The 478,910-nt window shown below is 58.9% G+C and overlaps 12 protein-coding genes, 1 long non-coding RNA gene and 1 other non-coding gene across 52 annotated transcripts; 7 read left to right on the top strand and 7 right to left on the bottom strand.

Moving 5' to 3' along the window:
- Nucleotides 1–5,070: 5,070 nt before the first annotated feature.
- On the bottom strand, nucleotides 5,071–19,401 carry DRG2 (developmentally regulated GTP binding protein 2). 2 transcript variants are annotated; one of them, XM_057536473.1, is made up of 13 exons: nucleotides 19,240–19,401; nucleotides 15,723–15,883; nucleotides 14,095–14,184; nucleotides 13,511–13,571; nucleotides 12,199–12,289; nucleotides 11,574–11,646; nucleotides 11,368–11,458; nucleotides 10,615–10,712; nucleotides 10,299–10,375; nucleotides 9,172–9,260; nucleotides 8,380–8,438; nucleotides 6,126–6,179; nucleotides 5,071–5,786 (listed from the first exon to the last, which is right to left on the bottom strand). In XM_057536473.1, exons 1-13 carry the CDS (start codon nucleotides 19,301–19,303, stop codon nucleotides 5,700–5,702), a joined length of 1,095 nt encoding a protein of 364 aa, XP_057392456.1. In that variant the 5' UTR covers nucleotides 19,304–19,401; the 3' UTR covers nucleotides 5,071–5,699. The 2 variants fall into 2 exon arrangements, with proteins under 2 accessions (XP_057392456.1, XP_057392455.1); XM_057536472.1 differs by having other exon boundaries at nucleotides 14,095–14,225; nucleotides 15,728–15,883.
- A 6,660-nt stretch (nucleotides 19,402–26,061) lies between these two features.
- On the bottom strand, nucleotides 26,062–43,606 carry GID4 (GID complex subunit 4 homolog). Its single transcript, XM_057536789.1, has 6 exons — nucleotides 43,191–43,606; nucleotides 39,097–39,156; nucleotides 35,076–35,183; nucleotides 32,568–32,669; nucleotides 31,223–31,353; nucleotides 26,062–28,966 (listed from the first exon to the last, which is right to left on the bottom strand). Exons 1-6 carry the CDS (start codon nucleotides 43,377–43,379, stop codon nucleotides 28,903–28,905), a joined length of 654 nt encoding a protein of 217 aa, XP_057392772.1. The 5' UTR covers nucleotides 43,380–43,606; the 3' UTR covers nucleotides 26,062–28,902.
- A 192-nt stretch (nucleotides 43,607–43,798) lies between these two features.
- Nucleotides 43,799–57,190, top strand: ATPAF2 (ATP synthase mitochondrial F1 complex assembly factor 2). Of its 4 annotated transcripts, none has more exons than XM_057535709.1 (9): nucleotides 43,799–44,123; nucleotides 49,877–49,921; nucleotides 50,163–50,308; nucleotides 51,258–51,355; nucleotides 52,764–52,844; nucleotides 54,363–54,475; nucleotides 54,819–54,934; nucleotides 56,403–56,536; nucleotides 56,942–57,189. In XM_057535709.1, exons 1-9 carry the CDS (start codon nucleotides 43,991–43,993, stop codon nucleotides 57,030–57,032), a joined length of 957 nt encoding a protein of 318 aa, XP_057391692.1. In that variant the 5' UTR covers nucleotides 43,799–43,990; the 3' UTR covers nucleotides 57,033–57,189. The 4 variants fall into 4 exon arrangements, with proteins under 4 accessions (XP_057391692.1, XP_057391694.1, XP_007174282.2 ...); XM_057535710.1 differs by lacking the exon at nucleotides 43,799–44,123 and adding an exon at nucleotides 46,278–46,541 and having other exon boundaries at nucleotides 56,942–57,190; XM_057535711.1 differs by lacking the exon at nucleotides 56,403–56,536 and having other exon boundaries at nucleotides 56,942–57,177.
- Nucleotides 57,191–57,706: 516 nt separating this feature from the next.
- On the bottom strand, nucleotides 57,707–79,040 carry DRC3 (dynein regulatory complex subunit 3). 5 transcript variants are annotated; one of them, XM_057535706.1, is made up of 13 exons: nucleotides 78,729–79,040; nucleotides 77,315–77,476; nucleotides 74,466–74,582; nucleotides 72,050–72,216; nucleotides 69,411–69,557; nucleotides 66,715–66,834; nucleotides 66,071–66,181; nucleotides 64,863–65,039; nucleotides 63,933–64,064; nucleotides 62,241–62,311; nucleotides 61,054–61,177; nucleotides 58,060–58,191; nucleotides 57,707–57,892 (listed from the first exon to the last, which is right to left on the bottom strand). In XM_057535706.1, exons 2-13 carry the CDS (start codon nucleotides 77,469–77,471, stop codon nucleotides 57,779–57,781), a joined length of 1,569 nt encoding a protein of 522 aa, XP_057391689.1. In that variant the 5' UTR covers nucleotides 77,472–77,476; nucleotides 78,729–79,040; the 3' UTR covers nucleotides 57,707–57,778. The 5 variants fall into 5 exon arrangements, 3 of the variants coding, with proteins under 3 accessions (XP_057391689.1, XP_057391690.1, XP_057391691.1); XR_009006274.1 differs by lacking the exon at nucleotides 57,707–57,892 and adding an exon at nucleotides 59,808–59,936 and having other exon boundaries at nucleotides 58,066–58,191; XR_009006275.1 differs by lacking the exons at nucleotides 57,707–57,892; nucleotides 58,060–58,191 and adding exons at nucleotides 58,201–58,954; nucleotides 59,808–59,936.
- Nucleotides 79,041–79,503: 463 nt separating this feature from the next.
- Nucleotides 79,504–163,383, top strand: TOM1L2 (target of myb1 like 2 membrane trafficking protein). Of its 7 annotated transcripts, none has more exons than XM_057535720.1 (16): nucleotides 79,504–79,644; nucleotides 124,601–124,685; nucleotides 130,632–130,710; nucleotides 133,304–133,453; nucleotides 137,244–137,378; nucleotides 138,566–138,700; nucleotides 140,346–140,462; nucleotides 145,371–145,504; nucleotides 147,444–147,492; nucleotides 147,793–147,916; nucleotides 149,268–149,385; nucleotides 150,724–150,799; nucleotides 152,823–152,885; nucleotides 157,408–157,467; nucleotides 159,027–159,063; nucleotides 159,702–163,383. In XM_057535720.1, exons 1-16 carry the CDS (start codon nucleotides 79,593–79,595, stop codon nucleotides 159,848–159,850), a joined length of 1,563 nt encoding a protein of 520 aa, XP_057391703.1. In that variant the 5' UTR covers nucleotides 79,504–79,592; the 3' UTR covers nucleotides 159,851–163,383. The 7 variants fall into 7 exon arrangements, with proteins under 7 accessions (XP_057391703.1, XP_057391702.1, XP_057391706.1 ...); XM_057535719.1 differs by having other exon boundaries at nucleotides 152,820–152,885; XM_057535723.1 differs by lacking the exon at nucleotides 137,244–137,378 and having other exon boundaries at nucleotides 152,820–152,885.
- Nucleotides 163,384–166,702: 3,319 nt separating this feature from the next.
- Nucleotides 166,703–186,092, top strand: SREBF1 (sterol regulatory element binding transcription factor 1). 5 transcript variants are annotated; one of them, XM_057536434.1, is made up of 20 exons: nucleotides 166,703–167,304; nucleotides 168,325–169,098; nucleotides 177,561–177,977; nucleotides 178,365–178,552; nucleotides 178,638–178,775; nucleotides 178,856–179,077; nucleotides 179,774–179,831; nucleotides 180,008–180,228; nucleotides 180,438–180,639; nucleotides 180,761–180,939; nucleotides 181,219–181,480; nucleotides 181,561–181,727; nucleotides 181,879–182,047; nucleotides 182,490–182,598; nucleotides 182,856–182,965; nucleotides 183,081–183,213; nucleotides 183,380–183,545; nucleotides 183,921–184,121; nucleotides 184,222–184,333; nucleotides 184,683–186,092. In XM_057536434.1, the coding sequence occupies exons 2-20, from the start codon at nucleotides 169,008–169,010 to the stop codon at nucleotides 184,916–184,918; spliced, it is 3,381 nt and encodes a 1,126-aa protein (XP_057392417.1). In that variant the 5' UTR covers nucleotides 166,703–167,304; nucleotides 168,325–169,007; the 3' UTR covers nucleotides 184,919–186,092. The 5 variants fall into 5 exon arrangements, with proteins under 5 accessions (XP_057392417.1, XP_057392415.1, XP_057392416.1 ...); XM_057536432.1 differs by having other exon boundaries at nucleotides 166,705–167,304; nucleotides 179,717–179,831; XM_057536433.1 differs by lacking the exon at nucleotides 166,703–167,304 and having other exon boundaries at nucleotides 168,308–169,098; nucleotides 179,717–179,831.
- RAI1 (retinoic acid induced 1) lies at nucleotides 185,986–292,939 on the bottom strand. Of its 5 annotated transcripts, XM_057536430.1 has the most exons (7): nucleotides 292,502–292,939; nucleotides 257,486–257,623; nucleotides 201,452–201,587; nucleotides 195,412–200,923; nucleotides 191,594–191,687; nucleotides 187,724–187,773; nucleotides 185,986–187,404 (listed from the first exon to the last, which is right to left on the bottom strand). In XM_057536430.1, the coding sequence occupies exons 4-7, from the start codon at nucleotides 200,905–200,907 to the stop codon at nucleotides 187,390–187,392; spliced, it is 5,655 nt and encodes a 1,884-aa protein (XP_057392413.1). In that variant the 5' UTR covers nucleotides 200,908–200,923; nucleotides 201,452–201,587; nucleotides 257,486–257,623; nucleotides 292,502–292,939; the 3' UTR covers nucleotides 185,986–187,389. The 5 variants fall into 5 exon arrangements, with proteins under 5 accessions (XP_057392413.1, XP_057392410.1, XP_057392412.1 ...); XM_057536427.1 differs by lacking the exon at nucleotides 201,452–201,587; XM_057536429.1 differs by lacking the exons at nucleotides 201,452–201,587; nucleotides 292,502–292,939 and adding an exon at nucleotides 259,069–259,108.
- A 33,822-nt stretch (nucleotides 292,940–326,761) lies between these two features.
- PEMT (phosphatidylethanolamine N-methyltransferase) lies at nucleotides 326,762–373,065 on the top strand. Of its 4 annotated transcripts, none has more exons than XM_007174170.3 (7): nucleotides 326,762–326,884; nucleotides 335,638–335,745; nucleotides 364,019–364,134; nucleotides 368,191–368,336; nucleotides 370,116–370,227; nucleotides 372,433–372,507; nucleotides 372,805–373,065. In XM_007174170.3, exons 2-7 carry the CDS (start codon nucleotides 335,653–335,655, stop codon nucleotides 372,860–372,862), a joined length of 600 nt encoding a protein of 199 aa, XP_007174232.1. In that variant the 5' UTR covers nucleotides 326,762–326,884; nucleotides 335,638–335,652; the 3' UTR covers nucleotides 372,863–373,065. The 4 variants fall into 4 exon arrangements, with proteins under 4 accessions (XP_007174232.1, XP_057391845.1, XP_057391846.1 ...); XM_057535862.1 differs by lacking the exon at nucleotides 326,762–326,884 and adding an exon at nucleotides 327,088–327,297; XM_007174169.3 differs by lacking the exon at nucleotides 326,762–326,884 and adding an exon at nucleotides 330,192–330,339.
- Nucleotides 373,066–374,600: 1,535 nt separating this feature from the next.
- On the top strand, nucleotides 374,601–378,072 carry RASD1 (ras related dexamethasone induced 1). The gene is made up of 2 exons (XM_007174172.3): nucleotides 374,601–376,681; nucleotides 376,910–378,072. Exons 1-2 carry the CDS (start codon nucleotides 376,396–376,398, stop codon nucleotides 377,452–377,454), a joined length of 831 nt encoding a protein of 276 aa, XP_007174234.2. The 5' UTR covers nucleotides 374,601–376,395; the 3' UTR covers nucleotides 377,455–378,072.
- A 1,100-nt stretch (nucleotides 378,073–379,172) lies between these two features.
- On the bottom strand, nucleotides 379,173–386,116 carry MED9 (mediator complex subunit 9). Of its 2 annotated transcripts, XM_057535864.1 has the most exons (3): nucleotides 385,842–386,116; nucleotides 380,742–380,889; nucleotides 379,173–379,364 (listed from the first exon to the last, which is right to left on the bottom strand). In XM_057535864.1, the coding sequence occupies exons 1-3, from the start codon at nucleotides 386,060–386,062 to the stop codon at nucleotides 379,314–379,316; spliced, it is 420 nt and encodes a 139-aa protein (XP_057391847.1). In that variant the 5' UTR covers nucleotides 386,063–386,116; the 3' UTR covers nucleotides 379,173–379,313. The 2 variants fall into 2 exon arrangements, with proteins under 2 accessions (XP_057391847.1, XP_007174283.2); XM_007174221.2 differs by having other exon boundaries at nucleotides 379,173–380,889.
- A 16,013-nt stretch (nucleotides 386,117–402,129) lies between these two features.
- On the bottom strand, nucleotides 402,130–428,161 carry LOC130705942 (uncharacterized). The gene is made up of 5 exons (XR_009006336.1): nucleotides 427,432–428,161; nucleotides 426,684–427,002; nucleotides 417,167–417,346; nucleotides 416,724–416,873; nucleotides 402,130–402,211 (listed from the first exon to the last, which is right to left on the bottom strand). It is a non-coding gene; the product is annotated as an uncharacterized LOC130705942 (long non-coding RNA).
- A 4,328-nt stretch (nucleotides 428,162–432,489) lies between these two features.
- On the bottom strand, nucleotides 432,490–446,653 carry NT5M (5',3'-nucleotidase, mitochondrial). 12 transcript variants are annotated; one of them, XM_057536855.1, is made up of 7 exons: nucleotides 446,179–446,647; nucleotides 445,858–445,911; nucleotides 444,948–445,151; nucleotides 442,815–442,915; nucleotides 437,966–438,026; nucleotides 434,359–434,498; nucleotides 432,490–433,119 (listed from the first exon to the last, which is right to left on the bottom strand). In XM_057536855.1, exons 1-7 carry the CDS (start codon nucleotides 446,443–446,445, stop codon nucleotides 432,759–432,761), a joined length of 1,188 nt encoding a protein of 395 aa, XP_057392838.1. In that variant the 5' UTR covers nucleotides 446,446–446,647; the 3' UTR covers nucleotides 432,490–432,758. The 12 variants fall into 12 exon arrangements, with proteins under 12 accessions (XP_057392838.1, XP_057392845.1, XP_057392843.1 ...); XM_057536862.1 differs by having other exon boundaries at nucleotides 445,764–445,916; nucleotides 446,179–446,319; XM_057536860.1 differs by having other exon boundaries at nucleotides 445,858–445,916; nucleotides 446,179–446,319.
- TRNAG-ACC (transfer RNA glycine (anticodon ACC)) lies at nucleotides 440,220–440,292 on the top strand. Its single transcript has one exon. It is a non-coding gene; the product is annotated as a tRNA-Gly (tRNA).
- A 3,154-nt stretch (nucleotides 446,654–449,807) lies between the features above and the next one.
- COPS3 (COP9 signalosome subunit 3) lies at nucleotides 449,808–473,418 on the top strand. 2 transcript variants are annotated; one of them, XM_007174175.2, is made up of 12 exons: nucleotides 449,808–449,965; nucleotides 453,897–454,026; nucleotides 456,764–456,876; nucleotides 456,968–457,017; nucleotides 458,483–458,575; nucleotides 460,383–460,562; nucleotides 463,198–463,338; nucleotides 464,934–465,107; nucleotides 468,180–468,266; nucleotides 471,738–471,851; nucleotides 472,730–472,810; nucleotides 473,100–473,418. In XM_007174175.2, the coding sequence occupies exons 1-12, from the start codon at nucleotides 449,911–449,913 to the stop codon at nucleotides 473,151–473,153; spliced, it is 1,272 nt and encodes a 423-aa protein (XP_007174237.1). In that variant the 5' UTR covers nucleotides 449,808–449,910; the 3' UTR covers nucleotides 473,154–473,418. The 2 variants fall into 2 exon arrangements, with proteins under 2 accessions (XP_007174237.1, XP_057392275.1); XM_057536292.1 differs by lacking the exon at nucleotides 463,198–463,338.
- Nucleotides 473,419–478,910: the final 5,492 nt, after the last annotated feature.

Raw genomic sequence — 478,910 nt, 5'->3', positions numbered from 1 at the left:
GCCAGAGACCCTGATGTGCTGGTGGAGGTCGCCCAGGCCGTGTCCCTGCTTGGGGCCCCACCTGGACTCCTGGTCAGCCTGGCCCCTGTCCCTCAGGACAGCATGCACTGACTTGTCCGTTCATTCATTTGTTCAGAGCATCTGCGGGAAGCCTGCCATGAACCAGGTGCTGTCTAAGCACTGGGGACACAGCTAAGGAAACAGAAACCTGCCCTCGTGGTGCTCACATTCTGGGGGGCGGGGACTGGCAACAAACAAGGATAGTGAGTGAAAGATACAACCGGTGGGATGGTGTGAGTGCTGGCATTGAAATAACGTAGGGACGCGGCATCAAGACTCGCGTATACAGCACCGAACAGGGCCTGGGCGAGGTGCCCTGGAAGTGACACGGGGGCCAAGAGTTGCAGGAGGGGAGGGGGGGAGGCACAACGGTCCCGATGTGATGGAGGAACAGCAAGGCCAGGGTGACCGAGTGCAGTGAGGGGCGAAGGCGGGGGGTGGGGCAGAGGTCAGGGTTGAGGACTTGGCCACGGCTGTGGCAGAGAAGGGATGGAATTGGACCTCCTTGGTCTTCACAGGATCCCTCTCGCTGCCGCAGGAAGGACGGATGGCAGGGCTGAGGGCAAAAGCGGTGGCTGTTGTGGGAGTTACCGTGGCGGTCCGGGCGAGCGACACTGGGCCTGGGCCAGGCTGGGGCAGTGTTGTGGACAGAGTGCTGGGATGCTGGTGTATTTTGCAGGCAACTCACGAGTCCTGCACGGTTTCCTTACTGAAGCAGGCGCAGAGTGGAGGCGGCCAGTGAGATGAGGAAGGCCGTGGGTGGAGCTCTGCACGTGGTGGTCTCGGACGTCCGCCGTCCAGGGAGTTGGCGGGACTTGCACAGCTGTCAGGGAGTCGGCGGCGTCTGGGCGGTGCCGAGGCCGCGGTTCGGCAGGGTGGCACAGGGGCTGGGTGCATGTGGAGGGCGGGCCCTGGGAGTGAGCCTGGGGCTGCACTGTTTGGGGCCAAGCCGGCCCCAGAGACCAGAAGGGTGGTGTGGGCAGGCCCTGCTGCCGGCTGTCACCCAGGCCACCTCCCCAGAGCAGAGAGGAGCCGCGGCCTGGAATAACGATGTCGGTAATGATAAGAGCAGCTTATCTCGGCAGGCCCTGTGCCTGGCTCTCTGTTTATCTCATGAAGGCTCCTGTTGGCCCCAGGAGCGGAGGGTGCCCTAGTGCCCACACTTGCAGCTGAGGAGCCCAGGTCAGAGTCTGCATCCAGGACAGGAATGGGACCGACCCAGAGTTCCGAGCCGCCCCTCACAACCCCTAGGCTCCTTCTCTGAGCAACGTGGGCGCTCCTATGGCTGGGCTGGCCGCTCTGAGCTTCAGTCTCTTCATCTGGACAGCGGGCTTCGGAGCCCAAAGATGCCTGCCTGAGGTTCACTGCAGCCCGGTGAGTCGCTGGCCACCGTCCAGCGCTGGCCTCCCAGCTGTTCTCCTGGGCAAACCCCAGGCCGCCGAGGACCCCCAGTGTGGGCAGGCAGAGGTGTGGGTCCGGGCGGTGTCCCTGGGCCCCCCTCCCATCCTCACTTTCATCAAATGTCACGTGGAGCCGGGGGTGGGGTTGCACCCTGCAGTCTCTAAGGGGAGCCCCCTCCTCTGGCTGGTTCAGGGTCCCGCCTCCCTCTTGGGGTCCCCGGCCTCTGCTGCAGGCACAGAGCAGGTGTCAGGGAACAAGTCTCTCACTCATTCGTGTGTCACCTGCCGCATGCCAGGCACCGTGCTGGGCTCCACAGGGCCACAGAGTCGAGCAGAACCAGGCGCGGCCTCCACCCCCACTCAGCTCCCAGTGTCAGGGGGACACGGATGTTAAGCGAAAAGCCACACCAACGAGGGGGGAGCTACAGCCGTGGGAAGAGCCGTGAAGGCCAGGCCGCTACGCAGGTGGGCGGACACTGCATGGGGAGGCCAGGGGGTTCCCTGAGTTTCTGACCCTGAGCCAAGATCTGAGGGATGAGGGAGCTAATCAGATGGAAGAGGGAACAGTGTTGGGGCAGATGGAAGAGTATGTGCAAAGGCCAGGTGGTGAGAGAGGTGGAGTGATGTGGGGCATGTGGAGTGGCAAGCGGCCAGGATGGCAGGAGGGACCAGCCACGTGAAGCCGTGGGAGCTGGGGTGGGACTGCGGTCTCCATCTCTATGGCAGCAGGGAACGTGGCAGGGCTTTGAGCTGTCAGGGATGCTGCGAGCAGGTCTGAAAATAAAAGTAACCAGCACGGCCAAGCTTTCCGACGTTCCGGGCTCAGGGCCAAATGCTCTCCCCCAGGATCTCACTGGATCCTCACAGTGTGTAAGGTGGGAGCTGCCCTTCCCGCTGTGTAGATGGAGGGTCTATAAAACAGATGTCAGGGAGGTTAGGTCGCTGAGCGAAGGGCCCACAGCGAGGACCCGGCCGCCTGGCTCCAGAGCGTCCTGCGCTCACCTGCGGCCTCACGCTGCTCCTTGCGTGGCCGTCCTGGACAAAACCTTTTGGGCCACTGTGTGGAGGATGGGGCGCGGGGGACAGTGGCTGTGCCGGGGTCAGCTGTGGCGGGGGCCACGCTCAAGTCCAGTGGGCAGCCCCAGAGAGGGTTGTGCGGGGCCTTCGGGGCTGGCCCGGTGCCTGAGGCCAGGTGGGAGGTGTGGGAAGATGACAAGTTTGGCCTGAGACGCAGAGGGTTTTGGGGTGACCGTGGGCCATCCGGGTGGAGAGCTGGGGAGGCGGTTTAGCCCCGCAGGTCGGCGGTGACAGGGGCGAGGCTGTCTAGGAGAGGGACAGAGCGAGAAGGGGGGACCCCAACTCCGGCCTTAAGGACTGTGTGCCAAGGAGGCGGGGAGGGGCTGCCGAGGAGGGGCCCAGGGGCACAACACTAGAAACCTCGCAGCTCCATGGCGGGTGGCACGTGGCCTCGGCAGGAGCTCTTCTGGCGGCACGCTGGGGAAGCTGAGGGCAGAGGGTGGACGTGGGGAAGCCAGGCCGTGACCGGTGGGGGGAGGGAGTGGCCACAGGGAATGATGCATCCGGGAGGAGTGTGTTTTCAGTGGTGAAGGCCCAGCAGGAAGGCGGCCGTCTGCACACCAAGGAGTGAGGCCTCAGGGCACCTCGATCTCTGACTTCCGGCCTTCAGAACTGTGAGAACATCTTGTCCATTGTTTAAGCCACCAGCCTGGGCACTTAGTTATGGTGGCCCCGGCCAGCTCACACAGACCCGCTGGCAAATCCTCAGGACAGACCCAGGAGAGAGCACGCGAGAGGCGTGAAGGCCCTGAGGTGGCCTCTCCATCGTGGAGGGAGGGGTGGCTGCAGATGAGTGTGGGGTGTTGGGAGTTTTCCAGCCGGGGTTCGAGGGGGCAGGGCCGGTTCAGAGGCTGTCAGTGGCACAGGGAGATGCCCATCCTGGGTGGTGTAAGCACCCACCCGGGGCCGGGCCAGATGGGATCTTGAGGAGGACAGATGAGCTTAGGGATTTTTGCCAAAGAAGGTTTCTGAGATGAGGAAGCGGGGAGTCTAAGCTGGAGAGGAAGGAACACAGGGACAAACATGGGGACGTGGAGGGACATTTGTGTCCTGAGCCCTTTGGCACCTGAGTCTCGTAAAGCTGCAGGCCAGGCCCCCTGGGAGCGCAGCCCTGCAGCCAGGGCAGAGGGACGTGTGGGTACTGCTGACCTTCATAAAGACAGGCCATTTGAGCAGAAGGGACCTCGGGTCACCCTGGCCAGAGCCTCCCTGCACAGAAGGCCCAGGAGGATGAGTGATGGGAACAGGGGGTGCCTGGGGCAGGGGCTGACCTTTGGGGTACACCTTGGTGGTGTGGGGCAGGGACTTTTGGGAGGTGTTGGGGGGCTTCACCAGCCCGAGGGGTGCCTCCCCCAGCACGAGGTGCTGCAAGAGGCCAGTTCATGCCGACCTACCCTCACACAGGCTGGACAGCCTAACGATGCTGACCACAGATCCAGGAGGCCAAGGACCCACCACAGACGCACAGACTGCCCTGGAAACAAGCCCACCCACGGGAGAGACGTGGGGGCCCAGTGACCGGAGCCTCAGACCCTGCCCCCCAAGCCCACACTGGCCAAGGAGGCCCAGACCTCTGGCCTTATCTCCATCCTTTCCCAGCCTGCTTGGGGGACACAACAGGCCTGGATCTGATGCCCTGTGAACCTGAGGCAGGAAGTGGCAGTGACCATCACCCAGGCAGAAACCCTCCCTTGGGACCTTGTGGCCAGGCCTTGTGGCAGGAGGGGCCAAGGTAAGCAGCCCAGTCGCCGAGAGGACGGCGCTGGGCATCGATCATGTCATTTTACAGATGAAGAAACCGAGGCTGAGACAGACCTCACGGTGAGGGAGCAAGGCCACAGCTCAGCCACCGCCCCCTCCCCCTTCCCCCTGCACCCTGGGGGTGCTAGTCAGAGACCCCAGGGGTCCAGAGCCGGGTCACCTTACCTGGGTCCAGTGGCCTGCTCCCTGCCCGCATGCCGCCCCACGGGGGTCCTTCGGCCAGGCCCCAGGAATGCGGCTGCCAGTGGAGAAGCTGTGTCTGTACCATGGGCGGCAAGCCCAGCCCACCACGCTGCCCGCCTGGGGCCCCATGCATATTTAATAATGTCTATTATTCCTGTTTTGTCACCGGAAAGGAGCCTGAGCAGCTGACAGAGAAGCCGAGAACAGCCGGGAGAGCTGGGCAGTGGGCCTGCTCCACACCCCAACCCCCCAGGGGCTCTGCCCCTACCTGCTGGCCCAGTGCCTCCGAAGACCTGTTGCCACCTGCCCCAAAGGCTGCAGGGCCAGGAGGAAGTCTTCTCATGGGCTCAGCAGCCTCAGACTGGGGTTCAAATCCCAGCTCTGCGCTCACAAGCCGTGTAGCCGAGGGCGAGTCACTGCCCCTGGAGCCCAGACTGCTCGCAGGCCCGCACGGCGCCTCGCGCCCCTCCTCACAGAGGCCCCCCTGAACCCCAGGCTCGGGCCTGCTCCCCCGAGGCCCAGGCTCCACACGCTCACGGCGGCCCCGACCCAACCTGGCAACCGAGTTCAGCAAACTTACAAAACTGTCCTTAGTGAACAGGCATTGTTTCCACTTTTTATTTCAGGAAGGAGAGCCGAGAGATTGGGGGTGCAGGGCGGGGTGGTATTTAGAGAAAACGCAGAGCCCAGACTCCAAATCCCCCAGCCCAGGTGTCTGCACCGGGCTGGGTCCTGGGCTCTGTGCTGGGCAGGGGGTGCCCGGGGACGGGGGGCGGATAGGGGGTTTTGTCCTGGGCAGCGCCCTCCCTGAGAACCAGAGAAGCGGGCAGGAGCTGAGGGGCCGCCAGGGACCCAAGTAGGCCCAGCCCCCCACCCGACACCAGGCCAGCCGTCTGCACTAGGCCCTAGCGGGGGGCAGGTGGGCAACTCGCTCACTCTGCACTGGACGGGGCTGGGGGTGGGGTGGGGTGGGGCGGGGGGAGACGGCGCAGGCCCAGGGACCCAAATAGGACCCCTTCCAGAGTCCAGTCTCACGGGAAACGCCGCCAGCCCAGCCCATCCCCAACCTCATCCCAAGGCCCCAGCATGCTCTCCACCATCTGCCCATTGAAGAAATTTCTGCAAACAGCAGAGACGTGAGAGGCCCCTTCGTGGGGTGCATTTGTATTTTCCCAGTTTAGGCTCCGGTGAGTCCCACGGGGGGCGGGGGCGGGGCCACTACTTCTTCACGATCTGGATGACGTCCTCGTGCTCCATGGTGTGGGTCAGGCCCACCCGCTGCGGGCTGTACTTGGTGCTGGTGCCCTGAGTGGGGAGCGGGACGGGGGGCCACGTCAGCCTCTGTACCCACCCGGCCGAGGCCGGCAGTGTCACTGGAAGGGGGTGGAGGTGCAGATGGGGGGTCTAGAGTGGGGGTCCCAGCGCCAGCAGACCCCGCAGCCTCTGACAGCAGGACTCCCAGAGGTCCAACTGGCCCAGATCCCAAAGCGGGAGGGCCGTGTCCGGTCTGGGTCAGCATGCAAGCCACACACCCCGTAGAGCAGGACTGACCGACACCCCAGTCCCCACGCGGAAGGACGGGAGCTCCTGCCTGACCCTGGGGCTGCCCCGGGTGACCCTGCCCGCCTCCCGCCCGAGACTCACCCACACCAGCGCGTACTTGAACTGGCTTGCGAGTGACCGGTGGATGCGGTGGCACTGGGGTATGGGAGAGAGTCCGATGGTGAGCCCGGGCTATGCCCGGAAGCAGCCGGGCCCAGGGCAGGTGCTCTGGCAGATGGATGAGGGCGGCTGTCAGGGTCCCCACCGGGCCTGCCTCTCTCACCTCCTGCCGCCCTGACCCGGAACCTCCCACATAACACGTCACCCCCCCAGCCCAGGACGGCCCACGTCGTGTAGCACTCCCGAGTAGGGACAAAGGTCACAGGAACCCAGCGCTGTTAGGAGGCCCGAAGGGAAGAGAGCTGGGAGGGCAGCCAGCTCTGCCCCCTGAGAATGTGGCCCCCTGGCTGCACGGGCTGGGCGGGCGCGGTGGAGGCGGCCGGCGTGAGGATAGCGCAACGTCGCCTGTCCTCCACGTGCCCACAGCCTCACAGGCCCTGGGCAGAGACCAAATGCCTGAGCCCAGACATCAGGCCTGCAGGAACGTTTCCGGGGGGCCACCCTGATCTGGGCCTCCTCTGGGTGACCAAGGATGCGTGGCCACGGCAGAGGACACTGCCGGCAGGGACGAGCACAGACACACACACACCCGTCCCGACACTCGCTGTTTTCTAGACCAAAAGATGAAATCTGACGGTCCAGGTCAGCTCTGGCCTGCAAGTGCGCTTGATGTTTTATTCAGCTTGCCCCCGAACGACAGAACTAGACCTGCCTGACAAGCTCAGGGTCACAGAGTTGCAGGGTCGTCCCAGGACCCTGGGAGCCCTCGAGGCAGATGGAGAGGGTGCCCTCCAGTTTGCTGCAGGTCCCACCGTGCCCTGGCATCCCTGACACCGAGGTCAGTAGGAGCTGTTTCCCAGAGCCTGCTCCACGGCTGTCCCTGGAGAGAAGCGTTCCTACGCACCTGTGTCTCTAGCAATGAGGGAGGATGGAAGGCCGCCCAAGGTCACCTTTTTTCTTTTTTAAATTTTTCAGCTGCACCGTGCAGCATGTGGGATCTTAGCCTCCCGACCAGCGATTGAACCTGCGCCCCCTGCAGTGTAAGCGCAAGTCTTAACCACTGGACCACCAGGGAAGTCCCCTAAGGTCATCCTTTTTAATACTGTTTGTGGATGGGAGACCCTTGAAGCCCACAGTGCCTCTCACCCCTGATGGCCCTGCCAGATCCTTTCTGCCCCTGGGGCTTATGGCCCGTGATCCTGTGCCTGCAAGGCTCTTGTCAGCTCCACGAGGTGGACTGCAAAGGCCCCGGGGGCTCCGTTACCCCCAGATGAGGTTACCCCTCAGTGTAAGTACGTGGGCGCCAGGGTGCAAGCCCACGTCTGACCGGCTTCTCTGCTCCGGGTCTGTGGTCGGCGCCCAGGCAGGCCTGTGTGCACAGCATGGCACCTGTGACAGGTGAGCATCCAGGAGGGGCTGAGGCCCGGCAAGGCAGGCCTCGCTGGGACAAGATCCAGGCTCTGGAACCGAGGCCCCCGCAGGCCCCTCCCCACCCTCTAGCACCTGCTGCCTTCGACGCTGCGACCCTCCGTGCCAGCTGGCAGCCGACGGCCCCCAGTCCACGTTCGCTCCCGCCGCGGGCCTTTGCACCCGCCGCCCCGCTGCCTGGGACGGCCTTCTGCTCCTGGCCTCTGCGGCTGTCCCGCCAGGTGTGGCGGGAGCCCCACATCCTGACAGGGCCTGAGAGGGCCAGGGCGTGTGCCACCCCCCACTGCACTCCCCTCTGTGTGGGACTGTTCAGCTGCAGGATCGGGTGGCTGGCATCTGTTGACCCCCAAGGACCCCAGTTCCGGCTGGGCACTGACGCTCACTAGCGTGTTGGGTGTGCTGAGCCCCCGGGGGCGGAGCCGATGGGGCGCGTGGAGGGGCAGGCTGCGCGGGGGCCGAGTGGGGGCAAGCATGGGGGAGACACGACTGGGAACGCACAACCCAGAATCATCCTGGGCGGCAGCTCTACTGACCAAACGCCTGAATGGCCCCGAGGACCCCGCAGCCCTGGCGGGACAGGATGGTGACGACCGCTTCCCAGGCATCTTCCCCGCGTCGGGCAGTGAGCCGAGTGCCTTACCCGCTGGACCCCATTCCACGCTGCCCCCTAACTGCAGCTGGGTGGCGGGACACGTGTCCAGCACCCAATTGCAACGCGGCGGCTGAGGGCCGGGAGGACGTCAGGCAGGACCCTGGGCGATGGGCAGAGCTCCCCCGACCCCGGTCTGGGCAGGTCTCCTCAACTCACCACGTGCTCCACAGAGGCCCCTTTCCGGAGGATGATGGCGTCCGTGAAGTCCGGCCTCTCTGCACAGACGGGTGGGGCGGGGCGGGAAGTCAGCAGAGTCAGGGCCCACTGCCACGCAGCCCCCCTCCGCAGGAAACGGAGGCCCTTCCAGTCTCCGGCCTTGGCCTGCCCTTCCCCCACTCCCGGGCACACCCTCGCTAAGAGCCCCGAACAGACTTCTACAGCCTTGACTCAACACACAAAATCAAACTACACCCCAGTCCAGCGTGCAAACTCCTGCAAGCCCATCAGCCACAAGAGCCCCGGCTGAGGGGTCCCGCAGGAGAACCCGGGCTGGACCGGCCCCGGCCGGGCAGCCTCATCTCCCTCTGCGGACACGGCCAGGGTCAATGCAAACTGCCCAAACTCGGCCACTAGGCCGTGGGGTGTGAGGCGTGTGCACATGGGGTGGGACGTCGCAGAGGCCCGTGTGCCCAGTGCCCTAAAGCCTTGACGTAGCCTCTGTCACTGCTCGGGGAGCCACCGCCGGCGGTGTCTGTCCCATCCCCACATCCCCCTCAAGACCAGCAGCCCCAGAACTCGGCATTCGTTGCCACAAGGGCTCAGGCCAAGGCCTCTGACAGGCTGCGGTGGAGGGTGGTGCCGGCTCTGAGACGGGAGAAAAGCCGTCGTGTAGAGACCGGCTGGGCCGGGGCTGGGGCTGGGCCGGGGCTCTGGGCGCCGCACGCAGGCCGGGCGGCCCGGGGGAGGGGGAGGCCCGGCCGCCTCTCGGGCCGCGCGGCCCTGACTCACGGCCTCTCTTCTTGGTGTAGATGCAGGTCAGGGCCAGGTACTCCCAGAGCATCTCCAGCAGGTAGTCCAGGTTCAGCTTCATGCCGCAGCTGCCGGGAGGAAGGGGCCGGTCAGAGCTTCCAGGGCTCCCGGCACCCAGGCCAGTGCTGGTGCCCATGGGGCAGCACAACCGCAGGCCTGACGGCGCTTCAGCTGTCAACGCCTCTTGTCACTGTCACGTTCACGCCCAGCACAGCCTGCCATCTCTCCGGGGCCCTGTGGAGGGCACAGGGCACCTGTGGCAGCTGGGGTGGCCAGAGGCAGAGGATGACAATGCAGAGGCCACCCCCCGAGCGGCCCAGGGCTGCCCGGCGGGGGTGTCAGCGATGCGGTGACCCCTGGCTTGGTCCTTTGCTGCTGTATTGCCCTGAGTGGGGACCCGCCCTCCCCTGAGATGCACGTGAGCAGGTACAGGGGCGGCCTGCGGGGCCCTGAGGACGGGGCCCGGACGCAGCAGCAGGAGGGGAGCCGAGCTGTCCTGCGGGAAGGACACCCGCTCACTGCTGCTCTTCGTGGCCGCTAGGGACGCCCAGGAAGCAGTCCTCGCGTGGGCCCAGGACCCTCCTCCTCCCCAGTCCCCAAGGTCCCGCTCCCCAAGAGCCAAGCGTCACCGTGACGCTACAGAGCACCTGGGTGGAGCTGGGGAGCCAGCAGGGTGGGCACAAAGCCAGGCTGCCCCGACAGAGGGCCCCGCGGCCATGGCGGGCCAGAGCGCAGGCGGCTCCCGGGACCCACCCCTCAGAGAAGCCCCCACCCGAGGACTTCAGTCCCTTCTCCCTCCCAGCGGAGGTGACAGAAGCCACATCTTCCAGGGCCTCAGGAGCAGCGGGCTACAGCCTGGCTCTCTCTGGGGGTCTGCAGTTAACTGCTACCCACGAAGCCGCTAACCACTCTCACTCCCAGACCTTGGCGGATGAAGTCCTTCTGTTTTCTTAACCAGAGCTTACCCCATCACCCACCTGCCCCAGACAGGTTAGGGGGGCCTCGGCCAAGGTCACCAGCAGCTACCGGGATGGCCTCTCTACCCTGGGGCGCACAGAGGCCTGACAGATGGACTCCCGCTCAGAGAGGGCGGCCGCGAGCCTCACCTAATGACCACGCTGTCAGGTTTCCGGGCCAGGCGGTCCACTTCCTCCATTGAGATCTGGTCGATTTTGTTATAAACCTGGGGTTGGAAGGGGGGAGGGGGTGTTGGGGAATGAGAGGAACAGAGCAGTGCGGCAACAGGGCCCCACCTGCTGACTCAAGGATGGGGAGAGGATGAAGGGGTCTGCGGCCCCCGGCCCCCCAGAAAGGCTGGGCTGGCACTCCGGGGTCAAGCCCGAGGCGCCTGCGGGACTCAAGCAGCCCCTGGGGTGAGGGCTGCCCTCCCACACGGCTGCCCCGGGGGCTGGCGCCACTTACATACAAGCAGGGCATGTACACGCGGTTGCCCATGATCACGTCTATGAACTCGTCCGGGGAGCAGTCTTCTCGGAAGAGCACCTCCGCGTTGAAGATCTCTGAGGGGCTAGGGTTAAGGGCGACCTGCGCGCCAGCAGCCCCGCCCCCCCCACCCCGCCCCCGGCCAGCAGGGCCTGAAACAGCCGATCGCGAGATACGCTGCCGAGAGGGACCGTAAGGTTACCTGCTTTCACGGTTTTACCGTTTGGGGAGCTCCCTCACTTTTCTCAAGGAAGCACAACGTGTAAGGGGTTCAATCAATATTTTAAATCTTTGCCCTTACAACAGAAGAAACGACGTACTTGCCAGGATCGCCAAGGCAGCCACAGTTCCAGAGCCCGGAGCGCTGGTCCCGCTCCCCCTACGACGCGAGCTCCCCCCACGGCCACCCTGCCTCCGCTCCAACCCCCGCCCCCAGCCTGGCCACCCCCCACCCCCCGGGGTCTCCCCGAGGCCTCCCCAGCCCAGGAGGCCCCGTCCCTCGCCGTCTCGTCTTCCTTCCACACGTGACCGGCCTCGTACCCTGCAAGGAGCCAGGAGTGCACGGCTGCGGCCCGGCCAGCCCGAAGCTTGGGGAGCGTGAGGCAAAGGGGACAGACGTGCCTCATGGGAGCTGGCCGCAGCTTTCCTGCGGCTTGGGCGGAGCTGGGTGGTGTGGGCAGTCTGCGTCACCCGAGGGCCACGGCCCCCCTCTCACACCCCCGGGAAGGATGCTATACTCGTGCAAGATCAGCTGCACCAGCTTCTCTGAGCACTGCGTCAGCGTGACCGTCGAGTTGAAGGAGATGCCGCCTCCTTTCTTGGGCTGGAGGAGCGAGGGAGGGGTGATGCTGATGGCGGCAGCTGCAGCCCGCACCCCTCGCCCCGCGGGCCGCGGCCGGTCCCACCCCCTCGCCGAGGCTCAGAGGCCGAGGCCTCACCTTGAAGTAGATGTTGGGCTTGTGCTTGTTGAGGCGGATGCCGACCGACCCCAGCTCCTTCTCCAGCAGGGACCTGGTGGAGCCCCCGTGGCCTTCACAGGTGCCCGGGGCAGGCCGTGCGGCCCCCACTCTCCACGGCCGGCCCTCCCGCACCCGCCACCAGCCGCCGAACGTCCCCTCCCAGCAACCAAAGGTGCTGAGGAGGAGCCCCAGACCCTCTGGCCGGTCCGAGGGGAGATCGGCTGGTGTGCGGCCAGGGTGCAGATTGGCCTGCTGTGCCCTCAGCCGCAAGCCAGGGCGTGAGCCAGGCTCTGCTGTGTGGGGCCGGGCTCCTGGCAGACTCTGGGCAGCAACGGGGCACCCAGGCCCCTGCAGGCAGGAGCCAGAGCCTGGGTGGCACGGCACAGCCCCATCCTCCAGACACAAGCCTCTCGGGGAGGCTGCCCCAGGCCGCCTGCACTGGGTGTAGCCGTGGACAGTCCTGCCACTGCTCCCACGTGGCAGAGGGCCAAGCACCCCTGGGACCACCCACCACGAACTCAGGGACACACGGGCGGTAGCCAGTGTCCTGTTCCCCCCGCAGGGCCTTCCCAGGCTGTCAGCCTGCCCCGCCCCAACTGCGGACCTCTGCACCTCTCCCTTGGTGGCGTCCAGCATCATGATGACGACGTCGGCTGTGCGTGCCACGGCGATCACCTGCCGGCCACGGCCCTTCCCTGGTCAGGAGGGAGGAACGTGGTTACACAGCGACATGGGCAGGACCGCGGGACGCCCCCAGCCCACGGCGCATAGATTCCTGCCCCTTACAGACCCGCATGGACTCTGCCACGTGCCACCCCCGGGCTGGCACTTCTCTTGAGCCCTGTCTTACTCGTGGAAATGTGTTTTAGGAGGAACCCCGACACCAGCGCCTGGGGAGGAGAAGCACCCCCCGCGGGCCCTGAGCTGGGTGCTCCTCCACCCGCAGAGCCACGCCGGGCAGTCGGTGTTATCTGCCTGTTCCAGACACGAGAAAACCGAGGTCTGGCTTAGCAACACTCAGCCACTTGCCCAAGACCACAAAGCTACGTGGTTCCAGGATGTGACGAGTCTGCCCCTCCCGGAACCAGGGTTACAGAGAGGAAGCAGCAGACGGCACAGGGGGAGGGGCTGTAGGAGCCGCCACCAAGGTCAGACCCTGCCATCAACCAGAGAAGGCAGGCACCAGGCCACGGTCACACAGCCACTTGGGGACTGACGTCACAGCAGGGGACCCAGTGGTCTCCAGGGGCCTCCTGACTACAGCGGGTGAGCCTCCCCCGCGGGGGCCAGGCCTCCTCCTGCTGGCTGGGATGGCAGGTTCCTGGGGGACCACCATCGCTCCCCACGCCAATCCAAGTAGGCAGGACCTCGCCCTGATGAGGGCGGTGGGCACGGGACCCCCAGGAGGAGGCTCCAACTCCAGTCCCGCACTCCACAGGGGCACGGGCAGACGGGCAGACGCTCAGCCGTCCGTCCCCGCGCTCCTCCCGGCCGTGAGAAGGAAATGACGACACTCGCTCAGACACAGGGGTGTCAGAGGATTAAGCGAGCCAACGGTCCGCACGGAGCTGGCACCTGGCAAGGGAGGGATGACCCCAGCGGGCAGCCACCCGCCACCAAAGCCGAGGGCGTGTCCCATCTCAGAGAACAGGGCTCCACTGCCGTGCGCCCATCCCTGGCGGGGTCCACCACACACTGGACGTGGGAACCAAAGCTGCCTGGTGAGCCGTGCGACCCTGGGCAAGTCACCCACCTCCTGCGCCTCGGTCCCCTCAGCTCTGAGGCCAGAGTCCCTCGGGAACAGAGCACTGGGCCCTGGGAGGGGCTGTGAGCCCAACCCTCCCGTCAACCGTCCCCAGGCGCCCACAGGGGGGCCTGGGCTCCACCCCGCCCCCACCACCTGCTCCCCCTCGCACCTTGTGCTGCGCCTTCGATGATTCCAGGGAGGTCCAGGAGCTGGATGTTGGCGCCTTTGTACTAGGATGCAGGAGAGGAGGTAAGGCGGGGCCGGCGGGCTGTGAAGGGGCCTCCCGGGCCAAGTCTGAGCCACGTCCCCGCCCCAGCCAGCCTGGCGCAGACCATGCCCCGCGAGCCGAGGGGCCACCTGGGGGGCGTGCGCTTCTATAAGCCCCCAGCAGCCACTGCTGACGGTAAGAGCTCCTCACAGGGAAACCACCTCGCGGAGGGAGGCCCACGGCCACAGAGCCCCAGCTGCCCAAGGCTCCAAAGCTTCTCGGGGAACAGAAGGAGCCAGCCAGCCAGCCAGCCACAGGTGACCCGAGCCGGGGCGGTACAGGGCAGCGGGGCACAGAGGGGCACCGACGAGAGCTGTGCATGCTGGCAGACTCTCGGAACCAGCCAGGATTGCAGGACGGGCCAGGCGTCTCTGGGGTCCCGGCAGCCCCAGCCCCCATCTCAGCCCAGAGCCTCCCCCCGCACATGACACACACACGCACACATGCTCACCCTCCCTCCCGGGATCCGGCAAACCCCGACTTACTTCAATGACCCCAGGGATGCAGGTCAGGGTTGTGAACTCATAGGACGCAGCCTCACTGGCCGTGGAGGTCATCAGGCTCAGGAAGGTAGACTGGGAGAAAGCAGGTCGTTGCAGCGGGGGTCCTGCCCCACCTCCAGGAGAAGCCCAGGTGTGGGAGCCTGCGACTCAGGGAGACCCCCATCCCCCCGCTGGGGTGTGACGAGAACAGCTGGAAAAGTCACCTCTGGCCCTGCCTGGGGGGTTCCACACCACAGGGCCACCCTGTGCCTGAGGCCTCAGGCCTGCCTCGGGTGGACACAGGGACCTGGTTCCTAAGGGGTTCCCCCGCTACACTGGGGCCCATCCCCAGCTCCACGGACCCTCCAGACCCTCCTGGGCCCAGAGAACCTGGAGCAGGTGTCGGTCCCACGGCACACAGCAGCTGCTCCCAGGAGGGCACGGAGGCAGGGACCCTCCCGCCTGAGAGCGCCGGCCGGTGGCGCGGGGCTGCGAGGGAGGGAGGGGAGCGGGGAAGGATCCGGATGGGACCTCGCGGCTGGCCCACGGTGGGAGTGGGGCCACACTCGGCCGGGACTGAGAGACCCGGCCTTCGGTCCTGCTTCTGCTGGGGACCCTGGACCTCGTCCCGGTCCCGACCTCGTGAAGAAGGTGACAAGGCAGGGGGAGCACGGCGAACACAGTGATGGACGCTGTGGCCCAGAGGCCAGCAAAGCAGCGGGCAGTGCCAGGAGGGCAGCCCAGCACGGCCCGGCGCCCCCATCCTAGTCAGCCGGAAGCTGGGGCACAGCTCACTCACACGCCCTCAGGCCCCTGGAACCCAAAACAGGGCTCGTGAAAGAATCACAGGCCTCAGATCACAAAGTCTCTGCCCAGGGGGCCTCTTGGAAACTGGAGGAAACGTAAAAACCTGGTGGGGTAGACAGGTGTGGACAGACGGGCGGCCCTGAGAGCCATGGTTGCCAGAGGCCAACCTGGGGGACACCGCCGAACCTGTCTGGCCCCTGCAGGAGGGCGGCCCGCGCCCTCCCGTGCTCAGAGAGCCCAGATTCCCAACAGGGCCCAGACCCCAAGGGCACAGCTCTCGGTCACTAAAGTGGCTCCTCCTGGCCTGGGCTTCTCACCCGGGAGAGAAGGCCTTGCAGCCTGGAAAGTAAGATCGAAAGAAAAGGCTAAAACGAGTGAATCCACGGCAACAGCCTAGGAGTCAAAGCCTGGCGGCGCTCGCCGGCCGCCCGGGGGTCACAGCGGTCAGTTCAAGGCGCCCCGCCACCCTCGCTCCCCGACGGCCTCCGCCTCAGGTCCTCTCCTCGGGGCTCTGCTCACACACCTGCTCACAGGGCAGCCGCCCTGCTCCACGCGCCTGCCCTTTCCCTCTCCTCCACGAGCTCGGGGCTGAGTGGGCAGGGGCAGAACGTGCCTGGCACGAGGCGCACACTCAGTGAACGTCTGTGCTCGGGGACAAGGCAGAGGCCAGCGGGGCCTCTCCTGCTGGAGAGTCCCCGCCGGGCCCGGGGAGGCTGGCTCTCCTGCACCCCGGAGCCGGCTCAGAGAGGAGGGAGGGGGCGCGGCCGCGGCAGAGCGGAGACCAGCCACCTTCCTCCCCCAGGCCTGCGGTGCCCATCACTGACCTTACCCACAGAGGGGAAGCCAATCAGTGCCACGCGGGCGTCGCCCGACTTCATGACATCGAAGCCCTCGCCTTTGGATGAGGACGATTTGGAGGGTTCCAGGAGCTGGGCCCGATACTTGGCGAGTTTTGCTTTCAGCAGGCCCAGGTGATACTCGGTGGCTAAAAGACAACACAAGATGGAAGGTGAGTGTCCCGGGTGGGTTGGGAGGGTCCCGTACGCAACCAAATACACGCAACCGAATGCGGGCCGGGACCCTCAGAGCCAGACAGCAACCGACAGACAGACACGACCCAATGTCAGCGGTTCTCAGCCAGGGCGGCACCACTCCTGGGGGCATCCTGGAGGGCGTTTTCAGGTGTCGCTGCGATGGTGAAGTGACGGTGAAGTCTTCACGGGCACTTATCAGGCAGGAGCCGGGGAAGCCCGCAGCTCTACAAGGTGTAAGTCAGTCCAGCAGAGCCAAGAACTGTCCCGTGTCGCAGGGCCACAGAGGGAGCCTGGATTAGGACCTCTGGGGCCCGGAGCCTCACAGGGCATTTTTACAGCGTTAACAGACACTGACGTTCCCAGGAGTGGAACTACTGTGTATGCTGAGGGAAGACTGTGGCACGTTTTGTTTGAAACTTCACCTAGCCGGGCTTTCCTGCCTGGGACCCCAGGCTGCCAACAGGGAGGCCTCGTGTAGGGGACGTGAGCCACCCACACGCCACGCCTGCGCCGTCTGCCCTGTGGCCGCCATGTGCCCGGTGACTCTGCCCAGAGCTGCAAACACCTCACCGCCTCCTTGTGACTCCACTGTATCTTGGCTGTGCCCCTACGTTCACTTACTGAAATAAACCCTATTTTAATTCTAAATTACTTTCCTTTTTCTCCTCCTTGATATTGATTTTTTCCAAATTCTCATGTACGTAAGTTACACTACTGATGGGGAGCTGCATTGCAGGGCGGCAGAGCGGGGTTACAGGACCTCAGCTACATGTCATGTCGCTGTGGTCAGGTGACCGGCCCGGCCACGTCCCGTCTCCACCACTGTCCCTCTCATTCGCACAGGCCAGCCGCCCATTCTCGCCTCAGGACCTTTGCACTTGCTACCCCATTTCAGCCTCATCTTCCCAAGGCTGGCTCCTTCTCAGCTCAATGTCACCTCTTTGAAGAGGCCTCCCCTGCCCAGTCACACAGAGGCAATGTCACGCAGAGCTTCAGAGCCTGTGTTGGAATTCCATCCTGAAATTCCGGGCCATTTTACTTTGGAAAAGTTACGTAACCTCCTTGTGCATCAGTTTCTTAATCTGCAAAATAGGGACGTCAGCAGCGGTTAACGACTTCAGCAGATTTCTGTGATTAAAGAAAGCTCTGGGAACAATGACCAGCACATAGCAAGCTCTCAATACAAGTTGGTTATTATTACTGTCTGCAGTAACCCCCACCCCTGCCAGGCCCCTCGCTGGTCCCATTTGTCGTCTTCATGGCTTCTCAGCACCATTTGAAACTAGAGCCGACCCTGGAATAACACGGGTTTGAACTGCACGGGTCCACTTATATGGGAATTTTTTTCCAGTGATATCACAGTGCTGCATGGTCCGCGGTTGACTGAATCTGTGGATGCGGAACCGTGGACATGGAGGGCTGGCTATCGGATGCGGCATTCTCAGATCGTGGGATCTGCGGTGGGTCCCGGAACCAATCCCCACCCCCCCATACCGAGGGACGACTGAATCTTGTTTCTTTGCTTCCCTCCCTCCAGAAGGGCAGGATCCCCAGCTTCCGGTGTGGTGCTCAGGAAGTGTTTTGGCAAGTGAACGAGTGAATTGAGGGCAGTGAGAAGCGGTCAAGGACAGGCTCAGCAAGTCAGGTTCACGTGGTCCTTTCTGTCACCCCAGCGCATGAGACTCTGAGCATCTCTGAAGGGAAGGACTAGGTCTTGATCCCTTAATCACCTTTACATCCCCTCCTGGACCACTGCCAAAGCGGCAGCATCTCAGGCCTCTCTGCTACTTTCCTTGAGCCCCATGGATGATACTCCGCAGGGCAGCCAGGGGGAACTTTTAAAACAGACGTCTCTGCTGCTGAACACCCTCGACTAGCTTCCACTGCCCTCAGAACGCAACCTGGACTCTTTCACATGACCTACAAGGCCTACACGACTGGCCCACTCCTTTCCCATCCTGCACTCCAGCCCCAGACCTTCAGCTCCTTCAACAAGCCAAGTTCATTCTTGCCTCAGGGCCTCTGCACCAGCTGTTTCCTCTGCCACGAACAGTCTCCCCCCAGGTCTTTGCATGGCTGGTTCCTTCTTCTCATTCTGGTCTCAGCTCAAACGTCCCCACCTCATGGTGGTCTTCTCTGATCATCCCACCTTAGTAGCCCCAGCCCCTACCCCGACACGCTTGCTACATCACCCTAGTTTGTCTCCACAGCGTTTATTATTGGCTGAAATTATCTTGTGTATTCAGCTACCAGTTAACAGAGGGTCCACTGAAAGGTCAGCTCCATGCGGGCAAGGATGTGCCGGCTGTTCACCGCTTTAACCGCAGTGCCTGGCACCTAGTAAGGGTTCCGCAAGTATTTACAGAATGAGAGTGAAGGAAGCCCCCCCCAACTTCACAGCCAAGGGAGGACAGACACTGAGACCAACCACCGGCGTGCTTCCTGCTCCTGCAACCCCACAGCAGGGCTGGTCAGGCACTGGGCCTCGCCCACCACAGCCAACCGCATCTCCCACTACTGCAGACCCTCCTTCTCACCTAGACTCTTCTCCTCACTCTCCCATGAACACGCCGTGCTCACCTCAGCTGCCGTGCCTTTGCCTCAGCAGTGCCCCTCTCCTGGAATCCCCTCCCCTCAACCAGCTCAAGTCCCACCTCCTCCTGGAAGCCTTTTTGGGTGTCACCGGTCTCCTCTCCTCACTGCTCCTCTCCTCTGAGCTCCCGCAGCCCTTACAGTCTGCGCCCAGATCTGATGCTTCATCAAGTGCTACCTACGCTGAGGGACTCACTTTAATACCGAGTGCTCACGTGCATCCAGTGCTTTGCAAACAGAATCTGGTTTAACTTAGTTGTGAGCTAAGAGGGGGCACGGGGTTATTACCCTCATTTGCAGAGGAAGACACTGAGGCTCACTGAGGTGAGGTGACTTCCCAAGCTTTCACAGCATGTACGAGGTGGAGCCGGGGTCCAAACCCAGGTCCGCCAGACTCAAGTCCTGACTGCCTCCACCCCACCGAGGTGCTCCGGGAAGCTGGCGAGGCTGTATCTGTGGGGGGGGGGGGGCGGTCTCCTCCTGGACTTTCCCTCACAAAGGAGCAGTGCGCCAATCCACCAGGCCCGCCCGCCAGGAGACCCGGCTTCGAACCCCGACCCCGCCTCTCCGGGTCGGATGCTTGCTCCGTATGCTGGGGTTCTCTACTCGGCCCCCAGGTCTGGCCCTGATCCGCGCCCTCGGGATCCCGCCCGGCCCCTCCGGCTCCGGCAGCGCCCCCCGCCCGCCGCAGACGCCCCGCCGGGCCGGCCCTCACCCTTGTTCTTCTGCGTGCGGGCGATCTCCTTCTCGATCTCGGAGATCTTCTCCAGGATCCCCATGGCGGCGGCTGAACCAGGCGCACAGGCGAGGCAGACTGCAGCGGCTCCGCGAACCCCGGCCCGTCAGCGGCGGCAGATCAGCGTGCGCCGGAAGCCCACCGAGAACGGCGTCCGCGTGCGCCCGGCGCGCCGGGATTCAGAGTCCGGGCGGGCGACGTCGAGCGCAGTGCCAGACGCTATTGGTTCCGCCCGCTGGGCCGGCGGGGCTGGGGAGGGGTGGGGGATAGGCCGGGCCGGGCCGGGGCGTGGCCAGGCCGGCGGGGGCGAGGCCAGGCGAAGATATGCAGGAGCGGGGCGTGGGAGACCCAAAGGGACCCCCCCGCGGTGGACTCCGCACTGCGGATCCCCAGCGCAGCCGACTTTGCCGGTGTAAAGAAAAGGCGCTGAGCTGAAAGTCTGGTGGCTTATTTTGTGTCGAGGTTAAATGCGGGTCCCCAACCTAGCCTTACTACCTGCCAACAGATGCCTCCTGATAGGACGCAGTATAGACAGCACCTGTTATGCGGAATTCTTGCCAAAAAATACTGTCTGAATTTAGACCCGAGGAAACATCAGACAAATCTAGAAAGTGGTACATTTTATGGGACAAGTGGCCTGTCTTCAAAATTGTCAATGATGTAGGTGGAGGGGCTGGCGGTGGGGGAAGGATTGTTCTAGATTAAGAGATGTTAAATATAATGTGTGGACCTTGCCTGGATTCTGGTTGAAATTTTTTTTTTTTTAATATATTTATTTTTGGCTGTGTTGGGTCTTCGTTGCTGCGTGCGGGCTTTCTCTAGTTGCGGCGAGCTGGCTTCTCATTGCGGTGGCTTCTCTTGTTGCGGAGCACGGGCTCTAGGCGCGCAGGCTTCAGCAGTTGTGGCACGTGGGCTCAGTAGTTGTGGCTCGTGGGCTCTAGAGCACAGGCTCAGTAGTTGTGGCACACGGGCTTAGTTGCTCCGTGGCATGTGGCCTCTTCCTGGACCAGGGCTCAAACCCGTGTCCCCTGCATTGGCAGGCGGATTCTTAACCACTGTGCCACCAGGGAAGTCCCGTCTGGTTGAAAAATTTAAAAGCAGTTATGAGAAGACATTCTTAGGACAATTGGGAAAAATCTGACTTTGGATAGAATATTAGATATTACAGAGTTATTGCTAATTTTCCTGGGTGTAATTATGTAGATTTTCTTTATTCTTAGCAGATGCACATGGTGGTGTTCAGGTGTTGTCTTTGTCTCCTCAGGCTTCCATAACAAAATACCGTTCACTTAAACAAAATAATTTAATTTGCTCACAGTTCTGGAGGCTGGAAGTCCCACATCAGGGTGCCAGAATGGTTGGGTTCTGGTGCAAGTCCCATTCCTACCTTACAGACCGCCGCCTTCTTGCCGCGTCCTTACGTGGCCTTTCCTCGGGGAGTGTGCACAGGGGGAAAGAGAGACAGAGAACTCGCTGGTGATTCTTCTTATAAAGGCACTGATCCCATTAGGAGAAGCCCCCTCTTATGACCTCAATTGACCCCAAAAACCTCCCAAAGGCCCATCTCCAAATACCATCACACTGGGGGCTAGGGCATCAACATATGAATTTGGGGAGGTGACACAAACATTCAGCCCGCAACAGGGGTAAAAGGTCACGATGTCTATACCTTACTTTCAAGTATGTGTGTGTGTGTGTGCGTGTATATATATATATATATTCAGAGAAAGCGTGAAGGAAATGTGGCATTATGTTCACACTTGTTGAACCTGGGGGAAGGGGGGGTGTGTGTGTGTATGAATTATTCTTTCAACTTTCCTGCATGTTTTTAATACAAAGTTGGGAGTAGGGAGCAGGTCATTGGAAATCATGCTGTGTTCAGAGCCAAGGTCCATAACTGTGTGTGCTTGGTTAAATTTCTTAACCTCTCTGAGCCTGTTTCTACACCCTGAAAACGGGGGTAACATGGTTGCTGTAAAAATGAAATAACAGATAAAGTTTGCTTGCTCATAAGTCCTCCTTGAATGCCAGAGCCACTGTCAGTCACGTGTCCTCCAGGGGTGTCACATCCTCCCCAGACTCAGCCCACGTTTACCAAACACCTATTATGCACCAGGCTCCAGGTTGGACAGGGGTGTCGTAAGCTCCAGCTTGCCGCTCTCCTCCTCCTCTGACAAAGCAAGGTTACAAGCCATGCAAAGTGCCTGGCCCAGTGGCTCAAGCTATTCATGGCAGGGCTGAGATGTGAAGTCCAGGGACCCCAGGGTAACAGGCAGACAGCGAGGAGAACACCTATGTCTGCGGGCTCTGTGAAGTTCAGAGAAGATGGGAGGTGAAAGCCTCTGGGAACTGGGCAGTCCAGGCAAGCGTGGAGCCCTAGCCCGGTGCGGGGGGAAGGTCCTCTAATTCCCTCTGCCCCAAGACGCGGCTCCCGGCTTTGACTGCCACCACCCTTGTGCCCACGGAGGTGTGTTCACTACCGGCTTACATTTGGGGAGGTGGAAATGTCCTGGAATGCAACTCACCTTTCAAGAGTCCTGGCATCTCTGCTGTTGTGTCTGCTTCACTCGCAATCCCCAGGGGTCTGTTTCTTCATAAATACTGTGAAATCAGGCCTACTCCCAGGGTCAAGGGAGAAAACCTAAATATCAAGCGTTTTCTAGGCAACGGGGCCTTTCCTGCTTGGAAGGTCTGGGTCCTCCAAACCCAAACCTGGGAAGCCAGCTACCAACCTCGCGTGTTCATGTCACCCGAGGAATCTCTGAGTAAGAGTTTACAAACTTCTGAAGTGGCTGCTACTGGAACTGTAAAATATTTGATTTGTGCATCAAAGGATACTATCAACAGAGTGAAAAGGAAACCCACGGAATGGGAGAAATATCTGCAAACCATATATTGGATAAGGGGTTAATACCCAGAATATATAAAGAAGTCATTAGTCAACAGCAACACAACAACCTGATTTTTAAAATGGATGAAGGACTTGAGTAGACATTTCTCCAGAGAAGATACATGGATGGCCAACAGCACGTGGAAAGATGTTCCACGTCACTAGTCATTAGGGAAATGCAAATCAAAACCACAATGAGATAACGCCTCACACCAGTTAGGACGGGGTGTGTATGTGTGTGTCTGTGTGTATTTTATATATATAGAGAGAGAGAGAGCGAGCGAGCGAGCGAGTGAGAACAAGTGTTGGTGAGAACACGGAGAAAGTGGAACCCTTGTGCACTGTTGCTAGGAATATAAAGTGGTGCAGCCAACTATGGAAAACAGTATGCAGGTTCCTCAAAAATTAAAAATAGAACTACCATATGATCTGGCAATTCCACTTCTGAGTACGTATCCAAAAGTGAAAGCAGAGACTTGAAGAGGAATTTGTACACCCACGTTCATTATTCACAATACCCCAAAACTGGGAGTAACCCAAGTGTTTGCTGATGGATGAATGGATAAACAAAAGGTGGTCTATACATATAATGGAATATTATTCAGCCTTAAAAAGGAAGGAAATTCTGACACATGTTAAGTGAAACAGGCCAGTCACAAAAAGACAAACACTGGCAATTCCACTTACATGAGGTCCCTGGAGCCGTCAGGTCCATAGAGACGGAAAGTAGAAGGGTGGGTGCCAGGGGCCGAGGGTGGGGAGTTGGTGTTTAATGGGGACTGAGCTCCACTTTGGGAAGATGGAAAAGTTCCAGAGATGATGGAGGTGATGGGTGTACAACACGATGAATGTGCTTAATGCCACTGAATTGGACACTTCAAAGTGGCTAAAATGGTAAATGTATACTGTGAATATTTTACCACAATTTAAAAAAAACCTCATTACGTAAGATAGTATGAAATAATTTGCCCGCAAAACCTTTTGAGCACTTTCCTTCCCTCCCACGCTTGCTCTGATTCCCACTGGCCTCTACCAGTCCGTGCAAGCCGCTCCCTCAAGGTCAGAAGTGACCTTCACGCGGCCGGACCCCATGGTCAGCCCTGAGCGTCGTGGACACAGTGGGTCCCTCCTTCTCCTGCAGGCCCTGCCATCCCGCGGCCCGCAGGATCCCCGCTCCCTGGCCTCCCCCGCCATCCTGCTGCTTCCACTGCGGGTCCCTCCTCCCATCCGTGAGCGCCCCCATCTCATGGTTTTAAACAGCCTGTCTACGTGCTGACAGCTCTCCAATCCTCATCTCCAGTCCAGACCTTCGTCCTGAATTTCAGGGCCCTACGGCCACCATCACTTGGAGTCTAACCTGTATTTCCCTCAGACTTAACGCGTCCAAAACTGAGCCCCATGCCCTCCCCTCAGACCCCCTCCACCGTCGGCCGCTGCGTCCTGGGCACGCCCTCCCCTCAGACCCCCTCCACCGTCGGCCGCTGCGTCCTGGGCACGCCCTCCCCTCAGACCCCCTCCACCGTCGGCCGCTGCGTCCTGGGCACGCCCTCCCCTCAGACCCCTCCACCGTCGGCCGCTGCGTCCTGGGCACGCCCTCCCCTCAGACCCCTCCACCGTCGGCCGCTGCGTCCTGGGCACGCCCTCCCCTCAGACCCCTCCACCGTCGGCCGCTGCGTCCTGGGCACGCCCTCCCCTCAGACCCCTCCACCGTCGGCCGCTGCGTCCTGGGCACGCCCTCCCCTCAGACCCCTCCACCGTCGGCCGCTGCGTCCTGGGCACGCCCTCCCCTCAGACCCCCTCCACCGTCGGCCGCTGCGTCCTGGGCACGCCCTCCCCTCAGACCCCCTCCACCGTCGGCCGCTGCGTCCTGGGCACGCCCTCCCCTCAGACCCCTCCACCGTCGGCCGCTGCGTCCTGGGCACGCCCTCCCCTCAGACCCCCTCCACCGTCGGCCGCTGCGTCCTGGGCACGCCCTCCCCTCAGACCCCTCCACCGTCGGCCGCTGCGTCCTGGGCACGCCCTCCCCTCAGACCCCCTCCACCGTCGGCCGCTGCGTCCTGGGCACGCCCTCCCCTCAGACCCCTCCACCGTCGGCCGCTGCGTCCTGGGCACGCCCTCCCCTCAGACCCCTCCACCGTCGGCCGCTGCGTCCTGGGCACGCCCTCCCCTCAGACCCCTCCACCGTCGGCCGCTGCGTCCTGGGCACCAGCCAGCTGGGAGCGGCCACGCGTAAGGGCAGGAGCAAGCAACATCGCCCCCCAGACCCGGCCGCCAGAAACCCACCGCCCGACCCTCACGGGCCCAGGGCGACCACGGGAGGCCCAGTTAGAGCTGGACCAGCCTGTGGCCGCGAGCGCCCACGGCTGGAGGGGCGGAACCCCCCACCTGTGCCACGTGCACTGGAGATGAATGCGCAGTCCAGGTGCATCTTCCCGGAAGCCGCTGTCCGTCACGGCTCTGTGCGTTCTTAGATTCTGGATTCGTCGGCTGGGCATCCGCTCACCACAGGGCCAATTACATTAACTACAGCTTCTGATTTTCTGCATCCCTGCTGCCCCCCCAGAGCCAGCCCGTTCTCAGGGGAGGCAAAGGCTCCCACTCCCCCGTGTGGTTCTCCCACACAGACCACCATCCCGGAGCCCACACCGCTGCTATACCTCCTCACGCAAGTGTCAAGCCACTACCCCTGGCCTGATCCTCCCAGGGCCAGGCAGCCTCATGCCCCAGGCCCGCCCAAATCACTCCAACTAGCCGGCCCTACGCGGTTTGCCCCCCGCCCTTCCCTCGGAAAGCCCAACAAAGACCGTGATTTCTGTTTACCTTCTGCCCAAAACGTGGTGCTCCCCACGCAGCCCCGCGTGGCAGGCGTGCTCCCTCCTCTTGAGAAATGCAAGTCATACAAATCTCTCCACGTCTCCACTCCGACACCTCCATGAATCAAACGTCGGCAGCGAACAAATGAGACAGTGACCCCAACTAACACAGAGGCTGCTGGTTCTTCCAAAAGCCTCGGACCCCCCGGACGGCTCTCGATGTTACACTTCCCAGGCAGCCTGTCAGCTTTACCCTCTCCAGCTCGGCAGTGGGCTCTCACTGGTCTCCACTTGCCCCTTCAGTCCCTCCACCCGGGAAGATCCTTTAAAACCTGCATCGGGTCCCATCCCGCCTCTGCCCACATCCTCCGATGCCTCTCCTCTGAGTAAAGCCAGAGTCCTGATCCCGACAGCGACCGACAAGGCCCCACAAGGCCCGAGGCTCCTACACACCCCACCCCGCTGTCCCCTCTGCCCGGAGGGCTCATCCCCACACGTCTGCGTGGCTCGCACCCACCTCCAGGTCTTGGCTCAATGTCACCCGACCGTCTTTTCAACCAGCGCAGCCCACAGTGCCCCCCAGTCTGCCGCAGCTCTGCCTGCTCTTTCCCTGTAATGCTGGTCCCTCAACACCACCTAACAGACACGGATTCTTTACTGTGTCGTTGCCATGTATCTCCCTGCTGGGACACAGGCTATTCTCGGGGTCCGTCACGTGTGGACGTGTCACAAGCACCCAGGACGGCAGTCAGCACACAGCAAGCGCACCTGGGGAAGGTGAGCACTGACGTGGGAGAGGCTACCGCCGTCCCTTCTCTTTATCTCCCGGGCTCTGAGGTTCCAGGCGGGGAGGAAGTCTCACTGGCTCCGTCCACACACCAGCCAAGCACCAGGCTGGCATCTCTACCCCGGCATTACCCAGCAGGTAACCCCGCTCCGCAGGCCAGCTCACAAGCCTGGAGGCCTCGTCCCTAATCACGCAGATGTCCCCCCGTGTTGGAATCCCCTGCGGGGGCCCAGAAACCTCCACAGCCACAGGGCCAGGAAGGGGGTTGGTTTCTTCTAACAGAACCGTTTTGCTTTAGAAATAGGACAGACTCACTGCTTAAATACCTTTATTATTTTTTAAAAATTATTTGGACATTGATAGCTCTGCAAAATACTTCTCCCGTCCCAAACCCTCAAACCCTTTCCACATGTATTCCCTAAAGAAACAAAATACTCACTTTTTGCCCATTCAAATCTAATTTTTAAAAACATGTAAGATTCAAAATCAAATATTATTTTTCTTTCCCAGAACTTGTTAGTAATTTTAAACCACAATGCACATACTCAATGGCATTTCTTTTTAAAAATTAGCTTATCTGACTATTTATGAGGAAAAAAAAATCAATTCAAGGCCTTAGAATATAAATTCCCTGTTTCTGAAAGCAAAAGACATTGAAAAGCCCCCTTGGCTCCCCTGGAGTTTGTGCTGTGCACATCACCGCAGAACCAGCAGGCAGATGGACCGTCTGCTTCACGGGAGGCATCGCTTAGTTACTGGGGGACCACAGCTGAGACGCCGTCAAGTCTGAAAGGATGGGAGGGTGGGAGGGGACGACACCAGCAGGAGTGGCGGGGCGGGGAGGGCGGGGTGGAGGGGATCTGAGCAGAGCAGGAGCCGCGTCCTGAGGAGGGGGTGGGGGAGACGGCAGGGAGTGCGCATCTGCACTCGTTTCTGAACAACGAATAGAAGAGTCAACCAAGAACACTGCACATAGAAGCAGAGGCATGTGGGTTACGAGAGGGCTCAGGAAAGAATAACCTCGGCTGGGGATGACCGCCCGAGCTCCTTCGGGAACTAAGTCAGGGCAGATGGTCTGGGAGTTACTCAGGGGATGTGGAAACCACTCCTTCTGCATCCTCAACAGACAGGTTTGTACGAGAACCAATCTTCATCACAGGTGTGTCCCAAAGAGCTGGCAAAGGGTACCACTTCTTCATCCCCAAACACCGCGGCACTTGACCCCTGGCTCAGCAAGGAAGCCAGCCCACAACAGAGCCCGGCCCGCCCGGGCAGCCGAGCAGCAGCGCCGTGCAGACACCCTGCCCTGCCCACTGGAGGACACACACACACGCGGGCCCCGACAGGCTCCAGGCGGACCTCACCCTCGGCATTCTGAGTGGCACCTGAACCCTTCAAGGAGCTGGTTACGCCCTGCAGTGCTGGCCCAGGCCTTGTGCCCCGAGCTGGGATTGACCAGAGCCAGCCACTCCGCTGCCTTTGGGAGTTTTAAAATCCAGAAAACGTTTCTGACTCATCTCTGGAGACAGACGTGAAGCATCTCTCCACTGCAGCCACCAGGCAACTTTCCAGGGTCCCCAGGCCCTGGCCTTTCCAGGTGGATGCTTGCATCTCTGCAGGGAGCTTCAGGACCACACAGCCCAGCGGCCCTGACACCCACCCACCACCTTCCCCAACACTTCTCCTTTAAGGCTTCTCCTGACACTCAACCTCAGGAACATACAGTACGTACGTCAATAAACCAAAGTCACTTCTTGGGAATAAAAGATTGCCCCACCACGCACCTAGACGGAAGGGCTTTGTGCTTTCTTACTCCGCCCGTGGACGTGCACCTCGCGTTTGTTTTGCTCCCGTGGGTTAAAACACTACCTCGTTGTTAAAGCTTTCCCTCCGGTATTCTGAGCAAGTCTTGTAAAGCACCAGCAAATGCCAATCCCCCAAGCCCTGCCCACGTCTGCGGGCTACAGCGGATGCCACGCTATGAAGCTTTCTAAACATTTAAACAACACAACTGCACGCGCACGTGCACACGCGCACAGACACACACACACTTTGGCACGTGAGCCGCGAGCTCTGGGAGTGCGCATGCTCTCACCCCTTCCCCACGCCAACGCGGCCGAGCTGCGGTTTGGGGAGAGCGGCTCCTTCTGCCTGGTGGGATAGGGCGCCGCGAAGCACTGCTGTTCCGAGTAGCAAAAGGAGGACGCACAAATGCTAAACTGGCCCCCAAAACGGCTCTCACGCTTAGCGCTGTGACCGACGCAACGCTGCAAAACTTCTGTACCACGTGACCAGTTTCAAACTGCTGGCTGATTAAATATACATTTACAAATAGAATATAGGTATAAAAACTACTAAGTCAACATTTGCTGTTTTCAATGTGAAAACGATAAAATGTAATTCTGAATAATTGTGCATTTGCCATAGGGTCCTTGTTAAAGGGACCATAAAAATAATTTTGTAATAAAAAAAACTTTTTTTTTTTTTTTTTTTAAGTTTAGTATTGCCCTCAAGTTCAAAAGTTTGGAGCAAACGTGCTGAGTGAGCAGGACGGGAATCTGTCCCTGCCAGGGATCTGGAAGCCTTAAATCCTGTGACCTGGATGGCAGGCCCAGGGAAGCTGCCAGCCACTGACTAGCTCAGCGCGGGAATCCCAGGGCTGGCAGTGCCCCAACCCCGCCGAGCGATCAGCCGCCTCCCCGCACAGGGCTCCGGGGGCGCACGGCTGCTGGGCTCGGCCTTCCCTTGAGCTACCAGAGTAAGCAATCGGGGGGCAGGGGGCCTGGTGGGGACCACTGAGCACCAAGGCCAAGGGGGGCCGGGGCTGGAGGGGGCCGTGGGGGAAGGGATGTGCGTCTCAGTGATACAGAAGTCAGCTGTGCAGGAGGAAAAGTGCATTTACGGTAGCTTAAAAACAGCTTAAGACCAAACTGCCACAGAGAGGGAAGAGGAACCGAGGCCGCCCTCCACCTGCCCTTGCTGGTCGGCCGCACTCCTCGGATGCCGTGGGTTGACATTCATGCTTTCTGATGCGAGTCTGCTCGTGAAGAAACAGGAACACACGTTCTCCTGGTTCTGGCAGGTACACAGTTTTCTTGGCAAAGTTCTTTTTTGCCAAGTTCAGTTTATTTGGTTGCCGTCCCGGACTGCTGTCACCGGAATTCATAGATGGGCGCGCTGTGTTCTGGAACATGAGTGAGATTGAGCGACTGATACCTGTGGGGAGGAGAGGAGGGTGGTGGTGGGGGGATCGTTAGAACATCCTAAAAACCAGCACAGGGTGTGGAACCTGCCCCACCGGCGCCCGCAGAAGCCACGCCTAGAGGAAACGCAAGCTCATCTCAGACTTCCTCAGGGGAACTGAGCTTGGCCTTGTTTCCATTTCTCTGGTTAATCCCCCTGAACTAGGCAGAAAACCTGCTGTTTGTAGGCCCTGTTCCAATCCTGAAGCAACGACAGCCTGTCTTAGGAAACGAGAGGCCAAGTCCTCTGGGGGAGGATGCAGACCAGGCCCCCCACCCCTCCCCACCGCCCTGCTTCCCTCCAAAGCCGCGCGATCCGCAGAGCGCGGATCCGGAGAGCTTGGGATCGATGACGTCACAGCCGCCCCCCCCAACCTTAGCGACTTCACCTTCCTTCTCCCTAGACGTGGCTGTTAGAGCATCCGAGGGCTCTGCGGGTGTGCGTCCCCGTGACGGGTGCTCCGAGGAGGGAAGCAGATGAAGGATAAACAGGGCGGGACAGTCCCCACTCGGGGACGCTCAGTGTGTCGGTTCCCCCCACCCATCCACAGAAGAGTGCGGAGCAGCACAGGGAAGAGCAGTTTATCTCTCACCCAAAACGTCAACAAGAAGGGACGATGGGGGCTTCCCTGCTGGCGCAGTGGTCAAGAATCCGCCTGCCAGTGCAGGGGGACACAGGTTCGAAGCCTGGTCCGGGAAGATCCCACATGCCGCAGAGCCACTAAGCCCGTGCGCCACAGCTACTGAGCCTGCGCTCTAGAGCCCGCAAGCCACAGCTACTGAGCCCATGCTCCGCAACAACAGAAGCCACCGCAATGAGAAGCTCAGGCACCGCAATGAGAGAAAGCCCGTGCGCCGCAACGAAGACCCAATGTAGCCAAAAAAAAAAAAAAAGGAAAAGAAAGGACGATGCATTAGCCATCAGAACCCTAACCCTAGGCCTTTGCACCCAGTGGGATTGCTGTAATCCTAAATGTTGGGAAGGACGTGGGGAAACACGAGAAGTGGAACCTTTGCACATCACTGGTGGGAACGTGAAAAGGTGCAGCTGCTGTGGGAAACAGTTCCCTGAAAAGTGAAATATAGAATACACCGTGACCCGGCAATCCCACCCCCAGTGCCCAGAGGAACTGAAAGCAGGGACTCAGACTCTTGCACACCCACGTCCACAGCAGCCAAAAGGTGGGAACGACCCACGTGTCCATCCACCAATGAACAGATAAAGACAAGGTGGTCCATCCACACGATGGGAAATCACTCAGCCATATAAAGACGAAGAGCTGACACACACCGCAACCCGGGACCCTTCACAGTACGCGGGCCCATTTGCATGACACGTCCAGGACAGGCAAACCTGTACTTAGAGAGAGCAGATTAGTGGTTGCCTGGGGCTGGAGGGGGCGGGGAGGTAGGGTGACAGCTCAGGGGGACAGGGTTCCCTCTCGTGCCGACGAAAACGTTCTGAAACTGAGTGCAGTGATGGCTGGACAACTCGGTCGACACGGAAGCCACTGGACTGCACGCTTGCAGTGAGGGGACTGCACAGCAGGTGAGCTGTATCTCCGTAAAGCGGGTACTTTTAAAAGGATAGGAAAAGTTTTAAAAACTCATTTGAAAGCTGAACAGGTGTTGACACCCCAACAACGGCTGCTCCCACGGAGCCCCGGGCACTCGGTTGTCGCTGGGTAGCCCCACGTAGTGTCCCGCAGGAGCCTTCAAAGTGTGCAAAAGTCACAAGAAAATAATTTCCACATTCAGAGAGGAAATCAGGTATTTCATGATACCGTCTGCGCTTCAGGGATAACGCGGCACTTACAAAAGCTCAAGGAGCCACGAGGCCTGCAAAGGTGGCAAACGCCAGCCCTCGGGTGGCACGCGGCCGTCACCGTGGCAGAGGCCCAGGGCAGGGCCGACCACGCCCGCGGGCCCCGGTCACCGGCCGGCACCAGGCGGGAGCGTGAGCACAAAATTAAAAAGGCCGCTGACAGCCAAGTTCCCACTGTCCACAGCGGGGCCTGACACTTCAGTTACTGATTAAATTGGGGAGGAATAAATACAAGACCTGCAAGATGGAGATAAACATAGCTGAAAATATTTGCTGCTTGAAAGCGTTTAGCTATGAGTTCCTGTACCCAGAACTTCATTTTTTTACCTCGTTTACTCTGCCCTGTGGACGCAAGTGAGCCCCTCAAGCCCCTCAAGAAACGAGGCCTCGGCGGCCGGTCCTCACCATTCCGAGCTCCTGTGGTAATAGTAGCCCTCTATGGAGGCCGCCGACTTCTGGAAGCAGATGTAGTAAAAGCCGGCAAAGGAAGCACCACTGATGTCCTTGATCGTGTGGTCCGGGACCAGGAACTGCTCCTGCACGTGGATGGGGATGGAGGGTCAGCGCCGGGGGCTCCGGCCCCCTAGGCCTCCCTGCCCCCCTGCAGGTGGCTTGCTAGGCAACTGTGAACCCCCGAGCCACTCGCATGTTCAACATACGCACACGGCCACCACGTGTCGAGGTCACCGGGGTCAGAGCCAAGGGCGGGCACCGTGGTGCCCACGCCTCGAGAGCGCGTCAAAACCTTCCCACCCCTGAGCCGCGGACTCACGCTTCTGCTGCACCCCAGGAACCGTCGCTAGGCTCCCGGTCACCTTGAGAGCCGAGGGTCACTTCTATGGCCTGGGCCTCACCCCGAGAGCAAGGTGGAGCTCGCTCGCCCTGGGGACCCCCCCCATCAGCAGCAGTCAGAACGGTGCTGCCCTCCTCAGACCCCGGGTGGAGTCAGCCCCCTGGGGGGCGAGGTCAGGGGCCGCAAGAGGCCTAGACGGCCCACGGGGGAGTCACCCTGCGTGAGAAACTCTTGGAGACCAAGCAACTCTCCTTCCCTTTCCCTAGTCTCTGAAATTGTAGTTTTTCAAATTAATTTTAAAGTAGAGCCTCACCCGACACTTCCTTTAGTGGGTTGTTTAGTTGGCCGGCTGCGGGGCGGGACTCAGGTTTACCCCTGGCACCTGCCTGTCTGCTGCCAGGGCCAAGCCCCCGCCCCAATTCTCACCACAGAAACACAGACTGGGAATGAGGGTGCTACAGGATTCGTCTGTAGGAAAGCTGGCAAGATTTCACCATAAAGCGGCTTTTTCCTACAGGTTGGGGGTGAGGGGTTGGAGGTGGGTGTAGGTTCTCCAAGTGACTTCACACACTCACCTCCTGAATTCAGTACCCTGTGGCTTTAACCCAGGAAACACCAGAGGGGGCACCAGAGCCACCCCAGCGAGCCCGGCCCGATGGGGTTCTCAAGGGCTGGGGGAAAGCCCAAATTCTGTCCCTGGCCGCATGCTTCCTGAGCTGGAGGGACCGGGGGCGCCGTGACGGCCCACAGCCCGGGCGAGGTCACTTAGGGGCTGAGACAATGGGGGTCTCCCAAGTACACAGGACACTTGGGATGACCCAGCCTGCATGGTCGCAGGAGAGAACAAAGGCAGAGGACACAAGAGCCGTGCCTGCCCCACACGGGGGTGAGCATGGGCCTGAGGGGCCTGGGGCCCGGGGGCCACACCACAGGCCCGGCACAGCCGGGCAGCCTTACCTTCCACCTCATGAAGACATAGTCCCCACTCTTCAGCTCTTCGTAATCAAAGTCATCTGAATTAAACGATTTTGCGTACTGATAAAAAGCCAGAAACTTGCCCTGAAAGCCAAAAGCAGAGTATGAGAATGAGGGACAGAGGGGTGGCGGGTGTGCTGGGCCGGTTCCGTGGCCCCTCCAGGGCGAGGCGGCGGCCGGCGGGCAGGGAGCATCTGGTCACCCCGCGCACTGGGGCCTGGACCCCGGGGCAGACGCCTGGACCCTATGCCTGCCTAGTTAACGCGCCCAGGAAAGGCCGCCGAACGGGGATGGATGCAACCCCGGGCCTTCTCTCACCCCTTACTCCAGACAGACGCAGCCGGACGATCAGGGACGGGGTCTCCATACATCAACCAACGGGGGCAAAGACTCAGGCTGAACCAGCCTGTAGTGCCGGGGTCGGGGGGGTTAGTAAAGTGGGGTCCCCCGACAACGCAGTGGCCTGGCGGCTTGGGGCCAGCTAGTTGAGACCAGAAACAAGTCACGCTTGGTTACGGCAACAAAGCTGTACCTTATGATCGTGTTTTTGTTAAAAAAAAAAAAAAAAGTACATATACTCAAAAAAGATTTAGGAAAAGGTTAACCCCTGCTTTAGCTTTAGGTGTTTGCCATTACAGATGTTTTGCTTTCGTTTTTTTCAAATATTTAAAGATAAATATGTATTAATTCTATTAAAAAACCTCCTGAATAAAAAGTTAAGACAGTGGGCTTCCCTGGTGGCGCAGTGGTTGAGAATCTGCCTGCCAATGCAGGGGACACGGGTTCGAGCCCTGGTCTGGGAAGATCCCACATGCCGCGGAGCAACTAGGCCCGTGAGCCACAATAGCTGAGCCTGCGCGTCTGGAGCCTGTGCTCCGCAACAGGAGAGGCCGCGACAGTGAGAGGCCCGCGCACCGCGATGAAGAGTGGCCCCCGCTCGCCGCAACTGGAGAAAGCCCTCGCACAGACACGAAGACCCAACACACAGCCATAAATAAATAAATAAATTAATTAATTAATTTTTTAAAAAAAGAATTAACCTTTAAAAAAAAAAGTTAGAGAGGTATTAAGTCATAGACTCTGTCACACAGACATTTTTACTCTAAGTAGATGACGTGTGACGAATCTTTACTTTATCGCGATAATGATAATCACCATAATCTCTTATCACTTTATCAGAACACCCACTTCAAATCTCATTCAGGAAAACTCGAGGGCGAACTACAGTGTCCTGACCCCGGTGTGCAGTAGACATCATGGCTCCCCGACACACAGAGGGGCACTCAGAGCCCCTGGGGCCCACGTGGGGGGCGGGCGGGCATCGGGAAACCCTGAGTCCCACCAAGGCAGCCAGCACTCCTGGAGGGAAACCGTCCACAGGCCCGACCTCGCACGCCCAGCAGGCCGGGGCCCAGGGTGGCCTTCCCGGCCCCTCTTTCACTCAATAGTTCAACCCAGCCTAGGAAGGCCGGAGTCCGGGTGTCTCCAGCTCTAACGAAAGGCAACAGGAAGTTCGAGCTGCTCTCCAGGTTCTTCACCTGCAGCCAACCAGCCTCAAACTGAGTTTTCATTGGGCCTCAAAGACCTTGCTTTTTGCAGGACCAATTTGAAATGGAAAACAAAGTTGGAAGGAAGACAGGCCGTGTGCTCGCTGGGCTGTGCAGGAGAGGTGGGTGCCGGGCGGGGAGAGCCGGGCGGGGCGGGGCCTGACGGCTCCCAGGGGCGCTCCCCGACAGCGGCACCTTCCAGGCTCCCCGGCTTCCAGACGCTCGGCTCTCGTTCGTACTCTATTAGAAACACAGGTGGCCGTCTACCTCAGTGTCTGCTTGCTACAAGAGCCAAAACATGTATTTAAAATTCAAAAGCTCAAGTTTAAATTCAATCGAAACTCAGCATTTGACAGGTGTTTCTTTCCTAACTCAGGTATGAGAAAGCGGCTCACAGACAAGGACGCTGCCTCCTGCAGAGTGTCTGCAGGCGGGGCCCCCAGGAGCCCGTGGGCCCGGAAGCAGGAGCGCGCGGACACAGCCAGGAGCGGTGGCGGGGCCCGGGAGCCGCTCTGGAATCTCCACTACTGACACCTCACCCTGCGGGGTGCAGGGGGGAGCGCACTGGACTTCCTCGGTGTGAAACCGAAGTTCATCCTCGCCACAGCCAGCTAAGCCAAAAGGCTCTAATGACCGGCTGAGAAATGGGATTTTAAAGACACAAGACTCGCGTGGCCCCGGCGAAAAGGCTCGAGGATGAGCTCTGAGCTGTCCTGAGGAGCTCACAGCTGCGAGCACACAGCCGTGCTTGACAGGCGCGGGCGCTTCCAGGGCAGGAGCGGCCCTGAGGCCCTGCCCGTGAGGGGGAACCGCGCGCCTCCACCCCAGGCGCACCCTAAAGGCAGAGGCCGTCAGGGACGGCAGAGGAGGCGGGAACGGAACGGTGGCTGGAGAGGGACGGTGCCGCCAGCCCCCCGGGGGCCCAGAGCAGACGGGCACTCACCCAATGCTTCCGGTCCACATCCTCGTCCGCATCCCACTTTCGGGTTAAGAAAGGGTGCTTTTTGCTGATGATTTCTCCTTCAAAGAAGGTCGTGAGGGTTGGATACTCCTATGGTAAGAACCCAAATGTCAAACACGATGTCAAACGGGAGTTGTAACCTTTCACAAAGGAAAAAACCAACCTTGCTGTAATTTCTCCCCAAAGCTTTGCAGAAATGACCACACTGCTGAGCAACCACCCAGACCAGAGACGCCCACGGCCGTGGAGGGAGCCTGAAGTGAAGGGGCTGGGGGGAGGGGGTCTGTTGGATTCCGGGGCCTTTGCCAGAAGCAGGGAACCCCTCTTTGGCGCACTTGTTATGTGCTGATGGCTCAGAAAAGAATTTGGACAGGTTATTTCTGAATACAAAGCAGACGGTAACTTGATAGGTTTTACTTTCCAAGGCGAATACCCAGAGAGGCTCCAAAATCAAGCTCCATCTCCCTCGTGCCACGGCCCAGCCACTGCTTCTCAAACTGCCTCAGCCTGTCCTTTTTACGCCAACTCTTCAGGTTTGGGGGGCAGGGGGAGGTTGGTAGAATACCTTGATGTATTAGGCATTCGTATAATTCTATCTCATGAGCTCAGACAGCTTATACGATGGGAAACATTGATAAATCACGTCTGCCCTGGGAAGCCACAACCGCTGGAAAAACAAATAAGCCGTCATCCTGACTGGGTGCTTGGAATACTCCGGACAACGTTGCTACTTGTTCCTCTGATAGTAAGGAAGCACCAAAGATTTTGAAAAAATTAATGGAAGAACAAGTCAACAATATAAAAAGTGTACCGTTTCTCTGCATTTCTAGAGACCGGCCAACCCACCTGCCAGGTGGCCCCTCAGCACCACCCACCCGCCCGGGTACCTCCCAAGGGTGCGGGGATGACCCACCACCTGGCAGAGCAAGGGTCACCACCCTAAAATCCTGGGACCATAGAGGTCCCGCTTTCTTCTTCTCACCCCACGTAAGCCCCTCTCAATTGGCATCAAACTTAACTACCCGTTTAAAATAAATCTGTTCCCATGGCTTTGCCACTTCTCCCGGCTCTCCTGCCACGTGGACCGGGGCTTCCAGAAAGCCCGTGGCTGCTTTACCGCACACACCCAGGCAGCCTGTCCTCGTAGCAGTGAGCTCGAAACACTACAGATTTGCCACCCCCCTGAAACCGCAGCCCTCACCCCAACACTAGTGCTGGGTTCCTCAAACAGATGTTTATAGATACAGAGTGAAGAGATTAAAGAAGAGATAAGTTCCTAAGTGGAAACCTGATTTTTAAAGGTATAAATCAAACTATACTCATCCGTTTTAGGAAGGACTGCTAAGGGAAAAAGTTCTGTGTAAGCTGACAGCGGACTTGAGATGTTAAATAAAAAGCTATAGACAATATATTGACTTCCTGAGTTCTATCAAGACTTCCCTAAAATAGAAGGATAAACGATCAAGTCCTCCTATTATAACGCAAAGAACATACTTATGTTCAAGCCACGAGTTTTCCTAATAAGTGATTCTGCGCCGACTTCTCTCTCAAATGTTTCAGGCAATCTACCAGGGTGACCACCAGGTACCCACAAACTTCCAAAATAAAATAAAATAAACACCTAATGAATGAGTGTCATGTGCACAGAAGGAACCAAAACGACAAAGCCTCTCACAGGGCAGGCGAGGACATTCAAGCCCTGACTACAGCCGGGGAGGTGGGGGGGGGTTGGTGGTCACATAGGGAGGCGTGGCCAGCCCCCCCCCCCCGGGGGTGGGATCCCTGCGCCGGGTCCCACTCCCCTCACTGACTCCAGGCTCACCTGCCTGGAGGTAGCTCCAGCTTTCCGTGAAGACCTGCCTTCTGGGGGGTCAACGTTTGACTGGCCAGTAACTCAGCAAGAACTTCTGAAACCAGCAGTAAACGAGCGCCTGTGGCTCTGGGTAGTGTGACCAGCTCCCTGGCTCAGCCTCGGGAGCGTCCAGAACTGTCTGGAGAGTGCGTGGCAGGCCTGACCATGACACCCCCAGGCTGGGCTCCCAGGCCAGGTGCCAGCCGCCTCCGCCGGGCCTCCCCAGGGACGCCCCTCTCCCTGCGGGGGGCTGGCTCGGGACTGCAAAGGGAATGTTATTTGACAGCCATTCTCACAATTCTGGGATTTAATTTCCACAAGGCACACAAACTTCAAAAACTGTACTTATTTGTGAACGTAAGGCAGATAAGAGGCAAGTTATCTCCAGTGTAACAGTGAATTTTCCCTATTTCCGTACAGACGAGGAAGACCATGACTATGACCCAAACCGTTCAGTTACGTTAAAGTAAATCACATATGTGCTTTTTCAACAGCTATTAAGTGGAAAAGCAAACAAAAATGGTTAACTGTGCTTTATAACAGGTGTAAAACCATTCAAAGAATCGTCACCCTTTTCTGCATTTTACCAATTATCCACAGTGACCATGCATTAGATTCATAACTTAAAAAACTGTCAGACAGTTGTACAATGCTGTGACTATACTGAAAGCCAACAGATTGTACACTTTTTTTTTTTTGGCCGCGTGTTGCGGGATCTTAGTTCCCCAACCAGGGGTGGAACCCGTGGCCCCTGCAGTGGAAGCGCGGAGCCCTAACCACTCGATTGCCAGGGAAGTCCTAGATTGCACGTTGTAAATGGGTGAATGTATGCTATGTGAATTATATCTCAGTAAAGGGACTAAAAAAAGTTATTAAAAAAGATGAATTCACAGACTCCTGACGCTCGGGCAGGACGAAGGGCCTCAGGAAACACAGCCCTCCTCTAGTAAAAGGCGGCTTCAGGCGGTAAGGGCCAAGCCAGCACCCCGTCCGCTCAGAGGAGCCTGGCTCTAGGTGGCTCAGGGGTGCTTCCCTTCATTAGCGCCACCTGCTCCCGGTGGGACGTCCACAGCACTTCCGTACGCGGTCTGTGGATTTTTAATCCTATTTAACTATTTCCACAAAGCTTCCTGTGACCATCTGGAATCGGTGTCCACATCCCATGTGACAGATTTTGCTGGTTTCCTTATGAAGTTAAATGTCTGTGTTCTGTGCTCAACAAATGTGTTTGGCCACCTAAGAGTTGAGCGTATGCTGTTTCCTGTGTGTCTTCTACTGGCACAAACCCACGGGTGAGAACCCTTCCTTTTGCTGTCATTTTCTGCCCCTACTTGATTGGATACGTTTTCTAGAGGAGGGAAGAGATACCTTTTTGTCTCATCAACAAATTTCACAGGAGATTCTCAGACTCCCGGTGGGGAAGCAGGAGAACAGAGGGAACGGGGGCGACGGAAACAAGCTTTTCCAGACCGAGGAGGACCAGCCTTGTCAGGTCCCTCGGAGCCTCCCACTCGCTGACCCTGCGTCTTCCCCGGGAGACAGAGCAGGCACCTGGAGCTCTCACCTCGCGGATGAGGAAATGGAATGGACAGAGGTGACGTCGTGGGGCCAGAGGAGGCGGCGCGAGGATGCCCGCCAGCCCCTCCGCGCAGCGCCGCCGAACACCGCGGCCCCCGACCCTCGGCCGGGCGGCACCAGGCCCTCCTCCTGCCCACTCACCAGCGGGATAAGAAAGCATGCTCTCTCCTGCCTCCGATATTCCCAGGAGTTCTGAGGTTTCAGGTGGTTCAAAGAAAGGAAAACACCTACGTTTTCAAACTGCGAAGACCTCAGTCCTCGGAAGAACGATGCTCGCCCACAGGCTGAAACTGACCATGACGGTGGCAGCTATGTTCTTACTATGTTTGTTTTCCTCAAAAAGGATTAAAGTAAAATCAGTAGCGTTGGGCACACGCTGACCTGTTTATAAACGTCAACGGTCTGTGAGTCTGTGTGCTTTCCAACAGGACACGTCCAAACTGCCTGCTCTACGCTCCCCCTGAAAGAACCACACTTAGAAATGGGGCTCCTGAATCAGGCCTGAGGAGTCGAGGTTGCTGGCCCTTCAGGACCTTGGTCCCTCCGGCTCCTGCCCGTGGGAGGGGCGCTTACCTCAGTAAGGCCTTTGATCTTCAGATACCCACAGAGGTACGAGTTCCCCGTGTCCACGTGCTGAAAAGATACACACAGCCTCGTTACCAATGGAGGGTCCAGCAGGAGACAGCGGGAGCACGTCCGGCAGGCAGAGGCCCCTTCGAGGCCAGGGCGGCAGGCGGGTGGGGGGCGAGGGAGCCTGGAGGCCGGCTGGCCCAGTGCAGCCTGGGGCTCACAGGTCCTGTGGCACGCTGAGTGTTCAACATTGAGTGAGGCCTCATTTAAGAAACTAGGAACATTTTGTGGCATTTATCAGATCTGGGGACCCAACTACTTCCAATACACCGTGAGTCAAACACCAAGGCAGTGCTTAGAAGCTGCAGTGAACTCAGCCAGCCAGTCGAGGTCAGCACCAAAGCAAGCGGGCTTCGACGAAGCTGGGGCGGTCCCACCGTCTGGTGTTGGGGACGACGGTCTCCACCTGAAAAGCACCACAGCCCTGCAAACGTCCTCACCTGCTGACCTGGGCATCGGACGGCATCAAGCAGCTGATCCGAACTCACAGGGGTCAGTAAAGAAGTTGTGTTAAAGGACACACAGCTCTAACCCAAGGCCTTAAGTTTCAAGAGTGCAATTCTCACTGAATTTCAATATAGTTTGGGGTTTCACAGCTGCCAGAAAGGGCATCAGGTGGCAAGGATACTTGCTAATAAGATTAAAAACTGCACTGTAAATTGGCTAACATTTTGCACGGATTATCACCTGCTCAAGAATCAGAATTTCATTCTGGCCTCCATCCAAGCATGTGCCTCTCCTTTTCTGCCCAAATTGATCTTGATGAACTCAAACCCACCATAGCGCAGAGAGCTTCAACCGAACGGGCCGGCATCTCAACGAGAAAGATAACAAGGCAAATGCTCAGCAAGAAGGTCTTGCAGCACAGCTGTGTCCAACAGCTGCTCTTTTTAATATTCCTTCCACAGTGACCTGGCCTTCACTTCACTCTTAGCTTCTTGGATGGCAGAGGAGAAAGAGAGCAATCACAGTAACAAAACAACAACAACAAAAAGAGCAGTCAGCATCCTACAAACGTTAGAGGAGCTCTTTAAACTGGAATTTCCAAAAAGAAAAGGCATTCCAGAAGCCCATGAAAAGAGGCCCAACCTTGTCAGTCATCCCGGAAGCTCAAATCAAAGCCACAATGAGACACCACCTCACACCCACTAGGATGGCTACACTCAAAAAGACAGACAATAGCAAGTGTTGACGAGGATGTGGAGAAACTGGAGCCTCAGACGCTGCTGGTGGGAATGCAAAACGACGCAGCCACTTTGGAAATCAGTCTGGCAGTTCCTCAAGTGTTAAACAAATAATTACCATATGACCCAGTATTCCACTGGTAGGGAGACATCTAGGAGAAAGGAAGACGTATGTCCACATAAGAACTTGTACGTGAATGCTCACAGCAGTGTGTTCATAACAGCCCCAGAGTGGAAAAAATCCAAACACCCATGGACAGGTCAATGGATAAACAAAATGCCGTAGATCCACACAGGGGGCTATTAGGCAACGATAAGAAGTCAGGAAGCACTGACACCTGCTGTGACGTGGGTGAGCCCTGAAACACTGCTCAGTGGAAGAAGCTAGACACGAAAGGTCACATCATAGTACGACTCCATTGACATGAAAAGTCCAGAATAAGCAAATCTTAGGTGAAAGAAAAATAGGGGTTGCCTAGGGTTGGAGGGGTGTGAACAGCTAAGGGTTCTTTGGGGGATGATGAAAACATTCTAAAATTAGATTGCAGTGACGGTTACACAACTTTGTGACTACACTAAAAAACTACTGAATTGTATACCTTAAACATGCGAATGGTGTTAATAGGTGCATCGTATCTCAGTAAAGCTGTTACGAAAAACAGAAAGAAAACAGGAAATAGATGAAGTTACAAAAAGCATAAGTATTCTAAGAAGGCTGAGCCCAAGAACCCAGTCCTGGCTGAAAAACCAGATGATGGAGCTATTCACACGCCACTGACTGTCTCCACGACGGACAAGCCGCTCACCAGTCTGGATACAGGGCAGCATTCCTGGGTGAGACCACTGCCCCCACCATCAGACGGCCCACTCCAAGGGGCCTCCAGCCACCGGCCAGGTCTCCGCTCGGGCCGCCCTGGGACCTACCAGTTGTGCACCAACTCAATCCCCACTCCCAGCGGTTCACAAGGAAGTTGGCACCTGACAGGAATTCAGAAACCACACACTAAGGACAAGGGAGGGGAGCTGCTACAGTAACCAAGGTGAACTTCTCTTTTGACACTTGGCTACCCTGCCACTTGTCCCCGACCCCATCCTAAACCATCAAACTCAACAAGGGGCACAAATTCAGGATCATTGCAAACGTGATCCTCACCAGGGATCTCACTTCTAGAATTTTATGATTAGCTGCAAAAAGTAAAAAAGCCTATAACTTCCTACTAAACTCTCACATTTGAAGCAAGAGAAGGGGGATTACCACATTAGGCATCTCATTATGAAGACTGAAATAACTCAGCCACGGTACTTTTTTTTTTTGGCCGCACCTTGCAGCTTGCCGGATCTCAGTTCCCTGACCAGGGACTGAACCTGGGCCACGACAGTGAAAGCACTGAATCCTAACCACTGGACCGCCAGGGAACTCCTATTTTTTTCAATTACAATAAATATCGTGGCTCATGATAGATATTTAAGTTTATAGACCAAAGATACAACACGGAAATGGAGTTCTCCCAATCAAAAGAAATTATCTATTCCCACAAAGCAGTAAGAAAAAAGAAGCTGATGAATGCTCTGCAGTTAGTGGAAAGAAAACGCATCCACAACTGTTTTTTGGGTGGGAGACCTACTTGCTCAGAAAAGAGGCTGTTAAAGATTTAAAATTATTAAAGGGCAAAGGGCAAGCATAAGGAAAAGACACTTGCTACGTTCTGTCCTCACACAAGACCTCAAAGCTTCTGGAAAGCCTTTCAAGAGGACAGATGTTTGGGGGGCTTTTGGGAACAGCCTAGGAGGTGAGGTATCAGACTAAGGACAAAGGGGCAAAGGGAGGAGGAGGTGGGTCCTGATGCAGGTCTGGGCAGCTAGAGAGGAGGAACAGTTTTCTAGGAGGGAGAGGAAAAGGAGTATCAACCACTGCCAATCTCCTTGGGCTGGGAAGAAATGTCAAGTGTGCTCCCATTTGCATGAGAGGGGTGAGGTGCAAGAAAGGGCCGGGACAGGTGAAGCTGCAGTTCCAAAGCCATTAGGGGCTGGCAGCAGGTTCTCAGAAATCCAGGTCAAATGGGGGGAGGTGGGTGGACAAGGGAAGGAAATACCGTATGAGAAATAAAGCGGGTGCGTTACATTTCCCGGTACGTGGGTATTAGAGACTGGGAGAAAGCCCTGGCCGTGTCGATCAAAGTTAAGAACACGAAAGAGGGTCCCCCGGAGCCAGGAAGGAGGAGAACAGAGGTGTAGGACAGGGAGGTCTGGGCAGACAGGCCAGGGAGACCGGGAGTGGCCTGGAAGTGGCCAGAGGGCAGGGGTAGGGAGTACGAGAAGCCTGGGCCAGGAAGAGACTAGGGGTTGGGGGGCTAGGAGGCCAGCTTCTTAACAGACTATGAGGAGCCCACCCAGGATGAGGGACCAGCCTGGGGGGTGGGGCAGGAATCAAGGTGGGCTGGGGGCTCTCAAGCTCAGGGGCTAATGGAGGGAGGGGACTGAGGAAGTCCCCCAAGGAGAAAACCCCAGGAGAAGGAGGCGGGCCCCAGGGCCTGGGCTTCCTGGGACCGAGGAAAACGTAAGGGGCAGCAGGCACGTCACAGGCCTGGGAGGGTCCCGAGTCAGGGGGAACCACTGGAGAGCTCTTCGGGGTCCGAGAAGGGCTAGAAAGAGGGCTGGTCCTGGGGCGACAGGCCACGGGGAGGCAGGGCCGGGTCTGAGGCCGCCAGTTCCCGGCTCTGGCCCGCAGAGTTGGGGTGCGCCGGAGGTCTCCCGGCAGGCCCGGGCAGCAGGCCCGTCCGCGGCCGCGGGCTCGAGGGGGCGGCGGCGCGGCCCCGCCAGTGGGCGCCGCGAGAGGCCCGGCAGCCGGCTCACCTGCAGCACCACCTCCACGTCGTACGAGTTACCCTTGCTCTTCTGGTGGCCGCGGAACTTAGAGCCGCTGTAGAGCAGGCTGGTGGCCACGCCGGGCTGCTGCGTGTTGATGGGCGGCGGCGGGATGAGCGAGGCGGCGGAGGCGGCCGAGGCACCGGCCGGCGGGGGACACTCGGTGCGGACCGGCATCGCGGGGTCCCCCGGAGCCAGGGCTGGGGGAGGGGGAGGAACCGCCGCCGCGCGGGAGCCGAGGAGGCTGCCCGGGGGTAAGGCGGGCGCGCGCGTGGGGCGGGAGGGGTCCACCCGCCGGCCGCCTGCGGACCGAGCGCTCCGGCCGCCACCGGGACCCCGGGACCTGAGATCAGGGCCTCCGGGTGCTAAGCGAGCCCCCTCCCCGCCTGCGCTCGCACACACACCCCTTCCGATTGGCTCCAGCGCGCCGGGGGGCGGGAGCAGGCTAGCGCGGCGCTTCTGCCCATTGGCGGGCGGAGACAGCACGTGGCGGGCACCGAGGCCCTCTGGGACTTGTAGTCTTCTTCCCGAGGCGCGGCGCGGGGGCGGGGCCTGGGCGTTTGTGATGCTGATTGGCTGCGGCGTGCGCTGAGGCGCGCGGCGACGGCGCGCCGCGAGTGTCGTGCGCAACATGGCGGCGCCCAGGGAGGCTGAGGACGCCGGCGGCCGGTGAGAAGTTCCGGCCGCCGGTGAAGCTTCGTGCGGCCCGAGCGCGCAGCGTGCGGTCCCTCCGCTCCGTGATCCCCGCGCTCAGGTCTCGCGCGGTCGTTCTCCCAGGCCCCCGCGCGATGTGGAGGAGCTGCCTCCGGCTGCGGGGCGGGGGTCGCCACCTCCTGAACTGCCCCCGGGGTGGCCTCACCGCCTCCGAGGGGCCGGGGCCAAAACCCCCGGCCCGCGCCCGGGCCTACGCGCCGCCGGCAGGTGAGGGAGGCTAGGGCGGAGCAGGCTGAGGAGTCGGCCGTACAGGGTCACAGGTCGGAAGGGAAGCCCCGGCAAGGGCAGGGACCGCCCCAGGGCGCACGCGCGTCGTTTTCTTTAGCACGTGTGGCTTTCCTCTCTTCCATTAGGAAAGCAGAAGTCATCCTTGTTTTCAGGCGGGGAAATTCGGGTTTTGGGTCGGGATTGCCCCAAGGGAGCAGAGCAAACTCTGAGAGGTTTGCAGGGTAAAGGCCGGTCTGCCGGGCTGCTTTCTGTGTCCCCGCGACCCGGCACCGAAGGGACCTGGAGCCTGGGCTTTCAGTCTTCCATCCCGGCCGCTGTCTCCGCAGCTGTCCTGACTCTTCCTCCTACTGCCCTCCCACGACCCCTGCCATCTGCTAAGGAGTTAACACCCCGTGCCTTCTTCCTCCCCTTCCGACTCAGATGAGGCTTAGGAGAAGGTAGTGGCTCTTTCGTTGCTTCTGGGGAGAGGTTTTAGGGGTAAGAGTGGGAGTGACTCCTTTGAGTGAAGATAGTAAAGCTCTCCTTCCAGTCACTCAGTATTGATGTGCTGAGGGCGGGAGGCACCGTTGTCGTCAAGAGAGACGTAGCCTCCACCTAGGTGATGTTCAGTGTTGAGTGCAGAAGGTTATAACACCCTGGTTAAACAGTAGTCTATATCCTGTGTGAGGGAAGTACAAAGAAGCACCTATTCCCACCTTAGGGGTTTTGAGGGTCTAGAAAGGGTCTTGGGTGAAAGGACATTTAAGCTGAGTCTTGACAGAAGAGAAGGAGCTCGGTGTAGAGGAGCAGGGAGGGTGGAACGCGGGCGGCTGGAACACGTCCAGAGGTGGCAGCAGGTGAGGGAGCTTGCTGTGACACTGCCTGCTTTAGGAAATCTACAGCTCCACAGGCAGCTTGGCATCATGGCAGAAGCACATACCTGGGGTCTGATGCTGCTGAACCAGGAGCTGTGTGATCTTAGGCATGTGACTGCTTCGTTTGGACATCATTTTCCTCTGTGAGTTGAAGGGCTAGGTTGTCTCTGAGCGCCCTTCTGTTCCATAATTTTATACAAATGGGGAAGAGGAATGGATGTAGCAGGGAGCGGAGATCTCACCTGTCAGGGCCCAGGTGAAGGGCCTGGAGGTGATCCATGAAGAGCCAGTAAAGGGGAAGGAGGAAGGGCATCTGTGACCGTCTGATTTATGATGAGAAATGTACACATTTGGTCATTTTCTTGTACTGGCATACGTCTCCTAAAACCCTTGTAGTTTACTAAGTAATGAGAGCTGTGGGAGAATCTTTTGTTAAAATAGTCGGTCTTCTGTCCTAAAATAGCTCCAGAGTGATAAAGGTGAAAGGAGGGTCTTATTACTCATAACAAGCCCCTTTCAACCACACCTGAGCGTATGTTAACAAGATGACTTTTTCCGTAGGGAAAGCCCCTAAGGATGGCGGCTGATTGCCAGGGGAACCAAACACACTTGATTAGAGGGTTGGAAGTTTCAGCCCCACCCCCTGACCTCTGGGAAAGGGAGAGGGACTGGAGATTGAATGGAGGTTGATCACTAATTACCTGTGATTTAATCAATCATGCCTGTGTAATGAAGCCTCCGTAAAACCCCTGAACTATGGGGTTTGGAGAGCTTCAAGGTTGGGGAACACATGGAGATGCAGGGAGGGTGCCCAGAGAGAGCATGGAAACTCGACACCCTTTCCTCCATACCTTGCCCCACGCATCTCCTCCATTTGCCTGTCCCCGAGTTGTATCCTTTTGTAGTAAACTGGTACTCTAGTAAGTAAACTGTTCTCCTAAGTGCCATCAGCTGCTCTAGCAAGCTAATCTTGCAGGACATTAGTCTTGTAGGACTGAGTCCTTAATCTATGGGAGCCAGCGCTGTCTCCAGGTGGGTAGTGTCAGAATTGAGTCAGTTGTAGGACACTCAGCTGGTGTCTGAAGAGGTGATCAGTGGTATCCGGTTGGTAGGGATCCCTGACCCTAACCGCCCCCCCTCCACGTTTGGAGCATAGTATCTGTGTGAGTGTGTAAAGGAAAACGGGAGCGTTGTTTTTCCTTTACAGCACCCCAGGGAGGCAGCACACGAGCGAAGGGAACACGTTCAGGAATTCCCTTAAGTTTCCTCAATCAGTGGGTTCATCCAGTTGGCGGGTGCCACTTGCCATCATGGTGGCACTGACCTGCGCCTGTTCCTTTCTACTGCAGACTTGCTAGCTTCGGCTCTTGGTAGGTAGTCAAACGTGGAGGAAGATGAGAGTGGGTGAAAGAGTGCCGAGCAGTGGGACGGAGCGTCTCGCACCGACCTGAGCGCTCTGCTTTTCCGGTCTGAGCGTCTGTGCGTCTTTGGAGGAGTGGAAGCTTAAACCCAAGTGGTGGCTTCTCCATGAAGACTTGGAGAGGCAAGTAGATTGAACTTGGCTCCTTAGGGACGGCCGTGCCATTGAAGGTTGTCGGAAGGCGAGGAGGGGGTTAGGAGAGGGTCACCGGGCTGTGTGGCGTCCAGCCCTGTACCAACTCTTGGAGCCGTCAGCCGCTCAGAGGGGAAGGTGTTCGGAGAGGCTGCCTGTCCAGCTGAGGACGACACCGGTGAAGGCAAGGCTGGAGGTCTCCTCTGTTGACAAGTTGTCTGTCGCCTGCACAAGTGGTTTAGCTTCTCAGTCTCTGCCCCGTCTTCAGAGGCTGCTTGTGCTGGGTTGAGGCAGATGCTGTAGATAAGGAGGCCAGCCTGCCACCTGTTTTTGTTAATAAAGGTTTATTGGAACCCAGCCCTGCTCATTCACTGACATGCATCTAGGGCTGCTTTCACCACAGTGCAGAGTTGGCTGGTTGCACCAGAGACTAGATGGCCTGCAAAGCCTAAAATACTTTATTTGGCTGTTTGCAGAAGTTTGCCAACCCCTGCTCTGGATGCTAGAGCAATTTGGAAAAAAAGGTGTGTTTAGTCATTTTGCACATTTATATTAATTTATGTGGTAGATACATTTGGCCTGAAGAATTTTTTAACAGCTTTATTGAGATATGATGCACTTACAGTTCACTCAAAGTGTACAATTCAGTGGTTTTTAGTATACTCAAACGGATTGTGCAGCCATCGATTCTAGAACATTCTTATTACCCCAAAGAATCCCTGTACCCTTTAGCTACCACTCTCTGAGTACCCCCTCAATCCCTCCAGGCCTAGACAACCACTACTTTACTCTCTGTATCTGTAGAGTTCCCTAGTTTGGATATTTCATATAAATGGAATGTGGTTTTTTTTGACTGGCTTTTTTTCATTTAGCATGTTTTCAAGGTTTATCCCAGGGGTAGCATGTGTCAGTACTCCATTCTTTTTCACAGCTGATAATATTCCATTGTAGGGACATACCATGTCTTATTTATGCAGTCATCCATGGGTGAACATTTGGGGGGTTTCCATCTTTTGGCTGTTCTGAATGCCTCTGTAAACACTTGAGTACAGGTTTTTGTTTGGGCATATGTTTTCATTTCTCACAGGCAGGTATCTAAGAGTAGAATTGCTGGATCAAATGGTACCTAACTTTCTGAGGAACTGCCACTCTGCTTTCCAAGGTGGCATTTCCACCAGCAATGTATGAAGGTCCCAATTTCTCAACCTCCTTCCCAACATCTGTGTTTTTGATCATAGCCATCCTAGTGGGTATGAAGTGTCTCGGGGCTTTGCTTTGCATTTCCCTGATGATGAATGATGTCAAACATCTTTTCGTGTGCTTTTTGGACACTTGTACATTTTCTTTGGAGAAATGTCTATTCAGATACTTTGACCATTTCTTAGTTGGGTTATTTGTCTTTTTATTATTGAATTGCAAGAGTTCTTTATATAGCTGGCCCGAAGAATTCTGATACTTGAAAACGCTCCGTCACAGCCGCCCCAGGATTATGGGTAGAGGGACCCCGAGTCAGAATCTAGCATTAAGGCTTAAGGCCCGCCAGGTGGCACTGTCTAGAAAGAGAAGGGTGTTGAGGCAGCTCTGGGAAGGCACGTCCTCTGTTCCCGGTGCACCGCGGTGCTTGCAGTTCTGAGGCTTTGAGTCTTTCCAAAGCAAAGGCCAGCCCGGAAATTGAGGCTGGTAGAAGGATCACTCACTGGTCTGTGAAGCCTGGGACAGGAGGAGGAGTGTCCGGGGAAGTGACACAGAGAATCACCTGTTTCTTTATATGTATTGAAGCAACCTCGCAGGAGAAAGGGACCCAGTGGACGTTAATTTCCAGTTCAGCACTCTTCACAGGAGCAGCTCGTTAATGTTCTCCGCCTATATAGCCTGGTTTCTTGTGGCCAGCTTTTAAAATTCAATGCTTTTTCACATACCCATTTCTTTGTATCTACATAGTCCTTAAAATTGTCACTTAAAAGTTACCAAGTGTGGTTTTGCCACAGAAACAGACGGTCTGTAAAGGGGGTGATTCATACTCAAAATAGACCCGTTCTGTGTGATCCTACAAGCCTAGCCTGTCTCCTGCCTATAAGGATGGGGTTTCCATTGCTGGTAGCTCGCCCTGTATCACTGAGGATATGGGTGCTTCACAGGCTCCTAGTCTAATGACTTGTCTTATGAGACCCAAGACCTTGGAGGGTCCAGGGAGAAAACCTCCATCTTTTGACATTGTTGCGGAGCATGGATCCCGCCAAGTGACTTTTCCAGATCCCGGTCTCATTGCCTGTGTGAACCCCCAACTTGGCTCCCCCACCCTCCTCACCGGGACCTGCCGGCCTCCTCCCCAGATCTGGGCCTCTCCAGCCATTGTCTGCCAGGTGCTGCAGGCCTGCTCTGCTCACCGCCTTTCTAGTTCCAAAGCCTGCTCTCCTGACCGTCCTGTAAGCTGTTCCTTCTGCTGGGAGCTACACACGCGCGCATGCACGCGCGCGCGCCACACACACACACACACACACGAAAGCCGTCAGCACGGTTGGGCCTGCCCTGCTCTTCTGCAGCTGTCAGGTGCCATCTAGCTGCTTGGAGGTCTTCCTTTGGCCCAGCCGAGATGAGGCTTCTTGGGTTTAGTGTCCATCTTCCCACGAGACAGTACGCGCCTCGAGGGCAGGGTCGCTTTGAGTCCTGCCCTGGAAGGGGGTTAGTCGTTGCCAAGTTTGCTCCAGGACTGGAGTTTGCCCTCCCCTCAGCGCAGCCCTCAACCCGCCTGGCCGGCCTCTCTGATCAGGCACAGAGGTGGGCCTGGCCAGGACAGAGGAGTGGGGCAGAGGGAAGAAGACCCCCTCGTGGGAGACATCGCTGTCCTGGCAGCTTTGGGAGGTTCAGCCTGTGCTGTCAGTGTCTGCCCCGTCCTTTCCTTGGCCCCCAGGTCTCTTGGGCCCATATCCCATGGCCGTGTGGGGTGTGTGGTAGAATGCTCTGCCATGCCGGCAGGGTGGGTCCCTCCCCCAGGGATGAGTCAGCCTTTAGATCCCCCCGCCCCCCACTTCCTGCCTGGTCTGGCTTTGGACTTGCTGCCCAGCCAGGCACTGGAGAACATGCTGGACATCATCTGGGCACCCCGACCGAGGCCTCCAGACAGACACAGGGGCCTCCAGTCTCGTGTCGGGGCTGCTGCTCCTAGCCTGTTACTCAGAAGCTACTGATCCGTGTGGAGTGGGGAGACCCTTGGGCGCTGTGTGGAAGTCAGGGTGGTCAGTCAGCATTAGCAGTGATGGTACAAGCTCCTGCTGAGCTGTCTCCACAGCATTTTAAACTGCGCTTTTGAAAAATCTTTCCAACAGAAAGGAAGAGGTTCTATCAGAATGTCAGCATCACACAGGGTGAAGGTGAGTGAGTGGAATTTTCGCTGCCTCTCTTGTTTCTGTGAATGGGTGGAAACACTTTTCACCTCCAGCCAGCTCCTCGGTGAGCTTGGCCTTGGCGCTCTCGTCGGGTGTGTTTCTGTAAGCCACCCGCCCCCCAGAAGGGGCTCGGGGCGTCTTTGCACCGAATCAAGTAGCTAAATATAGGGGTGGTCACTCGATTCTGCTTATTAACCCCTGAGAGGTTTTCATCTGATCTTTCAAGGTGGCTTTGAGATCAATCTGGACCACAGGAAGCTGAGGACTCCCCAAGCCAAGCTCTTCACCGTCCCCAGCGAGGCCCTGGCCGTCGCTGTGGCCACCGAGTGGGACTCCCAGCAGGACACCATCAAGGCGTACACCATGCACCTGGTAACAGGTCGCAGCCCGTGCCCGAGGCTGCCACGGCCTTCGTGGGGCACCGGGCAGAATTGGGGATCCTGTCCCAATTTCGATAAGGCCCTGCGGGCTGTGGGCACCCATCCCCAGGGCCTGGTTCCTCCCTGGCCGCCAGCTCTCTTATTTCCCTCGGGGGCGGCCGCTCCTTTGCTTTGCCAGCTCTGAGGGGCTGTGACGGTCCGGGTCACGTGCTGGTCGTGCCTGCTGTCCCTCTCCTCAGCAGCGCGTAGCCAGCCGGGCCTCAGCTCAGCTGGCACTCAGCAGGGTTGGTGGCGGTGCGGACCCTCCCCGAGAAGCTGGCCTCCCCGAGGCCCGAGAGGAGCAGCTGGGGGAGGGGCCCACTCGGTCACCTTGGGCAACCTTGCTGTCCCTTGGGCAAGGTCCCCACCCTGAAAAGTGGGTGGTGGTCAGGACGGGACGAGACGATGCGTCGCGAGTCTGTGCTTCCCGGCACATGGCCCCAGGCCCCAGGCGGGCTCCTCAGCCTCTCCGCCCGCGTGCCAGCTCTGCTGGACTGTCTAGGGAACAGGGGACACGGGCTGCAGACGGAGCCTTCGGGTAGCTCAGCAGCCTGCGGGCCACAAGGCAGATCTGGAAAAACTGTCCTGCCCCTGGGTTGGCTGGCTTGTCCCCTGCTTTCTGAGGCGTTGGGGAGTTGGCGGGTGAGCTTCTCAGCCAGATCCAGGAATGCTTCCACGTCACCTTCGCTGAACCTGATCTCCCTGGGCCTGGGTTCCCATGTCTCTGAAATGGTTACAACAATAGTACCTCCTGGAAAGGGTTGTGGTGAGGATTGAATTAAACACCGCAGAGCCTGGTAGTACAGAGACTGAGACCTTGGGGGAGTTCATTGTTCCTGGGGCCTGGGCGGTGTCCTCGGGACCGGCCGTGCTGACGGGCTCTCTCTCTGCCTTTGATCCAGACCACACTGTGCAACACGTCTCTAGACAACCCGACCCAGCGAGGCAAGGACCAGCTCATCCAGGCAGCCGCAAAGTTCCTGGACACTGACACCGTCTGGTAATGGACGTGTGGGCGGCCTCCCCGGGGCCTGAGCGAGTCCCTCGGCCTGTTCGCCCGGAGCCTTCTCAGTGGAGGAGAGGGCAGGCCCTTACCTCCTCAGCACTCAGCTGCTCTGCAGACCCCGGGCGGGAGGGCGCGGGCTGCCCCAGGGTCTGGCCGGCTCTCTCCCACAGCCAGCAGCTGTCCCCTGGCCTGGGGCGGGCAGGCTGGTGGCCTCTGCAGCTCTCGCAGGCTCCAGGACCCAGGGGGTCACGTCCGGCCACCACACGTTCTCACGTAGGCCACCTGCTCGTCACTTGTCCGCTGGGTCACGGATGGCCCGACCTTGGCATCCAGCGGCTGGCCTCCTCGTCTGCATCCTCCCCGCGCCCGGGTTCTTTAGCGGGTGGGTCGGGGGTGTTGACAGGAAGTGGAAGGAACAACTGAGCAGCCCCATGTCTGCCACCCGAATGCTCCGGCACCCGAAGAACCTCCAGGGTGGCACGTGAAATCGGCACTGGGGCAAGGGAACAGAGGTGCTCCTGCAGAGGCAGCTGGCACTGCTGTTGGAAAGTCCGCGCCGTTTGCGTTAGGGACCGTTTGGTTACAGGGAACAGCACCCTTCCAGCCCAGCACAGAGAAGGGGGGTTTTCTTGGAGACCATCCCAGTACTGAGAGCAGATGCGGGTGGGAGCCCCCTCTGCCCTGGGGGCCACTCCTCTCCCCTGGGCAGCCGCCTCCCCGCACCCTCGTGACCTCGCTGCCACTTCTGCTCACACCAGCCTGGCCTCCCCGGCACCCCCTCAGATTTCCGTCCCAGGAGGCCTTGCAGCTCGGCTCCCCTCAGCTGACCTCATCTCTGTCTCTTGGTCAGAACAGTGGTGCGGCCTGGCATCGGTGGTGCTGGGCAGGGCCGCTGGCGGCCGCATCTATAGCTGGGAGGCACGTGGCAGGCAGACAGCTGGTCCGTGGCCGGGGCGCCGCCTCTTGGGAGGGGCTGGCAGGCAGGACGGGTGACTGAGCTGCTGGCACAGCATCCTGGGACCAAGGGGGTGTGGGTCCGGGGACAGTGTCCGTGCTGAGAGCAGCACCAGGGCAGCACTGCAGGCAGTGACCTGGCGATAACTGGGGCTGTTCGGGACAGTGGGTCTCAAAGTCAAGCTTACGCAGAACCCCTGGAGGGCCTGTGAAGCTGCAGTTGCTGGTCTCCACCCCCAGAGGGCGGGGCCTGAGTATGTGCATTTCCAGCAAGGTCCAGGGTGAGCCCTGGGCCACACTTTGAGAACCACTGCTTTAGGGGAAAGGCTTGGGGGCGGGGGTAGGGGGTGGAGAGGTCTTCTGCTGTTGCGTTTTGTGTATCTGTGTCTGTCACTGGATGAGAGAATTGTACTTTTTTATTAATGGAGGTGCTTTTGCACTGAATTAGCTACAGGGTGGAAGAACCAGAGACGCTGGTGGAGCTGCAGAGGAACGAGTGGGACCCGGTCATAGGCTGGGCTGAGAGGAGGTGAGCCGCTCGGCGCTGGGCAGGCCAGGGTCCAGGCCATGCTGGACAGCCGGGGCCCTGAGCTGGTCAGCGTTCTGAGTTCAGAGCACCCAGGGGATGCAGGACAGGGCCGCCTTGGGGGAAAATGCTGTTCAGTGCTTCTGCCCCCACTGGCTGTGTGACCTTGGGCTAGTGACTTGATCTCTGAGCTTCTTTGTCTGTGAGTGGGGCTCATAATCTCTACCTCCCAGGGTGTCGGGAGGTGTACGCGAAGTGATGCACCCTGCTTGGCACACAGTGAATGCTTGCGTTGGCAGTTGCCGTCCTGCTCATTGTCACAGGTGCTGTACAGTCGTACACACGATCACAAAGCAGCGTGTGTGATCCGGACACACGGAGAAAAGTCTGGACAGGTGAACCTGTGGGTGGGAGGTGTCCAGGGATTGATGATGCCCAGTGCTTTTCCTTAGCAGGAAGACTCTTGTGCAGAATTGAACAGACCATTGACGTGGCAGTTGTTTCAGTTTCATTTCATTCCCAGGGGATTCGCAAAGGGCTCTGACCCTGTGCTCCCGTGACCACAGTATTTTGTAAGTGTGCGTACACGGAGTGGTTTTGGCATAGTGTTTTTTATCTGTACGCGTTTCCTGAGCGCCTGCGATGTGTCGGCCTCCTTGGGTTTTGTAGTAAGAGGCGTAGCCAGTGTGCTGAAGGATCAGATAAAACCGAACGACTAGATGCCATGTGAGAACCGCAGAGATGCGATGCCATTTTGGAGTCCAGTGAAATGGAACAATAGTTTGGTGCCTGCAGGCCTTTGCTATGGTACAAAATGGTCAGCTTTTTGTGGCAGTTGAAATTTCTCACCCGTAACAGATTACAGGAAAACGTGGCCACTTCCTGTGTTCCATTTGTACTATTGGAAATTTCAGAAAGACTGTTTCTAAATCAGTGGGAAAAATCAGTGATATATGAAAGGAAATTACAAAAATTGCTTTTATTCCATTGTTTTTTCCTGCATTTTATGTAGTTAAGATTGCTCTTGAAAATGTATCGTTCTTGAAGCTAGCTCGTGTCTCAGACCAAAAACAGTGCCTTGTGTATGGTAGAGGCTTAATAAATGTGTGAAAAAATGATTGCCTGATACAGGACATACACAACTATTGTAAAGAAAATAATATTTAAAAGAAGTCTTTTATGGCTTATATGTGAAAACTTTTCTGCAAAGGTTTGAACCGCAGGTAGCCCACAGTTCTGATGGACGTTCAGGCCAGTGAATTAGAATTTCAGGAGCTATAAGTGACCCCCTGCTTCCTGACTTGCCGACTGTGCCTTCATCCAGAGCTGTTTCCTGCCCTCTGCTCTCGGTGACAGAAGGTTACTAGGTCAGGAGGCCGCTGACTGCAGTGGCAGGTGCTGTCAGTAACCCCAGCTGGCCCCTGAAGCGGCACGCATGAGCTCAGCAAGCGGGGGCTCTGCTTCTGGGCAGAAGCTGGGCTGCACAGCGGGACAGACAGACGTGCAGCCTCTTCCTTTCAGATACGGCGTGAAGATCGGCTCCTCCACCAGCATCATGGGGCCCAGCATCCCAGCCCGGACTCGGGAGGTGCTGGTCAGCCACCTGGCCTCTTACAACACGTGGGCCCTACAGGGTACGCGGTGCTTCCTGTCGGCCAGGGAGGACGGGCTGGGGGTGGAGGGCTGTCATGCTAAGCTGTCCCCTGGTCCACGGGCCAGCAGGTTCACACCCTCTCTGGGGGACGTGGCTCTCCCCTCTTCAGGAGTCTCCATTCAAGTCTCCCTGGCCTGGCTCGGGTCACGGGGTGGAGTGCTCGCTGCGATGGGCCGGGGTCCGCCCCAGGCAGCAGCAGAGCAGGGATCCCCGCGGGAGAGCAGAGCACTCCTCTAGAAGTGTGGCGAAGGCTTTGCCCCCGCCTAGCGACTGCCCTGTGTGGGATGGGGGCCCCGGATCCTGACCTGGCTGTGTCCCTGCAGGGATCGAGTTTGTGGTGAGCCAGCTCAAGTCCATGGTGCTGACCTTGGGCCTGATCGACCTGCACCTGACGGTGGAGCAGGCCGTGCTGCTGTCGCGCCTGGAGGAGACGTTCCAGGTGAGGCGCAGCCCCAAGGCAGACTCCCCGAAGGGCACCCCGCCATGTACACGCGGAGCCCGGATGCTAAGGCCCGAGGCAGACTCCCCGAAGGGCACCCCGCCGTGTACACGCGGAGCCCAGATGCTAAGGCCCGTAGAGGTGTGGTCATGTCACAACGGTAGCAGACCGCGGCGGTGCTGCTCAGCCCTCCCTCACCGCCTCGCCGCCTCTTCTCAGCACCGTGTCGGGCGAGGACTCTTGTTCCCATCTTGCACAGGAGGAATCCGAGGCGGGGGCGCCCCCTGAGATGATGCCGGAGGCGGGTCTTGGAGCCCCCCTCTGCGGGTGGAGGTTCAGGCACAACTGCAGGCTGGGCCCCCCAAGATGAGCAGGGACCACGTGGGTGCTTCTGGAGGCTGGGCTTGCACACCCGGATGTGCGCACAGTGGGCCCCCGGGGCTGCTACTTGTGCACGTTTGGTTTAGGGGGCTCAGAATTAATAAGGCTTTGCTGCACTGCCGTTTGCGTTTTTTAACTCAGAATGATGGTGTTCTCTGCAGTCCCCTTGTCACTTCTGCAGCCTCAGAAGGTTAATTGCTGTTACAAATTGGCTCCTAGCATGATGAAAAAACCCTTTTGTAATGACAGCATTTCCCAAGTTCGTCTAGTCATCCGCTCAGGAAAATGCCAGGGGATAAAACTGCTTCTGTGTTGTGAGAGGCTGGCTACTCTCTGGTGTGAGAAAGGGTTGGATGGGAAGAGGGCGATCTGGGCCTGGAGGCAGCAGCCAGGAAACTTGGTTTCCAGTCCGGGCTCTGCTTTTGGCTGCGGGGTCCGAGCGGGGCCATCATTCCCTGAACCTCACATTCTACCCACTGCAAAACGGTTCTCTGAGAGTATAAAACCCCCTTCAGATGTTCTGGGCCACCTGAAATGCAGGTAGATCTCGAGTTCCTGGGTGGGGGGTGGGGGGCGGGGGGCGGGCGGCCCACGCCTCTGGGCCCCTGGCCAGGGAGGGGCCTGCAGGGTGGGCTGGGGTCGCACTGACAGCCACGCTCAGGCCAGGGCTACTCCTGGAGAGAGAGTCTGCAGCCCTTCCTGGTGCAGACGTGCCGGCCTCTGCTGTCCTGGCCTCCCCCAGGAGCCCGGGCTGCAGCGGCCGTGTGGCCCTGGCTGGTTCATTCACCCCCCGCCCCCCACCGGGGCACTTGCAGCCCTGCCCAGCGAGGCAGCTCGCAGAGGGTGACACTTTGCAGACTGCCTCACGCCAGCCTCCCCGTGGGAAGGTCAGGCCCCTGGGGGAGATGCACGTGCGGCCGTACCCATGAACATGGTGCCTGTTCTGCCCGCCCCCGCACCGCATTTTCTCACCTCTCGCTCCCCCTGCGCGTCTCATGTTCGGGCGGGATCAGAGCCTACTCTCCTCAGCTATGGGACGTCGTGGCTCTGGCCGGTCACCCAGCGGCCTGTCCCGTCCTCTCCTCAGATCCAGAAGTGGGGCAATGTCGAGTGGGCCCACGACTACGAGGTGTGGGACCTGCGGGCGCGCACGGCCGCTGGCGCCCTCTTCGTGCACCTCTGCTCCGAGAGCTCGGCCGTCAAGCACAAGCTGCTGCAGGGGTGAGGCCGAGCCCCAAGCCATGCGCCTGGTGGAGGCCAGCTTGGGCCGAGGTCGGGGCATGGGTACGAGTGATTGTATTGAACGACTCTTCGCCTCGAAGCACGTGTAGCCTCCGCTCATTGCTCCGGTCACCTCTGGGTCCCCGAGGCCACCCTGCCTACCCACAGGGCACGTGCTGCTGGGCCGGACCCTCCCACTGGGGAGCTTTCAGTGGCCCTCAGCCCCAAGGCTTTTGTTTTCCGGTTTTTAATCAAACAGTCTTTTAAAAATGAGTCCCTCTTGATCCGAGCCATCTGTTTCTGTTTGTTTGTTCCTACTGTTTTAGCAAAAATGATTTACTCTTAAAAATAGAAAGTAGGGTTTCTCTGGTGGCACAGTGGTTACGAATCCGCCTGCCAATGCAGGAGACACGGGTTCGAGCCCTGGTCCGGGAAGATCCCACATGCCGCAGAGCAACTAAGCCCGTGCGCCACAACTATTGAGCCTGCGCTCTAGAGCCCGAGAGCCACAACTACTGAGCCCACGTGCCTAGAGCCCATGCTCCGCAACAAGAGAAGCCACGGCAATGAGAAGCCCGCGCCCCGCAACGAAGACCCAACGCAGCCAAAAATAAATATAAATAAATAAATTTTAAAATATATATTTAAAAAAATAGAAAGTAAACAATGTTTGTTGTTTCTGGGATAAAAGCCTGGGCAAGGCCACCTGATGTGCACATGACCGGCTCAGGGATCCCAAGGTCCTCCTGACAGGGCCACTCACAGGGCTCCGGACTGCAGGCGGGGTCTCTGGGTGCCTGGGCCCAGGTCAAGGAGCAGGAAGAGTATGCGAGTTTGGGGCACAAAGGCCTCGGAGCTGCTGGGCCTTGCTTGCCCCCCTTCCAGGGGCACTGGCCACCTCACCACAAGCCCCCACCCCACACCGTGAGTGTGCTCGCCAGAGGTACTGTCACATCCCCACCTCATGGGTGACGCCCAGCTGTGCTCTCAGCTGCGGAGGGTCCTTGGGTCCCCGCGGCCTCTGCCTCGGTGGGCTGGCCGGGCCCCCAGGCTGTGCTGGGAGCTGTACCTGGGTAAGGGCCTGCCCTGGGCGCCACGGAGGGGCGGCCGAGAGCGTAGGAGTCGCTCTCAGAAGACACCAACTGCTCAGACGTGGACACAGGATGGAGAAAAGTAACCAAAGTCCTTTATTTCTCTCTACCTGTGAAGGTCGGGGGGAGGGGGGAGGGCTGGGCTGCAGCCCTAGTCCAGGAGGTCGCTGCACTCCAGGCTGTCCAGCTCGCTCTGCACGTGGTCGATGTACTGGTTGATCTCCTTCACGCGCCTGCGGTTCCTCATGATCTCGTCCTTGTGAATCTGAGGGGCAGACGGCGGCCAGCCTGTCAGGCGGGGATCGTGAGCCTGCCTTCCTGACTCCGTTCCTCCCTGCTCCAGCCCCGCGTGTGCGTCTGCCCCGGGGCGGGTGGCGGGCCTCCAGCGTGGGGTCCTGCTGCCGGGAGACGCCTGCCTTTGGCCGCGCTCACCTTGTCCACCAGGTGTGCGCACCAGGAGTTGACCCTGGTCACCAGCTCGTCCTCCCGATTGTCGATCTTCAGGAGGTGGATGTCGTGTGAGGCCCCGACCGCGTTAACGATCGTGTCCTTGTCGACAAAGAGCTGGGGAGCAAGGAGGAGCAGGTGAGGGCCTGGACCCGCCCCGAGCGCAGAGGCGCTGGAGCCAGAGGGGACGGGGCCCAGCTCCCCACAGGTGGAGGCGGCGCCCAGCCCGCATCCTGCTTCCTCGGGCCCGTCTCGGGTGACCACGCCGTCGGCCCGGCGGCACCAGTGACCGGAAAGGGCCCCTGGGCGGCGGGGCAGTCCCTGTGGGGAGCGTGCCCTCCCCAAGAGAAGGCAGGGCCGCCCCGGCCACCTCACCAAGGTTCTCCAGTCTGACTTGCCTGAAACTTGCCCGTCAGGTGGGCAGCACGAGGCCGGCCAAGGGGCACAGGGCTCCTCTGAGGACAGAAGTCCCATAAACCGATGGGTCTCTGCTGCCCCTCACGTCAACCCAGTCGGACCTGGGGTCCCATCTGGGCTCCTGCCTTGTTCCCACCCGCTTCCCCGCCGTGGACGACGCTGTGGGACGCGGCCCCCGCCAGGCCCAGCCGGTTCCAGGTGTTCACACGTGAACAGGCCACGTGTGCCCGGCACGGCTGCGGGTCCACGTGGTCACTTCCCAGAGTGGGGAGGCCTTCACTGGCGGCTGCTTCAGCTTTAAGCGGAGGCGCTTCATGTCACCAGCGACGGCAAGGGACCTGAAAGCTCTGCGATGTAGAGAGGGCGTGGGCGGGTGTGTACACGTGGGTTTGTCTCTCCTTCCGGGGTGGTTAACCTAACGATCTCCAGAATACAGTCTATGGATTTTGAAATGTTAGCGTCTCTGCAAAAAGAGTGTTCTGAGACCCTGTTACTAATAGGCTCACTGATGGTTAGAAACAGAAACCAGACTTCTATCGCCGAGGGCCTCGTCTGAAAGCCCCTGTCCTGCCGGGTCCACCACCCACACGCTCCCTGTCATCTCTGAGCCTCGGTTTCCTCGCCTGTGAAAGGGAACCACACTGGCACCTATCTCACTGTGTCAGCTTCGAGATGAAAAGGGCAAATACACGTCCAGAGCTGCTGAGGCAGCTGGCCCTCGGGAGGCCCTCAGTCCCTGTCAGCTCCTTGTGACTATTCCGCTTTACAGTCAGGGCTTGCTACCCCACGTTTTGTTGCTTAAACATAAGGAGACGGTGTAGCATCTCCTGCTACAGGTGTTCCTAAAGGACAGAGCTGATGGGCCCGCAGAGGGAGGGGTGTCCAGCGGGCTCGGCCGGCTGCCCCGTGAGGCCTCCAGGGTGGCACCCGATACCAGTGCTGCCCGGGAGCCCAAGGCAGCCCCTTAGCCCAGAGGCAGAGCCCCATTACCCTGGGGCCTGGGGCCACAGGCAGACCCAGAATGCCCACTGTGTCTACAGTGAGGGCACAGTGCCCGGGCTCGGCATCTCAGACTAAGGTTTGAATCCAGACCCGTCCTCACAAGACGAGGTGTCCTCACATCTTGGGTGTTTACCGAACTCCTCTGAGACCCTGTCTCCCCAGCTGTCCCATCTGTAGACCGGGTGGGAAAGCCACTTTCCGGGGTCCTTTGGTGAGTTAACCAAGCCCGTGCGGGCCCCACCCAGTCAGCAGCCTGGGTGTCCCGGGGCCGCGGGAACAGAGCCACCCTGGAAGCACCCGCCCAGGCTGCTCACCTCCCGTTGACTTCGGGGCCTCCTTTTCTGCGTGTCCCAGTCCTCAGAGAGGTGTCACAGACCCCGGAGCCTTGCGTCAAAAACTCCACGACCGCTAGGTGGTCTGCCAGGCGGCTCCAGGGTGGGCTCCTGGGGGCAGCCTTGCTTCAGGCTCGGGAAGGTGACCTCTCCCTGTGTCTGGGTGTTTGAGGAGGCCCTGCCACCTTGCCGCTGCACTGGCGACTGTCTCGGCCCCTGACAGAGGCTGCGGGGCGGAACTGCTGGTCCCTGCCTGCGGGACTCCGCCAGCACCTGACAGCGGGCGTGGTGAGGGCGTGGTGAACCCGGCACCCCGGGCGGGGGGCTGAGCGCGGTGGGGAAGAGGCCACTCCTGCCTTCCTCGGGGGCCTGTATGTAGTGTGAAGAGTAACCTAAGCAAGTCGACGCAAACACGATAGCTTGGAACCGTGACAGCGGCTCTGACAAGGATGAACGGCTGTGACGGAGAGACAGTGGGCCTTTGGGAAGGTGATGGGGGGCCTCTCCAAGGAGCTGGGTGTGAGCTGAGATCTGAAAGACGGGGAGGAGCCGGGTGCACGGAGGCCTGGGGGAAGAGTGTGTCAGGGGGCGGGGCGCGGCAGAGACCTTGCTCCCGGACTCACTGGGGGGAAGGAGTCCCAGGGTCTCTGGCTGCTGCGTGGAGAAGAGCAGTAACGCCAGGGTCCCGCAAAGGGGGGTGGTAGCTTGCCTTGGTGGAACGCGGAGGAGGAGAGAGGTGAGGGGGGCAGGGAATGGTGAAGGAAGGAAAGTGGGTGCCCTTGGCAGAGACGCAGCCCACCTGTTGCCGGCCCCCAGCGCAGGAGACCTGGAGCCCCGCGAGCGGGCAGAGACCCCAGCAGTGCTTCCCGCCATAGAGACTCGGGGCTGAGACGACCTTCCGGGGAAATCTCGGACCTCAACCTCTATTTGTCGCTGCCTCTCTTAGAAGGTGCCAGAAGCCCCACAGAAATGAGCTTTGGGAAAGCAACCTCTCGGTAAGTTGAAAGCACTTAATTATCACAAGCTCCTCTGTAGCTGGGCTGCACTGGGTGCCCACCAGCTGCTTTGCTTGTTAGCCTATTTCGCCTGCCTACCGCCCCTCTTGCAGATGAGGAGACTGAGGCTCCGGCAGGTTTTTCAGGCTTTACGGGGGCCGCGGGGCGGGGCTGCGTCTGCCTGGCGCCCGGGCCGCCCCGCCCACCGGCCCCGGCCCCGCCCCCGCGCTCACCGAACGCACGGCGTCTGGCAGGTCCTCGTCCAGCTCGCCCTTGACTATCTTCTCCAGGGTGCTGATGGCGATCTCCAGGAGCTTCTCGTGGTGGTGGTTCTCCAGGTCCCGGCACTGAGCCATCGTGCAGCGCGAGTTAAGCCAAGGCCGGGCTGGAGCAGGCCGGGCGCGCCCTCCCCTGCGCTGGGCCCCGTGCATCCCCGCCGTCAGGGCCCTCCGACTCGCCCGCCACGCACCCGCTCTGGGTCCCTCCTGGTCCGCTCCCCTCCAGCGCTTTCTGCCCGCAGCGCAGCAGCCGGAGTCCCGGCCCGCCCCTGCTGTGCTGGCGGTGCTCACACTCCGTTGTGACCTAAAGGCCTCCTCTTGGAACCGCCTCTCCCCGTCCTCTGGGCCTTTGCATAGGCTGCCTCCTGAGCCTGCCTGGGACGCCCTCCCCACCTTTCCAGCCCATCCCTCTGGCCCACCCTCAGGTCCTCACTTAGTGGACCCTCCTTCAGGGAGTTTCCCCGGCCCGCGATCGGCTGCTCCCATAGCTCTGTCACCCAGCGGGACTGTGGGCCCAGGAGGGCAGGACTGGGGTGGACTTCAGGGCCCTGAGTTCAGGTGGCAAAAGGTCAGGCGTGCCCCCAATGTTGGTTCCTAACCTGACATTTAACCCATCTCCTTGTAGATGATGTATTTGTCAGTGGCTTCAGCATAGAGGTCGCCCCACCCCCAGGGCGTGTGCACCTGCAGTACCGGGGGAGGGTGGATTCTGGGTGTGGTCTCCTGGTGAAGTCACTCACTAGAGCGCAGACGGGCCAGGACTCGTGCTGCACGCAGCGGCCTGCGGAGCCGCCCAGTGGGCATCCAGACTTCTACTCTCATAAGGCGCCTTTGTGCTGAGGGTCCGGAAATACTCCTCGAACATTCCAGGTGGTTGGCAAATCTCCATCCTTTGAAGGTGGGCTGTTTTCCTTGGTGGCAGTGGGAGGGGGCAGGCATGTGACCGCACAGGGAGCCACCTGGAAGGGACCCCACTTAGTTGCATCCTGCCTAGCTGTGAAGAAGCTGTACCCTTCTCTGCCTTTTGTTTAAAGTGCAGGCGCCTCCCCCCAGCCCCCTGCAGGCAGGGAGCAGTGGTGCGGGCCCTGAGAGCCCCGCGGCCTGCAGCGCCTCCCCGCAGAGGGGCATCAAGGAAAGGATATAGGCTTTGGACGTTTTCGACAAAGAGTCCCACCAAGTCGATGATGTTCCTTTCAAACATGTTAATAGTCTCCTGGAAATGATAAAGAACATGCATATTTAGACATGAACTCCACCGAACTGCACCAGAGCAAAAGTGCTCCTTACCACTCAGCGGAGAGTGACCGCAGACCTTGAGGGTAAAGACCACCCACCTGACCTTCCCCAGGTGGCACTGTGAGCCGACCCTGCCTCTCTCCCGACGGCTGCCCCCAGCCATCACCCTCCAGCCACTTTGCCTCGGTCACCCCCCGGGGCTTGAGTGCGACACCTTCTCCAGGCCTTTGCCTGTGCTGGTCTCTCTGCCAGGAGCCCCCCACCAACAGGCACACACAGAGCTCACCCCGTCCTTGGGGTTCTCAGTGGCATCTGCCTCCGTCACCCCCAGAGAAACGGGAGGGTCGCTAGGAGCCAGGCTGCCTGCCAGCTCCACTACTGGCTGTAACTCGGAACGTTGTTAACTTCCCTGGGCCTCAACTTCCCACCTATGAAATGGGTTCCCTTCGCATAGTACGTGTCTCACGAGGTTGTGGTGAAGCAGAAACGGGTTTCTTCACACAAAATGCTTTGCAAGGTGCCTGGCAGAGAGGAAACCCTTGGGAATGCCGGCTGTTACCCCAGGCCTGTCACCTGCAAGGCTCCCACCTCCCTCCCTGAGGGCACCCCTGTATTGCTGCATCTAGTGCTGAGCAAGGCGCCCGGGCCTCACCCAGAGGCCCTGGGGAGGGCTGCTACCCAGTGAGCCCACAGCGTGGGTCACGCCCCTGACCTACTCTAGACTCGAGGGGCTGCAGGGTGGGTCGACGGCACAGGGAATGCGCCTGAATCCGAGGACTGTCTACAGACTGAGCTAATTATACATTTTTCAAGTGTGTGTAAACCCTCTTGTAGTGAAAAAACATAGGGCCATTGAAAAGCACGGCTCCACTTAGTAGCTTTTTGGCGGCTAGTAAGTCAAGCACAGGTTCTGGTGAATTGCGGGATGTTGACAAGGGGGTCCTCCTGCTCGGAAGGGTTGGGAGCTGCTCGCTGCCTGAGCCTCCCGATGCCCCACAGACGTGCTCTGCGGCCCGGAGCCTCCCCGGCAGGGAGCGAGCGTCTGCTCCGCGGTGTGCTGGGAACCTGGCCGAGGGAGGCATCGAGGAGGAGCTGGCTGGGGGGCCACGGCAGCACGCGGGAGGCTCCGCTCATCACTGCTCTGCAGGCCGCGGCCTCGGCCGCCAGCTGCCTGGTAGACACACAGGTCGGCCTGGCCGCCCCGGATTTCACGTAGCGGCACTTCGTTAGGCTCCTCGCTCGCCCCGAGATGCAGCGACTACCGGCTGCAGCGCCGGGAGCCTTCGTTCTATCCCAGAGTCGGGGGTGAAGGGCCGGGTCCATTTTGTTCCTCGACAGCCCCTTGGGTCTAATAAAGGACTCTCTCTGCCGAGGTCTTGCACTCTTCCTAGACGGGGAGACCATTCCAGAGGAGCAAGCTCACCCCTCATGCTGCACGAGGGCCACTTGTCATCTCAATGACTGAAAAGTACCAGAAGCACAGAAAGCTTTCGTGTGACCCGCCGAGTGGCCCCCGGGAAGGTGCTCCCTCGCCAGGTTCCCGCACAGGAGCCGGGCAGGGCCGCCGCGTCACACGTGTCCCCGGGGCCCCACCTCACCTCCAGCTGCTCCACCAGCTGCATCTCCAGCGTCATGAGCACGTTGGCCAGCTCGGTGATGTCCTCGCTGTACTCCGCCATCTTTATCTCGAAGTTGGTCAGTTCAGACTCGTCTCGGATGGAGCTTAAACTCTGGAAACAAAACCTGTGCTTTAGGAATCCACAATTAAGTGTAATTCCTGAAGTGACAGGCGGCAATTTGGTTTTGTGGGCCGGAACTTGGATTCTGGGGTCGGACTGCCCAAGTCCGAGTGTCAGCTCCACCCCCTCCACGTCGGAGGCTGTCAGAGCAGAGGCTCCACCAGCTGGTGAGTTATTAGGCGTGGAAGGAACGATGGCTTCAGAGTCACGTGGACCTGAATTGGGACCCGGCTGGGTCACCGTGGGACCTCAAGTGACTCCCGTCTCCTCGAGTGCAGGGGCAGAGAGCCTGAGCTTCATGAAGCCTGGGGATGGGGTGCTGTCTGTGAGGTCCTGGCTCACAATGGGCTGACTCCCAGCCCAGCGGGGCTCTGCGGGGGAGGTTGGAACACAAAGTGGGCCCTGTCTTGGGGGAAGCCAGCTGGACCCCCGCAGCACCCCGTGTGCAAGTAGCTGCCAGGTCCGTCTGCAATGAGAGGTGCTCGTGGGCTGGAGAACGCGGGGGTCCGAGCCGCACCCAGTACCAGCCGTTCACTGACGAGGGGCCTGGGGGCTCGGCCGGCAGACGCAGTGTCAGTGGAGTGACCAGGCGTGACTGGGGGGCGAAGGGTGTTTGTGGTCGTGGCCACCCCATCTGGAGGAAGATCAGGCTCCTTCCCTGTATCAAGCCTGACCTGAAAGCAAGCGGCTTGCCCTGTGGGTCTCGGGTCATCAGCGGTGGAGGGGCCGGGCCTCTGGCGGGTGGGCACCTGGAGCGGGAGGAGGGAAGGGGCTGGGGGCAGGGCCTACCAGCAAGTGCTTCTCCTCGAACTTGGCGATCTTGTGCTTGCCCTGCTCCTGCTTTTCCTGGACGGCCTCCTGGACACACCCCATGAAGGTGTCGAGCTCCGCCTTCCGCTTCTCCTGCTGCTTCAGGCCGTACTCGAAGATGTTCAGGCAGATGATGACGAACTTGTCCTTGTAGGTGAGTGGCCGTTAAGGAAGCTCACGGCTGCCTGGGGGGGGCGCACATGGGGGTGGAAGCAGCTCCCGTAGCAGAGCTGCAGTTGGGATTTGGAGTATGAATCGGTGGTTGGGCATCTCCACCCTCAGCCTGAGGGATTCAGGGAGGGTCCTGCGTGGTGGGGGTGGGGCGACAGAGCAGAGGAGAGACCCCCGGGGGACCTGAAGGGGTCAGGAGCCCGGAGGCGGGGGAGCGGCCAGGGAGCTGAGCAGCGTGTTTCTGTCTCTGGGGCCCTGCTGTCCAGGCCGTCTCTGTGCTCGGCGGCCACAGGTGCACAGGGAGGCTGCGGAGGTCAGGGCCGCAGGCTCGGGGCACAGAGCCCCAGGTTCAAGGCCTGGCCCTGCAGCTGCTTCTGTGGCCTCCTCACTGCTCTGGGCTGAGGGTTCCACATCTGCAGCGCCTGCCACACGAGGGGCGCTTAGGTGCTGAGGTCAGGCGGGGCTGCAGCCGAGGGCCAGGCTGGGAGGAGAGCCGACCCCTCCCCGCTCTCCTGAGCCGTGGGGGTTTAGGAGCGGGTTTCTCTCTGTGACTCGCTGTCTCTGCTCAGCGCCCACCCCGAGTCCCTCAGCCACGATGACAAGCGCCCACCACATCCTCTGGGGGAAGGGATGCAGGCTCAGCCCACAGCTCCTAACTGCGCAACCTGGACAATTCACCCTCTCCAAGCTCAGCTTCCCCAACTACGAGAAGGTAGTTGGGGTCCAGTATAGCACCAACCACATGGGGTGGTTGAAACAGTTTTAAATGCTGGATGCAAAGCGCACAGCAGGAGCCCATAAACAAGGTAATGAGGGTCAGAGTCACAGACACGGTCAGCCAGCCTCCATCTCTGGCAGCCTGGGCCCTGCTGACCAGATACCCACATGTCCCTGCGCTCACAGCCGACCTGGTTCTCGAGGCCCTGGGTGTGCCACCTGAGGCCCAGAGTGGAAGGGGAGCCCCCCGGACTCCCACGCCCAGGCCCTGGGGGCGGCCGTGACCCGGAAGGGTATGTCTGCAAGAGCTCGCCCACGCCGGGCAGGTGGGACAGCTGGCTACCCTCCACGTCCTCGGCGTACATGCTGTCAAACAGGAAGGGGCCGTTCAGGTGCTCCACGAAGGCCGCCTGAGGTCAGAGACACAGTGGGCTCCCTGGGCAGGGCCCTACGCTGGGCACCGGGGCCAAGGGCGCCCAGCCCTCGGGAAGGCAGGCTGGGGAAGGGCAGGCAATGGGCCCGGCACAGGCGGGGGTCCAGAGGCAGAAAACTGAAGGGTGCCCAGCTTGGTCCAGCCGGAGGAGAGGCACACGGAGAGGAATGAGCTTTTCTGGCTGCCCACCCCCCCCCCCAACCCCCTGCCAGGAACCAGCCAGGGGTCTTAAGGACAGGGGCTGCTCTGAGAGATGGTTCCGGCAGAGAGTCCCCGGCCCTTGTGCTGGAGGGGGGCCTGGGGGCCGTGGGATGAGGAGGGGCAGGTCAGCGTGCTGCCCTGACTGAGGTTCTGGCAGCCCAGCGGCCCTGGGCACCAGCTATTCTCAATCAAAGGACAGGCTCTGGGGGCCTGGGCCCTGCTGACCTCCACGGCACTGGCCCATGACTGGTGGCAGCATCCTTGGGCGGGGGGGGCGGGGAGCAGGTCCTCCCACCAGTGGCCTCGTACCTCGTGCTCCGCCAGCTCCTCCCGCCGGGCCCGCTCATCCTCCAGCCGGGCCTGCATCAGGCTCTCCCGGTGCTTCAGCTCGTCGACGCTGTACTGGTGTTTCATCTCCGCCAGCTCTTTCTGTTGTAGGATCGCGAAGTGGCATTGTCACCAGGGTCGTGGGGTCCCTCCTAGCCGCTGGCCTCTGCCATGCCGTGGCCTCTCCAGCGTGGGCGGGGATCCCCTCCCCGCGGCCCTTGCCAAGTATTCTGAGCCTCAGGGAGATCAGTGGGGGAAGCAGCACGGGCAGGCCGAGGGTCCATGGGACATCCCTGGGGTGGAGGCGCCCAGTGCAGACTCGGCCGCTCCCCCAGGCCTCCCCGGCCAGGCTCTGGCCCCCTTGTAGGGCTGCACAAGGGAGAGGTGCAGTGGGTACCCGAGCCACAGGCCTGGGCATGAGGTCTCGGCCCTCGGCTCTGGGCCCTGCCACCTCTGGCCCTCCTCCACCCGTCCTGCGTATCCCCGCCTGCGCCGGGGGCTGCTGGAGCCCCAGGTGACATCGCCTGTGCTAAGGCTTCAGGTACAAGCACCGCCGACCCTCTGTGCTCCGGTATCTGCTCCTCCCCACCCCCGCCCCCTCCTCTCTCTCAGGACCATGGCCTGCACGCCCTGCCGTCTCCCTCTTACGCTGTAAGCCCCATGCCAGCTTCCAGGTCCCTGAATGCTCATCACATCCTGAACTCTGCTGAAAACCACAGGGTTCTCCACGGGCCTCCGTCTCAGCAGGACAAGCCCTGAACCCCAGCGTCGCCCTCCTGCCTGTCTCCCCCCCACAACACAGAAAGCCCCCCAAGCTCACAGCCCCCACCCGTTCGTGTGCTCTGCTGGGACTGTCCACCGTTCCTCAGGGCTGCGCCAGCCTTCAGGCACAGCCCTGGGCCCGATGGAAGTGCGGAGGCACCCCGGGAGCCTGCCCTCAGCCCTGGTCGGCCTCGGCTGGGCCCGGCTGTCCTGCTGCCCGAGCCTGGCTGCACCAGCAGGTGAGGGAGGGGCTTGGGGCTGGCCCGGGGACGGGCAGCAGCATGGACGGGGGTCCAGGTGCCCCTGCTTCGCGGGGCTCTGCTCTTACCACCTTTCCCTCATCACTGATCTTGGTGCTTCCAGGCAAAGCCTCTGAGCTGCGGAAGGGGGCTTTGCTTCCTGCAGCACAACGGGGTGCCAGGCTGGGCGGCCTGCCCCCTGTGGAATCTTCTGGGGAAGAGGAGAAACTGGCTGGGGAGGGGCTCGGGAACCGTGCGGCGTCCGGCTGTGCATGTTTTGCTTTTTGTTTTTTGGGTTTTTAAAAAATATTTATTTTATTTATTTATTTGGTTGTGCTGGCTCCTTAACTGCGGTACATGGGCTCCTTAGTTGTGGCATGCAAACTCTTGGTTGCGACATGCATGTGGGATCTAGTTCCCTGACCAGGGATCGAACCTGGGCCCCCTGCATTGGGAGCTCGGAGTCTTAACCACTGTGCCACCAGGGAAATCTCTGTGCATGGTTTTATGATGAGTGAAATACACCCCAGCAGCTCTTCGGCCTATTCCAAGCATTTGAGCCCACGCTGCCTTTCAAATTATTGTCTAAATGCAAAAAATAAGACTTGAGAGTCTTGGGACTTCCCTGGTGGTCCAGCGGTTAACACTCTGCGCTCCCAACGCAGGGGGCCCGGGTTCGATCCCTGGTCAGGGAACTAGATCCCAAGTGCTGCAACTAAGACCCGGCGCAGCCAAATAAATAAATAAATATTAAAAAAAAAAAAAAAAAAGACTTGAGAGTCTTGGAATTCAAGATTTCAGATTCTTGTCCTGTTCTGGGACAAGAGAAGGCCATGGTCGGAGGAGGGGCAACTCTCTGGGCACCCCGCCCCGGCTGCTCTCCGTGGACCCCCCAGGAAGACGCCCGTGAGCGGAGGGCTCCACGCTTGGCAGGTGGTGTGGCAGCCAGGACGGCAGCGTCAGCACCGAGACCCGGGGGCCAGCCCCCCTCTCTGCTTCCGCTGGGCTCCCCCCGAGCCCTGCATCACCTCAGGGCCCCCCCAGGCACGGGCTCCTTTCTCCCAGGAAGAGCTCCCAGGGGGAGGGGTGGGCAGGTCCCTGTCCCCCCACCGCCCACGCCCAGCACGCAGGGACATCCCGGTCCTGCCGCCAGAGGCCTCGTGTCGGGCGTGGTTCTTTTTCCAGGGGGCAGAGCACCTACAAACGTCATGCTGCGAAGGGCGGGAAGCTCACAGCAGGGGAGCGGGATAGAGGCAGGGGCGGTCAGGCCAGGCCGGGCAGTGGACTGGGGAGGGGGGCTTCCTCCCGGCCCTGCTGCCAGACCGCCGGGCCCAGCTCCCCACTCAGCACCCCGGCCGCGGGGTCCTGGGGGCCTCTCTCTGGGGCCGGTGCCCTCGGCTCGGAGGGCGCTACCGTGAGCGGTCGTGGCGTGGAGGCGAGTCCTGACTCTGCCCTGAGCTGCTGACCCCGCTAATCGCCCACCCTCGCTTGGTTCCCCGACTTGTTCACCCAGAAAAACAGACAGTGGCCTCGAGGTGGGAGGTGGCATGACAGCGACGGGGGCAGTAAAGGCACCTCGAGGAGGGCCGCTCTCCCCTCCTCCTGTGGACGCGCCCCTCCCCAGACGCCGGGGCCTGCACGCTGACCGCGGAGCTGGACGCACGAGGGCCAAGCTACCGTTTGGTCGTCGATGCGCCGGAAGTCCAGGTACACCAGGTCGGGGAGGTAGGCACAGATGCACGTCCTGTAGTCCTCGGCCTCGGCGACCGGGTTCCCCGAGAGGCTGAGCGTCCGCAGGTCCTTGAACCGCCGCAGGTAGATGATCTGGGGGGGGGGGGGGTCGCCTGTGTCCTCCTTCCGTCCTCTGCCCGCGCTGGGCGGAGCCACGAGGGAGGAGCCACGGGCTTTGCCCAGGACCCGTGGACCTGGGTCCCCATCTCCTCTTCTGTAAGGTGGGTGCAGGGATGTGGTGCGTAGGTGTCGAGAGGACCAAATGCCACACGCTGTGAGGGCCTCCACCTGCTCCCGTAACGCCCTGGCTGTGCCCATCGCTGCTGCTCTCAGAACGGGCGGCCTTTTCCAGCTGTAAAGTGCTGTGCAAGGCCCAGCGCTCTTAAATTCAATGGAACCTGATTTACAGTTGGCCTGGACCAACTGGGTGGCAGCTAGTGGGACGTCCACTGACGGCCGTTTATTCTTCCTGTTGTTAGTAACCGGGGGAAAGTCAGCAAGATGCCAGTACCTCATCTGACAGCATCTCCTGTGCTTTCCTGAAGGAGTGTCTTTGTCATTTGTTTATTCGTTCAACAAAGATCACTAAGCACCTACCAGGCCTCAGGCACGTGCCAGGCCTTAGGGACACAGTGGGAACAAAGCCCTTATAGCAAGAGCTGGCACTCTAAGGCAGGGGACAAGAATGTTTTAAAAGTAAGTAGAATCATTGCTGTTTGTTGTAAGTGCTAGAAGAACTCAGAGGGGGAGGGGGTGGAGAAGGGGCCTTAGGGACCACGACAGGGGGGTTTTCAGTTAGGACTGAGGCCTCTGAGGCCTGAGGGAGCAGCCAGGGAAGAGCAGGGGCGAGTGCATTCCCAGAAGCAAAACCAGCACAAGCAAAGGCCCTGAGGCAGGAAAGAGCGTCCTGCACCAGGAACTCAGCAAGGCCAGGGGAGGGAATGAAGCGTCCACGGCGGGGCGGGGCATGGCCTGAGAGCCAGTGTCCCCTCCACGCCCAGGCCTGGACCCGCGTCCAGTAAACTCTGCGGTGTCCGAGGGACGACAAGTCAGAGGGGATCTGCTCACGTGTGGCCCTGGGTACTGGACCGACCCAGACAGGAACAGCTCAAGACACTCAGAGAGGTTTTCACCAGCAAGATTTGGGGCTATTGGGGTGTGCCCTTAATCTGAAAATCCCTGAATAAGCACCATTTCCTGCAGAGCTCTCCTGTGCCCGGTCCTGTAGCAGCCGCTCAACCCGAACTGACTCAGCCCTCACACCGGCCTGCCCCGCAGGCCACCGCTCTCCCGTACAGATGGGCACGCGGGCCCCGGGCGCTGAGTCCCCGGCCCAAGGCCAGGCGGCCGGGAGCCCGTTAAACCTCAGCTCTCCACTTACACCTCCCTCAGCTGTCCTGTGTGTCCCCGTCCCGCAGGGCAGAGGGCAGCTGAGCAATCAGGTCTTGAACCCTGACAAGAGGTGGGTTGGGTTTACAGCCTCCCAGACCACACGGCCTCCGGGGTCTGGCCCTCAGACACAGGTGAGCAGCCGGCACCTGACCCGCCCCAGGCCTTTCACCTACACCGCCTGGCCCGCCCACCCCTCTGGTCTTGGTCCGGTGGGTGAGGGCCCGTCACACCGAGGGGCACCGTGGGGGAGATTTCTCCTGCTCTCTGTGCTGCTAGCTGTGGACGAGGAAGCCTGCGGCCTGCACTGCTGGACCAGCCCTGGGGAGCATCAGCCCAGGGCGATGCCAAGGGCAGCTGAGCCGAGAGGCGGGCCCGCCCCCTCCACGCAGCCCCCTGCTCCGGCCTCGGCCGTGGCTGCGATGGACGCGGCTGCAGCGCCCGTCTCCCCCCTGCTCTCACCCCGAGCCCCACCCTGCAGCAAGGCCGGGAGGGAGTCAACGCCGGGACGTGGCTCAGCCGCGGGGACAGGACTGGGGCTGACGCTTGGGCCCCGGCCCTTAGGTGTTCACTTCTGGACGCCCGCCCAGCGGCACGGAGCCCCCATCATGCACGGCAGCAGTGTCTGTCACGCACCTGCACGGCGGCTCCGGTTGCCCCGGGGTCACCCAGCGGCACCCAGGGCCCTGCCCCGGCCCTGCTGCCAGCTCACAGGGAGTGCTGGCAGGGGGAGCCTCTCCGGTCCGCAGGCAAACCTCCATTCCTGCTGCACTCATTCATGCGGGGGTGAGGGGGTGTTCCCTCTGAAACACAGGCCTGCCCTGGGCACACATAGCGTAGAGCCCACCACGGCTCTCCTCCGCCGCTCTGTTGCCTGGCCCTGGGCACCGCCCTGCACCCACACCCCGACCCTTCCAGTGACCCGGGGCTGTTGTTGGCCTCTGTCCCCAGTGAGCACGAGCCAGACGCCCCACGGCCGAGGGGTCCCCACCCCAGCAAATGTCTGCTGGGTGAGTGTGGGGGCAGGGAAGGAAAGATCCCACCGGGACAGGGGCACAAACGGACCCACACGTGGGCTCTCGTGGGCTAAGCTGGTGTGTGAACGTCATCGAGTCTGGAATTCTGGCTTTTCTGGGACAAGGGGAAGGTCGGAGGCTCAGCCAGCGGTCCCCCCGCCCCCCGGTGCCCTCACTCACGTTCATCATGTTGCCGATCTGGTTGTTGCCCAGCGACAGCACCTGCAGCTTGGCCAGCGCGTCCAGCGAGTCGATCTTGGAGATCCGGTTGTTGAACAGGCTCAGGTCCTCCAGGTTCACCAGCGTGTCCAGCCCCTCGATGGCCTCAATGTTGTTGAAGGACAGGTCTGGAGGACGGCTCTGGGTTAGGGTGACCGTCCTGAAACCAACCCCCCCGCCCCCCCAGCTCTGCTGCCACCTTCCCGGCCCCGGACTCGGGCAAAGGCTCGCGTCTGTGCGGCCCTCATTCTGGGATGGAAACTCCCTGGTGGGTCGGGGCAGCGCACCTTGGGGTGGGGGAGACCCGTGCGGGCCGGGCTGCCCCAAACTCCAGGCCCAGCCCCGGCTGAGACCTCAGGACCCCCTCTAGCCCAAGTTTCTTGTCTTTGGGAATAAAACTGCTTTTTCGCCACCACGGGTTTGGGGGTTTGGTTGGGGTTGGTGTCCTTGAACACCGATGGCCCAGAGGCCCAAACTGGGAACTTTTCAAGAGCTTCAGCTAAAGCCCTCATGTGTAAAGGGGACTCAGGAAGTCGGTTTGGCCTCCCTGGCGCCTCAGGGGACGCTCACCCGGGACACTCTCCCTACACCAGGCCCTCCCCGGGCGTTTCCTCGTTTGTCATCGCCTGCATCTTAGGGCTGAGGGGGCCAAGGTTCAAAGGGGCCTGGTGGTCACGTGCTCAAGATCAAGAGCACGTAAGGAAGGTAGGGTGCAGAGGGCAGAGGTAACGTGTACAGAACCGGCTAGCACGTTGGCAGAGCGGGACCTGAACCGGGTCAGCCTGCTTCCTTTCGCGCCTGCAGCCGGGCTCTGCTCTTTGCAGGCGTGCTGGTAAACGTTTAACAAGGGGGTAGGCGCGGGCAGCCCTGATCTGTAGCGCTTGCTGACTTCGGTGGTGTAAATACTCCCACTGTGGCCAATTTCAAGCTACCAACAGGACGGGCCTGAGTGTAAAGCTGGGACAAGATGTGGACAGTCAGCTTCTGGGGGCAGTGCCAGCCGGCTCCCGCTCACCCCCAGCGCCGGGACAGCTGACCGGGCCACCAGCCGGGCCTGTGCTTGCAGGTGGGGGCAGTGCACGTGGCTGGACAAAGGCAGGCTTCTGACTCTCTGAGGGGGTAGCCTGACCTCTTGCCAGAACTTTCCCCTCTGGCTCTCTCGCCCCCCCCCCCCCCCACAGAACACTGGGCATCACAGGGGCATCTCATGGGGACCCGTGACCCTTGTTTTATGTCTGCGAGACTGCAGGGCCTGGGAGCTCTTGCCTAAAAGCGGGGCCTTCAGAGGGGGTGAGGCTCAGGGTCTAGGCTGACCCGCCCCCTCTCCTCCTCCATCTCCTGGTGGTGCAGGTGGGCCGCCGAGCCCGGGACTCAGCATTAACGGGTGCTGGGCTGCCGGGAGGGCTTGTCTGGGCGAGACCTGGGCCCGGCAGTCAGGAGACCTGGCTCTGGTCTGCTCTGCTGCCGGTACATGCAGCTCCAAGTCCACCAGCCCCTCAGCCTCTGCACCCGTGAGATGACACGGTAATCCTGCCCCGGGGGGATTGCTGTGGTCTGGCGGCCATCCTCACAACCACAGCTGAGTGTCCTGCAAGTTGGGAGGGACCTCGATGCCCCAGGTTGCCTGTATTGGGAAGCAGCCTGACAGGATGGAGGGGACGTGGCTTTGGGATCAGACAGGAGTGGGTCTCGTCCCAGCTCTGCTGCGTCTTGGTCATGGAGCTCTGGGCAGTGCCCCGGCCTCTGGAGCCCCTAGGGTAGCTGGGAGGGCCAAAGAAGCCCTCTCAGTGGGCTCGGGAGCTCCCAGCCAGCCCCGCCCCTCGTTAGGTGCCCGCTGCCAGACGTGAGGATGCCGCCCGAGGCCGGCAGGTGGACGCAGTTCAGCAAAGCCCCTGCCGCCTTGGCAGTGAGGGCCGGACGCCTGGAGTCAGGCGAGCCCCCTGCTCGCTGTGACCTCAGTTTGCTCCCGTCTACAGTGGGGTTGCTGTGCGGTTAGGAGGCCTCCCACGGAAAGCGCATGGGCCGTGCCTAGCAGGTAGAAAGTGCTCAGCGCACGCTAGCACGGGGGTGGTTAGTTCTGGTTTGATCTGGGCCCCCCAAATAGCAGGGCCCTCAGTTATCTGTCAGCCTGAGTCTAGAGTACCTAGACGGAGTCCAGGCTGCTGCCATGAGCCCTCCCGGACTGGGAGGTCTGACAGCTGGGGCAGACGTTCTGCCCTGCGGTGTCCAAGCACATACGTGCTGAGCTTTGCCCAGCGCAGGCCCAGCAGATGGAGCTCCTGCTGCACCGGGGCCGCCCCGGGGCTGGCAGGGAAGTTCACCTGGGGGCAGCCTCGGGAGGCGTCACCACGGGCTGGGGGACGCGCGGGGGCCTCACCCAGCCAGACCAGGTGTGTGAGGTTCTCCAGGCCCTCGATCTTCTCGATGACGTTGTTGTCCAGCTGCAGCTTCCGCAGGTTCTCAAACTGCCAGAGGCTGTCGATGCGGAGGATGTCTGAAACGACATTGGACGCTCTTTGGCTGGTTCCGGCCCGGGTCAGGGTTAGGGTATAGTTCCAGCGTCTTGGGGGCCGGATGACTGATGCTGACCGTGGGAGAGGCCCCAGAGCCCCGCTGCCTTCCCCGGAGCGCAGGGAGCCCTGGAGGTGTGGGCCCAGCTCCGCGGAGCTCGGGGTCCCTGTTGGTGCTGCCGTCCGGGGCCACCACAGGGCCGGGTGGGCCCACGCAGGGTGGAGGGGGGCGGGCCCTCCAGCGCGGGGACTCACAGGGCTCCCCCTCGGAACACCTGGGCTCAGGACACGGGGCACGGGCAGGGCCCCCCGGGGTGACAAATAGAACTGAGGCTGCAGGGGTGGCCAGTCAACTAGTGGAGCCGTTTGGAGGGTGCTCTGGCCACATGGACGGAAATAGTTAATGTCTGTGCCCCCTGACCCTGCAATGTCTCCACCTGGAATCACACGCTGTGCGAGTGCCCGAGGATGAGGCCCCAAATGTCCATATATGGGGAGGGGATGAATCGCCCCCCAGAGGCAGCTCCTGACGTCACTGAAGTGCCTGACTCCACGGCCGCTGAAGACCACCCCCTGGTCAGGCAGCCGACCCAACCCCTTGCTCCTGAGCCAGGCGGAGCTTGGTCTCTGCCACGGCTGCCAAGAGTTCTAAGTAACGCTTAGTGTGACAAGCACACACTGTGTGTGTAAAACTCTAGAGGCCTGACCTTGTCCCCGGTTCTCTTAGAAACCACAGAGAGCTGTTGTTTACATGCCCCTTTTTCTATGTTTGCTTCTGTAATGATTCCCAAAACATAAAGTTAGAATATGCTCATTAAAAGAACTGAAATAATATAGAAGTGAAAGGAGTAAAAAAAAAAAAAAAAAAAAAGCCCTTAATAGTCACATATTCCGGGCAGCCGTTTCAATATTTATTCAGACGGGCAGGCGCCCCTCCCAGCTGCCCACCCCAAGCTGGGTCTCGGTGTGGGGGCGGTGGGCAGCATTTCTCTGACCCAGGGCCCTGTCCCTCCTGGTCCCCAGGGCCGGCTGGGATGGAGTCTCTTCCCCAGCTCTGTGGCCGCATTTCCTGGAATGATACCAGCCCCACCTGTGTTTCTGGGGCAGGGCCCAGCCCCGCCCCTGGATCTCCTGGTCTGGATTTTCCTTCTCTGGCCCTGGCCTTAGACCTATGGCTTTGGGTGTGGTTGACCCTGCAGACACCAGCCCTGGGTGGCTCCCTCACTCCTGGGCACCCTGCCTGGCGCACCTGTGTGCTGGCTCTTCTCTAGGCATCAGCAGTTCGCGTGGAAAAGCCAGAACGACACGAAAGAGCCAGATGTATTTGACAGCATGACAAGGCTGCCCAAAAAGCCCATTCAATCTTCAACATAGACACGGGATCTGCCTCTGCTGCCACCGGCTTGGTGCAGCCTGTTGTCATGGCCCCCTGTCCCTCCTCTGCTCAGGACCTCCCTGGGCTCCTGCCTCACGCACTCAAAGCCAGATACCTTCTCTCGCCCCCGAGGCTGATGCTAGCTGATCCCCGCCCGACCTCTGACCTGCGTCCGCACAGGTGCGCCTGCCCAAGGGCCTTGGCACTGGCTGTTCCCTCTGCCTCGACCGATTTGCCCGGGGCTCCATGTGGATCCCAGCCTCACCTCCTCCGTGTCTTGGCTCACCTGTCACCTCTGTGCTGAGGCCCCTGCCCGCCCGACCACACTGCACCCCACCCCCCTTCTCTCCTCTCTTGGCTCTACTTCTCTCAACAGCACACGTGTCCCCCTCCCTCGAAGGTCAGCTCCACGAGTCCCTGGTGCGCAGAGCAGCGCCCTGCCCGAGACAGGCATCTGCTACGTAGTGGGGGAGGGGCCGCAGAAGGAGGTCTGAAGACCACTCCGCCTTCCCTTTAGCCCTTTCCCGCTGAGAGCCTCGGGGGGCCCCCCTGCTCTGGGCAGCCTGCGGGCTCCATGAGGCCGGGCCGGGCCTGCCGTGCGCACCACATCCCCGGGCTGACTCAGTAACTCCTCGTGGTCAACTGGGTGACCCGGCAGGCCAGCGTGGAGGCCCAGGACACAGCAGGAAAGTGAATCAGCCCGGTCCCTCTGCTGTGACCAGCCCGCGCCGGACATGAGGGGTCATGGGACCCCCGCCCATCCGTCCTGCTTCCTCACCTACACCCTCTGCCCGACTCGCTGGCCTCCTTTAGTGAGCCGGGCACCGGGCCTGTGCTGTCTGGTCTCGTCCTCCCAACCAGCGCCTGAGACACGGATTCCAGTCACGCCGGTTCACAGGTGGGGTCCTGAGGACCTGCCTGGTCCCGAGCCACATCTCCCCCAGGCTGTCCTGTGCTCCGGAGGGGATGCCCCCCTTCTGTTTCCAGTCCCTCCTCTGAAGCTGCTCCCCCAGCACGTGGTCCTCCCCTGACCCCGCACCTTCCTGGCCACGCAGACCACCCTCCTAGGTCCCCCCCACCTTTGGGGACCAGCGCGGCCTTTGGGGCTCACTTAAGACTTGGAACGGGAGGATGTTACCTTGTTTTGTTCTTATTCAGAACTGGGAGTGTTGTGGCTGTTCTGGTGCTACCCATGCTCGGCATCAGGCTTTAAAACCGCCCGTGCTGGTCCCATGCCTTCTGACGCAGGCAGCCCGAGTGCAACCGCGGACGGCGGACCACGCATGGAATCGGGGCCCCCTGCGCCCGCCCCGCCCCGCCCCGCCCACCCAGGATACGCACTCTGGAAGTCCAGCTGCAGGGACAGGACGTCCTTGAAAAGGATGCCCTCCTGCTTGGCCAGCTGCCCGGCCTCGTCTCGCGGGCCCTGCTCCCCAACGGCCAGCTTGAGCATCTCATCATCCATCACCCTGGGCTCCATGTCGCACAGCCGGTTCATCCTCTCTGGAAAACACCACGTGTAATGAGTAGCCGCTACACGCTGTGAATAAAACTGATCTCCTTATCTCTGTTTCAGACCTGAATCAGACAATTATACAAATCTTTAATTACAAACCATGACAAGTTTGTAGGTGTAGGGGAGTGACAGCATACATGCAGGGACCTGTGCTGGCCAGGGGAGACCCCGCTGAGACCTGGAGGACGAGCAGGAAAGAAGGAAAAGGGGTCTGCGTGGTGAGGGTCCTGAGGTGGGAGAGGAGGAGACAGGTTCCACTGTGGCTGAAGCGATGCAGGGCTGGAGAGGCCTGCAGGAGTGTGGTGGTTATCCTAGGATCCCCGGGAAGCTCCTGGGGCTGACTAAGGGCAGGGACGTGATCAGACTTTAATTTTAAGAAGCTCATTCTGGCTTGTAGTACCAAGAACAGCAAGAGTTGTGAGGCGAGAGGTGACGGGGGTGGAGGTAAGATGTGGATTTTAGAGACCTCTAGGAACTTAATTTACATGAAGGACTGATTCTCCGCAGTTTTCAGGTAAGAAAATGGAAGCAGGTTAGAAAGGTCACGTTACATGCCCACGTGGATACATCTAGTACGCGGCAGAGGCAGGAGGACAGGCCCCCAGAGCCCATTTTCCTAATCACGACTCAACTGTGCCCAGGCACACTGTGGGTCATTCTCACAGTTCACACTGTTTCCCACAGCTGTTCGGGGTTGGGGCCAAAACCCCAACACTCCTTCCCAAGGGGGTTTTATCAGTAATTCACCACCACCCAGCCCCGGTGGCTGCTGACTTGCCTGACAATAGTGTTGTGGTGGGCGGGGAAAGCAGCAGAGAACCTTACACCTCCTCACAGAGAAACAGATCCTGAATTGTCCTGTGAAACAAGACCTTGGGATCAACTGGACCTGGAAAATAGAGCGCCTATTGGCCGTGAATTAATAAGAGAAACCCCACCCTTTACTGAGTGCTCACTGCGAGCTAGAGCACGTTCATGATCAAATTACAGGTCAGCTCTGAGAGCCATTAGAGAAGGGAGCCCTAATGCCCTGATTTTCCAGACAGGGAAACTGAGGCCTGGGAAGGGAGCTGCTGACAAGGGACAGACATGGACCCGGGCATCCACCTTCCAAGCCAAAACCCTTCACCAAGAGGAAGTCTAGGTCTAAGGAAGAGGAACAAGTTAGCGGCAGTTGAGAGGTCGTACAGAGGGTCAGTAATGCCCTCCTGAAGAAGCATCTAACGGTGGGCCGGGTACCTCTCTCTGGCCCGGAGGCCGGGGGTGGGACCTCAAAGGTCTCTCTGGGGCATGCGCCCGAAGGGAAGGCTTCCTCAGCTTCTCTCCCCACAAGGCCTGACGGCCCTGATCGGCGTGCGGCCGGGAGGGGATGCCAGGGGCCTGCGCGCTCTCCTCCAGGTGGGGCGGCCGGCGGGCTCCTCCGGGAAAAGGTCAAGTCCTCCTGCAGCCTCTCGGCCCCGGGCTCTCAGAGTCGCCGGCACTGTACGCAGCCGGCACCTCCTCGCTGAGCCCGGTTGCTAGGGGAACCAAGCGCCGCACTCCTTTGCTAGGGGGAAGTCAGGGAGTAGACATCCTGGGTTAAAGTTGACGACCACGTGATCACATTTCTGGGCGGGGAAAGTCTCCCAGAACCAATTAGCCGTAGAGAAAACAAATGCTTGTCCACTCAGCACTTTCTATGGGCGGGGAACTTACTAGCTTTGCCCATCCCCGGTCCCCCTCTTGAGTGACTGACTGGACTCTTGTCCAATAACATTAAGGACTCCCTGGATTGACCAATATATAAATGAATCAAAATACACAGACTCGCGTTGGGAGGCGGGCTGGGGGGGGTGACGGAGATTCCTGTGACCTAGGTCACCGCCCCGCCCAATCGGACGCCGCGGGGATGGGCGTGACTTCGCGGAAGGAGCTGTGGGGGCCAATCGGAAGAGGGCAGGGCAGCCGTCGCCCAATAGAGGCCGGAGGGGCGGGGCTAGGGGCGGACACCGGCTTTCCTGAGGGTGGGGCCGGGGCAAGTGTCAGTCAGGCAGGGAGCGCCGCGGGGGACGCGGAGAGCCGGCGGCTGACGCGCGCGGGCCGCTGCCGAGCCGTCCGCCCAAGATGGAGTTCCTCCTGGGGAACCCGTTCAGCACGCCGGTGGGGCAGTGCCTCGGTAAGGCCCCCACGGCGGCGCCCCAAGGCCTGGGCGGTGCTCCGCGCGTCCCTGCGCGGCGGGGCCCAGTCCTCCGCCCCGGCCCGGCCGCCGCTTTCCCAGCGGGCTCCCTGCCCCGGGCCCGCCCGGCGGAGCCGCCCTCGGCGGGGAGCGGGAGGCCGGGCGCGCTCCTGGGGAGGCTGTCGGGGCCGGGGGCCGCCGTGCCGTCTAACGACGGGAGCCCGGCCGGGGAGCCTTGCCGCCGACTCTCTTCGTGACCTTGTGCGAGTCGCTGCCCTGTCGGGTCTGGAGTTCCGTCTGTCAGAGGCGGGGTCCTGATGTCCGTGGTCCTCCTGTCTGCACGGTGACTGTCACTTCCCTGCGCTCTTGAGTCTGCCAGCGGTGAACCCTTCGGTGGCAGATAGAGGGTTACTCGGCAGTCCTAATCCTATGGGGGGCTCTGGGCGCCCGGGATGACCAGCGTCCCGGGCGAGGAAAGCCCGAGGTGCAGGGGAAGGACCACCAGAGGGCCCGCCCTATGGAATTTCCTTACTGGAAAAGCAACTTGCCTTTTCACCCAAGGTGGGCGCTCATGCGAAGTGTGATCAGTCTAGAATGTTGATTGGTTTCTTTTAAAACTGGGTTCTTCCTGGTTGGTGGAAGGACTGGTGAAATGTCTTTCATGAGCACGGACCTTTGGAGTCCTTATGGGCCTGGCTGGATTAGGCTGTAGTGATTTATTTCTCGCTTTACTTATACATTTACAGCTTACTTTTCAGCCCTTAGTGGGGCCTGTGAAATTATTGAGGCCTCTCCCGTTGGCTAACTGGCATTTGGGAGCCTTTCTTTTCTCTGTGGTGTAGGGTCTCTGATAAGGGGTCATGGGCCCTGGGCCCTGGGCCCTGGGCCCTGGAGAGTGTTTCCCCACCTTTCTCGAGGTTCCCACCCCCGTTCTTCTTCCTCAGCTGCTCTTTCACTGCATCCATGTTCCAGAAACTCATTTCTCAGTTGGGTATTGAATTCCAGTCAGCTATGAGAGGGAGCCAGTAAACTTGGGGAATTTTTTTTCTTTTTCTTTTCTGTCTCCTTTACCGTAGGAGGCTCTGTTACTACCTTTGAAATGCCAAGGTAGTTGATGAGGGGTGTAAGTTAAAGGGGACTTTAAAACATACAAACGTAAGGGATGTACAGGTATATAGCAAGAGGAAAGAGCATGCTTCTCTCAGGAAGACCTGAGTTGAATTTTGCTTTGCCCAATTCAACTGTGGGACCCGAGAAAATTGTGCAGCCCTTCTGAGCCTTAGTTTGCTTGGTGGGGGGCGGAGATTGATTCATCCCCACCCTGGAGAGGCTGTGTGGGGCAGCGGGCCCATCTGTGAACAGGCCCCGCGTCCACCGTCCCGTGGACAAAACACTTGACCATGAAGAGGAAGGAGCCTCCTCATTGCCAGTTAGCCAGCAGGCAAGACCTCGGTAATTTCACAGCTCGGTTCAGATAAATGATTAGAGGCCAGAGTGAGTTTCTAATGTGTCTTCTGTGCTGTTGTGACAGTGTAAAAGTGACTCTCACGACATTTAGTGTTGTTAGTGTTCTTTTAAAAGTATGTGCCGGGGGTTGGCGGGAGGGAGGGGGATGCAGAAATAAAACAACAGCAACAAAGCTAACGGCTAAGAGCAAGGGTATACCTCACGCGAAGCAGTTCTACAGCCACCATCACGTGCTCCTTACAGCTGCTCTGTGAAGTTCGCTTTATTGTCCTTCCCACTTTAGAGATGAGGAAACTGACGCTCAGCGAGGTGGAAGGACGGCTCAGCTGGTCAGAGGGAGCTAGGATTTCATAGCCGTCCTGGTGCTCAAGGGGTTGATGGGGTCAGGAGAGGGAACAGAGACGCGTGGGACAAGGACGACCACCAGAAGGCCCCCCAGCGCTAGTGCTCAGTTGCCTCGTGGGGGCTGTGAGTGCTGTCGGGAGGCCGTTGCGCTCAGAGGAGCTGGGGCCTGCGCCCGGCGTCTGAGTCTGAGGGCTGTTGGTGAGGATGGGTGGGAACTGCATAGGCAGAGAAGAGGCCCCCTTGCCTGGAGACAGGTGGAGGAGGCGGGCAGGGGGTGTGAGCACCTCGGTGGTCCCCAGTCCGCGTGGCGCAGAGGTGGCTGCGGGGAACAGGGGCAGGTTGGGTTGGGGCCCAGGGTGGAGCCCTGTCCTGGGTGGGTGGCGTCAAAGGCCACGTTCTGTAGCTGACCGCAACTGTTAGTCTCCCTGGACCTCGTTTTCCTCACTCAGCAGCTGCTGCGGCTTCTACCTAAACCGTTCCCTCAGTCCATTTCAGCAGGCGTTTTGAGTGCGTATTGGGTACCAGGCCCCAGGATACAGATATTAAAAAGCTGCTCGGAGGGGCCCTTCTGTAGCGGTAACGCACCCACCAAGGTGTCCTGAGCTACAGAGCCTCAGGCTCACGGTCCGGGGGTCTGTAGAGCCGCGATCACCCCACCTCGTGCCTGGCCTCACTCGAGCTCCCTGGCCTTGTTGGGTCAAACGCATGGTCTGCCCATCGCACGCCGGCGGCTAAGCTCCATCTGATGTGGTTACCGTGCCTTCCCTGCATCCACGCTGCCCGTGGTCCTGGAAAGTGGCTCCCGAGTGGAGGGCACGGCTCAGAGCCAGGACGGGCCGCAGTGTGAGGGCCGAGAAGCGTGGAGGAAGGCAGAGTGCTTCGTCGTGCCGTCCGACTCTCTCCTCTGAAACAAGTTTCAAATGGTCCTGTCCTAATGGCTGTCGCACATAGGGAGTCCCCGAGCCAGGTCCACGGTGCTCTGCAGACGTGCACAGCTCTCCTTGTGTGGGCCGGAAAACGCTTTCAAATCGTCCTTTTCCAGGAGTACAGTTTGGATTCATTTAGATGAAAAGATGGGTGAGCAGTTAGTTAATTGCACCCAGAGTATTGGGGGCAGGCTGGGGGCAGGAAGACCAGCACTTCTCTGCTGCAGGGCTTGTGCCTGTGGATTGCGTGGTGTGGGGTCTGAACTGCTTCCTGGAGCTTCGTGCATTCAGTGGCTCTGTATCGCCTCTCTTGTATACCAAGCGAAACGCTTACCAGGACGTTCAGTCTAGTAAAGGAGCTAAGACAGGGACCTAAATCAGGTAAGACAGAAAGTGTTGGCGCAAGATTGGACAGATAAACAAAGTAAGGTAATGGAGGACAGAGGGGTCACCTCCAGCAGCAGTAATAATAGTTAAAGAAGTTTTGGGTTTTTTAAAATTTAATTTTATTTATTTATTATTTTTGGCTGCGTTGGGTCTTGGTTGCTGTGTGTGGGCTTTCTCTAGTTGCAGCGAGCGGGGGCTACTCTTTGTTGCAGTGCATGGGCTTCTCATTGCGGTGGCTTCTCTTGTTGCGGAGCACGGACTCTAGGCGCACAGGCTTCAGTAGTTGTGGCTCGTGGGCTCTAGAGCGCAGGCTCAGTAGTTGTGGCACATGGGCTTAGTTGCTCCGCGGCATGTGGGATCTTCCCGGACCAGCGACCGAACCCGTGTCCCCTGCATTGGCAGGCGGATTCTTAACCACTGCGCCACCAGGGAAGTCCCTAGTTAAAGGTTTTGCTTTTTTAAAATTGCGTACTGTGTTACTGTGTGCCGGAGACTGCAGTAGGTGCTTTGTGTATCTTGCAGGCCTTTAATTCTTAGAACAACACTGTGAGTGAGGTACTGTTATTATTTCCACTTTGCGGACAGGGACCCGGAGGCAGTGAGAGGGTCACACAGCTAGCAGCGAGGGAGCTGGAGTTGCAACCCAGCGTCCCAGCATTCCGGCTCTGGAGCTGCTGCCCTGGGGGGCAGGTGAGGAGGGGCACCTCGGGGGCAGGAAGAACCCAGCCCTCAGGGGGTGGGTTTCGGCTCACGTAGGAGTGGAGAGGAGGCTCGGAGGGCGCTCTGAGCGAAGGCTGGGTGTGGAGGGGTGGTGGTAACGCCAGCCTGGGGAGCGGTGGGGGGCCAGGTGGACAGACGTCAGGCCTGACTGACGAGGCTTCGAATGTAGGCCGTGTGGTTTGGCCTCTTTCATTAGTGGCACTGGGGAGCCATGGGTGATTTCTAGGGAGGGGAGTGGCACAGCTGTCATTACAGAGCCGGGGACATTTCCCCTTGGCAGCCCGCAGAAGGCCATTCCTCTCTGACCATCAAAGCCCCCATGTGTGCAGAGCGGGGGTCCGACGGGGGAGTCAGCACACGCCGTGCCAGTTCCCCGAGGTCCGGGGTTGGGCCCTTCCTGGAAGCCCCCAGCAGAGATGAGGGGCGCCGAGTCGGGTGGACGGAGCACGGGAAGAAGTGTGGGGTTCTGAGAGCATCTGTCCTTAACTGCCTGGATGGTTATAGAGCGCTGGCCCGCTCCCCGCCCCCCTGCTTCCCGCTCGCGAGCACAGGAGCTGAGAGGCTGGCTCGTAGGGCTTGCCGGGAGGGCTGCCCTGCTTAGGGGGCGCTATGGGGCTGTAACAGGTCCCATAGAACTGTGCTGTTACGAAACAGTGCAGACCCGTGCAGAAAGCTTGAAACACACACGCAAATGCAAAGGGGGAGACATCACCATGATGTGCTTCCTTACAAACTCTTTGAGACTGTTCTCATTTCACAGAATAAGTGGAATAAGTAGAGTGCTTGTGTATTTGACCCTCTATTTTCTCAAGCCTTGGAGATGCAGTGTTGTATAAGTGCTCTTAGCATATTTCTGGGCAATACGCCTGCTTTTTTGGGGGTGGATGTCAGCTGATGAAGGGGGTATAAACACAGTGCCCAGAGGGGTGTTGGTTAAGCATTGTTGCTCTTTTTTTTTTTTTTTTTTTTTTAAGAAATAAGATTCTGGATGATTTTAATTTATTTTTATTTATTTATGGCTGTGTTGGGTCTTCGTTTCCGCGCGAGGGCTTTCTCTAGTTGTGGCAAGCGGGGGCCGCTCTTCATCGCGGTGCGTGGGCCTCTCACTATCGCGGCCTCTCCTGTTGCGGAGCACAGGCTCCAGACGTGCAGGCTCAGTAATTGTGGCTCATGGGCCCAGTCGCTCCGCGGCATGTGGGATCTTCCCAGACCAGGGCTCGAACCCGTGTCCCCTGCATTGACAGGCAGATTCTCAACCACTGCGCCACCAGGGAAGCCCCTAAGCACTGTTGCTCTTGACCTAGCTGATAAGTCACTCAGAATTTTTAGGCTAACCTACTAGTCTGAAAAGAAAGAAATAACGTTCAGACTTTTTTTTGGTGACTCAGCTTGTGGCCAGGAGAAGGGCCTGTTAAAAACCAGCCTCAGACTTGGTGCGTATTTCAGTGCTCCCTCCAACCCTCCTGACCTAGAAGAATTTCCGATCTTCTCCATCCAGTGCTGAAGCCTGCTGGCCGTCAGCACTTGCCTCCTCCTCCAGGCAGCCTTCCTAGACCAGCCTGTTTGTGGTGCTGTCTCTTCTCTGAACTCACCGTGTGTGTTATCCGAGGCATTCACTTGGCTCTGCCCTCACCCTCCGGGGTTCGTGAAGACTAGCGGAGAGAACGTGTGTGGGTCCCCAGCACAGCTAACATACTGTTGCCTCCTCCTGCAGTGCTGTTTCCTGTTGTTTGTCTTGCGTCCTGTCCTGTTTATTGCCTTATCTTCCTCAGGGCAGGATGTGTACCTTCTGTTTCCCCGTGACCTTCATGGCACGTGGTAGAGTCTGCTCTGCACAGTTACTCACTCCAAAGGTTCCTTTCTATCAATGTTATTATTATTATTTTTTTAGCATCTTTCAGAGCTAAAAATAATAGCCATCATTTACTGACCCTTCACCATGTGCCAGGCACCCTGCGAAGTGCTGTACAAACGTTATCTCATTCAACACTTTTTTCTCAGGAAACTCCATTAAGTCAGGGGTTTCGTGTCCATTTTACAGATGAGGACCCGGAGGCTTAGAGGAGTTAAGCAACTTGCCCAGGGCTGAGCCGTGCTCCACACCAGGGGCTTGAGCTCCAGAGCTTCGTCCTGTTGCCCCGTAGACGGCAAGCCTGGCCTGGAGCCTGTAGACAAGAGGTAGCCTTTGCTGATCCATTGTGAGTTCCAGAGCCTTCTAGGTGCCCTTTGCCCGCTTGTTCTCTTGCACACGGGCACTCTGTGTTTTGGCTGGAGACAGCCCCGTCTCTGCCTCTGTGAGCCGCTGCCCGCGTGTGGGTCCACTGACTGGACACGGGGAAGGGCGTGGGGGACGAGAATGCTGCTCCGTCGCTTCTCACAGGGTCCTTGAGGCCATCACCGAGATGCTGTGTGTAAAAGCAAAATGCGTTACCTTGTTATAGCATTTCCCACACGCCTTCTAGACTCGTCTTCCACGAGGGCACTTGTTTTTATTTGTACCTGTTTATTTACTTTTTAAAAATTGTAGAAAAACACACATAGCAGAACATTTACCATTCTGACCGTTTCATAATGTTCAGTGACATTAGGTACATTCACTTTCTCGTGCAACCATCACCAGCATCCATTTCCAGAACTTTTCTCATCTTGCCAAACTGAAACTCTGTCCCCATTAAACACTAACTCCCCTCCTCTCCCCCCAGGCCCTGGCACACCCCCCCCGCCCCCCTTCTACTTTCTATGAATCTCACGACTCCAGGGACCTCACAAGAATGGAATCATGCAGTGCTTGTCCTTTTGTGCCTGGCTTGTTTCACTCAGCAGAATGTCTTCAAGATTCACCCATGTTGGAGCAGGTGTCAGAGTTTCCTTTCTTTTTAAGGCTGACTAATACTCCATTGTGTGTATAGAACACGTTTTGTGTATCTATTCATCCATCTTTGGACACTTGAGTTGCTTCTACCTTTGGGCGGTCGTGAATACTGTTGCTGTGAACATGGGTGTGCAAATATCCCATGTTTGTGTTCGTGTCCCTGCATTCAATTCTTTTGGATATAAACCCAGAGGTGGAATTGCTGGGTCGTGTGGTCATTCTGTTTTCAGTATTTGGAGGGAGAACCGCCATGCTCTTTTCCACAGCAGCTGTACCATTTTACATCCCCACTAGCTGTGCATAGGGTTCCCGTTTCTTCACATTCTTGCCAAAACTTGTCATTTATTTATTTTTTTATAGTAGCCATCCTAATGGGTGTGAAGTGTTATCTCACTGTAGTTTTGAGTTGATACCGAGCATCTTTTCATGTGCTGATTGGCCATTTGTATATCTTTGGAGAAATGTCTACTCAAATCCTTTGCACATTTTTTAATCAGGTTGGTTTTGTTGTTGAGTTTTAGGAATTCTCTCTATATGTTGGATATTGACCTCTTATTAGATAGTAGATTTTCTCCCCAGGGGGAGAAAATATTGCCTTTTTACTCTGCTGCTTGGGTCCTTTGATGAAGCCTGGTGTATCTGTTTTTTCTCTTGTTGCCTGTGCCTCTGGTGTCCTGCCCTGATTCTCAGAAGAGTCTGACACGTGCCCTGAGGACAGGCAGGGTGACGCTGGCTGTGCTGGTCGGCCTGACTCCTCACCAGGTGCCGGTTGAGGGCCCCACAGGCAGCAGCCCCGCGAGGCAGGCGCAGTCACTCACGTCTGGTAGAGAAGGGGACTGAGGCTCAGCAGGCCGGTCCCTCCCGGAGGCCTGGGGTAGTAAGTGGCAGCTCAGGGACTTGCACCGGGTCTGTGGGCTCCAGAGCCAGGGCCCTTACCCTCTCAACCGGAGTTACCTGTGGAGTTGAGTAGATGCACTTGTGGCTGAGAATCTGGAAATAGTCGTCTCCAGTTCAGGTCGGCCTTAGCATTACTCGCTGTTCACCCGGTTCCAGTGCGAGTCGGTGCAGAGTGTCCTTGTCACCCCGGTTTCCGGAGAGTTTGGTGAGAGGCAGTGCACCAAGACTCTCCCTGTGGATTTTCCTTTCTCTTCGGATGCGCTTTGGCCCCACAGTGTCGGGAGGAGGAAGAGGGATGCATAGACGCCAGGTTCTCCGAGTGGCCAGCTTGCTTTTCAGGCATCACTAGCTGCTGTTTTAATCAGGACTGAAGCGCAGGCCTTGTAGTCTGGGGGGCGCGTCCAAAATTCTGTTTGAGGTTTTGGTTTAAAGTGGAGGTTGATGGAGAGAGCCTGGTCCCTCCTCTCAGGGAACTGGGCCTCTGAGAGCTGGGGACAAGGCCAGGGCCCGGCAGCGATGCTGTTACGTTCTCTGCCGCTACACACGGGCTCCCGGAGTGGCGTTGTCACTGTGGGAAACGCGGCCTGGGGAGGGTGCTGCCTGGTGTCGGAAGGCGGAGTTAACTCCGGAAACGTCAACCAGCGATTCCAGGAACCGCCGAATTCTCGCTGGAAGGGCCTTCGTGGCATTTGGTCCAAACCCCTCACCACTACCGATGAGGAAACTGAGGCCCAGAGAGGCTAGGTCTGTGCTGTTTCTACCCCAACAATTCTTTTTGTTTTTTTTTTGTTTTGGGGGTTTTTTTTTGGCCACACAGAGCAGCATGCGGGATCTTAGTTCCCCGACCAGGGCTGGAACCCGTGCCCCCTGAAGTGGAAGCGCGGAGCCCTAACCACTGGACTGCCAGGGCAGCCCCTACCCCGACAACACTTCTGACACCAAATGTGTGGGTTTTTTCCGGACGCTAGCCAATTCTGACACCAACTGGCATCCCCGATCCAATCCGATTCGATTCAGTTCGACCTGCCTCCTTGCCTGGGGTTGTTGCAGGACCGCAGGGAAACGGCTCAGCCCCACAAGACCGCCGCACTTCAGACACCCGCACCTCTGACCAGCTGGCTGTAAATTGGGGGTGTTCCTGTGACCCCCTCCTCAGGTCTGAGAATTTGCTAGCTCAGCTCACAAGACACGGGAAAACACCTTACTTGGTTTTCGGCCTCTCTGGCATCCAGCCCCATCGTGCAGCTGTCCCGGGCCAGCCAGCGTCGTCTCCTTAGCACTCCAGACACTCGCGGCTCTGGAGGGTCCCAGGGTGTTAGGAGCCACGTACCAGGAACCGGGGCCAAAGATCAAACGCGTGTGTCTTACTGTATTGGCAGGAGGGGTCGCACAGTGAGTCGCGGTGCGCCTGGGGAAGGGCCCACGTGGCTTTCTACTGACCTTGGGCCTGGCCCGTCACTTGGATGCTCGTGTCTGCAGGGGGCCAAGGGAGGTCGGGGGAAGTCCGTCACATCATGAACGACTCCAGCTCATGAAGATGAAAACTTGTGTTTTGTTTCAAAGTTAAGCACGTTTAGTCTAATCACATGGGACTATTTAGTTCCCGGTTTGGTGATTGGTAAAGTCAGCTCGTAAACTCCCCTTTGCTCTTCTGTTTTTCCTGCTCTTTCTGGCTTCCGTCCAGAACAGAGGGGCTGCTCCCAGACAGGATTCAGGAGGGCCGGGGCTGGCCGGCACCCCGCTGCTGGTTTGCTGCGTGACTCTGAAAAGGTCACGTCCGACCGCTTACTCCTGTGATGAGGGCGAGTTGAACAAGTTCATTTCCACGCCTGAAGCTTAAGACCTAAATCAAAGTAGCTTTCAGTTTTTCTTCAGACCTTTAGCCTCCATAACTCAGCCTCAAGGGCACAGAACAACTCTCTGCATACTTTAAAAAAAATTGTCGTAAAATATACATCACACAGAATTCACCATCTTCACCGTTTTTCAGTGAACAGTTGAGTGGCATTAAGTACATTCACCTGGTTGTTCAGCCATCACCACCATCATCTCTAGAACTCTTTACATCTTGTGAAACCAACACTGTCCCCATTAAACAGTAACTCCTATTCCCCCTCCCCCAGCCCCCAGCACCCCCCTTCTACTTTCTGTCTCTATGAATTTGACGACTCCAGGAACCTCATATAGGTGGAATCAGACAGTATTTGTCTTTTTGTGACTTGCTAATTTTACTCAGCAGAATGTCTTTAAGATTCACCCATGTTGGAGCAGGTGAAAAGAATCTCCTTTCTTTTTAAGGCTGAATAATACTCCATTGTATGTATAGGCCATGTTTTGTGTATCCACACATCTATCTTTGGACACTTGGGTTGCTTCCACCTTTTGGCTGTCGTGAATAATGCTGCTGTGAACATGATGTACAGATTTCTCTTTAAGATTCTGCTTTCAATTCTTTCGAGTATATACCCGGCAGTAGAATTGCTGTCTCACATGGTCATGTGGTAGTTGTATTTCAGATTTTTTTAGGAGCCTCCGTACTGTTTCCCTAGCGGCTGCCCCATTTTCCATCCCCACTCACAGTGCACGAGGGTTCCAGTTTCTCCACATCCTCGCTGACACTTGTTACGTTCTGGTTTTTTGATAGCAGTCAGCCTGAAGGGTGTGGAGAGGTTGCATACTTTTTGGGGTGTATTATTAAGCTCCTGGGGGAGTTGGGGAACCAGCGCCACGAGGCGCCCTTCCCTCAGCTCAGAGGCTCCCTCCACAGTCGGATCTGTGCCAGGATGGACATGTGAAGAAAGTTCCGGGGAGTGATTGGGACACCTGCGGCTAGGACCACGGTGGCCCTGGGATCGGGGGGCGTCTGAGTAAGGTGGCATCGAGCCTGCCTCTCGGGAGGAGCAGGAGAGGCAGAGCAGAGAGCCGTGCGTGGGGGCCGGGGCGGAGGAAAGGCCCAGAGGTGGGCGGTGTGCCCGGCAGCTGGGGGCGCTCCCCCGGGAGTGGGCCGCCGACCACCGGGGACCGACGGTCAGTCATGCTGGGTCAGTGTTCTGAGGGTCTCGTGCCCCAGCTTGCCTGCTCCCTGTTCTAACTCGAGGGGGTGCCTCGGCCGGGACCTTAAGGAGGCAACAGGATCCAGCTAGAATAACCTGGTTTTGATTTCACTGCCCTTGTTTATTTTCGTTATTTTTATGTTACTTCGGATTAATGCCAGATGAATTTGCGTGAGAGAAGGGCGCCTCGTGGCGCTGGTTCCCCAAGTCCCCCGGGAGCCCCCGAGGGCCGGACCATTCCCCCCACCTGCACCCAGCCCTCCCTCCTGGTCCTGCCGGGCCGGGTGCTGGGAAGCGTGGCCAGTGCGCTGGGCCCTGCTGGCGGGCAGGCCGCACTGCCCCTCCCGGCGCTGGAAGAGGCGGGTGGGGCCCCGAGGGGCAGGCTGGAGTAGAAGCGCCTGTGTGAGAACCGCGCAGCGTGAGATGGCGTGGAGGGTCCCTGCAGCACCTGAGCCAGGACCTCTGCACGTGCCCCTCGGCTTCCGCCTGCTTAGGCTTCACCTGCTCTTTGGGACAGTCCACCCTCACGGCCCCCCTGACCCCGCCCCGCCCGGCGTTTCCACCCCTGCGTGGCATTGCCACAGCGGGTGGGAGGACAGACCTGGCTCTGTCCTCCCACCCCCTCCCCAGGATCAGCGTGACCGCATCTCATGGCCTGGCTGGTGTGGGCGGGAGGTTGTGCGGGGAGACGTAGCTGCTGGGGGGGACCAGGCCCTCCGCCCAGCCCACTCTCGGCTTGTGGACCAAGCGGAGAGTCCGGGGCTGTGCCCTGGGGCTGCTCCCGCTCTGCGAAAGGGGCACTTTTTTGTAATTTGCTCAGCGCTCCCCGTGGGCTGGCTGGAGAGCCGTGGCCCACACCCACCCCGCAGGCAAGGGCTGGGGGCATCCATCCTGGTGTCCATCCTGCCGGCACGATAATGTGCGTGGCTTTCCTTTTCTTCTCTGTCCTCCAAGGTCTCTGTAATTACATTTTTAAGTGGAAAAACCCGGAGTCCTCCATTTCGTGAAGATTACTTAGGTTCTAGTTTTGTGCGGTGCCGAATCAGAGCCAGGCAAAGAAAATCTCCGTGGAGTATTAAGGGGTCACTTTTGCTCCTAAAATATCAAAATTGACTAAGGTTTACAGGCTAAAAATAGAGGGAGGGACTTGCCTGGTGGTCCAGTGGTTGAGAATCCGCCTTCCGGTGCAGGGGATGCGGGTTCAAGCCCTGGTCGGGGAACTAAGATCCCGCGTGCCGGGGGGCAGCTGAGCCCGTGTGCCGCAACTAAGACCTGACAGAGCCAAAAATAAAAATTAATTAATTAATTAAAAAAATATTTTTTAAAAAATAGAGGGAAAATGGGTGAGTGTGTGCTGAAGCTTGGTAATGAGTTTGCTCTGCTGTGACGTGGGCCTGTCCCCTCCTCAGTGCACATTCGTGGTTTTGCGGCAGAATTAGCTCTTTATTGTCTAGTGGAGTCCAACCGGTGTTGGGCGTTGAAATCCATGTTTGTTTCCGTTCGTGTGTGTGTGTGTGTGTGTGTGTGTGTCCTTTCAGACACCTGTTCATTCCCAGCTTGACACTGTTTTCTATCCTGTGCCCAGAGATTTCTGAGCTATATATATATATATATAAATATATTTTTAATATTTATTTACTTATTTATTTGGTTGCACCAGGTCTTGGTTGCGGCAGGCAGGGTCCTTATGTGTGGCATTCGAACTCTTAGTTGCGGCATGCATGTGGGATCTAGTTCCCTGACCAGGGAGCGAACCCGGGCCCCCTGCGTTGGGAGCACACTGCGCCACCAGGGAAGTCCCTCATATATATTTTTAATATATGTTAAATCATTCATCAAGGAACGTGTGTATGCTGAAACATTGGTGGCCACCTCCCTTACAAGTTGACTCTTTCTACCCAGTTTTTAACTGTGTTCATCCTATAGGCACTGTTTCTGGGCTAATGACATAAAATCGTCTTTGAAAGGAAAGCTAAAGACTTTTGCATTACCTTTTTCTCCTTTAAATTCACCCTTTGGTATTTGCAAAGGTCAGACGAGCGATTCTGGCGTCCGTGGCCCTGATGAATGGGGAAACCGTACGTTCCCGTTGGCCTCTGAGGATGAGGGATTACTGCGGCGGCCGAGGCATCTGCTGTAATGTCAGGAGCGCGGCGATGGGAATGGCAGGAGTGGCAGACCCGTGAAAAATGCAGGAAGCGGGAAGCTCCTCTCCGCTTGTAGCCGCGCGGACACCTCTGAGCATTTGCTCTCCTCCGTTAAACCTTGTGGCTGAGAATCAAGTACGGGGGCGCGGGTGCCCCCGTCCTGAGAGGCGCGCCCTGCCCGCGCATCGGCCTGTTTGCGTTCAGCGTTCGCCCCCGTGGGGGGTGTCGGCTTTATTCTAAGTTAAATAAAAATCGTCATGTTGGCGCCTAGATTTTCGCGGGAGAAGCAGGTGCTGTGCGTTGGGAGAGTAATGAATACGGCGTCTCTACCCTCTCCCAGGAGCAGATGGTCTGCGTCAGTTCATTTTGTGACCTTTCTTTGCTTCTAAGACACCAAATCTCTGATCCCACGGATCATAAATATTCTTTAGGTTTGCAGGCACGGAGGTGAGGGGAGCAGCAAGCTGTCGCTATCGTTTTCCATTTGTCTGGAACCTTTGGAAGGAACACATTACAGCATTTTTAGGCCCTGCATAAGCCTGCTGCAGCCGTGGGCTTTGCGGACACGTGAAGGGCGCCTCAGCCAAGGTCGGGGAGGAGCCGTGCTCAGCGTCCTGCCGTCCTCACCTCTCCACTCGCTGGGCAGCCCTCCCAGCAGCCGGCACAGCGCCCGCCCGCCTGCCCAGGGCCGCGTTGCTAATCGTGATAACGGCCACCTTGTCTTGATCGCCCGTTGTATTGGGGGGGCCATCAGGGGTGGCCTCGCCCTGCCCTGGAGCCCGCATTCTCGCAGGAGGCAGACGGGAAACAAGAGCAGTCTGGGGGGCCCTGATAAGAGGAGTGTGCGCTGGGCTGGGCTCGGTGGGAGGTGCCCCCGGAGCTGGTCCCCCGCAGGAGTGTATGGGATGGGGGGGCTGGGGAGGAACACAGTTCTGGGTGTCCGTGGGGGCCTGGTTCGGGGGAGGACAGTCACCCTGGGTGTCAGGCTGGAGGGCGTGGACCTCGTCTGGAGTCAAGGGGGAAGCCTGGCAAATGAACTTACCTACAAAACAGAAGTAGAGTCACAGAGGTAGAAAATAAACTTATGGTTACAGGGAGGGGGGAGGGGGGCGGTGGGAGGGATAAACTGGGAGATTGGGATGGACACATACACACTACTATATATACAACAGATAACTAATAAAGACCCACTGTAGAGCACAGGGAACTCTACTCAATACTCTGTAATGACCTAGATAGGAAAAGAATCTAAAGAAGAGTGGATACATGCACGTGTGTAACTCATCCACTTTGCTGTACCCCTGAAACTAACACAACATTGTAAATTAACTGTACTCCAATAAAAATTCTTTTTAAAAGTGGAGGTGGCTTGGGGTGGTTTTGAATGCGTGGGGGGACCACGTGGCCAGGCTTCTGTTTGGGGAAGACCATCCTGGGCGGTGTGGAGGTCGGGCTGTGGGAAGAGGGCTGCAGGGGTGACGCCAGCGAGGGACCGAGAGCCCCTGTCCCGCTCCGGCTCTCACCGCCTTCCCCTCCTTCCGTCTCTCATGACTCCATCCTCCTTCCCGTCACCCAGAGCCTCTCCACACCCCAGTAGTCCTGCTTCCCTTCTGACACCTCCCGGGACCCCTGGGGCAGGGGCTCACCCTTCCCCGGCCCCCCTACAGCAGCCTGGGCTTCCACCACGGGACGCTCAGTGGAGACCACCTTGCTCTCGACTCCCCGGTTCGGGCATGGGCAGTCCCCTGGGGCTGGGCCCTGTGGGTAGAAGAGGGGGCAGGGGCTACAGAGCAATTATCACAGCGGATCTGAGGGGACCCAGAACTGGGGGACAGAGCACACCTCAGCTTGAGAGCCTCCTCCGCCTTACACATTCTCCAGGAGATGAGGCAATCTTTTTGGTGTTTACTTTTTCTAGGGGAAGATTTCGAACATAAAAATAGGGAAAACAGTGTAATGAGCTTCTACGTTCCCATGACTCAGCTTCCCCAGTCCTCAGCATCTGGCCGAGCCGACCTAGGCTCATGGACTCGGCCCGCCTCATTATGTGGAAGCGGATTCCATGCCTCCTGTCACTGTGACCGTGCGCGTCTCTGAAAGGTCAGGGCTTTTGGCTGAAGCCCGGGGGCCTGGACTCCCTGAGCCCAGCCTTCTCGCCCGCCCGGTGGGTGAGGACACCTCGCCCAGGGCTGCCGGGTGCGGGGTCGCTCAGGAGACCTTTGCCAGAACCCAAACAGCTCCTTTTCTCCATGACCCGCTGTGCACCCGGCACCATCACAGCCTGGGGGCGGGAGACCCCGGGCCTGTTCTTGGCCCCAGCACTCACCGCCGTGCTTGGGGCAGTGACTTAGGCTGGGCCTCAGCGTCCTCATCTTTAAAAATGGGGGCAGTCGGAGCTCCCTCATAGGCTGGTTTTAAGGTTTAAATGAGACAATGTGTTATGTGTCCGTACACGATAAGCTCAGTACACGGTACCTTGTATTATAAACATTCTTTCGGTAATACATCCTGCAGTGTATTAGCTGCTATCCCCGTTTTACAAATGAAGCAACGGAGCCTTAAAAACCAAGATTAAGTCACGTGCCTGCGCTCCTGGGGCTAGTGAATTATAGAGCCAGGGGTCTGAGCCCAGGTCTGACTCCCCCACGGCCCCCCTTCGTTATGGCTAATTCTTTATTGAACCATGCTCGGCAGCCTCGAGGAAAAGAACGTGCTGGTCTTGGCTCAGCAGACCAGGGTCATGTGGTCCTGCCTCTGTCCGATGTTCCAGCCAGCGCAGTCTCCTAGGAGCTGACGGCGTGTGCAGGTTCTCCCCAGACCCCTCGCCCGTATCCCCCGCCTTCTTCCCGCTTCTCCGTTGTTAGCGCCAGTCAGCCCCGCAGTGCAGAGAAACGGGGCGGGCCGGGGAAGACGGTTCAGGTCAAACACGGGCACGTCAGCCCTTCTGTGCTGAGTTTTAGTGGAAAGAGGCAAGCTCTAAAGGACAGTGAGGGTCGTTGGTCACCTGCGGATGTTTGTTTTCCAGTCCGCCGAGATAGTGAGGGGCGGACAGGACAGATTTATCCGTTTCACCTGTAAAATTGATGGGAACGGAAAATGTGAAGTAAACGTGGCAGAGCCGGACATCACACCCAGGCCCGGCCAGTCTCATCGGTCCACGGTGCCTCGGGCCGCGCAGGCAGAGACCCCGGGGGCAGGCGAGAAACACTGCCGGCAGGTGACCCACTGGCTCGGAACCGTCCTCTGAAAGATCCGGTCCAGTTCTGGCTTAATGGGAGTCAGCATCACTGGGCCAGGACTCAGCTTCCTGTCCGGCTCTCCACACCTGTTCAGTGAGGTTCTCTGTTACCCAAACGTGGAAGCCAGGCAGACGAGCGAGTTGTCTGTAGCCGTCGGAGGGCAGAGCGCGGACTTGGGCACGTTTAGGCCACGGCCAGGCCTCTTCCTGTGCGTCCACCGTGGCCGCTGGGCCTCCGTCAGTGAGCAGCAGAATCGCCGGGGGCCCATGGCTCCTCCCAGGTGCTCGGCCTCCCCGGGGAAGAGGTGGCAGTTAGCGAAGGTGGAGGACGGCCTCTCACTGGAGAAGTGGTCTTCTCAGTGGGTGTGAGTGCGGTCTGGGGTGTCACATCTGGAACACCAACCTCCAGTGGTGTGGTTTCCCCAAATCAAACCCTACAACAGATTTTAGGGGAAGGTGGAGAGTCCCAGTGGTACAGGTCTTACAGGTATGACTTGCAAGCCCCGTGGAGGAGCCTCCCCTTTGGGTAGGAAAGCACTGCTGGAATGACAGCCTGGCTTTCTTGGGGTCCAGCCAAGAAAACAATTTATGAGACTGACCCCCATGCTTAACCAGCTAAAGCTTTGGGCTGAAATCCAGAATCCCTATTATGGGAAGTGGAGTTAAAATTGTTCCCTCTGAAGCCCAGTGGCTGTTTATTTGATGAGCGAGGTCGCTCCAGTGACAGCTGTGGGGCCCAGTCTTTAATTAGGAGAAGAATTTGCCCTGAACTTCATCAGAATGGCATTTCTGAGGGCCTCCAGTGTTTTCCTTCCTGGCTTCTTCCAGCCTCGCCTTAGGCCCAGGCTTCATCCAGGGTCAGAGCTTGTTTCTTCCCCGGCGCCCCATTCCACACGCTCTCAGCGGCCCCGGCCCCTCTGCCTGCACAAGCTGGGGGGCTGCCTCTGGAGCCCGGGGTCCGCATGAGGCCTGCGTGCGTTTGTTGCATGAAGTTGGGTAAAGCGTCTCGAGCGCCTTTGTTGCAGCCACGCGCTGCTGCAAGTGCTCTACACGGGTAAGCGCATCTCACCTTAGTGACAAGCAGGTGAAGCGGAATCCGAAACATCCCGTTTCACAGGCGGGGAGGCTGAGGGGCCGAGATGACGCAGCTGGTTAGTGACATGCCTCCTGCGGAGCCTAGCACAGCGCAGCACTCGGCGGAAGTTTATCGAGTCTGGGCATCTTCCGCGCCTAAACGACCCTTACGTTTATCACCTCTGCCCTCTAGTTGTTTTGTTTGTTTGTTTTGTGTTTGTTTTTGTTTTGGCTGCACTGTGCAGCAAGTGCGATCTTAGTTCCCAGACCAGGGATCGAACCCAGGCCCCGGCGGTGAGAGTGCAGAGTCTTAACCACTGGCCCGCTAGGGAATTCCCTCTGCCCTCTAGGTTTTACTTTAACTTTTCTCTGAGAATATGGAATCTATCAATCTTATCTTCAAATCTGGGTTTACTTTTTAAACTTTGTGTTATGGAAAAATTTAAGCATATGCAAAAAAAGAGAATAGTATAATGAAGCTCCACTTAACCCTTTATATAACTTCAGCAATTATCGAATCATGGCCTGTTATATTTTGTCAATATGCCCATCTACTCGCTCTCCTGGCCTGTATTATTTTGAAGTAAATCCCCCAAATCATATTATTTCAGCTATATATTTCAGTGTGTATCTCTATAAGAAAATAAACTTTTTTAAAAACAACCGTAATACCATTATTGTGCTTCAAGAATTAACCATAATTCCCTAATATTGCATATTCAGTTAGCATTCAAGTTTCTAGTTGTCTCTCTTTTTTTTTTAAATTGGGGTATAGTTGCTTTACAATGTTGTGTTAGTTTCTACTGTACAGCAAAGTGAATCAGCCATATGTATACATATATCCCCTCTTTTTTGGATTTCCTTCCCATTTAGGTCACCGCAGAGCATTGAGTAGAGTTCCCTGTGCTATACAGCAGGTTCTCAGTAGTTATCTATTTTATACATATTAGTGTACATATGTCAATCCCAATCTCCCAATTTATCCCACCCCCCCATTCCCCCCTTGGTGTCCATGCGTTTGTTCTCTACGTCTGTGTCTCTATTTCTGCCTTGCAAACAGGTTAATCTGTACCATTTTTCTAGATTGCACGTATATGCGTTAATATGCGTGTTTGTTTTCTAATGTCTCTTTACAGTCTGTTTGAATAGGCTCTGATAAGGTCTGCATTGCGGTTGGTTGATGTGTCTCTTCTTGCTCTTTTAATCTGTAGGCTCCTGCTCCATATTTCCTTTACTGCAGGGTATTTGTTGAAGAAACCAGGTCACTTGTCCTATTGAGTTTCCCATGGTTTGGATTGTGCTGATTGTATCTCCGTGGTGTCATCTGACATGCTCACGTGTTCCTCTGTTTCCCGTAAACTACAGTCTGACCAAGTTCAGGTTTAATTTCCTGACAGGACTCCCTCTCTCAGGAGGCAGGGACCTCTGCTGTCTCTTTGCGATGTTCACAACCACTGATGACCAGGGCCTAGATCCACTGATTCTTTAGGGATTGTAAATGGTTTCCAAACTGGGTTTCATTCCCTCGAGGACCTGTTCCTCAAGGTGCCTGTCCCAGGGCCAGGCACAAGGAAGGCTTCGTAAGACTCGGTACCAGTCATGACCTCTGGCCTCTCTTCAGCATTCCTGCTCACTGACCGATCGCTAGGAAATGGGCCTCCCCGGGAGAGGAATGAAATTGTCCCTTTGACTCGACGCTCCCCTCACCCACCCCTGCTCATGTCCTTGTGTTTTTTCCCTTCCACCCTCGGCATTGGAGGGCGCTTGGCGGCCCCCGGGGAAGAGCGCTGGGGTGGCGGGGGCGGCCTCGCGTTGGGCCCTCCCCCCCCCCGGGTACCGGCGAGAGCTCAGTTCTTCTCGGCTCTGAAAGCCGCTGCCCACTTGGCCTGGCATTAGTCTCAACACCAAAAGATGGGCAGTGTCTGGGAGGAGAGGGCCAGCCTCCCTCTGCAGGCCCGGGGAGAGGTTTAGTTCAGCTGGCAGGCCCTTGTGTACTGGGGGTCAAGGACTGTAAACAAGTCCTTTAGAGGATGTCCACAGGTCGGGGTCCTGAACTGCATCCCTGTCACCCCGTTCCCAGGGAGCTGCATTGTACCTCCTGGCAAGGCTCTTGGGATCAGAAGCCAGAGCCGATCCTGGTGAGCCCGCTGCCCTGCGGGTCTGGGTGAGTCGCGCCTGGGTGTGTGATGTGGACAGGGGCGCAGGGGCGGCTCCCTTAGGGTCCCGGCCGGGGTTCCACTCAGGGACCAGGCAGGGGCCTCGGCGCGCGGGGTGGTGGCTCTCCCGGCGGCCTGTCCCCGGGACGAGACCCTGCCCTGGTGGTGGGGGGGGGGCGGATCTGGAGAGGTTCGCGGCCACCCAGCGTCTTGGGTCCCTCCTGGCCACCGTTTATCGTGTGGACCACGTGAGTCACGGCGAGTCTGTGGTCCCCGTGGTGGGCCTTGAGCTGAGCCTAGAGAAGGCGGCTCCAGGGCCCGGGAAGCCGCTGCGAGCCCAGGGGGCAGAGCCCGTGCACGGCGCCACCCCTGGGAGCACGGGAGACGAGCCTGGTTTCACCTGCTCGGTGGTCCCGGCCCCCACCTGCTGGTGGCCTTGGCCCTCGAGCCCACGCCCGTGGGCCCCCCGATTCCGAACCCCGTGGGGCCTTGAATACTCTGGTTCTGCCTCAGGAACGCTGCCATTTCCTTGTCGCTCGACCCCCGTAAAAGATGGAAGTGAAAGGTCTAGTGTTCCTCGGATGGGATTAGAGCAGGACGCCTGTTCCAAACCCAGGGGAGTAAGTCTGTTGGGCTTTTACGGCATTTCGGGGACACGGGGTCAGACCAACGGGTGCCCTGGAGGTACCCAGAGAGCTCTGGGGACACGAACCGTGGTGGGGACAGCCTGCCCAGCTTTGCTTGCCTTTATGTTTGGGTGCAGGGACGGATGGGCCCGGCCCCCTCTTCTGCTCCCCCGACACTTGTCACCACGCGCTGTGGGTCTGGAGACCCTGAGGGGAAGGGTCACGGGAGGTGCGCGCACCCCGTCTGACCCCGCGGACGTGGCCGCTGGCGAGCCGGGCGGGAGGATGGGGGGGGCGGTTTCGGCCCTCGAGCCTTTCTCCTCCTCAGAACTTGAAAGCATGAAGAAACAGCGAGAAGTAGAGAGAAACAGTGATTATCCTACTACCCAGAGGTCACTGCTCTGGACGTTTCGGCCTGTTTCCTTCCTGTACTGTTAATGTATTTTTCTTTACAGAGATTATACTGTAAATACAATTTTGTGTCCTGTTTTGTGTCCTTCTTCTTACCATAATAAGCATTTTAAACTAAAAACAGCTTATAAATATCATGTTTAAATGACTACATCATGTTCTATCATGTGGGTATATCGTGGTTTACTGTACCATTCTCTAAGTGTTAGGCGTTCAGATTGTTTCTTTTATTTTTTCCTTGCTATTACAATTAATGCAGCAATAAGCCCTGGTAGGGCTTAAGTCTTTGTCTGTGTCTTAGGTTATGATAATAAGTTCCTGTCACTGGAATCACCCTGTCAGAGGGGATGCTCCTTTTCGAGGTCCTCACTCTCTAAAAACTTTACTGCCTTTTATTTTCTCAGCCTGTTTTGGGACCCAGCGTGGGTTCAGGTGGCGGGTTAGCGTGTGGAATGGGGCTGGGGAAGGCTTCATGGAAGAGGGCTTTTAGGCCATGTTCCGAAGGGGTTGGTCGTTCCTGAGGGTAGACGCAGGCGGTGAGGGTGCGGAGACCGTCCTAGGCACCCAGGCAGAGCGGGAGACGCAGATGCCCAGAGCTGCTAGTGAGTGTGGACCTGGGAGAGCTGAGGCCAGAGCAGGTGGGACGGGAGAGGGTGGGGTGGCGGTGGGGGGAGCGAGCAAGGCCTGGGGACAGAGCGTGGACTTGGCCATATGGAAGGGGGAAACCAGGGAGGGGCTTTGAGCAGGCAGGTGATGTGAGGAGGCGTGCGTGCTGGGTCACCTGGCTGCCGGGCGGAGGGTGGACAGGGCAGGGCGGGAAGGGATGCCGCAAGGCCAGTTAGGACCGCTGGGTGAGAGGAGTTCCTCGCAGACTTGGCTACATGGATAGGAGACAGTGCTTTTCGTTTAAATTTACATTTCTTTAATTCCTGCTGAGGTTGGACATTTTTATGTTGATTCGCCAACTGTATTTCATCATTTGTGACTTGACTCCGTGTGTCCTGATGGGTCCCAGAGGCACCGTCGCTGCAGATGTTAGGTGTGGCCAGACGCATGGTCCAGCTTTGCACCGGAGCCCTTGGAGACCCAGCGAGGGGAGGTGGTACCTGGGCTCCGGGACGTCCTCTGCTCTGTCCCGTCCTCCTCAAGCTGGCACCGTGACCAGGGCCTTGGAAAGCGTGGCGCGGCAAGCTCAGGCTCTGCTGACCAAGAGAGCAGTAAGAGTGGCCGTGGAGGGACTTCCCTGCTGGTCCAGTGGTTAAGACTTCGCCTTCCAATGCAGGGGGTGCGGGTTCGATACCTGGTCGGGGAGCTAAGATCCCACATGCCTCGTGGCCAAAAAACCAAAACATAAAACAGAAGCAATATCGTGACAAATTCAATAAATACTTTGGAAATGGTCCACATCAAAAAAAAAAAAAAAAAAGTGGCCGTGGAGGTCGCTTCTCTGCCATCAGATTTGAGGAAGAGGCTCAGGATGCAGCAAAGTCAGCTTAAGTCAGGAGGTCCCTAGTGAGCGGGGTCAGCTGAGTTTGAGGAGAAGTCCTGTCCAGGCTGGGTCATGCCAGCAGGCCACACGCACTCGCTGGAGTGGAGAAGGTGAGTGAGAACAGGGCCTTGGGGACGAGGTTACCTCCCCAGCCCCGACCCAGAGTTAACAGCACCCAGCTTGGAGACCTTGCCTATTAATGTATTTGTGCTGGCTTTTCTGATAGCCCCAGAAGCTTCCTGAGGAAATCGCAGGCAGGGGCTGGCCAGGAACGAACCCTGACTGGAAAACGTTGCTTCCTAGCTGGCTGCTTGCCAGATGGCAGGGTCTCTTGCATTTGGTCCCCCCTGAGGGGTGGCTGGCTCTGTGTGCAGTATGTTCACCCCAGCTCCACCCAGGTCGCTGGCGCGGGGTCGCTGAGTCGCGGTGCAGGTGGCGGCGGGGTGGCTGAGTTATGACCCGCGTTCTCTTTGCAGCTTCTGGATTAGGAACCACAGGGACCTTGAGCCGTGTCTCATCCTGGAGCGTTTCCCCGTTGAATCTGCACGGTGTCAGATTGTTAAAAGGCCACTGTTACGGCCGGGCCTTGTCGCGGTCATGCCCTCACTGTGGCTGGAGTCCCCCCACTTTGACGTTTAATTTTACACCAAGACCAGGGACTTCCCTGGTGGCGCAGTGGTTAAGAATCCGCCTGCCAATGCAGGGGACACGGGTTCTAGCCCTGGTCCGGGAAGACCCCACATGCTGTGGAGCAACTAAGCCCGTGCGCCACAACTACTGAGCCTGCACTCTAGAACCCGCAAGCCACAAATACTGAGCCCACATGCCACAACTACTGAAGCCTGTGAGCCACAACTACTGAAGCCCGCATGCCTAGAGCCCATGCTCCGCAACAAGAGAAGTCACCGCAATGGGAAGCCCGCGCACCGCAACGAAGAGTAACCCCCGCTTGCTGCAACTAGAGAAAGCCCGCACGGAGCAACGAAGACCCAACGCAGCCAAAAATTGATTAATTAATTAATTAAAAATTTTACACCAAGGCCAGATCAGATAAGGCATGGCAGAGAGTTGGATGAGCAGACCCACCAGAGGCCTTTCCGAAACTATTCCAGAGTCCTGATGAGTCCTGGTTGCAAAAGAAATACACATTTTTTTATAGAAAAATTTGGAAAGTTAACCTCCTCCCCCACAAAACCGAAGCAGACACAGACGTGGTTGCTCTCACACGGCAGTGTTGCCCAGTTACGACCTGGTCTGGGTCTGCAGGCCTTCCTCCTTCCATAGGTGCACGCTGTTTAACGTAAACCTGCGTGTACGATCTTTGCCTTGACGTTCTCCCACTTGACGTGGGGGCACCGCTTGCCCAGCGTCCCATTTCCTCCCCACCAGCAGCCACGTGTGCCCGGGGGCTCAGGCGAGCCTCCCCAGGCTGTGAGTCACCTCAAGGGACATGCTGTCGTCTCGGTCAGGGCCTTGTGGCTTCAGCCAGGTTTGGGCCCCGTCGCATTCTTCAAATGCCGTCAGATCATCGTCCTTTCAGGATGGCTTCGATTTTTAGAGCAAATCAGTCATTTTCCACAGCCCAGCGTCCTGTGCTGGGCGAGGCTGAACCTGAGACTTGGCTGCTCCCAAGGAGAACAGACCTCCTGGGTGACCTGCAGGGGAGCGGAGAGGATGAGAGGGTGCAGCCCTCGGGCACCTGGGGCGCCCCGCCGGGCCGAGGCCCTGGAAGCCAGCTCTGAGCCGGGTATGAGCGTCGTACTCAGACCCGGGGAGCTTGGCAAAGCGCCCACGAGGACGGGATGGACGGCCCGGGGGAGAGGGCCAGAGGGACGTGAACCCTGCCCATGGCTGTGGTGGACACTCCTCGTTTCCCCCTGGCTTGGGGTGGCTCTGGGCCCAGCTGGACCATTCTTTTTTTTTTTTTTTTTTTTAAACATTGCTTTTTTAATTTAATTTTATTTATTTAGTTAGTTAGTTAGTTAGTTATGGCTGTGTTGGATCTTCGTTTCTGTGCGAGGGCTTCCTCTAGTTGCGGCAAGCGGGGGCCACTCCTCATCGCGGTGCGCGGGCCTCTCACTATCGCGGCCTCTCCTGTTGTGGAGCACAGGCTCCAGACGTGCAGGCTCAGTAATTGTGGCTCACGGGCCCATTTGCTCCACGGCATGTGGGATCTTCCCAGACCAGGGCCCGAACCCGTGTCCCCTGCACTGGCAGACAGACTCTCAACCACTGCGCCATCAGGGAAGCCCTGGACCATTCTTTTACTCAGTTTCCCTTGCAGCTACGCATGGCTGTAGGGCACGGTTCTGGCCTCCGAGAGGGACAGTACCCCTTCAGCAGTAAAATGGCAAAGCCCTCTGGCCCTCGCGCCTTCTTCCTTCCTGTTTCACGGATTCTGCCTGCTGGGGCAGCGGCTGTCTCGCAGGTACAGGGACAGAAGCACAGGCCAGGGCCATTGGAGCAAGAAGACAAACAGATATTTGTCCTGCGTGAGGGCCTGGAGGGGCTGCTCCCGCCCTGAACCTCTTGCTTCCAGAGTTCTTGTTCCGTGAGAAAAATAACCCCCATCTGTTTAAGCGACTTGTTAGTTTTTTTTTAATTGCTTGCAGCTGAATGCAATCATACCTGATAAGGTAATGTTTTAATATTTTACAAGGGAGAAATGTGTTTACATATTGTGTAATTAAAAATGAAAAATAATTTAAATCCCCACAGATTTCTGGGCCCACAAAAGACACACTGAAACAGAATCTTTGGGGATGGGACTCACATATCTGTATTTTTAACAAACTCTCCAATGATCTGTTGTAAAATAAATCATTTCCACATTCATTAATACTGTTCCCATTTTATACATGAAAACATTGAGGCCCAAGGAGCTTACACAACTTATCCCAGTTTTTTTTTTTTTTAATATCAGTATAGTTGATTAACAATGCTGTGTTAGTTTCAGGTGTACAGCAAAGTGATTCACTTACACATATACATGTATCTATTCTTTTTCAAATTCTTTTCCCATTTAGATTATTCTCCCAGTATTTTTATTTATTTATTTATGTTTGTTTGTTTAATTATTTTATTTATTTATTTTTGGCTGTGTTGGGTCTCCGTTGCTGCGCGAGGGCTTTCTCTAGTTGCGGCAAGCGGGGGCCACTCTTCATCGCGGTGCGCGGGCCTCTCACTATCGCAGCCTCTCTTGTTGCGGAGCACAGACTCCAGATGCGCAGGCTCAGTAGTTGTGGCTCACGGGCCTAGTTGCTCCGCGGCATGTGGGATCCTCCCGGACCAGGGCTCGAACCTGTGTCCCCTGCATTGGTGGGCAGATTCTCAACCACTGCGCCACCAGGGAAGCCCCTCCCAGTATTTTTAAGTGAGACTTGTGTCCAGCACTGCCTGGTCCCAGAGTGCGCCCCCAACCCCTGCTCACCCCAGGGAGGCCTGGCTTCCCCTCCGCCTCACTGTCACACGGCTTCTGGAGGGAACTTCCAAACTAGAAGGCTCAAAACTGTTTTGGACACGGTTTTGCACTGCTGTCCGGGGCAGTATCCCCGCAATGCACGTGTCCCCAGGAGAGGAAGGCAAGTATGGTTTCTGGCGTGTTGGTTAAAAAGTGGACTCACCAATTCTTGGTCGTGTCTTCTGCTTTTGAAACAAAACTTCTTTGAAATTAGTTTTTTCCACAGACTTTCTCTGGTTAAGTCACTTAAGAATTACTAGACCATCTCACCCATGAAAGGTAATTATGGTTGTTTTATGAGTGTGGAAGACGTATAGCTTGTAAGTGCTTGAGGAGTCTCCTGTGAGTTATTAGAACTTGCAGGATTCATGTTCTACCAAATTAGCCCTCACGAGCTGATAGATTTTATCTGTAGTTCAGCAAAGCTTTGGTCAGCGCTGCACATTCATAACAGTTGAATACACACCAGCTCCCTCAGAGAGGTTAACTCTGGGTAAGGTGGCCACCTCAGGTTGTAATAGCGCGATTTGCTTGGGATTTGGAGACTTGTATGACGAGAATGCTCTTCTGATGGTGAAGAGGGTCTTTGCTGCGAGAAGCAGGGGGTCAGTGCCCTGGAGCCCCTCAGGGGGGCTGACAGCGTCCTGTGGACCAAGCATGGCCTGGGGGCAGGAGCTCCTTGTTCTAGACCTGGGTCTGGCATGAGCCCACCGTGTGTCGGATCTCTGACTAATTCCACACGGTCAGACTCTCAGACAGCACTGTTTCTGATGTCCCTTGGGCGCGGGGCATACTGGAGATGCTTTCCTACGTCGCCTTCAGGGACCTCCTTTGCTGGGGGGGTCTCTACGGTAGCAGCTGTGGCCACCCATACGTCTCCTGAGGGCTCTCTGTGCCAGGCCTTTACAGATGTTCATTCAGTTCTCACAATAGCTTTGCAAGGTGTAGGTATTACTCTTCCCGATCCCTAGGTCAGGAAACTGAGGCTCAGAGAGGTCTAGTTACTTGCTCAGGATCACACAGCCGATAAGCAGCAGAATCAGACTTGGGCTCAGGTCAGCCTGACTGCAGGCTGTGTGACCCTGGCTCCGTGGAGCTGGTGCTTGTGCAGGTGCTGGGCGGCGGCAGGGGTGTGGGAAGCATGCTGGACGAGGCCTCTTTTGACTGGGAACCTGGGAGGCCTTTGGAGCAGAGGCAGGATCTAGAGTGTAGGGTAATTCCAGGTAAGCTTGGGGAGGTCGCAGTGTGTTCCGGGAATCAGGAGGAGCCCGGCTGGACGAACTGTGCCATCCCCCGGGGACCTGAGGAGGCCAGAGGAGGACGTGAGGCTGGGAAGGTGACGGGTCAAGTCAGCGAGGGTGCCACACACCGGGAAGTTGGGGGAAGAACGTTTTATGTTTTATGTGAAGCTGTTTTCAAGATGTTTTATATTATGCTGCTCATTATTCCTTAACACAAGAATGACTGCAGTAAGTTCATCTTGAAGTCACTCACTTAGCGCCAGGAGAAAACAGTCCCCCCCTCCCAGTGGAGCACCGTTTACTCTGCCTTTAATCAGAAAGTGAGGCTGTGGGCTTGTTGTCTTTGCCTTTCTGCCCAGGCAGCCAGGAAGGCCAGGCCTGATTTGGTAGCTGACTGTAGTAACTCTCTTCTCTCTCTGGTTCTTGGTAAAAAGGTTCATCTTTTATTCCATGTGTTTTCTAGTCTTCATTTCATTTTATTTTATTTGCCTTGAGTATAAATTATTATTAAAGACGACCATAAGTTCCTTTTGGAAGTAGGCAGGGTGTATCCTTTAAATGTATTCTAACGCTTGGTAAGAAGAAACTGAGACTGACTTCCTCGCATGGTCATAGGGAGCAGCCGTGAAGGGCCAGGCCGGGGCAGTGATGGATGAAAGCGTTCTCTCGGGTTGATGGACTGCCAGCCAGAGGCTTCCGGGAAGGGCGCTCTACGTCCTGGACAAGGGAGGGAAAGAGCCCGCCTCTGGGAACCCCGGAGGCGCCGAGTCCGGGAGCCGGCTGCAGGCGTGTGCCCGTGGGCTCTGCAGCCCCGCTCGCCTCTCTTTCCTTCCGTCTTCACAGTTGGCTCTGATTCGCTCATTGCCTAGAACCCCCGGACCAGTTTTTTGGCTCTTACTGGGAGAACGGACTAGGTCGTGTGTCGGCAATTCTCCGTAACCGCTTCCCGGAGCCTTTAGGGAAATCTCTGGGAGACGACTCTGCACGGTGAGCGTCAGCGTGCCAGGCCCACAGAGAGAGGCTGCAGACCCCGGGTGGAGAGTCCGCTCGCTGCCCGCAGGGGCCTCCGCAGAGAGCGCTGCGGCCGCCCGGATGCCACGGAAATTCACGTTCTGTTTAGCTTCTCAGGTGTTCCTGAGAACAGTGCAGCTAAAGCACCTGGGCTGCTCGGCGCGGGAAGCTCTCCGACTGGGGTCGGGCTCTCAGACCAGCCTGTCCAGAGTGTGTGCCGAGTTGGGTTCGGATGCACTTTTCTGGAAGGGTCTTCCCAGATGCTCACAGGGAATGTATGCTTCCTTTAACATTCCATCCAGAAAGAGTTAAGAACCACTGCTCTGAAAAATGACCTTCTCTGGTGTTCTTCCTGACCTTCTTGAATATCCATATCAAACCACTTGCCCCAAAGCGTGCTGCTCAGAGCAACTGTAGGCAGAGGGGTGGGGGGCCATCCAGGCCACGGGGGCACAAAGCCAGCACCGGGGACGTAGCACGGAGGGCAGCCCTCGTCCCCCGGCCCCTGCTGCCAAACTGTGCTGGGCCGTGTGTGTCGGGAGCCCGGGCAAGGGAGACCCAGGGCAGACTCGCAGAAACCCAGCACGGCTTTGCCTGCGTCCAGTGTGGTTTGGTTTTGCCTGCGCTCTTCCCAAGCCCAGGGCTGCAGGGCGCTTTGTGCACAGAAAGGAAGCATTGTCCTCACTAAGGATGCCTTTTCTGAAGGGTTCCTGCGGGCAGAACAGCTCTGCAGAACAAACCAGGCCAAACCTCAGAGTGGACCGCAGCCGTTTAGATTCTGTTTCGCTTGGGGAGCACCTGCCGCGTCCCTACCGTGTGCTGTGGGATCCCTGGTCTCCTGGGGCAGGCAGGTTCCGGAGTAGCCACCACGCGGCCCCGGGGCTGCGGGGAACCAGGGAGGGAGGCCGCGGGTCCCCGAGCGCCGACAAGTCAGCGGCGGCGGCCGGGCCTCTGTGAGAGGATGCGGCTCTGTGTTCTCTCCCAACCCTTCTCTTATGTGAGCGCGCATTTTTACCTTGTGGTGATTAGTATGCATCTGATACTTTGGCTCCCCGATTTTCACTTAGCATTCCTGCACTGATTTCCACTTAGCGACGAGGCCGAGGTATTTATCATTTTTAAAAGCCATGTACATCTTTTGCCTTATTGATGGAGCCTCGTGGAGCAGCCGTCCTCTCATTTGCTGAGAACAACAGGGACTTTCTCAATTAGGCATCCTTGCAGAATCAGCTCCCCCCGCCCCCTGACTTATTTCCTGAGGGGTGTCTTGCTGAGCCAAAGTTATGAATAGTTTTATGCCTTTCCTACTGAAGTTTTTCTTATCATTATGGAAAATTTCAAACATATAAAAAGAAGAGAGACTACCAGGATGCCGTCCCATGTATTTATTGGTGCGTTTCAACAGTGAGCAAGTCAGGGCGTTCGGGGTCCCCTGCAGCCCCACAGACTTTTCCTGCCCTGATTGCTGTGCAACAAATCCCAGACATCACATAAGTTCATCTATAAATACCTAGGTGTGTATTTCTTTTTTTTTTTTCTTTTTTATAAATTTATTTATTTATTTGTTTTTGGCTGTGTTGGGTCTTCGTTGCTGTGCGCAGGCTTTCTCTAGTTGCGGTGAGCGGGGGCTTCTCTTGTTGTGCAGCACGGGCTCTAGGCACACAGGCTTCAGTAGTTGTGACTCGCGGCCTCTAGAGCGCAGGCTCAGTAGTTGTGGCGCACGGGCTTAGTTGCTCCGCGGCATGTGGGATCTTCCCGGACCAGGGCTCGAACCCGTGTCCCCTGCATTGACAGGCGGATTCTTAACCACTGAGCCACCAGGGAAGCCCAAGATTCCTATCCTTCAGAAATACATACCTAGGGCTTGTGTATTATACTGAAGCCTGTGCGCCTAGAGCCCGTGCTCCGCAACAAGAGAAGTCACCATAATGAGAAGCCCGCGCACCACAACGAAGAGTAGCCCCCGCTCGCCGCAAGTAGAGAAAGCCCCCGCCCAGCAACAAAGACACAACACAGCCAAAAAAAAAAAAAAAAAGAATTATGGCTACTTTTCCGTGTAATCTCCCTGTTTATTTTCAGTGTTGGTATTCCTGATTTTTTTATGTCGATAGGTAGGCACGATTTCCCAGGTGATTCAGAGCCCTATTGGGTTTGGCCTTGGAATGCAAATCACACGTGTGTCGTGTCTGTATCTCCCGCGCTGCCCAGACTGGCTCTCCCTTTGGTCCTCCCTGACTGTCCGGGTGCCCCACCAGGTGGCAGAAAAACCAAGTCATTGGTCACCCGCTGTGGGACAGGAGCTGTTAGTAGGGAGACCTGGTCAGGATGAAAATGCCTTTATAGTCCACGGAGAGGTTTTCTCATGCTCGGGACAGACTTGCACCCTGGGCCCAGCTATTTTTGATGGAAGAATTAAATGAGTTGGGCTTCCACGGTGGCGCAGTGGTTAAGAATCCGCCTGCCAATGCAGGGCACATGGGTTCGAGCCCTGATCCAGGAAGATCCCACATGCCACGGAGCAACTAAGCCTGTGTGCCACAACTACTGAGCCTGCGCTCTATAGAGCCCGTGAGCCACAACTACTGAGCCCATGCGCCACAACTACTGAAGCCCGCGCACCTAGAGCCCGTGTTCTGCAACAAGAGCAGCTGCTGCAATGAGAAGCCCGCGCACCACAACGAAGAGTAGCCCCCGCTCGCCGCAGCTAGAGAAAGCCCGCGCGCAGCAACGAAGACCCATTATAGCCAAAAAATAAATAAATAAATTTATTTTAAAAAAAAAAGAATTAAATGACTGGATTTTAGTTTTGGTCACAAGTTTGCCATTTTATTCTTAGTCTTTTGCAGTACAATAGCCCCTTTTCTTCTTTGTAAAGCAGTAATAACAGAAAAAAATTTTAAAGATTTGCCTCTAAGCCACACTGATTATTTTCACTTCTTTCTGTTTCTCTTCCCAGCACTATCCATATGCATCCCTTTAAAAAAAAAATTGTGTCTTGTGTTCTTTACATCATTACAAAATGTTTCTGTATGGTTTTAATAGCGATTACTTATAATGGCTATATGGTATTTAGTTAAGTTGATATAGATACCATCATTTACTTGGCCACCACTTTTTTACTTCGTATTTGAGAAGTTTTAAGAATTTTAAATAGGGACTTCCCTGGTTGTCCAGTGGTTAAGACTCCGTGCTTCCATTGCTGGGGGCGCGGGTTTGATCCCTGGTTAGGGAAGTTCCGCAGGCCTTGCAGTGTGGCCAAAAAAAAAAAAAAAAAAAGAAGAAGAAGAATTTTACATAATACTGTATTGAACGCATTCCCGTGGGTAGCTTTTTTCCTTTTTTTACAGCTTTATCAAGATCTAATTCCCATACCGTACGACTCACCCTTTAAAGTGTACAGCCCAGTGGTTGTTGGTATATTTGCAGCGTTGCGAAGCCATCACCACAATCAGTTTTAGATCATTTCCATCCTTCCATGTCCGTCAGCAGTCACCCCTCATTTCCCCCAACCCTAGGCAACCACCAGTCTACTTTCTACCTCTATAGATTTGCCTATTCTGGACGTTTCACATAAATGGACTTATCCGACCTGGGGTCTTTTTTCCCATTTGAAAAATTGTGAAAAAATATAAATAACATAAAATTTGCCATTTTTAAGTGGCATTAAGTACACTCATATTGTTGTGCAACCATCACCACCATCATCTCCAGAACTTTTTCATTTTCCCAAACTGAAATGCTACCCCATTAAACCCTCACTCCCCACCCCTCCCCTAGGCCTTGGCCCCCACCCTTCCATTTCCCGTCTCTATGGATTTGTCCACTCGAGATCCCTCCTGTAAGTGGTATCGTGCAGTACGTTTCCTTCCGTGTCTGGCTTCTTTCTTTTTAATTTATTTATTTACTTATTTATTTTTGGCTGTGTTCTTTGTTGCTGTGCACAGGCTTTCTCTAGTTGCGGCGAGCGAGGGCTGCTCTTCGTTGCGGTGCACGGGCTTCTCATTGCAGTGGCTTCTCTTGTTGTGGAGCACGGGCTCTAGGCACGCGGGATTCAGTAGTTGTGGCATGCGGGCTCAGTAGTTGCGGCTCACGGGCTCTAGAGCACAGGCTCAGTAGTTGTGGCGCACGGGCTTAGTTGCTCCGCGGCATGTGGGATCTTCCCGGCGCAGGGCTGGAGCCCGTGTCCCCTGCGCTGGCAGGCGGGTTCCTGACCCCTGCGCCCCCAGGGAGCCCCGTCTGGCTTCTTTCAGTTGGCATAGTGCCTCAGGGTCCATCCATGTTGGAACACACATCTGCATTTCATTCCTTTTTATTGCCAAGTATTATTCCATTGTACGGATATTTATCTGTTCTTCAGCTGATGGACATGGGTTATTTCACCGTTTTGGCTGTTATGAATAGTGCTGCCATGACGTTCAGGTGCAGGTGTTCGCGTGGAAAGATGTCTTCATGTCTCTTGGGTGACCCAGGAGTGGAATTGCCGGGCTGGGTAGCTTTTTTATTTGAAATATCCCTTTAAGCTAAGAGTCCTAAAGAGATTGTTAGATCAAAGGACAAGAATCTTTTACAGCATGCCCCTGGATGTCTGTTGTTTTTCCAGAAGGTTCTTAAAGGTGTGTGGCCGCCAGTGAGGTGATGCTCTGGTCTCCCGGTAGCCCTCCCAGCAGTGGGCATCGTTCTTTTAAAAGTGTGTGTTGATTCAGGAGTAGGAACTTAGCTTCGTTGCTCTGACGCGGGTGTTTCTTCTTATTAGCTGCCCTTCCTCCTCAGGCTAGACCTCCAGGTGGGAAACATCTGCTAACAGGTGAGCCCCATCCGAGGGGTTGTTTTCGCCTGGTCCCCACAGAAGCTGTGAGCGGGCGGCAAGGAGCCTGTTCCTCTGGACCTGGTCCGGGGGCCGGCTCTTTGCAGGAATGGGGCCGCGCACTCAGGCTTCACCGAGCACAGCCGGGGTGAGCCCTGGGGAAACTGGGGGAGGCTTCCTCCAGGCTGGGAGTTTTGTAATTGCTCTTTGAGGCTGGAAGGAGATCTTCCTTTTTGGCGTCGCTCATGGCGACGCCTGTGGTCCCTGGCTAGCCTCGTCGGCTGATGGGTGCCTGGCCGGCGGGGTGCAGCCTGTCCTGGTCGTGGTCCTGTCCATCCACACACTCGGAGCGCTTTTAGGCGCCCTAAAAGCCGTGGAGGCGGCTCCTCTGCCTTCCTGAGGTCCCGTCCACAGAAGGCTTGAGGTAGGTCCTGTCTGTTGCACACTCACTAACTCAATACTCACCCCCTGTGAGGGGGAGGGACCGTCGTGCCCGTTTTTATGGATGGCTAAGCTGAAGTTGAGAGAGCTGGAGGAATGTGGCCACGGTCAGATGCCCAGGGCCGGCCCGGGCCCCGTGCTCGCTCCCTCTTCCCCGGGCAGTCAGGCTGGCTGTGTGCTCCGGCTTGGGCCCTCGGGGTCACCGTGATCTGTCTCCACCACGCGCTGTCGCTGCTCTTGCAGGAAGCCTGCCTGTCACAGGACAGGGGGCTGTTCCCAGCCGCGCCCCTCCTCCTGCAGGCCCGGGGGGGGGGCCTCTGCGGGCCTCCCTCCGCATGGCACTGCCCCGCACTCGCTGGGTCACGGTGTGCGTGCCTCCTGCCTGCTGGCTGTTCTGTGCCCGCCAGTGCCCTGGGGCGGAGGCCCCTCTGTCAGTTTGGGCTTGAACTGGGAAGCCCTCCGTGGCTCCACGGCTCGGCCTCTTGCCCTCGCCGCTGCCCTGGGGGTGTGCATGGGCGAGGCCAGCAGCCCCAGGGCCGCATGTCGGCTGGATTTCCTGCAGCTCTGACCTGAGCACCAGCCCCCCACTGGACCTTTCTCTTCCCATCAGCCGGCCCAGCAGCCTGGCTGTCGGATAACAGCCGGGGACCCCGGCGGCCCCGCGCTCGCGGCCTGGCCCGGCTCCTGCAGAGAGCCCTGCGCCCCCAGCTGCCCGCCCGGCCCTGAGTCGGTGACCCCAGCCCCCGTCCCGCACCCGCCTGTACCCACTCGGGAAATGCTCCATCAGGTGCCCCATGTCTCTGCCTCTAGAGGTCACACCCACGTGCACCTAAGCTGGGGACCCCCAAGGGGGTCCCAGTTAAAAAGAACTTGGGTCAGCAGCCTGGGGCCTGTGAGGCTGACAGGCGTCTCTTCTCTGCGCTGCGGGCTGGCCTGAAGGGCTCCTTTGTCGGGGGAGGGGAGCGTGTGGTGGCCTAATTAGGCCGGCGTGGAGTCGGGCTCGGACAGAGCTGCCCCTTGGAACCGAGCTCTCCAGGTGGGAGAGTGAGTGAGTGATTTTGTGAATTTGTCAGTCTTTAAAGAAAATAGGAGATTAAAAAGAGGAGAAAACGAAATGTAGTGTGGTATTCTGGACTGGATCCTGGACAAAAAGGGCGTTTTAGTGGAAAAACTGGCGAAATCCGAATAAAGCCTGGGGTTTAGTTAGTAGTCCTCTGCCGATGTTGACTGTTCAGTTCTGACACGTGAACAGCGCTTCTGTAAGATGTTAACATTAGCAGAAACTGGGAGGAGGGCACATAGGGACCCTTACACAATCTTTGCGACTTCTCAGTAAATCTGAAATTATTCCAATATTAAAAGTTTATCAACGAAGAAAAGAAGAACAAGGAGAGAGTTGACCTGGCAGCTGATTGCACTTGATCCTCACCCCTGCTGCCTGTACGCTTCTCGGCCCAGGCCTTCTCAGCTCCACCTGGGAAATCAGGAGGGCGGGCTGTGGCTGGGGACTGGGGCCCTGGCCGCTCTCGAGGCCCCGGCCTTGTCCGTGGGTGTCGGGGTCCCAGGCCACATGCGCCAGCGTGACCTTGGTCGCTGCTCCCTGCGGGCGGTGCGCTGTTGGGCTGCTCACCCCTCGGCCTCTGAGAGGGGCTGCCCTCCCTGGGGGCGGGGCTGGGGTACATAAGGCGAGTCTGTGAAGAGCCCGGCCCAGCAGGAGGTGTGCTCGCTGGACACCGGATTCCCTCCCCCTCCGCTCCTGCTGTGTGCACTGGCGCCCTGATGACGCGAGGTCAGAGGTGGCAGCTCTGAGGGCGAGACGTGGCCGGCGGGGCATGGGCAGCCTGCCCAGGGCCCATGTCCAGAGTCGGGAGACGTGACGTGTGTCGTGAGTGGCTCGTGGGCAGTCTTACCGGCTGGGCTCTGAGACCTGGGAGCTCCAGCGTTTGGATCCCTGAGGAAACGGTGCCTCTGCCTCGCAGGTGGGCCGGGCCGTTGGGCGCTTCCTTCCGGAAGGGGAGCCCCTGTGGCGCAGAAACCCAGAAATCAGGAAGCTGGGTATCTGCAGGCTCCTGGGCATCAAGCGGCTGGGGTGGCTGGTGGGCGGCTGTTTACCTGTAGGTGGCAGTGGTGACATGGGAATGCGAGGGAAGGGTGTGGGGGGCCATGGCGCCCCGGGGGGGGGGACGCCGGCCACTGAGTCATGGGCTCTGCAGTGCTTCCTGTTTCGTGCTTAGTTCATCTCACAGCTGCCACGTGAGAAAACCGCTGTGATTATCGCATCTTAGAGATGATGGAAAGCCTTGAAGAGGTTGCGTTCTGGGGGTCACACGGTAATTGGCTGAAGTTTGAAGCCACCAAAGCATGGGTTCCAACTCCCTGCTCAGACCCCACAGTCACGCCTGTTTCTCCTGCTTCTGAGCCCAGAGGGAGACCCTGGGGACAGCTGGCACCCAGCGCCGATCTCCCCGGGCCACCCAGGGCCTGGCGCCCAGGGCCGCAGAGGGTGTGCGGTCATCGCTGCGTGGCATCACAGGCCAGGCCCTGCCGCGGATGCGGAGATGTGCCGCCTTCGTGCAGCTGCAGGTTTAGGCAGGAAGCCAGGTACCCCCACGGCCCGTTACGGCCGCCACATCAGAAGAACCTCCCAGAACAGAGTTGGAACGGCCTTGAGAACTCGGCCCTTGCCTGGACTGGTCCGTCAGGTGCTGGCGCCCGTCAGAAGCATCCCTAGGGATGGTATCTAAGGAGGCTCAGGGGAGGACGTGGCGGCAGCACTAGACATGGGCAGGCTGGCGGGGGCGAAGGCTTTCCAGGCCGGAGAAGTCCAAGTGACCTGCTGGGGGTGGGACGCAGGTACAAGGCCCCTTGGCTGGCAGAGTCCTCTGGACCCAGATGTGGTTCCCGCTTTCACACTCGGGCAGATAACCTGCCTTTTCCTGAAATGAGGGCTCAGCTCCCATGGGTCTCCTCTTCCCTCCGTTTGCGCTCACGGTGATGATCGGGGTTGGTGAAGTTCTGTGTAAGCCCAGGGATGCCAGCTTTCACCGCTTCTATTCAACACGGTGCTGGGAGTCCTTGCTGGAGCGATTACAGCGGAAAAGAAATAAAGGGCCTCCAAATGGGGTCTCTGTTCACAGATGACATAACCTTGTATGTAGAAAACCTAAGGATTTCATGAAAAAAAAAAACCTGTTAGAATTAATAGATTCAGCAAAGCTTCAGGATAAAAAAATCAACACTCAAAAATCAGCCATGTTTCTATACACTAACAGTGAACAATCTGAAAAGGAAATTGGGAAAATAATTTCATTTATAATAGCATGAAAAAGAATAGAATCCCTAGGAATTAACCAAGGAGGTAAGAGACTTATACACTGAAAACTACAAAACATTGCTGAAAGAAAGGCAAGAAGATAAATACATGGAAAGACAACCCATATTCATGGGTTGAAGACTTAATACTTTTAAGATGACAATACTACCCAAAGTGATCTGCAGATACAATGAAATCCGCATCGAAAGCCCACCAACATTTTTTGCAGAAGTAAAAAACTCCATCCTAAAATTCATATGGAACCTCAGGGACTCCAAATAGCCAAAACAACCTTGAAAAAGAAGGACAAAGTTAGAGGACTCAACTTTCCTGATTTCAGAATTTACAGTAATCAAAACAGTATGGCACTGGCATAAGGACAGATGTAGACCAATGGGATAGAATAGAGAGCCTGGAAATAAATCTTCCCATATATGCTCAACTGATTTTTGACATGGGTGCCAAGACCATTTAGTGGGAAAAAGACAGTCTTTCCAACAGATGGTGCTGGGAAAACTGGATATCCCCATGTAAAAGAATGAAGTGGGACCCATACCTTATACCATATAAAAAACTTAACTCAAAATAGGGCAAAGACCTAAACATAAGAGCTAAAACCATAAACGTTTTAGGAGAAAACAGGGAGATCGCTTCATGACACTGGATTTAGCAATGATTTCTTGGATATGACACCAAAAGAAAAAAATAGATAAATCAGACTTAATCAAAATTGGAAACTTTTGTGCATGAAAGGACATTATCAGAAGAGGAAAACACAGCCCGCAAAATGGGAGAAAATATTTGCAAAGCATATATCTGATAAAGGATTAATTTCCAGAATATATAAATAATTTCTAGGGACTTCCCTGGTGGCGCAGTGGTTAAGAATCCGCCTGCCAGTGCAGGGGACACGGGTTCGAGCCCTGGTCCAGGAAGATCCCACATGCCACAGAGCAACTAAGCCCATGTGCCACAACTACTGAGCCTGTGCTCTAGAGCCTTTGTGCCACAACTACTGAGCGTGTGTGCCACAACTACTGAAGCCTGTGTGCCTAGAGCCCACGCTCCGCAACAAGAGAAGCCACTGCAGTGAGAGGCCTGCGCTCTGCAACAAAGAGAAGCCCCCACTCGCCGCAACTAGAGAAAGTCCGCGCGCAGCAACGAACACGCAACGCAGCCAAAAACAAACAAATAAATAAATAAAAATTAAATAAATAACTTCTACAACTCAACAACAAAAAAACGAATTTAAAAATGGACTTGAATAGACATATACCCAAAGAAGATATACAGTTGGTCAATAGCATGTGAAAAGATGCTCAGCATCACTAAGTCATTAGGAAATGCAAATCAAAACTGTGATGAGATACCAAATAACAAGGAGGTGAGGGTGTGGAGAAATTGGAATACTTGTGCACTGCTGCTGGGAGCATAAAATGGTGCAGCCGCTGTGGGAAACAGTCTGGCAGTTCCTCAAAAAGTTAAACATGGAATCACCGTATGACCACCAATCCCACTTCTAGGTATACACCCAAAAGAATGGAAGGCAGGGACTGAAACAGGTATTTGCACACCCACGCTCATGGAAGCATCGTTCACAGTAGCCAAAAGGTGGAAACAACCCATACAGATGAATAAACAAAGTGTGGTCTCTACGTGCAATGGAGTATTATTCAGCCTTAAAAAAGAAGAAAATTCTGACACCTGCTCCAACATGGATGAATCTTGAGGAAATTATGCTTCATGAAATAAGCCAGTCACAAAAAAGACAAATATTGTATGAATCCACTTATGTGAGGTACTTAGAGGGGTCAACTTCATAAAGACAGAAAGTAGAAGGGTGGGTGCCTTCTACTGAGGCAGAGGGAGGGGGATGGGAGTGAGGGTTTAATGGGGACAGAGTTTCAGTTTGGGAAGATGAATAATTTCTGGAGATGATGGTGATGACGGTTGCACAACGTGCATGTCCGTAATGCCACTGAGCTGTACATTTAAAAATGGTTAAGATGGGGGCTTCCCGGGTGGCGCAGTGGTAGAGAGTCTGCCTGCCAATGCAGGAGACAAGGGTTCGAGCCCTGGTCTGGGAAGATCCCACATGCCGCGGAGCAACTGGGCCCGTGAGCCACAGCTGCTGAGCCTGCGCGTCTGGAGCCTGTGCTCCGCAGTGGGAGAGGCCGCGATAGTGAGAGGCCCGCGCACCGCGATGAAGAGTGGCCCCTGCTTGCAGCAACTGGAGAGGGCCCTCGCACAGAAACGGGGACCGAACACAGCCATAAATAAATAAATATTAAAACAAAACAAAACTTGATTCTAGGGCTGAGCAGGAATTATACAAGATGAATCTAGGGCATCCTGTAGTGCCAGAAAGTAAGAACATGCTCAAAAAAATCAACAATGATAGGCTTATGTCAAAGGGCCACGGGAGCCAAATTAAAGGGCTCCTACTGGCCAAAGCTGGAAAAATTTGAAAAAAAAAAAAAAAGGTTAAGATGGTAATTTTTATGTTATGTATATTTTACCACAATAAAAAAAAAATCACGGGGGACTTCCCCGGTGGTCCAGTAGTTAAGACTCCGAGCTCCCAGTGCAGGGGGCCCGGGTTCAATCCCTGGTCGGGGGACTAGATTCCACATGCCGCAACTAAGAGTCCGCGTGCCACAACTAAAGATCCCGCGTGCCACGGCTAAGATCGCATGTGCTGCAACTAAGACCCGGCACAGCCAAATAAATAAATAAATGTTATTTTAAAAATCACCAAAAAAGAAGAAAAGAAAACATAGGCCAATGTACTGTCAGAGTGGGGCAGGGGACTGGGGGAATCAGAGATCACTGGGACCTGTTACCTCATTTGGCAGGAAACAACACCTAGAGAACGAACCAGAGAAGAAAAGGGAAGCAGAGTCCAGGAGCTCAGGGTTAACGTGGCAGAGCCAGGACTGGAGCCAGGGTCCTCGAGCTGCAGGGCAGGGACTCGGTCTGTCTTGCCTCCTGCTGTGTCCCTGTGCCCAGCCCTCGGTGGCTGTTAGCTGGAGGGCTGTGTCTCGTTCCTTCCCCGGGGCGGGACCCCCAGCCCCCTGGCGCTGTTGGAACACGTCTGTCCCTGCCTCGTGCCCACAGGTTCTGATGGGAAGGCACAGGGCGGGACCCAGGCAGGAGTGTCTCACCTGCAGCCAAGGTTGGAAGCAAGTTCTCCATCACCACCACCCCCCTGCCCTCTCCAGCTGCGGGGTTGGGGAGAGGGGCTTACCCAGTCCCTGAGGACTTCACACCAGCTCTGGCTGGTTCTTCCTGGCTTGGCTTGTCCTGTGTGCCCTGCTTACAGGGGCTTGCCGTGGTCTGTCACAGTTGGTGGGCAGGGGCGGGGTTGCCACTCACTTCCCCGTGGCCCCGTGGCACTAGGGCCCAGGGATCGGGGCCCCAGTGCTGTGGCTGGACTGGGTCACGACTGGCCTTCTCCCTGTCCCTGCCCGCAGGTCAAGGATGGTGCAGGGCACTTCTCAGGCTGCCAATCTCAAGTACATGGCATGGGGACCACGGGGTTTTATTTTGCCTTAAAGTTACAGAGGAAGCTGCCTCTGTAGTCTGCAGGCTGATCAGATGTACTTTATCTGCCTTTTAAGAGGGGTGAGGGAGGAGTGGGGCCTGCTGGCGTAGAAAAGGACATCCCATAAAGCAGGGGTGAGGCTCTCCAGTGGAAGAGGACCAGCTGCAATTAACATTCACAAAGCAGGTTAGGAATCTGGAGGAAGAGGCCGCCGTGGCTCTGAGTACAGTGTTGGGGTTGATTTTTCTTTCCCCCTGGCTGGCCTGTGCCCACCTGCCCCACTAGCATGTAGCATTCCCCCTGGCTGGCCTGTGCCCACCTGCCCCACTAGCATGTAGCATTCCCCCTGGCTGGCCTGTGCCCACCTGCCCCACTAGCATGTAGCATTCCCCCTGGCTGGCCTGTGCCCACCTGCCCCACTAGCATGTAGCAATCCCCCTGGCTGGCCTGTGCCCACCTGCCCCACTAGCATGTAGCATTCCCCCTGGCTGGCCTGTGCCCACCTGCCCCACTAGCATGTAGCAATCCGGAATCCAGAAGGCTGCTTCCGTCACTGGTGCGTATCATCAGATGAGCTTCCTGCCCACCCAGACCCCCTTTCCTCCTTTCTCCACACCGGGCACGAAGCAACCCGGAGCGCTGTTTCTTTGCGCCGGCACCTCTGGTCTCCTTCTCACACTCTTGATTGTTGGGGAGGTAGAAAATTTGGCTGTTTTTTCCTCCGTTCTCACCAAAAGGATGTTGCTGAATGCAAAAATGCTAATCCAGCCCTCTTCTGCCTTCTGGTGCTGGCTGCTTCTGAAGTTGCTCCATTTCACGTCAGAGTGTGGACGTCCGCAGCCAAGAAACCAAGCCACTGGGTCTGGAGGCTCCTTGCAGCAGGACCGCCTGCGATTTCCCACTGCGTGGGAGGTGTGAGGGGTGGGCTGCTGGAGAAAAGCCGTGCTGGGAGAGGGCACTGTCATGGCTGGCAGGGTCGAGCGGCCCCCGACCAGGTGTCAAACCCGTGCCCCCTGCAGTGGAAGCGTGGAGACTTAACCACTGGACTGCTAGGGAAGTCCCAGGGTTGACCTTCAGGCACCCTGGCCCCCAGCCCACACCAGGCAGGAGGCGGCCTTTTCTGAATGGAGAAAATGCCATGGCAACAGCGTCAGGATGACATAACTCCTTTACGCTGAAGGTTTAATGGGAGCTGTGTCTGCCCCGGCTCAGCCCAGCCCTGTCCAGCCCTGCCCTGCCCTGCCCGGGCCTGCTCAGCCCCTGGTCATTAGCATATCACCGGGGACCTCTAAAAGGTCAGCCCTTTGCAGCCCGGGTCACTGGTGCTTTGATCTTTCTCCATCCCAAGGGCTAGCTGGCGGGAACGACTTGGCCCTTGCCCCCTGGAGCATTGTGTTTCTGCTGTTGCGCCAGGATTTATCTTCTGTTTTGACAATTTACGTGATAAAAGAAATGAGCCTGAACTTTGCATCCTCTGGCCTGGGGACAGGACGGAGGGAGGGAGTCCGTGGTAGTGGCCACGGCTGCAGGGCAATCACATCCAACTCAGTTCTGTTGCTGGGGGGAATTCTTTTATGAGGAGAGGAAAGCGAGAACTGATTTGAGCTCCTTTGTCAGCCGTACCTCCTTCATCTGTCTCAGCCAAGCCAAATACCCACAGCTGTATTTCTGTGGCATTTCCAGCAAAATGAAAAGAAAGAAGCATTTTTGGGGGTTGGTTCTTTATAATCAAAAGGAGTATCTATCTTTTAGCTTGAAAACTCAGAACCCCGGTAATTGAATAGAAAGCGCTGACCCCGAGGATGGGTTCTCATGCCTTTGACCCCCTTCCCGGTGCTGGTGGAGGAGGGAGGAGGAGGGGCAGGTTCATGGACTCTGCTGCTACCCCGAACTTGGATGTGAGGTTCATTGATTGAACGTTTCCTCTGTTAAGCCTCCAAGACAGTGTCCCCGTGGCCCCGCCACGGTGCCACTGCCGCTCTCTCTTCCCGAGTCTGTGCCGCGGCCCATGCTGTGACCAGACAGACCACCGGCGGAGGGCGGCCCCTTGGCCAGCTGGCCTGTCCCTTCGCTGGCTCCGAAGGGTTGCAGGCAGGGCAGCTTTATTAAGAGGCCGCTGGGTTTGTGGCCGCAGACAGCCCTGCTGTGTGACCCCGGGGGGGGGTCCCCTCCTCTGGGCGTGGACACCTTGAAGGGGAAGGCCCTTCAGAGAGCGGAGCGGGGGGCAAGGGTCGTCCCGACGCTGCCTCGTGCTGCCCTTGCCTTGAGCAGCCTCCGCCCTCGGTCTTCCCTTCTCTAGACTGGACGGTGCTTTGGCCGTTCCTCCTGCGTGCCTGCCCCCGCTCTCCCCCATCAAATGCTCCTGCCAGGCAGCACCGTGGGCTCTGGTGGTTGAGGCCCCATCCCCCGCCCAGCCCACCGCACGGACGGGCTCCTCAGGGGCGACTCTCACCGCTTGGGGGCGGGTTCGCTCCTTCGCGGGTAGGGAGTCTTTGGGTGCCCAGGGTGACGAATAAAGGGGGTGAAAAGGTTGGGGATATAGCCTTTTTGGTAAAAATTAAAGCAGTGAGGCTTTTCCCACGCAGACTGAAGGCTGTCGCACGGATGTTTGGAGCAGCAGCTGTTTGGAGTGTGTGCTCACCGCTTGTAAGGACAGCCTTCGTTTGGGCGTGTGAGTTCCAGGGTGTTGTGTACATAACGAGCGTCCCTTCTCCGCAGCTGCCTCCAGTAAAACAAGGCCACTACCAACACGTACAGAGGTCGTGGGGTTTTTATGGAGCGTCAGTGGAAGTGCGGGTTGTTTGAAGCTTTTGTTGAAAGGGTGGTGATGGTCTCCCTCTCGAGAATTGTGCAGTTAGGATGGGGCAGGCTTGGAATTCAGCTAAGATCCCAACGTTGGGTCCAAACTCGCCTGTGCTAACTGCTGAGGCCATATCAGCAAATGCCTAGGCGTTAGAGACAGACAGACAGACCTGAGACCGGATGTCAGTGCCACCAGCTCAGCTATGTGATCCCGGCCAAGGACCCCACCTCTGAGCCTCACTTCCTTTCTAAATGTGGGAGACAATCATGCCTACCTTAGGGGGATTTTTTTTTTTTAATTTTTTTTTTTTTTTAATACTTTATTTATTTTATTTATTTATTTATGACTGTGTTGGGTCTCAGTTTTCGTGTGAGGGCTTTCTCTAGTTGCGGCAAGTGGGGGCCACTCTTCATCGCAGTGCGGGGGCCGCTCTTCATCGCGGTGCGCGGGCCTTTCACTATCGCAGCCCCTCCCGTCGCGGGGCACAGGCTCCAGACGCGCAGGCTCAGTAGTTGTGGCTCACGGGCCCAGCTGCTCCGTGGCATGTGGGATCTTCCCAGACCAGGGCTCGAACCCGTGTCCCCTGCATTGGCAGGCAGATTCTCAACCACTGCACCACCAGGGAAGCCCCTTTTTTAATTTTTAATTGTGTTAAAACACACATAACGAAATTGGCCATCTTCACCATTTTTAAGTGTTAAATACATTCACACTGTCGTGCAACCACTCTCTAGAGCTTTTTCGTCTTGCAAAACTGAAGCTCTGTCCCCATTCAACAGCAACTCACCACCTCCTTCCTCCAGCCTCTGGCACCCACCATTCTACTTTCTCTCTATGAATTTGACTACTTTAGGAAGCTCAAATAAGTGGAATCATACAGTATTTATCTTCTTGTGTCTGGCTTATTTCACTCAGCATAATATCCTTGAGGTTCTATTCATGTTGGAGCAGGTGTCAGAATTTCCTTCCTTTTTAAGGCTGAATAATATTCCATTTTGTGAACCTACCACATTTTGTTTATCCATCATCTGTGGCTGGACACCTGGGTTGCTTCCTGGCTGTTGTGAATAATGCTGCTGTGAACATGAGTGTGAAAATATCTCTTTGAGATCCTACTTTCAACTCTTTTGGGTGTATACCCAAAAGTGGAATTTCTGGATCATATGGTAGTTCTCTTTTTGATAATTTGAGGACCTGCCATATTTCTTATAAGGGCTATATCATTTTCCATTCCCACCAACAGTGCACAAGCAGTTTCTCCACATCCTCTCCAGCACTTGTTATTTTCTGGTTTTTTAAAAAAAAAAATATATATATATATATATATATTTTTTTTTTTATGGCTGCACTGGATCTTCGTTGTGGCACGAGGGATCTTTTACTTGCGGCATGTGGGCTTCTTAGTTGTGTCACGCATGTGGGATCTAGTTCCCCCACCAGGGATCGAACCTGGGCCCCCTGCATTGGGAGCGCAGAGTCTTACCCATTGGACCACCAGGGGAGTCCCTGTTTTCTGTGTTTTTTTTTTTTTTTTTTTTTTTTTTTTTAAACAGTAATGACATATTCTTTTTTTTTTTTTAATTTTTATAGCTACTTTATTTATTTATTTATTTATTTATTTTTGGCTGTGTTGGGTCCTCGGTTCGTGCGAGGGCTTTCTCCGGTTACGGCAAGTGGGGGCCACTCTTCATCGCGGTGCGGGGACCGCTCTTCATCGCGGTGCGCGGGCCTCTCACCATCGCGGCCCCTCCCGCCGCGGGGCACAGGCTCCAGACGCGCAGGCTCAGCAGCTGTGGCTCACGGGCCCAGCCGCTCCGCGGCATGTGGGATCTTCCTGGACCAGGGCTCGAACCCGTGTCCCCCGCATTAGCAGGCAGATTCTCAACCACTGCGCCACCAGGGAAGCCCCTTCTGTGTTTTTTGATAGCACCCATCCTAGTGGGTGTGAGGTGGTATCTCATTGTTGTTTTGATTTGCATTTCCCTAATGACTAGTGATATTTAACACTTCTTTTTTCATGGACTTTTTGGCCATTTGTATATCTTTTTTGGAGAAATGTCTGTTCAGGTCTTCTTTATTTATTCTAAAGGATACTAACTCCTCCTCAGATTCGCAAATATTTTCTAACATTCCGTAGGTTACTCCGTTTTTATCTGTTGATTGTGTCCTTTAATGCACAGAAAGTTTTAAATTTTTGTGCAGTCCAGTTTATCTATTTTTTTTTCTGTTGCCTGTGCTTTTGGTGTCACATCCATGAGTGAAATCATTGCCACACCCGATGTCATGAAGCCTTTCCCCTGCGTTTTCTTGTAAGAGTTCTAGCTCATGGGAGTTTGGTGAACGAAGGGCAGCGTTAGGAGTCAGCCCTCGGCCCCCCTCCCAGGTATTCTCGTGGGAGCAGCACCCAGAGCTGCTGTCGGCTCAGCCCGTCTGCTTGGTGGGAGAGTGGGGTGGGTCCGGGTCCCTCCTCTTTCCTGCCAGGGTCCTTATTGCAGGAGAAGTGTAAGCCAGTTTTCTTTCTGAATTTGCAGAAAAGGCTACAGACGGCTCCCTACAGAGCGAGGACTGGACGTTGAACATGGAGATCTGCGACATCATCAACGAGACGGAGGAAGGGTGCGTGTCCCCCGCCCGGGGCAGGCGGGTGGCGGGCCACTCGAGTCGGTCTGTGTCCAGCCTGTTGCCCTGACATCTGACAAGTGGTGCTCCTCATTCCCTCACCCCTCCGTCCACTGCCTGCCCGCCCGCCCGCTCAGAGTCAGAGCAGTGACCGCCTCTTTCAATCACAAGGGGAATGACGTTGCTCGGCTTCTGGGTCCCCTGCAGCCCGATCCCCACCTCCTCCCGCCCTCCGCAGCCCTGGGGACTGGCTGGAGCCCCAGGAGGGAGAGGCCCCCGGGGTGTGTAGTGGGAGGCGGGGCGCGGGGAAGGCTTGGGAGGCCCAGGCCCCCCAACCCCTGCGCTGCTGGGCCTGTTCTTGCTGCTGTATTTACGTCCTCTTCTGCATCACAGGTACATTCCATGTGTACTGCTTCCAAATTAGTCGGTGTGTGGCCCTCTGTCCACACCATAAAAATGGAATTTACGGTAGCCACACCCTCTTAAACCATCTCCAGACCTGGGCAGCCCTGGCCTTGGTGCTGCCCTTACTGGCCTTGCCACGTGGAGGCTGGGGACCAGCCACTGACGGTTGGCCCTGCCTTCATTCAACAAACATGTCCTGAGTGACCACCTCATGCCGGGTCCCAGAGCGAGTACTGAGGGCACAGCAGGGACGAGACAGACGGAGTCCCTCCCCTGCACCATGAGCAGGACAGTTACCACTCACCCTGCTCAGCTGGTGACACGGCTGGGGAGGAAGAGCTGGGGGTGAGTGCTTGTGAACAGGTCACCCAGGAGGGCCTGGCCCAGGTGGCTCGAGGGGCGGAGGTGTGAGGCCCAGGCCAGGGAAGGGCTTCCCAGCGCACGGTCCCAGGACAGAGGGGGTCTGTCGTGTTTGAGGGACAGCAGCGGGGCCGGGGGGCCGGGATCCAGGCAGGGACCCTGGCTTCCACTTGGTCTGAGGTTCATCTTATTTATTTATTTTTAAAGATTTATTTATGATTTATTTATTTATTTAATTTATTTTTGGCTGCATCAAGTCTCAATTGAGGCATGCAGGATGTTTCCTTGTGGTGCGTGGGCTTCTCTCTAGTTGTGATGCGTGCGTTTTCTCTCCTGTGGTTGTGGTGTGGGCTCTAGTTGAGGCGGCGGGCTTAGTTGCCCCGCGGCATGTGGGATCTTAGCTCCCTGACCAGAGATCGAACCCTTGTCCCCTGCATTGTAGGGCAGATTCTTTACCACTGGACCACTAGGGAAGTCCCCATTTTATTTTTTATTTATAGTTTTTTTTTTTTTTGATTTATCTGGCTCCGCCAGGTCTTTTTTTTTTTTTTTTTTTTAATTTATTTATTTATTTATTTATTTTTTATGGCTGTGTTGGGTCTTCGTTTCTGTGCAAGGGCTTTCTCTAGTTGTGGCAAGCGGGGGCCACTCTTCATCGCGGTGCGCGGGCCTCTCACTATCGCGGCCCCTCCCGCTGCGGAGCACAGGCTCCAGACGCACGGGCTCAGTAATTGTGGCTCACGGGCCTAGTTGCTCCACGGCATGTGGGATCTTCCCAGACCAGGGCTCGAACCCGTGTCCCCTGCATTGGCAGGCAGATTCTCACCCACTGCGCCACCAGGGAAGCCCTCCGCCAGGTCTTAATTGCAGCACTCGGGATCTTTAGCTGCAGCATGTGGACTCTTAGTTGCGGCATGCAGGATCTAGTTCCCTGACCAGGGATTGAACCTGGGTCCCCTGCATTGGGAGCATAGAGTCTTAGCCACTGGACCACCAGGGAAGTCCCTGAGGTTCATTTTAGGGACCACGCTGGCTGCCGTGCCCAGGACGGCCGGGCTGGGGCTGTCACGATCACCCTGGTGTGAAGCGATGGCAGCTTCGACCGGGGTGGCAGTAGAGGGGGTGAGAAGCCATGAGAGTCTGAGCATTTCTGAAGGCGGAGCCGGTGGAATTTGCACTGTGGACCTGAGAGGAGAGACAGGATAGATAATCCAAGGTTCGGGGCAGCTGCAACCCAAGGCCCAGCAGGCCGGGTCAGAGGTTCAGCTAAGGTTTAAGCCCTTCAGAGGCGACGCTGGCGGGAGGGGTGGAGGGCTTGGCCGCCCTGGGGGCAGCAGGTTGGGAGCCCTCTGGGAGGGGAGCTGTGGGCGACCAGCTCGGTCCTGGCAGGAGACGGGATGTGTTGGGGAGAAGGCATTTTAACCCCGCAGCCCCCGGGCTCCTTCCTGCCCGCCCCGCCCCCGGCCCCTCAGACGCTCGTGGGTCCAGCTGTCCACGTTTATTGAGCCCACGGGTGGGGCGCGGCCTCTGGAGGCCGAGGGGGGTGCTGGACGGGTGGCCGAGGCCATGGGTGCAGAGGGGAGGAAGTGGGAAGTGCGGCGGTGGAGGCGTCTGAACCAGAGGCTGGAAGGTGGCTCAGGCCGGCCGGCTGAGCTTTCCTCCGGGTCACCCGCCGGGCTGGGCGCTCCAGCTCCCTTTGCCCATGTCGCCTGCCCCTCCGTCTGCCACACCAAGCTCCTCCCTCACCCATGGACCTTCTGGCGTCTCTCTGGCCCCGCTGGTCTTTTGGTTCCGTGAACCTCCCACTCTCATGCCCAGCTTGCGGGTCCCCAGGAAGCGCGGGACGTGCACACGTGTCGCAACGGAGCGTCCTTGTCCCGTGGGGGCTGGAGCCCAGCCCCTCCCCCTGCCTTGTCGAGGGAGGGTCCTGGCCTCTGCTGTCGGCCTCTCCCTGTCCCGACGCCCCGCGGATAAGCCCCCCTTGTGTGATCCCCTCACAGCCCGTATTGTACTTGGGCTCATCACAGCTCAAACTCGCGTGTTTTGATGTGTGTGGGAGGGAGTGTCTGCCTCGCCCCCAAAGCCCCGGGCCCCGAGCTCCCTGAGGCAGGCATCTGTCTTCCTTACGGCCACGTCCCCACCACCTGGACACATTCGCGAGGTAAGAGACTAAGTGGGCAAAGTCCCTGGGGACTCACGGCCTGAGGACGAAGGGGGTCGTGACCCAGGGCGACACGGGCTGCACGAGGGAGGCCAGTGCCAGGCTGCTGGGGAGGGGCATCCAGGTGGGGTCCAGCAGCCGCCCAGGGGTCAGCGGGCAAGGTGGGTGGATGGCAGGGCAGGAGAGAGGGGCCAGGGGCCTGGGTGATCCTGGGTGGGTTCCCCTCCCGTCTCGGTCCGCTCGGGTATAAAGTGGGCCCCGGCAGTGGCTCGCTCGTGGCTTCGCTGCCCCGCCCTGTGCCCGGCCCACCCCAGCTCAGGCAGCGCCCTCCAGCCCGACAGGGCAGGGCCAGACCCTTTTAACGAGGAGGGGCTAAGGCTCCAGCACGGAGCTCTGTCTGCGCTTCCTTTATTTATTCGGAGCCCGCCTCTGGGAGACGGTCCTGCTGGGCGCCGATTCGGTGAGCTGTCCTGCAGGCCCCTCCCTGGGCCCGCCCCAACGCCCAGGCTGGGGTCGCCTCCGGCCCGGGGCCTTGCATGGCTGCCCCTCGCGCCCTGGACCCTTGGTCACCAGGCAGGAGTGCCCTGGCTAGACAGCCTCCCCAGGACGTTTTAGACCCTGTTTACCGGCCTCACCCAGCCCCGCCTAGTTAGGTGCAGCAGGCACGTGGATTTGGTAAATGCCCGTCAGGCAGTTCTGACGTGCAGCTCTGGCGAGGATCCCCTGACCTGGTCGTTTTCATGACCATCTTGGACCTTTGCCAGCTCATGGACTCTTTGTGCCCCAGCCTCTAAACTGGGGTAGCCCCGGGTAAATGCAGCGGAGCAAGGGAACAGCTGGGAGGGGGCGGCCGGGAGGAGAGGAGGTGTCCAGGGTGGGCGGGGCGCAGCAGCGCCCCCCTGGGGGGTAAGTGGGAAGCAGCTCAGAGGTGGCAGTTCTGGAACCGAAGGACAAGGTGGGCTCAGGATGACCAGAGAGAAGGTCTCTTCTGGGTCTGGGGTCCAGCTCCCGCGGCCCCGACCTCTCCCCCTGCTTGGGGCCCTTTCCTGCTCTGCTGGGCTCCAGCAGCCCACTCTCCTCTCCCAGTTTCCTGCTCTGCGTCTGATCGGCTGCTGTGCGGTTCCTCTGACAGGACTTTGATTCTGTCTCCAAGGCTGCTTCCCCGGGGAGAGAGAGAAATACTCGCTTTGGTGCTCCCCAGTGCCTCTCAAGCAGCACTTCCCCGATGGATTTTCGGTGGATTTTCACTTTCTCTCTAACGCGGGAGCCTGCGGCCTCTCTGATTTCCCGCCACCACATGCCGCCCCAACCCAGGAGCTCCGCGAGTCACGAGTGAGCAGAGCCCTGGGAGGCTCTTCCCATGTAGTGCCCCGTGGAGTTCAAGAGGAGGGATAGAGCATGCTCGGCGGGGCCTTTGAGACAGAGGAAATCAGTCCCCGCTCCTGGCCGGCGGCTGCTGACCTTCACCAGCCCCAGGCCACAAAGTCCTCGAAGCCGAGAGCCTGTCAAGTCCCGTGTTTGCAGAAATCAGCACCCCCGTTTGGGAACTGCAGCCACACTGCAAACACACCTGGCAGGGACCCCTCCCCAGGGAGCCGAGAAGTCCCGCGGGGAAGCCATGCTTCAGGTGACTCGGGCCTGTTTATTCCTTCTAGAAGCCTCGCCTTGCTTCTGTGTGTTTCTGTTGAAATTGGGCTGATTGGCAGAGCTGCTCCCCTCTCCTTCCCCAGCTCCCTCACGTACTTCTTGAGAGGATTTTTTTTTGTCTTTGTTTCTGCTCGCAGGTTTTCTCTAGTCGCGGCAGGCGGGGGCTACTCTTCTTTGCAGTGCGCGGGCTTCTCATTACGGTGACTTCTCTTGTTGTGAAGCACGGGCTCTAGAGCGCAGGCTCAGTAGTTGTGGCGCACGGGCTTAGTTGCTCCACGGCATGTGGGATCTTCCCGGACCAGGGCTCGAACCCGTGTCCCCTGCACTGGCAGGCGGATTCTTAACCACTGTGCCACCAGGGAAGTCCTGGTAAATAGATTGTATTTCCAAACTGTCGGAATAGGAGGCCCCAATTTATGAACCTTCACTTTAGGAAAGACCCAGATTATGCTGGCCTGCTGATGGGTGGGCGGCAGGAGCCCACTTGTGATAGCAGAGGGTGGGGTTCCCCAGAGCGGGCCATGGGCGCCTGGGGACCCTTAGACACGGGCACTGCGCCTAGGAGATGCCCTCAGGGGCTGGCTGGAGACCTGCCTCCCAGCGTGGCTGTGGTTTCAGGAGGCGTGTGTACTGGGAGCAGACAGCTGGCGTGACGGAGCTGTTGTCAGCTGGAGGCCCCTGCAGCTCTGCCTACAGGGCCCCCAGAAGCAGGCTCAGATCTGGTACCTAAAACACACAACTCCCAGGGTTTTGAGCAGACTGACTTCAGTTTTCTCAGGGAAAAAGGAGTTCCGCAGAGCCTAGAACCTGGACATCCAGGTCTGCACAGGGACCTGGCCGTTCTCGCCTGTGTTTCTCTGGCGGGTTCCCTCCAGTGAACCCACCAGCGGCAGGCTGGTTATTGTTCTGGGTAAATCATACTCGCACGTGATGTGGAATTCAAGAGGGCTGCAGCCTGCGACCTGGGGAACAGCCCCTCCTCCTCAGCCCTGGCGCCCTCCCCGGGGCGGCTCCCTCCAGGGTCCCCTCCTGGCAAAGATGTGTGCGCTGGGCATTCCTTGTCCTCTTGTAACTCACATGGCTGCGTCCCCTCTGCCCTGCTCTGCAGACGACGCTAGTCTGTATCTTTGGTGCGTTAAGAGTGTCTTTATTTTTCTGTGCAGCTGCATAGTACTCCGTTGTATGGATAAACACAATTCAATTCAACCTGATTCACACTGATGGACATTTCGTTTGTTTCCAGTCTTTCACATTTACAAACAGGTGGTAGCAAGTAACCTCGTGTACATGCTAGTTGGCACGAGTGGCCCTGAGTCTGTAGGCTGGGGCCCCGGTGGGATTGGCAGCATCTGCATATGTCTATTCTCCAGGCCAAAGGATGCCATTCGAGCCCTGAAGAAGCGGCTCAATGGGAACCGGAACTACCGAGAGGTGATGCTGGCGCTGACGGTGAGTGCCCCCCTGCCCTCCCCCGGGGCGGGAGAGCGTCCGGGAGCCGCAGCTGGGGGACAGCCTGGAGTGAGCGCTGCTAAGGGTAGCTGTGCCTCCTGCTGCCGCCCCAGTGTTCCCACCCTCTGAGACGGTTGAGCCAGCAGGGACGCGGCACGGGCAGTGTTGTCCGGTGCAGAAGCCCAGAGCAGAGAAGCCACAGGCCTGGGCGTGGGTCCCCGGTGGCTAGCAGCCTGCGGTGAGGCACTGAGGCCAGCTGCTTCTCTAGGGCTCAGCCTCCTCCTTGTAAAAGTGCCGACTTCCACCGAGCACCTGCCCGAGACTAGGCTAGCTCTTCAGATGTTAACTCAAATGCTTCCAGAAACCTTCCCAAATAGGTTTCCTCATCCGCTTTTACGGATGCAGAAACAGGCTCGGAGAGGCCCAGAGGTTTGCCCAGACTTCACAGCTAGTGAGGTGCTGACTGGATCATGGGATAAAAACTGAACATCGCCGCAGAGGGTCTAGGGAAAGTCAGCAAGTGACTCCTTTCAGGAAGGGACAGACCAGATTTTTGCCCATCTTTCAGATGTCAGAAAATTAAAAGGGACAACTTCAGGTGTTATTTCTGTCTTGAAATCTAACATTTTTTCAAATGTGGCAAAAACCAGGCCACGACACGCTCCTCTAATAGAAACTGTAACAGGTCACCTCCTTGGTTAGATTTATTCCTAAGTATTTATTTATTTTCATGTGGTCAGGCCTTTGCTGCAAATCCTGTGATGCCTTTGGGAGATTTGTGAAAGGTGCAGACCCATTTTTCGTCCGCTGGAGGCCCAGCCTGGCACACACTGCCCGGGCTCACGTCTACTCTCGTGGCTTCTCTGTCTTGTCCTTGAACTAACCCTGTTCATCCATCACAGTCCTCCCGCTTCCTGAGGGCCTTTTAACTTCGTATCTGCCCCCACCAAGGGGAGTTGGTCAGAGGTCTGGGGCTTCCTGCTCAAGCATTAGTGTGGTTCTGATTGCTTGGAGGCGCCGTTTGCCTACTCCGCGGGCCTTAGCTGCATTGAGGAAAATTCCCACCGTGCTTCAGGCCCAACAACCCACAGCGACAGATTTGCCTTTTTGGCAGAGCAGCCTGCAGCGGGCTTGCCAGCCGGGGGGCTCTTCCACAGCTCCTGCTCTGCCAGGCGGCCCCACTGCCTCTGTCCAGGGCATTTTAAGGACCGAATGAGGGAACGAGAGCATGGCAGAGGTTGCCTGTCGTCTGAGGCACTCACTGATCTTGGAGGAGGGTGGCCCTGCGCCTCAGGGCGGGCGGAGGCTTAGAGGAGGCTGCAGGGGGTCCCGTCCTGCTTCTGGCCTGACCAGCAATTTGTACCTACACCACTTTCTTCACCTTCTAAGCCTTTTAACTCTGAAAAAAAAAGGGGATAACAGCCTCCACTTAAAAAGGGTGAATGAGTTGTGAGGATGGAGTGAAATTACGTACGACGTGAAAGGGTCTCCCCTGGGTCAGCCATGCAGTCGCGTCCTAACATCACTGTTAGGAACTTTCTCTGTGCCCGAGCTTTGTCCAGGGAAAGCCCCGTTGTCTGACCCTAGCCCCGAGGAGTGGCTGCCTGGGGTCACCAGTGGTCAGTTAGTTTAGGCGAATGAGGACTAACAAGGCGGCCAGCAGTGTCCCCTGATGCTGGTGACATCCTTCCGTGGAGGCAGCCCCCACCAGCCAGCTGTGGCCTGGGTGCCGGCGTGGGAAGGGCCAGCTCATCGTCCAGGTGGTCAGGGGGTTTCCAGGGAGCTACGGGGTCCGGAGAGCTGCCTGCGAGGCTGGAGGGACCCTCCAGTGGGTGCTGTGAGCTCAAGGCCCCTCGCTCGTGTGGTGGGGGTCCAGGACAGTAACCCCGTGACACGTCCTCCTGCACTGGCCCGCCAGGCAGGTCTGCGCTTCAGACATGCTCACCCTAACTGCAGCCCTGCAGCGGGGCACTCGCGCCCACTTTGCAGGCGGGGAAGCTGAGCTCAGACAGACTGGCCCTGAAAGCGGACCTGAGATTCAAGCCCGCGCTGGCCATTGGTCAGAACCCACAAGCGCTGTGCTTTTCTAGTGGCCGAGGCCTGTGTAACTTATTTTTCCGGACGAGGAAGGAGGGGCAGAGTTGATTCGAATGTGGCCAAGGCCACAAACCGCATGTGGGGGTGGGAGACCCGGGTCACTGCCGGTCTCAGTTGTGGAAGCAGGGTTGTGCGGCCATGTGGGGCATTCCTCTCCTCACGACCAGGTCCAGTAACTCACCAGCAGTGCAGGCTGCTCCAGTGGCCTCCGCCCGGGAGGGCCTGCGTCCACCGGCTGTCGCCACCAACCCAGAGGCTCGTTTCCAGGGATGCTTGGTCGTTTTGACCCCGCTGAGACCCCAGTACCCTTCTCGTGTGGATCCAGTGCCGCCCGACTGCTGTGCAGGCCCAGAGACCCCAGCCAGCAAGGGGCCACCTGTGTCCTGCCGGATTGCCTCTGGAGGAGCCCGTCGGCAGGATGGTCGGCAGTGGGGAGAGGGGGCAGCGTCTCCTTGGCCCCTGGAGGTGACCTCTGTTTCCATCCCGCCCGCATCAGGTGCTGGAGACGTGCGTGAAGAACTGTGGCCACCGCTTCCACGTCCTCGTGGCCAACCGGGATTTCATCGACGGCGTCCTGGTCAAAATCATCTCTCCCAAGAGCAACCCCCCAACCATTGTGCAGGACAAGGTGCTGGCTCTCATCCAGGTGGGTCGGCGGCTCCCCTCCGCTGGTCCGTGGGGAGAGAGGAAGGCGGGGCCTCCCATTAGCAAGTCCTCACGCTTCCCCATCATTTGGAGGAAAGAATGGGTGCTTCTGGGTTTAAATGTTTGTTGAGAAACACTTGTTTTTTACCCTCATCCCGCTGAGATGACACCCTCAGCGGTGGCTCTCCTGGCCGTCGCTGGCTGTGTCCGGGTGCCTGGCCCTCGGCTGCCTATGGGGGACAGGCCTGGAGCCTAACAGAGCCACGTGCCGGGGCCACGTGCCACAGGGTGGGGCCAACTCTGGGGTCGTGGGGATGGTGTTCAGGATTCACTGAGGACGTGACAATTCTGTTGAACCCTGAGGGGTGATAAGCTGGGTGGAAAGGTCAGAGTGCAAGGGGCGTGGCAGGTAGAGAGCAGTGTGTGCAAAGGCCTGGAGCATCGAGAGCACAGGTGACACTTTGGGACGTGTTCGTTATTCACTGTCCTGTAACAAATTACCCCAAACTTAGCAGCTTAGAGCAACAGACGTTTATTACCTCCTCATTTCTGTGGACCAGGGGTTCAGAACAGCTTAGCTGGGCGGTTCTCGGGAGGGTGCAGTCAGGGTGTCGGCCGGGGCCACCTCCTCCGAAGGCTCGGCTGGGGCTGGAGGAGCCGCCTCCAGGCTGTTCCCACGTGGCCCCCCCGCCAGCGGCCCCCCCCCCCCGCCAGCAGCAGGTGTCCTAGTGTCCCACGTCCTCGCCGTCATCTTCCTCATAGCCTGTCTGACGGGTGCACAGAGGTTTTGCGTCCCGTCGGCCTTTTTAAACCCGTCTTGGAAAGAAGGTGATGTTATTTCCATGTTGAATAGGCTTTTAAAATGAAAAGTTACGGTCTGATGATCCCCTGGGCGGGCAAGGGCTGCAGCTTTTTGAAGTCTCCCGTGCCTGTGGGGACACAGGTGCTGGAGTTTGCACGGCCCCCTCGCTCCCCACCCACCGTCCCTCTGACGCCTTCCTAGAAGGCTGACCCCAGGCATCCGTGGTCCCAGGGTGGCCCACAGAGCTGGCGTTTCCAGTGCACGTTTGCCGCCGTCTGGGCCGCTGTGAAGTCAGGATGCCTGTCCCTCCCCCCTCCCCTCCACCCCTAATCCCTCCATTCAGCCAGGCAGCCGCGTCCTCTGGCTGCCCTCCTGCCGCCCCACCTCCCCGGGCCGCTCGGAAAGACACCCCCTCGGGCTCGTGTGCTCGAGGGGCCCTACCCTTCAGGAGGCCAGCGTGCCAGATGCAGCAGGCCCTTCTGGAAGGGACAGGGCTCCCGGTGGCCCGGGAGGAGGGGGCCCATCCAGAGGGCGGGCCTCCCGTGACGTCCCCTTTGTGGGACACCCCCCCGCTCTGCGCCACCCTCAGCCCCTCCCTGGGGTTGTTCCGGGACAGAAAGGACATGGTTCTGGTGGAGGGACCTCATCCCTGCCTCCCGCACTCAGTAGAGTCTAAAAATTCTCTTTCCACTGAAGAGGGGAGCTGATGGCGGGGGGTGGGAGGGGCCGGGGGGGCCGTGTTCTCAGGAGGTGGCAGGGAGCCGGTGGCCGGGCTTGCAGCAGACTCTGTGGATGGGCAGCTCCCGAGACCCTGTCCCTGTGAGTGAGAAGCCCAGGAGCACGAGCAGGACGGGACAGCAGCCTCCTTTTGTCCAGGGAACGGAACCCACTGAAATTGGATGATTTAAAACTTGGTCGAAACTTGAGGGGTCTGGAGCAAATGGCTCATGTGTGCATAAGGTTTTAGCCCTTTCTTTGGTGTGCGATCCAGGGGAAAGGAGATCGGAATGCCTTCTTGGCCTTCCAACCCCTGACATGTGGGCACGGGCGGGCGGGGCAGGGCGTAGGGCAGAGGCGGGCGCTGTGATGCTGACCCGAAGCTCCCAGGACAGGCCCTCTGCTCTGACAGCACCCGCCCTGCCGCTCCCTGGCTTCTCGTGGGGAAGCAGACCTCCCGAGGCCGCAGCCCCCGGGGCAGGGTCGTGATTCTCAACGGGGCCAGCCGTCTAGAGGGGCTCCTGCGCTGTCACCATCACCTCAGTCCGCTGGCCGCCTGCGTGGCCATCCTCCCCTGTCCCTGCAGCAGGAAGCTTCGCATCGGTGAGGCCACGTTCGCTCTGACTTGACAAATGCTGTCTGACTGCCTCCTCTGTGCCCCCGGGAGACTCGGCGGGTGGGGGGCACAGGTGTGGGCACCGGCCCGGAAGGTGCCCGAGGCACACGGCATCTCCCGCCCTGTGCTTCCCCCCAAGGTGCCGGCGTCAGGGGCGTGGTCAGGAGAGAGCACTGCCGTGGACACAGACTCTGCCAGCAGCCCCGCACCCAGACTGCACAGGGGCCCCGCGCAGGACGGGGGCGGTTAGCCAGGACTGCTTGGTTGGTTAAATAGCAGATGCCAACCCCAGCTGCCTAGGCGAAGAGCAGTGCCGGTCATGACAAGGCAGGCTCCGCAGAACCCCGGGGTGACGGCCAGGGAGGGGACAGACCTTCTCCTGAGTGTCCGCGCCGTCCCCGCAGGCAGGCTCTCCCTGCTCCCTGGTCCGGGCTGGCATGTGGGTGCGACCCAGGGCCCACATCTACCCAAAGAGCAGCCCAGCCCTCCGAGGGCCCCGGGCCAGGCTCCTGGAGCAGGAGACCTGACTGGTCAGCTGGTGCGAACCCCCTGCGGGGCCGTCCACGGGGCCTGCTGATGGCTGCTGGGCAGGTGCCCAAGAAGTGTCCGCCGACTGGAGAGCACAGTCGTGGTCTTCTTATGTCAGACCTGGTGGGGGTGGAAGGCGGCATAAGTTAAAAGGTCTCCCCTGGAGCTGTTGTCCTCCCGCAGCAACGAAGGCCGGAGGCGGCTCCAGGAGGAGCTGACTGCCGCGCCTGCTTCTCCCCGCCTCCCCGCGGGCTGTGAAACGCGCCCCCCACCAGCGTCCGGGAGGAAGTGTGACCACGAGGGGCTGTCCTGATGCGGGGACAAGTCCCTGCACGTGCAGGTTGGATGAGCGGGCCCCGGGAGGCCAGGCTCACGGCAGTGTTTGTGGTCAGTGAGATGCAGCGGCCGAACTGAACGAGGCTTTTTGGAAACTGCTCTCTTGGTCAGAGATGGGGGGAAGCAGCTGGGCCCTGAGACAGCGACAGAGCTGCCGACAGGACGGCTTTCCTCCTCCTCTGGGCCCCTTCTCTGTGCCCCTTTGGAGGCACTTCTTGTTTTGATACCTTCTAAAACTTCCAAAGAACAGAATTTAAAAATAAATTTTGACTGTTCCTTGAATCAGAGACGAGCGGCAGCCTATTGAAACATGTGTTCCTTCCTCCCCGTGTTGTGTCTTACATAACGGACCCTAGTGGCCGAGCTTCCCAGCGGACTGTCCCACACGGCGCCTGTCTGCCGACGCTGTGAGTAGCGCAGGTGCTCCTGCCCTGGCCGCAGTCACCTCGCCCGTCAGATGGGCGGCCGGGCAGTGTGGACCCCGGCTCCCTGACCTACTAGGCTCAGCCTGGACCTTCATGCGCGGAGCGTGGGGGCCACGCCGCTGTCCCCACGCGTCCTGCGGGCGCGGCCTCTCCAGCCGCACGTTGCCGGGCACATCTCCAGGGCTCAGCCCCATGCTTCGGTGCGGTTGCTCCGTCTCCGCTCTAGGCTGTGCCCCACGCTGGGCTGAGTTCTGTGCTTTGCTCTCGTTCGTGCTCAGCCTGGTGGCGCTGGCAGGAAGGAGCAGCGTGGCTGGGCGGCAGCCCTGAGCGCCCCGGCGCCCCTAACAGGCCCCCTCCTCCCCTCCAGGCGTGGGCCGACGCCTTCCGGAGCAGCCCTGACCTCACGGGCGTCGTGCACGTGTACGAGGAGCTGAAGAGGAAGGGCATGGAGTTCCCCATGGCCGACCTGGACGCGCTGTCCCCGATACACACACCCCAGCGGGTGAGCCTCGGCGGCCGGCGCGTCCCCGAGGGCCTGTTGCAGAGACAGCCTCTGAATTATTCAGCTCATCTTCAGCCTCCTTAGGGCTCCAGGGCGTTTCTTGTTGATAACGAGCGGGTGCGGGAGAGAGACAGCTGGTGGCTGGTGGCTCAGGGACCCCCCCCCCCCAGTTTTCACCCCGACTGTGGGAGAAGGTGACAAAGGAACAGTGCGGACGCTGTCATGGAGATGGCCGCTAGGGTGGAGCCGTCCTGGGAGGGTCCCGGCACCTGCTCTCCCGAGCCCAGGCGTCTGGTGTGGGGACTGCATCTCCCCAGGGCGGCCCGAGCAGCCCCACCTCCACATCAGCAACGCCGAGGGGCTGGCGGGGTCCCTGCTCCTGGGTTTTTCAACGGGACAAGTCAAATGGATCTAAAATTTACTTTGGGCTGTGAGTGGTCACCCTCGACTCCCGCCAGCCTTGGGATGCAAAGCCCCAGGAGGGCCCGCTGAGGGCGCTCCCACATGCTGGCGGCTTCAGGAGGGAAGGTGCCCAGGCAACGCCGCCCTTCCTCTTCGGGGGCAGCCAGGCCCTGTCCTGCCCCGGGAGAGCCGGAGGCTCAGGATCTGGGAGAGGCGCCCACCCCAGCTCCCTCTGCCACGGCCTCGTTTGTCCATCTCTGAGGGACAGTGCCGTGCAGGCCTCCCGCCTGGGCACAGCTCACGTTCAAGGGGCCACGAGGGGCCCAGAGGGAAGCACGAGGACTTGGGCTTTCCTAGCGTTTCTCTCACGTGATCCCTCCAAGCCACTTGCTACACTTCGTGGAGTAAACAAGCCTGTTTTATTCTCCGAATTGTGACGCAGAGCAGTGTGCTGGTTCCTGTAGTTACGAAGAACGTTCAGTAAATTGCATCATTACTCTTTATATTAGTCCACTTGTAAAGGCCAAAACGTAACCTTCTGGTGCCAAACGGGGGTTCCTGGTTAGAAAACTTACTAGCAGGCCCTCCCCTCCGATCCCGAGGTGGTCCTGACGGTGGGAGGGTGGCCAGAGCCCTCACAGGCTGTGCTGGGGGCTGCCTCTCTGGCCCACCTCGGTGTCTGTGAGGTTCATGGAGGGAGGAGAGGTGGGGGGGGTGGCGGGGGCAGTGCCAGGCCACTGCCCAGGCGGCCCAGGCGGACAGAAGGCTTTGTCGTTGCCGTGCAGAGCGTCCCGGAGGTGGACCCAGCCACCACCATGCCCAGATCCCAGTCGCAGCCGAGGACGAGCAGCGGTTCCTCCTCCGCGCCGCAGGCCCCGGCTCTGAGCGCTGCGGGCCCCATCACGGCCAATTCAGAGCAGGTACGTGCACGCTTTGGGGCCACAGGCGCACCGGCCGCTGCCCTCGGTCTCCCAGGAGACAGAGGAGACCTCCCCAGATGGGCCCTGTGAAGGGTGTCGGCGACACGGGTGCAAGTGCCCGGCCCTCCTGAGGGCGTGCTGTCGAGGGCGGTGGTCACTCGAGGTGGGAGGTGGGGGGCTCGGGGCACAGCAGGTGGGCGGTTTGGAGGATGGGGCGGCGCGGGGGCGGGGCTGGCGAGAATCACAGCGGGAGGTGAGGCCAAAAGCCCAGGACCAGAGCGAGCGGAGTTGTGAAGGGCCTCGGGTGTCCCTCAGAGAGGTTTAGACTTATCCTGCGAGAAGGCAGCCTGGGCCAGGGCGGAGCCTGCAGGAAGGACCAAGTCCTGCTGTGTCCCGAGCAACGCCCAGTCTCCCCGAGTTATTTCCTGGGGAGCTAATGCTGCCTTAATGCCAACCTGGATTCTTTTGGAGGAGTCTGGAGACGAGTCTTTAGATGAATCTATAGAATTTCCATTAGTTAAAAAGTGAGTATTGGTCAGACTTGAAAGAAAATCTATCCACTGTTTCTGTTTTTTAAATTGTCATTTATTATTTGTGACAGTGTCATTGTTATGGAACCTCATGTAAACAGCGGGCTCAAGCGATTGTGTCCGGTTAGCAGAGTGTGTGCTCGTTTCCGCTCTGGGGGCCCCGAGGAGGGGGCGGCCAGGCAGGTGGGGGGCTGGGATCGGACAGGCCTGGGCTCAGCCCGCCGCTCCCGGTGAGGCCGCAGCCGGCTCGCTTAACCTCGCTCTCCTGTCAGTAGACCGGGCGGCGGTCCTTCTCTCCTGCCCGCCGGGCGTCATGGGCCGGCTGGGCAGCGGCATGAAGGCCCCTGGGACCCCCGGAGTGGGGAGGAGGTGGAGGCGGCAGCTGAAACTAGCTCTGCCCCTCCTGGGCCCCCGCCACAGCCGGCACCAGGCCTCCCAGGCGGCCCTGGGAAGAGGGAAGGCGGATGCGTTTGCAGTTGGACGGCCACCGAGACCCTCCCCTGATTGGCCGTCTGCGCCGGGGGAGCTCGGGAGCGGTCGGAAGGAGGGTCTGGGATGGGCGAGGGGACACGGGCAGGACGAGAGGGGGCCGAATGCGGTGAAGAGGGAAGGCAGACCCGACTAGGCAGTGCGGGCTGTGCCCCTGGATGGCCACGGCTGGCCTGTGAGGTCACCTTTGCACAGGTGAGGACACAGGCTCAGAGAGCTGTCCCTGCTGCGGGAGAGGCAGCCGGGTCCTGGCTCTGGGGAGCCCTGTGGGGCTGGCAGTTGGGACAGGCACCCCTGGAAGGGGAGCGGGTGGGGGAGGCACGGCTCAGGGGCCGCTGTGCTTGGAGCCTCGATTCCGGGCCAGAGCCTGCAACTGTGAGGTTCCTAGTCAAGGACCCCAGACCCGCAGGGACCTTGGGGGCCACGCTCTCCACCACGTGAAGGAGCAGAAACGGGGCCTGAGAGGCTCACTTCCCCGCGCTCCGACCCAGCACTGCCCCCGCATCCCAGGGCTCCCAGCTGCCAGCTGCCGGCGCCCCCTGTGCGCAGACGCAGACGGAGCCGGGCCGCGTCCACCTGGTGCAGGCTCACTGACCCCGTCCCCACGCCTCCCCCGGCCCCCACAGATTGCCAGGCTGCGGAGCGAACTGGACGTCGTTCGGGGAAACACAAAGGTCATGTCCGAGATGCTAACGGAGATGGTCCCTGGGCAGGAGGACTCGTCCGATCTGGAGCTGCTGCAGGTGAGGGCCTCCGGGCCAGGGACACATGGCGGGGGGGCGGGATGGGGTTCGGGGCCCGTCCTCTAGAGGGACTGAGTCCGAGGAGGCCCGCATCCAGCCCATGCGTCCCGGAGGTGGTCAGAGGCCAGTCCCAGGTGCTCTCTTCTTTATCCTCCTTAAAAAAGTTTTTTCCTCATTGTAAAATGCCAGTTGCAAAATACATGTCCATTGAAAGAAAAAAGAAGTGCAAAGAAGAAAATAGTTTTCTTTAACCCCAGCGTCCGCAGATAAGCACTGTCGGTGTTCTGATGTATTTTCTTTCAGACATTTTTTCCATGTGTATTTCAGATGGGGTTGAGATGATATCAGGTGTATGATTTTTTTAAAAATTAATTAATTAATTTATTTATTTATGGCTGTGTTGGGTCTTCGTTTCTGTGCGAGGGCTTTCTCTAGTTGTGGCAAGCGGGGGCCACTCTTCATCGCGGTGCGCGGGCCTCTCACCATCGCGGCCTCTCTTGTTGCAGAGCACAGGCTCCAGACGCGCAGGCTCAGTAGTTGTGGCTCACGGGCCTAGTTGCTCCGCGGCATGTGGGATCTTCCCCGACCAGGGCTCGAACCCGTGTCCCCTGCATTGGCAGGCAGATTCTCAACCACTGCACCACCAGCGAAGCTCCAGGTGTATGATTTTATGTGTCGCTTTGTTCACCCAACATGACGTCACAAACATGCAGGGACCGCTAGCTGTCCCTGCTCGTGGGAGCCGCTTCTGAGACTTCTGGGGTGAAGCTGAGGGTCCCCGGCCAGGGTGGCCCACGTCCTGGCTCCGGAGGCTCTGTGGCTCACCGGCCACCTGCAGGTCTGGGAGCCAGGCGGAAAAGGGTCCAGGAGCAGAGCTGGCCTGCAGGGTTCCTGCCCCAGGTCCGCCAGGCCCAGAGCTGGCGCCCAGCTCTCCTGACACCATCTCAGAGACTCTGGCATCGGTGGGAAGTGGCAGCGGCCCCGCCCGCGGAAGCAGCACCTCCCGGAGGGTGGAGAGGACGCCGTGAAATGTGAGGGCCAGCGGGGAGCACCTCCCACACCTGCCCCTCGGGGCGGCTGGTCTTGGTCCCCTGAGGGCCACACTGGCTGCTGTCCTCCAGGAGGGCCTGCTTCCCAGGTGGCCTGGTCCCAAGCAGCTGCTTGCCGTGCCCCCTTCCGGCCCCTAAGGGGGTGAGGGTGTGGGTGGGGGGGACCTGCCCAGGGTGTGGGCTGTGGTTCCCGCTCTGGAGGAGCTCACAGCGGGCAGCCTACCTACCTGGGCCCGGGCCCTCCGGCTGCTCTGGACGCCGAGCAACCAGTGCCCGCAGCAGCCCAGCTCCAGGCGCGCCATCAGTGCCGCGTCGGCCTCCATCCACGGTCTGCGGGGTTCTTCCAGGCGTTACCCAAGGCGCAGGAATCTGAGATGAGTCCAGAAACAGTGCAGGAACTGAGGGGCCTCTTGAGGCAGCTTTGTGCTGTGTCAGCACCAGAATTCTTGCTGACAGGGGTTTGCAGTGGACAGAGCTGAGTTCCTGGTAGCAGGCGTAGCAGAACAAAGCCAGCCCTGCGGACAGCCAGGGCCAACCAGACAGCACACACCTCTGCGTGTGCGTGTGTGTTCAAACAAGCCCATCAGCCAAGACAAACAGAACCTGATCTCCTGGCGTCAGCTCACAGTTTTCAAAAATAGGTTGCTTCCCGTGACGTTTCCCTTTCCCTCTGTCTGGTTCCAACTCCAAGCCTACCGACCTCGCTGCTATCTTATACGTCAAACAGAGAGAATGGTTCTGGGTGCCAGTGGGAGGCTGTCCTTTCGGCACGAGAGACTCGGGAGCCGTCAGGTCTGTGAGCAGACACGGCTGTCCTGGCCGCTGGCCTCGCTCCTCGAGCCAGCCGGGCAGGGTCTCCCAGGGGTCGGGGCCGCACGTGGGAAAGCGCCACGGTCTGCTTGGAAAGGGATGGGATCAGACTGTGCCCTGGGACCCCTCACTCGAGCTGGAGGGTGGCCAGAATGCTCAGAGCAGAAGCTACCCAGAGCTCAAAGTGGAAATAAATGCATTTGTCACCAGCCCAAGTGTTCACGCCCACAGATGCTGCTGCGGATTTGAGTGTGAACTGCTGGGAGGAAATGGGAAGCGGGAAACGGGAGGTGTCGGCGGGGGGGTGGCGCGCCGCTGCGGCCGACCAGCATCCTGGCCGGCTGCGTCCGGATGGCTTCCTGTGCTTCGCACAGGACTTGCAGGTGTGGCCTCACCCGCGGCCCGGCCCTCAGAGTGGCAGGAACTCGGGCAGGGGGGGCGAGGGGGGGCGGGGCCCCAGAGGGAGCACAGCAGCTTCCCTCTCTGGGCTGGGAGAGACCTGGGAGGCGGCTTGTCCAGCCCCACCCTGTGCTGATCCCTGGTGCCGCCTTGTTTCTGAACATCCTCAGCAACAGGCCGCCTCCAAACACATGACCTGGATAGGCTTTGGGAAGCAGCACGACAGGGCAGGAATAGCCGCGGCTTAGGGTTCCCTGGCTTCACCTCTGGGCCTGGCCGCTGATGAGCCGGGTGACTCGGAGCCTGGAGTAATCTCTCCCCGTGGGACGGTTGGGAAGCGGCTGATGGAAGCCCATCCACACCGTGCCTGCAGCCCCGGTCTGTCTGCTCCACCCGCTGGAGCAGACACAAGTTCCTCCCTCGCGTAGCAGGTCCTTCCGTGCTTGCAGGCTGTCGACCGCCCTCCCTCGGGTGTCCCGGTGGTTCTGAGCAGGGGGCAGCGCTGGGGAACCTGCAGCCTCCGTCTCCCTCCCTCACGGGCTGTCCAGCCGCGTCTTCCCTGTCCTGAGGCTCTGCATCTCTGTCTGCTGGAGCTTATGCCCTTGGCTGCACCTGGGAGTCCGGCCTTGGGAATCTTTAAAGCTCCCGATGCCGGCGGCCGTGCCCCCGCCGCCCCCAGATCAGCCTCTCCAGCTCTGTCTGCAGTTAGTGATAACACGTGATTAATCCAGTGACGCCCAGGATGGGCGTCCTTCACGGCCATCCCTCGGCTGACGAAGGAGGCCCATCCCACATTGTGTCTTCAAGTAGCAGATGGTTTAGCCCCTCTCGCTTCTTGCCTCTCATTTCAACAAAAACCAGGAGGGCCAGGACCATTTTCTATAGAGAAATCTAGTTTATTCTATGTGTTCAGCTTCATTATTCCCCCTTTTTCTTCAACAAAGACTCTGTCTCCCTCCTGTCTCCTTTGCAGCTGTAGAAAGCAGATCTTCAGGGCCTTACTCCCTGCTCCTTAGAACTTGGAGAGGGTTCAGAGGAGACCCAGAAAGATGATTAAAAGATTGTTTTGCAAGGTGGGGAGGAGAATGTCCCTTGAAGAAAAGATACAGGCATTGGGACGAATTAGAAAAAGGACATTTTACAAAGTCTTCTGGTGGATGGAGGGCTTTTGCACCAAGAGCAGTGACCAGCCGCCCTCCCCTCTGTTGAGAACCAGACCCCAGAGGCCAGACTGAGACCGTCTGCGTTTAGGAAGTTCCTGTCCCAGCTGTTGCCAGGCGGGAAGGGCAAGCCGGGCAGGCTCTGGCTGTCCGTGGCTCAGGACCGGAAGAAGGTGCCTGTCCGGGTGGTTTGGAGGCAGGTAGGGTCTGCCTGCTGGTGACTGCGTGGAGGGCCCGCAGGCAGCCAGCGGGTGTCTGTGGTGGCACAGATCTTCATGCTCTGGTCCTCCTCTCCCGTGCAATCTCTTCTCGTTTCTTCCTGTTTAATTTTTTTAAGACAGTAACTTAAAATGTTGAAACAAGGAGAAGGTGAAACCTCCTCTCTGCAGAGACCCCTGGACACCCCTGATCCGGGCCGTGTTTAGGCGAAGCTCCGTGGGGGGTCCCTGGGTGCCAACCCAGGCGTAGAGCACACGAGGCCCTGCCAGCGGGTGGGGGATGTCCCGCCCCCCTCTGCCCCAGCTGAAGGCCACGGGAGCCAGACCCCAGTGCACGGCCTCGGGCCTCATCCCTCCTCCAGGCGAGGCCCCAGAAACCACCTAGCGCTTCCCAAACGTTCTGCAAAGTGATGGAACGCCTCCTCCATGAGCGAAACTCTTACAGAGACCCATCAGTGTCCGGACAGATGAGAGCAGAGCCACCCTGGCTGCTGTGGTGGTGCCCAATGCCATCGGCAGGGCTTCACCTTTTCCCAGCACCCCCGTGCCACCCTGGGAAAGCCGAGCCCAGGGCGCCGGACCCCCAGACAGCTGATGGTCAGGGCTGCTTGCTGCTGCCTTGGCCGCCACACCCAGCAGGGGCTGGGCTCTGGGGGGAGACTGAATCCAGCCCTGGCCTCTCCCCGCGGGTGCTACTGGTGCTTCGGGCGTGTGTGCCAGGTGCTTGAGACGCTCCCTGCAGTCTGCTGAGGGGCTGGCGGCGCCTCCGTGAAGCCTCCTCTGGGGGGGCTTCGCCGTCTGGGGGGGTTGGGAGCCAGTCTTCACCTACTGGAGGTGAAGGGGAGCCGGGGGCGCTCTAGGCAGTCTGGGGCGGCGGTGCGGGCTCAGGGCGTGTTCATAGCGCGCAGGGAGCCTTGGCGGGTGAGATGCATGAGGATACACACAGGATGGGGCATGCTGTCCCAAGTGATAGGGCGGCGTCTGGCACGGCCTGTTGAAGAGAACAAGCAACTGCAGAGAGTCACGTTTTTAGATTTCCCAGACGGTTTGTGCAAACCCGTACTCTGCGCACAGCAGAGTGTGCGCTCGGACGTTTGTCCATCAGGGGGCACCGCCTGGCGGGCGGGGCGGGGGTCCACCTGGCCTCCCGCACACGCCCGGCTTTGTGGACAAGCCTGGGCCCGTGTGGCTTTACGAACTGGCACACGTCTTTGCAAAGCAAGTAAGAGTGTGAACGAGGGGCACCCGCGGTAGCCAGACCTGTGTCCCCAGGAGCTGCACAGGACCTGCCGCGCCATGCAGCAGCGTGTCGTGGAGCTCATCTCCCGCGTGTGCAACGAGGAGGTCACCGAGGAGCTGCTGCACGTCAACGACGACCTCAACAACGTCTTCCTCCGATACGAGAGGTGGGAGCCGGCGCGGGGGTGTTGGTGGGGGTGCGGGGGGGTGGCGTGCCGAGTAGAGGCGGAAAATACTCCTCGGAGACGCTAACCTGTTCCCAGGACGGGGAAGTGCGTCTCATTCTCCTGGGAGGCAGCAGCAGGAACGTGCCGCAGAGTCGGGCGCTGCCCTTCACGAGCCTCGGGCTGGCCCCTGTCACCCCAGCCCAGGAGGGAGGATGGGGCTCGGGGACCCTGCGCTCCTGCACCTGCTCCTTTGAAGATCCTCTGAATCTGAAAAGGATTAAGGGGGAGAAATCTACCAGGGAAAAAAAGATTTCCTCTTTCCCATTTTTAAAAAAAAGAGATTTTCCCTTCCTTTGCCAACGCCAGCGTGTGTGGAGCACGGAAGCAGGCAGGTGTGAGTGCTGGGAGAGACACGCCTTTCCGTTTTTCCAAATCATTTTCGGGTTCGAGGTAACAAACGTGCATATTCTTTTGCCTTCCCAGAGCCGTCCCTCAGGGAGAGAGGTGTGTGATCCAGGCAGTGTTCAGCAGGCCGGGGGGTGGCGAGCGGGTTCCCATCCATGGCTGTGACGGGGCTGCCCCAGAAAGCGCCTTGGCCTGGCCAGGCTTCTGCTCCTAAGGATGAGGCCCGGGCCCCCGGGCTGCTGACTCGTGGTCTGATGACCTGGCATCACGCAGGGTCCGGGTGACAGATGCTCGCGTCTGGGCCTTAGAGGGTGATTTTGCTGTGGTTGCCACAGCTCTGGGCTGTGTCTCAGCTTCGACCGTGGCAGCAGCGGTGGGTGGCCCTGTGTCCACCCGACAGATGACGAGCCCTCCACGGGAGGAATGTGGGCCCGTCTGGGGCCCCCTGTGCCATGGGAGCACAGGAACAGAGCCGGGGGCCTCAACTCCCAGCGCCAGAGCCCCGGGTTCCTGCCCTGCGGTGCCAGGGTCTCCACTGTAAACAGGCTGAGCTTTTCACCTGTTAAACCCATCTCAGCCCTTTCTGGCACAGGGTGACAGCAATTCAGAGGCAAAGCCCGGGGCCGGCAGCCCTGAGGTGCCCTTCCGGCCAGAGAGCCTTTGATAAGACTGATGGTCAGCAAGGGCGTGGGAAGGTGCTCCCGCATGAGAACCTCAGGTGGGTTAATATTGCTGTCCTTGTCGACCACTGAGGATAAACTGCATCCCACGGGTGGCCTGACCAGGTTGTCCCCCTGGGGATCCCTGCTCACCAGGTGCTGACCCCAGCACATGGGGAGACCGACGTGGAGCAGGGAATCTCAGCAAATCCCCAGCTGGAGAAGGTCTCTTGGCGGCCTCTTAGCCTGTGGCGTCTGGGGCTGCCGTGCTGGTCCCCACCTGATAGAGAACGACCTGGGTGCTGGAGAGGAGAGTCTGTCCTCGGCCAGGCTGCGGCCAGCGGGCGGGGGCCCTGGCTGACCGTCCCTCCCGCAGCTGGTGGGGCCTGTGCCTGCCCTCCTCCTCCATGTGCCCGGTCTTGGGCCCCACCCCTTCTCCTAGCAAGTTAGCCCTTCGGCTCGTCACTCCGCCACAGAGCTGCCCAGCAGGGAGGGGCTGCTGTTCTCCTCTGGATCTGAGGCGCCCCCAGGGAAGGTGGCTGACCCAGCCTCCCCTGCAGGGCCCAAAGGAGCCCTGGGGGTGCTTACGATGGCCTCCTGCATGCGCCAGCCCGCACCTGCAGTGCCCTTGGGGAGGCTGGGAGGCTGATCCCCCCTCAGGGGAGCCCCATGCAGCAGCAGGAAGGGCAAAGTTGTGTGTTGGGGGCTGTCCACTCCCCGGCCCCCCAAATGGGCCGGTGGTTCTCCTTCCCCAGAGCCTGGGTCTCTGCTGGCCTCCGGGCCCGCGGGCCCCAGGAGCTTCCCAGGCCAGTGAGCTTCGTGATGCCGTGTCCCGGGCGCTCCCTCTCCTTACTCCACTTTCCTTTCCCCGTTAGGTTCGAACGATACAGGTCAGGCCGATCCGTTCAAAATGCCAGTAATGGAGTGAGTATTCCTTCAGAATTCTCGCCTGTCTGGAGGCCGGGAAGCCTGGGGTCTCCTGGGGTTAACATATTCGGGCGATGGGAGAGCAAGCTCTGGTGGGTGGGCTCTGAGGAGGTGCCGGCAGGCATCCCTGGCGGGAGGGTGCAAAGAAGCCCCCGGGACCTCGCTGTCCCTTAGATGGGGGAGGGGCGGGGGGGGGTAACTCACAACAGCCCACCCGGGACCCTGGGCGGTGCCTGCCAGCTTTCCCCTCGGGGCCCAGCACGCGGGCCGGGGCTCAGCCCACCTCCTGCCCAGCAGGTGCTGAGCGAAGTGACAGAGGACAACCTCATCGACCTGGGCCCGGGGTCTCCAGCCGTGGTGAGCCCGACCGTGGGGGGCACGGTGCCCCCGTCTTCCCTCTCCTCCCAGCTCGCGGGCTTGGGTGAGTGTCCCGGACCTGCCCCCCGCCCCCCGCCGCCGGCCTTGTGGGGGACCCGTGGGACCGCGTGTGCCCGGGTCCTGCTGTGCCACTCAGCTCAAGGCTTGTTCCCCAAGCTTAGAGTTTGAACGCGTGTTGGAAAGCGGGTGCGGGGTGGTCCGAGGGACCGGACGCTGCTGGCTTTTTGAAGAAAGGTGGCCGCTGTGTTGTGTGTGGCACGTTCTCTGTGGCTGGAGTGGTTTCCTTCTCAACGTCGCCAGGCCCAGGGGGGCCGGTAGGTGTCAGCTCCTTGGGTGCTTGGCACGTGGGCCCAGGAAGGATGCAGAGGCCACGTCGGGGCTTGGAAGAGTCCGTGGCTGGCCGGTGACGTCTGCCCTGGGCTTGCCAACAGGAAGGGGTTTGCTCTCCTTGAACTAACATCGGCGAGTGTGCACCATCCTCTGAAACCTAAAACAAAAGATGCCATTTTTTCGCAGTTTGTTCAGTTTAACGTGTGTCCGGGACTCTGGATGCCCCACCCGGGCTGGATGAGCCCAGTCTGGGACAGAGGAAGTCACAGTATTACATAGCCAGTCAGCACGGCGCTCTCAAAATGCTGTCTTCCACCCTGCGCTTCTGTTTTCTTAATATTTGTCTTTGTACCTTCATCTCATTTCAGTTGAGTCAAGCTTTTACTTAGTGCCCTGGCAGCTGCTGTAATTCTGGCTTCTTGACATCTCATGTGTCCGTAGCCACTGTTTCTCTTTCTCTGCCTTCAGTCCACCCAGCGTGTGGCCACCAGGCTTAATACCTAAAATTCAGATTGGATTCTGCTGCCCCTGCTTTAAAAAGGTCTAGTGTTTCCCCATCGGCTCCTTTGCCTGCGTGTGACCCTCTTCAGCAGCCTCGTCTCTCCGCCAGCACCCTTCCCGCGTCGCCCCCTCTGCCCGCCGCCCAGCCCCCTCCCGCTCCTGTGGCAGTTTCCGGCCCCCCGCCCGTATCTCCACCTAATTCTGTGCTGCTGTCTGTCCCCCTACTCTGTGTACCCCCTTGAGGCCAGGAACCGCGCCAGAGTCACCGCCCGTGGTCCAGTCAGGGTCGAGCTCTGGCCGTGCGGGCGCCTACGAAATACTTGTCGCATAAGTGACCTTGGCCCGTGGCCTCTGTGACCGGCTTCCAGGGGCGCCCTGGCGCGGGCAGAAGCCTGCACGGCCCGCCTGCTCGCCGCTCGCCCTCATTCGGGAGCGGCTTGGGGGGGTCGGGGGCTGTTCTCGCTCCCTTCTGCCCCCCCAGGACTTCAGCCCGCCAGGTGGCTTCTTCCCAAGGTCAGGCCCACATTTGTTGTCGCCCACCCCTCCTCTGTTCTGTTGCACAGACCTGGGCGCGGAGAGTGTCAGCGGCACCCTGAGTTCGCTCCAGCAGTGTCACCCCCGGGACGGCTTTGACATGTTCACCCAGACCAGAGGGAGCTCCTCGGCCGAGCAGCGCAAGACGTATGTGGGGACCCTCCCGGTGGCTCTCAGAGGACGCTGGGCGGGGCTGACCCCGGCCTGGGCCCACTGCCAACACAAAGGGGCCTTTTATTCACTGGGGCCAGGCCTTTCTACTCCGGTTGCCGGGACCTGGCAGTAGACACAGCTGTTGAGTGGAGGCCAGCACCCGGAGCCGGGCGGCCGTGCGGGTTTCTCCCCTGCTCTCCCTGCCCCCACGCTGCTGCTGCCTCAGAAACTTCGTCTGTAGGAGGAGCTGGGGGCACGGGGTGGGGCAGGCAGGCACCAAGTTGGTTCCTCGCCCCTGGGGTGCGAGCAGCGTCTTTCCTGACGGGGGCTCTGGCCAAGATGAGCCCTGGGGAATTAGGGGAGTTGATTCCAAAACACACAGCCCCCTGTATCTCCCTGGAACCTGCTTTGAGCTTCCTGTTCAGCCTTTGACCACCTCCCCCGGGATCCAGCTCTTTGAGTCCCGTACTCAGGACTCAGCAGGTTGACCAGAAGCCCAGGGCCCCAGGCACCTTTTAGCAGAAGCTGCTTTCAAAATGGATACAGCAAAAGAAGTCAGGGAGCAGAGGAAGACAACCCCGCAATGAGTGACAGACCCTCACCCCAGAGCGGGAGACCACCTTCCTTGTCAGATGCCACTGAGGCTGCTGCTTTTTTATTATTACATTTTTTTATTTTTTATTTTTTTTGGCTGCGTTGGGTCTTCGTTGCTGTGCGCGGGGGCTACTCTTCGTTGCGGCGCATGGGCTTCTCGTTGCGGTGCTTCTCTTGCTGCAGAGCACGGGCTCTAGGGCACGCAGGCTTCAGTAGTTGCAGCACGCAGCCTCAGTAGTTGTAGCTCGCAGGCTCTAGAGCGCAGGCTCAGTAGTTGTGGCGCACGGGCTTAGTTGCTCTGTGGCATGTGGGATCTTCCTGGACCAGGACTCGAACCTGTGTTCCCTGCACTGGCAGGCGGATTCTTAACCACTGTGCCACCAGGGAAGCCAAGGCCGCTGCTTTTAAAATGAGAATTATGACCCCTTTTCCTCTATCTAGCCTCTCCCTCCAAGCAGTTCCGGGCCCTCTGACACCCTGTCCTTGAGCTTTACAAATGCCTCCTACTGTTACTTAACAGAGGGAAATGGAGGTGGTACAGAGTCCCAGACCCCAGAGGGAGTGAGTGGCTGGGCTATGCTTGAACCCAGGCCTCCTGGCTTCAGCTGCGGCCAGACCACGGCCTAAATGCCAAGGCCTCTGAGTACTCGTGAGGAAGGTGCCGAAGCTGGAGGGTGATTGCAGGTCACCCCCTGTCCGTCCCCCGTGACCACTCTGCTTGTGCTGCTTCGTCCCCAGGGCCACCTACGAGGACCCCCAGGCCGTCGGAGTACTTGCTTCTGCGGTAGACGGTCGGAAACAGAGCACCGAAGTGGTAGGTCTCTCGCCCTGTTTATCTGCCTGGAGGGAAAGCGGGGCGGTCTGGTGAAGCCAGCTGGAGAGTTAGGCAGAGCTGGCGGCACGGAGGGCAGACTGGGGTGAGCCCTGTCAGCTCCTGAGTGCCCCCCACCTGTGGGGACGCCCGTGTCAGGACACCCAGGAGGAGACAGGCCCAGAGAGGCAGAGATGTGGGGAGGGCACCCCGCGAGCGGCCTTGGGCGGGGCTGCACGCCGGGGAGCCTGATGGGGAGCCCCTGCTCTCCCCCTGGTGGCTCTGAGCTCTCAGGGCGCAGGGCTCCCGTGGCCAGAGAGGGTCTCTCCCCAGAGGCTGCAGTGCCCTGGGGTGGGCGGTGCTCCGACAGAAGGGAAGCGGGGGCCTGGGCCTGTCCCTGCAGGCCCGCCGTCAGAAGGTGGCTGGTGGTCGGGGCTGGTTTGTGGGGGGGCTGGAGGGGGAGGAGCAGCGCTGAGGGCAGAGGTGCTTTGAGGTGGAGGAGGGGCTTCTATGATTTCTGGGAGATCGCAGGTCCCCGAAGGAAAAGGTTTGTGCCTTCGTGCTTCTCGTGAGGAGGTTCCCTTCTCGCCTGAGAAATGTGTGTGGCCGCGAGCGAATGAATGTATGCGGGGGGTGGGGGGGCGGTGGGGGTTAGGGGGACAGTAGCCCCAGAACAGCCGCCCCCCGGCCCGCCCCATCCCAGGCCACAAAGGGGCAGAGCTCATCTGTCCACTGGAGGGGAGCCTGGCTTCCCAAACACCAGCCCTTGGCCTCCCGCAGCCCCTGTCCAAGTGGCCTGGGCAGGCGGCAGTACTGAGGCCTGGTGTCCCCGGGAAAGCTCGTCCCCTGGTCCCCATGTCCCTTCAGGCTCAGCCAGCTTGGTGAGGGCCGTGCGTCCTTCTGCACCGGCCACCAGGGGGCACAGAAGAGCCACCCAGGCTGCGGCTCTCAGTGCCCCGCCCCCCACAGAACCCCTGAGGCTGGGCTGTGGGGTGGCCCAGTGGTCGTGTTGCTGAGGATGGCCCCCCGCCCCAACTCAGGGCACCAGGGAGCTAGTAAGGCCGGCCCCTCCTCCTGGCCCAGCTGGCCAGGCTGGCCCGGTCAGCTTTCCACTCTGCCTCCAGGGCCCGCCCCACCCAGGCCAGGAGCTGCCTCTGCCAGTGCCCAGGGTCCAAGCACAGGAATGCAGCCAGCTCCCCGCCCTTCACCCGGGGTGCCTGGCCTGCCTCCTGTTTTCAACGTTTCCGCCTGCTGCAGGCAGGCTGCTCCTCGTGTGCCCTGCTCGATGGGGTGTTGCAGGGAGCAGGGTTCGTGTGGGCTGTGTGTGTGTGCGTGTGCGTGTGTGTGTGCCTGTCTGTGGGTGTGTCTTTGTATCTGTGTGCACACACACATGCATCTTCAGGCCTGTACTTCGGGTTATGTTGTTCCATATCCTAAACAATGCTGCCCTGGAAATGAAAACTGGGCCAAGGGAGAAATTAAGAACACAAGAAAGGGGAAAAAACTGTGTAGCTACACCTTCACGGTACAACCAAATCAGTAGTTCTAACTTTAAATACTTTTATCATTTAGAAAAGGCAATATCCCCAAATTCATCATTCACATTAAGAGTTTGGAAAAAGAACGCACAGGTAACTGAGGAGGAAAAAGATAATAAGTAAGAAGAAAGTAGAGATGATTGTGCAAAAGCTGGTTCTGTGAAGCCGCCCCTCGGTGACCCTGAGAGCCCAGGCAGAGGGCAGCCCTGGCCGGCCTTCTGCGGCCCCAGGAGGTTTCCCGGGGGCGCGGGAACAGGGGTTCAAGTGTGTGTTACCCTCTTGGGGTCCCTGTTACTAAACGCCTCTTCTTTTATCCAGGAGGTAAGGGCATGTTTGGGGGGTGGGCCGCTGGGTCCCAGCTCCTCAGGTGACGGGGGACCAGCTCTGACAGTGGCTTTTCTGTTTCCACGACATGTGCTATTGCCTTCTTTACCACGGGTCTTGCTGTGACTTTCCTTTCTGGGACTTTTCTGTCCTCGGCCCAGAAGAGAGGTAAAGGTGGGGACTCTTACCTGGAGCCCATAGACAGCTGGCTCATAGCCCAAGGAATGGTGAGAGGTCACCAGCCGCGCTGAGCCCCTTGTCCCCCCACCACAACCACCCCCGGCGCTTCCCTCTGTCTTCTCGCGGGTGCCCAGTCTTCCCCTCCTGTCTGTCTCCTTAAGCCGCAGACTGCCAGCCCCAGAAACGCCATCTCTGGTTTTCTGTGGTGGTCCGGGCATTTGCAGGAGTGAGGGGAGGGCCCTTTCCCTCCTTCTACCGTTTCTGGAGCTCTGGGCAGTATTCACTTTTCCAGGATGGGCACAAGTTACTGTGGCCTCTGCTTGGGAGGGGATGTTTCTAAGAGGACAGGCTCAAAGCATCTGACTGCGCAGAGAACTCCGCCCAGCCTGTGAATGTGGCAGTCTAGGCCGATGGGGTTTCGTCCTGTAATTGTTTGTGCCCACTGTGTCCCCCGGGAGGATCTGAGACCTCCTAAAGAAACACACAAACGCTATTGGAATGGAATAAGAAGATGCTGGGTATCAAACACGCAGTCAGCCTCAGGAAGTAGGGCGTCCATGGCTCCAAGACCCGGGAGGATCCCTCCTGCCTCGTGATCAGGTGGCCCCAAGTCTGTGCACAGAGAGGTCACTTGCTGCAGGCTGCCTGCGGTGCAGGGACGATTTCACCTCTGAGACCAGGGTCTGTGTGTGGTGGACCTGAGCGGGAGACCTAGACACACCAGGAGGAAGCCTAACTGACCCCTTGGGGCCGGGCCAGCCTGGGGCCAGGGGAGGGCTCTTCAGGCTGGGCCAGCATGCCCGAGCCTGCGGGCAGCACAGGGTCACCTGCCTAAGCAAGTGTGACCAGCTCTCGAGGACACGGGTCAAAGGGCCGTCAGAGCCGGGGGTCAGGGTGTCTGCCTGCCCAGCTGGGAGCTGGCGACACAGCACAGCCGAACTCGGGGGGCCGTCTCCCTCCACCTGCCGGCAGCCAGTCCTTCTTGCTGCGCCGGACCCCAAGGCCATTCTCAGGGACATGGGCTAGCCCGGCCCCTTGTTTGCTTCTCTGGGGACAAGCAGGGGCTCTGGCCCACACGTGCGGGTGGCCTTAGAGCAGCAGTCCTGGAGACCGTGTCCACTCCACTGTCCAAATTGGGAGGATCCAGCCGTGTGTCCTTGTGCCTATTAGTCCTGCAAAAAATGATACTGCCCACACAGCCGCCCCGCGTGTGGCTTGGCCGCCGGTGGTGGCACCCACCCCTGCCCGGCCCCACCTAGAGCGCCAGTCTCCGACTTCAGAAACAAGCCCGACTAACAGCTAACCCCGTGTCTCACCTGCCCGACTGCAGTGTTTTGTTTTGTTTTCTTCTAAACAGCGTATATTAATTGCTTTGCCTCATTTCCCATAGCATAGAAACCCTGAGTCTTTCCAAACCTGCCAAGTACAAATTCTTTACTTGGAAACTTTTTGTACTATTGAGCGAGACCAAAGGGCCGGTAGACTGAGCCTCAGGTTGGGGAGGTGGCAGGAGAGCTGTTGGGGGGCAACAGCCCCTGGAAACATCGCACCCGAGCGCAGCACCTGGTCTGGCCGCGTTGGAAATGGTACAGGTTTCCTTGCGGGAAGGCGTGTCGGGCGTCCAGGTCCAGCACCAGGCCCGTTACCGTGGAGGAGAGCCCCAAGAACCTTCTCGAGCAGCCTGCCCGGGGACGGCGGTGCTCTTGCCTCTCCCGGCGGTGGTCAGAGGCCTGTCACCCACACGCAGGGTGCAGCCAGGCTAGGTGAACGAGTATCAGTAGCAGCAGGAACCCAAGGAGGTTAGTGAAGTCTGCCGCTGCCCAAGCCCAGGCTTGGGGCGGGGCCCCTACGCAGACCTGGCGGCGCCCTTCCCCTTTGAGCCGGTGACCCTACCACCCACACGCAGGGCTGCCGGCCTGAGCCCAGGCTGGCCCACCCCTGCCACGTCCGCGGCTGCCCTCCGTATCCAGCGCCTCAGCCAGCCAGCCCCGTCCAGCCGTCCTCGGAGCGAGGGAGTTTGGGGGGCCGGTCTGTATCCAAGGGTGTACCCACACGCGCTCCCTTTATTTTTTTCTCGTTGCATCTGTTTCCCTTTCCGTCTCCTTCCTCCAACTCACCCTCTGGCAGCCCCCTTGCCCGGGAGGTGCTCACCCCAGGGCGTGTCAGAGCCCAGGTCGCTCAGGGTGAGAACGCCGAGGCCTCTCAGGCCTGGGGGTGTGCCCGCAGCCGAGCGGTGACAGAGCAGCTCCTGTTTGCAGGGCAGCGCGAGTGTCTAGTGTGTCTGAAGCACCCCGTTTGGGGGCAGCTTTGCCGTGCTCCCCCGTCGATTCCCAGGCAGGCGGCTCGTGAGCCCAGGCTGCGTCCAGCCTGGCAGGGCGTCCCATCCCCCCGCCACGTGCGCTCTCCTGTCACCCACACCCGACTCCACGTGATGCACGCCCTCGGCCAGCGCCTCAGTCAGGGCTCAGGCCCGACGGCTCCGGCATCCCTGGGTTTCTGAGTTAGAAACAGAAGCACCCAACTGGAACTGAAGGGCTCTGGGGTCGTGAGTGGTGGAAGCCATCGCCCCGTTTCACAGACCAGGCTGAGGCCCCAAACCTGGGGCTTCTTGGGGCCCCGGAGATGGGGAGCTCCTGGGAGGGAGCAAGTCCAGCCGAGGAGAGGGAAGAACTGTGCTCCCACCCCTGACTTGTGGGCTTGTTTTGAGGGGTGCAGAGCTTCTCACATGTCAGTGTTTATTTTCTGAGCGTGCTGGCTCTCGAGATCGGTCCAGAGGAGAAAACTGAGGCGCGATCCCCGGCCCCAAGGGACCAGTTCTGAACAGTAACAAAAAAGTTACGAGCAAAACCTGAAGGCCTAAGGCCCATGACACCTTAGTGTCTTTTTTCAAGCTTTGCGACCCGAGGAATCTCTGCTCCTCCTGGGTGGGCCGAGGCTGGTGGGTGTCAGGGCCGCCCCCCCCCACCCCTGCTCCAGCAGCTGGAGTTGGCGGGTTTCTCCCTGGAGACACACTGACTTCCCACGCTTAGTCCTGGGGATTTGGCGGTGTGGCACGAGTCCTCCCCGAGGCTGGGCGTTCTGGCTTAGAAGCAGCATGATAACGAAAATTGGCATCTCCTGTCATGGGAACGTGTCGGACAGAAGCCCCGTCAGCAGGCGTAAAACTGGCCGGTCGCACCCTGGATGCCGCTGGCCCCTGCTCCGTGGGGAGGGAAGTCGGCTTCAGGTGCTGCCAGCAGCCCCTTGGCATCCTGCCCGGAGGGAGGACCACATGTTCCTTGTCACCATGAGTCATTTCAGGGTGGTTTGAACTCCTTGATATTTTTTCATTTCAACATTCTTAAGTCTCCAGTAGGTCAAAGAAATAAAATGGCAACATAGACAGAATCTCCCTAATCTGATCGAGGTTGGCCTGAGCCTCTCTGAAACACATGTGGAAGCCAGAGGAGGGTCTGGCGGCCCGGCCATGTGACACTGGGGCGAACCCAGCTACAGACACAGTGCAGGTGATTTTTCTAGAAATAGTGAGCTTGTGAGTGAGTCCCAGGAGGTACTTCCCAGACCCAGCCGAGGTGAGGATGCAGGTCACCTCGATCAAGGGCCATCCACTCGTTTCTCTGGTCTGGGAGCCAACATTTCATTAACGTGGCTTCGAAGGGGTTAAAGGTTACTTTTACTTCTTATCACATTATCATTTTATTATGTCTGACAGCAGCTTAACTATTTCTAGGCAGGTAGATTTTCAGGCCCTGGGCATGGGTGGCCCAGGCGTAGACAGGGCCCAGCCACCAGAGGGGTGCCCTCCTTTGCTCAGGACCCTGGTCCCCCTCTCCCAACCGCTCCCCTGCTCCCCCCGCCCCCCCCCCGACTCCCCTGCTTTCAGTTGCACTTCTTTTCTTTGATGCTGGGGACACAGACAGCCATTGAAAGCTGGGAGGAAAGGGTGGGATGAGAGGAGGCTGCTGCATTCAGGCTTCTTCCTGATTTTTCCACTAAAGAGACACAAAGACAACCAAAGCCCGTGGTCCCTTTTGTCATCAAAGCCCTTGCTTTGGCCTGTGTCTGCTGTTGGAGGAATGTGCTGGCCTGCTGTGGGCCAGGCCCCACCCAGGCCTGGGTGCCCTTCCTGCTCAGAAATGCCCCAGGACACCATCCTTTCAGTGAGCGAGCCTGGACCACCTGCCTCCTGCCCTGCCCTGGGCGGAGGGCCACGCGGCTGCCCCCGTCCTGTCGGGGCTGGGACTGTCGCAGATGGAGGGGCTCCACGCCCCAGGGCTGAGAGGGGGACACACTAGTCAAAAAGTTATCCACTGAAGAACGCGTACTGCGCCTCCCTCCCCACTGCGTCCCGTCCCGTCCCGCCCCGCCCCCCGCTGGCCCCGCTTCCTAGAGCTGCTGCTTCCCTCACCTGCCATCCCACGCGCGGCTGCCTGCGTGCCCGCCTGCTATGCCAGCGTGTTCTGCTCTGTGTGCGTCTGGCTCCGTCGGGCTGCTTGGGTTGACGTGTCCGCTGTTCTGTCTCCCCTGCCTGGCCGCGGGCTGCCTGGCCGCTGCCTGCCGCTTCCATAGATCCCCGTGGTGCAGCCGTCTGTCATGGACGACATTGAGGTGTGGCTCAGGACCGATCTGGTGAGACTCGACTTTTCTATCTCGTGTGGGGAGTGGCGAGGCCGAGGCGCCTTGGAGGACAGGAGGCCTGGGGGCCGGCGCGGGGCCGCTCCCTGGGGAGGTGGAGGAGGGGAGGCCGGGCAGACGCCCCTGGGGTCCGCACCTGCTCGGGGGCCCGGCCACACCGCCCCCAGGACGCACACTGACTTTTCCCAGTTACTGCGGTTTCAGGTGTGTGTGTGCTTGGGTTCTTTTGGTTTGGGGTTTTTGTGCGCTTTTTAATTTATATTTTTATTTTTATTCATTTATTTTTTGGTTTTCATTTTTTTCTTTTAATTGTGAAATATACCCAGAGACATTTTTTTCTTTTTAATTGTGAAATTTACACAGACATGAGTTGGTGTTTGTTTTTTAATTCACTCTCATCCCCCTTCCCTGGCATCTTCTGCTATCTTGGATTTAATGGTTCCAGGGACCATTGTCTTTATCCCCAGAGATGGGCAGGAAGGTTAGGACATCGTGCAGCTGCCAAGGGCAGCCGGTCTGAGAGGGGAGGGCTGTGCTGGCCGGTCCCCCGCTGCCCCCTGCCAAGCACTCTCACCACCGCCCCCAGTCCCCCACCCGGGGCTGGTGAAGAAATGCACCCTGGGAGGGGAGATGTTTGTCCATGGTCACGGATGGTGGGACTCTCCCCGTGACCTGAGGACAACTCGTCTCTTGCTTCTCGCTGCCTCCCCTCAGGACACCCCCCCCCCCAACTAGGACGGCAGACCTCAGCCCCCAGGACGGGCCTCCTGCCGCTCCGGGCCAGCCCCCAAACCCCCCACCAAAGCCGGGCTTTCCGAAGACTCGGGTGCCGTGCTAGGGGAGGAGGGGCCCCCCCATTTCGCCTTTCCCAGGGGATGCCCGGAAAGAAACAGCTCCCATCGCAGAGCAGGCAGGCCAGGGCCCCCACCTCACGGGGGGCACCCGCGCTCGAGGGCCAGGGACCCCCCCCAGCCAGCCGCGCGGCAGGTCAGGGGCAGAGCCAGGAAGGAAGCCCGGGCCGTGTCCGCTTCCCATCACTGTGCAGAGTTCCCACACAGAATTGACGCCCCCGAGCCTCCCCAGTGACGGCATCGGGGCGCAGGAGGATGCTGGTGCCGCCCCCGGGAGGCTGCAGCCGAGCAGCCCCCCTGCCAGAGCGCCGCAAGGTCCGGCCCCCTGCTTCCAGGCCTCACGCGGTTCCCCGCTGCCGCCCTGTGGAGGAGCGCCCGGGGCCCTGGCTGCCTGAGGCACAGCCTCCTGGCCGCCCTGCAGGCCTGCCCCGCGGCTCAGCCGGGGAACGAGCCTGCACCTTTTAGAATTTTTGCTTTCTGACCCTTCTGGGGGATCAAAACCTAGAACCTACTCTTTTTGTTTTTACTTTTTAAAAACAAAGTTTCTGTGTCTCCGATAAGACGAGAGCAGTGCTTTGCTCTTACAGAACTCGGGGGGACGGGAAGTAGGAAGTTTTGCTCGGGTGCCGCCCTGGGGTGGCCGAGGGCGGGAGCGGCAGCAGGGCGGGCGGGTCCTAATGCCCTCTCTCTGCTCTCCCACAGAAGGGCGACGACCTGGAGGAGGGCGTCACGAGCGAAGGTAGGCCACCCCCCCAACCCGCTGCTGCTGTGCCCGCCCCAGGCTCTGGGAGCCCCCGCCGCCCGCCATGCCGCCTGGGCGGGCCTCCCCTGCGGGCTCCTGGGCTGTGTCCCACCCAGGCCTTGTGCTGATGAGGGAGGTGCCGCAGCTGGGGAACAGTAGGCACAGTTGGCAGCCCCGGGTCCACGTGACCCCAAACCTGCACTGCTGACCAGTTTGCCCCCGCCAGATGCTCAGTGCAGCTGAAGCAAGACACATGCCATGCAGTCAGCAGGGCACCCTGTGGCCGCACAGCTGGGCCCCTCTGCAGGCACAGAGCCCTGCTTGGTGGGTGGGGTGGGGGGGTTTCCCTGCCAAGTTCAGGGAGGAACTCACCCCTCCAGCTCCCCCTGCCCTGCCTCCTATGCTGATCTGGACGGTGGAAAAGCTCCAAGTCAGTGGTGGGGCAGGAACCCTAACTGGCACCCCCCAGCCCCCCACCCCACCCTGCCGGCTTGTGGCGGGCTTCCCGCTTGCCCTGGTGGTGGCGGAGGAGGAAAGGGGGCGGGTGCTCTGTGGGGAGCAGGTGGGCGTGGCTCTTGGAGCCTCAATGCAGCTGAGCCCTTACCAATCCCGGCCGGCCTTGTTTTGTGTTGCAGAGTTCGATAAATTCCTTGAAGAAAGGGCCAAAGCTGCCGAAATGGTTCCCAACCTCCCTTCTCCTCCAGCGGAGGCTCCGGCCCCGGCCTCAAATCCCTCCAGCCGGAAGAAGCCGGAGCAGTCAGAGGACGCTCTCTTTGCCCTGTGAGCTGTCCTGTGGTTGGGCCCCCCCCCACGGCAGGTCACCTCTAGCTCCCCCATCCACTCCAGGCACTGGCCGCTCTTCCCATCCCCAGCCCCCACCTGGTCCTGCGCTGCTGTATCTCCATGGAAACGCCACTGTGTTTGCTCCCAGGCCTCCCGCGAGTCGGGACCAGCTTCAGCCACCCTCTCTGCGGGCGGCGGGACAGTGTCGCTGCAGTCACAGCCCCTGAACTTCTGCTCTTCCTGCCCACCAGCTCCCTCTGCCTGTTTCTTCCCAGGAAGAGCCCGCAGCTGGTCCAGCCCCAGGCAGGGCAGTCCCTTTGGGTCTGTTTCTGAGCAGTTCCTCTGGTCACCTGCGCACAGAGAAGGGGCTCAGGCCCCAGCCCCTTCCCCGGCGTGCCCCTGCCCAGCTCAGCGGGCCTCTCCTGCCCTCCCGTGCCCCCCTCTGTCCCAGAAAGGGCAGGTGCACTGCACCTGCGGGCTTGGTCGCCCTCCCCGGACTGCTGCTGCCTGATGAGTGTCGGCACTTTAGAAGGCTCTGTGGGTGCCCACGGGTGGTGTGTCTCACCTGCCATCTGCTTGACCCTTTCTTCATACTCAGCTGCTAGCCCAGACCCACGTCCAAGCTGGCTCAGTAGCCAAGCCTGGGACCAAGGGGTCCCCCGCGGGCCTGCATGCTCCTGGTGTGGGCAGAGTCATGGGCTGTCAGGAGGGCAGCTCGCAACCCTGGCCGGTCAGCTCTTGCAGAGATAACGCTACTGTCGCCAAGCTGCCCCTGCGCACCGCAGGCCCTGTGGCCGCCCCACCTGTGGAGGGGCCTGCACAGTGAGGGCTGGCTCTGGCCAGCTTGGGAGAGCTTTGCACGTTGGTGAATGTGCTTCGGCCTGGTCTGGGGCAGCCTCCACGCCTCCGCCTCCAGGGCCCAGCAGCAGGCGGTGTTGCACCCCAGGCGAGATCCCAGTGACCAAAGGTCCCTGCACTCTACTGGGCGGGGCCTCAGCCTCCCCTGCAGTCTGTCCTGAAGCCTGACCTCCTCCCACCCCAGACCCCGCGCCCAGCCAACCTAGGAGGGGCTGGAAACACCCACTCCTTCTTGGGTCCTCGCTGGTATCTCGGGCCATGGGCAGGGCACTAGCCGCTCGGCCCAAGTCCGGTCCAGCCTGGGCCACCCTGTGCTGTGGCCCAGAAGAGCGAACACACTGCTGCCGCGGCTTCCGCCAGCCTGTGAGCCCCGGCCCAGGTCAGCGTTCCAGCGTGCGCTGCCTGGGCGTCGGGGCAAGGCCTGGCTGGGCCACCTGGTGGGCCTGGCCCGCGGCGGGGTCAGCCCTTCCCACCTGGCAGCCCAAGCAGGGAGAAGAGGCTGGGCCTGACACAGGCCGGGATCAGTGCCGCCGTGGGCTCCAGGGGGAGCGTTTAGGACAGGGCTGGAGGGCTGTGCGGGGCACCGGCAGGAGCAGGTGTGGAGGAAAGCGGGGTGCTGCCCGCCTGGGACCCACACCCAGCCTGGCACCCTGCAGCTTCCTCTGGAGAGGAGGCCTGGGGTCCGGCTGGGGCTGTCGCACTCCAGTTCCTCAGAGGGCGCTCAGGAAGTCCCCACCACGGAGCTGGGCGCGCCTGCCTGCACCCCGCCCGGCCCCGACCCTCAGACAGCTGCACCCCTCTCCTCGGCGTTTCCAAGGGCGGGGCCCCGAGGCCGGCATGGATGCTGCGCGACTGAAGTTGGCTGACCTGAGCTGCAGAGAAGGCGGCTGGGTGGCCCGGCTGTCCCTGGCAGCCCTGGCTGGTATCCCCAGGCCTCGGGCGCAGCCTGGGGAGCATCTGTCTCCGGGGGCGGGGGACAGTGGGCCTTGGGTGGTCAGTCCCATGGGAGCTGCAGCAGCCAGGCCCAGCGTCTGCTGAGGGAGGAGCCGGCCTCCCAGCCGGCGAAGCAGGGAGCCCAGGGGTCTCCCGATGGAGGGTGAAGTGGAGACGTACCTGCCCAGGGAGGCCCCGCAGAGCCGCCCCCCAGCTCCAGCTACTCAGCCAGGCACAGCTGAGAGAGGTGGGGCCGCCAGGGCGGGGGGTGGTGGCGGCCTCGCTGGCCGTCCCAGCTGGAGCTGCCCCTCTGCTCGCCCATCAGGCCACGGCAGCCTGCCCCACCCGTAGGCCAGCCTGGGAAGCAGGTGCCCGGGACGGTGCTGCTCAGCCCTTCCTGTCCTGAGCCGTAGGCGCCCTGGGCCCCTCCCGCTGGCTCCCTTCCGCCTGGGGGGCACGGCGCTCGGGAAGGGAAGCTGGCCAGAGCCTTCCGCCCTGGGGAGTGGGACCCTCCGAGCCACCAGCCTCTCCCCCAGTGTTAGACATCACAGATACAGTATGTACTTAATTACACTACATTATTGCTGGGATTCCTTATAAGCACTAATTATACCTGATGATAGGTTAAAATATTTATTTTGTCAAGATATTTTCTTGGGGATGTGTTTAACCTTTTCTGTGTTGTGTGCTGAGATGTGAAAACTAACCCTCTCCTCCTGCCTTTCTGGCCGCTGGGCAGCAGCACATGGCACTAAGTGCAGTGGGACCCGGGCACTGGCGGGCCTTTGGCCAGCCTGCCCCAGAGCGGCCCCTGCCCGGGACCCCCAGGCACCGTGCAGGCCGACCGGCCCAGGTGACACGTGAGCGACTGGCTTATCAGCACGCGCGGGACAAGGCCGCAGAGCTGCAGCGGCTCGTCGCTGGCTGGGCCAGAGGGCAAGGTGGCCGTCGGCCGTCAGTCCTCCTGTCTCTCTGTCAGCCCCCTCAGTGTGAGCGACCGTGCTGTCTGCCCTGGGCCACGCTGCCTTGGCTCGCTGCCCTCGCCCTCCTCGCCCGGGGTCCAGAGCAAGGGGCCTGGGGAGGCGTGAGGCTTGGGCCTTCACTCAAGGCCCCAGCGGGGAGAGGGGACCGGTGGCTGCAGGCGCCCAGACTCTGCTCTTCCCATCCCTTCCTGCTGCCACAGCCCCACTTGCCTCCGCACGCTTCTAACTCAGTCCAGCCCAGCCTTCCGGAGGGTCCGAGGGGGCTGTGGGCTGGCGAAGGGGAAGCACCGTGGAGGGTAGCGGTGCTCTGCACTGGCTGCCGCCAGGTCCGGGCCCCTCCCCCGTCCCCGACGTGGGCAGAGCCGGCTCCGCCCCCCGGTCTGAGTGTGTGCACCCAGAAGATGCCCAGTGGCCCCCGCCTCTCCCAGTGCCCTGCTCCAGCCCGTGCTGTCCCTGGGGCACCCTGGGAACAGCTGTCAGCCCCGGAGTATCACTGCGTCTCTCCAGGCACTCCTGGAGGAAGGGGTGGATGGATATTTATTTCCTCGAGTTTGCACTTGATCTGTGAGGGTTCTCAGGTTTGTTGTCCGGCATCCCACAGCCTGGCGGTCCGTCACTGTCTCTGCCGGCAGACTCCTCTCTCTAGAGGGGAGTCAGCGACACCAGAGCATCTGTCCGCCCACTGGCTCTCCTTCCAGATATGTCTGTCTAGTTTGGGATCTTGCATGTAAAATACTTCACAATAAACAAACAAACAGACTGTTGCTGTGTGATCTCTGTCAAGTCGGTGGTGACTCTCTGGAGGGCCAGCCAGATCTGACCACCTGCTTTCTCTAAGCAGTGGCGGAGTGGGCCCTGCTGGAGCGCACAGCCAGGGAAGCTCGCCACCCCACCCGGCCCCGGCCATGCCCAGGTGGCCGAGCAGCCCCTACCCTGGAAGCCCCCTCCCCTGCCCCGTGCCCATCCCTGCTTGGCCATCCTGGGGCACCGCCTGCTTTGGGGGCGTCGGTTGGAGAGGCTGTAAACCCGCCACAGCCTGCCTGACAGCTCAGACCCGGGGCCGTGGTTCTTCCTACGTCTCTTACCGGGTCCCGGGAGCATCCAGGCCTGAGCCACCACCTCAGTGCCCTCCGCTGGGCTCCCCGAGCTTGGCTGGCTGCTGGATTTGAGAGCCACTGCTCCCCTTTTCTGGAACAGCTTTACTGAGATGTAGTTCACGTAACATGAATTCACCCATTTAAAGTGTATGATTAGGGACTTCCCTGGTGGCACAGTGATTAAGAATCTGCCTGCCAATGCAGGGGACACAGGTTCGAGCCCTGGTCCGGGAAGATCCCACATGCTGCAGAGCAATTAAGCCCGTGTGCCACAACTACTGAGCCTGCGCTCTAGAGCCCACGAGCCACAACTACTGAGCTCGCACACCACAACTGCTGAAGCCCTCGCGCCTAAGAGCCCGTGCTCTGCAACAAGAGAGGCCATCGCCATGAGAAGCCCGCGCACCACAACGAAGAGTAGCCCCCGCTCACCACAACCAGAGAACAGCCTGTGTGCAGCAACGAAGGCCCAACGCAGCCAAAAATAAATAAAATAAATTTATAAAAAAATAAAAACAAGAGTGTATGATCAGGTAGTTTTTAGCACATTCAGAGTTGTGCGACCCTCACCACAATCAATTTTAGAGCATCTTCATCACCCCAAAAGAAACCCCTACTCTTTAGCAGTTACCCCCCTCAGCCCCCTATCCCTTTTAAAAAGGCTTCGCGTCTCCTCTCCGGAGCCGGGCGCTGCTGCAGGCGGCGGTCCTCTGGGAAGCAGGCCTCTTCCTGAGGCTCAGGGGCCTTGCGGGGGCCTATGCCTTCTCCAGGTGGCTCAGGGGAGGTGGGGAGCCCTTTAATCCCTTCACCTCCCAGGGTTCAAGGATGCACCTCAAGTGGGATGGACTCATCAAGCCCCCAGGTGAGCCTGGAATAAATGCAGAGACATCTGCCCACGTCTCATGTGCAGGTGAGAAGACCAAGGCCCTGATGTTTGCCTGGGATCAGCTGCAGAACCCCGCTCAAACTCAGCCCTTGGGTCTCCCAGACCAGGGCCGCAGAGGAGCGGGCAGGGAGGGCACTGTCTCCGTCTCCATGGCCACCAAGGGAGCTGCCCCCCGCCCCCCACACCAGTCCTTCTGGGAGGGCAGCTCAGGACGGGGCTGCCATGCCTGCTGATAGGAGACTGGGGCCACGTTCAGACCTCCGCCAGCTCAGGTGGGCCTCAGCTGGAGTGAGACAGAGGCCCCGCGCCAAGGGAGTCTGGGAGCAGCCTCCAAAGTGTGGGCCCCCATCTCTGTGAATGGAAGGCATGTCCCCTGCGCAAGGCGCTGTGTCCCTGACCTGTGCACAGTGAGTTGGCCCTGAGACTCCACCGTGGACTTGTCGGGATGCCACGGGCTTCAGCCCGTGTTCCTGAGAGCCTGTGGGGTGCCTGGTCCGGCCGGAAGGGAGGGGCTGCCGCTCAGGTCCTGCCCTTGGGGAGCTCGCAGCCTGGTCCAGTTCCCAGAATCAAGGACACTTTGCAGCCAGGAAGCCCTGGAGCCCTCTTCCAGGGCCTGCAGGGCAGGGAGGCCCTGGGGGAGCAGCCAGAGACTGGAGAGACGGGGGCAGCGTGGGAGCACCATGGGTCCGCTCATGGCTCACGGCCCCCTGCCCGCCAGTCCCCCACTGAAACACCCGAGGAGGAGTCTTTCTACAACCGCCCCTCTTGCAAGGAAAGGGTCTCTTTGGGGTCCTGAGAGGCCAGGGTGGGCAGACAAGAGGACTTGAACAGGCACGACTCACCCAGAAATACCGTTTGCTGCAGAGGAGCCCCTGCCAGCTCTTGCTGGGTGGACATCAGGGGGTCTGTGCAGGGGGTCCAGGCCCTCAGCACCAGGGAGTCCAAGGGACATGCCATTCCCTCCCCACCCCCGCCCGGGGCTGCAGGCCTGGGGCAGGTCCCTGAGCTCCGGATGACGTGAGAAATGGGGTCATGGGTAGTTAACCCAATGCCTCCAGGGGCCTGCCTGGATGGATCCCAGGGTCAGAGGGGACTGGGGAAGCTCACAGGCCGTTGTAGCCTGCTGTTGCCAGATCGTCCCATTTTTCAAGAAAAGCCAGGAATCCAGCCTTCAGGTGAAATGTACATTTGACAATGGACTCAAAATCAGAACCCGTGTATACTTGGATGTGGCCCATGGGTGTCAGCTGATGCCTCACTCTCCATGTCTGTAAGGCCCACCCCTCACTGTGCTGCAGACCTTGGGGTTCAAGCAGCTCTTCTGTGGAGGGTTTACTGCCAGAGAGGCTCAGAGAGAGCTAGAAATGAGTTGCACAGCGCACAGTAGAGGGCAAACTGGCATGAGAACACAAACTGGCATGAGAACACAAGGTCATCTAGGACCAGAATCATCCATGTCAAGGGCCATGGGGTTCCATTATGTCTGATGCGGGGGTGGGGGGAACCCAAGGCTCCCTGCTGGCTCTGTACGGCCTCGGCCACAGCTGGGCAGGTCCCAGCTCGGCTGCTGCAGAATGAAGGACAAACGGGCAGGTGGGTGGCAAGGAGGCTCCAGGAGTGGGGAGGGGTCTCGGTAGCCTGTGAAGCTACGCCCATTGCCGGCAGCCCTGGCAACTCCCGTGCCTGCCCCGCCACTCATCCCTGAGCTCGGGCAGCGAGGACATGGCCTGGCCTTGCCCTCGCTGGACACCTGCCCAAACGGCTCTGAACCCACAGAAGATGCCCCTGAGCCTCTCGGACGCCCGGGGCAGAAGTGAGCCCGGCCTCACAGTTGGCACACGGGGCCGGGTGGGCCGGGGACCGGGGACCGCGCGGGACGCCGGCTCTGGGCCGGGCCAGGCCGCAGGGCGGGGCGGGGCGCCCGGGTCGGTCAGGCGGCGCACGTGACCCGGCCGCCGGGAGCCGGGCGCTGACGCCGCGTCACCCCACCCGAGGCCGCGCGCCCATTGGCTGCGCCGCGGGCCGGGGCGGGGCTCGTCCGGCCGGTGCCCCCAGCCGGCGCCCCCGCCGCTCTCGGCGTGCGTCCTCGCGGCCTCGCTCTCCTCACCTGTGAAATGGGATGCCGTCCTACCGGGGAGTAAGGGGTTAACGCGGACGCGCGCAGCCCCGGCACGCGGCGCGGTGCGAGCGCAGAGCCCCCGGGAGGGTCGGGGGAGGGGCCTGCAGAGGAGCAGGTTCCCTGAAGAGCCGCAGCCCCAGCCTGCTTTCCCCACCCTCCCCTGGACACTTGCCCGGCTGGTCTCAGGCTGCGCAGCGAAGCGTGGTCTCTTTGGTGGCGGATCCTTACCCCCTCCCACGGCTGGCCCCTACAGGAGGCTTCAGCCAGGCTTCACTGCAGCTGGCGGCTCGAGTCCAGGCTGCAGGTCTCCGTGGGCCTTGCCTCACCTTCTCTCCCGAACTGCTGCAGTTATGCGTGCATATTGACTGAGTGTGCTCTTTACATATGCGGTAAACGCGTCTAAAGGACAGTCAGGCAGGTCTGTCGTGACCATGACTCCAACACACCTTACCTGCCTCTGCGGAGTGATGGCAGGAAGGGGTGTTCTCATTTTACGGAGACTCAGAAAGGTGAAGTAAGTGGTTCCAGGTCACGCAGCAAGGAGACGAAAACCCGGACCTGCTTCCTGACTCTGAGAAGGTGGTCTTCAGGCTTCACTTAGCACCCCCTCCTCTCCCCGGGAGGGACTGTTGGAATTTTCAGGGAAGCCACCAGATTCCCAAGGTCCCCTGGGTGCTTGGCTCCTACTTGGGGGGTGGTGGGGTCTAGGGCGTCAGGATGCAAGGGGCTGAGAAGGGGGATCCCTCTGTTCCCCATAAGTTCATCCGGAGGGCCAGGCCCTGGGGGGGGTCCTTGAGCAGGACCACTTGGGGAACAGATGTGGTTTGGAGGCCCCCGTATCCTGGCCACCCCTATTCTGGGTAATTTTCCACAGCAGCCACTTCTGGGAGGGGAACAAAGAGCCCTGCGTGTCTAGGCTGAGCCTCAGGGACTTGGGCCTCCAAGGCCTCTCTTGGCCTGGGCACCCCCCTTCCAAAGTGCGCCACTAATTTCACTCTGTCAGAGGGTGTGGCCAGACAGGCTATATCTGGAGCCTGAGCAAAGCAGTACTCGGGATGGCTGGATTCACTGAGGCAGGGGGCTAGGGAGGCCTGGGGATCCAGGCCTTTGATAAGTCTCCTTGGCTGCCCCTACCAAGGGTGCCTCTCTGCTTGCATACCTCCAGGGACAGGGAGCTCACTGCTGTCCCACTTTCAGTACCTGATGTTAGTTCTGGTTTATCTCAATCCACCTCATTAGACCCCTCCCTTGCCACCTAGCTCTGGCCCCAATCCACAGGACCCAGGGTCCAGGGTCCAGCCCTCTCCCCAGCCTAGCTGTCTCCTCTGACCTGGCCCCAGCCTGTCATGATCCAGGGCAAGGTGGCCCAGGTCTAAAGCACAGTCTGCTCCTTCATCCCAGCTGCTCCTAGGGACAGACACCGAGATGTGAGTCTCTCCCTAGGAGCAGCTGGATGGGAGATGGGGGTCAGAGGGCCTTGGGGTCCAGCCCTGTTGCTGCCCCAAGTAGCTGTGTGACCTTGTGCAGGTTAGCTCCTGAACTCTGTGGCTCTTCCTGTCCTCCTGGGGGTGGAGGGCAACCCTTCTGTCATTCCCACAGCTGCATCTGGGAGAAGACCAGATTAAGTCACCGTGGGAAATTCCAGCCTCTTCCAGGCTCTTCAGGAGGCCCAGCTGATCTGGACACTGAGGAGGGCCAGGCTCATCTCACAGGCCCAGCCAGCCATGGTCACTACCGTCCGGGCCAGCCTGCGCGGAGGCATCATCAAGCCCCGTTACAGCTGAGGTAAATGAGGCACAGAGTTGTGCCTGCTGCCTGGCCCGAGGCCACACAGCAGGTCTTGGACGGGTCTGTCTCCTAAAGACCCAACTCTCGGAACGAGGTTTGTCGGATCACCTCCCTCTCCGAGTCCAGAGACCTCTGGGACGGACCCAGTCCGGGGCTTCCACTCGGCCCCCTTGCTTGGTGCTGGAGAGGCCAGGGCCTGCCGAAGCCCCGCAGCAGTCGGCACTTGGACGGAGGGGCCGGCCGGGTAGGTGCGCAGGCCAGACCCGAGCCGGCCCCGCACTCTCCAGGTGGGGCGGGACCGTCCACCGGGGGCGGGGCTCCCCGCAAGGCTCCTCCCCGCCCCCGCCCGCCCGCCCCGCAGAGCCGCCGCCTGGGAGCCCAGTTGCCGAGGAACTTTTCGCGGGTGCCGGGCCCCACTGAGGCCAGGGCGTGACGCGAACTCGCGGAGCGGCGGCGGCGGGCCGGGTGGGCCGCCGGGAGGAGGCGACTGCGCCATGGACGAGCCACCCTTCAGCGAAGCGGCCTTGGAGCAGGCGCTGGCCGAGCCGAGCGAGCTGGACGCGGCGCTGCTGACCGACATCGAAGGTGCGTCAGGGCCACTGGGCTCCGCGCGAGTGGGGCGCGCAGGAGGCGCCGGCCTTTGTCTTCCGGGGCGGCGCGGGGCGCGGAGTGCGGGCGCGGCGCTGGCGCTGGCTCCGTGCGGGGCGTGCGGGGCGCCCCGCGTCTCTGCGCTGAGTGCTGTGGGCCTCGCTGTCCTGTCCGCGCGGAGCCTCCCGCGCCCGCCCTGGCTGCTCAGACCGCTCCGGGTCCTTGGAGGCTCGGCGCTGGGCACGTGCGCCTCTGGGCGTCCCGGTCCGCCCCCCGCGGCCAGTGAGTCCTCAGCCCCGAGGCGGCCGCGGCGAGAGCCTGGGACCCGGGCATCGCCGAGGCCCCGCCCCCGCTCCGGCCTTGACGTCAGCGGGAGGTTATTCTCGGTCATTCCCTCCGGTCCGAGAGTTCAGCTCGGCGCAGGAGCTCTTGCGCAGGCGCGCGGGCGTCCTCCAGCCCCTGCCCCCCAGGGTCCGTTTCTCCTAGCCGGCGCCGGGCATGGGTTCGGCACACACTTATTGAGCATCTACTAGGCCCCGTCCTAGGCACCAGGGGTTCACAGACAGACCTGGGCTCCCCTTTTCTTGGAAGCACAAAAATCGCCAAGGAAACCCACAAACGGATATTTAGTTACACCTTGTGGTCGAGCCGGGGCAGGGCGACAGCTTCCGGTAGAGCGGTGGGGTGAGACCTGAAAGTCAGCCCCAGGACCCGCTGGGAAGGATGTCTTCGCCGCAGAGGGCACGGCGAGGAGTTGGAGAGTCACAGGTGAGGCTGGGCAGGTTGGCCGAACGAACGAGGACCCTTGTCGGCAGGGAAAGGAGGGAGCAGCTGCGCCGGCTCGCTTACACCTGTGGAAGCACCGCTCTGATTGTTCTACAGAGAAGGGGTTGGGGGAGACGCTGAAGCAGGGGCCAGTTAGGAGGCTGTTGCCCACTGTGCAGACAGCAAATCCCAGCCCCCCTGAGTTGCCTCCGAGGTTGCTATGTTGCACTTGGTTGATGGGGGAACAGGCCAAGAGCACAGGACCCAAACGTCCCACAACCTGGATAGACACGTCCATGGGGCCTGTGGCCACTCTGGGGTTAGCAAAACGGACACCCACTCCTGCCCTACTGCAGCCTTGCAGATGAACCCAGCTGGCAGGGCCCAAGAGTCGCCAGGTCCCCTGAGAGGAACGAAGGTTGAGAGGAGGGCCAGGCGGGCCTCGAGTCCGGGATGGGGAGCTGGACTGGATCCCAGAGGCAGTGGGGAGTCTTGGGGGAGGGATTGGGGCAGGGCAATGCCATGCTTGGGTTCTGTGCCGGAAGTTCCCTCTGGCTGTTGGGGTGGATGATCACAGCACGAGTGGAGAAGACTCATTCAGCACTTATTGTATGCCAGGCACTGTGCTGACCACTGAGTCCTCCCAACAGCCCCAAATGAGGGCCTTGAGGCACAGAGAGGTTAAGTGACTTGTCCCAGGTCACACAGCCAGAGCGTGGCAGAGCCAGAATTCAAACCCAAGCTGTGGGCTCCAGAGCCCAAGCTCTTAACTGCTGGGCTCCTAAAAGTGTGTGCATGTGTGTGTGGGGGTGGGCAATAGAGCAGGGGACCCAGGAGGCTACTCCACGTGGAGGTATGCTGGGGGTTGGGGAGGGGTCATAGGTCACACAGCCACCTCCCCATCCCAGGCAAGAGCCTTTGACTCATGAGACTGAGGACTGGCCTTGAGCCCCACCCAGCCCGGGCATCTGCCTCGACCAGACTCTCTGTCATGTGACCAGTTCTTGGGATGGCACTTTCACCAGGAGTCGCAGGTTCTGTGCTGAAGGCACTGCCCCCGCCACAGTGCACCGTGACTCCTGGTGAGTCTGTCTCCTCCCGGCCTCCTTTTCTTGTTCTTGCCTTGGGGTCCTTTGTGGCCGTGGGCAGAGGGCATGTGAGAGCTCTCCCGTGCGAGTGTTGGGATCGTTGTTAGTTCCGGGGCAGTCCTCACCTCCCTGCTGGTTAATTCACCAGGTCTTGAATGTGTGCTTAGTGCAGAAGAGGCGAGTGGAGATGGCTGCTTGTCGGGGCCCGCGCATCTCCCACGGGTGGGCCTGGGGCTCCAGCGCACAGCTTGTAGTCATCTCTGCCTGGGCTCCCCAAGTTCACTCTGTCTTTGCACCCCAGGTGTCTGCCTTCCGGCATCTTGCCCACTGCTCTGCCCAGTACCTAAATCAACTGCACGGGCCAGGCCTCCTGGGGTCCAGGCCAGCCTGGTGGAGAGGACACATGGGGGCCACCCTGCCCCCAGGCCTCTCCCCGTGGTCTCTCATGCCCGGTTGTCTCCCTGGCCCCACCAAGCACGGGCCCTCCTTAGGAAACAAGCTCACGGTGGCTTACAGCCCAGCTCCTGGCCCCGGCGCGTACCTCCTGAGCTCCCTAACCACTGTGGCTCCCCAGTGCCCTGAGATAAAGTCCCCTTGTCCCAGCATGGCGTTCGAGACCTGTACGGTGGGCCAAGCCTGCCCTCCGTGACGATTCCCGTCCCTCCAGGTCTCACCCCTCAGGCCCTCCCCACGCCGCTGACATGTTCTGCCCCCGTGCGGTGCCTCCGCCTCGTCCCCACGACAGAGCCTGGGAGAAGCCTCTCCCACCAGACACGACCCGCTCTCCGTCCCTCTTCCTGCCTTTGGTACCCGGCCTGCTGATCGGAAGCAGAAGGCACCCCCCAGCGTGGCCGTGTGCTGCCCTCTCGGCTGCAGCGGCTCCCCTGGAAAGCGGGGGGGTGAGGCTGTAGCTGGGGGAGGTTCCAGCCCTCCCGCCTCTGAGGGGCACGGAGAGAAGTGTGCTGGGAGCTACCTCTTGCCCGATGGTCACCTCACTGGACACAAACATCCTGAGTGACCTGGTCAGCCCCAGGCGGGGTCACCACCAGGCAGAGGCCTGGGATCCGGACTTTGCCCAGCTGATAAGCGCAGGCCAGGTGGGAATGACTGCGCCCGGCCAGAGGAAGCGTCTCTGTCCTTGTGTCTTGCCAGCCACAGGCCCTGTGGATGTAACCTTTGACCCCGGGACCTGACTGAGGCTGCACATCTGCACCTGTGTTAGGAGAGGGGAGGGCCTCAGAAATGCCATGGTCACCTCTTCACCCAGTGTATAGACGAGGAGCAGACGCCTCCACTGCCGCCCAGCTGCCCAGCCTGTATGGCAGCCGAGGGGGTGAGGAGCAGCAGGAAGGCCAGGCCCGGCGGGGCTTGCGTCCCAGGCCAAGAACCTGTTGGAGATAGACCATTTCTAGCTGGTGGAGGAGGGCCAGAGCACAGCAGGTGTTTCTGAGTCTCTGGCCATAGTTGATGGTTTGCTGTGCAGAACACCTCAAGGCAGCCTTGGGGATGCAAACTAAAGCACTTTTGAGATTCCAGTCACACAGTTGTGGGGACTAAGGAAAGCAACCCAAAGTAGGTAAAACGATAAAACCCAGTGCTGGGGCTGCTCCGAGGAAATGGGAAACATTGCAGGGGAGAGCGTAAAGGGGTTTATCTTTCCGGAAAGCAACCTGCAGCTCTGAAGCAGCATGCTGCCTTTGAAACAACACACCCACTTCAGGTTTAAAACAGCTGCAGTGAAACAACCCCGAAGGGAGAAATATAATTAACGTAAAGGAGTGGATAGCACTATTTAGACGGGAACGTTGCTCAGCAGGACGGGACCGCCCCCTACATTGCTGCTGCGTCAGGCCCATGGGTTGTTTCCCAGCTGCTGGAAGGAGTCTCTACCCCCAGGCCACACCCAGGACAGGATGTTGGAATTGGTGCTGGCCAATTTGTCCAGTGGCCGTGCTCAGGGTCACTTGGTCCGTGTAACTGGGAGCGGCGTGTGGGGTGGTGCTGATGGGGGAAGAGTGCGAGGAGGTGACCTCAGAGCAGGTTTTGAGAGAGGAGTAGGAGTTTGCGGGTGGACAGATGATAGTGAGAAGGGCCTTCGTGGCAGAGGGAACAGGCTGGGCGAGCGCGGGGGCGTTTGGTAGCACACAGCCTTCTGAAAGCAGACAAGGCGAGTGAGGCGCACCGGACTCAGACGGCCAGGGACCAGCAGGGGTGGGGCTGGCAGTGCATACGCCCCTTGATCTGGTCTCCTCTGTGCTCAGCCCCGAGTGATTGCGTGTCACAGAGCTGGCTCAGGCCTTGACCCTGCCCTGGGGGACTCCTCTAAGGGCAGTTAGGAAGGCCTCGGAGCGGAGGTGGTGCTGGGGCTGCGCCTTGCACCCTCGCGCTGCCTCCCCTCCGTGTCCCACTCTGCACACACGTCCTGACCTGGGGTGAGTGGTGGCAGCGAGGTGGGACAGAGCCAGGCTGGCCCTGGGGCTCACACCTGCCCCTGGCAGGCTGGGCTGAGGGCTGCGGGCTTGGGGGTTGGCAGGCCTGGGTTTGCGTCCCAGATTGTCCACTTGGCAGCCAGGGGACCTGGGGCCTGTGGCTTCCCTCTGAGCCTTAGTGACCTCGTCCGTCTAGAGGGCTCACGCCCAGCTTCCCCTGGGGCTTCGGCACCGGGCCCGTCCCACTCCAGGAAGAGCCGGCACCCACTTGCACCCCCGGGCAGCCCTGCGCACACAAAGGGCAGCCTGTGTCCCTGCTGCACACACGCTGGCTGTGGACACGTGAGCCTGCCAACCGGGCTCCTCAGAGAGCAGCAGGGTGGGTGGCAGGCAGGGTGCAGCTCCCCTCTCCCCACCACTGCCCTGTGCCCTCCATCGAGTGGGCGGAGCTGGGACGGGGCTGCTGCTTTGCACCGTTTGCCATTCTTCACAGCTGTGCAGACTTTGTGACCTGCTTGCAAATCCCTTTCCTGCCCGTTCCCTGAGAAATGGTCTCCTTGGCTCAGGTGAGAGACGAACGTGGGTTGGAATTCCAGCTCTTGACTGTCTCCCTGACCCCCACCCCCTTGGCTCCCTCTGCTTCAGCCACACCGGCCTCCTCGCTGTCTTGATGTCACCTCCTCAGAGAGGCCTGCCCTGACTGCCTCCGTTTTTTCATGGTGCTCATCACCACCTGCACCCCGTTCCTCCCTGTATTTGCAGACCGTTGGTCTACAGATGGAACAGAAGCTCCACGAGGGACGTCTTCGTGCTGTGTTCCAGCACCCTAGTGCCTGGCACACTTAGTATACACTTAGGAAAGGGCAGTAGATATTGCCACAGAAGCAGATATGGGCTTCGTGGGCCAGGCCGTGTAGTGGAGGTGGTGAGCTCCCCGTCCCAGGAAGCATGCAAGCAGGGTTTCTTCAGGGTGCAAGGCCTCATGCAGTTTGGATGGGCCGGAGGCTCCCGTGATGGTCAGAGCTGGGCTCCTGTAGGTTCGTGGTGCGGGGGGGCCCCCCCAGGATTTGCACCATGGCCTCACTGAATAAACACGCAGGAGAATAAAGGGCTGCCCCACATCTGCCTTCTGAGGGAGGTTTGAAGGCGAGCCAGGGAGGGGGGAGGAGGTTTCAGGTTTCCTGTTGGGTCCTGATAGGATCAGGGCAGGCTAGGAGGAAGGAGAGGAAAAGGAGTCAGGCTTGGGGGCCGGCAGGTGGGCCCACTGAGGCCGAGCCCGAAGTGCAGAGAGTGCGTGCAGGAGCCACGTGGGCCATGAGTCTTCCCTCATGCGGGAAGCTGAGTGCTCAGCTCCCCCAAGGAGGGGCCACACCGCGGGATCCCGGGCCAGCCTTTCAGACCCGCGGTGGGGGGGGGGCTTCCGAGGCCAGGAGTGAAGGCTCAGAGAAGGGGAGTGAGAAGGGAGAAGGGCAGAAGGATGGGTCAGGGGCTGGGAGGGCTTGACCCCTCGGGGCGGTTGGCCCTGGCCCCGGCCCGGCCCTTCAGAGTCTCAGGCGAGTGTCTGCGTGTGGGCCTTGGAATTCAGGCCTCAGTGTCTTCCAGTCTCACGGTACTGAGGTGAGGGAGGAGCCTTCCCAACAGCAGTGTCTTGTTTGTTTTTTGGGGGTGAGGGAGGGTGTGAGCACCCACCGGCTGAGGAGAGACGGAGGTGAGGGTGCTAGAGAATTCTGTTGCCCTTGGCACCCCCTGCAAGGCCATGGAAGGACCCGGACAAAGGAGGATGGGGGGTGGGGCGTTACCTCGGCTAGCCTCCTGGAGAGGGAGGGCCATCCGGGCCGGGGGTTCTCCAGTCCCCCAACACCCTCCGAGGCTGCAGGAGACCAGGAGAGGGTACCGGGGTGGGCCCGGCCACAGTTGGAGGCTGGCCTGAGCCCGGGGTCTGTTTGGCTACAAAAGCCCGAGCTGGCAACCTGGGCTGCTGGCCAGGCTATGTTCATGTGTGTCTGTGGAACTCTGACCTTACACAGAAGGGGAGGTAGGCCCAGGTACCTCTCCAAAGACCCCCAGAGCCTGTCACCCTACGACTTCCTCACCTTCTGTCCCAGGGATTGGGCTGCCTCTTGGACTCCCCGGCCCTACAGTGAATAAGTGAGTGAATCAGGCTTCACCCAGAGACTGCTGGTCGGGCGGGGGAGGGGGTGAGACCTTCACCGACCCCCATCCCAGACCCAGGCCCCTCTGCAAAGGGATGCCTGTGTGGGGCGTCAGCTCCGGTTGTTACTTGCTGGGTACTTTGGGGTAGGGGTTTCCCTTCCTCAGTTTACCGACAGTGACCTGTTGTCAGGGGTCCATGCGGTCGGGTGCGGCAGAGACTTGGATGCGGAGTTGGGGCACACCTGGCCGGACCCACGCCCGCTCCGCCGCGTTCTCGGAGGTGGTGGGAGCAGGGGCACGTGACCTCCAGTAACCCCTGCGGACGTCGGCGCCGAGCGGGTTGAGGGCCGGCGTCCGCGAGTAACCCCGGCCCCATCCGGCCCTGCGGGGCTCAAGCCGAGCCGCGCGCCGAGGGGGTGGGGTGGGGCGGGGCCGGGGCGGGGCGGGGCCCCAGGAGGCGGTGGCGCGGCCGCTGATTGGCCGCGTGCGCTCACCCCATGCCCGGCCCGCGGCCCCGGGAGGGCGTGACCATTCGGCGGGGGCGGGGCCGGCGGGGGCGGGACCAGCGGCGCGCTCGGCGGCTTTAAAGCGCGGCCGGCCACGCAGGTGAAGTCAGCGCGCGGACACGGGCAGGCCAGTCGCCTGGACGCCCCGAGGGGCGGCGGGCGCAGGCCGCGGAGCCATGGACTGCACGTTCGAAGGTATTTTTTGGAGGACCCCACCTCTTTATTACAGTTTCCATCTGCTTCGCGGGGTCGTCATCCCCAGTGCCCTGAGGGGAGGTGTACCCGCTCTCGGCTCTCAGGGGAGCTGGCGGACCCCTCCCCAACCTCAGTAGTCACCCCCATCCCCCCGTCTGGCGTGAGAGGGTGGCTTTCCCACATCCTCTGCTCCGCAGGGAGGAGGGCCGGTTGTCCTTCTGTCTCCTGGGGCTCCTATTTTGGAGGGCTTCTTGAGCTTGCTAGACAGTGGGCCCCCTGGGTTCAGCCAGTTTTTCTTTCTGGGCCTCAGTTTCCCCATCTGTCAAAGGGGCTCGTGAAGCCTGGGGAGTGAGCAAGTCCTGCAGGTGAAAGCACTCTATGCCCCATGACCTGTGCAAACCTGGAGGGCCCGCCACGTGTTTCTGGTTGAGGACCCAGGAAGCTGAGGCAGGCACCCCCGTCTCGTTCTCCTGGAGGCCGTAGGGAGGTCCCCTGCAGTCACTTTCCTGCCTGGCACCTGTCAGTAGGAGGGACTCAGGCGATGTTGACTCTCCCCTCCGTGCGGCCATCCTGCCACAAAGGGTCTCATCTGTCTTGTGCAGATGAGGAAACTGAGGCCCAGTGAGAGGAAGCCCAGGCTGGGGACCTGGGGTACACCTCAGGCTCCCAGGGTTTGCGCATGGATCCTGCAGAGCACTTTGGCCCAGTGGGTGGCTCCCCCAGTGAGTTAGAGGGCCCTAGGCTGACCCAGCCGGGCTGCTGGTCGCCAGCTGGGGAAGAGGGCCTGTGGCCAGGCCAGGGCCGCGGCAGGCAGTGTGTCCAGTCTGTATGAGGAGGAACGAGGACAGACGGCGTTTGCTTTTGTCAAGGGGAAACTGAAGCCTGAATGGCCGGTCCCGAGGCTGCTTGGCTGCAGACGGGGTCTGGGCTTGTGCCCAGAACACACAGGGACACTCTGGTTGGCACACATTTGGCCAGCGGCTGGCTCTGCCCCAAGCCTCGGTCTGTCCCACAGAGGAGTGGGTTGGCGAAGGCAGCTCTGAAGCCGGGAGTTGCGGGCCCAGGCCTCAGTTCTGCCTTTGCCTTGTCCTGGGGCAGGTCGGTGGGCTTCAGGGGGCGCTGGGCTCGTCCAGTGTTGCAAGGCCATTTGACGCACCTGGCAGAGCTCCAGATGTCACAGGTGTCTGTGAGTGGGGGCTCCTGGGGGTGGCTTTCTGTTTCCATGGCGTTGGTCCCACAGGTACACTGGGGGGGGTGGGGAGTGTGCAAATCCGTGACACCAGCCCCGCTGCTGCTCACACAGCTTCTCCTCCTTACCGCAGACATGCTTCAGCTCATCAACAACCAAGACAGCGACTTCCCGGGCCTGTTCGAGCCGCCCTTCGCTGGGGGCGGAGCAGGGGGCACAGACCCCGCCAGCCCAGATGCCAGCTCCCCAGGCAGCCTGTCCCCACCTCCTTCCACGATGAGCTCCCCACTCGAAGGCTTCCTGGGGGGGACCAAGGCGACAACCCCACCCTTGTCCCCTCCCCAGCCTGCACCCACCCCCCTGAAGATGTACCCTTCTGTGCCTGCCTTCTCCGCGGGGCCTGCTATCAAGGAGGAACCAGCGCCCCTGACCACCCTCCAGCCGCTGCCTGGGGCTCTCCTGCCCCAGCGCCTTCCGGCCCCAGCCCCACCGCAGTTCAGCTCTGCCCCTGTGTTGGGCTATCCCAGCCCTCCTGGAGGCTTCTCCACAGGTAAGGGGGGCGTGTGGGGGGAGTGTGGAGGGAGGGGCACAGCAGGAGCACCAGGAGAAGGGTCTGCTGTGGTCTCAGTGGAGGAATTTGCAGGCTCTAGAAATCGGGTCCCTGCTGCGCTGCTGGAGGTGCTCCCGTCACCGGCAGTTCTCGGGAAGCGCCGCTTCGCAGCCTCCCAGCGTCCACAGCAGATACGTGCTTGGCTGGGAAGCTGGGAAGTGAGCACGCTTGCATCAGAGCCCCCGGCAGGGACTGTCCCGATAGTAACCTGAGGCCACGAGGGTAACAACGACTCATTCAAGGTCACAGGGCGATAAGTACCTGCGGGGTGGGTGGGAAGTGGGTTAGGGCAGCCTGTGTCCGCAGCTCCAGCCTTTATCTCTGCAGGGACCCCCCCGGGGAGCACCGCGCAGTCGCTGCCTGGCCTGCCACTGGCTGCCCTGCCAGGGGTCCCGCCCGTCTCCTTGCACAGCCAGGTCCAGAGTGCGGCTCCCCAGCAGCTGTTGACGGCCACAGCCGCCCCGACGGCGGCCCCTGGAACAGCCACTGTGACCTCACAGGTCCAGCAGGTCCCGGTGAGGGGGTCTGGCCCGGCCTCAGGGAGGTGGTGGCCCCGGCCCCAGACCCACAGCCCACAGCTGAGCCCCCTCCCGTCCTTAGGTCCTGCTGCAGCCCCACTTCATCAAGGCAGACTCGCTGCTCCTGACGACTGTGAAAACAGACGTGGGAGCCCCCATGAAGGCGGCAGGCATCAGCTCCCTGGCCCCTGGCATGGCTGTGCAGGCAGCGCCCTTGCAGGTGGGCGGCTTGGGCAGGGCGGGGGGGCGTGGGGTTTGTATGCATGCCTGTCCACCTGCTAACCGTGCCTGGCCCCGCAGACCCTGGTGAGTGGCGGAACCATCCTGGCGACTGTGCCGCTGGTAGTGGACGCTGACAAGCTGCCCATCAACCGGCTGGCAGCCGGTGGCAAGGCCCCGGGCTCGGCCCAGAGCCGAGGTGAGAAGCGTACGGCCCACAATGCCATTGAGAAACGCTACCGCTCTTCCATCAATGACAAGATCGTCGAGCTCAAGGACCTGGTGGTGGGCACAGAGGCCAAGGTGCGGGCAGAGGCCCCGATGGGGTGGCCCTGGGGAAGAGGAGGCACCTGGGGGGAAGAGGAGGATGGGGCTGAACCTGGACAGACAGGCCTGGGGCTCCAGACTCCTCGGGCCTGCCGGCTCTGTTCAGCTGAGCTTCATGGAGGCCGTGTGCTGTGTGGGCTCTTCTAGGTGCTGGGGAGTCAGCAGTGAACAGACGGGCAAAAATCCTGCTGTTGAGCAGCTGACGTTCTGGCGGGGCGGCGGGGTGCGAACAGGCAGGACAGATCTGTGTGGGGTTTGCCAGGTGGCATGCGTGCTGTGCCGGAAAGAAAACGGGGCGGGAAGAGGGATGGTGGGAGTTGCAGATCTGAATCGGGTGGTCAGGGGAGGCCTCGCAAAGGTGATGCCTGCCGTATGTGAACAGAGGCCTGGAGGAGGCGAGGGGGCAAGGCGTGAAGGTGGAACGGTGGTGACAGCAGTTAGCCGTTAAGCTGTTGTATGCATTTTACTTGGGAGGAACATTCCATGTAGCAGGAACAGCAGGTGCAAAGGTCCTGAGGCAGCTGTGTAGCAGAGCAGTCCCGCCCCTTGTGCTTAGCTGCCCACTTGTCTGGCCTGACGGCCACCTGTGCTCTATCTCCCTCCTACCGCCTGCAGCTGAATAAATCTGCTGTCTTGCGCAAGGCCATCGACTACATCCGCTTCCTTCAGCAGGGCAACCAGAGACTCAAGCAGGAGAACCTGAGTCTGCGCACAGCTGCCCACAAAAGCAGTGAGTCCTGGCTCCCCTCCACGCCTGGTCTCACTTTAAGCTCTGACCCTGCAAGGGCCCTTCACCCCCTGTTTGGCCTTCCCCTGGCTCTCAGCTCCCCCAGGTCCTCAGCTCCAATTTGGGGCGAGGTGGGGTGTGTAGCCCTCACCTCAGCCCTGCTCCTCTCTGGCCCACAGAATGTCTGAAGGACCTGGTGTCAGCCTGCGGCAGTGGAGGCCACACAGACGTGCCCATGGAGGGCGAGAAGCCAGAGGTGGTGGACACCCTGAGCCCGCCACCCTCAGACGCCGGCTCGCCCTTCCAGTGCAGCCCACTGTCCCTTGGCAGCAGGGGCAGTAGCAGTGGTGGCAGTGGCAGTGACTCGGAGCCTGACAGCCCAGTCTTTGAGAACAGCCAGGTTGGGCCGCACGTTGTTGCCCCCTCCCTGTCATCCAGCGACATCCTCTGAGTCCCGGGACTGGGGCGTGTCCTACCTCTCGTTTTAGAGACAGAGAGCTGGGTGGGGGTCCCGCAGTAAGGCTGGAGGCAGAGCTGATCCCTCCTTCTCTGAGCTGAGCTCTCTGGGCTGTGCTTGCCCCGTTCTCACCGCCCTGCCCACCCCCCCAGGTGAAGCCAGAGCAGCTGCCGCCCCCCCACAGCCGGGGCATGCTGGACCGCTCCCGCCTGGCCCTGTGTGTGCTTGTCTTCCTCTGTCTCTCCTGCAACCCCTTGGCCTCCCTGCTGGGCAGCCGGGGTCCCGCTGGCCCCTCCGATGCCACCAGCGTCTACCATGGTCCTGGGCGCAGCATGCTGGGTGCTGAGGGCAGAGGTAGGACAGGCCAGCCTGGGCAGTGCGAGGGGGGTACTCTTGGGGACGTAGCTCCTGGGCCTGTGGGCTTGGGGCTCTGGACTTGCTGGGTGCCGTGTCCCCAGCCTCTGTCTGCCCCCAGATGGCTCTGGCTGGGCCCCGTGGCTGCTGCCCCCACTGGTCTGGTCGATGAATGGGCTGCTGGTGCTGTTCTCCTTGGCACTTCTCTTTGTCTACGGAGAGCCGGTCACGCGGCCCCACTCAGGCCCCGCCGTGCACTTCTGGAGGCATCGCAAGCAGGCTGACCTGGACCTGGCCCGGGTACGTGGCCGGACCCCGGGGGTGTGGAGGGCGGGCAGGGCTGGGTCCTTGAGCAGCACCTGGGAAGGTGCCAGGCACACCGTGAATCTCCCCTGTTCTCCCCACTCCTGTCCACCCCTCAGACCCCCCACTGAGCCCCGGGCGCCCAGCCGGCACTGCTGGGGGTGGTGGGGGCATGGCGGGGAGCCCAAGGTGGAGGGCTCTCCGGGGCTAGAGGGGTGGCACGTGCTGGGGATGCTCTGACCCCACCTTTCTCACCTGGAAAACCCTCATCCACAGGGGGACTTTGCCCAGGCCGCCCAGCAGCTGTGGCTGGCCCTGCGGGCCCTGGGCCGGCCCCTGCCCACCTCCCACCTGGACCTGGCCTGCAGCCTGCTCTGGAGCCTGATCCGCCACCTGCTGCAGCATCTCTGGGTGGGCCGCTGGCTGGCAGGCCGGGCGGGGGGCCTGCGGAGGGATGGTGCCCTGCAGGTGGACGCCCGCACCAGTGCCCGCGATGCGGCCCTTGTCTACCACAAGCTGCACCAGCTGCACACCATGGGTACGGCGGGCGAGGGCTGGGCCTGAGGGAGTCCCGCCATCTCTGCGCCACGCCCAGCCTCATGCTCTCCCATTTTCCAGGGAAGTACTCGGGCGGGCACCTGGCTGCCGCCAACCTGGCACTGAGTGCCCTGAACCTGGCCGAGTGCGCGGGGGAGGCCGTGTCCGTGGCCACGCTGGCTGAGATCTATGTGGCGACCGCGCTCAGGGTCAAGACCAGTCTCCCCCGGGCCTTGCATTTTCTGACGGTGAGTAGGTGGTGGGCTTGCTGGGGGATGGGGCTGAGGTCTCCCTGGGCTGAGGGCTGCCCGGGAGAGGCAGCTGGTTATGGGGTGGGCTCCAGGCCCCCTGGGGTCTCAGCCCGGGGCCTGGGGTCTCAGCCCGCTCCTCCCCCCGCAGCGCTTCTTCCTGAGTAGTGCCCGCCAGGCCTCCCTGGCACAGAGCGGCTCAGTGCCTCTTGCCATGCAGTGGCTCTGCCACCCTATGGGCCACCGTTTCTTCGTGGATGGGGACTGGGCCGTGTGCACCGCTCCGCGGGACAGCCTGTACAGCACGGCCGGGAGCCCAGGTGCCTCCTCGCCCTGCGCCCGTCCCTGGTCCCTGGCCTCACCCTCCACCCCCCGCCTCATCCTCATCCCTGCCCACCCTGGTCTGTTGCCCCACCATCCGTTGTTGCCACGGGGGCTGCAGGAACAGGGAGGCCAGGCTGGCTTTGTCTCAGTTGGGGCTCTTCAGAGGCAAACAGGAAGAGGGATTGGGGGGCAGGTGGTTGATTTGGGAGGTGCTCCCAGGCAACACCACTGTCGTGTGAGGAGGTCAGGAAGGGCGTGTGCCCAAGGTAGGTTATCTTGTCCACGGGGGGCGCGGGCAGAGTATTTATCCCCCAGCTTTCATCTGTCTCAGAGCCAGGCGCCCCCGTGCCCAGGGAAGAGTCCTAGGTGCAGGGAAGTGCCTATGCACGGGGAGGTGGGGCCCGTCCCCCCGCCCCACTCGCCCACTCCTCCCCACAGTGGACCCCCTGGCCCACGTGACTCAGCTCTTCCGTGAACATCTCTTGGAGCGAGCGCTGCATTGCCTGGCCGAGCCCAGCCCCGGCCCCGGGTCAGCCGATGGGGACAGGTGAGTGTTCCTGTGCGCCTCAGCAGGCCAGGTCCCCCACCCCCCGCCAGTGGAGCTTGGGAAAGGCTACGTCCAGGGACCCGTGTCGGTGGCCAGAGCCGGGTCACTGTGGCCTCAGTTTCCCCACCAGCCCAGCAGGGGACGGCCGCACTTTGAGGAGCCAGGAAGCCAGGCTGTGCTGTGGGGGGAGGGGAGGAGGGCCATCTGTTTCAGGACCCCTGCCACCTGTCCCGACAGCCAGTCCTCTCCTGCCACAGGGAATTCTCCGATGCCCTCGGGTACCTGCAGCTGCTGAACAGCTGTTCTGACGTGGCCGGGGCTCCTGCCTGCAGCTTTTCCATCGGCTCCAGCATGGCTGCCACCGCCGGTGAGCCCCCAGGCCTCCCCGCCCCATGACGCCCTTGGGCCCAGCGCCACAGCAGCTCGGCCTTGGGTGCGGTGGGGCCGAGTTTCAGGGACCCCTCCGGCCCTGCTTCCTGCAGGCACAGACCCGGTGGCCAAGTGGTGGGCCTCGCTGACGGCTGTGGTGACTCACTGGCTCCGGCGGGATGAGGCGGCGGCCGAGCGGCTGTACCCACTGGTGGAGCACCTGCCCCGCGCCCTGCAGGAGTCCGAGTGAGCGCAGGCCGCGTGCTCGTGCCCCCACCCCGACCCCCAGCTTTGTTCTGTGCGGTTGGGGTCCCGTCATTTCTTTCCTGTGAAGCCAGAACCAGGGCAGGGGAAGCTCAGCGAGGGCCTGAGGCCTGGTCTGACCGTCACACCTCTGCCTTGGCCCCAACAGGAGACCCCTGCCCAGGGCGGCTCTGCACACCTTCAAGGCTGCCCGGGCCCTGCTGGGCCGTGGGAAGGCAGAGTCTGGCCCGGCCAGTCTGGCCATGTGTGAGAAGGCCAGTGGGTACCTTCAGGACAGCCTGGCCGCTACGCCAGCCGGCAGCTCCATTGACAAGGTGAGGGCTGGGGCCAGGGGCCTGGCGGATCTCGGGGGCCTTGGCCTTTCCACTCCCCGGACGGTCCCCCTTGGGCTGCAGAAGACTGCAGGGTCAGCCCAACAGTACAGGACTGGGGGCTAAGGTTTGGGTCCAGGGGAGAGTGGCTGCCCCCTCTGGCCTCAGTGTCCCCACCCCCGGAGGACGGCTGGGGTGAGCGGTGTGGCAGGGCCTGGAGAGCGGGCGGCCCCGCGGTGCATTGCTGTTGCATTGCACGTGTGAGGCCGGTGCAGTGCCTCGGCAGTGCAGCCCGGAGCCGGCCCCTGGCACCACGGGCCCCCACTCTTCCCTCCCAGAGCCAGAGCCCCCTGACCCCTGCCCTGCCCACCACCCCAGGTCATGCAGCTGCTCCTGTGTGACCTGCTCCTTGTGGCGCGCACCAGCCTGTGGCAGCGGCAGAAGCCGCCGGCACCCTCCCAGGCTTCACCGGGCCCGGGCAGTGGGGCCCAGGCCTCTGCCCTCGAGCTCCGTGGCTTCCAGAGGGACCTGAGTGGCCTGAGGCGTCTGGCGCAGAGTTTCCGGCCTGCCATGCGGAGGGTGAGTGCCCATGGGGCCCTGGCTTGCAATGGGGACATATGTGAGGTGTCGGGAGGGAGCGGGGGCCTGGCCGGAACCTCTCCTGGCCCCTCCTGCCCAGGTGTTCCTACATGAAGCCACTGCCCGGCTGATGGCAGGCGCCAGCCCGGCGCGGACACACCAGCTCCTGGACCGCAGCCTGAGGAGGAGGGCCGGCCCCTGCGGCAAAGGAGGTGAGAGGGACAGCTGGCCCAGGTGGGAAGGGCCGCACGCCAGGTGGAGGCTGCAGAGGGAGGTTGTGTGTAAGACACACAGGGACCGAGGGACTTCGTGGTGGCTCCCTGATGGGAGGCCTAACCTGAGAGTCCGTGGGGACGACTGTCCTTTGTGGGACACGCGACTGTGTACGCGGTCTGTGCTCCAGGGGCAGGCGCGGGAGGGGCGAGGCTCCGTGCTCGAGGGGGGCGGGTGCTGGCTAGCCTGGGGCGGGGCCGGTTGTGCTGGGGGGCGGGGCAGGGATCCGAGCCCCACCCCCGGCGCGGCCCCGCCCTGCCCCTGACGTGCCACCGTGCGTGTGTGCAGGCACGGCGGCGGAGCTGGAGCCGGAGCCGCGGCCCACGAGGCGGGAGCACGCGGAGGCGTTGCTCCTGGCTTCCTGCTACCTGCCGCCCGGCTTCCTGTCGGCGCCTGGGCAGCGAGTGGGCATGCTGGCCGAGGCGGCACGCACGCTCGAGAAGCTCGGTGACCGCCGGCTGCTGCATGACTGCCAGCAGATGCTCATGCGCCTGGGCGGCGGGACCACCGTAACCTCCAGCTAGACCCCCGCTGGCGGCCCAGCCCCAGCGCCCCTGTTTCCGTCTCGACGGCCGAGGGCAGCGCCGGAGACCCGGGGCCCAAGGCTCGCCCACGGAGTGCACGGTCCCTGGCGGGCTGGAGACCCTTGGGGACTTCCGCACTTGACCTTGGGGCCTCCCCAGCCCGCTGCAGCACTCGATGAGCGTCGGCCAGGATGGTGCTGGCCCCTGGTGGCCAGCCGGGGGATTGCCGGGGCCTGGCAGCCGCCGGGGGTCAACTGTTCCGCGGGCCGCCAACCCTGGGCTTTCCCTCTCCGTCCAGAGGGAAGAGGGGTGCGTTTCACTGAGTCGAAGGGCCCTGCCCCCGGCACCTCCCTCCCATCAGGGGAGACCTGTGCATAGTGTAGATCGTGGTGCGCCAGCCTCCTGGCCTCTGAGGTTCCAAGTGTTACTTTGCCTTTTGCAAACTTTATTTTCATAGGTTGAGAAGTTTTATACAGAGAATAAAAAATGAACTTATTTATAATCTGGGTTTTGCTCCTTTGGGGAGCGGGGTGTGTGCTAACCAGAGGGGATCCTTTGGGCCATCCGTCCCCCCAGCACCCAGGCAAATGCTTCCCATCCCTACCTGCCTTTCGGTTTGGGAGGCCCGGCTTTATTCCCTCCAGCTGACCTGGGTCCCACTGATCACTGGGCCGCACGTTTGGGCTATGTCATCTCCTAACCCTTAGGGTCCTTATGGTCCCAGCTGTTCCTACTTGCCTCCTCTCCCAGCTTCTGCTCCCTTCAGGTCCCAGGATGACATGGGAGGACAGCTCCATGTCTTTGGGGATCTGTTGTGACAGCAGGAGCTACAACCTGGGTCTCCCTGTGTGTCTGGGTGTCAGTCTCACCTGCCTGACCCCTGTCCCCTGGACAGCTGTCCCCTCCCCGGAGGTCACGTGGGTGTGGCTGGGCAGCAAGGGCTTCTCTCCTGTACCTGCAGTAAGGTCCCCAGAGCCCTCCACTTCCCTCCCCTCCATTCCAACCCTCTCCCCCAGAGCCTGGCCCCTCTCCCAGCAGAATCTGGTCAGAATCCACGGGCTGCAGAATTCCAAAACAATCGTTGTATCTTTATTGACTTTTTTTTTTTCTGAATGCAATGACTGTTTTTTTTTACTCTTAAGGAAAATAAACATCTTTTAGAAACAGCTCGATACACACAATCTTCAGTGTGAAGCAATATACTAATAAGAACACTAGTCGTCTTAACATTTACAGTCTTCATATATATTATATATATGTATATGTATACATATATATACACTATATAACGAGGCCGGATATAATACACACGTTCACCGTTTTACAGTCATATGTACAGGAAGTTGCTAGGGCGGCCCCGGGCTGGGGCTGCGTCAGGCCTATCGAAGCGTGGACAGAGCTGAGGACACGGACGGACAGGCGGACGAACTCGCGGGCACTGGCCCGGGCGGTGGTGGCTGCTTGGGGAGGGAGGCAGCGCCGGAGCCCCCTTCCCGGCAAGGGCCCCGTGCTGAGGGGCACACGACGCACGGCGGCGACACACGGGAGAAGCGAGCATGTTCCCAACATATATACATTCTATGTGACATATATATAGAGGGGCACACAGGTGTGTACATGGATCTAGCGCTGTCTCCGCTCCCGTGCGAGTGGCGCTGCGGCCCCCGGAGACGGTGGTCGTGCAGAGGGTCGGTCATGCGTCTGCCGGGGGTGCGCTCTGGTCGCGACTTTTGCGCTCCCAGGCTGGGCTCCGGGGACGGGGCGGACTGGAAGGGGTACGAGCAGAAGCCAGCGGGGGCCAGTCCGGCCCACGCCCAGTGAGCCCGCATCCCGTGAGCACGGGCCCCGGGCCCCAGGCCCCCGGCCCTCCCGACCCGCCAAGGCTGGGAGGGAAGGGCGCACAGCCTCCGGCCCCTCCTGCGCCGGACAGGCTTCGGCTCCCCCCGCCCCCAGCCTCGTTCCAGGAGAGACGTCCTGGAGGGGAGCCGGCCTTGGCCTCTTCGGACCCCACCCCACTCGCAGGGTGCCCAGCTGCGTGCCACTACCGACCCACGTGGAATGTGTGCCACGTCGTCCTGAAACTTCCAGGGGGAGAAGCGTGTCCCCAGGCTAAAGGCCTCCCACCCACGCCGGAGCCTGGGTGTTCCAAGGAGTCTGGCCGCTCCGCGGGCTCCCCCTCTCCAAGCCTGGCCGGGGGATGGGGGCGAGAAGGCCCTGTGCCGTCCGGTTCCGGGAGCAGACGGATCCGGAACCTGTTTTCTTCCCGACCCGGGACCACTAGCTTCCGCCCGAGGAGGCCAGATCCAAGATCCGGGGTCCGGATCAAGGATCGGCTGTAGACCCGCGCCGGAAGCAGCGCAAAGGCCCGGGGGCTGCGCCGGCGGCTCCTCTCCTCGGCGGCGGCGGCGGCGGGCGGCGGGCGGCGGGCGGCGGGCGGGCGGGATCCGGCGGCTCCTCCGGCCGGGGGTGGATTACAATGGCAGCCTCTGCGAGGAAGAGACGCGCGGCGCGTTGCTGACTGCGGGGCACCTGCCGAGCGGTCAACTCCTCCAGACCCGCTCCTCAGCCCCGACCCCGCCCGCGCCTCCAGAGCGAGGCCCCACCTGCGGCTTTGCCTGTAGGCCGGTCCGCGTGCCCCGCCCCGCCCTGGGCTGGCCCCGCCTCCCGCACGTGCGGGGGTGTATAAGTGGCCCGGGGCCCGTGCGTGCCGACCCGCCCCCGCCTGGTCCGCCCGGAGGCGGCAGCCTCGCGCCGGGGGCTCCTCTCCAGCCTGGGCCCCTCCAGGGGAGGCTCGCGGTCACCCACCTTATGTTTGGGGCATTTCAAAGAAAAGTTCTCTTCGATGAATATGCAACCTGTGAGCAAGAGAAGTTCGTGCGGTCAGAACGGCGTCTTGTCCGGCCGGGAGGGGGCCCACCGCCCCGGACGCCCTCAGCTGCAGGGTTTTTTTTCAAAGAGTAAGTCAGCCTCTGCTTGAAATCCGACCCAATCCGAACTCCGTCAGCCCTCCAGCCCCGCTGGCCTATCTGTCCTTTACTCTCCTTTCCCCTCCCCCTGGAACCCCCTTTTGTCATGGGGAAGCCTCTCCCCCTCGCCCTCCCCTGCTGTGCTTTGCTGGGCCACACTGGTCACTCCCTCCTGGTGGTCCGGTCCCAGCCCCTAGGTAGGCCTTGACACCCAGGGGGTGCTCAGTGAACGTGTGTTGACCAACTGGGACTGGGCCGTGCGGCCACAGGTCTGGATTCCAGCCCCAGCCACTTCTCTGAGCCTTGGTCCTCACATCTGTAAAATGGGCGTCCCGCCCACTGCTCCTGTGTGTCTGCTGTGGGCTTGTTCCCGTGGGGGCCTAGCCGGGCAGGCTGACCTGAGCACTGGGGCAGAGAGAGGAGGGGATGGAGGTCCCGGGTCTGAGTGAATCTTAGCAGGTACTGGAGTGCCCATGGCACTGTCCGCTCTGGGGGAGCAGAGAATGGCCGAGCAGGCCCCACTGCCCTGCCTGCTGCCACCTAGGGAGGCCCTGGCTTTTCCCCCTGGAGTCCCCTCACGTCACCCCCTGGACCTCTTCTGGGCTCATCCCCCTCCCTCCCCTGCCTGTGGGCCGCTGTTCTGAACAAACCCCAGACCCACAAACAGCCAAGCCAGTCCTCGTAGCACTGGGGGTGGCTCTGCCGCGGCACCGGGACAGTGGCAGCTAGAGGCAGCGCAGGTGGGAAGCAGGGCTGGGTAGCCTCCAGAGCCGGGGTCTCAGACCTGGAAACTGCCGTAGGTCTGAGGCGGCTCATGTTTTCCCCCTCCCTACGCTCAAGTAAGCCCGACGCCGTCCTGGGTCATACTCGGCAGAGCACTGGCCTGAACCCTGGCCCGCTGCACCCACGGGGCCCCCGCCCCGCGGGCCCTACAGTCAAGGGCTTGGGGCTCTGGAAGCAAAGAGTTGGGGGGGGGGGTGGCACTTCCAGAGACATCATGCTCAGCCGCCCCCAGTAGCCACTCTGGACGTGGGGAGGGAGGGCCAGTCACCCACCCCCGGCCCCTCTGCTGGTGTCTGCACTTGGGGAGCCAGGGCCCAGCTGACAAAGCGGCCCGGGGCCTGGTGCTCGCTCTGCTAGCTCCAATGTGGGCTGCCTAACAGAGGGCGTAGGGTCAGTGGGCCTGGGCAGCTCTGTTGCCCCGCGGTCTGAGGGCCCGGCCCAGACCCCTGGAGAGCCCCACGAAGAACCGCACTTCCGGACCCGGGTCGGGCAGGTGCAAGGTGCTGACGAGGGGCTGGGTGCCTGCCGGGAGCTCCTGCCTGCCCAGCTCACTCCCTGGCTTCCCCCCGCCCCCCCTGCTGCCTGGAGCTGGGTCCCCCTCCCCCGTGGCTGCTAGGCTCACTAGTTCTGCCCCCTTCTCTGGCCACTGTACCCCCTCCATGCCCTTCCCCCACACCGCCTCCTCCGGGCTCTGCCAAACCCTCCACCCCTTAGGCAGATGCCTCAAGTTCAACCCTAAAGGGAGCTGCACGTGTGGGGATTAACCACCCCCCAACCCGGCCCTGCGCAGCCCCTCTGTGAAGGAGAGAGGGGGCTGCCCAGCTGGGTCTGCTGGAGTGGGGAGACCATGCAGAGCAGAGAGGAGCTGGCCCAGCTGGGGCCCCAGCTCGTCTGGGTCCACCAGCCTCAGCTGAGCTGCTGGCTGACCACGGCCACCTGGGTGAGCTCAGCCTGGCATGCGGCAGGGCCCAGCAGCCCCCACGCACCCTCCTGAGACATGCTGGAGGCTGGGCCTGGAAGGTCCGGTGGCTAATACACTAGTGGCACAGCCTGCCCTGCCTCGGGCCTGCTCGCTGGCCTGGGGACGCTGGCCGCCTCCCTCTCCCCCCTCCTCCCAGCATGGCCCTGCTTCCTGTGTTTACAAAGCCTCTGAGGCACAGGCTCCATCTGCACCCGCAGCCCCTCTCCCTGGAATTCAGGGCTCCGTCACAGCTCTGCTCAGGCCGGCATCTCATCTGCCCCCTGCGGCCCTACAGAGAGCCCTCCTATATGGGGAGTCCCTCAAAGACATCACTGGAAACAGTTTGTATCGCTCCAAGCCTGGTATATATGTCCCACCACAAGCCAGCTCCTGCCCACCTCCCTTGACCTCTTGAGGACTGGCTCCAATGTCACCTCCTCCTAGAAGCCCTCCTGGATTCCCTCCCAACTCAGGATGGATCTCTCTCTCAGCTCACAGTCTCTCCTTATCTGGTCTCCATAACTTTAGGCAAGGATCAAGGTTTTCCTGTCTGTCCCACTGAGACATGAGCCCCCCAGGAGGCTGGGAAGCTGCAACACCGGAGGGGACAGCGCACAGGACGTGGAGCCGGCCAGACAGTGAGTCACCCCCCGGCCCTGTTCCTGCAGCGCTGTGGCCACGGGTAAGGCAGCCTGTCTGTGAAGGTGCCGCTGGGGACAGCGTGAGGCCTGGCGCGGGGCCGGCAGAGCGCAGGCGCGAACCTAATCGCTGCGGGAGGAGAGCTGCAGCCTGCGGCACCTGTTCCTGGAGGTCAGGCCCTGGGTCTGGTGAAGTGGCGGAGTCCACATTAAAATCCGGTTCCCACGGCCCTCGGGGCAGGGTGTGGAGCCAGAGCAGCCCCGTGTCCTGCTCCAGCGGGCTCCCTCCCTGAGGTGCTAGCGCCTCAGCCCTCGCCAAGGAACCGTCGCCACTCAGTCCCGTGTGTGCTCCTGGGGGCGGCTCGGTGCGGGCTGATGCCAGGAGCTGGCATTCAGGTGGGAAGAGGGGTCCCCGGGCAGTGGGAGCAGGGAGGGTCCTGCCAGGAGAGGCCTCTGCCCTGTCGTCGTGCGACAGGGTCGTGATAACCTCCCCCTCTTCCAGGGCAGCAGGGGGCTGCCCCCAACTCGGACCGGGGCTGCCCCCCAAATCGGACCGGGGCTGCCCTTTCCGGGCCGTGCTTGTGATCTCACTCCCTGCTCCAGACAGCTGCAGAAAGAAGACATGTCTCTAACCTCCGCTTCACAGGTGGGGGACCGAGTGCAGAGACATCGGTGGACTCACCCAGTCCACACCTGAAGCATGCCGCCAGGATCGGGGGCTCCGGGCTCTCTGGCCCAGGCCGTCAGTATGCCACCTGCCTGGTGATGGTAGGTGCTCGATAAGTGCCCGCGGGTCAAGTGAGCGAGGGAGTGGAGAGAACGGGGCAGGTGAGGGGAGCCTGGTCCTGACTCCAGGGCCCACCGTCCTGCTTAAACCTCCCACGGCTGTGCCGTGGAGCCAGGGGGAGTCTGTCTTGAACTTCCTCTCCTTCCGGAATCTCACTCAGTTTTTGTTACTGAACTATCTTTTCTCCTTTTTCTCTAAGCCAGTGAACTCCTATTCAGCCTTTTTCCAAGGCCCAGCCCAGTAGCCCTGCTCTTGGAGGCCTGAGACCCTCCCCAGCTGTAGGCACCCCTCGGCAGTGGCAGCTCACATGCAGCTTTCCACTTTGTAGTTTGTGCTTCTGGCCACTCCTCCAGCAGGTGGCTGGGGACTGATGTGTCTCCTTGTCACCAGCACTGCCCAGCACAGGGCCCAGCCCAGAGACATGAGGAGGTAAAGAATTGCTGGGGCAGGAGAAGAGGGAAGCCAGTGGGTCAAGTGGGGCCAGTTCAAGGAGCTGTGCCTGCGTCCCCCGACCTTCGGTCCCCTCGGGCTGGCTCTTACCCGCATCGCTGGCACACGGGTAATGGTAGGTGTGGATGCATCCTTTGTGGCAGCACCCAATGGTGGCCCCGGCTTCTTGGCAGCTGGAACAAGTCTGGCGAGGAGAGAGGGAAGACAGGTGAGTCTGCAGCCGAGGGGCCCGGCCCCCACCCCTTCCTCCCAGGGGGCCCTGGAAAGGCAGCTGGAGGGAGGCTCAGAACGGACGTCCACAGGGTTGGTTCTGTGGCAGCCGCCGGCCTGGCACCTTGGGTGGGCGGAGCTCTTGGGGCGGGAAAACAAGCATCCTGTGGGTAAGCCTCGGCATCCCGCAGGCCCGGGTGAGCCCCGGCTCAGCCAGCGTGCACCGCGTGACCTCAGCCAAGCAACTCAGCTCTTCCCGCCTCTTCCGTACAATGGGGACAGCGCCTGCCTTATGGGACAGTCATGAAGATTCAATGAGCAACTCCGTGTGCCCAGTGGATGACCACGCACAGGGCCAGTCACCGCCCGGCTGTGCCCTCGCCTGCCAGCTCCTCCCCACAGCCTCCGGGTGGGCAGCTTTCATGGACGCCACTTCACTCCAGGTGAAGGTGGTAAGTGTCGTTTCCTACCCTTTCCGGGGGGGCAGAACAAGCACTGGACCCAGAGTCGGATGCCTCTAGTCTCGGAGAGGCCGTTCACCCCCTGCCCAGGACCCGGGAGGAGGAAACAGCCGGTGCCTGAACGCGGGGTTCATGTAAACCCTAGGCCGGCCGGCACGGCAGCTTGCCCACTCAGCCTCTCAAAAGCCAAAACCGTGGTCTGAGCTTGGGGGCTGCCCCAGGTTGGGCCCAGCTGCCTGCAGGGGTAGGTGCCAGGACAGGATGGCCATGCCAGGAAGCCCCTTGGAAGCAAAACCTGAGGCCTGGGAAGGGGCAGGCTGGTCCCCAGATCCCGCAGACCCCCTGTGCAGCGGGGGAGTGAGGGGAGGGGAGGGGTGCAGGCCCCCGCCCAGAGGCTAAGCCACTGAAACCAGTAACTGCGGTTCGTGACACACCAGGCACATGTGGAGGCCGCCTCCTCAGAACACCCCGATGGCGTCAGCATGACTTTGTTTTATACAGGTGAGGGACAAGAGCTCAGAAAAGCCGAGTAACTTGCCCGAGGGCACACAGCTCAAGAGAAGCTGGACGGGCTTTGAGCTCAGCAACCCAGCTGAGGCACAAGCTGGCGGTCATGGTGCCTCACTGCTCGGGGTGGGGGGCAGGGATGGGCTCCTTCGCATGCCAGGGACTGATGGGGACCCCACCCCCAGCAGGTGGGAGGCCAGGGATGAGTCTTCTCCCACTCTTCCTGGGTCTAGCCTGAGAAATGCCTGGGAATGCTCCTTCTGGAGCCGAGCTGGGGTGGGAGCTACAGAATGGGGGCTGGGGGTCGGTCTGGAACATTCATTGCCTCTGGATGGCAGCTTCCTTCTGGTCAGGACTGAGCCTCCTAGGGCTCTGGGGCAAAGGTGTGATGGGGCAGGAGTGGCCCCCAGACCGGGCCCAAGTGTCCCACCCACAGTGGCCCTTGATGGCTAAACAGTGACAGTGGGCTCCTCTGGTGACAGCCTCACGCCACCCCGCCTGCACTGAGGCCCCCAAACCCTTGAGACAGGCATTTTAGATGTGGAGAAATGGAGGTACGGAGAGGCCTCGGGCCCTTCCGACCCCAGCGCCCACGTTCTGAGGTGTTCCCCTGGGTGGGTGATGGGGGACCTGGGAGTTTGCGGGGAGAGGTAGCCTCTGGGCAGACTAGGAAACTGAGGTCCCTGGAGGTGGGCACAGCACGGCTCAGGGCAGGCAGGTGTGTAGGGGCACCCAGGAAGGGACACGGAAGGAAGAGGGGTGCCCCCGAGGGCCTGCGCAGAAGTTCTGTTCCTGCAGAGAGCCAGGGTGCTGATGGGGGTGAAGGCAGGGGTCCGGCCGTCCCCGCAGCCCCACCCTGCTGACGGGCTTCGGCGCCCTGAGGCTCCCGGAGGACAGTGACTTGCTGGGGTCATGGAATTGGCTCTTGGGGCAGAGCTGGGATTGGAACCGGGGTCTGCCTGACTCCAAGGCTGCACGCTACCACCACGCTCTGAGGCAGAAAGGGCCTCGGCGGGCGGGCGGCCCACGGAGGTCTGGGCTTGTCAGTGGGTAGGGGCTGAACCATGACCTGGGAAGCCCCAGACCCCGCCCGTCTTTCCAGGGTGTCCTCCAGGTGCGGGTGCTGTTTTAACGAGCCCCTCTGAGGCTTGCCAGGCTGCCAGCCCCTGCCTGGCCTGGGACCACCTCTCTGGCAGGGCGGCCGGTGACCACCCCTGTTCTGACCTTCCCAGGGATGCTCCCAGGGTGCGAGGCCGCTGGACCATTTTTGGAGGATGGCACAGCGGGCAGAGATGGGGCGACCGGGCCAATTTCCAGCTCCGTTATGTAACAGCCGCGTGACGCCAGGAAACCACAAGGCCACTCGGACCCCCGGCTTCCTCCACAGGCCAATAGGAGGTTGGTGCAGTGAGGTGAGACCAAAGCGCCTGGAACAGGTGACCTGGTAAAGAGGGGGTTGGCCCCCTGCGCTCGGACAAGGTGCAGAAGCAGTGCAGCCCGGCAGAGCGGGCCGGGGACACTTTCGGGAGGCCGCAGGTGGCCGCCAGCTGGCCTGGTGATCTGAGCGTTTGGTATTATCTTTTAATGGCAGGAGACACCTGAACCTATTTCAGAGCCGCTGGGAAGGAGGCAGTGATGAGGAAGAGAAGCAGACACACAGGAGGGAGGGGAGGAGACCGGAGGCGGTAAAGGTGAGGGCTCCAGGTCTTGGGGCTGCTGTCAGGCTGGAGGACCCGGCATGGAGAGGGTCAGGCGCCGGAAACAGGGAGGTGTGGGCAGCCCAGTGGCGCCCCCCAGCCCAGCACAGGGCTGCTCCGTGTGGCGGGGGCGGGGGGGGGGGGCGGGTACCCAGAGGGAACAGGTGGGGTGGGCACAGGGCAGTGGGCAGGAGCACGGGCCGCAGGAGAGAGTGCTGAGTCCCACCCCACCCCCGGGCAGCAGGGAGTGAGGGGATCGGGGGTCCCCGCGGTGATCGGAGTAATGGTCACACTGCTGAGACGACATGCCAGTGTCATCCGGCTGGCCGCCGCTGTCACTGGCCCCAGGAGATAGTCACGGAGCACGTGGACGGGCCAGGCACGGCTGTAATAACTTTATGGGCGTGAACGCACATAATCCTCAGGGCCCCTCCACAGGGGACTATCATGCCCACTTTAGAGATAAGAAAACGGAGGCACAGAGAGGTTAGGTTATATTCTTGGAGACACAGCGAGGGGCAGCGCTGGGACCTAAACCAAGCCCTCGGCGACTGCAGTTCCTCAGGGGACGTTTTGGGGCCTCGCAGGAGAGGTTCCTGGACCGCCCTGCCCCGAAGGGCTCACGATCCAGCCAGCTGTTGCTGGAGAGGCTCTTCCCCCGCAGGCCCCGCTGCACCTCAGAGGCCACGGAGGCAGCCCCCCGATGTGCAGTTCTGGGGCCTGAGCATCTCAGCAGATGAGGTGAGCAGGGGTGCTGGGGGGCTTGGGTGGGGCGTGCTGCAGCCGGAAGCGGCCGAGGGCGTGTGTGGTGGGTGCGGGGCCGAGCAGGCACTAAGGGGCCACAGCGGGAGGTCTGGGGCGGGGGTGGGCGGGTGCGTCCTGCCTCAGCCTGGAGAATGCCTCCACACTCCGGCTGAGCTCCCCACGTATTCACTTGTGATTGTGGTATGTTTGGGCCAGACTGTAGCATTAGAGAGATGGCCTGCCTGCCTGCAGAACCCGAGGTCCCCACCCGGCTGGGCTGGCCTCTTACCATGTCCATGGCCACCTTCATGGCCTCCTGCAGCCCAAAGAGCTTCCCGGCCACCAGGTAGACCCCGCCCGTCCACACGGCACAGGCCTCGTGCACCCAGTGCTCCTGCGTGTCCCCACCAGGCTCTGCCGGCAGCTCCTTGCTGCACTCGTGCTTGCGGCTCCTGTCAGCTGGGGTTGTCTCTTCACCACCTTCCCCCCGACCGTCACAGCAGTAGCAACTCTGCAGCCGCCGGGATAGGCCCCGGGCGCTGGTGCGCAGGGAGCCCTGCTTGGCCGGATCGGCTGGGCCGTCAGGCCTGGGGGGCTTCCCGGTGGCGGCGGTGGCGGTGGCGGCGGCGGCGGCAGCTGGGCACTCGAGGCCTTTGAGTGTCCTCTCAAGAGGCAGTGAGGCCTCCTCACAGGTGCCCTCTGGCCGCACCTTCTCCTTGAGTTTTGGCTTCTTTTTGGGGAGGCAGTGTCCGGGGTAGTAGGGCCCACAGAGGTCCCCGAGGTCCTTGAAGTTGGCCGGGTTTTGGCAGAGGCAGCAAACAAGGCAAGAGGTACTCAGGGCCTTGGAGACCACGGGCCCCAGATGCATGGTGGAGGAGAGGGGTAGGGAGGGCCGAGGCTGCAGGATGGAGCCTCCAGGGAGCGTGGCTAGGGAGGCCCCGGCCGCGTCCAAGGAAAAGGAGCAAGAGGATGAAGAGGAGGAGGAAGGCTTCCTGTGGGGCTTGGGCTCCTCTCCGGGGGAGTTGACAACAGTGCATACAGTGGTGAACGCATCCCGCTTCTCCACCCGCACGAAGGGCGAGAAGGCGGGGGTGCGGCTGTCTGCTCGCAGCCGCTTGCAGGAGGAAATATATTTGAGGCGGATTTCAGGCTCTGCGGGATCCAGGGGCAGCACCTGCTGCTGCCGCCGCCGCTTGGCACGCCCCTTACAGGGTGAGGTGGTGGCGTTCCTGGCCCGGCCCCGCGTCAGGCGCTTCCGCTTGGAATAGCTGCTGTAGTTGGCGTGGCCAGGCTGCTTCTGTGCCCTCACCTGGGGCTGGCAAGGCCGGCCCTCAGGGGGCTGGGAGGCCAGCCCCAGCTCCTCCGTCTTTGGCTTCTTGCCACCTCCGCCAGAGCTGTCCTCGCTGCCCCCCTGCATGCTGCTGGCCGTCAGGAGCAGAGCTGGGCCGAGATGAGGCCTCTTCTCCAGGGAGCCTTTGGGGAGTCCGAGGGCTCCAGCCCTGCCTTTCCGGCTTCTCTTCTTAGGTGCCAGGGCAGTGCCCCCAGGCAGCAGGCCCTCTGGGGACGTGAAGGCCTCAGTTTTGAAACTGTCGGTCGAGGACAGTTTCTTACTGTTCACGAGTTTGCCTTTTAAGGATCTGTTGGTTGGATTTCTGCATAACGGATCAGCCCCCAAAGCTGCTGGGAACTTCTGCCCAGTGCTCACGTTTAAGAGACCTTCTTCTGCCCCCAGCGGGCTGCCCCCTGCGCTCTTGAGCCCACGGTCCTTCTCGGGGAGGGATGGGCTCACAGGATTCCCGGGAGGGGCCCCTGGTGCTCTGCACGCGAACTTTTTCAGGCTGGGTGAGGTGATCTTCTGCACGATGGCCTCCAGCTTCAGGCCCCGGCCTTTCCGGGGGGGCAGCACCTTGGTCTTCATGGCCCCCTGGACGGACGCCCGTGAGGCCAGCTTCAGGCTGGCGTCAGGGGTCTCCGGGGGCGGCAGCTTTGCCGTGGGCTCACTGTTGCCCTTGGTGGGCTTGGCCTTCTTGGGAGACGTCATCCTCTTGAAGAGGGTGGGAGAGCCCTCGGCCCCCTCCTCCTTCGTGTCCCCGCTGGTGCTGCCGCTGCGTAAGACCAGGTTGCGCTTCTTGGTGGGGACAGGCGCCATGAAGGCCGACTTCCTCTTGAGGGCGTGGAGGGGCCGATCGGAGAGCTTGCCGCCTGCACCAGGCTTGGGGACCCTCGCCCGTTGGCCCGCCCTGCCCTCCTTCTGGGGGCTACCGGCGACCTTGAACGTGGCGGGCAGGTGGTTGTTGGCGAGGAGCTTCTTGGCGGCGCGGCAGTTGGGGACCCGGCTCTCCGAGGCCCGCCGCCGCTTGCAGTGGAAGGCCTCCTGGGTCCTGGTGCGGGACCGGAGGATCATCGAGCGCTGGTCTTTGCCTGGTGCATCCGGCGAGTCTGTCTCCTTGGTCTTGGAGCCCATGGGGCTACTGTCGGAGGCCACGGGCAGGGCGGCCGGGTTGCTGGGGCTGGATGCGGCCTTGGGGGAGGGCTTCCCCACCCGCTTGCCCGACTTGAAGGCAGCTCGCTGCTTGCCTCCCAGCTTGTCTGGGGGGGCAGGGGTGGTGGGCAGGCCCGGGGGTCCGGGCGTGCGGGGCTCACTCAGGGCCGTGAAGGAGCGGGTGCACATCCTGGGGAGCCCTTCTGAGGTCCCCCGGCCTGGGGCCCCCGCCCCTTCCATCTGTCCCTGGGGGGGCCCCGTGCACGACTCAGGGAGCAGCAGGTCTTTGGGCAGCGCCGGGGCCCTGCACGGGGAGTCCTCGGCCTCGGGCAGCCCCCGGTGCACCCGCCGGCTCCGTAAGCTTTTGCCGCGAGGCACAGGCTCCTTCTTGGCGATGGGCGCTTCGGGCACAGCGGGCTTGTTCGGCTTCTGGGTCAGGGAGGCTTCCGGCGCCAGGGCGGTGGGATCCCCCGGAGCCAGCGCCCCCTCGGGCCCCTCCTCCCCTGGCTTCATGTGGGAGAGGGAGGACTCAAACCAGCTCTGGACCTTGGACTCAGTGCCCACGGTGGGGCCCAGCAGGATGACGGCCTCGCCAGAGAGGGCGCACGGGGAGCCCCAGCCGGCCTTGGGGTCCAGCACCGCCTCCACCTCCTCCTTGCCACACAGCAGCGGGGCCTTGGGCGACAGTGGCTCCTGCACGCCCGGCCTCTGCTCGGGGCTGCCCAGGAGCTCGCACAGAGACGAGTACTCCTCCGCCTCCAAGTCCTCTTTCCTGCCGGCGGGCGGCAGCAGCGGGAGGTCCCCGAAGTCGGCGGCGGAGCAGCAGTGCCGGCTGTCCTCCAGCCACCGGTCGGCCTTGCCCACCTCGGGACACTGCAGCAGCCCGCCCGCCTCCTCCTTCACCCCGCCCCCCTCCTCCTGCTGGGAGTCCCGGGGCATCACGGCCTTCTCCCCCGAGGGCTGCTCCTCCTGGAAGCCCAGGCAGGCCGAAGCCTCGCGGGCGTCCTCCTGGCCGACACTGTCGGCGGCCTTCCCGCCCTGCTCCAGACCCTTGGCGAGCTCGCTGGGGTGCAGCCCCCACCGGGGACAGGCGTCCCCCAGGTTCTCCTCGGGCCAGGCGAAGGGATTGGCGCTGTCCGCCGAGCTGGCGGTGGTCGTGTCTGGGAAGCAGTCGAAAGCCGCCGTGGCGGGGTCCGAGGTGGCGGCCCCCAGGGTGGGCTTGGCGCCAAAGGAGAGGGGACCAGTTGTCTTCTTGGGGTCAGGGGTGGCGAAGCCCACGGAGGGATCTTCGAACAGCCCCGGGCCGAAGTCCTTGGTGCCGCCGCCCTTTTCCAGCTGCAGGGCCTCGGGCAGGGCCTCCTGCTCCCCCGGCCGCGGCCACGCACCCTTGGCCACGGGGTCCAAGCAGGCGCTGTGGTTCTCCAGCGAGAAGGGTGGCTTGCTGGTGTCCTTGGCCAGGCCGGGCGCCTCGGCCCAGACCTTGTCGGCCTTCTCGCCGATGGCCTCCTGCAGCCCCAGGATCTCGGAGGCCAGGTCCTCCTGCGCCAGGGCGCTCAGCAGCAGGCGCGGGCAGTCCCGCTCGCCAGCCACAAGCTTGGAGAAGCTGTCCAGCGGCAGGCCGCCGTGCAGGCTCTGGAAGGAGTCGTCGGACTTGGTGGACATGTCGTCGGGTGAAGTCACGGAGCAGGTGGACACGGACTCGGGCTTGGCCTTGGAGCCGCCGTGGACCCTGGCGGGGCTGCCGCGGGCCTGGCTGCAGTAGAGGAAGCCGCGCTCCAGCGGGTCCTCAGAGCCGCTCAGGTAGTCGGCCTCGGGCGGCTCGGCGTGCGTGGACTGGGGTGTGCTGCTCAGCGGCTCCGACAGCGGCGTGCCTGCAGGCTCGGCTGAGTAGCCACTGCCCTCGGGGCTGCAGTGCTGGCTTTTGTGCTGCTCCGGGGTCCGGGCCGCCAGGCTCTTGACGCCCTTCTTCTGGGGCACGGCCGCCTTGGAGAGCAGCAGCTGCTGCACGGTGTTGGAGATGTTCTCCACCTGTGAGGTCAGCGCCGTGAGGCTGTGCAGGCTGAGGTCCGACAGCAGGCTCTCGGGAAGCTTGTCCTTCTGCAGGGCCTTGCAGTTGGCGGCCTGGGCGTCCACGGAGCCGGCGGCGTCCGTCGGGGAGGGGTTGAGCAGGGGCATGAAGTGGCTGTGGTCCGCGAGACCGGCGGGGAAGGCTCCAGGGCCGAGCGGCTGCTGGTTGTAGGGAAAGTTCTCCATGTTGGGCATCAGCGGCGACGGGGTGGAGCTGTAGGAAGGGGAGCGGCCCACGGAGCGAGCGGGCGAGTGGCTGGAGCCGGGGCTGAAGGTCTGGTAGTATTGCTCCGGGGTCCTGATGGCCACGTCCGGCTGGCAGTAGCCTGGGCCTTGCTGCCCGTAGTGTTGGTACTTGGTGAGGTTTTGGTAGTGGAGGGCTTCCTGGGCGTGGTGGCGGCTCTGGAGGGCTTGCTGCTGCTGCTTCTGTGGCTCGTAGCTGAGGCGCCCAGGCTGGTAGGTGTGAAGGCTTGGGACCCGCTGGCCCGGGGCCAGGCCGGCGTTGGCGGTCAGCGGCCTGTCGTGGGGCTGGGTGGACGGGGCAGTGCAGCTCTTGTAGGAGTGGGCCCCCTGCCCGCCGCCCTGGCCGGGGGAGGAGTAGGTGGAGGAGACGGGGAAGGACTGGGAGTGCTGGGGGAAGTGGCTGCCCGGGGGGAAGGGCAGGGGTGAGGCGAGGTCGTTCTGGGGCTTCTGCCTTTGGAGCTTGGGGTACGCCAGGGGCTGCGGGGGCTGCGGCAGCTGCTGCTGGACGTGGAGGGTGTGAGTCCGAAAGGGCAGCTGGGCGCCCTGCTCTGGGTACTGCCGGGCGGGGGGCGCTGCTGTCTTTTTCATCAGGTTCTCGTCATATTTGCTCACCGCCCCTGGCAGGGGCTGCGGCTGCGGGGGTGGCGGCTGCGGTGCCCCCCAGGCCTGCAGGCCCTCCTCCCCCGAGTAGCGGCCGGGGTAGGGGCTGCCGTCCTGGACGGCGTAGCCCGCGAAGGACGGCCTCCCCTGCGGGGCCTGCGGAGAGGACAGGCCTTTGCTGGCGCGCGCTGTGGCGGGCGTGCCGGTGCCGCCCTCGTAGCTGGGGAAGGGCTGCGGGCCGTAATAGTCCTTGGTCAGCAGACGCTGCCGGTCGCAGCTCAGCCCAGCCTGACTCGGCTGCCGGTAATTCTCCAGGCGAGATGTCTCCTGTGAGGTCTGCTGGTAGGTCTGCTGTTTGCCATGGAAACCACACCTTTCTCGAAAAGACTGCATGACTCGGGCTGGTTATCTGTGAAAAGAGAAAGGGCGAGAGGGAGGGCGGGGAGGGGAGGGGCAGAGGGAGAGCGATTCAGACGAGCCATTTCCTCTCCCTCGGAGAGCCGGCCCCCCTCCCTGCCCTGCCCGCTCCCGCAGCCTCCCCACCAGCTGTGCACATATTGACAACTTCTGTGTCAGGGACGTGTGCTCTGTAATTCCCGCTCCGACAGGGATGGGTACGGGGAGGCCACCGAGGAGGGAGGTGCGACCCGGCTGCCGGGCGCTAGGTCGCTGGGGAGCTGCCCCCCCACCCCCGGCCGGCTCCCCCCTCCCTCCCCCACAGCCCTTCCCTGCCATTTCAAAATCATTTAGCAGGGCAATTCCCGCTCCCCTGGTCCCCTGGGGCTGCTGGATCCCGTAAGCTAGCCCCAGCGCAGCAGTGTTCAGGCGTGACCCAGCGTGCGGGGGGCTGGGGACAGCTTGCCCCTGCCCCAGAAGCCACTCACCAAGGCCTGGCGCGCGCGCGCGCGCGCACACACACACACACACACAAACACACCTCCTCCATCACTGCCATGCCATCTGGAATCTGTCTGTTCCTTCCAGCAGACGCTGATTAGGGGCTGCCGAGCCACTGTAGGCATAAAATGTCCCCTCCTCGGCTCCCAGGAACGCAGGACGGCGGCACCTGCCTCCTATTTTTGATATCGTAGGTGCATAAACAGATTATGTAGCCCAGAGAGAGGCAGTGTATGCTGATGGGGGACAGGGCTGCAGTCCCTCCACGTGAGAGGCAGCCCTGGGCCTCCTGGGTGGGCGGGGCCTGCACGGGGTCAGGGCCAGGCCGAGAGCCCATCTGTTTATGATTTTAGGGGCCGGCGCGCACAGGGTCCGACCTGCCCCAAAGCAGGATCGGGGGTCAGGAAATGACCCTGGAGTGGGGGTGGGGGTGCCCTCAGGGCAGAACAACTGGGTTCATGTAACAGGCCCGCTGCAGCGTCCGGGCTGATGGTCCCCCCGCCCCCCCCCCAAGACCCTCGGAGGAGGGAGGAAGGAGCGAGGAGGCCCCAGGCTCAGGAGGCCTCACGGCGAGGGCTGGCGTCAGCCTGCGTCCCCGGGCACGAGGTTTACGCACACCACGCTCGCCTGCACAGCCCAGGCCCCCAGGAGGGCACAGGGGACCTCGCAGTGCCCGTTCCCAACCCCAGAGAGGAAGGGGTGGCTCGCCATGGGCTACGAGCCTCCAGGGCTCTGGGGGGGGCACAGAACGGGGGGCAGGCACACGTGGAGGGAGACAGGGGCTCCCCCGAGAGGTGCAGCTCACCCCTTCTTCACCCAAATCCCACCTCCATGCCCTCCTCCTGCGGTGGCCGGGGGGTGGAGCGGGGCGCTGACCAGGGAGGGGTCAAGCCTGGGGCAGCCGGGCGACCCCAGGAGCCCCGTCAGCACAGCCCAGGCCAACCTCCCTGCCCTTGGCAGTCAGCTGCCCGGACTCGGGGACTTGAAGCCCATGACCCTGGAGAGGGCTCGGCCCCTGCCCACAGGGCGGGTCACAGCCCCATGGCCATGGCCTCTCCCTGGCTCATCAAAGGTGCCCTGACACGGAGGAGCCCCCCCTTCTGACCCACTTTAGTCCATCCTGGCAGCTGGAATCAAACACGACAGGAGGTGCCTGCTGTGACCCAGCCTTGGTTCTGGGGCGGCTCCCTGCCAGGTGGGCAGCCCTGCACCTCCCCCATGGGGCTCCCGGGGGAGGGGCCGGGAGGGCTCCTCCTGCCCTCGGGCAGCGCACATGGGCACTCCCCGCGGCCCAGGCCTGAGCTGGCAGGTGGAGGCCTCTGCTCAGGGTGTCCCCTGCGGGCAGGCGGGGTCAGCCGCGGTCCCCGCGCTCTGCTCTGCCCTCCCTGGCCTCGCTGATGAGCCCGGAATTCGCAAACCGAGGCCCACTCTGAAGGCTGCGCGTCGTATATCTGCACAAATTACATTTCAGCTTTTATTAGTCCCAGATCGCTCTCATTTCCCGCTGAGTATCTTGTGGATATCGTTAACATTTCTACAGCTTTTTTTTTTTTTTAATATTTTTTCGCATTCTCTGAAAATGCATTACCAGAAACATTATTTAAAAAGAGTGCTCTGACCACTGTCCCCTTCCCTGTTTAATCAGTCCAGCTGCTGCATCTTTTAATTTCACCGAGCCGTATTACAGCGGGTTTTCCAATACACAGGAGCAGCTGGACGTGGTGAAAGCATCTATCTCTAAGAAAAGACAGTTCAATTAAAATACGAGAAGCCCAGCGGCTGGTGGAGAAGGCACGCAAAAATGCCACCCCAGCACCACCTCTGACCCCAGGCACAGGGAGGGGAGGGGTGCAGGAACAAGGGCCACCTCTCAGAGCCACCAGGTCCCAGGCCCCGCCAGCTCTGCCAGGAGAAAATGGGGCTCGGCCTCTTTAAGAGCTGCCTCAGGCCTGCCACGGGCTCTGTTGTTATTAATTATTATGATTATGATTAGTTTTCAAGAGCACTAGAAAAGGACAGGCGGGAGAGAGGCAGGCTGAGAGCTGGGGTGGGCGGCATCAGGAGGGGGGTGGAAAGAGGTACCCTTGGCAGAGAGATGGTGACCTCTGAACCCGGGAGGAGAGGTGGCGGCAGAGGGGTGCAGGCTGGGGGTCTGGCCTCTGTTCTGCTAGAGGGAGAAGGGGTGGGGGGCAGGGGAGGGCACCCAGTAACATACCTTCACGGGACTCCTGGGCCAGACCAGCCTCCCCCTCCCCCTTCTCCCAGACACTTGGTCAAGGCCACATCTCAAGTTCTAGCCAAACTGGGAGGGAAGGAAGAAGGAAGAAGAGAAAAGAAGGGAGGAGGAAGTCAGTCCTGAGCTCCAGATCCGCCAATGCTTCCCTGCTGACTCCTGCGAGCTGGCCTGCCCAGGCCCCTGGTCCAGGGAGAAACACGGCGCAAAGCTGGGCCAGGCCGCAGGGCCCACCCCGTGCCCCGGGACTCCTCTAGCTCAGCGACGGGTCTCCCTGCTCCCCTGGCCGTGAAAGGGGGCGTGACGAGTCCCACAGACACCCTCAGCCCCCGAAGGCCTTCGGCAGCAGGTGAACCAGGGCTCAGCCGTGTTCTCAGGCAAAGAGCACGGCTCTGCGGTCCCCGCACAGGCGCTGCGGGACCCGCTGGGGTGGGGGGCAGGGGCGGCCTTGCCCGCGGTGCCTGCCCACCCCGCGTCTGCACACTCACTGCTTTGACCGTTCTGCCCTTTTACAGAGAAAGGGGAGGCTCAGAGGGGCCAGGACCCGCGTGTGAGCCACCCACGGGGCAGTTCCTCGTGATGGATGCCGCAGCCGCGTGGACGGCCCTCACCAAGAATTCCCGCTTTAGAGGAAGGCCCCTTGGAGCACGGTAAGGAAAGGGGGGTGCCCAGGTCCCCTCTGCAACCTGCGTGGCCCCAGAAGCCGGGTCGGGCCCCACCCAACTGTAGGGAATCTACTCGTGGGCAGTGCTGTCCCCTGGGCAGCCTCAGAGAGAACTCACTGGGCCCACAGCTTCTCTAGCCCCCGGGGCCAGGCCCCCGGTCAGGGAAATGGGCCCAGCGTGGGCCGGAGCCGCTGTAGCTCCCGCGGGGACCGGGGAGGGAGGGGGCGAGAGGGAAGCTTCGGTTCCCCAGCGGGGGCCCTGGGGCCCCTGGCTCCATCCCACTCACTCACCCAAGGTTCTTCTATGACCTGGTTTTCTGACTTGCAGCTGCAGGGAAAAAACTTTAAAACCCAACCCACTCAAGGCCTGGGAACAAGGAAGGAGGGGAAAGTTACCTGGGTCAGGAGGCCGGGGGTGGGGGTGTCCTGGGAGGAATGGAATGATGGGACCACCTTGCACCTCCCCGTGTGCTGTGGGTGATGAGTACTGAATAGGACACCTTGATGAAAATGATCGATCGTTAGTCAGGCTTACTGCTCTTCTGTGGGGTCTATTTTGAATCCCAAGGGCCTGGCCTAAATGGGGGGAAGGGGTGTTTCCAAGGACTCCCCAAGACAAGACAGCCCAGGGCCCCCAGGCCTCTGGGACAGGTAGGTTCCTTGGGCCAGGCACCGGGAGAGGTCAGCTTGGGGCAGAGGGGGCCCATCCCGGGCATAAGGAATCCCAGAGAACAAGGCAGCCCCCACCCCAAAGTACGGCCTCTCAAGACCACCCTCTGTGGGCAACAACCACCCTCGTTCACGGGCACCCACGGGAGAACCCCACAAGGGTCCAGCACACCACTCTCTGCAGGGCTGGAGGTCCTGAATACTCAGACAAGTTATGGGGTGAGAGGGGGAGAAGCAGTTAGACAGCCGGGCTCCTTAGCTGAGGCTAGGGACCCCGGGGCAGGGGGAGGTCTCGGGGCTCTTTGGAGGATGTTTGAATGGGGGGCAGAGGCTTCTGGCCTCTCCAGTTGTCTGGAAAGCCTTCCCTCGAAGCCCACCAACGCTGCCTCTTCCAAGGACCCAGCGGCGGAGACACCCAAGACCTACTAAGCCCCCAGAACAAGAGCCTCCCCTCAGGGTCAACCCACCAGGAGGACGCGCTGCCCCGCCCCTGGCATCGCCGCCGTCCTGGGCACCATCCGGGCGCCGCCTGCAGAACTCTCAGCCCGGCCGCCTCACCCCTGCCCCACAGTGCAGTTTCTGGGATGTGAGGGTCAGCTGAGCCGGAGGGGCCCACGGTCCAGGGGGTGAGGGCAGATGGCTAGCCAGCCCCCTCCCCACCGTGAGGTGTGGGGCAGCAAGGATTCAGCACAGCCGAGCTGTTGGCATTCACGAGCCCTCCGGGGGAGGCTGTCGGGCCGGCGGGGGGCCCACCCTGCTATCGGCTCCACACCCGTCAGTCTCTTGTGGACAGTGGTTGCTTTTACACCATTTTATCCACCACTCCCCAACTCTGTCAAATGAGGAAAAGAAAACGGGGGTGGTGCTGGATGCAGACAGCTAAGAGGGCTGGGATCAGTGGCCCACAGTTTCAAGGTGAAGGAGCTGGTCCAGAGGCTGGCATGGAGGGCCCCGCGGGTCTTGCAGGTGACTGCACACTGCAGATGACAGAGGATCTGTTTGCTGGCTTTCAGGGGAGGCAAAGAAGACAAGGAGAGAGCCTAACCTCTCACCCCAGTCTTGTCCTTGACACCCCATGTGCCCCACCCACCATGACTTCCCGGGAAAGAGGATGTACCAAGGTGCCAAGCTGGTGGTCGGTGTGGCACCTCCCTGAGCCTCAGGGCCTTTACACTGCCTTTTCCTCCACTGGGAACACCATTCTCAGGTATCACATGGCTCCCTGGGCTCCAAGCCTTTGCTCACGTCACCTTCTCAGGTGGCCGACCCTAACCACTGTTTGAAACTCACACTCCACGCCCCCCTGGCCCGCCCACTTCTCCAAGGTAACAAGTCATGTGGCTGGCTGGCTTTATTACTGCCTCTCCTCTTTAGAAAGGAAGTTCCACAAGAGCAGGGATTTTGCCTGTTTTGTTCGCAGCCATATCCCCAAGTCCCTGAACAATAACTGTTTGTTGAATGCATATTGTTTAAAATGTCACATGGGGGACTTCCCTGGTGGTGCAGTGGTTAAGAATCCGCCTGCCAATGCAGGGGACACGGGTTCGAGCCCTGGTCCGGGAAGATCCCACATGCCGCGGAGCAGCTAAGCCTGTGCACCACAACTACTGAGCCTGCGCTCTAGAGCCCGTGAGCCACAACTACTGAAGCCCGCGCGCCTAGAGCCCCTACTCTGCAACAAGAGAAGCCACCGCAGTGAGAAGCCTGTGCGCCGCAACTAGAGAAAGCCCGCGCACAGCAGCGAAGACCCAATGCAGCCAAAAATAAATAAATAAAAATGTCACATGGGACTTCCCTGGTGGTCTAGTGGTTAAGACTCCACGCTTCCACTGCAAGGGGCACAGGTTCGATCTGTGGTCGGGGAACTAAGATCCTCCGTGCTGCGTGGTGCAGCCAATAAATAAATAAAATCCAAAGTCTACTTGTTGAAAAATAAATAAAATGTCACATTATGAAAATATCCAGAACAAGGTCGAGTGGAGGTACAGAGCACGTTTGGGTGCGGGTGAGGGGCTTGTGGCTACAGCTCCTCCTCATTCACTTGACAAAGAAGATCTCCCTCGGGCCTGGCAGTAACGCACCCGTGAAGGGTGAGGAAGGAGGTAAACTGCTCCGGCTGATTGCTGCCGGTGGGAGGGAGGGCCCAGGGTGCCAGAGCCTCGGAGTGTTTTATAGAAAGAGGAATCTCTCATTTTAAAAAATGTTATCTGGGCAGAAGAGCTAAATAGACATTTCTCCAAAGAAGACATACAGATGGCCAACAGGCACATGAAAAGATGCTCAACATCACTAATTATTAGAGAAATGCAAATCAAAACTACAACAAGGTACCACCTCATCACACCAGTCAGAAAGGCCATCACTAAAAAGTCTACAAATAACAAATGATGGAGAGGGTGTGGAGAAAAGGGAACCCTCCTGCACTGTTGGTGGGAATGTAAGTTGGTGCAGCCACTATGGCGAACAGTATGGAGGTTCCTCAAAAAACTAAAAATAGTTTAGCAAGCCCCCTCCTGGGCATATGATCCAGCAAGCCCACTCCTGGGCATATATCCGGACAAAACTATAATTCGAAAAGACACACGCACCGCTCTGTTCACAGCAGCACTATTCGCAATAGCCAAGACATGGAAACAACGTAAATGTCCATAGACGGATGAATGGATAAAGAAGATGCGGTACATATATACAAAGGAATACCATAAAGAATGAAATAATGCCATTTGCAGCAACATGGATGGACCTAGAGAGTATCATACTAAGCAAGAAAAAGACAAACACCATACGATATCACTTATACGTGGAATCTAAAATATGACACAAATGAACATGTCTACAAAACAGAAACAGACTCACAGACATAGACAACAGACTTGTGGTTGCCAAAGGGTAAGTGCGGATGGGGGAGGGATGGATTGGGAGTTTGGGATTAGCAGATGCAAACTAGTATATACATAGGATGGATAAACAAGGTCCTACTGTATAGCACAGGGAGCTATATTCAATATCCTTGATAAACCATAAAAAGAATATGAAAAATATATATAGGTATAACCGAATCACTTTGCTGTACAACAAAAATTAATACATTGTAAATCAACTAGACTTCAATAAAATTTTTTAAAAAATGTTATCAACCAAGTAAAAACTTTAACACCCCGGAGATCAAGAGAACTGGTCTGCGGGCTGTATTTGCTCACAAGCTCCTGGTGTCAAATGCAGATGGCACTTGGCCCGAGTGAGGCAGGGCCTTGTTGGGCACCTGGGGGATGCCTGGTGTGAAGAAGTGACAGCAGAAGCACCGCCCCCCGAACTCTCCCTGGCCTCTGGGAGAAGCCCTGAGGCCAGCACGAACCAGTTAAGCTCTGGATGGAACCAAAGGGGAAGCACTGGGGGCCTGCGGGAGGGCGGCGCTGGGCAGCGGCGGTCCCATGGGGCCAGAGCGATGGGGGCTGCAAAGTCTGGGCGGCGGGAGGTCCGAGGCCCACAGAGACGCTCATAGCCTCCTTGAGAGCTCCGCCCCACCTTCCACGTTGCTGGGTCCCTGGTGGCCCTCATCAGTGGTAATTACGTAATTAATGGTCTAATGAGCCGGTTCACCTGTGCATCCCTCACTGGAAAGCAGCCTGATGAGGGCAGGGGCTTCATCTGTTGGGGCCTAGGCTCTAAGCCTAGAAACTGCCCCAAGTAGCTGCCTATTAAATGCTGCCTGGATGGGTGGATGGATGAACAGATGGGTCAGGGTGCGTTACCTGACCCTCAACACAGCCCTGACGACTGATGACAGGCCTGGAGGCCAGGACACGTGCCACAGCCAACCAGGAAGGGAAGATGGAGCTTATGCTCTGCCCTCCACAGCCCCCTGGGTCACAGCCCTCTGTGCCCGAGCCCACTCGCTTGTCAAGCCCATCTCTACTTAGCCTACAGCCTGCGCAGGGGCCAAGCTGGGCGCTGAGGATACACAGGAAAATGCAATGGCTCCTGCCCTCCTGAGGCAGACACAGGCGAGGCTCTGGGGGCGGGGAGAGGAGGTGGCCAGGGCAGGCTGGAAGGAGGGGGCCGCCCCATGGGAGGAGCGGCCTGAGTGAGGGTGGGGGCGGGAGGACTGAGCAGGTGGGGTGGCTGCAGTTACCGCCCCTCCCCCACCCCAGGTGGCCTGGCTGCTGCAGCCAATGGTCAAATGCCCGCTGTCCTCATGGTACCAATCCCTGGCAATCCTGCAAAGTCACCCCCATTTGTCAGCTGCCTGCATCACTGCTCCCGGGGAAGGGCCACTCTCCCCCACTCTGGGAGGCCCACTGGTCTGTGGCCAGAGCTGGAGTGGGGTCTCCGACTTGTTTCTGACAGGGGCGCCTGCATCCCCCTCTATCGCCCGGCCACCAGGGCCAGCTCCTAAGAGCAGTGAGCCACCAGAAGCCACTTTCTGCAAAGCATACTGGAGGTCAAACCTCCCCCCTCGTTTTGCAGAGCGTTACTGGAAGCCCAGAGAGAGGCAGTGACTTGTCCAGGAGGCCCAGCAGGGCTGAGATCCCTCTACAGCTCTGTGCCCCAGAATGGCCCCTCTGTCCACCAGAAGATGAACTCTGAGCTGGAGGCCAAAAGTGGGGGCCCAGATCCTCCTCCTGGACACCCAGTTTCCCAGGGGTCAGGGAACGGCCCCCTTCCTCAGCCCGGGCGGGAGCCTCCCCCCTCCCTTCTCTGCCTCTGACACCCCCTCCCTCTCTGCAGCATGCTGACAGCCCCTCCCAGCCCCGCTCCACCTGGGGGAGCTGGGGAATCGGCGCCCCCTCCCGCCCCCAGCCCCCAGGGGAGGAAGCGGCCTGTCAGGCCGCCACGGCGTGTCAAATCCTCTTGCTGCCTAATTGTGAGACGGCGGCGTTTAAAGAAACGCTTTTCTGGCCGCCTGCCACACCGCAAACTGCTTGGTATAATTTTATTATTAAGCAGAGAGAAAAAGAGAGAGGGGGGTTAGAAGAGAGAGAGAGGAAAGAAGCGAGAGAAGGAAATTGCTTAGTCCGAGTCAGCTGGTGGAGTATTCTCAACGCGAAAGCGGGCCGGCTTTCCAGTTGGCAAGCTGACTCCGTTAATTGCGCATTCAGCCTCTACTTAGGGTAATTGAAACGAAGCGGGGCCCGGGTCTGACAGTTAGGGTCTGCGCCTCGGCCGTTAACCCTTCCGCCCCCGCACTCGCGGCTCCCACGCAGCCCGGGAGCGCGGGCGGCCGGCGTGTGCCCCAGCGCCGGCAGGGTTAATGCGCCTCGGGAGCCGGGCGCCGGCCGAGCGGGGGATGGGGACAAGGATGGGGAGCCGCGCGGGGTGTGCGGGGGCGTCTGCGGCCTCGCCGCCCCCCTGCAACAGATGTTTCAGGCGTGTAAGACAAAGGCAGAGCGCCTGCCGCTGCCGGGAGAAAATCCGCAGGACTCCCTCAGGGGCAGGTAAAATTTCACCTTCTATTTGTGTTCCCCCCGCCCGCCCCCGCCCGGTTTCCCGGCCTCTGCGCCAATCCGGAAAGCGCCACCAAAGACGCCGCGCCGCCGCCTCCGCCGCCCAACCCGCTGACCCCAGCAAGGTCGCGGCGACCTCGGGCTCCGCCAGACGCGCGCGGGCCCCTCCTGGGGCGCCCCCGGCCGCGGTCCCGCGATCGGAGGCGCCGGGAGCAAGGAAGGGGCGCTCTTCCCGCCACGAGGCGGAGGCGAGGTGGACGCCGCGCGCCTCCCTTCTGCCCGCGCTGGGACCCCGGGGGCTGCGCCCCTCCAGCCCCCATCATTCATCTCCCTGATTCCCGCTGTAGCCGCCCTCGGAAGTCAGCCGAGTGAAGCAGCTGTTCCTTGCACACTCCACTTGACCAAAGATGATGATAAATGAGGCCCGGGCCGCGTCGGGGACGCGGCGGCCGCCGCGAGGGGCGCGCAGGGCGGGGCGTACGGCCCGCACCCCCTCCCCGCGCTCTGGGAAGGGCGAGGACGCGAAGGACAGACGGCGACGTGCAAAATCAAAGGCCCGCACTCCCCTCCCGGCGCCCCGCGCTGCCCCGGCGCCGGCGAAGAGAAGCCGGGCGGAGAGGCGCGCCCCGAGCACCGCGGCCCAGGCGGAGACCCCCTCCTCACGGTGGCGCCGCCGCCCGGCCACCCCTCCGCACCCCGGCCCCCGGTGCCTCGGTCCCCACCGCGCCCTCGCCCCCACCCCCGCGCCTCAAACCTATTAACGCTCGTAAATAATGAATAATGGAGCGAAGCTTCCCTCGGCCGCGCGAGGCTGCGGGCGGGGCCGCCGCCGCCAGCTGCGCCCGGTCCCGGGGAGGCGGCGCCCCGGCCGGGCGCGGGGGCTCGGGCGCGCGGCCCCGCACACGTGCAGCCGCGGCGCGCAGGCGGGCACCCCGCCCGCCGAGAAGGGGGAATCCCGCTCTGCCCTCCCCAACGCCACCTCCCCTGGAGTCCTCTGGCACCGAACGAGGCGAGAGAGCGCGCGCGAGCTTCCCAGCCGGAGACGGTTATTTTTAACCTGCTCCCCTTTCCATCCCAGCCTCTCGGGTTTGCGCGCCCGCCTCCCCCCCCGCCCCCCCCCCAGCAGCCGAGGACGCGGGCTCCTCACCTCGCTCAGCGGCTCCGGACTCCGAGCGCCTCCCCCAGCCCGCGGCCCCCGCCCCTGCGCGGGCATCGCGCGGCGGAATCTCAGCCTGGAAAGGACCGATTAGCAGCCGCGTGCCTTTCTGCGAAATATTGGAACCGGCTGGGCTGGGGGCGGGGAGCCCGGCGCGCTCGTCCCCTCGCCTCCCTCCGCGCTCGCCTGGGCGGCGAGACGTTTCGGCTCTCCCTCCGCAGACGCGGGGCGGCTGGGCCGGGGCGCCAAGCCCCCTCTGGATTTCGCCCTTCTCTCCTCAACACCCACCCTTCTTCAGTCATCGAGGAAGCTGGCGCTTCTAACCCGCGGACCCTCCGGCAGCGGCGGCGCCAAGTGGTGCGCCGCCTGCCCCATCTGCAGCCCCCTCCCTAAGCCGCTCCAAACACACACACCATTGACACAGCAGCGGCCTTGCACACCCGCACCTTCAAGGCAGACCCGCCGGGCCGGGCCAGGGCGCACCGGGGCCTCCTCCCGGGCTCGCCCTCCCTCAGGCCCACCCTCGCCCCTCCCTCCCGGCCCCTTCCCCAGGAGGCCCAGCAGCTCAGACCCCTCAGGCAGCTCAGAGGCCTGAGGCACAGGAAGTTCACATCCACTCCCATTACCCTGCTCTCCAAGAGGCCACCCATCCAAACCCCAGCCTGTCCTTAGCCCCAAAGGAGCTGCCTGAACCCAGGAACCCCTGAGGGCTTCCACTGGATCAGTCACTTGACATTTTGCAGACTCTGCTCAGGCCCAATCCTGGAGACCCCCAAGCACAGACCACCCCCGACCACCTCCCTCCTGAACGAGGTGGGGGGCGAGAGAAAACCGCTGCAGAACAGAGGGGGGACTGGAGGGCAGGGGCTGGGAAGAGAGGGAAAGGGCCTTCCCGCCGGGAGCTGCCTGGCCCAGTGGCAGCAAAGAAAAGGGCCTAGCTGGGAACGGGGGCCAGATTTCTCCCCGGATTAGCTGAAGAGTGGGGGAGCCCGGGACCCCCACACCAAGGAAGCAGCCAGTGGCCAGGGTTGCTACAGAGAGGGAAGCCTGGCCAGCCGGGGTGGAGGCAGGGGGATGCGTGTGGAATCCAGATGTGAGGACAGCTGGTCTGGTGACACCCTAGGGCCAGCTGGGAGGCCCAGCCTGGCCTGCAGGGGAGGCAGTCTGCGGGTAGAGCGGGGCCCCCTGAGCACACGCAGGGCCTGGCAGGGCAGAGCGGGGTTCTCCAGGGGCTTCTCCCCTCAACCAGCCTGGACACAGGGCCCGGGGCCTCCCGCAGATCTTGAAAGTTCTCGGTAGCCCTCAGACGGTGGAAGTGGGTGTAATAGCAGCGGCGTGGCACGGCGTGCCTGGCCCCCTCCTGTGGCCATCGTAGACTGTACTTCTGACCCTCAAACTGCCCTTCTAGGAGGCAACGTGACCTCTCATTTCACAGACGTGGAGACTGAGCCGCAGAGCGGGACAGGGGCCATGGCGGGGGGGGGGCCCTCCCTCCCTGTCCCAGGGCGCAAGGATGACAGTGAGGCCCTGGTTCACTCCTTCGGAAATTTCAGAAAACTGGTTTTCTTGGGAGAAAAAAAGGGGCAGGGGGCTTGGTGTGGTGAAGCGCTGTAGGGAAGTCACACTGCCTTCTCCCCACCCACGTCCCCCCCCTTCCCCCGCAGAACCAGCCACCAAGGCACCAGGCCCCTACTGATGGTCTCAGGCAGGGCCTCATCTGCAGCCCAAATATAAATGTCACGAGGCCACGTACCACTGCTCTTTACATGCGTGTAGCTGTAGTCATGACAAATACACTACAACTTCATGCAGGGCCTGGCAGCTTTGCGTTGCCCAAACAACGGACAGCTCCTATTTTGATATGAAAGGGGGTCTCCATCTCAAGACTGGCTTCTGGGTGTGGGGACCCCTGCCAGATGAACAGCTGGGGCCACCTTGTGCTCTGGACTTCGCCGCCGCCCCCTCTGCTGGGAAGGGAGCTTCCATTTCCGGGCGTGGCTTGGGTGGATGGCCTGCTGCACACACCCCTCTCCCAGGGGCGGGGTGGATCCTGGGCAGCACCCCCAGACACGTCGCCTGGTGACCAGAAGCGCTGGCCTTTGGGGAAAGCACACCACCAGCTCTGATCCGGAGGTGGCCTGGGACCGCTCTTCTCAGGATGGAAAATATTTGCCTTTGGTTTTCGGCTGCCGCCTCGTGCTGGCTGACTTTCCCCCACACAGCCCTGAAACGTGGAGGTGCTGGAGGGTAAAAATGAGGGGAGGGCAGCTATCTGAGTCCAGCATCCAGCCGTTCTCAACAGCACTCTGTTTTTCTCCCAGGGTGAACAGAATACTTTCTGCCCGTTTTCTGCGCGCTGGTTTTCTGTGCTCGCAGCTAAAGGCTAGTTTCCCTTTTCCCAGGCCCAGCCCTCTCGGGCGTCACCTCCAACTAAACCAGACCCTTCCAGATCTCCCTCCCCACCCCAGCTTCCGGGTCACTCAGCATCTGGGGGAAAGCGCCTCTGCCAGCTATACACAGCTAACTCAGCCCGACCCAGAGAGCCTTGTTCTGGAAAGCTGCAGGAGAATCCCTCCTGGCTGGCTCTGCGGTGGAAGAGTGGCAGTCTTCTCCCGAGACCGGAGCTCCAGAGAGATGTCACATTCACAATGGCCAGGCCAGCCAACTGTGATGGCTCACAGGTGGCTGGCTGTGTGGCCTTGGGGCACCGGGAGTTACCACCTGCCCCCGCTCCGTCCCCACCCTGACTCTAACTACCTAGGTCCTGATGCCACACAGCTCTGCACACTGTCTGCTGGGTGGCCTTGGGCAGCTCACTGCACCTCTCTGAGCCTCACGCTCCTCAGCTGGAGCCTGCTCTGACCCCACACTGATGGGGGGGCCGCAAGGCTGGCGGAGACGCTGTGCTTGGTGCCTGGTGGAGGTTTCACGAGGGGCAGCAGCTTCCAGTGCCATCCACGGGGGCGAGGGCCGGACCTTGCTCTACCTCTACCTCTACCTCCCAGGGAGCGAAGTGGGGGGACAGAGCAGGGCCTCCGGGACTGAGGGTTAAGGTCTGCCAAAGGACTGTGTCCTGACCCCCACGGTGGGCGGGCGGGTTGTTTCCTGGCTGGAGTCCCCATGTGTGTCCTACACTGCAGGGCATGTCTTAGTAAGATGGCGTCTGCTGAGCTGGGTCGAGGGTGATTCTAACAAGCTCCCAGGCGAGTCTGTCTCTGCCGGCCTGGGAGTCTGGGAGGCCGGGCTCGGCGAGGGGCTCCGGGTCCTGTCCTGTCCGAGGAGGGCCATCCAGGACCAGGGACCAGGCTGTGGCTCGGCGTTCCTGAGCCCTCTGTCTCAGAGCCGGGGTCCTGCAGTGGCCTGGGCAAGCCCGGGATTCTGAATTCGGCCCTGTTTCCTGGCAGCGACACAGCGATGAAAGGGCAGCTCACGCTGCTGAACCCACCGTTACTTCAAGTCCAGGCCTCCAGGGCCTCAGTGTCCCCGTCGGGACAGCGGGAAGCTGGGCTAAAGTGATCCCACCCTTTCCCCTGATGGTTCCCGATCACTCTCCCCTTCCCTGACCCCTTCCGAGGGGCCAAGATATCTGGACCCCAGCATAGACCCCAGGGGCTGCAGTCCTGGGAGTATAGCGCTCACCCACACTGTTCTCACCGCCCCACGGGCCCGGCGCTGACCTAATAAGCACTTTCACCAACAGACTTCATCCTCACGCCAGTCCCGCGGGCTGGGTCGCATGATCGCCCTTGTTTCACAGACGACAGCACTGAGCCCAGAGACCATACCCCGGAGGAGGGAACAGGCCTGCAGGGGCTGGACGCCGGCGCTCCCCGGCCTGGCCCCCAGACGTGCCAGACCCTGGCGTATTTCTTCTGGGGAAACCACCTGTTTCGGCCCCACCAGCACAGGTGTGGATGCGGTGTCTGCGTCTCCCCTGGCCAGCAGCTGCCCCTGGTCTAGTTAGGGATGTGTGGATAAGCTGGTACGGTCTCTTAGAGAGCTTTATGGCAATCTGGACCCAAATGGAAGCTAGACATGCCTCCTGACCCAGCAGTCCTGCCTACAGCCAGGCCCAGAGTCGTCTGCACAGGTTAACTGCAGCGTCGTTTGTAAAAGCCAAAGACCGGAGATCCCCTAAATGTCCCTGTGAAGGGGCTGCGGGAAACACACGTGGGGAATTCCATACAGTGGGTACGAGTGAGGAAGGGCTTCGTGTGTGAATAGGGTGCCGCCTTCAAGTCGGGCGAGAAAAGCGCAGCGTAGAAAGTGTGCAGAGATGCCCCATTTGTACAAAAGAGGAGAGAGGATCCGAGTTTTCTTTTTTTACCGTTAGCATGTGACACCTACTTAAGAATTTAAAACTTGGGACTTCCCTGGTGGTCCAGTGGTTAAGAATCCGCCTTCCAATGCAGGGGGACACGGGTTACAGCCCTGGTCGGGGAACTAAGATCCCACATGCCGCGGGGCAACTTAGCCCACGCGCCGCAACGAAAGATCCCGCATGCCGCAACTAAGACCCGAAGCAGCCAAAAAAAAAAAAAAAAAAAAGAATTTAAAACTTATGCTATGGATAAATATCTGCTCTCCGGGCTGGCTCTGCAGGATGGCTGGAGAGCGCGCCTGGTGTCGGGCTCCCATCTGGCACGGCCGCTTTCCAGCTGCTGGACTGCAGAAGCCCGGGGGCCATCAGCAGGAGGGGAGGAACCCAGCTGCCGAGTCCTGCAGTGGACAGCAGAGGGGTCATACCCTCGTCCTACAGATGAGAAAACCGAGGCCCCACCTGAACCCCCATAGAGGCCACGTCCTCCCGCTTCCTGGTGCACGGCCTTGGGGACACACAAGCCAGGACTGGGTCAAGCCCTGAGCTGTGGAGGCAGCTGCCGCCACCAGGGCCCTTGATAAATGGGGCCCGGGGCTCACGGGGGCTGCTCCTGGTCAGTGGGTCACCGAACTTCCCACTCCATTTCTACCAGCACTGTGCTTCCCTTTGATCATCAAAACACTTAGAGGCAAAGGCCACCCTGGGCTCCGGGGGCCCTGAGACTGTGGGCTGTGAGGGCACGGCTCATGGGGACCCAGTCCAGGAACGCTGGGCCAATTCCCAGCTGAGCCACCCGTGCGCCGTGGAGCCGGGCCTCCCTTTCCCCGGCTGTGAGGAGGAGCGGGGGTCCGTCCCTCAGAGGGCGATGTGTCAAGGGACAGGGCCTGGCAGAGCAGGGCCCAACAAGCAAGCTGCTACTTCTAAAAGGTAAACATTTCTATAATTTTATATAACAGAGGGAAAGTTCAGGAAAATCCCTGACTGGTCCTAGTGCTGGCTACGGAGTTGCGGCCAAGAAGGTGGGAGCTCCTCAGGGTGACAAGAGCAGCGGGTGCCTGCCATGCTGGCAGAGGCCCGGCGGGCAGTGCCCAGCCAGAGCAGGGCCCAGCCGTCTGGGTTCCCGAGCTGGCACATTGGGCGGAACAGACTTGGCCAGCTGGCTGGAGGCCCCTGCAGCCCCAGGCCCATGGAAAGAGGTCTCAGAAAGGCCCCTGTGTCCGCCCTTCTCTAGGCTGCTTTTTCCAGACCAGAGCCTCCCGTGTCTTTGGAAAGAGCATTGAGTACCCAAGGTTGCCGCTGACTCACTGTGTGACCTCAGGTGAGTCACCCCACCTCTCTGGGCTTCCATTTCCTCACCCGTAAGACGGGGCAAGTGATAAGTGCCCACCTCACGGGGTTGAGCAAAGACCCAATGAGAAAACGGACATAAAAGTGCTTTGTCATCATCACCCTCGTAGCTAATTCTAACATGATGCTTACGTGTGCAGAGCCCTGTTCTAAGCAGCAGTCAACGTATTTTTAACTCCTCTTACAGATGAGGCAACAGAGGCACAGAGAGGTTAGGGCACTTGTCCAGAGTCGCACAGCTTGTGAGGGGCAGAAGCACCGTGACAGGAAAGTACTGTGAGGGCTAATATTATTATTATAATTCATGGCTGTGGGTCAGGCCAAGGATGGGCAAGCGTCAGGCTCAGTTCCCGAGGCAGCGCTGGCCAGCCCAGAGGGGTCACATGCGGGGCCCTACATCACACCCAAGCAGGAGCAGGGGCTCAGAGGGGGCTTCCCGGAGGCTCGCCCTCACCGGGTCCGAGTGGCGTGAGACCTTGCGGGCCGTGGTGGGGTCTGGAAGTGTCAGGCACAAGCGCCCGCAGAGCTCAGCAGCCAGTTCCAAACACTGGTGGGGAGAACGGGTGACAGCCTCGGGGTTCCCCAGAGCCCCCCAGGCGACACCGCCCTCTGGAGCCGGAGGGGCTGCCGCGCCCACCAGCTCCAGTCTGGCTCACAGTGGCCAGCGGGTCAGCGCCCTTCAGCAGCACGTCGCTCGTCTGAGGCCCAGCGAGCGCAGGGGGCCGCGCAGCGCAGGGGCTCAGAGCCGCCCCCGCCCCCATCTCCGCCCCCCGCCCCCGCAGGCCTGCACCAGCCTCTCCTCCCTCCCTGTCCCACTGCAGAGGCCGTGTGACTCTGAGGCCTGGGGGGCTGCGGCCTCCCTCTGGCCGAGGCCTCCCTGGCGCTGCTGTCTGGGTGTGGGAGGGACGCAGCTCCCAGCATATGAGGAAGGGCCACGGGTACCCGGAAGGGCGTGAGATTCCCATGGGAAAGGCGTGGTTCCAGCAGCAGCCCCTCCAGGCTGGCTCGGCTGGCGGATAAGCTCCAGCCGGCTCCTCGGGCACCTGCCCCTCGTGGAGACAAAGGCTGCGGGGCAGAGGCCAGGACACGCGCAAACGTGAGAGGGAACCCCAGGCAGCCCGTCCTGGCCTTCCCTCTGCGGCAGCTCCATCTTTATTCCTTTCCCCTCCTTTTCAGGCAAACCTGACCCTCGAGAACTGGATGGGCCCGCAGGTCCACACAACACCCCACAGCCCCCGGAGCTCCCCTGCCACTCCCCCTTTACCCACAGGGCCAGCGCCGGAAAGACTATCTCCCAAATAAACTGCATTTAGAGATCACCCTGTGTTCTCTCTCATGGGTGCAAAAGGACGGCAAATTAGGCCTTTGATGGACATGAGCAAGCCGGGGGTCGTGGGCCTTGTGCCTGCTGAATGAGTGAGTGAGTGAATGGATGGATGGATGGGTGGGTGGATAGACGGGTGGGTGGAATTCCAGCCCCAAGCAAAGCCATTGCTACTTTTTTTTAGCCTGAGCAAAATAAGATTTCCTCAAGGCTTTTAAGAACGTGGCAGGCGGGGCTTCCCTGGTGGCGCAGCAGTTAAGAATCCGCCTGCCAATGTAGGGGACGCGGGTTCGAGCCCCGGTCCGGGAAGATCCCACCTGCCGCGGAGCAACTAAGCCCGTGCGCCACAACTACTGAGCCTGCGCTCTAGAGCCCAAGAACCACAACTACTGAAGCCCGCGCGCCTAGAGCCCATGCTCTGCAACAAGAGAAGCCACCGCAACGAGAAGCGCACACACCACAACGAAGAGTAGCCCCCGCTCGCCGCAACTAGAGAAAGCAGCAACGCAGCAAAAAAATAAAATTAGAAAACAAACAAACATGGCAGGCCATTCCCAAGGTCCCAGGGGTCCCCTCTGCAACCACACAACCACACCCTGGATCCTGGGCCCCTGCTTCCCCGTGCTGTGTCATCTCAGGGCCTCCAAAGCTCACCCAGAAGCCCCCTTTCCTGGGCCCTGTCCCAGAGACCCCTGGGAGTCCCCCTGACCTGTAAGCGTCCACAGGTCCAGGCTCCCTGGGAGCCTCTAGCTGGGGCCAGAAGGGCACATGAGGGAAGGGTGCGTGCCTGCTGAACCCGCCCGGCAGCTTTGCAGAGCCGGAGAGAGCAGGACGTTTGTCATCTGTGGGGACAGTGAGGATGGTTTAAGGTGAAATTTAAGCCCATTAGAGCCTGGCTAATGACATCAGCAGCAACGGTGAAAATGAAGATGGCGGGTGTGTGAGCGCCACCGGTTGTGGGGCCGGCGCCGCCTCCGTGCTCGGGCCGGGCCCCCTCCCCGCAGCCCCCGGCGGCCCCCGCCCCACTGGCAGGCCCTACCCCTGCCCCCCGGCCACGTGGGCCGGCCCCCAGGGTCAGCATGTGGCTGGGGCCTTGGCCGGGGCGTGAGAAAAGATCCGGCCAGAGCGTGGAGGCAGCAGCTCCTTAATCTCCCTCCTTTGATAACTTCCGTCTTTTTTGTGCACACGCGAGAATCCAGCCCCGCCGCCGGCATCTCTTCCCCAGGCTGAGCCGTCTCCCTGCAGCTAATGCCTGACAGCTCTGTTTATGTCTCCCCATAATTCTCCAGCTTTATGGGGTTTTTTTCGGGGCCATTAAGCTCCCAGCCACAAGCTCCTTCCCCTGCCCCCGCCTGCCTTTGTCCTTGAGGCCTGGCAGCCTCACCGCCCTTTGGGAGAAGGGCTGTCCTCCCCCGGCAGGTGGACGAGGACCTCGGCCGAGCCCTTGCTCTGGACACCGCCTCCCCCCACGACTCCAGGTCCCTCGTCCTCTCGGCACAGGTCTCGTCCCGCCTGTCCCCAGGGAGATGGGACCCTCCAGGGTCCTGGAGTGCCTGGCAAAGCCCGCCCTCCCTTGGGCCCAGCCTTTGGCTTCTCTTCCCCGTGAACTTTGCTCCTCCCACAGGCTCGGCTGTTCCTGAGAACAAAGCCCGCCCCCCTCCCTGACCTCCCTCTGCTCCAGACCCCCAGATCCAGCGCATGCACGGCACCCTGAGGCCCCCCGCACCGCTCCACAGACCTTGTCCTCTGCCCCAGTCTCCCCACGGCGTGTCTCTGAGGAGGCCCCCAAGTCCTCAGGGCACCCCCTCCCCTTCCTCACAACCACAGCCCAGATCTAGCCTCGCGTCACCTCAGCGCTGGGCTTCCTGCTCCCGGCCTCTGTCCCATGTGGCCTCTCACAAGCTCGGCTCAGGGTGCTCCCTTGCTGTAGAGCCTTCAATGGCTCCCCATTACCTTCACCTACCTGAGTCCCCATCCTCAGCGTGCTGCTCAGAACTCTGCAGCCCCCGCGTCTTGGGGAGAGCCGGCTCCCGATGCCCTGCCCTCTTCCGCTGAGATCAGACCTCAGGTGTCCCCAGCAGGGGCTGCCCCGACACCAGGCCTGCTCACGCCTCCCGGGGCGCCCGTCCCCACCTCTGCAGCTCAGACACAAGGCAGAAGGACTTCCTCAGCGGGAAGCAGCCCTTCCCTTGACTCTGGGTGCCACGGTCCCCTCCCACGGCTCCTACAGCTCGTGGAGTCCCCGGTCGCCCCAGCCTGGACCCCTGGCTTCCTGGGTGCCCGGGGCAGAGAGGTGCCTCTTGGAGTCCGTTTCCCCACCATGGCATGGGGCAGTGTCCCCCTGGGGCCCACGCTAGGCCAGAGTCACCGCACAGAGGCCAACCTGGGATGTTGGAAGGCAGAGCCTCCCCCGAATCCCCTTTCTTTCTGGGCACACGGCCCTCCGGGGGTGAGGCAGTGGAAGGAGGGACTACCCCTCCCATACCCCCCCATGCCCTGCTCCTCCGGGGAGACCCGCGCCACCCCAGGCGGTCATTTCTTCTCAGCCCTTTAATTTCTGCTTTTCCCTCCCGCGGAGCTGCTTCACGTGCGGGTGGCTGAGACTGCGCCCTGGCACTGTCACCAGCCTCTGGGTGCCAGGTGGCCTGGGCCCCGGCCCTCCCCCACGGTGGGTGCTAGGGGATGCACGGGCCTTCCCTTCGTCCGGAGGGGGGGGGAGGGGACCACGGGGCGAGGGTGCCAGCGCTGCACCCTGTCCGCCTCTTCACAAGCGCTCGGCTCAGTTTCAGTCGATTCCTACCTCGTCGTCCACCGCCTCCCAGGGTGTCTGGCCACAGCTCGGCAGGCCCCCCTGCCCGGGCCCGCCCACCTCCCACCCAGACCTCCTGCCCTTGGCAGGTTCCACAGCCCCGTGGGCAGCCCCCGGCCTGAGCCTCCGCGTGACCCGGGCAGGGGGCGTCCTAGCCCGCCCCTGCCTGAAACACAGCCCTGGAGCACCGCGCGGGCTGCCGGCCAGGCCGTCCTACGCCCCGTTTCCAGCAACCCTATCGTTAAGAGCAGCAGAAGCTTTGTAATCTGAGGGGCCCAGCGCAGAATGAAAATGGGGAGCCCTGCTCAAAAGGCCTTCATCTCCAGATGGCAACAGAGCAGCACGAGACCAAGCACGGGACATTCTGAGTGCAGACCCCGCCTGGCCGCAAGGCCGCAGGCCCACAAAGCCGGCGCAGCCCAGAGGAGGTCAGCGGGCCGGCCACCATACCCCGCAGCAAGCGGCAGGAAGATGAGGGTCTGATCCGCCGGTCACACCCGTAACGACAGTTCCTCACGACTGAGCACCTGCTTTGTACTAAGAGCCCTGTACGTATTAAGTCCAAAACCCATCACGGACTCTACAGCTTACGCGGGCGGGGGGCGGGGGGGTGGTGGTTCAGAGGCAATGTGATTTGCCCAGGGTCCCTTGCTGGAGACAGGATGAGCCCAGACTCCAGGGCGGCGGGGGGGTCGGGGCTCCTGACTGAACCACACGCCGCTGAAACACCGAGACCCCTGATGTCGGCTCTGAATGGAGCCTTGAAAACCCGCCTTAAACTCTCCCCACAGAGATGCAGAAACTAAGGCTCAGAGAGTGTGTCCGACTCCCGCAAGATCACACAACACAGCAGGACCCCAGATCCCAGCCCTCAGCAGCCCTATTTCCAAAGACCCAGGCAAACACTCATGATCCGGTGCAGGGCAGGAGGCAAAAGCGAGTGGAAACACACAGAGATGCCCACATCAGCATCTTCTCATCAGAGGGCCAGGCGGTGACTTCTCTTCTCTACACTCTTGGTTATTTTTTGTATTTTCTCCAGTGAGCTGAGATTTTTAAAAAGACCAACAGCTCGGAGTTTTTGGAATGAATGAGGAAGGGGGTTTGTGGAACCGAGCCCTGGTTAAAAGAGTTGCCATAGATACGGAGCAGGGTTTACACGCTTCCCAGGACCCAGAGCTTTGGGTCCTGCCTGGCTCTCTGGGGAAGTCCCAAGTGCTCAGGATGCCGTGGGCCCCGGGAGGGCTTCCGGGCGCTGCAGTCTTGGTGTCCCCCTGGCTGGTCAGGAGGCAGGTCTGCTGTTCACTGGCAGTGCTGTCTTCCTGCTGGACCTCCCCTCTGGCCCTCGCTGGTCCCCACCTCCCTCTGTCCCCCCACATCCCCGAGGCCCCCCTGGAACTCACACCACCCACCCTCTCCTGCTCACAGCCCAGGGGATCCCCACCCCGCATTATCCACAAGACCAGACTCCCCTCCTGCCCCGAAGCTGGCCCCTGCTACCCTTTCTGGCCTCATCACCCGGGGCTGGACAGTGCCAGATGCCTCCGCAGACCCTGCCTAGAGCACCTCCTCTCTACCTGCCCCCCAGTCCCGAGCAGGGGCCGCTCCCAGTTCCCTGCCACGCGGTGGCTGCAGGGCGGGGATCAGGACCACATCACTCTGGGTCACGCCCACTGACCCCACCGGGCCTGGCACAGTACCCAGGGAATCCACCTGGGCCCCCTCTGCCCCTCGGAGGTGGATGCTGGGCCTCAGGCAGACAGCTCCGAGCCTCCTCCTGCCCCGAGAGCCCCCTGGGTCTCCGGCCTGAGAAGAGCTGACAGCTCCTTAATAAAAGCTGCCACAGACGCGCCTGAGTGACATCGCACCCGGCTGGCCGAGAGGCGGCCCACATCAAAGCCCCATTTTTCTTCTTCCTGTGAGGCACTGAAACAATTTACATAAAGAGCCCTACATGTGTCTTGCAACAAAGATGCATTTCTTCTCTTGACTGGCCACGGCCCCCGGCCCACCCGGCTTCCCCAGATGCCCCCACTGGTGCCTGGCCCGCTTCCGCAAGAGCAGGGGTCTCAGGGACCACCCTGTACCTCGGTCACCCAGACACAGGGCTGGGGGAGGCCAGCCGGAGGAACAACCAAGCCACGCCTATTAAAATAAAAACTAAAAACAACCAACCCTGAAGGGCTCGGGGGTGGGGCCGTGCCTGGGCCCAGAGGCCTGAGGATCTCAGCGGAGCCTTGCTCTGGCCTCAGACGGCAGGACAGGGGCATGTGCACCCTGGACCCACCGAGCAAGTCTACCAGCGCTGCAGACCGGGCCTGGGAGCCAGGCCTCCCCGCCCGGGCCCAGCATGCGGCCCCCGCTGCGGTGACCCCAGCCTCGAGAGCCGGGGTGGTTCCAGGTGAGGTTCCCAGAGTCCTGTCTTCCAACAGCCGAGGCCTAACCCCTGTACTCCTGGCTTCGATGTGGGCAAAGAATCACCCTCCCTTGGCCCCTCTATTAAGAAATGACACCCCGAGAGGTGACCCTGTGAGCCATGATCCCCGACTTTCGTCCCACGCGCCCAGGGTTGGGGAGCAGAGTGGGGCTTGGCCGAGCACAGTTGCCCCGGGAAACCCTGTGCCGACCCCGTGGCGGGCCTCTGTCTCCCCGAGTGTCAGACGGGCTCAGGAGTGCTCCCCACACGTGTGCCGGGCACCGGTGAGCTCTAGCGTTAAGATACCCGACCTTCCCTGCCTGCGCGTGAGCACGTGCTGTCACCGTTTGGGGCTGAACACGCAGCCCCACGTCTCGGTCTTGCTTTACGGGATTTTGAAGGCACTGATTCTGTGTGACCTTCACCTTCCAAGTCCCAAGGGAGATAAGACTGCACTAGGGACATTTCTGGATTCCGAGGGCCTGACCCCCAGCCCTGGCCAGGGTCACACCCTTGGTCTCCCCTCCCCCCCAAGTCCGGGGGGGCCTTCTTAAACACCATGAGACCACGGCAATCCCACCTCGAGACACACAGCCAACGCGAGTGCCACACACTGGCACCAGACCCTGTGCTCCTGAACATTCCTGGCAGGCTTAGTCATAGAAGCCTCCAGCTGTAAACGGACGGGATGTTCTCAGAGGTGGCGCGGATGGACAGCACGATGGAAATACCCGCGCCGGCTGCACGCGGCCTGGGCAAGTCAGAGAGCTGGACCCGAGAGACCACACGGATGAAGTTCACAAGTTGACGCTCGGATCCTGGGCAGGCCAGACCTGGGGGGACACGGGGACATGGGGTTGGTGATGCCTTCTCCTGATCTGCGTGCTGGTCAGACACGAGTGTGTCCAGTTTGCAGCGACTCATTGGCTGTTCACTCAGGATTCATGCCCTTCTCTGCATGGGATCAATAAACAGCTAAAAAGTAAAGCCATCGAGACTTCAGCCTTCTCTACTCGAGGCCTCCTGAGGCTCCTCACTTTGCTCGGAATGAAGGATGGGAACCACCTCAGCCCGTTGGGTCAAGGTCAGCCCACTTCCAGATACTCCCTTTTCTCCTCGGTCAATAGTAGCGTGCACTTCCCCCCCGCAAAGGAGGAAGGATGGCTCCCTCCTTGGTCAACGGAATTTGAGTGAAAGTGATGTGTTGCTTTCAGAAGCTCCGTGAGCCCAGGTGCCTCTGTCTCCCCCCACCCCCACACCCCGGGATGTGCAGCCCTCAGAAGGCTGCTTCTGTCAGCCTGGGTCCTTGAGTGACTGCAGTGAGCAGTCCCTCCGCTGTCCAGTCACAACACACAGCACCAGGGAGGGATAAACCCTGTTTTAAGGGGCTGATCTTTGCGGGATGCTTGTTATGCAGCAACCCTGTCCGTCCTGACTTGTACACCAGGCTTCCAAGGCTCTCTGTGTCCTGGTCCTTGACAAGCTCTCTGGCTCTGCGAAACAGAAACACTCTGGCCCTGAGCCCCATGGGATCTCTGCCCCAGGCACGCTGGGATTTCAGCTGTTCAGACGCAGCTAGTTCCTTCCTGTCCTGGGCCTTTGTGCCTCCATCCATCTCCCAGGAGGACTGCCACCTGCTGCCTAGGCAGTCGGTGGAGCTGGCCGCTCCCTCTTCTGGACCACGCAGCCCAGCCCGTACCGCCCTCACCTGCTCCTCTGAGGCCCCATGAGGGCAGGCATGCAGTCAGGCAACCGTCTCTCCTACAGGACCAGCAGGGGGTAAAGGCACACAGGCTTGGCCTCCAGTTGCTTCGGTGGGACTTCAAAGGTGGCCCCTGCCCTTGATCACAAAGCCAAGGGCAGCCCAGGAGGCTGTGGACACCCCGGCCAAGCTCTAGGACCCTCCCAGACCCGCAGAGCTCAGAACACAGCTTGTCTTAAACCCACCCTCCCTCCTCTGGTGTCTAAGGGCTGCCACGCCACCCTGAGGGCCCCTTAGTGGCTGGGGAAAATTGGGGTGCAAGGAAGGATCTGGGGGCACTCAGGGGGAGGCGGCGCCACCAATTAGCCTATTTTAGATGATATTGGTTGGAGTCTCAGGGAAAGAATATCTCTTCCAGAAAGGCCTCCGTTTAAGGCCATGTGAGAAATGATCTCAGCTCAGCACAGCCTCGGATTCCCAGTTACAAGTTCCCAGCAGTGGCCGGGGACCCTCCCGGAGCAGCAGGGTTTCAGGGTGGCCAATCACTGAGGCCCCCAGAGGGGCCTCGGCTGAGTCTCCAGCCGTGGTGACAGGAGGGCCAAAGGTGGGGTGGTGTAGGCAGGACTCTGGGTGCATCAAGATGCAAACTGGCTGCCCAAGCACAGGCCCCATGGACCCCGTGTCCAGGGGGCTCTTGGTTCCCCCGAGTCGTCCCACCTGCGCCCCCCAAGTTCCCCACCCAGAGCAGGGGTCAGTGGGAGCAAAAGTGATGGCAGTGTCCACAGCAGGGGGGCCTCTGAGCAGGCATCTCACCTTCTGAGCACCACACAGGAGAACTCGGAAGTTCCGAGAGGGTGGGCGACTTGCTCAAGGCCACACAGGGAAGCGAGTGCTGGGGGCTCGCTCTCCTGCCTGCTGGGGGCCCCCTCACTGCCACGGGGTAGACCTCCCCCTCGGTTCAGACTGAGTCCCTGAGCTCGGCCTGCACTGCTCTCCAGTTTCAATTCCCACCCCTCTCCCCTGTACGTTCTCCAGCCACACTGGCCCCTCGGACGTGCCGGGCCCTCACCTCTGGGCCTTTGCACACACCATTCCCTCTGCCTGGGTCACCAGTTCCCGGTCCCCACAGCTCTCACCGCCCTCTGCAATCACCTCCTTCATGTACTTGTCGACTCGCTTCCGTCTGTCTGCCCCATGGACGGTGAGCTGTAAGCACTGGGTCCCGTCTGTCATGCTGAATGGCCAGGCTGCGGCTGCTTCCGGGTTCCAGGCCGTCCTCACAGCCGCAGGCCGCTAGCCGTGGACGGCACTCCCTCCCCTCACTCTGCATCTGCTGGCCCTCCTCCAGAGCCCACTCCCTCACTCCCAGCCCTGCCCCCTGCTCGGACCCCTCCTGGTCCACCTCTCCAGGCTGGCATTCAGGGGTGACCCTCGCCCACCTTCCCAGCTCCCAGACCTCGCGCCCAGCAACACTAAACCACAGGGTGCTACCTGTACCTAGCAGCTCCCTCATGCCGCCCCTTGCACATACTGGGCGCGATCATCTTAGGGCACGCCTCCCCCTAGTTCGCCTCGCAGACGTTCAGGGTCACCTCCTCTCGGCTCTCGTGTGACGTCCCAACAGTCGTCTGTCCTGGTTTCCCTCCCTGCCCGCGCCCCCACTGCCCACCGTGCTGTGGGTCTGCCTCCCAGGGTGCCCCAGTGCCCAGCACATAGTCGGTGCTCAGAGAAAGCGAGGGATTTGGCTGCTGAATGGACCAGGGCCGTGTGATTCCAGAGCCCGAAGCTATAGGCTGAACACAAGACCAGCAGGGGCTCTGCCACCCGTCCCCAGGGCACCAGGACGACAGCAGCCGCTTTCACCTGCTCGCTGTGCGCCAGGAGTTCACACACAGATCACCTCTTCCAGCCCCAAGACAACCTTGCAAAGTACAGATGAGGACTCTGAGGAGAGAGAGGACAAGGAACTAGCCCAGTGTCACACAGCCAGGAAGCAGAGGAGCTGGGACTTGAATCCAGGTCTGTTTGACTCCCAAACACACGCCCTTTAGCCGAGAGGAGCTGTGGTCCCCAGAGCACGCAGTTCCAGGAGGCTCTGGGGGGCTGCAGTGAGGGGGCCGTCTGCCAGGCGTCCCTCCCAAACTCCCCCATCGCCACCCATCTAGAGCCTGGCCTTGTTGCCAGACTGCTCCTTCCTGAGTCCATCCCCAAATCCTCTGGCTGGGAGGTGGCGGCCCTCCCGGGAGCATTTCCCAGCCTGGCTTGGGTGGCCCGGGCCATGCAGGGTGGGCCCAGTGGGCTGCACCACCATGGACAGCTGAGGAGACCCAGGCTCGGCCAGGTTGGGGGACGTCCCCAGGCCCCAGCTGGGTCCCAGCTCTACTCTGAGAAGTTGCATGGCTGCTGGGTGAGGGCTGGAGGCCCATGTTGTTGTGGGACTCTGGGAGTGGGCCCTGAGCTCAGGGGCCACTCTCCAAAGCAGGGGAACCTGGGGCCAGGGCACCAACTGAGCTGCCATCAGCACCAGCATCCAGGAGCTCCTGGAAGGCCAAGGGACACGGGACTGAGTCAAACTTTTGGGTGACAGTCTGTGTGACTCTGGCCCAGACGCCAAGCCCCCCCTGGGTCGCTGGGCCCTCCCTGTCCCCCTTTCCACCATCATAGCGCTGAACACACACCCACACGTCCTGGGCACTTGTCTGTCTCTCCCAAGTCTCTGGCAGCCCTGGGGACCCAGAACCCTGAGTGGGCCCCCAGCCCTGTCCACACAGGGCTCTGACCAGGAGGGAGCCCTCAGCGGATATCCGATAGGCGAGCAAACAGATCCTATGCTTTACTGTCCTTCCATTATATCCCACGGCCCACCTCCTCCAGGAAGGACACCCTGAACACCCTGCTCCCTCCACTCTGGTCACTGGGCACCCTTAGTAATTAAGCAGAGATCTCACCCCAAGACTCAGTTTAACCCCAGATCCAAATCACAGCATCCCTGTGGGCTCCAGCCAACTTCCACTCACTCACCTTCGGGGACGGAGGGCTCACTTCCCACAGCACCTACTGGGTGCGAGCCTCTGTGCTGGGCGCTGCGTGAAGGAGCAGGACAGTCCCAGCCTCCAGCCCCCAAAGAAGGGCTGGCCGTTCTACATCAGCCAGGCCCCCTCCAGGGAGCTCAGCTCTTGGCAAACTCCCCCCGGGATACGTGGGGAGATGGGGAGCTGTCCCCGACTCGCTCAGCAATAACAGCAGGTCACCGGGGATGCAGAAGAAGAGGACGCCACGTTTGTTTTTAAAAAACATATGACCATGCCCGGTTCCGGAGCAACTGGACCCAAGATGTGGCCAGGTCGTTGGTGGGTGGTGTGATCCCAGGGGGGACTCATCTTCCTGGGGCCGCTATTTGCTGAATTTCCCACAATGAACGTGTATTATTCGTCACAAGGGGGGAAAGTATGCCAATCGACGCCTTTGCTAGGCTGAGCCCTGGTCTGTGTCCTCGTTTGTGTCCTGCTTGCCGGGCAGCGGAGAGCGAGTGATACGACTCCTCGTGGGTGGGCCCTGTGACCCCACCGCTTCTCCAGATCCCCACCCGGGCCCTCGCTGGCCCCAGGAGCAGAGGCCTCTCACCCTGCCCATGCTGCTCCCTGTGGGGTCTGTACTGGTCTGGCCCCCACTGTGATGGCAAAGTCACCAGGGCAGGGACCACGGGTGCAGCGTGGGGCTGGGCATACAGCAAGTGCATAATAATGGCTCGCAGAGAGCGGCCACCTCCCCTGCCTCCTACCTGTGCAGGTGCTCTCCCCTCTCCAGGCCAAGGGGGGCTGATACCAGTGCTTACAGGTGTTTGCTATCCCGCAGCCCAGGGTCCCGAAACACTGCAACCAGAGACAACATCTGTGGTGCTTCTGCAAACTCAAATCCAACTTTGCTCCTCCCCAGTTTAAAACCTTCCACGGCCCCCTCAGTGTCCCGAAATCACCGCCCTCCCCCCCAGTTTTGTATCCAAGGTCTTGTACCTTCTGACCCCTGTTCCCTCCTGCAGGTCCCCTCCCCGACCAAAACAGATCAGCCTACAGCCCATCTGCCAACGAGGCTGCCTCACAGCCCTGGGCCTTTGCACACACCGGTCCCTCTGTCCAGAACAGGCAGACCTGCCCCTATTCATCCTTCAAAACCCTGTGAAGAGGCTCCCTGATCCCTGCCCCTCCCCCACGCCCGTTACCGGCCCGGCCCCCTCCTGAGTCTGTCTGTACACACATTGATCATTGCACTCAATGCAATTAGGGGTTGACGCGTCTGTCTCCTACCAAACCGGACGCGACAGGGACCGGGCCTTTTGTCTTTGTTTTAAATCCCTAGTGCCCAGATACCGCCTGCAGATAAACAGGCACTCAGAAACGTCTAGCTGACAGGTGGGTGAGTCGGTAAACAACATCTGCACAGCCCTTTACAGTTTCTGAAGCCTTTTCCTGTCCTCTGTCTCACTGGGCTCCTCCACAGGGCAGCGGGGAGCAAAGGCCCCGGACCCCATCCCTGATGACAGGCGCCACCTCCGAAGGGCCTGGGGTCCCTTCCCTCTGCCTGGTCAGGAGCTGAGCTTCGCTGGGAGCCTCTGGCAGGCTCACCAAGAGCGGCTTGGACCCCTTTTCAGCAGGAAGCCGACTGCTTCCCCTGCCAAAAGGGCTCCCTCCCCTCCACCACTGGGGAGAGCCAGGCGGGTGCCCAGGTGGCAGCCTGGCCGGGTAGAGGCTCGGCACCGGCCGCCATCCTGCCATCCCGCCCAGAGCCGTGGGATGCGGTGGGCTGGAGCTGCAGCCCACCAGCGAGTCTTGGTAACAGTTGCTATGTAAAACGCTTGGAGGGGGAATTTACTGTCAGCGTTAATAATAGATGAAGGTTTCAGAATTTTTGATGACTTACGTTCTAAGCCGTTTGATTTATAATGTCTCTGGAAAGGGAGGGAAGAGGGTGCGGGCGAGGGAGGAGGCCCAGAGGCACGAGCTGGGAGCGTATCCCCTGCCACCCTGGCCAGACGGGGAAACCGAGGCCAAGCGGCAGAGCCACGTGGCTCCGATGCCAGGACCCCGGGGGCCTGCAGATGCCAGGCTGCCCCATCCTCAGGAGGGGAGACAAGGTCTCGGCCCCTCCCGCCCGCCCGCCCTGGGTTGTTTTGATGGATTCCTGCTTCTCCTTTTAGCGCGAGCAGGTGTATCTCAAGTAGGCTCGGGAAGCGGCGCTGATGGCACCCGTGGGGGGCTGTGCAGGGCTGATTACAGGCTCCACGGAGGCAAATGCAAGTCCCAACTTCCCTTCTGCTGCAAGTGCCACCGCTGTCGAGGCGCGGAAAGTCCTCCGTGGGGAGCAGGCCGTGTGGGCAGGAAGCAGGGCTGCTGGCCGGGCCCTACCACCTCACCGAGGGGCTGGCGTGGACGCGGAGGCCAGCAGGAGGGGCCTCCCCTGGGGCCAGGCTGCCCCGCACTGAGGCGACTCCCCGCTGAGCTGCTCCTCAGGAGGGGGCCCTCCCTGACCTTCCCACCCGGCCTCCCCCAACCCTCCTCAGCCTCTCCATCCAGGCCAGGAGGCCTTCAGACAGGCCCTTACCTCCCCGGATCCCCAAGACCCCAGTCTTTGGGCCAAAGAAATGGGACCCTGGGCCGGGCACCCCGATATCCAGACCGCAACCCCTCACCTTGACAGCTGTTCCCAAAAGTCACGTCATCTCCCACTTACAAATGGGGGTGTGTCGGGCTCAGGGTCCTCCTGCCTCCCTCCTTGGGCCCTGCACACCCAAGAGCCCTGGCGAGCCCTGCTCCAAGCACATGGGAGAGCCCTGCCCTCCCTGGGCCCCCATCTCCTGCTTCGGGGATCAGGCGAAGCGTACCCAGGCCCCAGTGCCCAGCATTCCACACTAGCCTGGTGTGGACTCACCAGGGCTGCCCCGCCGCCGCCGCCCTCTGGGGCTGCTCGTGAGGGCCCACAAACTCTAAAGGGCTGTGGGCACACTGCTAATGGCGATGACACAATAGTTAGGGCCATTCTCACCGGGTGGGCACATTGCCCCCATGAACAGGCAGGAAAACCGTGGCCTTAGGAGGACAGTTCCGACCCCACAGTAGCCGCCCCCGGCCCCCTTCCCACCTGCTTCATTACCGGGTCTTTGTCCATCTTGATCACCGCCCTGCCCAGGGCACACGGTAGGTGCTCAATGGGTGTTTGTGGCAGGCTGCGTGGATAAAGGCATGAAGTGGTGAGCCCCCTCTCCGGGTGTGCTCTGAGCCCCTCCCGACCGGCCTGCAGGCAGGCGCCGGTGCTGGGTGTAATCATGGCTCACCCCCTCCCCCCGTCGCTGTCCACTGCCGGGCTCGGGCATCCCGGAACTCCTATGCCAGGCCCAAGCCGGGCACTTATAGGACCAGGACACACAGACCCACCAGCAGGCCCTTGAATACCCCGAGCCACAGATGGAGGGCTGCTCCCCTGGGGCCTGCAGAGCCAGGGCCCTGGGCACTTACATCAAGAAGGAAGACTTTGGGGGTCAGGCCCCCTGCCCACTGGGAGAGAAGTCCTGCCTCGGGGTGGGTTCCTGCAGGAACTGGGAACGTCACTCATTCACTCAGCCATTCAGTCACCAGATACTCTCCAAGGCCCTCCTCTGAGCCAGGCCCTGTGGAGACACGCTGGAGACATTTGGGAATCCGACCTGGTCCCCGCCTGGGGGGCACCCCAGGAGACACACTAATTATCTACACGAGAGTGTGGGGAGCAGGTCTGCGGGGCACCAGGTGCCACGGCGGCTCAGTCACACCTGAGGGTGCACGGATCGGAGACAGTGAGGCCAGGCCCAGGCCAGGGGGCTGAGCCAGGGCCGAGGGTCTGGGGGACGTCCCCTCTTCTGGCTCAGAGAAACATCCCTGGCGGGGGGGACCCTGGCTGATGGTGACTGAGAGTGCTGCCTGGGGAGGGGGCTTAAAGGGTAGTGGACCCCCGATGTCTTCAGGATCCTCGTTCCACAGAGGCAGGGGTCCCTCAGGGGGCTGTGTCCAGCCTGTGCGTGGGAAGGACATCGCTCTTGTGGGCCTGAGGATCTCCGGTGGAGAGAGACCTCCGGGTGGAGAGCTCTGCCCCAGCGTCCGGCAGCCTCTGTTCTCTGGAGTTTCACCGTCCAGGCCCTGCCACCCTTCAGCCTGGCTGAGCTGGACAGGAGGGCAGTGAGGGTGGCCGGCAGGCCAGGTCTCGGCAAACAGGAAATGCCAGCTCACCCTTGAGTCGGCTCCAGTGCCGACTCCCCTCGGCCTCTTGGTCCACCCCAGGCCTGCACCCCTCCTGTCTGCTCTGGCCCGGGACTCCCAGCCTCACCAACCCCACTTCAGGTCTCCGCCAAAAGCAAAAAGCAAAGCTGCAAGGAGCCGAGAGCCCACTTAACCAGCCACTGATCACTCATTCATTCAACAACGCTGTATTTCACACTGTGTGCCAGGCCCCGTGTCTAGGGCTCACCGCCCAGCGCTGGGTGCTGCCAGGCTGTGGAGATACGGTGCATAAACAGGCCGCCAAACCAGGGTGGCAGCACTGTGACAGAAAAGCCCAGGCTGTGTGAGCCCAGAAGTCTCTAACCAGCCCAAAGATCAGGGGAGGCTTCCACGAGGTGGCGTCACTTAGACTCATCAGCTGCATGATGTGAGGTGCTGTGGGGTGTGGCTTTGGCTATTTCCTCTCCTGGTCTTTGCCCTCCTCCCTGTCCCACTGCAAAGCTCCTGTTCATCAGGTCTTCCCAGACAGGCAGGCTTTCTCCACTCCAAATTCCCAGCTCTCCAAGCCTCAGTTTTTCTGATCTATAAAATGGGTCCAATGAATCACTCATGTCAACCAAATAAATACTCATCTTCTCCCCATTCTCTGCTGAGAGACCAGCTTCTTGAACCATCTTCCTATCCCAAGCAAAGCCTGTGGGCAGCCCCCAGCCACTGCCCAATGCAATCCCAGGACTCTGGGAGCACCAGGAACCAAGCATTAGCGGATGAGGGCTGCCAAGTCGTCCGTCATGCCTTTAATAAGGGAATTTACAGAAGGCCAGCTAATCAGTGATAGCGCACATGATTTCTGTAACTTCGTTAGTGCTGCTAACCTGAGTTATCATGAGAGGCAGGAGTGTGGCTAGGGGTTGGGGGCAGGCCATATGATGCTTATGCATAAGACAGGAAAAGATACCCCAGGTGCAAGGCTGTACAACGTGTCCAGTGGAGTGTAGGCTGGACTTCTGCCAGGAACTCTTATGCAGTATACAACCTATACAACTGTACATTTGGGCCCTAGGTTTAGGTGAGTGTCAGCATGGAGGCGTTTCCCCAAACAGGTCTCCCGAGCCTTTCAGACCACTCAAATCAGGTGTGAGAGCTGCCTGAAATCAAATGCAAAGTGTGTGTGCACGTGCGTGCACACACACGCACAAGCACATTTTTCTAAAGAGAGTGCACAGCTTTTTTCCAATTCCCATAGGGTGCCGAGTTCCTGCAGTGTAGACCTGGATCTGGCCCCAGGGTCTTAGTAGAGCCTGGGGACGCAAACATTTGACATTGTGTTTCTCAAACACTGGACTTAAGATTCTGAGTATCAACACCACACAGGCTTGAAAAAAGGCAGATTCCTGGGTTGTTTCCCTTGAGATCTGTAGCTTGCGGGTGGCCTGAGCCCAGAAATCCTTGGTGGTACAAACTCTGGGGTTTCGATCAAACTGGCCAAAGCGCCAGAAGCTCTGACGTTATACACAGTTACTACTGGCTTTGCCTAGCACTGTATTTCCTTCTTTTGGTGTTGGTGGGGAACAATGTATGCACCCCAAAGCCCATCCAAACCCCGAAAGCTGCATCTGTGCGTAACAGTGTAACTGGGAGTGCCGTGGGGGCAGGGGCTGTGGAGTTTTGTCACTCCCTCTCCAGGCACAGTGAGTGGGCCACTGGGCCTCCCAGGGTCTCTGTCCCCAAGGTGTGCTGAGCAGCCCTCACCAGCCCATTTCTGTACCATGTGTGCCTCCTAGGCGGGGCCACCCCACGGCTCCCCATGTTGCCAGAACAGGGGGCCATTCACCACGGGCACACGCCAAGCCAGGCTCCTCTGGCTTGGCATCCAGGCCAGATGCTCACCCCATAGCCTGGCCTTGGACATAAGCTCTTCTGTGTCTGGGAGTGAAGGGACATCTGTCTCCCTTTCTCCCAAGCCCCAGCGTCCAGCCCTCCGCCTACCAAGGAGGCCTTGGAGGCAGCCAAATGAATGGATTCATTCAACAATATAAACTGAGCACCTACTGTGTGCCAGGCCACGGGCAGGACCCTGCCTGAACGGCAGTCTGGTGTGGGAGGGGGATGCACGATTAAAGGTACAACAACACGGGAGACATGGCCTAAGCGGAGCAGGCACGTGGTCTGTTAGGAGAGCTTCCAGAGGAAGGGTGAGGAACTGGCCAGCATAAGGGACTTGGAGACCAGGAACAGGCAATGCACGTGCAAAGGCCCTGTGGCAGGAAGGGGCCGGTCGGCCCTTGGGGACAGATTGGCGGGGTGGACCACAAAGTGCGCGGACCAGGATTAGGAGGCACTGGCCCAGTGGGGCCTCTCACTGCCAATCCCCGGGGACCAGAAGAAACTACCAGAGACGGAGCCAGGTCGAGGCGGCCTTTGTTCTGGGCGCCATCCACGCGCACTCCCCCCAACCACGCCCCCCGGAGGCCGTCCCGGAAGCCCCGCCCCTTCCAGCCGCACACGCGCGCGCCTGGTTAATCCCGGCCGCGCGCGCCAAAGGAGAGACACGCCCCGCCCACTTCCTGTCCGGGATACCCCGCCTCTCCGCAGCATGTCGGCCAATTAGGGGCGGCGGCCAGGCGGGGGCGGGGCCCGTGCGAACACAAAAGGCCAGAAACCCACAGAGTCTCCGGCGCTGTAACCATGACTACCGGTGCCCTCGCGCCGCCCCGGACGCAGCCGGGGACGCGCCCGCGGGCCAGGGGTGGGGGGCCAGTGGGGGTCCCGCCCGCGGTGCGCTCGGCCTCCTGCCCTCGTCGACTGAGAAATAGGGTCACGTTTTGCCCAGGGCTGAATTCGCTCCTTAATTCAACATTTACTGAGAGCCTACTGTGTCCAGAGGCTAGAGATCCACCACCGAACAGGTCAGACTCCAAACAAAATCCTGCCCTCGGGTGGCTTATACCGCGAGGCAGGGTGCGGAAGGGACGCAGCCAATGAGCATAAACGTAAGCAAATTACAGGGCGAGGTGACTAAGCGCCGCTTCGGGGAAAACACAGATTGGAGTGAGCAGAATGGGAAATGTCAGGGTCCGCAGCCTTACATGGGGTGATCTGGCGGCCTCCTCAAGAGGTGACACCGAGGGAAGGCTTTTAAAGGGAGAGGAATCAGCTGTGTGGCATTGGAGCCAGAGGAACAGCCAGTGCGACGGGCCGGGGAGCAAGGAGGCCCCGCGTGTGTAGCTGAGAACACGGAGCAGAGGCGACCAGGCCTGAGCGGTGACAGCACAGGGCCTCGGCAGGTCCCCCTCTTCTTCCTTTCCTGCTGTCCTTCCTCCTTCCTCTTTTCCCAGGCCTTCTCTCTTCCACAACCAGAACTAGACTACTCCCTCAGCTCAGATGGGAAGGACCTGGGTCACTGGTCTGGGCAGCAGACCGGGCTCTGGGGCTGAGGCAGAGCCAGGAGCCACGCTCTGCCAGCCTTTACTAAGCTGTTCCCTTTGCCTGGCACGCCCTTCCCACCTGTCAATGTGTCAAGTGTCACCTCCTCCCGGAAGCCAGGCTTGGTGAGGCACCACTCCTGGAACTACCCTCCATACAGACGCCATCACAGCACTGACCATTACCCTCCTGCAGCTTTCCCTCTGGGGGCATCTGTCCTTCCTCTGCATGGGTGACAGGCAGGGGGCAACTGCCAAGTGGCAGAAAGGCCAGCGGGAGAGCACTTGTCAATCACAGGGGACGGGGAAGACAGAACCTGAAGTCGATGGCCAGCGGTTAGTGGGCACGCGTGAGCCTACCAACCACTAACCCCCACCCCCGGTGCGGGAGGGTGAGTCCTGCCTTAGCCTACACGCACAGGAGCCCCGCAGGGGCCCAGAGCTGGTGACTTAGGAACGAACAGAAGCTGTCCAAACATGGACAGCTAAAATGATGGAGAGACATACCCCGCCCCCAGGCGAGGACAAACCCTCATAAGACGAGGAAAAGGGGGAGCCAGTACCTGCGGCTCTGCACACTGGCCGCCTCCTTAAATGCCCACGCGTTTGGTGTGTCGAGACTCAGGGTGAGAGTGTCAGCAGGACACTTTGGACAGGTGGCCTTTAGAAAGCAGGGCAGGGCAGCACTTGACAACACGGGTCCTCGGGCCGGCTCTGGCCAGAACATGTCATCTGAGCCTCAGTCTCCTCATGTGCAAACGGGGTTGAGAGTAATACCCATCTTACGGGGCTGCAGTGAAAACTACATTGATGAAGTCAACAAAACCCACGTCCTCTCCTTGGAGCCGCCGCTGGACTGTATCTCCCAGCCTCTCCTGCAACTGGGGACAGTCACATAACTGAGTTCTAGCCAGTGGCATGTGAGGGCAGGTGAGGTGCCCCGCCCAGGCACGGGGACCAAGCCCAGGCCGCAGGGGAAGGCACGGCCACATCACAACGCGGGAGAAGCCACCCATCGGCCAGAAACTCTTGCTGCCCTCATGTGTGAAGAATGAACTTCTGGAAATGTTAGGGTTTGTCTGTTACTGCAACCAGCCTTACCCTAACCAGCTCAGGGATCCACTTACCCATTTCCTCATTTACCCTTCAATAAATACTCATGAGGGGCTCTGGGCTCTAGGGATGCCCTCGTGGAGCTCAGGTGTCAACAACGCCATCCTCAGTAAGTGCTCAGGGCAGGGGACTGGGGCAGAAAGGCTTCCCTGAGATGGGGTCTCAAAGAGAGGCCAGAGAAGGGGGGGAGACTGCAGGGGTGGAGGTCCTTCGGCCTGAGGGAACACGGTCCACTCCTGGAACCCAGAGGTGGAAAGATGCAGCCGAAGTGGTCTGAATTCATCACCTCCCCGTTCTGAGCCTCCATTTTCTCATCTTTAAAAGGAAGGCGACACTAATAACACTGTCTCTCGGGGCATCTCTGGATCTCAGGGGAGAGAACGCCACTTGCGATGCTCCTGGATGCCCTTTCATCCTGACATCACCCAGAGTGGGAGCAAGGCCTCTGCCGGCCGCCTGTGCGGTGCAGGTGGGGGGACATCAGTTCAGGAGGTGAGCAGGGCTGGTCAGGGGCTCGGGCAGGGCAGGGAGGGCTGGCTGCTGCTCTTCAGGCTCCTGCACGCAGGCTAAACATCAAGTATTGTCTCCAGCCGGGAGAGCTATTAGGCAGCAGCAGCGGAAGTGCTGCTGGCTCTCTGGGGAGGCGGCTGGGGGGCTAGTGCTGAGCGGGAACTCTCTGCTGACAGGCAGATGCTGGCTGCTATTCAGTCTCCTCTGGACAGGGAAATGGGCAGCGGAGGATCTGGGGGGAGGTCTGGGAGGTCCCTGGGGGCTGATGTGTTGAGCACTTCCCTGATGCCCCATGCCAGCCTGGCTGCTGTCTCCTGAGATAAGGAGCAGGAAAAGACACAGCAGATCTGGGAGGCGTGCTGGGCACCAGGCAAGCAGGAGGTTGCTGGCCGGGGAGGTCCGACCAGGAGCTGGAGCCCCCAGTGACTTGCAGTGGGACCACGTCACTCCCGCCCTCATATACCTGCCTTGGCTCCCTAGCTGTCTGCTGCGAGCATCAAGGCTCCTCCAGACCCCAGCCCACCTCTGCACCGCAGCTGCTCCCACTGCCATGCTTCTGCATCCACTGTTTCTTCCGCCAGGCGTGCCAGACTCACCTCCCATCCCCTTACATCTTTTCTATCATCTTTTTAAGAACCCCTTGGAGTTCTAAACCTGGCTGAGTGAGGTGGCCAAGCAACTTCCCCTCCAAGCCGTAGCTTACTCATTGAGAACATGTGGAAGCTATTTCTTACCTTACAGGATTGTTGGTGCAAATTAAACACGACAGCGTCTGTGAAAAGCATCTGATGGCAAACAGCACGAAGCAGTTATTTAAAAAGTAGCCCCCCCACCTCAAAAAACACCAACCAACTTGCAGCAGCACCTCCTCTGGGAAGCCTTCCCTGACCACACCCCCTGGTTTGGCTTAAGTGCCTTCTTGTTGGTCCCTCCCTCCCTGGGCAACCCCTGGCATGACACCACACGGGACAGCAATGACTGTGACTTTCCTGGTGGGTGCCAGGCCCCACAGTCAGTGTCAGACAAAGAAGCTCAAAGAAGGGGTGAATGGCACAGGCCCAACCTCAGCCTCCTCCTCTGTCTGGCCCCTGGTAGGTGAGAGGACAGGCATCTCAGATGCCCCTGGACCCCAGGATTCTCAGCCTCCATGCTCGGGACCAGCCTGCCAGGCAGTCCTCTGTCGGCTGCCGTCCATCTCTGCTCGGAGCAGTCCTGACCTCGGCCCAGGCCCCCACTCTCCTCCCCAGGCAGCCACTGATGGCAGCTCCCAGGGACGGGGACGGGCCCGCTCCACTCCCTCATCCTCCGCCATGCTGCCGGTCAGCCGGTGGCCAAGTGCCAAGTGGCCAGCCTGAGCTCAGGGCTGGCTGGAGAAGGGGTGATAAAACATCCCAGGTGGCCCCAGGAGCTTAGGGAAGCAATGGGTGGGGGTCCCCGAGCTGTCTCCATTTCTTCTAGAAAGCTCAGGGGTACTACGCATTTATCCCAAACGAGGCCACGCTGACACAAATCCAGCAGGGCCCTGCTCTGGGCCAGAAGGCTGTCAGCTCACAGCCCCGCCGGCTATCTCCCCACCCAAAGCTCGGGGAGGCAGTTATGGATGTCTTTGATTAATAAGAAATGGGGGCAATGAATTAATCATTATGTAATAAATGCAGCTTGTTTGGCAGCCGTATCTTTCAAAAACACGGCTCCTGTGTGTGAGAAATAGCAGAGGGGGGTCCCTCAGTAAACACATATGGCACTCCAGGGGAGGCTACCATGTTTGCCCCAGGAGCCCCTGTACCTGGGGGTCGGCAGTGACAGCCTCGGGCATCTTCTGGCGGGGGGTGGGGGGGGGCGTGACGCGCAAGCACCTGGCCAGGAGTCCCTGGAGAGACAGAACAGGCGGTAGTGGGGCGGGGGGAGTAGGGCAGAGAACAGGGGCTCCGGGCTCAGCCCAGGTCCCCACCTCCCTGCCCAGTGCAGGGCAGGGCTCCCGGTCCTGGGTCTGCTGCCCGCCCTGCTCTGAAAGGAGAAGCAGGAACAGATGTTTCCTTGGATCGGAAAATAACGTCGGCTCCCAGATGGGCCATGGGCCGCGTCCTCTCCCTCCCCCGCTTTGTGCCAAGGTCTGTCTTTCTGGGGAGCAGCAGAGGGTGGCGGGCGGGGGCAGGGGCACCAGCGGGGCACCTGGCGCTCGGTCATCGCCCACTGCTGTCTGCCGCGAGATGTGACAGGTGCTGGCAGGGGGCATCCCGCCCGGGATGGGGGCCGGGCAGTGGGGCCTGGGATGGAGGCCAGGCCTCCACGCCCCCCGGCCACCCGCCCGCCCACAGCTGTGCTGGAGGTCGGCTCCCACCCACAGGGGACTGGAGCTTGGCCCGCTCGGGCCATCGTGGCTCCTGTCGCTCAGAACAGAGCAGGGCCCGAGGCCGCCCACCTGTCCTCCCAGGGGCTGCTCGCAGAGGGCCTGACCCGGCAGAACCGCGGGGACCCAGGGGCCACGGGTCCCAAACCGGCTCCGGGTCCAGGTGCCCTCTGTGCTTCCTCCCCTCTGCACTTCTGAAGTCTGCATGCGCCCGAGGAGACCCGTGGGCCCTTCCTGAGCCCCACAATGCCCCGACCTGTCTCCCAGCAGGCCCTTCCCCGTGACACCTCCCCACCACCTACAGGCGGCGCCCTTCCGGCCCCAGCCAGTCTCCCCAGCAGGATGAGGGTTCCACACACAGTAGGTGCTCAATGAAGGGTGTGTGTGCGACGGCCCCGGGGTCTCCCCCAGCCAGGCTGGTTCAGTGAGAAGGAGGGACGGGTGCGGGCAGCACGTGGGACCCCACAGTGGGCGTGCCCAAATGCCACCCTCTGCGCGGTCACTCACGTGGCTGAGCCATCTCTTAGGCCCCCTGTGCCCAGAACTGTGCAGGGGACACGGGTAACTGGTCCCACCGCCCGTTCCCACTCGTATCTCCCCTCCCCACCCCGAGCCCGCTGGCTGCCCTGCTGCCCAGCCGGGGCGCTCCCGAGCGGACGGGGCCCTGGCTGGCGTCAGCAGCACCTGAGGGCCGCCCCGGGAACTGCGGTTCAGGCAGGCCAAGGTCAGGGACGGTGTGCTGGGCTTTCCTGTGTCTCTGCCCAAGGGCCCGACCAGACGAGCCCCAGGCTGCTCCCAAGTCTGCCAGCCGAAGAGGAGCAGCCTGGCGCCCGGAGCGGGATGCGGGGCAGCCCCAGAGAGAATGCTGAGCGTGAGATGTGCCGCCACCTGCCCTAGCACTTCCGGTGCTATCGGCCAGGCTGCGGGTGCCTGGGCGCCAGCGGTGATGGACTGCAAGGGGTGGGGCGCAGCTGGGCCCCCGGACGCTGCTCGGGGGCCTTGTCGTCGGCCGGGGGCCTGGCACACAGAAGGGACACGAGAAATGTCTCGGGCATGGCACTGAGTACAGATTCCTTCCAAATCACAAAGGCTACCATTTATCAAGTGTTCTGCCTATATGACCTTGTTTAAAACCCAGACTGGCGGAATTCCCTGGCAGTCCCGTGGTTAGGACTCTGCACTTTCATTGCTGAGGGCCCGGGTTCAATCCCTGGTTGGGGAACTGAGATCCCACAAGCTGAGCAGCAAGGCCAAAAATAATAATAATAATAATAAATAATAAAACAGACTGGAATGAAGGAATTTGTTAACAGCAGAAAAGCCGTTCACGTGGTAGGCAGGGGACACTGGAGGGGCACGCGGGCCTGCAGAACAGTGCGTGCGGAAGGGTCCCATGGAGTATAACCCCAGAGGCATGAGAAACGCACAGAATTCCCGGTGACGGGAGGGTGGGCCGGGCCCCCGCCACTGTGACCCGGGGTCGGCGGGCAGGGGGGTGGCAGCGGCTTGGGCCTGGAGCTGTGGGAACATGAACTTCTGAGTTCACACACTTCTGTTTGGTCTTTTTTTTTTTTTTTAAACAATGAATGCATGTTATTATTTTTTTTAAGGATATGACTTTTGGCAAAGTTGCCAGTGAATTGGTGCCCGGGGTGGGGGGTTGTGGGCCTGGCAGGCCCTCCCGGGTAGGCGACTTCAGACTGGGGAGCACGTGTGCGCACAGGCATTAATTCACGAGGCAAAGACCTGACCCTCCGAGCTGCCTGCCAGCTACCCCAGGCCTTGGCAGTAAGCAGCCATTCATTCATTCATTCACTGATTCATTCACAGATATTTATCACGTGTTTGCCGTGAGTCTCTGGGCCTCTGGTAGGCCTGGCGCTGTGGCCTGGGGCCGGGCTGGGGTGCACAGGACCCTGCCTGCCCCCTGCCGTGTGCCCCCTGCATCCCCGCCCCTTGGCCCCTGTACGGGCGTCACCTGTGGCCACGGGAGCCCACCCCCCCACCCCCAGGCCGGCAGGCGCCCAAGACGGAACTTCGGTCTCTGGGAGAGACACGGGCATGAGCTGGTTACTGCCTTTTCAGCAAACGTAATTCCTTTTTATTAGAAAATTAAAGGCTGGGGCCAGCTTGCCAAAAGCCAGAAGAGCTGAAACGTGCTTTCCTAAGATATGCAGCGTCTAATGAAACAGATTTGCTTGTCTGCCTCCTTTCCCACCATCACCTCCCCTGGGCCCACCCTCCCTCCAGTCCCACCCCTTCCACGGCTTGGCCGGGGCCCCGCAGGTCCAGCACCTGGGCGCGGGGGGGGGGGGGCTCGCCTCTGGCCCCTGGCACAGGGCAGGAGCCCCACTCCCCAGGTGTCAGCCTTTTGAGAATTATCTCGGGGATTCTCTTGCTTTCCTGAGATGCAAAGGCGCCCGTGGCCTCTGCTAAGCTGAGGGTGTCTGGAGGGAAAGGCAGGAACAATAAAGGACTGGGTTCCTGAGAAAGGAGCTCGTCCATCTGGAGACCCGGGAGTGGCAGCCCCAGACAGAAGGAAGCCAGGGCAGAGCCGAGGAGAGGAGAGGACCGACCGTCCCTTGCTGCCACACAAAAAGCCACCCAGGGAGTTCTCTCTTACTGAAAAGTCCTTGATTCTTCCCTTTCTGCCGCAGAACTCTTATTAATGGGGCAATGGAGGGGCCCGGGGGATGGTCCTCCCGCACAGGAAGGTGGCCGCGCCGCCCCATGAGTCTTTAGAGCTGGGAACTAGGGAACTCCAGGATCGGGTTTTCTTCCACTAATCTCCCTTCCTCTTTCCTTTTCTTTTTTCTCTGCCGGTCAGAGGTTACCTCCCTGGTTTACAGGGAACCTCAGAGCGGGGTGGAGGAAGCCGGGAGTGACGTGTGTGTGAGCGCGTGTGCGCCTGTGTGCGTGTGTGTGTGTGAGCGCGCGTGTGTGCGCAGGCGTGTGTGCTGAATGCAAAAATGGTGACCACGCTCTTGGGGTGCCAACGGGGGTGGGAGTAGGGGGCGGGGTGTCTGTCTCAGGTATGTCTGCCCCCGGCCCCCTCCCCACACGTCCCTACCCCTCCCCACTCTGTTCCTTGTTCAAGGGCAAATCCATCCCCTCACTCCCTCCTTGAGTAACAAAAGGCAGATGGAGACCCCTTCCACCTGCTCTGCCTGAAGCCTCTGCTGCAGCATGTCTAGCAGAACCGCTTTGTTCTGGGGAAAACCAAGACGGGGGTTTGTCCCAGGGCCCGCCAGGGTGGGGGGTCAGAAAGGAACTCGAAAAGCAGCAGCAGTGTCCCACAGCTCTGCGCCGCCTGGACCTCTTGCCTGAGACGCGTGGTCCAGGGAAGCACCGCCAAAAGGGCTCTGGTCAGCAGAGTCCGGTCGAATCCCAGCCTAGTGACCACATGGCCCCGTGGCCTGGGGCAAATTCTTTCGCTCTCTGCGCCTGGCTTGCTGGCCTTTCATGACAACCATAGGAAGCCCCTGGCACAATGTCAGGTCTCTCCCCCAACCTGGCCAGCTCTTGGGCTGATGGGAGGAGCCACATTCCCATGGGGGGGGGGAGGGAGTGTGGAAAGAAACAGGAGGGACAGTGACACCAGTTCCCCAGGGGTGGCTGTGCAGGGTCCAGAGCCTCTGGGAGGTTTCAGAGGAAGAGGGCATGTCCCTGACCCTGGTACCCAGGGTTTCTCTGGGTGGAAGAGGAGCTGGGATCCCTGGCCAGGGTCCTCCCAAAAGGAGGCCATGGCAGCAGCTAGGGGCAGGCAGGGGCCCTGGCCCAGGTGCCAAAGATCTGCATTCCGTGTGTGCACCACTCCCCACAATGTGGAGGTCCCAAGGCTCTAGGAGGGCACCAAACCTAAGCCTGCAGCATGGGGCCTGGCCCGCGTAGATGAGCAACCCGCATGTGCTCTGGAGCACTGAGGCCTGGCCCCCGGGCCACGTGCTTAGAAGGGGATTCAGCCTGGCCTGTGAATCCCTGTGGGGGGGTGGGGGTGGGGGGAGGCTGCAGCGTCAGGAGGCTCCCTTCCCCCTCGGTGGGGAGGTGAGTCAGCCCCGCCAGCTCGGGGGAGGCGCTGCCCTGTCTGGGCCCAAGGTGAGGAGGTCAGCTCAGCAGCAGACGGGCTGGCTGGGCTGGCGCCTGGGACCCACCCCACACGCAGCCTCTGGGGCTCCAGGCCCCCCACCCAAGGGAGGATGGGGCCCAGCTCAGGGCAGGTGGTGGCTTAAGCCTCAAAATCCCCAAGCAAGGGGAGGCCGGTGGGGGGCGGCTGGAGGTCAGGGGAGGGGGCAGGCGTAGGACGGTCTGGGGCTGAGACAGGGCAAGTGCACCCGCCCAGCTCTGCAGGTGGAGGGGCCACAGGCCCGGCCCCCTGCTGCCTGATTCTGTCTGCACCCGCATCCCCGCCCCGAAAACACCCCCTTCTTCGCTCCCCCGGCGCCCAGGGCTGGCCTGTCCCTTCCCGTCCATCTCTGGCCCCTCACCCTTTGAGGGCAGCCATAGCCCACCCACCTGCCACCAAAGGTGGACTGTGCGCTCCTAGAGCCAGGGCTCCAGTGAGCCTTGCCGAGTGCAGTTCTCATCCTAATGGTTTTCCAAGATGCGTGGAGGGCACAGCGCCCTCCGCCCTCGCCCTGGACGGCCCCGCTGTCCCTTGTCATAGCCTGCGCCCCGGGTGCAGGGCCCCCCACACAGGCGTTTCTGGGTGCCGGGAAAACACCCCTAGCACCAACCCGGCACGCTAACAGCCCCACCTGAGAACACCCACAAACCCCACTTCCCAGATGGGGAAGACTGAGACCCCCAGGGCCCGCCTGCATCCCTGGACCTCAGAGCTGCTCCCCACCCCCAGCCTGAGGAGGCCGGCTGGAGCCCACCCTTCTCCCCATTTCCTGCTGCCCCTGGGGTCCTCTGTGCCCTCCAGCAGACAGGCCCCCAGGCCCCAAGGGGCGGCAGGGACCACCCAGGCAGAGAAAGGGGGAGAGTGAGCGAGTGTGTGTGTGTGTGTGCGCGGTGACCCAGCCCACCGGACGCTCCGCCCAGCTGACCGCAGCTGGGAAAACAGGCTGCTCAGCCCCCGCTGCCCACCCCGCCCCCCTGCCCAGCCCCAGCCCAGCCCAGCCCACCCGGCCAGCGCCTCACCGGGCCCTGAACCAGGAACTGGGCCCACGGCCATGGTCGCCTCAGCCTGAGCCACAGCCTCCAGCCGCCCACCCTCCCCCCTCCCCCCGCCCCCCCGGTACCCTGGCTGAGAAGCCCCCAACACAGGCTGCCCCGGATCCACACCCGCGTCAGGCCAGCCCCCCTCCAGCTCTCGACCTTTCCCCAAACCGTGAGGGGTGAAGGGTCCGTCTCTTAACTGCAGTGTCCCCACAACTGCCTGAACCGCAGCCCTCCAGCCCATGCCCGCCGCCAGCATCTGGGGCGTGGGGTGCCCCCTTAGCTCCCTCCTTCTGGGGTGGGGGGCTCCCTGCCCTCTCCCACCCCGCCAGGTGCGGGGTCTCTGCCGGCCCCGCGCTCCCAGGGCAGGATCACTGAGGCTGAAATTTCAATTAAGGACGAGAAATAATTACTCCGGGGCTCCCGGCGAGCTCAAATGGTGACAGTCCTCAAAATCTGCTTCCCTGGAGTGGGGGGAGGTGGCCCGGGACCCAGAGGTCAGCCTGGGCCCAAGCAGGGACCTGGCCTTCCCCCACTTTGGGCCTTGAACCCCGCAACCCTTCTGCTGAACCGAGACCAACCTCAGGGCTGCTCAAAAGTAGGGGGTGCTGGGGGGCTCGAGAAAGGGTGGGAGCTCCTGGCAGAGGGGCTGGGGAGCAAGCCTCAGACGGCTCCCGGGAAGCTGCGCCAAGGGAAGTTGACCATTCAGCCTCTGCCTGTTCCTGCAGTGAGCCCAGAGGCTGCCCAGAGGCTGGGGCGAGGGTCCCACAGGCTGGGGCTGGGGACCCCGAGGGCAGGACCAGAAGGCTCTGGCCCCCCTCGGGGAGGGGTGGGCCTAGGCAGGAACCTCCCCTCTAGGCCTTGGGCCCACCCCACAATGCAAGGGTCGCAGGTGGGGTTGTTCCTGGGCCCCCAAGGCCATCCGCCACCTACTCCTCAAGAAGCATTCACAACCAGCCTTCTTAACTACGCCACCCTCATCTCCAGAAAACTCCCTCTCCAGACACGTCCCTGCTCTGAGAATGACCCATTTCCTCTCCAGAAATCCTGTTTAATCCAGAATGTTCCATCTCCAGAAATGTTCCATCTTATTTCCAGAAATATCCTTTCTCGTCTTCAAATATAACCCATCTCCAGAAATGCCAGTGCTCTCTAAAAAGGCTCCATTTCCAGAAATATCACACCCCATCTCCAGAGATGTTTCATTTCAGCTTCCAAAATACCTCAGATCCAGAAGTGCCCTATTTTATGTCCAGAAATACTCCAGCATCATCTTCAAAAACATTCCACATTTCCAGAAGTACCACAGTTTGTCTCTAGAAACAGTCCATTTCCAGAGATGTTTCGCCTCTAACAATGTTTGGAATCCAGAAAGGCCTCATGTTCACCCCAGAAAATGCCCTCTATTTCCAAAAATGCCCCCATTTCACCTTCCATCTTCAGGCCCCTCCTCCAGAGAAACTTTGCATCGTCTCTAGAAACGTCCTCATCCTGTCTCCAGAAACGCCATGTCTCATTTCTAAAAACACTCCATCACTGGAAATATTCCGTCTGCATCTGGAAACGCTCACGGTGTGTCCACAAGCGTCTCCCCCTCTGGCCCAGATGCCGCAGAAACTCAGGAGCCCACTTCCTTCAGGATCTCCCGGGGATCTCTCGGCCACCTGCAGGGCCTGCTCACATCCCAGGAGCAAGGATAAAGTAAGAGGTGGGCTGGCAGGTGTCGAGGTCCCTGGAAGCGGGGAGCACGGACCCTCCCGGGTCTGACCCGGGGGGCAGGGGCAGTGAGGGGCCCGGGTGGGAAGGTCTGGCCCAGGAAGGGTAGGCGGGGCCTTGGCACCCCCCGCCCCACCGCAAACGCGTCCACTGGCCCAGGTGCCCGCACTCACAGCGCCCCCTCCCACCCCTCAGAACCACACACACACACAGCATCATGTCCATCTCGGCACCGCGGCCCCACCCGGGCAAGCGCACAGAACACACGTCCCCACCCTCCTCCATGCTCCCCGCCTCTCTGGGCAGGTCTGGGGACCCCGAGGGGCAGAAGGCCGCTGCCAGGGCCCTCCAACCAGACAGGGCGGCCTCAGTAAGTGCTGGGTGTCAGCGGGGGAAATTCACGGCCCGGGACTCTGGGCTCAGAAGGGACCACAAGAGAGATGAGGGTGTGCGTTCTTGACCTGCTCGCATACCTCCTAGCATGGGGCTCCGGAGCAGCCCCGCTGCTTCTGGGCCACTTTAAAGGACAGAAAGTTCCTCTCTGGGTGGAACTGAAACTCCACAAAGTCACCTCTGCCCACGTGGCCCGGCGGCACTGCTGTCTGGAGTTGCGAAGCCTGTGTCCCCCTGAGACTTCACAAGGAGATGCCCCCCTCCCTGTCCCCCGACAGCGGGGAGAGGTAAGGGGTCAGCTGTTGTGCAGGAAGGGGCCTGGAGACACCTGGGTGGAGGGCGGGCGTGCCAGTACGTGCACGCGTGTGTCCTCACGTGCAGACACACAGGCAGGCACGCAGTACACCTCCAGGCCCTGGACCCGCAGCCAGGAAGGGAGGAGGTGGCCCGTCCGCACCAGGTCTGTCCCTCAGACCTCGGGGCGGCCGTTCTTAGAGCCTCCAGGTGGGCAGGAGGGAAAGGGGGCCCGATCCACGGTCTCCGCTCCTGGTGGCATCGGTTAGCTCTGGTCTGCTCCCACGGGAGGATAATTACCATTAGGCCTCCCGATTTAGACTCAGCCTCAATTAACTGGAACCTCCCGAGCCCCCTTTTCTGATCCTTTGGGGCCAAGGGCAGACACGACACACCTTCAAGGTGCCCTTCAATTTCCCTCAGCGTGGGCTCCTTTGTCTGCCACCCCACTGGCCAGCTCCTGCCCAGAAAGGGGGCTTCCACATCTGTCCCCCTCAATCCCTGCCGTCCTGGAGAGTTGTCCTCTCTCCATGGAGACCTCCCCCTCTGGGAACTCACGTCCCCACTCAAAGAACGTGAGAGAGAAAAGCCAAATAGTCAATCCCGAATCTGAATGGACCGTGGTCTGGGGGGCCAGGATGGAGAGCAGGGGGCGAGGCCTCGCGTGGGACGGCGGGTGGGGGGTCCCCCAGGCTCCCAGCTGCGGGGCCGCAGACTTTCTGGAGGCGTCTGCATTGGTATTCTCCGTCCCTCACAGCCCAAATTACACCAACTCTCCCGGGACCCTTTCATTGCACGCTGTCGCTTCAGCAAAAGGTTATGTGCGAGAACATCAAAATCCTTCCCACATATTAACTGAAAGCGTTTTTTTAAATGCACAGGAAAAAGCGGCCGATTTTACAGTATCTGAGATGAGAACGGGTGTTGGACTGGGTGGCACCCGGCAGTCCCTCACCTCTGCACCCTCTTCCCTCGATCCGGGAGGGTGGATGTGAGGCTGGACCGAGCAGTCACGGTCACGGTCACACGTGGAACCAGCAGAGCCCGGCTGGGGGCAGCGTCCAGGTGCTGCCCAGCAGGCGTGAGGGCAGGAGAGCTCGGCAATGCTCCCCAGGCACCCCGGGCCCCTTCCCACCTCTTCTCTTCCCCACGCAGCCCCCTCCTTCCTTTTATTTTATTTACTTTTGGCTGGAGAATTTCTGGGAACACCTTCAAGACCCAGTTTGAATCGGTTCCTCAGTTGTGACATTTTACAGATGAGCGTCAAAGATGTAATCTGCCCAAGATCAGCAGAAGCTGGGGCGCCAGGATGGGAACTCAGGCGTAAGTGGGGGGTGGGGGTGGGACTGGACTGAGCAGGGACTGCAGGGGCCCAGGCGGTGGGCAGCCCCATTCCAGCTCTGCCTGCGGTGCTAGGACCTGCCAGTTGTAAGAGAAGCAAAAAGTGAGAATTTTATGTGAAATCTGATATTATTTTTTAAACCCTGTGCGGGCCACACAGTGCCCATCCGAAGGCATCATCAGTGGACAACCTCTGGTCTGAGGTCTCCAGCCCAGTCTCTGGCCCCTCCTGGGAGGGTGGTCTGCTCAGACAAGGGAGCCAAGGGCAGACACGACAGAAACTTCTCCCCTGAGTGAAGTGGGGGAGTGGGAGAGAGCAGGAGTGCAGAAAGTGTTTTAAGTCTCTAGGAGATGGCTCGGGTGCTCTTCTGTCAGATGGAGATGATGGCCGAAGCCCCCAATGCGAGAGGCTCAGAGGGACCTGTGGGATGGGGCGGGGAAGGAGGAGGAAGTCCCAAAGGTCAGCTCCCTTCACCGTCAGGGTCTGCCCTATTGGCCATCCCCACTGCTCAGGCTACAAGAAACCCCAAGATAACCGGAGCCCTGGGCAGGTGCGGAGACACCTGGGAGGGGCCGCCCCTGCCTCGTGTCACAGCAGGTGATGCCCCACGTGGCCAACCTCCCCCAGTCACCGCAATGCGAGCCACGACGCCAGCTCCCCTTGCCCCCTCCCCAGACAGAGGGGTGGTGTGGGAAGGCCTGCCCTGCCAGGGACGCCGCCCGCCCTGGGTCACCCCAGCCGAGCGTCTTACTGTCCCCGAGGACCTTGACCCACAGGTGCCTGACTCCTCCAAGCCTCAGTTTTTCCATCTGTAAAATGGGGACAACAGTAGACTTTCCTTCACAGGGAGTTTGAAGACAGGAAATAAGTGCTCGGGGGCCCAGCAGCAGGAGGTCTTGCAGAGAGGTTGCTCTGAACAGTAGGACTCCAGGTACCAGTCCTCTGCCCCCTGCCATCCCCACCGTCCCTCCTCCTGCCCCATCCCCACCGCCCCTCCTCCTGCCCTCTCTGGGTGTCCTTCCTCTCCATGCTGAGCTTTCTTTTGGGGAATTACAATCTGCTGGGCTTTCATTACTGGTCCCCGAGGCCCGCCCTCGCCCTCCCCAGCCAAGATGTCATAATCCCTCTGGCTGGGGGCTGGGCTCAGCTGCAGGCCCCGCAGGCCCCTGCCTCGCCCTGGAGTGGTGCCCCAGGTCTGAGTTCTGTCCAGTCCACGTGCCACCGGTTACAATCAGAGGAGGCGGGCGTTCTCAGGGAGCAAACTCAGGCCCTGCAGGGTCACGCTGCCGCACCGGGTCCTCTGCTGGTCGTCCCACTTCTCCCTCGTCAGCCCCAGTGCTCCCACCTCCAAGCCTTTGCTCCAGCCACGCTCCCCGCCCGGAGCACCCTTCCTTTCCCGCTGCCTTCACAGCAGTCAAGGCCCAGACTCCATTCAGCCTCCAGCCCTGCCTCTGCCTCTCCTGCTCCCACCGTCTGACCTCCAGAGCCCTGCAGGTTCTCTCCCGCCTCCAGGCTTGCTGTAAGGTGTGCCCGTGCCCTTCTTCCCCTGGGAGGCCCACCCTGACTCCCCTGGGACAGGGCTAGGGTGCTGTCAGCAAACGTCTGAAGGAGCTGAGCCTGACCTATGACCCCGGTGCCCATCAGATGCCCGCCCCGCCTGGCTGTGCACACAGGGGGACGGGGCAGGCTGGCGCTCGGGTGGGTCCCGGCAGCCCCGGGCGTGCCCTCTGCTCCCACAGCCTCACCTCCAAGACAGCGAACAGGGCCAGGGACGGTGCGGACGTGCATGAGGCTGGCAGACTGAGGTTCAAGGCTGGACACAGAGGGTGGTTACAGTGACCCCTGAGGAACAGCCACTTAGCCAGGAGGCTGCAAACTGCGGCCTGGGGTCTCAGTCTGGCCACAGGTGAGTTGCCGGATTAGGTGACAACATACCCAAACCAGAAGATGACACGTAAACACCTGAGTACCAGTTCCTAAGAAGGTGGGTAACGGCACCTGGGCTGCATCCCCAAATGCCACCCGGCAGAGCTGAGCTGCTGCCCCCCACGAGGACCAAGCGGACCCTCCCACCCTCGGTAGATTTGCCTGCTGGCCCTGCGGGGCCTGCAGGTTGGAGGCCCCTGCGCTGTGCAGACACGAGCCCATGCCGGGTCACTCCTCCTGGGCCACACGCCTGTGTAAGCAGGACACTGTGGGAGGAGAGAGGAGGCATCTCCGGCCCTGGGAAAGGCAAGAAGGCCGATACTGCGTGGGTCAAGGTGCTCCTGGAAGGTGGCATCCTGCAGGCCCGGGCGGGCAGGGTCTCTGCCTGCTTCAGCGCGAAGGGCTTTTTGTGGGAGAAGCCAACATCTGCCCCTCTCTCTCCCAGCACTGCCCTTGGGAATGGATAGAGGGCCTTTCTGGTCCCATCGACGCCTCTAGCTCCTCATGACACCATTTCTGGCCCCAGAACCCTCCCCTGGGTCGAGCTCCCCCTAAGAATGTGGGACCTGGTCCAGCAGGAACATCCCCTGCCTTTTTCCAGACACTCCACCTTTGATAATGGAGTTTCAGGTGGGCCAAGTGAACTTCTTAGTCCCCTGGAGGCTCCTACCGAGACAACAGCCACCTCAACCCCAGACTGTCCCCCAGAAGCACTGAAGGAGTAACAGCGCATGTCCCTCCCAGAAGCCAGCAAACCCAGGGCCCCCACCGTGGCAACGCACAGGTGCCCTCGCTGGACAGACGCGCAGGCAAACGCTTAACGAGCCTCTCTGTGCATCCGGATGCAACCCGGCGCTTGAACAAACTTGACCTGATTTTCCTTACCTTCCCGACAGTCCAGTCAGGAAAAAGCTATGCTCCCCACAGCACAAAGGGGAAACTGAGGCTGGAGGAAGCATGAAAGGCCCACACTCGTGGCCGGTGCCGAGCGCGCACAGTGCAAGGGGCAGGGCCTCGGGCCACCTTCTGGACAGTCGGGTCCCCGCAAATGGGAGGTGACCCGGTTCGCCCGAGCACCTCCCAGCTACAGACCATGACAACACCTGATTCTGGGAGGCAGGCTGGGGGTCTCCTGGCTTCTTGTTATTATGGCTACTTGTTCCATGACTGCAGGGCTTACGGGGCTGACTGGGGGCCAGACAACCAGGCCAGGCAGAGCGTGACCTGGCCCAGACTTCTCCAGAAAGGTCTTGGTGGCAATGGACCCAGGAGCGTGGGTACTCGGTGGCCAGCGGGTCCCACGGGGGAGGGAGGGGAGCAGGCCCTGCCCAGGCTGGTGAAGACAGCATGATTCAGCCCGGAGCTGCTCCCCACATGAATGGACACCACAGCCCTAACACCCCATGCAGCTCGGCCCTCAGAACCGAACAACCTCAGGAGCGCTGTGGGGATGACAAGGCTTGCCCTTGGGCACTCCAGCTTCCCAGGGGTCCTGCAGAGGGAGAAGCCCTCATCGTGGGAGTCTGGGGGCAGGTGGGCGCTAGAAAGGGGGTCTGGGCCTCGGGATCAGAGGACTGGGTCCCCAACCTCTGACTCCGTGACCTCAAGCATGCCGATTCCCTATAGAACTGGAACCACAAACGCTGACTCGCAGGATCTGTGCGAACAGGCCCAGCGCCCGGCACGTGAGTGGGGATCTATGGGGGCTGATGGCTGCCAGCCCGACACCCAGGCACACACCCAAGCACGAAGGCACAGCACAGAAATGCCCAAATGCCCACGCTCAAGGGAGGGCAGCTCTTAACCTCCACCTCCTGGATGGAGCTGTTTGGACCTCAGAGAACATACCTGGGAGTGGGGTGTCTTCAAAACTCAAAGGAGAAGCTCAAATCCACCGTGGGCACATACCCCCAACACCTCGCCACCTGCCCCTCCCAGGTCCGCTCCACTCTGGGGGCCGGGTCTTGAGCTGGCCCTGCCCTGCAGTGGAACCCCGCCCCATCCTGCATCTCTGGCCTCAGCCCCATCCTCTCCCTGGCTGGGGGATGTGAGCAGGAATGGCTCAATCAGGATATAATCGTTTTTAATTAACGTGCAGATCATTTCACAGGCTGATCTCCTTGGAGACCAGAGGGAAGACGGTCTTTTAAGATTTTCTTTTGCCTCCCCCTACCTACCCCTCCCAGTCGAAGGCTGCCCCCCTTCACCCCCCCAGCCGCAACCTTGAAAGCAGCACAAAAGCCTGGTGCCTGGATCCCTCTTGGGGCTGTTAGGAGGAAAGTGTGTGCTCACACACAGATAAACACGCACGTGCCCAAGCTCCAGGGCATGCTCTCCCCCTGGAAATGCACGAATGGTATCAGAGGCCCACAGACACGGTACACATGGGGACACACACAGATTGACACACACGCACAGGTATGCACGCACGCACACATGCCCAAGAATGTACAAACGGCCCGAGGCAGACATGGGTACACACACCCAGGCTGGCAGGCACGCCGACCCCCGAGAATACACAAACAGGATCAGACACACAGACATATACACACGCAGGCACACAGGAAGGCGTCCAAGCCCAGAGACACCACAGAAAGGCCCAAATACCCACACTCATGGGAGGGCTGCGCAGAGCGGGGACAGAAGGCCCCTGTCCTGCAGTGGGGAGTCCGAGCCACAGTCGCCTCGCCCCCGCATGCACCCCGGCCCTGACCTCTGACCTGAGGGTGCCCTGCCACCGGCCCCACAGGGACCCACGAACAGAGAAGCCACCACCCAGGTCTTGCCTCCCTGCTGCCCACCTGGTCTGGATCCTCCCGATCCCCAGAGCCCCCTGAACAGCTGTTCCACCCTGCCCTGAGCGAGCCCACCCCAAGGTCCAGCCTTTCCGGGCCATGCAGCTCTGGCCAGCCCCGCCCCCGCCCGCACTGGGAGCCATGCCCCCAGCCGCTCCTCTGGGTGCCCAATGAGGCTGGGGGCCGGGGGCTTCCTCTCTCCTTTTTTCACTTTAAACAGGTCCTTTCCTTCCCCATTTTCTGCCTCTACCCCTTTCTAATCCCTTTCTTTTTCTCCGTGCGCCTTTGCTCCCATCCTTCCTTCCCTCTCTCCTCCTTCCCCTCCCTCTTTCCCTTTCCTCCCCAGGGGCCTCCTGGGGTCAAGCTGAGCCAGAGGGAGTGGGTGAGATGTCGCTGGTCCTTCCCCACTGCCCCGCAGTGGCTGTCTGTGCCAATACTCACTCCCAGCCACTGAAAAGACCCAGAGCTAGGTCTCCAGACAGGTAAACGGAGGCCTGGGGGAAGGGGCATGACCACTGGGGTCCTCTGACATCTGCAGTCCCACCGCCTCTCTGCACCTGCTTTGGATCCTCAGCTTTTCCTCCTGGAAAATGGGATGGCAAGGAGGAAGGGGGAGCCGTGTGGAGAGGCAATAGGGAATCCACGGCTGGCCAATGGCAGGCTGGTACCTTGGGTGGCCCCAGGTGCCGTGGACTTCGTGGCCACAGCCAGTGTGCATGACACACACGGCTGAGGAGGCTGTCTGGTGCTCCAGCTGCCAACACGACAGGCCAGCCAGGTGCTTCTCCTCTCTTGTGGTCTCCGTGCCCCCATCTGTGAAATGGCCAAGGTCAGCCTAAAAGACCCCTAGGGACTCTTCCCAGATGCGGAAACCAAAAGGCAGATCAGTAGCCCATTCTTGGCTGCTACAAGGCCCAGCGGCTGCTGTGTGACCTTGGAATTCACTTCCCTCTCTGGGCTCACGTTTCCTCCTCTGTCAAAGGAAGGAGGTCAGACAGGTGATTCATTGCCAAGGCTCTTTCGGCTCTGAGAGAAGGTTCTAGATAGTGGGGAGGAAGGAGAAGAGTGCTCCACTTATCAGGAAAAAAACGAGGAGCCCGTTTCTCCCGCTGCAGGTGCGAGCAGCGTCATTTTGAGGAAATCATTCTAAACGTCAAAAAAAGCTCTCCACACAAATAAATCCACTACCTCATTCATCAGGGGCATCCAGAACGTGGAACAAAAGGGGAATATTAAGTAAATGGTGGTGCATCCACCCAACTGGAAAAGCCTGAAGACATTAACTGCGGTGTTTATGAAGAGTTGGTTACAAAACAGGAAAAGGCTCCCGTTAGCGCCAACGAAGAGAGCAGGATATACGTCTGAACATAGAGAATGCCGACAAGTCTCTAAAAAACAAACCAACCACCAAGTCAAGAAGACTGTGGAGAAAGACAACAAGATATTAACACTCTCACAACTCACCGAGGTTGTCTGTAACCTGTTTTATTTTTCTCTATTTTTCACGTTTTTCTATTAACCATATTTTAAAATATATACATTGAAAATATCGTTTAAAAATAAAACAAGGACTGAATGCCTCCAATTGAGAAACTTTCCCCTACCATTCATCTATTCATTCATTCATTACTGATGCATTCACCCCTGTGTCCATCAGCCAAAGCCCACTGCTCATCATGGCCAGGCTGGGCTCTCACTTACAGGAAAGGGAAACCAGTGGGGGAGGGAAGACGCGCCCCCCCCCCCCCCCCCCCCGCCCAGGATCTACACCAGGGGCCTGTGCTGTATCTGGCCCTCGGGTGAGCAGAAATCCATCCTGCCAGGTCCTGCCTTCCTGCAGCCTCGGCAGGCCTGCCCTCAGCTGCCAGGGCTTCACAGTCTAGCCTATGGGTCAGAAACCCACGCTTAACGGCGGGGAATGGGGACTGGGGGAACGCGTCCACCCCACGTCCACGGCAATAGCCCCAAGGCAGTACGCATAACCCCTTTTCCCTTGAGGCCACACAGCTGCTATCTGGCTGCGGGCACCTTCTCTGGGCTCAGATTCCCACCTCCCCTGGGTCCCACCACCCCACCAGGTGGGAGCACAGCACGTCAAAGGTCCACACTGCGGCCTGCCGGGTTGGGGCTGACAGCTTTCCCGGGAGGATTAACTCTTCCCACGCCTGGACAGAGCCACAGAACAGCTGCCCCCCTCCCGCAGGAACCCCTCCTTAAGTAGAAGGATTTCCTTCACCTGACCGGGTTGCTGGGCCCAACCCTCGGGAGAAAAAGGGGAGAGCCCCCCTTAGCGCCCTGCGCCGCTGCCTGGAACCCAACGAAGGCAGATTTCCACGGACTCTCCTTCACCCCCACTCCCATTCCAACTAGCCCCGACCCCTTTCACCCCTCCCCTCCGCCCCCAAGGAGCAAAGGAATCCGAGCGCTTAGCTGACCCTGCGGCCGCCACTTTGAGTCGAGCCCCCCTTCAGGACTGCGGTCCCCAGAAATTCTCCGGGCCAGCGCTCCCTTCGAAGGGCCCAGGCGGGAAAGGAGAAGTTCCCACCCCTCTTCTCCCCTCCCCCAGTCCCTAGGGGAGGGGCGAGGGTCCGGATCTCCGGGTCAAGGAGCACCGTCTGCTGTGGATCGCAGGAGACACACACTCCGTCACACACACACACATCACCCTCGGGATCACCTCTGAAGCCCGCATTGTACAGGAGGGGAGGAGGCTGGGGGGGGGCCTCGACGTGCCTGGAGTCACCAGCCAATCACCAAGCCCGAGAGAGGCTGGAACCCACGACCCGGGCCCGAACCCAAGCCTCGGGCCTCCACTGCGCACCCCACCCCGCCCGACCCATCCGACGTCAACATCTCTAACCCAAACAAGCCCCTCCCCCTAAGGAGTCCCCCTCCCCCTTTCCCTGGCCAGGGTCAGCAGCCCCCGGGAGAGACCGAGCTTCGACGCCCCCCCCCCCGCCTCCCCCCGCAACCGCACAGGCGCGAGATTTCATTGTCAACCTGGCCGCTGGGGCGCGCGCGAGGCGGCGGTGCAGGGCAGGGGAGCTATCGCGGCCAGTGGGGAGGGGTCTCCAGGGGAAGTGTTTAGAGCAGCTCCTCTCTCTCTGTCCAGATCCGGAAGCCGCCGGGGGAGGAGGAAGGCGGGGGCGGGGAGAGCGCGACCTCCGCGCTCGCGGGCTGCGAGGAGGGGCCGCGGCGGCCGGAGGAAGCGCCCGAGGCGTCGGGGGCGCCGAGTCCCCCGGGAGGCTGCGCTCTCGGGAAGTTTCCCACCGGTGGCCCGGAGTAGGACGGGGCGCGCAGACACCCCTCCCCGCCTGACCAGCTCCCGGGCGCAGATTGCGAACTTGAGCAAACTCCTTCCTTCCCCGCGTCCCTCCCCTCCCGTCCGCGGCCACCAGCCCCGCCATCTCAGACCCCAGCCTTAGGCCAGTGGCACTGTCGCCAAGACCCCTCACCTATGTATGGTGGAGAAAAGGGGAGGGAAGAATCCCCAGCACAACCAAACTGCGGCCAAAAAAAAGAAAAAAGAAATTCCTTCTGAGACCGATTTCCTCAACCGGTGTGGAAAACCCCAAACAGGCAGATCTGCAACTCTAGCCAAGATCGCGGCGCGGCGGGAGGGGTGCCGGGGGCGGGCGGCGACCCCCGCCGGCAGCCCCGGGAGCCCTCGCGCCCGGATCGGCCCCCCGAAGACACAAAGCTCCGCCGCCAACAATACCTGCGGGTTCCTCCTGGGTCTCCCGGGCGCCGGCGCTGCGCGTCTCGCCGCCTCCCTTCCCCGCGCCGCCTCTCCTCCTCCTCAGCTCGCGCGCGCTCTCCCCTCGTTTCTTCCAGAACGCGGCGGCCGGATGAGATCCTTGGGAGAAAAAAATGTGAGCGCTCGCACGGTTCCTTTCTCTCCGCCCGCCGCGAGCGGCGGCCCGGGGCTCGCTCCTTTCTCCCTCGCGCTCCCGCGCGCGCCGCGCCTCTAGCGCCCCGCGTTTCCTTCTCAGCAAACCCTGCGAGCGCCCTCAGTAGCCATTATTCACGGGCCACCGGGGGCAGGAGGTAGAGACAGCCCAGTGGCCGCATCCACTCGGCGAGCGCGATGCGGGCGCGGGGCGCGCGCGGGGAGGGGCGCGCGATGAGGGGGCTTGGCTGCGCGCAGCCCGCGCCCCAGACGCGGGGGAGGGGAGGAGGCGGAGGGGGCAGGGAAGGAGGAGGCGGGGGAGGAGCAGGAGCTGGTGAAGGGAGCGGGAGGAGGGGGCGCCGGGGAGACGCTCCCGCGGCTCTCACCGCAGGGGCTCGGGGTCAACGGCTAGGAGGCTCCGAGGCGCTTAGAGACCGGGCGGGGGGGGTGGGGTGTGTGGGGGGTGAGTGTCTTCGTGCGCGCGTGCGCGCGCGCGCACGTCAGACATGGAAGGGGAGGGAGGGAACGCTTTAATATTTTCCCAGTGACTTACGAGCCCGTGGATGAGCTCCTGGCTGCGCGCTTGGGCCCGTGTGTGTATCAGTGTGGCTGTGTGTTTCTGGTCTGTCTTCCGTGTGACTATCACGGGGCTTGGGGGCCTGCGGCGAGCTTGTGAATGTGCTTCTGGGTCTCAGGGGCACGGAGTGATGCGGTGCCTGCGTGGGGTTGTTTGTGTGCGATTGTTTATCGAGGGGTGCGGGACTGCGCCTGTGTGGGCCGTGTCTGCGTGAGGTTGTGTGTTTATGGGCTTGTCTGCGTGGGCCCGAGTGTGTCTCAGGGGTGTCGTGTCTCCGTGGGGGCTTGTTTGCGTGGGCCTGCGGTTGTAGGGGTGGTGGGCCCGTGCAGGGCGGGGGTGCGCCCGCAGGCGGCCTTGTGTGGGGCTGGCGGGGCAGTGTTCTGCGTGCGGGGCCGAGGCCTGGCTTGTGAGGAGGTGGGGGGGTCCGCGTGGCGTCGGGGACCGCACCGCCGCAGAAGAGGCGCTTGAGGCACGAACAGGCCGCGCTGGGGTCAGGGCGAAGCGAGACGAGTGGTGGCGGAGGAGAGAAGGCGGAGACCCGGGGGCCCGCATCCCGCCCCCAACCCACACCCCCGTCCGCACCAGAGACGCAGTTTGGAGATCCTGGCCCTGGCCAGCCCCGCGGTCCTAGAGGCACCGGGTTTGGAGGACCCGACCGGGCCGAGAAGACGCCTACGGGCTGGGGGTTAGCGGGGACCCAAGGCTCGGAGATCCGGGAGCAGCCCAGAAGCGCGCGGCGAGGGCTGCCCGCAGAGGCGGGTCGCGGTCCGGAGACGGCGGAGGACCAGGCCCAGACAAAGAAGAGCGGGTCCGGGGCCTCGAGGCGGGACCGTACCTCCGGTTCCCCCGCGGCCGAGGGGCGGCCCCTCCTCGCTCCAGCCCCGGGGCCGCCGCCGGAATGGCCCCAGAGCCCCAGGGACGCGGAACTACGCGCCCCGGGCGGGGCCAAGGTGGGGGGCGGGGGTGAGCGTAGCAGGCGGGCGCCGCGCCCCGGGGCCGTGATTGAGCGCTCGGCAGCCCGCCCCTCGCCCGGCAGCGCACCGCCCACGCAGCCATTCATTCATTCATCCATCCTCTCTCCATCCACCCACCTTCTATCCATACACGTGTCCGGCCTATCGTCCGTCCGCCCGATTATCGCGCCAGGGATCACCCTGATGCGTCAGAGCTGGCTCTCTCCACTTTCTCCTGCTCGCCAGTCTGTCCGTGCCATTCTCCTCGGCCGGCACCTTGCCTTCCCTCAGGCCCCTCTCTGTCTGGCAGGAGGGAGGAGTGCACCCCACGACCTGTCACACTCGGGCTTTGCTTTTCAGTGATTCAGGGGACCCCTGTCCCCGCCTACTAACGCCCCCACTAACGGATGCATACATCCTACACCCACCCCTGCCTTCTCCCCGCCCTCCCTGGCCTTCCCTGAGACCTGGTGAGGGCAGTGGCCAGCAGCACATCACACCACTGCTGGAGGGCCTCCTCAGCCCAGCCTTCTCTGGGCTGGGGATGGGGGCATTCGAGAGGGGGTTTATGAAGGATTGCTCTGCCCCCAGGTCCTGGTGGCACAGGGGCCATTAGGACCCCAGTGACCAGAACAGTCACTCCCAAACCTGCCATTTGTAAGGTGTCAACTGGGGATGAAAAAAAACAGGTTCCTGGGCTCTAGCCCAGACCTCATCAACCCAAGTGCCCAGAGCCTCTTCATAGGCTGTTCCCTCTGCCTGGGAATCAGCATCTCACAGCCAGGCTTGGGAGCCACTGGCCTGGAACATCTTACAGCCTGCCCAGTCCTGAGTGCCGCCGCCTGGGGCACAGAGCGGCCCTTTTTGCTCCCAGAAATGGACCCTCTAGGCTGACCCCGGACTCACCTGGGAAGGACGCACCAAAAACAGAGATGCCAACTGCAGGTACCTGATCCCACCAGCAGGCCCTGAGCAGCCTCTCCCCGCTCTGGGCTCTAGCCCCACCCCCCCATCTCTAAAATGCAGACTGCTTAATCTCCATCTTCGATTATCTGGCCTGGGAACCAGGGTCACTCAGTCCTGAGGCCGCTCAGCGAGCCAGGAGTGGCCCACTGTGTGCACCATTAGACAAGAGAGTCCCAATCCCTGCTGGGACCCCCGACCCAGCCTCAGTGCCACCTGACCCACAGCCTCAGACCGTCCCTGCCACATTCTGACTCAGCCACCTCCTCCAGCCACCCACGGGCTACGTGGCGGGGGGGAGAATGCGGATGGTAGTGGATGCCCCCTTCCCCTGGGGGGCAGGCACAGGATCCCTCCCCTTCCTGGTTGCGGAGTGATCAGAAGAAAACGTCCTCACGGTGGCCAAAGCTCCCACACGGTCAGCTCCCCCTGCCCCTCACCACTGTCTCCTTGCGGTTCCTTGAATTCACCAGGCACATTCTCACCTCAGGGCCTTTGCACTTGCTGGTCCTTCTGCCTGCAATGCTCTTCCCCACCTTCTAATGTACCATACAGTTCACTGACATATGTATTTTGTAGGAATTTTTGTTTGCTCACTGGTGTATCCTCCGTGCCTGGAATGGTGCTTGGCACACATTCAGTAAGTATTTGGTGACTGAGTGAGTGAGCCTGACCCAGCCCGGGGCTTTCTCTTTGAACCCAGGGCCCCTCTGGAGAACAATGGGAGGGGATAGAAAACAGCGGGGCAAGGACAGATGGTATGACTCATCCAAGGTCACTCTAGGGCCCTTCATGGATTCTGGATTCCGAGCACGCGTCCTAAGAGTCTGGAGGAATGAGATGGTGAGCCATGGCTCATCCCAAAGGAGGACAAGGGCGTGGGCTGAGGGTCCAGATTCACACCTGCCAAAAAGGACACAGACCCCCTACCTGGCCAGGGTCCTTCCACCAGTGTTGTCATGGAAAGTGGTGAGGACAGCCCCTCATGGAAGGGATCTGCCAGTCTCTGAGAGAAGCCAGGCTCAGAGCCATCAGAGGACTTGTCAAGAACACACAGCAGGACAAGCTGATCCCCACCTGACTGTAAGTTTCCAGAGCAGGCACTCAGTATGCACTTAGCAAAGGAATGAATGAAGTGACAGCATCAAGATTCAGGCTTAGGTCTGCACAGCCCCCAGCCCCTTGCCTGTCCCATCAGACCCTACTAGCAGGGTTCATGGGACTGTGGCGGCCGTGCCCAGCACACGGCGGGTCTTCTGTCCACACTGAGCCAGCTGCCTGGCTGGCTAGCTCCCTGCTCCGGCCAGGGGTCTGAGTCCGTGGCCCACCACGTGAGTCCTGCACCAGGCTCGGCGGGGAGAGGGGATGCCCTCGCGTGGCTGGCGGGAGAGTCCCGTGGGCCAGGTTGGGGTGTTCACGGTCTCAAAGGGCCGCTGCTTCCTGGGGAGGCGTGGCTGCAGTCAGAGAGCCAGGGCTTGGACTGGCAGCCCTTCACTCGCCCAGCACTGTCTGCAAAGCCGCCTTCCTGCAAAGCCTGTGTCCAAATGCTGTCCTGGGTGAAATAATAAACAGGGACCCCAGGCGGGCAATGCGGTCAGCGGGGCTGCCAGATGTTGGGCTCACTGACAGGCCATCAGGGAAGGGGTGAGCCAGGCGCCACCCTGGTGGGCACGAGAGGCGGAGAAAAGGCATGTGCACTCCAGACACCAGGCCAGGCGGGTGCTACCGAGACCCAGAAGTCTCGTTCAAGCTCAGCCCTGCTCTGGTGACCCCCAGGCCTCCTGGCCTCAGGGGGGCTGCAGCTCGCCGAGGAGAGGACGCAGCACCAGGTATCTGGCCTGCAGGGGCGCAGGCCTGGGGTCAGAGGTGCACCAGCAATTTCAAGTTTCCATCTTTCCCTCATCTCGGCCACCCTCCCCATTTCAGAGACAGGGTCCCTGAGGTCCAGATGGCTGACTGGCCCACCGTCACCCAACTGCTTGGCCCATATTTACTGAGCACCTATTATGTTCCAGGACCGTTCTATGTTCCAGTAACTCAATCTTGCACGTGAGGATTCAGAACAAGGAACAAGACAAAGCTCCCCTTCTTCCTCGTCAGGACACTGTCAAGAAACTGCATGAGTGAGCGAGTTCCGTGGTCTGTGACATTTAGGGGAGGTGTGCTGTGACAAATAAATGAAGCTGGGGAGGGGGCCGGGAGTACCCGGGGCAGGGATGCTGTTTTCCTGTCGCTGGCCAGGGAACTGGCACTTGAAACAGGTGAGAACAGACCTGAAACACGAAGGCGGTGAGGCAGGCAGCTACCGGGGGTAGAGCTGTGCAGACAGAGGGGACGGCAAGGGCGGAGGAGGCCCAGAGGCCGGCGGCCGGAGTGGAGGTGCAATGGGGCACGTGGGAGGAAACAGGGACAGAGAAGGGACAGGAGCCACCCACGGGCCCTTGTGCCCGTCTGTAAGGCCTGCAGCTCTCGCGGGGCACGAGATGAGGTGTCCCTGCAGCGCTCTGAGCCAAGGAGGCCAGGGACCTCCACGGGTCCTCACAGGGGTGAGGCCAGGGCAGGAGCAGGGAGGCCAGGGAGGTGGCCTGGCCAGGACGGGGACCAGGGAGAGCCGAGAGGGTGTCCAGTTCTGGGTTTATTTTGGAGGCAGGGCTGACAGGATTAGCCGCTGCGGGCAGCCAGGTGGGCGCGTGGGGCGGGCTCCCCCAGCGGGAGGGCAATCCTCCTGCCCCTGTGACAGGTCTGTGACCTTCACGCCCACTCTGTCAGCTCAGATGCCTCCACTGTTAGCAGATGTGCCAGGAGCCGTGCCCGCCTGGGTCAGCTCCGGTGACCTGACAAGTTGCGTCCACTCCGAGCCTCAGTTTCCCCTTTTTATGCACCTGTGGGTCCAGGTCAGCAGCCGAGGCCCGTGTACCTCCCTCCCCGCGGCTCCTGTCCACCTCACAGACCAGCAGGCAAGCCCGCCCCACAGATCCCTCCTTGGCCCAACGTTTCTGGAGTGCCCACCGGGTGCCAGGTGTTGTCAGGGCACCGGGGAGACAGCAGAGGACAAGGCAGACCCGCACCCTGCCCTCGTGGGCCAACGTGGACAGCAAACGGCTCCCGCCCGCCTCCTTTTTCTCCCCAAACCCTCTCACGCCCAGCACGTCCTGAGAGCTGGGCCACAATGTGGACTCAGGGCAAAGAACTTGACGTTTTCGCTGGGGGCGGGGGAGGGGATCAGGAGTATAAATACCCAAGTTCCCTTAAGTTTGGGGCACATTTTCAGTCTGTTCATCTCCCCCGCATCCCAGGGGCCGGCAGGAGGGGTTGCAGGAAGGTGCGGGGTCTCCCCATTTAGGTTCTGCCAGAGTCAGGGCAGGAGCAGGGCTGCGTGGCGCCCATCTCTCCTGCCCGGGGCTGGCCTGTGGCCCTGGGGCTGCCTGCGCTGGGGTCCGCTCACCGTGCCTGCTGAATGTCAGGCCAAGACCAGTCCTTCTTCCCCCTGCCTTTGATCTGTACGACCTTTGATCTCTGCCATCTGTCTGTCCATCCTTCCTTTCTAGACTGGTGGGAGGCCACCAGACGAGGTCACATAACTTGGTACTCAGACAGGGCACACCCACCTGCTAGGGGACCCTCTTCCCTGGGTGTGGGACCTGGCCTGGAGGTCCCAAGCTTTCTCTCTCTCACACACTCACCCTGCCAGTAGCCTCCGAAGCCTCCCTCTGCTGGGGGATCCAGGCCAGTGCAGCCCCACCGCCCTGCCCCCGCCATCACCTTCCTCTCTCAGCGTCCCAGCGCACCTGAAGATGCTGGATTCTGTCCCTGAGCTTGGAGACTGCAAGGCCCCAGATTCGGAGAGCGGATCAGTGGGGGGAAAAGAAGAGGGAAGGAAGACAGATGGACGGACGGGAAGTGCAGATGAAGGACAGAGGAAGGAAGGAGGGTGAGAGATGGGAGCAGAGTGGAGGGAAGAAGGGAGCCTGGAGGAGAGGGTGGGCAGGGGTCTCCCGGTGTCTCTCCCGCTCCGCATTCTCTGGAAAGGTCCTGGGACCGGAGGGCACACCTTGGTTCCTGGCTATGACCAAGGCCACCCACTCCCGGCACTTCTGGCCTGGCTGGGATCCTGACTTGGCCCTGGGAGCGGCTCCTGGCAGCCACATGCCTGCTTGGTGCCCAGCAGGGCCCACCGAGGGGCTGGGGGCCGCAGTGTGGCTGAGGCCTAACCGGTCCACGGCACCAACGCGGATGAACCCCTGGCCCCAGCCACAGACCGACCCCCACCCTCTGCCGGGGATGGACTTCTGACCCCAGCCGTAGTCTCTAGCCACAGGCTGACCTCTGACCCCGCCCCAGCCTCAACCCTGATGCTGGCAGAGGCCTACTGTGGTGACCATCCTGTGGACGTGTTCCTCTGGGGACCACGTAGGAAGAAGGGAAAAGGCCCAGTTCAGGGCCACTCACCCCCCAGGTAAGAAGCACCATCAAGCCCGCAGTGGCCCACACAGAGGCCTCAGGCCTGCGGTGACTGGGGAGGCTGGACGCACACACGCAGCCAGGCCCCAAGGCACAGCCCCCGACACAGGCAAACAGACATGTAAAGACACACACAGGTACCAGCACACACACGTGTGCACACGCAGACTGTCCCTGCCCCCTGCCCCTTCTCGCTGGGCCACATGGCCCCTCCGGCCCAGGCCCAGGGGCTCCCTAGGCATCAGAGAATGGGAGCGACAACAGACAGCCCTCCACTTCCTCACGGCCCCTCCTTGGGCCCCAGTGGCTTCCTCTGCCCGCCTGGGAGGGAGCCCAGCAAGAGGGCGAGCGTTGCTCCCTCCCCCAAACTCCCCCCACTTCACACAGCAGATGGAGGCGGTCAGGACGTGCACACACACACTCCCCTGATTAGACACACACGTGCTCTGATATGCAGGCGAGGAGGTGCACACAGGGCGTGTATGCATGTGCGCGGGGCACAGGGTGAGGGCACGCAGAGACTCCTCTGTGACAGCGCCACACACACCCACACCTGCCTCCAAGTCATCGCCCGACCCCCCGCGCTCGTCGTGCCCCTACCTCTGGTGGCTCACGTGACCCCTCCAGCCCCTTCCCAGCTCCGCTCAGAGCTCCTGGGGCCTCTGCCCTCCCCCGACTTGGTGGCTCCAGGGATGCGGCCCCCAGGGACTCTCCTGGCCCACGGCCCCCGGCACCTGAGGACCCGAGTCCGCCTGACCTTGTCCCGCCCGGCCCCAGGCTGCTTGTGGCATGCCCTTGCTAAGGGGGACCCAGTCCCCTGCCCCAGCTGCAAGATGAGGGAGGCCCGGGCCCAGTTTCTCCAGGGGCAGGTGCATCCCAGGGACGTTCACATCAAAAGCCTGAATTCAGGGCCTCCTGGATCTGCAGAGAATGTCCTCTGGAAGGATGGAGGAGAAACTGCTGGCGGGTGTGGGCGGGGGCCGTTTGGGGAGCTGCGTGAGTGTGAGTGTGTGAGGATGGGGGAGGGGGAGGGGAGGGGAGGGGAAGGGGAGGGGAGGGGAGGGGAAGGGGAGGGGAGGGGAGGGGAGGGGATCTCTGTCCTTGGGCTCCTCCTCCTAGTCTGGCTCCATCCCAAATCCCCCGGTGGAAGCCGGGTGACGGGTGGGGGCAGGGGTGGCGGGTGGAGATGGCGCCAACTCCGCCAAGCGCTCCCCGGGGAACCGTCCCAGCAGCCTTGGAGGTAGGTGTCTTCAGCCCACCTCAGAGACACGGAAACTGGGGCTGGGGGAGCAGAAGAGCAAGGCACAGGCCTGGGTGACTTCAGGTCCAGCCCGAACCGCCGCGCTGTCCCCAGAGCTTCTCGAGGGGCCGCTCTCATGCACCTGTTACGCCCCGGCCCCAGCCCAGCGCAGCCCACCCGGCACACGTGTGGAAGAAAGGGGTCCAACCCTGGCTTCAGACGCCCTGCTGGGCTCTCCAGGAGAGTCAGTGGGAGCTGAGGTCACCACACTCCCAGACACCCTGAACCGGGAAAGGCAGGCCCCCACCTGCCCCCAGAGCAAGTCCAGCTCTGCCATATCCCGGCTGTGTGTCCCTGGGCAGCTCCACACCCTCTCTGGGCCCGGTTTCCGCAGCTGAGAAGAGGGATAAGCGTCTGCTCCTGCTTGTGGGTGACAGTGGCGGGGGATGGGAGTGGGGCAGACACGGGCTGGACAGCAGCCTTCTAGGCTGTAATAGCTCTCTCCCTGACGTTAGCAAAAAGCTCACAGTGTGCGACCAGGAGACTCCTCCCAAACCTAGGACCAAAACAGATGTGAGGACCCTTCACTGGACAAGCTGACAGGGCCGAGAGCCAAGTCCAACCAGCCACGACTAGCAGCGTTTCCAGCGGCTCCCCTGCGCTTTGGGTGGAGGGGGGAGGCCGATTGCTGGTCAGCTTCCTACACGGTCCACACGCTCCCGGGACCTGTGGCAACAGACTCACTCAGCGGCTTCCCATTGCATTTCTCAGACTCGGTTTTTTCATCTTTAAAAGGGGGTGTTGATTAATGGAAATTAGCACGTGGAAGTCACTGTGGGATTTGCCTGCTTTATCTCTGAGGATGATTATTCCCTTCTGGTCTATGAAGAGAGCTGAGTTTTCAGCCTCTGGGATGAGTATCAAATTCCAGTTCCACGGCGATGGTCTGAACGCTGCATGTGGTCACCCTACTCAGCCGTGCTCCTGGGGCAGAGGCCCAGCCCCGCTTCGTCCCAGAACCGCACGGCCACCGACACCGCCCTGGGCTGCTAATCCCCAGATCCCTCCACAGCCTCCCAGCAGCCAAGTGCAGGGCAAGGAGGCGCCGGGAGCCCCATGCCACACACCCAGAAACTAGGGCTCAGAGAGGGAGGTGAGGAGGAGTAGAAGCAACAGGAAGACAGCTTTCGCCTCCATATAAGGAAGAACTTGCTCACAGGCAAGAGCTGCCCAGGAATGGAACGAGCCTGCCGCCTGGGGAGGTGGTGAGCGGCCTGTGGCTGACGGCGTGCAAGCAGACAAAGGGGGTCTCCGGGTGGGGGCGCCACGCAGGCCGGGGGAGGGCCGCGGGGATCTCTGGTCCTGTGACTTGACGGAGAACACGTGAGCAGGCACGGAATTCCAGAAGGTCAGAGCTGGGGGCCAGAGCTGCCACGTGAAAGCCCGCAGACCCACAGACGGCATCTGAAACGGGCTGGAGAAAGGGGCCCAGCCCTCCAATCGATTCCCTACCCCCCCCCCATCACAAAGCACTTAACCTTCAGAGGAAAATTCCTACTTTTAATTTTAGAAGTTGGAACGTATACAAAAGTAGAAAGGAAAAAAAGCCAAAGTCCCCCTTGCCCTGGGACAGTTACCACTAACACTTCCTTCCAATCTTCTCTACGTACATCAGTTTTGGTTAGAAATCCTGGTGTGCTCTAAATTTTAAAAAATTAAGATACAGTTCACATACTATAAAATTCACCCTTTTAAAGCAGTTTCTGGTATATGCACAGAGTTGTGCAACCATCACCACTATTTATTTCCAGAACATTTTCATCAGAAAGAAACCAGTACCCATGAGCAGTCACCCCAGTCTCCCCCACACCACAGCTCCTGTCAACCGCTCATCTGCTCTCCGTCTTTAGGGGCCAGGGCAGCACCTCTTCCCGGCCTCCCTGTGCCCACCCTGGCCCCCTTCAGCCCTCTGGCAGCCTAGACAGCCTGCTGAAACCCAAGTCAGATCATATCCCGCCCGCCCGCCCTCAGAACCCTCCGTGGCTCCCACCTCACCCGAGCTACAACCACACTTACACCTCGGCCCACAGTCCCGTGCAATCGGACCTCTGCTGCCTCACCTCCTCCCACCCTCCCCTTCGCTCCCTCTGCTCTAGGCACGCTGGCCTCCATCAAGCATGGTCCTGCCCCAGGGCCTTTGCACCAGCTGTTCCTCTCACCTGGAACACGCTTCTGCTAGGCTCAACTTTCCCCACCACTCCCTGTAGTTCGGCTTTCTTCTTCTTCTCCTTCAGGACACATCACCTGACATTCTTTCTGTCCCATCTTCTCCACTAAAATGGCAGCTCGCACCTAGCACTGAGTTGCAGTTCAGTGAATATTTGGGTTGTTTCCAATAGAACAAGCAATGTAAAGGAGCACATGCAAAACCCACGCGCCTACAGAGCCGTCGTTGTGAACTGGCCGCCCCTCTGCCTGTGGGCATGCGAGGTGCAAGGCACACGGTGCCTCTCCAAACCCTGCCAGGGGAGTTCTGAAAACTCGGATCTGGTCATCCATGCCGCACAGCCGCAGGACGTCAGCAGGCGGTGAGGCTCCCGCAAAGGCCCAGCCGACCCCGCCCAATCCCAGCTACAGCCCGGCCCCTCCCCAGGCCCTGGAGCTCCCACCACCCTAGCAGCTGCTGCAGACGGTGCCTGCTCTCGCTGTGGTCCCACACCTGCTAAGGGACCCCACCTCACGTGCCCCCTCGGGTGCCCCCCCACCTCCCCCTCTGACAGAGCTAGGGGGCACCCTCTCCCTCCCAGCCTCCCCTGGCCCTGGCTGCACCCAGCACACAGTAGGGCACATAGAAGGCAGGAAGCTGCGTTAAGGGGCTGAGTGAACGGCCCCGCCCTGAGGGCTCTACTGTAACGCGCGCGCGCGCCTCGAAGGGTCCGGCTGGGGTCACGCTCAGTGCCCACACTTGCCAACCACCTACTGTGCGCTGGCAGGAGACACAGCGATGGAAAACCCAGGACAGCCCTGGGGGGTGGGGGGGAGGTCAGGTACAGAGAAGAGGTGGGAGGGCTGGAGCCCAGATGTGCCGCTGCTGTCAGGCCCGCACGTGCGTGTGTTCGCATTCACGCTGACGACAGCAGGCTCCACAGTGGGCAGAGCCCGGAGTTCTCCCAGGGCCTCGGTCTCCCCCTCTGCATGCAGGGCTCCCCAGATTGCCAGCCTCCCTGGCCCCACGGCTCAGTCCCGCCTCCCCGGAGAGGTTTTCCGGGTACTGCGGCCCTGCCTTCTCATCCATCAGGATTTTGCTGCATTCCTGTGAGTCATTCTCCAAACAAACCCGTTGGAGGAAGAGAAGGGAGCAGGGGAGGGTAAGAGGGGAGGCTCCATGTAAACCCAGCTCTGCCTCCCACCCACTCCCCCTCCACACCCCCTCCGACGCACACGTGGGGCCCCCAGGAGAGCTCTGGAGTAAGTCTGGTCAGTTGTGCTGTGGAGTTGCTGTGTGACCTTGGGCAAGACCCTTGCCCTCTCTGGGCCTCTGGAGAAGATAGCCCTGAAGGTCCCCAGCCATAGGATGCACGGGCTTCCGCAGGGGCTGTCTGTCACAAAGGAGGCAGGGTGTGAGGGAGGTGTGCCCGGGGTGCCCGATGCGGCTCTTCCCACTTCCTTTTCTGTCTCCCCACCTCTGCAGTGAGGAGGGCAAGGACTCAGTAGGCAGGGGGCCGAGGAGCGGGCAGAGCAGCTTGTGCCAGTCACAGGGCTCAGGCCTGCCTCGCCCGCCCGCCGCGGGACCAGCGAGGCCTCCAGCGGAAGGCCCATCCCCTGCACCAAGGGCGCTGGGCAGGCCTCCTCCGCGGGGCCAGGAGAGAGGGGGGTCTCTGGGCAGAGCCCAGCTCTGGGGTGGGGGATGGGACACCGCCTAAGCCAGGAGGAAAAGTCCCCACAGCAGCAGCGGGAAGTGAGTCTCTGGCCGCGTCTGTGTGCGTCATTCCGTGTGCGCGCACGCGTGTGCGTGTCAGTAGAGCGGCTCCCCCCGGAGTCAGTGGCTGTTTCTCAGTGAGAAGCTGGCCTCTGAGTCGCCCTCACTGCGGCCACCAGTTCTGACCGGGGCACGTGCAGCAGCCCGACGCCCTCGTCCGCGTGTCCGTCTGTGCCTCGGGATCCGGCTGGTCCGAGGCCAGCTGGCACACCTGTGTGTGTGTGAGACGCAGGCTGCGCGGGCCGTGGAAGAGCTAGGAGCACCCACGAGCGTGCCCACAGCGTGGCGGCTGGCGTCCAGGGTGAGCGCCCAGCTGGAGGACCTCCTCCCGAGGCACGACTCTGGGGGCTGCCCCTCGAGGCTCCCGCTCTCCAGCTCCAGAACAAGCAGCTTCCAACCCTGGGAGCTGCACCCACGCATGCGCCCCGGCCTGGGGCTCATATCTGGGGGCCCCTTGACACTCAGAGCAAAGCTGCCGGCCACGTGCCTGGGCACGGACTCTGGACCCGGTATTAGGGTGCAACGAGCCCGGGCAGGGGCCCGCCCGCCTTCCCAAGGCCCAGCAGGTCCTGGGTCAGGCCTGGAGGCCACAGCCTGGCCCAGAGGAGGGAGGTCAGCGGCCTGCAAGGGCACGGGGGGCAGGGGGCAGACCCAGGGCTGCGAGGACAGAGACCCTGGGGGGCAGCCAGGGGTGCTCAGCCACTGCTCTCAGCTGGGACGAGGGAGGGTCAGCTTATAGGCGCCACGGAACAGGGGTAACCAGAGCCGGAGGCCACGAGGCCAGCAGGGCCCCCGGAGCCCAGGGTGATGAGGAGGAAGTGGGGGCTATGGGCGGAGAAGGGGAGTTTCTGAGCGTGTGGGAGAGACCAAACGGGGGGACTGAGAGGAACAGCCACACAGGACAGGACGGGGGCTCCCAGCTCTGCCCCGACCCAGGCTGGGATGTGGACCGTCCTCCTCACAGGTGGAGGCCAGGGGCTGGCACTGCAGTGGTTCCCGGGCTGCTGCCCGACCACGCAGGAGACCCCCGGGGTGCAGCCCCGCTCCTACTGTAAGTCTCTTCTCCCTGGGCCTCAGCCTCCCCGCCTGTAAAAGGGGCACCCCGGCCCACCCTGCCCCTGAGTGCACTCCCCTCTGCGCCTGGAGCTGGGGGCGGGGCACAGGACTCACCCCCCAGCTCCCCGCAGTTGCAAAGCTGGGATGCTGTGGGCACTTCCACCCGGGCTAGAGGATTTGAGCGCGTACAGGACAGGCTTGGGTCAGTGTGCTGGTGCCCAGCCCAGGACAGGGACCTGGTCTCCAGACTCTGGGCCATCGCTCTGTGTCCCTCACCTTGTCTGGAACCCCTCGGTTACAAGAAGGAGAGTGTGGGTAGAGACGGCCACCGCTGAAGGATGGGGGCTCGGGGACACGGGGACACAGAGTCTCCCTGGGTCTCAAGCGTGACAAACGATGCACTGTCTGGGGACGTCACAGCAGGCGTGCAAGATGTAGGAGGCTGTGACCCACCGAGGCCGATCCCGCCCGGGAGCGCCAAGACCTCAGGATTCCACCTGGTCCCCCAGCCTCACCCGGGAGTGAGAGCAGCCGGAGGGGCGGGCAGGAGGACGTGGGAGCCAAGCCCCCGATCCGGGCCGCGGGCACGCACATTCACCAAGGGGACTCCCCCTGGAGGGCAGCCCCCACTCCTGCTGCTTCCTCCAGGTCACATACACTTGGAGAGGGCCCGGGCCTGCAGGCTGAGCGATCCTGGAGGGCAAAGGGAGCAGAGAGGGGAGTGCAGGGAAGCTGGAGGGGGAGGGGGACGAGGGTGGCGGGGTACCCACTCCTCTATTTCTGGGAGATGGGGTGGGCGGTAGCCTCTGAGGCCCATCAGGCTGCAGGGCCTGAGGACTCTAGGAACCTTCTCCTGCTCTCTGAGCTCTGCTGGTCCCTCAAGTCCCCAGGGAGCCTGTGAGCTCCTAGGTCAGCTCAGGGCAGCTCTCTTGGGGTGAAAGCCAAGTCAGCCGTGGTCAGAGGCCTTTCCCGATCCCTCCCCCACTCCACCCATCACACTGGCCCCTTCTCTTGTTTTTGCAACATGTGCAGCATGTTCCTGCCTCAGGACCTTTGCACGGCCATTCCCCCCAGATGTCCCCCAGGTTCACCGACCTCCCTCAAGTCGCCTGCTCAGGAGGCCTTTCCTGACTCCCCAGTTTAAAGCTGCAAACAGCTCCCCGACTCCTGTGCTATTTTTTCCTCACTGCATTTATCGCTTTCTAATATCCTCTGTGGTACCGTCTCCCATTAGAACAGACGCTCCAGCAGGGCAGGACCTCGGCTCTGTTCATCCACGTGCACCCAGAACAGCACCTGGTACAGGGCAGGGGTTCAGTAAATGCGTGGCAATGGGTACAACACCCTGTTCTCTGAGACAGGAGAGCCTCCATTTGAATGGTGAAATCTTTATAACGTTCCCCCTGTCGAAGTTTCAATCCTCTTTTCTCCTGAGACGGCACAGAGAAGACGCATGTGCCACCCCTCCCAGCCCAGGCCCACCCCCAAATCAGTGGTTGGATCTGGGGCAGGAAGGGTGGTCATCCTTTTCCTTCAGTCTGCTGACCAACCTGCATCCGAGACGTCACCCCTGGATGTGGCTCAGGCACTGACCGCATTGATCCCCCAAACCTTCCCCATCCCTGTGCCGGGCGCCCCTACCCACCCACCACTCCCCCGGGACCACTGGCCGTCCCCCAGGCTCTTCCTGTGCCTGCCTTTCCTCTTCAGACCCCTGTCCGGCCCTTGCCCACCTGGATCCTCGGCCCGGCCCCTACCTGGTCTCCCTCTCCAAGTGCTGGCCTTCTGTTTTACCCGTGATTCAGCCTCATCTTTCAGCCCAGAGCACCGCGCCGAAGGCCAAAGTCTCCCTCCAGCCTGGCCGTGCCCTGGCCCCAGCCCTGCCGGCCACACCCAACCGCCCAGGTCTCTTGTCACCTCTCAGCCTTTGCTGGAGCAGCACCCGCTGCCCAGCTCGGCAAGTCTGCTGCCCGCCGCCCTTTCAGGGTGCCCCCACCGCTAGCCCCATGGGGGACCTGGCCCTCTCTGGGCCGGGCACCGTCACTCTGCACAACGACCTCCAGCTCCCCACCGTCCTGTGGGCGCCCTCAGGCCAATGAACAGGTGCTCAAGGAACACCTGCTGAATAAATGAATGAATGATGTGAACCAATTAGCGAGAAGGTGAATAAATGAGCGAGAGTCTGAGAGGAAGGACTCTGGGAACAGGTCAGCAATAACGCCCTGTTTTTTGCCAGGTCTCCTCCACGGCTCACGGTCCTGCGGTACGGACCTGGCAGGGGCACACGTGAACACGATGCTGACGAAAGTCACGATGCCTCAGTCCGAATGGGCTGGGCTATGTTGCTGTAACAAAACCCCCAAACCTCAAGGGCTTAAAGCAAAACAACAAGGGTTTATTTCTCGTTCGCACTGCAGGTCCGCCAGGGCGGCAGGGAGGCTCCTGCTCACCAAGTCGTCACACCTGGGCCAAGGGAAAGAGGCCTGGCAGGTGGCCCTGGCAGTGACACACCCAGCCAGGGAGGGACACATGTCTCATTGGCCAGACCTGGTCACATGACCCCAACCAACCACAAGCCGTCCCAGAAGCTCATCCTACCATGGGCTCGGGAGGATGGGGAACTAGGAGTTTGGACCAAAAGCTCGACTGACACCTCTGATGACACCACCACCAATACCAACAGCAGAGGCCACTCATCCAGCACTTTCTGTGCCCTGGACGCTGGCCTGAGGGCCAAAGTGGAATTTCCCTTAATGCTCACGCGTTATTCTGAGGCCAGTGCCACGAGCAGCCCCATTTTCCCGATGAGATCACTGAAGCCCAGACACTGAAGTGACTGACTCAGCGAGATCACCCAGCTGGGACGTGGGGACCCCGAGGTCGGAACTCACGTTGGTAATTCCGGGCCCTCACGAACCCCCCCGTGGAGCCCACTGCTGGGCACAAGCTCTCAGCTTCCTCCACCGAGGCCAGCTGCGGGCAAGGACTGCGCTGGTCGGATGACTGTCCCCACCAGAAAGAGCCTCCTTGCCCTGCCGCGTCCCATATCCAGACATCCCCAATGCTGGTCCCAAATTTCACGGATAGAAACGGAGGCCCAGAGGGAGGGGCGACCGGGCCAAGGTCACCCCGTGGGGCTGCGCATGGCAGAGGCGAGGTCGCAAGTCCCTGTTCACTGTGGCCTGACTGTCCCACCTGCCCTGACAGCACTGGGTGCCGTGGGCATCCACAGCCTCAACCAGGGACGCTCAGAAGTGAGGGTGCTGATATACACTCCCCCTTCCTGCAGGCAGGTCCACTGAGGTAGCGTCCCCAGTTCCAGGCCAGCAAGCCTGTGGCCCTGACCACCCGGGCCGCTCTCTGAGGAGCTGGGCTGAGCAGCCGGCACCTGCTCCCAGAGACAGTCCCATCGGGGAGGCCGAAGAGGGACGGACGGAGGTAAGTCTCTCCTCCAAGGTGTCACCTCCAGGACTTCTGAGAACAAGGCCGGGTGACCTTCAGAGAAGCCACATTGGGGAGGGGGGGTTTGTGCAGAGTGGCAAGGAACAAAAGAAAAGGGGGCAGTGGAGTTTGAGAAAAGACCCACCTGGAGTCAGATCCCAGCTCTGCTCTGTGACCTGAACCTCCCCAAGCCTCCGTTTCCTCATCTGTAAAATGGGGTTGTGAGCGGGAGTACAGATGACGTACCCGATACCTGATACAAACGCTGTGGCCGTTATGGTTGTTATTGGTATTTTTTTGCCCACCACGCCCCCCCCCATCAACCTGAGCCCCAGACCTTGATTCACATATTTCTTGAACTACGGGGGTCCCCCACCAGAAAGATTACGGGTGCAGACTCTCGCCCTGGCTGCCACTAGAATGCGCTCCTCTCACCTGGTCCCTCCCAAAGGTTCCGTGCCCAGGAGCTAGGTCAGAAAGAGCCCCCACCTGTACCCAAACCCCGCCCGGCATCCACGCCCCAAGCAGCGCCCCTGGCTCAGTGTGGCCGGCCCTCAGCCCAGCCTCCGGGGGCAGCCGTCCTCCCAGCCGCCTCCTCTGCCCAGAAGCCTGGAGTCTCCGAGTCCCCTTACCCACTAAGCCCCCGCCCCGCCAGCTGCTGGGGGGGGGGGGGGGCGGCAGAACCTTCCAGCACCTAGGAACCCTACGCCCAGCTCCCCAGCCCAATCCTCGGCCCACAGCATGTGTGGAGCATCTGCTACGTGCCGTCCACCCTGAGAGACACAGCTGCGAAGGGCCAGGCCCACTTCCCCGCCAGCCCACAGTCCAGCTGCGCAGACCCATGGGGACACACGCAGGCTTGAAGGCACACAGACCTGCCCCCCAGCTAAGCGCCTCTGGCCGCCGTCTCACCACGCCAGCCGCAGCGCCTCCATCTGCACCAGGAGACGGGAGCAGGATCTGCCGCGGGGGTGGTACCGAGCTTCAAGCAGAGCCTGGCACACAGTAGGTGCTCAACCCGTGTAGGCCTCATTTCTCCCCTAGACAGGCCAGGGCAGAGCCAATGGAGACCGCCCTCCAGCTTTCCACCACCTCATTAAACAGGGAGGACTGTCCGCCCGGCTGGGATGCCACCTGACGCCCCTGGCAGCCTGCCCGTTCACCTCCATCCTGTCTGCAAGGACACTGGGCCAGCACGGAGCAGGCCGAGTCCTGGCTGCAGGCCAGCTGTGCCAGGACCCCAGGAAAACAGAAGAGGCCCACCCAGCAGGCCCAACTGCCCCAGAGCCACACAGAGTCACTGCCAACCCCCCCCCCGCCACCACCTGCACACACACAGTCGGCCCACAATAAACACCAAGGGTTGTGCTGGTGGAGGGAACCAGGCTGAGGCCAGGCTGTGTCCTGAGATGAGGTGGCCTGAGTTCAGAGGGACGCATCTGGCCCTCTGGGCAGCAGGGAACCACTAAGAGTGTTGAGTGGCAAAGAGACCTCTGCCCACATCTCCAGCCTCAGGCCTCACCTCCATCTGTGCGCTTGGGCTTTGTGTGCTTATCCCTTACCCCCCGCCCCGAACCGTCCGCCAGGCCTTTGCTCCAACTGCCCCCCCTTCCTAGAGGGCTATTCCCAGCCTCTCTGAGGAGCTCACACTCATCCTTCCAGGCCGGGCTTAGAAGCCTCCCCTGACCTTCCCGGTCTGGGCTCAAAGACGCTCTCTGCTTCCCCCAACTTGGTCCTTTTCACACCGCAGTACAGGGATTCCCTCCTAAGGCCACCCGCCCAGACAGGGATCCTTGGCAGGCAGAGCCCCAACTTGACAGGGCCGGGGTCGGCGTCCACAGAGGGGCACTGCGTTACCCTTTATGGTTCTGTCTCTGAGGTGGCACGGGGGGAGGGGGACGCAGGAGCCCACTCGGGAGACACGGGTGGTGCAGACCAGAGGGGGTGGGCTGGAGGGGGCTAAGGGAGGGGCTGGGGTGCAAGGGGAGGGGAGAGGGCAGGGAGGAGAAGGCCACCTTGGGGAAACCGCTGACCAGCTCTCCTGTCTCCCTTCCCTTCTCCCCCTCCCCCCGAGGGAGAAGGGAGGGTGGGACGGAAGGACCCCGCGGGAGAAGGGGACGTGAGCTGCCCTGGACTGGGCGCACCCCCGAAGCTCAGCTGGTGGGCTGGGGAGGAGCAGAGGCAGGTCCCACCGGGAACACCTTAAGCCTCAAGGCTCTGGAAGGTTTCCATCGCTCCCACGGCCCCGGGGCCCCCAGCCCGGGCAGCGGGCTCAGGGCAACAGCGCAGCCGCAACCCTTGTGCCACCCCAGGTGCCATGCGGGGGCAGGACAGCCAGACCAGGCAGCCTCAAGGAACTGACTCCCCTCACCCTGGGCTGCCCCGCCCCCAGCAGGGGGACCAGACCACCCCTGGGGCACAGAGGCTCACCTGGGAGGGGCAGGGATGGATGTCAGGGAGGGTGGGAGAGGGAGGTGTCGGGCCTCGGAGAGGTGACGTGGACTGCCCGCCGGGCGCCTGGCATGCAGTGAGCGACCACCGTTGTTACTGTGGGTGCCAGAGGGTGAGGCCAGGTCACGGGCAGCAGCCGGTCCCGCAGGGCCTTGAACGCCAAGCCGGAGCTGGCCGGGCGCTGGAAGGGTGGGCAGCAAATCAATTACACGAACCCGCACGCAGCCTGAGCCCACCTTGGTCCATCCCACCCCCCAGCCTCCCCCCCCCCCCCCCCCCCCCCCGCACACCTTCCGGGTAATGGAAGGCCACGCAGGCCGGCAGCCGGACAGAAGCAATTAAACCCGTGCTCGAGGCCACAAAGCATTAATGCAGCTCATTAGCAGAAGAACGAGAAGACCCTTCAAGGGCCACGGGACCCCAGGGCTGCCGGGACCTGAGTTCCAAGAGAAGCCCCACCCACAGGGGCCCCGCCTGGGACGGGGTGGGGGGTCCAGGTCCCCGGGGTCCCAGTCCGGGTCCCAAGACTAGGTCTTTGGACGGTGAGGGACGAGGTCCAATGGGGACGGCAGGCGTCTCTCTCCCAAAGAAACACCTGGGGAAACAAGCCTGGGGGTGCGTGTGCCACACAGGGTCCCCGGCAAGGGAGCTGGAACCCAGGTCTCAGCCTGCAGGTGGCTCGTCGATTCAACACAAGAGCAGCAACCAACGCTGAAGCCAGTTCTAAGCCCTTAAAAATTCTCTCATTTAATCCCTCCCGTGACTCCAGGAGCCCGTGGGTCCTTACTGTTGAAACTGAGGCTTGGACAGGGACTTGATTTACAGGGCGGTCTGGCTCCTGAGGCTGGGCTCGTAACCAGGAAGCTGCATCACCACGGGCAACACAGCCAGGACACCAGGGAGGCGCGGGGCTGTGGCTAGGAGGAGGCGTGCCTTCCCACCCCACCTGGGTGTCAGGCTGTAGGAGGGCCACCAGGCGTGGTCTTGCGGGAAGCAGACCACAATAATCCAGGTGAGCTGTAAGCTGGGATTGGACGTGACGTCTCCCGAGGACCGCTCCCTGGCAACCCATTGGCTTTTTTCCCCCCCAAACACCGGTGGGCCTTCAAGGTGGGTCTGGGGATCAGATGTGGCAGGACGGCAACCAGTGTGGCACCTGGTCTAATGCACAGCACAGTGCCCGGCAATTAAACGCGTCCAGGGGCTTCCCGGGTGGCGCAGGTTAGGAATCTGCCTGCCAATGCAGGGGACACAGGATCGAGCCCTGGGCCGGGAGGATCCCACATGCCGTGGAGCAACTAAGCCCGTGCGCCACAACTACTGAGCCCCTGAGCCACAACTACTGAAGCCCGCACGCCTAGAGCCCGTGTTCCTCAACAAGAGAAGCCACCGCAATGAGAAGCCCGCGCACTGCAACGAAGAGTAGCCCCCGTTCACCACAACTAGAGAAAGCCGGCTTCACAGCAACGAAGACCCAATGTAGCCAGAAATAAAAATAATAATAAGTAAATTTTTAAAAATAAAAAATTAAAAAATAAAGGCGTGCAGGACACACTCGTGGGCAGGCGAATGAAGGAACAGACACCTCCCTCTGCTGCAGAGGGGCTGGGCCTGACGCTCTGGCTTCGTCTCCTCCCAGCTTCCTTCAGCCCAGGGGCAGCCTCTGTGAGAGCAGCAGGAGGTGGGGCCTGAGGGCAGGCTCCCGGGGTCCCCTGGGGCAGTGCCTCTGGCATTCCAAAGTCAAGGCTGTAGCTTGCGATGTCTCGAGGGCCCTGGCGGGGAGGGCAGAGAGCACTGGGAGAGGAGACACCGGCTGCCCGAGCTCCCATCAGAGGTGATGGAGCCGGAAGGGAACTTCTAGCCCCTTCGGAGCCCAGAGAAGGTGGGCAGTGGCCGGGGGCCACACAGCAAGGGTCTCGGTCCCCTGACTCATTCAAGTCCTAGCTGAGCCTTTCAGGGGCCGGCACAGCCCAGCCTAGGCACAGGACGCCTGCTCTCTGTTAGAGAAACTCTGCGAGTCTGGCCCATGCCTCTGTCTTGGCTCGTGACAAAGGCGTATCCCCACACGGGAAAGTGTAACGATGCAAACAACTTAATTATTGTCTTTCCTGCTTTGGCCACAGCTCCCCAAGGGCAGGGCTTATGAACAGCCAGATCACGGCTGATTTTAGCCCCAGCAGCACACAGTAGGCCTGCAAACACATTTATCAGCCAGATGAAGTATTGTTACTACAAACAGTCGCGGCGCCAAAGAAAAATGTGGCCGGTGTGGGCTTTCCTGCCTCCCCAAAGCCTTCGGGCGCCCCCTGCCCCCAAGCAGCAGGCTCAGGGGCCTGGACGGACCTCAGTGCCCTCGCGGCTGGGGCTGCAGGCAGGAAAAGGGGCTTGCCCCCTCCCGAGCCTGACCCTGAGGCCGGCCCACCCTCTCAGCTGCCGGCTGGCCTGCAAAGGTATCATCGGTCCCGGGGGGCCCTCGGCAGCCTCATTAGGAAAGTAGTGACAGACAGGTTAGCTGCTGAGGTGGGGGGAGCTGAGGGCTGTCACGAGGCTGAGGAAAACCGAATGCCACTGGGCCGCGTCTGGGCCGGGAGCTGCAGGGAAGGGACAGAGACGACGCCCCGCTGCAGAGTCGCCCCCAGAGCTGGGATGTGCTCCTGGGACTTGGGGCCCAGAGCCGGGTCTCCCCATCATTCCTTGCTGTTCTTGCTGCCTGCCTCCAGGCTGGACTCGACTTGCCGAGTGACCCCCGACGAACCCCTGCCTGCTCTGTGCCTTGGCCTCTGTGCGAGAGGAGCATGGCTGGGAACCAAGCCCCCAGGCACGGAAGAGGAAGCTGAAGCCTGGGGGCTGGGCGGGGGGGCTGCCGGAGCCATGCCTGGCATTAGGGGCTGCCATGGCCACCACAGGCTGTGTGCCCTTGGACCTCGGTTTCCCCATCCGTCAAACGTGGGCCCAGACCACCTTGACCCTGGAGTTCCCTCTGGTCTCTGAGTCACAGGGCAGGGAAGGCCCGGTTCTGCTGGAAGAGGCCCAGGGCCATCCGCCTCCCTTGAGTCCCCAAGGCCAGTCCTTCCTGGAGCCTGAGGCCCAGCCACACAGGGGTCGCAGAACACAGGCGTGCCAGGCACCCATCCCTCCCAGTGCCCGGGGCTGTAAGTGGATGCTCCGCAACCCAGCCGGCGGCCACTGCCTCTGCCTTTGATGTAAAGTCCTGCGCCACACCCCACGTGCACACAGAAACAGGACGCGCGCACACACACACACACACGACAGACTCAGCCACACACACTCACAAATGCAGACACACAGAGGAGCACGTGTGTCCTCCCCCCACGTCGTGGACACCACCGCACATGTAAGCACCCAAGACACGCTCGCAAAACCTGTCCCCTCAACTCGTTTCCCAACCGAGACACACACACACAGACACCAACACAGACACCCCACGGTACACACAATCACACACACGAGCTCACTCTCAGCAATCCGACACACACAGACTCACACACATGCCTGGATGCAGGAACCATCACCCTCCATGTACAGAGCCCCCCAAAGACTGACAGACACACGCCACATACACACAGCCCCCAAGCCCAGGAACACACACAGACACACACCCATCTTGCCACTTGGTTAAATTCCACATGGCAGGCGGTGCCCAGCCCAGAAGAGCAGCTCCAGATAAGTAAACCGCTCAGAGCACCAATCTCAGCCCCAACCCTGCCGCCTCCTTGCTACAGGTGAAGTGAAGCAGGCCTTACATATCTTATACATGAACAAACTTGCTGAAAGAATACAATTTACAGGGCCATTGGCTGCAGGCTCCCAACATCCCTTCCGCATCTTTTCACTTCGGAGAGCACACGGCAGTGACGGCAGGTGGTGGCCAGTGGGGCATGCTGTGTGGTACCCCACCCACCGCCCCTCTGCCTAGGGTGTTATTCCAGGGAAAGGAGCGTTCTGTGATTTTCCATCCACTAAATCCTGCTGCTGCTCAGTGACAGGGCCCTGTGCTCTCTTGCCTCTTCGGCTTTTCCCAACCCTTGGATGCCTTTTAAATGCCAATCCATCCTTGGCAACTCTGATTTTCCAAGGTCTGTTTCACACAGGGCTGGGATGTGTTAGAATCGAACTGTTGAGGAATGGGGAAGAGAAGGCCTGGCAGGAGGGACGGATGGGGGCAAGGGCAGCTTGTAGCTCGAGAGGCAGCTGGGCAGAGGGAGGCTGCGCCTGGTGCCAGGCCCGCACACCCCCGGGGAGAGGCTAAGGAGCCCAGGGCAGCAGAAACCTGCTCCTAGGAGGTAGAGAGGGAGCAGAAGGTGGGCCACAGGACCAACAAGGGGTCTTTGAGTCCCAGTGTGCCGGGCAAAGGAGGCCCCGGATGAGGCTGAGGTCTGGGACCTCGGTGTGGCCTTGCGGCTGGAGCCTGGGTCTCAGCGAGGGCCACAAGTCTTCAACGTACCTGTTCAGGCTGGGTGGCCCCTGCCCAAGCTGCCGATCAGAGTGAGTGGCTGTGGGGAAGTGCTCCTGGGGTCGGCAGATGGGGAGAGGGCGAACTAAGTCAGGAAGCAGCCCCCCAGCCCGACTCTTGTCTGAAGCTCTCCCAAGACCTGGTTGCAGTTCCCTCCAGACTCACAGACTCAGGAAAGAGGAGCAGGTCCCACAACAGGAGGGGAGAAAAGCAGGATGTCAGATGGTACACAGGGGAGGAGTGGCGGCATACTTAAACAGAGACCCCGTGAACGGGGGGCGAAGAAAAGTCAAATGCAGCTGCCTTTGGAGACTGGGAGTTGGGGTGAACTGCTTTTCTTTTAACCTGCCTTATTTTCCAAAAGTCTACAATAAGCCTGTCCTCCTTGTATAGTGATTAAAAAAAAGGTATTAAACCACCTGCCTTACAAAACCAAATATATAGCATGACTCCACATCTTATATTTATTACATTTATCATATGTTGTTTATCACATGCCTAGAGAAAAAATGTTGACAATGGTGTGTCCTGGGGGTAGAATTATAGGGGATTTTTACTTGTCTTACGGCATTTTTATGTTTTTCTAAAATCAACATGTTTATAACCTGGTGATTTTATTAACAGGCTCAGGCCTGAGAAGTTCTTTTCCATATCAAGTCCCTCCCGCAGCTGCTGAAGCCCATTCTCACCCTCCCGGTGCGCGTGCCCCAGGCGAGGCTCGGGAAAGGCCAAGGACGACTGCCCCCGCCCAGAGCCCCCCTTCCTTCCAAGGCCCAAGGCTGCACCACGTCCAGCGGCCTGCCCAAGCCAGGTGGGGGCGGGCAGAGCTCAGCGAGTGCCCCGGGAGAGAAGGCAGCCCGGGAGTGACTAGCGGGCCACCGAAAGGCCGAGGCCCGAAGGGGCGCCAAGCAGGAGCGGCGGCTGGCGGGCGAGGGGCAGAGCTATACCCAGGCCCGCCCCGCAGGGCAGCGCAGGACGCACGGCCGCAGCTCCCCAGCAACCGGCACCGGACGCGGGAGCAGAACCCGGCCGAAGCCAGACCGCCCGGAAGCCCCGCCCCGCGCCCCGGTTCCCGGAAGCCGCGGGCTGTGAGGGGCGGGGCCTGTAAACCCCGCCCCCCGCCCGGGTTCCCGGAAGCCGCGGGTTGGCGAGGTGAGGGGCAGGGCCTGGAAGCCCCGCCCCGCGGCCGCGCGGGGCACGCCGGGAGGGGGCTGCCATGGCGACGCAACGGCAGCCCCGCCCCGCCCTCCCCGTGTCGCGGTCTCGGCCCCAGCGGGGCTCATCCGCTCGGACGCGCGGAGGCTCCGGCGCGGCCGCGGTGGGGGCGCCGCCGGGAGCGAAGGGAGGCCAGAAAGCGCGGGCGTTTGCCCTCCCGAGGTCGGGGAGGAGAGGACATGGCCCCGGAGGCGATAATGCAGCTGCCTGCGTGTCTGGCCTGCCCGCTCCTGCCAAGCCCTCCCCGAGGCGGAGCCGCGCGCTCCTGGACAGGCGGGCCAGCCCCGCTAGGATCCAGGGTTTGGCCCCGAGATGGCCCCTCCACCACAGTGCAGACGTTCCGCGCCAGGGCCTGGGGCCCGAGATGCTGGCCTCTGCCCACCCACACGCCAGGCATCTGCTGCTGGACAGTGCAAACTCCTCTGCTCGGCTGCCGTCCAGGCCCCCGCAGTGCCCTCCCAGGAGACCCGGCCAAGCTGGCAGCCCGCCAGGCAGACCCTGACCCCTTCTTGGCCTGCATCCCCATAGGGTGGGGTTTCACACGACAGGCCAGGCCAGTCGGGCCGGATGACTTATCTCCCCAGTCCTGTGTGAGTGGCTCTGCCCGGGTAGGTGGGCAAACAAGCCCAGATCTGTTAAGGAGTGAAGTGGCAGGGCTGGGACTCAGCCAGGCTGACTCCAGACGCCTGTCCACACACAGTGGCACTCCCTGCTCCGTGGCCACCCAGCCTGAGCTGCTCCAGCCACCTATCTCTGCCCAGAGCACTGGCCTGGCCTGCGGTCCCCTCCTCCCCCTCCCTCTCCCCCTCCCACCAGCCGGCTTCCCTTCTGAGCCGCCAATCTACAACCACACAAAGCCCTGTTTGTTTGCTTTCTCTGCTGCTCCCCCTGGATCCGATGTCTTTCTCTGCTACCTGCCGGCCTGGCTTCCTCTCCATGCTGCCTTCCCAGCCTGCTGAAGGGAAGGAGGGGCCGACCATACAGCAAGCCCTGCCTCGTGGCCACCCCGTCGATCCTAGAATCCACCTCCTTAGTGCTGGAGGCTGGGGACCAGCCAGGGCGATCTGACTGAAAATGGCTTTGCAGCCCCCTCACTGCCTCTCAGAATGTAGGGTGTCTTCTGGGTGGGGCAGGAGCGATGCCTGCAGCCAGGGGCTGGGACAGGGGGAGGGGAGCCAGAGCGGTCCAGCCAACCTCCCCTCTCCTTTTGTGAGCAAGGCCTGTTTTGTTTGTCAATCAGGAAGGCTGCCCCTGACTTCCCAGCAACCCAAGGGGGCTGCCAGAGATAAGGAGATGAATGGGACCAGAAACGCCAAATTCGAGGAGGCAGAGGGACGCCCCAGTTTCATGGCCTTCACCCACCCTCACTCTTTCTGGGGGTCCACAGGCTGCACTGGGAGCCTGGCTTGGTAGGTGCCCCCTCAGTGCCCACCCTAGGCAGGCACCTGGGCAGACCCCTCAGCATGGCAGGCACCCTCTGCAGTGTCTTGGGAAGCCCTATCGGCCTGAGCTGAAACAAGGCTTTCACAGGCAAAGAAAAATAAACACCCGCATTCCACACCACCTTTTCTACCTGCAGAGTGGGGCTGCCCTCTCTCCCGGTTCAAATAAAGAAACCCAACACCGATACTGCACGGAGATACCACAATCTCGCCTGGTTCCTTCTACCCAGGGCTCTTTCATTGCGCCCTGCCGCGCTGGGTGGCCCAGGGCAGGTCCTAACCTCCCGGGGCCTCCCTCTTCCCCTTCCTGTCCCCTTCCATGCAGAGTTTAACCCTTACAGCAACTCCAGGATAAAGGTGTGGTTATGCCCGCTTGACAGATGAAAGGAAGCTCCAATTTCCAGAGACTAAAACTGCTCCCGTCAGAATTCAAGCCCACTTCTGACTCTAAAAACTTCCCACCAGGTCACAGTACTATCTCACAGTCAGACATTATCTGCTGACTGGATGAGTGACCACCATGAGGAGGTGAGCAAGCAGCAGGCAGGGCCTGGCTTTGGCGCCCAAGAGATGTGGTTTCCAATCTCAGCTCTGCATTTGGTCGCTGTGTGACCTCATGCAGGTCACTTAAACTCTCTGAGCTTCAGTTTCCTTGATAATCTGTACGAGGCGGTTAATAAGGCTTAGAGAGGACCACCCAGTGCCAAGCACAAAAGCAGGCACTCATTAAATGATGGCTTTGCTCCATGATCCCTCTCAGCAGCCAAAGAGCCAGGCATACACTTATTAGAGGAACCAGGCCTCTCGCACCTCTGCCTTCCCCCATCTGGCCCTGCTGCCGGGCATGCCCCCTGCCACCATCTCTGGCCCCTCTGGAACGCTCAAGCTGAGCTCCCCAGGCTCCTGTCCTGTCCAGGAGACCAGGGCGCCTCTGTTTAATCTGCCAGGGAGGGGGCCCCAAAGGTCAATGTCACCCTAAGGGAACAAAGCCAGCTCCGTCCACATCCTGCTGGACTCGACAAGAGAGAGCCACTCAGTTAAGTCTGATCTGGCAAAACGTCTGTTTTTAGTGCTATTTTGGGCCCTGGTGGGGATTTTCTGTGCTCCTCTCAAAGGTACCCTAAACCGAATTCCTCTCAAAGGTACCCTAAACCGAATTCCTTCCCATCTCCCCTATCCCTATCTGCATTTGAAATGAAAGTATTGTTCTTCCTCTCCTTTTTTTCCTGCTTCTCTTTCCCACCTATCAGATGGATGCAAATGAGGGAAGGGGCAGAGCTGGGACCCCTCGGAGGGCAGCACTCCCCCCACCCCCAACCAGTCCCCCAGAGCACAGCATGCTAGGAGACGCAGTTGCCTCAAACCAGGCAAAGCAGAGAAGTCCTCGGCCTTCCGGTTCTGGAAGCCCTGGGGCCGGGTCATTGTCTACTGCCGCCCCAGACACACACTAGGCGTCTGCCCCTCCCACCACACACCTTTGCCTTTCTGCTTCTCTGCCTTTGCTAGGGCTGCACCCGCGCCCCCGGCCTGGAAGCCCTCCCCCAAGGCCTCCCCTGCGAGGAGCGCCTTCTTAGCTGCAACACGATCACAACTGAATCCACATCTATGAATCATGTCTTTCAGGTACTGTGGGCTTCAAAAGGGCAGGGGCGGCCGCCATGTAGTCACCCGTTTCTCCAGGGCAAGGCGGCTCAATCCCCATCAGCACTGTTGACATTTGGGGCCAGGTAATTTTTTTGGGGGGGCGGGGGGTGTCCTGTATATCCCAGGGTGCTAAGCAGTATCCCTGGCCTCGACCCACTGGATGCCAGCGTCCCCCCCTCCCCGTGAAGACAACCAAAAATGTCTCCAGACGGTGCCTAACGTCCCCTGAGGGACAAAATCACCCACAGCTGAGAACCGCTGCCCTGAGGCCTGGCACCCCGCCCCCCAAAATGAGTGAATGCACGACTCTCCCTTCCTCCCCCAGTAGAAAGGGTGATTTTTATTTTACCTTTTTTCCTCTTATCATAATCATGTACAAATTTCATTTTCCCTAGCAGACCAGAAGCTTCCAGAATACAGGCCCATTTGACCTCAGCTGTGTATCAGTGCTGATCACCAGTTACCATTTTGCTGCAGGAATGACTCTCAAAGCATCACAGAGCACCCGACTAAAACCCAGTTCTGCTCTCCCTTCCGCACCCTGCCCTGGGCTCCCGTGTGACTTTGCTTCAGCAGCTAAGCTTGCCTGGGCCTCAAAGTCTCTGCATCATTGTAACAATTCTTTGTCCTATTAGCTAGTGGGAGGGTTACAACTTCACACCTCTAAGGAGCTGTAGTGCCCAAGAAGAAATCTTTCAGATGGTTTTTAATTTACATTTTCTGAGAATTATTATTACTAATAGGCAACATCATTAAGCACTTTGCTATGTGCCAAGTACAGCTGAGTGCTTTACAGGCATCATCTCATTCAATCCTCTTAAAAGGGAAATGATGATGTCGCTACTATTGTTTCTGCTGTCTATAAATGAGGAAAGAGAGGCCCAGGGAGCTGGAGCAACCTGCCTGAGGACGTCCAGAGGTGGTCTGCTGGCCTCCGGCAACTGAGGATGTCAATCAGAAAACCCGTTCAGCTTCAACCCTCGATACTGAAATTACTTTTCGAAGTCTGAAGCCCACCTGGTGCAGGCACAGTTAGACCTTCCCAGGTGGACAGGCCTCACCCACTGGGCTCCTGCTGCAGATACCTGGCCCCAGGGCCGCACGGAAGGTCTGACTGGAGAGGTACCTGGCGCAGCGGCCTGCCTGGGCCGGGGCTTGGGGGCGGGGCTCGGAGGGCTGCCACCCCCTTCCCGGGTGTCACCCCTCTCCGGAAGGCCCTGGCTGGACTGCCTTCCCTCAGTGCCGAGCAGGTGCTGAGATTCTTCAGGGCAGGAATAAAAAAGAACCATCCTCGAGCACCTTCTGTGTATTTCTCTGTATTAAAACAGGCTCTGTCTTAAGAATTTTATCTGCATCAACTCACTAATTCTCCCAACAACCCTATGAGGCAAGCACTGCCATTTCCCCCATTTTACAGATGAGTAAAGCAAATAAGTAACTTGTCTGAGTTTGCAAGCGGCACAGCCAGAATGTGAACCCAGGCAGCTGAACTCTGAAAGGTGTTCACGGCCAAAAAAGTCTGTGTTTACGGCTGTGTTCCCAGCACCCTGGTGTGCGGGAGATACTCAGTACGTGATTTATGAATGAATGCACAAAGAAATGAATGGGTTTGTGGTTACACTGCCGCCCAAGTCCACCTACAGCACCGGGGCAAAGCCCCTTTTCAAACAGAAACTCTGGCCGGAAAACTGTAATTCTCACCTGCCCCACCGGGGGACAGAGACACGCAATCCATCCACCTCAGCCTGGCGGGGGAAGGAACAGGCACCAAACTCCTGGTTTGGGCCAACGTCGCCGCAGGGAAGGCTAGGGGAGGAGTGATAACAGCGACCCCTTCCCCCACAGTCCTTCAGCAGAAAGAGTACTGGTCCCTGCCGAGTCCACGCGCCAGCAGCCAGGAGGGGCCTGTGACTGTGCCCGTTTCAAAGGGGGGGAGACGGAGCCCCTGAAAGGACGGTGGCACCTGGATGTGAACCCGGGCTGGCCTGTGTTTCTGACCCCATGCTTTCCAGATCACAGAGCACACTGAATGCAGCAGTTACCGCCCCCTCTCGGACAGGAGGGGAAACGTGCTGGGGCGGGGGGGGGGGGGGGGGGGGGGGACAGGGGAGGGGGGATGGAGAGGGCGTGACTTTCCTGAAGCAGCAGCTGGAACTCAAACCCTGTCCTGATTCCAAACCCAGGGCCGCTCCCCTGCTCAGCCCTGCTGCCCAGACTGGACTGAGGCATGTCTCCAGGGAGGGGACGGGAGGAGAGGGGGCCAAATGCGGCGTAGTCTGCACCAGCTCCCTTGGGACCCCCAGCCTGGGGCCCGTCCTCACCCTGAGGGGCCCCAGCCCCCCCACTGGGCCCCTACACCTCCTAACTGACAGCTCCCCTCCGGGCTTGCGGGACCTCTTCCCCCTGAGACCGATCACCATGCAGAAACTGGACGCCTGCTGTCCACCGGCCCTGAGCATCTCATCTCCGGGGCCGGCAAGCCCAGGGCCAAGGGGCAGAAACGTGGCGGGGAGGGGGTGTCTGCTGGGTGAGCGACGATCGGCTGGTCACGCCAGAGCCCTGGTGCTCCTGGCCCGTCCTTCTGTCCTTCCTGACTAGGCGTCCTTTCCCACGTCGCCCTCTCCTCCTCCTCCCCACCCGCCCCACCGGTGTCCCACCACCACACACACCATCCACACAGATTCGAGAACCAGTAGAGCAAAAGCTCTCCTCTGGCAGCCGAGCCTCATCTGCACCTCCAGCTGCTGGCACCCACCCTGGTGTCACATTCCAGTCTCGGATCCCGGTGACCCACCCAGGCACGGGGCACGGCTCTGCCTCCATCCCGGGAAACAGGACGAGCCAGTTTCTCCTCGGCCCCCCGGAAGGAGCAGGGGCCCCTCTCTGGCCTTGCCCGTCTCCTCTGAGGGTGATGAACAGAGTCCCCTGACTGGCGCCCCAAGAATCCCCAAGATCCCACAGGGGCCCCCGAAACAATGCTGGGCTCCCCCGCCCCACCTCACCCGGCCCTTCCTGCCGGGAAGACTTCTGAGCGCCCTGCGCCCCCGGCCTCACCCTTGGAGCTGGGGCCGCAGGGAGGAGGCGGCCGAGCTCTGGGCCTGGATGCCCTGGCCTCCCGGGGAGGACAGACACCGACAGAATTACCGATAATTCTGTGATAAACGCTATGCCTCAGCCGCAGACAAAGGGAGATGACTCAGTTCTGCCGTGGAGGTCAGAGAAGGAGGGGACAGGACGTCTGTTTGGGTCTCGGGACGCAGGGAGGAAGGTGAAGGGCAGCCCAGGTGGAAAGAACAGCTTGGGCCAACGTACAGAGGCAGTAATGCCAGGGCTGCATCCTGGGAGGGGGCTCGGCTGTGGCAGGAGGGGACGGGGCTTGAGTGGGGCCAGAGCAGGCGGAGGACCAGAAAGGCCCGCACGGCGTGGGAAGGACTCCAGAGCAGATCTTGATTCAGAGGGCAGCAGGAGCCCCGGGGAGTCACTGCCGTGGTTGAGAAAGGGCACTCTGCAGTGTGGCCCACGCTGGGAGGGGGCAGGATGGAGGCAGGGAGGCCAGTGAGGAGGCCGCGGAAACAGCTAGCCTCTCCCACCACGTTCTTTCTGAGCCAAGTCCTCCCTCCTGGCCACAGGACACCGGCCATGCCCGCTGCAGCTGCCGAAGGATCGTTGGTGTGTTCCCTTTGCCAGCAATGCCCCCTCATCACCTACCTGTGCTCCAAGCACCTGCTCCAAGCCCCCTCTGCCAGGAAGCCCCCACCTCCACAAAGCCCCAACTCTGGTCAAGTTGGGACGTACTCACCCCTGGATCCTAAAGCTCAGGCTACCTGCCCGCCACCCTGGAACTGGCTTCCGTGGTCCCCTCTGCCCCTCCCCGCGTGACCAAGTCCCGCCAAAGACACCGACCCACTCCTTCCCTCGTTGTCCCCAGAACACCTGCCAGTGTTTCCGTGCGAGGCCCTGCTTCCTGCCAAGACCTGGCACGAGCTCCCACTTGTCCCCTTGGGTACCATCTGGTTCTCACCCCTGGGCTGTGACCTTGGAGGCAGGTGCATTAAGCACAGGACTTTGAAACGGGGGGCCCTTGGAAAATACCTGGTGGGCCAGTAAGCCCAGGTGCCTCTCCCGAAGGAACGCTGCCCGGCGTGCAGGGCTCCGCCTGGTCCCGTCGCTGGGGGGAACATCCCTGCCCAGCCACAGGCGCCATTAAAGCAACGAGGTGCAAACGTGGACGGCCGTGGGAAGACAGTGGTGATAATAATGGTGACAGTGGCAGCTAACGTTTATTGGGACAAGTACTGTTCTCAGCTTCACGGGTTGACGTGGACTCACTCGCTTGTTAAAGCTTCACGACAGTCCTGTGAGGCTGGTACTGTTACTACCCCCGTTGCACAGATGGGGACACAGAGGCACAGAGAGGTGAGCAACTCATTCAGGACGTGGTGGAGCCAGGAGTCACCCAAAGCCTTGCCCTGGAGCACCCCACCTGTGACCCCGCCAAGACAACAGGAAGGAAAAGGGAGCTGACCACTAAGGGCCTGAGGGGCGGTCTCGTTTGGGATAAGAGGAAACTATGTATTTGTGTATATGATACATGTATGCATAAGAGAACAGCAAACCATATTCAAGGTGTTAACTGGGGTTACCTGGGGGGGCACTTTTACTCTGTGTACTTCTGGGTTATTTGCATTGTTCGCAATGAGAACAAATCCATGTCTTACCTGAGTAATTCAAAAAGAAGAAATTGAGAGAAACTGTCAGGGCCTCAATTAATGTTTGTTGAATGAATAGAAGGCAGACTCATTTTCTAGGCCTGTTTTTTCAAACTCTGGGTAGGACCCATTAGTGGATCATGAAATCAATTTAGTGGGTCACAGAAAGCAATTAAAAAAAAAAACAAAACCCAAATAGACTAGAACAGAAAGTATCAAACCAGGGTACATAACAGAGTAAAGAGCTATTTCACTAAACTTTTTTTTCCATTACACACAGTGGGTGTGAATGGAATTGTGACCTAAAATGCATTTCTTACTATAGGTCACAGCTGAGGGTTTGGAAGCCACAGTCCAGACTAAAGAGTCTAAGGAGGAATAAGCAGGGTCCCTGCCTGCAGGGGCCTCCTGGTCCACAGGGAGAGAAAGACCCTTACGGAGCGGGTGACCCCCCTCTGTTTAGGAAGCTACAGAAGCTTCTGGCTGTTGGGAAAGGTCACACTCAGCCCACTCCATACTCGGCTTCTGGGGCCAGGATCACCCCTGGACACATTCTCCTTCTTTCCAAGCCTCTTGCCTGTGAGAGCCTTTGCCACAGTTTTGGGGCTGAGCCTCCCCCAAACCAGAATGTCTATGTCCACTCCTCTGTGTTACCCAGAAGGCCACTTTTCCTAAGGACTCCCTTCTGGACACTCCTGAGGCCCTCACTGTCAAGGGGGAGGGGTGGGAAACTAGAAGATTCCTTTCCAGCTTCCAGATCCTGAGGCCACGTCCCAGGGAAGCCTCTGGAAATGCAGCTGTGTGGTCAGTCGGGAGGGGCCTCCACTGAGTCTGCAGCGAGGGCTGCCCCCACCCAGGGTGCGCCTGACCCCAGGCAGAGCCAGGTCTGAATGGAGGATGCGGTGTGGGGAGAGAGGCAGAGCCGCCAGCCTGGGGCTCCCACGGCGCTGGCGCCTCCACATCAGAATTCGCCTAACCCACCCCGCCTCCCCTCCCCGGGCAGCAGACAACTAAAAAAAGATAAAATAAAAAGAAGTAATTCCCCTGCTCTGACGTCAGCGCGAGGTCTTAACAGCCCAACAGCGGCATGAAACTGGATTGCAACCAGATGTAATGCCCTTGAATCCTCAACACGCCGCTGCGTTGGAAGACAAATGCGGGGGGGCACTGTGGGTGGAGGGAACCGTGAGGGTCCCGCATGGGTCCCGGACCGGAGCCTGCGGAAAGCCTGGGAAGCCCGGGGCCCGGGTCGCCATTCAGGCGCGCTGCCTCCCCTCCCCCAGCCCCCCAGTAGCGCATTGTTACTCTCGGCAGCCGTCTCCATTCAGGCCCCGAGCCCCAGCGCCGCGCCCGTCGGGGGCTGCCCGAACCAGGGCACGGCTCGGGCCGCACTCCGGCCCCTGGCGTGGATTTGAGGACGACCCAGAGCCCAAGAAGGGAAATAGCTCGCTGGGAAAACGGGCGCCCCAGGAGGCTGGGGCCGCCGCGGCCTCGGGCCTGTCTGGTGTTTCGCTTCCCCTCCGCCCCTCTTCGGCCGCCCCCGGCGACCAAGGCTCCAAATGTCAACTCCGCGACCTGCAACTCCCCCCCCGCCGCGCTCGGCGACACTGCCTTGCGCCCGGTCCCCGCGTCCTCCTCCCGGGTCCCCTGCCTCCCAAGCGCGGAGGCGCGGGGCCAGGGACCCGACCGGCGCGCCGCCGTCCGTCCGGGTACACGGGACTCGCGTGGCCGGAGCCCCCACCGTGACGTCACCCCGAAAGGCCCGCGCGCCCCGGGCCTGCCCGCGTCGGAGCTCCCCGGCCTCCGGGGCCGCTTCCTGCCGGGTCGCGCGGCCTGCGCACAGGCCCGGGCGCCGCCGCCCGCGAGGGGGCACCGCCGCGGGCTCCGCTGAGAGCCCCGCGCGCCACCCCTCCCCACCACAGCCCTCGCCGTCCCTCGAGGCCCTGGCTCCCACGCCGTGGCCCCGCCAGGCCCCGAGTCCCCCCGGAGAAGTCGGCTCCCCGCCCCCCACCCGGACGCACTCACAAAGCTCGCCTCCGGCCCCGGCGCCGCGCGAACGCCCCGGTCCCCACCCGCACTCGGCTGACCCCCGGCGCCACCGCGCGCACAGCCCCCGCACCCGCGACCCTCGCTCCTCGCGCCCGCACCCCGCAGCTCCCCGGACGGCCATCCGGTGACCTCGCGCCCCCCGCACACAAAGCACTTCCCCGCAGCCCCCCGCCCCCCCGCCCGGTGCTCACCTCAGCGCGCGCTCACTCGGGAGCCCGGGGTCTGGCGTTGCGACTTCTCTGCCCGGAGACCCGGGCGGCCATGGGGGTCGGGGCGCGGCGGCCCGGCCGGCCAGCAGCCAGGCAGGAAAGAGGGTGGGCCTCGGCGCCCCCTCCTCGAGCCGGCGCTCGGGCGGCGGGCTGGGCGGCCTGCTCGGCGCGCTCTCGCTCCGGCCGCGCCTCGCTCCGCACCTCGCCTTCCGAGCGCAGCCGCGGGCAGGGGCGGCGCCCGGGGCGCGGGGACCGGGCCCTGGCTGCGCACTGCCGGGCCTGCTGGCGTCGCAGGGCCGCGGGGAAATGCGGTCCCCTCCGCGCAGGAAGAGCCGGCGGCGGGCGGCGCGCGGGGGAAGAAGGCGGCGAGAGCGCGAGGAGAAAAGTTCCCGGCCGCCTGGCTGCGCTCGCTCGCCGCCCGGGAGCCAGGTGGGCCGCGCGCCCCGACAGCACCCCCTGGCGGCCCGCGCCCGCCGCGGACCTGGGGGGAGGGGGCTTGGCCGGGGGACTCCGGGGGGGGGCCCTCAGGACTCGCGGGCCGGGGTCGGGGTCGGGGCCGGAACCTCGGGCGGACGACGTGGACCGGCACCGGTCTTCAGATGCTCCCAGGCTCTGGCCGGGTCCCTGGGCCAGGCTCCCGCCCTCACCCACCACAGCCCTCCTGTGACCTCCCCTTCACAGTCTGGGAAACGTTCCGACCTCTAAGCTCAGTAGGCCGCCGAGCATGGATTTCTTCACTTACTGGCACCTCGCTGGACGCAAAATCAGCAGAGACAAGTGGTCCTGTCGTCATGGGGCTGGCACCCTGGTGGGCAGAGACAGACAGCAAACAAATGCCTCCACACGTGAGGAAGATCGTTCCAGGGAGTAATGAGCGCTAGTCATTAGTGAAGTGAAGAACAGGGGCTACTTAGCCGGGTGTGGGCAGGGAACTGACCATTCCTGGCAGGGGGAGGAGCAAGTGCAAAGGCCCTGAGGCAGGAGAGAGCAGGGGGACAGGCAGAGCTGTAGGGCTACCAGGGCCTGGTGGGGACCTTGGATGCAATTCTAGTGCCATTGGCAGAGCTTGGGCAGAGGAATGCTGAATGAATGGGTGAGTGAACCTATTATGCGCTTACAGATTCCCTGACTTCCTGCCCCAAAGCCTCCACTCGCCACAGCTGAGGCAGAAGGCCTCCTGCTTCCACCCGGCCTCTGGGGTCTGTTGGTCCCACGAGCAGGGGAGGGTTCTCAAGGAGTCAGGGTCCCGGGAACTTCAGCATCCTCACCTGTAGGTAAGGCCAGGTGGTGGGTACGGTGCTCTTACTCTGTGACAGAGGACTGTCCCCCTGTCTACACGTCCTCTCATCTGATCCTGACACCCTCGGCCCCTCCACCCCCCAGGAGGCAAACCCACCACTTTTGTTCACGAGGAAACTGAGGCACAGAGCAGTGAAGTCGTCTGTCCAGGGTCTCAAGCTAAGGTGACAAGCAAGACCCAAGACCTGCACCCAACTCAGCCACCACCCCCGAGGGCAAGCTTGAGAGCCGGACAGAAGTGGGATAAGAGGGTGCACAGCATGGTTTTAAGCACAGGTTCTGGGGGAGACAGACCTCGTCTCTAAGTCTGGCTTCTCTGGGCCCAGCTGGGAGCCTTTGGAAAAACCAGTTAACATGCTGAGTCGCAGTTTCCTCATCTGTAAAATGGGGGTAAGAGTAGCACCTACTTCCCGGGGTTCCTGAGGACTAAAGGAGGTGGGAGTGTGGAGCGTCGAGCCCGGAGCCTGGAGGCTGTGAATGCTGTTAGTACTTTAGGTCACAAGCTAGAGGAGGGGGAACGGGGCTTCCATACATCCAGGGGCTTCTACCCCCTGCTGTGTCCAGCCTCCTGCCCTCCCTGCCCTCCCCTGCTCTGGGGAGAACCCAGGGAAGGCCTGGTACCAGGGACCTCAGTGGGCGGTGACAAGAGGGGGCGTCCCGGGGGGAGGAGGAGATGGCGTGGTCTAGGCACTAACCACTGCCATTCTGAGCGCTCGTTGTGCACCAGATGCTTTCCGTGGGTGTGAGTTTCCTAGGGCTGCTGCGACAAATGACCACACATTTAGTGGCTTAAAACAACCCAACTTTATTCTTTACAGTTCTGGAGGGCAGATGTCCGAAATCAGCATCAACAGGAGAGTCCGTTCCCTGCCTTTTCTAGCTTCTGGAGGCCACGTGCATGTCATGGCTCGTGCCCCCTTGGTGACCTCCAGGAACCAGAAAGGCAGGAAATAATTGCTTCTGTTGTCACAGCTCCTGCTTCCTCCCTTGACCTGCTTGCCTCCTCTTATAAGACCCTTGCGATTCCATTCGGGCCGCCTGGATAATCCAGGAGACTCTCCCATCTCAAGACCCTAATTTAAGCACACCTACAAGGACCCTCCACCCCGTGTTTTGCCACATAAGGGAACATTCACAGGATCCGGGGATCAGGACCCGGATATCTTTGTGAGCCATTATTCAGCCTCACACTCCATGCATCCTCTCAGTGCTCCCTCATCACAACTCATTTTACAGATGAAAGAATTGAGGCTCGGAGAGGTCAGTCCCTCATCCAAGGTCACACAGCAGGTGAGCTTATTCACCTCTCCCATGCATATTAATTGAGTGCCCACTGTGGGTCAGACACTGGGTTAGGTTCTGGGTTGCCATGTAAGAGCTACCTGTGAAAAACGTGCTGTGGAGCCCAGGCACGAAGTGTCGTGACCTGGTCCTGTTGAGGAATTCAGGGAAGGCTTCCTGGAGGAGGTGACCTGTGAGCTGAGATCTGGAGGGTGATCCTTAGGCCTCTTCAGAAGGCTGGGTAGCCCAATTTAGGGAGGGGAGGCTTCTGAGCAGGAGAGTGCTCAGTCTGCTCTGGGCACCATCAGGGGTCGGTCAGCAGAGCCAGCCCCCGGGAGATTTCTGCTGAGAAGCTACTTGTCATCTTTCGTGAGATGTGGTGGGAGGTAAGGTGGGAGTGGGCCCGCTGCCCAACACAGATACGCAGTAAAGACAGTGTTGCTACAAAGATGTCGAACTTGCAGCCCCGAGGTGGGATCCTGGCTGCGGGCTTGTTTTGACTGGAGAGAAAAGTGTCTAAAGATTTTGGAGTTGAAATACCTTTAAGGAATCTAAATTCTTGTGGCCCTACCACTACCCACACCCACATTTAAATCACCGACTGCCCCCAAAGGCACTGGATTTGAGATATCCTCCCCCCTCCCCAGGGGTCTTAAGACTCAGTTTTGCATCTGTGCCTTGGCCTGGAACTCCCCCTCCGTTTTCTCCTAGGCCAAAAGGAGACAATGACTCCCTGCTGAGGGAGAGAGGTCCCCTGGGCTGGAAGACAGGGAAGCGGGATCCACCTCCGGACAGACTCCCGTACCCTGAGGGACTGGCTTACTGGTGGCTCGCCTCCGTGGGGACGTCCCCAGTTCGGGAGCCCCCCTTGCTCACACGGAAGACCAAGCACAGGGAGGGGAGGCACCTGGAGTGGGGTGTGCGGAGTGGGCTGCAGATGCGTCTGAGGGCCCAGCTTGAGCTCCATGCAGCCAGCCTGCCTACCCGAGGAAGCTACATTAGGGAGGGATAAAGTCCTACCTTGTCTCAGCCGTTGTGGATCTCTGTGACAGAGAACCTTTGTCCCAGCTCACACACCTGTCTCTTGGTGGTTATCACACCTTGATTTCCTGGGGGAACATTCCTTCCCACTATCTGCCCATGTGGTTCAGCCTGGGCTGACACTACCTCTTGGAGAACAGAGATGTTCATAGGATTCAGGTTTAACCAATCAAAGTGCCCCATTTCCCTGGCTACAGTGGCTGGTTCAGGGATGGCCACATGACCCAAGGCCGCTGGCAGTTTTGCAGGAAGCATTGAGCTTTGCTGGAACCTCCAGGGCGTGTTAAGCTGGTTGGTTGTGGGCCTGAGAATAAAGCCAGTATGTAGGAGAGCAGTGTCAAAACACACGTAGACACACCGGCTGGGCACCTGGATCCAGCTACGCCTGAAGCTCAATTACACACAAGCCAATAAGTTTACCTGTTTACCTAAACCAGCCTAAGTTTGTTTTCTGTCGCTTGTCTCAAAGAGAACTAAGGCTGATTAACCTGGAGAAGAAAAATTAGGGTGAGGAGGGCAGGGGACTGACGTCTTCAAAGATCTGAAGGGCTGCCCTGGCCTTGTGTACTCACATGCAGGTTGTGGGTTTCCAGTGAGTGGAAAGACCTGAAGCAGCATTTTGACTCTTTATGAGGCAGAACTTTCCCACAATAAGAATTGTTCAGAGGGGACCATGCACTGCTTCAGGACAGAGGAAGTTCCCTCCTTGGGGCTGTGCAAATAGGGTGTGGTGGAGGGGACTCAGGCTGGCTGCAAGGACAGCGGTCCTGTCATCAGATGGATACGAGCTGGGACCTCAGACCAGCTTTAGTGAACAGCTGGGGATCATCAGTGACTCCCAATGTTTAATTGTAAAATATTTAAGATAGTCAAGAAGGTACAAGAAATATTCAGTGATCACCCCTGCATCCACCACTCTCAGCTCAAGAAATAAAACCTCATCGATACAGCTGAGCTCCTGGTCATAGACCCCCTCCAACTTTAAGCTGTTACTACGTGGGCACCGTCCTAAGGGTTGTGCAGGTCACAGGTCTTTCTCAAACAGAGGTTTGAATTGCCATACTTTCAGGCTGTACAGATTTTTTTCTTATTACCAGTGGTGAAAACAAAAGCACTTAGGTACTAATAAAACATGAATATTTTTCTTCCTTCCTTCCTCCCTTCCTCTCTCCCTCCCTTCCTTCTTTCTTTACTTTTTTCTTGTAATAAAAACCTATGACAGAAGCAGTCCCCAAACCATTTCTTACCTAGTTTATATGAAAGCTATTCCGCCCCTCCCCTCCCAGCCCCTACGCCCCGCCCCCTCGCCCCCCTGCTCTGTGTCTGGGCTCGGTCTCCCCTCTGCACACTGTGGACGATCACACTTTCAGGGCTGTGAGGATCGAGGCTGAGATGAGGCACACCCAGCACTTGGCATGTCCCCTGGCGCGTATGTGGTGAGAGCCAGGTTCTGGCGCTAGTTAGGATGATGGTTATCCAGGCGAAGTGCCCCAAGCTCTCCGGCCCCTCCCCTGCTCACCCACCTGGTCCAGCCTGTCCTGAAATCCTGTCAGTTCTACGCTCTGCTCCCTCCTTGGTCGCGGCCTCTGCAACTTGTCTCCTCGCCCTGTTTCAACACCCCCATCCACCCTCTTCACGGTGACCCTGCTCTGTTCTGCTGTGTCCCTCCCTGGCCTGCACTCCCCACACACACACCCCAGGGCTGGCCTGGCCCGTGCACATCCTTCCGGCTCTTCCCTGCAGGATGCCTTACAGGTCCCTCAGTTGCTTCAGCTCCTATCTTCTCAGCGTCCCCACATGCCGTTACCTCTGCCTGAGACACCCTTCCCTCTTTGCCCTATCTGGCTTCTCCCTCCACACCTTACCAGGCTCAGATGAAGAGTGGGCTCCTGGGGCTTCCCTGGTGGCGCAGTGCGTAAGAATCCGCCTGCCAATGCAGGGGACACAGGTTCGATCCCTGGTCTGGGAGGATCCCACATGCCGCGGAGCAACTAAACCCGTGTGCCACAACTACTGAGCCTGTGTGCCACAACTACTGAAGCCCGCATGCCCAGAGCCCATGCTCTGCAACAAGAGAAGCCACCGCAATGAGAAGCCCGCGCACTGCAATGAAGAGTAGCCCCTGCTCGCCGCAACTAGAGAAAGCCCACATGCAGCAACGAAGACCCAACGCAGCCATAAATAAATAAATAAAAAAATTTAAATCTTTGAAAAAAAAAAAAAGTGGGCTCCTCCAGGAAGCCCTCTCAGACCTCCCCCGGTCACCTGAGGCCCTCCTGTCACATTCCGGGTTATCACTATTCTTTGCGAGTCTCTCTGGCTCCAGGTGGTGAGTTAGTTCCCTGAGGGCCGGCGTGCTGTCCTCTTCAGGGCAGACCAGTTTTTTGCACAGTCATTTTAAAAACAATACTTCTCAGTTTTCTAAGCTCTTTGCACTGTCAACTCAGGTCAGCCTCCCAAGAGCCCAGGGAGGGGGCACTGCATCGGCCCATTTTACGGATGCGGAGGCACCAAGAGGGCATCTCCCGTGGCTGCCGTGACCACTGCCGCTGACCTACTGCTTTCAGACCACAGTCCTGGAGGTCAGGCGTGCAGCTCGGCATCCCTGCGGCTCCAGGTGACAGTGGTGTCTCGCCCTTTTCAGATTCCAGGGACCGCCTGCGCCCCTCGGCTCGTGGCCCCGTCCTTGCCTCTCTGCTTGCATCGTCACCTCTCCTCTCCTGTGTCGGTTCTCCCCCGCTTCTCTCCTGAAAGGACACTTGTGATGACATGTAAAGCCCACCCGCATAAGGCGGGGTCATCCCTGCATCTCAGGATCTTTAATCACACCTGCAGAGTCCCTTCTGCCACCTGAGGTCATACTCACAGGTTCTGGGGACTGGGGTGTGGGTATCTCTGGGGCCATTATTCAGCGGCCACAGAAGCGTCCCCAGGCGGCAGAGCTGAGACACCCCCGGTGGTCTGGCTCCAGTCTCTGTGCCATCCGTAGGGCCGCCTCCCGTCCTGGAGGTTTGTGGCCTGGCTGCCCGTGTGGGGCAGGGCACTCGAGGCAGGAGGAGGAACGCGACCCCAGCCTGCAGGCAGGAGGAAAATCCACACAGCTCTGTGGGCTGGAGGGAGAGTACAGGTTACGTGGGCCCCATGAGGCATCACTGTCCGCGGCGGGCCCCGTGCAGGGTGGGGCACAGCTGTCCCTCCCACCTCCTCCCACCCCACAGCAGGGCCTGGACGATGGTCCTTCCAGAGCATGCACCGTTCAGGATGTACCAGGCAGAGGGCCAGACAGTTTTTCCTGCCTCTCGTTTAGACCTGACAACCCTAAGCTCTCGTGTACCCATTCTGCAGATGTGCAGATCGAGGCTTATCCACAGTGGCTGGCGTTTCTTGACCGCAGCCAAGCCCTGTGCTCCCTGCCTTTACAGGTCCAGTCTCCCAGGGTGCCCATAGTGCCCTACAGGGAGGAACTGTTCCCCGTCTGATTGTACAGAGGGGAAACTGAGCTGCTGAATGATCAGAGGATTGTCACAGACACGGAGAACAGTGCCTGGCAGAGGGATGAGGCCCAAGCTGGCCTCCAGAGCTACACTTCGGTGTGGAAGCAGAGGGCCCCAAGGTCACGTTTGGGTGGGCGGAGGGGCCCCGAGGCCACTCCCTGTCAGGCCCACAAAATGGCAATGCTGCAGCCACCAGACAGCAGGGTGGGAGCTGTGGGCAGGGGACAAGGGGAGCGGGGGAGGGGGAGGGGAGGGAGTGGAGGAGGGGGAGGGGAGGGAGTGGAGGAGGGGGAGGGGAGGGAGTGGAGGAGGGGGGGAACAAGGGGAGCGGGGGAGGGGGAGGGGAGGGAGTGGAGGAGGGGGAGGGGAGGGAGTGGAGGAGGGGGAGGGGAGGGAGTGGAGGAGGGGGGGAACAAGGGGAGCGGGGGAGGGGAGGGAGTGGAGGAGGGGGAGGGGAGGGAGTGGAGGAGGGGGGGAACAAGGGGAGTGGGGGAGGGGGAGGGGAGGGAGTGGGGGAGGGGAGGGGAGGGAGTGGGGAGGTCCAGGAGGGTCACCATAGTAACGGAGCCAGCTTGGCTCTCAGGCCCGGCTGCCCCTGGGGAAGGAGATAAAACGTTTTCTATCGATTTCTGTGTGGAAAGTCATCGGTGATAAGCTCCTCCGGCCAAGATGGGGCTGGAGGCCTGGTTGGTGGGAGCGTGCGTGGTGACGGCACACTCCCGGGCTGCAGGGTCGGACTGGGAGGTGACCAAGCCCGCAGGGGCAGGCTGGGCGGGGAGCCGCACCCTGGGCTTCAACCTCCCGCCTCGGCCTCCCCCTCCGCTCGATGGAGCAGCCGAACCTGGGCTGCCTGCGTCCCTCCCGGCTGTGCTGTGTCAGGGCTGAATGACAGGAGGAGAGGGGCTGGGGCCCGGCGGGCGTGGTGGACCGCGGTGCTGTTCACCTGTACTGTCTCCGTGGGTGTCCACCTGCATCTGCGGCTTCCTGCCGTCCACAGGCGGTAGGGCCTGCCTTGTGCCAGGTGCGGGACTGGGCAGGGAGCAACGGTGACCAAAGCAGACGCAAACTCATGTCCTCGTGGAGCTGACATTCTGCGGGGTGGGGGGAGACAGGCAAACACATAGATAAGTAAATACACAGGCTAGTTGTGAGGAACTGGCTCTGAGTTACTTAAGTAGGAAGTCGTGGAGAGCTGGAAGGGGGGTGCCTGTCCTGCCACGGGAACAGCAGGTGCAAAGGCCCTGAGGCCGGAGTGAGGGGGACGGGAGGAGGCCTGTGGGCCAGAGACGGTCAGGAAGGGCATGGGTGGCCACGGAGAGACCTCTGGCTATGACGCTGCGTGAGCGGAACACCTGTCCAGATGGGCAACCACAGGGACTGGCCAGGGTGTGAGCCGTGGGGTGTGAAAGTTCTAATCCCAGATATATTCTGAAGGTAAAATTGACAGGGTCAGAAAGAGAGGAGTCCAGGGCACTTGGGGGCTTTGGCCTGAGCGACTGTCCTCGTGCTTGCCTTAGGCAAGGGGCCCGCTCTTTGTGGGTGTCTGAGGTCCGCAGGCCCAGGTGAGTGAGGGTGGGGTCTTGTGTCTGCACATGCGGCTGTGGGCATGTGCCCTCAGAGTCTAGGGCAGGGGTCTCACCCCTTCCTCCACCCCTCCTGCTTTCCCAGGTGGGGCACCAGCCCCAGCCAAGCAAATCTCTGCCCACCTCCTCTCCGCAGCCCCCAGGGCCTGGGGGCTGGGAGCTGGCGAAAGGCAGAGGGAACGGGCCGGGAGGGGCCGCGACAGGCCCTCAAGAAACACTCGTGGGGTGAACGCGGGCACTGGGGATCCAATCCCTCCGGGGGTTGCTGGGGTCCATCCCGGGGCCCCGAAAGGAGGAATCTGCCCCACGAGCCCTCACACCCCGGGCCCCTCCCTCCGGAAGTCAGGAAGCATCCATGGGTCCGTTCAACTCTCAGAGTTCCTCCACTCCCCTCCTCCTCCCCACATCCTGCCCAGCCTCCAAGACCAGCTCAAAGCCTGGCTCGGGGGGCCTGAAGAGACCCCAAGAACGCGGGGCCTGGGTCACCAGAGGGGCCCACTGCTGCCGCCTGTTGCCGTGTGTCCTGGGGCAGGTCTACCTTGTGTCCACCTCTTTGGGCCTGGAGCTGCGGCGCCTGTCCCGTGGGCCGGTCCTGCCAGTTTCTGACCCGTCAAGGGGGCTTCGGGAAGGTAGGAGGCGGCCCAGGTGCCCTCCCCATGGTCACTCCTCCCACCACCACCCCCGGTCCCATTGCCCCCATGCCCTTCATTCTGGGGGTCCCCCCAGGCAGGCACCGCAGGCCCCTGAGGCCCCTGACATTGGTACCACACAGGATCCGGGGTCTGTCGCTGTACACGGCCTCCCTCAGTCATGCACTGGTCACGGCCAGAGCCAGCTTCAGGAGCGGGCACAGCTCAGACCCCACGTGGCTCTCTGTCGCCCACTGAAAATGGCCCCCAAAGACACCCACGCCCCAACCCCTGGGACCTGGATGTCACTTATATAAACAGCAAAAGGACTCTTTGAGGGCGTGATTGAGTTGAGGACCTTGAGGTGGGGAGATAGTCCTGGATCATCCACGTGGCCCTAAACGCCACACAAGTGTCCTCTGAGAGAGGCCGAAGGGGTGTGATCCGCCGGGGAGGAGGCCACGTGGCCACAGAGGCAGAGACGGGGGCGGGGCTACAGCCATGGGCCTAGGAAGCCACGGAAGCTGGGAGAGGAGGGAGTGTGCCCGCCAGCACCTTGATTCGGCCCAGCGATACTGGTTCTGGACTTCCGGCCTCCAGAACCGGGAGAGAATAAATGTCTGTGCTTTAAGCCACCACGTTTGTGGGGCTGTGTTACAGGGGCCACAGGAAGCGAATCCACGTACATTTTAGGACTTCTCGGCTACCACCCTGAGCCTCCCCCCCGCCCACGGCCCACCCGGAGCTGGGAGGTGAGTATGTAGGGTGGGGGGGTGGTCACTCACTCCTGCAGGCCCCCAGGGGCAGGTGGAGGGGAGGGAGGTGGCCGGGGCCCAGAGCTGCTGGACCCTGAGCTCAGGCCTGGGCTCCTGGGGATGCCTGACCTCGGCCCAGCTCCTGGGTGTCAGGGCGCAGCTGGGGTCGCCCTGGAGAAGGCGGCAGGGTTCCTCCTGGCCTTGGACCAGAGGGCACAGGATGTCGTTACCCCCAGCCCTTGCTGGGAGCTCGGCAGGAGGAAGCCCACAGAGCAGGGCTGTGTCCACACCTGCGTGTGTGTGTGTGTGTGTGAGTGTGTGCGTGCTGGGGTGTGGGGCACAGATGCGCAGCGCTCCCACACTGGTAGGGAGCAGGTGTGTGTACCTGGTACAGACCCAGCTGAAAATGCAGGTGTGCCAGAAGCAGCCGGCTTCCTTCCTGTCTTTAGATCGGTTTAAATCCTGTGCTAAGCCCGCCTCCAGCTGGCTGCTGGGCAACTAGATCTCAGCCGTTATTGGGGCTCCCGTCCCCTCCAGTGACGCGAAGGTACTCAGGCCACTCTGAGTCTGGCCACCTTACCTGGCAGGGCTGCGGGTCAGGACAGGTGACCGCCTCTTCCTGGCCTGGAGAGACACCAGCAAAACTCCCTTGGAGAGGAAATGCCGGGGCCACCTGCCTGCTGGAGCGGGGGAAGGGCGGGTAACTAGCAGACAGAACAAAACCAAGATGAAAACCATCTGGAGCCCTGGAGGTGGCTGCTTGTAGAGGTGTCAGTAGCCACGTGGGGCTGTTTGAATTTCCACTCATTAAACGAGATAAAAAAAGTTTTCTGTGGTTTCTCGGTCACACCACCCACAGCTCAGGTTTTCGAAGCCACGTGTGGCTACCTCGGGGGGCATCACGGAAAACAGGTGGTCCAGCACGACACGAGAGCCGTGCTTTTGAGTGGAGAGGCCTGCCCGTTGTACAGACGGGAAGGCTGGGACCAGACCCAGCTCTCAGCCGCTGGAAACTACAGCTCCTCCAGGATCCATCCCACAGTAACCCCAGGGCGGCCTGGCAGAGTGAGCGACGGTGCTGCCCTCTGCACCCCTGGGCAGACGAGGGCTTCAGGACAGCGCTCCTGCCCCGGCGGGAGGTGGAGCCCCCCGAGCCCGGCATGTTGAGGGGCCCTGTGGCTTCAGCCCTGCCTGGGGCTGGCCACCTCACTTCTCTGTGACTCAGTTTCCCTTCCAGGAGATGGGGACTGTGACAGCCTCACAGGGCTGCCATGCGGTTTCTATAGGTTAATATCTGTAAAGTGCTCAAGTCAGGACACAGCCTGGTGTGCAGCAAATGCCAGGTCCGCTCTCTGACATTTCAGAGACAATGGCGTTCCGTGCAGAGGAACAGACCCTGTGCTGTGTCCGAGGGACCACGGGTGCCGGGCTCCTCTCCCAGAGGCTGGGCTGGGACTCGGTTGGACTCAAGCCCCTACATCATCCATGCTTTAGCATTCACCTGACAAACGTTTACTGAGCTTGCTCTTGGGGGGCGCCAAGCTCATACGATATAAACCTGGAGCTCTGGGGGCCATGCAGGCCAGGGAAAGCTGATCTGAGAATAAAGTAAACCAGCAGAAAGGGAAACCCAGAGGAAGGCTCCTGATGACGTCTGAGAGCTGGATCCAGCTTTATTTGAAGCTGGTTTCTTTCCAGTTACATTCACCAAATAATCTTTTTGTCATTTGCAACTCAAAGACTAATGGGAGGCCATCTCATCCAACCCCTTGCCCCTGAAGCCAGATCCTTTTCCGTAAAAACTCTGACAGCTTCTGTTTGAATGCCACTCATGAGGGGGATCTCACTACCTTCCAAGGGATGGCCAGACTGCTTGCTGCTGGAGAAACCATGCTGCTGAGATGGAGCCCAGGGCAGTGGTCCAGGGCTTTCAGCCCTGCTGGCTACCTGCTGGGTGACCCTGAGCGAGAGACTTTCCCTCTCTGAGCCTCCGTTTGCCACCTGTGGAATGGGTTCCCTGGCAGCGCTCAACTGGAGGACACTGAGGACCCAGGGAGAAACCGTGTGTGAAGTGCCGGGCCCACGCCGCACCCGGCACAGACCCTGGGGAGCTGGAGCCTCGTGCCCGACGTGGATGGGGAAGCGCAGGTTCCACACACGTCTGATAGGTCAGCTCGCGGCCAGGAAGGGCTGGCACTGGGGGTCTGCGGGGAGCCCAGGAGCATCGCCACAGCCGTGATGCACACGGTTTGAATCCTTCCTGGCCACTGTGCACAGCCCGAGCTGGCGCTGTCCGTTGTCATAGTGACGGAGGCCCGCTGGAGTCCTGGGCTGTCAGTCACCTGGGCCTGTGCCGTGGGACGCGGGCATGAGTGGTTTGTGCGCCCGCGTGTGTGGGTGCGCCCATGGAACGCCTGTGCGCAAAGCTGCGCGAATCTACACGTGGTGACATGTGGGCAGCGTGTGTGCATCGTGTGTCTCTGGCCTGAGGCCGGGTGGGCGAGGGGTGGCCCAAGTGTCTGACTGCGGCCCTCGTGGGCACCCCTTCTGAGCCGCAGTTTCCTCCTCTGTGGACACAGCAGGCTGTGAAAGGCAATCGCACCCGATATTTCACATAATCTTCACGTGAGTCCAGGGACGGCAAAGTTATTCATTCAACATGTCTTTATTGAGGGCTGACTGTGTGTCAGGCCCTGTGGACACAGCGATCAAAGTCCCTTCGCTTGGGAATCTTCAGCCTGATGGGAGATGGACAGCACGCAAGTCAGCCAATAAGGACAGGGGGTGACGGGTGGTCGGGGGCAGGCCTGTGAGCAGAGGCCAGAGGAAGGAGGGACCTGCAAGCAGAGGGAACAGCAAGTGCAAAGGCCCTGAGGTTCAGGGGCTGTGGGGCCGATGTGCTGGAGCAGTGTGGGCTCCACAGCGAGGGGCCTGTCAGGTCACCGGCAGTGATGGGAGGGAACAAGGGGACCAGGGCTGTCCACAGGGCCGGGCAGGCCAGGGCTTGGATGCCAGGCCTGGGGAAGGGGTTTAGTTAAGGCCGAGGAAGCCTGGGCCGCTCTTCATCTTGGAAAGGCCCAGTGAGCCTGGGGACTGGTGTGGAAGACGCATGGGGGTCCCAAGTGGTGGGTGACAAAGCTGTCTGCTGGTGGCAGACAGCTCCCCTCCCCTCTTGCCCGGAGTGACTCTGCTCCAGCCCCTCTGCAAGCTCTGCTCGGCAAAACAAACCCAGAACCTTCACAGCTCGGTAAGAGGACAAACAACCCAATCAAGGTGAGCGAAAGACCCGAGTAGACACTTCCCCACAGGAGAGGTACAGAGGGGCGGCGAGCGTAGGGGACAATGCCCACCACAGCCACCAGGACGGCTACAAGGGAAAAACGGGTAACATCAAGCTCTGGTGAGGATCTGGGACACGGGACCGGGGGAGCGCGCACACATGGCTGCGGGAATGCGAAATGCAGAGTCACTTTGGAGAACAGTCTGGCAGTTCCTTATACGGTTAAATATACACTCACCATACAATCTAGCCTTTCCACTCCTAGGTGTTTACCCGAGAGAAGTGAAAACATATGTCTGCACATATGCTTGTGGCAGTTTTATTCATAATTGCCCCAAACTGAAAACAACCCAAATGTTCGTCAACTGAGGAATGAATACGCAAAATGCGACACATCCCTACAATGAAATATTATTCAGCGATAAAAAAGAATGCACTGCGGGACAGGCAGAGCCATCAATGAATCTCACATGCGTTTCCCTGCACGGAAGGAGCCGGATCGTGAGGCCGCAAACTGTGATTCTGTTTACATGACATTCTGGGAGCGTGGAAATGACAGGGACAGAAAATGGACCGGTGGCTGCCAGGGCCTGGGGGTGGGGGGAAGGCCAAGCCAGGGGGCACCCAGGAACGTTCGGGGGGTGAGGTAAGCGTTCCATGTCGTGACGGTGGTGGTGGTTACACGGTTTTACACATTTGTCAAAACTCATGGAAGTGTACACTAAAAACCGGTCAGTTTACCTGTATGTCATTACACTGTACTGATCCAGCCGCAAAGCCTGGGGCTCATGACTTCCCACCCTTCACTAGAGCCACGGAGGGACCTCCGGAGACACCACTCTCGGTCCCGTTCCGTTCGGCCGCCTGGGCCTTAATCTGGCTGTGAGAGCAGAATCAGACATTCTCAGGGAATGTTTGATTGACTGCTTTGGAAATGATTCCCTCCCCAAATTGAGGGCCTTTGTTTTCAACAGCTGAGGAACACCCGGGCCAGAATGTCAGCGGGTGCGGAGGAGGTGGGCGTGAGTGTGCTGTGTGCATGAGGCAGGGTCCGTGTAGAATGTGGCGTCTGTGACCACCACGGGCGCTCTGGTTCCCCTCCTGTCACCAGGCAAGGTGTCATGGACGCCCCCCGCTCGCTTTGAAGTCAGGGTGGCAGGTGACTTGCTCTGGCCAATGAAATCGTGCTCCAGGAAGCAGCTTCAAGAGAGGGATTGCAGTTCTTCCCTCTCCCTTTGCCCAGACCTGCCCACCCTCACCAAGACAGAGCCTCGGCAGCCTGGGTGACTCTGACGTGTGGTGTCTCCCTGCCCCCTGGGTCAGATGTGCAGCGTGAGCGAGAAATCACTTCTTTCTTTTTCGTCCTTTCCGCCCTTCTCATCCTCTTGACAGTGTCTTTCACAGAGCAGAGGTTTTAAATTTTAATGAGGCCCAACTCATTGATTCTTTCTCTGATGGATCGCGACTTGGTGTTGTATCTAGAAAGTCATTGCTCAGCCTTTGTTCTTTTAAGGCTTAAAAGCCGCTGAGATTTCGGGGCTGCTTGCTACTACGGCAGCATAAACTCATGTGTCCTAGCTAATGCAGCAATTTGAACAGAACTGTCGCTTGGCCTGCAGAGTCAGGCTCCAGAGCAGACCATCCAGCTCTGCTACAATTCGGACAGTGGGGACACGGGGACCCCCCGCCCCCTGCCAAAGCTGGGCCAGGATGCCGCCGCCGCCACCACAGCAGCCCCCCAGCGGTGGATCCTGGAGGCAACACCCCACCCCCAGGCAGGGAGGAGCCCCTCCCTCCCTCTCCTTCCTGGTCTGGGGGTCAGTACGTTGGCCGGCCAGAGCAATTTCGAATCCAGAACCTAGCTGCAGGGGATCGGAAACAGGGACTCAGCTTTCTGGCCTCACTGTCCAGAGGGGCAGAGAAGGAGGGGGGGATGGGTGCTGAGGGCCACTTGGCTGTGGCCCACAGTGGGGGTGGGAAGGGGGGCACTGTTGCCAACAGAAGAGGCTAGGGATGGCTGGTGGGAGGGGAGGGGGGCTGAATGGGCAGGTGGCAAAAGTATGAGGGCGCTTGGGGGGAGGGCAGGGTGAAGCTTGGCCCTGGAGAGGGCAGGAAGGTTGGGGAGGGGTGGGAGGGGGTCCAGAGATGGATTACTGTTTGATCCTGGCTGTGGTCCCAGAGAGCGTTCCCCCGAAAGTCATGTCTACCTAGCCCCACAGAACGTGACCTCGTTTGGAAACAGGGTCTTTGCAGATGTACTTGGGTAAGGATCTCAAGGTGAGATCACTGTGGATTTAGGGCGAGGCCTAAATCCAATGACAGGTGTCCTTATAAGGAGAAGATGCTACACAGAGACACCCGGAAGGCTGAGGACTGTGGTCGCCATCATTCCCGGTCACGGCCGGGTCAGTGTCCCCGGGGAGCAGGGGTCACCTGCCTGCACGGCAGAACTGAGGGGAAACAGAGGAATTCTTCCAGAATCCTGGCTTCCCAGGCCTGGGGATTCCTGTAAGGGGACAGAACCAAGTCCAAATTGAGGGTTAAGGGTTACGACACGGGCCCAGCGGTCCAGAGACACCGTGTGGCCTGCAGAGCCGGAAATATCCGCTCACTGGCCCTTTACAGGTTTGCCGACCCCTGTGTGACTGGCCGTCCACCTGGGGCCTCCGGAAGGGAAAGGGGGCAGGGTGCCAGGCGTCAGCAGGCCGGCCCAGGAAGGACAGGTGCGTGGCTGCCCCGTGTCCCCGTCGGTGACACGCCTGGCCCTGGTCGTCAGCCCTGAGGTGGGGAGGGGGCAGCGTGGGACCCACCGGTCAGAGGCGCTCGGGGCTGGATGGGCCTGTCCAGACAGGGACCTGGGGTGGCGGCCATGGGGGGGAAGAGCCCCAGGAAGCCCCGTAGGGAGGAAGGAAAAGAGGAACCAGCGCCACAGTGGCCTGGGTGAGGCTGGGGTCCTGGGGCACCTGGGACCAAGCTCCACCGGCCACCCAAAGAGCAGTGCTGGTCATGCCCTCCATGGTCCAACAGGTGGCGCTGCTCCCATGGCAATGACTCCCTCCCGCACCCTTTTTAAAAAATAAATTTATTTGTTTATTTGTTTACTTATTTATGGCTGCGTTGGGTCTTCGTTGTTGCTGCGCGCCGACTTTCTCTAGTTGCGGTGAGTGGGGGCTACTCTTCATTGCGGTGCACGGGCTTCTCATGGCGGTGGCTCCTCTTGTTTCGGAGCACGGGCTCTAGGTGCGCGGGCCTCAGTAGTTGTGGCACACAGGCTCAGTAGTTGTGGTGCACGGGCTTAGCTGCTCCACAGCATGTGGGATCTTCCCCGACCAGAGCCTGAGCCCGTGTCCCCTGCATTGGCAGGTGGATTCTTAACCACTGTGCCACCAGGGAAGTCCCTTCTGCACTTTCTAAAGGGCCAGAGACACCAGGGTTCCACCTGCAGCCCCGCTCAGATGACAGCCCTGCAGGGCCACCTCTTCCTTCACATCTGCTCCCAGCCTCCACCCCACAGGAAACCAGTCTTCTGGGAAAATCCATGCTCCCCTCCCCTCATGGCTTGCCTTCCCTACCTGTCTTGTTGATGAAATAGAGGGTCCCGAATCCCTCAATGGCGGGGACTGTGGGCTTCCTGGCCCCAAGTCCACGGCCAGTGCAGGGGACTCGGTGTGGAGCCCCCATTGGGAGGATACCCGCAGATGAAGAAGAGCTGGAAGCTGGGGAAGCGGAATCAGAGGCAGAGAGAGTACCTGTTCCCCCTGGAACTCACGGACACAAACAACAGAAACGTATTCTCTCCAGCTCTGGGGGCCAGAAGCCTGAAACCAGTACTGCTGGGCCAAGATCCGGGTGTGGGCAGGGCTGCCTGCCCCCAGGCTCCAGGGGAGGGTCCCCTCCAGGAGACCTGCTCCAGCTTCGGCGCCTGGCCCCCCCTTGGCCGTGGTGTCGGCCCCCCCAGTCTTCAAGGCCAGCACCTCAGCCCCCTACGCCCCGCCTCTCTCCTATAAGGAAACAGGGGACAGCAGGCAGGGCCCCGCCTACCCAGGACAACTCCCATCTCAAAACCTTCTACTTAGTCACACCTGGAAACCTCTATTTTTTATTTTTATGTATTCTTTTTGCTGTAAAAGGGAACATTCACAGGCTCTGGGGATTAGGACATGGACGTCTCTGGGGCCGTGCTTCAGCTGCAGCAAGTGTCCAGGGTGGAGGTGCTGTCTCAGGTAGGGGATGTTGAAGCAGAGGCCTGAAGGCGGCGGGCGAGGGCGTCCAGCAGGCCCCAGCCTGGCCCGTGGTAGTCGCCCAGTTGGCCGGTTCACCATTCAATCAATAATGAACAGCAGGCTGCCGTCCCGAGCACGTACGTGTGGCTGCAGCTCCACGCTGGACCTGACGCAGGTCCCAGCAGCAGGGATGTGCAGCTGCATCTTCTGGCACAGCTGAGCGTCAGAACGGGACCATCCACAGCTCGGGGCCCCTCCCCACCACCGCGGGCTCCCCGGTGCACCTGCCCACGGAGGCCAGGGCGAGGACGGAGACCGGGCTGCAGGCTGGCTTCTGTCCTCTGAGTGGCACAGCCTCTCCCCCGTCACTTAGCGCCGAGCCCTCCCGGGCCAGGGGCTCAGTGGCTCCCTCAGGGCCTGCAGTCCGGACTCCCCGCAGCCCCGATTCCCTGAGGCTTCACAGGAGCCCCTGCTCCACGAGGCCACCTGCTCTCTGGACACTGGTGGGGTGGGCTTGGGGCTATGCTGAGAGGTGACCGGCCCTGTGGCCGCGGGGCCAGGCCAGACTCTGACCACTGTCTCCTGGCCCTTTTTCCCCCCCAGCCTGGTGCCGAAAGCAGCCAAGACCGGGCCTCAGGGGTTTTGCACTTGAAATGCGTTTCCCGCTGGCCTCCAACCCCGCCTTGAAGGTCCCGCCCTGGCACCTGGGATCACAGCCGACCGCCACGGACTTCGGGAGCATCCACTCAGCACGTCCCGAGGGCCGGCTCTGCCCCAAGCACTTGGCGTGGTTCCCCTCGTGCCCTCACATCTGCTCTAGGAGGCCTGAGCTCACCTTCGAGGGGAAGAGTCTCGGCAACCAGCCCAGGAGAGCGGCCAGGAGGCGGCAGAGTCAGGAACTGGGCTGGGTCTGCCTGGCAGAGTCAGGAACTGGGCTGGGTCTGCCTGGCCGCGGGCGGCGGCTCGTTCCCTGGGGCTCAGCGTTGGGGGCTGGGTTCAGCCCCAGCGCTGCCGGTGTGGCCAGCACTCCCTCCTCGCCTCACCTTCTTCCCACTGCTTCTGGGGTGGGGTCACCTCCCACAGAAGTCACTGCTCTGGAGCCCTCGTCTTGGGGTCTGCTTTGGAGGGGACCCAGCCTGAGACACTGCTGAGCCCCACGTGGGCCAGGCCAGTCACATACGTGGCCTCACTTACCCCTCCAGGGTCCCCCCTTACCCAAATACCCAGTAGATATCTGCCCTCGAGGGTCCATCGGGCGCCCAGCCCGACACAACGTTCCCCCCAGTGATTCGGCACCATCACATCGGGCTGCTAGGTCCCCGCCCACTCCCAGGACGGGAGGAGCTGCCAGAGGCCGCCCCCAGGGCTGCAGCAGCAGGGACGAGCACTTGGCATTGATCCGGGGACAGCGGTGGACACGGCCTGCAGGGCTCACCTGCCCGGACAGCCTCCCGTCACAGCCAAGGGGGCTGACGGTGGTGGCGTGAGGACCCCTGGGCGTGACCCTCTCGGCACCTCCGTGATGCTGTCCAGCCCTTCTGTCTTCGTGAGATTAACCAGGGGGGCTGCCCCCTTGCCTCCGGCAGCCCCGGCCCCCGAATCTCACCCAGGCCATCCCCAGGGGAAGCTGGGTGGGCAGTGAGGCAGGCAGGGGCGCATTGCCTCTGGCCAAGCGGGTCCCCCACTGAGGGCTGCCTGCCTGGAAGCTGGACTGCTCTGAGTGATGGAGATCTGGCTGTTTATTATTCTTTCCATTTTCCTGTATTTTAGATATTTTTCTTACAAAGGAAGAACAGAAGAGTCAGTAAGACGTGCTGGCTTAGGATGGGCATTCGGAGGAGGACCGTGCAGCCTGGCTGGGACTGTGTGCAGGTGGGTGTTCGTGCCTCCCTCGTGTTCCAAGAATGAGTACAGGGATCATGGCCAGGACTGTGGTTACCCAGCTCCTGAGGCTGGCCAGGGCCCCCCGCGCACACCCCATCCCTTCCAGCAGCTCCACCTCTAGTTCCCACTTTGCAGAGGAAGACACTGAGGCTCAGAGGGGTCCCACAGCCAGGCCCCAGTGGAGCTGGGATTCCAGCCCAAGTCTGGAGGGCAGGTCGTGTCTGCACAATTCCGGGGGGGCGCTGTGCCCACTGCAGATTCCTGATGTGTGGGCACAGCCCGCGTGGCCCAACGCGGCAGCCCCAGGGTGGAGGGAGGCGGGGCCTGCCTGGCCTGTGAGTAGTCAGGTCCTGCATGCACGGGGAGGGGGGGGGGTTGGTGGGGGTGTCCCACCGCCCAGGGGAACAGGGCGACACAACACAGCTCCTCGGAGGCTGGCGTGGACCTTAGAGCTGACATTTCCCTGGCCAAGCTTTCCTTCTTAGGAGGAAATGTAGGGTGACTCCAGCAGCTGTGTTTAAATGCCAGAGTTCACTTGACCTTCAGAAGCAGAGAAAACTGGCTTGTTTCTCACAAACATTCCCATCTCTCAAGGAAACTCCTTTACTTCCAAACACAGCAGTTCCACACTGACCAGGCCTGCCAGGCATCACTGTGCGGGCTGTGCACTGCCTAACCCTAGGGAGGATGTCGGTCATGTCCAAGTCTGCACGTGTACCCCTGTTGGGTTGCACAGTGCCCAACCTGTGCAACTGGGCATGGTGGCCCTGAGCCCCAGAAACATCTCCGCTAGGTGCACAGGTGAGTGGGTCCCCTAAAGCTGTGAGTGGGCAGGTGTGCTTACCTTCCTGTTGATATACATCGCACAAAAAAGGACCTGGAGGTTGACGGCCCACCTCCCAGTGAGTGTTGTGCATGCCCTCCTCCCAGCAACAGTGGTGTGTTTAAACATTTCTTTTGTTTCTCCAAGAAGGTCAACCCAGAGCTGGAGCTTATCATACAGGGATGGTTTGGAGGGGTCAAAGGGAAGCTTGTGGAGTGGGAGATAACACCCTTCGCAAAGCACAGCGATGGGTGGGAACGAGCAGCTCAGGGCTCGTAAACAGCCACTGGGAGTTGTGCTCAGGCTTCACCTGGACCGTCTTATCACAATAACCCCATGAGAATGGAGGTATTATCACCATTTAACAGATGAGGAAACTGAGGTTTAAAGGGATTTGCTCCAGTCATGTAGCTCAAGGGCTTATTTCCTGCCAGCCCTTTTCTGAGAGCTTTACTTGTGTTAATATATCGAGTCTTCCCAGTGAGCCTGTGAGGTAGGTACTGCTATCAGTTCCATTTTATAGATGAGGAAACTGAGGTGCAAGGGTTTCACGTACAGCCAGGGAACCACAAGCTGGGAGAACACAGAGCTTACATCATAACCCCTGACAGCTCTGGTGTCCCTGTCTGTGGATGGGGGAGATGACAGAACTTCTTTGGGTTGGCTGGAGGCTCCAATGAGACCCTGATGCCTGGACGAGCCCCATTCAGTACCTGGCACACAGTAGGTGCCTGGTCCGAGTTCGCTGTTGTCACCCTGTTCTCAGTCCCGGACTCCTCCCTCTGTTTCCCACATTTGGCTAAACGTTGTCTGCCTGGGAGCACATCCTCCTGCCTCTGGCTATTTTTAGTTCCATTTCCTTGGAATTCTGGATTCTACCTGTGAGCCCAGTGGTTATTTGCAGCTACGGTGGAGCGCCTTGACAGTCCCTCAGATAGGAGTAACTGAGAATGCTGTGTTTATTCTGCAGAATCCACTGATTCAGCCACCGCCTTCACTGGGGGAGTGACTCACGGACTTTCCTTCCATCTCCTGGGGACAGAGTCCAGCTTTGCCGAGTGACTGGGATAGTCTCTGCTGGGAGAGGCCATCTGTACAGGCTGTAGAGGTTACACCAAAGGCTTCCTGGGAAGAGGCACCAGGACAGAGCTGCAGGCGGACGTGGGAGGGTCCCACGGATTTATCCCCACGGAGCCTCAGGCCTGTGGAAGACCAGGCGTGGAAGCCCTGTTGATCCTAGGAGAAGGGGACTTTCTGGCAACAGCCCCAGAAATAGGACTGGAAGTTGAGGCAGACATCGTTGGCCTCTTTCCTAACACCTATTCCTTTTGTGCTTACAAAACCTCCATTAGTTTTTTTTTTTTTTTTTTTTAAATTTATTTATTTTTGCTGTGTTGGGTCTTCATTTCTGTGTGAGGGCTTTCTCTAGTTGCGGCGAGCGGGGGCCACTCTTCATCGCGGTGCGCGGGCCTCTCACCATCGCAGCCTCTGTTGTTGCGGAGCACAGGCTCCAGACGTGCAGGCTCAGTAGTTGTGGCTCACGGGCCCAGTTGCTCCGCGGCATGTGGGATCTTCCCAGACCAGGGCTCGAACCCGTGTCCCCTGCATTGGCAGGCAGATTCTCAACCACTGCGCCACCAGGGAAGCCCCTCCATTAGTTTTTAATACAGTGTTCTAAGCCAGTCATGATCATTTTGTTACCAAATTTCCCAGTGTCTCGTGTGGGTTGTGTGACCCAGTTCTGGCCAATCAGTCCTAAAGTGGAAGTCTGCTGTGGGGGCATTTCTGGGAAAGCTTTTGCTCACTTGATGAAAAGAGACAGGTGCAGCTACTGTGGCCCTTGACCTTTCCCCTACCTTTGGCTTGTCTGGAAGCCAAGTGTGATGACTAGAGCTATGGCAGCCATCTTGTGACTATGAGGCCAAAGCATAAGCCTGAGAGGTCAGTTATATTAGGGATGGTGGAGTCAGGGTCCCTGGTGCTAGCAACTGCCTGCCTCTAGTTGTGTTATGTGGAAAAACGAACCTCCTATCAGTTGGTTTAAGCTTCTGTTGGCTGGATTTTGGTGTTTTGCAGGTAAATGTGTTCCTGATACAGACTTGAAGGCAGGGTGGGCAGCTGTGAGGGCCATCCCTGCTCAGAGGTCCACAAACAGCTCCTGGGACTGCCCTGTGCTGGGGCCTCTGCTGGCCCTTGGTGACATCCGGTGACTCAGGCCCAGACCTTCCCCTCAGGGGGTCACAGCCCACCAAAAGACACGACAGACAAATTGTGCAACTGGTATGAACTGTTGCCAGCTCTCAGGGTGCAGGAAGGCCCTTTTCTTTTGAAAATCAGATTGAACCCTACTTTTGTGCCCACGTGCCAGGGTTGGAAAAACTGCACAAGAATGTGATGAGGGAGGTGGGGCTGCTCATGGTCAACACGGGGTACGGGGTGGGGGGCTTCAGCTGGAAAAGCCCAGGGACCTGGCCTAGCACGCCTGACACCCCTGCGGACCCAGGAACGTCCGGGTCCGAATCTGGGCCTGGTTTACACCCAGCATCTCAGGGGCTTCCTACGCGCGGGCCGGACCGGAGAGTCAGCTGCTGCACAAGGGTCGCACTGAGCTGGGCGCACGGGCCAGGCCGGAAGCAAGCAGGGCACCACCTCCTCCCGCTCATTGGCTGCGACACAGTCACGTGCCCACCCCTCCCCCACTCCCCGCCCCGTGCCTTGGATGCACATGCGTCTCCCAGCGCCACGCCCACCTGACCCCAGGCCTGCCCTCCCCCAAACCACACCTGGCTGTCTCGGTGGCGTTAGAAGCTTCCTTGACCTCCGCACCGTCACGTCACATCCTGGGCGGGATGATCTTGGCTGTGGGGCTGGACCCTGCGCTGTAGGAGGCTGAGCAGCGTCCCCGGCCGCGGCCTCGCCCTACCCGATGTCCGCAGCACCTCACAGCTGTGACAACCACAGGTGTTTCCAGACGGCGCCCCGGGTCCTTGGGGGAGGTGGTTACGTGGCAAGAGCACCCTGACTGAGAACCCTGGACTTCGGTGGGGCGTGGGGGACTGGCTGTGTCTCCCTGTGTCTATAGCAGCAGAAAAGGACAGCAAGACGGCGATTCAGTTCCCAGAAAGTCACAGATAACATAATAATTGGGTGAGATCAACGTTGTGATGGGGTCTCTGTGGGGCTGGGGGTGTCTTAAAGGCAGGACCAAGGGATCAGCTCCGTACAGGGGGTGGGGGACTTGGCAAACGAGGAGACACTCCAACTAGGTCTGAAGGCTGGGAGAGTTTGCCAAAGGGTGGGGAGCCGGGGCGGGGGGAGGGTGGCTTTGGTGGGTTTGCAAGGACGGCAGGTGCATTCTGGGAGTTGGAGGTGATTTGAAGTGGCTGGAGCGGGAGTGGGTACTGGGGAGCTGCCCCCTCTGGGAAGCCCCCTGCTCACTGGGTACGGTCCCCTCCTCTCTGTCGCCACTGTCTCCCCCAGGCCCACTGTACCGCTGTCCACCCTGTGAGGCTTGCTTCTCCTCAAAGCCCTGTCCTTTGTTCACTGTGTCCTAGTCCCTTGCACACAGTAGGTGCTCAGAAAACTGAATGAATGAGCCAACGAACGAAGGGTCTGATTCCTGGAGGGTCTCCTATGCCAGTCTGCGAGGACCAGGTCTCGGTCTGGGCAGTAGAGCCACGGCAGGGCTCTGAGCAGGGGCCACCTGCTGTCGGTGGGGGATGCTTTGGAAACGGGGAAGGCTGGGAGGCCAGGTACCTTGATAGTCCAGGTGGGAGCTGATGAGGCCTGAGCCTCAGAGGAACAGTTACTCTGAGGACTGATTCCTTGTGGTGGGGAGGGAGGGGGCGAGGGGGAGGGGCGCTGGGTCGGGGACCAGGGAGTGGAGAGGGCTTCGGGCAAGGTGCCTGGAAGACATCCCCCCGCCCGCCCCCGCTCCCCCCCCCCCACGCTGGGGAGGAGTTCAGCATGTGGAAGGAATCTGGAAGAGAAGTCAAACGAGAAATGGAAAATTAGGAGTCATTCATGTGTAGTGATGGGCAGAAAAAACACGTACGTAATTCTATTTTTAAGAAGCGGGCAGTAGCTCTTTCTGCGTTCATACGAGGTGGCAGCAGCACTGACGCTTAGAGGAAGAGCAGCTCTTGGCTGGAAAAACACTTTAAGAGCCCTTGACTGGGTGGAAGGCCTTGGGTTTGCCTGGAAGCAACCTCCCGGGGAAGGCGTGCTCTGTCCTCCCTGGAGACGCACAACAGGGGCTCGTGTCCAGTGATGGGGCTGACAGCCCCGAGAAGCTATGTCCCCCCTTCCGTTTTAAAGACTCCTGGGCTTCCCTGGTGGCGCAGTGGTTGAGAATCTGCCTGCCAATGCAGGGGACACGGGTTCGGGCCCTGGTCTGGGAAGATCCCACATGCCACGGAGCAACTGGGCCCGTGAGCCACAACTACTGAGCCTGCGCTCCTGGAGCCTGTGCTCCACAACAAGAGAGGCCGCGATAGTGAGAGGCCCGCGCACCGCGATGAAGAGTGGCCCCCACTTGCCGCAACTAGAGAAAGCCCTCACACAGAAACGAAGACCCAACACAGCCAAAAATAAATAAATAAATAAATAAATAAATTTAAAATTACCTTTAAAAAAAAAAAAAAAGACTCCTGATGTGTAATTACCCTTTACCTTAGAGCTCAATAATATAAAGGCAAATAACCAATTGAAAATGGGCAAAGGATCTGAACAGACGTGTCTGCAAAGGAGACGTGCAGGTGGCCAGTAGCGCAGGAAAAGATGCTCGATGGCATTAGACTTCAGGGAAATGCAAATCAAAACCACAGTGAGGTACCACCTCACATCTGTGAGAATGGCCATCATCACAAAACCAAGAAGTAAGTGTGGAAGACGTGGAGAAACTGGAAACCTCGTGTGCTGCCAGTGGGAACGTAAAGTGGTTCAGCTGCTGTGGAAAATGGTCCGGAAGTTCCTCCAAAGGCTAAATATAGAGTTGCCATGTGACTCAGTAATTTCCCTGCTAGAGAATAGCCAGGAGAAATACATAAGTGTCCATAAAAAAAAACACCTGTACGTGAATGTCCACAGCAGTCCTGTTCACAGGCCCCAGAAGGTAGAAGCGACCCCGGTGTCCGTCAGCAGGTGATCAGATGAACAAATGTGGTCCATCCACACGGTGGGATGTCATTCAGTCAGAAAGAGGACCGAAGTACTGACACCTGCTACAACGTGGGAGAACCTCAGATACATTGCTCTCAGTGAAAGACGCCAGATGTAAAAGGTCCCCTATCGCCTGGTTCTGTTTACATGAAACTTCCAGGACAGGCAAATCCATGGAGACAGAAAGTAGATCAGAGGTGACAGGGGTGGGGGCCAATGGGTTCGGATTTCCACGTGGACGCCGGAAGTGTTCTGGAATGAGTTGGTGATGGTGGTCGTACGACATTGTGAATGTGCTAAAAAACACTGAATTGTACACTTCAGCATGGTTAAAGTGATTAATTTTATATCAATACAAAACCTTTCTTAAGTGTATGGGAACTCTCTGTACCTTCTGCTCCATTTTTCAATAAACCTAAAAGTATTCTGAAAATAAGGTCTGTTAATTAAAAAAGCAGAATAAAACATGAAGTGGCCACGAGAAGGGTGCAGTCTGTGGCCCTGGGCCCCGCGGTGCCACCAGCAGGCCTCTGGGCACTGGGCACTGGGCACTGGGCACTGGGACCCCCTCGTGCACTCAGGGTCGTCAAGGCCGCCCGCGCCTCCCGAGCCCCCCAGCTCACCCCGTCCTCTTACTGAGCGAAGTCTGAGCTTCGCACGGTCCTCAGAGGCCGTCTGCCCGGAGCTGGATAAAGGGCTGCTGCCTTTGACCCTCACGACAAGCTCGTGAGGAACTGGGGGCCCAGAGAGGTCAAGGCATCCGCCCGGCATCAGTCAGTGCATGTGTGCAGATCTGGGCGGGCCCCAGGTGTGCCCGGTCCCCGCGTGGGCAGGAGGGGAGCCGCTGTCGGTCAGCTCCTGGCCTCTGGATGGCAGTGCTGTGAGTCAGAGATACACAGCCATGGCCCTGGAAGCACAGAGGTACACTCCCACCGACATACACAGACCATACGGACACACCCATTCACACACTTGCGTGGATGCTGAAGCAGACTTGCACACGCCTGGAAACACACAGACACACACACACCCACACCCGCACTGAAACAGACCCAAACGCTACCATCACATGACACACACACGAGGGCCTGGGCCCAGAGCTGGGATGATGGAAGGGGGAGGCCTGTCGGGGTGGGGTGGGGCTAGGCTGGCTTTGAGTTTCCCATGGTCTGTGGGTCACAGTACCCCGGCCGGTCCTCCCCACCATCACAGCCCACTTTAGATGCCGCTGGGCAAGTTGGGATCAGGGGAGGGGCAAGTCCAGGACCAGGCAGGGTGCTCCGAGAGCTGCCCCCGTAGCTGAGGGTTAACTCTGCTTCCAATTCATTAACCTCCGACGGTCTGAGTCCTCGAGGGCAGAGCCTGGGTCTCCTCACTGGACCCCGGGCGGCACAGCCAACGGTACGAGCAGCGGCTCTAGTGACAGTAGTCACGCAGGACAAGCGTTTACTAAGTGCTCTGCATGCGCTGGGCCCTGTGCTGAGAGCACAAGCCCCTCCCACCCACCCCACAACCTATAAGGTCCGTTCTGTCGTTGACTCTCACACGGATGGGAAACAGCTCTGCAGAGGCGGAAGCACCTGCCCAAGATGCTCCTGGAGCCGCGCTGTGTCCGTCAGCTACTGCTGCAGTGATTCTGCAGAAAGACTGCCCACACCAGGGCCTTGTGGCCACGAGACTTACACTCAGGCTGCAGTGCTGCCTGACCTGGCCAAGTCCAGGCCTCCTCCAGGGGTGTTTGCTCTGGGGTCCAGGCCGTGTGCTTCTCGCGCTGGTCACTGGAGCCCAAGGAGCCCGAGCAGATCACATGGGCCACGTTCAGGGCCTTCGCCTCATCTAACGGCTCTGTATGTCCTGCCCGCTCTGGTTCCATCAGCCCGAGCAGCTCCCAGGCCCAGGCCCAGGCCCAGGTGGATGGCACGGGGACATCCGCTCTGCCCTCAGTGAGAGGGGAAGCGTGAGGGCCAGTGTTTGCTGAGCAATAATCCAACCTCCTGCTTGGGCTTAACTCAGAACCTGGGGCCACACGAGCATGTGACGTGGCCTCCATTGGCGGACAGCGGGAACAGGGGGGACACAAGGGTCAGGCCTACGGGGTCGCGGTCCCGGCTCCAACTTCCTGGGCCTCACCTTTCTCATCTGTAGAGTGGACAGTTGGACGGTACAAACGGGATAAAGTGTCTCAAGTGCTTGGCTCAAGGCCAGCTCAGGGGAAGTCCTCAATACATAGTGTTCTCTAGCTGTTCTCAACAGGGGCCCACACACCCCTCCTTGGAGCCATTTGGAAAGGTTTGTGGGGCGTTTCGGGCTGGGGGTGTATTTCCAGGGTGAGGGCCAGGGATGCCCATTTTGCCCACAGCACAGAGCGTTGTCCCACTTGCCCTTGTCCAGAAACCTGAGCAGATTCTGACCCGGGCATTTCCTGTCTGGCCTGCGAGGGGCGGGGGCTGGACCAGGAGGAGGCCCAGCATCTCCCACAGATCCAGCGGGTCTGCCGGCTGCTGGGACGCTGGTTCCTCCATAGGGATTTTCCCCTTAGATGTCGGAGATGTCAGCATACCAGGGACGCATGGACCAGGCAGCAGGGGCTGGGGTGACAGCCCGGACCCTGGCTGCCTCTGAGCTGCCCTCCTGAGTTGGACTATGAAACCCCGGGAGTTTTGTGAATCGGTGAGAACAACAGGCCAGGGCGACGGCCGAGCAGGTAGCACAGAGGAAAGGAAATAGCTGAACCCGTGCATCTCCGTGGAGGAGAGGCCCATGCCCAGAGGTCAAGCTCAGGCACCGGGAAGGGCAGCTGGAAGCAGGCTCAGAGGTCGCAGCCCTGAGGGGACGCTCTGGCCCCGAGACCACCAGACAAAACCCACCTGAGGGCCGGTCTGCTCACCAGGACAGTGGGTGAAATTAGGACGTAGCCTCTGTATCCACCAGAAACCCCCTGATTGTAATCATTGTATCGAGGTTTCCCAGGAGAAGGTCTTTGTTCCTAGGAGATACATCCACTGAAGGGTTTCGGGGTTAAGAGTCTGCATGTACTCTCAAATAGTTCATATAAAAATAACTCCATATAGGGACCTCCCTGGAGGTCCAGTGGTTAAGACTCTGCGCTTCCACTGCAGGGGGCACGGGTTCAATCCCTGGTTGGGGAGCTAAGATCCTGCATGCTACACTTGCGGCTCGGCCAAGAAAAAGAATACACCCCCCCCAAAAAACTCCTTATAAACAGATAAAGCAAATGCTGGAGAATGAAAATGGGTCAATCTAGGTGAAGGGTATAGAGGTGTTTATTGCATCATTCTTCCAAATTTTTTGTGGGTTGGAAAATTTTCAAGGTAAAAAAATTTTTAATCACTTAAAAGTTACAACGGCCCAATTCATTTAATTAAAAAGTTCAAGAGATTGCTACGACTGAGGCTCACAGGTCTTTCTGAAGGAAAGCCCAGGAGGTGCACTGTTAAACAGCGCAAATGAAACACTATTCTGATCAAAAGAAAAGCAGGGGCTTCCCTGGTGGCACAGTGGTTGAGAATCTGCCTGTCAATGCAGGGGACACGGGTTCGAGCCCTGGTCTGGGAAGATCCCACATGCCGTGGAGCAACTAGGCCCGTGAGCCACAGCTACTGAGCCTGCGCATCTGGAGCCTGTGCTCCGCAACAACAGAGGCCGCGATGGTGAGAGGCCCGCGCACCGCGATGAAGAGTGGCCCCCGCTCGCTGCAACTAGAGAAAGCCCTTGCACGGAAACGAAGACCCAACACAGTCAAAAAAATAAATAAATAAATAAAATTAAAAAAAAAAAAAGAAAAGCACATGGGAAAATGTCCAACATCACAAATAATGGGCAAAAACCAAGTTAAATAAGGTATAATTATTCAACTATTAAATTAATGGAAGTATATTTGGAATAATAAGATCCCACGCTGGTGAGTAAGCGAGGCACAGACCTGTGGAAAGAGGTCGGGCTGACCGTATCCTCTGTGCTCCCCGCGATAGTCCTAAACACGACTCTGCACGTGGAGCTGACCCTGTGCGCGAGGCCCTGCCCCGTCCTTAGCGCTAATCACGGCCGCTTCCAGCTCCTGCTCAGGCTGTGCCCAAGGGGCAGCCTGCACAGTCTCCAGCCTGAAGACCTGCTGATACTCCACTCCCCCTGAGCTTTGGGCCAGGACTGCTGGTTCTCGCGCACACGCTCAGCCCCTGTTACTCCCCGCAGCCCTCAGAGCACCCAGCGCCCCGCCCCGCCCCCTCTCCTCCGCTCCTGGAACCTGGGATTAAACAGGAAAGGCCCCTCCTCCAAGAGGCTTCTCCCAGCCGTCTCCCCTGCCTGACCCACTCCAGCCAGGTAAAGTGCCTGGTGGGTCCAGGGAACTCGGAGCAGCTAGAACTTGTCTCTGGGGTTTAAGAAAAATGTTTTGGGTAATTCCCAAATGTTGGGGGATGTGGTAGTTGTCTTCCTGTTTTCTAGCTTAATCCAACCGTGTTTGGGAGAATAAACTATGTGATCGCAATCCTTCGAAATCTATTTGAGATTTGCTCTATGTGCCTGCATGTGGTCGATATTGGCCAATGCTCTGCGTAACCTTGACAAGAGCGTACACTCTGCCGCTAACGGGAGGAGGCTTTGTGGGGATCAAACCCTGTGGGGGTTTCCCTGACTTTCCTCTCAGGGACCAAGATAAATATTTTAACTCCCACAAGATGTTTCTATTGTTACAAGCGTCTAATATTGAGTAGCTTTATTTTTTTCAGTGCTCGTCACTCCTTCCAGCGTTCCCAGGTTCCTGACCAGCCTGCTGGGGATGAATTCTCTTAACCTTCCTTTATCTGAAAACACCTTTACTTTGTCTCCATTTTTTTTTTTTTTTTTAAGGATTTTCTTATTTATTTATTTATTTATTTATTTATTTTTGGCTGTGTTGGGTCTTCGGTTCGTGCGAGGGCTTTCTCCAGTTGCGGCAAGCGGGGGCCACTCTTCATCGCGGTGCGGGGACCGCTCTTCATCGCGGTGCGCGGGCCTTTCTCTATCGCGGCCCCTCCCGTCACGGGGCACAGGCTCCAGACGCGCAGGCTCAGCAATTGTGGCTCACGGGCCCAGCTGCTCCGTGGCATGTGGGATCTTCCCAGACCAGGGCTCGAACCCGTGTCCCCTGCATTAGCAGGCAGATTCTCAACCACTGCGCCACCAGGGAAGCCCTGTCTCCATTTTTGAGGGATAATTTCACTGGACTGAAATTCACTGACTCACCGTCATTCACTCGTGTATTCGTTTGTTGGGTGAGTATTTGATGAGCCCTGACTGGTGCTGAGTGTGTGCAGGTGCAGGAAACGCCCTTGCTCTCCAAGAAGAGAGGGAAGTGTGTGCCTGGCAGAGGGCGAGGGATGTGCAAAGGCCCTGTGGCTGGAGCACAGGGAGCAAGAAGGGCTGGGGAGGCGGCTGCACCTGGACCACTCAGGACCTTGTGGGTGAGGAATCATGCTTTGCCCTCGTCCTTATAGGAGGAGTGAGGCTTCTCAGAAAAGACAAAGCTTTAACTGGCCCGTGAAGGGTGCATGCGGTGAAAAGAAGCTGAGAAGGGGGCAGAAACCTGATGGGATTGAGCACTGACTGTCTGAACCAGTGCTGGCTCCTGCAGTGGGTCCTGTGCTGGGCTTTGGGTCACCTGCTCCATCCTGGTGGTAAAGGCCAGGCTTGGCTCTGGGCCGGCAGTTTCTACGCCTGTCACTCATTTGGCTGTGTGACTGTGGTCCCTTCCACGTGAGTCAGCTTGCCATCTCTCCTTCACAGGGCTGTTACGAGGCTCAGAGAAAACGGTGCTGAGCGCTGGGCCTGCAGCTTTGCAAGAGTTCAGACATCTTAGCTCTTGTTTTTATGGTTAGGGTTTTCTCATCTACTGAGAGTCAGAGAGGGTAAGTCACTTGCCCTAGGCCACACAGCCAGGATCCTTCACCCTCTTCATTCCACTGACAGGGTCCCTGAGGCCCAGAGAGGTGGTTTGCCCAAGGATGCCCCAAATATGGGAGTGGCGGAACTATTCACTCATTCACTATTTATTGAGTGCCTGCTTTGTGCCAGGCGCGACCCAGGTGCCAGGGAGGGAGTGGTGTAGAAACAGATAAAACCCTGCCCTCGGGAAGCTCATATTCTCCTGGGGGTGACTGACGCTACACAGAATAAATAAGTAAACCGAATACATTTGTTAGGTGGCGACAAAGGCTTTGGAGAGAAATACAGTTGGGAAGGGGATGGAGAGTGGGGGGAGGCTGACAAGTCCAGTCGGGTGGAAAGGTGGCACTTGACCTGAAGGAGGTGAGGGAGGGGCTCTTAGGACATCTAGGGGAGCAGCATTTCAGGCAGAAGGCACAGTGTGTGCAAAAGTCCTGAGGTGAGAGTGTGCCTGGGGTGCACCAGGCACAGCAAAGAGCCCGCAGCGATTGCTGGTGCTTCCTGGGCCTTGGATTCAGGTGAGTCTGCTGCGAAGCCCTCCTCCCAGCAACAGAGGTCGCTGGGGAAGGGGCTCCTCCCAAAGCCCCGGTGGAAGGGAGGGTTTACTCTTTATGAGCAGTGCTGTCCTGCCCCAGCTCCCACCCGGCTCCTACTGAACCTGCCGTGGTCAGGGTGGGGGCAATCAGGCCTGGATGTAGGAGGGGAGCTGGGCACCATGGCCGCGGCCCCTCAGTACCCTCCTGGTTTTAAAGAACTCCCGATGACCTGGTTTCCGGTGACCTGCGGTGCACGCCACCGCGCCAGCCTCCCCCTGCTCCCCACCCCTCAGGGGAAGCTGCCCAGCCTGGCTCCTCACCCACGTCCTCCCGGGGACTCGCAGGCCTCCAAGCTAGTACCCGGCTCTCCTGGGCCCCCGTCATGGGCCAGTCCTAAACCACAGCGTGTTCGTGAGTGTCAGGAGTATGATCTTAGGCGAGTCTTGATTGTATAGAAAGGAGGGAGACAGGCATCTGTTGAGAACCTACTGCGTGCCGGGCATTTTGTGCACATCGTTACCGCTAATCCTAACCACAGCCTCACTCGGGAGATACTATCGTACCTATTTTATGAACAGAAAATAGGCTCAGTAGGGGAAGGTTTAGGTTTTACCCAAGGCCACTCAATAAGCAAATGTTAATTTTAGTAATAAAAGCTGTTTTTGGTGATTGCTGGGAGCCAGGCAGTCAGACCCAGGGCCACTGGGGCAGGGAGGACGGCAAAGAAATGGCTGTTAGCTTTGATCCCCTCCCAGCAAAGGTCAAACTCCTGGCTAGAGAGGTCATCTGGAGATGTTTGTCCTGGAGCTGACTGGGAGACACTCCTGATAAATGGCTCCCATATCGGAAGAGCTATCAAGGGGCAAAGAGAGATAACCCTGAGGGTAGAAAGGGGCTGTTTGTTAAAGCTCCAGCAAGAGGGACTTTGGGTTGGGATCTGGAACAAACATCCTGTCCAACAGAGGAGCATGCTGCCTCAGAAGTGACTTCTCTGTTTGCCAGGGATGCCGGAAAAGGCATATTCCCCCGAGAGAGGTCGGCCTGGGGACTCCCCTGCACGCTCAGACCTGGGAGTTTTCAAAGGGCCAGGCAAGACTTCTGCCCCCAGATATCTTCAGCAGGAGGTTTTTGATCTGAACAGTCCCGATCGATCACACTGGAAGCTGAGTTTGGCTTCTGCACGTCTGGGTGTGTTCCTTTCATGGAGCAGGAGCGGTGGGGGTGGGTTAGGGGTGGAGGAGTGGATTCCTCTAGTTGCATCAGCTATGGTGTGACCTCTGACATTTACCTTTCTTTGTTCCCAGATAAACCAAACACACAAAAACTAATTTTCCTGGCTTAATAAAAGAATGGGGGGTGGGGGGAAGGAGAGTGGCCTGGTAGGTGGGGAGAAAACTGGGGCTTGGGTGAAACAGACTGTAGTCGGGGGGTGGGGGGGAGTGCTCCCTGGGGGCCCTCCCCCTTGGCGGGCTCCCCAGAATTGGCTCTGGTTCCGGAAGGCCCTGCCTGGACACCCTGATGGGGTGGTCAGTGGGCGAACCAGCCCTGCAGCACCTGCTGTGCACCCAGCGCATTCATGGCCAGTGGTTCTCAAGCATTTCCCACGGGTCAGGTCCTGTGCCGTGGGTTTTACCAGCAGGTATTTCCCTTTTACTTTTGAGAAGACGAAAGTTGCCTCTGACCACAGAGCTAGTGCATGCACCAAGGCCAGCACCCTTCCTGTCTCTTGGTGGGCCTGCCCCATCCTAGGGATGCTGTGAAGGTCAGCACAGGGGTGGGCACACGGTGGCAGCTCACAGATGCCCTGGGCTGGCAGGTGCTGAGGGCCAAGGGGGAGAGAAGTGGGCCGGAATCAGGAAGCAGAGGGACTGCCAGGGCTCCCAGGTATGTGACACCTAGCTACAAAAGGGGCTCTCTTGGGACCCAACCAGCTAAAATCCCGCCTACTTTTCTAAACCCCTTCCCTCCCGCTGTCCCCCCTCCACCACTACCCCAGCCTTTTCCGGATTACTGAGAACCCCTCTTGTCTGTCTCCCGGCACCTGCACAGGTGGTCCCTCCCCCTGCCCCCGCAACTTGCATGTCTGCCACCTTCTCCTGCGCACAGGCCTCCCTCGGGCCCTTCCCTGAGCATTCCAGGGCAGTGTCCCCCGTTTTGCCATCCCAGCCCGCATCAAGCTATAACCCTTGATTGCTGCTCGGCTCTCATCTCCCAGGGGACAGTGAGGGCAGCCCCGGTGAGTGCTCGAGGGCCAGTGGAGGAGGGGTCGCAACCGGTTGGGGGGGCGGGAGCTGCGGGGTGTGCCCGCCCCCCGCCACAGGCAGCCTTAGGAGGGGCGGGGGGCCGAGCCGGCCAAAGTCCAGGTCCGCGGTGCTGTGCAGGGCGCTACTTAAACCTACGACCCGCCGCAGCCGGCCAAGGACAGGGACACCAGGTCAGTTGGCGGGCCGAGTGGGGAGCCGGGGGCCGGGGGCCGGCGGGCGGGGGTGCCCAGCAGCCGCGTGGCCTACTCGGGACTGGCCGGCGCCGCAACGGGCGGCCCTGGGACTTGTAGTTCTCTGCTCCGCGAGAGGCCGGTGCGAGCCCGGGAGCGCGGCGCTGCGCGGGGACGGGGACTACATTTCCCAGAAGGCCGGGGAAGCGCGGTCACCGGGAAAGCGCCGCGGCCGGCGGCGCTTCCCGGGCGCGATGGGGCCGGTCCTGGCGGTTGGGGGCTGCCGCGAGGCCCGCGCTTGGTCCCTGCAAGGCGGCCCGCGGCCGATGGGTCCGGGCCGGGCGGGGCCCATGCTCAGCTCGGTGGCGGCGCCCGACTGCTGCGGGGGCCTCGGCAACCTGGACTTCAGGAAGGTACCGACCGCGCCAGCAGCGGGGCCAGGAGGGGGGTCGCTAGGGCGGTTGGGTCCGCGGCGGGCGGTGCCACCGCCTACGCCCGGGGGCGGTGTCGCCGTTACCAGGCAACGGGGGCGGGGCGGGACCGCGGGTGCGTGTGTGTGAGTGCGAGTGCGCGTGTCCGCACCCGTATCCGCGCGTGGGAGCGCGTACACGTGTGCACCTACGGGATCGCTAGGCTCCGGGGAGGAGGCACCCCGAGCTGAGGCCGGAGGACAGGCCTCCTCCCGGGTGGACGGGCGGGGAGTTCGCGGCCTGCGGAGCCCCTTAGCGGGCCGGGCCGGGATGGGCCAGGCCGGACCTGGTTCTGAAGACCAGCCGGGCCCCTGGCCCCGGCCCTTAGAGTCTCCTCTGAGACAAGACATTCACCTTCTCGGCGTCAGCCACTACCCGTGGAGCCCTCGAGAGGTCCCTGCCCGAGGCCGCCTTTTGTGGTCCATTCATTGGTACAGCCAGTACCGATCGAGAGCAGGTGTCCACTGAAGAAAAACGCACAACCTAATGGTTGCGAGTTGTGTTTTTGGGGGGCCTTACTGAGGACTATAGCCCCGGAAAGAGCCTCTCAGTAGCTCTGAGGGGGAGCCAGGATATATAGGAGTTTTTGCTGGAAAAAAAACCACGTCGGACATCAAAAGATTACTGCTAATCACAAAAAAACAGTCTTGTACGTGATTTTAGCACTTTTCTATTTGTGGGAAGATGCAAGAGTCTGGGCTCCTTGAAATTATTCCTTAAATCTGCATCTTAACTGCCTGGGGCCTGTCTCCTGTTTTTCTCCATCCTGAATCCCCCTCAGGGTGCATTGTGGGGTTGGCAGCAGCAGATGGGGGGCGACTTCCCTTGTTGACTGGAATGGCAGGCGACATTCTTTGTCGGCTCTCACTGACCTTTCACTCCACTGAGGCTGGAAACTGAAAACTCTCTGCCGGAGATAAAGCTGGTCAATGTTTTAGAAACTGGCTTGTGGGGAGGTGGGTTGAGATCCTGAGATAGCTGGTCCCTATTTGAGGAGGTGACCTCATCTGAGCCCTGAGTGATATGCGCTGGGGGGTGGGGGCCCAGGTGCTCTGGTCGGGGGGGCTGGCAGAGCCAAGGCCTTGAGGAGGAGTATTTGTTCAAGAACAAAGATAAGCCTAGCGTCTGTCCCCAGGGAGTGCAGGACAGTCCCAGGGGATGGGTGGGAAACCAAGGAGAGAGGAAGACTTATAATTTCAGGGAACTTTCCTTGAAGTGCTGGGTCACACCGCACGGCTCAGGCGTGTTCAGAGTGAGCTCGCCTGTGTAATAGGCACCCAGATCCAGTGGATCGTCACCAGCCGTCCTGGGAGGACGATCCCAGCAGATCTTGAGAAGGGCAAGGAGAGGGCACTTGGAATGCCAAAGGGGACCCTCGGCATTGCCTGGCTTGGGGTGGATGCTTCATGGATGAGAACTCCGGGGAAGGATGGGGCACCATTAACCGGAGGTGGGGAAGCCTTCGGGGCTTCTGGTGGAAATCAAGGGGGCAGTGGGCCTCGCTGCAGGGTTAGGGTCCTGCCCTCAGGTCTGAGCAAGGCCTGTGTTCTAGAGCTAGCAGTGGGGGAGGGGGAGATTTCCTGGGTGTGTGGGGGAAGGTCTTTTCTGCTCTTCTTCCCTTCCCTGTGGGTCTGTGCAGTTGGAGCGATCTGGGAACCTTTCAGGGGACAGGTCAGGGTGACCCTCGTTGGCTAACATTCCGTTTTTTCCACTGCAGCCCTATTGGTACAGTTAAGCTTCCTGTTGCCAACAACGTTGAACGTTGTGTATTTGTCCTACTTGGCAGCCCTCCTCCCTCCTCAGTGAAAACGTCTGGTTTTGAGAGATGTCATCCTCGGGACGGTTCCTCTGCAGCCGGGCGTCTGAGCTGCATGACGGCAGCGCGTTGGCCCCACGCCGTCCCTTGGCGGTAATATGTCACGCTGAGAATCTAAACTCTAGCAGCCACAGTTGAAAAAGTAAGAAATCGGTGCATTACTTTTGACGACATATTTGACCCAATACTTAAAATATGTCATTTCATCACGTGGCACCGCACGTCCCCAGCAGCCACACGTGTGCTGACGTGCAACCACGGGCACAGTGCCCTTGACCACTAGCTCCTGGGCCTGCTCCCGCTGGTGCGGAACCTGGGCTTTGTTTTGAGTTTAGAAAGTCCCCCCTTGGGCTGCGCGCGTCCCCGCTGCGGCCTCATTGACCAAGGCTCTCCCTGCCCTGGACTCAGCCAGGCTCCTCAGCTCGGCAGCTGAGTGAAGCCCGCTGGCTGGTGGGCGATGGAGCCGGACTGAGGGGCTCCAGTGGGGCCTCGGGGTGCTGGCTTCTTTGGGAGCACAGGCTGCCCGGGCACAGTCGGGGAGCCCCTTTCATGCCCGTTTCCAGATGGTTCTCCAGCCCTTGTGAGCGACGGGTGGTGTAGGTGTCAAGAGGGGCCCTTCAGTTACCTGCTCTGTAAAATGGGACCTTTGTCAGCTGTAAAGTGCAGCCCACCCGAGGGTGGGTGCTCTTCAGAAGGCAAGGCCCCTGTGTTCAGGCAGCATCGAGACCATGCTGGGCGACAGGCCCCTTGGGCTGCACAGTTCCTGTTTGTGACTCATCTGTGACCATTTGGGAGGCAAATCCCAGGGGCAGGTAGGAGCTGCCTTCCAGGGAGAGATGTTTGCCTGCTACACAGAGTTGTTTTTCAAACTCTTTTGGCGTTATCACATTAGTTAGAATAAACATCAGGCCATTTCTCTGGACGACTTATTGTGTGAAGTTCTCAAGGACATAGTTTTTGTTTTCAGTGTTTTTGGGTCAGAGTCCAGACCTTGGGCAAGTCACGTAAACGGGCAGAGCCTCGGTTTCTTCTGCCTCTGTTGAGATGATCGTAGGGCTTTACTCATCCGTCTGTCAGTATAGATGTTCTTTTCTTTTTTTAAAAAGATATTTATTTATGTGTTTTGGCTGCGTTGGGTCTTAGTTGTGGCACGCGGGATCTTCGTTGAGGTATGTGGGATCTTTTGTTGTGGCACATGGGCTTCTCTCTAGTAGTGGCGTGAGGGCTTCTCTCTCTAGTAGTGGTGTGTGGGCTCCAGACTGCGTGGGCTCTGTAGTTTGCGGCACGCGGGCTCTCTAGTTGAGGCACGCAAACTCAGTAATTGTGGCTTTAGTTGCCCCGCAGCATGTGGGATCTTAGCTCCCTGGCCAGGGATCGAACCTGCATCCCCTGCATTGGAAGGCGGATTCTTTACCACTGGACCACCAGGGAAGTCCCAATTTGTGTTCTTTATTTTATTTTTATTGTATTGTATTGTATTTATTTATTTATTTTGGCTGCGTTGGGTCTTCGTTGCTGCGCGTGGGCTTTCTCTAGTTGCGGCGAGCGGGGACTACGCTTCGTTGTGGTGCGTGGGCTTCTCATGGTGGTGGCTTCTCCTGTTGCGGAGCACGGGCTCTAGGCGCGCGGGCTTCAATAGTTGTGGCTCGCGGGCTCAGTAGTTGTGGCTCACGGGCTCTAGAACGCAGGCTCAGTAGTTGTGGCGCACGGGCTTAGTTGCTCCGTGGCATGTGGGATCTTCCCGGACCAGGGCTCGAACCCGTGTCCCCTGCATTGGCAGGCGGATTCTTAAGCACTGCACCACCAGGGAAGCCCCCTACTTGTGGTCTTTAACAAGGCTCTTTCTGGTATTGATTTCTAGTTTGATTCTGTTATGGTTCAAGAACATACATCCTTTTACCTTTTCTTTCTTTTTCTTCTATGTGCACTTGAGAGGGACGTGCCTGCTGCTGTTATGGGGGGCTGGTGCTCAGGCCCACCTTGTCCTCACCGATTTTCTGCCTACCTGTTTTGGCTTCATGTGTTAGCCTCAGTTTTTCAGTCTGAAAAATGGGCATGTCTCACAGGGTTGTGGGCGGACTCAGTCACAGAGTAATAAGTGAGCTTCCTGTATCATCTCACTTAATCCTCCTGATGGTCCCAGGATGGAAGTGCCACCCCCATCAAAGTTTGCCCAGGTTCCCACAGGGCATTGGGCCCTGTCTCAGGACAGGCTCTGCCGCCTCTGCAAAGCCCTGTCCAGGGCTCGGTCAGCTGGCTTCCTGTCACTACTGCCTTGGACACAGAATGCGTCCTTAGGTAAATAGACATAGGCACCAGCGTTGCAGGGCCTGTCCGGGGCCCCTGAGGGCTAATGTAGAGAGAGGTCTGAGGCTTACAGCCCCGCAGAGGAGAGGAGGCCCCAGACCCACTCCCGGGAAGGGCCCACCTTGCCCCATGGATGCGGGACCCCACGGGCCCTCAGAGCCTCTCTGCAGATGGCCCAGGACAGGCTCGTTGGAGGAAGAGTGTGCATAAACAGCTTCCTGGAAAGAGTCATGGATTCGGGACACTGGGGCAGCCGCTGGCCGCTGTCTGTATCGTAGGAAAGCAGAGCCTTCAGGTGGTCTCCAGGGCTGGCTCGCCCCCCATCCCAGCGTGTGGGCCGCACCCCTCGCTGGCTGTTCCTTAGGAAGGGAGCATTCCCCGAGGGCCCCTCCAGAGAGCATCTGTCTGTAGCGCTGGCATCAGGCGCACAGGGAGGGGCCCTACAAGCACCCTCTGCCCCTTGTACCTTGGCACCTGTTTTCCCCTCTCATCCCCCTGGGCGGAGATGGGTCACGGAGCTTCCTGTGGCCCCTCCCGGAGGGTGAGGGGGAGCCCCCAGCCCAGCCTGGATTATCCGCTGCCCAGAGACCTTCTGTGCCTGGTGCCCCGGCCATGAGGTCGCGGCCGCCTTAGTATAAAGCTTCTTTGTGGCCGCTCCTTCTTGTGTGTGCGCCAGGCTCGGGGCTTGCAGCAGAGGTTTCCCGGTAAATGTCTCCTGAATCACCGAGAAGGCCCGGGGCCGGAGGGTCCAGCTGGAGGCCCGCCCCGCTGCCCCCACCCCGTCCCCTTCCCTCGGCAGTGAGCGGTACGTGGGTCCCACCTGCGGTCGATGTGACTTTGATTCCCTGGGCCCCTGCTGTTTGTTTGGATGTCACAATGTGACCCTGGGTGCTGTTGACCCTCGCACGGTGAGCGGCATCAGCTCTAGCTGCTGAGCCCCTCGCGGGAGCGCTGCTCGGGCAGCGGTAGGTAGCCCGTCTCCTCTCTGTTCCAGCGCCGGGACTCCGCGGCCCGTGACCTTGGAGCCGGGGGCGGGGGTGGGGGGGCCCCGTTGTTAGGGTTACTGGGAGCGGAAGGCCAGGACTTCCACTGCGTTCATCAGGTTGGGCAGAGGGTGGGTGGGCCCCGCTGGGCCCCTCCCCTTAGTCGAGGTGGCCCACAGGGGTACAGGGTGACGGGGCGGGGGTCTGGGACCCTCCTGCTCTGCTCTTGCCTGACCCGGGAGGGCACCCTTCCCAGCGGGCTTTGGGGGTGACAGCAACCGGGAGGGGACCTGCAGGCCTCTGGAGCGGGAAGCCAGGAGGGGGCCCTCTGCTGCCACTTGACTTGTCTGTCATTCTTTCCTGCTCGGTGGGCCCTTCTCTGGGCAACGCAAATCCCCCCTCAAGGTGACCGGATACTTCCTGGATGAGAGGTTGACTGAGGGCCCTGGGACCTGGGCGGGGGCCGAGGTTCCAGTTTTGACCAGTTCAGCCCTAACAGGGAGCCCCGGCCGGATGTCTGCTGCTGGCCACCTCAGCCAGTGTCACTGCTTAACCGCTATGCCTCAGTTTCCCCTCCGCCTCTGCTCTCCTAGAGGCGAAGAAGCAGTCTGTCTCCTGCTCACTTGCCCGGCCTCCTTGGGAGTGTTCGGGACTCATCCTCACTCCGGTGCCTGAACCCGGAATCTGGGATCTGGAATCCGGAAGCGCTGGCCTGGCCTGGCCTCTGGGAGCCTCTGGCTTGATTATCTCTGAGCTGGCACGACAGCGGTGCTCGTCTTGCTGGGTGGTGGCCCAAGGTGAGGTGTGAGGACTTGTATAGATGCGCACTGCTCTTGTTGCAGGGGCTCAGCTCGCAGACCCCCAGAGTGGAGCCTCCCGGGGACGCTCAGTGTCTGCTGAATGGCGAGGAGTGGAATCCTTAGAAACGTCTGAAGCGTTTCCCCCGGGCCCTTCGGGGAAAGAGGGGGCAGCTCCCAGTTCCCCTGCTGACCTTCTTTCCTGAGGTGTAATTCACGTAGTGAAATCGCGCCCAGATGGAGAACTCTCACGTGTCCCCGCCACCCAGGCTCCATCACCCCGGAAGCGCCCTGCGCCCTCCCAGGCCGCGCCCCACCTTGCTCCCCGGGCAGCCACTGGACCGTCTGCCGGCTTCCTCCTGCTTACCGTCCAGGGCCTGGGTGAACGGGAGAGCCTGGCCGCCATCCGCACCTGCTCCCCACGTGGGCGGGCCTCACTCTTGACCCTTTACCCCCTCTCCTCTTGGCCCTGCCAGCCCAGGGTCACCCAGCCCAGGGTCACCCAGCCCAGGGTCACCCGTGGGGCAGGAGGCACAGCATGAGGGCACGTGGGTTTTGCCTGGGACTGTGGGATTTCCCACCCTCGCAGAGGTGACTGGCCCCCGCAGCAGCTCCTGGCTCGCGGTGGAAAGTGACGGAGCCCGAGGCTTTGTGAGTGGCGGGGCCTGGAAGATCTGACCCACCGGCAACCTCAGTGAGCTTCTCCATAAAATGCGTAAAGTGTCAGGATGGTAACGTTTAGCTCCTAGGGTTGGTGGGACGATTGCAGGAGAGAATGTTTTACTTCTCTCTGCTGAGTGGGGCTAGGCTGCGGCCCCCTGTGGGCCCTGGCATTTGCGGACATTGGCTGCCCCGTGGACACGCTCGCCACTCTGGAGGCAGCAGGATTCTTTTGGTTCAGAGGAATGATGTCCTCGGACGGAACTCCGTAAAAGGGAGTCTGGCTGACAACGACACCCTTGTCTGCAGAAATGCCATATCAACTCCCGTGGGAGTAGCTGCTGTCATAAGAGTCTGCAAGTGGTGAGAAGCATGTTTTGTGTGCTGCCCTAAGCTGGACGTGGTGATTCGGGGGGCAGGCCAGGGCTGGGGGCCGTTGGCAGGAAGCGTGGTTTGCGCACCCGGCTGCCCCCCAGCTCTGCACCCTGGGCACGGCTGGTGGATTCCACCCCCCCCACCCCCCACCCCCCGCAAGCCAAGGCTTGTGACTTACCTTCCAGTTGAGACTTATTGTTATTCTGAATTGCGTGTGGAGAGCTGCCATGAATTTCTAAAAAGAAAAAGAAAAATACAAAGAGTAATGCAGGGACTCAGTGAACACTGACCACCAGGACGTCAGCAGTGTCTCATGGGTTTTAAAGGGAGAACTCAGCATTGGACGCATCCAGCTGTTTCCTCCTCTTGTCCCTAGAGGCAGGGTCTTAGTTCTGTCCCCGGGGACATCTGGGCCACGTCTGGAGCCGTTTTTGGTTGTCACGGCTGGGGAGGGCGGCCGGCATGGAGTGGGTGGGGGCCGCAAAGAGTGACCGGCCGGAGGGTCTACAGCGCGGAGGTGGGGAGACCCGCCCCGGACACAGGGGGCAATGAATCTGGGGCTCAAAGCTGGCCCTCTCCACATACGGGTGGGGCGCTCAGCGCTGTGTGGTGGGTGCAGGGTGCCCTGGGCTTTTGCAGCGCCCTTGTCCATTTGACATGCGTTTGAGAACGTGGCAGGTTGACCCAGACCTGGTCTGTTTCAGTTGCCTGGTTTAGCCGCTTTGGGGACGGCGCATCTGCTTTACCCGAGCCCCCGGCGTGCACACCCGTTCCGTGCGTGCTGATAGGAGCAGCTGTGCGCGTGTGTGGGCGCGCTCGGGGCAGGCGCCCGGGGTTGGGAACCCCCACGCTCAGGAGCGCCGGTCCAGGGGCTGGGAAGAGGACACCGCTGCTCTCTGCATCTGCCTCTTCCTGGTTCTCGGAGGCTGAGCGTCTTCACACGGACGTCGGCCCCTCGGGTTGGCTCTGGGGCCTCTGAACACCTCTGTTGGGTCCTGGTCACCCTGGTGATGCAGACACGGGTCCCGGCGGGGTCACTGCCCCGCCAGCGTGCTGGACACTCATCCTCAGAGCCGCTGGTTTCCTCTCTGTGCTTCCGCCGCTGGCCCAGCCACTCTCCGACAGGCACGACACGGCCGGTTGGGTTTCGGCTTTTATCTTCCGTTTTATGAGATTACACTGTAGTAACCTTTGCTGGACTTGGACGTGCCCAAGCCTCCTGACCTGTTCCTGGAGGGTAACTTTGTTTCCGAGTTCTGGGGCTTGTCACTCGCTCCCGTGTCCGGCCAGGTAGGGCTGGGCAGGACAGGCAGGTCTCCCGCTGACGCCGGCTCTATCCCTGCAGGCAGACCTCTGCGTTATGACCCGGCTGCTGGGCTACGTGGACCCCTCAGAACCCCACTTTGTGGCTGCAGTCCTCACCATCGCTTTCAATCCGCTCTTCTGGAATGTGGTAAGTGCCCCAGGACAGGCTGTGCAGAGGGACGGATGGACGGACGCGTGGCTCTTCCCTCTCCTGGTCTGTCTCTGGCCAGCATGGGAGCGGCCTCCTGCCTCCCCGTCGAGCTCGGCCCCCAGGGAGGACGCTGACCGGGGAAGCCCCTCACCGCGGGGTCCCACGACATCATGGCCTCAGCGGACAGCAGCTGTCAGCTGGGGTTTGCTCCCCTCCTGCCACACACGCAGGGAAGCCGCCTGCTCATGACGCCCCCCGCAGCAGGCGTGCTCATGAACATCATCACTTTTCCTGACCGAGGCTTCCTGCAGAGAGGTCTGCAGCCCTCGGGCTGAGGGGCGCTGGGGGCAGCGAGGAGCTGACAGCAAGAGAAACGGGAGGCAGGTCTGCGCCCGGGTCTTCTGGGGGTGCAGGGCCGCGCGGAGGCTGGGGGCCTGGGGGGCTGGCCGGGTGGGGGGTAGGCGGGGAGTGGGCTCTGAGCAGTCCCTCCTGCCAGCCCTTCTCGGAGACACCCGCCCCCCCCCCGTCAGGATGTGGGGGAAGCCCTTGGGGTTTCTGGTCTGCTGTCCGGCATCTCTGGTGGGGTGGAAGGGGCAGTAGGCGTGCTCCCCGGGCCGCCCCCCAAGGCGTCTGCCGACGCAGAGCCGTGGACGTCCCGTGCTCACCTCGAGGGCGGCCTGCTGAACGAGCCTGGGCTGGGCGTCAGCACACACTGTTCCGAGCTGTCTTCATTTCAGGTGGCCGCTCGGTCCCCAGGGCAGAACAGGACGTGTTTGCGTCTGGTTGACGAGTTAGGTCTTTTCTTCATCTGGGGAGACCGGTGGGGGCAGGCTGCTCATCTCAAAGAGGCTGCAGTCAGCACGCAGACATATGCGTGCCCTCCCGACAGACAGACTGTGCATGCCCTCCCGACAGACAGACTGGTCTCCTTTCCGGGATGGACACACGGCCTTTTTCATACGCCCCGCTGGTTTCCTGTGCTGCTGTAACAAATGACCACAGACTGGGTACTTTAGAACAGCGGGAATATATTTTCCCCTGGCTCTGGGGGCCAGAAACCTGAAACCAGTACTGGTCAAGATCCAGGTGCGGGCAGGGCTGTCCGCCCCCCGGCTCCAGGGGAGGGTCCCCTCCAGGAGACCCGGCTCCAGTCCTCAAGGCCAGCATCTTCCCCCCGCCTGCCTCCCTCCTATAAGGAAACGGGGGGGGGGGGGACAGCAGTCAGGGCCCCGCCGACCCAGGACAACTCCCATCTCAAGACCCTGAACGCAAGCTAAGCCCCCTCTTTGCTGAGCAGGCAACTTCCACCAGTTCTGAGGTCAGGACGTGAACATCACTTAAGCCTGATTTTCGGCTGCCACACCCTTTAGCCTTCATTGTCTGGTGCTGTGGGAGGGGAAGGTGCGCTGGATGGGACGCGGGGAGGGTGGGGGGAGAGCAGAATCACCGTGGGGCGAGGCGCGGGCCACCCCAGCTCTGGCCGGGGCCTGTCAGGTCAGGGCCACTCAGGCAGGAGGGACCAAAGCTCCCCAGGAGGCCTGAAGATGTTTCCCCACCAAGCAAGCTTCGGTCCCCCACCCCCGAGAGCTCCTCCGTCCCCGCAGGCCCCCTCCCGCGAGGCCGCGCGGCCTCTCACCTGGCCGTGGGTCTGTGTGCTTTAGCTTCCTGTGTAACACACCTGTCATCTAGCGAGTGAACTGGTCTCCAGAGTCCTGTGAGCCAGGTAGAGAGTGTTGGAATTGAGCTGAATTGTAGCACGCCCGGCTGATGTCAGCATTGTTTGGACGTGTGGGGAAGACCCTCCCGTGGAAATTGGTGCAGAATCGGGGGGGAGGCGAGGGCTGTGGGGAGCTCAGACCTGCCCCAGAGCCTCCAGGTGGAGCCAGGTTTGGCGAGTGGCTGCCCAGGGCTGGGCCCCCTCCCGCTCCCTGGGCCGCAGCTCCCGGGGCGTCTCTGGACGCGCTGCGCTGCCTGCCCCCCTGGCCCCAGCACCCCTGTTGCTGCGCCCGCAGGGGGCCTCCCGCCCTCTCTCGTGGGGTGTCCCTGGCCCCATCTCTGCCATGACCTCCTCTTCCTCTGCATGTCATCTGTTCACTCACTCACCCCACAAGTGCTCTCAGGGAGCCCGCCGTTGGGGTGCTGAGTGGCCCGCGGGGCCGGGGGGATGAGCCCGCCAGGTGCACGGATGGGTTAATGTTGGGAAGAACGGGTGCTGCAGAGGGGCCAGCTGGGGCGGTCCCTGTGTCACCTGTGTCTCTGTCTGGCCCAGAATCTCCTCGGTGCCAGGACCTCGCGTCCAGGTGCTCGGCCGCGCCTGGGCACGTCCAGACCCTGCAGAGAGCTCGCTGTTCGGCCCTGGCCCACACCTCCCCGACATGCTCCCTCCCCCACCTGCAGGAGAAGGCCTCCCTGTCCCAGGGCCTGGACCAGCCTTCCCTCCTTCCTCGCGGTTGCCCACCCCCCGCCGCCGGTCCCCCTGCTGAGCGTGGCCCCACCAGCCGGCTCCTCCCCACCTTCCCCTCGTGCCCTCACCCCTCAAACAGGGCCAGGCATTGCCCCACACCCCGCCTTCTAGGACAAAGTGTGAGCAGGATGGCTGACCCGCTTTATCCCTGGATGTCCCGTGTCCCCAGAGCCCTTCGTCCTGGTAGGTCACCTGGTCTGCAGGGAGACGCACCTCCCCAGAAAGGGCGGCGCTCCCCGTGCGCCTTGGGGGGCCCTGGCACAGGGGGTTCTGCCGGCTGAGTCCTGGCGGCCACGGGCTCTTGAGGGAGCGGGGGCAGCAGGACGGTAGGTGGCGCTGTGGGCAAGGCCAGGGCGAGGGGGCTCCCCGCAACCTTGTGTGCGTTTGCTGCGCGCCTCGGTGTCGGCCTCGGTGTCAGCCACGTGGGGTGGGCTTGGCTGCCCCGGGGACCCCCACAGGGGCCGGGAAGCTGATGCTGCAGGTGCTGAAGCGAGGATGGAGGCTGGGGTCCCAGCCCCTGTGTTCACGCCCCCTCTGGGCCTTGGTTCCTCCCTCTGTGAATGGAGGCCCATCGGGCTCTGAAACACCGCAGCCGCTCAGCTTACCCTGCCCCCCTGGGGTGACCCCGTGCAGGCCCCCTGGGAGGGGGCGGCCTGCCTTCCTGGAGCTGGCAGCGAGGTAAGATTGGGCATCAGACCTGCAATCCAAACGTCGGAGTTGGTTACAAGGAAGCTGGCGCCTGGAGCTTGTCCAGGAGACGGGGCGAGGGCTTGTGCGGCTCCTTGGCCTGGGGGCCGCGAGGGGACGAGCCGGAGGCTGGGCTGCTGGAGACGCTGGGATGTGGTGCGGGTGGGGAAGTGGACGGGCCGGCCGGTCCCCTGCGGGAGGGCCCTGAGTGCTGGCCTGCAACTGGTTGCGTGCTAGAGCCGGCAGCGAGGGGCATGTGCGAGGTGTACACGTGTGTGCCCGTGTGAGTGCGGGGGAGTTGGGCCGGGCGTGGACAGGCTGTGTGACACCCTTGCTCCCATCTGGCTCAGAAGTCCGGCTCCGAGGGCACGGCCACATACCCGCCGGCTCTGTGCCGAGTTTCTAGACTAGGCGCGTCCTGCATTTGCAGGGATGCTGAGTGGGGCTTCCTGGTAGGGCCCGTGGCCCAGCAAGGGCTTTTCTCTGAGTGGAGCCGGTGGCTGGCCGGGCCTCACTGAGACCTCGGCTCTGGGAGCACAGGGCTCTGGCCGGCCGGCCGCCGTCCCTTCCGACCGATGTCGCCCAGGACGCCAGGGAACAGCATCTCCCCTGTCCGCCCGAGCTGTGCTCAGAGCTGCTTCCTGCAGAGCTGATGGGTGTCTGGCCCTGGCTCTGCAGTGGGGACACTCAGCCCCTTGTCACCAGGACCCAGGCTCGCTCCTCTGGCCGCGACGTCGGCTCGAGCGCAGGAGGTCCTGTGGCGTGTGCGTGGGTGTGCTTTCCGGGGAGTAGGCGTGTGTCCTCTGGTGCAGGCAGCCCTGCCCGCCCCTCGGCCCCATCCCTCTGAAGGGAGAGCCGTGCCAGGCAGCAGCGTCCTCTGTGGGCAACGGGCTGCAGCTGGGCTAACTTTAGGTGTCCGAGGAGGAGCGTGGCGGTAAAGTGTACATGGCGGTTGGAACACGGCCAGCTTGCCTTCTGCCGGGACCGCGCGGAGGCCGAGGGGGTGAGGAGGGAGGCTCTCCCACCCGGAGCCCCGGTGAGACCCCACCTGAGCTGGGCTTCCTCTCCTTCCCGGATCCTGACGCTCCAGGGGTGCGGCCTGCGTTTTCTCACGAGTCCTGCTGGGGGCCGTGTGGGCAGAGGACGCGCCTCTCCCGCGATGCTTCACTTGGACACGACCCGGCCTCTGTAGCAGCAGCTTGGGCGGGACAAGGTGGCTGCAGTGGCGGGAGGGCTCCTGGTGGGTCATCTCTCGGGCCCCTCCCGCACAGAGGGGCGGTTTGATGCCCTGGCCTCCCCTTGGTGTTCCCAGCAGATCAGCCCTCCTGCTTCGACCTTTCTGTCGACCCCGCAGCCTTCAGGGCCCTCCCACACCTCCGTAGGGTGTCTGCTGTGACCTTCCCTGGAGCTCTGGTGTCTACCCTCTGCCATCAGCAAGCGTGGTCTCCTTGTGCCCCCCCCCCGTGCCTTTGCACGGCCTGCTCCCTCCTAGAAGGGCTCCTCCACACCAGCCTGCCTCCTGTTTCCCTCCCAGGCCTTCCCTGGCCTTCCCTGGCCTTCCCTGAGCCCTGGCCCCGAGCAGACGTGGCCCAGCTCCCTTCCAGCCTCCCTGACCGCAGGTCTGTGGTCGCTGTTCCTCGCGCGTTTACGTTTCACCTCCTACCTTAGACCGAGGGCTCCTGCCTTGGAGTTAAGGGCAGGCCCAGTGTGATCGCAGGTGAGCCCTGAGTGGCCCGGGATGCCGTGGGCCAGGCAGTTTCTCCACTTGGTAGAGGGGTGCTAGGTCCTCTTGCTGGCCGCACGGTGCCCACCTGGCTGTATCGTTGGCTTTGCCCCATTCCCTGGTCTTCCTTTGAGGCCAGCTGACATTCCGGGGAAAATGTCCAAGGCTTGGGTTTTTGTCTCATTTTACTGCTGACTTGCTCTGACCTGGGCCTTAGCTGCCTCATCTTAGTTCTGGAGGAGTGGCCTTTGCCCAGCTTTTCTCAAGGGGGGCTGCCAGGCTGTGGGGGAGGGCAATGGGTGTGAAAGGGTCTGGAAGCACCCGGGCATACTTGGCCCAGAGGAGAAGCAGCCGTGGGAGTCGCCTGGGTGCAGGCGCGTCCGGAAGGGCTCTTGCATCAGCGCAAACTCCCAGAGCTGCTGCCTGAGCTGAAGGCCAAGTGCTTTCACTTGTCCCAGAGTCTTATGCCCAGAAAAGCTGCATGGCCTAGGGATACATCATGGAGAGTGTTTTGTAGCTGGTGGTCCTTTCCTCGCCTCCAGGGATCAGGAAGTGGCCTGGGAGAGGCTCTGAGGTGCAGGGGCGATGGGTGGGCTTGTCGCTGGCCAACGCCGGGCCACGTAGCGCCTGGAGGTGCTGTGGGCTCCCCGTGGTGTCCGGCCGCCGCCCGCTGTGGGGCCCGGGGAGCTCCGTTCCTGCCACCTTTCCTCTCATCCCGCCTCCTGGTCCCCTGCCCTGGCACCCTGAGCCTCAGGAGGGCTAGGATGCGAGGTGGTCGAGTGCCGGCCCAAAGACCCTGGCGATGGATGCCCACGGCGCCTCAGGGAAGGCCCCTGGCCTCGCCGTGTTGCCGGATCTGAGATTCTTGTGGTTTCTCCAAAGAGGCATCAGCCTGGAGTGTGGGCTCCGGGGAGGCAGAGATCACGAGAGTCGGGGGGCCGGAACACAGGGGTCCTGGGCAGAGAGGGACGGAGGACCAGGCCACCTGATGCAGCAGGGACTCAGGAGAGGGCGGGGTGGAGCCTGCACAGCTTCCCCGACGGTACTTCCCAGATCCGGTGCCTGTTGTCTGAGGCTCTGGCCAGCCTCAGAGGGCAGCCCCTGTACTCGGGTACCAGGCTCTGCGGGGAGCGAGGGTCACCCCGCCTGTACACACCTCTGCTGCCTTTCGCTCTGTCAAGCCGCCCCTGCTGCAGAGGGTCCCAGGTGGCCCAGGGGCTGGTGGGTGTGCAGCACATTGAGGGCCACTGCAGCTCAACATCGGACTGACCCCAACTGGCCACCAGACGGCGCACAAGGGATGCGAGGTCCTCCTGCCTTCCAGGGCTGTGCTCGTGGGCAGAGGGGACCGCAGTGAGGATGGTGAGGGCCCCTCAGCCCCCTGGCTGGACAGGGTTACCCTTCTTCGGGGCCAGCCTGCGGCTTAGGTAGGAAAGTAGCCGGGGAGGCACACGCCTTCCACAGGTGCGTGTACAGGGGGCCTGCTCCTGGCACATAACGGCACCTGTTCTTCGCCTGCCCCCCACCTGTCCGCCCACAGGGCTCCAGGTGAATAACGGCTGGGAAGGGGGTTCTGTGAATCACAGTAAGAAGAGTCCAGCCCTTGTCCTGCCATCACGAGCGAGGTGGCTGGGCGTGGGCAGCCTGCGAGGGTCAGTCAGCTGTTGGGCATGGTGCCTTGCTCTGTATCTCCCCAGCAGCCCTGGGGAGGGGAGGGGACCGAGGGATTGCACCGCAGGGACGGGGGCAGGACAGCCCTGGGACTGGGGGCGCTGGGGGTGGGGCGCACTCGGCGATGGCCGTCCTGGGAGGGAGAATCACTGTCACCACCCCCCAGTGGATTTGATGTGCAGACCCGGGGTGGGGGCGGGTCAACCCCAGGCTTTTCAGAAGCAGCAGCGGAGGACCAGAGAGGTGGCTTGACCTGCCCGGGTCACACAGCTGTGAGAGCAAGAGCTGGGCCTGGCAGCTGGGGCTTCCGCTCCCGTGTGTCATGCCCGCCCCCGTCCCACCCCCCGGAGGGCCTGCCTGGCGCAGACACAGCCCTATGTGGCGGCCTGGCCTGGCCCAGATTGGGCAGGACCCGGGGCCCTGCTGGCCGAAGAGGCCCTCACGGCACCTGCTGGGGGTCCAGCCCTGCAGCCCCGCCCCCTGCAGCCTGGGGCGCACGAGCGTGCCCCGCGCCGGCTTCCTGGCTGGTGTGCACCCCGCCCCGCCTGTGTCAGTGTAACGACGGCACATGGACTGTCTGTGGGCAGGGCCACATGTGGGGCGGCCACGAGGGGCAGCTGCCTGGAAGGGGTGCCCGGGGCAGGGCGGCTGCACGTCCTCGGGCCCGTCCTTGGCCCGCTCGGCCCTAGAAGCCCGGTGCCGCCGTGCCCCCCGCCCGCCCCCGAGTCCTCCCTGCCCGTCTCGCCGGCCCGGGGAGGGGCGTGGGCCTCTGAGCACACCAGCCTGTCCTGCTGCTGTTGCCTCCTGGCCGGGACCTGGGCAGGACTTTTCGCTTTTCTGAGCCGTGGTTTTCTCATCTGTACAACAGGCACAGTCATCAGGGCCTCGAGGTTTGGATAGAACCTCGCTTGGAGCCGGCCGGCAGCTGCCACCCCTCCTTCCTCTCCGGCCACCTGGTGCCCTCTGTCGGCCTCGCCCTGTCCGTTCCTCGTGGCTGGGCTGCCTGGGCAGTGATGCCGTCTTGCGGCGACAGGGCTGCACTTGCCGGCCCAGCTCGGGGCAGGCCCCCACCCTGCTGGCCTCACCGTACCTTCCGGGACAGGTGCTCCACGTTAGCCATGCCCAGGTGCCGCATCAGCGCCTCTGAGCCCGTGGCAGGTGGCCCGAAAGCAGGGTGGGGAGTATGTAAGTATCGGCCCCATCGACCGTCAGGCTGCTCGCTGAAGGACAGAGGTCAGATCTCACACCTCGGCTGGTGGCGGAGGTGAAGGGACCTGATCCCCTAATGCTGTCTCCGTGTCCTGACGGCCAAATACCTGCACAAACTGCTTCCCGAGAAACAGACGAGGGGAGAGGAAGGGGTGTGGTTGAAAGCACCGGGGTTGCTTGGCTGGCAGGACCGTGGTCCTCCCGGAGGTGGCCACACGGATGCCACGAGCAGGGGCAGGGCCCTTCCTGGGAGCACTGTGGGCTTAACGGGTGCAGAATTCGGGTCCCTCCGAAACAAACCCTGATGGCGTGGGAAGGCGTTCCGGCGTGGGGGCAGTCCTCAGCCTCCTCAGGAAACAGGAGGAGTTGCAGGGACCTTCACGGGCGAGGAAGGGAAAAGGGCAGGTGCTCCCTGCCTTCCCGCAGCGGAGCCCAGACGGCAACCCCGTGGCCAGGTGACAGGCAGAGGACACTGGCCGGGTCTCCCCGTCTGGGGGCAGTTGGAGCCCTCACCCTGGTTCTCTGGCCCAAGTCTGAGTGTGGCCTGCACGGAGGGTCTCAGCACTTGGTCCCGAGGACACGGTGGGGATGGTGGGGACCTCATAGCCTTTCTAACCCCGCCGCCTGCCAGGCGCCTTCAGGCCTGACTTTGTGGAAGTGGTGAGCGGCCGCGGGGGTGGGTGGCTGGGACCCCGCGGGCCGTGGCGCACAGGCGGGCAGCCCTCCAGCAGGCGGGGCTGGAACAGCGTGTTGAGAAGACACTGTTCCCCGACACGGATTTGACACCTTCCCAGGTCAGTGCTGACCCCCGCCCCCCCAACGGGGAGCTTGGAAAGTCAGGTGTGAGATCCAGTGGCCTAATTTTAGACCTTGGGTGTGCATGTCAAAACAGCAGGATAATTAAAGAGAGAGAGAGAACGAGGGCAGCCCGGCTTCAACCCTTAACTCTGAAGCCAGCACGTTCCCTGGGGAAGCATCACGTCACCTGTCACCTGACAGGGCTGCCCGTGGCCTCGGGGGGCGGATAGGAGCAGAGCTTCTCTCTTGGGCCCCCACCCCCACCCCGGGCGGAGCTCAGTGGAGATGCGGACGGGCCAGCAGGTGGGCTGAGGCCTCGACGCTGTAGAACGCGTCACGGCGCGGACGAGGTGGGTTTGTCCAGCACCTGTGGGAAGAACCTGCTCTGGGCAATAAACCTGCTGGTGCTCAGCAAAGCTTTCAGCTCACACAGGCCCCCAGCCTGCTCAGGGGTCAGACGGCTCGTTGGCCCGGGGCTGGGAGGCGGGCCCTGGGCTGTCCAGTGGTTCTGACCCCTCGCCGGCTGTCACATCCGCTGCCCACATCTCCCTCCTGACCTGCCACTTACCTGCTGTTTGGGGCTTGTTAGAATCATGCGGGAAGTGAGAGCATGTCCCCCTGAGGCGGGAGTCGCCGTTCCCCGCGGGGGCCACCTGGGAAGAGCGGCGTGACCCTCCTCCCCTTGGTTGGCCTCGAAGATGCAGGATCGATCGCTGCAGCCGGCCCCCCCCCACACCCCGGGGTCCCTGCTGTCTGCCCCTCCCCCTGGGCATGGTCACTTGTTTTAGTCTCTTTGCAGTTTAGGACGTTGAAGGTTTAAATGTTGGCCACGCATGTGCACCGTCCACCGTCTGCGGAAGGCGGATGGTGAGAACGGCTGTCTGACCCCTGCCCCGGGCCCCGGACGTGCCCTGCGTGGAGGCTCGTGTGCCCTGAGATGCCCACCTGCACCCACCGCCGCCCCTGCAGGTCCCTCATCCTTTCGTTCGGGAAAGCAGAGGACGCTGATCTTAGAGCAATGGTGGGAACTGGCCTTTGTTAGGGTTCCCTAAGCGCTGGGCCCTGTCCTCACAGCCCCTCTGAGTGGGTTTTGGAGGCCATTCACTTTCACACCCAGAGGCCCCTTCACTCTTCCAGCCCCTTGTGGGGATGTCCTGTCATTCACTCACCAGGCCCCACCCGTGGACGAGCACCTGATGTCACACTTTGCCCCGTAAACAGCCCTAAAGTAGACGTGCTCATCCTGCTTATCTGCGCACGTCCAGGATCTGCTTCTGGACCCGGAACCTCCAGTCACCGGACCGTGTGGCTGTGACTGGTGGAGCTGGCAGGGAGGCCCAGGGCCCCACGTCCCGAAGCCGACTGGCTGGTGGCTTGAGCGCGACCCTTGACCCCTGGGTGCTGCAGGAGTCCCTGAGCCGCCTCAGCCGTGCATCCACGAGGCCCCTGGGGCTCCTGCTTCAGCCCGGGCTGAGCAGCGGCTCGGGAGGCTGTGCAGGGTCTTCCGGAGAGAGCGTGCTGTCGCGCTGCGGGCAGGGGCCGCGCTGTTCTGTGTTCTGTCTGCCGCGTCCTCGGGGGACACAGAGCCATAAGCCCCCCCTCAGGTCCCCGGAATGTTCCCGCGGTGGGGGAGTGGCGATTAGCACAGAACACGGTATTTTGACCCAGGCTGTACTCAGTGAGGAGAGACTGTCCCCAGTCGCAGGGCTCTGCGAGGGGATTGGGTTTCCATCAGGACGCAGCCCTTTTGTGCTTCTCTGCTGCCGGACGGGGGGGCTGTGAGGACGTCACAGCCTCTGGGAGCTGCGTGGCCGTGACCAGGACGCACACCTCCCAGGGCCCAGTGCTGGGTCCGGGAGACTTCTGGACAGACGTCCCAGGTCGGGTGTGTGCGCGGCCTGTGGCGCCTCTGCGTCCCGCCCGTCCTCAAGGCCTGCATCCACACATTTGGCCGCTGGCCGCGGGGCTCCGGGCCGCTGGGGGCCGCGGGCGAGATGACCCCCCGCCTTCTCCACGCCGCTCGGCCCCTCCGCGCGGCCCCCGGCCTCGTACCTGCTCCCTGCCGGTGCGGGCAGCCCCCGAGCCCGGTCTGTGGACGGCGGGTCCTGATCAGCCGGGGTTCCTGCGAGGAGCAGGTGGTGCCGGTGGGCCCTGGCGCCGGGGGTTCCTTGTTCGACCCCTGTGATCGCGCGGCATCTGGGGTTTCAGATTTCCTCTCTCTCTGGCTCCTTTGTTCCGCCGCTCCGGCTCCTCCCCGACGACCTGTGGTTCCCTTTGTCACCTTGACTGCAGTGTCCCTCCCAGTGCCTCTGGCGCTTTCTGGTGAAGACAGCTTACCTGCTAAATACCACGTCGTCCGAGGTGCAGAGGGGAACCCTGGCCCACTCCGCCCCCCCACCTCCCAGGCCGGCTTGTGGCCTGGCCGGCTGGACCGGACTCCGCTGGTCTGGTCCGGACAGCACCCCGGGGCGTTGCAGGCCACATGTTCCTGCTGGAGGACCCTTCTCTCTGTGCTCTGCGTGGGTCTCCTTTTCAGCCCTCAGGCCTCGAGTGAGGGTCACCTGCCAGAGAGGCCTCCCCACAGCTCTACCCCAATTTATTCTTCCTCTCAGCGCCCGTTCTCTGGCGATCACATCCCCAGCACATCTGCCCTGCACTGGAGGCCCCAAGGGCAGAGGCCACGCTGGCCTGGTCTCCTCGGTGCCCATTGGCTGCCGGGGCCGGGGGGGTCAGGCCTGCAGCGCGGGGAGACTGGCCTGGCCTCGGCTGCTCTGTAAATACGTCCCTCGGGTGCCCCTCGGTGCTGGATTGATTGTCCTGAGCCTCTGCCCCAGGAGGCCGTGCCTGGCCCGCAGCACCGGGAGCAGGAGCGGTGCTCAGCCCCGGTCCTGGAGAAACCACGGGCTCCCCCAGCCTCCGCGGGTCGCCGGGCTCAGTCCTGAAGGTCACGGAGCCTTGTGCAGAGGCCCATTCCCTGGCCACCTCGCTTCTGCCCTTTAGAAAGAGAGGAAGCCAGATGGAGCCCAGTGGACAGGGCCCGGGTCGGCTTGCGGCCAAGTGAAGGATCCCGGCTCAGCGTTGAGCCGCGCAGCTGTGAGGACGCCGAGCGCATTTGTCGGCACCGAAGCTCAGCAGTTTTCAGGAGCTCGCTGGGACTGGGCGGTGGCCTCCAGGTCACAAGCCGGGGGCCACGGGCGGGGTCAGCCCTCCCCTGGAACGGCAGCCCCTCTTCCCCTCTTACAGGCTGAGCCCCTGGACTGACAAACGTGCCTGCAGATTCCCACCCCGCCTGGGGAGAACGGTGGGGTCACCCCCTCCCTGGGCTGCACTGGCTTCCCGGCATCTTTGTGCTGGTCCCCGGGCGAGAGGCTGGTGGCCGGCGGGGCTGTGTGCGGGACGGGCCGCTCCAGACTGCTGCTCACAGCCCCGCACTCGTGCCTGCGGCGGCAGACTCAGCAGGAGTCAGAGCCTCCGCGTTTTGCTTAAATCTGTCACGCCCGCCACCCCCGGCCTGGCCCCATCTGCTTCTGCACAGAGAGCCCCGCTGCTCCCGGGAGGTCCCCAGGCCATTTGAATGTGCGTCCGGTGGGTTCTGGGCTGCCGGGCCGGGGCGGGATGGTGCCCTGCAGGTTCCTGCCGCACCTTGGCTGCGGGACACGCTCTCCCCGACGCTGTCGCTCCCCTCTTTCCCCTGTGAGCCATGGCTTTGCCTGCCCCCGCCCACCGCCCGCGCAGAGGCGGCCGTGGACGTGGGCACTTAGCAGGTCGGGGATTTGGCCAGTGTCCGAGCGCAGGACGCCCGGGAGGCTCGGAGAGGAAGAGACCCCTCCCCGGGGTTCCCAGGCTGCTTGAAGAGGGGGGCGCCTCCAGAAAAGACTCCGGGGCTCAGAAGACGGCATGTGGCCCAGGGGATGGAGGGGGCAGAGTGGAGACCCCCGAGGACGGGAGGCTCCTGGGCAGAGGGAACTGTTTTTTTAATTTGCACATTTTAAGTATGCGGAACAGTGGCGAGAACGGGCCTGCTGTCACCCGGGTCCCAGGACATCCTGCACAGTTGCTGCCCCTGCGTTGTTGCATCCCCAAAGCTAAGGACGTTTCCTGCCTCAGCACGACCTCATTATCATGAGAGAGAACATTGTGAGCAAACTTTGGAAGCAAGAGCAGGGTTTGTTCTGTGTTCTGGAACGAGCGGGTGAGTCATGGCGTTGGCCACCCGCCCCCGGCCCCGGGGACAGGGGAGGCCATCAGGGCCCTGTGGTCCGGAGTCTGGACGAGGTGAGGCCTGGACCCAGGATATGGACGTGTGGGGACGCGGGGCCTGTGGCCGCTGGGTGGCCTGGGACGCCGGCACGGAGCAGGCCTGCCCCGGGGTGGCCCGTAGGGCTGGGCTCCACGTCGGTGGTCCCGGCCGGCCCGCCTGACCTGCCCAGGAGAGGTCAGGCTCTGTGGGGTGGGGCCTGGTCAGGGATCCGGCGACGTGCCGCCCGGGGGCAGCTGGGGACACCAGAGGCCCTCAGGACTGGGAGACGCCTGGTGAGGCCAAGGGCCGGGGGCCGTGGCAGCTCTGGAAGGGGCACCGGAGCGTCACCTCCGTCACCAGCGCGGCCTCCCCTCCCTCCCACAAGCATTTCTGGCTCCGGCGACAGAAACACTGAAGGGTGGGGGGTCGTGGGGGGCCGCAAACTGCCCGCGTCTCCGCCCGGGCTTCACGCGGCGGAAGCTCCTGGTCCGGTGGGAAAGGGCTCTTGGGCGCCGAGCCATCGTGCCCGGCCCTGCAGGGCGTCGGGGCTGGTGGGGCTGTTGGAGTCCAGCCTGTCCTGGAGATCGGTGCCAGCAGATCGGGGTGGGGGGCAGGGGGAACAGCCCGGAGGCCCAGGGGCTTAGTGGCTAGAGACAGGCTCTGGGTTCAAGGCTGGGCTTTCCCACTTTCCAGCTGTGTGGCTTTGAGTGAGTCACTTAACCTCTCTGTGCCTCTGTTCCCTTGTGTGTAAGCTGAAGTGCTTTCCTCGTGGGTGGCGGCGAGGACTGAGAAGGTCCCCAGGCGGGCGCTGCACACAGTAGGTGCTGTGCTCTGATCCCACCCAGCCGTCGTGAGAGGTGCTGACTTCTGGGAAGGCTGTTCCCGAGGTTCGCCGAAGCAGGAGCTCCACCTGCGAGCTCTCTCCTCCAAGGCGCAAAGCCTGTTGTTACAAGGACCTGACGGCCACCAGGGTCCCCAGAGAGTCGCGTGCCCCGTCAAGCTCAGAGGTCAAGGAAGGCAGGAGCTTGGTTTTGCCGTCTGCCTGCAGCTGTACTCTGAGCCCCGGACGGCCCGAGGGGTGTGTGTGTGACGCCTTCTGCGGCTGCTGCTAGGACAGCACCTTCCAGGGGTCATCCCGCGGGTGGGGAGACGGGAAGGGGGCTCACACACCAGCACGCCCGAGGAGTCGAGTGTGCAGCAGGGCCGTGGGTGTGCACAGCGGAGCCCGGAGCCAGCTTCGGGGGAGCTGCGTCGGGAGCGAGCGGCTGCAGGGTCCCCGCCGTGTCCTGGAGCGGCACAGCCCCCTGGCCATCCCAGGGCGTCCGCTTAAAGCGCAGACTCTGACTCGGCGGGTCTGGGGCAGGTCCTGAGAGCCTGCCTTTCTAACAGGCTCCCAGGCTGCCGGTCCGGGGGCCACTCTGGGTCTGAGGAACAGGTTTAGAGGCAGCGAGGAGGCCAGCCTGGGAGGGAAGGCAGCTGGAGAGGAGCGGCACCGCGTCCCCAAGCCCTCCTGGCATCAGGTCCCCCCAGACGGGGCGGCGTCCCCAAGGGACGGCATCGTGGCCCCGGTGGCCTCAGGCCCTAGTGACTGCACAGCAGCGAGGGTCCCCAGGCCCGGCTCAGCCCCGCTCACACCTGGATGCCACACAGGTTCAGGAGTGGGTGCTGTCCTGGTGGAAAGGTTCAGACCACGCTCGCGACTTTCTTCCACGAAAGACAGTCCCACCAAAGCACGATGCCCTGCCCTGGCCGGGTCGTGTCCCTGCTGTGGCCCAGCTCGCTCCGGGAGGCTGGTGATGGCCAAGAGATGGGCCCCTCCCAGCTCCGGACGCCTGACCAGGAGGTGAGCTGGGGTCTGGGCCACAGCGAGGTGAGCACGCTTGGTGGCCTCAGCTGGTGATCTCCGTCCCGAGCCGGGGGCCGCGGGCCGTGTCACGCCAGTCCACGCAGACGGGGCCTCTTTTTCTGGATTAACTGTGAGGGAGCACAATTCGGCAAAGCACTTTCCTCAGCGCCGTGCCTGCCTCGCAGGATAAGAGGATTAGCTGCACCCTCGGGCTCCGGCACCGGTATTGTGACATTGGCTGGCGGAGCTTCACTAGCCCTCCAGCACGTTCTCCGAGGCAGTGCTGGGCGCCGGGCCCATGCCCGTCCTCTCTGGGCAGGGGGCTCACGAGGAGAGCCCCCGGGCAAGTCCCGGCCCTGCCTTTGTGCATCGCGGCAGGTTACCTTCCCTCTCTGAACTGCAGTTTTCACCTGGAAAGGGGTTGTAGAAATATTGATCTGCCTTCTCCCCCGCCACGCAGCCCAGGTCTGGGGCTGACCTTTCAAGCCCAGCGAGTGGGTGGCCTCCTGACAGACGCCACCACTGTCTGCTCTCTGGAGCTGGGGACCAGGCGCCACTGCTGCCGCCCCCTGGGGGTCCCAGGGCCGAGACGGGGCAGACGTCTCGTCTTCACCCACCCGGCTCAGCGGGTGACGGGGAGGCTACAGGGGGGCTCGCACTGCTCCCTGCTTCCCAGATGAAAGCGGTCTGGGACAGAGGGGCTCAGGCCCGCCCTCCTGCAGAGCCCCCCGAACCCTCCCGCCCTCCCTGCCCGTGGCCTGCTGGCCACCCCTGCCCTGGACTCCTCCCGCCTTCCTTCCTGTGTCTCTGTCCAGGCTCAGGAAGGGGTCTCTGTGCCCCAGGCCTTGGCACCTCACTCCCTCTGTCGGCTCCACGTCCTGCCCCAACCTGGGCCTCGGGCTGTGGACTGTGGGAAGTGCCCCCCGAGGGTCCCCTGCCATTGCCTGGTCAGTCTTCCCAGCCAGCCTCCTGGGGTCGCACAGCACGGGGTGGGTGGGCACAGGTGCCCAGACCGCTGAAGGCTCGCTTCCCTCAGCCCAGCAGACGCGCGTGCACACAGAATCCTGGGAGCAGCTCTGTTGACACCAGCAGAGCCCGTGACGCAGGGCCCCCAGCTGGGGTGCGTGAGCCGGCCATGGTCCATCCACGCACAGCTCCCTGGACGGTCTGGTGGCCACACACGCTGGAGAAGGCTGGACGGGGCAGAAACCAGGCCAGGGGCCGTGGGGCAGGGGCTTGGGGGCGCGGGGAGCTTTCCAGGGCGACGGGAAGTGTCCTCTGTCTCAAAAAAATTTTACTTTTACCTCTAAAGCTGACCGAAAATAGTCTCCCCTTCTAAAATAAACTACTCTTAACTCAGAAAAAAAAGAAAAAAAGCCGTCTGGCCACAGGTGCGGATGCTGTGCCGACACTGGCGTTGGCGCTGGTCTTGGTGGCGTGTCCCGCCCTCCCGCCTGCGATGCCAGAGGGGGCCCAGCTGCCTATCGAACCCGCGTAGCTAGACAGCTCCCCAGCTGAGCGCCAGCACGGCCCAATTTCCTTTCCGAGACTGAAGTCCATGTAAATATTGACCAAATCAGGCAGACCGGGTTGTGCACTGTATTTGGTTAGTAGTTGAAGAGCCACTCGCTCCACGGCTATTTTCCCAGGGGCTTCCTACAGGTGGGCCTTGTTTCATTTAAAATTTTAAAAAGACCCTAAAGAGCTGTGCGTAACTCAAACAAACATTGTAAGTGGAGGGAGAAAACCAGCACATTTAGACGACTCCCCGAGCGAGTGGATCTTTCAATAAAGAACCACCTCTCCTGCCCCGTTAGTGTATTTATTACGTAAAACTGAAAAACAGGTATTTGGTCTGCTTAAGCAAGGACTGTGTTGCTGGGTCCACGGGTGCCCCCTGCCCCAGCCTGGGGCTCTCGGGCCACGTGGCCGCCGCATGGCCTATTGAGGGGGTGATGGGCTTTCTTGTGGGGGGCTGGGCGGCTTCCCTGCTTCCTCCAGATGTGCATGGGTGGGGTCCCTCCGGCGTCCTCCTGCACGGCCCCGTCGCGGGCACAGGGAAAGCAGCTCAGACAGGATGGGCTGCCCGGGGGCGTGGGGGGCGGGTGGGGAGCGGTCCTCACAGCCGAGCCATACCCCCTGAGGGGTTTGCTGGCTGAGAGCTCCCAGGCCCTTTTCCCGGACTCCCTGCAGTGGCAGTTTGGACCCCAAGACGAGGTCCCACCCGAGTCACAGCTGTGACCATCTTCCGAGTCAACAAAGGCACCCAGAGGCGCCCAGAGGCCGGGTGGCGGGGGGGACCCTCGCCAGCCCCGCCACGTCCTGAGTGCCTGGCCCGAGGCCCCGCTGCAGAGCCAGGATCTGGACCAGCCGTCTGTCCCCCGCCTGCCCGGTCCAGGGCTGGCCCGTCCGAGGCTGGCGGGCTCCACGGGGGCAGAGCCCCTGGGTCCCTTCCCTTCCCCCAGAGGCAAACATCAGGGACGGGAGAGGGGGCCACGAGGCAGAGTGTGATTAATCGACATCACAACAGTGATCCTTTGCGGGGCCGGCGCAGGGGCGGCAGTTGTGTCCTGCCCTGGTGAGGTGACCTTGGTCACCCTGGGCAGAAGGGGCCTGGGGACCTGCCTGGACGGGATCTGCCCTCTTGGGGGTGTCAGCAGGGGGCGAGGAGATGCAGGGGACCCAGGGCCCAGGAGCAGGAGGGAGTCTTGTGACTTGGTCTCGTGGGTGAAGGGAGGCCGAGGAGGTGGCAGGGGATGCCACGGGCCGCGCCGGAGGGCTGAGGGGGCCTGGCGGGCATTTGTGCAGGTGGAGGGCAGCTGGTGTGGGCGCTGGGGGCTGCTCCCCGCCCCCCGGGGGGAGCGACAACAGCCCCCCCCTCCAGCCGTCAGCCGGAACCCGACCATTCATCACATCTCCGTGTCTACGAATTGTGCTTTTCGCGGTATATCTAAGAAATCACTGCATAACTCCAGGTCATACAGATTTTCTAGTTTGTTTTCCTCTAAAAATTTTGTAGCTTCAGGTTTTATGTTTAGATTTATAACCCACTTGTGTTAATTTTTGTACGTGGTCTGAGTTCTGGGTTCTGCGCACGACACCCAGTGCCATTGTCCCCTGCCCCCTGAATTAATGACCTTTATACTTTGTCACAGATCGGTCGACCTTACACACGTGGGTCTATTCCTGGACTCCCTGTTCTGTTCTGATGGTCTGTTTGTCCGCTTTGGCACCAGCACCCCAGTCCTGGTCACAGTTGCTTTATGATACGGTTCAAAATCTGTCGACTTGGCCTCCCTTTGTCCTTCTTTTTCAGTTGTTTTGCCTATTCTAAGTCCTTTGCACTTTCATGAGAATTTTAGATTCAGGTTGTCGATTTGCAGCAAGCCTGTTGGGGTTTTGATTGGGTTTGCGTTGAATCTGTAGACTAATCAAGGAGAATTGATATCTTCATAATACTGAGTTTCCAGACCCACGGACACTCTGTATCTCTCCGTTTATTTAGGTCTTTTCTTAAAATTCTTAGCGAAGCTTCACAGGTTTCGGGGTGCCAGTCTGGCATTATTTGTCGATTTCATCAGAGTTTATGTAGGTGACCGTGTGTCACATTTTACTTGACATGATGCCTTCTTCCTGGTCTAAGGGAGCATCTGGGGTGATGTCAGCTGTAGGGTTTTCCAAGATGCCTTTTGTTAGGACGAGGGCGTTTCCCGCTACTCCTCATGTGCTGAGTTTCTGTCAGGAGTGTATGTTGGATTCTTGTCAAATGTTCATGTCTATTAAGGCGATCGCAGTGTTTTTTCTTACTTACTTTGTTTATGTGGTGAATTACATTGACTGGTTTTCAAACGTTAAACCAACTTTTTGTTCCTGGTATAAATCTCACTCGGTCATGATGTATTATCCTTTTAGTATGTTGTTGGATTCCGTTTGCTAATTTGCTAACATTTTGTCTAGAATTTTTGTATTTTGTTCAGGAGGGGTATTTTTCTCTAGTTTTTCTTGCAATGTTCTGGTATCAGCTAATGCTGGCCTCATTGAATGAATTGGAGACTGTTCCTTCCTCTTCAGTTTTTGGGAAGAGTTTGTATATAATTGGTATTATTCCCTCCTTAAATGTTTGATAGCATTCACCAGTGAAGCCGTCTGGACCTGGAACTTTTTCTCGTGAAGGTTTTTGACTATATGTTAAAATATGTTGATGGGTATAGTGCGTGGTCAGACTCTCTGCTTCTTTTCCTGAGTGAGCTTTGATCAAGTTCATTGGTATAAGTTGTTCACATGTTCCTTTTTCTGGCTTTGTGTCTTTTTTCCTTGATCTCTATTCAGATCAGTCTGAAGAGAGGTTTTATTCATCTTCTCAGAGAACCATCTCATGGTTTCATTGATTTTTCTCTAGTGCTTTTCTGTTTTCTGTCATGGAGTCCCACTTCAGACTTTCTTCTACTTACATGGGTTTCATTTTCTCTTTTCTCTTCTTCCTCTAGCTTCTTGTGGGAGCTGAGACCAGTGATTGGAGACCTTGCTTCTTTCTCTCCTGTGGGTGTTCAGTGCCATAAACCCTCCCAAGCAGCCGTATCCCACAGACGCTGGTATGTTGTGCTTTCATTTTTGTTCAAGTCAAAATCCTTCTGGTTTCCCTTTCCATTTCTTCTTTTTCCCGTGAGTTGTTTTTTTTTTAGAAATGTGTTACTTAGTCTCTAGACGTTTGGGGATTTTTTTCAGAGATCTTGCTGTTATTAATTTCTAATTAACTCCATTGTGGTCAGAGAACACACTTTGTGTGATGTATAATTCTTTTGAACTTTCTGGGGCTAGTTTTATTTCCCGGCATGTGGTCTATCTTGGTAAATGTCCTGTGCGCACTTGAAACTAATTTCTACCGTTTTTTTTTTTTAATTAATTAATTTCTTTTTGGCTGCATTGGGTCTTCGTTGCTGCGCGCGGGCTTTCTCTAGTTGCGGCGAGCGGGGGCTACTCTTTGTTGTGGTGCACGGGCTTCTCATTGCGGTGGCTTCTCTTGTTGCAGAGCACAGGCTCTAGGCGTGTGCGCTTCAGTAGTTGCAGCATGCAGGCTCAATAGTTGTGGCACACGGGCCTGGTTGCTCCGCGGCATGTGGGATTTTCCCGGACCAGGGCTCGAACCCGTGTCCCCTGCATTGGCAGGTGGATTCTCAACCACTGCGCCACCAGGGAAGCCCACTCACTCTCCTTTTGACCAGTGTTAGAAGGATGTCTCTTGTGCCAGCCTGTTACTTTGATCTGGTTTGTATCTTTACAAGCAAAGTGTATTTTGTGGAGCCAGCATGCAGTTGGATCTTGCTTTTTTATCCAATCTGACAATCTCTGCTTTTTCTTTTTCTTTTTTTTTTTTCTGTCTGAACCCCATGGCATGTGGAACTTCCCTGACCAGGGATCAACCCCGAGCCCCCTGAAGTGGAAGTGCAGAGTCTTAACCACTGGACCGCCAGGGAAGTCCTGACAATCTCTGCCTTTAAATTGAGATGTTTGGCCGTTAGCATTTAATGTTATTGATGGGGTTAGGTTTAAATCAGTGTCCTTCATTCCTTCATGTCTGGTGTCTGGAAAGCCCTTGTATATTTGTTTTTGGTTGTTTCGGTTGAGAGGCTAAGCTCCATCCATCTTAGCTGGAAGTAGAAAGGACAGCAGTAATAACTTAATACCATTCAGTACTCAGCCCATGTTCAATTTTCCCCAATTGTCTCAAAAGTATCTTGTTCCAGTTGGTGTGTTTGAATCCGGATCCGAATAAGGTCTACACATTGCATTCAGTTGATGTGATTCCCGAGCCCTTTTTACCCAGACTAGTGTCCCACCCCTTCTTTCCATGTCATTTATTTATGGAAGAAACTGAGTCATTTGTCCAGTAGAATTTTCTGAGTTTGGACGATTATATCTCTGTGATGCTTTTTAACATGTTCCTCTGTATTTCCTGAACCTGATAGTTATAAAGAACACTTTGTAAATGTGCTGCGTGTTCGGCTGAAGCATGGGAAATTGCCAGTATTTCACCGTTTGCCCTGCAAAGTGCCAGGTCCTGCCCCTCCAGGTCACGCTACCTGTCCCAGCTGTCAGGAGGCGCCACTTTGCGTGACCCTGAGACTGACCAGTGGATTCAGGAGGTCAGCCTGACCCTCACGGCCAGCTTCTCTGCCCTGTCCCTGATGATAGAGTTTCCTGGGCCCTCATTTAGGAGTTGCAGATGGTGATGCTTCAACTCCGTCATGCCACGTCAGGAACCTTTCGGGTTGTCTGGGGTGGGCAGTAGGATTTGGGGGCTGTCTCCCAGGCAGTCAAGTCCAGATGTGAATTCACCACTGGGGGAAGACTGCGTGCTGCTCAGCACTGATGTATTCCCTGGACAAGCTGGTGGAAGGTGTCCAGTGAGCAGGTGATGGCTGAGCGAGCTCAGGGACAGTGGTGAAGGGGCAGTTCGGCTGGGGGAAGCTGTTGGACGCCACCCTGTGTGACAGGGCACGACTTGGGACTCCCTCCCGTGGAGCCCCCCCACCCCCACCCCTCCCAGTCCCTCCAGGCCAGGCCGTCGCCCACGTTTGGATGGAACCAGCTGGGCGGGCCCCACCAAGCCCCGCTGCAGGGAAGCCCCTCACCCAGCAGGCTGGGTGGGAGGCGCTGAGCTGTCGTGCGTTCCCGCGTCCATCCGCGCGTGGAGATCAGCGCTCGCAGGGGCCCTCCGTTGGCTGCCTCGCGTGCGGGTGTGACACTGGGCACAGACGGAGGTGGGATGCCACTTGACTGTGGAGCCAGGTGCAGGCAGCGGGAGGTTCTGGCTGTGCTGGGTGGTCCAGGGCAGCTCGTGGCGTGCATCGCGGGCAGGAGGAAGAAGGCGAGAAGGCTGGAGCAGCTGTGTGTCTGGCGGGAGGGGGCCGCCACCCGAGCAGGAGGGGTGGTTCGTGCTTCTGGGCTGTGGGCCCCTTTGAAAAACGCAAGGAAACTCTGGCTTCTTCTTAGCAAAAGCTATAAATGCAAAAGCACTCGGCCTTTGCTTCCGTTTGGGGATGTTTGCTGAGCCCCGGAACACGCCCAGGCCCCCAGCTGGAGAGCCCGGACTAGACGGTGGCCGGCCTCCCTCCTGCGGGATCCGGGGCCGCGGGGGCTGCGGTGGGAGGTTCTGGCAGATGGGGCCTGGGCACAGCAGGCTTCCCTCACCTGCGGGCGGCCCCCCCGCCGCCCCCGCTTGTCCCCCCAGAAGGAGGCAGACAGCGCCGCAGTCTCCTCCAGACACGCGTCAACTCCCGGACTCTGACGGCAGCGCTACGAGGTGCGGCATCACTGCTTGGCCCCCTCTTCCGGGTCAGGACACTGAGGCAGAGCGAGGCGCTGCGATGCCCCCGGGTCGCATGGCTGGGAGGCGGAGGAGCTCGTGGGCGACCCGCGACCCAGCACCCCCGCCCACCTGCTGTCCCCTGGGCGCTGGGCCCGCGGCCAACAGTCAGCTGCCCCACTCCACTCGCGGGCCTCACTTCGAGGACACGTGGGGCGTCCGGGAGGCTGGGGGCGTCCAGAGCAGCCCCCCGCCGCGTTGTGGAGGTGCTCGGGGCACAGGCTCCTGCTGCTGCCCTGGCTCTTGTCCTGTGGACCCGTCCTGGCTTTGAGTATCACTGTTAAACTGCATGTACCAATCAAAGCAAGCACTTTTACTGCCTGTGTTTTTTCCCCATTTTCTTTTCAAGAGAACACTCTAGCACAGCACCAGGCCTGTAGTAGGTCCCCCAGTAAGAGCTGGATGGATGGAGAGATGGGCGCTTGGTGGGTGGGTGGATGGATTGAGAGGAAGGACTTCTCATGCTTCCAGCGCTGGAGACTTTCTCTGCTCTGTGGACCACAGGCCCTGAAAAGACCCCCCCAGAGTCCATCTCTGTCCTTGTGGCCTCACCCCCATGCCCCGTTTCAGTTGCTGTCACCCACGCTCACTGTGTCCCCAGTGAGGTGCTCGGACAGTGCGGGCTGCTTGGCGGGTCCTGGTTCCAACAGGTGCCACTGGGCTGTCAGCCTCCTGTGTGAGCGTGTCCCAGGGGACACACCGTTCCCTGGCCCTGGCCGAGCATGCGGTCCCTATGGCTGTCTGTGGTCGGTACCACTGGCGTTTCAGGCAGAGGACACGGCCCACGGGCACACAGTCTGTGACAACTGGCCAGGGTCCAGGCCTGCTGAGCCCGCGGTGGCCCCCCTGGCTCACACACAGGAGTTCCAGGTCCTGAGTCAATGACGTTACCTGTCAACACTCTGATCCTGGGCCTCAAACCCAGCAGGCCTCCTCTGAGTGCTGGGACACAGCGCCCTGCGAAGCTGGTGGCTCCGAGCTCAAGCGCCTCGCGTGTCCTGGGAACGTGTTTCTTCTCCTTCCCTGTGGACACTGGCGAGTCGGCTCTGCGGTTAATGGGGCTGCCCGTCCTGCGGGCGTGTGGGCGTTGTCTCCCTGCCGCCCCCCGCATGAGCCTGCAGGAGCCCGACCCCACACGGGACGCCTGCTCCCACCCCGGGCGTGGCTGCGGCCGGGGTTGCCGTGCAGGGTGGAAGCCCCCATAGCCTCAGCGTCCAGATTTTTCACCTCAAATTGGATGCCTGGGTTTTTGTTTTTTAATTAATTTATTTATTTTTGGCTGCATTGGGTCTTTGTTGCTGTGTGCGGGCTTCTCATTGCAGTGGCCTCTCTCGTTCCAGAGCACGGGCTCTAGGCGCACGGGCTCAGTAGTTGCAGTGCGTGGGATCTTCCCGGACCAGGACTCGAACCCATGTCCCCTGCACCGGCAGGCGGATTCTTAACCACTGCGCCACCAGGGAAGCCCCAGATGCCTGGGTTTTAATGTGGAAATTCTAAATGGTGTTGAATTGTTGGGTCAAATATTTTTAATTTTTAATTTTTATTTATTTATTTTTCACTGGAGTATAGTTGCTTCACAATATTGTGTTAATTTATACTGTACAGCAAAGGGAATCAGCTACATGTATACATATATCCCCGTTTTTTGGATTTCCTTCCCATTTAGGTCACCACAGAGCACTGAGTTCCCCATGCTATGCAGCAGGTTCTCACCAGTTATCTATTTTATACATAGCATCAATAGTGTACGTATGTCAATCCCAGTCTCCCAATTCATCCCACCCCTCCTCCCCGCCTTGGTGTCCATATGTTTGTTCTCTGCGTCTGTGTCTCTGTTTCTGCCCTACAAATAAGATCATCTGTACCAATTTCTTCAGATTCCACATATATGCGTTAATATATGATATTTTTCTCTTTCTGACTTACGTCACTCTGTATGACAGTCTCTAGGTCCATCCACGTCTCTACAAATGACCCAATTGCGTTCTTTTTCATGGCTGAGTAATACTCCATTGTATATATGTACCACATCTTGTTTATCCGTTCCTCTGTTGATGGACAGCTATTTTTAAATGCTGTGGGTTTGACCAAAACACCTCTGGGCTACCCCTTACACCCTCTGAGCCCCAGGATGCGGGCCCCGGGCTGCCGGGGGGAACAGAGCCACCTCCTTTACAGGCAGACCCAGCACCATCAGTGTGGCCGAGTGGGACCCAGAGGTGACCAAGACGCAGAGGCTGCTCTTGGAATCAGGGCCCCTGGGGGAGGGGCCCTCTCCACCCGGACGAGGCGCTGGTGCTGGCGTGTGGCCATCCATCGCCCGCTGGGTCTTCCCCCCACACTGGGAGGTGGATAAGGAGTCACTGGCCCGTTTGTCGCATTTCCCTGCTGACTCGGTTGAGGGAATGTACAGCTGGTGGCTGGCGGTCAGGGACTAATTCCCCCGATTTCCATCCATCCCAGCCCTCTTCCTGCCCCAACAGCCTCCTTCCTGGCCCAGATTCTGTGGGAGAGGTTTGCAAAAAAAAAAAAAAAAAAAAGAATCAACATTTTGGGGAAGAGGCCTACCCGTTACAGAGGTGAGCTGGTGGCCCTGCCAGGGGTGTGGGCAGGGTGGCCCAAGGTGGCAAATGCAGAACCAGCCCAGTTCACTTGGATTTCAGGGAAACAACAAATTGGAGCAACATTTGGGGCAACTTGTATTAAATTATTTGTTCTTTATATGAAATCCAGGTTTACCTGGGGGCCTGTGTTTCTCTGGCAGCCCTAGGGAGAGGGAACGTGAGTGTGGGGTAGGGCCAGGGCTTGGGCCAGGACATCTCCATTTTGGGGTCCTGGCAATCTAGAGGCCACGCCAAGTCAGGAGCGGCGACAGCAGAGCGTCTGGTCACTCTCGGCCCACGGGACGCTGACCCGCATCATCTCACAGCCCAGCCCTCGGTGGCCAGTCCCCTGTGGTCAGCTCCACTGCCTGCTTCCGGGCCCCTAATCCGATGAAGTGTGCAGCTGGGCCCCGAGGAAGGCTAGGTGGGACATTAACCTCAGACCCAGCAAGGCTCCTGGCTGCTGCTCTATTGATTGCCTTGAAATAACAACCCGTCTAAGACTGGCCAACCGGGAAGCAGACAGCTGTTGGTGAATCGGATTCGCTGTTTCCCCCCCTCCCTCTCCCACCTTTCGTCTCTGGGTTGCTCAGAAAGTGCAGTCATGACCCCGCCGTTTCCCAGGTGAAGGAGCAGGTGTTGGGGGGCCATCTGGGAGGCCAAGGCGGGCAGAGTGGTCCCCAAAGGGCCTTTGGTGGAAAGACGCTCCACCATCCGCAGAGCAGTGGGGGGCCCAGCCCGTAGTCCGGAGGCCCCAGCGCCCGGTTCGCTCGGCTGAAGCTCGGCCCCCTCTGCTGCCCAGGGCTCTGGGCTGGGGTGCAGCCGGTCACGGTCCCCTTGGATACGGGGGAGAGACCCCTCCTTCAGGGGCCGGACCCGGCGTGTTGGGAGCAGAAGAGTCTGCCTGGGTAGGTGACGTGCGTGGCCATTCTCATCTGTCCCTAGAGCTCAGATTCTACAGGGATTGGATGTTTAAAAAGCTGCTTTACTGAGCTAGAGTGTGTATACAATAAAGTGCACACATTCTAATGTAGTTTGAGTCTTGACAAATGTATAGGCCTGTGTCACCACCGCCCTGATCAAGAGGGAGCCCTTCCTTCCCCAGACGTCCTCTCCCGCCCCTTCCTAGTCAGTCCCCAGCCCAGCCACCGCTGCTCTGACTCGTCGCCGTGGGTGGGCGCTGCCCTCCAGGCCTTTGTGAGGATGGAAACTCCTCTTGCTCGGCATGAAGCCAACGACAGCCGTCCTCTGGATGGACCACACTTCGTCCACGTGCCCCGTTCGGTGGGTGGCCGGTTCGGGGTGGGGGGAGAGCGCGGAACGTGCCCACACCAACAAACGCGGCAGCTCTGGGTCTGGGCCCCGGGGCTTGTGCTCCCGCACCGGGCCTGCAGGAGGGGTGAGGACGTGGCACTATGTGGTTTCCCACCGATTTCAGTGTCCTTTTGAAAGCGTTAGCGCGTCAGCTGGGAGGAAAACTCAACGGCCGTTAAAGCTGCATCTTGAAATCCCATACCAGGAACAAGGTTTTGTGACAAAGACAGCATGTTTGAAGGACAACTGGGCCCCTGCAGATGGAAGGGACACTGGGCCCCTGCAGATAGAAGGGACACTAGGCCCCTGCAGATAGAAGGGACACTGGGCCCCTGTAGATAGAAGGGACACTGGGCCCCTGCAGATAGAAGGGACACTGGGCCCCTGCGGATGGAAGGGACACTGGGCCCCTGCAGATAGAAGGGACACTGGGCCCGGAGTCTCGGGGGCGCTCGGGTGCTCCTCTTTGTGGCTGAGTGACCCCCCCCCCCAGGCACTTCTGAGGGGCCCCGTCTTCCCAACGTGTAAACGGACCTCATCCCACCCACCCCAGGCTTGTTTCTTTCTTTTTCTTTTTTCTTAACATCTTTATTGGAGTATAATTGCTTTACAACAGTGTGTTAGTTTCTTTTTTTTTTTTTTATAAATTTATTTATTTATTTATGTTTGGCTGCGTTGGGTCTTTGCTGCTGTGCGCGGATGTTCTCTAGTTGCGGCGAGCGGGGGCTACTCTTCATTGCGGTGCGCGGGCTTCTCATTGTGGTGACTTCTCTTGTCGCGGAGCGTGGGCTCTAGGCGCACAGGCTTCAGTAGTTGTGGCTCGCAGGCTCTAGAGCGCAGGCTCAGTAGTTGTGGCGCACGGGCTCAGCTGCTCCGCAGCATGTGGGATCTTCCCGGACCAGGGCTCGAACCCGTGTCCCCTGCATTGGCAGGTGGATTCTCAACCACTGCGCCACCAGGGAAGTCCCGGTGTGTTAGTTTCTGCTGTATAACAAAGTGAATCAGCTATTCAGTTTTTCACCATTGAGAACGATGTTGGCTGTGGGTTGGTCATATATGGCCTTTATTATGTTGAGGTAGGTTCCCTCTATGCCTGCTTTCTGGAGGGTGTTGAATTTTGTCGAAAGCTTTTTCTGCATCTATTGAGATGATCATACGGTTTTTCTCCTTCAGTCTGTTAATATGGTTTATCACATTGGTTGATTTGCGTATATTGAAGAATCCTTCCATCCCTGGGATAAACCCCACTTGATCATGGTGTATGATCCTTTTAATGTGCTGCTGGATTCTGTCTGCTAGTATTTTGTTGAGGATTTTTGCATCCATGTTCATCAGTGCTATTGGCCCAGGCTTGTTTTGAGTGTTAAGTGAGCGCAGGTAAAAGCACTTAAATCGTCAGGTGCTGAATCAACGGTTGTGATTTTTATTGTTGGCGTTGACATCCCACGCTTCTTGGGACGTCAGCGCCCCTCCCAGCTCACTCTGCCTGGACGTCCCGTCCACCCTTGTGGCTTGAGTCTCGGGTCCATGTGTGAAAGCAGGCTGCTTCCTCTGGCCAAGGACACTTGCGTCCACTTTCCCGACGGACAGTCACCCTGCAAGGACCTCCCTTCACCCCTCAGTGGGTCCCCCTTGGTCCAGCTGCTTTGGAGGGGACTGTCCCCCAGGGGCCCCAGAAGGAAACGTGTGCAGGTTCCTGTCCCGAAGGCCGACCACCCAGACGCCCTCCCGACTTAGAGCAAGTTGGCCCGGCTGGCATTCGTGCCACAGGGACAGGCAGGCAGCCGTGGAGACGGCCGAGGCGGGAAGGGAGCTGAGGAGCCCGCCCTCAACTTGGCTCCACTGCTAGCTGCCGAGGGTTGAGATTTCAGGCGGGACGAGTTCGAAAAAAATACAGGAAGGCTTCTGTGGCTAAAGATTAAAAGCTTGAAAGTCTGTTCTTGGCGGCGCACTGGGGGGTGGGGCTGAGGGCCCAGGGCCCGGTGGGAGCGCCCCGCGGATGGTGGCGCTGGGCTACGTCCGCGGGCTCCCTGCCCTCCGCGGTCCCGTGTCATGCAGTGGGCGACCCGAGTGTGGGCCGGGCCGTGGGCAGAGGAAGCCAGGGCGGCAGCGGGCCGCCCCCACCCCCGTGTTTGTCGTGTGTGCCGGGAGAGGCTGCTTCCGGGAGCGCCTTGTGGCCCGTCCGTACAGGACTCGCAGGGTGGACGCCCCACGGGGCTGGGCTGAGACCCCCGGCCGCCAGCCGCATCCCCCCCCCCCCTCCTCCTGAGCCCTCCACCCCGCTCCCGCGCTGCACCGTGACCCTCGCGCAGACCTCACGCGCAGGCTGCTTCTCTCTCCGCTCCGCAGGTCGCGAGATGGGAACATAAGACCCGACAGCTGAGCAGGGCCTTTGGGTCCCCCCACCTGGCCTGCTACACCCTGGGCGGCGCCGTCCTGCTCCTGAACGTCCTGCGCTCCCACTGGTAAGGCCCCCCGCCCCCACCCCCGCCCCGGGCGCCCGCGGGAGGGGCAGCCTGACCGCACGGAACCCCGTCCCCTCCACGAGACTCCCAGCCGCCCGGGAAGGTTCGTGCGGGGTCAGGCAGCACCCGGGACGTGGCAGGAAAACGGGAGCCGCGAGCTGTTGGGGTGCGGGGGGCGCAAACGGATGACTGGACCAGGGAGCGAACGGATGGACTGTTGGCTTTCACTGTGCAGGGGCTGCTTTGAGCTGGGCTCACCTCGCCCGCCCGGCTGTGCTGGCTGAGAGGCGCCCGCGTGGAGGGCAGCGAGCAGTGACCTCGGGGGGAGCGGGGAGGACAGCCCGGCCGCCTCTGTGTCGGCTCCTGAAACCCTCCCTCGGGGTTGGATGTTGGTGCGTTTGTGCTGCGCTCTGGCCTTCCTCCCCCAGTTACTCTCTGGAAACTCAGCCTGGGGGGGAGGAGACCCAAACGGCCCCACCTGGGCTGCCAGCCCAGGTGCTACCCTTCGGCTCGATTGATTTTTTTTCCTGTTTTCTTCCCTAACGAGCCTTTGCAGACACTCTGGCCCTTCTGAATGAGTGAATGAATGAATGAATGAGTGAGCGAATGCGTGAGGGCCCGAGTGGGCACGTTCCATCCCCGACGGCCCCTTTCTTCCTGGCTATCTCCGAGGAGGCATTTAAAGCTCCTGAAACATCAGTCTCTTCAGGATACAGGACCTGCTGCCTTTTTCCCTAAAATGATGTGTTGTTTCCAGTTCTAGACTTCTGCATTCTTGGCTTCCTGAGTCCGAGATGTAAAGAGAAAACCCCAGTTGGTCTCTCCTCAGCCTGCTATCTGCTGGCCCAGAACCCTGGACCAGCCCCAGCTGCTGTTTCTGTGGGGTGGAGGCTGACGGTCCATCCGCCCTGCAGGTGGGCTGCGGCCCAGGTGGGCAGCCAGGCGGGGGCCGGGGAAGCAGAGGGGCGGAGGGTGAGGCGATGGAGAGCCCGGCCGGCCCAAGGGCTGAAGGGGGCCCCCCTGGGGCCCCGACCCAAGCCCAGCCTTTGCCAGCGCTCGGCAGAGGCAGGCGGCTTTAGACAAGCCCCTCTCCCTGCCCGTCCTGCTTCTGTACCCCGAGGGCCAAGCCCCGAGGGCCGACAGCCTTTTCCTGTCCTTCCTGTTTCTTCTTGTGTCCTGGGCCCTTAGGTGGCCTGGGAGGAAGTGACCCCAGGTCCAGCGCCCTCTCCCACCATCCAGGCCCCTCTGTCAGTGCCGGCCAGGCCTGGTGTCTGGCTGAACTGGCCACCCAGGGAATTTGGAGGGAGAGAAAGGACGCCCCCCACCCCCGCCCCCCGCAGGCCTGTTTCCTCTTCTCCCCTCTCGGGTCCTCCTCTCGTTTGCCCCCTGCTGACAGGTCTGGGTGGTCTGCCTGGGGCTCTGCGGAGGGGCTTTGTGGGAGTCCCGTCCCCTTCCCTAGCACCCTTCACCTGTCGCTTTATGTGGTTCCTGCAGGTGGGTTTTCTCTCTCTCTGTGTGTGTGTGTGTGTGTGTGTGTGTGTGTGTGTGTGTGTGTGTGTGTGTGTGTGTGTGTGTGTGTGTGTGTGTGTGTGGGGTAAAACACACATTACTAAAATTGACCGTTTCAGCCGACGCTCAGGACCTCACCACGTGAATGGGTGTCGGTCAGTCACGGGCTGAGGCGCAGCGGGCAGGAGCCGGGCGGTGCTGGGGGCAGCAAGCCTCCCCCCACACCTGTGTGCTCGTTGCCTGAGGGCGGGTCCCTGCATGTGGACCGGCGGCTCTGTCCCTGTGGCCATCTGGGTGCCAGCCGTTGCTGCACCAGAGTCCAGCTGGAGCTGCTCAAGGACACGGTCAGGACAGGCCTGATGGCCGAGTGGCCGCACGAAGGAGCAGTGAGCGGGGCAGACAGACGGGGGCAGCTCACGGCAGAGCAGGCCGGGCAGCCGGTGCAGGGGGAGCACATAGAGATCGGGTGGGGCCTCCCCCAGGCTCACGGGCGGGGGACAGGACTCAGCTCCTGTGGCTGCAGGACCGAGGCCCTCACCCTAGAGTCTGTGCCCTCCCCACAGCGGGGCGGGCGCCTTCTTCCAGGCCAGCGGGAGAGTCTCTCTGACCTCCAGAGCCTCTTTGAAAGGGCCCCAGGGTAACCTCCTTTTGGGTGAAATGCCCTGACCTTGCACCACCAGGTACTGCCCCCCCGCCCCCCCCCCCCCCGGCGTTCACGGCCCACCCTCCAGGGGAGGGGTTGTGGGGTTATGCAGAGCAGGGTGAGCCTGTATCAGCCTGGGCTCCTCCCCCTTCCCTTCCCCGACTGGGCGGACGTGTAAGACCAACAGACCGTCTCTTGGCTGTGATGGGTTTGGGGAACACTTTGGAAAGGTGATGTGTTGATCAAATGTACAGAATCAGTACAGCATCGGAGCCCTAAATTCCACATGATTTTTCACAGGTGGAAAATGTTACCCAGGTGAACATTTTTTTTGTTTTTGTGGTTATACGCTTATTTTAATGTGTATTAGAAAAAACAAGTGAGCCTGTCAGATGCTACTTTCGTGGATAGTTTTGCTTGGTGTGGGTTGAAGAACGGGGAGCTTAGTGCCCCGAGCCCGAGACGGTGTCGTGGCCGCGCCCCCGAGCGGCCGGAGTTCCCAGGGCTTATCAGCTGCGGATAGAAAGGGGCGCTGAGCGGGACCCCCTCCCCACCTCCACCCATGTTCCGGGGTTTCTGGGGAGCAGAATGCAGACAGCTTTGTCACATTGGTGACCGAAAGCTCAGTCCAGGTTTTAAAAGCAGAACTAGAGACAAATGGATGAGCCTCTCCATTCGCACCCCCAGCGCAGAAAACCCCAAAAGAAACTGCGTCTCCTCCGTGGGATCGCAGCTCTGGCCCCGCCCAGCGTGCCTGTCCTGCTTCATCTCATGGTGTCACCCTCAGCTCCCTCCCCTGTCCCTCCAGCTGTCCCTGAGCTCTGTGGGCAGAGCCCAGTGGGTCACATACCTCCCAGTGTCAGCATCACAGGGGTGAAAACTGAGCCTGGGGCACCCAGGTCTGTCTGAACCCAGTGCCACTTTTCTGCCCGAGCCCACGTCTCTTCCATTGGGTCGCCATGCGGTGCCCCTCACTAGAACTTGGGGCCGTGGGTGCACCAGGCCGTGGGCGGCCTAGCAATGGCCAGAGGGGGCCCGGCATGCCTCGCTGCCCTAGGTTTGGGGGTCGGGGGTCAGCCCGGGCGGGGGCTGAGCGGCAGCGGGTCATCCGCGTGGAGGCCTGAGCCCCTCCCCCCCCTCACGCTCACGCACACTCGCTCTGCCGCGCGGTCCCTAACGCTCTGGTGGCCAAGGAGCCAGGGGCCTGCAGGTGGGCTCTGCCCACGCCTGGCTCCTCCCGCTCCACCACCTGCAGACAGGAGAGGTGGGAGGGGGCGGAGGCTGCTGGTCTCTCAGAGCCGGGGTTGGGGGTGGGGGGCACGGGCACGGCCACCTAGCACAACACCGGGTGTGCGCGGCCCTGAGCCAATCCCAGCGGCTCAGCCTGGAGCTGCAGGGTGACCCTGAGCCCAGGCAGCAGGAGGGGTGGGTGGAGAGCAGGGGGTGTGGGCAGCGTGACCGGTGGCCAGGTGTGCCCTGACACACGTGTGCCACTGTTTGACAGGTCACCATGCAGGCCTCTGCCCACGGCGGCGTCCTGTTTGCTGTTCAAACAGACGCTTCTCCCTCCCTCCCTGCCCCCCTTCTTCCCTTGCGGGGAGGGGAGGCGAGGGGAGGGGGCTGCTTTTCCTCTGGCTGCTGAACATGTGCTGTGACCCCTGCTGCCTGGCGTGGGCCGGGGCCAGGGAGATGCGCGGGGCAGGAGGCGCCGCTGTTCCCCAGGGGCTGAACGTAGTTCGGGCGGCCCCCCTGCAGCCCACTTCACTCGCTTTCGGCACCCGCCTTGCCCCGAGTTCGACACCCCTGGCCCGGCTACTCTGGGGGCCCCAGGGGGCGGGGGCGGGAAGGGCAGGGTGGTCCCTCCGCACAGCAGTGACCTGTCTCTCCCGTCCCCTGCCCCGCAGCTTCACGCAGGCCATGCTGAGCCAGCCCAGGATGCAGAGCCTGGACAACCCCTTGGCCTACCGCGTGGGCCTGGCACTCCTGGGAGTGGGCGGCGTGTTTGTCCTTTCCAGTTTCCTGGCTCTGGGCTTCACCGGGACCTTCCTAGGTAAGACCCCCAGGGCGGGGGGCCGGGGCCCTGCTACCACCAGCTCCAGGCCGCCTTTGCTCCTCCAGGCCTTGGTCTGCCCTGCTCGGCTTGGGAGGCCGGGCTCTCAAACCCCATCCAGCTGCTTGGCCGCCAGGAAGGGCGGGATTTCTGTTTGCTGTGTGCGGGCTGCGAGCCGGAGCTGGCGACAGATGGGGGGCGCTCGCCTTCTGCTTTCCCCACCGCCTGCGGCTCCGCTGCTTTGGGGCTGGGAGCCCAGTGCTGGCCTGGCTGGATGTCCTCCTGACGTCAATTCCCAGCAGCTTGGAAGCTCGGGAAGGGGAGCAGCCCTGGTGCGGGGTTGGGGCTGCAGGGGCCAGGGCAGCCGCGGGACTGGGGCGGGGAGGGGGCCACTGCCGCAGAGAGCGCCCTCCGGGCACACGGGGCACAGGGAGGTGACCCGGCTCTGACGGCCTGGGTCAGGGGCTCCTGGGTCCCCTCCCCTCGCCCCAGCCAGCTGTGGAGTCTTGGCCTCCATTCCCTGCAGTGCCTGGGGCGGCCTGGGGCTCTGCGGGCTGCAGCAGGGGTCCCACAGAAGACCCTCGGAAGGCAAATGAGAGTTGTCGTCCTCTGGGGACCAGCACTCGGGCGAGGACCCGGCAGCAGCTGGAGGGAGCCCGGTGCTAGAAGAGGGTGTGCAGGTGCAGGCGGAACCCGGGAGGGGTGGGGCGCAGGGCCGTGGGCGGGAGGGCGGGGGGCTGGTGTGCAAGGGCCAGTGGGGCCGGAGTGGAAGGCCAGCGGGGGGCCACGTCACACGTGTCCCGAGAGCCATGCAGGGGACTGAGGTGTCACTCCTGCGGAGGAGGGGGCCACAGGCGTGGTCTCCCAGCAACGAGGCGGCGACCGGTGGGGCCGAGACGGGCTGGGGGGCAGGGAGGAGGCGGGGACCACGGTGTGGGCCTCAGGAGGGGGAGGGAAGGGTGGTGCTGTCGGCTCAGGTCAGGAGAGCAGGGGTGAGCAGCCCCACAGCAGAGGGCGGCGGGCGGGGCAGCGGAGGGTCTGGAGGGGGGAGGGGGAAGGGCCCAGATACCAGCTGCCGCCGCGGAGAAACGGTCTGGAAACTCAAGGGGCCCATGGGCTCAGGGATGTAGGGCACGGTGGCCGCTTCCCTCCCGTGAGTCACCCCAAAGCTGGTCTCTGTGCCCCCGGGAAGAAAGGTTCCCGCGGCTCCCCGGCCCCGAGCCCTCTGTCCCCAGACAGCGATGACGCCGCTGCCACTCCTCCTGCCCTACTTGTGCCTGGAGCTCAAGGGACGTCAGGGAGAGGGGGCCTTAGTGAGCAGTGCTGCGCCCTGGGGGCGATGCCCTGGCCGGGCTGCGCTGGACACTGTGCCTGTGTCTCACGCCTCTAGGGGAGGCTTCTCGGGGCGGCCACACGCTCCCCTGTGAGCGGCTCCGGGCCGGCTGGTGGGGCCCAGGGTGGGGGGCAGCCCAGCGGGGGGAGGAGGGAGGAGATGGGGGCAGAGACGGTGAATAGCAGGCAGGCCTGCCTTGGACGGTGTGGCGGGAAGGGTCTACAGGAGGGGATGTGAGCTGAGGGAGACGGCAGAGCAGGAGAGGTGTCCGGAGAGCGAGAAATAGGCACCCCAAGCGGGGGGAACGGCATGTGCAAAGGCACAGAGGCAGGAGCGGGTGGGCGTGGGGACTCAAGTCAGTGCCTCGCCCCTGGGGACCCCAGGCCCCTCCGCCTGGGATGGGGTGGCCAGGGTGTGACCCCCCGTCCTGCCTACCCTGTGCACAGGCGACTACTTCGGGATCCTGAAGGAGGCCAGAGTGACCACGTTCCCGTTCAGCATCCTGGACAACCCCATGTACTGGGGCAGCACGGCCAACTACCTGGGCTGGGCCATCATGTAAGTCCCGGGCTCCCCCTGTGCCGCCTGGGCGATGGGTCAGCTCTCGTGCCACCGTGGAGTCCCGGGCACTGGTCAGGGTCCCCTTCCTAGGACAGGGGTCGGCAAACTCCCTATTACAAGAGTGGGAGGTCCCTGGGCTGCAGGCAGGTGAAGGAATGGCCGTGGCTGGGGGCCCCACTGCCTTGTTCACGGACACCGAAATTATAATTTCACGTAATTTTCACGAGTCACAAAATATTCTTTTGATTTTTAAAAACAATTAAAATTGTAAAAGCTGTTCTTGGCCTGGGGCCTGCAGGCTGCTGACCCGGTGCTAGCACGTTGGGGCTGCGAGGCTCCCTGCCCACGGCCAGGCTGCAGGGATCCGCGCCCTGCGGACGAGGCCCCGTGCCGACCGCCGCCTGCATCGCCGGCTGTGGGTACCAGCAAGCGACCCGCCGTCAAGGAGGCTGGCACAGGGCATCACGCCGCTCGCCCCCCAGAGCAGCTCCCGTTTGTCCATTTTCTGGATGAGGACTTCTTCCATAGAAAGTTTTTTTTGTAGGAAGTGTTCTGCTTTTATTGAACGCTTGAAAACCACTTACCTAGAAGGTTTTCAGTGCTCCCAGAGACCAGAAGGGCGACAGGACCCAAAGGAATGAATCTCAATGGTGGAAGGTCTAGAGCGAGATGTCCCCTCCCGGCCCCACCTTCAGGGGTGGCCCGGGATCCAATCACTGGGCTTTGAGTGACGAGGAGCTAGGGGGACATTTGTGGGTCTGCGGGACAGCCCCCAACCCCAGCTCATTAGAAACAAGCCATTACCCAGGGCGCCAGACGCTGACCCAGCAGGGCTGCCCCAGGCCTTCCGCAGCCCATCTGTCCCCACCTGCGGCCCCACGGATGGGCCTTCCCGGTACCCAAGCAACCAGGTGTGTGGGAGCCCCAGAAGGCCCAGAGCAGCGGGATTCTGGGGGCACCAGGAACCGGGCCTTCTCTCTCTGGGCCTGTCAGCCCGAGTGAGACGCCCCCTGCCCAGTATGCCCAGCCGGGTCCCTGGGACCAACCCCACCACCGCCCCAGGCTCGGGGCCAGGCCTGGGCTCTGGCATGTGGGTCACTGTGGACCTCAGTTTCCTCATCTGCAGTGTGGGATGATCATCTCCACATAGATTGTTAGGTGCGACGACAGGTCTTTGAAGGTGGGAAAGTTCACACAGACAGAACGGAGAAGGGCCTGTGTCGGGGTTGACCAGGCGCCGGCTGCCCCCACCCTCGCCTCCGTCGAGCCTAGTTAACTCGGCTTCCCAGGCAGGGGCCGCCAGCCTTAGGGATACTGTGGGCACAGAGCCCTGGCCCTGAGGTCCCCTGGGTGGGGGGCTCCAGCCTGCCCCTCCCCAGCTCCTGGGCTGCCTGGCTGTGCGGGGGAAGCCCTGCCCACTCCAGGAAACAGCACCAGGGCCAGTGAGCAGAGCCTCAGGAGGGCAGATCTCATTCCAGCCCCAACGCATCTGTGGCCTTGGCATCTCCATGGGGCAGTGCCGAGGGCCAAGTGGCCCGGTCTGCTCTCAAGCTTGATTTGAATGGAGCCCGTGGAACGGGAGTTGGCAGTTTCATAGGGGACACTTAACCTTCACTGTTGCTGGAGCCCCCAGATGGACAGTGTGAGGTCCCAGCGGGAGGGGAGTGGGCAGGGCAGAGGGTCCCCAAAGGGTATTCGTGTGTCTTCGTGCCCCTCTGCCTCGGGGCCCCTGGCCTGGGGCTCACGTTCCCCTCTGGCTCCTGGGCTCCACCAGCCAGCTCCCCTCCCTCGCTCCTCCCCGACCATCTATGCAGGGGCTCAGCCCCCGCAGCAGTCACCAGCAGAGAGCCCGTGAAGGGGCCCAATGGACGCTCCGCCTGGCTTTGGCGGCCCTGGACCCATTTCTAGAAAACAGCCTGAGAACATCGCCTCTGGTGGGCAGGGAGAGCGTTTTTGGCCCCGGGACAGCCTCCTGGGCAGAAGAGGACATGCTGACCACCCAAGTGATTTGGGGAAGCCAGCCACTCCTTCCTCCCCACGTCACTGTTCTGAGCTCCTGGCTGGGGCTGGAGGGCTGAGGACAGGGCGCCGGGCCTGGACGGGCAGTGGCGAGCTGGTCCCCAGGTCAGGGCCCGGACCGTGGAACCCCGGTCCGAGAGAAGGCTGGACCCAGGCCTGCCCCTGACCCGCGTTTCCCCGCAGGCATGCCAGCCCCGCCGGCCTGCTGCTGACCACGGTGGTGGCGCTCATCTACACGGTCGCCATCCTGTACGAGGAGTGAGTAGGCGCCGTCTCGGGCCGGGGCTGCCGTGTACCGTCCGCGTGACCTGCACCAGCCCTGCCTCTCCCTCCAAGGCCTTTCCTGGGGCCTGGGCAGCTGGCCACGCCGAGTCACCGTCAGGGTGGCCGGCGAGCAGCAGAGAGCGGGCACAGGGCGGCCCGGGTGCCTGGCAGGTGGTGCTGGACCCTCCTGCTCCCACACGGACCCCTCAGCCCGTCCACGCCGGGTGGGGGGCCTGGGTGGCAGCGTCAACCTCGACTCCAGCTAAGTGAGCCTCTCTCCCACCCCCGCAGGCCCTTCACCGCTGAGATCTACCGGCAGAAAGCCTCCCAGGCCCACAAGAGGAGCTGACGGCCCGTGGCCACTCCGTGAGGGTCCCCACCTCGGGCTTGCCCAGAGCACACGCCCCTTGAGGGGAGGGGGAGAGCGGTGCCCGGCCTGGGCTGTCCAGTGCCTTGGAAACGTGGCTTGGGGGCCTGGAAGGCGCCGTGTGGCCCCAGAGCCCCCTGCCCTGCCACCCACCATGTCCTGACCAATAAAGGCGCCTGACCCCAGCCCCCACCTTGGTCTCTGTCTGTCCAGGCCGGGGAGGGGCAGGCTGGGGTCTGGGAGGGGGTCGGTGAGCCAGGAGGGGCGCCGCCATCCACGCTGAATGGGGGGGACTGCCCAGGCCTTTGGGCCTCCTGTGCCACCAGCCTCGCCCCACTTCTGCCCCTTGTGGGGGGCCGGCGGGGCCTGGGTGGGAAGCACTGGGCCCTCCCCCACCCCCCTGCTGAACCCGGTGTCTCTGGTTACTGACATTTCTCTCCTAATCCTTCGTGGACCTCGCGTGGCCACAAGGAGCAGCTGTGGGGCCATCCGGGGCCGGTTGCCGGGCCTGACCGCAGAGCCACGGGGACGGGGAAGGACTCCCATTTGGGCCCGGCCTCCCCTGCACAGCCCCCAGCCCTCCAAGGGCATAGAACTCGCCTTTCCTCCCTTCAGGATGGCAGACAGGTGTGCTCTATCTGTGCGCCTGGCCCTGCGCCTTGTGTTCTCCCCTGTGAAGTGGCTGCCATAGCCGTGCCCGCCCTGGGCACCGGAGCTGCTGGGCCCCCACCCCGCCATGGAGCGCCTCAAGGGCGCCCTTTGGTGTCTAGGTTCCAGAGGTCTCCGGGCTCCAGGGGCCACAGGAGGCACGGAGGCTGATCTTACCCAACGCCTCTGCTCACATACCTCCAGGGACAGGAAGCTCACCCCTCCGCGGGCACCTCTGCACACACATCCTCCGCAGCCTTCGAGGACGCGCTGGCCCCCATGGCCTAAGCTGTCCCTCTGTCAGGGCAAGACCGAGCACCTCCGGGCCCCTGACCCGCGGGTCACGCCGCCGTGAGGGGTGGGCCCGGACTGGGGAGGGTCGGCTGTGCTGGGAGCAGCCCACAGCTGAGGAGGGAACTGCCGAGGAAGCGAGGTCAGAGGGGAGACCCAGCTCCGTGTAGCCCTGTCCTCTTCGTCAGGGGTGGCTGTGGGCCGGGGTGACACAGGACCCTCTGGGCGAGGAGCTGCGGGGGGTGGGCTGGGCGGCAGGCTGGCGCTCTGCACAAACATCCATCCGCACGCCCCCCGACGGGGCCTGCCCGGCACTCCTCAAACACGGCTTTCAAGAACCTTCTAAACAACTCTGTGCCAGCAGACCAGGCTGTGGTGGACACTTCCTGCCCTGGGGTCCAGCTGTCCGACCCCAGCCCACCCCCAAGGTCTGGCCAAATGGTTTAAGAGGTTCCCATTCCACTCTGAGCTGGAGAATTGCTTCACTGCAAGGAAATGATACAGGCAGGCGCTCAAGCATAGGAAGCGAGATCACTGGTAACATCGTAAACCTGGACAACCTAGAACTAATGCAATGGTGGGGGGGAGGGGCACACTTTGGGGAAAGAACGACAGGTGTGCTCAGGGCCTAATGAACTTGGCTGACCTGGGAGAACAAGTCTTAGAACCTGGCATGTGTGGGTGGGGATGGGCCCAGGTGCCAGGAATCGAAGGTTGAGCACCCAGGCTGGGCTCAGTACCCGCCACTGTCACCAGCTGGAAGGGGCCAGACCTGGGGTGGGGGGAGGGAGGCTCTGAGTCTAGCCTGGGTCCTGGCCCACTGACCTCCCCAGGGAGAGCTGTGTTCAAACCCTGGACCCTGCAGTTACTAGCTGTGGGTCCTGGGCAAGTCACTTCCCTTGCCTCAGTTTCTCCATCTGTAAAATGGAGAGAGTAATAGTTCCCACCCAAGGGTGCCACGAGGAAGGACTTAAGAACAGTGCCTGGCATGGAATACATGGAATGAACACTCTCCTGGCCCCCCTGCAGAGGGTGTGAGATTCTGCTGGAATCCTGGTCACAGAGGGCTGGCCGAGAAGCCCATGAGAGTCCAGAGGCCCTGTGTAAACAGCTAGGGGCGCAGGCTGGCACCCCAGCATTGCCCACAGCTCCGACCTGCGTGGATGGGTCGGGGGGTGGCAACAGCTAACGGCCCTGGCTTTCTCCCAAATCAGAGAGCCTCGCGTGTCACCGCGGGGAGCGATGGCTTTTCCATGAGCTCCAGGCTGGAGCTGGCCAGCTCCGGCAGCCTCTTCCCCAGCCTTTCGGCAGCAGCCCACTCCTGGTTACTGATCTACCTGCTGCCCGCCCCCTGGTTTGTCCTGCGGCCTCGTGGGTCATTTACTATTGTTGTTATTACCAGGTCCTGCCCCTACACAGTTCGCAAGTTCTCAGCCAGTCAGAGCCAGACCACCATCTTCCAGAAGAGGAACCCGAGGTCCAGAGAAGGCCAGAGACTGCTGTGATACCCACACAGCATTCAGGCTCACTCTGGCTTCGAGACCAGCTCCCCTAACTATAAAAATGGGAATGTTGGCCCACGGGACTCCAAAGGCACAAAATGCTATGGGGAAGGGAGGGGACACCGGCCTCAGACTGACTTCGGAAGGGCGAGCCTCTGGTCCTTCCAGTCTCCGACAGGAAGATGACGGGACAGCCTCTGGCTGAAAACCCCTGCCAGGATCCAGCGGATCTCTGGTTGGGAGAAAGGAGCTGAGCCTGCGGTAGAACGCGGGGTCGGGACGCTCTGGCTGCGCTGACTCCAGCCCTGAGCGTGGCGCTCACGGCTCCCCGTTCTGGCGGCGGGGCCTCTGCTGCACTCTGGCGGCCGGAGCGCGCGGCGCCCACCTCGCGCTGGCACGGCCGCCCGGGAGCAAAACCCGCCTGGGACGCGAAGGGGCTTACGCTGGGCCAGTTCGCAGAGCTGGTGAGAAGGTGCGCAGAGCCCGGACGCGGTGCCTGGCACCAGGCAAGCACATGCCATCACGCTGCCCAGTGTCGTTATTCTCTGGGGAAATTGCGTCCCAAAGAAAGTGAGTGTGTGCGCGTGTGAGTGCTGCGGTGGCGGGGGAGGGGGGGTTCCTTGCCCCAGGTCAGAGGCACAGCCGGGACTGCGTCCCCGACGCCCTTGCGGCCGCGGAGCCCCGCGCAGCGGAGAAGCGCAGGGTCCCCGTGCCCATAGCCGCAGGCAGACCCTGGACCGTTTCCTTCCCGAGCCCCGCGAGCGGGAACGGGCAGCGGCCCGCGGAGGTGGAGGGAAGGCGCGGCGGGGCCCGCGGGCGTGCGCACCGTGACGCGCAGAGGCTGGGCGGGCGCGGGGCGGGGCGGCCACGTGGGCTGCATATAAGGGCAGTCGCTGGGCGCTGAGAGGCAGAGGTTTTGTCCGGGAGCTAGAGCCCAGGCGCAGCCGCAGCCCGAACCCGAGCCGCGCCGCCCGGCCGCTCTGCCGGCCCCGCCGCTCTGCCCCGTGCCCCCAGCCGCAGTCGGCTCGTCTCGCGGCCCCGCGCCCGCCCCCGCCCCCGCGGTCCCTCTGCTCAATGAAATTGGCCGCGATGATCAAGAAGATGTGCCAGAGCGACTCGGAGCTGAGTATCCCGGCCAAGAACTGCTGCCGCATGGTGGTCCTCGGCTCGTCCAAGGTGGGCAAGACGGCCATCGTGTCGCGCTTCCTCACGGGCCGCTTCGAGGACGCCTACACGCCCACCATCGAGGACTTCCACCGCAAGTTCTACTGCATCCGCGGCGAGATCTACCAGCTCGACATCCTCGACACGTCCGGCAACCACCCCTTCCCCGCCATGCGGCGCCTCTCCATCCTCACTGGTGAGCCGGGGCGGCCGGGCAGCGGGCGGGGGAGGGAGCGCGCCGCCGCAGTGCCGGGGACCCCTCGTCCCCGGGCGCCCGGACGCCCGGGCTGGAGGCGCAGTCCGCGGAGAGTTCGGCGCGATCCTCGCGGCGGCCGGAGCCCCGGCGTCGGGAGGCCCCAAAGTCAGCCCGCGTAAGTTGTCCCCTGGCGGCTGCCCTCACCCTCTCCTTTTCTGCTCCCCGTAGGAGACGTGTTCATCCTGGTGTTCAGCCTGGACAACCGCGACTCCTTCGAGGAGGTGCAGAGGCTCAAGCGGCAGATCCTCGACACCAAGTCTTGCCTCAAGAACAAAACCAAGGAGAACGTGGACGTGCCCCTGGTCATCTGTGGCAACAAGGGGGACCGGGACTTCTACCGCGAGGTGGAGCAGCGCGAGATAGAGCAGCTGGTGGGCGCCGACCCCCAGCGCTGCGCCTACTTCGAGATCTCGGCCAAGAGGAACAGCCGCCTGGACCAGATGTTCCACGCGCTCTTCGCCATGGCCAACCTGCCGCGCGAGATGAGCCCGGACCTGCACCGCCAGGTATCGGCGCAGCACTGCGAGGCGCTGCACAAGAAGGCGCTGCGGGGCAAGAGGCTGCGGCGAGCGGGCGGCGACCGGGACGACGCCTTCGGCATCTTGGCGCCCTGGGCGCGCAGGCCGAGCGTGCACAGCGATCTCATGTACATCCGCGAGAAGGCCAGCGGCGGCGGCCAGACCAAGGACAAGGAACGCTGCGTTATCAGCTAGGAACTCCCGCCCCGCGCGGGCGCAGAACCTCAGGAGGCCCTCTTGTCCAAGAGTCTAGTGTCCGGGCCGTGTGTCCCGAGACCCGTGTGCGCGCGCGCGGACGGGCGTCTTCCCTCCCAGCGCTCCAGCCTGTTCACTGGGTAGACTCAAAGGAACCGAGAAGGGACCATCATCTGCTCCAGAAGGAAAGAGAGCTAGCTGAGCCCGGGCTCCCCCAACGTCCGATCCCCCGTTGGCGCCCGCTAGCCCCACTCGCCCAGCAGAGGGTGAATTTGCCTTGTTTCTCACAAAGACCTAAGAATGGGGGTGGGAATGGGAGTTAATCAGCCACCACTGGGCTTTCAGCAATGGGTCCTGCCGGCTGGAGGGCCAGGACAAACGGGGCATTATCTGTGATTGGGGGTTGCCATGACAGCTGGCCTGAAACTGAGGGCGGGGTCCGATCGTAGGGAGTGACTTGTTTACATGTGTGTGCAACTGCACAAAGCAAAACATAAATCTTGCACTTTATAGTAGTTCTGGTGTCACCGTTGGACATGAACAAAATCTTACCTAGGTGTTTGTACTGTGTCTTTGAAGTTAGTCTTGTTACTGGTTTTTAATATAAAATAAAATAACTTAAAATGGAAAACCATGCTTCCTCTGCTTTTAGAAATAGGTGGAAGGGGGAAGGGTGAGAAGGGAGAGGCAGGTTTCTACTTCTGTGGAATGAGAATCCCCTTCCCCAGAACTGGAAAATAATCCTGGCTTTCTGAAAACAGCTTCAGCCCTCCTGGGAGAAAAGGCTCCGTAAAAGCTCCAGATGACTGCATTCCTTTCCATCTGGGGAGCCATTCCTCAGAACGCCAGGACAAAAATAAAGGACTTAAGGGTCCTTCCTAGAGATGCATCTTTCCAACTGTTTACCTGCCTAGTCTGCCCACTGGCCCAGCCCCAAGGGCCTCCGGGACCGGCCAGCGCCGTCCTATACTCAGCACAGGCCCAGGGCAACAAAGCATCACCAAACCTGGAACCCACAGACGGTTCAAGGGGTCCCTCAGGCCCTCTTCTGTGCAGGACCCTCGATCCTGAGTCAGCTTCAGGCTCTGCCACGTAGCCCCCCTGGATCCAGTCACAATCAGCGGCCCCACCCCCTCCGGCTCCAGGAAGCGCTCGCCACCCACATGGGGTCCAGCACCCCCTCTCAGCAGTTAAGGGCACCCAGTCCCAACTCGGGACCCAGCTCTCTCCGCCACTTGTAACCGTGCATGCCTGGGGCAAGTGATGCCTGCCAAGCCCCAAATTCTCCGCCCGTGAAATACAGAGAGCAGACGCCTCTGCTTGGGGTTGCTGTGAGGGCCACGGGCGACGTCTTAACATGGTGCCCACCAACGGGAATCCAAGTGAGGCGTCAATGCTGTCCCGGGGAGGGCTTTCAACCGTTGTGGGGGACTGTGCCCCTCTGAGAGGAGGAATGGCAGCCCCGGGGGCTGACTACAGGCAGGATGGCGCCCGCGGGCCAGCTGCACCCTGGGGATGGATGCCACTCCCAGGAGGGTCAGCCCACGTTCACGCTGGTCTAGCTGATGTGGCCGTGTGTGCTGGGGGCTGGCGCGGGGGCACAGAGTGGAGGTGCCCACAGTTCCTTCTGTCTCCTCCGAGCAAAGCAGAGGTTTCCCTCTCAACTATCCAAAGGGGATGTCCTACTGTGAATTTCTCAGTACAAACCCAAGACGTCCTGACAGCAGAGCACAAGTTCTTTTAATCACACGCTTGAAAAGTGTCACAAGTCACAACTCTGGAGCACAGGAGAGGCCCATGGGGAGCCCATGTCCGCCACAGCCTTCCGGGAGAGCCCGGCCGCCTGGTGTTTCTGAGCTTCATGTCCCATAGTATTTGGTCGGAGCCTTAAAACCGGCCCACACACTACTCTGAAACGTCAAGAAAATAACTGATTCAGTTGATAACAGCCCCACGGTAGAGCTGGTCTAACAGGTGACACCCACTTAAATTCAGAGCCTGCGCCTCTGGCCAAGGCCGCTGAAACCTGACACCCCCCCTGCACACCTGACAGGTGGCTGCCGGCAGACGTGGACAGAACCCCTGCTCAGAACATCTTCAACCTACATTCCTGCCAGCTGGCAGGCAGCTGTTAAGCCCCGACTCGGTCAGCACAGGTTATGAGCCCATTTCTAGATCGAAATGATATTCAGCCACCTCTCCCGCATCCTTCAGAGGCGAAGGAAAGAGATGCCCTTACCTCAGTCTGGTCACACTAACACAACGTCCGCTTAGGAGAAACAAAGGTATTTATAAGCATCTATGAACCAGGCCTTGGCCGCATGACTGCCAGGTCCAGTTCTCCCCACCCCGAGGGGCCATCAGAACCGTGGCTCTGAGCGAAAAGTGCATCATGACCACCTGTTTGCACGCAGTGAGAAGGCCAGAGGGGAAGTCGTGGTTAAACCAGGAACAGGACTCTGAGAAGCTGGAAGAAGGGTCTGTTCACCTGGAGACCACGGCCGCTGAGACGACGTGGTCTGAGGTGGTCTGGCCATTCTTGGGCATGAAATGGCTCAACGAGCTGCCTGAAGGTGACAAGGGACAGAGGAGCAGGAGTCTCTGCCACCCACCCACACGTGGGAGGCAGAAACCTGGAGGCGGGGCTGCCAGCAGGGCCCTGGGTGGGCAGCCCACGGACAATGACACCCACCCCTCAAACACAGAAGGAAACAACTATTCCAGAGCAAAAAGCCACCCTCCAGTCTTCAGGCACAGTGCCGGTCTCCCAAGGCCTTCTTCCATCCTAAACCCTCGCCACGTGAGCGCGGGCCTAACTGCCCAGTGGCCTCCACGCGCCCTGCTGCTCACTCAGCACTGGCCATCGGGCTACCCACCACCTGGGCCGGGAGCGGAGGGGAGGGGCAGAGGGCAGCCGCCTCCCTTCCTGCTTTGCCCCGGGATCTGCCAGCCCCGCCCCTCCGGCCTCAGGGGATCTGCCAGCCCCGCCTGAAGGCCCCGCCCCTCCGGCCTCAGGAACCCTCCTCCTTCCGGCAGCAGGTGCACAGGCATTATGCACCTGGACCGTGGGGACAGCACACAAGGACGCCCGGGGAAGCCAGCACGCACACCGGCTCCGCAGTCAGGGCCGCGTTCAGCTAAGCAGGCAGTATCAGAGACCCCTCCACAGGGCTGGAGACAGGGGGCCTGTGCCCCGCTCGTCCCGGAGGCCAGCTCATCTACTCCTTGGGGATCTCGAACATGCACAGGCTCTTGTACTTCTGCAGGAGCTCGTTCTTGGTCCGGACCTGCTCGCGGAGGCGGTGCAGCTGCTGCTGCTGCCGCTCGGGGCTCAGGTGGATGCCAGGCATGGCGCTGACCACCTTGCGCATCTCCTGGAACTTGGTCTTGAGGGCGTTCAGGTCCTGGTGGACGTCAGGGCTGTCCTTGTCCATGCTGCGGAGGCAGAGGGCAGGTGTTAGCACCATCAGCCCAGACAGCTCCATCCTCGCATCCCCACGTCAGAACGCCTGTCGCCTGCGTCCCCCACTGGGCTGGGCTGTGCGCCCGGGGGACGGGGCGGGTTCTTGCTTGTGCAGCCGCAGTGCAGGCGGCACCCCACCCGCCAGCATGCGCGCGCCGGACGCTGAGCCTTCCCGCAGAGCTGCTTCCCCAGCCCGGGCCGTGGGCACTGCACACACTGAGGCGACATTTGCTGAAAGAGTGGACGCCTGGCAAATAAGTTCCTAAGTGTCTGCTGAATGAATGAAAAACTATTACCAATGTCATGTAACAAACGGCAAGTAACACTTGCTGAAATACCACATTTCTTCTAATTTGAGACATTCCAGGCCAATCAGGAGACTATCAACGAGCAAAAGATAATTTTAGCTGACGTTCAGATGCTTGAACCTGTTAACATACATCCTAATTTCCATAGAGCTATTCATAAATTTTAAACTAGTTACAAGCTACTGGAAAATGTTCAGCAGGCACGCGTCCTCTCCCACCACACTCGTGTAAATTCCTCGCCTTCCGGTCACGCTCATTTTCAAGGCAGGATCCTACTCTTCACCTCACAGCTATTATTAGCTGCCCAGAGATCCATGCTCCCTGTCACGACTAAATTAAAAGCAAACAACAAGAACAAAAACCTTCACCTACGATCAAAGAAACGGCCTGTCAGTTGCTCCTATAAATTTTTTAAAAGTTAGTAAATGGATGGATGAGCTTTTGAAAACAAGGCAGTTGAGACTAAAATCTAAAAGCCGATTTACAGGCTGTTTTCAAAGTCACCCACTGAGTAGCGTGAGAGGGGAAAACTGTCAATGATAGTTTATTTTTTTTAATAAACGTTCATCCCTGATGGGAAATTTCAACCCAGATGGTGCTAATTCATGTTTATTATTAATCATTTCTCTGCTTACGCAGACAGAATATCCATCTTTCCTGGTGATCCGCCGGTTACAGCTCATTCCTGACAAATGAGACGCACCAGGCCTGCTCACTATTTATCAATAGCTTGAACTCGGAAGCAAGATTTGGAGAATCAATAGTTTATTCTAGGGAATGAATGGCCAACCAAACATTTCCTCTTGTCATTTGAGGCCCTCAATTTACACACACCATCAGTGGTACACCTTACCCCAGCTTCGAGGGAGCACCTTATATTCTAATTCTTTTATGTCTCAGCTCAGATCTACAACGCTGGACAGACACCACCTGGGCTTCTGAAATCATTCCACTTGGATGGCATATGTGCTAACACATCGTTACGAATTTAAGTCCCAAGGGAGTTTTGAAATTAAAATAGTTTTAAGAAAACTGATTCACATCACACAAGTCTCAAAGGACAAGGTAAAAACAAACAAAAATATACAAAATAAAAATTTGGTAAATAACAAGGTCCTACTGTATAATACAGAGAACTATATTCAATATCCTATGATAAACCATAATGGAAAAAAATATTTTAAAAATGTACACATACATGTAACTGAATCACTTTGCTGTACAGCAGAAATCAACACAACATTGTAAATAAACTAGACTTCAATAAAAAAATGCAAAAAAAAAAGGGGGGGTAGGAAATTAGGAGCCATGTGCAAAGCCCTCCCGGAGGGAAGCTGAGCTGGGGGGCGGCTGTGCAAGCTTCTCAGGCTGCCCGAGGGGGAGGCAGCGGGACCCTGACTCCAGCCGAGAGAAGAGATGGCCTGGGTACCAGGGAGCAAGCGGGAGCTCCAGGGGTTCTGCCTCTGTGGCCAGTGCTGGTCGGCACCTGACCCAGAAGGAAACAAAGGAGACCAGGCTGGGTGGAGAAGCACAAAACCCACAAACCAGGGCAAGGCGAGGGCACTCAGGACACCACCACGTGGCTCGAGTGACGGGCCACTTCCTGATGGTCCTCTGGGCAGGCCCGGGTGATGCGCGGTGTCATCCCGGTGGGGGACACGGACTCGGGCACACTGCACAGGTCTAGCGGGTGAGCCTAGAACGATGCTTCACTTGCAGGTGCAAACTGGCGTCAGCTGGGCAGGTGTGTCCCCTGGTGACTCAGAAGCAGAAGGAACCACCAGGTCACTGAAGTCACGTCTTCCCAAACCCGAGAGGCACTTCTTTGATCTCTTGGTGGCATCCGACTCGGGAAAGAAATGGGAAACCATTTCTTCCTCCTCAAAACCTCCGACCCCCTCGGCCTCACGTTCCCACAGGCCCCCGTCCTCCTCGCCGACCGGCCCTGGGACCAGTCTTCTTCCCACACTAATGTCAGTGGCTGGCATCTTTCTAAAAGAGTAGGGCTTTTAAATTACGACAGTAATAGGTGCCTGAGGGAAAAAAATGTTCAATGACAGACAACCAAGGCTTAGAAAAGGGAGGTCCCTTTAATCCCTTGTCCCAGGTAAGCTCTGTTAACACGTGGTGCGTATTGTTTAATATCGCTTCAAGACAGTCAGTAGCACACAAACACACACATGCTCTTCAATTTGTTCTGACAAAACTGTGGCCACACTACACACACGGTTCTGATTCTTGCTTTCTTCATGTAAAAGGCACCTTGGGGGTCTGTCCGTGTTAAGATGTACACAATTGTACGGCTAGATTGCTTGGCTGTTGATGGGGACGCGCATGTTTGCCACCGACCGCCTGCAATCCGAATGGCGATGACACCCCACACCTACACCCCTGTGTGCCGTGCGCCCCCTCGCCCCCCGCCAGCACTGCCACCCCCTCAGGGCACCCCTGCACCTCCTCCCACTATTCCTGTGGACCCAGTCCTTTCCTCCGCCTAAAACCCTCTGTCCCATCTACCTTTACAAAACCCAAGCCTGAGCGCAAAACCTTCAGATGGCTCCTCAGCTCCCAGGCAAGTTCACTCTCTGTGTGTTTGTGTGCGTGTGTGTGTGTACGCGCAACCTCAGGATCACCCGCAAACAGCCTCCGACCTCCCGGGCTCCCTGCTGTCTGCCCAAGACAGAATGCCTCCACTCTTCACTGTCCTTTCAGAAGGCACAGAGACAAGCACATGTGACCAAGCCGCCATCTCTCACAGGAGGATGCTCTTGACAGCGCCTCACAAGCAGCTTATGACGTAAGTATCACTAGGCCCAGTTCACAGGAGAAAAGGAGGCGCAGAGCAGCTGCTTCACCAAGGCCAGCACATTATAAAGCTATCATCTGAACCCATCATTTGAAGTTCATGATTATTATTCACATATCAGAGATAAAAAAATTAAGGCCTAGAAAGGCTACGTATTTACTAAGATTACAAGGCAAGCAAGCGTCAGCATGCAGATCCGAATTCAAGGCTATCTGACTTCAAAGCCCATGTTCTCTCTCGTGTACGTTACTTCTCCATCTTTAAGTGCAGCCCAACCCAACTGCTCTATCAGGGTGCAAGAATATACACCATGTATTTTCATTTTTCCATATTTTCCCTAAAACCAGAATAAGTATATTTGGGTTGATCTGGATAACGCTTTTATAATCAAGCACTGCCCTGGGATTGCAGGGTCCGCATTTGCGTTTGTGTTCGCTATGTCACTGCAGCCTAGAAGTGCTTACTTGATGATCACAGGCTCATGAGGACAGAACAGTCTGCCTTACCCGATAAACAGTATGTTCGCACCAAGTGAAGCCAGATGAAGTCAAGGTCTACTGTGAGAACAAATGCTTTGCAGCTGCTTGAAAAGTGGTGGAGGGACTTCCCTGGCGGTGCAGTGGTTAATAATCTGCCTGCCAATGCAGGGGACATGGGTTCAATCCCTGGTCCTGGAAGATCCCACATGCCGCGGAGCAACTAGGCCCGTGTGCCACAACTACTGAGCCTGTGCTCTAGAGCCCGCGAGCCACAGCTACTGAGCCCGTGAGCCACAACTACTGAAGCCTGTGTGCCTAGAAGCCCGTGCTCTGCAACAAGAGAAGCCACCGCAATAAGAAGCCCGCGCACCACAACGAAGAGTGGCCCCCGCTCATGGCAACTAGAGAAAGCCCGCGCGCAGCCACGAAGACCCAACCCAACCAAAAAAAAAAACAACCCAGCTGGGCCAGTAACAATATTTTCATGTTGTGAGTGGCAATTCCATTTCAGCAAAACATCCAGGAGCACAACTGATGTTCACTTGAATATTACTGTAAAAGTAACTTTGTAGTAATTTACTTTGTTTTGGTTTTTAATGGCTGAATAAAAATTTTAAGCCCAGGGGCTTACACTTTGTTATCATAAATAACGGTAAAAAAATAATTTGGGCAAATGTGGGGATTGGGGAGACTTTGGTTGTGTGTGTGTGTGTGTGTGTGTGTGTTTCTCTTCTAAGGGTCAGTTTGAAAAGTCAGGTAACCTGAAGACTGGCCAAAAGGAGACAATCACCCCGTGACACCATGTTAGGGCACCGTAAGCGCTGGCAGGCGGCCAGCACCCGTTTCCTGTAATGTTCCCATCATCACCCCTATAATTTCTTTGCATTATGGGTTATTCTCTCTCATGGTTTTCCCTTCTGACTGGTTACCAACGTGGGCGTGCAAAGTCCGCCCTTTCACCTGTACACCCCACAGCACTTAGCAGTGTGCCACACACAGAATATGATCCACATCTGTTGGATCTGTTGGGAAGGACGCCGAAGTGAGTGTTATACCCCTAATTACAGGTGAGAAAACAGGCTCAGAGAAGCCTGACTGGCTTCAGGCCACCAGGCTGCACACGAGTGGTCTGACCGTAGCGGGGCCTGCCAGCACGAGGCCTGGCAACTCCCAGGGCCAGAGTCTGCTGAACTCTTGGGACGACTGGGGGTGGTCTCGGCGAGGCCGCTCCCCTCCGGGTCGGCCTCCTCCTTTGTACCGCGGGGCGCCCCCGGAGCTCGGAAACGTGACTGGCAGCGGGGGGCCTGCGGGCTGGCCCCCCCGGGCCTTACCATTTGATGATGTTGTGAACCAGAGGGAGGAAGGAGCAGTTCTCCTCAGCCTTCACGCCGGCCGGGGACGGAGGCCTCGGCGGCGGTTGCGGCTGCGGCGCGGAGACCGGCGGCGGCGGCTGCGGAGGCGGCAGCGGCTTCGTCTCGGGCAGCGGCGGCTCTGCGGCTGGCTGCAGCGCATCCTCGGCCTGCCGGCCGACAGACACCCCGACAGAAGCCATGGCACCCGGGACCCACGCAGCCGGTTAACAAGGCCAGCGGCCGAGCGCGCCGGAAGTGTCTCGGACTCCTTACGTCAGCACTGTGCGCCGCGGGGGCGAGACCTGGAGGGAAGCTGTGAGGTCGCGCGCCAGGGCGCGGGGCGGGGCCAGGGCGCGGGGCGGGGCCAGGGCGCGGGGCGGGGCCAGGGCGGTTGTTACTAGGCAACAGGCGGCTGGCGGGTCCGGGGTGGCCTGGGTTTGGCTGTGCCTGAGACAGCCAAATTTTTCAATAGTCAGAAATAGGAGGTGTACTTCAGGAATAACATCTTATTTCTATTCACGTTACAAAGAGGGTCCAAAAGCAACCAATACAGGAAAACTTGAGATAAATAAGGCCTCGCGAAGAGGGGACAGCACCTTCCGGGCACCTGCAGGTGTCAGGCCCTGGGCCTGCGGGCGGGGAGAATCCGAGGGGAAGGGCCCAGGGTTCCCACCCGCGCAGAAGCCTCCAGGGGAGAGGCCCTGAGCCCGCCCTAAGGACGCAGAAACAAAGAAATTGCGAGGGACTAATAACTGAACACTTAATTATTATCATAATTATATTATCACTTATCATCTTCTGGATGACACACGCTGTGCTAACTGTGGGGGAGGGGTTGGGAGGCTGTCTCAACTTCAACACGAGCGGGGATTGCCGAAGGGTATTAGTGCCAGGAATAAACATCATATCTGAGGGGGAAGTCAACGTCAGGTATTCTCCGTACCTGTGGGCCAACTCCTTAAGCCCCTGGGTCTCAGTGTTCTCACCTCTAAAATCTTCTTTAGTTCAGGGTCATGGCAGAGCCTAAACTACTTTCCAACTTCAGACACATGGCTGATCTCCAAAGGTGTCCTTTGCATGAGCTCTCACTCCCTGGGATCTTAGGCCAAAGTGGGGACTTCTCCTGGGTTTGTGGCTGTGGTCCTCAGAACGAGTCCTCCCGAGCCATGATGGGGGGCACTTCCTCAGCGGCTTTGGAGAGGCAAGGGGTCCACAGTCATTGGCAAGAGCACTTAAGAGCAAGGTGGCCGGTCCCAAGGAAAGCCTCAACAGTGATATTTTCAGATGCATCTGGAGGGGTCTGTGGAGGCAGGTCCTAGGGGAGGAAGAGTGTAGAAGGAAGTGGGGAGGTCGGAGGGTGTGCTGAAGGGCGCTTTGGTAGCAGGCCTCAGCACAGCTTTCTTGTAAGAACTGCCCGGGGCACCCCACAGGGCCAGCATGGGGAGGGGGAGGCCTGCTAACCATGGGCCTCTCCCCCAGGGGGAAAGTTCAGGGGTCCTGGTGGAGAACAAGGAGGAAGGTCCTGCTGGGACAGGAGCAGATGGGCTTGAAGAGACTGTACCCCCTTGGAGTCATCTGGGGAGATAATGACGGTATAATAATAGTAATTACCACAACTACTGTGGATCAAAAGTAGGTACAAGGAACAGAGTGCAGTCATCTCATTTAATTCACGAAAAAGCTCTAGAAGGCAGATATTAGTATCTCCATTTTACAGATGGTGGATTCTGGCCCCAGGGTCATACAGCTGCCTGATACAAAGCCCATGGTCTTAACCAACACAGAGGACACCTCAGGTCCCTACCAGTTCTGTGACTGTATGATTCAAAATGTTAAAGTGAGGTTTTTATTCAGAATCAGAAAAAGAATCCAAAGTTCATCCACAATCTCCCCATTGAAATCACATGTCATCTTTCCGTCCCAGCGTGTTTATAACTTCATTACAAGCCCCGACTTTATCGTTGGCAGAATAATGAGAACATCGCTTTAAAAAAAAAAAAAACACTTCAGATATAAATAGATATGGCTAAAGAAAATAAATTGAAAATGTAGGAAGCAGGAATGAGTAGGGTGCATTGACAGTTTGCCCTAAAAATAGTTAATATAATTAGTGGTAAAGAGTAAAGCTGACCTCATAACATTGGCAAGAAAAATTTTGGTTGTCAGAAAAATACTGCCTGTGCTGGTTTCAATAAGGCTGAAATTACCACAGATGTGTGTCTGCTCAGAACTGCTCTGTTAAAAGTTAAAAAAAAAAAAAAATAGAAGCCCCACTGATACAGAAGGACTGTGTGGTGTTGATGTCCCTGAGTAAAGCTCTCTGCTCGTTGAGTTCTTGGCTCTCCCTGCTTCTCATGGGCCCCTGCGGGCCAGCTGGTGGCCAGGCCAGGCCCCGCTCAGCCTGTTTGAAGCTGTGTGACTCTGGACTCTGCCCAACCTCCTTCATGCAGGCATACAACCTCCCAGGAAGACTGAACAGGTTATTACACATAAATCACCTTGAAAAGTCCCCAGGAACAGTAACAATCACTTCTGACTTCTCAGACTTAGGGCTTTCTCCTTCACCAATTGACAAAACCCGGACTTAGGGCACTTAAGAGGAACGAGCTGGATCAATGCCCTCCAACAGAAACAGAACACAAGCCACTTGGGTCGTTTTCAGTTTTCTAGTAGCCACACAAAGAAAATCAAAAGAAACGGGTGGAATTAATTTCAGTAACATATTTTACTTAACTCATGTGTCCAAAACATTACCGTTTCCATACGTAATCAATACTAAAAATGATTAAAGAGGTATTTTACTGTTTTTTATACTGTCTTTGAAATCTACTCTGTATTTTACATGCATAGCACATCTCAGCTGGAATAGCCACGTTTCAATTGCTCAGGAGCCAAATGTGGCCAGCGCCCGGACCTGGGTGCTGCAGGCGGGGAGATGGACACATATCAACCTGGACAGATCGCAATCCAAAGAAAATAGAGTATATTGCTACTTCTATAAATATTTGCAACATGAAAAATAACACTATGTATCATTCGTAGATATAAGACATACATGTAAAAGTGTTTTAAAAGGAACTGAAGGGTGCACCTCATACTCATGGAAAAGGGGAAGGTGATATAACCGACACTGCAGCTTTCTGTGTGGTGTTGTATTTCTTTTATAGATTATAAGGAAATCTGTGAACGATTGCCAAGTGTGGGAGGGATACCTTAGAACCCAGGCTCTGCTCTTTCTGGCTGTGTGACCTCGGATAAGCCATTTATCCTTCCCGTGCCTCAGTTTCCTTATCTGCAAAATGGAATCATAACAGCACCTAACAGGACTGCTATAAGGGTTACAGGAGTTACCGTGTGGAGAAGGCTTCAAACAGTGCCTGACACTAGGAAGCAACCATTGAAGCTTTAGCTACTACTGCTACTGTTGTATGAAATTTCTCAAAAAAAAAGAAAAGAAAAAAACCTCACGATTACTCCTTCTGAAACAAACTGTTACTACAAGAACACACTTAAGAACCAGGCTGCATCCAAGCCTTGAACTTTCTGATTCTCTAAGTGGCCCTACGCCACAAATAGCTATGAATGTGCTCATGATACATTTCTGCTACCTGAAGTCCAAAAATAGTCATTTCTCTGTCAGACAAACATCGTGGGGATTGTTAGACTGATCATGTCGTTGAATGATCGGGGCTTTTTCTTCAAAGCTATATTCTTACATCTGATTCATCCTTTTCTTTCATTAACTGGAGCCTCAGGCGGGTAGGAAAAGCTACAGGATACTTTGCTTTTTGTGAGTTAAAAAAAAAATAGGCAGCAAACATCGTTCAGGCCAGCATAGTGCCACGTGTACCAGGAATCAGCTCGTCCGAGCCACGATTCATGGCTCAGACCTCAGGACGAAAGCTTTTCCTCGGATCCTCCCTGAGGATGGCCTTTCTCCTCCGGGAACTGGATTTGATTTTCTTTCTTTGTTTCTTTTTTTTAAAGTCTTTATTGAATTTGTTACAATATTGCTCCTGTTTTATGTTTTGGTTTTTGGGCTGCGAGGCATGTGGGATCTTAGCTCCCTGACCAGGTATCGAACCCGCACCCCCTGCTTGGAATGTGAAATCTTAACCACTGGACCTCCAAGGAAGTCCCTGATTTTCTTCTTTTTATTCCTTTCAACCTTCCTCTCTTACTCTAAGATACTCCGGAAAGCCCAATTTCTCCTCTCACTTATGTTAGTGTTTGGTTTCTCAGAAGCACTCCTTTTGGGGCATTTCAGCACACGAATTTGACTAAGTTTCTTTCAGACTCAGAATTTTCTCCATAAAACCTTTCCTTTAGTCCTTATTCCTGCTTCTTTTTATCTTTGACCAGACCTCCATCTGCTTTGGATATAATACAAATGAGAGGCAATCCATTCCAGAAACCGGTTTTTGTCTAAAATGGTTCGTTACTGTCCCGATGCCTTACACCGTCTGACCTCCTTATTCAGTCATTTTCACTCACATGATTTGTGAGCCAAGTTTTTTTCTGTCTCCTCAACAACTACAGTCTTAACCTGTCCTGTTAACCCTTTTCGTCACTTTCATTCCTCCCTTTTTCTGGAAGTTACCTTGTTTCCCTTATTGGATTTATTTTAAGTCTTTTGACTCTCGATTGCTAACTCCAGTTGCAAAATTATAGTTAAAAATTATTATGCACCTGGCGTGCTGCAGAGGACCGGGCATCTGCTGAGGCCTGTGAGTGGCATGTGGCTGGTCCTTCTGCCCTGGTCCCATGGCTGGGTTTTCCAACCTCTTGGGATGGGAGGAGTTAGCCTGTAACCACAGACATTCAGAATGTCCCCAAACTGTAGAGGCCACCAGGTCCCAAGCTGAACCCTGGAAGCAGCGTCGAGAGGAACCAGCAGCGTCTGTCCCGCTGTCCATCCTCTCCTTACCACGTCTTTGAAAATGTGGTCTGGTGAGTGCTGAACACTTCCTGCCGATCTTCGGCTCAGCCACGCGGTGTGACCCTAAGAGCCATCAGAAGAGCCCCCTGCCCGACCAAATGTCGTGTTCTGGCCCCTGCTCTGTGCCAGGACCTGCCAGACAGGGGAGACGGAAGTCCCTGGGCCCGGCCACAGAGGAAAGGACTGGGGGTCCCGGCTTGTCCCCGAGATGCCCTCGTCTTCCAGACAAGGAATCAGGGGCCTGGGGAGGCTGAAGGAGTCGCCTGTTGGTCGAGGAACTGGGGTCGGCATGCGATGCTGACACGAGGAAGAAATCAGGAAGCGGAAGGGACAGATAGTTCAGGGATAACGGGTTTCCAGCCTATGCATGCTTCCTCCCCAGCGTGTTTACTGGATTTAAATCCGCAGGAAGTGTTGTCGCAAGAGTTCAGGGCTGCTGGTGAGGGGAGGGCTGAGTGCAGCCCCAGAGCAGAAGGGGAGGGGGTGTCATGCCTCTGGGAGCATCGCTGGTTCGCGTGAGCCCTGATTTTTCAGGTGGCCTTAGTGACAGTTGACAAGGGGGGTGGCTTCTGTCACGGCCTGACCAAGGGCTGCAGGGAGAGAAGACAGCGTGGAAGACCGTCCCCATCCAGGGGGACCCAGGAGCTCCCTGTCCATTTTTGAAAAGTCCTTGGCAGCCAGGCTTACAGAAAAGCCAGCCGCGGACTGAGGGCTCCTGGGGACAGCACTGCCCTCCAGCCCCGCCCCGGACTGCCAGCTGGTTTCCTGGGTGAGAGCTGGGTTTTCTTGTAGTGAGAATCAGCGGGGAAGGAACAGAGGTGCAAAGTTAACCTGAAGCAGTGACAGGAGCCCCTCGTCATGTGACCTCAGGCTGCAGGGGGGCCTCCTGAGGGACAGGCTTGAGGAAGAGTCTCCACCCCACATCTGCCAGGTACCAGCTCCGTGACCTCGGACGAGTGATTCCACCACCTGTACTCGGGCATCTCAGTAGTACCCACCCTTGCCCACCTGGGCATCCGGGGGTAAGAGACCATCCCGTCCAGGGTCAGGCACAGCACCCGGGGCTCGGGGCCCCAGGGAACGGGGCTAAAGGACGATCCCTGCCCGTCCCTGCAGGTGGTTTCCTGTTCTTTCTTCTTCTGTCTGCAGTTACACATCTTGGGAGCTGCCCACACACAGTGCCCAGTTAGCCAGCAGCGCAGGAAAAGCAAGTCAGACATCAGAGCGAAGAGAATCGCGCTATTGCGCCTTCCCTCCTGTGCATTCGGCGTTTCAGCTCTTGTTCTGGTGTCACGTGCAGCCAGGCTCACAATCTCATCATCGTGTGATGCTGCTCTGGGGACGGGAGTTCAGGGGTTAGTGAGCACTGATGGAGCCCGGCCCCGGGCACGCGAGGAGCGAGGGTTGTGAGGACGGGGGTGTGACTCCGGAAGCAAGTCGTCTTGCGGTGGGGGGGGGGGAGTGAGAACATTACCCGAGGGACAAGGCTGGCGTTGGCCGAGAATTGATTTCCCCAGAGGAGATACTGGCTGACCCCCTGTACACGCGTTTCACAGGCAGATCCACTGCATCTGGTCTGAATGACGTGGGCCCTGCTGGGGGGCGGGGGGGGGGGCGGTGAGGATAAGCTCTCTTCAAACGGCCTTGGCAGGAAGATGGGAGAGAAGTGGCGAGGCTGACCTCCACGCGCCCAGTTCCTGGAGATCTTGGTCGGGGGGGTGGGCGGGTGAGCAGGTGGGGGAGGGAGACTGAAATAATCTATCGTGCGATGTGGACATTTCTTGCAAGACAGTTTTTGGGCTCAAACATCATCCATTGCCTACATGTGCTCTCCTGGCCTCCACTCCAGCCCTGGGGGTGAAAGGACTGAGCTGAACGAGTCCCCGTCCTCTCATTCCCCTTGGCCGGTGACTGGTCTAGAAGCAGCCGTGTGAGACTGTGCGGCCGTTGATATATCAGCAGAAGTCTGTGGGTGGAGCTTCCAGGAAAACTTGCATTCTTCTGTGAAAAAGGGATAAATAAATTTGGCCGGGGCTGCTAGTTCCTCCCTTCTTTCTTCTTGGGATGTGGATGTAATGCCTGGAGATGCATAGCCATGTTGAGGTCATGAGGCTACAACGTGCAAAAGTGGCAGATACCGAGCTCCAATCTCTGACAGCATCATTGCACAGATGCACAGGCCAACCTCCAGGCTTATTAGGTGGGAAAAAGAGGCCATCTCTTACTAGCCCCTCATTCCCTCCTAAATAACAATTTCCTTAAGGATTTTTTTTAAATTCTAAAAATAATATTATTTTAAAGTCTATTAACAAAAAGATATTCAGTGAAGGAGTTTTGGGAAAGTGCAAAAAAAACACACAAAAGAAAATAAAAACTTTCTTCAAACACCTAGACATCCATGTTTAACATTTTGTTGTCTGTCTTCTCCTACATTTTAAATGTATATGTGTTTTTAAAACAAATTTGGGATCATAGTTTTTTTTTTTTAAGGATTTATTTATTTATTTATTTTATTTTTGGCTGCATCAGGTCTTAGTTGCGACATGTGGGATCTTCATTGAGGCATGCAGGATCTTTCGTTGTGGCGCGCAGGCTTCTCTCTGGTTGTGGCGTGTGGGTTTTCTCTTCTCTAGTTGTGGCATGCAGGTTGGGCGGGTGGGCTCTGGAGTTGTGGCGTGTGGGCTCCAGGGTGCGTGGGCTCTGTAGTTTGTGGCACTCAGGCACTCTAGTTGAGGCGCATGGGCTCAGTAGTTGTGGCACGTGGACTTTAGTTGCCCCACAGCATGTGGGATCTCAGTTCCCTGACCAGGAATCGAACCCGTGTCCCCTGTATTGCAAGGCAGACTCTTTACCACTGGACCACCAGGGAAGTCCCGATCACGTTGTTTTGTAAACTGGTTTTTTCCTCTTAACAACTTGCCGTGAATGGCTTCCCATATAAGCTAATATTCACTTACAACATGGTTTTCGATAAAAGGATGCATGCAAAAAACAAACAAACAAAACCACCCTAAACTAAACCAAAGAGAAAAAACAGCAAATTCCCGCAAAAAGGCCAATAATAGCCAAGATTCTCTGAGGGACCAGGCACCCTGAGAAGCCTGCAGGATTCTGGGAATCACAGTGATGGCAGGGAACCTTTGGGGACCATTTTTACTGAAATGAAGCAATTTTCACTTCCTCTGGGATTCTTGTTTTTTAAGCTGTCTGGGAATCTCATTTCAGCCTCTTAAACACTTTAAAAAGGCAAATGGTTTATTATTGGTTCCCTGTCACCTCTTTCTGCCAAAGGGCCAAGACACTAGATCTTAACAGTGACATATATCTGTACACACACCCACGGGTACAATGGGCTGTGTGCCCAGGTCTCCATCAGGGCCATTCTGCTCCACACCTGAGAGCCAGCCCCCAGCAAGTGTGCTCTTTGACGGTGGCCTCTGCCTGATGGCTGGTGTTTCGACTGAGTTCTGAGCAGACCTGTCCTTGCTTTCATGCTCTTTCCTCCACGATTGCTTCGTCAAAGTCTAAACAACCAGTAGGCAATGTAGTGTTACCTTAAAAAGTCACTGGAGAGGGATGCAGGCCCCCCTCTGCCCCCTGCCTGGCTACAACTACACCTGTGATGTCTTCACCTCGATAGGCACCCACGCGAAGCCCCAGCTTTCAAGCAGCAACACTCGGCCTCCCTCCGTGGGCTCAGCGAGACCTGGAAGGGCTTTGAAGGGCATCGTGTCACGCCTTCGCCCAATTTACAAAACAGAAATGTAAACTCAGCTCTACCGGGTGAGTTTATAATCTAAACACACACCCACACGAGAAAGAGAAGATTAGAAATTACGCTCAAGAGCAGGGTTTTTTTTCTTTCTGGAATTAGCAAAGAAGTCATTGGGATTCCCGAATAGGCAACCAAGAGGTCAGTTACCAGGGTAACCAGATAAAACTCTTAAGTTTTGAAATGTGAGAATGTGGTCCGGCAGGCAGAGAGAGTTCATGTGAGCAGTGAGCAGACGGACACATCGTTCAACGTGCTGTGACGAGCAGTTCCTGGGTGTCCAGGTGCTGGGACGCAGCGGGAAACACAACAAAGTCCCTGCGCTCCTGGAGCTCGGATGCCAGGCCAAAGCCGCAGTCCACTTGGCTCCCACGATTAAAATCTATATGATGTATTTTTAACTTTGAAGTATCACATACATCCAGAAAGGTGCATGAGACACACAGTGTACAGCCTGGCCGATGTGCATAAAGTGGACACACCCACGTACCCAGCGCCTCGACCGAGAGACAGGACTTGAGCAGCATCTTGGAAGCCGCTCTGTCGCAGTCTCCCCGCGAGCAAGCACTCCTGACTTCTGACGCCATCATAGATTCGTTTCCTCTGCTTTTGAACTTTCAATAAGTGAAATCCTAAAGCAGGTCCTTCTCCCCTGGCTTCTTTGTTCAGCATTATGTTTGTGAGATGAACCCATGTGGGGCGAGTAGGTGTAATTGTCATTGATGTAAAGTGAACTGTTACGTGAATACCCCTCTGTTTGTCCATCCACGGTGGCCGAGCAGTTAGGAAGTTCCGGCTCTGGGGCTGTTACGGGACTCGGTGTCCAGCTGCCCCCTGGGAGCGTGGGCGCTGGGCCACAGCTGCGCTTGCAGGCGGCTTCCTGGTGGCTTATTCCGGCTTCCGCTCACATCAACGGCTCCGCAACCTCGCCAGCATGTGACACCGCCTGTGCTTTTCACATTCGCCACCTTGGAGGTGTGTCTCTGTATTGTCTTCCACAGCCTTTTACAACACAGGCTGGGGATAGGTAACAGGAGAAAGGTGTCATGGCAGGTTGTGATGTCCAGAAATGACGGTCACTGTCTCCCCTGGGACCCCCTGAAAAATGGTGGGCAATCACTGTGTTAGCTATTGTCTTGTTCTTGACTCAGGGAGAATATGATGCATGTTTTACTGTTAAGTGGGAGATTTGCCGTAGGTTTTTGGTAAAAACTGCGAGTTAAGGAAATTTCCATCTATTTTAAGTGACTAAGTTCTTAGTGATTTTCCTAATAAACTTCTTTCATTGATAAGCGTAACTTCAGTTCAATAGACGATCTTTTGACTAGAAATGACCCAGATTCTATCGCTGGTGACTGGATCAAGAAAGACCAGTTTGCCCCCACGCAACTGAATTCTCTCTGAGACTGGAATTCTCAAATTCTTGCTGAGTTTGAGGAGCAGCTGGAAAGCCCAGCAGGGAAACCCTCGCCTCTGCTCACTCCTCGTGTAAAACCCTATCTCGTAACTCTTTGACCATCAGCATCTTCATTTGTAAACGATGGAGCTGGACCAGGGTTCTGGCCATAAGATCCTTGGCTGTGAGTCTCTGAGGCTATAAAGGGGACAATAAACTGGAAGGTAATACGTATTTAAACCCCAAATAGTTATTCGGTGGTGGGATTGTGGGTATTTTGTGTTTATTTTGAAAAGTGGGATTGTGTTTATTTTGAAAAGATCTTAGTGTGATTATATGGCCTTTTTCATAAAGGAGAGAGTGTGGCATTGGCCGTATGTTTTCACCACAAAAGGTACACGTAACACTCTGTTCTGCCGGAGAAGAAAGAACCAGGAAAACTGGATTTAACAGTCAGTCTGGAGGATCACTGAGGGGTGAATATCCATGGCTGACCTTCTGAGGCCCAGCTGTGGGCTCTGTTTTTCCCTGTTTTGGGGGCTTAACCAAACTGTCCTTTGACAGGAAAACAGAAGCCCCGCGAACTGGGCTGTTGCAGAACTGTACCAAACTGATTGGAAAAGTCAGCTTCTGCCTGATTTACCGAAGTCTTTTTGACCCTGGTGCAGCCGCCAGCAACCAGCTGTCAGCAAATGGCAGTCTGCTGCGCGGCATGCAGGATCTTAGTTCCCTGACCAGGGATCGAACCCGCGCCCCCTGCAGTGGAAGCTCGGAGTCCTAACCACTGGACCACCAGGGAAATCCCCCTGTCTGGGTTTCTTATGAGCCACGGTACATGGGATAGACTATGGGGCAGCAGAAAGTTATTCTGAAAACTTGGTCAAGAAACATTTGTTCCAATCCTCTAGCTGCCTGTCACTGCAAGGTCTTGGCCAAATGCTCACAGATCCTGAAGCTGGACAGACCGGGTTCAAATCCCAGGGGCACCACTTACCAGCTGTGTGACCTGGGTACATACATGACCTCTATTTCTTCCTGAGTAAACCTGGAATAATAACAAACATATCTAGCTCAGAGGGCTTGTATAGGTTAACTGAATTAATCCATGAAAAGAGCACAGTAAATGTTCAATAAGTTTAGCAGTGGTGATGGTGATGAAGAGGATGATGATGGTAGTGATTATGATGGTGATAATGATAGTGGTGGTGATGGGGATGATGGTGATGATGATGGAGGTGGGGGTGTTATCACAATCATGGTGACAATGAAAACGATGATGGTGATGGTGGTGATGGTGATGATGATGGTGATGATGTTGGTGATGGTGATGATGATGATGATGATGATGGTGATGATGGTGATGGTGATGATGATGGTGATGATGATGTTGGTGATGGTGATGATGATGGTGATGATGATATTGGTGATGGTGATGATGATGATGATGATGATGATGGTGATGGTGATGATGATTGTGATGGTGATGATGGTGATGGTGGTGATGATGGTGATGATGATGGTGATGATGGTGATGATGGTGATGGTGATGATGGTGATGATGACGATGATGGTGATGGTGATGATGGTGATGGTGATGATGATTATGACGGTGATGATGGTGATGGTGATGATGGTGATGGTGGTGATGATGATGGTGGTGATGATGATGGTGATGGTTGTGGTGACCGTTTTGTGTTGGTCTCAGACTATTGATAGTGATGCTATTGGCTGGGAATGCCAGGGGTGCTCACCTTGTCCTGTACTGCTTGTGGCGATCCCCCAGAAACATTTCCCCTTTTGGAACCAGTGTTGTGGCTGGACCAGTCCCTGTGGTTCTTGTTATGATGGCAAGATACACCTCAGCAATAACCATCAGGGAACTTTGAAAAAGCAAGGTTTATTACTCACAAAAGTCCTGGAAGGTACCCAGCGAGGTCAGAGAGAGAGAGAGAGAGGGCACAGACCTGAGGTTCTACCGTTATTGGGGTTGAGGGTGGGGTACCTAGGGTTTTGCAGCTTTACTCTTTGTTGACAAATTGAAAACATAAGAGCGAGAATTAGGGTGTTGGGAAGGAAAAGTGGGGTCACTCAAGCAGCCAGTTATCTGGGTCACCTAGGGCTTTCTAAAAGGAGAACTTCATGGGCGGGGCGGCCTGGCTCTTTATATGCTTGCGTAGCTGGTAACTGTGTCACACAGCTGGCAATATGTTTATTCGAGATGGATGTCTCTGAAATGAAAGCCTCGGCAATCAAAAGCTTATTGTCAGGCACTTACTTTACAGCGAGGGTGGCGATTCGTATGAACACCTTTTGGCCTATTTTTACATCAGTCTCTAAGGCCTGTTCCAGGAGGTCTTCTATGAAATCTTTTATCATCCAGAGAATCAACCCAAAGATATCAGCTGCAGGACCACATGTCAGCAGGACCCTGGGGTCCCCTCTTCCAGCCTCAGTTTAGCTTTTGTAGCTCACGTAAGCTGCAGAGCAAGCAGCCCAGGCCTGCCTTCTACGATTGCTTGCAGCCCTGCAGATGTTGAACTGAGCTGTGATATCTCAGTCGGGCATAACCACCTGTACTTCAGGGCTAGAGACGTATAGAACAGTGACCCACGGGCCCCTGCCTCTCTCCAAAGAGTGGATCTCCTCCATACCTTCGTGGACAAAGCGCCACCTCCCTGGGCACCTGGTGTATTAGCAGGTCGACTCCCAGAAGGCCCAGATGCTGTCTGCTTCAGAGTCAGTGCTCTGCGATCACACAGCAGAACTTGCGGCGTCCTCCCTCTTCTCCAGCGAGGCCTGTCTCCTAGAGCCAGCTGGGTGATGACACTGGCCTGCGCGCTACCCTCTGGTCCTCTCGGGGATGCTGCAAAGCCGGGGGCTGGTTTTATTACTCTGTCTGTGGCTGAAGCCGAGAGTCAGAGGCCTGAGCAGCAGTGGCCGCAGCCCCGTGACGGCCCTCACCGCCCCTCAGTCCTCTTTTTCCACTTCCGGCCACGTTGGGACCCGCTCTGGCTTCCAATGCCCCGGGCCTTGCTCCTCCCAAGAGCCGGCCCTGTGGAAGGGGGGCGGGCTGCCGAGGGCTCTAGGCGGGGAGAGCTGTCCTGGCTGAGTCGGGCACGGCTGCCGGTCGAGACCCTCCAGTTCTCAGGAGCAGGGTCCTTCCCAGCACTTCTGACGTCCTCGCTTCGTTGTGGGGAGATTGTTGTTGCTGTCGTTTAAAAAGTCCTTTTCTTCTCTGTCTGCTCCTCAAGGAAGGTCCTGCCACCGGGGTTAGGCCCAAGGTGATTCCGTGAGAGACAGTGTCAGTTTCTGCTTTTGGAGGGAGTTAAGAAAAAACCCAAAGCATCCTAATTCCTGTTTGGACCCTCTTCAGACCGAGCCCAAGTCTGCCTGCCGGGGATGAGCAGAAAAGTGTAAAACAAAGTGCAGTTGGTGCCCCTCTCTGCAAGAAGTTTTCCTCCTTCTCTAAATCCAAACTTTTTTTTCTAATAAAGGAACTTTGGGAAAAAATGTCTCAATGTAAATAGATTTTAATAAGCCCTTGTTGGACTCTGCCTGGCCGTTCAGAGCTTCCTTGAGACAAAACACCCAAGTCTTCCTGACCCAGGTGCCACCCGGGAGCCAGTTTCATGCGGTGCTGTGATGAGAATTACACTGGTGAGAATGAGATGATAGAGAAAATCTCCAGGAAAATGTCAAGAGTGCTTTAAGCCTCCTGAAATGAAGGCCCAGTCCCAGCGGCCGAGCCGCCCTCCAAGCTGGACCCGGCAGAGTGCGGAGTCGGCCGGAGAGGCAGGGCCGATCCTTCCCGAGGCCCAAGCCCAAGGCCCAGGCAGACGCCCTGCTAGGAGAGGGGCCACCGCAAAAGGCCCAGGAGTAGACGTGACCGAGGTAGAAAGCAGGGCCGAGCTGTGCCCCCAGGTGGCAGGGGAGGTGGAGGAGGTGGCTGAATGGGGACGGCCCACCCGTGCCCACCCCTCAGAGCCCCTCCTGCATTTCCAGTCCCCATGGCTGCAGCCGGAAGCCCGCACGTCTGAGCCTCTGTCGGGCAGCTGCAAACTGGCTGCTCCTCCTGCTGGTCTTCGAGCCTCCCAAGCCTCACGCGGCTCCTGCCCCAGGTGCCTGGGCCTCCGGGTGCTCCAGGTGTGTTCCAGGTGCCTAGGCCTCCGGGTGCTCCAGGTGTGTTCCAGGTGCCTGGGCCTCCAGGTGCTCCAGGTGTGTTCCAGGTGCCTGGGCCTCCGGGTGCTCCAGGTGTGTTCCAGGTGCCTGGGCCTCCAGGTGTTCCAGGTGTGTTCCAGGTGCCTGGGTCCTCCGGTGCTCCAGGTGTGTTCCAGGTGTGTTCCAGGTGCCTGGGTGTCCACGTGCTCCAGGTGTGCTCCAGGTGCCTGGGCCTCCAGGTGTTCCAGGTGTGCTCCAGGTGCCTGGGTCCTCCAGGTGCTCCAGGGGCTCCTCCACAACACCTGCTCCAGGTACTTAGATGATGCTGAACTCATTAGTCAATGTGTTAGCCAATCGCTTTCTCACTTGCTCCCCAAACCAAACTCCCCAGCAGTCACTCAGTCAGCCTATGATTATCTGCATGAAGTATCCGGCACTGCTGTAGACGTGGGGAGGCCCCTGTGAACGAAGACGGGGTCCCGGCTCCTGGAGCTGACGCTCCTTGTGTGGGGAAACAACAATCAAAAAAGCGCACAGGGGGGGCTTCCCTGGTGGCGCAGTGGTTGAGAATCTGCCTGCTAATGCAGGGGACACGGGTTCGAGCCCTGGTCTGGGAAGATCCCACATGCCGCGGAGCAGCTGGGCCCGTGAGCCACAATTGCTGAGCCTGCGCGTCTGGAGCCTGTGCCCCGCGACGGGAGGGGCCGCGATAGAGAGAGGCCCGCGCACCGCGATGAAGAGCGGTCCCCGCACCGCGATGAAGAGTGGCCCCCGCTTGCCGCAACTGGAGAAAGCCCTCGCACGAACCGAAGACCCAACACAGCCAAAAATAAATAAATAAATAAATAAAATCAAGTAAAAAAACTTTAAAACAAAAAAAAAAAAAAAAAAAAAAAAAAAAAAAAAGCGCACAGGGGCTGAGAGGCCGGAGAACTCAGCACGCAGTCCCCGACCAGGACCGAAGGGCCCGCTTCCCCACGGGGGAGGGGAGGGCCGGCCGGGCTCGGGAGGGTGGCAGGGACTCTCAGGGGGTGAGTGCGGGACGCGCAGGGACCCCTTGGTGCTGGGCCGCTTTCCGCTCACAGGGGACCCCGCGAACACCTCGCCTTCAGCCCTCCCACAATAGCCCTGGGAGGAGGCGGCCCGACAAAGGAGATTCAGGAACTGACCTGAATCCACATGACTAATAAATAAAACGAGCCCTCACAGCCTTCCTTCTATCTGTGGAGAAAAAACGAGGACAATTCCTTCTAAAGATCTGCTTCACTCTGCAAAGTCCCGTGAAATGAGTGTTTCTCTGGAACTGGGGCAGTCACAATGGAACAAAGGCCCTGACAGCATCTGCTCCCCGCTCGCGTTTGAATAAGGCCCATGCGCGTGCCCCCCACGCGGAGATTCAGGGGAAATTGGGTTTCTGTGCACCACTCGGCAGGGGAAGGCGGCCGGCGCGGCCGGCCGGCCCTCGGCTCCGCAGCCTGACCCAGTTAGCGCCCCAGGGCCAGGTGCAGACCCCACGCGGGAGCTCGGGGTGCCCCACGGGCGGGAAGGAGGGTCGCCGGGGTTCCTGGAACCTGCACCTGCAAGGGACCCCCAAACTAGAAAGGGGACGGGCTGAAACGCCCCACCCACCGCGGGGAGGCAGCCCCAGCCGCAGCCTTTGTGCCCAGCGTTTCGGGCTGGGACGGTGACTACCTGTCCAGTCGCCGCTCCCCGGCCCGAGCTGTGGCTGGAGGTTCCCCGGGCCCAGTCAACAGCACTGACCACCTCGAAAGCCCAGGGCTGGGCCCCGGTCAGGAAGCCCGATGCTGCAAGGCCCTACGTGGAGGCAGGGGTGGCCGAGAAGCAGAGTCTGAGACAAAGCAGGGCGGGGCCGCCACGCTTGACCAGGACGCCCGGTGCTGAGTGAATAGCAGCCAAATTCTGAATCCCTAGGCAGACCGACCTTGCACATGTATGAGCTAATGTAATCTTCATGAAAGCTACCTTCAGTGACAGATCTGCTACTTGCCACGCATTGTTCTGGGTGCAAGGGACACAGCAGGCAGCAGGAAGATGTTCGGGAAGGCTTGGTCTTTGTGCAGTTTCTGAAAGGGGAGGAGAAAGGCAAGGTGTAAACAAAACATAGGGTCAGATGGTGAAAGTATCTGCTTTGATTTCCAGCCGCACCCTCCGGGGCAGAGACTGCCTATTAGTCCCCAGGATCTATGTTCTTCCATACCAGTAGAACCTCAGGCTTTACCTGTGTGCATGGTAACTCAGAACAGAGACTTCATTTCCGCCGGCCTCTCTTTCTGCTGGTGAAGCAATTAACTGAGAGGTGGCCAATGGGATGTAAGCTGAAGTCATATATAAAATTTTTGGAGGCATCTTTAAAGGCACAGGGCATGACCCTCCTCCCTTTCCTCCTTTTTGTGTCCTGGAATGTGGACATAATGGTTGGTGCTCCAGCAGCTATCTTGGATCGTGAAGGAAAAATAAACCATTTTGTTTAGTCTATGGTTCTTTGGGGTTTTATTTCTGTTATTCACGGCTGAACTTAATCTTAACTAATTTAGTCCCTCTTACTAACTGTGGGACTTTGAGCAACTGGCTCAAACCTTCTTTTCCTCGGCTAAAAAATGGGACACATTGTAATACCTACTTCGTAGGGCTGCATATGCCAGTGGCTTTCAAAGTTGAGTGTGCGTCAGAATTACCTGGAGGTTATTAAAGCCCAGAGCGCCGAGCCCCACCTGCAGAGCTTCTGATTCAGTAGAAACTCAGAAATGTGCGTTTGTACAAATCCTCAGATGTTGCCGCTGCCGCTGGGCAGACACTACACCTTGTAACTGCAGCCCTGCGTAAGCGCCCCTGCCCCACGCTGTGCAGCCCCCCCGGAAGGACACGAGGGAGGTCCAGACTGCACCCCCAGGTGCAGCATCCCGTGACCTTTCACGTCTGTGCCTCTCCTGGGCCCCTGGGGCCCTGACCCCCGATTTCTGGAGGAGTGAACCGGATTCAGATGCTGTGTGCAGAGGGCTGCAGTGGAGGGCCCAGGGCCCAGCCCCAGGGGGGCCTCTGGGCACAAGGCGGCCTCTGCCCACTCCACCTACGGGGAAGTGGCCTCCACTCCCATTAGTCGCAGGGCAGCTCAGGCAGCGAGCACCACCTCCCAGGCCCCCCTTCTGCCACATGTGTCGTCCTACCGTCTGCAATGGCCGGTGGGGGACCAGCCCTGGCCCGGGGCTCCTGGATGGTGAGCAGGACAGGCGTGTGCTTCGGACACGTGCACCTGCGCTCGGAAAGGGGCCCGTGCACACGAGTGGGGCTGAGGCTGGGCCCCCCCTTCTCCACTGGCCATGGCAGAGACTGCCTCTCGTGTGAGAGGGGCCCGGGCGCCAGCTGACCCCTCCCTGCCAGCCGCTCCAGCGTCATGAGCGGGTGTTCACTGCTAAAGGCTGCACCGAGAGGGCGTGGGGACAATGCGTGTCCCCGATCTAGTGGCTAAGAGGGCAGGCTCTGAAGCTCCTTAGCTGTGTGACCTTGGGCGAGGGGTCGAACCTCTCTGAGCCTCAGGCTCCTGCTCTGTAAAATGGGGGTGATCATAGTCTCTAGACCCTGCGACGACCCAGGTGCTTGTTGTAGGCAACATAAAATTAATTAGCTCTGCTAATTGAAGCAGAAAAGGCATTTCCTCAGAGGATATTGACAAAGGGGGCTTCCGTGGAGCCCCCAGGAGGTGACTGTACTCCACAAGGCAGGTGGTTGCCAGATGCCCCCAGAGATTCTGATGAACTGATCGGGGGAGAGGCCCAGACACTGCCATTGTTATTTTCAAGCTCCCCAAATGCTTCCAAGTTGAGTCGGGCTTGAAAAGTACTGCCCTGAATCTTTATATATGAATTATGAAAACTTTTTAAAGGGAAATGATGAAATGATCTAATAGCCACAGAGCCTTCAGAGTTTCTGTCCGTCCAGACCCAGGGCTGGTACACCCTGCTTTAAATGAACCAAAGTACAGTGCTCGAGGCTAAGCAGACTCAGCCAAAGGGCTTGTTAAAGAACGTCTGCTTTTAAGGGGTACTTAAGCAGTTAAAATATGACTCAGTTCGCTGTATCATAACTGCTTTAAATAATTTCCGAACAAGGTGGAGTCAGGGACGGACGAGATGGTGTGTTTGCACACAGGAGGACCTGCCCCGCCCGTTCAGACAGTCCGGTGACCCGCCGGCCACGCAGGACCAGTGCCTGCCGTCTGGACGGTACTTGGGCTTCACGGAGCATTAAAAAGAAATGAGGAAATGAGGAGGAACGTAGCTAATTCTGGGAACAAAGCTGAGATTGCTGGAACTGGGGACTGGCAAGGTTATTGCTCCTTCTTGCGTCACTTTTTGGCCGTTCTTTCCTCCCCGGTCTGGGAAGGCACCCACGTGGCCATAGCTTCCTGTGTCTGCCATAATAAATGGCCACAAAGCGGGGGCTTCCAAGGACGCAGATTTGCTCCCTGTCTGGAATCAAGGTGTCGCAGGGCGGCGCTGCCTCTGAAAGCTCCTGGTAGCTGTGGCCGTATCTCTCGGCCTGTGTGTTTGTCGCCTCTTCTGTCTCTTATCAGGGCACTGTCATTGGATTATTACCTGATTACTCAGGTAGTCCATGGTGATCTCATCTCGAGATCCTTCATTTCATCTGCAAAGACCCTGTTTCCAAATAAAGTCACCTTCACAGGCTCTGGGATGGGACATATCTCGGTGGACCCACTGACACCTCTGTTCAAAGTGCATTTCTACGTTGAGCCCGGACTGGTTCAGCATTCTGAATCCAAAAGTATGCTTTGACCTAGCTCTGGATTCCAGATTTGGGTAAAAACATCAGCTTCTGAAGGGCCCTTCAGAGTTGGCCTCCGCTGAGCTGGGGCCCTGATTCTCAAACCCTACTTCTGCTTCTCCAAGGTTAAAATGCAAGGATGGGGGGCAGGGGGTCATCTAAAGTCATTTAAAATGCAGATTCCAACCAGTAGGTCTGGAGTGGGGCTGACTGTCTGCGTTTCTAACAGCTCCCAGGTGATGCTCATGCAGAGAAGCAAGCCTCCGGTGAGTGTGAGAAATACCAGGTCCCTGCCTCGCCTAGTCTCCACCCAGGATGGTGGTGCAGGCAGCCTCTGACACCTGAGAAACCGGTCCAGCAGCCCCCAGCCCCAGGCTCAGGAGCAAGGCCAGAACTGAGCCCCGGCCTGTTCCTCCCCAGAGGCACCTCGGGATCCTGGAGGCCAAGGGGCTCTCCCGCCGTGGTTAGGAATTCCAATAGAGCCCATGACCCGTCAGGAGAAGTCTGCACTCTTCCCACCACCCCCACCCCCTCTCTCTTCTGCCCTCTGACGAGCTCGCAGTCTGGTACTGAGACCAGCCCCCGGATCCGCCTGCTGCCCCCTCGCCCACCCGCGGGGCAGCCCAGGTGAGGGCACACAAGGTGCCCCTCCCTCCCACCAGCCTGGGGTGCAGCAAGGTGTCTAGCACAGGGACAGCAAGTCCGCTGGGGGAAGAGGTGACTGGATATTTGAAGGGCCTCCCAGAAAACCTAGTCATTCTGCAGCTGGGTAAGCGGAGCACCCTCGGCCGTGTGGCCAATGCACGTTGTCCTTGCCGGCGGGCGGCACAGGGGACAGCGGTGGAGGGAACCCAGGAAGGAGGCTCCTGTGCCCGTCCACCTGCCTGGGGCCGAGGAGGAGCCGGGAGAAGGGTGAGCTGAACGCAGCTGGGTGATGCTGCCGCCAGCCCCTTGTTCAGCAAAGGGCAACACCCCAGACGGCAGCAGGTGCATCCCTCCCAGACTGGCCAGGCCCCGAGGCACCTCAGAACTGTGCGCTGCGTGTCCTTGAGCTTCGAGGTCGCTCGTGCAGCCGTGAGAGGGAAGCTTAATTAAAGGAGGCTTGCACGCCCTTGAACTTGACTCCCACTGTGTCAGGCCATCTATTCCCTCAAACTGACGTGAAAGGGAAGGGCTGGGCGTCAATATTATCTGCAAACAACTACAAATTCCTTTAGGAGAAAGTCACACTCCACGGAGGAGACGCTTACGCGTGGTTCGCAGCCCCTGCGCTGACCTTCCTCACCACTGTGTTTACAGTCGGCCCCGGAAGTGCCTGGTGTTTGGCTGATGTCAACAGTGACCTCCCAGGAATGTGTGCAAACCAGGCATCTTTGGATGGCTTACCCAGGCCCTTTCCTGCTCCTCAGCACCCTGCTTCCCCCAACAAGGAAGTGGCTATTTCAGGCGGGAGAAACGAGATGGCAGGATTTTCCCCAAAGGCAGCAGTGCCTGACTCAGGGCTCGGCAGCTCCCCGGACAATGGCCCTGTGTGTCCGGCTCATCCTTCGGTGACTTACAGGCAGAGGGAAGCAGGGGGGAGAGGGGATGGTGATTGGTGATTAGTGATCCCGATATTAGGCAGGACTGGCCCAGTGGGTGCCAGTCACGGAGAGGAGACCAAGTCCGCAGAAGGAATTACTTCTGGAAGTGATGAGCTCCCCATCAGATAAGGTGTGCGAGCAGACACGGGATGAGGGTGTGGGGATGCAAGTGGACAGTTACTGTTTTCAAATGAGTCTCCCTGAAGCTCTGTTTTCTCTGGGAAAGTGCATTTCCCCACCCACCGGGCCCTGGGGGCTGCCCTGCTCGTGACCAGATTCTGGAGGACACGGCTGGAGCCCTGAGCCAGCGGCCATGAGAGCCTGTGTGAGCTGTAGTTTCTGTCTTGCAGGGTCCTGGCTGGTACACTGAGCAACTACTAAATAGTATGGCATCTCTTTCAAAGATTGGGGTTCAGCAATGGGAGAGAAGGGAGGTAGAGCACTTTGGAGAGTTTCCCGGCAGCACTCATGGTGGACAGGAACGTCTGGACCACAGGGGGAAGAAAAGGACACACAGGACCAGGAACGCGCCTGCACATGGCTCTTGGCAGGCCCTGGGCTCCTCGCTGGTGGCAGGTATTTGGGAGGGTGAGGGGGACTCATTTGGAAAAGCAGCTTGGGCAGGTGACCACAAGGCTTGGAGAGCCAGGTGGGGGGGACCAGGCAGGAGGTGGGGGGGTCTGAGCCATCGTCGGGCAGCCTGCTTGGGATCTACTTCCTGCCAACAGCGGGCCTTCCTCGAGGCCCAGCTCGCTGCTAGGAGTGGCGATGCTTCAGCCGGAAGGGCCGCTGGGAGGACTCGGTTGCGTTCAGGATCTCCTCATCCCCGCAGATTTCACAACCGTTCTGCGGTCGCCATGGTTGCCAAACTTGCCCTTGATAACACGAAGGCATCCTTTCTGTCCAAACCTCGCCTCCTTTCCCATCTTGCTTGGGAGGCAAAGCCAACGGTGAACATGGTTTTTGGTTTTGTTTTGTTTTTTTTTTTTGGCTGCGTTGGGTCTTCGTTGTTGCTGCGTGCGGGCTTTCTCTAGTTGCGGCGAGCGGGGGCTACTCTTCATTGTGGTGTGTGGGCTTCTCACTGCGGTGGCTTCTCTTGTTGGGGAGCACGGGCTCTAGGCACGCTGGCTTCAGTAGTTGTGGCACGCGGGCTCACTAGGTGTGGCTCACGGGCTCTAGAGTGCAGGCTCAGTAGTTGTGGTGCACGGGCTTAGTGGCTCCGCAGCATGTGGGGTCTTCCCGGACCAGGGCTTGAACCTGTGTCCCCTGCATTGGCAGGCGGATTCCCAACCACTGCGCCACCAGGGAAGTCCCTGAACATGGTTTTTAAATCAGCAAACTCAGTGTGGAGACAGTAGGAGCACCCTGTGTTCTCAGCGTGATTCCACTTGTGAATGTTCACTTTTGTAACAATCACTAAGAGAGTCACTGAGAAGTACTTTGAAAATGATCCGAGGAAACTTTCCAAGTCACTCTGTCCCTGGAAGTCGGAGGCCATACCTGCCTGCATCAGGTACCTACAGCTGTGTAACAAACACCCCCAGACTTCGTGCCTTGAAAGAACAATGGACCTTTATCATCTCCCACAGTGTCTGTGAGTCAGCAAGTCAGGAGGCTTAGTTGGTGGTTCTGCTTGGTCTCGTGAGGTTGCCACCAGGGTGTCGGCTGGGGCTGCCTCCTCTGGGGCTCGGCTGGCGGTGGGGTCGGGGGGGCCTCCACGGTGCTCCTCACGTGGCTGTGGGCAGGGCCTGCGTGTCCCACCACCCAGCTGCCTCCCCAGAGAACGACCCAAGGAGAGCAAGGCAGAAGCCATGACGTCTTTGGGGTCCGGCCTTGGGGTCGTTTCTACCATGTCTTTTTTTTATTTATTTATTTTTTAAATTTTATTTATTTATTTATTTATTTATTTATTTTTGGCTGTGCTGGGTCTTCGGTTCGTGCGAGGGCTTTCTCTAGTTGCGGCAAGTGGGGGCCACTCTTCATCGCGGTGCGGGGACCGCTCTTCATCGCGGTGCGCGGGCCTTTCACTATCGCGGCCCCTCCCGTTGCGGGGCACAGGCTCCAGACGCGCAGGCTCAGCAGCTGTGGCTCACGGGCCCAGCTGCTCCGTGGCATGTGGGATCTTCCCAGACCAGGGCTCGAACCCGTGTCCCCTGCATTAGCAGGCAGATTCTCAACCACTGCGCCACCAGGGAAGCCCTCTACCATGTCTTATTGGTTCCAACGGGCAGGCTGGAGGGTTCTGTGTGCTGTCTCGGGGGCACTTAGTCCTCACTCACGTGGCTTGATTCAAGAACAGTGAGGAACTTTTCCACCTTGGATTGCCAGGAAGCAGGCAGACCCTTCGGAGAGCGCCAGAGCAGCCCTGCTGAGCACAGTGGGGGAAGGGCGGGACAAAGGCTGCTGACCCGCATGCCTGCAGTGCACACACACTCTCCCCTGCCAAGTCTCGAGGGTGCAGACCGTGTGCCTGCTGCAATTGCATCTATCCCACGTGGGGCCTGTGGGCTTGCCGGCCACGCCATCCTCTGGCTGCTGTGGTGAGCGTGGGACCCAGGTCTGGCCAGCTGTGGAGCCCATTTCCCTGCCCAGAGTTATTGGTCCAAGGAGAGGGCAGGTGACCGAGCAAGGCTGTGGGAATCCCTCCGTGAAGTCCGGTACGTGGAATCCGCGATCATGAGCGAGGCTTACAGGGTAGCTCGAAGCTACCAGAGAATGAAGAGGAAAAGGAGAGGAGACTCGAGCACCTGGATCCAGCTGTGACTGAAGCTGGTGAGACGCATCTCTGTTCCTTCCGTCGGGCTTGCTTGTTCACTTTTGCGTATGTTCACGTGAGGTGGCATTCCATCATCACAACTAGAGGATAGTGGGTTTTGCAGCAAAAACAAGCAAATGCAGCAGATTTCACGTCTTTATTACAGCCTCTCAGGGACCAAGGATCCCCACCGTACCCTCTGCAGCCCCCAAAGAACCCCTCCTCCGCCACCCAAGGAAAGAAGCCGACAAAAATGAGAAGGAGCGAACAGACCACAGTTTGCCTCCTGGTTTGCAACCCAACGCTTCACATCAAGCTGGTCCCACCCGGGACGGATCTCAAGTCCCAGCTGCCCTCAGAGGCTGTGTTTCCTGTTTTCACGGCCAGCTTCTGCATGGGCATTACAAGTCAACATCTAAAAATGGCTTCTTAAATGAACCAAAACGCGTGAAGCTTGTTCCTTTAATAACAGCCAGTGTTGAGTGAGTCCTAACTACATCCTGGGCGCCGGGCCAAATGCTTTACCGGCAGAATCTCATTCCGTCGCCAGGCCGGGAGAGGCGGTTTCTATCATCCTCCTCATGTTCCAGGTGACAAGACCGAGGCCCCAAAGTGGGTCACTTTCCCCAAGTGGCCCCTGGGTCCCACCACCGTCACGTTTCACCCGGTTCTTTGGTCCTGAAGCATCCACGCACACGCTGTTTTCTCTCTCGCTGCCCTGTTGGTCTGGCCCTGGCCCCGGGCTCAAAACCAAAACATGATGTTCTCTCCCTGCTATCAGCTTCCACCACCCTCACGGGCCCAGGCGCCCGGGCTTCTTCCTGAGAAAGCCCAGGGTGGAGTCCTCAGGGAGCCGAGTGCCTGCCACCTAGCTGGGCATTTCACGGGCACCTGTGCGCGTCTAATTGTGTTTTCTGTGTCAGAAGCATGGGCTGTGCTCATCAGAAGCTCGTTAGAACCCCGGCCAAAGGGTTGTTTGTGATTTCAGGGCCAGGGAGGAAAGTGCAGGACAAGGGTTTTGGCTCCAAACAGCCTCCTGCCAAGTGACCGGGTCAGCACTTGCCCCGCCCTGTTTTTTTGTTTGTTTTCCCCAAGTTTCTGTTTATTTTGCTCCTCTAGGCAGAAGCCAAAGAGAATATACAGCTACCAAAAATCTGTGGGGAGTAGATTCTCCTGGTCCTTCCACAAGCAGAGCAAGCCGGGCTAGTCCCTTTTCGCGGGGGATTGCGCTGAGAGCAAAGAATCCCTCACCTCTCAGACCCAGTCGGCAATGCCAGCCAACAAGCCAGCAGCCCTGCGTCAGACACGTGCCGTGAGATACTTGTCCATTCCCACCAAATTCCCATCAGGGCTGCCTGGGCATTAGAAGGAATCCTAGTGCCTTGCTTGCAGTTAGGGCATCATGCCAGCAGGAGGACCAAGGCACTTTGGACAAGACTGAAAGACCCAGGCTTCTGCCTTGAGCCCTATTAAACGTCAGCAAGATTAATCTTCTTTTCTAATTGTGTTTTTGTGTCGTATCAAACACTCCACATAAAGCAGCACCAAAACAATGTGGCATTTAGAAATACCTGGCTAACTTCAAAAACTTGATTTAATTTTTAATTGTGGTAAAACTTACATAACATAAAACTTACCATCTGAACCATTTTTGAGTGAACAGTTCAGTGGAATTAAATGCATTCACGTTGTAATGCAACAATCACTACCATCATCAGCAGAACACTTTCATCTTCCCAAACTGAAACTGTCCCCATTAAACACTAATGCCCCACCCCCTCCCCTGCCCTCCCGCCCCCACACCCTTCTACTTTCTGTTTCTATGAATCTGACGACTCCAGGGACCTCACTTAAGTGGAATCAGACAGTATTTGTCCTTCCGCATTTCACTGAGCATAATGTCCTTAAGGTTCATCCATGTTGTAGCCTGTGTGAGAATATCCTTCCCTTAAACATACACTTATGATAAAAACTTTCAACAAAGTGGATACAGAGGGAATGTACCTCAACATAGTACAGGCCGTATATGACAAGCCCACAGCTAACATCATATTCAATGGTGAAAAGCTGAAAGCTTTTCCTCTAAGATCAGGAACAAGACAAGGATGTCCACTCTCTCCACTTTTATTCAACATAGTGTTGGAAGTTCTACCTAGAGCAATTAGGCAAGAAAATGAAATAAAAATCATCCAAATCAGAAAGGAAGAAGTAAAACTGTCACTCTGGGCTTCCCTGGTGGCGCAGTGGTTGAGAATCTGCCTGCTAATGCAGGGGACACGGGTTCGAGCCCTGGTCTGGGAAGATCCCACATGCCACGGAGCAGCTGGGCCCGTGAGCCACAATTGCTGAGCCTGCGCGTCTGGAGCCTGTGCCCCGCAACGGGAGGGGCCGCGATAGAGAAAGGCCCGCGCACCGCGATGAAGAGCGGTCCCCGCACCGCGATGAAGAGTGGCCCCCGCTTGCCGCAACTGGAGAAAGCCCTCGCACGAACCGAAGACCCAACACAGCCAAAAATAAATAAATAAATAAATAAATAAATAAATAAAATCCTTAAAAAAAAAAAAAAAACTGTCACTCTTTGCAGATGACAAGATATAATATATAGAAAATCCTAAAGATGCCACCAAAAAACTAGTAGAACTCATCAATGAATTCGGTAAAGTTGCAGGATTCAAAATCTATATACAAAAATCTGCTGCATTTCTGTACACCAATAACGAACTAAGAGAAAGAGAAATGAAGAAAACAATCTCGTCAGCAATTGCATCAAAAGAATAAAATACCTAGGAATAAATTTAACCAAGGAGGTGAGAGAACTGTACACTGAAACTATAAGACCACCCCTTCTCGGGATTCGTTCTCTTCTCCCCTAAAAGGCCAAGAGGCAGTCCTGTGGGGCTCAGAGGAAAGCAGGTACAGATCCACGTTCATAAAGGAACTCCTTTTGGAATCACTTTGGTGGTCGACTGTTCATCTTTATGTGAAGCTCTCAGCTAAGCCCAGCCCTTTTAAGCAGTTAGAGTAGAGAAGGTGGCTAGTTTTCACATGCCTTTATTTTCCTACACATATACAGTTTTCTCTGTCCAAACTGTGAGCTCCCTGGAGGCCCCTTTTCTTACATAGCAAGCACGGGGGGGGAGGGGACTTATGCCCGCCTTCCGTTACTGCGTGAGAGTCCACAGCGCCAGGAGACAGGCTGAGGACGGACGTGCTCCCCGCAGACAGCACCCCGAGTTCCCGGGCGCTGGGCCTCCCAGGAGCTGTGTCCATCACCCCGCCTTGCTTTGCCGGTTCACAGGGAACGTGAAAGTCTCTGCGGCGCGTTCCCTCTGAACCTCTGGCCCACGCGCCCGCATGCATGGCCGGAACAGCTGTGTCCGGTGGTAGAACCAGCTTAAGTGTCTGAGGCATAGCCCTCGCCGCCTCCTCATAATTCCCGGCTTTTCACAGGCAGATAAACGCCAGCTGAGTCGGAGCCGGTGCTCGGAGGTGACGAGCGGGGCTTGGAGAGGAAGTGAGATAGTCCTCCCATGGGGATGCTCCTGGGACAGACCCCTGGGTGTGCTTGTCCATCCGTCCTTACGGCAAGCCTGGGAAATGTAGACAGTCGGCTGCTCTGTCCTTTTGGAGGCCTCGGAAGCTCTGGGCCGCACTTAGGCAGCTGATTCCTCCTGATGGCCTAACCCAGGTGTTGCCCTTTGTCACCGGCAGGGCCGCAAAAACCCTAAGTGGGAGAGAGGAAAACAACCCATTTTGGGCCTGCTCTGTGAGAAGCCACCTGGTCGGCAAGGCGGGGTGGGAAGGAGAGAAAAGACGGCTTGGGCCTGGTCGCCCGGGACCTTGGAGTGCCAATGGTGGGCAACACGGCTGGGACCGCGAATGCCCCGAGTGTACCAGCGAGTGCGAAGGGTGACTGAGGAGGAGAGGTTGTCCCTCACGAGGAATGAAGGAAGGCTTCTTGGAGGAGGGGCCATTGTGGCAGGTCTGGAAGGTGGGAGGAAGGTTTCCAGGGCATTCCAGACGGAAGGAGGAGCTTAAACCAGAACCAGTGCTGGTGCCTACCTAAGAAAGGGCAGTGGAGGGACCGCCCTGGCGGTCCAGTGGTTAAGACTCCGCACTTCCACTGCAGGGGGCACAGGTTCCATCCCTGGCTGGGGAACTAAGATCCCGCGTGCTGCACGTGCAGTGCGGCCAAAACCAAAATTAAATTAAATTAAAAAAAAAAGAAAGGACAGTGGGAGAGAAACCAGGGGGAACAACTTCTTGGGAACACGACGGGTGAAGAAGCACATTCATCAGGGAGAAGCGGAGACCACAGGGAGCACCTTTTTAGACCCACCACCTGGGCCCAAGCAAGAGACCCGACGACACCGTGGTTCCTCGAAGATTCAGCGCGACAGAGCTGCTCAGCCGCCGTCGGGGGCGTGAGTCGTGGGCACAGCTTGGCGTCGTCCCGCCGGGTGGGCTGTTCACACTCCCCGGGACCCAGCAGTGCCGCCCCTCCAGCTGCAGCATGTTCACTAGCGGAAGGAGGGGCCGCACCCAGATCCTGTTCTTCTCTCCCCAGACAGAGCCCGGGCGACTCCCACTGGCAGAAATTGTATTGTGGGCCCAACCATAAATCAGTCATTTGGGGGTGAGCGTTGGGGTAGAACGTGCTTACGGCTTAAGCCCTGCAGGGCTCCCTCCTGAGGCCCCAGCGAACTGAGCTGGGCTGAAATGGGTGCGCCCCTCCCAGACCCGCCCGGGGCCGCGCACTCTGAGCCCCTTCCCAGGGCAGCCCCTGGCTGTGACCCACTGGGGAGGGAGGAGTGACGCCGGGCTCCCTGGCCTCGGGCAGGACAGACGGGGAGGCGTGATCCCCTGTTGCTGCAGGGCTCCCCCTAAAACCTCACCCTGGTCTCCCCCCTGCTTTCACTCCCCGGCAGGTTTCTCCCGAGGGCCTTGAATCTTTGACTCAGCATCTGTGTCTGTGGGAGTCTGACCTAAGACAGGTGTGATTTTATCAAAAGAGAAGCGAACAGAGGCTGAGCTGCAAACACGACGGACGGCACTAAGCGTGGTGGAGAGAGATGGGTTTTATAAACGTGGACGAGTCGCCAGACTCTCTGAGCCTCAGTTTCCTCATTTAGAACAAAAGATGCAACCAGGCAGTAGAAACAGCTACAAATGGTCAGGAAACCCGGGGACACGTGCACAGCGTCACGAATAATCAAAGAAACGAATGAGCTCTATGAGCTTCTCCTGAAGCACAAGAAGCCAAAGAAATGTGCGTAAATAGGAACACTCAGCATTGTTTGTGAGCAACAACTTGCAAAGCACCTAATGTCCTTCAGCTGGGGGCTGGCTAACAATGATGTGCTTTCCTGTGGTGGGTACCTGACAGCCACTGGGAGGGACATGGTCCGGCTCCAGGTCCTGGCGAGGAAACTCGCCCCCGGTGGGTGACTAAGTGAAAAAAGCAAAGTGCAAGGCAGGATGTACAGTGAAGTTCCATGTTGGTACAAAGCATTTCTAAACATGACTATTATAAATTTGCAAGTGCATAGAACACAGTCTGGAAGAATGTACAGTAAGCTGTGTTAACTGTAGTTCCTCTTGGGAGTGCAGCTGGGAATTTTCTAGGTAGTTTTGGGTTCTTTTGTAGTATTCTATTTGAGTGTTTTGAAGAAGATGGGTCACGTTTGTCATTTTTTTAATTTAGAAATTTAAAACAGGTGTACGCTCTTGCCTATCACAGAATCTGCTATCTAGTCCTCACAAAAGCCCCACTAAGGTGGGAATTGCAGCTGTCAGCCACTTTACAGATGAGGAAACTGAGATCCAGAGGTCCCTGAAGTCACAAGTTGCAGGGCTGAAATCCACCCAAGTCTGGACTCTTAACCACGTTGCTTCCTTTCCTCACAAAGGAAGACAGGGGTGGGGGGCATCCAACTCTGGTTTTTAGCACCAGAACCCGTTCTTCCGATAAAACATTGGCTGGAAGCCCGGTTCATAAAACGGGTGAGAGGGGAGTCGCTCTGCTGAAGAAGAGAGGCTGAGAAGTCGCTGGCTCTCAGACCCCCACCCCTTGAGGTGCCCCCAGCACCCAGGGGAGCCCTGGGACCCCAGCCTTAAAGTCGCTGAGCTAGGTGACTCTGAAGGCCAGGATTCTAACAGAACTGCTTCTGTTGAAAGGGACGAAGATAGAAACGTGTTACTGGGTCATGCAAACAGGTGAAGAGTCATCTTGCTTTAAATAAACGCGGGTACCAGGCTGCCCTGATTTAGCCTGAACCACTGCCCCCCACAGAAACCTTTTGTTGGGGAGACACACTGGCCTACTTTGGTTTTGATTAAAAAAAAAAAATCTAGACCCTCAGCAGCTGCCTGGAATAAACAGCACCCGCCCCCCACTCCTCATGAGAACAGGAGGCAACTTCTCCCGTTTTCCTCGCTGGTCGGTCTCCAGCGGTGCCCGCGCAGTGATGCTTGTCGAATGAACGAATGAATGGACGGACAGGGGCTTGATTGGTTGACCTTCATGCAAACAGACACCTACACACAGCCCTCAGCCACACTGGCTCTGAGATTTGAGCAACAAATCAAGGTAAAGAGGAGTAATGTTGTATTTTAACTCATCAAATAAAATCAACATCCATGCGTCCATACTGATATAAACTAATAATTGCACAAGTAAATGAGGAAGAAGGGACAGTTTTCCTTCCAGAGAGCTCTCTACTCAATAAACGTGGCAGGCATGAGGGACATGGCAGGTCACAGGAGAACGGCGGAAATCACTGCTGCAGGCAAGGTCCACCATGGACGCTAAAATTAGTGGGAGAACGTTTAAGAAGAAACAAGATTTGCACGGTAGCAAACTATTTCCCCCCCAAATATTTATTAATTACAGAGGAAAAAACAATAATTTTACAGTGGAGACCTGGCGGACACCAGGATCACTAGTGGTCAAAGTCAGTGCCCCCAGCAATGGGACGCGGTGTCACGTCCCTCCTGATAAGAGACACTGAGGACAACACGTCACCACTTCTATGCCATTTTTCCAATAACGCACAGCCTCAATCCGATCCTGAGAAAGCAGCAGACGAACCCAAATCGAGCAACATTCTACAAAACACCTGACGAGGGACTTCCCTGGTGGCGCAGTGGTTAGGAATCTGCCTGCCAGTGCAGGGGACACGGGTTCGAGCCCTGGTCCGTGAAGATCCCACATGCCGCGGAGCAACTAAGCCCATGCGCCACAACTACTGAAGCCCGTGAGCCACAACTACTGAATCCCGCGTGCCTAGAGCCCGTGCTCCACAACAAGAGAAGCCACCGCAATGAGAAGTCTGCGCACCACAACGAAGAGTAGCCCCCGCTCGCCGCAACCAGAGAAAGCCCGCGTGCAGCAACAAAGACCCAACGCAGCCAAAATAAAAATTAATTAATTAATTAATTAAAAAAAAAACTCACCTGACGAGTGCTCTTCGAAAAGTCAAATTCACGAAACAGAAGAGGAGACTGAGGAGCTTTTCCAGGTCGGAAGAGACCAAGGAGACATGACGCCAAAGGCAACTGAGACCGAGGCAGAGCAGACACGCACAGGGCCCGGCCAACAGGTGGCTGAAGAGATTTCAGACAAAAATGTCTCCACTCAATTCTGAAGGCCAGAGCCCAACGCGAGGGCAGGTCTGTTTTCCTTCTGGAGGCCCCCAGGGAGGATCTGTTTCCTGCCTTTTCCAGCTTCTGGAGGCGCAGGCATTCCTGACTCACCGCCCCTCCTCCATCCTCAGAGCCCTCTGACCTCACACCCCCTGCCACTCTGACTCTCCCGCCTCCCTCTTATAAGGGCCTTTGTGATGACATTGGGCCCACCTGGATCATCCGGGCTACTCACCCCATCCCAAGATCCTCACCTTGATCACACCTGCAAAGTCCCCTTTTCCATGTACGATAACATATTCCCAGGTTCCGGGGATTAGGACACGGACGTCTTCGGGGCAGAGGGAGCGTGGTTCAGCCTCCTACGCTGATCATCCACGAAGGTCAGACTTTTTGCGTAAAAGATGCCTGCCCCGCCTCTGGCCCCACGTGCCCTTTCCAGGAAGAAAGATAAAGAAGAAGGAAGCGGCAGCACCTCTATTAGCAAAGGAAAACCTTTCCCACAGATCCTTAGCAGGTTTCCACCTGGGTCTCACTGACCATTGGAATTGAATTTTGTCAACGCTTTTCCTGCAGCAGTCGAGCATGTGATTCTCCCTCCATTCTATTAACGTGGTGTGTTACGTCATTGATTTTCATCTGCGGAACCGTCCTTGCATTCCAGGAATACATCCCACATGGTCATGATGTATAATCCTTTCGATATGCTGCCGAGTTCGGTTTGTGAGGATTTTTGCATCAATGTTCATAGGGGATATTGGTGTGTAGTTTTCTTCTCTTGTGTGTCTTTGCCTGGTTGTGCTATCAGGGTAATGCGGGTCTCATGGAATGAGTTAGAAAGTGTTCCCTCCTCTTTAATATTTTGGAAGAGTTTGAGAAGGACTGGTATTACTACTTTAAATGTTTGATAGAATTCACCAGTGAAGCCATCTGGTCCAGGATCCTTCTTCGTTGGGAGACTTTTGTTTCTGATTCAGTCTCCTTACTAGTTAAAGGTTTTATGGTGCCCGAATTTGAACCCAGGCTTATTTCCCATCACAGTCTCTGGTACCCACTATAAGAGGGTTTAGGAGTATGTTTACTCTGCAGGCGTGTGTCTGCGTGTGCAGCCACAGATAATAAGATGACGGGGAGGTGTTTTCTGCTTTGGACAAAACTCCATTAGACTGTACATGACTTGAGGGTAGAGACTGTCTTATTCATTGTTTCACTCCCAGTAATTGACACTCAATAACTATTTGCCAGTAAAGAAAGTCAGTTTTCCCAGCACCTTAATCTAAATTATACATCCCTCTTCCTGGAGTATTTGTGGGACCTCCTTGACCATATGTCTTAGTTCAGGTTCTGCCAAAAGCAGCATCAAGGCCCTGGGTGCAAGTAGAGAAGGGGATCCTGAGGAGGGAACAGGACGTGAGCCCGGCCAGCAACGGCTGGTGCTGATGAGTGGGGAAGAGCTGTGAGGAACCGGGGTGCAACCCTGCTGACAACTGCTTCTCTGCCCAGTGGGGGGCTGGGACACTGACTCACCAACTCCTAATTCCTAATGGTGGGGCTGCCCCCGGGGGCATCGACTGCCCGCCCTGCACTCCCGCTAGGAGCTGCTCTCTTGCCTGGATTTTTGGGATTTTTTTTTTTCTCTTTATGGAACAATTTATATTCAGCAGACTCTAAATAGAGCTCATTAAGATGGGATTTGGTTTAAGCTGCCGTCCTGAGTTTAATGGGCTGGAGTGGGGGTGGGGGGCGGGGGCTCTGTGCTTATTGCCTCTCAGGCCCCTTTGAGTCCACTTTGCGCCCAGGGCCATTATCTCTGCAGCCATCCGTGGCTGGTTTCTCCTGGCCTGACCACTTGCCCCCGCCTTAATCTGGAAGATCAGCGGCTCTGAGCTCAGGGGGCCGGAGACCTTCCTGGAGATCCTGTCCCCACCTGTTCCTGCAGGCCTCTCTCAGGCCACAGCACTTCCCAGGGGAGCTGCTGGCTTCCTGGAAGGCAGAGGGGACATAATGAAAAGGGAGGTGCCCAGGGGGCTGGGAGGGAGAACACAGGCGGGAAGATGGAGTCTTCTGTGTAAATGAGTAAAAACCAGGTTTGGGGGTAAATGCAGCCCCTGTGAGCACTTTAGGAAAGACACCTCTTTCTCCCAAGTGCAGCTTGGTGGAAAGAGCACAGGCTGATTTCAGCTCCCTGTGTTCCGTGGGCCAGGCGAGTTTTGCAGTGCACAACCTGAGCAACTGCACAAGGGGGGGCTTGTGGGCACCCCTGCCTCTCTTCCTGGCACCACGACAGTACGGCACACAGGCAACTGGGGATCATGACTCATCAAGTGCTCTTGCCGACCGTGTGCTGGGGATGCAGCTGAGAAAAGCCTGTGCATTTCAGATCAGTCTGTTGCCAGAAATAGACAAGGAAATCAGCACTTGAGAAACAAGAAGACAGTGTGACCTCAGAGGGAAGTAACATGAGCAGAAACAAGGCAAGCCAAGGGCATGATCACCGTTTCACCTTCAGCATCCTAGGATGTAGAAACAGAGTTTGCCGAGGGCTCCAAGGAGCCCTCCTGACAAAGCCCCTATTTACAATGTCTCTCAGAGCCGTGGGCAAACGGAGAGGCCCCCAAAGGGCAGCCACAGTGGCAGCTGCTGCCACCCCTAGGGCTGCCCTTCGGTGACACTCATGGCCCGAGGCGAGGAGGGGGCCAGGAAGAGACCCCAAGCCGCCCCCTTCCCTCCCCCCTCCCTTGCTCTCTGACAGCACCTCCCACAGAAGACAGAGGCCCTGGAAAAGCAGCCAGGTGGGTCTGTGTCCAGGACCACAGCAGAGTGGACGTGGAGGAGGCTGAATCCGGAGGGGCAAACATTGTTAACCTTATTTTGAAAATGAACAAAGACACTAAGGCCCAGAGAGATCCGGTAACCTGCCCGAGGTCACACAGCTTGCAAGTGAGGAAGACAAGAGGCCCAGAAGCACAGGAGGTTTTAAAGGCAGGGAGAGATGACCCCTGAGAGGAAAGGCCAAAGTGACTTCCCCAGAAGCTGAGAGCTGAAGGCAAAGTAGGGGTGGGAGGAGAAAGGGTGGAATCTCGCTCCAGATAGGAGAAAGCGCACCTGCACGAGGCAGGGGGAAGGAGGGGCAGGGCTGGCACTGGCTTCCCCGCCAAGCCCACAGGCTGGGTGGACAGGCCCTGGGGTTTCAGCAGGAGCAGTCTGACCCCGGTCACATTTCAGGAAGTTCACTCGGGGTCTGCGTGGACAACTCGGGAAGGGTCTAGAGGTGAGGGGGCTGGTGGCCTGGCTTGAAGCCTGGCCATGGGGTGGAGAGCTGTTTAGGAAGTAGAATGATGGGTGAGACCTGGACGGGACAAAGGGAGAGGGGAGGCCAGGACGCTGCTGGACTCGGGCTGCTGCCCTTCACTGAAATGGGGGCGGGGTTAGGGAGGTTCTCAGCTGCAAACACTGGGCTCCAAGCCAGACAGTTTAGGCACAGGAGAGATTTACTGAAGGATAGAGCCGAGCCTGGGCCCTTTAGGGAGGCCAGCGCTCTCTCCAATCACAGCCCAAGGGAACAGGGCCTGGGGCTGGACGTGACCGCTGGTAACTCTGGACCCTGGCGGCCACGCCCACCAGCTCCTGCAGCATCTCACGCGGGTCGTGTGCCTGGCCGAGCCAAGTCCAGGCGTGGGAGCCTGGCTGCCAGGGGCTCAGGAAGCACGGTTCTGGCTCACTCGGGGGAAAGTCCCCTGACCTGGGCAGGATGCTGGCAAGTGCCAGTCAGCCAAGGAGTGACTGGCGTCAGCCCCACGGAGAGAGCTGGGGGCCGTCTGGGCCACGGTGAGGGAGCAGATGAGGAAGCTAGGCTTAGAGAGAGGAAGCCTCCTGCCCGGGATCCAGGGCTGCGGGTCTGGGGCCTGCCTCCCCTCCGCCACTGCAGGGGAACTTCTTGAATCACCCAGGGCGAATGAGAATCAGCTCGTCCAAACGTCTCTTTTTCACAGGGTGGAAACCGAGGCACAGGAGGGGAAGGGGCTTGGCAGGGACCCACAGGGGGCGAGGGGTAAAGCGGGGCCTGAGCGGGCTCTCCTGAGCCCCTGGGCCCTCGGGCTGGGGCTGGGGGGCAGGGGATAGCATGCCGCTCAGTGAGACAGAATGCAGGTGTGATCCTGCTTTCTGAACAAAACAGCTGGTATCCGGCTTTTACATTTTTAAATTTTTGTGTCTTTTTAAATGTTTTTGTCAGCCATCCCCACGGCTGTAAAAATAGAGCTGCACAGACGCAGGCAGAGCTAAGCCGGGGGCCCGCCTGAATATTCAGCTGAAGGGTGCAGACCTTGGGTAAGCAGTGAAGCCTGATGAATTAACCAGTGTCCCTGAGCTGGGCCCGCTGCGCTTTACCACTTCCTGTGGCTCCTTCCCAGGCCTGGGGCCAGGGGAGGGGAGCCCCTGCTGGAAGGGCAATAGGCTGGGTCTCTGGGTTCCAGGGGGAGTGCGCTTGCCTCTTCCAGGAAGCCCTCCAAGTTTTCAAGAAGTTGCTTCACCTCCTAGGAGAACCGTGGAGACCAATTTTCTCTTTGTCAGTGTATGGCCCCTTAAAGTACACCCCTTGCCATCTGGAAGCCCCCCGCCCCAGGGGGGCTGCCCTACCCCTCCCAGGAGTTCAGGATTAAAGCAGGAACACAGGGCCCTTGGCCTCACCTAATCCTGGTTTTTGTCTCTCTGCGGAGTTGGTTGGTTGGTTGATCCGAACACCTATTTATTGATCCACCCTGCAGACGCTCACCGGACGCCGACCAGGCCCTGTGCTGAGTGCACGTGAGGCCTAGCAAGGCAGCCGCTGACCTGGGAGACGTGTACGGTCACCCAGGGGAGCAGGGTGCGGGCGGGTCACTGTCACAAGAGGCTGGTGGCCCGAGGACCATAACAAGCTGAGGTTGGGGCAGGTGGAGGCTGTGTCCACCTCTGTCCCTGCCCCATCGGCTCCTAACCCTGTCTACACTTGCAGCCACCCGGGCCTTCTTTCAGCCCTCCTGCCCAGGGTCTTCACGTGTTATCTCTCCCCGCCGACCCTACCGACCTCCTCTGGTCCCAGTTTGAATGTCCACCTTCTCCCTTGCTTGTATGGCCCGTGCTTAGGAAGGCAGGGACGGGGCCTGGCCTCCCCAGCACGATCCTGCACCCAGAACGGGCCTGGGCACACTGATGACCCCTTCCGCCTTCTGCCCTCAGAGATCACCCCAACCTGAGTGAAGCCTGGGCTGTGGAGGCCCCGGAGGCCTGGCAGCCCTAACGAGACACAGTATTAGCATCTGCGTCACGGGCTTGCTCTGAGGATTGAACAGGATGAAGCGTGTAGTTAGACCACACGGTAGTTAGACCGTAGGTGTACCACGCTTGCCCTCGTGACCTCGGCCACCCTGAGGCCAGGACTCTTCCATCACCTGGGACCCAGGGGCGCTGAGCAGAGGGTGTGTCAGTGTCAGAGGGAGGTGGGGCACGGGTGGAGCCGACCTGGGAAAGAGACGATGCCCTGGGAGGCCAGGGTCATGTGGACGTGGGCAGTGGGTCTGGGACCCAGGGGAGCGCCCGGGTCCAAGAGGAAGGGCCAGCGAGACCTACCCTGCCGTGGAAATCGGCCTAGAGTCACCACGTTACCCGACAGTCTCACTCCTGGGTTTACACTGAAAAGAAGCAAGAGCAGGTGCTCCACCGAAAACTTGTACCCAGCGCTCAGAGCAGCTCTGCGCCCAGCAGCCTAAAGCCGGAAACAGCCCGGGTGTCTCACCAGGATGGTGGGTAAAGTGTGGCATATCCCTGTGGTGGAATGTGATTTGGTCATAAAAAGGGATGGAGTCCTGACACCTGCTGCGGCGTGGCTGAACCCAGGTGAAACAAGACAGGCTCCGAAGGCCTGGTTCTGCTCCTGTGCAACGTCCAGAACAGGCAAATCCACGGAGACGGAAAGCAGCTGGGTGGTTTCCCGGGGCTGGGGGAGGGGAGAATGGATTTGGGATGATGGAAAGGTTCTGGAACTAGAGAGTGGTGCTGGTCCGATGTACCTAATGCCATGGAATTGTGCGTTTTTACTTGGTTAAAACGGTAAATGTTACCTGTATTTTACCACTATTAAAAAAAAACAAAACAACCCAAGTGACACCATCTGGCCCCAGGCTGCCGTCTTGGGGTCCCTTTGTCGCCTTGAAGGCCCCTGGGTGGCACTGGGCCCCGCCTTCTGCCCTGGGAGTCACGTCACGGGAGGAGAGGCCGGACCACCGAGGTCAGGACAGCCACTCACTGGCTGAAGGACCACGGGTGACTCAGAGGCCTTATTTGTGAAACGACAGGGTTGGACTAGAGACACAGTCTCTGGAGAGTCTGCCTCTTTGCCCTGAATGTCCTGTCCTGACCCGCAGGAGCGTCAGAAGGGCCAGGGCAGTCAATCCAGGACCTCTCACCCAGGCTCCGGGGCCCCAGGGGAATCTGCGCCCCTTTACCCCCATGCCTGGCTCTCGGAGTCCCTTGTTTCCAGTTCTGGAAAGTATCCCAACACATGAGTCAGGGATTCTTCATGTTTTCTAGATCATAAACTTCTTAGAGGATCAAATAAAACCGCTAGACCCTCTCCCCAGAGGGGACCCAGAGCAGCACTGAGAGCACCGCTTACGGTGATTCATGAGCTCCGTGTGGCTGAGCGATGCATAGCTGTGTTGGCAGCAGATGGGCCCAAGTCCCAACCCCGGCCCTGCTGTGACCCACTGGACCTGTGTGCACCTCAGGCTTCCCATCCTCGCAGTGGGCGTTAAGAGTGACTCGTGTAAACTGCTCGGGAGGTACCCAGTGGAGGTCGGCAAGTCCAGACTCACCGGCGCTGCACCCTCCCCACACCGAGACCGCCACCCCCAGCCCTCACCTGCTCGGAGGGAAGACGCCCCCCTCTGCCGTCTGGGTCCCCTCTCCCAGCCCGGTTCCCCTGCCTTCCCAATGTCACCTCCTCCCGGTCCCTCTGCCGGGAGCAGTGGTTCCCGCACCTGACACTGCAATCCAACAACCCTGCTGAGCTCAGCCACTGATTCTTTCTCCTTTTTCCAAGGAGACGGTTGTATTGTCTACAGAATAACTGGCTTTCTCTCTCCTTTTTCAATATTTCAATTTTATGACCAGTCCATCTGTGTGTATTTGGAAATAATGCAATGTCTTTTTGAACTGTTTGTATATATATATAGTCCTTATGTTGCCTCTCTGATCTGTCAGTTGCTAAGGAAAACGAATGAAAGCCTCCCTCTCTGTGAAATGGACCATTTCTCTTTATAGTTCTACCAGTTTTTGTTTTAAACATATTGAAACTATGTTGTTAGGGGCACAACTTTCCATAACCTTTATTTTGCTGGCAGGTTGCCTCTTTCAGCAGCATGAATCCAGTTTTGTCCCTTTTAAAATATTTTTCCTTTGATTTCTGTTCTGATCCTCACGCACACTCACCGATTTCCTTTTTTTTTTTTTTATTTATTTATTTATTTATTTATTTATTTATTTATTTATTTATTTATTTTTGGCTGTGTTGGGTCTTCAGTTCGTGCGAGGGCTTTCTCCAGTTGCGGCAAGCGGGGGCCACTCTTCATCGCGGTGCGGGGACCGCCCTTCATCGCGGTGCGCGGGCCTTTCTCTATCGCGGCCCCTCCCGTCGCGGGGCACAGGCTCCAGACGCGCAGGCTCAGCAATTGTGGCTCACGGGCCCAGCTGCTCCGTGGCATGTGGGATCTTCCCAGACCAGGGCTCGAACCCGTGTCCCCTGCATTAGCAGGCAGATTCCCAACCACTGCGCCACCAGGGAAGCCCCCGATTTCCTTTTGTTAGGACTTCTTTTAGGATGTCTTTTCCCTTCTGCTATGAAACCGTCCTGGGTCGCTATCACTTATTCATGTCTCTTGAAGATGGGATTTTGGCTTTTATCTGTGGAGATTTTTTTCCTGAATAGGCAAATTTAACACATTCACATTTATTGCAACTACAGAAATGTTTGATCTTATTCCTGGTGTCACTTTTGTTTTCTATTTCCTATGCTTTGTTTTTCACTCTGTCCTAGTAATTACTGGATTGATTTCATTTTTTCCATTTCAGCTTTTCCTTCTAATAGTTTGCAAGTTACATATTCTATTTCTATTTTATGGAGATTTCCCTTGACATGTCACACACATAGTGAATTTTATTCTACCAGTGCTAGACTTATTCTGAATCTACGTCCAGTGAGAGCTTCAGCACACTGCCCTCTGCTCCACAGACCCCAACCTCATTTGTTGCTAACATCCATGAGTTTAGTTCCAGATTGTTACTAATTCTTAAGCAGTCCACACTTCCTTAGATTTAGCAAGTTTTGTCCGTTCCTGGCTCATCACTGTTTCTTTTTTAAAATTTTTAAAATTTATTTTTGGCTGTGTTGGGTCTTCGTTGCTGCGCGCGGGCTTTCTCTAGTTGCAGAGAGTGGGGGCTACTCTTCGCTGCGGAGCACGGGCTTCTCATTGCGGTGGCTTCTCTTGTTGCAGGGCATGGACTCTAGGCGTGCAGGCTTCAGTAGTTGCTGCACACGGGCTCAGCAGTTGTGGCTCATGGGCTCTAGAGTACAGGCTCAGTAGTTGCGGCACACGGGCCCTAGAGCACGTGGGCTTCAGTAGTTGTGGCACACGGGCTTAGTTGCTCCACGGCATGTGGGATCTTCCCAACCAGGGTTCGAACCCGTGTCCCCTGCATTGGCAGGCGGATTCTTAAACCCTGCACCACCAGGTAAGTCCCCATATCAATTGTTTCTTGTATTCCATTTCCTGGGTTGCTTTTTCTTCTTACTAGAGCACATCAATTGGTAATATTTTCAAAAAGGAATTGTTTTCAATGCCAGACCATCTGAGGCCTCACATGTCTTCAGGAAGGGTTTTTATTCTTACATTTGGCTGGGTATAGAATTCTGAGCACGAAATTATTTCCCCTCAGAATTTGAAGACAATTACTACATTTTCTTCTTGCTTCTAGTATTTGTTACATTCTCTTGCAAGCTGTCTGGTTTTTGTCTGTAAATATTTAGAACGTAGTCAAACTTCAACCCCCTGTTCCAGCCCAGTGGTGGCCCTGGTGGCCTCTTTGCGTCAGAGTTCTGGATATTTTGATTCTCAGCTCTGGGAAGTTTCCTCCTGCATTTTTGTCTCCTTTGGACTAGAAATGAACTGTGTTCTCCATATCCGCTAACTTTTATTTTGCGCCTTCCATCCTTTTGCCCTTTTGTGCTGCGACCTCAGGTTCACCTTCTGGCTTGTCTATGTGCTCTTCAGCTGCATCCACTAAGCCCATTTTTTTTTTTTCAAGTGACCAGATTTTAATTTTCCAAATACTCTAGTTGGCCTTTCTGAGGGTCCGGTGTCCTATCACCTCTGTCTAAGGATATCAGTTATGCCTGTTCTAAGTTCTTGTTCTCATCACATTAACCCCTTTCCTTGGTATCAGTTCACTTGTTCAGGTGTCTGATGCCTGTTGTTTGTACCTGAGGTTCACCCCAGCCGCACAGCCTGCCCTCAGCACGTGTGAGAGCAGAGTCACCCCTAGACAATGTTCTGTTGTTCTGTGCTGGGGGCCCCCCAACCCCCTGGGTGTCCCGGCCTTCGGGGCCCCTGCCCATCCCTTCAGCTTGGCTCCCATGCTCCCTCCCCCCAACCCCAGATGCCTGTACTCTCTGCTTGGCCCAGGTGTGTGTGTGTGTTGGGGGGGGATGATGATGGGGAAGAGGGTTCAACTCACCTGGTGGCTCCCACTGGTGCCCTAAACCACCATCCTGCAGGGGGCCGGGCCCCCTTGAGCGCCAGACACACCGTCCAGGGTCTCTGGCTCCACTCATGTTTGGCAGCAGCCCCCATCCGTCAGGCTCCCTCCTTCCGTCAGGCCCAGCTGCCCCCACCTTTAAGGTGTTCCGCACAGTCGCAGGTTCACCTCCTGGAGGGGGCGGCTGTTCAGCGCGCTGGGGACCTGGGACCACGGGCGGCTTCGCTGCGAGTCACCCACCACTGGGGCCTCCTTTCTCATGCGCCTCTGGGTTTCCCGTCCCTGCCCTGAGCAGCAGCTGTGGATGGTGGGAAGGGCACAGCCTTTGGCATTTGGACCAAACCCAGGCTCCGCTCTCTCAGCTTCAGTTTTCACAAAATTAAAACGAACTCGGGCTTCCCTGGTGGCGCAGTGGTTGAGAATCTGCCTGCCAATGCAGGGGACACAGGTTCAAGCCCTGGTATGGGAGGATCCCACATGCCGCGGAGCAACTGGGCCCGTGAGCCACAACTACTGAGGCTGCGCGTCTGGAGCCTGTGCTCCGCAACAAGAGAGGCCGCGATAGTGAGAGGCCCGCGCACCGCGATGAAGAGTGGCCCCCGCTCGCCGCAACTAGAGAAAGCCCTCGCACAGAAATGAAGACCCAACACAGCCAAAAATAAAAATAAATAAATAAATAAGCAAATATGGTTAAGAAAAATATATTAAAAAAACGAACTCATCTTACCTGGCCTCGTGGTCACGTGGGAAGATGGACGGCGTGGTTCATGTCCAGCAGATGCTCCAGGAATATGGGGCCCTTCCCCCTGCTCTCAACTCTCTTCCCACTCACTTAGTGGGTACCCTCCAACCCAGGGTCAGAGTTCAGCCAGTTAGTGCCAAGGAGGTCGGAGGAGGATGGGGCCGCGGCAGGCAGCCCTTGTTTAGGTCAGAGGTCAGGGGCTCGGATGCCACCAGGGTCCAGGGGGCCTGGGTCATGGTGGGGGGATGAACCCTCAGCTCGCACAGGGGTGAGAGCTGGAGCCCAACCAGAGTGGCCGCCCCCCTGCCCCCCCCGACCCTGGCCTGGGGCCAGACCCCTGGGCACCTGACCCCTGAAAGAATATGTCAGCCTGTAAACACGTCTGAGGGCTCCCATCTGCACCTCTGGTTTGTATGGGGTCCCGTGAAGGCAGGGAGACAGGAGGTGAGGCTGGGCCGCCAAAGAGGAGTCTCCAGGAGTACAGGGACCCTCTAGGTCTCCCAGCACCCGGTCGTCCCCAGCTGGGCCCACCTGGACCGCCGTCTCCCACCCTGGTCTGTCCCTGGGGCCCGAACTGCCACAAGGCCTCTGCTTTCAGGTACTGTCCACTCAGCTGTCAGCAGCTGGGGTCCCCTCTGTGCACAGCCCAGGCCCTGCCCACAGGAGTTTCCAGAACCAGGACGTTGAGTCCAGGACCCGGGGCAGGGGTGGTCTGGGTGCCTCGCTCCTTCCGGCCCCGCCCCGGCCCCGGAAGGTGAGAGCAGCCAGAGCTGGTTCTCTGGTGCCACCTGGTGTCCATCTGTGTGAACTGCAGCTCCCGTACAGGCCGGCACCACCTGCTACCGGTGCTCCTCCGGCCCACACCTCTCCTGGCTTCTACGTGATCAACTCCCCGATCACTTCCGGCCTCCTTAGGCCCCAGCCTGTGGGTCCAAGCCAGCTGTGCAGAATCGAATCAATCATTTTTCTTTTAAAGTTTCACCCAAATTGCCAACAGGGCCGAGGTGTTGGCTGGGCAGGTGATTGGCTCCTAGTTCTGTGCTTTTCTATCCTCAAGAGTCATTTGTCGCAGCTGTGGCCTAGTCTTCGCGGGAAGCAGCTTTGTGAGCCTGCAGGCCTGCCCCTCCCCCCTGTGAGGCCCAGCCCCCTGGACAGGGCCGCGGTGGCACAGACCTGCCCTCGTTCCCTCGGACTGCACAGGGCTGGGGAGACGGTGGCCTGACTCCCCACAAGGAGGCTGGGGGTCGGCTGGGTGCAGAAAACCCTCCGAATGGAAAAAGCAAGCAAGACACAGGAGAGATGCACCCCAGGAACTGGGAGGGGTGGGGGGCGTCTGGGGGGTGGTCAGGCACAGGCCGAGGCCGCCTGGACCCGCTCACGTTCCTGACTCAGAAGCAGGACGGCGTCTCAGCCGCTTGGAGGTCGTGAGAGTGGCAGGTGTTCTGCTGGCCAGGCAGGCTGGACACAGTCCTCAGCCCGGCTGACACGCAGGGTCCGGCCTTGTCCACAGTGGCCTGGGAGAAAGGGCAGGAGGTGCTGGTCCAGGGGCCTGGGAGGGAGTTTAGGGGACCTGCCCTTCCTTCCGCTTCCTTCCCCACAGTTGCCTCAGGACGGGTGCCCCTGGTCCCTGTCAGAGCTTCCAGAGCCCCCGGCTCTGGCCACTGGAGCTCCGGCCACCAGGCCCCACCTTGTTTCACAGAGCAAATCCACTTCCTCCACCAAGCAGCCGCGCTGTGGAATAAACGTCCCTATTTCCTGCAACCCTTTCTCGCGGAAGCTGACCAACCTTGGAAATGGCTCAGAGACTTGGCTTTGCCCAGGTCACAGCAAGTCGGGGGTAAACCAGGCCCCAGCCTCCAGGCTCCCAGCCCCTAGCCCCTCCTGCTGCCTCTCCCCTCCGGGCTCTGGGGGCTGAGCTCGGCCCCAGCCCTCTGTGCTGGGTGGCCCGGGCTCACCTGTGACCCTCTCTGAGCCCTGGCCTCCTGGGCTGGGTGTGGGCAGGACCAAATGTAAATACACTAAAACTCAGACCTGCAGGTACATGTTCATTATTCACTATAACTAGATCACTTTTAATCAACAGCTAAAACGAACTCAGTCTCTTTCCACCTAAAATGGCTTCTTTGGCCTCTAACTCAGGTTCTTCCCAGGAGCATGCCCCCACTCCCTGGGGGGGCCGATGCCCCCTCTTCAGAGGGTCTCCGTGCTCATCCCTGCCTAGGGGACATCCGGACCAGGCGCTGGGTCTGCTGGGGCCTGGTCATCCATCCTCCCACGTGACCACGGGGTCAGGTAAGATGCGCTCGTTTTAATTTTTTGAAAATTGAAGCTGAGAAAGTAAACCCTGCGTTTGATCCAAATGCCTGCAGCAGGGGGGTGAGGCGCCCTCGGCCCAGCCAGACTCGGCCCCAGGGTCACTCAGCCCCTCCTTGGTGGTCGCCTGATTAGCCCCCAGCCTATGGCCTCATCCGTCCTCAGCACCACCTCCACAGGCACCCAGGGACCCTGAGTCCTTTCCTTCCTGTGCCAGAGTGGGGGGACCTTGGGTGCACGACCTCGGCCTTGCTGTGTGGGACCAGCCTCCTCAGCTGGCTGGAGTCTCTGCTGGAATGTCCATCTTCTTTCTCACACTTTGGAGGGGGCAGGGCACCCCCAGGGGCCTGGCCCTCCCTCACTCCAGCTGAGGCCGCTTATCCCCTTTCCCTCTAGAGGGGACCCACCTGGCCAGCTCCTGCATCCTCATCCCCATCCCATGGGCTCCGGCCCTACCTTCCCTTGGGGCCGCAGGACTCATGGCTCCCCCTGGATGGGGAATGGGGGCGACGGGAGCGTCCCTCCTGCCCCCTCCCCACACCTCTGCCTCGGCCTGGCGACCGGGGGCCGTGTCAGCCGGCTGCCCACCACCACCCTCCGCCTTCCAGGACTCGTCTGCGGTTTCTGCCACAGGCCGAATGCCTGAGTCTCTTCTCCAGATGGAGGCCCAGCCCTTGAGCCCAGACTCTGCTTTGTCCTGGACAGCTGAGCCGTAGGGGGTTCTGGAGCGGGGGACAGTGTTGTGTGGAGGCCCAGAGCACGGCTGCACCACCTGGCACGCCTGTGGCCCCCCGGGGAAGGGGAAGCAGCCGCGGGAGGCGGTTACGTGGCCACGTAAAGCGCTCGTCAGCTCCCGGGACACGGTGGGTGCTGAGGACACTGTCGTTACTGGGGTTGTGACGCTGGGATGGGTCCCAGCTGGGGAAACTGACCCAGAACAGGGAAGAAACCATCCTGAGTCTTTCTGCTCCAAACCTGGCCACTGCTCCTCCCAGGGGCTCTGGGCCTCGAGGCCAGAACATTTACAATATTTTCAAAGGGGTCAGTCTCCGTTTTTGACAGAGCTGAGGCATTTTGAGGCCAGTGGAGAAGGCGAGGGACCCAGCTGATGCGTCACCCATGGGAGGGGGCCTTCCTTTTCTGCAGGTCATTAAGGGTCCAGAAGCAAAACATGTGCTTCTCAAGTTTGAAGAAACTCACCTTCATTTAAATGAAGCAGGTGTATCCTGCTTGACAAAAAGGGAATCACAGAGCCCCGTGGTCCTGCCTGTGTCCCCAGCTGCCTCACAAGGAGGGCGGTACCGGCCCATGGCCCAGCCGTCACAGCCACCACCTCCGATTCCCCCCTCTGCTCCAGGTTCCAGGCCTGTCCGGCCATCTCCTTCCCGCCTAGCTCCCTCACTGGCAGCCCCAGGGCCTCTGCAGTGCCTCCCCCACCCCCGCCAGGGCCAGGAGGGCTCTCCCCTCCTCCACCCAGACCTCCATCAGTGTCACCTGGTGGGAGGGGCCCCCCTGCTCCCTGGCACCTGGACCCCTGCAGCCCTCCTCACAATCAGGGAAGTAACCAGACACCGTGGACCCTGCAATGATTTTTTTTCTCCTTGAACTGATTAGGCAGCTGCAGTGTCTGCTACCTCGGGGTGAGTGATTCCAGCTGAGCTAAACTGGCCTTTAAAACCCAGGGCAGCCATCAGCGGGAAGAGCCCAGATGCGAGGGAGGGGCTCTGGCTGGGCCTCACCCCACCCCTGCTCACACTCTGCACTGCACCAGAGGCCCGGAGCGCAGGCAGGGGGTCTCAGCATCCCCCGCGGAGATGTCTCCCTGTGGCTGAGAGGTCCGCCCACCAGACGTGGGGCCCCAGAGCCGACCTCAGGGCACAGGCTATGCCAGAGGTGCCAACGACACTGCCCGGGGTTGGGGAGGGATGGCCCTCCCCAGGACATCTCTGCATGAAGGAAGCACCTCCCCCCCCAGCCCCTCCCCAGCCCCCGCTTGAGAAACCGACAGAGCCCAAGACAGCCGTGAACAAGATGGCCACGTCCAGGGGAGGGCGCGGTTCCCATCAGGCAGAGGCTGCGGTCCCGGACGGTCCAGAGCTGGGGCATCCGGACTTGATCATTCTAAGCAGGGAGGCCTTCGGAGGGCGGGTGCAGAGGACCCGGTGGGCAGGCCACTGCTGGCGGCCGGCAGGAGCAGGCAGAGTAAAGAGCCCAGCAAGAAGGTGACACACCCCGTGGCGCGTGAGACCTGCTCTCTTGTCCCCCGGAGTCCCAGGGTCTCGCTTCCTTCCCGGGCCACAGGCCAGGGCGGCCAGGACTCCTCTGGACACTACCCTGCTCGGGCCAGGGAACTCCAGCCCACGTGATGCAGCCCCGATACCCTCCAGTCGGGACCCACCGGCCGCTTTCCTCACCCTTCCTCCGGCCCGACCCACCCCCGGGGCCCAGGGGACAACCAGGGGGTCCCAGGAGGGCAGTCGTGGGGAGCACGGCGGGGGCAGGAGCAGGCAAGAAAGCACGGGCCGTGCGTGGCCGGTTACGGGGCCACTTCCCACCCGGGGACACCGCAGCCACCAGTGCTGCCACCTGCGCCACCGTCAGGGCCCGTCCCTCCCAGCACCATGCGGCCCCGTGGCGAGGCAGACCCACCAAGCTGCACCCCCAACCCAGGCTCTCAGCAGTGCAGGGGGACAGCTGGGCGCCCGGGGGCCAGATGCTGGAGGACCTTGGGGCGGGGACTAGAGAACAGCATTTATTGTTCACGCCTTCAGCGAACATCCAAGCCTTCGGCCCCCGGGGCGGGGTAGTGGGGGGTGGGGGGCAGAGCCCTCTAGCCGGTCAGAGGCGGGGCCCAGGGAGGACCCCAGGCACAGAGCCTGGCATGGCCCAGAACTCGCACCGTGTTTGCTGGATCCGGGGCAGGTCCACGGGGGAGACCCCACTGGGTGCCAGGCAGCAGGGGCTGTGGGTCAGGGCGGGGCGGTTGTCCCCACCTGCTCCTACGTCACCCTCAGACCAGGTGGCTGCTGGCCGGGGAGGGGGCTTCCCTGAGGGAGGGGAGGACTGTCCCCTCTGAACAACGCCCCGGGCTCCTCCCTGACCGGAGGCCTGAGGTCGGCCTGGCTGCCTGTGTCCTGTCCAGGGCCCTGGGCCAGGCTTGCCCCGAGGTGCATGTAAGGCCAGGCCGGGCAACGTGCGGGGCCGGGGCTCAGCCAGCTCAGCGGGGCCGCTTGCTGTCCAGGACGGCCCTCCAGTCGTCTGCCCATGAGTGCAACCTGCGGCCGGGGGGCTGCAGCCGCATGTGCCGGTTGTGACAGGCCGTGAAGAGCACGTGCTCCCAGCGGGGGTTCGGCTCGGCCCCTGGGGGGAAAGCAGCACCTCAGTCCCACGTCGGGGCCCCAGGCGATCGCACCAGCCCTGTCTCAGGGGGGTTGGACGCGGGCCCCCTCGCAGCCCCAGAGCCCACAGCGGGTGCTCGGCAAACAGTGACCAGGCGCTCCATGCAGCCGCGGCCTCTGCTGGAGGCTGAGCCTCAAGACGCCCGCCCTCCCCGCCCCTGTGCCCAGCCATCCTGCGCTGCCCGGACCAGCTCTGTCACCAGCTGTTGACTATGGGCCCCACAAGCCCCGCAGGCTTCAGTCCCTTGGGTCCACACTGACGCCGCCAGTGGTGACCTGCCCTTTGGGTACGGCCTCTCCCCTGCCCCCCACAGAAGCTGAGTGGGTCCCTGGGCCCCTCGAAGTCATGGCCTCCCCCACCCCTGCACTGTGCCCTGACTGTCCTAGGGAAACCGTGCGGTCTGGGAGGTCAGTGGTGGGCACACCTGTGGATTCTACCTTCTGGACACTGACCGGGGTAGAGATGGGCATGTTTCCCAAGACGGCTCCAAAACTCATCAGGGAAGGAATATTTCGAATTTTCCCACTGAGGTGTCCAAAAGAATAATTTAACCCTGAAACTAGTGATGGCTACCAGGAGGGGAGCGTCTGCCAGGGTATGCAGGCACAGCGAGGACAGCAGAACCAGGAGATAAAGAAACCAAATTCTGACGGAGGTTGTTTGAGCTCCTAGATTCAGCCGTGCCTGAAGCCCTCCTACCCCAGATTTTCAGTTTGATGAACCAATAAGCTTCCCCTCTCCTTTCTAAGCAAATCCAAGGTTTGTTTATTTTTTGGGAGGGGGTCACCCATAAGCAAAAGGGACAAACACAGCTCCCAAACCACCTTCAACTAGAGAGATTAGGCTTTGCTTTTCTGCTTTAACACATGAGGTTCAGTCCAAATTACTTCTGGGAAAAAAAAGGGGAGGGTTCTGTTGCTAAAAACAAACGTTTGGAAGCCAGAGTCCAGCCCTCATTTTGTACGAGGGCAAGGCTTCAAGGTGTAAAGGGACTCACTCAAGGTCACTCAGCGAGTTACCCCAGAGCCAGGACCCACTCTTCCTGACTCCCAGTGGGGCCCCTTCCAAGGCCGGACGCGGAGAAGAATCTCGTCTCGCTCCACGCGCGGCTTAAGGCTGGATGTGACGCCTAACACGTATCTGGTGAGTGAGGGGAGGGGGGGCCGCTCAGGTCAGGGGCCGTGAGGCCACCACACTCACCCCTCCCCCGCTGCAGGCCACTTGCCTGTGATGTCCACCCGGTCGTCTATGAGGAGGTCGGCGGAGACCACGGTCTTGTCTCTGGTCAGCACCATCTGCTCCAGAAAGTCAGGGCCGAAGTGCTTCTCCACCCAGGCGTACTGGAACGACAGCAGGCGGGGGGAGGTGGAGCCGTGAGGGGGCACAGCCGGCTCTCCTGCAAGAGGGGCCCCCCCAGGGAGACTGCCACGCTCAGGGGACAACAGGACCGTCCCGGCCCCTTGGCTACAGAGCAGCAGAATCGTGGCTCCGAGCAGACGCCCCGGCCCCTGCGGCGAGGCTCTAGGGCAAGGAAAGGGGGACGGAGCTCCGAGGCGTGTCGAAACAACCCCTTACAGACCGGCCGTCCTCCTGTCCTACCCGGTGAATTTTCGTCCGGAGGCCACGTGAGAACTGGACCCATGACGGGAGCGGGAGAGGATCTCAAGCAGATGGTGGGTGTGCGGTACCAGTGCCGGGGGCGCGGGCGTGTCCGGGGGCTCCCCCGACGCCCTGCTCCTGAGTGACCTTACCCAGCAGATGGAGGACCCCATGCAAATGACCACACTGGCCACCTTCTCGGGAAGACTCCCCCATCACAAGATAACAGGGGGCCGTCAGGTTCACAAAACAGCTTCGCGAGGCTAAGTCTCCACACCGAGCTGGACTGACAGCAGACGAGCTGACCCCTGGGCCGTCCACCGGGCCAGGGCGCGGACACCCCAGGCCTCCGGCTGGGAGGAGAGGCCCTGACGGCGGCACGGCAACCCCGCGTGGCCAGGGGAGGTGGGGCGGCCGGGGTTCCGGTTCTGGCTCAGCTGCTCCGAGGGCCCCATCGCACCCCGCACTGAAGGCTCACAACAGCCGCGCACCCCAAATGCTCTGAGGCGGTAAAACAAGGGGGTGACAGAGGGTGGGGGGCAGGGCACACCCCACGGAGGGCGCGGACGTCCCGCAGGAATGCGTTCCAGGCCCCCGGGGAGCCATTGGAGCTGTGTCCCCAGGCCCACGGGGAGGAGGGCAGGCAGGCTCTGCTCCCTCTCTGCTCTTCAGTTTGGAGGGTGTCCACTGAGATACCCTGAAGCTCAGAGAGTCTCTCCTCAGCCGCATCCTGTCTACTCAGAACTTGTCCTCCCAGGGCTTTGCCTTCTCGTTTCCATGACTGCACCCAATTCTTACTTTCCCCAGGAGCCTGCCCTGGCCTCCTCCCTGGGTGACCACAGAGCCTGTGACAGAGTGATGACTGTCTCTCTTCCTGCCACACTGTCCTCAGCTCCCGAGAGCAAAGAGGTGGCTTTTTTAAGCCCCAGATGCCTAGCGTTGCAGCAGGTGCACGGTAAATGTTTGCAGAATGACTGCCAACCAAAAAAGCATTTACTTTTTTATTGCAAAAGTAATGGCTAATCAAAGAAAATCTGGGAAATCAAGGAAAGTTAGAGAAACATCTATAGTTGGCAGAATTTCCTTCCTTCTTTTTTTAAAAAAATATTTACCACGTTTCAAAACGTAGTTTTTAATTAAACTGTATAGGCAACTTTGCACCTAACTTATTTTTCCAGGATCCAAGAATGCAGAAAAAATAATCAACCGTGAAACTGCCCAGGCTTTCTGGTTTGAGAAAAGTGCACTGAGGTTCTTTCTTTCGTGCTGGGTGGGGGTCTTTGGGGCCAGAGAGAAGACACAGGGGGTGACGTTTACTGCTAGCAAGGTGGTAAATGCCGCCTTCTGCATCCTTCCTACAACCCAGGGAGGCATCAGCACAACTGCACTGGTTATGAGACGGAGGCCCTGAGAAGCTGGGTGTGGGGTCTGAGACCCAGAGCTCTCCTCTGACTCCCGGGCTCGGCCAGGGTGGGGGCCAGGGTCTGAGGGCACCGCTGCGGGGGCTGGGCTGGGGAGGGAAGGTGGCTCGTTTTCCACCCAATCGTAACTCTGGTCCCTGAAGACACTTGGGCAGGAAACAGTTCGGCCTGGTGAACACAGAGCCATCGGAGATAAAGTGGTGGTGTTACTCCCGAACCAGAATCTGTCAAGACGACCCAAACCGAATCCGAACCACATGCAGCAAAAGAGTTACTAGACGGACTTTCGAGGGAGGAGGTCTTTCCACGGCCTCAGGGAAGAGCGGCATTTGGTGACACAGCTGCTGCAGAGACAACTAAAGGCTTTAAAGTAGGGCCAGCGGGACATGTCCCGCACCCCCAGGGGTGTGCGTGTGGAGCTGAAATGCGCGGGCAGCTGCGGAGGCTATGTCAGCATTTCTCCCCAGATGGCCACGGAGACAGAGGTGTGCTTGAGAAACAGCCTCAGCAGGAAGCGGGCTTGCTGAGGTACAGAGGGGTACGAAGGGTGGTGCTTCCAGCCTCGGAGGGAGGGGCGGACGTGGGACAGGGACGTCGGCACCCCGGGGACAGACACGGCAGGTCGGAGCCATCTGGAGCTCAGAGGGGAGTGCTGGGCTGAGGCTGCACGGGCGGGATGGCCGGCGTAGAGATGACACTTGAACCCCGGGGGAGGGACGAGGACCGCGAGGGCCGGACAGCCAGCCCCGCCTCCACCGCAGCCCTGGCTGAAACAGCTGCCCCAGCCCAGCGGCTCTCAAACACGGCGCACCTGGGGGCTTGTGGAAACACACCGGCTACTCCCAGAGTTTCTGCCGGGGGTCTCGCGAGGGGCCGGGCAATGCCCACTTCTAGCCAGCGTGCAGGGGACACTGAGCCTCCAGTTCACTGCTCTGCTGGGGACTGGACACGCCTCCAGGCCCAAGCCCCGCCCCGCTGACCAAGCCGAGGCACTCGCCCCCGAGGTGAGCTGCACTCACGGTCTTGGCGGGTCGAGGGGCGTCCTGAGGACGAGGCACACAGTGGAGCGCCCGCGACACCCCGACGAGGGTGCATCCCTTCCGTGTGACGCGCAGGAGGCGCCGAACGTTGGCTGACCGTGTGTGTTTGCTTCTCACGTGGAGCCGGGCGAGGAGAGGTCCCGAGAGGACACGCTGCACCCCTGCCGAGGTCGGCCCCCGAGCAGGGGCTCTGGGCCCCGAGCCCCACCTTCCCAGACCTGGGAAGCTCCTCGGCTTCCTCGGGGCAGGAGCAGCCCTGGGCCCACCTCTGGTGTGAACCCACCCCCGGGGAACAGACCATCCCTCGGGGTTTGGCAACCCTGCAAGTTCCGAATCTCCAGAGAAGTCTCAGTTTTATGTAATTCTACCTATTTTCAATAAAGATGACGAAGTGAGTATGTAGCAAAGTGCAGTTTCACTGTGTCACCTTTGTGAGGCTTTTCGTGCCCAAATACTTGCTTTGGGTGGCCTCCAGCCCCTCCCCGACCCACATCCTCTCCTCGTCCCATCCTTCACGTCAATGCTGCCCCGACGGGGACGGTCACCTTCCCACAGAACCTGGCGCCTCGCCAGGTCCACCCAGAGGGCGCAGCAGAATTTCAGACTCTGCTGGGAGGAGGCCCTGGCCCAGACCCGGGAGGCTGGACGGGCGGATGGCCCCGGCAGGCGGCGGCCACGGGTGTGGGTCCAAGCGCTTCCCTGGGACACGGGGCAAAGCGAGAAGAGGCCCAACCGCAGGCGTCTTACCTTCTCGAAGGGACAGTACTTGTACATCTTGATGGGGCTGGTGCAGATGAAGACATCGGTGCTAGGGGAGAGGAGCAGGGTGAGGCTGGGCGCCGGCGTCCCCCTGCCCGAGCCCGGCCCCTGATGGCCCGCGATGCCCTGTCCCCCCGGCCCCGGCCGCCGCGTGTGACCCCAGCCCTGGCCCAACACCAGCTCAGGGCCGGGCAAACCACAGGGCAGCCCCGTGCAGCCGGCCACGCAGGTTGGCAGAGCTGAGGAGCGGCCGTCCCCGGGACGTAACAGGAAATGCCGAGAAACGGCGAGTACCAGCCAGCGAGGAAGGCGTTACAGGACCAGAGCCAGCTACTCAAGGGACGTACGTCAGGGCCTCACGCGGCGCAGAGCCAGGAAACCTACGAGCCGAGCCGGAGTCTCTAGGTCAAGGGTGCGGCCGGGCGGCTGGGGCTTCGCACACTCCTGTGGACCCTGGTGGGCCCTCGCGGTCTGTGCCGCACCAGCCCCTCCCGTGGCCCCGGGCCCGGAGCCCGCCAACAGTGCCAGCTGGTCCCCAGTCCTCATCGAGCTGGCCCCTGCCCCCGGAGCGGCACCCACTGTCTCACGGGGCCAAGCCCACGGGAGATGGGATCCCTGGAAAGCAGTCCCGAGAGGCCTAGCCTGGGTCTCCACCTGCTTCCTGTCTCCGTGGATTTGCCTGTTCTGGACATCTCATGTTAACAGAACCCCACAGTACATGGTCTCTGTGACTGGCTTCTTTCATTTAGGGTCATGTTTTCAAGGGCACTGGAACTGTGGGCCTTTTGACTGCCCAGTAATGTCCCTTGTACACATGCTCCACGTTCTGTTTACACGCTACCGCGGATGGACAGTGGGGCCGCTTCCACCCAGGAACTGTGGCGCTGGGGACGCCCGAGCGCAGGGTCCGTGTGGACCTGTGTCTTCGTTTCTCTCGGGTGCGACTGCTGGGTTACAGGCGGCTCTGTATCCAACATCCTGAGGATGCAGTTTCCAAGGCAGCTGCACCGGTTACAATCCCACCACCAGTGATAAGGATTCCAAGCTCTCTCCATCCTTGGCTACACCCACGATCGTCCATCTTTTTTACGACAGTCATTCTAATGGTGCAGAGCGGCTTTTAACTGTGGTTCTGACTTATTTCCCTAAGGACGAATGACGCTGAGGCAAACTTTCACGCACTGAGTTGCCATCTGTAGCTCTTCTTTGGAGAAATGCCCAGGAAATGCCAAACTCAGCGCCCGAGCCCATGTTTTTAAAACCTAAGTTAGATGACACCCTTCTCTCTTCAACCTCTTCCTCCACATCCCACCTGCCCCACACTCACTGAAACCTCAGTGAGGAAACCTCCTGGTCTCCTTTGCTACCCAAGTCAGCAAACCCCTTCCCCTCCCAGGGCCTGTACCCTTGCTCCCCACTGCCCTTCACTATTCATTCCGATCCTGCAGGTCTGACATCAGATATCACCCCCTTGGAGAAGCATCTGCACCTGAAGTAGCCCCTCCCCAGTGACCTCTAACACGTCACCTTGCTTATTTCCTGCACAAAGCACAAGACACAAAGCCATCCACTTGATTAGCCATCCACTAGACCCCTCTCTCAGTCCAAGCTCTGGGCATGGACTGACCATCAGAATCGTCCACCCAGCTAAGAGCCAAAGTGGAAGTAAAGGACCAGTGGTGTGGTCTCAACCTGGACATCCCAGACTGGAATTTCTGCAAACGTGTTAATAGGGCAGCTGTGAAAAAGTGTTCCAGGCCAGAACCCACGAGAAGAAAGCTGCCTCCTTGGGACTTCCCTGGTGGTGCAGTGGTTAGGAATCCACCTGCCAATGCAGGGGACACGGGTTCGAGCCCTGATCCGGGAAGATCCCACATGCCGCGGAGCAACTAAGTCCGTGAGCCACAACTACTGAGCCCATGCGCCACAAGTACTGAAGCCCACGCGCCTAGAGCCTGTGCTCGCCAAAAGCTACCGCAATGAGAAGCCCGCGCACTGCAACAAAGAGTAGCACCCACTCGCCGCAACTAGAGAAAGCCCGTGCACAGCAACAAAGACCCAGTGCAGCCAAAAATAAAAACAAATTAAAAAAAGAAAATAAAGAAAGCTGCCTCCTCTGCTGCCCCCTGAAGAATCTCAATGCACGTCCACAAACTAAAAGCTCTGAGAAGTCCCACAGGAAAGACACCTCTCATCGATGTTTCCCACGCTGCTCTTGTCAAAGAACACTCTTCTTGGAACTTCCCTGGTGGTCCAGTGGTTAAGACTCCACACTACCAATGCAGGGGGCCCGGGTTCGATCCCTGGTCAGGGAACTAAGATCCCACATGCTGCAACTAAGACCCGGTGCAGCCAAAATAAATAAATAAATAAATAATACATAAATAAATATTAAAAAAAAAAAGAACACCCTTCTGTTGCACACCTATTAAGTCCTGCAGAATAGTAACAGCGGCAGCTAACATTTACACTGCACGCATTTTACAGATGAAGAAACTGAAAGTTTAGAAACTTGCTGAGGGTTCGATTCTGGAGAAGCGGTCTAACTCCGGTTCAGACTGAGACTTAACCACCGTGCAATCCAGCTCCCCAGAATACAGTTGGTGAATGTGGTCCAGGAAATGCGGATCCAGAAAAGAACAGAGCTTTTAAAAGCTTCGGTGCAAAAATACACATTCTTTGCCTCGCCGGGCTCTTGCTACAGGTGGAAGAAGTTATAGTACATTATTCTGGTGTAAATCAGCTTCAAATCGTAGACCAGAGTAGAATACACTACTCTGCAGGGCCTGGACTCAAGTCTAAAGATAAATTACCAACCAAACCAGCCTACAGGTCAACCCAAACTCTAAGCATTCTGTGTTTCCCTGATGTCTATTCATCACGTCAGAACTCTGAAAGCGGACAATGCGTGAAGGCAGTTACATGGCACAGTGAAAGCCAAATCGTACCTTATGTTTGATTTGTCAGCGTGCTTGCTCAATTCAAGCAAAACTGTGAGCAATAAAAGTTATACAAGCCTAGAAGGAAATCCTAACATCTGTGGCCAATTAACTTTTAACAAGGAAGCCAAGACCATTCAACGGAGGAAAGAAGAGTCTTTTCAACAAATGGTTCTGGGACAGCTGGATTTTCCACATGACAAAGAAGGAAGTGGGACCCCCTTCCTCACACCATATGCAAAGATTAACTTAAAATGGATCAAAGACCTAAATAGAAGAGCTTAAACTATAAAACTCTTAGAAGAAAACATAGGAGACAAATCTTTGTGACCTTGGATTAGGCAAAGGATCCTTAGATACGGCACCAAAAACACAAACGACAAAAGAAAAAAAATAAATAAATTGAACTATATCAAAATAAAAACTTCGGGTTTCAAAGGACACCACCCAGAAACTAAAACAACAATCCACAGAACGAGAGAACATATCTGCAAGTCATATATCTCACAAGGCACTTGTTATCCAGAATATATACAGCAGTCTTATGAGTTAACAATAACAAAAAAAGACAAATAAATTGAAAAAAAAATTAGCAAAGGATCTGAATAACCATTTATCCAAAAAAGATACACAAATAGCTAATATGCACACCAAAAATGCTCAACATCATTAGTCTTCAGAGAAATGCAAATTAAAACCACAGTGAGATACCACTTCACACCCACTAGGATGGCTGAAATCAAAAAGACCATAGCAAGTGCTGGGGACGAGAAGTTGGACCCCTCAGACATTGCTACTGGGAATGTAAAATGGTGCAGCTGCTTTGAAAGTAGTTTGGATTCAGCATATGACCCCGCAGTTCCACTCCTTGGTACACATCTAAGAGAAATGAAAACATGTGACCACAAAAAACCTTGTACATGAATGTTCACAGCAGTGTTAGTCTTCGTATCTAAAAAGAAGAAACACCCAAGATCTATCAGCTAAGGAACGGAAGGACAGAACGTAGCATATCCACACAACGGAGGATCACTCAGCAGTGAAAAGGGATGAAGTGCTGATTCACTTTGCGACACACATGAACCCGGAAACACCATACTGAGTGAGAGAAGCCAGTCCCAGAAGGCAAGGTATCGTAGGAAACGTATCTGAAACGTCCAGAATAGGCAAATCCAGAGACAGCAAGCCAACTGCAGCTGCCGAGGGCTGAGGGCAGAGAGCCGGAATGGGCAGTGACTGTTAATGTGCTGAAGTTGACGATGGTGATGTCTGGACATCTCTGTGAACCCGCTAAAAACCATGTGGGTGTAGGGTGTGTGAATTGTACCTCAATCAGGCTATTGTTTTCTAAGGTCCTCAGGGGAGCACGGTAAGCGCCGCCGGGTTTCGATGGGCGGTGGGCACTGCTTCCGGGGCGGGGGCCTCAGCTCACAGGGCCAGGCAGACGTCTCCCTCATCCTCTTGCTGCCGCTTCCCCCATCCCACCTCCCAGGTCTCCCCATCGTACCCCTCCACACACCTGGCTCTCTGTGTTCAGCACTGATCCCAGGTCGTGGCTGTCTTCCCGGGTGGGATGCTCTATTTAACACCCGCTCTCTGGCTGGACGGTAGCTCCGGGAGAGCAGGGAATGCGCTCTGTTCGCCTGTGACCCGCTGGTGCCCAGGGGCGTCTAACAGTCAGTTCTCAGATATTTGCTGAATAAGTGAACCCTGAACACCCAGCGAACCCCATCAAATTAGACTCGACATTCTCCCAAGTTGCTGGATGGAAGCATCTTAACAGCCTACAGACTCGCCCCGTGAGGATGGACCGCGCAGGCCCGTGCAGGGCGACGAACGGGGAGCAGAGGTGACGTGATACGGGAAGGCACGCGGACCCTGGGCCGAGACGAACTCACCTCTCCAGGTTGGCCATCTGTTTCACTGCCTCCACAGCGCCTGGCAGAGGCTCGAGGTCAAAGAAGAAGTTCTCCGACTCCCAGATGCTGATGGCCTTCTCCTGAGAAGGGGAGAAGGGCAGGTGACGCCCGGGGTCCTCAGCACCCCGCCTGCCCACACCCCGAGGACGCAGCGCCTGGCGGAGGACGGGTGGGAGCTGGCACTGGCGTGTGTTCCGGCCCCTTTGCAGGAGGGATCCAGCTTCTGCGAGGATCCAACAGGGACCAGCTACGGTGCTGGGGCTGTGGACTCTGAAGCCAGCGCTGCTGCAGGCCCTGCTGGAGTTGGCGGGGACAGAAGGCCGGCCCCCAGGAACCACACGTTTGCCTGATTCTAAAGGCCAGAGGCCCCCCGGAGGCAGCGAGGGTGGGCTGGGTCCTGCCACGGCGCTGGAATCTCACTTTCAACAGCTGGAGGAGCTCAGGCCCTTCCGAGCACCGCCGTGCCACGAGGGATGGGGGCGCGGGCAGAGCTCCAGGCTCCGCACCACATCAGCAGAACAGCTCTTTATCTGAGCTACGCATTGGGATGCCAATAAAATACTTCCTTAAAACACACACACACACACACACACACACACACACACACACAACTATTCTGCTGTTTTTAAAAGCCCCCAATCCAGACCCTCATTTCACCTGTGAGAAAACCGAGGCTCAGAATGGGGAAGGGATTGACTTAATGTCACACAGCAAAACGGTAGCTCCCAACCGCCCGGCTAGGAGTGTCCATCTTATGCTGCTGGCCAAATTCAAGTCTGCAGTATGTCACCCCCTTCCAGGGCCAGGACAAGGGGAAAGTGACAACCCCCAGCCTCTGAGAAGCAGGAAACCATGTCCCATGTGTGCAATGCAGGAAGCGCCCCCCACCCGCCGTCAGAAGCCCCACTGCCCAGAACAAATGCCACCACGGCGACATACGGGGAGCACACGGAGGTCACACGGGCAATACTGTTGTCAACTACATGGGCTTAAGCAAATCAGTGCTTATGGCTAATATATGCCCTCTCTTGTCTGAGCCTCACATCCCACAAGCGGCAAGAGCTGCCATCCCCAATTTACAAATGAGGAAACTGGGCTTCACTGAAGCTTTTTTTCAAGGCCACTTCAGGGTGATACTGTCAGAACTTGAACGTGGGGCTTCTGACTCAAAGGGAAGCAGTGTGAGTGGTGGAAAGCAGGCTGTGGCCCAGGGCTAACCATTTCCCCTCAGCACCCCAGCTTACCTCCCTCCCCCTCAGCTTTCCTTGAAACCCTGGTCAAGGGACTTCCTTTCTCTGAGGCCCGTTCAACTGCCCTAACAGTGTAAGATTCTAAGTCAGTGAAAATGAGCTATGCCTTCCCCTCTGCCCTGCTCACCCCTCGGCAAGCGAGGCTCAAAGGAAACACAGAAAGACCCACGTTTTGTAAAGCAGGGATGCCTCCGTGTGGAAGCCCAGTGCTCAACAGGGAGGTTTTAACGCAGGTGCTGGGCCACCTCCGCCAAGGGGAGACCAGGGAGGCCCTGCCGTGAGCTGGGCCCGGGGATAAAGGTCACGTGTGCGTCTATTAAAGCCCCATTGCCTGCAATGTTCCCAGGAGCAGCAGTGCACGGTGAGCTCTCAGAGCACCCCTCCTTGGTGCCCGAGGAGTTCTGCTCCCGGGCCTTGTTCTTGGAAGACAGTGGCGCATTCCCTTAGACCCGGAGTCTGCACACTGGCACGACGGACTAGAAGAGCCACTGTCCTTGGAGAGCCGGGGGGTGGGCGACCTAATGGCAGTGGCAGTCTGCGGGACCTGGACCTGAGGGAGCCGCCAGCTGAGACCCGCCTCTTCAGCCAGGCCTGGGCACTGGAGGACCCAGACCTGGTGCTGGACGAACGCTCCGGGGAAGGGTGACCGGCCCCCGCAGAGACCCCCTCCCTCTTAGCCAGGACCTGGACCTTCGAGGGTGAAAATTGTGCCGTAAGACCTTGCCCTTTCTTGTCAGAACAGAGAATAACATTTGCTCGGTGGAGATTTACAGGAACATCATTACCTGACCATGACCTGACCTCAAGAACAAAGGATCTAACACCAAGAAGTTTGCACCAACTAACCACGCCCCTCCCTCACCTTTCCTAGAAAAGGGCTTTGCTGAAAGCTTTTGGGAAGTTTGGGGTTTTTAAGGCATGAGCCATCCATCTCCTTGCATGGCCCTGCAGTAGACCTTTCTCTGTTCCAGACTCTGACGTTTTGGTATCGTTTGGCCTCACTGTGCATCGGGCACACGGACTTCCATTTCAGTAACAGGCTTGGTGGCATCACAGTAACACGGTCCTGGGAGGAAAGGAAGAACCCGGACGGCAACGCTGAGTGCCGTCTATGAATGAACACACACACAGGGCAGGGGAGAACATTACTGGGCCTGCAAAAATTACTAGGGCATTTTCTCCGGTTTAAAGTTCTTCATTAGGTAGCAGGAGTGGGAGAGGTCAGCACCCCAGCCTCGGGGGAAAGTTGCCTTCTGAAGCGCCTGGTGTTAATGAAAAGAAATGGCGCTTGATTTCCTTTTTAACACCCACCCCTCCACAAACCAAATGACTGTTGAGATGCCTTTTGTAAATCAAAGAACTGGCACTTGTTAGAGGAGGACAGAGGACAGGACTGAATGACCTTGGCAATCAGACAGACAGCTCAGATCCAGGCTGACCCTTCTTGGCTGTGACATGGGACAGGTTTCCTCACCTCACAAGGGAGAAAATAATGTCTGCCTCACAGAGGAGGGAAGGCAGGCAATCTGGGGTTACAAAATAGGTCCTAAAATCATCATCAACTCCCCCTGGCAGCCGCCTTAGGTGGCCAGTTGAGGGACAGCAGAAAACATTGGGTCTCTAAGTTGGTCCATGGCAAGATCCCGTTCCTTTCACCAAGTAGTTTAAATGGACAAACCAAGCGATCTAAGAACGTTCCTGGTGTCGGAGCTCAGGTGCTCAGCTGGGCGGGCTGGGGCAGGGGATAAGCCAAGGAGTAGATCCGGACCCACCGTGACTCCCTGTGTGCCGTCCAGGAAGACTCGCAACCTCAGTGCTACTGGGAACTACGCTTTGGTGGACAAGGGAAAAAAAGAATGGATGGTAAAGATGCTCATCAAATTCAGGTAGAGGAAGAAACGGGAATGTGACTTGAGGCTAAAATTTAAAAGTCAGTTGAAGATGGGGAGTTAGGTATATTACGCTTTATGTGCTCCTGAATTTTGAGAAGCCCTCGATGACAGCCAAGAGCTCTCGAACGCAGAGGCCCCTAGGACCCGGTGCTGCGGGGGGCGACTCCCAGGGCCACGCGCGCCCGGGGCGGGGGTGCTCACGCTCAGCCCGGGCTGCAGGCGGTCGTACTGCTCCGACACCCAGAAGCCGCGCCGGTCCTCCAGCGCGATGAAGGGCTGGTCGGGGAAGCGCGCGCGGAACTTCCTGAGGAAGCCGCCCTCGAAGTCGGCCAGCACGCCGTCCATGTCCACCAGCACCCGCAGGGCGCGGCCGGCAGGCCCGCCCGACGCCCAGCGCAGCCCAGCGGGCCCCGCAGGCACCGCTGCGCCGCGGGGCCTCCGCGCGCACCAGCCGCGCAGCCGGATCATGGCCCCTGGCGGGCGCTCGCCGCCAACACCGGGGCCATGTCCGCGGGAGGAGACACTGCGGACAGGGGAGCGGACGTCGGGGGCGCGGGATGCGGGGAGCGCGCGCGGGGCCGGGGACGCGCGGGATGCGTGGGGCGCGCGGGGCTCGGGGCGCGTGGGGCGCGCGGGGCACGAGCGCGCAGGCTCAAGCCCCAGAGCGAGGCTGCGGCCTCGCCGCCCTTAAAGGGACCCGCGCTGGCGGAGGCGGGCCCGAGGGGCGTGGCCTGAAGGACAGCCCTGGGCGCTGGGCTGTCCCCGGGGCGTCCGCAGTCCTCGGATCTCCACTGGCACCTTCTCCCGGGATCCTGCGCCTGGGCTCCCTCCTCCCAGTGCCGCAACGAGGATGGAGCAGGCCTGTGTCGCGGAGTCGTTTACTGAGCCCCTAGAGCGTCGCCCAGTGGACCACGTAGACGAGGTCCTGCTACCCTGGAACTCACATCTTAGAAGGGGAGAGGGACACAAAGCAAATAAGTCAACAAAATAGGCAGAAGAACTAAAGGGAGTGACAGTAGTAGGAAGGAACCAAAACAGTGTGATGTACACCCTGCTTTACAGTGACTGGCTGGGGAGAGGCTGTTAGAAGAGCAATTAACGCCGTGCAAATATCACGAAGCCTTAATAAAACCGGTGACTTTCAAATGAATCTAAAATAAATATTGTTATGTACCCTGTTAAAGGTGGCTTTTTTTTTTCTTCTGGCTTTAAAATCTTTGTCAATTTGAATGAATAAGAGACTATTACTGTTGTTATAGGCAAGCAGTATCCAACAGAGACACAGCAGGACCCTCCTCACCCACTTTCCTCTAAGACACACTAGCATTCTGTCTTTTCCAGAAACACACCAAGCTTATTTGGGTCTTAAGATCTTGGCATACGGGGCTTCCCTGGTGGCACAGTGGTTGAGAATCTGCCTGCCAGTGGAGGGGGCACGGGTTCGAGCCCTGGTCTGGGAGAATCCCACGTGCCGCGGAGCAGCTGGGCCCGTGAGCCACAATTGCTGAGCCTGCGCGTCTGGAGTCTGTGCTCCCCAACAAGAGAGGCCGCGATGATGAGAGGCCCGCGCACCGCGATGAAGAGTGGCCCCCACTTGCTGCAACTGGAGAAAGCCCTCGCACAGAAAAGACACAACACAGCCATAAATTAATTAATTAATTAATTAATTAATTTTAAAAAAAGATTAGGAGATTAAATTTGAGCATTGTAAATATGGAAAGAGGGGACTTCTAAGTGTGAGATAAATACTTAAAAAAAAAAAAAAAAGATCTTGGCATACATTTGTTCCTCTCCCTGAAACTCTCCGCTCCCAGATGCCTTTTCATTGGCTCCTTCTCACCCTTCACATCTTGGAAGCATTTCCTGACCTTCCTCTACCCCATGACCATGTTTCATTTTCTTCATAACAGGTACTGACTCTCTGAAAGTATTTTATTTGCTTGCTTTGTGTGTAACTCCTACAGCCAGAGCTTCATTGCCGCAAGAACTTTGTCTTGATGACAGATATACACCTGGCATCTGGCACAGGGCTGGACACATATCAGAGACAAAGTAAATGTGTATTCAAAGAATGAAAAACAGATAGTTAAATGTGGTATCTCCACTCACTGCTGTGGCTGTTTGTTGTAAGGTGTGTCTCAAGTAATTGCTGAGGACTTCGCGGGTGGCGCAGTGGTTAAAAATCCACCTGCCAATGCAGGGGACATGGGTTCGAGCCCTGGGCCAGGAAGATCCCACATCTAAGATCCCACAACTAAGCCCGTGCGCCACAGCTACTGAACCTGTCCTCCAGAGCCCCCGAGCCACAACTACTGAGCGCGCGTGCCTAGAGCCCCTGCTCCGCACCAAGAGAAGCCACTGCAATGAGAAGCCCACGCAACGCAACAAAGAGTTGCCCCCGCTCGCCACAACTAGAGAAAGCCTGCGCACAGCAACAAAGACCCAATACAGCCAAAAATAAATAATTTATAAATAAAATAGATTTATAAAAAAAAGTTAAAAAATAAACTTAAGTAATTGCTGGATTTTACACATGACTAGCTTTAAAAAAAAGTTAGAATATATCCAAGGTTATCCCTCTAACCACATCTCCTTCAGTCATTTCACTCTTGAGAGGAAGAGAGAAGGGTGGGATGCCTCTTAGAAGTTTTGAAATGAGTGTGATTTGATTCCTGGCTCCTCTTTGCCACAATCCAGGTGTTCTCAAACTTTAGTGTGCATCAAGGTTACCTTCAGGGCTTGTTAAACTCAGACTGCAGGGCACCACCCTCAGAGTTTGTAGTAAGTCTAAAGTGGAGTCCAAGAATTTGCATTTCTAAGAAGTTCCCAGGTGACGCTGATGCTGCGGGCTGAGGAACCACACTTTGAGAACAGATGCCACAATCTAAACAGGCAACAAAATTTAAAGTATGACTAGTAGCTGTGGCTATTTTGAATTATTGTAGTGCTTAACTTCTCACAACATTTAGCTTTTATTAAAATCCATGTACATCCATGGAAATGTGTCCTATAATTCAAAATATCTGTCTTCTGTTTGAGGACCAAATGTTGCCATACAGCATTCAGGGACAGCTCCATCCTAGAGTACAAGTGTTAAAGTCATTCATCTTTACTTGTCCCAAATACATCAATTTATTTCCATCTCTATTTCAAGGTACAATTTTTACTATTGTATTTCATATCGACTGACTACTGCAATAGCTTCCTAAATGATTCTCTGAGGTTATCCATGTAAAGCCAGACAGTCTTTTCTAAGTGCAAGTCTGATCATGCCACTCTCTTGCATCAAACTCTCCGTGGCGTCCCAATCTTTCCGGGAAAAGTCCAGTGTCTTTAACACAGCTTACTTGACGTGGTCCCTGTCTGTCCTGCAGCCCCACCTCACACCACTCCCCTCCAACCATAAGTATTTTACGTGGTTTATCGTGAGAATTGTACAGATGGGGAAACAAGGCAGAGGACAGCCAAGGAACTTGCCCAGAGTCACAGAGCTACTAAGTGGTAGACAAGGGATTTGACCGCATGCTGCCTGCCTGGCCGGACTACTACCTCGCAGGAAAAGCCTCAGGGAAGAGGTGGCAATTAAGCCGGGCTTGGAGGATTTGGCAAGGTGTTAAACGGGACAGCCATTCCCAACAAAATCCGGAAAGGATGTGCCTAACTAGGAGTTCAGTTCCTTCCTTTGCCCAACATCCCCGTTAAATCCAGGGAGCGATTTCGCGTGTGCACAGAACGAAGACGGAAGGGAAAGAAAGCTGCCTTCCGGCGCGGCACCCCTAGAGCGGATTCCATGGAAACAGTAGCCGGGTCCCAGGCAGGTGAGATCTCGCGGTGCTTGAGCGGCGGAAGTGACGTCACAGCCCTCGAGGCCCTCCAGTGGGTCGCCGGTCTTCGTCCCGCGCGCGCCGCCTCCGCCGCCGGGCCGCCGGGAACATGGCGTCCGCCCTGGAGCAGTTCGTCAACAGCGTCCGTCAGCTCTCGGCCCAAGGTGAGGCGGTGGGCGCAGGCCTAGAGACTTCGTCCGGGCTGGGCCGGGGGTCTCGGCGCTTGGGCCGGGGCTGACGAGCGCGCGAGCTGGGCGGCCCCTCCGCCCGGGTCCCGACTCCCGGCCTCCGCCCCCCGCTGTCGGTGCCGCCTCGGTCTCGGCTCCCGGCGGCCCCTCCCGACCTGGCCGCGCGGCGGGGCCCCTCGTGGCTTGGCGCGCAAGTCCCCCGGGGGCCCTGGCTCCAGGCTCCCCTCTCGCGGGCGGAGTTGTGACCGTTGTTAATTTTCTTCCTAATTTTCATGCCGTTGGTTCGTTCGTTTCATCACCTGCATATCGAGCCCTGGGCCCAGAATTAAAGTAGTTGGCCGCTGCTGTAAGGCCCCTTTCCCCACCCTGTTTGTTCATCTGTGGAATAGAAATGGCCCTACTCCGCCGAGTTGTCAGGACTGAGAGGGAGGAACCGTTAAAGTCGCAGGAGCTGCGTGACCTTGGGCAGGCACGCTTCTCTCCTGAGTGCCGTCTCCTTGTGTAAGAAGGGCAGGCGCTGCCCAGAGGTTACTCAGGTGTGGGGCGCGGCGCAGCGCGGCGGTTCTGTCTCGTTTCTCTCGTTACTGGTAGGAGTTGGCTTCACAGGTGAGCCATATTCTCTAGGCGTGAAGAAGCCATCCATGCGTTCGTTCGTGCCACGGACTTAAGTTTCTCCTTCCCGCGGTGCCGTGTGCCTAGAAGCTTTGGGCTGGAGTCCTGTCTCGGTCGCTTGGTGCGCCAGCCGCCTAATTTCCCCGGGCCAGTCTTCTTATTTACAAGACAGGACTAGGGCTGTGGTCGTGAGCATCAAGCAGGATCTCTTATCTGAAAGCTTTGCACACACGCTCTGTGCAAGTCGCTGCTTTAGGAGCGGTGTGCGGGACAGAGAGGCGCAGGACGCTTGCCCTGCCCCTGTGCCTCGTGCCTGTGCCTCGTGCTGCCCGAATAGCAAACGTTAATGAGTTTGTTTCCTCAGCTCTTATTCAGAATTTTCTCGCATGAACCTTAAGTGAAGGGAATGCCATAATGTCCCAGCTTTCTCTGATTAGAGGACGTTTCGTTGGCCCCCATCTGGTTGGGTTCATTTCACACGCACCCTGTGGCCCTTAGGTGTGTCTCCCCTTGGCCTGTACGAGGTGACTGCCTTAGGATTTAAGGGTGACCCAGCATTTCTCTTAGGTCTCATCTCAGGATTGGTAATTTAATTGGGGGAAAATCATGAACTGAAATGCTTAGTTGTGGGTGATTCTAATCACTGCAAAGAAGCTATTTCATACCTGCCAGTGAGATCTCAACAACATGATGATGAGTTGGTATTGATATTTCCCAGTTCAACTAGTATTATTACCTTGAAAGGTGATACCTAATGATATCATGGACTTTCTTTGTTATTGTTTTGCAGTGAGTGTGATAATAATGGAATGTTTCCTTTATTTTTGGTAAAAATTTAAAAGTATAGTAAGAAGCTCTAGAAATTATCAAAGTTCCTGGCTACAGTCACTTGGATTTTAAACATTATACCATTTGAGTGTTTTTTAAATTTTTTAATTTATTTTATTTTATTTTTTAGTAAATTTTTATTTATTTATTTATTTATGGCTGCGTTGGGTCTTCGTTGCTGCCTTCGTTGCTGCACGTGGTCTTTCTCTAGTTGCGGCAAGCGGGGGCTACTCTCATTGCGATGACTTCTCTTGTTGTGGACTCTAGGTGCAAGGGCTTCAGTAGTTGTGGCACGTGGGCTCAATAGTTGTGGCTCACGGGCTATAGAGCGCAGGCTCAGTATTTGTGGTGCATGGGCTTAGTTGCTCCGTGGCATGTGGGATCTTCTCAGACCAGGGCTCGAACCCGTGTCTCCTGCATTGGCAGGTGGATTCTTAACCACTGCACCACCAGGGAAGCCCCTAAGTGTTTTTTAATAGGAAAAATCGCTCAGTTACTAAATAGAAATAGCTGGTATGGGTAGTTTGAAGTTCAAAATGTGAAAGAGAACTGTTGAGGAGGAAACTTGAGAGGTTAATGCCCGTGGACTTATGTGTACCCTCCACCGTCACCAGAAAACAGGTGGTGGGATGTGGGAGTATAGAGTGTGGCCGTGGTGTCTGTCATCAGAATAACCCATTAAAATCAGTGAGTCTACACCGTCGATAATCATCAGGGAAATGCAAATCAGAACCACAATGAGATACCACCTCACACCTGTCAGAGTGGCTATCATAAAAAAGTCTACAAATAACACATGTTGGCGAGGATGTGGAGAAAAGGAAATCGTCGTGCACTGTTGGTGGGAATGTAAATTGGTGCAGTCACTGTGGAAAATAGTATGGAGGTTCCTCAAAAAACTAAAAACAGAACTACCATACAATGCAGCAATTCCACTCCTGGGTATATATCCAAAGGAAATGAAAATACTAATTTGGAAAGATACATGCACCCCAGTGCTCATAGCAGCACTGTTTACAATTGCCAAGATACGGAAGCACCTAAGTGTCCATCAACAGATGAATAGATACAGAAGATATGGTACATATATATATATACAGTGGAATACTACTCAGCCATAAAAAAGAATGAAATTTTGCCGTTTGCAACAACATGGATGGACCTTGGGGGGTATTATGTTTAGTGAAGTAAGTCAGAGAGAGAAAGACATATACTGCATGTTATCACCTACATATGGAATCTAAAAAATACAACAAACTAATGAATATAACAAAAAAGAAATAGACTGACATATAGAGAGCAAACTAGTGGTTACCAGTGGGGTGAGGGAAGGGGAGGGGGCAAGATAGGGGTAGGGGATTAAGAGGTACAAACTACTATGTATAGAATAAGCTGTAAGGATATATTGTACAGCACAGGGAGTATAGCCAATGTTTTAGAATAACTATAAATGGAGTATAACCTTTAGGAATTGTGAGTCAGTATCTTGTACACCTGAAACTTACATAATATTGTAAACCAACTATATCTCAGTTAAAAAAGAAAAGTCCTTGGGGGAAGTCGGTGAGTTCAATTCTGGCCTAATTAGATTCTGTACCTTAGTTGTTAAGACATGATATTGTGGTATTGGGGAAAGATTGGTGGATCAGTTAGATTAATTCAACAAGCTGCTTGTTGATTGATTGGGTGCTAGGCAAGCACTGCATTCTGAAGCTGGGGAAGAGACGGCTCTCCGCCTGAGTTCGTGTGAACAACCTAACACCAGGATCCTGGGGACGCAGAGAGCACAGAGGACAAAGAGCCATGGGAGGGGGAGGCCCGGGCTGACTGTTGACATGAGTGAGTCGGGTCGTGGGGATCATGGAAGAGTGGCAAGGGAGCACTCAGCTTGGAGAGCAGCCGTGCAGAGACCTAAGGCGAGAGCAGGGACATTGGTGTGTGAGGGGAGGCTCAGGAGGCCAGACGGGGCTGAGGGGGGCGTTTGGAGGAGTGTGATGGGAGTTGCACTTCAGAAAGATCAGACAGGTGCCAGCGTGGGCTGTGGGCTGGAGGGGAGAGATGGAAGGAGGCAGACCACTCGGAAGACGGTGGAGTCCAGACAGGAAATGGTGGGGATCTGAGGGAAGGCGGAGGAGAGAGGAAGGAGTGGACCGAGAGGCTTAGCCGTAAGATGAAGTCATGGTCCTAGAGGTGCGGTGGTGCTGATGGCAGTGTGAACGCTGCTGGCTTGGGGCACTGGAAGCGGGAGTGGAGAAAAGGGGAGACCTTCAGGGGCCCGAGGAAAGTGGCAGGTTTAGTGCTGAGGCTGCAGGCAAGATGTCTTTGGCCCTTCTGGGTCCTCGTCTGAAACGAAGGAGAAGAAGTCACCTTCCGGCACCTGCAGGTCTGAGGTGTGAAGTCTGGGATTTGAATTCCTTTTGTTTGGTTAATGCTATAACTGAATGATAGTGTTATTCCTGTTTTCCAGGGCAAATGACTCAGCTTTGTGAACTGATCAACAAGAGTGGGGAACTCCTTGCGAAGAACTTATCCCATCTGGACACCGTGCTCGGGGCTCTGGATGTCCAGGAGCACTCCTTGGGAGTCCTCGCTGTTTTGTAAGGGCATTTTCCTTTATGATTTTGTGCACGCTTAACCTCAACGCTGCACTTTCTGGCTTTGGGTTTTTTTTGGTGTATGCAGTAAGCCCTGTAAATGACAGTGAGCTCTTTTTTTTTTTTTTTTTTTTTTTTAAGAAATTCACGTTCTTTTATTTATTTATTTATTTATTTATTTATTTATTTATTTATTTATGACTGTGTTGAGTCTTCGTTTCTGTGCGAGGGCTTTCTCCAGTTGCGGCAAGTGGGGACCACTCTTCATCGCGGTGCGCGGGCCTCTCACCATCGCGGCCTCTCTTGTTGTGGAGCACAGGCTCCAGACGCGCAGGCTCAGCAATTGTGGCTCACGGGCCCAGTTGCTCCCTGGCATGTGGGATCTTCCCAGACCAGGGCTCGAACCTGTGTCCCCTGCATTGGCAGGCAGATTCTCAACCACTGCGCCACCAGGGAAGCCCCGACAGTGAGCTCTTTTGCACAACTAAAGTCACGTTGTAGTAGTTACCTTTAACTCGATGCGGCTAATCATTGCTTTTATTTTTATTTATTTTACTTTTTTTTATTAATTTCTATTGGAGTATAGTTGCTTTACAATGTTGTGTTAGTTTCTGCTCTACAGCAAAGTGAATCAGCTATGCATATATTCCCTCTTTTTTAGATTTCCTTCCCATTTAGGTCACCACAGAGCATTAAGTAGAGTTCCTTGTGCTATACAGTAGGTGCTTTTATATTTTGTTCTGTTTTATCATCTTTTAAAACTCTTATGTTTATAGACATTTTGAAATGTATTTTAAAAAGTGAATGGCCATCTCAGTTGAGGGCACTGTAGTTTGCGTTTATCTGAATACTTCTATTCATGTAGTCCATTGGATTCTCCCCATTTTCTAACTTAGAAAGAAAAGAGGGAAGAGTGACAGAACAGGGCACGGGGGCTATACTGAGTGAAGTTACCAATGATCCAGAGCAGCCTTGCTTCCAGTTCCCTTCAGACAAGTTTAAGCTGGTTTTTTTTCCCCCCTTTTTAAAAAAACTGTAGTTGCTGTACAGGTTTAAGCTGTTTTAAGACCAAATTAAATAGACGTTATTTCAATTGGTCTATTCAACTCTTGTGACTCTGTGTCTTTGACAGTTGAATTCTTTTCTCTTGATGTTGTAGTGTTATAAATTGGGATTTTGTGGTGGTTATGAAAGTTGAGGTAATGTAAATAAACTGAGAAGAAATTGACCTAAAGTGAGGGTCTGGCTCCACTTGCACTGAGGTTCTGAGACAGGTGTGCGTCAGGAGGAAGGTGCTGTCGGAACACGGGCGGCCAGTAGCTCATGTGCCTGTTTGGATGTAAATCTTTACGGATGAGTGAAGTGAAAGATTCAGTTCCTCAGTTGCACTTGCCACACCTCAAGGGCTCAGGAGCTGCCCGTAGCCGCTGTTTCAGACCGTGCAGATGTGGAGCAGGGCCTCTGCTGCAGGAGGTTCTGCGGGTTGGGATGGCTGGTGAAGATTTCTGCAGCCCGTGGTTTCCGATTAAAAGAACAGACAACATGATTTGTACACACGTCAGCTTATGCGGATGTGCATGTCAAGTGAGGTGATGTGTGTGGAAGCTGTTTGAAGCTAGAAGGTGTTTTACGTTGTATATCAGTTAAAGGAAACCTGGGAAGAACCCCGACCTTGTTTCCAGGTCCCCTGGGTTTGAATCTGTGTTCTGCTGATTATGAGGTCTGAGGCCCTGAGCTTCATATTTTTATTTATAAAATGGAAATCACAATGCCTTGCTGACCTATTATGAAGCCCAGATGAGATTGTTTGGACACATTTTGATACTTGGAAAGTGTAATTACAGATGTAAGGTGGTATTGTTAAGGAATACTATATAGATGGAAGTACAAATTGAAAGATGGAGAAATTGTCATTAGGCAATAATACCCATTTGATTTTTCTTGAAATGAGTTTAAGCCATTCAGTTTTTTGTTTTTGTTTTTTAAGGAAGAGCTTGCAGTTTACTTGTAAGCAATGTCTAAGTGGTGGTGGCTTATGTGATTTCTCCCCTGAAACCTCTCCGACCCCTCTTGGTGTTCACCATGGCGCTTGGCGGCACCATCGGCCAGGTGGCTCGGGATGGGCCACCTGCCTGAGTCGTCCCTCTTCTCGCCGCTCCACTCCTTCTGGTCCTGCCCTGCAGCTAGTTTTTCTCCCAGGTCACCCAGCATCCCCTGGGTCCTGGGGCAGCACGGGGACGATGAGCCGCTGCCGCGGCCTCCGGCCAGCCCGTAGCTTCAGTGTGTTCTGCTCAGGCAGGAAAAGCCCACGGCGGGTTTCTAGGTGAATAAAGCAGTACTGAGCACATTGGACCGCAAAAGAAAAGTATTTAAAAAAATTTGGTTATGAGTTTATATTCAGTTACTTCACGAGTATTAGGACAACCTGATATTTGGCCTCATTTGACGGAGTTTGCTTTTTTGAAAGTTCTTTTTTGGTTGCGTTTTATTTCTTGCCTAACTGCTCTGGGTAAAAGTTGTTTTTTTTTAAGCATATTTTTCTTAACCTCTATTTGTGTCCATGTTCTGTGTCTTGACTGTGCAGAGAACCAGGCCGGGAGAATCTCACAGATTCCAGTTCTTCATTTTTAAAAGTACTGTGACTCCTTTAACTTCACAGAGCATTGGAGGCAGGACGGACGGACTTCTGCGTTTCCCTGTGAGACGCCAGGACAAGTTGCTTCTTTTCTGTGTGTTGTAGGTTTGTGAAGTTTTCTATGCCCAGCGTTCCTGACTTCGAGACGCTGTTCTCACAGGTTCAGCTCTTCATCAGCACTTGTAACGGGGAGCACATTCGCTATGCAACAGACACCTGTAAGGGGAACAGCTTTTTCTTCTTTTCCACGGAATGTATTCTGCCCTGTAGTCATTTATATTTTCAATATTTTATCATTGTTGTGTCTAGTTGCTGGGCTTTGCCATCAGCTAACAAATGCACTTGTGGAAAGAAAACAGGTAAGAATGTTATTTGAGTATTTATAGTTCTGTTTCGCACGCCTCAAACCTGCACAATGCGCTGAGTGTAAGGGTTCCAGCCTGGTGTTGAGACCCTAATGCTCGGATGTACGTGGTCGCTGCGGAGAGCTCAGAGCGTCCGCTGTGGGGCTCTGACCACAGAAGTGGTGCCTCAAGGGGGAGGCTGCTGCTTGTGTCTGGAACTGCCATTCTAGTACCCCTTGTGCTGTAAAATGCCACTCTTTTGTTTGTTGAACCTTTTAACTTGCAATTATGACATAATTTTAGCTTTACAAAAAAGTCGTTAGGTTAGTATAATTAATTGCCATGAACGCCTTTCACCCAGAGTCCCCGGGTGTTAGTGTCTTACCGTACTTACTCATTCTTTCCTCTTTTTCCTGAGCCACGGGGAGGAGAGTTGCAGATGTGACGCCCCTTACCCTGGGTGCCTCAGCGAGTGTTTCTCACGCATTAGGACAAACTAAGACGTTCTCTTACGTAACTGCAGCCCAGGGGTCAGCGTCAGGAGACGAGCATTGATCGACTCCTGTAACACATCTGACCTGATTCCGATCTTACCAGTTGTTTCATTAATATCTTTTGTAACAGAAGAAAATCTCAGATCACGGGTTGAATTACATTGTTGTGTGTCTTTAGTCTCCTTTAATCTGGTAAACTCTTTATTTTTTGTGATATTGACACAAGTTGTAATTTGTAAGTTTCTTTTTGATTTGAAATTCAACTTCAAGACTAGTGTAAAAGAGGCTGAAAACAAAGAACCAGTTGGTATTTTGTAGGAGCACTACATAATTATTGTTTGAGGGAGATGGTTAAACCCAAGTCTGTACTGAAAAAACATGTTAAGTTCCTTAGCTATTTTATGGTCACACCTCCTCTCCAGAAGCTGACTGTACCTCATGTGGTTCTTGGTCTTGTTATTCATGGTCAGGGCAGGAAAACGGTTCCTTTGTGCTTGGAACTGCCGTTCTAGCACCCCTTGTGCTGTAAAAGGGGTTTGTGGTATCACTCTCAATGGTAATTTACCACCAGGTAAGAGATGTTGCTGGAGAGAATTTACAGGTGACACCTAGACTGCCCTGCGGGACAGTGCCAACGTCCTTATCCACAATTCAGTCTCCTAAGCATAGGTCTCATCTGTTGTAAATAATTTGTAAAGTTTTTGTTTAGCTCTAAGTATAATGAACTGTTGAGAATGTAATGTTGCTTTTGATTATTGATCTCCAGTAATTAGAAAAAGCTTTATGATTTAACAAGTTGTGCTGAATTACTCTACATATCACAATAAACAGCTTAAGACAACATTTTCTGACTGAATAGGGACAGAAGTTTCATGAGAGGTTGTGGGACCCTCCTCTTGTGGTTTAGAAGAGCCCATCAGTATGTTACTTTTGTTTCTAAGTGACAACCTAGGACCCAGCGTGCTGACAGGTGTCCTTTCCGACAGCCCCTGCGCGGAATCGGCGTCCTTAAGCAGGCCATTGACAAGATGCAGATGAACACAAACCAGCTGACCTCCGTCCATGCTGACCTTTGCCAGGTGAGCAGCTAGGGGTTGCCCCGAGTCACGGTTGGACTTGGTGAAGATGGCGCTGTGTTCTAAGCCTCGGAATGTGCAGGTGCCCCTGTTGCTGGGAAGGGAATCTTGGGGCTACTGAACGCAAGCCATCGGCTGAGGCCCAGCTAGTCAGCTCGTGATGTGGGGACGGGTGGGGTGAGTAGCGCTCGTGACCGTAACAATCCCAGTAACGAGCTCTGGAACCTGACGGCGAACCAGGTGACTTCTGACACTCTAAAGTGTTGTTCATGTATTTATTTTATTTTGTGTGACTCCAAACCCAGATGGCAAAGGGGGGGGCGTATATAATGAAGCCCGTCTCCCACCTGCTGACTGGCCACCCATCCCTTCTCTCCAAAGGAAACTGGAATTCGTAGTTTCTTAGGCATCCTTCCAAAGCTGGTTTATGCACATATAAGCAGATATGTTTATATTTGTTCTCTCTAGTTTTTTAAACACAAATACTAATCTATACAATGTCTTATGTACCTTGCTTTTTTCTTACTGTGTCTTGGAGATGATTCTATGTCAGTGCTTTACAGCTGCAGAGAATTCCATAACATGGGTTTAGCCAGTCCCCGTGGGGTATCTAGATTGTTTCCTTAATGAATAACATGGTATGTGGATTATTTCAACCACATGTTCTAACTTCACATGGAGACGTGCTTTCTTTTCTCTATTTCTTTTTTTTTTTTTAATTTTAGTTTTTGTCTGCATTGGGTCTTCGTTGCAGTGCACAGGCTTCTCATTGTGGTGGCTTCTCTTGTTGTGGAACACAGGCTCTAGGCGCGCGGGCTCTAGAGCACAGGCTCAGTAGTTGAGGTGCACGGGCTTAGTTGCTCTGTGGCATGTGGGATCTTCCCGGACCAGGGCTCGAAGCCGTGTTCCCTGCATTGGCAGGCGGATTCTTTTTTTTTTTTTTTTTTTTAATTTTATTTATTTATTTATTAATATTATTATTAATTTTTGGCTGTGTTGGGTCTTCGTTTCTGCGCAAGGGCCTCCTCTAGTTGTGGCAAGCGGGGGCCACTCTTCATCGCGGTGCGCGGGCCCCTCACTATCGCGGCCCCTCTTGTTGCGGAGCACAGGCTCCAGATGCGCAGGCTCAGTAGTTGTGGCTCACGGGCCCAGCCGCTCCGCGGCACGTGGGATCCTCCCAGACCATGGCTCGAACCCGTGTCCCCTGCACTGGCAGGCAGATTCTCAACCACTGCGCCACCAGGGAAGCCCATGGCAGGCGGATTCTTAACCACTGCGCCACCAGGGAAGTCCCCTCTTTATTTCTTCTAAAAAACTTTTGTGATGGAGGTGTGACGCACATACAGTAAAGTTTGCAGGTCTCAGGTGTACAGTGAGTTTGTGCCTGTGTGTGCCCTGTGCCGCAGCACCCAGACACAGAACTTTGCTGGATCTTGCGTTCTTGAGCTGCACATTCCCTACACTTACCTGAGGGGTTCAGACATGGAAAAGGAGTGATTGGAGAGAAACTGTTCTTACTTCACCAGGGCCGTGAAGAGAAAAGGTCACACTTGTCGTGCATGTGTAAATAGATGGGCTTTGCTTCATTTGCGGAGCCCTTTATGTCATAGCTGGTTAGTCTTTTCTAAAGAAATGCTATTGTATTCTGAATGCCTAAGAAAATGGAATAACGTGCCGACATTTAGATCATTTTAGTCAATAAACTGTAAAACCAATTATTTTCTAGAACTTTCCGGCATCTGCGAATTTGCTCCTTCTGCCAAAGGCGAAGTGCACCTAGAATGATGGCTCCGTGTAAATTTTTCCACAGCTGTGTTTGCTGGCGAAGTGCTTTAAGCCCGCCCTCCCGTACCTGGACGTGGACATGGTGGACATCTGCAAAGAGAACGGGGCCTACGAGGCCAAGCACTTCCTCTGCTACTATTACTACGGCGGGATGGTCTACACCGGGCTCAAGAACTTCGAGCGAGCTCTCTACTTCTACGAGCAGGTAGTTGGCGCTCCCCCGGGGGCGTATGAACTTGCAGGCTCGCAGCTGGAGCTGCAGGGGAGGGTCCTTCCAGAGGCTCTTTCCCTGTGGCCAGGGGCGCAGGGCAGGGGAGGGATGGGCACTGTGGGGCAGGGCTGACCAGGCTTTGCCACGACCCCCGTCTGGTTTGGGTTGAGTTGTGTGTGTCTCTTGACTTTGTAGCTTCCTTTGCCTGTGGGGAAGGGGTGGAACCGGGTGACCTTTGACGCATCTTCTTGTTCTGAAACCAGATGTGACGTTCGGTTAAGTTTTTCTTTCTTTCATTGTTTTTTTTGGCTGCACCGCGTGGCCTGTGGGGTCTTAGCTCCCTGACCAGGGATTGAACCCAGGGCCACAGCAGTGAAAGTGCTGAGCCCTAACCACTGGACTGTCAGGGAACTCCCGAGTTTTTCTTACTTTAATAAATAAAACGTTCTTCTGGTCTGTAATTCAAAGGGTGTGAAGGAGTACACAGTGAATAGTGCCTCCCACCTTTGTGTCTGTGTAATGAGACATATTGCGCAGCTCTGCAGCTTCACTCAGGGTCTAACAGAGATGGACAGTACTGGCTAAAACCAGTGTTTTAAGATAAATTTGCCAGACGTTCATAAGTTGTTTTATTCAAAGCACATGTTCGTATAATAAAAGACATTCCAAGCCTCGGAGGAGCTCGTGGTGTATTTGAGATGCTGTAGAAGCCCCCGCGCAGGCCTGTGAGTGGACATCGCCTCAGTGAGCGGGGGCCGACCAGCATTGCTGGGGGCCTAGGGCAGGGTGACCACAAGTGCTGTCGGCAGGGACGGTATCTTTCAAGGACGTGACTGGTCAGGTAGGACCTTCCAGGGGACTGCGTTGACCGTACGGTCACAATTTCAGTTCCTCAGAAAACTGCGAGCACACACCCGCAGCAACTGAACGCACGGTGGCTCTGCAGCCCAGCGGAGGTGGGATGAGCCCGCCGATGGTCTAGGGACGCCGAGACACGGGCGCGCGGCAGGAAGGTGCGCGGTTCTGTCACAGAGAGTTGAAATGTCAAAAGACACAGCATGTTTATGTTTACAGCTAGAAGACTTTTACCTGATAATCCACATATTCCCTCTTTTGCCCTAGTGACAGTCTACTTCATGGCGCTGTGTCTTCATGACGTACATCAGTTCCAGGTAGTATTAGTACCTTAATTTCAGGAGGTGACACAGATTTTGTTTTACTGCCTTTTTAAAATCCAAAAGAAGGATGTACTTAGTGAAAAACATTCAGATCACACAGCATTATATAAAGTAAAGAGTGAAAGTAACCTCCTCCTCTTATCCCGTGCCACATGTGGACCTGGCAGTTTACTAGCCCCCGACTGGTGGTACTCTAAGCAGATTTGGTGCTTCACTGTTAAAGCAGTGTTGCGTGTGGATTGTTGTTCTTGTGTTCTTATGCACTTGCACGAGTGTTTCTGTTGAATAATTCTCAGAAGTGCCTTACAGGCTCAGTGGCTTGGATTTTGATTTGGAACATTTGGGCTGATTTGGGTGTGATAGTTTTGAATTCTTAACTCTCATGAATCCAGGTGAAAAAAGGTGGAAAGGCAGCCTCAGAATGGGAGGAAATATTGGCAGATCACATTTCTGATAAGAGACTTACATCCAGAATATACAAAGATCTTAAAACTGAACAATAAAATTTTAAAAATGGGCAATGGGTTTGAATAGACATTGCTCTAAAGAAGATAGGCAAATGGCTAAAAGCACTAGTCATCAGGGAAATGCAAATCAAAACCACAGTGTGATATCGAGTCACACTAGGATGGCTGAAGTTATAAAGAGAGCCAGTATGTGTTGATGAGGCTGTGGAGCATTCAGAACCCTCCTAACTGCCAGTGGGGATGTACAGTGGTGTGGCCGCTTTGGAAGTAGTTTGGCGGTTCCTCAAAAGGTTAAACCTAAAACTTCCATATGACCCGGCACTTCACTGCCAGGATTACACCCAAGAGAAGTGAAGACAAATGTCCAAATACATACATGAATGTTCATAGCACCATGATGATTCATGTGGCCAGATGCCCGCCAGCTGAGGGTCTGAGTACACAAAAGGTGGAGCACTGTTTGCCCATAACACAGAATGAGGTCCTGACACAGGCCACTACAGGGGTGTGCCCTGAAAGTGTCACGTCGAAGCTGCTCACAAAAGACTACATGAAGCCATTCATGGGACTTCCCTGGCGGTCCAGTGGTTAGGACTCCGTGCTCTCACTGCCCAGGGCCTGGGTTCAATCCCTGGTTGGGGAACTGGGATCCCATAAGCCGTGCAGTGAGGCCACACACACACAAAAACGCCGTTTATATGCCCTGTCCCGAGTAGCCAAGTCCATTGAGATGTGAAGTAGAGGAGTGGTTGCCTGGGGTTGGGGGGTGGGCGGTGACCACTGACGGCCTGGGGTTTCTTTTTAGGGGGTGAAAATGTTCTGAAATTCGGTAGTGGTGATAGTCGCACAGCTTGGTGAAGACACCAAAGCCCAGTGAGTTGGATGTGTTCAAAGGGTAAATTCTAGAGTTATTAAAAGGTAGTGATTTAGTATAAGTGCTCTTTTCCTAATTCAAGCTCCCCTGCTGTCTTCACTCCTGCTCAGGCCATCGCCACTCCTGCTATGGCTGTCAGTCACATCATGCTGGAGGCATATAAAAAGTATATTCTCGTTTCTTTGATACTGCTTGGCAAAGTGCAACAGCTGCCGAAATACACGTCTCAAATTGTGGGTAGATTCATTAAGGTGAGTTTTTAAAACAGAAGGATTTCTTAGGTGACATGTTCTGTTCATAGGAAATTGTGGTGACGCGTAGCTCTGTAGTCTTATGCTACGGGCCCTAGCTCTCCCAGCGTGTTAAGTTAGCAGATGCTCACTTGCCGGCTGCTGGGCGTCTGGCAGCGACCGAACCCTCCCAGTCCGTGCACGCCGATCGCCTGGCGGACCGCGATGTTCCTAGGAATCTGTTTGCACACTTCTGCTCTGGGTGATCATAGCTGTAGATGTTTAAGGTCCTAGAAAAGCGGTGCTGACTCTGTCGGACTCTCACTTTGACCAAGTGCTGGGGAATCTTATTAGACCCCAAGTGCTGCTCACAGAGCTGCTCTTGTTTCCCTGAGGACTCAGCCCTGGGACCACGTGAAGAAATGACCTACTTTTTTTTTTTTTTTTTTAAATAATACATGCTCACGGGGTTTTGTTTTTGTTTTTTTTAAACTGAAGTCACTATCATTCTGATAACAATTTTATGCTGACCCTCCTTGTACAAAGTTCAGAATTTCACGAGATCAGTGTGAAAGTCTTCCTGATGAGAAGATTTCTGTGCTGCCTTGTTGAGGGTGGCCCATGTCCTTCTCGGGCTCCAGGCTGCCAGTCACAGACGGGGGCCTGGGGGTGGGTAGAAGGACGTGTAGGTTTGGGGAGCTCCCGGGGTGATTCAGGTGGCCCTAGGAGGAGGGCCTTTGTAAGGTGAGGTCCCCATGACTCAGCCTCCTTCCCCACAATTGTGGTTTGTTGGCGGTGATAGCAGAGTGGTGAAGAGGGCACAGGCTTCAGGGTGGGGATGCAGGTTTGAATCCGTGTCTCCTCAGGACTGCGGACCTACTCGTGGGCCTGGGTCTGGTTTCTCACGTATAAGAGAGAGGGGAACGCATGCGCACGTATAAGATAGAGGGCAACGGATGCTCACGTGATAGGGGCAACGTATGTTCGCATAATGAGATAGAGGGCAAACGCATGCGCACGTATAAGATAGAGGGCAACGCATGCTCACGTGATAAGGGCAACGCATGCGCACGTAATAAGGTAGAGGGCAACGCATGCGCACGTAATAAGATAGAGGGGAACGCGTACGATGGTGAAAGCAGCACAGCTCTGAGTGCGCCCTCAGCCCTGTTGTCTCTGGTTCCCCCAGAAGTAGCGGGTTGACACGCTGCGCCCGGTGAGGTGTGTGGGAGAGGGAGAGGGAACTGAGAAGCGTGGGAATTTTCCTTTTTTCCTCCCAAAGTGGTTTATCAAGAGAAAAATCAAGAGCCACTGATGGAGATAAAAGACCTGTGTGCCTTTACTAACTGTGTACTGTACTTGCTGTGCAGCAGTTTGTTCTGTACTTCAAAGTGGGTGGGTTTTTTGTTTGACAGTAAAGTACTCCATGGTGATATTTCTATCCTTGGTCTTGAAAGCTAGGTACTTGATTTGGGTAAATTATAGTTTGTTGGGTAACAGTAAAGGATGTTGAATGTACTTGCTCGAAATTTAGTGCCATGTTTTCTTTTGCGTCTTACACAGGCTCCGTTCCTCTAACTCTCGAATCTGGTTTCTTCCCGCCTGCACACCTTTAGCCTCTTAGCAACGCGTACCACGAGTTAGCGCAAGTTTATTCCACCAACAACCCCTCGGAGCTCCGCAACCTGGTGACCAAGCACAGCGAGACCTTCACTCGCGACAACAACATGGGACTGGTGAAGCAGTGCCTGTCCTCGCTGTACAAGAAGAACATCCAGAGGCTCACCAAGGTGAGGCCCTGCCCGGGCCCCTCCTGACCCTGGGCTCCTTTTCTCCCCTCGTCCCCCTCAGCGCCGAGGCAGCAGCGCAGGGTCTTGTCCTGAGGAAGCGCTCTCCCAGCTGACTCCCTAGGGCACTTTGATGGGTGCTTTTGGTCTTTCCAGTGCTGGGGCAGGGTATTTGAGAAGAAGGACAGGTGAAGAGCAAGAGGTAGGAGATACGGCCGCTCTGGGAGGCACAGACAGGGAGCCCGAGGGCGTGGCCGTGCTGCCCAGGACCCCGCGGCGGGCTGACCCACGCGGGGGCACAGGGCCAGCACGCTGGAGCCGGGGAGGTGAGCCGGTCGTGTATTTTCTATTTTCAAGATGAAAATAAACCTAATGGCTTTTGTTGACGGAAAATAAGCTTACTATCAAGTGTTAAAACCGCCCAGGAAAGTGTAAAAAAAACAAAGCTCCCCATGAGCCAGGAAGACGTTTGCTGCAGGTCGTAAACCAACAAAGAGCAGCGGCGACCGGGACGGTGCGGCTCTTCTCCCAGGGCTTAAGGACGGGCGGTCGAGCTCCGGGCGGAGCAGGGGGGAGGCTGCTGCTCGGTTGGTGCGAGGGCCAGGGAGGCTGGAGGGGACCAGGGGGAGGAGGGGCGGCCGGGGAGGCCGGAGGGGACCAGGGGGAGGAGGGGCGGCCGGGGAGGCCGCCCCCGCGCGGGGAGAACCGCTCCTCGAGGAGGAGGAGGACGAGGGGGGAGGGTCATTGCTCACAGGAAGGAGGCCTCTTCCAGACACTCCAGACACCAGTCTGTAAGAGGAAGACAGAGAACCCGAAAGGGAGAGTGTCTCAAAGAAGATGAAAAACAAATGTCCTGTCAGAGAAAAACGAGTGGGACCCATAGGCTAAAAAGACCGGACCTAAGAGATTCAAGGTGACCAGCAGCTGAATTCTCCCCACAGTGTTTTCCATGTGGTCCAGGTGCCAGCACAGCTGCTCTAAGTACAATAAGTTTCTATCTCACCATCGAGAGGAGCTGCTGGGAAACAGCTGCACCTGTAGGTGACTGGTACTGGGAGTTTAGATGGAAAACCAAAATGTGAACAAGGAGAGAAGACAGTGCACGTTCAAAAAAATGTTAAGTTACAAAGTGGCGAATGAAAGTTAAATGAAGAATTAGAACTTAGGGAATCTAATAAGTAGGTATCACTGGGAAAATCATCAGTTAAACTCTCTTGTGAAATAGTCAACCCCAGTTCGTCACTTTGGAATCAGTTGATAGCTTATACTGAGAAGTCGGTATGCTTTATATGGAAGGTGCAGTTTTCCGTTTTGGATCGGATAAATACGGATCCAGAGTGTGACCAAACAAACATGAAGGGCCTTAGGTGGCCAGCCCAGGGCGGGGCAGTGGCTTCACAGTCACCAGCGTCCTGGTCCTGCTGTGCTGACTTACCATTGATTTGAGTCCGCTGGGCTGATAAGCCCTTCCCGGCGGCCTTGGGGGGGCACCACAGCTGCTGATGGGCAGGGGCGCCGCCATAGAGGATGCGTGGCCTCATGTCCTCGTGCCAGAACAGTAGATGGGGCATCAGAGGATTTTCCAGTCAGGTTAGTAGTCTGTTATTCAAAGGGCAAAAAAATCAAAGGCTTTTTAAGAAGCCTCAGCAGGTGTACTGTATGTGGGTGTCGGGACGAGAGGCTGGCTGCAGGGCAACGAGGGAAATGGGGTTCTCACGTGAGGCTCAGATCTGCCCCACATTCATGTTTTGTGGGCGTTTCTCTAAATCTCTCTGCTCTGTGTGTAGACACTCCCATTAACTGTAGTTGGGATCATATTGTATGTGCTGTTCTGTACTCTGCTTTTTTCACTGTCTTCACATTGTTTCCACGGCAACGTAAGCCTGCATCACAGTGACTGTACATCGTACTCTGTTGTACCGATGGTCACAACTTACTCAACCAGTCCTCTTCTGGTAGACATTCAAGTGGAAGTTTCTCCTTATTTTGAAATAGGAAAAATGACGGTTCCGGATATTTAGAAATGTTCACTTTTGAGTCCTCATTGGTGCTAAACTACTTAGATACTTCTTCGAATTAACAGTAGTTTCGTTTGGAGAGGGCGTGCTACTCTTTGAACTAAAGTGTATGTATCAGTAGAATTTTCGGTCATTGGCTTATCAAGGATTTTCAACATCACAGTCTTAACATGGCCTGCTCTGAAAATGCCATCATTGTAAATATTGCCAGCTGCCCTAAAAAAAAAAGAGTTCTTTTAATTTGTTCCTGAAAGGGGGCATTTTCATCAAGTCCCAGGCAAACCAATGATAAACACTGGTTTCCTTTTAACCCCTTATTTGTTTACACATTCTAGCTTTGAATTTTGAAGGATGAATGTAATTTTTTTTCAATTTTATATTATTTACAAGGTAATACGTTTATAATACGAAATTCAAAGACACAAAAATCTCCATCCAGTTCCTATACCCCAGCCGGCCTTTTCTTTCCCCAGAGGCAGCCTGGTGTCACCCGTTTCTCAGATATCCTTCCAGAGATCATCTGTGCACATAGAAGCACATGCATTCATACGTGTGTGTGTTGTCACACGTATGCACTCCTTCCTTGTACACAGATGTGAGCGTGCTGTAGACCCTGTTTTGCATCCTTTTTTATATTTAACGATGCACATGTCTTGGATTCTTTTCCAGCTCATAAAAAGTATCCACACTCAGTAAGTTTTTTACAACTGTGTAGGAGTCCGTTCGCGTAATTGCGCTGCACTCAGCCAGTCCTCTGCTGATGGACTTCTAGGTGGTTCCGATCTTTGCCGTTGCAGGCGGTGCTGAAATGGCGGTGCACATGTCATTTCAGACGTACAGGACACACGTCTGGGATACTGTTTAAAAGTCATTAGTCCTCTAGAAGATTGATGCTAAAACCTTAGTTCATCTGTTGCATGTCATCTTCACAACGAAAGGTTATCTTGTACAGTATTGGAAAGCAAATTTTCAGAGACTCAGTAGAACTCTGTACACATTTAATACAATTTCTTTCCTCAGCGTTTCTAGTTGTGATTAATTAACTTCTGAATTTCAGACCTTTTTAACGCTGTCATTACAAGACATGGCAAGTCGTGTGCAGTTATCTGGACCTCAGGAGGCAGAAAAGTATGTCTTGCACATGGTGAGTGTGTGGCTATTCTTTTAAAGAGTGATCACTGGGGTTTCGTCCTCGTAAAGGTAACAGGTGTTTACGATAGAAAATATAAAGGAGGACGAAGGGGGCCCATCCAGTGTCAACCAGTGTGGACATTTTCGTTGATTTCCTTACAGTCTTTGGGGTCTTCCCGTGACATGTACTCATGTGTTATACACAGTGGTGTCTTAGCAGTGCTCCTTATTTATATTTTCATCGTCACAGTTCTTGTGAACATCATTTAAAACACTCATGAAACATTTCAGATAATACAAAGAGACACAAGCAGTGCTGCTCTGCCTGCTGGTCTGTGATGAGCCCACGGACGAGTCATATGTGGGGCCGGGCCCTGCTGCCCTGAGGAAGTCCTGTGCAGCGAGGTAGGGGCCTGGTGGCCTCATGGGTGGCAGTCTGACTCACCCCCCTCCTGGGCCGTGTCACCCCGAGACCACACTCAGAGGAGATACCCACGTGCTCAGCTCCAGCTGCAGATGGCAAATGTCACAGGACACCTGAGACCCATTTACTTCCCAGTTGTGACTGCCCACTCCCCAAATTTAGATACGCATTTATTTATTTATTTGTTTTTTAAAGGTTGGCTTTTTAATTAATTAATTAATTAATTAATTTACTTTGGCAGGGCTGCATTGGGTCTTCATTGCGGTGTGCGGGCTTCTCATTGTGGTGGCTTCTCTTGTTGCTGAGCATGGCTCTAGGCATGTGGGCTCAGTAGTTGTGGCGCACGGGCTTAGTTGCTCCGCGGCATGTGGGATCTTCCCGGACCAGGGCTCGAACCCGTGTCCCTTGCGCTGGCAGGTGGATTCTTAACCACTGCGCCACCAGGGAAGTCCCTGGATAAGCATTTAAATGACTATGTGGTAACCCACCAAGTTGAAATAGCATCATTTACTTATTCTGTTACACAAATGCATGTCTCCGATCTGATCCACCAAGAGCAAACCTTTGTCCTCAGCCCGGGTCAGGCATGTCTTCTCATGCAGAAAGTCAGCATTCTGCATTTTCTGCTAGTGATCGCCCCTGTGATTTCAGGAGGGGTGCCAGGTCAGGATTAGGAGTCATGAAACTGTTTTCAGTTGCGATGATGGAGTATTTTCTTTCCATAGTTCAATTTACAAATGTTTGGAGGTTTTTTCCTTCAATGTAATCCTCCAAACACAGAGACACACATCCCAAACAAATAAAACCTGTCCCACCTCCCCAGCCTCGGAGCGCCTGCTGAGAGCACCTTGCTGCCCGCAGGGTTTCGTCCCGTGGGTCAGCCGCACACCTCCCCGGACTTGCTCATCAGCGGTGGGGACCAGTATGTGAGTGGTGCGGACACAGCTAGTGAAGTGCTTGCCCAGCCCAGACGGACCCTGACAGGCTCCAGACCAGCCGGCCATGTTTCACCTGCCAGAGACATGTGGCACTTGCCAGGGCAAATGTCTGAGGACGTTTCTGGTTGTCACGGCTGGGGGTGCTACTCACATCTAGTGGGTAGAGCCAGGGACGCTGCTCAAGCCCCCACAATGCAGAGGACAGCGCCCACCACAAAGAATTATCTGGCTCAAAATGTCAATTCTGCCACACCTGAAATTTCCTGCCCTACCGTGTAAAATTTATGAAGGCAGGGATTGTTCTTTAAATAAGACTCAATTTTTTTAGAGCAGTTTGAGGTTCATAGCACAATTGAGGGGAAAGTGCAGGGTTCCCCGCCCCACACGTGCACAGCCTCCCCTTATCAGTACTCCTGCCGGATGGGACAGTTCTTAGCAGCTGACAGCCCTACATGGATGTGTCATCATCCAAAGGCCTTAATGTACATTAGGGTTCATTCATGGTGGTGGACGTTCTGTGGGTTTGCACAGTGTATAAGGACATGGATCCATCATTATAGTGCCGCATGGAGTGTGTTCATGGCCCTGAAAACCCTCTGTGCTCTGCCCGTTTGTCCCTCTCCCCCCTCCCCCACCCCCACTGATCTTTTTATTTTCTCTACAGTTTTGCCTTTTCCAGAATGTCATATAGTTGGAATCATACAGTGTGTAGCCTTCTCAAACCTGCTTCCAGCCCTACCTCTGCCTAGAAAGGTTATTATTATCCTGATTTCTAACGTCCTATTCTTAGTTGTGTCCTATTTTTGAGTTTTATATAAAAGGAAACGTACAGCGTATGTACCTTGGGATCTGGCTTTTTCTGCTCAGCACCATGAGGTTCGTGTACAGTGCTGCGTATCATTGTAGTTGGTTCATTTGCAGGGCCGCAGCGTTCCGCTGTACGAGGCTGCCTTTCCGTTCCCATCAGGGGACGCTTGGGTTGTTTCCAGTTGTGGTTATTACAGAGAGTGCCACTGTGGTGAGCCCGGCGTGCGTGTCCTTCCCCTTTGTGAAGAGGCAGCTCTCTCTGCTCACGGGGTCAGAGAGTTACGCCTTCTGTTCAGTGTGCGTTGGGCTGTTGGTGCTGCACTAACTGGGACCCGTCCCTTCCAGGTGGAAAGGAGCAGACCGGCCCAGGCAGCTCGGTTCCGCTGTGACAGACCACTGGCACCTGGGGAGCAATCTGTTAGAATGACAACACCTGTTTGGGATTTTATTGGCTTCTCGCTTTTTACTTCATGGACAGGAGTTGGCGATGAGGCTTAAACAACTAAATCCCCAGTTGTGGATGCAAAGAACATAGACCTTGAAACTGCCTTGGAATCAACACTGGCAGAAAAGCTTTCTTAAAAGACCAGAAGATAATTTCTACTGGGGTGAAACAAAAACCTGTTAGGGTTTCACTTTTTAAAATGCAACGGCAACGTCAGTTCTATCTCACAGAAATTTTCTAAAGATGTAAGGGCACTTCCGAAACATTATGCCAGAGAAGCAAGACACGGAGACCACATATTGTCTGACTCCATTTATATGAAACATCCAGAACAGGCAAATCCACAGGACAGAAAGTAGATTAGTGGTTGCAGGGGGCTTGGAAGGAGGGGAAACGGGCAGTGACCGCTTAAATGGGGTGGGGTTCCCCGTGGGGGCAGTGAAATCTTTTGAAACAGGGTAGAGTTGGTGGCTGCACATCGCAAGTGCAGTTGAATCCTCTGAATTGTTCACTTTAGAATGGTTAATTTGGGACTTCCCTGGTGGCCCAGTGGTTATGACTCTGCGCTCCCAGTGCAGGGGGCAGTGGTTCGGTCCCTGGTTGGGGAACTAAGATCCTACATGCCGCATGGCCAAAAAAATAAATAAAGTGGTTAATTTACCTTATGTGGATTTTACCCCTTCACATCTATCTTGGTGCTGTGCACATGATAGGTATTTAATAGATATCTTTGAATAAGCAGGTGGTGCTTAAAAATACACATACAGATTTATTTATTTATTGCTTTCTGTGGTATTTCCTGATTGTATTGAAACACTGCATACTCATAGTTTTTGGGTCTAAACTGCTTTCCTGATTTCTCTTTTATAGATAGAAGATGGTGAAATTTTTGCAAGTATTAATCAGAAGGATGGGATGGTCAGTTTCCATGATAACCCTGAAAAATATAATAACCCCGCCATGCTTCATAACATCGATCAGGAGGTAAATATGAATGCCAGGTGTTTTGGGCTGATGTTTATGATGTTATACCTGAAATACTGACTGTATGTTCCAGGATAATTTTAGCTCTAAATACGCGTAGCTCCCAACTAGTTTCTAAGAACATCTTACTTCCTAGAAAGTTAATTTCAAGGTGGACTCTCCCAGGTTGTACGGTTATAAGTAGATGGTGGGTTAGCTTCTTTGTCTAGCTCACCAAAGCCTCCTTCAACTCCTAAAACACTTGAAGGGTCTTAGACTCGGTACAGTTTTGGCCGTACCCAGCGGCCACCTATACTGTAGAGCCTTCAGTAACGTGCATCTGGAGCCCCAGCTCGGAAAGTCAGAACTCCCCCATCTCTGCTGGGGGAGAGCAGGCAGCTGGAGGAGACGAGCCGCCCGCAGTTCCGCCTGGGTAGCAGCGGGGGCCACGGAGCACATCCTGCTCTAAGCGCTTGCGGGGATCTGGGCGTGAGCCAGGGTTGTGTGGGTTGGTCTGGTTTCTTACCTCTGATTAGGCAAACAGATTGAACTGAACAGCTCCAGAATCTTCAAAGCAGTATGTCTCCACAGTCTGTTTTTGGCAATTCCAAGTTTGCTTTAAGAAAACCTGAAAACTGGAAGGTTTTTTTTGTAACTCATTTGATGGCAAATGAATATTTTTAGGTTTCACTGCAAAAGATGTCAGCGTGTTTGATGACGGGGTGGTACCCCAGGTCCTGCTGTACTATGTTGCTGGCGGAATCCAAAACTTCTGACTCCAGAATTCATCTGGCCCCAGGGTTGTGACCCTGTAGCACCCACAGTAGTAGTCTAGGCTCAAAAGGTGAAGTTGCCCTAAACCCGCTCACTCAGCACATCCACACCTGTCTGCCACGCAGATGCTGAGGTGCATAGAGCTGGACGAGCGGCTGAGGGCCATGGACCAGGAGATCACAGTGAACCCCCAGTTCGTGCAGAAGGTGACTGAGGCCCCCTCATTCACGGAGTGGGCCGGGCGGGGCAGGGTGGCATTCTCCATCAGGAGTGTGAGCTTGTGCCCAGAAACCATATCGGGGAGGTTCACAGAGACATACTTGTTGGGGACGTTTCCAGACTCCAGGCTGGAAGTGTGTTTAGGGATGAGGGTGGGGGTCCTGGACCTGCCTCCCCCATACACGGGGTGGCGTCGTCGGGGGGTAGGTGTCCAGGGCTGGCGGGAAACCCTTGGCCAGGGCAGACAAGCGCACTGCCTCTCTCCCTCCCTTCCAGAGCATGGGGTCACAGGAGGACGATTCCGGAAACAAGCCATCCAGTTACTCCTGAAGCTGGTGCTCTTCCTGAGTTTCAGAGAAGCCTTCGCCATGGCCGGGGCAGGTGTCGGGAGGGCGGCAGGGAGGACCAGGCCCGTCTCACCTGGGCGTTAAGACAGTGTGTTTTGTTTTGACGTCTTCGGTCCTGTGTGCTTTCAGAAAACCAATCTCTCTGCAAAGAAAGGAAAACGTTTTCAAACTTTAAAGCCTGTTGTGGATTTATTTATCCTCAGATTAATGTGGTTATTGCATTAAATCTACCTTTTTGTTTTAAATTATTTGAACATTGGCGTGTCTTCTGTATCACTTTTTTCCTCTGAAAAGCTTTTAAAGAACATATTCATTGTGAACAGATATAGATTTTAGGAATTATTGGAAGATTTGAATCTAAAGTTGATATCAGGGGACTTCCCTGGTGGCGCAGTGGCTAAGAATCCACCTGTCAATGCAGGGGACACGGGTTTGACCCCTGGCCCGGGAAGATCCCACATGCTGCAGAGCAACTAAGCCTGTGCGCCACAACTACTGAGCCTGCGCTCTAGAGCCCGCGAGCCACAACTACTGAGCCCGTGAGCCACAACTACTGAAGCCCGCGTGCCTAGAGCCTGTGCTCCGCAACAAGAGAAGCCACCGCAATGAGAAGCCCTCGCACCACAACGAAGACCCAACGCAGCCATAAATAAATAAATAAATAAATTTGTAAAAATAAAGTTGATATCAGTTGCCTTAAAAAAAAAAAAAGCTGGGAGAGTCCATCAGGCCGAAGATAATGTTTTGTAATTAGAACTCACGTGCACGTGAGTGACAGGGTGGCTTGTGAATTGAGCAGATACGGCTGTGCTCATGGGGACCTTTGGTGTGGGGGATGCCCTTTTGGAATCTCAGGGGCTTTTTTGTGAGACGAACACCAGACTTTGCCACTTTTTCTTCAGAAGCATTTTCTGTTCATCTGCACAGTTGCATTTTGATTTGTGTTCAGGGTCCCTCCTCTTCAGAACCCTGGAATGCGTCTGACTCGGGTGCCCTGATTTAGCCCCAGGATGGTGTGGAGCCTCTGTAAGGTGTGCTCAGATTAAACTGGAATTTGGTCCTTAAAGAACCTCTTGCTAGTAACATTCGCTGTTTAAAATGTGTCCAGTTGTGTAGTCAGTCACATTTTCATTATTTACAAAAAGAAACTGTGAAACCTCATGCCTAAAAAGTTTCTCTAATGGAGAGGCTTTGGGGTCATGTGGTCTATTGTGACGACCACTGCTTTGCTGCAGGAAAGCAGCCACGGAGCATCTGATCTGTAAACGAGTGGGTGAGGCCGGATCCAGTAACGCTGATGTAAAAATAGGCGAGGGCTGGATGTGACCCCTCATCCATGCTCTCAGTTCTCCAGCTCAGGTGAGGTATGTCATTTTCATGTATACTTCCATGTGCCTGTACTTAGGAAAGAGGAAATATTTAATGGAAATTTTCCGGGTTTCCCTGGTGGCACAGTGGTTAAGAATTCGCCTGCCAGTGCAGGGGATGCGGGTTCAAGCCCTGGTCCAGGAAGATCCCACATGCCGCAGAGCAACTAAGCCTGTGCACCACAACTACTGAGCCTGTGCTCTAGAGCCCGTGAGCCACAACTACTGAAGCCCACGTGCCTAGAGCCCGTGCTCCGCAACAAGAGAAGCCACTGCAGTGAGAAGCCTGCGCACCACAACGAAGACCCAAAGCGGCCAAAAATAAATAAATTTATATAAAAAAATTTTTCCTTCTATCAGTGTGGCAAGTTACATAGTTTTGTTTTTTTAAAAACAATTAGACAACTTCTGATTTACCTGGATCTGAATTAAAATCACCTCAAATGTGTTCGAGAATTCTAGTAGTTGCCAGTCATGACTATTTAAGGAAAAAGTAACTCTCTTGTGGGCTCCTGATGTGGACACTATTAGATTTCTCCCCGAATAGTGATTCACTGAAACACCGCATTATTTTGAAACTTTGATTTCCAGAGGGCCCGGTGTTTAGGGCCTGGTCCCGCGTTCGCAGGGCACTCACGTGAACCCCTCCTGCCGTGTTGGGGAGGAGGGCCCTCACTCCCGGCCCTCACACCTGCCCTCGTGTGTTCTCTGGGTTCCGGGGCTAGAGCTCTGCAAACCTAGGGAGGGAAGGGGCAGGCCCCCCTGCAGTCGGCTCTGGACCCCGGCAGGGTTCTGGGGGTCTGCCTCACCGCAGCCCCCGTGTCCACACGGCAATACAGCCCAGGAGGCAGGCCTCCCCCTCCACACAGTCGGGGACCCAGTTCCACTGGGCAGCTCCTCCAGCCACCTACGTTCTGTGAATCCCTTGGGAGACTTTTCCCTTTTCTAACGTGTGGTTAATGGCTCTACTACATTGTTTCCATTAAACTGGCCAGCGGTTTCTCTCCACAGCAGTTGCTTTTGAAAATCTTGGGTCAAGGAGATGAGTGGCCTCGGTTGTTACTAGAAGTGAGCACGAGAGCCCGCATGCTGAGCAGACGCTGCCTGGCGCTGCCTGTGTCTCGTTTTTGAATAGTTACCAGAATCTGTTTGCGCGAAGAGTTAAGATAGGCTTAGCCATTCCTTGGAGTTAATTCTCAGCGGCAGCTCACTTTGTGAACACGTTCACTTATGAATACCTGCAGCATTTTGATGGTGCCAGAAGATGGTGAGCTTGCACCTAGGCAATTAGGGCAGTTTCTGAGGTCCAAGGATGTAGCCTGGGGTTGGTGTTCATTAGTGGACCTACTGTTTCTCTGTGGACTCTTGAAGTGTGTACTTCATGTTTTCATGGTACTCTCAGATGTTAATAAGTACTCCAGATTAACGAGAATAACTGATCACCCTCAGAATTCAGTACTTGCATTATATGTGTTTCTATTTGTATCGGTGCCCAGTGGAACCCTGCCTCCCCTCAAAGGGACAGTATTCAGCTTTTAGTCTAGACTTTCTTAGGCGAGTATGCTTGGTCTGCGAGGTCTCCAGTTTGAGATATACCGGTATAAGGTATTCTTTAAAGAAATATCTGGTTGCATGTGTTTGAAATGACAGTAGATGTTTTCTGAGCCAAAGAATGGTACTAAATGGGCAATAATGGAATTTTTCCGGCCTGCATGGAAGGCACCTTCTTTACTTTGTTCAGTACATCGGAATCCCAAACAAAGCTGGATGATAGAACGTTCCTGGGAAGAATCCTAACTAGCCTTAGTAACAGGATATAATAATGCCTGTGTCATCTAACCAGGGACAAATGCTTTACTTTTCCAGCACATAATTTAGCAGAGGGTCTTATAAAGCTCTCTTAGCTTTTTAAGCGTGGCATTCACAGGTGGACCGTCCTTGTTCACATTCCCTCCTCTGTGTATGCCAATGGTCAACTTGTGTTCTAATTCTCTCCTATTACTTGCTTTTCAAAGATGCAGTTTTGGATTTGTAAATTCTAAGTTTCTGGTTTGCAACTTGAAACAGTAGCCAATTTGTAGAAGAAAACTGTTATTTGCATGTAAGCCTGAGCAGTTTTGCAAAGGGCCCAGAGAAAATAAATGACACGGTAAATCAGATACTTGTGAATGGGGAAATATGATGGCTACTCTTTTTAGGCAGTTAAATTACTTAACGGTGGTGCACAAAGACAAAATCCTATCTGTATCCTGTCCTAAAATGAAAAGCTGAAACCAGAGAACTTTTGCTAATTGTAAAAGGCATTTAATAAGCCTGTATCCATAATGGACTGTTAAAGTTTATTATTAGACTAAAAAGTAGCTGCTTGGGGTTTAAGAAGCAGCTAGTATTAGATTAAAACACAAGCAAGCTATCAGTTAAATTCTAATTGGGGAGGAGAATTAATTTTTTTAAAGTTTTCTGAAAGTGCTGTGATAAAAAATGCAAAATAAACACCAGGGTTTTTTTTGTTTTGTTTTTTTAAGAGATAATATTGGACGACTAGTAATTCTTGCCTTGCAACTGGCCAGACACCTTATACGTAGAGTTGACTGTCTAATAACCCAAAACCTCAACGTGATATACAAGTCCTGCACGAGTTCTCCTTCTGAAATATTACCCATTACTTGCTTGCTGCCGTTCAGCAGCTTGTCAGACTCCCCAAACTGTTACACATATCTAAAAACCCAGGAAATGTCTTGGTTACTGCAAGAAATGAAAGCTGGGATTATTATTTATTCTTATAACAGGGAACCTATTATAGTACCCTTAAAATAATGACATGATTAAAAGTGTTAGATCCAATTTGCCTACAAATAAAACATACCTCTTCCTTCTGAAACTGAAAACTAATTCAGGGACATGGTGGTTTTGACTCAAAGATAAAAGCCCAGCTGTATTCTATAGCTACACAAGGGCATATGTTAGGGAGAGTGCACCTGAAAACCTCAAAGGACATTTTCACAGTGAGACTTTTACTTTTCTCTCTTCACTTGGCTCTGTGGTCTTGGCAACCGGCATCCGTTAAGCACCCCCCTCAGTCTGGATGCTCAGCTGTCAATACATTCCCAGTAAAGCCCCTTCGTTTGGCAGTAGGAAGGCAGAAAAGCATCAAGAAATCTTTAATTCTGATTGAGCCCATTTCAGTGATGGAAAAACATGTTCTGGACTGTAAATGCCAGGCAAGAGTACATCCAGCACTTTTGGTAACATTTCTTAAGATTCCTGTTATGGGATAGAAGCTCTGAGTTTAGCATTGTATTTCATTTAGTTGAGCATTATTGGGGATTATTGCCAGCTATACTTTGTGAACACTGCTGCTGAGTTTTGATCGCCTTTCCCACTGATAAGGTGGGTTACATTTTCTGACCTCTGAGATGTCTCTTTTGTTGAATGTCCCTAAAAGTTTATCCTCTTTCAGTCAGTTTAACCGTTGGTACAATTCACTAATTCAAGGAATTGGCATGTAGTTGTTACTTTTAAACAGACTTATAGATTTATTTGAGAAAGCACCTCCAAACGTGGTGCTGGGAAAGATATTAATGGCATAAATTGGGTCCAGCTGCCGTCGAATGCGCGTTGAGTTTTATTGAAAATGGCAGTGGTTGAATAAACCTTCTTTCACTTGGGACCTCCATTAGCCTATTATCATGGAAATAAGGATAATCTGAGCAAGATGGTGTCCTCCAGTGACAAACTGAGAAAGTTAATTCCTGGATTTAAAGTTACAAAATGAAAAAGCAATTTTTTTTCTTGGCTTAAAACCTGACTAACCAATGTTTCGAGAACACCTACCACTAAGAGAAAACGGGAAATAACAAGATTACAGTTGTTGGAAATGTTTTCTTTTACAAATTGGAAAGGCACAGACATACTAGGAGGCTGCAAACATTTCTGGAACCTTTCCACTAAGGCTTTCAAAGAGCATTTGGCAAACTCAGTAAAATTCAAGTATGTGAATTGTTGATGAGAAAAGTAAACCTAGAACTCAGGATACCGCTGTGGATCCCGTGGCCAGAGGACAGACTTTTCGAGGCCACGCCTAGCCTCGTAATCCCACGCCCACACTTCTTCACCTTTTACCACAAAGTAAAAGGAGGCAGAAAACAACGCGTCGTCCGTCCTTTCCTCGCGTCCCCGCTCCGGCACCTCGAAAGCCAGAGAAGCGGCCCCGCAAGTCAACCACCGGCCCTCAGCCTCGCCCTCGGCCACGTCACATCACGCCCTGAGGGCTTTCGGACTGATCTCTAAGTACACAGGCTGAATAAAAGGCGTCCAGGTTCAAGAAGATTATCACTCGATAACTATGTTTTTTTAGAAAACTTGACGCACCC

This window comes from Balaenoptera acutorostrata, chromosome 20 (genome assembly GCF_949987535.1).
Source record: "Balaenoptera acutorostrata chromosome 20, mBalAcu1.1, whole genome shotgun sequence".
In the NCBI taxonomy this organism is placed as follows: domain Eukaryota; kingdom Metazoa; phylum Chordata; class Mammalia; order Artiodactyla; family Balaenopteridae; genus Balaenoptera; species Balaenoptera acutorostrata.
This window is presented reverse-complemented; position numbering and strand designations above follow the sequence as displayed.

Excerpts from the sequence above, each read along its gene's own strand:
- DRG2 (XM_057536472.1), bottom strand. The coding sequence starts at position 19,303 with ATGGGGATCCTGGAGAAGATCTCCGAGATCGAGAAGGAGATCGCCCGC. Across the intron at positions 12,290-13,510 it reads CATCGAAGGCGCAGCACAAG|GGAAGGGCCGTGGCCGGCAG; the intron begins GTGCGAGGGGGA and ends CCTCCTGACCAG. Across the intron at positions 6,180-8,379 it reads GGGCCTCTGTGGAGCACGTG|TGCCACCGCATCCACCGGTC; the intron begins GTGAGTTGAGGA and ends CCCATACCCCAG.
- GID4 (XM_057536789.1), bottom strand. The coding sequence starts at position 43,379 with ATGCCGGTCCGCACCGAGTGTCCCCCGCCGGCCGGTGCCTCGGCCGCC. Across the intron at positions 32,670-35,075 it reads ATGTGGACCGGAAGCATTGG|GGCAAGTTTCTGGCTTTTTA; the intron begins GTGAGTGCCCGT and ends TTTGGCTTTCAG. Across the intron at positions 28,967-31,222 it reads TACCACAGGAGCTCGGAATG|GTATCAGTCGCTCAATCTCA; the intron begins GTGAGGACCGGC and ends TCCTCCCCACAG.
- ATPAF2 (XM_057535709.1), top strand. The coding sequence starts at position 43,991 with ATGTGGAGGAGCTGCCTCCGGCTGCGGGGCGGGGGTCGCCACCTCCTG. Across the intron at positions 49,922-50,162 it reads CAGCATCACACAGGGTGAAG|GTGGCTTTGAGATCAATCTG; the intron begins GTGAGTGAGTGG and ends TGATCTTTCAAG. Across the intron at positions 56,537-56,941 it reads AAGCACAAGCTGCTGCAGGG|GAGACACGGGTTCGAGCCCT; the intron begins GTGAGGCCGAGC and ends CTGCCAATGCAG.
- DRC3 (XM_057535706.1), bottom strand. The coding sequence starts at position 77,471 with ATGAACCGGCTGTGCGACATGGAGCCCAGGGTGATGGATGATGAGATG. Across the intron at positions 66,182-66,714 it reads AGGAGCTGGCGGAGCACGAG|GCGGCCTTCGTGGAGCACCT; the intron begins GTACGAGGCCAC and ends CTCTGACCTCAG. Across the intron at positions 57,893-58,059 it reads GCGCACACCTGGTGGACAAG|ATTCACAAGGACGAGATCAT; the intron begins GTGAGCGCGGCC and ends TCTGCCCCTCAG.
- TOM1L2 (XM_057535719.1), top strand. The coding sequence starts at position 79,593 with ATGGAGTTCCTCCTGGGGAACCCGTTCAGCACGCCGGTGGGGCAGTGC. Across the intron at positions 145,505-147,443 it reads GTCTTCCTCCGATACGAGAG|GTTCGAACGATACAGGTCAG; the intron begins GTGGGAGCCGGC and ends TTTCCCCGTTAG. Across the intron at positions 159,064-159,701 it reads GGAGGGCGTCACGAGCGAAG|AGTTCGATAAATTCCTTGAA; the intron begins GTAGGCCACCCC and ends TTTGTGTTGCAG.
- SREBF1 (XM_057536432.1), top strand. The coding sequence starts at position 169,008 with ATGGACGAGCCACCCTTCAGCGAAGCGGCCTTGGAGCAGGCGCTGGCC. Across the intron at positions 181,728-181,878 it reads GGGCCTTGCATTTTCTGACG|CGCTTCTTCCTGAGTAGTGC; the intron begins GTGAGTAGGTGG and ends CTCCCCCCGCAG. Across the intron at positions 182,966-183,080 it reads CAGCATGGCTGCCACCGCCG|GCACAGACCCGGTGGCCAAG; the intron begins GTGAGCCCCCAG and ends TGCTTCCTGCAG.
- RAI1 (XM_057536430.1), bottom strand. The coding sequence starts at position 200,907 with ATGCAGTCTTTTCGAGAAAGGTGTGGTTTCCATGGCAAACAGCAGACC. Across the intron at positions 191,688-195,411 it reads TGAAGGTGGCCATGGACATG|ACTTGTTCCAGCTGCCAAGA; the intron begins GTAAGAGGCCAG and ends TCTCCTCGCCAG. Across the intron at positions 187,774-191,593 it reads CCCGTGTGCCAGCGATGCGG|GTTGCATATTCATCGAAGAG; the intron begins GTAAGAGCCAGC and ends TCTTGCTCACAG.
- PEMT (XM_057535862.1), top strand. The coding sequence starts at position 327,139 with ATGGGGCCGGTCCTGGCGGTTGGGGGCTGCCGCGAGGCCCGCGCTTGG. Across the intron at positions 364,135-368,190 it reads AACGTCCTGCGCTCCCACTG|CTTCACGCAGGCCATGCTGA; the intron begins GTAAGGCCCCCC and ends CCTGCCCCGCAG. Across the intron at positions 372,508-372,804 it reads GTCGCCATCCTGTACGAGGA|GCCCTTCACCGCTGAGATCT; the intron begins GTGAGTAGGCGC and ends CCACCCCCGCAG.
- RASD1 (XM_007174172.3), top strand. The coding sequence starts at position 376,396 with ATGAAATTGGCCGCGATGATCAAGAAGATGTGCCAGAGCGACTCGGAG. Across the intron at positions 376,682-376,909 it reads GCGCCTCTCCATCCTCACTG|GAGACGTGTTCATCCTGGTG; the intron begins GTGAGCCGGGGC and ends TGCTCCCCGTAG.
- MED9 (XM_007174221.2), bottom strand. The coding sequence starts at position 386,062 with ATGGCTTCTGTCGGGGTGTCTGTCGGCCGGCAGGCCGAGGATGCGCTG. Across the intron at positions 380,890-385,841 it reads GTTCACAACATCATCAAATG|CATGGACAAGGACAGCCCTG; the intron begins GTAAGGCCCGGG and ends CTGCCTCCGCAG.
- NT5M (XM_057536855.1), bottom strand. The coding sequence starts at position 446,445 with ATGATCCGGCTGCGCGGCTGGTGCGCGCGGAGGCCCCGCGGCGCAGCG. Across the intron at positions 442,916-444,947 it reads AAAGCCCTTTTCTAGGAAAG|GAGAAGGCCATCAGCATCTG; the intron begins GTGAGGGAGGGG and ends TCCCCTTCTCAG. Across the intron at positions 438,027-442,814 it reads CAGATGGCCAACCTGGAGAG|CACCGATGTCTTCATCTGCA; the intron begins GTGAGTTCGTCT and ends CCTCTCCCCTAG.
- COPS3 (XM_007174175.2), top strand. The coding sequence starts at position 449,911 with ATGGCGTCCGCCCTGGAGCAGTTCGTCAACAGCGTCCGTCAGCTCTCG. Across the intron at positions 465,108-468,179 it reads ACATCCAGAGGCTCACCAAG|ACCTTTTTAACGCTGTCATT; the intron begins GTGAGGCCCTGC and ends TCTGAATTTCAG. Across the intron at positions 468,267-471,737 it reads AAAAGTATGTCTTGCACATG|ATAGAAGATGGTGAAATTTT; the intron begins GTGAGTGTGTGG and ends TCTCTTTTATAG.